Source organism: Urocitellus parryii, chromosome 14 (assembly GCF_045843805.1).
Source record: "Urocitellus parryii isolate mUroPar1 chromosome 14, mUroPar1.hap1, whole genome shotgun sequence".
In the NCBI taxonomy this organism is placed as follows: Eukaryota; Metazoa; Chordata; class Mammalia; order Rodentia; family Sciuridae; genus Urocitellus; species Urocitellus parryii.
In genome coordinates, this window is record NC_135544.1 from 29,895,081 (window position 1) to 30,471,796 (window position 576,716).

At 38.7% G+C, this 576,716-nt stretch overlaps 6 protein-coding genes across 10 annotated transcripts; 3 read left to right on the plus strand and 3 right to left on the minus strand.

Moving 5' to 3' along the window:
- Positions 1 to 14,243: 14,243 nt before the first annotated feature.
- Positions 14,244 to 24,991, minus strand: Ing2 (inhibitor of growth family member 2). Its single transcript, XM_026400588.2, has 2 exons — positions 24,658 to 24,991; positions 14,244 to 20,127 (listed from the first exon to the last, which is right to left on the minus strand). Exons 1-2 carry the CDS (start codon positions 24,827 to 24,829, stop codon positions 19,457 to 19,459), a joined length of 843 nt encoding a protein of 280 aa, XP_026256373.1. The 5' UTR covers positions 24,830 to 24,991; the 3' UTR covers positions 14,244 to 19,456.
- Positions 24,992 to 66,848: 41,857 nt separating this feature from the next.
- Cdkn2aip (CDKN2A interacting protein) lies at positions 66,849 to 71,574 on the minus strand. Of its 2 annotated transcripts, none has more exons than XM_026400599.2 (3): positions 71,170 to 71,574; positions 70,545 to 70,675; positions 66,849 to 70,138 (listed from the first exon to the last, which is right to left on the minus strand). In XM_026400599.2, the coding sequence occupies exons 1-3, from the start codon at positions 71,439 to 71,441 to the stop codon at positions 68,793 to 68,795; spliced, it is 1,749 nt and encodes a 582-aa protein (XP_026256384.1). In that variant the 5' UTR covers positions 71,442 to 71,574; the 3' UTR covers positions 66,849 to 68,792. The 2 variants fall into 2 exon arrangements, with proteins under 2 accessions (XP_026256384.1, XP_026256385.1); XM_026400600.2 differs by having other exon boundaries at positions 70,051 to 70,138; positions 70,576 to 70,675.
- Positions 71,575 to 187,269: 115,695 nt separating this feature from the next.
- Positions 187,270 to 187,932, plus strand: Cldn24 (claudin 24). The gene has a single exon (XM_026400607.2). It carries the CDS (start codon positions 187,270 to 187,272, stop codon positions 187,930 to 187,932), a length of 663 nt encoding a protein of 220 aa, XP_026256392.1.
- A 961-nt stretch (positions 187,933 to 188,893) lies between these two features.
- Positions 188,894 to 190,053, plus strand: LOC113191004 (claudin-22). The gene has a single exon (XM_026400595.2). It carries the CDS (start codon positions 189,379 to 189,381, stop codon positions 190,042 to 190,044), a length of 666 nt encoding a protein of 221 aa, XP_026256380.1. The 5' UTR covers positions 188,894 to 189,378; the 3' UTR covers positions 190,045 to 190,053.
- Positions 190,054 to 190,073: 20 nt separating this feature from the next.
- On the minus strand, positions 190,074 to 415,481 carry Wwc2 (WW and C2 domain containing 2). Of its 2 annotated transcripts, none has more exons than XM_026400593.2 (23): positions 415,055 to 415,481; positions 323,890 to 323,999; positions 298,927 to 299,130; positions 298,051 to 298,127; positions 275,706 to 275,785; positions 270,844 to 270,973; positions 267,382 to 267,528; positions 266,274 to 266,347; positions 262,568 to 262,810; positions 256,476 to 256,565; positions 254,830 to 255,443; positions 251,102 to 251,231; positions 250,279 to 250,359; positions 250,093 to 250,179; positions 246,754 to 246,946; positions 244,798 to 244,962; positions 230,351 to 230,466; positions 225,988 to 226,186; positions 224,557 to 224,721; positions 223,343 to 223,435; positions 219,793 to 220,035; positions 196,277 to 196,404; positions 190,074 to 193,821 (listed from the first exon to the last, which is right to left on the minus strand). In XM_026400593.2, exons 1-23 carry the CDS (start codon positions 415,183 to 415,185, stop codon positions 193,755 to 193,757), a joined length of 3,567 nt encoding a protein of 1,188 aa, XP_026256378.1. In that variant the 5' UTR covers positions 415,186 to 415,481; the 3' UTR covers positions 190,074 to 193,754. The 2 variants fall into 2 exon arrangements, with proteins under 2 accessions (XP_026256378.1, XP_026256379.1); XM_026400594.2 differs by lacking the exon at positions 415,055 to 415,481 and adding an exon at positions 327,348 to 327,372 and having other exon boundaries at positions 190,076 to 193,821.
- A 124,576-nt stretch (positions 415,482 to 540,057) lies between these two features.
- Dctd (dCMP deaminase) lies at positions 540,058 to 564,173 on the plus strand. 3 transcript variants are annotated; one of them, XM_026400591.2, is made up of 6 exons: positions 540,058 to 540,145; positions 541,903 to 542,017; positions 542,249 to 542,384; positions 559,893 to 560,009; positions 561,374 to 561,470; positions 562,798 to 564,173. In XM_026400591.2, exons 2-6 carry the CDS (start codon positions 541,910 to 541,912, stop codon positions 562,874 to 562,876), a joined length of 537 nt encoding a protein of 178 aa, XP_026256376.1. In that variant the 5' UTR covers positions 540,058 to 540,145; positions 541,903 to 541,909; the 3' UTR covers positions 562,877 to 564,173. The 3 variants fall into 3 exon arrangements, with proteins under 3 accessions (XP_026256376.1, XP_026256374.1, XP_026256375.1); XM_026400589.2 differs by lacking the exon at positions 540,058 to 540,145 and adding an exon at positions 540,179 to 540,297; XM_026400590.2 differs by lacking the exon at positions 540,058 to 540,145 and adding an exon at positions 540,329 to 540,596.
- The last annotated feature ends 12,543 nt before the right edge of the window (positions 564,174 to 576,716 follow it).

Sequence of the window (576,716 nt, forward strand, 5' to 3'; positions counted from 1 at the left end):
AGGAAACCACAAGTTGTAAATGGTACTTGGAACTATTTTTTGACTGGAATCAGGTGAATGAACTAAAATAGCAGCAGCCGCATGAAGGGAGAGATGTGACTGACACCAAAGTATTGGGTTCAAAGAAATTAGGAGCATGACCCCAGTCCTCCCTACTTGAGGCAGGCTGCTCCTTGACTTCTACTCATCTCTTGCTCCTTGTATTCTATAACAATACCCTATCAGTTGTCTCTTCAGGAAACATTTGGGGAGGACAGCATGGTATAAGAATTACACTGTAAGCAGAAAACACTAATTAGCTCTCTTCTATGGCTGATAGCCTGCTTTCCCCGGAGTTATTGTCAAGTCTCTAGTGGTTGCAGCCTATTTGAAGCAGAGCCAAACAAGGCAAACACAAATCAGAAGCTTTCTGTGACATTCTCCTTCTTATCACTCCCATCCTCTGGGGGTGGCGGGGGTGGAGTGGGGTGGGGTGCTGTTACTGACACTAGAGGCAAAAACTCATCTGCCTTCAGAGAAAAGTAGCTTCTACAAGGATTAGGCCATCTGGCTTTTTTTTTAACCCCCAACTGAATAATCACTAGCTTTTCTCATTCCAGAGAGTTCCTTTATTGAGTACCGTTGCAAGGATTCCTGGTTTCGGGGAGTATAAGGATCAGCATCTGCGGAATCCATACGGAGTGGCATGGAGTAAGTTCTCTAGGCCCAGCCAAGGAGAATACCACATGTCCAAAACCAGATTCCTCCTTGTAATCAAAAGGGTAAGCTTTTGTCCTGGCTGAAGCGATCACCTGCCAATTTCAAGTATCTTCTCCTTACCTTCACAAAGCAAGAGTCTTCTGAGCCAGAAAACTGAAACAAAGATTTGCAAATGGTAAGTTGGATTCCAGAATGGAGATAGTTTTAGTCCTCATAATAATGCAATAATACATCACTATTTTTAAAGGTTTGAAACTATCTTTCAACATCTCCAAAAGTGATGAACTCACCAATCACATTTCTATATAACAAAGAGCATTACATAGATCATAACTATATCCTAGTTCTTATTACCCCTGCCTTAATTGAGAGAACTCCTTTGGTCCCATAGAATGAATATATTGACACAGAAAGTTCTCAGAATCCTCTCATTGTTGTGTGCACAGTACTAGGCACACTGTGGGCCCTTAGTGCCTGTGGTCCACCATAGATAAGATCTCACGCACAAATAGATTTTCAAGATTTGACTATGCTGTGAGAATAAAAAGTAGTATCTTTCTGGAAGTTCATCCCAGCCAAATGAAGGCATCTTTTTGGTTTTATTTTTAAACTTTTCCTCTCCATTCTTAAATTATTTTGTATGTATATTTCATGCATATATATTTCATACATACGAAATTGGAAGAATAATCTAATGAATATCTTCTAAAATGATCTCTACATAGACCTAATAATGGTCATATTTTGTTTGGATGTGTATATTTGATTTATTTTTGTTACTACTGTTTTTGAACTATTTGAAAATAAGTCACAGGTAAGATGTCTGCTCTTAAGTACGCCAGCATGGGTTTCCCAAGTGTGAGGACATTCTCCTGTGTAATCACAGTGCCATTATCACATTTAAGAACATTAACAACAAATTCATGATATCATTTAATATTCAGCCATGGTCAAATTTTTCCCATCTGTTCCAAATATATACACATATATATGGAGAATATATATATATATGTATATAGGAGGATATACATGTGTATTATCTTTTTATTTTGCAATGCCAGAGATTGAACTGAAAACTAAAGACCTCTCATGTATAAGCACTCTACCACTGTTCACCTCCTGTCCTCCCAAATATCTTTGTGTGTTTGTGTGTGTGTGTGTATGTGTGTGTGTATGTGTGTATGTGTTGCTAGGGATTGAACCCAAGGCTTTGTGCATGCAAGGCAAGCACTCTACCAACTAAGTTGTATTCCCAGCCCCCAAAATATATTTTATAGCTCTTTTTGTTCAAGCCAGAATGCAATCATAGTTTGTAATTGCATTTAGATTTATCTTTTCATTTTTATTATTCATTCATTCATTCATTACCAGGAGTTGACCCAGGGTTGCTTAACCATTGAGCCACATCCCCAACCCTTTTTTATATTTTATTTAGAGACAGGGTCTCACTAAGTTATTATGGGCCTTGCTCAGTTGCTGAGGCTGGCTTTGAACTCACGATCCTCCCGCCTCAGCCTCCCTAGCTTCTGGGATTATAGTCGTGTGCCACCATGCCCAGCTGAATATGTCTTTTTAAATTCATAATTACCCCCATCTTCCTCTTTTCCCCCCAAACATTGATTTTTGAAAGTCTATACCAGTGACTCCATGTTCTGGATTTTTCTGATTATTTCCTTGTTGTATTTAATGTGTTCTATCCCTTTTAGATGTTGGATCTAGAGAAGTTTGATAAGTGTAACATTTTTGGTGAAATATTCATACATAATGTAAGATACTTCAGATTGCATCATCACACAAGGTACATAACAATAAGCTATCTCTCCCTATTAGTAATGATTGGTTTGGTTCATGCTGACAGAGAAATCATTCTACTGACCTGGTACATTTATCTTTGAAGTTAGTCAATAATGTCGGAAGTGATACTTTGGCACCATGTAAATAACTAAAATTCCCAAATCCTCTGGGAATTCCTTTCATCAGGTAGGTAAACATTCCAAACCCTTTTCTGTCATTGAGTAGAGATCCACAGCAAGCCAGGGTCCTATTATTGAAGGTCCTAATATGTGTTCTTGATGCAATTGATAGCATTTTAGAGATAAAGGCACTAGAAACAGAGTTTCTGTATCAATACCTGTGGTCTGCTGTAGACCTGGTTCTAGAAACTCAGGACTTAGTGGAGAGGCCTCTTGGAATAGATGGCCCTCTTTAAAGTCATTCTCTTTCACCTCCCTTGAGTCCTCTGTATAGTTTAAATATTTTTGGAGTCCTTGAGATTAAAAAAAAATTGAAAAAAGATAGGAAATGATCTAAAATAGAAACCAGAGGGTTGGGAATGTAGCCTAGTGGTAGAGTGCTTGCCTAGCATGCATGAGGCCCTGAGTTCGAACCCCAGCAACAAAATGGGAAATTTTAAATAACTACTCAGTAAAAGATTGGTGTTTATTGTTCTCTCCTTAGAATAGATGAGAAGGCGAGGAACATTTTTTCAAGAACGAAATCAGATTTTGAAAGGTGGTTCATGAATGGGTGGTAGTTATCCTGAGTCATTTTCGGCTACATGAGGTAAAATTCTCTAACTGAATTAGGCCAAGAACATGGTTGCGTTCCTTAAGGAAAGCACTACCCTACTTTATCTCACCCTTCTAGAGCCCCTGCCTTCTGGGACCAGGATGTATAGGGGAAATCTGGTGAGCAAGCCAACTTGCTTCTCCCTACCAGAGCCCATTTCAGCCAGGCTCTAGCCTGCCAATGGCTTTTAGAACTGCATCATAAATGGGCCCTATCCCCAGTCAAGCCAGATGTGATGAGGCTAGGTGAATTTACACAATGGAAAGGTTCTTTAGTTGCCCAACAACTATTTGTTGAAGACTAATTATTAACTTAAGTGTGGAAGTTTTAAGGGGTGAATAAATAACATTTATTTCCCCACCCAAGCTTGAACCAACAGAGAAATAAGAAGCAGGATATAAGTAAATGCAGATCAAGATACCTGCTTTATTATTTTTAAGCTGAGGGAGAGCGTGACTTCATATATATGTAGCCAAGTGACCCTGCTACTTGAATTGGACTTTTTACCTACCCAGTCCAGGCAGTTCTGCAGGTCAGGTCCCCATCCTGAGGTAGAGGGCAAAGAAGAATGCACCCTCCCTGCTGGTAGTTGAGACTGACCAGAGAAGCTAGAAGGAGCTGAGCCACACATGAGCCATTCCTTTTTCAAATCCTAACTATTCAACTATTTTTCACCTTCCGGCAACTTTCTCTCCATCCACTCTATAGCACTACCACTACTGCATAGCTACCCACTATGATCTACAGAGTATGCTCCAGATGGTCCTAACTAAGTTCCTTTGGCCCAATCAAAACTCTTTCTTTCCATATTCATAGGTTAGACTATTAAGCCTTGCTAATCATGTGAGATTAATTCGAATGGATCTCAAAGTTTATTGAACTCTTATGTAACACAGAGAAGATTCAAATAGAAAAGTAGAAAAGGCACATCAAAAAGAAGAAAAATAAATAGTTTGGGACAAGGTGATCAGCACACGGGTGTGATGTTCTACTTTGGAGCCTGCTGAAGAGACTGTCCTCTGTTACCATAGTTTCCTATCCATAGCTTCTCCCCTTCTTTTAGTAGAAAATCCATTTTTTTTCTAGAACTCTAAGCACAAAAGATGATGATGACGATTAACTCCTTGGAACTGGCAGCACAGCTTCTGTGGGGTAGAGGGTAAGGAAGTGAAAATGATGTAGGACCAGTTTCACTGGCATGAAAATTGGGAGGGAACTGGGCCAGTCAGAGAGAAGAGGCATTGATGTGAGCTGATACTGGGCCATCCAAATGGAATGAGCTAGTGCAAGTTGAATTGAGAACTTGGACATCTAAGGACTGATGATGTGGTTGAAGTTCTAAAGATTGAGATTTCCAAAGAGTGTATGGAGAGCAATAGATGGCCATGGCTGAACATCAGGTGATACTCCCAGGTAAGAAGCCAGAGAAGAAAGAGAGACTAATGCAAACAAGGGAACAGAGAAATAAAAGCCAAATGAAGAAAGTATGGTTCCAATGAAGGTAGTATCAAACAGTTTAGAGCAATGACAACACTGTCAAGTATAACAAAATCAAGGGGAATGGGAGGCATGTTAGTAGTTAATGGAAAAGCAAAACTTATTAAGAATGACTTAACCACTACAACCAGTAGGTCTTAAGTATACCAATCCTTTTTTTAAAAGTGTTTTTATTAGTTCATTGCAGCTATACATAATAATGGGGTTCATTTTGACATAATCATACATGCATTATTTGGTGGATTTCATTCTGCTGTTCTTCCCTTTCCCACTCCTCTCTACCCAAACCACCTTCTCCATTCCACTGAGCTCCCTTTCATTTTCATTAAGAATACCAACTCTTAAAGAGATTAAAATAATGACTAGAGATAACTCATGTATTTCCCTCCCATTGTAATTTGTCGTTTGTGACCATGTTATATGTTTAACATGGCATCTTATCCAGAAGTGCTGGTCTCCATTTTCCAACTCAAGGTAGCCCCCAAATTTTAAGGTACTTCATTAATATCAAGAAAGGAAAAAAAATCCAGCTTTGGAATCCAGCAAGGAGAAAGGTAAATTCTCTTTTTGTAAATTCTATTTAACCCATTCTGTGATGAGTAGACCAATTATAACTTGATTTATGTTTTGCAAAATTATCTTCATAGAATATGAAGATATAGGTATTCTTTCTGATTATCAGAAAGAAGAATCCCTGCCTAAAGTTCCATTAGAACTTCAATAGAAAATGGGTTTGATCTTAAATGTTAATGCCGATCAATTGATAATGGTGTCTTAAATCATGTACTAAGAACTTTTGAGGCCACTGAAGTTCAGAAGTGAAGAATTAGGTATGTTTGGCATGAGTACCTAACTAGCAGTATTTTTGTCAGATATTTGTTGTTCTTATACTTTCTTTCCTGAATCATGCAAGACTATAGCAAATCAATGGGATGTAGCATTTTGAGAATTTCTTTTTTACCTTCCTGGGACCTTGCACATTTTCCATTTGTCTTCAGTTCTTTTGGTGAAAAAAGCACTTTGGATGAGGAAGAATTTGTACACTGACAGAGGCAGCCCCTGGAAAAGATCCTCTCTCTTTAATGTAGTACAGTTTAAATGTCTGGATTACAGGGAATAGTTGTCTACAATTTTGTCACTGAACATCACGAGTAACAATCTGACCCTTGGTCCTTTCCCCTGTATAAGTGACAACCTCTAGGCAGATGAATTGGCCATTACCAAATCTGAAAAATTTGTTTCTGAGGTCATAGCAGGGTTCAAGCAAAACTTCAGAAAGCCCCACATTCCTTTATTCAGACCATACTGCCCAATACAGAATTAGGGTTTTGTGATGATTGTCTATTTAAGCCTCTGTGACAGGTTTGTGCTATGCACTATTTCCTTGAAAAATCAAGCATTACTAAAATTCATTTCTCAACTATGATTGGGCAAAAGGGAGGAAGTATGGGGGCAGGAAAGATGGCGGAATGAGATGACATCATTACCCTAGGTACATGTGTGATTACACATATGGTACAACACTACATCTGTACACCAGAGAAATGAAAAGTTGTGCTGCAATTGTGTACGATGAATCAAAATGCATTCTGCTGTCATATATACCTAATTATAATAAATAAATTTTTAAATAAATAATTTGTAATATTATACATAAAAAGTTAATTTCTTACTTTCCCCACTTAATGCCAAACTTCAGTTCTTGCTTTGGAATAGAGGTTTGAGTTTTTCTTTTTTTCTTGAACTGAATGATCAACTTTTAAAGCACTATAGCTAAATTCTCCCATGATGCCCTGACATGTAGATCCCCTATCAGAATTATCAGTAATATGTACAAGAATTTAGAACACTTAATATCATTATTCTAAGAAAATAGAACTAGTGAGAAGAGACCAAAAGACCAAAGACAAGTAGACTGTGAATTTTAAAAATACCATGATATTCATTTTATTAAGAATACATTGTGTGTCAGCACTGTTCTAGTTACTGAAAATACAGCTGTGAAAAACACATATAGTTCCTGCCCTCAAGGAGCTTACATTTTAGTGAAAGGAGACAAATAATCAGAAGCTATGAAAAACAAACAAAAAAAGGTAGAAGAATAGATAACATGTCATTGGAACACTTCATCTGGGCTCTTGCTTTCCTATTTATGTCTTGGTATACTAGCTTAAATTTTTTTCAAGATTTGTTTGGATTAATATCATGTTAGCTAGCTAGCAATATTGAAATTCTCAGAGAAGGTTAAGCTCATATAACCATCCTTTGGTTTGAGTTTCATAGATTATGGTCTTCCTTTTAACCTAGACAGAAGTAGATAAGAGTTTTGGTGGTGAGGGGAAGACCTGGCATTCTAGTACATAAAATAAGTGTTTGTAGAATAGCTACACAATAGAGGGGGCGAGTGAAATGGAAATTTAAGAGAGGAGAATGGCAAGAAGAGTGTAAAGGCCCTTGGCTGGAGAGCGCTTGGTATGCTCAGGAACAGCGAAGTGGCCAGTGTGGCTGGAACAGAGTGAGCAAGGAGAGTAGAGCCTGATTACATGGCATCTTTTAGGTCATTGTAAGGCCTTTGGGTATTCCTGTGAGAAGTCATTATTCTGTCAGCATAGGAAAGACTGATTTATCCTGAATATCCTTAAGCAATTTGTTGGCAATAAACATAAAGGGCTAAAATGGACGCAGGAAGATTGACTAGGAGGCTATTACAATCATCCTGGCAGAGGCATGGTGGTCTAGAAGGCAAGGAAAAGTAGAGGTAGACTGCTGAATGTATATTGAAGGCCAAACTGACAGAACTTACAAATTAGTTTGGGAGTGTAAGAGTAAAACGGAGTCAAAGATGACTTCAAGATTCTTAGCCTGAGAAACTAATAGATGGAATTGCCATCTACCATGAAAAAGAAGACAGACAGGAGGGAGCCCAAGAATCAGGAGCTAACATGTTAGGTGTAAGATGTGCATTAGCCATGAGAGAAATGCTGAGGGCAGTGGAGGGTGTGTCAGCATGTGAGGGCTGGGGTGCTGACCGACCTAAGGGAAGTCATCAGAGTACAAAAGGTGTTTAAAGACACCAAGACAGGGTGATTCCCCAGGCAATGGCTTGTAGATGGCAAAGATTTCTGCAGTCTTAGCCTAGGACACTCAAGTATTTGGGAGACAGGGGGAAGGCAAGATTCAGCAAAGTAGAACAAGAAAAAACAGTCTCAGAAATTGGGGTAGACTCTAGAGCAAGTATAATACTGTACCCTGGAGGCTAAATAAAAATGCATTTTTAGGAGTGATCAGTTGTGTCAAATGTTAGCAGGAAAAGATAATGAAAGAGAGTTGGCAATCATATTAGAAAATGGGAAGGCAGTTCCTTTTTTTGAGTGGGGAGGCAGTTTCATTGAATGCTGAAGACAAAGCTATTCTGGAAAGAATGGAAGAAAAGTAGAGACAAGGACAATGCTTTTGAGGAGTTTCTCCATAAAGGTGAACACATACATAAAAATAGACACTGGTTAGCAGGGATGGTGGGGTTATTATCATTCTTTTTTTCTTGTTTTAAGATTGGAAATATAACATTACTTACCAACAGAAAAGTCCAGTGGAAGGGGAAACCTGGGTTATTTAGAGAGAGGGGATAATTGCAGGGAAGAAGTCCCTGCGCATAAGTAGAGAGGTTGGCTCTAGAGCAGATAAGAGGGGATGGAAGGCTGGTGAGCTAGTACTGGTTAAGAAAAAAAAAGAAAAAGCAGGTGGAGAACTCTGATGAACTTTGTTTTTGCCTCAGTGAAACAGAATTGAGTTAATCACCTTGTGAATGTGGAGGAAGGAGCAGCACTGGAGGTTTGAGGGGAAAAATATATATATATATATACATATATAAATATATATGAGTGTGTGTGTGTGTGTGTGTGTGTGTAGATAGATATAGATATAGATAGTGGCCTTAGAGAGTAGATTAAGTTGATGAGAAAATGTAGTAGGACTGTCAGGCAATTTTAAGGGCCTGCTTGAAGTTTGTCATGAACTGAAGAAAAGTATAGTCAGTCATTTGTGTATTACTTTAGTCACTTTGTAGCTACCTAGCTGCAGCTGCTGAGGAGGCTGAGAGTTGAATTTAAACAGGGTTGAAGGAGGGAAAGGAGTAAGAGAGTTGAGAATGTATGCAATTAGCATGATGGGCCATGGGGTCTCACAGAGACAAAGATAACCTGAAGCTAGTGGCAGGGGGCACTCTCATAATTCCAACTTCTTGGAGGCTGAAGGAGGAGGATCTCAAATTTTTAAGACCAGACTGGGCAACTTTGTGAGACCCTGCCTCAATATAAAAATACAAAACGTTGGGAGTATTGCTTAGAGGTAGAGCACTTGCCTGGCAGGCAGGAGGCCGTGAGTTCAATCCCCAGTACTAAAGAAAGAAAAAATGTTAACCTGAGAAGGTGAAAGTGTGGTAAAGTTTGATGGAAATATTTTGGAGGTCTTGATGGTGTTAGAGAACTGTTCAAAGTGGAGGAGGGAATGAGCTAGAACAATAGGAGGGGTTGTAAGAGGGAGAGATGCTTAAAATTGAGAATTTATTTTTTATGGTAGGTAAAGATTTTGGTAGTTGTAAAGTCTAAGGTAACATCATAGAAGTAGATGGCTGAGGTAGGATAGATCATTCAAGGTGGGAGGGTTGGGGGAATAGATCAGTGTAGAGCACTTGCCTAGCATGTGTAAGGTTCTGGGTTTAATCCCCAGTACCTGAAAAAGAGAGAAAGAGAGAGGGGGGGGGGAGAAAAAGAGAGAAAGAGTATTCGGGAAGGGTGAGGAAGCAAAGGCCAGAGAATTGAATAAATTATTCTATCAATGATTTCTAATGTTTTGCTCTCACGTCTCCTAACACTTTTTCAAAAAACTACATACTTCTCACACATATAAATTGACCTCAAAGTTTCATTATAAGCTTCCATGATTGCACAAAAATAGAATTTCTGGCATATTATCCATACTGTCTTTTTTAAATAAAGCAAAACATTTAAAACTTACATCACTCAAATATATCCAACAAAATACAAATATCATATCATGCATTTTTAGAAGTACCTACAAATGAAAGTTTAACATGGTTTTCCCCTGAAATTGTATTTCCTTTTCACTTCCACTACAAAATAGAACCCTAATGATGTCATTTGATTCTTTAGTCATTTGATTATCCTGTTATATTTCTTTATACCAAACTATGTATAAGTTAAACATTCCTATGATTTGAATTAATATTAAAATCATTAGTTTGCAACTTATTAAATATTATAAATATTTATAATTATTAAAAATAAATAAAACTTATTTGTCAAAACCATGATCTAGATTTGGGGTGAGTTTTATGATGCTTTGAAGAAAAGGTTTCCAGTATCAAAATTTTGAATGTTCCCAGAGCTTTCAAAAGAGAGGCAGGTGGGGCTGAGGATGTAGCTCAGTGTTAGAGCACTTGCCCAGTATGTGTGAAGCCCTGGGTTCAATCCCCAGCACCACACACACAAAAGTGGAGGCAGGTGCTGGTGGTATAGCTCAGTGGTAGAGTGCATGCTTAGCATGCATGAATACGTGAAGCCCTGGGTTCAGTCCTCAGCAGTCCCTAATAAACCCTCAAGCAACTAAATGGGTTGCTTTCTAATTGAAAATGGTGTTTGAGACTATAATGAAGCAATGAGAATTAAAAAGCTGGCTTTCTTTTAGAACTTATAGTACTTTAGCAGTATGCAAAACTTGAGGCAATGCATCACAATAAGATGGTCCTTTTTAAAAACAAATAAACACTTTTGCCCCCTTTTTTTAATTGGTAAAATGAAAGGATTATAGAAAGAGGAAATTCTCCTTTTGTACATCATCTGCATGAGGACTTGATACTTTATTTTCTTCATAATAAATACTATTCTCAAATGGCTTTAACATACAAATATGTAAAGATGGATAGGAAGCCTGAAACCTCTCAGTATATAGATACCAGTAAATCAAATATTGCTTAACTTAAAGTTCTAGGAATAATTTAATTATCTTATCCTTTGTACCTAATTTATCTTCCTGACCACCCCAACTACTTAAGAGGTAAAACTAACTAAAGGACAAATTTTCACTTTTCTCACTAACCTGTGTTAGAAATGGCAAATTTGGAACCCTGTCACCCAGTGACTGTATCTGAAATTATAATTGATGGGCAATCAGCTACTCTTTGGGCCTCATACACAATTCAGGTTTTAGAATACATTATATTTCCCTACGTTTTCATAGAAATTGTTGACTGTGACATTGGCTTAGCAAATCTGATTTTCCATTAAATGCATTTTACAGAAACAAATTAATTACTCTAAACTAACAATGAGAATCTTGAAGGAAAACAGTTTAGTTGATCTTTATAGCTTCTAAAGCCAAAGGAACATCATGACATTTAATTGTAATGAACCTCAGAGCTCTCTGGGAACACAAGATTGTTGCCTAGAGGTCACTTCTCAGCATCTATTTGACCCATATGGTAATAATAAAATGTGGCTAGACTTAAGATCCTCATTACCACTTGCCTTTGTAGTCCATGTTTTTCCAGAAATGGGCATAAGATGAACAGTGGTCCATCTGGAGTTTTCTTGAATAAGATATGAAGGCTAAATCATCTATGTATGTCTATGAAATCTAGGCTACTTCTACCAATCAAGAAGCTGAACAGGTTAAATTATTTTCAAAGTTGAGGTAGTAGTACACACAGTTCTTAAACAGTATTGTCATTTTCCACATCAGATTTGTTTAGGAAGGCTTTAAAGATGTACACTTCCTTTAAACATAAACACCCAATTGAGCATCACCTACAAAGAAAAACAAGATACAAGATCCCTATCTCTGACTAAAACCTTTCAATACAGTACAAATGGCATAGAAACCACAGTAATGTGGATATAGGAAAGTGAGGAAGCTAGGGTATACAGTATGATAACCCAATGTTTTTGAGTATGACCAATGGAGTCTTCTTAAACTGTTTAAAAGGACCCTACTTCCTTGAAATTTATTATTTGCAGTGCTACAACTCAAACCTCAGAATTTTAATAAAAGTGGCAACGTTTCTCAGAACCCCTAATATGTATGTAGCATCTGAATTCCCCAAGAAGAGGAATTATAATATGCAAAGTATCCCAGCTTTCTTGGGCAGATCAGGACTGCAGGATTCATGGAATACTTTGGGAAACTCTGTTTAGGAGCACATCTCACCCTAAGCCAGAGGATGTTTCCTAATTGCAACAGGTACATTCCTCTAGTTCTACATGACATGCTTTCACAAACTGGTTCTTTCACATTTTACTTAAATTAGCTTTGAATTTTCATATCAATGTCAAAAGTCAGGATGAAGCAAGTCAATGTGGGAAAATACATCAAGAAAACAAATAACACCCAGTTTACATCTGGGGATTATTTGCAAATGATGTGTACGGCAAATTCTCTTTCATAGCATAAAATTTCCTTCTCCTGTCCCCTTGGTAGGGCAGACCTCAGTGGAGCATCAAATAAAATAAAGATGCAAGTATCTGGTAAAAGTAAAACAGTAAATCATCTAGCTTAATTCTAGATGTAAACTAGTATGAAAAATCTACATTTAGCTTCTATTTTAAATTCACTGACTTAACCACTTGTTGAGATACTTAAGCAAGTACTGCAAGCTCATGCACACAAAACCCCTCCCACTTTTTAAAACAAAACCTTAGCTCTAAACCCATGCTTGTTAAAAGGATGAAATCTTGTTTGGAAACCTTCAACATGAAAGTGACATTAAAAATTTTTAAGCCCTCAATTCCAGTTAGTTAGGCATTTAATACTACTGAAAAGAAAATGTTTAAATTAAAGATAAATTTTAATACAGTGAGACTTAGAAAGAAAATACTTAGGTCCCTCTATTTTTTTCCCTCACTCTTAACTAGCCATGGGAAAGTCTCCTTATTTTTCACTGTGCAATTAGGAGAGTACTGGATTGTCAATTTCATTTCATTTCACCTTTAAATTTAGTCAGAATTTTTCCAAGGTAACATTAATGTATAAGATACTCTGTGCAATACTCAAATAAACCAAAGGAAAAACTATTACAAGTTTTTGTTGTCAAAACTGAAGACCTTTTCCATTACTATGTTGCTATAGTGCTTCATAATTAACTTTTCTTAATCTGTGAAAATTTACTTTCTTTCAAATTGATTGGAAATAAATCTCTGTAACTAAAAAGCAAAATGTGCTCTTAAGGTCCTAGAAGAAAATTTCCAATATTTGGGGATGTTATCAAGTCTCAGGCACAAAACAAAGCAATAAAATCCATCTAAAAGTCTTGGACATGCTATGTACTACAGCTTTACATTTTTGCTAAAGCAAGTTCTTTTGGAACCAAAATCATTACTTTTCATTGAGAGTATGAGTCCACATTGCTAATCTAAAACCTGAACACCTGGAGAGAAAACCAGCCAATAGTTCTAGCACTTGGGTTTTTATGTGGGAAGTTTCTAAGATCAGTGTACTATATAAAGAAAGTCGCTGGTCAAAGTAATTAGATCTTGCTGTTCAAAATAAGCATACAGCTAAATACTGCTCTCTGAACACAGTCAAGAACAGGATAGACAAATACCCACATTTTGAAAAGCCCAAAGTCATACATCAAAACTCAAGCACCAGATCCTCTCTCTTATAATCTATTTATTCTTAAGCTACTTACAAGTTTGAACCAATGTTTTCCTAATACACAGTAAACTAGAAGAGGGATGCAAACTATTAGGCAGTTTTAGAAGAAAAATATTAAAAGCAGCCAAATTTATTTTGCCTGCAGCAAATAGAGGCAAATGGTCCTCTGACTAGAGGAAGATTTAAAGATATTACTGAAGAATAACATAGTGCTGAGTCACAAGCATGAAGACATCAAATATTTGTATATGCCCTCCTATATGCCAAAAAGGATTTAAGAACCTATTTAAGTCAGGACAACTTTTATCCAACACGCTTCAATTCTGAGACACTTTAGTGCTTATAGATGCACAATCCAAAATATATGCTATACTTAAGATCTCATTCCTTCAGTACTTATGGCAAATATGGACATTTTCAATTAATTTATATGGAAACTGGAAACTTTGCTTTTATGATTAAGACTGCAAAATCAAGAATCCACTAGTAAGTGGGTAACTGAGGAAGTTATCTGGATAACTCTCAGGATTTTTTTCAGGTCTGGAATGCTGGGCCCAAAAGTGATGGTATGACAAGACTGCCCAGGAAATCTCTTTGAACTCTCAAACATAGGCATTGGAAGAACTATTTTTTTCATTCTCTGATCAAAAAACAGATAATTCCTGTAAGGTCAGAATAATGTCAACTACTGTAATTGATAATGCTGGTCAGTAACTTATGGAAATTCCAAAATAACATACCTTACTTAAAAACCTCAAGAGGCAACATCCATCTGCATGTAGTTAAATATGCCTTTAAATAAATATTAATATTTTTACTTTATACAAATAGTCAAGAAATTTCAGTGATTAACCTTCTGTTGCTTATAGTGTTTATTCTAGAGTAGGATGGTAGGTAAGATAATTTTCAAGAAAATTCTTTTTAAATCTTTTTGATTACTTTAGTGTCTATGCCTTTTACTCTCACCTAATATTATTAATTAAGCCTAATAAAGGGCAGAGTTTGGACTTGGTTTTCACAGACAATATTACCTAGCTAGAATTTATTAGCTCTACATGGTTTTCATTATATTTTAAGAAAATCTTCTATTCACAGAAAGTGATATTACTTTTCCACTTAAAAGTGATATGCTCCCTTTTGAAATAAAATTACATCAAAAATGAGTCAATTTAAAAAAGCATAAAGTAGTGTATCTAAATGTAAGATTAAAATGACATGGGGAAATGGCCATATTCCCTGAGATCTTTGTATAGTGCCTGAACTTTAGAAAATTCTGCTTTGAAGTCTGGTTACCACATACATAAATTGAAGCTATTGCTTTATAAACTATTAAAGTAGTAAGTTTGTGACCAGGAGAACTCTTTCTTCAGACTAATATGCAGGCATAAGTAGCCATTTTTAGGATGACCATATCTTAAATCACTCATTTTCCCGCTGAAAAAATTGCAGGCCAAGGAGGACAGTATGCTAAGCTAGTGGATAAGATCTCTGGAATGCTGGTTCAGAGCACTTCCCTCACATTGAAAAAGGAGATAAAAAAGCTATGGTTTTTCTGACATACAGAGTTTAAGCAATCACAGTGAAGGAAATTCCAAAATAACATACCTTACTTAAAATACATCTTTAATTACATCTAAGTCTAAATGCATGGATTAGAAAGAGCAGAACTGTCTAGCTTGTGTCTGCCAATTGCTCCTCTCTGTTCCATGTAGGGGTAATAAGGATAGAGCCCTCAGAAGCCACCCACTGGGCATATAAAGAGGACTAGGGATGTTTCTGGCTTACTGTAGGGATTTTGAAATTTCAAGTTATTTTTTGTTTCTCTTTTCTCACACCTACATGCTAGCAATACAATTGAGTTATCAACCCATTTGAAGTTATAACCAACACCTCCTGCTAACCCATGGTTCCCACTGGTGTTCCTTGACCACTTTCCTACTTTTCTAAGTGGTACCTCACACATACCTCCAATTCCTAGACTTCCAACATCCCTTTCCTCCTCAGCTCTTCACCAAGAAAGAAGGTATGAGAAGAGTACAATGCCATTTTCTGATACAAAATTTAGCAGTCCAGATTCTAAGCACTTCTTAAATTTTTGTCTTTAGTCAGTGCTTATCCCCATTACCTAAGACAATGCCTTGCAAATAGGTACAAAATAACCATTTGAATAAGTGAATAAAAACATCATTACAACCTTTTACAAAAATTAGCTGTCTACACAGTAGTTGCTCTCACTACTTTATCCTTTCCTGCTCACAACCTTCTCCAAGCAGGCCTTCATCCTCATAATTTGCAGCTTATTAAACTCAACAATTTAGTGGTTAATTCTCAGTGCTTATCTTATTGGAAAAAGTTCTTGATTCCCTTCCTGAAAAACTTTCTTCTGTTTCTGATATACCATTTTCTGGTTTATCTCACTGGGAGCTCTCAGAAGGCTCCTTTATAGGTTCCTCCCTAATTCATATGCTGGAGCACCTTAGGGCTGACTCTTCCCTCATCTGCATCTACTTGGCTACACAAAATCTGATTCCTTAACAGCAGCATTAGTGTCACTGAGGAGCTTGATAGAAATGCACAATCTCAGGCCTCACACCAGACTACTGAATAGGAAGCCATATTTTAACATGTTGAGGCAACTCAGACATACAAAAATTGGAGAAGCACCATCAGTTACATGACTTCAAACTCCATTCATAGACTAAGTCCCCAAATGTTAATTTCCTGTCCCTTTCCCCAACTTGTCACAAACAGGACTCTGTACTGGATTCCCCTAGAAATCTAAAAGCCATCTGACCCTAAGTACAAAACAAATTTTAACATTTTCCCTCTGGCCAAAAACCCAAGAGTCACCCTTGTCATCACTTTGCTTTCTCATTCCTGGATCTAAGACCTTTTGTTTGTGCCTATAAAAGAGAGAATGGAGGGGCTGGGGTTGTAGCTCAGTGGTAGAGTATTTGCCTAGTATGCATGAGGCACTGGGTTCGATCCTCAGCACCACATAAAACAAAACAAAAAAACAAATAAAATAAAACACAGACTGGCACCTACCATTAGCACCATTTCCACGGCTAACCACTAACATTTTTGGTGCAAAGACTTGAGTCTCCTCAATTTCCCTATATACCACCTACAACAAAATTCTGTACACAGTATCCAGTGATCTTAAAATATAAATCAGACCCAGGCTTGTCCTACATTTTCTAGCCCCTTTCACACTGCTCTATTTCTCTGCTTTAATCAAATCAACAAGCTTGCTTTGCTCCTCCCTTTCTGCCTCCCTTCCTTATTTCTATTCTCAGCTCTGGTTACTTCCTTAGAAACCTTTAATCACCACAATTAATACTCACCACCCCCTTTCCTTTTACTCTGATTTACTTTAACACTTTAAAAACAGTTCCTGACATTAACTACATCTGACTCTTCCACTGGAATGTATCATCCATGAGCAAGGGCTTTTTCTTTTTATATCACAACTGTGTAATAAAGAACTCCTGGTACACATAAAGAAGCACTGAAATACTGAGTATTTAGGTACTGGTGGTGGAACTGTTGGGAGCAGGGGATAAACTCTTCATGAGTTGCATAAATCTGGATGTTGAGAATTCATTATCAGTTTTCATCAATAGGCTGAAATTTTCAAAATGGGGCACTGGTTCCAAAACTTTTCTGTAATTAGAATGGTAATCTTTCAAAAATTCTAATGCTTAAACCACATTCCAAATGCAACCCCACCAATTTAGATCACAATTGCTGGGATTGGAACACAGGGATTAGTATTTTTGAAGCTCCTGAGGTAATTTCATGTGAGGTAAGTTTGGGCACCACTGGTTGTAAAGTCACTATGAATTCTAGACTACTTAACAAAAGAAATCCCAAATATGTTAAGGAAACTTAAGTCTTCTACTTCCCACGTGGTACAGAAAACAAAATGAAATTCATGAACACTGTTTCAAATATTAGATCTTAAAAGAGATCACACCTTCCAGGATTTTCCAGGCTTGTTTTCCTATTAAAAGTCTAATCCAAACTTGGGCATTTTTATTAGGAAGGATTTTTTGTTTTGTTTTGTTTATATGCTGAGGCAAATTAATGTATGAAAAAATTGTGATTTTTTTTTGGTGTGGAACTGGGAATTGAACCCAGGGCCTCATGAATGCTAGGCAAGCACTCTACTGCTGAGGTACATCCCTAGTCCTAAAAGTGGTGACTTCTATATAAGTTACATCTGAAGGCTTTTGGGAGACTTTCTCATACTGGTATTTAATTTAAATAGTTCCACTCTGGTAATGAGGCCATAAAAATGCTGTATTCTACAGTAAAGGGTTTGTTTACAACTTGACAAAGTTACAATAAAAGAAATTCTTAATCATACTGTCTAATATTTCTTGCTTAGGAAGATAATCAACTGGTTCTAGTCATCAATTAAAATACCCTTAGTAGAGAACCTAATCAAATATTTTGCATTTGTATATCTCTAAGCTCACCTTTAAACTCTTGTTCATAACCAAGAATGGAGAACATTAATGAAAGAGAAAAATAACTCATTTCATTATTTAAATCCTTCACTACTGTGCAAACACTATAGATTTCAAAACTACCTTGGAGATATTTAAACTAACTCATTTTATAAGTGAATGACCTGACATTCAGATGAGGTGAAATGGCATGCCTAAAAGTCACACAGGAGAACTAGAAGAGAAAAAAATCAATTTTTTTTCCAAACAAGCAGACAGGATTTTTCACATGTTAATCAAAAAGAATCAAGATCATCAGATTGGGAAGAAATGAGGAATAAAAAGTATGTTACACAGATTTAAAGGACTAATCAATTTCCTGTCCCCCCCAACCAAAAATTGCTCCAAACACATGGACATATATCCATCAAGATGCTTACTCTTAAAATACTAGAATCTTGGAAAATTCAATTTACAAATACATTATTAATTGCATTGTTATAATGAAATTAGTTCATTAAACATGAAAACATCAAACAGCACCAATACCAGAAAGTTAAGAAGGTAAATACACTATTATTTAAAATAATGTATAATCACTAACTGGGACAGAAATGAACTATAGCCCCTAGCAAAACTATTTAAAACAACTGTTTGACAGAATGGCAATATTTAAAGACTGGTATATATGCCCTTTTCCCAGATAGGCCTGTGGCTAAGCATTCCAGTAGTGGGTAACACAGAAAATATTATAATGCATTTTTTAAATTGTTCAACCTTGAACCATGATAATACATTAACTCAAATTTTGCCAATATGAGCCGACAGCAGCATTTTTGGTACCCTGACTACTCTTACCTGTCCCAATAAAAACAAACAAAACATTAAACAACTTCCTTATTAAACACTAGGTTAAATGTATCTATTTTGAAGAAGCAGCAAGGCATTTACAAATGGGCTACTGACAGTGTATCAAAATGCTACTAAGGAAAATACAGCAGCAAATACTCTAATAAGAGCACATTATTCCACATGGAATCCCAAAATACTCTCATCTCTAGTTCCTTAAATTTCTGGAAGACTAGAGATTAATAAGTGTATGAACAAATGGGGCTGAAAAAGAAGCTCTCAATGGGATAGTGTTCATATTCTAAATTACCCAAGATAATTTGATGCTTCCAGAGAAATCCAACTATATCTAAAAAATCTTAGAGCACATGGAACTAAAATACTAGCAAATCTTTTGTGTTTACCCAAAAAAGTAGCATTGGAATTTTAAGTGAAAATGAAATAGTCATGGTTTGTGAAGTTTTTATAATGCTCACACCACTCTCTCCCTGTTCCCTGCTCCTTTTATCAGGTGATCTGAAGACTACCTGGTTTAAAATATTTGGTAATTTAGTGCAGAAAATTAAGGTCACAGACAAAGTACAACAACTTTTAATACACCATTAATACTAATGATTAAAAATTATTGCATAGTCTTATGCATTTACCCTAAAACATTTTCTGAAAGTAAACGAATTATATAAAAGACAAATAACCCTTTAAAATATGGATGGCCTTTACTACCTCGATCTTCTCTCTTTTTTTGTCTTTTCAGTACTTTTGTCCATTGTTTTCTCATTATCTCCCCTGCACTTTGGGCAATACCATTTCCCCTTTGGTTTATAGGTAAGTGAAACACATGAAAAGTGAAACCATTCAATTGGACACTGTTCATTGTCACATCCTATCATTTCCCCATAAGACACTTGGTTACACAAACAGTATGTAGGTTCATTGGGATCTATTGCAAACTCAACAGGTGAGGCTTCCCTTTCCTGCTTGGCCTTTGAGCGTTTCTTTTTCTTGGCTGACTTCGATTTCTTTTCTTTAGGTGGCTGATCATCACAGTCTTCAATCCCATTTGTCATGTGACATAAATCACGGCTTTCACTGGTTCTCTGCCTGCGGGGTCTTCTTGAAGATCTTTCTGGCTGGCTAGAATCCATTTTTGCTTTATCTGATGCTCGTTCATTTTCAGCAGGATCTTGAAGACACTGTGAATGTAACTCCATTTGTCTTGCTCGATTTTCCACCAATTCGAGCATTTGTGTGACAATCTGAATTTTTTCATCTCCTAATTCTTGACTATTGATTAATGCTCTCTGGAGATGCTGCTGTAGGCGTTTTTTCTGGTTTGAATCATCTTCTTTCTTATATTTTTCATAGACATCATCAATTTCCTTTAATGTTTCTAAAAAGGGAAAAGAAAAAGGATAATATTAGTGAATATTAACACATATAATACTTGAAAATTAGAACTTAAGGCATGAAATCCCACTCCTCTATAGTATGCACACATTAAAAAACATTATTCCCCATACAAGACCTTGTTATCCAATATGAAAGTATACTTAGAAGAAATCAAATCAGAACATAAAAATTTATTTGTTAATCTACATCTAAAAGGATAAGAGATGTGTCTCTAGTAATCAAAAATGTTTTAAATAGATAGGAGTACTGTATGACATTAGAATCTACATAGTACCTTATTGCCTACACTTCATTTGAACTTCAGAACACAACCCTATATAAAAATTTACTAGATCTAGCCATAAAACCTGAAATTCCAGAAGTAGGTTACAGATTACAACTCAACTGAATTTACAGGGTTTATAATTCAATCAATGACTTGCTACATGACTCCAGAAAGACAGGGTACCTTCCTTTTCATATCATATCCTTGGATATTATTAAACAGAGAAGACATCAGAAATTTTTAGACTTTCATCTCTTTGTTTTAATGGCTTTTTAATTGAAGCATCACATAAAAAATTCTACAAATCAAAACTATTCCAGAGAAGGTCCACTGTTTCTGGCATCAACTGACCAAGCCACAACAAAATTACAGTAAGTCAGCACTAGATCACTCTGCCTTTGTAGATAACTCAGCAGTTGGTTCTAAGCTTTTAGAACTGCTGATTTAGTTGTATAGCAAGTGGGACACTTATTTAAATCAAATAAAATGGCTGAGTCACTAGAAGGTATGCAAAAACCTGTATAGTTTCAGAGGTCACCAAAAATTTACTTAGACTAGTTGTATTCAAATCTGTTCAATTTCTTATTGTAACAATATTAACCAGATATAACTGCTATCAGAAACAGTTCTATCGTAGCAGAAGTGGAGAAATAAACATTAATTTATCATACCACATGACATACCACTATTTTATAATCCAATTATTATTATCACCACATACCTACCATTGTTTTATATTCCAATATTAATCTAAAGAACAGAAATAGTAAATAAAATAAATACACTGGAACTGTCTATAAGTAAGATTACACAAAACAAATATTAAACAAAAATCTTATAAATTAGCTCCTCCCTGAAAACTAGTAATACTTGATGGACAATGTTTAACCCAGGACACGTAACAAAGTGTCACTAGAGTTGAGGGTACTCATTCCTGTATACCATATTTTTCAAAACAATTCATAACTATTCCATTTGCTCAGTTAGTCATGCAAGTGAATTTCCTAAGAATGCAATTTCCCTACAGGAAAAGTAAGAAAATTATTTTTCTGTCACACACACAAAAAAAGGTAAGCCTGGGGCTGGGGTTGTGGCTTAGTGGTAGAGTACATGCAGGGCACTGGGTTCGATCCTCAGCACCACATAAAAATAAAATAAAGGTATTTTGTCCAACTACAATAAAACAATTTTTTTAAAAAAAACAGTAAGCCTCATTGCCTCATTTCAAATATCTGTAACTAATAATTAGGAGCTAATTACATATCATACTTGCATAATGATGTTGTACATGAGATAAAAATTCACATTTTAAAGACCTCTTACTTAGACAAGAAAGGAAATTAACACTGACTTAGCTTCTTTTGTGTCGTATTTTCTTATTTAATCTCCACAACAAACCCACAAGGAGGTCATCACTTCTACATGTGATAAATAAAATTCAAGAGGAAAGAACCCCAGACTTTGAACTTTGCCAGATCTGTGTGACCCAATAATTTAAGCACTTTCTACAGGCTGTACAAAAGGCACTTGAAATTAAATATTAAATTTTAGTTAAAAGGTTATTATTTACTTAAGAAATTATGAATGAGACTACTAGAACAATAATAAAGGTTCTCTAATAATCAAATCCCATAATAAATACTTCATTCAATTGTGAAAATGTTTTCTTATTTCTCTATTTGATGGGGCCTTTGGTAATTTTTGACAGTGTCTCAAATAGGTGGTGGAGAAATTCTATAAGTTGCCTATAATTTACATAACTAAAAATTGCTGTATTATATTCTAAACCAGAAAATACTTAAGAACTAGCCAAAAATTAAAAAAAACAAACCTGAACCAATAACATTTGCCAAAGTATATAAACAAAACTTTGAAAGTTGAGCAACCATGTGTATCACTCTTTTAAAATTAATCTTGAAATTCATCACAATCTAAATAAAAATCCTCAGATTTTTGTCTCCCAATTTGAAAGCCCTACTATATTACTCATAAGAGCAACTTATGACAATCATACATGATCAGATAGCAGAGCTCCCTGTCAACAAATTTAAATAGTGTCCCTCCCCAACTGAAAATAGCATAACTTTTGTGAAGGGTAAACATGTGCTTAAAGAAATGTAAAAACATGCAAGCTTTACAAATATCAGTGCTACTATCCAAAAAACTAAAAATGTTCAATTTGAGGGGTTTTTTTTTTGGGGGGGGATGTATTGGGGATTGAGCAAAAGGGTACCACATCCTAACCCATTTTATTTTTAAGAAATTTTTTAAAAAGAAATACAATTTATTTTTAATTTTTTGATACTGGGGATTGAACCCAGAGACGCTTTAACCACTGAGCTACATCCCTAGCCTTTTAAAATTTTCTTATGTTGAGATAGGGTCTAAGTTGCTTAGGACCTCACTAAGTTGCTGAGGCTAGTCTTGAACTTGCAATCCTCCTCCCTCAGCCTCCCAAGTCGCTGAGATTGTAGGTGTGCACCACCGCACCCAGTAAACTCTCAAACACATGTCTCCTTTTTAGGTTACCATTCTCGCTTGTCCTCCATAACTGTAGAAAATAGTATTGGACCGCTTTGATTTAAAAAAACAAAACAAAAAAAAAGTTTAAGTCCCAAAAGAAGGATGGGTTCTAGCCAGCTTTGGAAAAAAATAATCTCGATCTGGTCACTTTGTAAATTTTAATTTATCTGTAAAATGAGTTTTGCTTCATAAGTTCTAGGCCTAGTGCAGCAACAGGCATACTATAAGCAATCAGTATTCCTCCAACAATCGAACGAATTCAGAAGACAAATTTACATATTGAGACACTTAAATGCTCCAACATGCTATAGACCAAAAAAACAAAACTGTCACCACAGAGGTGGATTCCTTAAGTCACAGGATTAGTGAAGTGTCCAGAAAAACAGAATGGGTCCACGAAGTTATCTTTAAGGTCCCTCTGGCTATTTCCACATTAGGTCTGAATACTCCTCGATTCAGGGTTACTAATGCAAAACATCTACCACTTAAACGTCTCCCCGCTAGTTGCAGGCGAAGGGCTGTTGACAGACACTATCTGTAAGAAAGGTTAATTCCCTGTACTAACTTTTTCGACCATAAACGATGGTTTTTGCCTCATCACTCAAAATTTGACAGAGGAGGAACACAGAAATGAAGAGACGCCAAAGCGGTTGCCCAGCCAACCAACCCACTTCCTTCAGGGGCCCGGAAGTGACACCTGGCCCGGAACCTACGCGGAGCCAGGGTCAGCGATGGTCCCAGTAGCAGCGTCCCCGTCGATTCATGGGGTGGCAAAAAGAAAAACGAAACATCACAACAAACACATCGCCAGCCCCGCCTAACTGTTAGGGCCCAACTAATGCCTCTCACGGCCCGGATCTCTCCTAAGCAGTCAGCATCGTCCGCCCCTCTAGCCACCAGCCATGTTCGAGGCCAGCGGGAGCGCGCGCGTTCGCGCCCCTCCCAGGTCCTACGTCATGCCCACAGGCCCCGCCCACAGGCATCGGGGGCCCTCCCCGCCACACACACACCCCTCTCCACCTTTCCCTGCGGGGGACCCCTCCTCTTTAACCATTTGTCAGAAAGAGCTGGGTAAAGGCTACGGCCTCGGACGGCCAGGAACTTTCCCCCGGGCGGGAGAGGAGAACTGAGTGCTCCACTCCAGAGCCCAGCCGCGAGCTGGAGCCGGGAGGGAGGGACCTCTCCGAGTACGCCTTCGCCGCCCTCTCTCGCCCCCTCCCCCCAGCACGTTCCAATGCATCTGCTCTCAGGGGGTGGGGGGCCGTAGGGGTAGGGAAAAGCCAGGCCCGGCTGATCAGCGGGAGCCCTGCCAGGGCTCAGCGCTCACTGCTCAGTCCCCGCCCGGCGGCCCCTCAGTCGCCGGAGTGAGAGGGTGTGCGGCACCGGGCCGGTGAGCGCCGGAACAAATGCTTGATTAAAATGGCTGATTCCCCTCCACAGCAGCTGCAGCCGCTGGGTCTGCAGCGGGTCTGACGAGCGGCCCCCACCCCCACCCGAGACCCCACAGAAGTCCTCGCCGACCGCAGCGGGAAAAGGGAGGGCCGCGAACCCCGTCTCCAGTCCCTTCTCCCCGTCCCACACAGCAGAACCCCTCTGTGCACTCGGGAGAACTGTCACGGTAGAGAAAGTGGCACTTCCCAAGGCAGACTCCGGGCCACCGTGCCAGAGGCCAGCGGATCCGGGTGGGGGAGGACCCGCGCAGGCAGCCCCGCGGCCCCCTACCTTGATATTTGTTGTCCAGCTCTCGCAGCACAGACACGTTCCTCTGCATGTCGTGGGGCAGTGACTCTACACACTCAAGGTAGTCCTGCACGTAGCAGGTGAGGAGCCGGCTCCGCTCCCCGGTCAGGAGCGCGGCCGACGAGTACAGTTGCTGTTGCTGCTGCCCTAACATCCTGCCGCCGCTGCTGCTGCTCCTCGCCGCCGCCGCCGCCGCCGCCTCCGCATCCAGCAGCCACACATGCAACAGCCACGGCCGCCGCGGCTCTTTCGCTCCGCAGCCCGGCGCCGCAGGGACGCTGGCAGCCGCTCGAGAGGGCACAGCCGAATCCCCCGATCTCCACTCCCCCCCAAAGAAGCCCTCACTCCCCGCCCCCGCGGTAACAAGCCCAGGGGCGGGGCGAGATCAGGGCTCCCTCCTTCCCCCCTCCCTTCCCAAATCTAGAGCAGCGGGGATACCCCCAGCCGAGCTGGCGTCGGGGTCCCGGGAGTTGACACTTCCTGCCCCTTTCCGAGTCCCCAGATGCTACCAATGCCGTCTAGTAGCTCGGATCCCCATGACAAGCCCCTCGCTGCCCGCTCTACTCCCAATCACCCTCCGTGCCTGTCGGAGAGTCTCTCACTGGACTGCCCCCGCCCCTCCGCCTGCGGTCGCGTCTGCGCCTGCGCAGGACTCACTCCTAATAAGGCTAGGGGCCCGCCCCTACCGCCCTACCGAAGGGTTCGCATTCTCCCGCCTTCCCTCCGCCACCCGAGCGATTGGTCTGTCATCTCTCGGCTGGGGGGGAGGGTGCGGAGGGTGGCCAAACGGCAGGCTGCGCCCCGCCCCCCTTAAAGGGGAAGCACGGCTGGGCCTGCCTCTTCACCCCATGTCTGAATGGGACCTGAGAGGGAAGGTGGCCAGCTTCTTGTTTCTGCCCTTCCCACGCGGAGGCGGAACCTTGGGCTAGCTCACTTGGCCCGGTATTACCGATTTTTTTTCCCATTAGGCGGATCAAGCGCGGCCCCTGGCGAACCTTAAAAGGAGCAGCGGGCGGCTACTTTTCGCTACAACCCGGAGTGAGGCTTGCGGGAACTACTAGACCCAGTGTGCAGCGGGGCTCAGCTCCCGACATGCGCGGCGGCGAGTTCCCGCCGAGCCACAGCTCGCGGCCGGCGTCTCAGCGCTCCGCGGGGCTCGGTCCCTCCTCCCGCCGCCTTCGGGCTAGCCGAGCACCGGGGGGGGCCTGCTCGGGGAGGTAGGCGGCGCTCCCTTCGGCCCCCTGTGTTTTCTTTATCTTTTAAACGCCCGGCTTTCAGGTTCGCTGCGGGCCTCGGCGTGCTTCCGCCTTTTCCCGGCTCCGTGGTGGCTTACAGGGTTTGTCCACTTGTCCCCTTCTCAAGAGTCTCCCGTATGTGAAGAAGGGGTGCAGGACTGCGTCTGTCTTGCACACGTGTTTGTCCAACAGTACCCTTTTAAAAAACTCTTAAGGGGTTGGAACGTTTAAGCATTAAACCTCGGTGAGGGCTCACTGGCAGAGGGGGAGGGGGGCACCACCATCCTTCCCTGTCTTTTTACTCATTTTTACCCTGGGACTAACGATTGGAGGGGTTCGCGGGGTAAGGGAGACGAAAATAAATACCTCGTCGGTAATCAGACCGTGGCCTTTCTTATCTGTGTGAGCGACTATCAGGGCTTAATTTCTGTGAAGTGTAAATGAAACGCCAGGCTGATATCAATTACGGACGGACTTTAAGTACCTTCAATGTGTATTTTTGGGAAAAAAATGAGTTTAAATAGAACGCATACAAAGAGAATTTTAATGGCACTCTTATGTAAACAAACCGTATTGTGATCAGTATCTTGGAGTTAAAAAGAAAATATGCGTGGTGAGGGGTGATAAATTTGCATTTTTTTATATGATTAGTTTGTAGTGGTGGTGCACCCGCAGAGTAGCCGTTGATGTGCAGCGAAATCTAGACCTTCACCTAGAGGAAATTTTTTAAATTTCAGGCTAAAATAAAGCACTCCAGGGAAATCGATGTCTTCTTGAACTACAGCAGTATTGCAGAGGACTGGGAGATCATCTAAGATCCCCCGACACGAAGAGGTTCTGACCACTCGAATCAAGCCAGGGAGCCGTGAATTCTGAGAACCATTTGGGAATGGTTTTGTTGTCATTCTTTAAATCCTTAGATTAAGCAGTTTAGTCTTGTAAAAAAAAAAAAAAAAAAAATCAGTCATTGTTAAGAACTAAATGTTATTGATTTTTATGTAAACCTACTGCTTCCCCCCCTCCTCACAAATTTGAATTAGCTAGTCTTTATTGAAGGAGTAAAATAATGAAAGATGCCTTGTTGTTTGTTGATTGAGTTTAGACACTGAATCCCCTATTAATTCACTTATTAATTCACTTCTACTTGAAGTGATCTGCAGGCAGATATGACACTTAGAAACTATAAATGAGAAAAATCAGTGATGCAGAATATCTATAGAGTACTTCTTCCAGGAACATAATGCAAGACAAAACAAAGCAAGGATCAGTATGAGATAGGAGACCTTTTATAGCATTATTTTCATCTTTCATAATCCTGTTGAACAGTCTGAAAGAAGCAAAGAAAAAAAGATCCAAACAATGGCATTTCAACTGGCACTAGTGTAAATCTATAAAACAGTCCAATGTGATAATACATGTGTGAATGAATTATTTTGGACATACTTCTATTGAGATATTTATAAAAGCTAATATAAGGCTTATTCTTGCCATGCTTTCATTTATTTATATTATATGAATATAAATATATATATATATATATATCAATGCTTAGTAAAGCAGCCTCTGAGAGGAGCACCCACATAGTTGGGGAAACACTCAGCTATATTCCTAAACTCTATCTTGGTTATTTATCAGTGTCCTTTTCTTAGTAATCACTTTATTGGAAATTGGGGGCCTTTTCATATAGGGCTTACTGATTATCCTAAATAAAAAATTTAGAAATCCCCAATTCTCTTCAACATTTGATGATATTTCATCCTGTGACTAAACAAAAGGCATTTTATTAGTTCTTCAATATATTTTCTACTCTTAAAGCAAACCTGAGATAATCTGGTATCCCCAAATAGTGTCTGGGATTACCTTTAATTTCTAAATCAATTACTTGAAGAGATCCCAAATCTGTCCCTTGTATCTCTCATTTATATGATATGAAAGGAAGAGCAACAACTTCAAACCGATTAAAAACAAACTAGTAAGTAGTTTTGAAACATTCCTAAGAATACCTCCTGAGAAAATTCAGTTTCTGCAAGTTGGGCCAATTAAATTTGAAATCCTTTTCCTTCTTCTACTGTTCAATGTTTTTTAGAAACTTTTCATGATAGAAATTTTCAAACAAAAAAGTATTATATACCATTCACCTAGCATTAACATTTCTACATATGGCTATATTATTTAATCTATAATCCTTCACTTTCCTTAACCCTTCTGTACTAAGTAATTCTGTACTGTAATTATTATAATTTTACCTGTAAATACTTTAAATGTAAGCAGAATAAAATACAATAATTTTTTAAACATATGATGCCTGTATCCTACTCTCATAATTTTCTTACTATCATTTAATATCCAGAACAATTCAAATTGTCCAGATTTCCGTATTGTTTAACACAGCCGGGACAAGCCCAACACATTCATTTGGTTAGTAAGGCCTTTTCTAAACCAGGAAGAGGCAATTAATTCCCTGTTTAATCCCAGTGAAGCAGATAGCAATGTTTTTTCTAAGGAAGCTATATGGGTAGTTGAAAGGCACTTATGAATATGGGAAGATGAAAAAAATCACTTTAAATGAAATCCTCAAAAGGTCACAATTGATACCCCACTATAGATATTTAATTGTACCTAATATGAGTAAATACTTAATAATCTAGTAATTTGTTTGAAGTTTAATTTTTTCTAGAAGTTTACTAAAGCATTTTAAATTATCCTGAAAAAGACTGAAAATTTTAGATCAATTCATTGTACAGAAAGCAACTAAAAAAAAATACTAATTAATAGTATATATCTCTACTGAGTTCAGTTTTAAAGCATTTTAATCGCATTATTACATAACTACAGGTAATACACACTAGTTAATTAAAATAGACATTTAAAAAAGATAAATAAAAATTACCAAAACTCCAGATAACTTTTTAAATATCTAATTATACCTATAAGATATAATTCCATGTGGCAGTTTTTTGCTTTGGGGAATCACTTTGGCTATGACTAAAGATTAAAATATAGAAAATATCAGATTTTCTAGTGTAATATTAGAAATCTAAGCAACCTATATGTGTACTTTATGTGATAGCACAGGTTTTAAATTTTGTATATAATTTATCCTACTACTTTATGTTATGCACTGTTCAGCATTTAGAGTAACTACTAGCAGCAAGAGATGATCCTCAAACATTTAATGAAGGAACTGTGAGTGACTAGGACTGTTGCAAGGAGTAAATTCAGTGTAATAAAATATCGTACTTACATAGCCAGGGAAAAACCAAGCATATTATCTCCTTGGTTATCATGGAAAAAATAACACATATGGTATACTTTGCATAATGCTGACCAGAAAACATTCAATTTTCCCTAGATGGTTACCATAGTTACATGAGCCGTTTATAACATCAAGAGGGGGAACTAGGTCACAGTATTGAAGGAGTTTGAATTATGCAGTTATGTTTCCTAAAAGCAAAGGAAAGGTTTAAAATTTAGAGAAGAGAGATTTATACTATCTGTTCAAAATTGAAATTGTGGTCTAATTTTGCCTGTGAAACTTTAAAGTTTGTCCAAAAATAAATAATTGTTAATATAGATGCAAATTATTCAACCTATACCAACATTATAGTAGCTAGATTCATATATATATATATATATATTTTTTTTTTTTTTTTAAAAGATGTCAACACACTGTCCTTATAGATAACCCTCTATCCTCCTAGTGGGCTATTTTACATTAAATGTTTTTGCAAGTAGTCAGTAAACCCAACAATTGCCTACAATCTAAGTAGTCAAATAGATGTAAACTAAAGCTTTGACCTCTTCTTTGAAAGCTTGAAATAAAGCTCAGCACAATGCCTGTGAGATGTTACTCATACTATATTGTACAACAGTTTTCCTATTAATCTCATCAAATGGAAATGAAAGAGATAATGTATTGAAAGCCATAGTAGTGTAACTTTCATTTTTTCTTTATGATACTTTTTTTTCACAGAAAGATGGTTGGTTTTTGTTGTTGTTGTTTGGTTGTTCTTTTGATGCTTATTTTTTATTGTTTCAGAACACTCTGGTGTATAAGAGCTCTGCACAGTGCTCAATAAATAAGAGGTTCAAGAAAGAAAAAAATGCATCTAAGGGTTGCACAATTTCTGATGGTAATTCTTAATTTCATGATCACTGCAAGAGATTCACTGATGACTTTTTTACTGCCAAAAATCTGAGATTAATGATTCCTCAAAGGAAGCGAGAGGAGAGCAGGCAACAGGCAGCCTCACTGAGTAGCTGGGTGAGCATCTGCTGCTGCATAACTAGGAGGAGGTTGAGGATCACTATCATAGATCATCTACAGACCAGCTTTTAACAGGGGATAATATTGGGGCCTAGAGAAGTAACTTGCTTAGCATCACATAATAATACATAAATTAGGAATCCACCTAAAAAATCAAACAGTAAAACAAAAATTAATCTTATTTTCTGGCTGGTAATCATTATTAAAAAGAAAAGTGCCCATAGAAAGAAAATTAAGAACTTGGGATATTATAAAATAAAATGATTTTTTTTTCTGTGAAGACTTGCAGCAAAATAAACAAAATCACTTCTAAAGGAAAATTAGAATTTCCTAACAATAATGTTCAAAATAATCACAAAATAAAAAGTACTAAAAGTCACATATAATTTATACTATTTTTTTAATCAGGGTTAATAACATCTTTTTAAAATGAAATTAATGCTATTGGCCAGGTGCTCCTTGCTTGATCTTTTTATCTCTTTTTTTTTCTTTTTTTTTTTTTTTTGATACTAGGGATTGAACCAAAGGGTACCAACCACTGAGCTCCATCCCCAGCCCTTTTGATTTTTTAAGACAGGGTCTCTCTGAATTGCCCAGGCTGTCCTCAAATTTGGATCCACATGCTTTAGCCTTCCAAGTTGCAGGGATTACAGGTGTGTGACCCTGCACCTGGTCTTTTGTTCCTTATAAATAATTCTAACTGGGGTACAGAGAGTGCAGCTTAGTAATTGACCATGTGCCTAGCATGTGTGAATCCTTGGGTTCAATCTTCAGCATGGGGAAAAAGAGGAATAATTAATTCTAATTGATTATTTAATGAGGCTTTATTGGAGCTATTGCTACATTAATTGCTCTTGGCATGGTTAATCTAGCATTTTGGTGAATATTGATTTATTTTTAATGGGTAACAGATTTTTTTAATTGCTGTCTAATTTATTTCCATAAATTGACATTCTCTGACTCTCTCCTATATATGAAACTAGTATCTCACTTTGCACAACATATCTGTTACTGGAAAACTGTGTTTACAACTTATTTTGCTACATTAAGTAGTTTTAAATGTGCCAGTTTTATAAGTAAGCAGACCCAAGTTTTGGAAATGGAAATATTCATTTAATACAAATATTTTATCCAACTTCTTTTTTCTCTGTTGTTACCTTCAGAAAACAGGTAGTATTCTTCATTGTTTAACTGCTGTCTAGGTGTAGTTTCTTTTACTTATTCTAACTATAGTGTATATTAGAGATACTTCAGCATGATATCTTTTAGTCACAGAAATGATGTCTTCAGAGAAAGGACTTTGAAGAAGTACCTAAAGTGACAATAGAGATGTTTTCTTCTGGTATCTGGCTAAAGTAAGTACTAGAATTAGATTTTAAAAAAAGAAAGATATAAAAATGTGAGGAGGAATTTTATTTGGAAAATTTTAGAAGCTAAACATCTTTATATTAGGGGGAAATACAGAATCAAATAAAGAAATGGCCGGGCACAGTGGTGCACACCTGTGTCCCAGCAGCTCCAGAGGCTGAGGCAGGAGGATGTTGAGTTCAAAGCCAGTCTCCACAAAAGTGAGGCGCTAAACAACTCAGTGAGACCCTTGTCTCTAAACAAAATACAAAATAGGGCTGGAGATATGGCACAGTGATCAAGTGCTCCTGGGTTCAATCCCTGGTACCCCCTCACCAAAAAAATAAAAAATAAAATAAAGAAAAGAAATGATCATTAATGGTGGTGGTAAAACATGATTATTAGAAATTTAGGGACAGAGATTTATAAATTTTATTTTTGGAAACTACTTGTGATACATTTTTTGCATAACAAAAAATATAGTTGTAATACAGGGTTAGACCAAGAGCCTATCTAACCCAAGTCTTTGGCTGAAAATTAGCATGTTGTTTCAGATATCAGAAAAACCTAATGACTAAAAACCTAATGACTACCATAGCAATTGAACAATTTGTCTCTCATGTATTCAATTGAAGAATCTGTCTCTGGTTATTTGTACTAAAATATACTGAAACCAAAAATCAAAACATCATATTAGTATGCAGGAAATTGTTCTGATATATGCAGTAAAAGAGAATTGAAAGCATTATTTCCAAATTGATCACACCATTCACAAATTTGACCAGCAATGCAAAACAGGCAGCATAGTTTGTGCAGAACACATGCCAACAATGATGGTAGTATCTACAATACCAATAACCCATACTTCCCTCTCTGAAGCATAGCTGCATTGATACTTGATTCCATAGCTAAAATAGGACTTGTCATTTTGCAAGAAATGACCTGGACCACCAAGCTGCATTGGATGAAGGCCAAAGTAATGTTTTCATACTTTGTGACAGAAATTGTAGATGTCAACCATTGAACAGATAGAAATTCCAGTAATAGCAGTAACTACTTTCTTGTGACTTCTACAAACTATATGAATAGATAATGAAGCCACATTTTCAGAGAAATGTTACCATTTTGTTGGGGGGGGAAAATACCCTTCAAAGAAAGACTCATGTTGATTGGCAATTGTGGTGAATGCATTTCTGGGAATGCCAGCCATCTTTGCATTGGTTCCTATTATCCACCATAAGGTTTGGTACCCTGAGGAGAATTCAGGAGCCAAGGTATGCTGATTAGATTAATGGGGCATGACCAGCTACTCTGGAGGCTAAGGCAGGAAGATCATTTAAGCCCAGCTACTCTGGAGGCTAAGGCAGGAAGATCATTTAAGCCCAGCACTGAGGCCACATGGGGCAACAAAACAAGACCCTGTCTCAGCAAGAAGAAAAAAAGTAAACAATAGCTAGTAGGCTTGAAGCATTGACAATAATAGGCTGCAGTGTATCTGGAAATAATGTTTATATATTAGGAGAGGTAAAATGAAAGTTTTCTCAAAACTAAAACCACTAAAAAAGTAAACTTGAATTTGACTTGCAGGAATAGATTGTTCAGTTGATCTTTTTTAGTGTCAGGGATTGAATCCAGGGGCACTTAACCACTTAGCCCCTTTTTTTTTTTTTTTTGAGACAGTTTCTCCCTAAGTTGCTTAACGCCTCACTAAGTTTCTGAGCCTAGCTTTGAACTTGCTATCCTTCTGCCTCAGCCTCCCAAATTGGCAGGGATTACAGACCTGTGTCACCTTGTCTGGCTATTCAGTTGATCTTAACTTCTTTACAGGATGTTATTAGTTCTTAAATAATGTTAATTTTGTATTCAGGTAAAATATCTATGGAAGAGTAGTCCAGTGATATCAAGATACTTGTTTTATCCTTTTTTTGCACATTTGATTTTTTTGATATGTATTTTTTTAACAAAATTTAAACTTTGTTTTAAATATAAGAGAAGCAAAGAACTTTCTGCACATTCTGGAGTTACAAAATGCATGCATAAACTACCTACTAGGAAAGGAGTATAAAAGCAGATAACTCAATATTTACATTCAATTTTTCTGTTCTATTGTTAATAAGGTTGTACTTTTCATGCCAGCATTCTAATTACACACGTAGTATACAAGATTAAAACCAAGAAATATCACAATTGGTGAATTAGAAACTTTTGAGAACTAGGAATTAATCTAGGCATTTTGGGCCTGGGAAACATTTTGGAGTTATTAAATAATTTGTACCTGCAGGTCAAATTCTGGAAAATTTCTCATTGATTCTTCAATTGAAGAATTTGTAATTGAATGTTACAAATGGTTCCTGAAGGTTCCTCAGGCTACCAACTCTTATGGTGGAGGTAGGAACCAATGCAAAGATGGCTGACTATTCCTGGAAATGCATCTTTGAAGGGATTTTTCCCCACAAAAATTCCAGTATTTCTCTGAAAATGTGGCTTCATTTTCTGTTGTATGCTTTATAGAAGTCACAAGGACAGTAGCTACTACATTACTGGAAGTTCTATCTGTTCAATAGTTGACATCTATAATTTCTGTCACAAAGTATGAAAACATTACTTTGGCTTCCATCCAGTGCAGCTTGGCGGTCCAGGTCATTTCTTGCAAAATGACAAGTCCTATTTTAGCTATGGAATCAAGTATCAATGCAGCTATGCTTCAGAGAGGGAAGTATGGGTTATTGGTATTGTAGATACTACCATCATTGTTGGCATATGTTCTGCACAAACTATGCTGCCTGTTTTGCATTGCTGGTCAAATTTGTGAATGGTGTGATCAATTTGGAAATAATGCTTTCAATTCTCTTTTACTGCATATATCAGAACAATTTCCTGCATACTAATATGATATTTTGACTTTTGTTTTCAGTGTATTTTAGTATAAATATCCAGAGACAGATTCTTCAGTTCAATCCTTACATAAATTACACAATTGATTCCACATTTTTTAACAGTTTAAAAGGGGTTCACTGAGTGCTTGCCTAGCATGTGTGAAGCACTGGGTTCTATTCTCAGCACCACATAAAAAATGAATAAAGATATTGTGTCCATCTACAGCTAAAAATATTTAAAAAGACAAAAGGGGGTTCTCTTTAATCTTTTTCTCATTCAGTGTAGTTCTCAATTTGCTATTAAGAGGTTTTTTTGAACATGTGCAGGATCTCATTTGAATATATCAGGTTAAGGTGGAAATTTTTATGAATTCTCTGAATCAGATGTTTTAAAATTTATATTTAGATTGTTATATGTTAACCCCATCTCTAACTTCTGCCTACAGAAGGGACGTAGGATATAATTACCCAAGAAAGAGTTCTTTTCCTAAAGTCTTTTTTTTTTTTTTTTTTTTTGAGTTACGGTCTTCTATATAGGAATGAAAATTTAGCAGGAATATCTAATGAAGAATAATCTGAACATAGCAGTTAAGAAAGAAAAAAGACTGGGAGAGGACCCCAGATGTCATAACCCAAAGAGAAGTTGAGGCGCAGAAAGCAGCTATTATTATTTCAGTTTCATGGCTCAAAGAACTCCAAGAAATTAGTCTCACAGTACATCTTTTTCAATTTGGAATATAAATTAATTAATTTTCCAATAAAATGTCAATAGATACATAACACAAGAAAACAATAAAAAAATGGTTTAAGTTGTTATACTACCTCATTATGTAAGAGTCTTTTTCAGAAAAATTTTTCAGTACTTGGTGTGTTGCTCTCTAGGAAATTATGAAAATGACAACTCTACTGTAATGAATAATGGCTTGTGGAGTGGGGGAAGGAGAAGCAAGAAAGGAGCAATTAACAGGGATATGACTGTTGTAGGGACAGACAAGGCAGGACACTGATAGGAAAACAGGAAGCAGATTTCTTTGGTTGCAGCCAGGTACTGAGGACAATGCTTTCGCTGTAATCAATAATCCCCCTGATCCCTGAGTTCTGGCAGTTTCAGAACTTTATACCCAGTGTGTAGGGGGAGGGGCTCAGAAGTTCACACAAAAGCAGCTCTTTGACTGTTCTGGGGAAGTTAACCCTTCAAGAACAGTGCCTGAGAAGGGGAAAGCTTCTTCTTCCCTTTCTTCTCTCCCACTACCAACTGTTACCTTGGAGCCCAATTTCTAACATCTTCTCTTCTCTTTGAAATGTAAACATCTCTGTTAAATGTTAAAGAATCTGTTTTCCTTATCACACTTTGCATTTGCAAACACATTTCCTGCTTGAAAACTTTTACAAACTATTATATATATTGTTACTATACTAGATAGTTCATAAATGTTTATGAAAAACTATTAAAGGGTGTTCAGCACCTGGAATATGATCGCTTTTGGGCCCATGGCCAAATTTAATTATTGTAAGATAGAGCAACAGAAAATAGGAAGCTTAACTACATTGAACTATTTTGCAGAGATCCTTTTGCTGATAGTCCTAAAATCAATTATGGTGAAGATTTCTGGAGACACTTAATTAAGATTTTCTGTGGAGGAGGGGGTGACACTACATGAGGACATAAAAAGGGGATAGATTCAGAAAATTTTTTAGGAGATAAAAAATTGGATTTTGGTGACTATTCAGAGGGTGGGGGACAAAAGATGTGGAACAGAAAATCTAAGAGGCAAAGCAGGTTTGTAGGTAAAATATACAAATTACCCAAAGATGATAAGTCTTGTAGTTTTTACAGCTTTGAGCACTACCCAGGTTAAGTCTTCTGTTCCTTACAGCATAAAACTACTGCTTCCTATATGTATCCTGTTTTTGAAGAATAACCAGGTATAGAAATTGGAGGCAGCAAAATGTTGGGGAACATAGAGATTAGAGGAAATGATTTAGAAAAAAAGTGGTCTTAAAACTAACTCCTGGCGGTGCATACCTATAATCCCAGCAGCTTGGGAGGCTGAGGCAGGAAGATTGCAAGTTCAGAGGCAGCCTCAGCAACTTAGCAAAAAACCTGACTCAAAATTTAAAATAAAAATTAAAAAGGACTGGGGATGTGGCTGGGTGGTTAAGAGCCCCTGGGTTCAATCCCTGATACCAAAACCAACAACAACTAACTCCTCACAAGGCAAGACCTTAAATAGCTCTGTATTATCCCTGTCAGTAAGCCAAGAATTAATAATAGATTATAAGCAAGGATATATAGACCCTCATGAGAAAAAAGTTAATGCAGCAGGTCTGGCTGTTTACTCCTTACATGTCTTCAAAAGAACCATCTTTGACCCATTGTCCAACCCTGGAATATGGCCCTCAGAGTTCCAGTTCTTCATGTTAGTATGATGGTTTTATTATACACACCTGGAGCAGTGAACCATTCCATTCTGGCTTAGCAGGTTGCTTTGCCCATGGCTGATTGCATAGTGGAATGTGCATACATGAGTAGCCCCTACAGAACCACTGGACTCTTAACATTCAAATGGGTTTCCATGTACAGAGATGTTCCACACAATTCTATAGTATGTTGAGGTTTGGAGGATGGGGGAGAAAGGAAGAAAAGAGGGATTATTCCCTTATGGTTTTGGATAAAAGACATTGGAGGCTTATGTTGGTCCTTTGGACCCAACTTGGGCATCTTTGTCCTGTTGCTTTTACTTTGTATCCTTTAGTATAATAAATCTTAGCTATGTACATAGCCTGCAGGTTGTCTTTTGAATCCTTCTAGGATCACCAAAGGAAACAACCATATACATAGTACTGAAGATATTTCAATCTCACTTTGTCCATCTGAATCTTTATAGGATTCACTGAAAACAAGTAATTAACGTATTTAAATACCTGCTGCATGTAGATTTAAACTTAGAGCTTTGGTTTGTGTCCAGGAGACATTTAAAGTTTATAGCAATATAAAACACATTAGGAAAATGCTTATGGGCACAAATATAAATAAAAGAAAAATAAATACACATAGAAGAAAGCCAGAATTAAAGAGATTAAAATGGGTAGGAGTCAACCAAGGTAAATGAAAGATAGTGGTTATTTAAAAGAGATATATGACTACATTATCAAATAATAGCTTTTGTTTTTCCCCATGTATTTTAGCAGTGTGTAAAAAACGTAAAACTTTTTTTTCTGGACTTTGTCTAATGTATTCTGATTGCAGTTCAATTTTGACCAATGTATTTTTGTATGCCATCAAAAGTTGTACTTTGCGCTGGGGATGTGGCTCAAGTGGTAGCGCGCTCGCCTGGCATGGGTGCGGCCTGGGTTCGATCCTCAGCACCACATACAAAGATGTTGTATCCCCGAAAACTAAAAAATAAATATTAAAATTCTCTCTCTGTGTCTCTCTCTCTCTCTTTAAAAAAAAAAAAAAAAAAAGTTGTACTTTATCACTGGGTGTAGTGGTGCATGCCTATAATCCCAGCAATTCCAAGGCTGAAGCAGGAGAATCACAAGCTTAAGGCCAGCCTCAGCAATTTAGCAAGGCCCTACACAACTTAGTGAGACCCTGTCTCAAAAAATAAGAGGTGGGGATTTAGATCATTGGTACTATACCTCTGGGTTTAATCCCCAGTACAAAAAAAATTTTTTTGAAGGTGTACTATATAAAAATATGCATATTTTATATGATTTTTATAAGTCCTCAAGCTATGAATTTCAGCTATGAGTTAATATCACATATGATCATTCCAGAGAGACCACAGCAATTTCCATTATATCAATCATACTTAGTAATTTCTTCAGTAATTTAAGTAAATTGCTTGCATCCAAAGCAGTTTACCTAAATGACATGTAGTTTTGACATGTGTAGGGTAGACTCCAAGCAGCCCAGATTAAGAATGAATTTTAGAAATTCTGCTTCTGGTAATAGTCAAATAGTTATTGTCAAATGGTGTTCCTCTTCAGAGCAACTATAAATTCTGGACAAATATTGAAAACTACCAAAAGGCTCTGAAGATCAAAAAAAAAGAAGGCAAGTTCTGGAAGAAGGAAATGGCAGTTCATGAACTTCCTATAAAAATGTCATTTAGCCTAAGGGTGGGCCTCACGGAGTATCATATGACTAACAAATAGAAACTTACAAACATGCTGACTTGAAGTGCCAGAGATTGAAATCCTCGGCAATCATGGGGTGGAATAATGGTGAAATCAAAAGGGTCTTGAATGGTCATACTACAAGGTTCTGTCACCACTGTATTTCTTATCTCAGGGACAAGGCACATTTCTTATCCCTGAGTAAAAAGTTTCAGTTCCTTGCCTACTTGTGGAATTTAACCAAACTAATCACAGCCTCTCTTGGGAACAAAGAGCTACCTCATTTTGGTACTGTAAAGCTGGCTTCCCATGGCCCCTGATTATCTACTATTTCCAAATACAGCCTCAAGTGACCATGTGAGGTGTGGTGTCCTCCACTCCAGATAGTGAGATGATGTGACTAGTGACCTGCTGCCAATGTTTGCTGTCCAGCGTTGGGCATCATGAGGTAGGCTATTTCTATAGCCCTACCTTGGACGTGTTGAAAATGCAGCAATGGAAATGGTAGAGATCCAAAAAGAAGTGATCCACAGACGAGGTGTCTTAGAATCTACATAGAAAGTTCTCAAATCTTTAGCCCCTAAAAAGACATATGTTCTAGCCCAGATAAGCTAAAAGAATTGAACTGCATTTCAGAGTTTGAATTCATCCAAGTGTTCAGGATAGAATTGAAAATAACTGGATATATGGAGAAATAGGAAAATGTGACCGGAAAGAATTTACTGCCAATTGAACCAGATGTTAGAATAAGAGACAAAGATTTTAAAGCAGCTGTCAGGCATGAGGGTGTAGCTCAGTGGTAGAGCTTGTGATGAGCATGCATTAGGATTCAATCTCCATCACCAAATTAAAAACGAACAAACAAAAAGCAATGGTCAAAACCATGCTCCAGGACTTAGAGGAGACTATAATGAATAGAAAGATAGGAAATCTCAGAAAAGAAAAATATAATAGAACCAAAAGATAAATTTTAGAATTGAAAAGTACAATATAAAATTTTCACTAGATATACTTATCATCAGAGTGGAAATGAGAGGAAAGTGTGGATTTGAAAATAGTGAATTCAAATATAGAGCAATAGAAATTATTCAATTTGAAAATCAGAGCAATGCCCCGTAATCTGTAGAACAATACCACATGTCTATAATCCCTATAATAAAATGAAATAAGAAGAAAGAATGAATGGGGCAGAAAACATTTTTTAGAGATAATGGTCCTATTAAATTTTGTGCACATACTAATTTGTAACAACAAATCCCACCATTATGTACAACTATAATGCGCCAGTTTTTTTTAAAAAAAAAAGGTGGTGAATAAAATATGGCAATGCTTAAAAAAAAAAGAAAGAATGGGCCTTCATGCTGGGCAATGTGGCTTATACCTGTAATCCTTACAACTCCAGAGGCTAAGGCAGAAGGATTGAAAGTTCAAAACCAAACTCAGCAGATAGCAAGGCCCTGTCTAAAAAATTAAAGACTGGGGATGTAGCTCAGTGGTAAAGTGCCATGGTTTCAATCTCTAGTACCAAAAAAATAATAATGGGCCTACAGGTATGGCTGCTGTCCCAGCTACCACCAGCACTGGGGTCCCCCTGTCCCAGACTAATTGCTCCCCCAAAGTGACAGAGAAGATAGGAAGAGTTACATGAGACCCTGTCAGAGAGACTATGGGAAATGACTAACAGAAATGCACCCAGAGAGGGCCTGGTCCATAGTGGAAGCAATTTTTATCTCACCCTCTTTGTCACTAAGAAGATGTGCTGGATTTCCAGAGCAGCCTTGTGGATTTGGACTGATTGTTTTAGAACCTGTTCTTCCTGCTGTTTTTGAGACTGAAAAGCTACAAATAGAGCAATAAGACACAAACAAAACAGTTGATACTTTGAGAGTTCAACACATGGCTGTCAGGAGGAATTCCAGTTCTACCTTCACCTCTGGAAAGATTGTCAACTGCTGTATTTGAGCCACCTTGGTGGTAGACATTTGAAATTCAATAGTGTTTAAAGTGCTATTTATTTGGAACTTTTAAAAATTTTGAAACATTGAGCAACCTAAACCTTGTGGGGAGAATTCTTCCCACATTGTCTTATGAAACTACTCCCAAATTATAAATGTGCTCTTCTAAGCCTTTCCTGACTTATTTCTCCTGTTGTCAGTCATCAGCCAGATGCCATGGTGAAGCAATGCAGAGGTGACTCTCTCCCTTTCATTAAATTTCTCCTAACCAGTAGATCTCACTATTCCATTAGGGGGTGGAAACTGGTGGAGATGATGTACCCTTGACCACTGATGATTTTTTTTTAAAGGATGGAAATGTTGAGGAAGGATGTACATACAATATGAAACAGACAAAATGTACTAGAGCAATCTTGTAAAGCAGCCATGTAAATTCCTACCTGTTGAAAAGGGGAAAGGCCTGAAGCAGCTTCCATCACAGGATGAAAACTGAAGGAAAAAACAGGAGTTCTGCATTTTTGGCTGTTAGACCTGTGTTTATGTTTTCTTGTGTTACTTTCTTTTTTTACATGATTTGTGATATCATTTTTTAAAATCATTGTTACTTTTTGTATTTAAATATTAAATGTTTCCAACTGAAAAAAAATGGATGAAATTTCTTCCAATTTGGGGAAATACATGAATTACCAGTTTCAATAAGCTCACGAAGTAAAGCTGAGGCCAGATATAATGAAAAACACCTCCAGGAACAGCAAAGTCAAACTGCTGAAAAGCAAAAGCAAAGATAAAGTTTTGAGGATAGCAGAGGGAAAAAATGACATTAGGTGAGAAATAAATGACAATAACGATATGAAGGAAACAAATATTTGAAATACCAATAATTTCTCATCAGAATAAAATGAAATAATAACTTTGGGGTTCTGGGGTGGAGGATGGGGGAAGAAATAAGAAGTGAACCAAGAATTCCCTATTTGGAAATAACCTTTGAGATGAAAGAAAATGAAAATACCTTGCAAGAATAAGAACAAATTAAAGACTTTCTCTCCTCCACACCACCCTCCTAAAAGAACACCAAGAGAATTTGTCACCAACAGAACTGCACTACAAAAATGCCAAATAAAGTTCTTTAGGCAGAGGGAAATAATGCCAAATGAACATGGATATTCAGGAAGGAATGAAGAGCATGACGAAGGTAAATATGTCAGTAAATACAGAAGACCCCTATTTCTCATGATTTTTAAAAAATATAAATCTGTTCAAAGCAAAAAATTCTAATGTTCTATAATGGGATTTTTAACATAAATGTAATATACATGACATCTATAGCTTAAGTGGGATATAGAATTCTTGCACAATATTAACTTTAAAAACACTGAAAATTTAAGGATGTTTACTATAATCTCTAAGCAACCATGAAAAACACCTCAAAGAGATATTACTAAAATCAATAAATTAAAATGGAATTCTAAAAATCATTCAATTAATTTCAAAGAAGCCAAGAGAGGAGTAACAAAAATGAGGGGGAAAAGGATGGTACAAGGAAAATAAATGATGAAATCTGACTTAAATCCACCTATGTCAATAATCACATTAAATGTAAATGGACTAAATCTCTAATTAAAAGGCATGAATTGTCAGAAACCATTAAAAAGTAAGACTCAATTAAATACTGTCTATCAATGATACAGTTTAAATATCAAAGCATAGATAGATTGAAAGCAAATGGATTTTCAAAATTATATTAAAAAAAGTGTAAGCATAAGATGACTGAAATGGGTATACGTCATAAGCAGATTTCTAAAAAGAATTATTAATTATAAAGAGTGGCATTTCAAAATAATAAAATTGCCAGTACATCAGAAAGAAAATTATGTGTATATTCAACTAATAACAGTTTCAGAATACATAAAGTAAAAATTGAATTAAACACCTCTTTCAGGAAATTACAGACCATGTAAAAATAAAATCAGTAGACAAAGATCAACCACCCTGACCTAAGTGACCAATCTGCGTCCAACAACTGTAAGAAAAATACAAAAATGTAATTTGAGAGTTGAAAGACATTTTTTATTTACAACATCAGATTTCCATTCCTCCCTTTGTCTGATTAAAATAAAATACCTTTTTAAAATTTCTACATTTGAACTACTTTGTAATGTGATAAGTAATACTTAATATCTATTCTTTTAGTATTCTTTCCTTCAGAAGAGAAATAATGAGTTTATACTAAAAGTATTTCTCTTCTGAAGGAAATAATGAGTTTATACTAAAAATCAATAATGGATGTTCATAGCCAACTATCCTTTCTATCTTTAAGTTCTCCAGGATCTTCATTCATATATATATATATATATATATATATATATATATACACACACACACACAGACACATACACACACACACACACACATACATTCTACCTTTTACCTTTCTTGAAAATAATTGCTTAGAAATAGATTTGTTTTTCTTCTATAACATATTCTACTTTTATGTGTGAATTCAGTTTTCCATTTAAAAAAAAATCACAGGAGGAACTACTATTTCACATCAATAGAATTGTTTTAATTCTTAGATTTTTGTCTACAACACTTTTTATGTACAAAACATTTTCACATTTGTTCTTCACACTGAAGTACACAGCATTTCACAAATAAAGGAATAGTTTTAAGTATCTAGGCTAGATTTTAGCTTGGTCAAATAATTACTGAGTAGTGGAGCCAGGTCTTTTGGTTTCTAATGAAAGTCTTCCTTTTTATTCTGCTATAAATTGTGTGTGTGGGTATAGGGAATTTAATCCAGGCCTTGCATTTGTTAGACAAACACTCTACCACTAAGCTACATCCTCAGCCCTTTTTGTTTTAAATTTAATTTTTGACAAGCTCTTGCTAAGTTGCCCAGGCTGGCCTTGAATTTGGGATTGTTCTTCCTCAGCCTCCCAAGTTACTGTGATTACAGGCTTGTCCCACTATCCCCACCTTAAAAAGAAATAATAATAATTTTAATAATAATTTAACACTGATGTATTACTCAGCTTTTTGTTGCTTTGAACAAGAACAAAATAGAGGAGGAAAAGTTTATTTTATTTATTTAGAGGTTTAGTCCACAATTGGCCAAGTCCATTGTTCTGGGCCCAAAGTAAAGTAAAACATCATGGTGGAAGGGCATTCATGGCAACCAGGAAGAGAGGGAAGGGTAAGGGTCTTCAGAGAAGATACACCCTTTCAGGGCATACCCCCAGTGACCTTCCTCCTCTATCCACAAGCCATCTGTCTACAGTTACTACTGTCTGTCCTAGAATGGACTGATTGGGTTATAGCTCTCCTATTTGATCACTTCATTTCTGAACATTTAACACGGGAGCTTTTGGGTGACACCTCATATCCAAATCAAAAACAATTGGTTATGGAAAAAAATTTCAAAATAGGCAACACTACAAAGAATATCAAAATTACACACTTGTAATTCACAATTCAAAACCTGAAGTATTTTTAGTATTGTTTTGTATTTCCTTCTAATCTTTTTTCATCTATGTCCTTTCACTTTACATAATTGAATTGGTAATATATATACTAATTTGTATTGTTTACATGGCTTAATAAAATTTCATCATTTGAAAAATACTACAAATTAATTACTTTCCAATTTTGGGTTATTCAGGTTGATTTTAATTTTTCCATATAAGGTTGAGATGACCATCTATATGCTCACTTATTTTTATGTATTTAGGATATTTTTTCCCCTCTGGTACTAGGGATTGAATCCAGAGGTGCTTAACCACTGAGCCACATCCCAGCCCTTTTAAATATTTTATTTAAAGCAGAATCTCACTAAATTACTTAGAACCTCACTAAGTGGCTGAGGCCATCTTTGAATTTACAATTCTCCTGCCTCAGTACCCTGAACCACTGGGATTAAAAAAAAGAAAATCTCAAAATTTACATTTTATCCATCCTGCTCATCTCAGAAATTTTAGCTACAGTTAGACATCAAAATTGAAGAATTAAATGGAATTAAATGTTACCCAGGCTCTACTTTGTACTATTTTATATATTTTATCCCGCATAACCTTCAAAATTGTTATGTTAAGTAGGTATTTGTTTTATAGATATAGAAAGTTTGTTTTATAGATATAAAAACTGAGGCACAAAATTGAAATAATTTGTCCAAGATTCTGTATTAAATGATAGGGCCCAGAATTCTATCCAAGGTTTTTTAACTTATAAGTTCTTTCCACTAAGCCACTATCACTTCCTGGTTAAAATAAAACTATGAGCAAATGCCTAGTTGTTTCAGTCAGCTTTTCTGCTGCTGTGATTGAAAGACTTGACCAGAACAATTGCTGAGGAGGAAAAGTTTATTTGGGGGCTCCTGGTTGCAGAGATCTCATTCCATAAACAGCCAGTTCCATTCCCCTGGGCTTGAAGTGAGGCAGAACATCATGGTGGAAGAGTGTGGCAGAGGAAAGCAGCTCATATGATGATCAGAAAGCAAAGAGAGAGACTCTACTCACCAGAATCAAAATATATACCCCAAAGGCATGCCCCCATGACCCGCTCCTCCAGCTGTACCCTACCAACCTTCAGTTACCACTTAGTTAATCCCACTAGGAGATTAATTCACTGATAGGTTAAGATTGTCATAAACCAATCATTTATCCTCTAAACCTTCTTGCATTGTCCCACACAGGAGCTTTTGGGGGATACCTCACATGTAAACCATAACAGTGGTGGATTAAGTTCTTAAATAATTTTGTAGGTGGGAAAAACTTTCCTCTACTTTCTTAGGTTTAATTACTGGAGCCTACAAATCAGACTGATAAAAGATAAATTAACCAAAATAAAGGCATATAAATTTCATTTGATATTAGTACCTTAATTGTTTTTAATGTGCACAAAGGCCTTCATAGAAAGTAAAAAACCAAAGAAGCAGATAAACTGAGGGGTTTCCATGCTGTCTTAAAAGGGATGATAAATAAGGGAAACTAATGCAAGAGAAGGTATATTTGGTAAGGTTTACTTATGCAAACTTATCTTGGCATCATCCCCATCTTTTGTGTGAAGGGTGATTTTTTCCCTTTCTAGCATGAAAGGAGAGGATACTTTCACCAAGAGAAACCTGTGGGTTGCTTTCAGGTAGAAAAGGAGAGAACTGAGCTTTTCCTGCATCTGTTCTTTCTCAGTTATCTTCAGCTCAAAACAATATTTATGATAAAATGACCTACTTTAGAACAGCATACTCTCATCTCCTATAACATGCCTCTTATTTTATGTCACTATAAATGACTATAATCCAGCTTTGCCTGGTTTTGTTGGTTTGTTTTTGCTTTCCTCTATTTTATTTTCTTCATGTTCAGGACATTTACTCAGAGTTTTCTCTTTAACTTTAACTCTATCATTTTTTTTCTTGGTACTAGATTGAACCCAGGGGTGCTTTACATCTGAACTATACCCTCAGCCCCTATAATTTTTTATTTTGAGACAGGTCTCACTAAATTGCCCTGACTGGCTGTAAATTTGTAATCCTCCTGTTTCAACCTCCCCAGTAGCTGGGATCATAGGCGTACCACCACACCCATTGAAATTTTAATTAGAGGACATAAAATAATTTTCTAAGAAGATTGTTGTTAATTATTAAAAAGTATCACTGATTTTGGTGCTGTTTTTAATTTACAAAGATTCCAGTAAATTGTATTTGTGTTCTGCTGTAACAGTAAACATAATCTGATGCAAAAGAACTTATGAATTTTACCCAAATGGGTATTTTCTTACCCTTTTTCTTATCCTCAGTAGTATTGAATGCATGCTGTATCATAAATCATGCATGCTAATTTCATCCTGATTTACTGAGATTGTAACTCTTGGAAACCAGTAATGTAATCAATATTTACAAAGACCATGAAAGCTGATCATATTCATAAGTAAGGCAATAGAATAATATATATGATGTAAACTTGTGGGAAAAGTATATCTCGTTCAAAGTAGAAGGTTAGAAGGAGGCCATTCATGGATTATGGTATATTTATTTGGATCATTTCATGAAAAAAATTTCACTGAAGAATTCAGAATTTCACTAAAAGGTAAAATGTTCAATAGCTATTTGGGATATTCACTCTAAACAGAGGTATTTAAGATGAGACCTAAAGGAGAGAATGAATCTTGAAAGGCATTCCAGATAAAGGATACAGTAAGTACAGAAGCCAGGAAGAAGGAAAGTATTTATTCTATTCTTATGTGGTACTGAGGCTTGAACCCAGCGTACTAAGTGAGCACTCTACTGCTAAGCCACAACCCAGCCCCAGAAGGAAAGTATTTTTTGTGTGTGAGGAAAATAAAGAGGCCAAGGTAGCTGAAGAAATAGACAGAAGACAGGGTTATTCATGGTCTGGAATCTTTTGGGTTGTGCAAGGAAAAAACGATGAGAAGGTAGATTAAAGGTATGCATACTTTTTCTGTAAAAGACCAGATGGTAAACAAACAAACAAACAAAAAATTTGGTTTTGGAGGCCAAGAGGGAAAACAGTTTCTCCAATGACATTGAGAAAAATCTGATATATCATCTGTAATGAAAAAGTGGCCAATTGTGAAAATTTTTTCCACTTAGAAACTGATCACAGCCTATCATCTTCCAAAAATGACAATAAAAACAGGAATAGTGAGAAAGAAAAGAAAAATGCAATGCTTGTGGAAAGATTGAAAAGCTAAAATATTGATAAAAGTAGAAGCAGGCAACTTTGCCTTTGATACAGGTTATCACCATTCACCCCCCATTAACTGTGTTTGGCACATAAGATGTCCAATACATCTTTGTTGGATGTTATCTTCTTTTTCCTTTTTGAACTTTATTGTCTAAGAAAGCAATGCCCTTATGCTGCCCCCTGGTGGTCAAAGGATCCCTACATTGTATACTGTTAAGCCTAAACTTTCCTAGGCTGTACTGTGTTGCTAGGGAACCGATGTTCTGTTTACACAATCCCCTACCCTACAAAGAACATTAAAGGTGGTAAAGGATATCAGTAGTGTGGATATACAGATAAGTTCTGTCTTCTTTTAAAATTTATATTTGATTTTTTTTTACTTTATCCAAGTTGCGCTAAAAATGTTATTTCACATTTCTATAATGTGAAAGGATAATGAGGTATGTTATGTGGTATATAATAGGCATATATGCAAGAATGCTACCCCCCCCATTTAAAGCTAAAAATTACTTTTAGCCAATCTTTCTTTTCTTAAAATAGTTAAATTTAGCTGCCTTTTCTGGAAGTTAATCTTTCTTCCCTTTTTGTAAATCTATAAAACTCAGAAAAACATAATAAAATAAGTAAATAGCTTAAGACAAAATTGGATTTAAGTTTTTAAAAGGTCGTCTCAGTAGATTTAATTTAAATTAAAATCATAAATTGATTTTTATTACTGTTACTGACAATGTTAAATAATAAAGTTTATTAAAACCATAAGTCAAAGCAATATTACTAAAAATCGATTCTAAAATGCAATTATATGTGTTTGAAAAGCATTCTTATTGAACAACATGGTCAGATTCATATATCAGCACAACAGTTACAAAGTTACTGTTATTTGATCTTTTTATAGGCCTATTTATGCATAAAATATTCTTTTTTAATATATTTTTTAGTTGTAGGTGGACACAATACCTGTATTTTATTTTTATGTGGTACTAAGGATCAAACCCGGCACCTCATGTGTGCCAGGCAAGTGCTCTACCACTGAGCCACAACCCTAGCCCTAAAATATTATTTTTGAAATTAAAAATAAAAAGAATTAAATTTCTCTCTTTAAAAGAATATTTGTATTTATTTTTGGTTGTATAAATTCTGTTTCCCAGTTTATGAAAAAAGCACCCACAGGTTTCATTTTCAACTATATGAGAATCTCATTGCTCTTGATACTTGTTAAAACATGGTTGCTCATATAAGAAGATGAACTTTTGGCAAATAATTTCCTTCCTTGAACACGAATAGCAGGGTATTCTTTCACAGAAATTCAGAACTGGTCTAAGGAAGGATGGGTGAATCTTATTTGTCTGAAGCATCTGACTGCAGTTCCCAGATCTCTTCTCTCAAAGTCAGGTTCTCAAGCTGAGCAGAAGGGTTCCTCACCCAGTCATGCAGTGGTGCTGAAAGGGAGAGGTAAACACATTCCTTTTTATTCTAAAGTTCTTCCAGGTGGTTTTCAATAACACTTGAGATTTCCTAATATCTTTCCTTACTCTTAGGGCCATGCAGCATTGGAAGTATGTCAGGATTTTCTTTTTCAACATGATTTTCCCAAACATTCAGATTCCTTTTAAAACCAAAAATCTTGTTACTTGGAGTCAAAATATTCTCTCCAGAGCTTCATAGACACTTGTCAACTAGTTTATGTGATGAAGTCTTTGCTATATAGGCTGGTTTCTGCTGACATTCTTAATCTTCAGCGCAATAAAAAAAATGTGGCTTATTATTTTTTGAAAAGTACTCCTGTAAGTCATGTTTCAGCTCAACACTGTGATGGAGAACTCTTTCTTTGCTAAACTACCTGATTTCTTTACACATCAGGGGATTTATGTATTTGTATCACAAATATCATAAATCAGCCTTTGCCCAGGTTTTCAGGTTTTAAAACATTCTGAAGTGAACTGGACTTTTTAAAATGCAGTTTTATAAAATCTTTCAGAACTTGGTAATTTTATCCCCAAAGATTTTTCATTGTTGTTGTTTGTCTAACTTGAACACCTATCTGTGAAGAAAGCAGTGTGTTGGGACATTGTCATTTATTTCCTTCCTTCCTTCCTTCTTCCTTCCTTCCTTCCTTCCTTCCTTCCTTCCTTCCTTCCTTCCTCCCTCCCTCCCTCCCTCCCTCCCTCCCTCCCTTCCTTCCTTCCTTCCTTTCTTTCTTTTAACAAGAGGTGAAAATTCTTGTGGAGCCATTTATTCTTGGGACACCATCATCACAGATTGTGGATATAATTCCTGTAAAACAGAATTTTATTTCCAGATAGGGAGACAGAATATTAACTGTATCTTGACCTTTACTTGTTTAGGTAGATCTTAACAGCACAAAATTTTTTCTTGAGATTTATCATATTTACAAATCTTACCCATTCTACCCATTGATATTTATTAGTAAAATCTGTTGACATCAATCTGAATTGAAAATCTGTTATTTCTCAGTTTATTACACAAAACTTTTCAGCATGTAGGAAAGGAATGAAAACCTTTTCCTCTACTCACTTAGGTTCAATGACTGGGGCTTGCAAGTTACTGACAAAAGAAAAATACAGATTGGTAGGAGAATAAACATACAAATTATATTTGATCTAAATTTTTATATAATGGGAGGGCTGTTGAAGAAAAAAAGTAAAGACTCAAAGAGCACATAGATTTAAAAACTTATATACTATCTTTAACAAAAAGCAATAAATTATGGAGTGTAACAAGACAAAGGAAAGAACTTTAAGCTTCTAGGAGCTGCTGCATATAGGAAGGCAAATTATATGGGGGGAACTAATGGAAAGTAAGTATTAATTTAGCAAGATTGGTTTGTGAAGATTCATCTTGATAGCCATAAAACTTCCTCAGGAACCAGGGGTGTTGGCACAAGCCTGAAATTCCAGTGGTTCAGGAGGCTGAGGCTAGAGGATTACAAGTTCAAATTCAGCCTCAGCAACTTAGTGAGGCCCTAAGGAACTTAGTCGCAAAAAAAAAAAAAAAAAAAAAAAAAAAAGGGCTGGGGATGTAGCTCGGTTGTTAACATCCCTGGGTTTACTCCTCAGTACAAAACAAAACAACAACAACAAAAACTTTCCCAGGACAGGGAAGGGGGACATATGGCAGTCCTCCTATCTCAGAAGTTTCTATGTTTAGTCAGGTGAGGAAAACTCTGGGAAGGCTTTTTTTTTTTTTTTTTCCCTGCATCTACTGAATCTCAAATACCTTCAGCTCAGAATAAGTTATTATGAAAAGTGGTGTATTCTGGATTAGTAAATTCTGATCCCCTTTGTGACATGTTATTACTGTGTTGACATATTCTGTTGAGAATAGAATCTTTTCAATTTCTCATACTTCATCTTACGTTGGCATTCATTCACTATAAATTTACATGCTGGCCTCATGAGATTTTCACTGTCAGAATTTTCCTTTTCTGAACAATTAGTTCAGCTATTAAATAAATAGATAAATTGCTATATTCCTTACAATGTGATTTCTGTTCTTTTTGGGTACTGAGGGTTGAACCCAGGGACACTTTACCACTAAGTCATATCCCCATTTCTTTTGAAATATTTTTAAAATTTTGACACAGGGTCTTTCTGAGTTGCTGAGGGCCTTGCAAAGCTGAGGGTGGCCTTGTACTTGCAATCCTCCTGTCTCAGCCTTCCAGATCACTGGGATTTTTTTATGTGATTTTTTTTTCTTTACCTAAGAGCTTTCTTCCCTCTGTTTTGAGTTTTCAATAGCCATTTAAAAGAATCAGCACATGGAACATTCAGAAGTGATGGAAATGCCAAATACCCTGATCTGATCATTATACATTGTATATGTTTTGAAATGTCCCACTGTATTCCATGGGTATGTACAATTACCCTGTGTAAATTAAAAACATTTTAAAAAAAAGAATCAGTACCTCTGCTATCAAATAACTTTAATTTGTAGTTAAGTTCTTTTCAAACTTTTGGAGCCATTGTTGTATTTTTAAGTTGTTTGACACATACACGTAGCAGAATATACACAACACATAGCTTAGGTTACCAACCCACCTAAAGCCCATTGACAGGTAACTTTATTTGTAATTTTTTAATGCATACTTCTACTATATTCATGCACTGAAATGACTCAGAAGGTTATAATTAGCCTCAATCAGAATTATTTATGGGTAGAGATCCAGAGTGTTATTCTTTTATCTCATATCTTCTTTTAAAAAAGCTGTATTTGACAATCAAACATTTTGGAAAAACTAAATATTAGCAAATGAAAAACAGAAGGCATAACATATATTAGGGAAAGAATCTCAAGTTCTCAAGTTAAAAATGAAAAAGGAACAATACAATTCACTTCTGTCTTGAACTATGCATGTTTTGCAATGTTTGCAACAGCAACACAGCAGGGATGGGCAGCTGAGTCACAGTGCATTGAAATTCCTTTTTTAGATTGAACATTTCACTCCAGTTTTCTTACTGGTAGAGCTTATTTGTTGCTATCAGTCAGCCACATATAAGAGGAAACAGGGGGAGTTGGGGTAATTTGGAATGGAGAGGGTCTCCTCTCTTCACCACCACTTCTGCAATAGCATGTACCACTTATCAAATTAGTATCAGATTTCCTTATATAGTGTCACAAACTAAGAATGGACTCAAGTAGAGCCAGCTGTGGTGGCACACATTTATAATCCCAGTGGCTCAAGAGGCTGAGACAGGAGGATTGTGAGTTCAAAGCCAGCCTCAGCAATTTAGCAAGGCCCTAAGCCACTCAGCAAGACCCTGTGTCTAAATATTTTTTGAAAGGGTTGGGGATGTGACTTGGTCATTAAGCACCCTTAGGTTCAATCCCTGGCAAATAAATAAATAAATAAAGGACTTAAGTAAATGAACACATCTTATTGAACCCTGCCAGATCTTTTTACAGGGCCAAAAGACCTCTAATGAAATTGTTAATAGGCCTGTTTGATCATTGTGACTGCTAGCATTGTTTGGCATACTAAGTTCAAATTGCTGTTTTTAAATCACAGGTGCTTGTGATCACTAGGAACCCTTAGTGACATCCTGCAGAACTCCAGGGTTCCTGGAAACCCCACTTGAGACACTATTTAAAGATAGTGTGATGGAGAGGGAATTATGTTATTGAGGTGGTCAAGGAAGCCCTCTCTGAGAGGTACCATTTGAATTGAGACCTGAAAGATCTGAACCATTAAGTGTTTGATCAATCAGGATATCCAATATCAATCTTAGATGTTCCAGTTTCTTTTGAAGTCTGTTCTCACTCATTCCCTTCATTGTTTTGTGATAATAGAAAATATATAAGTGTAGAGCTAAAATGAATTTAAAACTGTTTTGGATACTACAAGTCTGCGTAACTCTGAATATTATTGGCTTTCTATTGAAAAGCATAGGAAGAAGTCTTCAGTATTTGAGGAAGGACCCAAAGAATCACTGTGCTTGCTTTGTTTGGCTGTTCTTTTGTGTGTGGGGTTAGTGCATCATAACTGTTCTGATGGTGACATTCAAGGCTTTGACCATTTTGGGTGTGAATGTGGGACTGCTCCAGAATTGCTGCTAGACCAACAACTCTTCCTCTCTGTAGTATAAGGGGAAAAAATGGGGGGGAGAGTTTGTATTTTGTTGTCCCTGTTAAGAACCATCGGAATTATTGGCAAAAGTGTTCTTTTTTTATATAAATACATTTTACTTATCCAGAATAATGAGTTTATTGTAGCTTATTCCTACATGCAAATAACATATTTGAGTCCTTTTTAGGTAGGAAAACCCCTCAAAACTGTAAATGGAGCTATCGCTAGAAAACAAGCAGGAGGGTTTTCCCTGGAAACACCTGTCACCTACTAAATCTCTTTGAAGGAAATTGGACACCAGAAGAATGACCAGAGGTCACTTAAGTGGTTTTTAACCTATGCCCAGACAGGCATTTGGCTTTCATAAGGGAATGACCTTAATGACTTCTTTTCACTCATAGAAAATTAATTTAATTTCAAAATACATATAGTGTGGATGGCAAGAATGCAATAAGCTAGATGAAAATGAGATCAATTCCTGCCAGATTAGAAGAAAATAATCTAAAACATTCTAGGACCTTATTACACCTAGGATACATGGATGTGGATCCAAAAGGAAAAAAAAAGGATGAAAAATATTTTTAAAGACCTTAGTTTTGGGGGGCAGGGGTGGGGGTTTGGGAATGTCGGACAAGCAATAACTGTGACAGAGCAATAAAAATCAAATAAGTTTTAACTTACCCCCCTTCAAAAAAAAAAAAAAAGAGAGAGAGAGAGACTACTTTGCCAAACAAAACTAAAACTAAAAATCCTTGTTCTAAAAATCAAAGATGAACAAATTATACACAATGAAATATGTTAAATTTCCATCTGGTTCTCTGATGAAAAACAATGGCAGAAAACTAAATTCATATCAGATAGTTTTTATCTTTCATTTCACATAATTAAGAATCATGGTCTTGCTGGACATGGTGGTGCATGCCTGTAATCTCTGCAATTTGGGAAGCTGAGGCAGGAGGACTGCAAGTTCAAGGCCAACCTTGCAATTTAGGGAGACCTTAAGCATTAGCAAGACCCTGCCTCAAAACAAAAAATAAAAAGGACTGGGAACTTAACTCAGTGGTAAAGCACCCAATTCCCAACATGAAAGAAAAAAGGGAAGGAAGGAAGGAAGGGGAGGGAGGGAAGAAGGGAAGGGGGGAGAGATATGAAAGAAAGAGAAAGAGAAGATAAGATCACTTCCTTGTGGTTCAACCAATCTCCAGTGTCAGGAACAGCATCAGCATCACAAGGATTAACCCACAGACGGCTTCCTAACTGTGGGTCCTGTGATGTGGGAGCAGAGAGTGTCCAAAAGGACTTCTTCCTCAGAAGAACCAGCTGGTAGCACAGGTCCTCTTCCAACAATGGTCTGGGTAGAAAGACCTTGGAGCCCTCTATTCGGTCGATTATCATAAGCATGTGAGTTACCATCATAGGCCACTTAACAAATAAGAAAACTTGTCTCTCTGGTTAAACAAACAATGGTTTTACCTCCATTTGTTCCAGGCTTGATATTAATTAAGCAAACAAGGTTTATTAAATTTCTTTCTTTCTTTAGTTTTTTTAGGTTGACTTGAGGTCTATTAGACATTTTTATCTCAGTTAATAATATAGTTACCTCCTTCTTTCCATTGTTTAAACATACATTATCTTTTCCTCATTGGATTCCATTTTCCTTTGCTTAAGACAACACTTAACTTGTCCTGAATTATTATTGTTTTTTTCTTTTTCTTTTGCGGTGTTGGGGGATTAAACTCAGTGGCACTCTATCAGTAAGATACATCTCCAACCTACTGAGTTTTTATTTTCAGGCAGGGTCATGCTAAGCTGCCAAGGCTGGTCTTGACTTTGCAGTTCCCCTGTCTCATCCTCCTGAGTCACTGGGATTATAGACATGCATCATGGTGCCTGATTTGTTCTGAATTTAATAGGAGTGTTCCAAATGTTTCATATTAAACAGATTATGTCTTCATGCTTGAGATAAGTATATTTCATCAGGTTAAGGATGTATCAATGTATTCCTGTTAAGAGTTTGACAAGAATGGATATGAAATTTTTCACATGCCTTTAAGAGCCTTTTTTAATATATAATTTTTCTATTTATGATATATAAAGCAATAGATTTCCATAGAAATAGATTTTCTAATATTTGACCAGACATACTATCCAGAGCCCAGTTGTGCTAGGGCGGTGGGATAGGTTGCTGAGAGACCAAAGAAAGCACTCAGAGCCTGTGAGACATAAGGTTAATTGAAAAATTCTAATGGGAAAGATCCAGTGGTGACAGTCTCGACAGTTTGCACCTTTGTCTCTCACAGTGTTTCTCCAAGTAATGTTTCCATTACTTGGAGAAAATCCTGTCCCCCATCTCTCATGACAACTTGTTTGGTGGTGGCCAGCCAGCTGGATGAATGGCATTTGTCCCCTCCACAGCGCCTTGAATTTTGTACCAGTTACAGCAGGGAGAGAGGTTTTATAAGTTAGGGTACAGAAGCAGTGACATCACTAACTTAGCTTGCTTTGTCCCATTTATAACCAACATCCCAGAACTTGGCATGCATGCAAGAAATCAGCTTTCTTCAGGTAACACTAATTTTCCTTAATTCCCAGCATACAGGAGAGAAATCCAGTGTTTCTCAAGATGATATTTATCTGAGCATTCCAGCCCAGACTTGCTCTCACACTGTTCCTTTAACTTGGTTTGGTTCTTGGTTACAGAGAGGGGCACCTCAAGCATATGTTATGTTTTTGTTTTGTTTTTACCATCCTCCTTTTATCCAAGGATGACACACCATACTTACAACCCAAGGATAAACTTTACTTGATCATGATGCATTTATTCTTTTAATGTGTTGCTGGAGTTTGTTTATTCATACTTCACTTCAAATCTTTACATTGCATTCATAACTGAGATTAGGCTTAAGTTTTCATTTTGTGTGCAGTCTTTGTTGAGATCATCTTAATGGTGTCCTTGGCTCATTAACAAAACCCTGGTGAAAATTGCCTCTTTCCTGTGCACTGGAACAGTTAAAATTTTGAAATTATCTTTGCTTTAAAGATTTTTTAGTTTTTCTCTGTGAAACTACCTGGGAATGCTGCATTTTAAGGGTAACTTTGTAAGTTTCCTTTTTTCTTCTATAGTAATTGATCTGTTTCAATTTTTTTTTAATCTTCTGGAGTGATTATGGTAAATTATACTTTTGCAGAAAACTAATTTTCTATTTCATTAACTTCTGATTTTATCATTAATTTATTTCTTCTGCTTTCCCTACATTTATTTTTCTTCTTTAATTTACATTTCCTTCTTAATTAGATATTAATATCTAAACATCACTTGAGCTACATCCCATATAGTAAAATATATAATGTTTTCTATTTTTATTTGCTATATTGTGTTTCTTTCATTCCAGAATTGTTTAAGAAACTGTTTTAAAATTTTTAGATGCCACTTTTTTCTTTTTTTTTTTTGTAGTGACATCATAATTTACTTATTTATTTATTTATTTATTTATTTTAGGGGGTACCAGGGATTGAAACCAGGAGTGCTTACTCACAGAGACATATCTCCAACCCTTTTTTTTTTTTTTTTTTTTTTTTTTTAGACAGGGTTTCGGTAAGTTGCTTAGGGTCTTGCTAAGTTGCTGAGGCTGGCCTTGAACTTGTGATCCTTCTGCCTCAGCCTCCTTAATTTTTTTTCTTTTTGCATTGCAGTAATGCAATTGTATATACAATCATATTGTACCTTAATAAATGTCCCATAAGCACTTGTAAAAATCAATCTTACTGACTTTTTTTCAGTAATCAATATTTGATATATATTTGGATATGTTACATCTATTTTTAAAATTATATTATCTAGATTCTCTGCAGTCAATTGACCTGACAATATGAGAAGTGATTGAAAGTAATGAATACACTTGAGTCTGTTTTTCTGGTATCTCCTATAATTCTTCCTTAAAAAAGTTGAATGTCAATGCTCTATTTTTGTGAGTAACTATTCATAACTATGAACTATTAACCTATTTATATTGTGAGTTATGTCCCTTACCATCATGAAGTATGTCTTTGTCTTTTATATTACTTTTTGACATTAATTCAAACTTGTCTGATAGTAAGAGCTCAACTCCTGCTTCTTTTGTGGATAGTCTGGTTTGGGTCAACATTTTAATAGCACTTGCTATATACAAGACAATGTTATAAGCATTCTATGCACATTACCTAATATGATATATGTATTTTTTAATCTTTCTACTGTTCCTGTGCTTTTATTTTCAAGCTTCATGCATAATTTTGTTCTAGTTGTTTCCTGAATACAGCATAGAGCTGTATATTGCTTTGAGATTCAATCTTAAAATTGTTTACTTTAAATAGGTATCCTTTTTGTGTAAATTTTTTGCTGACATAGATATGTTTAGTATTGGTTCTGTCCTATTTATTTTGTGCTTTCTCTTTTTTATCTTTTTAAAGATGTCACTATATATTTATTTTCTGTTTTGTTCATGTGGGTTTTTTGTTGTTATTGTTGTTGATATTGTTTTGTTTTTGATAAATGTAGTAAGGTTTGAGGAGTTTCCCCCAGAGGTTACTTGTGTAAACATAACTTTATAATCTTCTTTAGACAATACCTATTAATTTTCTATGATTATATATGTACACACACATATATATAGTTCCAAATTTAGTTGATTATTATTGATGTATACTATATACTCCACCATGCGACCAGCGCACTGGTTTCATTAATGAGGTTCTTGGCATAAAAGTTAACTAGTGAGATCGAAATAAACACACAGACTCAGTTACCTTTTTCTATGACCAGGTCCGAGACGGCTCCCCCTCTAGTTTCTACCTCAAAACCACCCGGTAGGGCAGCAAGGATTACTCAGGGCTAGCAGGAGAGAGAGAGGGAGCACGCCAGGGAGTAGCCTTTTATTGGGGAACAAGAAATTCAGGGGAGAATTCCATCCAATGAAGGTTGAGGGGGGCCACACTCCAAGGTCAGGGTCAGTGATTGGCCCCTGGGGTCAGTGGTCAGTCACACCCCCACACGGACAGGCTCTCACACCGGGAGAGGGCCGGGAAAGCTACACAGTTTAGCCAGAGCGCCTCAGATCCAAACCGGGAGTTGCCCAGTCACGTGTGAGAATGGCTCCCCACAATATACTATTCCCAAATTTAGTTGACTGTCTTTCTTAGTATTTACTTTTGAATGCTTAAAAAACAATAAAAACAAAAACCCTTTGTTATTTGATTTGCTAGCATCAAATAGCAAACTTTGACCTTATTTATTAAAGATGAGTAAATTTATACATTTATTTTCATCCACCTTCTTTGTCCTTTCTGTCCCAATTTTTTATTATCTCTTTTTTACATTGCCAGATGATAGACAACTTTTCTTTCTGTCATTTTAACCTATGAGTTTGCTTTAATCTCTGTAATATTAAGTAATCAATGATTGTTTCCAGCCCCTTTGCTATAACTCTCTGTTGCGTCTTGTTAAAATTTCTGTAGTATAATTGCTCATGTCAGGTTCATGGGTACAATACTCCTTGAGCTCCTGGATGTTAAAACTTTTATTATTTCCTTTATATTGAAAGCACTGTTTGCTCTGATATAAAATTCTTCACATTTTTTCCCTTGGTGTCTTTTGGTGTTGAATGTTACTGTGAAGAAGTCAAGGTCACTCTGAGTATTTTTGCTTATAAATGACTTGATCTTTTTTGGCTAAATACTCAAAGGACCCCCTCCCCTTTTTTTAAAATTTTTTGAAGTCCATCCAGGGACTTTACAGAATTTTGTGTTAGTATTTGAAACACTGTCTGCTCCTTTGCAAATTGTCCTTTGTAGAGTTACTTTCTCTCCCTTTGTCTGGCATTCTATATTTTAAAGAAAAGCTACCCCTAATTGATTAATATGTTAATTGATAAAATAAATATTTTAAACCCAGAACATATCATCACCCTCAGATAACATCAGAATACGTAATGCCCCACTTGTTCTTTAGTCTTGTGCATCAGCTAACACAGAGCATAAAACTTGCTGTGATGTTTAACTTTCAGAAAAGTAATTTCTTTGTCTAAAGAATTATAGGAATTAGAGCTGGGACTGTGGCTCAGTACTGGAGCCCTTGCCTAGCATGTGTGAGGCACTGGGTTTGATCCTCAGCACCACATATAAATAAAACTAAAACAAAAAATATATTAAAAAGGAAAGTCAATTTAAAAAAAAAGAATTATAGGGATTGGCCCCAGGAAGTTGAGGTCAATTATGATTTTAGAGAGGAGAGATACATGCCGTGGATGATGAAGACCACACTCAGTATGTAGTCTCCCTGCATTACCTCCTGCATCTGCTCTCCTTCCCTGTAAAAGTCCTTTCCTGTTCCTGAGTTCCCAAAGAGGGGGCTCTGAGACAATAGTTTCCCCAATCTTCCAGGGTGCTGGCTCTTGAATAAAACTGTTTTCTTCCCACCAACTTCCATTTCCCCAAGTTCTGGCTTTTGAACAGTGAGCAGATGATCTTAGTTTCAACAACATACTTGGTACTATAGGTCAACTTTTTTTGATATGTGGTGTGCTCTTTCAGTATATTGATTCTGGCCTTCTTTTACTTTATAAAATTTTTCTTAGAATATTAAATAACTATTTCAACTTTAAATTAAAAAAACTACAATTTTCAACTATTTCAATTATACTTAGGGTTAATATCCTTTGTCTATTTTCTCTCTTTTAGAATCCTTTTACCTGTTTTGCTGCTCTCTATTCTCTACACTCTGGATCATTAGCAGTAGCTATTCTCACTGTGCATCTTCCAATTTTGTTTTCATTTCTGACTTTTTCGCTTTCAGAGTTCCTTCAACTTATGTTATATATAGCTATTGCTCATTCTTTCTTCCCTGAGCCGCTGCAGTCTCTGCTTTGAGTTCTTGATTCCCGGAACTGATTGTTTTTTAAAGTTGGTTATAACTCATGAAGTAATGTTTGGTCCCAATTTCCAGATTGACCTTTATTGATTCATAATGTGACCTATAGGATTTAAGAATGTGTGAGTATACCTACTATAAACCTCAGGATTCCTCCGGTTGCTTGGTTTCAAGGTCAAGAATCCTCTTTGAGCAGATTAAGTCCTTTGGAAGGTATGGGTGGGATGAATGCTTAAGAAATAAGTCACTCTGTGCTTTTGATATGGTAGCATTTACACGTCTTATTAATATCCAATAGTTGTCAGTTTTCTGCTTATTAAATATTCCAGCCAGCTCCTGAAAACGGTATGTTTCCTAGAACACTAAGATTTTCTCACGAAAGAAGAAAACTAAAGAGCTGCACTGCTACCAGACTTTCCTAAAATGAACTTTGCTTAAAAGAGCACAATCCTCTGATACTCTCTCATCTCTAAAGGGAACAGTTTTCATTATGTGTCATCTATTGACTGACACGCTAATTTTGTGCTAATGATAAGATAGGGGAAATGAATGATTTTGCAAATTATAGCTGATTTAAGAGTATGCATTCTGTGTGTGATTGCCATCTCTAATAGTGGGATGGAACAAAACAGATTATGATAGTGGGACTGGCTTCACCAGGGAGGCAGTGATGACCAAAAAGTTAGGGTAGGGAACTAAGGGAGACCAGGTAGACTGTAAGTGAAGATTGTTGACATCTTTCAGAACCAACTTACCAATTGTCTTAATTAGTGGACAGCTGGCGTGAAAGGTGCCCATATGGGCAGCATTGGCAACAAAGAGCTGCTTCAGTTGGATGTGATAGTAGCTTGAAATCCAGGAGAAAGGAAACACAGGAAAGAGGAGGAGAAAACTCCATTGTGGGAACAGCACCAGCTCAACCCTGTTTTGATCAATTGTTTGGGGAGTTTCTGAGGCAATCCCTTGACCATTTTTCTTTCTTAGGGCATAACTGTTTGGGGGACTTGTGGGGAAAAGAATTTGGGGAGAGTGTGCTCCAGGACCTGGGGAGGCTGAATGGCTTTAATGACTATGTCTTACAGCATGGATTGGTTGGAAGTCTCAACAGCCATGGACTAACACAGAGGCATTCTACAAGTCATCTATTTTTCCTGGCATATTTTTCCTTTTTGTGGCTAAAGCATTCCTCTGGAGAATTATTCCTGAGGCAATAAGAACATAAGAGAATTGTCCTTACCACAACCACTGCCCAACCCATGCCCAGCCATGTGGTCTCAAATGGGAATGTCAGTCAAGGTGCCAACTCAGGACAGGTTTTTAGCTGGTTCAAGGACCTATTATTACACAACTTCAGATGAGTAACTGACCTTTGTTCTGGTCCCACAGCTTTGAATGTTCTTGGCTCAAGCCATGTTGGAAAAGCCAAGAGCAATAAATGAAAAGTTTTTTTTTTTTCCAGACTCTTAGAGAATGTGAAACTTAAGAACATAAAATGGTTAAAGCTAAATTGTCCTGGTGACGGTGCTTTGATGAATTTATCTGTATGAGGGTTTTGAGATCTGGTTGTTTAGTCTTTTGACTCAATGTACCACCCAGTATCCTTTTAATAAGTTTTGTTTTTCTCTTTTGTTTGGTATCTTAAAGTAATATCTGTAACTTGCAACAAAAAAACATATACAAGCATTCAAGAAATGGTAAGAGTGGACAAGGATAAGTTGTATATTTAAACCAATTTGCAAAAACCAGTGAGATCTGGAGTGGGATTTAGGAATCATCAACACTGGTGAGGAAGTTTGAGGATCCATCTGATTAATAATGTACTTTGCACCCTAACCCCAAGGAAATGTAAATATCAAATTAATTCATGAAATACTAATATCTTATATAAATCACTAAAGCAATTCCCATGAATATGCTTCTGGAAAAAAATGACAAATCCAAAACATGTTCTAAAAATGTTTTAAGTGGTAGAATAATAAAACTATCCTTTCCAAGAGTAACCCCTTCCCCTTATTTTCCTTCTTCTTTGCTGGGGATTGAACCCCTTGGCCTTTTGCATTCTGCTGCTGAGCGACACCCCTGATCCCAAGAACTCAAATTGAGATTTGTATACTTTGTGTGTGTGTGCTGGAGATTGAAACCAGGACTGGTTTTTTTTTTAAGTTTAATTGGACACAATACATTTATTTATATGTGGTGCTCAGGATTGAACCCTGGGCTTCACACTTGCTAGGTGAGCACTCTACCGCTGAGCTACAACCCCAGCCCACAAAACCAGGACTTTGGACATACTAGGCAAGTTGCTCTACAACCAAGCAACAACCCCAGCCTTTTTGAAATTTTGGGACAAGGTCTCACTAATTTTCCCAGGATGTCTTAAACCTACCGTCCTCCTGCCTCAGCCTCCGAAGAAGCTGGGATTAGAGGTGTTTGCCACTGTGCCCAGCTACTTCTTTTGCAAAGTGTGTGTGTGTGTGTGTGTGTGTGTGTGTGTGTATTTGGTACCAGGTATTGAACTCAGGGATGCTTTTCCACTAAGCCCCATCCCCAGCCGCTTTTTATATTTTTACTTAGAGGCAGGATCTTGCTGAGTTGCTTAGGGTCTAAGTTGCTGAGGCTGGCTTTGAACTTGTGATCCTCCTGCCTCAGCCTCCCTAGCTGCTAGGATTATAGGTGTATGCCATAGTACCCAGTGGAAAAAAAAAATTCTGATTTTAGAATTAATACATATTTCTGGAGTGAAGTATATACTGTACTATTACTTGTGAATACTTCCATGTTACCTCTTTGGAATCCTTGCAATGAAATTCTAGATAAAGGCAATCAATGTGATTTTTAAAAGTTGCCCAGGACATATTTAACTGTTATGGCTACAGGCTGTACAATTCAATTTTATAATAATTATACGTACCCTTGGCTATTTGTCCAGATAAATTTAAGATGTATTTTGCTCAGCAACAAAACAAAATGTTGATATTTAATATTTATAAATTTCAGAGTCTGACAATAAGTAAATGAGAATAGCTGCAGAGCACTTTCTAGCTATACCATAGCTTCTAACTTTATAATGGCCAAGTCTGTGATTCTTCTCTGTACCTAATAGAAATCTTAAAAAGCTCTCAAATAACTTACTTGCCATTGTACCTGGGATTCTATTTCTATTGCCTGGTCTTTGGTAGCAAGTCTCAATTTTATCTAAGGATACCTTCAGTTGACAGAGACTCCCTTGTTAGATTTTGAGGACTAAGTGACAAAGAAACTACTAGTGAAGAAACATTTTTTTAAAATGTGCATCTTACAGCAATTTATCAAGCAGCATTGTAGAATTCATTTTTAAGCTGTACCACTTTACATGGGATTTATAATTGTGTGTGTGTGTTGGTCAGCAGAAAGGCAGTAAACATTTGTCATTTGTGATGTTACAAAGCCAATACTCCTAAGATAAAGGTGATGGTGATGGAGGGGAGTTCAAATCTGTATGTGGTAGGCAGAAAGGACCCCCAAAGATATCTACATCCTAATATTCAGAACCTGTCAATGTGTTACATTAAGCAGCAAAAGAGAATTAAGCTTAAAGATGATTGAATTAAAGTTGCTAAGCAGTTGTTCTTGAAATGGGAAAACTATAAGTGTAAAACCAATATAATTGTAAAGGTTCTAATAAGGGAGACAGAAAAATAATGGAAGAGGGCAGCAGACAGGTTGGAGTCAGAAAAATACGTGTGACAGCAGAATCAAGGTATGACACGATGTGAGACGAACTTAACCCATTGCTGCTGGCCTAGAAGATGGACCAAGAGGACATGTGCCAAGGAATTTGAGTGGCCTCTAGAAGCTAGAAAAGGCAAGGAAGCAAATTCTCCTTTAGAGCCTCCAGAAAGGGACACTGAGCTGCCAAAACCTTTGCCCGCTGAGACCCACACTGGACTTCTGATCCACAGATTTGCATTGTGTGTGCCACTGAATGGTGGTAATTTATCATAGCAGCGGTATAAAACTAATATACTGTCAATGACATTTTAGTTTGCTGCAAGGCAGAACTCCACTGGGAAACAATAGCTGGTGGCATAGATTTTCTTATAAGAATGGATTTCATTTTAAATTTTAAAAACCACCAAGATCTTCAAAAATTCTGACTTATTTCATTGGAAACAGAGTTGAGCTGACCTGATAATTTCCTGTGTCTCAACTCTTTTCCCTTTTGCCTTATGCTGACATACAGGTCAAAAAGGTCAGTGATTTATTTTCCTAGAACCAGCAACACACAGAAATTGATAGGATATCAATTCAGAAATGTTTTCTTCCATGGTTTTTTAAACTGTAAATCTTAAAATCTTCATTCATTTATGTCAGCTCATACCAGCAAAAGTTAAAAACGAAGAAATACAACAGGGCAAAGAAAGATAAAAGGGAAACTGAGAAAAGGTGAGTTTACACGGAATGGTCAGTAATAAACTAAGGCACATTTTTCTATCAGTATGCAAGATCACAAAGCAGACATTTGGTTTTCATACATACCTGAGCTGACATAAATTATCTGCCTAAGGTGTGTGAATTTTCCCAAGGTGCATGAATAGAAAATTCATAACTTCCCAAACAGTATTACTCTACCTCATATGATTTGATTTTTAGGCTATTGTCTTGAAATAATTCCTCCTGTAAAACAATGTGTTGGGCAAGTCATTTGTGACCAAGTATGAAGAGTGCCCCAGCTTCAGCAAATAACGTTAGCATATGCTACTTCCAAGAAGTATGTTAAGACGTATATGCCATCTCTTTTTCATAGAACAACTAAAATTGTTATTTATTGTGGTGCTGGGGATCAAACCCAGGGCCTTACACATGTGAGGCTAGCCCTCATTTTTAAAAAATTTTTTTTTCTGGTAAATTTTACTTATTCAATATCAGGGTTTCCAAAAAGGCTTCCTGTTCCACAACTCAAAGAGCACCACAATCTACTGAATTAAATGACATCCATTATATTCCATGCAAATGGCTCCCCCTGGTGTTGTGCAACTGAGTGATTCAGGATTTAAGGTCCTGATGCCTTCAGGATTTTTTATTTTTTTAATGGTATGGGGAATTGAACACAGGGTGTTCCAACCACTGAGCTACATGCCTAGCCCTTTTGAGACAGGGTTTCACTAAGTTGCCCAGGCTGGCCTTGAACATAACATCCACCTGCCTTAGCCTCCCCCAAAAAACACTAAGTGATTCTTACCATTCCATTCCATCTTTTTGTGCATGTCTCTATACTTTTCAAGCTATAAGTCCCACTTCAATATAATAAGAGTTCAGTGTAGGGGCTGGGGATGTGGCTCAAGTGGTAGCATGCTCGCCTGGAATGCCGAAAATTAAAAAAAAAATTCTCTCTCTCCCTCTCTTTAAAAAAAAAGAGTTCAGTGTACTTACTGCTTGAATTATATTATTTTTGGTTGTTACCCAGTGTCCTCCAAGGATTGATTTTACTTTTTCCAGTTTCAAAATCAGAGTTTTTATAATTATTTCTTAAGTACTAGCACATGAAATCTCTAATTTTTATAAAAAATAAAGTCTTATATCTATCCTTTGTTTACTGTTACTTTTCTTTACTTCCTTCCAGGTTAAAGTCAATTTAGTTTGGTTCCTTTTTCACTACACTATTTTTCTTGTTTGATAAATTGCAAAGGAACAGAAAATGAGAAATTTAAAAATTAATTTTCAAATAATCTTCAGTTTTTTTAAGGAAGGAAAGAAAATTGGAAAGGGTTTGTTTTTGAGTATGGGTACTGAAACCCAGGGCCTCATGCATGCTAGGTACCTTACCACCTGCAAATCACATCCCCAGTGGAAAACTGAAAAGTAAGGGGAAAGAAGTTGCTCTAGCTGGATAGCAAAAAGTTGTGTTAGAGATGTCAAAGAAATATGAACAGTCTACAGTATTACTTTTCTTGGGGGGCAGCTGCAAATATAAAGATTTGATAAGCCCTATATTAATTTATTTTTGTTTAAGGTATAAAGTGAATTTATTTCAAACCACAGAAAACAAGTTTTGAAAATCATGTGAAAATTGATATCCAAAGATTTGTCACATCTAGAAAATGGGTCAATTTAGAACTTCACTATTTTTAAGGACAAAGCCTGCAAATCCCCCTTAAATTATAATAGCGTAAGACCTGTAGGACTGACTTGGTACCCAGTTGCTGCTTGCTTTGTTTACCTTCTGCTATTTAACTCAGGAATCCAAACAGCAAGGAGAAATCTGCACCAAGAAAAGCTGACCTTGACAGGGAAAACTTTGTCTCTTTCATAAGGAACTTAAATTGGCACTGGCTTTTGATAATACATTACCAAGACCGTATAATACACATACCCTAGACAATTATCCTGGCTAATGGCAGCAGTGGCAAATCCCAAGAATTTGGGTCAAATACAGTTCTATATTTCAAAGTCAACTTTTATTTATTTTGTAGATGGACAGAATGCCTTTATTTTATTTTTATGTGGTGCTGAGAATCAAACCCAGCCTCACGCGTGCTAGGCAAGAGCTCTGCTGCTGGGCTACAGCCCTAGCTCTCAAAGCCAACATTCTAACGTTAAAAAAAAAAAAAAAAAAAAAATCCTGATTTTAGCAAGAAGAAAAATCTGTCTTAGGACAACCATCTTACCTCACTGATTTAAAAATCTGTTATTGCTATCTTCTTTATTCACTAAATTTGATTGCAAATTATTCATTTTTCTTTTCAAACTTCAAATGCACCCTATGGGATGACTCACTAGACAAAATTTAGGACATGCAAGTATGGAGAAGCATTAATAACAAAGAAGAGCTTCTGAAGAGATTCATTTCAAAGGGCTTTGGAAAGATGTTATAACCACTGATCTAAACTGGCAGAAAATTACATTCTGAAGTTTTTTTTTTTTTTTAATCTTTTTTTTTTTTATGTGGTGCTGAGAATCAAATCCAGTGCCTGTCACACGTGCGAGGTGGGTGCTCTACCACTGAGCTCCAGCCCCAGCCCTCTGAGATGGTTTAAAAAAAAAAAAAAAAAAAAACTGCAAAGAGGTGAGGATGAACATACTTATGGGCTTGGGTTCTGAAACCAGACATGAGCTTGATAGAATTTTTTAACCAAAGCGTGTTTATTTCTTCATTAGAAAACATAGGTCAAATGAGAATAGCTACTTGTAAAGTCATGAGGAAATTAGAACATGTGTACACAAGTAAACTATGGTATGCCTTCACTATGCTGCGCACTTTAAACTATCATTTCAATTAATCTTCATAGCTCTATGAGGTGGCTACTAGTCCTATTTTATAGCTGAAGTAAGGCTTAAAGTTTACCAGAAGTTCCACATCTAGTAAGAGATAGAACCAAGATTTTACATCAATAGTAACAGATCCCAAAGCTTTTATTTTCTTCTGCATCTACTATTTTGAGGAAATGTGAAAAAATGTTCCTCTTAAGTCAGGTTCTTTAAATTCTGATTAACTTTTATAATAAGAGTATTTTTGTTTTGAAATAAGATTATAACAAATGTTTGTATGTGAAACATCTGTTCTACTAGGCAGCTTCTTCAACATCAAAAACTTATAATTTAAAATATATAACCTTTATATTAACTTTAAAAAAAGACATTTCAGGAAATTAACAAAATAACCTAATTAGATATATTTCGGAAATGTATTTATTCTTTCTAGTTTCTGGCTCACTTTTTTGGTAAGCACTGTCTCACAAAATGTACATTCCAAGACTAAGGAAAGTGAGCAATTAAAAGTGCTTTAAAAATACATTCATGTTATTGCTCCCCACAATGTATTAATGGTAACTCATTTATAGAACACAGATTTTAGCTCTGGTATCCAATGAAACATCCTCAAAAATGAATCATTTTTAAAATGTTATCTGATAAAATTAAAATGTCCCTGATTATTTTCCTATTTCAATACAGCTGACCCATAAATAGTCATTTCTTGTCTCTGTACATTTTCACCGTGACTGCTCAATACGCAGCACCTAATAACAGCATCTAGGAAGCCAGAAGGCCACAAAGATAATCAAATATCTTAGGCCACAGTTTGAAGAAAACAGAATATGCCATAATAGATTAATATCATCAGAATCACCTTCAACAAGTAAAGTTCTACTTCATTACTAAGAGATATAATTCAGTTAAACAGGATCATTAAACTGAACATGGTATCAATTTTCAGTATTTTTCTGAGATTTGAAAATTGTAGCTTCCCTGTTCATAAAAAGTTGTATATCACTTTAAAAATCACTCGGTTGTAATTTACTATGACTAACAGTGGGAAGCCTATTGTAAGACTTGGTTCTGACCTAAAGGAGAAAAAAAAACACAACTTCTTGAAAAGGTAAAATAGCTTAAAGCATTTAATATCTAAACAAATCAATCTGTTAATAGTAGTCACAAAATATGCTTAATATAGAAACCCACATTTATGTCTTTAAGAAAAAGTGTAAATTGTATTTTACCTCAAAACATAAATTAACCCGCTTAAAGAATCAGCAGCGGTCAAAATCATGGTGAATTTTAAACAACTTCAGAATAAAATAACAATAAGTACATTATACTGCTTTATATCTAAAAAATGCTTACAACTTCTCATAAAAATAGTCTGAGGCAACTATTTTTTCTTTTATTCTCTTACAGACATGTTCAACACTATGGGCAACATTCTTAAAACCTTAAGTTTCTCAGACTTTCAGACATTCAAATACTGTGGTCCCCTTTTCTTTGATGTGATTTATTCAGCTAAAAAAAAAAGCATGGTAGACAACTTAATACATTTTCACCAAATTTAAAGTAGTACAAAAATTTTAAGACTCTACAGAACTACACATCGTACCTAATACATCATTAAAAATAGAAGACAGTATTTTCTTCAGCAAATAAAACAGCATACTGGTATGCTGTTAATGCATACCTTTTTAATATGTACTGTCATTCATAAATTATTTACAACTTCTACTTATGTGAAGAGAATTAGAATGTAAATTTTTCTGCAAAACTGGAAAAAAGCAATACAAAATTTGTGAAAGCCTGTTTTATATTGTACAAAAGTAAGCCAGTTTTCTCTTCAAATACCAGATACTGTATGCAGTGATATTTTGAACATATTATAGATTATAGTAATTCTTGAGGATGTTTTAAAGCTGGAGGTAAGTTTACAGGTCTTGATTCTTCATCAAGGAGTACTAGATCTTCTATCTCACTGCCTCTGTATTTCCTTTTACATATTTTTACCACCACCTTTTTCTTAAGAAATAACTTCAATGCTTCTCTTGATGCAACTGCTTTTGCATTTTCTTTGCTTTTTCCACAGCCAGTGCCCAAGTACACTGACTTGCACCTCAATTCACAAACAATACTTTCTTGAGAGCTCTTATTTTGAGGCAGATCTGCCAGTTCTTTTAGTGGGACAAAAAACACATCCAGTGTTGCTTTCAGAGCCTCAATAGCTGCATTTAGGAGCTCTCCATGATTCACATTGGGACTAAAGCCACCAACAGCTACTAATTTCCATGCCACTGTTTTATACAGTCTATTGAAGAAAGGTTGCTTCTGTTTCACATCTTCATTGGTTAATTTGCAACAAGAGAACTTGATAGAACTCTCACTTGACTGTGAAGTACTTTTAGAAGGCAACTGTGAGGTGCTACTCTGAGAACTACTCTTAGAAGCTAGCTGGGACACACTTGCTAAGGAAGTACTTTTGGAAACCATAGATCCACTGGTCTGGGAGCTGCTCTTGGAAGCTAACAGTGATGCAGCTACCTGGGAAGTGCTTTTGGAAGTGAGCAGTGATGTATTTGTTGAGCTGCTCTTGGGAGTTAGTAATGATGTGCCTGATGAGGAACTGTTTTTAGAAACTGATGATGAAACACTTGCCTCTGAACTAGTTTTGGAAGTTAACCCACTTGAAGCTGTCTCTGAACTAGGTTTAGAAGACAATAATGGCAACTCTACTTCTGAGCTTCCAGAAGTACCCAACAAGGGCACCTCAATCTCTGAGCTGCTCTGAGAAGTAGAGACTGAAGAACCTTCCAAAGCACTCTTTTTAGGTGAGCCACTTTGTTGTCTGGAATCAGTGGACTGGGTCACGTGACTATTCACACTGGATTTCAACAACGAAGAAACAAATGATGCTGAACCATGCTTATCTGGAGCTTCTGATTCAGAAGCTTTTCCAGATCCTGCTGTTGTTACCTGAGAGGAAATGCTGCTGCTGCTTTGGCTGGAAACAGATCGATCTCCTTCACTCATAGAGCTATTCTGACCAGAGATGCCAGAGCTCCGAGTGGAGTTTCCACTACTCTCTGATTTGGTGCATGACCCGGAACATGTAGAACTGTTTTCTGGCTGAGCTGATGTACGTTCTGTTTTGGCAGAAATTTTTGCAAGATCTCGCTCAACTGCAGAGTTGTTTTTTCCTTCTATGATTCGTTTTTTGGATAGCTCTTCTACCCCTTCTAAAAAGAAGGAAAAAACAGATATTTAACTAGAAAATACATCATATATATCAGCTGACAAGACAAATATTCAATTATATAAAGGCACAACGTAAAAATATTTCAGAACTAGTAGTTCCTTTAAAAAGTGTGAAATAACTTCTTAAAACAGTGTTGAATAACCATTAATTTCTAATATTAAAAATATTAACAGCATCAGACAACATGGGACACTTCAAACTCTACAGCAAAATAAACTATCAAATTCAGAGCCTAAAACACACAGACATATAATTTAGGTTAACATTCCAATTTAATAACATTATATAAATTCTAACTTGTTAAAAAAATTAGTAATGACAATTCCTAATTATATCAAACTTATTTTCTAAACTCCTATGTATGTTCACATCTATGATCTGCTAACCATTGCTACTCGATATCCCTCTTTTCTTCACCTTGGCAACCAGTTCGTCTCTTGTTGTATGGATTGGAGCATCTGTCACTTTGATGCCTTCAGCCATACTAAGAATTTTATCCATAACTTTTTGAGGGTACCTGAAAAAGAAAGAAAAGTCACTTTTAAAAAGTGTTTTTCTTTAAACTACTACTTGTGGAGTGCAGAAGGAAAAAAAAAAAAAGCCACAGGAACTGCATTTCCTGGTTGCAATCAAGAAAGTGTACCAACCGCCAAGAACTTTTAGTTTCCTGGAAGCCCATAAACAAATGCCTTAGGATCTGGTGGGCGGATCTCTCCTCACTAACCTTTAAACCTTGCTTTCAACTACAAGAACGTTGTCAGCTTTACACTAACAACCCCACCAACAGTCCCCCTACAACGGGGACACCCACAGACTGTTAATTGTGTCCGCGGCTCGCCGAGACGCCCTTCTCACCCTTAGAGGGCAGCCGGTCCCGTGAATTCCCGCGCTTCACAACTTCCCCTCCCCACCGAGGCCGTACTACGAAGGGCTCAAGACCCCGGGTCCCAGGTCCCAGTTCGGAGGCGGGAGAGAAAACCGAAAGCCGGTCAGGGACGCTTCCTTACTCACCGGCACCCAAGGAAGACGTGGTTTGCCCAGGCCATGGAAAAGGAGATGAGCTGCTGCAGCTGCCGACTGCGGGTCCCGCTCTCGGCGTCGGCAGCTTCGTCCGGGTTAGCAGAGGCAGCGCCACCCGCGGGGGCCAGGTCCCCGGCGTTGCGGAGCAAAAACTCCCGGCGGTGGCGCCAGTGTTTGTCAGTCTCGCCCTCGCAGCGCAGCGCCTCCACCCAGGCGGCCACCCGCGGGTTCTGGCTCAGGTACTCCGACACCTCCTGCGCCATGTTGGGCCTGCAGGACGCGGAGGGCACCAGCAGACGCTGCACCGGGTAAGAGACAGGGTGCGCAGGGGCGAACGGCCCTGTCACTGCGGCCTGCACCGGCTGCCCTCCAGAGAACGCCCCTCAGGAGGCCCACACACCAAACAACAGCGTCCAGAGCAGCTGAACCGCCCACTTCCGCCTGCCGCCGGCTCCTTCCCTTTTATAACCTCGCCGCCGCCGCGCGCTCGCGCGTCCTTCCGGTGCGAGCCGGCTCTCCCAGGACGCTTTGCGGCGTCGGGCCGCGGCGACGCCGCGGCCGCGCCAAGCCGCTCTAGAGCAGTCCGCTGGGGAAAGGAGGGAGACAGGAGACGGGCGCTTGGCGCCTCCCGCCCCGCGAGGGAGGGCCGCTAGTGGGGTTCGCCCGGGGCGTCCCGAACCTCGGCGGAAACCCGTGCGTTCTGGCTTCGCTTTGTGACGCCGCACGCTCCGTCAGTCCCCCTCCCAGCCCGGTGCGGCGCCTGTAGTAGAGGCGAGTGTGTGCGTCGAGCCGCCTGGTCGGCGGGGCTGACTGGCAGGCGGGCCGAGCCCTGGAGACCCGGTGCCGCCATTCGGGGGCGCCGTCTTCGGGTCTCCCCCCCCAGGACGCTGACTACTGAGCGCAACCAAAATAAACAAAAGCTTGCACCGGGTTTGTTTTGCTGCGGGAAAACAGCTGCTGGCACTGTTTTGAATGTAGATAGGCGAGGCATTCTGAGGCCGAGTCTCTGACGGCGTTTAGGAATGGGGGAGTGCCTAAACGTAACGAAGTTAAACCATTTATCCAGTTGGGTAGTGCTGAGCGGGGTGCAGTCTTGGAAGCTAGTCCTTGCTTGGCAGGCACCGGGGTTGGTTTCCGCAGTTTCTTTTAGTTCAGTGGTTCAGCGTAGACAATACCTCCTTCCTCTCCCTTTCGTTTTTGGTCAATAACGTAACAGAACACACCAACGTTTTGTACTGTAGCACTTCCTTAAATTTAACAATTTTGACTCTCGACTACACAAATAGCCAATGGCCGGTACCGCTCCAAACCTCTTCGCCTCCTTGAGGTATCTCCCCCGCCTCCCCGCACTTTTTCCTGTCTACAGTTAAACATATACTTTACTGTAGGCTTGCTTATTTTTAACGTTTTAAAATTAATAATCTTTAAAATTATACATAATGATAAAATTGCGAAATTTAAATTTTCCTTTAATGTGAACTTTATGGACAATAAGAATAATCAAATAACAAAGGTCACGTTAGCTAAAATCCGATAAGATCAACAAAAAAGTTACATAATTTATATACATGTTGAGACAATCAAAACCCAGATAGTGATGAAAACAATATTGTCTACTTTCCTGCCATTCCATGGGTTGAAAAGAAACTATAACGGGCACAAAGAAATTTTGAAGCTTGGGATTTTGCTTCTAATTTTGCTATGTGGTCTTTGTTACGGTTGCTGAAAATTCAGAGGGGGGAAAAAGATGTGCAGAAATCTGGCTATTTAAAAGATGCAGAATTTCATATTTTCTTCTTTCATGAATTCTTTAGTAAGGAACTCACCGACAATTAAAATAATCTGTGATTACATACCTAGATAATACTGGTGAATTTTAAACCAAGAATTTTCTTTTTTTTCTTACTGCCTTGAAGGGAGAGCAAATTAGAATCTAAATTTCAAGATAATTTTTAAAGTTGTAATAAAAGCAATATAGTCAGAAAGCTATACTTCTTACTTGCAAAACCTGAGTATTTGACAAAAGATAGGTGTATTTTTCCTTTGATTCTTAAAAAGTTGACATACAAAGATTGAGAAGAATATATACATAACAAAAAAAGTCTGGGCTGGGGAAGAGTTTCAGAGAGAAGGTGAGAGGAGAACATAGGTAATAACTCGGAAAATTAAGGAGAATGTGGGATAAAATGAGGGGAGTTTGGGATGATATAAATTGCTAGATTGATTTTGAGGTCTAACAGCAGGACTCGGCTCTTCCTTAACCTCTGGAAGAAGAAAGCTCCCTTGGCACTCTTAAATCAGCAGGGGTTAGCCTTAAGAAGAGGAGAAATGAACACAGAGGGCCTTTTACAGCTTTGATAACTGACCACATCACTCCCTCCTCTGCCTTAACACAGGCACATGCACCTTGGTGCACACACCTGGAGGAAATCCAAAACTTTCCTGAAAAGTGTTGAATGGTGAAGTGCCTGCCAGGCACCAAGGTCCAAGGTGATGTTAGGCTGTGAGTGGACAAAGGATGAAGCTGTCAGTTGTCCCCGCCCCCCGCCCCCTCGTCCTCCCCCCCGCCCCCTCGTCCTCCCCCCCCCCGCCCCCTCGTCCTCCCCCCCCCGCCCCCTCGTCCTCCCCCCCCCGCCCCCTCGTCCTCCCCCCCCCGCCCCCTCGTCCTCCCCCGTCCCCTCGTCCTCCCTCCCCCCGTCCTCCCTCCCTCCCCCGGTCCTCCCTCCCTCCCTCCCCCCGTCCTCCCTCCCTCCCCCCGTCCTCCCTCCCTCCCCCCGTCCTCCCTCCCTCCCCCCGTCCTCCCTCCCCCCCCGTCCTCCCTCCCCCGCCTCCGAGGGCGGGAGGCGTGCCTCTTTTGGTACCAGGGATTTAACCCAGAGGCACTTAACCACTGAGCCACATTTCCAGCCCTTTTTATTTTGAGTTTGGGTCTCACTAAGATGCTTTAGGGCCTCGCTAAATTGCTGAGACTGGCTTTGAATTTGCAATCCTCCCGACTCAGCCTCTCTAGCTGCTGGGATTGCAGGTGAGAGCCATTGCAACCAACCAGCAGTTAGTTCTCAATAAGATATCCAATCAAGCCTGGGTGATGGATGAAGCACACCTGTAATCCAGTGACTCTGCTCAAGAAGCTGAGGAGGCTGAGGCAGGAGGCGCGCAAGTTCAAAGCCAGCCTCAGCAACTTAGGCCCTAAGCAATAATGTAGAAAGACCCTGTCTCAAAATAAAAATAAACAAATAAAAAGGGCTGAGGATTGCTCAGTAGTTAAGCACCCCTGGGTTCAAAAAAAAAAAAAAAATTAAAAGGGCTGAGGATTGCTCAGTAGTTAAGCACCCCAGTACAAAAAAAAAAAAAAAAAAATAGATCATTGAGGTTTAGATGGGCCAAATCAATAGAGGAAACCTCTGACAATTGTTCTAGAAGTGATCAGTAAAAGTGCCTTGCTTGTGTTGGGAGATCAAACTGTTCCACTATCAGCAGAAGAAAGCACAGAAAATGCTAGGATAATACCTATGCCTCTATTCCACTGTTGCCCCACTAGGCACCTATCAGAAGAGAAAAGGAAGAGGATCCCAGCCAACTGAGAAACATCTGCTTCCACTGTCCCAGCTGAGATTCAAACAAGTGGCTGAGTTCTCTTCATTTCACAAGATTAAGTTTTCTACTATAATTGGAAGCACATTCATAGACAGCTGCTATATCATATCTCTGAAGAAATACATTATAAATTCCAGTGGGAAGCTGGCCTTTCTGCAGAAAGGAAAAACCTAGAGGTTTGAAGCATGGAAGCACTTGGTATGAAGGTCTGCATATGGAGTGCGGAGCAAACACTCCCATCAGTGACATGGCTGAGGTTCTGGCTTGGTTTAAGAACACTTCAAAATGAAGGGAAAACTTATACACAAATGATGTGCAATAATGTGTGAGGTCACAAGGAAGCTGAATCACAGTGATAAGGTGTGTTGTCCTGAAACACAAAGCAAGGGAATGTTTTAAGAAGAAAGTATGCCCTGAGTTAGAAACTGTGCAGAAATCAAGTAAGAGGAAGGTTGATATTAATAGTCGGGTTTAGAGATTGGAGCCATTGGTGAGATGAGCAAAAGCATTTTTAAAAAATATTTTTTTAATTGTCCATGGACCTTTAATTTTATATGTGGTGCTGAGAATCAAACCCAGCACCTCACACATGCTAGGCAAGTGCTCTACCCACTGAGCCACAACTCCAACTCCAACATTTTTGCTAGAGTGCTGGAGGCAAATTCTATATTGGAGCTCAAGGGAAGGAAGTGGAGACTTTTCACTATGAAAAGTAGAGAGAGGAAAACTGGAGAAGTTCTTGGGGTCAATCAAGGCTGCTTTGAATTTAAGGTGTGAGTAGCTTGAATATGTGCAAATGCTGGTTGGTAGACCTAACAGAGAGGAAGAGTTTGAATATCTTAGAGTAAAAGACAGTAACAACTTCTGAAGAAGTAAGAGGGGCTTGGATCCAATTCACAGATGGTAGGTAAACAGACACTCCTTAATTTTGAAAGAAAAAGAAGGTGTTTCTAAGTTTACAGGTGGAAAGTTGAGATGAAGTCCATCTGATGAAGTAGAGAGTACTTGCAATGGACATTTCAGAGAGCAGACGAAAAGCTTCCTAGAAAAACTTAGCTTAATAACTGCTGACTTTTAAAAAAATTTATGAAGTGCATATGTATGCAAAAATGAAAGTTTAGAAAGAATAAAAGATAAAATTAAAGTAGAAATCTTCCCTCTTTTACCCCTAGTCCCACTCTGCAGAGATGAACATTAATGCCAATTTCTGTATTTGTCTGGATGGTTATTTTCATAAATCAAAATTACATGCTTATATTTGCATTTCTTGGTTTTTCATGTTTGAAAGCAGTAATTATTTTATTCCGGAATGGAAGCATGACAAATTCACATCTTTTGTCCCACCCCTTCTTTCTCCCAGTTTTCATTAGCTGTATTTTTGTGACTCTCCTGTTGGCCACCTTTCATAAATTCAAATATTATACTTCTTCTTTACTTTCTTCATCTATCAATTTTTGACAATCAACTCTGATTCCCACATCATATAAGAAAATTCTAGAGGAAAGACCATGTTTTAGGTATTTAGATTTTTCAAAAAAAAAAAAAAAGCCTTTAAGGGCTGGGGCTGTAGTTCAGTTCAGTGGCAAAGCACTTGCCTAGCATACTTGAGGCACTAGGTTTGATCCTCAGCACCACATAAAAATCAACAAATAAAATAAAGGCATTCTGTCTGTCTACAGATGCAAAAGAAATTTTTTAAAAATAATTATGCCTTTAAGATTAAATTGAATCCCAAGTGGTAAATTGGCAGCAGATAGAGAATTCTAAAGGAACCCTACTCACTTGTAGGGTTTATGCCATTCTGGTTTTACTTTCCGCCTTAACACTAACACATATTAATAAATGTTTACTGCTTTGGGGATGAAGCGAGACTGTAGTTACACTTTTTTTTTTAAGAGAGAGAGAGAATTTTTTTAATATTTATTTTTTTTAGTTTTCGGCTGACATAACATCCTTGTTTGTATGTGGTGCTCAGAATCGAACCCGGGCCGCATGCATGCCAGGTGAGCGCGCGATCGCTTGAGCCACATCCCCAGCCCTGTAGTTACACTCTTCATGGATGTTATTTTCTTTATTTATTTTTCCTGTGGAGATCAGTTTTTTCCTTTTTTTCTTTTTTTTTAATGGGGGTTTAGTTTTTAAAATCAGCATGTATATGAGTCAGATATGATGTGTTTCCAATCTGCCTTCTTTTCCTGTGGCATAGGAATCAAACTCAATTCATTGATGTATTTATTTTTATTTTTGAATCAACACATAAAAATTATTCATACTTATGAGGCTGACCTCAATTTTAGAAAGGCCCTTTGGGCATCTCAAAGCACTATGAACTTTCTCTACAGGTCCACACATTGTAATTTGGTTACCTGAAATTATAAGTAACCAAAAAAAAATTATGGCTTAAATGGCTTCTGCTTTCACAAAAAGGGAATTCATTGGCTGTGTTATTAATAATTGAGAGAGGAGACTGTAGGATCCAGGTAATTGATATACGAGGAAGTCTATTTCTCTTTTCATCTGCAGAACTTGCTTTCTCTGGGTTAGCTCTTGGCAAGTTCTTCCTACATCATGGCAAAATTTTAGAGTGTGCATCTGCTGTAGCTCAGCAATCTCAATATAAAGACAGCTTTTCACCAGGCACAGTGGTGTGCACTTGTAATCCCAGTGGCTCAGGAGGCTGAGGCAGGAGGATGATCTTACCCAGATCTTACCCAAAGTTGTGATCTGGGTTAAGATCACTATCGTGCAAGAAAAGTAACAAACTGAGTTTTTGAGGAATTTATAATTGAGGAAATGGACATAAAAACAAAAGCAATATGAAAAAAAGAATCAACAAATACCAGAAAAAAATTCTAAAGAAAGGATGGTAGTAGGGATTGGGCTTGTGGCTTAGCAGGAGAGCACTTGCCTAGCATGTGCAAGTCCCTGGGTTTGATCCTCAGCACCACATAAAAATAAATAAATAAAATAAAGGTATTGTGTCCAACTACAACTAAAAAATAAATATTAAAAAAAAGAAAGGATGGTAGTAAACAGTGTCAAGTGATGTAAGACAATTCTGTGGGCGGAGGCACTGTTGCCAGGTGGACTTTCTTGCCTCCACATTTTAGTCAAAGTGATAGATTTTTATAGCAATTCTTATATTACTTTTTATAGTCCTACACTGAGCCTTACTGAAAATAAAATCATTTTTTTTAGCCCTCATGTTCCTCCTAATGCCTCCAAGATGAGGTATTATTATATTTTATTTTCCATTCCTCTGTGAAACTCTATACCACTGTCTTATTCCAGAATATAGATGATTTAAATCTAGGAGGGAGATATATACTGAGATCAGAGAAGAGCCAGTGTTCGAAGAAATGCAGTTCAAATTTTCATAAAATAATGAACTTAACCCTGACTCTTCAGAATCATGAAAGTCAGCTCTAGAAGAGGACCTTAGATACTGCATTTATTTTTTAGATGAGGAGACCAAGCCTTAATGTGGTTAATTGATTGCTAAGATCAAATAATTGGCTAATGACCAGAGCAAGAATGAGAAACCAAAGAACATAGATTTACTGACTTCTGATCTAGGACTCTGTCTCCTTTCACATATTGCTCTTTGGTGAAATTTAGTTAGTGGTTAGTTTTGATGAACTCATAAGGCTTGGTGACAGCAAAATAAATAGGAACCAACTGGGTGAGGGAGCACACACCTGTAATCCCAGTGGCTCTGCTCAGAAGTCTGAAGCAGGAGGCTTGCAAGTTCAAAATCAGCTTTAGCAATTTAACAAGGCTCTAAGCAATTTAGCAAGACCCTGTCTCAAAATAAAACATAAAAATGGCTGTGGATGTGGCTCAGTGGTTAAGCACCCCTGGGCTTAATCCCTAGTACTAAAAAAAAGAAAAAGAAATAAGAACTGATGTAATACTGAAGTCCAGGCACTTTGGGTTATAATAACAGGGTTGGGTGCAGCTCAGTGTAGAGTGCTTGCCTAGTATGCTCAAGGTCCTCAGTTGTATCCCCAGCAGCACACACACAAAAAATATTACAACAGCAATAGTCCACTTACGTACTGGGACGCTTAGAGATTTGGAGCAGGAAGAATAAGAAAGGTGTGCTTCTTTGTACCTAGGGCTCCAATACCTGTGATTGCCTTGAAAATGTGAGCGGCATGTTAGACAGGAATGTTCTGGAGACTTCTAGGGAGCCAAATGAAAGGACTGTGTGTCACTTAACCTAGTGGTTATGAACATCATTTTAGCAGTCAGACATTCCTGGGTTTGAATTCTAGCTCTACTATTTGCCCCCACTGTGGCCTGAGGCAAATTATCTACCATCTCTGAAGTCTTCATTTTCTTGGGAGTAAAATGGTGATATGGGTACCTATGAATTGTAAAAAGTAAACATCATGTCTACAAAAGTACAGATCATATATTCAATAAAGAACTTTAGAATCCTGTTTTAGGTTTTAATTGGCAACATTGGTGCAGTTGTAATAATGTTACTATTTTTCTATAACTGAATTTCTATTTTACTTTAAGGTCCCATCCTACCAAATGATGGCAACAATTTCACTCAGCTCAGGGTTTTTCTCTCTATGAACTCGAGTGTCCACTGCAGGGAGCTTACATAGTGTTGAGGCATAGGGCCAGGGGCGAGGGTCAAGATGAGGCATCCCATGAGATATCCATCTTTCCCATCATGTTTTAGCTCCTGCTGCATCCTCCTCATCTCTACAGAGGAGCCTCAGCAGGTCAAGGGCCTCTCCCAGGCTCAGGTAAGCATCCCATAGCTCCCTGCAACATGCTGGGATGTCAGGTGCTCTGTGGGACTATCTCAGGTCCAATAGCTTAGACAGGCCATGTAGTTGTTTCTAGTATTGCTCCATGCTAGGGGAGAGAGATGCTCTGAATGTGGTTGCAACCCCTTTGGATACTTTTTTTTTTTTTTTTTTTTTTGAGGTACCAGGCATTGAACCCAGGGCTGCTTAACCACTGAGCTCCATACCCAGCCCTTTTTATGTTTTTTGTTTGTTTGTTTTGTTTTTGCGACAGGGCCTCGCTAAGTTGCTCAGGGCTTTGGTAAGTTGCTGAGCTGGCCTTGAACTTGCCATCTTCCTGCCTCAGGTTCCTGAGTTGCTGGGATTACAGGCATGAACCACCACCCCTGGCTCACCTGCTTCTTTATTCTTCCAAATCTATTGTTAATTTGCCCTGTCTGGACCTTGACCTGTAGAAGTCAAATCTTTGTCTCTTTGGTCTTTTGCAATCTGCCGAATCTTGCAAGAAGCAATGCCCACAGAACATCCCACATCTTAAACACTGGTCAGAAATTATAAAGAATAGAGCTGCTTCCGGAATTGCTTGAAGAAAATGGAGGAAAGGATCATCTCCAGCTATGTCTATCAAAGCCCCCTCAGATGTTAATACTGGAGACTAATTTTAATTTTTAATAAGCAATTTCTTTAACTTCATAGAATAAGTAGAGTAGGCTTGTAGAAAATGAGCAAGTTATTAAAGCATATCTGGGTCAGAGGAGTCATTCCTTCATTCTGGCAAGTATCTGTGAACTCCCCACCAAAGGCCACTCGGATGAGGCCAATGTTAAGAAGTGTAATGAGGGTGGGGGAGAAAAGTGTTCAGAAGTAGTCTAAACAGGAAGAACTGCACTGAAAAACCATGGATGGGCTACCAAAGACAGCATTTAAAAAAAAAAAAAATCTCATCTCTTAGCCTTCTATGCATCTGTGGTTGAATAGGGATGAGTTTTTTAAAACCTCAATTAATTTTAAAGAAGGAAACAAAGTGAGTGTTTTTCTTCTCACCAGGGAAGGCAATTTTGATGTTAAACACCTCATTGATAGTGGTAATACTATGCAGTTAATTTTAAAGATGGGACAAAAGAAGTGTTTTCATTCTCACCAGGGAAGGCAGTTTTAAACACCTCATTGAGGGTAGTACTGCACCTCATCTGGGACTTGATAATACCTCCTCTTGACAAGACAATACTGAAAACACAGGGTGAAACCCACCAGCACTTGGACGTATTGTCACCCCCACCTACTAGCAAGGGCACATTTTCTCTGTTTCCTGGATGGAGTGTTAGAGTGCAGTGCAATCCAATTATTTTTACAATGCCAAGTCCCATGGAAATGAATGCAGGAGCTTACTCCATTGATTTCAGTGGTGAAATTGATTCCGCAGGGCTTTGACAGAATTCGGGGGTGGGGGGGTGGGGTTGTGTTTCTATTCACATGTATTTATTTTTTTGCAAGCTAGAGCATTACAGGATGAGAATGTTCTGTTTATCGCTGCCATCTAAAACAAGAATTAGTAAATAAGGAAAGAATAGTTATATTTTCTCTGTGGTCATGAATTTGTCCATTATGGGGCAGGGGCAATTTGATGGCACTTTTCAGCAAGCAAGAGGAATCAGATGTTTATTTGAAGACTTCAGCTTGGAATCAAGAGTGAAGCTTGCTGTGTTTGGATGGTCCTGCTGCTACAGGTGGGCACTACCCTGGCCTTAGGGGCTCTGGATCACAGGATTCTGCACCTAGTATTGTTTTCGGTTGTCTTGAAAGACAGAGATCATAAATGCATTATTGGTTCAGAGAGAAAGTATCTAGTATATTCATAAAAAGCTATTAAAAAAACTATCACTTGAAACAGATGACTTGGTTTCCCTTTGCTTTAAAAAAATACTTGAGATAATCCACTTATTCAAAGAAAAGAATTGTTTTGATTCACCGTTTTGGAAGTTTAGGTCCAAAATTGGTTGGTCTCATTGCTTTGGGCCCATGATGAGGTAGCACAGCATGGTAGAAGTGTGTGGTAGGAGCAAACACACTCACCTCATGGTCAGGAAACAAAAGAGAAAGAGAGGAAGAAACAGGGACCCATAATCCACCTCAGGGGCCTAAACTCCAAATGACTTATGAAGAAGTTTTCACCACTTCCTGGCAATACCTCCTTGGGGACCCAGCTTTCAATTTATGGGTCCTTGGGGAACATTTGAGATCCAAACTATAGTGTCCACAATACAAACTGATTTATAGTTAAACTCATTTTGGAAATTCACAATTCCTGAGAAGGCAAGGAGGTAAGAGAAAACACACCTGTATATACCACCATGCAAAGGGACTTGACAACCCCCCAGCAGCACATCCCTTAGGAGTGACAGTGGTCACCCCATGTGTAACTCCCTCCCCTGAGCAGTCTGCCACAAAGAACAGCTCAGTCCTGAGATTCCAGAAGAGTCAGCCACATGAGCCCTGGGGAGAGCTGAGGGTAGCCTGGGAACTGCATTGTAGTCTTTTTCCTTTGAGGTTTTTACATTCAGAGATTCAACTTCATTCTTACCCAAGTAGTCTTAAGACTTTCTATAAGTGAAAAGTGGGTTTTGAATATATTAAGGGAAATTTTTATAAAGGAAACATGATAAAGCAATAAGATGACGCTGGCCAAGTGCTCTGATAGTGAAATCCTTAAAAAATAACAGCTCTCTAGAAATATAAAGTATATTATTTTATTTTGTTCCAGAAGAGTATAGATATTACATTAGCTTTTACAATATTAGGCCATTTTTTCTCTGGGTATAGCACTATCTCTCCCCAAACAGCTAAGGATGAGCTTCAATAACTTCAAATGTTAATATAATTTTTCTGTGAACTCTGTCACATTACTGTCTACAGAATCTGCTCTTGGATGCTTTAGCTTTCCTCAGGGGTAGTGAGAGACTTTCATTCCTTCTTTGTGGTTTCCCAGCTCTAGGGAATCAGAGGGAAGTTTCTGATTGCTGTAGGCTTCAGTTCTTTATTAGCTCTGAGTCAATCTGCTTAACACTTCTTTGAAGTCAAGAAACCCTGCCAGGGCCCCAACCCGTACATTCTGCTTGGCAGCAGAAGGAAGGAGATGGACGTCCTTGAAGGCTCTTCCCAAGCCCAGGTTTGAGACTTAACCCATCTCTCCTTGTCTCTCACAATTATGGATTTGGATGGAAGAGAGACACACTAGGGGAGAGCTGTGCATTCCCAGGGGATTGAACTCAAGTCTCTGGGCCAGGGTTTTAGCTACTCTGAGGGGTCAGTAATGGTTCCAGTTCCTGCCTGCTCCTGGCAGCTGAGAAAGTCAGGCAAAATCAACTCCTAGGAGTATTCTATAGGAAGTACACCACTGATATCTATTAGATGTCCTGGAAGCCAGCATCTTGGGACTACCATGACAGGGAACACCACCAAGGACCTTGATGGAGAGGGACTAATTTGTTATGCCCAATGACAAGGGGAAATAATAATATTTAAAGCCCCAAACTCTCTTTCTTCATCTGTAATTTGGAGACATTGGGCTGGACAATCCCTGAGGTCCCTCCTTCTGCTATTTTTGGATTCTAGGTCTGGCTAGATGGAGGGTAGGGTCTGTTTGGGGTGGGAAGGAATTAAAGGGATTGGATTTTAGTGGTCATTTAGTTCATCCATCCTCTTAGTCTGAAAGAACTTAGATAAAAATCAGAGAGCAACTGGGCTTGTGTATGTGACGGAAGTGAGTAAAAATATATAAGAATCCCGAAATGAATTCCTTCAAGCCTCCTCAATTTTATTTCAGTAATGTCAATTAAAAACCTCCCCCAGATGTGTCTAACACAGTTCACCACTTTCCTGAAGACTCTCAGTCACCATCATGAATATTATTAATCATTGCTCACTGGCATGGGAGGGGACCTTGCTGGTGAGCTCCCCTGGGGTGGGTGCCACCCACTGTCTGCGATGGGCAAGACCTTATGCTTAGTGTGGATCCACCAGGATGGATGAGACACTGCTGCTGCCCCGCCCTACTGCACAGCTTAGGAACAAGGACATGGGTTTTTGAAATAGTTACAAAATACTCATAACTATCAAATGGTTACTCTGGTTTTAAGTGTTTAGAGAGACTACTGGGCTATCTTGGAGAAAGGGTTGTGGTCTGGATTTTGAAGGAAAGCTTAGTGTTGGATCACAGCAAGGGATATACAGAGAGCAGAGGCTCTGAGGCAGGCAGGCATTGGAGACAGGAGGGGCTCAATGAGGTGATCTGCTGCATACTGGAGCTGTTTGACCTCAAGCTAGTGACTTACACTCTCTGAGCCTTCCTCATTTATACAGTTGTGACTGCCTAATGGGGGTCATTGTGAAGATACAATGAAAATATCACACAAATTTCTTAGCATAGTGTCTAGCCATTTGTGAAGGTTCAATAGAGAGTACTACTACTATTAATTATAAGCCGTTTATTAGATTAAATAATATGTTGATGAAAGCTTGAATTAGGAGTTAGCAGTGAAAATGAAAATAAACACACAGAACATTTGCAAGGAAAGAATCATGGATGCAGTGCGTGGCCTTGTGTGGTTGTGTGACCATGCACTTTAGTCCCAGGCAATAATAAATACTGTGGGCAGAAGTAGCAGCTTCTAGGAAGCATCCTCAAGGGAAGGCATCAGACTCCAGCCCAGCTCCTTTCTTTCCTCTGGAATGCAGATCATTGGCTGATATGCTGGCAAAAACCCTGGGCTAGAAGGTGTCCTTGGAATGGCAGCCTTGAATGTCAGAGCCAGTAAAGCAAAAGAAGCTGAGTCCCCCACCTCCAGACAAGGGAGACCAGCCTTGACCTGACCAGCTTCAGACTTGCTGAATTTAAGATAGGTAAATATCTGTCTTGGTTAAACCATAATTATCTGAGTCTGTCTTTTACTCACCAAACTCAATCTTTTTGTTTTGTTTTGTTTTGTTGGTGGTACTGAGTATTGTGCATGTGAGGCAAGCGCTCTACCAACTGAGCTGTATCCCCAGCCTGCCAAACTCAATCTTAAACCAATTCAGATGCCTAAAGATTTATGTATAAGGATGTTTGTGGAAGCATTGTTTGAAATATCAATAAATGTCAATCTGCATATTTGTTGGTAAAGCAATGGTTGAATACATCAGGGCCCATTTGTTTAAATCAGTCAACAAATATTTTTGAGCATCTATTTCGTGTCTGGTACTCTTCTAGATCCAAAGAGACAAAACTGGAATTAATGTTTGAGCCCAGAACACGCAAATGATGGGATAACTATGAAGATATGAAAAAGTAAAAGCTATTGTGTGTGTATCACTAGTATGGTTGATGCTCTGAATCTGGGGCCTTGCTGGATTTGGAGACACTGCCTCTCCCAGGGTTACTTAATCCCTAGATTAGCAAATTAGTTTCCTGGGAGTTTCCCTTTCATATGCAAGTGAACTAATCCCAGCTCAGACCCACCACCTACTCTCACTGGAGAAGCCACTCTCTCCCTTGACACCAATCACCCCAGTATCAGCCAATCAGGGGCAGTCTCTTTATTGAAACTAGCCAATCCTGAGCCGGTTGAGCCTGCTTCTCCTGCCTTCACCGTTCCTTCCCTGGATAAATACAACAAAAGCCCAAGCTTTCCCGTAGCTTCTTCTGTTGCCTGACAAACCCTGGGACCACACATACTGCCCCCTCTTTTTGTGAACTGTCAGTGACAAACTATAGTTTCAATGGCAGTTATCTCCTAGTCTGTGGGCGGTACCACAACAGAATAATAATAAGACCTAATTTTAAAACATGTAGAATCTGAGCCTATTTTTTTTTTTTGAAAAAAAATATTGAAGTGCATGTGTGATTGTTGTACAAGTTTCAAAAAATAAATGAAAATTCATGGAAAGAGAGACCAAAAAATTTAACAGTAACTAAATTGAGGAGTGTATTCCATCGCTTGGAGGAAGAGAGGCAAAGACTATATTCATTGTACTTTCAGCATTGTTAATTGGATCCCTATAGGGAGCATGCCTTACTTTTGTGAGAAAATAAGACAGACAAACATATGTATTTTGCATTTCATTTCATTCTTCCGCTCTCTGCGCACCTCCTTCCCTGTCACACCTGAGCTGCGTGCACCTGAAGCTTCTTGGAGCTCTGCCAGGCTGCTCAGCTGTCTGCTTGTAGACAGGTCCTGCCTCCTCTGGACGGCAGCTTCTCCACCTTGCTTCATATTGCACCTTCTTCAATTTGTTGAAATTTCTAGTCTGCTGGGTGCTTCTGCCTCTGTCACTGACATGGTGGGATTTGCACCTTTTTATTACTTACAACAATTTTAATGGGATCACTAGGAGTCAAGAAATAGGGAATCATGGAAGCTTGGAGATCTCTTCAGACAGGAAGTTGCTGAATAAGTGTGAGAATCTAGTATCTTGACGCATCAGTGAATGTGACTGGGTATAGAAGTGTGGTGTGTTAATCACCTTTTGTCACTATGACAAAATACCTGTCATAATCAATTTAGTAAAAAAAAAAAAAAGGCCTATTTTGATTCACAGTTTCAGAGGTTTCAGTTCATGATAATTTGACTCTGTTGCCTGTTACCTGAGGCAGCACAGTACCTCCTGGTGGGTAGCACACATAGAGAAATCCTACTTGCTTCGGGGCAGCTGGGAAGAAAAAGAGAGATAGGAAGGGGCTGGGTCTCAATATCCCCTTCAAGAGCAGTGACCTAACTTTCTCCAACTGGGCCCCACCTCCAAGTTGGAGAAAGGTTCCACCACTTCTCATAGTGTCACAGGCTGAGGACCAACCCTTGAACACACGCGCCCTTGAGAAATATTTCAGATCCAAACTATAATAATTAGCCACAAGCAGGTCCAGCCTTTGATAAAGACCCTCACACCGAGATGGGCCTGGCCTTGAAAAACAATGAATCTTCATTTATAGGGGCCACTAGAAATTCAATTCAAAAACGGACTACTTGGAACCAACCTGCCTGGAAAAGCAGCTGGCATAGTAGGCAGGGAGTTGGTGGGGAAAGGGAGGGGGTTTCCGAGCACAAACAGTGTTGAAGTGGCACCCCCTTTCTCCACAGAAAAGTCTTAATTGGGCTTCTCCAGAAATCTTCGCCATGGTTGATTTTAGGACTGTCAGCAAAAGAGTCTCTGCAAAAGAGTTCAGTGTAGATAAACTTCCTATTTTCATGTCACCCTGTTTTACTTGGTCACTGGCCAGGAAGATATCATCACTCCAGGTGCTGGAACACCCCCTTACTAGTTTTCCACAAACATGTATCCAGTATATTAGTTTGTAGAAATATGCAAACAAGGCCTCTGGCCTTGAGCTGGCTTCACAGAGATGTCTACATTTTTAAGAGAAGTTACCAACTGGGCTCCATGGTAACAGCTGGCAGGGGGAGAAAAGAAAGGGGAGAAGAAGCTCTCCCCTTCTCAGGGGTTGTCCTTGAAGGGTTCATTTGCCCAAAACAGTGAAAGAAAAATCTGCTTTTATGTGAACTTCTGAGCCCCTCCCCTTATATGCTGGGTATAAAACTCTGAAACTCCCTAAACTGTGGGTTCAGGGGATTGATTGATTACAGCAAAAGCTGTGCCCTCTGAACCTGGCTGCAGCCAAATAAAACTGTTTCCTGCTGTCTTCAGTTTGTCCCTACAACAGTGTCTCATCCTGTCATGTGCAGAACAGCAGTCCTGAAGGGAAGATGGTTTCCAGAAGTATCGTCTGGGTTCAGGCAGCCTATATGAGAGGTCTGCCCAAGTTCTGGGGCAGGCAACCAATGTGAGGTGCGCCATTTATTTACCCAATGTTTGTGGAGCTCCTTCTCTAGGCCTAGCAAGCAAGTGACGGTCTGGATGAAGATGAGAATCCACAGCTACTCAATGCAAAGTGCTCAGGGAGCACAGATAGGAGTCTATCATCCAGCTGCCCAAGAGATATCACTCGCCAGTCATGTGATCTTTGGCTGGTTGCTTAACTTCTGAGTCTCATCATTCTTGTTTTAAAAATAAAATATTTTGGCATACTATAGCAATACATGCATACCCATGTGAGTAGCAGCACAATTCACAATGGCAAACTATGGAACCAGGCTAGATGTCCATCAACAGATGGAAATGAGGCACATATACACAATGGAATTTTATTGAGTCATAAAAGAAGAATGACATCATGTCATTTGTAGGAAAGTGGATGGAGTTCGAGAATGTTATGTTAAGCAAAGTGAGCCAAACTCAGAAAGTCAAGGGCCGTACGTTTTCTCTCATGTGTGGAAGCTAGAGAGGAAAAAGAAAAAGTTAGAAGGGAATCTCATGAAAATCAAAGGGAGATCAACAGAGTAGAGGAAAGGGCCAGGGGAAGGGAGGAGAGGAGAGAAAGGGGAAATACAGGGGAATGATATTGACTAAATTATATTGTTAACATTGGGTGCACGTGCAAATATGTAACAATGAAGCCCACCGTTATGTACAATTATAATGCACCAACAAAAATGGGAAAAAAATTTAAATAAAATATTAGAGCCCAGTTCCCAGGGTGGTTGCCGTCTTAGATGAAATATAACCCTGTATACTGAGTAAGCACTCAATCATGTCCCAGAGAGCTCACTGCTTACGCTGCAGGCCCCTGACTTTCTAGAGGAGTGGATTGTCTTTCCTGTTGGGTGTGTAACTGGCTTCAGAGATTGGCTGTGAGACCTTTTGGACATTTGAACAGCTCAGACTGTGCTGGGCTCAATTGTGCCTGAAGGCAAACTGCAGATTTGATTTAGAATATTGCAAAGCGTGTGTGTGATGGGGGAGCATCTGAAGCCATTGAAACTTAGCAATTGAACCTGCTCATATATGTGGAGCAAGAGGGAAACTAATTCCTCTGTCTCCCAGGCCCTTCCTATTTTGGCACATTCTAGCTGGTGCTAGCTGGTGCTAGCTGGTGCTGAAGGAAAGGGCAGTTTTTGCAACTGAAGACTTGATAAACAATATTGTTGGGTTTATCTGGATCCTCGGATCTCAGGATTTCGAAGTATGTTAGGCAAACACCTAGCAGCAGATAAGATTTTTCTCTATTTCCTGGATGGATAGTCAGAGGCTCAGTCGACAGGCTGTAACGGATCCAAGAACACAATCTAGGTCAAGTGCCTTAGAGACAAGAAGGGATGTCACAGATGCGCCTACGCAGTGGTTTTCAAATGTGAGTGCTCAAAATTCACATGAGAAAGCCTCTCAAATTCCAAATTCCTGGGTCCCACCACAAGAGAATCTGATTCAGAAATCTGGGTGTGGGCCCTGAATTCCAAGTTTTAACCTTGGCTCTCGGGTGGTATGTTTATCACACTTTGACAACTACTGGTCTAGTGGAGTCAAAAGATGTGCCTTCTATTTGGGGTGCGGCCCCTGAGTGGCCAAGAGGACCACTTCTAGAGGTTTAAACCAAGGACAAAAATCTATAAAATTCACAACTCAAAATTTTATCTTCTAGGGAGAAAGGCATGGCAGAATGCAAACTCAAAGGTTTTAGCAAACTCTTTTTACCAATAAGGCAAATTTGACTTCTCAGGGTGAGATTGGTTCTGCAGGTATACAAGAAACCACCTGCAGCCCCTCTTTCCAGGCATCCCTGAACCCAGATCATGTTGACAGGCACAGAGGCTGTACTTCCAACTTCTAGCTGTTCCAGGGGTTTCTTGGCTTGTGGCTAAATCCTTCCAATCTCTGCTTCCATCTTTGTGTGGCTTCTCCTCTCTGTATCTCGAATCTCTCTCTGACTTTCTAAGAACTTTTGTCATTGGATTTAGGGCCCTCCACAATAACTCAGGAAGCTCTTATCTCCAGATCCTTAATTACATCAGCAAATAAGTCCACCTTCATAGGCTTCAGGTAGATATATCTCTCTGGGCAGGAGTGCTGAGAGCCATTGCCAAGTAGGAATGATGCATGGCAATTTCTTTGTCAGCCTACTCCATGTTGCTTAGAGGAAGGACTCTCCATTGTGGAAATGGGCTTGCCTTTGGACCCAGGTCATTTGCAGTGACATTGCATGTATGCTTGAGTAAGGTGACCTTGCTCAAGGACCAGGGTGGATCCAGATTTAGGGTGTATCCTGCTGGGATTAGGGAGTATCCCGCTCCTTGGGTTTAGGGTGGTTCCAGGTTTAAGGTGTACCCTGCTGGGAATAGGGCACGTCCTGCTGCCTCAAGTGCCTGCCTGCTCCTTGAGTTCCCTGCTCCTTGAGTTCCCGTTGAGTTCTCACGGGATTCAGAGAGTATTTGGGATGCAGAGCCCAGTGGAAGCATGGATTTTGCCCAGAACCTGTGTGTAGAGTGCCAGTGACAGTTCAGGAATAAAGAGTTGCTGTTTGAATCTACAAGGTGTGAGTGGCTCGTGATTTTGTGCCCAGCCGGACTGCGGCACAGGAGGTCACTATTCAAGCCATTACATCTTCCTATCACCTGTCACTATGATCATTAGCTGTTTGTGGCATGAGTTAAGGGCAGTTTACTCCATAATAGTAAGATGTAAAGGAAGGGAACTTGGATATAGTTTCTGTAATGCTCAGTGCCTGGAACACACTAGGTACTCAATTTTTGTTTAATGAGTGAATAAGTTTTTTTTTTTCATTGATCTTCATATAGTGGCGCAAAGCTGACCAGCATAGTATTGTGATAGCATAAGTCTCTCTTCAGCACTCTTTATTTTTCAGAATCACCTTTCAGGTCAATTGCAGAACATTGCACTTGAGCCTCATTGTTGTCAATGTCTGTTAAGACCCCAAACATCTCCTCCTGCCCCTTCTCTTTGGAAATGTTGAGCAAAGTTCCCTCTACCTAGGGATGAGTTTGGGAAGGAGTGCCATGTCACAAGATTGAGTCTTATCTTCTCATTCAGAAAATGGTGCGTGTTTGGTTTAGGTGAGATCTTCATTTCCAGTTCACCCTTCTCTGCCCTGTGTCATTCTTGGATGAGTGTAGGGAGGCCACCGAGAAGGCTGTAGGCACAGGCTTGCCCTGAGTGGGCTGCGCCTCCTTTCACTGTGGATAAGGCCAGCGGTGCTTCTCTGGGAGCCTTCCCTGATGCTCAGGAATCTCTCTAAGCTCCATTCTTCTCCCTAAAGCACTCCAGGCCTGTTCCCTTGTGAAGTGGATGATGGAAAGGTTTTCTTACTCCTTCCCATCCAAGGACTTGAGTTAAAGGCTCCAGGAGGGGTGCATTGCAAATGGGATTGAACTCAGGGGTACTCGGCCACATCCCCAGCTCTATTTTGTATTTTTTATATGTATTTTTTTTTAGTTGTAGGTGGAAACAATACCTTTATTTATTCATTTTTTAAATGAGGTGCTGAGGATCGAACCCAGAGCCTCATCCATCCCGGTGAGTGCTCTACCCCTGAGCCCCAGCCTCAGCTCCTATTTTGTATTTTATTTAGAGACAGGGTCTCACTGAGTTGCTTAGGGCCTTGCTAAGTTGCTAGGGCTGTTTTGAACTCACAATCCTCCTGCCTCAGCCTTCCGAGCCGCTGGGATTACAGGCGTGCGCCACTGTGCCCAGCCATCAATGCAATGACTTCTAAGAGGTGTCCCCAGTACAACTATATGATGAGGAGAGGTGTTAGGCTATGGGTGAAAGAAATGCAGAAAGCCGCCTGTGTCCCACTTTCATGGATTGCATTTAAGACCTAACAAGAGGGCTGGAGGGAGTGAGTTTGTCTCTCCTGTCTCTTTTATCCCTTCCTCCATGTAAGGATGCCATGCAAAGGTGCTATGAGAAATGGCACTGTTTCAGACACTGAATCTGCCAGCAGCTTGGCCTTGCCAGCTGCCAGAACTGTGAGAAATGCATTTCTCCTGTTTATAAATTGCCTAGCATAAGGTATTTTGTTATGCCATCAGGAATGGTCGAAGACAGAACCCATTCGCACCATTTTTCACCGTTGTGTAATAGACTTTTGCTAGTATTTTATTTAAAATTTGTTCCACTATTGTAAATGATGTTGGTTTTGTGTGGGTGTGCATGCAGCAAGACATCTGTCAAACGCTGGGGCCGGGGTTGTATTGACTTGGAGAAATGAACTGGAAAGCCCTCCTTTTTCTGTGCTCTGGAGCAATCATAAAGCAGGGACCATTAGTGACACCCACTTGAGCTGGCCTCGGTGAGAATGTGCAAAAAGCAGCCCATATGAGCAGGAATGAGAGATTCTGGTTGGGGAGGTGTTGGGGATTGGCACCGACAATTCTGTCTCCAGACGTTTGCTGTTTGAAACAGATTGGTCTCTACCTTCCTGTCTGGCTTACAGGGTAAAATCCACTGACCTCAGAGCTTGCTTGCCAGATTTTTGCAGAATCTTCCAATATATATGCAGGCCATCTCCCCTGAGCTGTTGATTTTAGCCATACACCAGGGAATGTAGAGGATGGGGCAGGAGCAATTGGGAACCCGGTCTCACATGCCTCTGAGTTGCTTCATTAGCTAAGACAGAGGAGTGCAGGTGAGACTTTGATTCACAGGTGGCAGCACATGCGTGTACAAAGGGCACCAGGCTGCACCATGGAAATGCAGAGTTTCATTGTTGTCTTTAAAAATAATGTTCACAGCTGGTCCTCAAAAGAAAAAAAACAACAAACAACAAAACAAAAAAACAACACGGTTATAAGAGGCAAGGAGATTAGGCTCTGAGTCTAGTTTTCTTTATCTTTGTGGAAGAGGAGGTTTCATTTGAAAGGTTTTATCACCAGCAGGTTGACAGGCTACTGCAGTCACTAGCTTCATTTAGAAGGGGACTGGAAAGTAATAAAAATCTCTTCTTATTTTATAGTTCCACCTGTGCCCGCTGGATCAGCTAGATGTCCTGAGCTGTGGGGGTGATGAGAGTAAATGGAGAAAAGAATAAGAACCCCAAATGACTCGTTTTAGCCACTCTTTTCACCTACAGCCTGACAATTATATATATTCATAGGATAATATCTAATATGAAAAATGTCTATAAGAAAAGAGAGGAAGTGTCATTTCATTTGATAAACTGTTCATTTCAATATATGGACATTTTCACTAAATTATATAAAGTTTTTTTTTCCTTCTAAATTTCACCTTGGGGTTTATGAAGGAAATGCTATTCTGGCATAGTTTTAAATGACCAGATAAAGATTTATAATCAGAATGTAATGTGGCTGGAATAATACTGACATAGAAATAATTGCTTTTCGACAGGTGGTCCTATAGTTTCGTGATTAGACCTACAAATTCAATGTCAGCAAGCCGTCCATAGAGCCCTCCCTGGATCTCAGTGAGGAATGAACTGCTTCTCGGAGATTCTACCTTCTCAAAGCTCAGAGTCTATCTAACAGGGAGTAAGAAAGGTTTCTGGAAGTTCCTTCCACTTTCTTTCCAATGCTGTAACATCCACTTTGCACGTATGTGGGACCACAGAGTGAAGTGAATGTGCTTAATTATTTCATATTGAACAAAGAAACAAGGCAACAACGTCTTAGAAATTATAAAGAAAAAGCCCTCTCCCAGTAGATCTGCAACATGCAAATGAGCAAAGCGTTCTCTAGGTGAACAGGGTTGTATTCTGCTTAAAGGATCTCTCACAAATGTCTATGAAATACCATGTACACACAGACAGCAACCGGCCCACAAAGACTGGTTCATATGAATATCATACGAATACACTCTATTTGGAGGCAATGAAGATTTACATAGATTGGTTGATTAAAGAAATATTAATTGAAAACTCCTGTGTTGCAAGTCCTGCTCTGAGTGCTACGGCTACAGCAGAGGACAAAAGAGACAAAAAAAAAAAAAAAAAAAAAAAAGACACAGACGCTAAGACAACTAACATCTAGAGTGTAGATAGTGGTTTGTGCTAAAGAAGGAAGTAAGAGAAGGAAGGGAGAGGGGACTCTGGGAGAGTGTGATCATTTTAGATAGGATGCTCAGGAAAGGCCTCAAGACACAGTGAAAATTGAATAAAAGAAAGACCTGAAGGAAGCCGGGTGGCTATCTCTCAGGGATGAAGCCACCAAGGTCAGAGTTTGTCTGGTATGTTAAAAGATGCACAGCAAGGGAACCAGGAAGAGGAGGAGGCGGAAAGGGGGTCAGAGATGTAACGCGGGTCCTGGTGAGTCTTGTATGGATTTGGAGATCTAACTTCAGCGAGAGAGAAAATTCTTTTGGAGGATTTGGAGCAGATGAATGACATGATCTAATTGCATTTGAACAGAGTCACTTGAACTGTGGGGTAGAGAATACACTGAAGCAAGCAAAAGTGGAAGACCAGTTAGAAGACTGATGAAAAATCTAGGGAGGAAAGATGAAGGTGCCTGGAGCAGAAAAATCAGAGGAGGCCGTGGTGGCTGGATTCGCAATATATATATATATATTTTTTTTTTGGTACCAGGGATTGAACTCAGGGGCACTCAACCACTGAGCCACGTCCCCAGTCCTATTTTGTATTTATTAGAGACAAGGTCTCACTGATTTGCTTAGTGCCTTGCTGTTGCTGAGGCTGGCTTTGAACTCATGATCCTCCTGCCTCAGCCTCCCAAGCTGCTAGGATTGCAGGCGTGCACCACCGTGCTCAGCTTGAATTTGGAACATATTTTTAAGGTTAAGCTAGAGCATTTGCTGAAGACTTGATGTGGGAGTGAGAGAAGAAGAGAAGTTGAAGATAACTATATAAAATATATCTCAATGTATTTTATATATGTATATACAATACATAATATGTGTATATACACACGTAGTATATTTTTTGCCATAGCTACTTGAAAAATAAAGTTATCATCTGTTGAGATGGGGTGGCTGCCAGAAGAACAGGAGGTAGGGTTTTTGTTATTTGTCTGTTTGTTTTGTTTTTTTGCTTTGGGTTGGGGAGAGTGGGGGAAGTTGATAGAAATGAATATCAGGAATTTAGGACATGTAAGAATCTGTTTTCCATTATTCTAACAAAATACCTAAAGTCGAGTACCTTAGATAGAAAAGAGGTTTATTTAGCCCACAGTCCTGGAGGTTAAAGAGCATGTGCTGACATCTGCTTGTCTCTGGTGAGGGCTTCATATCAGATGGCAGGAGCACATGAGAGGGGAAGAGATCACATGGCAAGAGAGAATGAGGAGGGACCAGTTGTGCTCTTTTATAACAACTCACATTTTGGGGGGTTACAGGGGATTGAACCCAGGGGCGTTTAACCACTGAGCCACATCCCCAATCCTTTTATATATTTTGTTTACAAACAGGGTCTCACTGAGTTTCTTAGGACCTCACCAAGTTGCTGAGGCTGGCTTTGAACTTGCCATCCTCCTGCCTCAGCCTCCTGAGTCACTGGGATTACAAGTGTGTGCCACCATGCCCGGCACAACTCACCCTTACGGGAATTAACTAGGGACCCAGGGGACTACGTAACCTTTTACAAGAGCATTCCCCAGTGGTCTAATGACCTCCCATTAGGTCCCTCCTTTTAAAATCCCACCACCTCTTAACCTTGCAACCCATGAACCCTTTGTGGACACACTACCCTCAAACCAAAGCAGGGTATTCTAAATTTCAACTAAATACTATACAACCAAGTAGAGTTGCTGCTGGGCATCTACTTCTGGAGTTTGGGGAGACTCCATTTAGTTCTGCAGTTGGGGAGACCTCTCATTTAGAGGTCTAAATTTTGGAGTCATCAGCATATAGATGACATTTAAATCAACTAGATGGGATATCACTGAGGAATAACTATATTTAAATACCTTTTATTAGAGAATGTATAAAGGCCAAAGCAGAATAGCAAAGGAGACTGAGGGGTTAAAAAAAAAAAAAAGAGCTGCCAGAAGGGTTAGAATCAGAACAGGCAAGTGTGGTATCCTGGAGGTGAAGAGAAGCACGTCTTTCAAGGTCTAGTGCTGATGGTAAAGTCTAATGCTGAGAATGGACCATTAGACATAACATCATGGAGGTTATTTGTGGTCCTGAGCAGACCAGATGAGCATATGAATAAAACCAAATATATAGATGTAGAGGAAGGGCACAGGCCACATGCTAGGCTGTCGCCCTGGATGTCCCTCACAGCACTTCTCCTACCTACTATCCTCTTCTGAAACACAGCTTTCCCTGGCAGACCCAGGCTATTCCTTGCACATGGTCATCTTACTCAGTACCATGTGATGGGGAGCCTTTGGCCCAGGAGAGGGTCATATACAGAAAGATCTGCCAGCACTATAAGGTAACCTCTCTGAGATGTGCAGAGAGAGGCTGTCATCAGTAGCCTCCAAAGCTGAGGGATTACGTGAGCAGATGTCACAAGGAAGGCCACCATGAAGCATAAATGGGCTACAGTCTCAAGTGGGCAGAAATCATGAGTCTGGAGCAGAATTTATGGCATAGAAAATGACATGCAGACCATAGAGCATGGTGGCTGCCTGCTAGCAGAAAGGAAGCCCCACAAGAAGAAGCCAAGAGAGCGGCGGCATCACACAGACGGCGGGCGGCACTAGTCAAGAGCCACCAAGTACTGCCCTATTTCCAGAAACCAGGACCTCCTGATGACCCCACCCTCAAGATTCTTGGTGGCCCCACTGCCTGAGCTAATTTGGATGCAGTGAAAGGACCTGAGTTCAATGAGAAAAGCCCCAAGCCACAGAGACCACAATTTTGCTAATGCAGAGCAAGATGTGGACACGATGCCATCAGAGGGTCTTGAATTAAAGCAAAGAACATAAGCATAATAGTCAATGCCAAAGTTACAGGAAAAGTTGGAGTGGTAGAGAAGATGAAAGGATTTATTCATAAGGAGATAACAAAACATAGGTCTTTCCTGTTGTCTAATAGGAAATGGGTCAGTTTCTCATTGACTCCTTCCTTTCTTGCCTTGGCTGATCATGCCAAGAAGTGACCAGGAGGAAGGCTGCCTTTTCATAGTGGCCGTACCGAGCAATGTTGGCTTGGGTAGACAGTCTGAAGAAGCTGTCATCCTCAAACTGTAAGCACTGAGTGAACTGCTCCCTTGGATCCCTGAGATTTGGTGGCCAGGTAGTGTGCTTTGGATGAGGATACCCTGACATCACCAGATCTTTGTCTGACATTGTTGTTCTTTGTTGAGGTCATAGATAAAATTTGGTTAGTTCATACTGACTGTCCAAAATTCAGAATTTGTTCTGATTCTGAGCTCTGGGGTCAACTATCAGTAGGAGCACCCAAGGGATCAGGAAATTTCCCAAACTCAACCATCTTGGAAAGGCTTTCTAAGATATCTGTGCTTTAGGGCACCACGGAAGGAGATTCTAGACCTGTCCCTGAACTGTTGACATTAATGACCTATTTTAAGATTTTTTTTTTAATATTAGGGTCTAGCTAATTTCTACCAGATTAATTGTACCCTCTGGATTTTTATTTTGTGCTATGTAAACTGAATCGTAATCCTCTTATGATGATATTTATTGAACTCCTACTTTGTGCCAGAGTACATATTAATACTGGGAATGCCACATTAATCAATAATAATGCTAATCCAGTCAGGAAGTGTGGTGTAGTAACTCAGCACTCACAGGACAATTAGAGGAGCTGGCCTGCTCTGCAGTAAAACCACCCAGCAATTATTCTGGCTTACAGCCTATTAACTTTTACCACTTCCTTAATACAAGAGAATTTTATTACCAATTTACCCAGCAAGTTAAATTAATATTTATAAGCGTCATGGAGGCTGAGGAGCATGATGAAATTTCTAGATGTGCCTTGTCAATGCTGAATTTTTCCCCTCATCATCTCATCAGTCCTTGACTGATCTCTCAGGGGTTAATCAAAAAGACTTAGTTTCTCTGATTTATTTATTTATTTTAACTAGAATCAAGGGAAATGATGATTCTCGCTAAGGATTTCCCCTTGAAAAATGGAAATCAGGAAAATCCTTAAAAAGAACTGGGAAGAAACTTAGCATTGCTTACACTTTTTTTTACTGTAAAGACAAAATTGGCAATGCTGGGGAAAGCCCCTCAGTGTGGTCCTGGGCTTCCACCACCGGAAGCTCATTGACTTTGGCTCCAGCGCAGCCCCTGGTCTTGAGGTTTCTGCAGACCCACCCTTACCCACTTAGCACACCCCTGGGGCCTGGGTTCCAGGCCTTTGCAGACAGCTGGTTTCCTCAGCCAGCATCTTCCTTGGACTGGGAAAGCTCTTCAAAGGCAATCTAGGGGCCAGTTCCATGTCGCATACCCTCTGCTGCTAAGGAGGGGCACAGTCCCTTCAGGGCAGGCAGGGAACTGAGGGGGTAGAAACAGCCTGGGCTTCCAAGTCACTCTGGCATCTCAGACACAAGGCTCCTATGACCCAGAAGCAGGGTCTGGTTCTGTGCCTTCTTGGCTGTGTGAATTGAACACAAAGCTGGACACGTTACGGAACCTGTTTTCTCATGGTAAAAATGGAAATGCCTGCCTTGTGCAAGGACTAATAAAATAAGATGCACACGGCGTCTTATCTTTCCTCTTTGCTTTGCTGCATTCCCCCCCCCATGCCCCCTGCTGGTGGTGATCCATGATGAGGAGGGATCCGGCTGCCAGGTAGGACAGGAAGCTGAGAGAGGATGGTAGAGGGAGAAGGAGCAGGGACACTGAGAGCAGGGGAGGAGAGGTGGAGGACAGAGGCAGAAGGGGATGGGGCTGAAGAGAAGGAGGAGAAAGAGACAGAGGAGAGGAGGGACAGGGGAGGAGGGAGGAAATACATGGACAGGCTGAGAGGCACAGAGGAATGATTCCATAGCCTCTGTTCCAGTAAAGTGGTTGAAGGTTAGGATTAGATGACAGAAACGATAAACTGATCATGCACCATAGAAGGATACAAGTTCAAGGGCAGAAAGTTGCACTCAGCAACAGGGCTGGTGGATGCATACAACAAAAGAAATGCCCAAATGGGCCAGGTCCCAAGCAACAATATGAATCGGTACTATTGACCATAGTTTCTGTGCCTCTAATCCAAGCTCTGGCATGGTCAGCAATGTTTACCATTTGTTGAGTGTTTCCCTTGCACCTGTGCTAGTTATGCTGGGGATTTATTGAGATAGTATTCGGTGTTTTTCCCATCGTTATTCTTCCCATTGTTTTCTACCTTTGCCACTCCGTGTTTTGGGCTCTCGTAACTCACGTTGGAGATTGTGGGTGAGTTTTCTGTAGGGGTGCAGGACACAGTCTTTAGAGCAGGGGAGAGGTGGATGTCAATGACAAGAGTCTTGGAAAGGTCCCCCAAGGCTGGCAACAGAATAGAGGCGTATGTGGAGGAGACCCCAAACACCATTGAGGTTGAATTTCTCAACACACAGGCAAGCTGATTTAATATGATTTAGAGAAGTTCAGAATATGGCTTTTAAAAAATATATGCCATGCCTCAGAGTAAAATTCATTGCTACCAAATACATATTACTTGTTAAAAACCTACAATGATCCCACAAAGCAGGTATCACGGCCACTCCATTTTGCAGAGCATGTTGAGCCTATTGGTTAGGAAAGTTGATTATCCTGAGCTATTAAGTAGCAGAGCAGAACGTTAAGCTCAGTCCCCCACCAGCTACCCCTTGGACTCACTCTGTCTCAAAGGGACACCTTCCCCCAACATTCTTTGTTTGTTTTTTAACTGACTGTGGAGTTTTCATTCTTGAATTTGGCTAAACCTTTATTTTGAAGTAGTTTCTCCTGAATTCCTTTATGAGAAATTGAATTCATCATATAATACCCACTGTACAGCTGCATTTGCTCCGGACGGAAGACAGCATGGTTCCCTAGTTGGGTGCAAGGGTCCTGAGGAGATTACAGGAATGGTTAGCCCCCAGCTCCCTGCCTGACACACCCTCCTGGCCTGGGTCCCCTTTGGTCCTGGCACCTCCCTTCAGAGGGCACAGAGAAGCTGTTTCCCCTGCAGGAATGCTCAAAGGACGTTTAAGGTGTCATTCATGACACACGCCCCCAAGTCCTCTTTGCTCTTAGCCATGTGGGAAGGGAAATTCTAGTTCAGTGTAATTAAAAAAAAAAAAAAAAAAAGACTGGGGGGAGAAAGGACAGGAAAAAAAGAAACAGCCATAACAGCGTTCTTTGTAACAGTCTGGTAACCTGAACAGAAAAACCTTTGATAATCTCCCTGGGAGAGCTTAAGTATTTCTGCTTTCGCAGCCTCCAAGTAGGGATGGCAAAGGGTCAGCGCTGAAACAAGATGACCCACTCCACCAGCTCGCTAAGCCCTCATCCTGGAGGAAGGAAGTGGGGTCTAGTTTCCACGATTGCTTTAAAAAAAAAATCAAGGCTTTGTTTCTCGGGATTGCTCTTCCAGTAATTGTAACCCACGGTGGTTTGCGCTGGCAGGAAAGAGCCTTCCGAAGACAAAGGCTGGTTTCACAGCCCCCTGGGCTCGCTCTCCTGAGCCGGCTGCGCTCGCGTGTTGTTCCGCGACGGTGCCACTGGGTGGCGCCCAAGGAGCCGAGATCGCGGTCAGACCTCCGCTTCCAACACCAGGGAGAGAGACTTAGGCACCTCAGTCAGTCATTCGCAGAGGTAAGGTGAAGAGGTGACTGAAGGGAAGGAGGGCAGGGCTGGTCCATCCCCAGATCACCTTTAATGTGGATATTCCATGGTTTCTCTCTCTTATATAAAGGAGAAATAAAAAGCATATTTAGAAAAGCAAGTTTCTATTTGGAAAATGCTATTTTTATTAGGGTGTTAAAGACCATCTCAGTTAAGAGTGGGTCAGTGCAGCTTCATGCAGGTTACCTGGTTGCACATCAGACTCCTGTACAGAAAGTACTGATGGGGTGATTTTGCACTTCCTTCCTTCCTTCGCCCCCAGTGTCTCCACAGTTGCTCGCAGGCATCCCCTGGATTCTGAGGCCCAGTTCCACCCTGTATCCCTCCCCAGAGACCAGGCCTTAGTGGTCATCCTCTCCCATCTGCTGCTCTCTTGAATAAACTTACTTAGCAACCTCCATCATAAAAACCAGATGAATCTAGAAACAAGAAATCCTCACCTGGCTACCCACTTACCATCAGCTACTTTATTACCTGTCATTTTCCTTCCCTTCTCAACAAACTGTGGGAATAGGCCTGTCTGTGAGCATGGCCTCTCCTTCCTCCCTCCAGTTTACTCTAATTGGCCCCAATTTATTTTCTGTCTCTCCCGATCTCCCGAAACTCACTGCCTATTATCCAAACCCAGAAAATACTTTTGTTTCTCTTCTTGTGTGGCATTTCTCTTATATCTGCTACTAAGGATCCTGGATCTCCCTGAACACCTTCCATTCTTGGCTTCTGTGACACTCACATCCCTTGATTGTTCCTCCCAGCCACTATCTCTTCCTTGGTCCCATCACAGGAACCATTTCCCACAAAGCACTGTGTTGGGCATGGAAAGGAGCCCCAGCAGGTTCTTTCACAGCAGTACCCGGGCCTGAGAGACAAAGTGCCTGGAGATCTTCATCCCTTTATTTTTACTAAGCTAGAGCAACCTTGGCAACGGATACAGGTGGGGGATAGTAGGAGACAAGATGGGAAAAGTGTTTAGCCCCAATCTCATAGAACCTCACTACATGAATGGGACAGGCTGACCAGTGGCCACTTCTCAAGGAGGGTTGAGAGTGGTCAGCATCTCTCCCTGGGCTCCTGCAGGACATGTTGGCACTCTGTGCCCAGTTATCTATTGCTGCATAACAAACTATTTTGAAGCTTAACTGGAGTAGCAGGTCATGAGATCTGCTATTTGAATGGGGATGAGGGGGTGGGAGAAGGCTCATCTCTGCTCCACTTGGCACCAACTGGGGCAGCTCCACTGGGGATTTAGAAAATCCACTTCCAAGATGGATCACTTACGTAACTGCAAAATTGGAGTTGGCTTTTGGCTGGGAGGTTATGCTAGGCCAAGGGCCAGAAGCCTTGGTTCCTGTTCCCATGGGTTTCTCTGTGACCTGTTTGGGCTTTCTCATAGTCCAGTAGGTGAGTTGTTAAGAGGCTGAATCTTAAGAGACAGGAAGTAGAAATTGCCAGTTTGTTTTCTTGGGGGGAGGGGTACTGGGGATTGAACTCAGGGACATTCAACCACTGAACCACATCCCCAGCCCCTTTTTGCGTTATCTTTAGAGACAGGGTCTCACTGAGTTGCTTAGTACCTCACTAAGTTGCTGAGGCTGGCTTTGAACTTGCGATCCTCCTGCTTCAGCATCCTGAGCTGCTGGGATTATGGGTATGCAACACTGTGCCCAGTGGAAATTGTCAGTTTCTCCATGCCTGGGCTGCATCCGCTATATCCTATTAGCTAAACAGTTAGAGTTCAAGTTCAAGAGGAAGGGATACCACCTCTTGCTAGGGGCCACATTTTAAAACACCACACCTTCTTATTCTTTCCTCCTCTTCCCCATCCTCCTGGTTATGTTTTGTCTTCATCCTCTACAGACTGGGACTGGGTGGGGACAGTCACAAGAGTGGAGTCCAGAAGGTTTATGACTGTGGCCTTATACTCTCTTTCTTTCTCCACCCAAACCTTAGGACTCCTTCCATTTAGACACGGCCAGGCTTGCAGAGAGAAAAAAGGCAGTCAGTAACTTGATTTATTGATCCTTCTACAGGGATGGAAAGACCAAATATCTAAGTTTTAAGGAGGTTCAGGCAGTCTGACACTTCTATTTGAGGGCAAGAGAATGATCTGAGTGTAGGGGGCGTGATACCCAGAGTGCCAGAGCTCTGAATCAGTGCTTCCAAGAGCCCCAAGCCTGTACAGGATTCCTGCCTCTTTTTTTAAAAAAAATATTTTTTATTTGTTGATAGACCTTTTATTTTATTCATTTATTTATATGTGGTGGTGAGAATCTAATCCAATGCCTCACACATGCTAGGCAAGTGCTCTACCACTGAGCCTCAGCCCCAGCCCTCCTCTGTTATTCTTAAAGGTGGATCATTATTACTGCAAGATTTTAAGTTCCTTTTTTTCTGGTTCTCTCAGCTAGAAAGTAATAGAAAATCACGGTCACGAGGCTCAGCCAGCCCAGGCATTTTCCTCTGAGGTTGGTGATGAGGAAGTGAGACGTCGTGCCAACTAAGGTGGACATCTGTGCAGCAGGTCTTCAGTCGAAGCCACTAATTTACCTTCCAAACACTGCCAAGCAACTATCGGGGGTAATGACTCTGTCTCTTTCCAGACTCAGACCAATTTTGAGCCCATGACCTTGAGTGACACTGTACCTCCCACAGCTATTCTATAAAGGGGAGAATGATAGCGAGTCAGTGGAGTGACTCTTTCCAATTATGAAGGTGACAAAGGACATAAATATACCAAGGACCAAGACCTGCAGGAGGAGAGTGGCTCAGTGCCAACAACCACAGTGGCCTTTTTACACCAATTAGGTACATTTTCCTGATAGAATCTTCTGCAAACGTTCAATTAATTTCCTCTACTCGCACACACGCACGCACGCACACTTCTGCCCCCATCAGAACAGGAGCTCAGCATGGCCTTCACCCAGGGAGAATTTATAAAGTACAGCAAGTAAGGCGAACATTTATTTTAAAAGACTTTCTACCGCGAGGGACAAGAGAGTCTAAGATGTCACTAGATGTCAGCTCGGGTTTCCGAAATGATTCCTTAGGGGGTTCTGTCTCCTTTAAAAACTCTCCACTTGACCTTGTGAAAAGTCTGTCAAGGCTGCGATTCAGCTGCCTCAGAAGGATCTCAGCTGGGAGGATTTGGGAAATTTTGTGGGATTTCCAACCAGAACTTGATGGATGGATCAGATTTAGATAAGGGAAGAGGAGGGCGAGGGGAGTTCTCGCAGAAGAGGGAGATGGATGAGCAAGAATGCATGGGAGGGGGTCTGCCTGCCGCAAGGGAGGGGCAGAACTCTGGGGTCTGACCCTGCCAGGTTCAGCTTTCTGCTCCCATTTTAAAGATCTTTGGCAAGACCCTCTTTGAAGTCTCATGTTGATACCCGAATGACCTGACCGTGCTGCACAGGGTGCCAGTTCACCAGATGGAGACCCCTCAGTGAGGTGGCTGGGGTGCAGGAGTGTGAGGTGGGGGGTTAGGCAGCTAAAGAAGATAGGAAGAACTACTAAATAGAGCTCTAGAAGAGTCTGTCTCTTTGTCTTTAGCACCCCCTTGATGGGAGGAACCAAAAGAAAGGAAATAAAAGGAAAAGATGGATAATACCTGCATCAGCAATGGTGGTGGTTAAAGGTACTCGAATGTGCTTCTTATGCCCTTATAAACAGGAAAAAAATATCCTTTAGGAAAGCAACTTGGTAAGTTGTATTCAAAGATCTGTGGCCTAGCAGATTATGCTAAGAAGTTAGCCAATCCCAAAAAAACAAATGCCGAATGTTTTCTCTGCTATAAGGGGGGTGACTCAAAGTGGGGTAGGGAGGGAGAGCATGGGAGGAAATTTAGGGAATAGGGGTGGGAGGGAAAAGGAGGGAGAAGGGGAATAGCATGGATGGTGGAAGGAGATGGTCATCATTATACAAAATACATGTATGAAGATGTGAATTTGGTGTCAATATACCTTATATACAAAGAGAGATATGATAAATGGTGGTATAAAGGTATATTAAGAATTGTATGCAAAAAAAATGAGAGAGCTCATGTATAATGGCATAATGTTGTGTGAACATACTTTATATACAGAGTTACAAAAATTGAATGGATAATTATGAATGTAATTCACTCCACTATTGTCATGTATGTAAGAAATAAATAAAAAAAAAAAGAAGAAAAAAAATCTGTGGTCTGAGCCAGGTATTTTTCAGGAGTCAGTTTATCTTTAAACATTGTTTGGATTGAAGTTGGGGCCAACAGGAAGGCTCTGTAAGGCAGGGATGAGCCACAGGGGAATGTGAAGTACAGGCCAGCCGGGGGTGGTGGAGCAGAGGATAGAGTAGGGTATTAGAACCTGCATGGGGGAACCAGGCATCTGTGCAGGGGGTGGAAGAGGCCAAGCTGTAGGGGGTGGGGGCAGGGGCAATGGGAGATTGGGTACCAGAGAGGTATTGGTAAATAAGTAACCATATAAGGGATTATAGGAGTCAGGTTGGAGAGAGCAGTTTTAACTATAGAAATGGAGAAAGCTGGATTACAGCCTGAACTTGGAATAGAGGTGAATTCATGGTTGCAAACTCTGCAGGCTAAAAATGCCCTTCCTTTGTTAATTTACATTTTTATCAGATCAGTGAGGCTGACCATTCTGTCATTTGCTTATCTTCATGTCTAGTCCCTTCTCAGAAATGCCTGTTTATATCTTTTGACTTCAAGAGTTTCTGGAATTTGAGTAAACTGAGCTGTTCATTCCTAGTGAGGTTCATGACTTTGCCTCATTCTTCAGCTCTATGTTATCTTACAGCCATATTTTTGAAATGTTTTATTTGTTCAAGTCTGTCAAATTTTTCTTTGATGTTTTCGGGGTTTTAGATCATGCTCAGAAACAGTTTTCTCAATTACTATTTAAAAATGCACCCATGTTTATATCTTGTGTGTTTCTGATTCTCTGTGTGCTTGCAGGGTGGGTCACCTCCCGGGCTCCTGTGGGAGGCAGGCCTGGTTTTCGTAGGCAGAGCTGGGGCCAGTGTTCCCGTGTCAGTACCGGGCGATTAGGAGGCAGTTCTGCAGTCAGACCTAGTTGCCCTGCCATTCTCTGTGGCTTATTTCTTCACCTGTAAGTGGGGATGACAGTAGAGCCCACCTCAAAAATGTGAGATAAGAAGTGATGGAGATGATCCAGGCCAGTGACTTGAATGTGCCTGGCCCAGAGTATATACCTAATAAATATTAAATATTATCTTCCCCACCATGTGCCTAGCTCATCAGGACCTTCAAGGTAATAGGCATACATTGGTGTCCCCAGGGGTCCTCCTCCCAGAGGGTGGAGGAGGGAGAGGGTCTGGATGGAGCCCCAGCAGGGTGGCCATGGGATTCCGGCTGTGCATCTGCCTGGTCCAGGTACACCAGCATCTCATCTTTTGCACACCCAGTCTTGGTCAGCCTTGCCTGGCTGCCTCTTTCCCTCTTCCCTCCCTGGGTTGGATGGTATAGTGCAACTACCCCAGAGGCAGCATGAGCTTGAAGGCTCTACCTCAGGGGTTCTTCCCTAATTACCCTCATTTCTCCTCTCTCTCTGACCCCTGTGTCCTTCTGCCAGGACTCCTGGAAGAACCCAGGACTCTGCCTCCTCCAGAGCCTCCACATCTGCCCACCTGGTCCCTTTTCTCCTTTTTTACCAACCTGCATTTGCAAGCTCCCCCCATTTGCAAGCATCCACCACTAAACACCCAGATCTAAGGAGCTCAACTCTGAGCGGCCTCGTCATTTCCATGTCCCCCCAGCAGACATACCTGTAAGTTAGGGCTGGAAAGAATCTGCATGTCTTCACTGATGTGAGTGGGTAGGTCTTTGCATTACCTTTATAAAGTTATATATGTCTTTCTCCCTAATCTTGGAGGAGTTTTGGCTACTCTTCTATTTTTTTCTCCATTTTTTTTTTTTTTAGGTCAACTCTTCTTTCAAAATCCTGTTGCAAGCAGTGTGCTCTCTCAAAGGTGAATCATCCATAAATATTGTCTTCCAAGAGTATATTCATGACTGAGTGCAGCGGTGCACACCTGTAATTCCAGCTTTTGAGGAAGTTGAGTCAGGAGGATTGCAAGTTTGTGCCCAACTGAATGGCTTAGAGAGACCTGATGCAACATAAAATAAAAAGGGCCAGGGCTATAGTTCAGTGGTAGAGCGTTTGCTCTACATGTTCGATGCTCTAGGTTCTGTTGCCAGTACCACAAACAAAACAAGACCATGCTGTTTCAGTAGCCGAACTTTCTTTAAAACCTGGCCCTCCTGCCCTCAGACATGGTTTGTCTATACTGTTTCTCTGCATTTCTTCTGAAGGCTGTACTTCCTGTTACTATTACATTAAGTTACTTCCTATTACATTAAGTTGGTAATTACTGAGTTACTTGTCTATTCCAGTTTCTAGACCCCAAGATTCTACATCTTATTTATTATCTTAATAAGATTATCTTATTGATCTTTGAATCTCCAGGACCAATTAACAGACTTTGGGATCCCTTTTATCTTTACCTCCAGAATCTTCTTATCACTTCTGAGGCCTAATGCTGCCCTATGTCACTTGTCTCACTCTGGATGACTGTTCCTGGGAAAACAAGACTTCTTAAGTTCTCCCACAATCCACAGGGATTCTCTAGCTAGTTTTGTTTGTCAATTCAAGGACACAGCTCCTCATAATAGGGATAATAAGGATCTTTTCCAGCTCTTGAACATGACTAGAAGAACCAATCAAGGAAGAATAGAAGGGGAAGAAGGTCAGAATCCCGTTCCACAGTCAGCCCCAGAACAGGTTTTGCTGTGGTGGATCCAAAGTGGCTCCTGGCACTTCTAGGCAATGGCTGTCATTGTCTTTGTGCAGTCAAACCAGGACTAGGGGAGTTCCTGTAACCGAAGGAAGGCCTGGCTGGATGGGAGAATGGGCTGGCACAGTTTCCTTAGACTGGTTTTAGTATTAGCTTAAGAATAATATTATAAATAAATGAAATAAGAAAATGGCATAATGCATTCGGAATTTCTCTGGTTTGCATGTTGTTTGGGGCACCTGGTCCCCAGTATGGCAATGCGAGGGCTGATGGGACCATTATGAGGTGGAGCCTGGTGGGGGGTTCTTAGGTAGATGGGGACCTGCCCTTAGAAGAGATTGTGGGACCTGCTTCTCTCCTTGGCTTCCTGCTTCCTCATGCACACACTCTCGTGTTGCAGTCCACACTGAGGTGACCCAGCCAAGGAGGAAACCTCTAGAGAGCCGGTGCCGCCTGTGCGAACTTTCAGCCTCTATAACCATGGGCTAGATGGACCTTCTTTTTAGCAAGCTGGCCTGCTTCAGTTATTTCATTATAGTAATGGAAAATGAGCTAATGTAGGAATCAAATCTAAACAGTTACTCTAGAAGGATTTCCTGTATCATAGATATGACAAAACTGGAGAGGAGGAAAGAACTATCTGATCTGGAAGAAGAGAGTCAGGACATAGGAAGTAGACAGAAACAGGAAGGGCTAGCTCTTCAGTCTGAAGTAATGTACAGGACAAATTCAAGTTACTCTCGATGATCAAATGGACTTAAATACTTGTCTGCATGCTACTTATTTTTTTTATTGTTTTAAAATATTTTTTTAGTCATTGATGCACCTTTATTTAATTTATTTATTTGTATGTGGTGCTGAGAATCGAACCCAGGGCCTCACACGTGCCAGGCAAGCGCTCTACCACTGAGCCACAACCCCACCCCTGCATGCTACTTATGACTTGTCCTTTGAAACCCTATCCTCTCACAGGTTTGTGACATGTCATTATGGAAAATCCTCATTCAAGAGCCTGCCCATGCAGCTGGCCTGATTCACAAAATGCCAGAATGTTCTATGCTCCCTCTGTATGTTATTATTGTTCTTCATGATAAGTCTAATTTGGATAAAGTCCCTAGCTTTAGCTATCAATGTTATTGCCCTGAATGCATTTTATCTTCAAATTCAATGCTTCATGGGAATTCTTTGTTTGCTATGAAACTTAAATTGCATTTTTAAAAACCAAAACCAAAACAAAACCAGAAAATCACACAACTGCAAGGCTTGCTACCTGGTAACCCACAAAATGTTTCCAGATAGAAAATGTGTTTTGCTTGTTTGCCTTTACAATGTTTTGATTTTTGCAGTTTTCAAAATTTAAAAATTTAGAGACTTCTTGGAAAACAAAATCAGAATTTCTGCCTTGTCTTGAAAAACTGGAAAATCTTGCATCCCTGCACTCCTCAGCCTGAAAAGCAACAGTTGGCGGGCACTGGCTAAGGACATGCTGACCCTTTAAGATAGGGCAGCTTATCTCCAGTTTACAGTCTTCCCTGGTCCTATTGTCTATGACAGCCTGTTAATTCATTTACACAACTAGCCTGTAATTTGTCACTGGGAGATTTTATTCAGGCCATAATTCTTGCTGTTTTTTTTTTTTTTTTTGTTAGGCAAAAATGTCCTTCTGTAAATGCTCCTTCAATTATGGATCATAAAAGAGAACATAGGTTTGCGAAAATGAAAGGTGAAACCCAGCTCTGCTACCATTAAAATTAAATCTAGAGCAGAAAGTCATTTTTAAATCTGTATGTCTATGAATTTAAATACTCATTCTCTATCCATATTATCTTTTTTTGTGTTTCACAACTGTATTAATGTTCTTGAAAAAGGACTTTTGTTGAATGATAACATTCCTGCCTGCAAATCTGGACAGTTGGGAGTTAGGAGGAGGAATTTCCATATTTGAAAACAAGAATTTGGACATAGTTAATGCTTTTAGAAGTTCCGTATTTATTAGAAATTCTCCAAGAGCTATGATTTTTACTGTCATATTGAAATGTATTCTGGTTTTGTGAACCAGGATAGCAATAGAGTTATACTAGAGTCAAAATTCTCCATGTAAAGCTTTCTCCTTCCGGAGGTGCTTTGTGAAAGAGCAGTGTAATAAAGAAGGTTCAAGTCTTTGTTATTCATGCCTTGCTCCTGAGCCAAGGATCCAAGAGACCCTGAAATTTCACATCAGCCATTTGGAATATGAACCCTCAATCTCCCTCTTACCTTGGAGAACAGTCATTTTGCTATCTTGAGCCACTTCCAAGACAGGACTGAGCAATGTGGAAATACTACCCGGGATTGTAGAATTTACTGGGGGCTGGGGAAGATGGGTGCCTGAGGAGGCCAAGGCAGAAGAATAAACGTGTACGTGGTGGGGTAGTGTTCAGCAAATCTTGGGAGGAATGCTAACAAAATTTCTTCCTTTTTTTTTTTTTTTCATTCATTCTATGGAAGTTCCAAAAGGTCTTTTGTCAAATATTTTTTTCCCATTGCTTTTCATAGGCTGGAGAGACAGGCAAGATCAGAGTTTATCATAGCTTAGTAAATCATCAAGAGTTAATTCATGAAGTCAGTAGAAAGGTCTGCAGAGCAATGCATATCGACATTAAAAAAGGAAGACCCAAAGTGTTGGCTGGGTGTGGAGTGCACACCTGTCATCCCAGCAATTTAGGAGGCTGAGACAAGAGGATTGCAAGTTTGAGGCCACTTGGTAAGACCCAGTCACAACATAAAATAAATTAAAAAACAGGACTGGAGATGTAGTTCAGAGGTAGAATACCCAGTTCAATCTCCAGTTCTGTTTTTTTTTTGTACCAGGGATTGAACCCAGGTGCACTTAACTACTGAGCCACATCCCCAGTCTGTTTTTTATTTTTATTTTTGAGACAGAGTCTCACTATCAATCCAGGTTCTACCAAAACAAACAAACAAACAAACAAACAAACAAACAAACAAAAAACAACAACAACAAAATGCACTCTGTGTCAGTGGAAATGATAAAAAAAAAAAAAAAAAAAAAAAAAAAAAAAAAAAAAAAACAATAGTCTCCTGGTCCTGGGTAATGTTATGTATGTAGAGTTGTCTTAAAGGAGAAATTCAATGCTGTTGGGGTGAGGGCAGTTGCTGTAAAACATAGACCTGGCCAGTCCTCCATAGGAACAGTGCTCCCACCTGCCTGAAGGGAGTGGGTTTTCCTCCTGCCCAGCACAATGGACAAGTGCAAAGAGCTCAACAATCATCACTATTAATCGAGTGCTCACTCTGCCTCGGGTGCTGTTCTGAGTGCTTCACCTGTGTTAGCTCCTTTGATCCTCATTCCAACTTTATGAGATATGGCCTGCTTTAATCTGCAATCTACAGATGAGGGGAACAGGCCCAAAGAAGAGAATAGCCCTGTCCAAGATGATGGATCCCAAGTGGAGGAGCCCGGATCCCAGAACAGGCACTGACTGCAGGGCGGCAAGGTGGAAGGGCTGTGGGCAGAGGAGCTAGCTATTGGATGCCACTCCTAGGAATGAGGCTGGGTGGATGAGCAGGATGGTGGGTTCCAATCCTGCTTACAAAATTTAAACCACACTTGAGGAGGAACAACACCAACCTAAGTTGATTAGGGGCTCAGTTTTTCTCTGAGGTGACTTTGTCCATTTTTCTGTTGGCGGGGAGCTACTGTCTGTCTTAAAAATTTATCTATTGTCTATTCCCCTAAAACAAGGGCAAGTATTTTGTGTGTGTGGCCTACTGCTGCATACCTAGCACAAAGTATCTAGCACATTGTAGGTGCTCAATACTCATGGAATGAAGAATGGAAGGAACATTAACATCTTGTCCATCATTTCTTATTTATGGTACCTTAAATTAACTTATATGTGCCTACATGTTACATTTTTATGTGGCGAAATTCCCTTTTCTTCATAGTTTTTTTTTCCATTGATTTTTTTTTTAAATCCTTTCCAACTACAGATCGTAAAATTATTTAGCTTTCCCCACCCCTTGACTTTTTTTGGCAGGGTCAGTACTGGGGATTGAACTCAGGGACACTTGGCCACTGAGCCACATCCCCAGCCCTACTTTGTATTTTATTTAGAGACAGAGTCTCACTGATCTCACTGAGTTACTTAGTGCCTCATTTTTTGCTGAGGCTGGCTTTGAACTCTCGATCCTCCTTTCTCAGCCTCCCCAAGCCTGTGGGATATGACTTTTTTTTTTTTTAAACAAAGACTGCTTCAATTCACCTGGAGTTTGTTTTCTTCTTTGGTGGAAGTGACAACTAAAATTAATTCCTTTCTAAGTGGATCTTCAAAATTTTTCAGCACTATTTGATGATTAATTCACCTGCTGTCATATGAATGTCTCCTTAAGATTGTGTGTTGCAAACTGAGTCCCCAGGACAAGTGTTGAGAGGTGATTGGGCCATAAAGGCTCTCTGCCTTTATGAATGGAATACTGTCATTCTCACAGGAATATGTCCTTGTCACAAGAGTGACTTCATTAGGAAAGGGAATTTGTTTCTCTTGTGCCTTCACTCTGTGATGCAGTTAGCCATGTTACAACCCTATCCAGAAGTGGCCCCTCAGTCTTAGACTCCCTGCCTCCAGATAAGCTCCTAGTGTTTCTAAATCACCCAGGACACAGTATTCTGTGAGAGCAGCACAAACAGACCAAGAACCACCCTTCCTTCTGCTGGTTGTCTGTCTACTCCTGTGCAAATATCACATCCTCAAGTTACTGTGTGTGTGTGGGCAGGTGTGTGTGTTTCATACATAATATATATTTAGATACTTCTAGTACATATCTGCCCTCATTTTCAAAATTTAATTGGTTTTTATTATGTGTGCTAACTGTAGAATTCAACCTAAATGTTGATTTAGGAGGAAGTGATAGTTTATTATACCCCCTGGAAATATGACTAGTAAGAACTAGCTCTTTTTGAAGTATTGATGTGATCAAACTCCATATGCCTATATGTATATGACTACTTTTTGGGGGGTGGGGGGTTCCCCAATAGACTGAAAATAAGGACAAACAGGTTGCTCTCTCTCCAGTAGTTCTAGAACCCAGGTCTGACAGACCTCACTTTTCTGCTTTTAACCACCCCACAAAACTGCACCGTGGATTATGGTCTGGGCCTAGAAGTGATATGCCTGTGTGATTCTGGAGAAGAAAATGACCATTTCAGTAGTTTCTCAGAAATGGATGAGCAAAAGTGGACATGAATGCTCATTGTGTCCCAGACCTACTTGACTCTGGGATTAGCCCCAGAACTCAGCACGTCTCCAAAAGCAGAATGCACCTGTGCGATCCAGGAAGAGGCACATCTAAATGGTGTTGGCAGCAGAGTCCCCTGCACCCACACACATACACGCACACCCAGGCCATGAACTTCACACGAGAACTCCGCCTCACCTCGAAGACAACTAAAAGTGAAAGCTAAGGTAGCTGACTCCTGTGTTCTCTGCTTCAGGCTTTACAGTCCCAGTTATGTATGATCTCTTGTCCATGTGACTTGTTTTTAGGAATTTGACTTTTTAAAGCCTGCTCGCCTACCTTCTTTTCTTTTCCTTTTTATCTATTTTAGATCCCAGTCTCCTAAATGTATCCCCAGATACCGGCTTATTCTCACATGACCCACACCTTGTCAGGTTGTTTTTTTTTTTTTTTTTTTTTTTTTTTCATTTTACAGACAGGCAACACTAGGAGACAGACTGGGTGTCCTGGGTCAGCCACCTTTGTGGCTAAGTGGGACTAGAATGCTGGAGATTCTTGACTGAGAATGGAATTGCCAACCACTGGTGGCTGCACTTCACAGCTGCCATCTTGGTAGAGCCTGGAGAAGTCCTGATGTGACAAAGCCCCAAAGGCTAATGTGCCCTTGACAGTGAGCGCTTTCATATCAATGCCTGTGTTAAAGAGAAAAGAAACGCAAAGTTGCTGACAGTTCAATATATGATTATGAGAAGGAAAACCCAAATCAATATGAAAGGGAGAAGGTCCCAGATAGGAAACTAATCCCAGTCTAATAAAGCCAAATCCACAGGCATCACTGCTGTCCCTCACGACAAATGCAAATGGTTTACTGACAATCAGGTCCTTATTTTTGGTTCTCTCTCAGAGGAGGGAGACATAAAGCTTAACACCGTGGGGATCTATTTTGGTCAAGACCTTTGCTCTGCAATTTATCAATTAAGGAAGAAACATTTTGCTACTAAAATTAAACAATAACAACAACAGAAAAAATAGGAAGGAAGGAGAGAGAAGGAAGGGAGGAAAAAAAGGGAAAGGGATCCACCTCCATTGTCTTAGGATCCCAGCTGCCTCTGAGAATTAAATGCACATAATGTAGATTAATAGGAGAAAAGCACAACACAAGGTTTATGTGGGTTGGGAACCCTCATAAAGAAACGACAGCTCAAAGAAATGATTAGAGTCAGTTACTTATTGGTGCTAATCCTAATCTCAAAAGACTCAGTCTAGAGCACCATAATTTCACATGTTAAAAATCCTAAACGATCAAAAACCTCTGAAATCTAAAATCCCTCACATCACAATCCTGAAAGATCAAAATCCTGAAAGCTGAAACTCCAAACACCACAATTCTCATGAAGAATATATAAGAGTGACAGAGAGCTGAATTGTGGGGCAGGATTGGTTACACAATTCAGCAATGATGAAAACTTAATTTAAAAATGTATCATTTGTCCGTATTGGTATTCCTTCCAGTTGATGAAACTCCAGGAGTTTTTAATGAGTTAAAGCTGTATTTTCCTTTAAAAGCAAGAAAAGTTACTGACTTGAAAATAATTATATGCCCTGTGGGATACAAAGACCAAACAGTGTTGCTATTCCATCCTTAGTGTTACTTCTACCAAATCTGAGGCCTATGTATGAGCAAATGCTGAATAGATTTCTCTGTACTCAAACCAACATCAGCCAGGAGTGTTGGTACAAGCCTGTGATCCCAGAAACTCAGGAGGCTGAGGCAGGAGGACTGTAAGTTTGAGGCCAGTCTCTGCAACTTAGAGAAGCCTTTAGTAACTTAGCAAGACCCTGTCTCAAAATAAAAATAAATAAATAAAAAAGGGGTAGAGATATAGTGCTTGACTAGCATGTGGGAGGCCCTGGATTTTTTTTTTTTAGGAAAAACCACCACCCAAAATAAAGAAAACAGACTGTAAACAATTGTCTTTTTTATTATGTTTTCCAAATTTTGACCCTTTGGAATCTTAAGTTTTAGGGATTTTGATTTTGAGGGATTCAACATTTGAGAGTATAATTTCTGTAGCATAAGAAAAGTAATACAATTTTCCATATTTTGAATTTTCCTTTTTAAGTGGAGATTTTTTTTCTTATTTTAGTTTCTTCGCTACTATTTTAAGTTGTCAGCCTAGTTTTTGCAATTTGATACCCTATATTTTCCATCTTTGTATCATTTTAAGAACCAGAGTTATAAATTGTTAAATTTAAACTACACAGGAGGTGGAAAGACTTTTAGAGAATTCTAATTCATTTTAGGCATTCTAATTCAATGCATGCATTTTTTGCAAGTTTTACTTCAAGAAAGTGCATTATTACAACATTGATTTTGTGTATAAGATTATACATGTGCATAAAAATGTCAAAATGCTCAAAAAAAGTGAAGAGATGTCCTTTTTTGTACATCTGCATTTGTGAAAATTTCTCAAGATCTCAACTCTTTGGATGACTCATACATGGTAGTTACTCATGGTGGTTTTTTGTTTTTTTTTGTTTTATACCAGGTATTGAACCCAAGGGCACTTAACCACTGAGCCACATCCCAAGCCCTTTTTAATTTTAATTTTTTTTAAATTTTGAGACAGGTCTTACTAAGTTGCTGGGGTTGTTTAGGGCCTCACTAAGTTGCTGAGGTTGGGTTTGAACTTGAGATTCTCCTGCTTCGGGTTTCAGAGCCACTGAAATTACAGGCATGTGCCAGTGTGCCTGACTTCATGATGATTTTTTCATCAATCTCATCAGAACTTAAGTTGTCTATCATAGTATTACAGATAATTACATTTATAAAGCTGGATGCACACAATTACCAACCGTAGTGATGTATGTTTATACTTTACTTTTGACCTATTTATTTATCAGTACAGTTTATCTGCTCATAACTATTATGCTGTTGTGACTGTCATTAACATGCCTGGGTGTTTAAGCTTGCAAAAACCTGTATGTTATGATTATTGCCTATTTTATTATGTAAAGTGGCCTATGAAGTGTTCTATCCTGTTTTTATGCTTCACAAAAGTTCCTTTTAAAATTGTAGGAAAGATGTAGCTCATTGGAAGAGCACTTGCCTAACCTGCACGAGGCCCTGAGTTCAATCCCAAGCACCATGAAAAAAATAAAAATAGAAAGGAACATCTTTTAAAGAATCTTTCCATCATTTTTTTTCCCTAGAACGTATTTTTGGAATTTTGACCTTTCAGAATTTTAGACTCTGGGGATTTTGATCTTTTGGGATTTCAACTTTGAGATTATAGGGCCTGGTCATGTTTGGGGGGATTATGGCTCAAACTCATGACCTATACCCGGGATGGATATAAAATAGTTAGTCATGAAGATGTAACTAAGTGATGTGGGGAGACCTAAAAGATCAGAATTTTTAAACAAAGTCCATTCTTTCGTCTTCAATTCTTGACCTTGAAGGTGAGGATGGTGCATCTTTCTGGTGTAGAAAATATGTCTTTTGCGTGGGAATTTCATACTCTGCACTCAAGAAAAAAGCACAAAGGTCAAAGTGATCTTTCTGCACCTGCTGTTTTTCAGGTGTCTTTAGCTTAAATAGTCAAAATGCCAGAGCAGCTTATTTTAACCTCCACAGGAGAGAGGGAGGAAGGAAGAAAAGAAGGAAGAAAGGGAGAGAGGGAAATATGGATTCAATTGTAGTTTGATCTGGCAAACAGTGAGGAAGTGGAATAAATGAGATGATATTTAATGTAGCTAAATATAAGGTGATACACCTGAGAAGAAATCATAACCCACAAATATATAAGAGAGAACACAGCTATTTAGAAACAGTCCTGCAGGAAAATAAGAAACAGGGCATAATAGTGAGTGATTGCTGACTGTAGATACGAGCCCATAGTATTGCTGCCCAAGAAACAAGACTGATGCCATCTTGGGCTGTAGGATCCCTTAGAAAATAGCAGCAGCAGTAAAGTTGTTTCTTAAGGCCTTTGTCTGGCAGTAATTCTCACTATGGAATGCTACTGCAGACTTGCAAAAAGGAATGCTATAAAAAGGATGTAAAAACTGTGTTGGATGTTGAAAATAGAATAGCTGGAATTCTGCCTGGGCACCACTAGGTAGGAGTTTCAATGGCTTGATAAGATCACATTTTTATATAAAGAAGCCAAATCCAACTGGGCTCACATTTCTTTCGATATGGATCTAAAGCTGGTCTTAGTTTTCATGTTGTTTATTCTGATTTACGGTAGTCCCCTCTTATCCAAGGGGGATATGTTCCAAGAACGCCAATGCACACTGAAACCGTAGGGTACCACCTCCTGTATATACTGTTTCCTATATATACATACTTATGATAAAATTTAATATATAAATTTTATATGTTATTATACACAAATGCAGATGTACAAAAAAGATATCTCTTCATTTTTTAGAGCATTTTGAGATTAGATATATGCTTCAATATCTAGAAGCAGTATGAGATTGGCAACGATAACTAATAATAAAATGGAACAATTGCAACTTATTGTGCTTTTTTTACAATACCAGGAATTGAATCCTAGGTCTTGCACATGCTAGGCTAGGGCTCTGCCACTGAGCTACTTCCCCAGACCTATCTTTCTTGTGATGACAAGATGATACATTACCTGCATGATGGAGGGAGGTGAATGACTAGACATTGTGATGGAGTGTTATGCTATTATATAAGGTCCTATTTGACCCAAGTACACAGAGACCGTGATAGTCAATCTGATAACTGAGGATTACAAAGTGACTAATGGGTGGGTAGTGTATACAGTGTGGATACAATGTACAAAAGGAGGATTTGTGTTCCAGGTGGGATGCTACAGGAAAATGTGTGGTTTCAGTTAACAAAAGAGAGGCTTTTAGCAAGAAAAGAAACTTAACAAACTCAATCTTAAATATGGAGGAGACCCTTTTCAAGTTTAGTGTATCTTGCACCTAACTAGACTGCCAGTTTATTTCAACACTATTTATGAAGAAGAACAAAGCTGAAATAGTGAGGTTATGGGAGTCTGAGCAGTTACAACATTAACTCAGACACAGGGGGTCAGTTCTGCCACTAATTTATCAGCTTCCTGTGCCTCAATTTCCATTCTGGAAAGAAAGCAGCTGTGTGTGGCCCCTCAAGCAAAGGATGGCTCATCAAAATGATGAAACACAAAACCACCATGATAGCACTCATCTCATGGGTTTATATACCTGAATGTCACATGGACTGACAGGGCCCAGGATTTAGGCTTTAGTCATTCTCAAACATTTCTGTCCATTAGAAATTTCTGAAAGCCTCCTGATTCTTGGGGTTCAGCTCTAGAGTTTAGCGGATAGGAAAGGTAGCAGAATACAACAGTTACTAATATGGCATTATGTAAAAATGTGGATGTGTCATCGATGTGATTCTGCAATCTGTATTTGGGGTAAAAATGGGAGTTCATAACCCACTTGAATCGAATGTATGAAATATGATATGTCAAGAGTTTTGTAATGTTTTGAATAACCAATAAAAAAAAGAATTAAAAAAAAAAGAAAGTAGATCTGGAGAAAGACCCAAGAACCTAAATTTTGAGCAAGCAACCCAGGAGATTCAGACAGTCGTGGGTCATAACTGTATTTGAGAAACTCTGAACCAAGCTGCATGGCCCACCTGGCTGGTCAACAGCTGGCCACAGCCTGGTTAGTGCTGTATTCTCACCACCTGAGGGTCCTAGCGGTGGTCCTGCAGTGTGTAAAGAATTTGGAGTGGGTTTTTATTGTTTTTCTGCCCAGTTCCCATTCATCTTGCATTTCCTGTGTGGAGCAGCCTCTTCCTCTGCTCAGTGCAAATGCTTCAAGTAGCTTTCATCATCCAGGCCAGGGGCGGGCAGGTGACCCCTGCCAGTCAGAGCACCAGAGCCCCTTGGCCACAGTGATTGTTTGGGATGAACGTGTGACCCAGTTGAATCTGTGCAGATTATGTCCTGAGTCTTATACGGGATTCGAATCTGAGTGTCTGGAGACAGTGGAGCCATAGTTGCCACCATGAGTGAACTTTCTATTTAAGACTAAGCCAAAGGGTGGAAGAGAAAAAGCACGTCCTGGTCCTGGTGATATTATTTGGGCACCAGACTACATTGTACCTAAAGCCCTCCAAATCCACTCCTTCATTTTCATGAGGAGATAATTTCCACTTTTTTTCTCAAACCAGTTTGAATGACGTCTTTTCTTTCATTTCTTTCTTTCCTTTTTTTTTTTTTTTTTTTTTTTAGGAGGGGATATATTAGATACATGCTTCAGTAGCTAGTCCAATGTATTAGAGAATATATTTTTGTGATATTCAGTAACACCATAACACATAAAATGTCTAATATTAAATGTAAATTAAATATCTACTCTTGGTTATTCTTCTTTTGATTTATAACTATTTTTTAAATTTTCTAAATTTTGTTCTAATTAGTTATATATGATAGTAAAATGCATTTTGACACATCTTACATAAATGGAGTATAACTTCTCATTCTTCTGGCTATACATGATGTAGAATCACACTAGTCATATATGCACGTAGAGTAATAACATCAGATTCATTCTACTATCCTTCCTACCCCCATACCCCTCCCCTCCCTTCACTCCCCTCTACCTAATGCAAAGTAACTCTATTCTTTCCTAGCCTCCTTCCTCCTTATGGTAATTATCATCCATATCAGAGAAAACATTCAGGCTTTGTTTTTTTTTTTTTGGGGGGGGGATTGGTTTATTTTGCTTACCATGATATTCTCCAGCTCCATCCATTTACCAGCAAATGCCATAATTTCGTTGAATGGGGTTTTCTATCATTTGTAACCATGAACTTTAACTGGTACCATCATTATGAAAAAGCATCCTGCAGTAATGTCTCTGATCATAATTCTCTAATCATAGAATTAGGAAAATTATGTCAAAAACACATATTGAAAGAACAGTATGGAATTAAGTACTAGTTTATGTGGTAAGAAGCTATTATGGTATGCTCTTAGAGAAAGATCAAGTAAGACTATGTATTGTCTGTTGACCACCTAAGAAGTATGAGTATTGAGCTCTCAGACCATTGTTTCTACTCTTTATAAGCAGAGAGCAGGTATGATCTATATCTGAAGTTGAGAAATGAGGCTCAGAAAGGTTGCATAATTTGTCTGGGGTCACACCATAGGAAGCAGTAGAACCTAGACTTAAACACCTTCTGCCCAAATCACCAGTCGGCTTGGGCAACTCCAAGATCACATGAGCCTTTTCTAAGTCTCTTCATCTTTTCCTGGAAGACCCCAGCAATGGTCTAGGCCATGCTGGTAGCTTCATTCTGCCTGTAAGCCGACGCGGAGGTTCCCAATCCATTCTTCACTCACTGCCTTTCTCTGTTTTTGAATCGGTGCCATAATCCTCTTGGTGAGTGAATGAAGATTTGGCTTCCCTGCCCTGAGGGTTTCTTCACCTACCTCACAGCCAGATGCCACTCTCTAAGGTCACTCTTCAGGTCCTGAAGAGCATGGCTCCAAATAAGTTTGATCCTTCTTGTGGCTCCCCTCGCACTCTTCCCTGTCCTGCAGACTCAGGCTGACTGGTCCACACTGTCATCTGCTAGGTGCCACTGTCCCCTTCCACTGATGACCCTGGGTTGGTTGCAGTTGGTTCCACTTCTTTCTGCATTTGGACTGCCCCTCCCTGGCTTCTGGCTGGCGCAGTTCTGAGCAGCTGGGCTATCATGCAGGCCATCTTGGGATGCCCAGGGCTGGGGCAGCCACAGGGGCCTCTGATGAACATTCTACTGCAGGCCCCTTGAGTCCTTTTTAAACGCACGAGCCTCTCTTTCCTTCATAATTAGTCACCTTTATGAAGAAAAATTACCCTGAAGGACAATTGTGATGTGATTGTTGAGTTGAAAATAATATTCTAAACTTAGAATCTTGCTGAACTTCTTCCCAAAAAAGTTAACATCCCAAAGTTTATTTATTTATTCATTTATTTTTGACTTGTTAGCAGAACAGATCACTGAGACTTCATCTCAAATGCCTGGGGAATTTGGAGAATTTGGGTTATCTTGACCCTTGCCCCCTCCACATGTCACTCCCTTCCAAAAAGGGTTTCCTAAAGAATCGGGGAGGAAGATGGAGTGAGGGCTCCTCAAGCCACTGAGTGTTTTCAGAGCGTTTGTTCTATCAGTTTTCAACAGGCGCTTTCCTGGTATATTGAGTGGGAAGGTTCTTGGTTGTGGAGGGCTGCCAGTCACATTGTGGGACATCAGCATCCACATACTCTACACAGTAAATGCAAGTTTGCAACAGCCCAATGCAGGTGCCAATTGCTCCCGTACTTTTCCAAAAGCTCACTGAAGGGACGGTGCTGCTCCTGGTTGGAAACCTCTGATAGTGCTGACAGAATAAAAAAAAGAGTGCCTGGCTAAGCCTGTAATCCCAGCAGCTTGGGAGGCTGAGGCAGGAGGTTCAGGAGTTCAAAGCCAGGGACTTAGCGAGGCCCTGTCTCTAGATAAAATATAAAAAAGAATTGGGGATGTTGCTCAGTGGTTAGGACGCCCCTGGGTTCAATCCCCAGTACCCTCCTCCGCCCCCCCCCCCCAAAAAAAAGAAGAAGAAGAAGTACCTAGGGGCTGAAGTGGGGAAGGAACTGTCCAAGTTCCTCTGTGAAGTAGGGCTCAGGGCTTTGAAGAAGCTTCCAGAGTCCCTCCTACAATTGTTGAATTGTGATATATACACTTCTAGCCAAATGCTGAGGCTAAACAAGGCACTCCATAAATATTCGCTAATTAATTGCCATGTCTTGCTTAGTATTATATGCTCATTGAGACTGGAAATTTCACACCCACTACATTGTGAAAAGCCCTAGGCGGGCTTTGTACAATGCCATGCTCCTGATAAGCATTCAGGAAATATTAATTGCTATTGATGAAAGGGGTGACTACTTTAATTTAGATGTAAACAACTAAAAAAAAAAGGCTAAATATGCTTGGCTTTTTGCCTCTGTTCGTTGCATTTGGAGAGACTGATTAATACAGTCCTGCAGCTACTTGCGTGTTCTTCCATCTTTGGCACCTGAAACTCAGGTGCATTCAGGTCACCAAGCAGTGTGTGGGGTGGGTGAGAGGCTTTCTTGGGGTTTAGCCAGACAGCCAGGGCTATTTGCAGCACAGATGTACTTTTAGGGAATGGAAAACTTGGTAAATGTGCCAAAGTAGGAGACAGAAACCAGGCCAGCTCAGACCAGGCCAAAAAAAAATGGAGCATCCAAAGAGACTAGGAGGCCACGAGGTGCATGTAGTAGTCACTGGTAGTTGGGAGTTACTTTGAGCTGGTGGAAGGGTTGGGGCAGGGTTGGAGACAGTGTGGTGTAAGGCTTCTCAGCCTCCCACTCCTTGAAGCTCTAGTTCCACCTAAAAAATGTGAGCAATGTCTTGCTGAGTACAGGCACGATAAGATCTGGGACAGACAGCCTGGATCCAAACTTCCATCAGCCTTAGTAAATCAGAATCAGGGTCTGACTCCTTGCCCATGGAGAAGTCATGATAGTTTTATTTCCCAGAATCATGACCAAAGGCCGAGAAAAAAAAAAATGTCCAAGGCAGGACTAAAGCTTATAAAGAATTAAACCCACTGCCAGTTTTAAAACAAAAAAATAAAATAAAATAAACTCTGATCCTCATGAGCAGTCACAGGTTTATGGGGCGAGGCTTCATTTCTGCTGAATACCTGGGTGCCCCGACGCATTTGCTGACGTGCAGAGCACGGTCATGTTTCCTCTTCGGTACAGGAGACAATAACATGTGCCAAGGGCTTCCACTCACCTGGTGTGACTGACTGTTCTCAGAGAATCTGGCGAGGTGAAATCTTATTTGTTCCAAAGCAAATGTCGAGGAAGCAGAGGATTGCATTTTAAGCGTAAAGTTTACCTAAAAAATAATCTTCTCCCCTTCAACGTATTTCCCCTTAAGTGCAAATGGCAATTCCTTTTTAATTAGCCAAGGGTGTTAAATAACAAAAGCAAGCTGTATTTTCTTCTTCCTTCCCAGGTGACCAGGATTTGGATCAGTAAATTTCAGCTGTTCCTCTTTTCCTGGAACCAGAGTGACAAGGACCCAAGGCAGGATCTCCACATTGATTTTCATGACTTTGCTAGAGGTCACTTTGGGGGAAGTTTCAAAGGCAGCCCACACAGCGGTGAAAGTCGACACTGATCTTCTGGGTGATGCCCCAAGCACATTAATATGCGAATGTATATAACAGGCTCGTTCTTGGGGAAGGATATGTCAAGGCGAGCTTGTCAAGACACCCTGGAATGAGGGTGCCTACCGCAGAGGACTGTCCCTCTTCTCTGACCCCTTAAATCAGTGGCTCCTCTAGGTCTCCTCCTGGGAGTGTCATGCAGGTGTGTGTGAAATAACCAAGAGGACTGCACACATATTTGCAGAAAGAGGCAAATGCGCAACATCTTTAATTCAGCTCGCGCTCCTACCTGGCTGCTCTTCACCTGGGCTTTTCTAATTATTTTCTTTGAATTAAGTAGACTTGGTTTTGAGTCTTGTCTCAGCAACTTATTAGTTATGAGATCCAAAGGTTTATAAACTCTGAAATTCTCTGTTTTCCCATTTATAAAATGAGGGTACTATTATGGTTTGAATCTGGAATGGCCCCAAAGAGCTTATGTGTGAGGCAATGTTTAGAGGTGAAAAGATTGGGTGGAGGGCTGTAACCTCCTCAAGTGGATTAATCCATTTGATGGATTAATAATCGGAATGGACTACTAGCTGCTAAGTGTAGGCAGTGGGCATGGCTAGAGGAAGTAAAGTCAGTGGGTGCCACGCGTGGCCTTGGATGCTATCTGCTTCTGGTCCCTTCCTGTCTTTGTGCCTCTGCTTCCTAGCTGTCATGGGTTGAGTGGCTTTTCCCCATCACACTCTTCCACCATGATGTTCTGCTCACCTCAGACCCAGAGAATGGAGTTGGCTGACCATGGACTGAACCTCTAAAACCTTGAACCGAAATTCACTTCCTCCTCTAAGTTGTTTTTGTCAGATATTTTGGTCTCAGCAATAAAAATTTAACTAACACAGGAATTAATGTCTACTTCATAAGAGTTGGGGGAGAATAAAGGATAATGTGCATCAAGCATCTGGTATAGGGTCTTGGCACAGAGTAGGGGCTCGAGATTAATGGTGAGGGTTGTTCTTTCTCCCCTAGCCACGCCTTCTTAGAACCTGTGTAGATCATGGCAGTCCTTAGAACCTGTGTGGATCAAGGCAGTCCTTCTCAGAAGTTTAGAGCAAAAAGCAGCAACATGGTTGGTGACACCCTGGGAGAGAACAGGTTTTCTGTTGCTTCACAAATTATTGGAGTCTGCATATGCCGATAGAATGAAGTATGGCACCCTGACCAGAAACTGTGTCAAGGAGCAAATGAAGAAAGTATGAGAAAAATGGCCACCAATAACCCCAGGGATGTGGCATACCAAAATAGCATAACTTATAGTTTACCCCGTCCTTATTTTCCTTAACCCCTGGGTGAAATACAGGAACCGAGTTTACTCATAGCTGAATTCTTAGTGCTTGGCAAAGGGCCAAGCATGTATATGTAGGTGTTTAATAATGGCTGGTGACTGAGTGACTGATGAACCAAATGAATTACATGCCTGGCCTCCTGAGGATCCACACTTGCATTTTCCTAGCCTCTGAGTAGAGAGTGGCATCAGGTGCTCAGGACCTATTTTCCTTTGGAATTGCTTGGAATCCTTTTAAAATTCACTCAGGGTATAGATGCTCCTCTGAAAGTACAAGCAGAATAAAGAGTGGAAGATCCGAGAAGTTTGATGCAACAAAATGGCTTCCTGTTCGTCTTTCATGACATAGGCCAAGAGTGGTTCCTCTACAAGATGAAATGGGCCCAATGAGTTCTCAGATCTTGAAAACTACCAACAAAAAGCCAACTCCTCTGCTGTCCTTGGTAAGTGGAACATCCATTATTAGCAAGTGTCCTCCCTCTTACAAGCTTTCGCTTTAGCCTTTATCTTATCGTGTTGATGGCAGTACCGAGTAGTTGAGAACCATGTCTTCAAAACCATGGTCCAGTTGCTCCCTCTTCACTAAAAATGGGTCTTGATTCTTTTTTTTCCCCCCTTCCTAGACTCATCAAAAAATATGGATGGAATCAGAGTATTATCTGCAAAAGACTCCAGTGGGATACAGGACGATTGCAACCAGTTGTCTTTCAGAGATTACCCAACTTACTTTAAATCATCCTTTATGACCACACATTCATACCTTAAGGAACTGCTGGTCAGGCACTTGCCAGTTTTTGAAAGACAGAATCTTATCAATAAGCTTCACAAATAGCTTATTTGTGAGAGCATGTGCTGGAGTTTCCCCTTGAACTCATCTTCTGTTGTCCACAGTGGACAAGCAGGACAGGCCTCCCAGGTGTTTGTGGGAGGCTGAGGAGTTTCCCGGGGAGGAACTTGTCTTGAGTAGCTACTGGAGAAGGTTTGATCGACAGAACTGGGCAGCTCCTTAGACCCATCCACAGGGAAGAAGCCGCTGAGCATGAAGAGTCTCTGACTACGATGAGGGGGAGAGGGGACAGTCAGTTCAGTCTGTGCCTGGCCCAGTCCTCTGGCACACAGACACACCTGTCTAGAAAAAAAGAGGGAAGGCCATCAGCAAAAGCTGAAAACCTCTGTTTAAAAACTCTTGATAAAATCTCGGGCCCGAAGCAACAGTGCTCTGGGACCATGAGAACTCAGAGATGGCACTTACAGGGAACAACTGTATCCAGGGGACAAACAAGAAGAGGCACAGTTCCCGGTGGCACTGTGGCACCCCAACAGGAAGTGCTGCAGATGGCTGGACACTGCAGACGGTTCCTAAGCGTGTCCAGACATTATTGGGTGAAATTTCAGAGGGGTAGCATTCCTGTGTTAGCAGGTAGGCAGAGTCTGGAAAATTGAGTAATTCCTCTTAATACCCCTTCCCTGAAACATTGCTGAGACATAGGAAAACTGGAGTCCCATCACATATTTGGCAATCATCTTAGGCCCTAGAAATAATATTATTAATAGTGGTTAGGTCTCCAAGCAAGAAAAGAAGGAAGGAAGGAAGGAAGGAAGGAAGGAAGGAAGGAAGGAAGGAAGGAAGTGGAGGTTGTTGAGGGGAGAGGAGGATGTGTGTGTGTAAAGGCCTGCAGGTTGGTTAGCCAGTCGGCAACCTGCCTGGACAATTTCTTCCTTCTTTTTAATTTTTCTCCCCAAGTCTATATATTTAAAAATTTTCAATTTGTTCTTTTTAGACATAATGACAGTAGAGTGTATTTTGACATATTATACATAAGTATAACTTATTCTAATTAGGATCCCATTCTTGTGGTTGTTCATGAGGTAGAGTTTCACTGTGGTGTATTCATGTATGAAGATAGAGAAGTTATGTCTGACTCATTCTACTGTCTTTCCTAACCCATCCTCTCTCCCTTCCCTTCATTCCCCTTCCTCTAATATAATGGGCTTCTGTTCTTCCCTCCCCCTCCCCTTATTGTGTGCAGCTTCTGCACATCAAAGAGAACATTCAGGCTTTGTTTTGGGGGATTAGCTTATTTCACTTAGCATGGTGGTCTCCAGATGCCTGGACCATTTATTCCCTAGTCTATACTAAGCTAAGCACTATACATTTCTTATTTAAAAAGAAAGTAGAACTTTTTTTTTTTAACTGATAAAATGCACTTAAAAATACCAAAGTACTTTTCAATCAGGTAACTGGCCTGGGCGCCTTCCCACAGTCAGCCAAGCTGCTCACCCTAATCCACCTGGCTGAACTCAGCTTACTCAGGGCTGACTGTTCCTCAGTCCCTGAAATAAACCTGTGAAATCCTGGATGGGAGTGGGTGGGACAGGAGTGGTGGGATGGGAATGAGGAATTTCAACTCCATACGAAGGGAGGCATGTTGGGAAGGAGGCAGGGAAGAACTAAGATCTACTGAGCATCTTTTATGCACCAGGCACATTTAAAGGCAGACCTCACTTATCAAGAGCAAATTATAAGCCTATTACAGATGGACACTTCATAACACGTTATAATTTTATAATATTTGATTCTTCAAATATTCTCATCTATAAAAAAAGATAAACAAGAAAGTGAGACTCAGACAAGTTAAACAAATTGATGAGGTATTCAGCTTCACAGTCCATACAAAATGGGCACAAAGGTCCCAAGGTCCCGGCCCACAGGACAAGGTGCAGTCAAGGAGAGGCCGAAGGAAGGAAGCCACTGGGGCAGATGGGCTGGAGGTGGGTGGGCCCGGCTGGCAGAAGTCCCAGAGGTGGCAGAGAGGAGGTGGGGAGAGGCAGTGATTTCAAAATGGGAGTGGATAAGAGGAAGGAGAGAGGCAGATGGACAATTCTCACAGAGCTATGCGTTTTAGGGCTGAAAAGAAGGTGGGGGAGAAGAAAATGGAATCATGGAGAACACCTTCACTGCACAGGTGTGGAAATGGAAGCAGCAAATAGAAAAGATGGAGGCAGAGACCTGGTGGGGATGAGGGTGAGGGTGAGGGTGAGGTTGGGGGTGGGGTAAGGGTGATGGTGAGGTTGGGGGTGAGGTTGGGGGTGAGGGTGAGGGTAAGGGTGAGGGTGGGGGTGAGGGTGAGGGTGGGGTGGGGGTCGGGTGTCACGGGTATTTTGCAGAGAAAGGGAAGGCAGGTGGGCCTTGGGACCACCTTACAAGTCCTTGCCTCTACTAATGAGCTTGGTCGAAGGTTCTACTTTTATTAACATTAAAAAAAAAAAAAAAAAAAGGAACCTACTGAATGTTTAAAAGCCCCAGTCTCCAGGCCAATACCAATTATCTTAATTGTTCTGAAAGGATTAATTGCCTGAGTGGTTCCGTTTTTATTTTATAGAGAGAAGATTTTTTTTTTTTTTTCCCTCTTTACAAACTGTTCGGCACTGGAGACCAGCGTCCTAAGGACTACCCATTCCAGGAATTCCCTGTAGGGTCCTGAGTACCTGGAGCTAGTGTTAAAAAGATCATTAAGCACTGAGCATCTCTTCCCTCCCTGGAGCTCTGCTAATTTGTGTTTAAAGACCTCAACTCGAGCAGAGTTAATATTTACAGCGAGGTAATATATTATTTACATGAGCTCCAGACACCAAAACATCTATAAATCCACACATAGTTAACCTCCTTCTGCTCCTTCCTTATTTACTTATTAAGTTAATTCGGGACCTGGCCTATTATCCCATATAAAGATCTTTCAGTAATTTCACCCACAATCCCTTTAGGAGGAAAGCAGAAAGTAAAGGACTCGCCAAATTCTTATTTAGCATGAGACTCTGTACAGACTTCAGAGGAAATAGTTCGGGGGTAAGGTGATAAAATGGGTAAATGATAAAAACGTGAAGAAAAAATAAATGATTGGCTTTTTGTCCTTTGGAGTTACGTGCAAATTACAGAGGAGGTTGTGGATTCCAGGGGGTGAAATCTCACATTCCAGAATGTAACAAGTTATTCTGGAAGATTTTTAGGGATCAGAGAATGTGCATATGAACAAAGCTAATCTACAAGGCAAATTATACTGTTTAACAATATGTAAGTTTATTTGCATGAGTTGGCAAATCACCTATGGCACAAGAAGTCTTAAGCAATGGTTCTAATGAAATTCTGTACCCACTGTGACTTTTTCTGTATCTCCAGGCCACCTGAGTGTCCAGGTGTCTGGAGTCACTCAAGATTTCACCCCACGTTCAGATCAGGTTACACAATCCACTTACTTTTCAGCGACAGGAATCAAGAGGAACTCACTTTAGTATACAGCATTGAGGGCCTGAGAGTGGGTGGCTAATGGGGAGGGAGCTGTTGGGATCAAAGCAGCAAGTCATTCTAAATGCTGTAGGAGTCAACCTAAGAATCTGTCCATGAATGTTCATACCATCATTATTAATAAATGCCAAAAAATGCCAGCAACCCAAATGTCCCATCAATTCATAAATGGGTAAAGAAAATGTATATTCATACAATGAAACTGTATTCAGCAATAAAAAGATAAAAAGTACTGAAAATGCAGGAATGAATAGAAATTACAAATGTCAGGATGAAAGAGGGGTTGTACTACAGATCCTACAAACATCAAAGCATGTTGAGGAGTAATAGGAACAACTTTGTGCCAACAAATCCAACAATTTATATGAAATTAGAAAAACTCCTTGAATAACTTAGAAAAATTGGTACAACGTGAAACAAGAAATCTGAATAGTTTTTTATTTATTAAGAAAGTTGAGGGGCTGGGGTTGTGGCTCAGAGGTAGCTTGCCTAGCATGTGTGAGGCACTGGTTTCAATCCTCAGCACCACATAAAAAGTAAATAAATAAACCAAAAAAAAAAGTTATAAAAAAAGAAAGTTGAATTTACCAAAAACCTCACAACAAAAAAATCCATGCCCATTTTATTTCTCTGCTGGCTTCTATCAAATTTTTTTTTTAAAGTTAACTTTCTAAAAAATAGAGTAGAGAATAGTTCCAACTCATTATATAGGGCCAGCAGAGCTCTAATACCCAAATTTAACAAAACAAAATTATAGAGCAATATCCCTCATGAATCTATATTCACAAAACTCCAAGAGACCATTAGCTAATCAAATCCAGCAGTATAGAAAAAGAATAAATATCACAAATAAAACTTTTTAAATGAATAAATATCATGACCAAATAGGTTTTATCCCAGGAGTACGAAGTTGATTTAGCATTCAACAATCTGTCACACTTACAAAATAGAAGAGAAATATCACATGATTATTTCAATAGGTAAGCAAAAGTACTTGGGAAAAAAAGTCAAAACTCATTTGTGATCTAAAAATACACAACAAAGGCAAAAAGCAAAAGCAAAACAAAGCCTCAAAATGATCAGTCAAATAAGAAGAGAACTCTCAACCTGACCAGGATGTCTACAAAAACCCTGAAGCTAATGTAATACTTAATGGTGAAATATTGAACAGTTTCCCCCAAAGATCAGGAACAAAGTAAGGATATCCAGTTCCTCCATTTCTATTCAAGGTCTTTCACTTGCAATAAGGTAAGAAAAAGAAAAGAAACAAAGACCAGGAAGAGAAATCTTATCCTGGCTGTTCTTGCAGATGTAAATGGTATCAGAGTTTAAAATAATCCATGGGTCTGAAGGTGAGCCTTTGCAGAAGCTTCTAGACAAGAGGCTAGTGCTGCAGCATTGACGGCTTCAGTAATATTTTTGCATGGGGGCCCTGCTATCATAGAGTGGCTGCATTTATATGGGTATTACATTTTTTTCTTTTTCTTTGTTGTAGACTTTTTTTTCCCAAAAGAATTTCAGCTCGATATTTATGCCGATTAGTTTTATGTTTCAAATTGATTGGGCTACAGTGCCCAAATATTTGGTCAAACATTATTCCAGATGTCTTAGCAAGGGTATTTGTGGATGAGAGTTTTCAGTGAATTTTGAGCTGATTTCCCTCTGTAGTGTTGGCCGGCCTTATCCCCCAGCAAGAGGAAACCCTCCAGCTGACCGCCTTTAGACCTCACTGGTGAACGTGGGTCTTCCTGGTTCTTTGGCAGACTGCCTTTGGACTTCTCTATAATGCCAGCCTATCCCTGGGTCTCCAGCCTGGTAGATCAGCTAGCCCACCCTGCAGATTTTGGACTTGACAACTGCTACATGAGTCAGTTTCCTAAAAGAAACCGCCCCCCCCCCCGTGTACACACACACACACACACACACACACACTCAAATTTTTTCAGTTGGTTTCTCTGGAGAATCCTGGCTAATACAGCTTCTTTTTACAGTATCTAGTTCTCATCTGAGATTTACCATCTCTTCTTTTTGTAAACATTCTCTGTGAGCATAGTTATTATAAAATCTTACTAATTTCAGTATCTTGGTTATTTCAAGGTGAGCCTTTTCTTTTGAAAAATCAACCAAATTTTCATGATTTTTGGTGTGTGGAGTTTGGTATTTTGGTAGGTTGATATTAGATCGTCTCTTGGACACCGTATTGTGTTGTAGAGATTCCGAGTTCTGTTAACATCTCTCTGAAGAGTGTGGATTTTGTTGTTGCTCTTGTGTTAGGCGGTAATTAACATTTTTTTTTTGGATTCAGACGGAAAACTCTGTCTCTGAAGGAGCAACTGGACTCTCAGTTCTGTTTTTTTATTCTTAAGCTGGGCTGCTTTAAGTCTGCTCCTAGCCTGTGTGGTTCAGAAGTCAGTCAGAGATTTAGGCAGTCATACACCAAAAAAAAAAAAAAAAAAAAAATAGTGCTCCCTCTCACAGCCACCCCCCTTTCTAGCCTTCACTTCCAATTTCCCAGTGGCTGCAATTGTCCCAAAATCTCTTGTCTCCTTAGGCTAGGAAAACTGCAGGTTTCTGTTAGAATTTATTTGACTAACACGTATTCTGGTTTGCCTAGAATGGAGGGATTTCCTGGATCATGAGACTTTCGGTGCTAAAACTGGGATATATCCCTGGAAATCTGGGCTGGTTGCTCACACTTGAGTGTTAGCCACTCTGAAGGCTGCCCCATAGAAGCATGAGAACAAAACTCACCCAATTCCATTCTTTTCTCCCCGAAGCTGCCTTCTTTGGTGGCTGTCTTTGAGCTTTTTGTTTGCTTTGTTTTATTCTTTACTTTTTTTGGCCCCTAAAGTACTTAGCTGTTGTCTGTGTGGGAGCTGGTCCACTAGGAGTTTCCTGAGTCACCCTCAGAAACAAATCTCCCTTCAGTCACTCTTACCCAATGTCCTGCAAACCCTTTCCCATGTCCTGTTCAGTCTCTTACCAGGCTCTCCTCATCATTCTCTATGGGAGCTATTATAGTTTCAATGTGGCTTGTCCCCCAAGGGTTCATGCATCTGGGGTGTGGTCCTCAGTTTGGTGGTATAGAGGTGGTATGGAATGTTTAAGTCAGTGGTCCTTAGGTCATTGGAGGCACTGACCTTGGAAGCGAGTTAGTTCTTGTGAGACCCCTGACCTCTCCTGAGAACACGTTGTTTTAAGAGCCAGCCTGATCTCTGCACCACTCTCTAACTGGTTTCTTCTTCCCACAGGTGCTCCTATCTTTTTGACCCTGTCCACTGTGGAGTCTTTATAAGAGTGGAGCCTATGTTGGTGCTTTGCTCATGAATCGCAAGTATTGTGAATGAAATCATTTTTTCTTTATAAAGTTGTCAAGCCTCCTGTATTTCCTTATAGTAATGAAAAATGAACTAAAACAAGCACTCCTTTCTCTTTTTTTCTGAGCCATCTTTTAATTTCCCTGTCTTACGAATGTGCCTCTCCCAGATGCTTCCTGAAATCTCTACCCCACAAGGCAGAGTCAGTGTAGATCAGTGACTGACACCAGTTGACATCAGGAAGCAACATCAGGAAGCACACAATGCTCGGGCTCTGTTCCATTCATGATCTCATCTGACCCTTGTCCCAACTTTGCAAGGGAGGCATTATCCTCTTTATAGCACAGAGAAGGAAGTTAATAGTCAAAAAGTTATTACCCAGGATCACAAAACTGGCAAATGGAGGAAACATAAAACGAATCTTGTCTAATTTAGCATTCCTCCTTTGGTCCACTCCTATGATCCAAGAGAATCCACAGGTACTTGTGAATTCTTGACATCCTGAAGCTTTTATCCCCCCACTTGAAGTACTGAGGAACACAGCAGGGGCTCTAATCCAGCCTACAGTGCATCCCCAGCCCTTTTACATTTTCGATCTGGGGACAGGATCTCACTAAATTGCCCAGACTGGCCTTGAACTTGTGATCTTCTTCCCTTAGTCTCCCAAGTAGCTGGGATCATAGGCATGCACCACCACATTGGGTGACATCCTGAGTTTTACCTCAGTTGATACTTTTTTTTCCTGATTGTCAATTTCTGGAACTAATATCTTCTCATTCTGCACTTGGGGACTTTCATATCAAAAGTGAAAAAACTGGTGATTCAGTGCCTGAGCCCTTCTGAGAGATGGTTGAGGATCCATCCTAGACAGAGGCTGACTCTTAGGGAATGCAGAGCCGAAAGCTTCAGCAAAAATTCCCAACACCCACCATGTATGAAAGCCCCCCACTGCACCCCAACGCAGCCAGCTAAATGACATTACCTACATTAAGGGAAAGGAGAGGCATTGCTGGGGGGAAGTTTACCAGCCAGAACTAGAAAAAGAAGATGCTTTCCTTGGAAAGTCTCTCCCGTGGAATGCCATGCTGCTTAATTCCACTGTTTCTTCTCAGCGCAGGTTGAATGTGTTCGGAGGGATCTTAAGAATATGCCCCAAGGAAAAGAGTGGATGTGGAAGGGGTACATAAAGAAAGAAAAGATAGAGCCATCAATGAAACAGCTCCATGGGAGGAGACAAGTGCTGACTCTGACTTACAGATTCCAATTCAGATCACATTCACTGAATCCGGTCCCTCCCTCTCCCCAACATTTTATTATAAACATTTTCAAATATACAGAAAAGGTGAAAGAAATCTATAGTTAACGCACACAGATACCCACCACTCTGGTCCTCTCACTAGTATTTGTCTGTATCTGTTTTTACCAAGATTCATCTATATACAGCTGCCTCCACCTATTATTGATTGACTTTTTTCCGCAATTTAAAGTAAATTACCAATATCAGTGCTCTCTGAAGTTTTCTCTTTGGGCCACATAACCTCTAAATCTTTTCATTTGTTTAATTTCTGCTTTCCGTTCTCTAAGAGCTTGCTTTTCTCATAGTTTCCTCTGGGATCCCCTTTTTTGGGTCCCCCTCATCAGATCTTTTGCACCTGTGGACTTAGGGCAACGTCCATCACTCCCTTGAGCATGCCCAGGGTATGCCGTGGCCATGCAGGAGGGACTCACCCTCCCAGGAAGTCACTTGCCAGCATATGGCGACAATACCAACCAATATACACATACCATCGCACACACCGGCACCACCAGCCCCTACAGTGTTGAAGAGCCAGGAGTGCCCACAGCGTGTAACTTTCAGGATTCCTCCAAAGAAACTTCTGACATTGGCAGTGGCTTCCCTTTCATTATTAGTGGTGGGAGAGAAACCGACAGAAATATTTTATTAATAAAGATATTCTTGGGGCTGGGTGGTGGCTCAGCGGTAGAGCGCTCACCCAGCATGTGTGAAGTGCTGGGTTTGATCCTCAGCACCACATGAAAATAAATAAATGAAATAAAGTTGTTGTGTCCAATTACATCTAAAAAAATTTACAAAAAATAAAGTTTAGTCTTCCGATCTGTGTGCTAAAAATAGTCATCAGAAAGAAAACTGGAACCAAAAATTGCAATCTGCTATGAAATATCTTGCTTTTGGACTTTATCAGTTGATTTTTATTTCCAGTGGATTCTGTTTCCTTTCTCTTATCACATTGGAGTCATTGCCAACTGAAGAGCTGCTAAAAACATAGATATTCCCACTGCACCCTCTCCCCCATTTTCTCTGGATCTATTATTCTTTCTAATTCTTCTCCATGGGCTCTTCTGCTCCATCTCTTGAGGGCCTTCAATTCTATCATTTGAACCCCTACAGTTCTTTTATTGTATCTATCTTACTTCTGAAATGGTCACTGAAATGTTCACACTTCTTCAAATCCCCCAAAGCCTTCATAACCAATGGACCCTCCATCTCCTCCCCTTCTTTTCTCACCTTCTTTGGGAGCCTGGAATATCTTTCCTGCAGGCATTGCTTGGAGTTCAAGGTGGAACTGATGGCTCCTGATGCCTGATTAGTTTTCTTTATGTGAGGGCAATCCATTTACCTGGATGATTTTATATTTCAGTTCTCAAAAATCTAAGCACGGCCAGCACTTTTGAAGCAGAATTCCTTTTCAGAAATAGCTTTTTCTTTTCCTTCTAGAGAGATTTGCCAGGAGATAACAGTTTCTTTAAAATAAAATGTAAACAATAATCTACTGAGACAGAAAACTCCACTTCTATCTGGGGTTTCACCCATCGCTGTTTAGTTCTCATTCATTTCCTGTGGGTTAGGATGGTGCGTTCAAACCCTCTTTGATTATGGGAAAATATCAATTACCAAAAAGTATAAATCGTTCCTTAATCTTCAATGGTAGTTAAAAAGCATGGAACTTTATTCTATTCCAGACAAGTTTTGATGGTTTCATGGGTTAATGAATCTTCTTATTGAATTATTGAGGGAAAGCTTTAAATAAAAACATCAAAGAATCCTTTATCTTATTCTTCCTCAACCACAAGACAGACCAACCTTGCATCCCACTCTCTGCAGAATACTAACAACACCTGGTTTCTTCCCCGAGCATGCTCATCAAACTCTCTCAGCCTTGTCCTGCCCCTCACACCAATAAGGCTTCCCTGGGAACTAGTGGGTCCTTCTTCTAGCCCTGAACCAGTTGCTATTAGCTTTTCTACAATTCACTCTCTATAGTTCTTTCATAGTATTTTAATGCTCCACTGAGAGAATCCAAAATCAAGTACATGCTTTTGTTTATAAATAAGGATAAATAGTTCTTAAATCTTCAGCAACTTCCCATTATATCTAAAAAGCATAAAACCTTATTCTACTCCTGACACGATTTGGTGGTTCTATGGGTTAATGGATTCTCTTATTGAACTACTTAATAAACCTTGCATAAATAGTAGCAACTCCTTTTCAGAGATGTTAGATACAGTGGAAGTTTAGCAGCTATCTGTAAAGGAGGCTGTATAGACTGCTAACATGGAAAAAATTCAGTTCTCAACTCTGTTTCTCCTTAATTGTACTCTAGGCCAGTTAGTGGAAGCTAAGGCATTTCGGGAACTGAAGTGGCTTTGATTATTTTGAGATTTAGCTTTTGAAGTAGCAGTATAATTAACAACATCTAACATCTGTGTTTGTTCCCCAAAGGTTGTGTGTGAATTTGATTTTGGTCATTGGATAATTTTCTCATTTACTTACACTATAAAGTCCAGGATACTTTATCTTGGCACCTAATTATCTTTCAACAGTAGTTATTTCCACCACTTCTCTGTTTTTTCTGCTTGTAGGCTTCTGAGAAGTAGTTATTACAGGTACGCTCTAAATGAATGCTTGCAAAAGCCTTGGAAGCTGCACTCCAAGTGCAGCTTTTTCAGGCCTTGATTTATTTCTTTAAAGTTATATTTCCTATGTTGGAGTTTCTTTACGCAGAGTACGTCTATGCTGGACAGCGTTGGTAAATCGGACTCCACAATGGCCACCGAAGTTTGTCCTTGTTCCTGTTATCACTTGCTGTTTAACAACTAGTCCAAAATTCAGTGGCTTCATCAATGCTGTATTTTTTATTTTCCAAGGCTCAGTGGCCTGGCTGGGTTCAGCTATGTGATTCTCCTTTGGGATCTCTAATGCAGTTGCCATTAGATGCTGCCTAGAGCCGGAGTCACCATAAGCTGTGACTGAACTGGGTGTCCCAGAATCATATCTTGTACCTAGGCTGGCATGACTTGCGCAGCTGGGCCTGGCTGGGCACCTCTCTCTTCGTTCGGCTAGTTTGAGTCTCCTCACAGTGAAGGGATCTTGGGGCAGAAGAACTCCTTTCTAACAATGGCTTCCCCAGGAGAGAACTAGCCAACAGAGCACAGCAGACATTGCAAGGTTTCTTCTGACCTAGCTTTGAAAGCGCCCCAGTGCCATCTGGGTCCCATTCTGTTGGTGGTTCTAAGCAAGTCACCAGCCAAACCAGATTCAAAGGATGAAGCCATACAAAGGTATGGATATCAGGAGTTGTAGTTTTTTGGAGCTCCATCTTTGGAATTTACTTGCCATATCCTGGCTACTGCCTATTAGCATGTGTTTACTTATATTGTAAAGTGGGTTAATTAGAGTTAAAGCTACTTCTTCCAGTTGTCTTCCTGGGAACATGTAATAGTAATAATGAGAGCATTTGTCATTCGTGGAATGACAGTCTCCTACTGGAGACAGAGTTGTGCAGAAACAAACATTCCTGGTCTCATGGAACTTGTATTCCAGAGGGGCAGGAGGGTGATACAGTAAAAAGAAACTGCACAGAATACCGTATGGTGATAAGTGGTAATGAAGAAAAATTATGCAGGGAAGAGGATTAGGAAATGCATGTGTGGAAGCAATTTTAAATAGGCCAGTAACACTTATGTGCCTTAGCAACATGTGAGTAGAGACCAGAAAGAAGTGAAGGTGTGAGATGTGGTCTTTGAAGAAAGAGCATCATAGTTAAGAGACCATGTGGCTGGGACTCAGTCAAGGGGCTGTGACAGGTGCAGAGATAGAGTTGAAGTGCTGGAGGGAGGTTGGGGGGGTGTGAGTCTATGTAGAGCCTTTTACTTACATGAGACTTTTACTTTGCATGTAAAGGGAAAGCTGTTGAAAGACTTTGAGCAGAGGAGTAAATCTTTCTGCTGAAAATGAGCAAGGGTGCAAGCAGGGAAACCAAGTCAGAGAGCTATTGCCATGATTCAGGCAAGGGGTGGAGGTGGCTCAGAACTGGGTGCTGTCAGCAGAAGTAGTAGGTAGTGATATGCCATATAAAAAGTTATATTTTGCAGGAAAAACCAATGGGAATTGATTACAGATTGAGTTTGGAGACAGGTTCTAGAGAGAGAAAACTCTTTTGAGATATATTGTGGTAAGTCTTGAGCTGGAGAATTGAAATCGAGGCTGGGAGAGAAATATGGTTTTCTAATTTTTTTTTTAACGGCAAGAATGTACGCTGGTGGGGATAAATCCAGTAAAAATAGAGAAGCTGGAAATGCAAGAGAGAAAAGGGCTGATTGTTGGCCTGATGTCCTTGAGCAGAGAAGCGTGGGTTTGCGGTAGACTTGGGGGTTGGTCTTCCATAGGATGTGCTCCAGCTCCCCGGGGGAAGGGGCAGACTTATGAAGAGGTGGGTGGATGTGAAGGTCACTTACAAAACTTCTCATTGTGCCCATAAGAACCTCAGAAGAGGTCCTGGGGGTCTAGGGGGAGGACTATTTGCCAAACAGCATGCAAATGAGATGGGAGTGAACCGAGGGGACAGAAGGCAGGATCCCTGGGCAACATCTAGGCGGCCAGGAGGTTCCAGTCTGGGCTTTGCAGAGCCCTGCGCTGTTTTCCTCCACTCCACCGCTTGGATGCTGGACCCTTGGAGAGCCCGGGGTAGGCGAAGGTCGGGTAAGTTCAAAGAAAGGAGGAGGAGAGCAAGGGCGCTGGGAATACCCACGGAGAGCCATGCCAGAGTCTCAGCCGGTCAGTGGGGTGGGGGTCCTGAACCCTGGGAGCCAAGGTCGGGGCCATCAACGCGATTTCCCAGGGAGCACAGTGGGTCTGCCAGATCACACAAGCCCCTCTAAATTGGCCAAAAACATCTTCGGGACTTAACAGAAACCAATTCACTTAGCAGTCAAATATGTTTTATAACAGGTCCCCCAAACCAACCAACAGAGACACCAAACCCGTAGGGTCTCCTTTGTTGGGCGCCCCGGAACGCGCTTTCCTGACAAGGCGCCCGCGGACCAGCCGCCCGGAGGGTGAGCGCCACCTGTCGGCCGGGCGAAGCCCTGCGGCCGCTCCCCTTGTCCACCTCGCTGCACCAATCTTGGGGGCTGGGGGCCACCCAGGTCTCCTGGGACCGCGGGGTGGGGCCTGGGCCACAAAATCCTCATGGCCGGTCGCTCAGCACTTTCCCTGCCAATGCCTGGCCACGCCGGCCCATCTTAGCCTTCAGCCTTGTTCCTGGAAGGCTGCCCCCAACCCCTAATCTGCGTGGAGAGTTGGTGGCATTTTGATTTCCTGCTTCCTGCTACAGTTCTTATTGTTTATTTCTCAGCATCATCCACATGAACTTAAATATCAAGACAAGCTTTATGTCCCTTTTGTTCACGATGCTATGCACAGCTCTTTAAACAACTGCTAACATACATCTGGGCTCCCACGAAATTTGTTGGGTAAAGGATATCACCTCTCTATCCTGTAAACATTCAAATATGCATTAACTACTCCCCTTCCCCTGCCAGATGGGGACTTGGTAAGGCCAGCTTGTTCAAAGACGCACAGTTAGTAAGTTCCAGGCTTACTAGCCTACCCTCGGAGTTCCTGCTTTATGCCATTGCATTACTGTTGGGTGCTTCAGAGGAGGGTTCCAAATGCACCCTCAAAAATCAATGAGCAAACTTTTAAGGAGGACTTTGCTCTCATTTTTCTATACTACAGGGAAAATTTCAGCTCCAAACTGCACTTGTACTATTGGCCTCCCACATCTGATGTGTATTCTGACCTCTTGTGACAGAGAGCAAAGAATATGGATATTGACTTTGGATGGGATTTGAGGGAAAGTGACAGGACTAGTTTAAACAATTTTAGGAGCTGGCTGGCTATGGTCGGCTTGCTGATTCTGTGATTTTATTGCTACTATAATGTGCCTGGAGGGGTTAACATTTTTAAAGTCTAAAAATAAAAGTCGATAAACAAATAATAGGGTGCCTTGCCCATGATTGCATCTTTTCTGAATTCAAACAATTTGTTTCCAACACAGACAACAAATCTTGGAGCCATGGTTTGATTTGTCCCTTCTCTTCATTCACCCTCAGAGCTGGCCTGACTGGCAGTGTGCACATTGCCCGTCAGTCAGCACAGCCCTTATTAACCGCTTGCCAGGATTCGGTTTTATTTTTGCATTGATTTCCTCCAAGCTTGGGCAGGCGTGCTATGTGGATCCTATGCAAACAAAGACCCAAATATTTCCTGTTGAAGCACTAATGACCCAATCATCCATGAAACATTCGTTTCCAAAAACACATGGAAAATACAATAATACAGGAACTATATTGAAACTAATTAAAAACACGAGACACTGCCCTTCAAATATGACTGAGGGTTCCAGTAATCGGGCATGCTTAGGGCAGTCTCTGTATTTTCTCACTGGGCCTTATCGCTAAGGATTTCTTTCAGTGGAAGAACAAAGCTCTACTATAATTAAATCAAAGTACGATATTATTCTCCCACTGAAGTGTAAAAATTCAAGAAGGGGTATCGTTAAAAACCCCTCCACACTATCAGAGGATGATTCCCTTTGGTGGCAGGCCTTGGGGTCAGGGTCAAACTTCCTGTTCTGCATAGTTTCCTGGTGGAGTCTCTGGAGATCTGGCCACTTCTCAGTTTGTCACTGAGCTATGGGCTAGAAGGGGGGGGGGAAGGAGAGATCAAAAGAGCAGAAGAGAGAGCAAGAAGAGGAAGAGAAAGAAAAGGAAGAAGGATTGATTCTGTGAGCAAGACGAAATTCACCATCTTCCCAGGGCTTTGATTCCTCTGCTAATTATATTGCCCCAGAGCCTGTCTAGGCAGAGCATGCACAGAAGTTCCATTCCCCTGGTGTCTCTGCACAAAGGAGACAAGTTGGCATTTTCAAAAGGGCATTGGTAAAGAAAAGCAAAAGGGAAACAGTTTCAGAAAAATGTAGGTGGTATACAAAAGTAAGTTTCCCAAAGAAAGATTTATGACCTACCCTGATGTTATTCTCATTATTCTCACCCTACAGCACAGTGTGACCACAAATGCATAGTGGCTGTCCACATGGGATGGGTTCCATCTTAGTTCAGATCAGTCATCCAATGGTCTCCTCCTAGAACCTGAGGAAAGCTCCACTTCCCCAGATCTCTCCCAGGAGGAGCTCCACCTGAGGGATTCACCTCAGACCCTGATTATTCACATAATGAATGGTTTATCTTTTGTTGCAATTTACCAATCTCATCTACAGGAATATGGTTTTCCAAGTTTGCAGTTTTGCCAATGCAGCAATAACTGAAATAGATAATAGTTTATGATTATCATATAATTATAAATACTTTGTGTCATCAAATACTAGGTCTCACAGATTAGGAGTTCGATAAATATTAGCCAAATGAATGAATGGCACTTTTTTTCTCAGATTAATTTATAAGCAGCATAATTCATGTGCCCAGGCAATGGTTAAATAGGACCATTGTGGGATTTACCCAGTTCTTCAGGTTCTTCCAGACTGGATCATGACTTCAGGCTTTGCCCTTTCATTTCCTCTTTCCATCCACCCAAGGCTTTCCACATGGACACACTTTGTGCAGAGAGTCAAAAACAGGTACACATTAGGGGAAAGGAGTCCGGGGGCACCACAAGCCTGTTCTGAACTCTCAGAAGTAATGTGTGTGGCTTCGAGGGGCTTCATGGCCCTCAGGGGAGCCCTCTAACCACAGTGCAAGGCGTGGTCCCTCCCTTCTCTCCATGTCTGTTCTCCCACCAGCTCCTCCTACTCTGTCCCTAGGTCCACTGAGGCCAGCCCACAAGTGCTCAATGGAAGCAAGAGTGACAAGTGATTGGCCCTGAAAGAAAACAATGTCCCTGTTACAGAAGAAGAGTTGTCCTGCCTCTTCCTTCAAATACTGTTATATTTGTTAGCCATTCCTAGGATGGTTTCTATTTTCTGCTAAGAACCAAACATAAGTAATGCAAAGAATAGAAAATAAAATAAGTGTACAAGTTCATCAAAGACATTTTATTCTTTATTATGCATAATTATAATGTGCCAATAAAAATATGGAGGAAAAAAGAACAAAAAGAAAGAAAGAAAAAAAGAGAGATTGAAAACTTCATCACAAGCCTGTTCCGGTTACTTTTACAGACTACCACAGACGGCAGGTGTAAGCAACAGAAACTGATTTCCTCACAGGTGTGATGGCTGAAAGTCCAAGCTCAAAGTCCATCTTAATTGCTCCCAGGCCCCCACTGCTTTCTTTACCCAAACTTGATCCTCTCTTGCCATTTCCCAAAGCACCAAAGAGCACAGGGATTTCATGAAAGTGTGGGGCTGGAGGGGAGAGCTATGGTGCCACCCAGAGCAGGCAGCCACTTACAACCCAATATCAGATTCCACAGGCTCAGGACCCTGCCCAGGTCTTACGCTGGTTGTCCTGTGGCTGTGCCTCCTCGTATTTTCTAGACTCTTCTTTTCCATGTTTCCTCTTCTTTTCACTTCCCAAGCCCAAAACAATTTTTCCTCTGGAACTGGTAGAGGACAGTACCTAAATTCCCATTATTTTATTAAACCTCCCTCTCCACCCACATTTTCTTAATTCTATCCTGCTAGACTGGACAGGACCTTCTTGACCAAATGGCCCATGAATGTCTTTTCAAACCTATGTGCTGACTGTTTTATTTTTTCCTCCCTAGCATGTAAAAATTCTGTAGTGACTATTTTTAAAGTAGTAGCCTCCCGTTCTCATTAACTGTATACAAATACCAGATTTTGGAGGCACCTGAATATGTTGTTATTGGCTATACTTGTGTATTTCTGTACACATGGGATTATGCCTATATATACCCAATTAGTTTTTTAAATAAATAAAAGCTGGTTTGTTCTTGAAGAATCTGTTCCTGTTTCTGTTGTACAAGCTTTAGAGGAAGGAAACCAAAACATGAACATATGGAGAAGATATTTTGGGGTGTGACACAGACATTTTGCAAGAAATTTCAAACCATCTCTGTCCCAAAGAATGTTTGTGGAGTGTAGTCTAGAACCATGGAAACCAAGAGTTCCTGTGTTGATGGGGGGGTGGCTGCACAGGGTCTTCTGAGGCTCACAGTCCAAGAGGATTCACCCCTATGCTAAGGGTCCCTTGGAGGTGCTCTACACAGCTGGGCTTTTCTCATTGAATTCTGGTGGAAAGGGAACCCCATTGCCCTGCTCCACCCCATTCAGAAGAAAGCTGATAACCTGAGATATAGCCCCAGGATGTTCAGGTATGATTTCTCCACAGCTTGTACCAAGCTTTGAGTGATTCAGGGCTGCATTTCAACCCCTAACCTCCATTGACTATTCAACACATCTCTGCTTCCCCCACAGCTTCGGCCTTGATGACCCTGGAAATGTATAATAAATCTTCTAGGCAATGAGTCTGTGCCTAAGCATTCAAGAATCACTACTGAAACGACCCAAGCACATTGCACGTCCATTGACAGGAACCAGCATAAAAATTGTCTCCAAGTCATGTCCAGGAAGCAAGATGGACTTCCTGTGGGTATCCACATTCTGGAGGGACATTTACAGCAACATTGAAAAGGCCAGATAATGGCCTCATTTAGAACAGCCATTTACTACCATAAATACGTTTCCTCAAATAAATCTGCTGGTTACCCTGGCTCTGGCTTGACGTCCCAGCCAAGTGGTTTGTCCTAAATGTTGCAAAAGGCCTAGCCGTATGTCCATCCCCATCAGGGGCCTCGGATGAAGACATAAAATTGGTGAGCCCTTTCTGAAAATGATTGCACAAAATGAGAAAAGAAATAGGGAGAAAAGTCTCACGGGAGCAAGCGTTTACTATCTAGCTAAGTTGCACATAGGGAATCATAAACTACTGCTTCAGGAAAAATCAGCCACAATTTAAGTCCCAGACAAGTGTTCCTGCAGCTATTTTTAAAATGATAAAACAAACCAAGGTTTCTTTCAGATGTGTGGTAAGGATGAGGGTGGACAGTGGCATGCTCTTTTTTCAATCCTTCAAGGGGCCAGGTTGTTGAAAATCTTTAGGGTCATCCCTTGGCTTTTAGAATGAAGTTCAAACTCCTGAGCATGGCAGACTCATCTGGTTTGACTGTACCTTCTCTGCCCCTGTGACTTTTCAGTGATCTATTCTAGCCTTAAAGAACCACCAGCAAATGTCTCTTGTTCTTCAGAATTTTCTTTCCTTCCCCATTCCTAACTTTCTTTGCCTAATGAAAGCTTCTCTGTACTCAAGAGTCCAATTGACCACACAGACTAGTTGGATGTCCAGGCACCTTGCTCCCCTGGACTCCCAGGTCTGCCCTGGTTATGTTGTGTGGTTTTCTTGTGAATCTTCCAGCTTAGAGAGGGACCATATTCCTGGTACTGGATCATACAAGGAAATTAATGAACATTTTTTGACTAATAAGAGAACATTTTTTAGTTTCTACCATGTAGCACGATTCTTAGACCCTTTGCACATCTTACTTCCTTTGGTATTCCCCAAAGCCTTTTGGGGTGAGGATTAATAATAACCTCATTTGACAGATGAGAAAACGAAGGCATGAAAGGTCTGAGCAACATTTCCAAGGAGGGGCATACAACTAGTAAGTATTAGGGTTGGTCTCACCTGGGAAGTTGGACTCCTGAGTCTGTATTTGTAAACAGCATGCTTGGCTGAGTGAATAAATGGATGAATAGATACACCATGGGGAAACTTCTTTCTTGATGTTCTTTCTTTATTTTTTGGTGGGGGCGGGGGGGGGCACTGGGGATCGAACCCAAAAGTGCTTAACTCCCGAGCCACATCCCCAGCCATTTTTACATTTTACTTAGAGACAGGGTCTCGCTAAGTTGCTTAGGGTCTTGCTAAGTTGCTGAGGCTGGCTTTGAACTCATGATCCTCTTGCCTCCGCCTCCCAAGCCACTGGGATTACAGCTGTGCACCACTGTGCCTGGTTTCTTGATGTTATTTCTTGAGAATAGAGAGGAGTTTGAGTTCTGTTGTCTCACACACACATTAGAGAGTCTGGTCCCTTGCTCAAGTGAGCCCAGTGCTTGTCCATGGTACCCGTAGGGCAGGCTGGGTTCAGGCGTGGGTGGGATGCAGAGAGTGATGGCTCTTCTCCTTTGATCTCTTGTTACATTGAGTTCTTGTCCATTATTTTCCCTTTGAGGATAAACAGTTATAGATGATAAGGCTAGATATGAGATTATTCACTGTCTTGAATTATAAATAATAAGTCCCCCTTGTCCTAACTGCTACTCAAACATCTTAGAAAATACATTCCCTCCCTCCAGTCTAGACATTCTACAGTGAAACATGCCACCGATGTCTCCCACAGGCTCTGGTCTCTCAGCCACAAATCATCCAAATCGGTGGCTCTAGAACTGTCAACTTCCAGGATCTGAGGACCCATCACTCAGATCCAAGTGAGGATGAAGTGAGAGGTGACAAAGATGAATGACAGAATGGAGGAACCAGTCCAAGAGGTGACTGACCTGGCAACCAAGTTCTAGCAGGGAACCAGATTCCAGGGCTTTCTTTTGGTTTCCCCCCAAAGATAACAGCTGTTGAACGTCAAACTCTGCAAAAGGGCCGCAGGGTCAACCCGCAGGCCTTTAGCTCTATCCAGTGGCTCAGAACAGTGGTTGGGGCTTGGTAGGTTCTTGGTGAGCATCTATCTGTCTGTGGAAGGTAAGAGGAAAGGGAGGCAGGAAGACAGGAAAAAAGGGAGGAAGAGAGGGAGGGAGGGAGGCAAGACTAGGAGAATGCACAGACTTGGGAACTGAAGGGGCAAAGGTTGGCCACGAGAAAAAAGGAGCTGTGGCTCATGGTTAGCTCAAGGTGGACTCATATCTGAGTTAATACAAAAATTAACTCGCTGGGATTTTAAGGAGTCTTCCCAGGTCCTGTAGTGGTGCAGAGGAGGACCCTCTTTACCTTAGCCCCAACTTTTCTCTCTTCTACCCAGTGTTGTGGCCCAGAACTGCTCATGATGCACACATTTTAATTTTAGGCATAACTGCTCTTTAAATAGTGGAGAATGTTCTGAGACTGCGGAACGGGTTGTGGAATTGTTTCACTGTAATTCAGTTCCCACAATTTTATCACAGAGGCCTCCTAATGAGATTAAATCTAAGCATTACACAGTTGCCCATTTATTATGTTTCCTGTCTGTCCAGATAGATGGTGATGATGAACCTGAACTCGGCTTATTTTATCATGATGAGGTCAACTCATTGAGAGAGCTCATGGCTGAGACCCAGAAAATATCATAACTCACTCAAGATAAGGTCAATGTCATGGAGTAAATCACAAACCCTGCAGTTAGAACAGTCCTCCCGTATACCCTGATGTCCGTTTTCAGCCATGTCCTTAATCAGTTCTTCCAAACGATGCATTCTCTATCTGAAGGGTTAGCTGCTTTCATCTCACACAATAATGGCCATTCACTTACCCAAGCCAGCAGCCCCCTTCTTCTTGCTACTAAAATTCCTTAATTGGAATCACCATGTCATTGACCTACACCATTCATTACAGGGAATTTCAGACAAGTTCTCGATAACCCTGGAGTAGAGGTGGCACCTGTTTTCTCTTGTCTAAGATGCTTTTCCACTCCAAAGAGCTCTCATCATTGCTCAGAAAGGAGATTTCTTTTCTCCTCACATTCATGACGAACAGCTTTGCATTCAGTTACAAAACCTAGGACCACTGGATCTTTGGAGTTTCCTTATTTACTGGACAAGATTGCTTAGACCTGGTGCTGGGAAGGAGTATTCTCTGCTCCTGACTGTAAGTTGATACAATATAGCAATTTTATACTATGCATCAAAACTCTAGAATTAAATCATTAATATATTATTAATCATGGTTGAATGATTTTCAACTGATGTTAACCATTAATATTAAACACTTTATTCATAAATTAAATTATTTGTAGAAATAAATGCATTTTTGGAAATTTATCTTAAATAATCATGGCTCTGTCAAGGGATTTGACGATAGGTATGCTCATGGAGACATTGTTTATATAAGTAAGAAACTGGAACCACCTGGATGCCAAATAAAAAATTGTTTAATTGGTCTGGGATTGTGGCTCAGTGGTAGAGCGCTTGCCTAACATGTGTGAGGCACTGGGCTCAATTTTCAGCACCACTTATAAATAAAAAAAAATAAAGGTCCATTGACAACTAAAAAATATATTTTATTTTTTTTTTTTTTTGTTTTTTTTTTTTTTTTTTTTTTTTTTTTTTTTTATTTTATTTTTTTTTATTGGTCGTTCATAACACTACATGGTTCTTAATACATCATATTACACGGTTTGATTCAAGTGGATTATGAACTCCCGCTTTTACCCCATATACAGATTGCTGTATCACACCAGTTTCCCTTCCATTAATTGACATATTGCCTTTCTAGTGTCTGATGTATTCTGCTGTCTGTCCTATTCTCTACTGTCCCCCCTCCCCTCCCCTCCCCTCCCCTCCCCTCCCCTTTTCTCTCTCTACCCCTTCTACTGTACATCCTTTCTTCCATTTGTATTATCTTGTCTTACCCCTCCTTTCCGCTTATATGACATTTTGTATAACCCTGAGGATCGCCTTCCATTTCCATGCAATTTCCCTTCTCACTCCCTTTCCCTCCCACCTCTTATCCCTGTTTAATGTAAATCTTCTTCTCAAGCTCTTCGTCCCTACCCTGTCCTTGTTTACTCCCCTTATATCAAAGGAGTCATTTGGTATTTGTTTTTTAAAGATTGACTAGCTTCACTTAGCATAATCTGCTCTAATGCCATCCATTTCCCTCCAAACTCTATGATTTTGTCATTTTTTAATGCAGAATAATACTCCATAGTATATAAATGCCACATTTTTTTTATCCATTCATCTATTGAAGGGCATCTAGGCTGGTTCCACAGTCTTGCTATCGTGAATTGAGCTGCTATGAACATCGATGTAGCAGTGTCCCTGTAGCATGCTCTTGTTAGGGCTTTAGGGAATAGACCGAGAAGGGGAATAGCTGGGTCGAATGGCGGTTCCATTCCCAGCTTTCCGAGAAATCTCCATACTGCTTTCCAAATTGGCTGCACCAATTTGCAGTCCCACCAGCAATGAACAAGAGTGCCCTTTTCCCCGCATCCTCTCCAGCACTTACTGTTGTTTGACTTCCTAATGGCTGCCAGTCTTACTGGAGTGAGATGGTATCTTAGGGTAGTTTTGATTTGCATTTCTCTGACTGCTAGTGATGGTGAGCATTTTTTCATGTACTTGTTGATTGATTGTATGTCCTCCTCTGAGAAGTGTCTGTTCAGGTCCTTGGCCCATTTATTGATTGGGTTATTTGTTATCTTATTGTCTAATTTTTTGAGTTCTTTGTATATTCTGGTAATTAGGGCTCTATCTGAAGTGTGTGGAGTAAAGATTTGTTCCCAGGATGTAGGCTCCCTGTTTATCTCTCTTATTGTTTCTTTTGCTGAGAAAAAACTTTTTAGTTTGAGTAAGTCCCATTTGTTGATTCTGTTTGTTAACTCTAGCGCTATGGGTGTCCTATTGAGGAATTTGGAGCCCGATCCCACAGCGTGCAGATCATAACCAACTTTTTCTTCTATCAGATGCCATGTCTCTGGTTTAATATCAAGCTCCTTGATCCATTTTGAGTTAACTTTTGTGCATGGCGAGAGATAGGGATTCAGATTCATTTTGGTGCAAATGCATTTCCAGTTTTCCCAGCACCATTTGTTGAAGATGCTATCCTTCCTCCATTGCATGCTTTTAGCCCCTTTATCAAAAATAAGATAGTTGTAGTTTTGTGGATTGGTTACTGTGTCCTCTATTCTGTACCATTGGTCCACCCGCCTGTTTTGGTACCAGTACCATGCTGTTTTAGTTACTATTGCTCTGTAGTATAGTTTGAAGTCTGGTATCGCTATACCGCCTGATTCACACTTCCTGCTTAGTATTGTTTTTGCTATTCTGGGTCTTTTATTATTCCATATGAATTTCCTGATTCTTTTATCGATTTCTACAAGATATGCTGTTGGGATTTTGATTGGCATTGCATTGAACTTATATAGGACTTTTGGTAATATCGCCATTTTGATGATGTTGGTTCTGCCTATCCATGAGCAGGGTATATTTTTCCATCTTCTAAGGTCTTCTTCTATGTCTTTCTTTAGGGTTCTGTAATTTTCATTGTATAAATCTTTTACCTCTTTTGTTAGGCTGATTCCCAAGTATTTTATTTTTTGGGGGGATATTGTGAATGGAGTAGTTGTCCTCATTTCCGTTTCAGAGGATTTGTCGCTGATATACAGGAATGCCTTTGATTTATGCGTGTTGATCTTATATCCTGCCACTTTGCTGAATTCATTTATTAGCTCTAATAGCTTCTTTGTAGACCCTTTTGGGTCTGCTAGGTATAGAATCATATCATCTGCAAATAGTGATAATTTAAGTTCTTCTTTTCCTATTTTTATGCCTTTAATTTCTTTCGTCTGCCTAATTGCTCTGGCCAGTGTCTCGAGGACTATGTTGAACAGAAGTGGTGAGAGAGGGCATCCCTGTCTTGTACCAGATCTTAGAGGGAATGCCTTCAATTTTTCTCCATTCAGAATGATGCTGGCCTGTGGCTTATCATAGATTGCTTTTACAATGTTGAGGTATGATCCAGTTATCCCTAATTTTTCCAGAGTTTTGAACATAAAGGGATGCTGTACTTTGTCGAATGCTTTTTCTGCATCTATCGAGATGATCATATGGTTCTTAATTTTAAGTCTATTGATGTGGTGGATAACATTTATTGATTTCCGTATATTGAACCAACCTTGCATACCAGGGATGAATCCTACTTGATCATGGTGTATAATTTTTTTGATATGTATTTGAATCCGATTCGCCAGAATTTTATTGAGGATTTTTGCATCAAGGTTCATTAGAGATATTGGTCTGTAGTTTTCTTTCTTTGAAGTATCTTTGTCTGGTTTCGGAATCAGGGTGATGTTGGCCTCGTAGAATGAATTTGGAAGTTCTCCCTCTTTTTCTATTTCCTGAAATAGCTTGAAAAGTATTGGTGTTAGTTCCTCTTTAAAGGTTTTGTAAAACTCTGCTGTATACCCATCCGGTCCTGGGCTTTTCTTAGTTGGTAGTCTTTTGATGGTTTCTTCTATTTCCTCTATTGTTATTGGTCTGTTTAGGTTGTCTATATCCTCCTGGCTCAGTCTGGGCAGATCATAAGACTCAAGGAATTTATCTATGCCTTCACTATCTTCTATTTTATTGGAGTATAAGGATTCAAAGTAATTTCTGATTATCTTCTGTATTTCTGAAGTGTCTGTTGTGATATTGCCTTTTTCATCCCGTATGCTAGTAATTTGGGTTCTCTCTCTTCTTCTCTTCGTTAGTATGGCTAAGGGTCTGTCAATTTTATTTATTTTTTCAAAGAACCAGCTTTTAGTTTTGTCAATTTTTTCAATAGTTTCTTTTGTTTCAATTTCATTAATTTCAGCTCTGATTTTAATTATTTCTTGCCTTCTACTTCTTTTGCTGTTGTTTTGCTCTTCTTTTTCTAGGATTTTGAGATGAAGTATGAGATCATTTATTTGTTGGTTTTTTCTTTTTTTGAGGAATGAACTCCAAGCAATGAATTTTCCTCTTAGAACTGCTTTCAATGTGTCCCATAGATTCCGATATGTTGTGTCTGTGTTTTCATTTAACTCTAGGAATTTTTTAATTTCCTCCTTGATGTCTTCTAAAACCCATTGATCACTCAGCAACCTGTTGTTCATTCTCCAGGTGATGCTTGATTTTTCCTTTCTTCTTTTATCATTGATTTTCAGTTTCATTCCATTATGATCAGATAAGATGCATGGTATTATCTCTACCCCTTTGTATTGTCTAAGAGTTGCCCTGTGACATAGTATATGGTCTATTTTTGAGAAGGTTCCATGTGCTGCTGAGAAAAAAGTGTAGCTACTTGAAGTTGGGTGGTATAGTCTATATATGTCAATTAAGTCTAGGTTGTTAATTATGTTATTGAGTTCTATAGTTTCCTTATTTAACTTTTGTTTGGAAGATCTGTCCAGTGGTGAGAGAGGTGTGTTGAAGTCTCCCATGATTATTGTATGGTGGTCTATTAGACTCTTGAACTTGAGAAGAGTTTGCTTGATGAACACGGCTGCACCATTATTTGGGGCATATATATTTATGATTGTTATGTCTTGTTGGTGTATGGTTCCCTTGAGCAGTATGAAGTGTCCTTCTTTATCCCTTTTGATTGTCTTTGGCTTGAAATCTATTTTATTAGATATGAGTATGGACACTCCTGCTTGTTTCCGCGGTCCATATGAGTGATATGCTTTTTCCCAACCTTTCACCTTCAGTCTATGTATATCTTTTCCTATCAAATGCGTCTCCTGTAGACAGCATATTGTTGGGTCTTGTTTTGTGATCCATTCTACTAGCCTGTGTCTCTTAATTGGTGAGTTTAAGCCATTAACATTTAGGGTTATTATTGAGATGTGGTTTGTTCTTCTATCCATAATTGTTTATTGATGTTACTAAACCTGATTTGTTATCCTCTTTGACTACTTTCCCCCCTTTACTGTCCTACCTCCCATTGTTGGTTATCAATGTTAGTTTCCATTTCCTCTTCCTGTAATGTTTTGCCAAGGATTTTTTGAAGAGATGGTTTTCTAGCTGCGAATTCTTTTAACTTTTGTTTATCGTGGAAGGTTTTAATTTCATCTTCTAACCTGAAGCTTAATTTCGCCGGATACATGATTCTTGGTTGGAGCCCATTGTCTTTCAGTGTTTGAAATATGTTATTCCAGGATCTTCTAGCTTTCAGAGTCTGTGTTGAGAGATCAGCTGTTATCCTGATTGGTTTACCCCTAAATGTAATCTGCTTTCTTTCTCTTGCAGCTTTTAAAATTCTCTCCTTATTCTGTATGTTGGACATCTTCATTATAATGTGTCTAGGTGTGGATCTCTTATGATTTTGCACATTCGGCGTCCTGTAGGCTTCTAGGATTTGGGATTCTGTCTCAATCTTCAATTCTGGGAAGTTTTCTCGTATTATTTCACTGAATAGACTGTTTATTCCTTTGGCATGGAGCTCTGTGCCTTCCTGTATCCCAATGACTCTTAAATTTGGTCTTTTGATATTGTCCCATAATTCTTGGATGTTCTGCTCATGGTTTCTTAGCAGACTTGCTGAGCTGTCTATGTTCTTTTCCAGCTGAAATACTTTGTCTTCATTGTCTGATGTTCTCTCTTCTAAGTGATCTACTCTGCTGGTAGTGTTCTCAATTGAGTTTTTAAGTTGGTTTATTGTTTCCTGCATTTCTAGAATTTCTATTTGTTTGTTTTTTATTACTTCTATCTCCCTGTGAAATTGATCTTTTACTTCCTGGATTTGTTTGTCAATGTGATCTTTCATTGTCTGATTTTGCTGTCTCATGTCTTCCTTGAGACTCCAGATCATCTGAAGCATATATATCCTGAACTCTTTATCTGATATTCCATCTGTTGCAGCTATTACCTCTTCTAAAGTTGAGTTGACCTGCATTGCTTGTGGTCCTTTCTTTCCTTGTCTTTTCATACTGCTCGCGTTTCTTTCTGCTTGGTGCAACTGTTGTGTTTTTGAAATTTACCCCCTATTTATTTATGTTGCTCTTGTATAGTTGGAAAGTCTCCCTTGCAGGGTGGGTAGTGGCTGTGCTCCTCCTCTAATTATGGTGGTCTATCTATCACGCTGATCGGTCACAGGTCTGCCCCCCCTGCGGGCACAGGAGGCGGCTTTGCTCTGCCCCCACTCCAATTGTGGTAACGTAACTACCACGCCCTGGGGTCGTAGGTCCTGATCTGGATGTGGGTGGCGGCTCTGCTGGGTCCCCACTCCAATTGGTGTGACGAGTCTACCACGCTGGCATACTTCTAGGCCGGTGGGTCACAGTTCTGCAAGCCCCCACTCCCAATGGGAGTACCTGACTACCTCTCCAACGGGTCGCTGGGCCCCCTCCGGACCCGGGCGGCGACCCTGCTCCGCCCCCACTCCAACCAGTGTGCCGCAACTGCCTCGGTGTTACGTGTCCACCACTCTGGCAAGCTACCTGGCCTGTCTTGCCAGTGGGCCGCAGGTCTGCCTGCACGCTCTGCACAGCCCCTACTCCAAATGAGGTTACTTGGCTACCGCTTCGCGGGGCCGCTGGTCCTATTCTAGGCGTGGGCGGCTACTCTCTTCAGACCCAGCTGCGTTTGGGGTGTCATGCTACCACGCCGGCGGGTCACTTGGCCTGCTCTGGGTGCAGGTGGAAGCTCCACTCTGCCCCCACAGCACCCAACAGGACCCTGACTGAGAAGCAGACACCGCTGGTTCCCTAGCCTTGGGTCAAAGCAGCTTCGGTAGCCAGAACCCGCCTCTCCTATCTCAATACACTCTCCGCTGGGAGCTGGCTCCAGCGAGCGACCCCCACGGGTTCCCTAGCCCCGGGCCAAAACTGTTCCGGGAGTCAGAACCCAGTCGCCCCTAGCTCAGCGCACGCTCCACTTGGAGCTGGCCTCCACCGGCAGTCTCCGCAGTTTCCTCAGACCTGGGCCAGGTTAGCCCCGGGAACCAGAATCCAGCTGCTCAGTGCCCGGTACACGCCTTGCCAGGCATGAGCCTCTAGGAGTATTCTCCACAAGATCCCCAGTCCCGAGCCTGAGCTAGAAATCTGTCTGCTAGACGCAGGCAACTACCAGCCTGAAATCACCTGTTCCGTCGCTGGATGAGCTGAGATCAATAGAACATGGGGATGATTACATCATCTCTCCGAAATGGCGGCTGCTGTCCTCCTCTGTGGTCCGACCGGTGTCTGGAACCCAACTGGACCGCTTCTCTCCTCTGTCTGAAAGCTGGAACTCAGCACTAAGCGCTGCCAAAGTCCTAGCGCCAAACCGCTAGAGGCAGTTCACAGACTCAGGCCTGCGGAGCCTGGTCTGGCCGCCTCCAAGCCGGCTGGGGGTGGGGTGGGGTGGTAGGAATGTGGATCCTATTGCTGGACCGCCGGAGGCCGTTCACAGACTCAAGCCTGTGGGGCCCAGTCTGGCCGCCGCCCCTGGCCAGCCGGCGGGGTTGTGTCCCTGGTCCGCTTTGCTCCGAACTGGCTGGGGGTGGGGTGGGGTGTTAGGAGTGTGGATCCTAGCACCAAGCCGCTAGAGTCAGTTCACAGATTCAGGCCTGCGGGGCCCAGTAGGTTCCTATGTTCGCTGCAGTTCAGCGGTGGCCGGCGGGATTGTGTCCCTGATCTGCCTTGCACCGAGCCGGCTGGGGGTGGGGTGGTAGGAATGTGGATCCTATCGCTGGACCGCCAGAGGCCGTTCACAGACTCAAGCCTGCGGGGCCCAGTCTGGCCGCCGCCCGTGGCCAGCCCGCGGGGTTGTGTCCCTGGTCCGCTTTGCTCCGAACTGGCTGGGGGTGGGGTGGGGGTGTTAGAAGTGTGGATCCTAGCACCAAGCCGATAGAGTCAGTTCGCAGATTCAGGCCTGCGGGGCCCAGTAGGTTCCTATGTTCGCTGCAGTTCAGCGGCGGCCGGCGGGATTGTGTCCCTGATCTGCGATGCACCGAGCCGGCTGGGGGTGGGGTGGTAGGAATGTGGATCCTATCGCTGGACCGCCAGAGGCCGTTCACAGACTCAAGCCTGCGGGGCCCAGTCTGGCCGCCGCCCGTGGCCAGCCCGCGGGGTTGTGTCCCTGGTCCGCTTTGCTCCGAACTGGCTGGGGGTGGGGTGGGGTGTTAGGAGTGTGGATCCTAGCACCAAGCCGCTAGAGTCAGTTCACAGACTCAGGCCTGCGGGGCCCAGTAGGTTCCTATGTTCGCTGCAGTTCAGCGGCGGCCGGCGGGATTGTGTCCCTGATCTGCCTTGCACCGAGCCGGCTGGGGGTGGGGTGGTAGGAATGTGGATCCTATCGCTGGACCGCCAGAGGCCGTTCACAGACTCAAGCCTGCGGGGCCCAGTCTGGCCGCCGCCCGTGGCCAGCCCGCGGGGTTGTGTCCCTGGTCCGCTTTGCTCCGAACTGGCTGGGGGTGGGGTGGGGTGTTAGGAGTGTGGATCCTAGCACCAAGCCGCTAGAGTCAGTTCACAGATTCAGGCCTGCGGGGCCCAGTAGGTTCCTATGTTCCCTGCAGTTCAGCGGCGGCCGGCGGGATTGTGTCCCTGATCTGCGATGCACCGAGCCGGCTGGGGGTGGGGTGGTAGGAATGTGGATCCTATCGCTGAACCGCCAGAGGCCATTCACAGACTCAAGCCTGCGGGGCCCAGTCTGGCCGCCGCCCGTGGCCGGCCGGCGGGGTTGTGTCCCTGGTCCGCTTTGCTCCGAACTGGCTGGGGGTGGGGTGGGGTGTTAGGAGTGTGGATCCTAGCACCAAGCCGCTAGAGTCAGTTCGCAGATTCAGGCCTGCGGGGCCCAGTAGGTTCCTATGTTCGCTGCAGTTCAGCGGTGGCCGGCGGGATTGTGTCCCTGATCTGCCTTGCACCGAGCCGGCTGGGGGTGGGGTGGTAGGAATGTGGATCCTATCGCTGGACCCCAGAGGCCGTTCACAGACTCAAGCCTGCGGGGCCCAGTCTGGCCGCCGCCCGTGGCCAGCCCGCGGGGTTGTGTCCCTGGTCCGCTTTGCTCCGAACTGGCTGGGGGTGGGGTGGGGTGTTAGGAGTGTGGATCCTAGCACCAAGCCGCTAGAGTCAGTTCACAGACTCAGGCCTGCGGGGCCCAGTAGGTTCCTATGTTCGCTGCAGTTCAGCGGCGGCCGGCGGGATTGTGTCCCTGATCTGCCTTGCACCGAGCCGGCTGGGGGTGGGGTGGTAGGAATGTGGATCCTATCGCTGGACCGCCAGAGGCCGTTCACAGACTCAATCCTGCGGGGCCCAGTCTGGCCGCCGCCCGTGGCCAGCCCGCGGGGTTGTGTCCCTGGTCCGCTTTGCTCCGAACTGGCTGGGGGTGGGGTGGGGTGTTAGGAGTGTGGATCCTAGCACCAAGCCGCTAGAGTCAGTTCACAGATTCAGGCCTGCGGCGGGGCCCAGTAGGTTCCTATGTTCCCTGCAGTTCAGCGGCGGCCGGCGGGATTGTGTCCCTGATCTGCGATGCACCGAGCCGGCTGGGGGTGGGGTGGTAGGAATGTGGATCCTATCGCTGGACCGCCAGAGGCCGTTCACAGACTCAAGCCTGCGGGGCCCAGTCTGGCCGCCGCCCGTGGCCAGCCCGCGGGGTTGTGTCCCTGGTCCGCTTTGCTCCGAACTGGCTGGGGGTGGGGTGGGGTGTTAGGAGTGTGGATCCTAGCACCAAGCCGCTAGAGTCAGTTCACAGATTCAGGCCTGCGGGGCCCAGTAGGTTCCTATGTTCCCTGCAGTTCAGCGGCGGCCGGCGGGATTGTGTCCCTGATCTGCGATGCACCGAGCCGGCTGGGGGTGGGGTGGTAGGAATGTGGATCCTATCGCTGAACCGCCAGAGGCCGTTCACAGACTCAAGCCTGCGGGGCCCAGTCTGGCCGCCGCCCGTGGCCGGCCGGCGGGGTTGTGTCCCTGGTCCGCTTTGCTCCGAACTGGCTGGGGGTGGGGTGGGGTGTTAGGAGTGTGGATCCTAGCACCAAGCCGCTAGAGTCAGTTCACAGACTCAGGCCTGCGGGGCCCAGTAGGTTCCTATGTTCGCTGCAGTTCAGCGGCGGCCGGCGGGATTGTGTCCCTGATCTGCCTTGCACCGAGCCGGCTGGGGGTGGGGTGGTAGGAATGTGGATCCTATCGCTGGACCGCCAGAGGCCGTTCACAGACTCAAGCCTGCGGGGCCCAGTCTGGCCGCCGCCCGTGGCCAGCCCGCGGGGTTGTGTCCCTGGTCCGCTTTGCTCCGAACTGGCTGGGGGTGGGGTGGGGTGTTAGGAGTGTGGATCCTAGCACCAAGCCGCTAGAGTCAGTTCACAGACTGAGGCCTGCGGGGCCCAGTAGGTTCCTATGTTCGCTGCAGTTCAGCGGCGGCCGGCGGGATTGTGTCCCTGATCCGCGTTGCGGAGATTCACTCACCTGGGACCAACTGACCCCTCCCACAGACTTACTAGTTATCGGCAGGTCTCCTTTCAGTGGAAAATTGTTAGAAGTTCCTCAGCATGTCCCATGCAAGTGTATTTATGTGTCTCTCTGATCCCGTTACTGCGGAGGTATAGAAAATGCTGCCTGCTCGCCAGCCGCCATCTAAAAAATATATTTTAAAAAAAATTGGTTAATTAAGAGTTGAGCTCAGTGGTAGAGCTCTTGTCTCTTTGCCAAGCAGGTGTGAGGTCTTGGGTTCAGTTCAGTTACATTAGCTGATGCAATTTAAATAAATTTTTGATGGCATACCACACATTGAACTAGAGTGTGGCCTTAAGCGTGATGGTGGAGAAGGATATTTAAGGCATAGATGTAGTTAAGGCCAGAGCCATAAGAGACAAGACAAGAACTTGAGCAAGCAACAGCCAAGCGGTTACAACCCTTGACCCAAAGAGGCATGGAGTCGGGGAGATGACCGGAACATGTAACAGGAGAATTATGCAAAGGCTGAAGGGGAGAAATAGCCAACTGCCCCAGGGACCTTGCAGTGCAGAGCCCAAGAGCCACCCACTGGAGGGTGGGAAAGATAAGGACTGAACCCCCACCCTCCCAGAACCTCCAGAGGAAGCACAGCCCTCATGACCCTTTGCTTTTGAATTCTGACCCCGAGAACTGTAAGAGACTAACTCCCTGTTATTTTAAGCCACTGTTTGTGATAGTTTTACACAGCCTTAAGGAATGAATACACCCTGTCTTTATGGCACAGTCAGAGACCCCACAGGACTAAGAGATACAAACTCTAAGAGGAATCACAGCAGCCAAGCCAGGTCTCCATCTTATGGTGTTAGGAGCCATGTCCGAAAATCAGGTCTTGAAAAGTGGACCAGTGTTCCAGGCTGTGGGAGTGAGCTAGAGAACACACCCACAGACAGGAGGCTGAGGTCAGCTCAGTTTCGGAGAATATGTGGTCAGTAGAACTGCCAGCTAACGCCAGCCAGAGCAGGGTCTGCCTAATCCTGAAAATGAGGATATTGGAGACTTTCCCAGATGATAAGGGCAAGTGCTGAGTGGTGAGGGGCCAACACAGGGGTCACTGGGGTCACACCTCGTTACATTGACCTGATTAGCCCAGGAAGATGCACATCTCTGGGTGGAGATTCCAGGTAACCATGAGACCTGTGAGACATGAAGAAGAGCCCAGGCACACCCAAGATCCCATCTCCACCTGTGAAGACCTCAAGAGAGTGGGTTCCAAACTCCACATCACGTACAGCCACAAGAATGGGATCCTAATTAGAATAACTTACACTCCATGGATGTAAAATATGTCAAAATACACTCCACTGTCATGTATATACAAAAAGAACAGTATAATTTTAAATAAAATAGAGAGACATCGGGTTCCTGCCTCTCCTAGAGACACCATAAAAGCCATTCCCCTTCGCTGTTTGCTGGACTCGGTGTGGGATGCCTGCTGTCACCCCTGTGCTATCTCACTTCTGGTTCAAGCAGAAGTCCCTAATGATGCTTTTCCTGGGCTTACATTCTTTCTGGATCCTGTTTTCATTCCTACAGCTCTGGATTCAAGCACCTGAGTTTCAGTAACATTTACATATTATCCCTCTTCGTCATCACTGTGGTCACCTGGTAACCCTGGAGGCAGTTATTTGATATTTGATGGTCATTCAGGAGAACACTTTCCCATTAAAATATTGTGGGAATATTGCCTTTTTAATATATTTTTTTTCCTTTTTGTTTTGGAATCTCAGTTTTTTCCTCATTCTCATTCTGAGCACTTTCCAAGTTCTGGTGCCCCCTGACTTTTGATCTTTGGAGAACTTCCCAACCAGCAAAGAGGATCTGGGGCCAGGCACTGAACTTCTGATCTGTCCAGCTACCCAGAGGCTCTGCTTTCACCTGCAACCCCATGATTGGCCTCCTTTTCCATATTTGACCCTTTCTCTTAGAATCCAAGTGAGTACTGTGTTACCTTCCTGACTGTTCTGATGCTCACATTTCTTCCAATTAAACTCTTCCTCCTAATTACAAAGCAATAAATACAGGACTAGCCCCTGAATCTTAGGACTTCCGGTCCCGTGGTATTGGCACTGAGAATACAGCATATTTTAGATCGTTTCATATACTAGAAGCAAGTCATATAAGAGATGTGATTGAAAAGCTCAGTAAATGACAAACTAGAAAATTCAACGAATACCCAGACATTTAAATCTTTAATCCATTTTGAGTTATTTTTGTATATGGTGTAAAACAAAGGTTCAATTTCATTCTTTGGTAAGTCAATATCCAGTTTTCACAACACCATTTCCCCATTGTGTGTTCTTGGTGACCAAAGATTAGGTGATCTTAATGGGTTTATTTTTAGTCTTTCTATTCAGAGCAGCTGAGTGGCAGCCCAGGAGGGCTGGAGCACAGGTAGTGAGCAGAGCCTGCTATGCCTGCGTGGGCTGAGGCAGGGATCCAGGGCCAAGGCAAGCCAGGGCCTATGGACCTGTCACCCCACTGAGGCCGCTTGGCCTGTGCAGACCCCACACCACACAATGCCCCAGCCCAAACCTCCAGCATACATGCCAGAGACATCAACCTCTGGCTTCCTGACCAACAGCAAGAGAAAACGGAAGTGGGGCAGACCTGAACGGAAGTTCAGACTCAAGGGTTAACCAATAGTGTTAGTGCTTTTCCAAACTCTGATTGCATAACTTGGAACAACAGAGTTGACCCAAGTGCTATGTAAACCCCTAGGCGAGCACATTCAGGCAGCAACCCCTGTGGGGTCACCTCTTGCCCCCGCAGCAGTTCTCTTTGTATTCTTCACACTTGAATAAATCCTACTCCTTTCACTCCTGCCTTCTGCTCAGACTTGTGAGACCAGAATTTGTGAGACAAGAGCACAAAAAGAAGCTGGAGGTGGGCTGCTGGGCTCTGTTGCACACTAGAGAGCATAGCCCCCAGTTAGAGCTGCAACACGCCACTCATAGAGAAGATCGTGGCTTTGCTGGCCACGACCCATGGAGTTGATACCATAGGCGACTCCTGCTGTGATTAGCTGCTCACACGAACAGGGGTTTTCTGGGCTGCAGAAGCCTGTAGCTTACACAGACTCCACCCACCAACAGAAGCAGAGAATCCAGTTTCATCTCACACCCGGGTTTCACAGGTTCTAGGTCTATGTGTCTATTTTGTGGCAGTACAATGCAGTAGCCTTGTCATATAGTTTGAAATCAGGGCACATGAGGCTTCCAGCTTTATTCTTTTTTTCTCAAGATTGCTTTAGCCATGGGCTGGCGTGGTAGCTCAGTGGTAGAGCGCTCATCTAGCATGTGTGAGGCACTGGGTTTGATTCTCAGCACACATAAAAAAATAAATAAACAAAATAAAGGTATTGTGTCCATCTACAACTAAAAATAAATTTTAAAAAGATTGCTTTGGCTATTTGGGGTCTTTTGTGGTTTCATATAAATTGTATATTAATATGAAATGGATTCAAGAAAGATTTCATATTAATCTGAAATAAATCCCTAGAAGGAAACAGGGGAAAAAAATCCTCAATGAAGTTGGTGTTGGCAATGATTTTTTGGATGTGACTCCCAAAGCATGGGTGACAAAGCAAAAATAAATAAGTGGGACTACATCAAACTAAATGCTTCTGCACAGAGAGCAAACAATTGACAAAAGGAAGAGGCAACCTATGAATGGGACAGGCAAAGATATTTGAAAATCATACATCTGCTTATGAGTCAATATCCAAAATATTTAAAGAACTCACAACTCAAGAGCAAGAAAACAACCTGATTTTAAAACAGGCAAAGTGCCTGAATAGATACTTTTCCAGATAAAATATGCAAATGACCCACAGGTCTATGAAAAGGTGCTCCATATCATCTGGAGGTTCTGTTTTTAAGTTTTTTTGAGAAACCACCATACTGTTTTTCCATAATAGCGGGACCAATTTCCGTTCCCACAGTGTACACACTGTTGGCCATACCCTCCCTAACCCTTGCCTCTCCTCCCTGTGTTAATAGCCATCCTAACAGGTACAAGGTGATATGTCACTGTGATTTTAATTTGCATTCCCCTGAGAATTAGACACACTTTCACATTCCTCTTGGCACCTTGATGCCAGAGAGGGAGGGAGAGAGAGAGAGAGAGAGAGACAGACAGGCCGACACACAGAGAGAGAACTGCTAAAGGGGATGGGATCTGGTGCTGGGGCCAGGGGTTAGCTAAGAAGGGGCAGCGACAGTCCCAACATGCCCACAAGAGGGAAGAGCAAAGATATTGTGCGTTCACAGAAGCCAGGCAGGCATGCACAGAAGTGAGTGGGTGTGGTACTGGCATTTGTACAGTTGTCTTCTCATTGCTCCTAATACTCAGTTGAAGTAGGAAGCACAGTCGTGCGGGTCTTTTTGCAGCACTAAGGATGGGTGCAGCCAGTGAGAGGACCAGAGTTCAGATTTTTTTGATTCCCACTTTGTCCCTAATGAAAAGGCTAATCGGCCTGCTCTGCCACAGCCCACCAGCCCTGTCATGGGACACTCCAGTCCTTCCCCAAACCTGTCCTGGACAGCTGGGGGCTGCTCCCTGGCGCTTTGCTGTCCCCAGAGGAGTTGTGCACTTGTGTGGAGTCAATGGTGTTTGTTTCCACACCTGCTTATGATACTGTTCTTTGGTATTGATTTGTAATTTAGATAAACATCACATGAACCAATTAAATATGAGTGGAAATAGGGAGTTGTTTACATGGAGATGCATCTGAACACTTTAGAAAAACTAGATAAAGGTGAGTATCTCAAAATCACTCTCACATTAGGCATTGGTGAGACCATGGTAAAGGGAGAAGGGAAAATCATTAGAATGTTGACTTACTCTGCTCCAGGGCCCTCAGTTTTCCCTCCACTTTAGAGAAGCCTGGAATGGGAACGGCAGGTGCTGCATTCAGGTGTGGTTGCTGCATGAAAGACAGAGCAATGCTCCAGCCTGAGAACCCATCCTCCAAGGACAGGCCTGGCCTCGCAGCACAAGATTAGTGGGCAAATGTATGTTTATGTCTTTGAAAGTAAAATAGTATGAGTTAAGGTCATTTTTCATGATCCCCAAAGTAAGAGACTGTTTCCATTAAATAAATAGCTACCACTGCTGATCTTGTCTGATAAGAGGGCTTCTGTTCCACTCAGCAAGTTATTCATCCCTTGCTTCTGCATAAATCAGCAGTTGCCATAAGCTCACACACGTCCCATCTAACTGTCCTTGCCTGCTGTATGTCTTGGAGTCAGATCTATACGATTTTTGACGTTGAGATCACAAACTTAGTTAATCACAGGGCCAGGCCAGTAACAGGGATGAGTGAATGAATTAGGGAAAGAAAATGCACTTCAGATACACCTGACTTCCACTTTAATTGTGTAGGAATACCCCCAGCGCTTACAAATAAGCATATCTTTTTTTCTGTTTTGCTTTTTTCTTTATGTTTTCTTTCAAGACATGAGAACCTAGCAGAGGCAGATCCAGGCTTTTGGGGGGCCTGAAGCAGGCACGCTTTTAGGAGTCTACTTTAAGCAAAGAAATGCAGTATTAAGCTACACTCGTGAACAATGAGTGAATTTGAAATAGTTTTGTTGTCTTGCACCGCACAGATGTGAAATCAAATAACTCTTCTTCGAAGTACAGTCCACTGACATTTGGATGAATATGTACAGTTTTGTCACTGGAAATATTTATTTCTTCAGGTTATTTCACTGTGTTACAACAATTTGCAGTCGGTTTTATCTGGAACTCCCAGACTTCATCAGGACAAAAGATGCGTCAAATACGCCGAGACTTGATATGATACTTCGGATGCATAGATTGCACAACTACACGTGTTTTCTGTTAGAAGTGCTGCTAGAGATTTGTGCCCTCAAACACAGGAATTTTGATAAACTCTATTTCACTTGATTTCCATAAAAAAATATGGTGCATTTATAACAGTGGACTATGATTGTGAACGATATTTCAAACAGGGGAGACCTTCCCTTTGGTAAGGTGTTAATGAGAACAGAATCCTCTGCTTGTGATTTTGTGTATCTGAAGACTGGAAGGATTTCCCACAGAGCAGTTTCTGGCCATAGACATTTCCCACCTTGTTTATCCACACACTGTCTACGTATTCCTGGTGCCAGCCCCATAAGTCATTCATCTTGCCATTGGACCTCTGGCTCTGCGTCTTCAGGTCATATGGAGTCATGGGGGACTCAGCTCTTTGGGTTATGGAGGATCCCAAGGAACCTTGTACACTGTAGTAACTACCGACATCCCTGCACGTGACAACAACAGATATGCACATGCATTTCCACTTGCTTAATCTTAAGCAAATGTTGCCCAACTCGATTTCTCTTCATTCAGAGCCCCCAAAAGGAGATACTCTGATGCTCACCACCCTAAGAGGGTGGGTGATGAAGGCCCCTGCAGGGAGGGAAGCGGCAGTGGTCTGAGCCAATTGTAGTGTAGGTATCCTATTCGTGCATATTTTACAAAATAGCATGGCCATGTAAACAAATTGTGAGGGTCCCTCCTGGGCTTTGGAATGGGCTTATAAAGCTTAATTACATTAGCATCAAAAAGTTGTCTCTGGTACAAAGAAGGTTTTGGGCAATAAGAAAACTGGTGAAGGCTCCCGGTAAGATGGTGGACCACCACAGGGCACTGGATCTCCACCTCTGAATCCACCCTAGAGGAGAAACAAGGATCAAAAGAACGAACAAAAACACTAAGGATGGCTTTCTCCAGTTGCTTAAGATGCTTCAGAATAATCACCACTTGTACATTTACCACAAACATCAGCAACAATCCCTAGTAACACACACACACACACAATCATCTTTGGATTTAAATCTCATGTCATGGAGGAAGAAGAATTAGTGTTGGCTGTTTTCCCAAATCCCCAGTTTGCACCAGCATTGTTGCTCATGAACTTCTTGCTTGTTACACTCTAAATCTTCTAAAGATTAGATTGCTACCGAGAATGGTGGTGCACACCTGTAATCCCAGTGGCATGGGAGGCTGAGACAGGAGGATCACAAGTTCAAAGCCAGCCTCAGCAACTTAGTGAGGCCCTAAGCAACTCAGAGAGACCCTGTCTCAAAATTAAAAAAAAAAAATTAAAAAGGACTGGGGATGTGGCTCAGTGGTTAAGTGCCCCTGGGTTCAATCTCCAGTACTCCCACCCCTCCAAAAAAATGGATTGCTGCTCATTCACTTCCTTGTGTATAACTCCTTTATATTCTGGCACAGCAAATGCCAGGCAGCCAGAGGAGAGGAGGACATATTTGCATTCTAAATCAAACAGATATATTCTTCCTCCCTCTTGTCAACTCTACTGGGTAACATGTGAAGCAGAATCCAGCCAAACTTCTGGCTTTGCATTAGGCTGCTCAAGCAAAGAGCACACATTCTGTCTGAGGGAGGTGTGCCCACGTGACGTGACAGACAGGTGACATCATAAGCAGATGTTCAGACAGCAGCCATCCCTAGCCATGTCCACAGGGCTCCTCTGCTTGGGGTCACTGTCCTGAAATAGACACACGTCTACTTTTATAAAGATCATGTGTCCACCTAAAACTAAGCGAATTAAAACGTATATTTAAAAAAAAAAGTGAGCTGTGCAAATGACGAACTTGAACGACTACACCAAGAAAGGATCCAACGAAGGTGAACTTGCCATGTTTGGAGCACTTACGTACTTTTAAAAAATAGTTCCACTCAGCAGGTGCATGCTGCTTTAGCATTAGATTATTCCTTAAAACTTTCAGAGCTCCTTGTAATGAGATCATCCACATACAAGTCATTTGCAATTACTATAAAGTATTTCACATCACTCCATAATTTACTCAGCCATTTCCTCTGTGTGGGTCTGGTTTCTTTTCAGTTTTATACTGTGTTAAATTGCAGCCACTGTGTAGATATTGGTACCTGTTAGATTTTTTTTTCTTCAGAATTATTTTCTCATAGAATTCCCCAAAGTAGAACCACTAATCCAAATGGTTCTGGAATTCTTGTTACATATCATCTGATTTTTCTCAAGAAAGAAGAAAAACTACAATAAAGACCCACCAGCATCAATGAAATATTACTCAGCTTTAAAGAAGAATGAAATTATGGTATTTGCCGGTAAATGGATGGAGTTGGAGAATATCATGCTAAGCAAAATAAGCCAATCCCCCCAAATCAAAGGCCAAATGTTTTCTATAATATAAGGATGCTAATAATAAAGGGGTAGGAACTAGGGAAAAATAGTTAGATTAGGTAGAAGGGAGTGAAGGGAAGGGAGAGGAGAGAAAATGGGGAGAGGAAGGATATTAGAATGAAACAGACATTGTTTATATATATATAATATATATATATATATATATATATTATATATATATAATATATATATATGACTGCATGATCAAACACGTACAATCAGAACATGTACAATCAGAAAAATCAGAAATGATGTCCCATCTATATATAATATATCAAAGTGCATAAATGAATTCTACTGTCATGCATAACTAATTAAAACAAATTTAAAAATTTTAAAAAAGAGTCACCAGCAGCATATGAATATGCTTATTTCCTTAAAGTCCTGCAAATATTACACTTTTTATTTATTTTTTAAAGGTGCGCTAGCTTAATAGGTGGGAGATTTTTCTAAGTGACATTTCTGTCATTGTTGGGGGATCCTCTGGGAAACCACACAAGAGCTGGGAGGTGGCTCTGCTCCGGCTTCTCCCCACTTGCAAAGAGACATGTCCACCTGCCAGGTGTGCTGAGGCTAAGCCCCTAGTGCCTCCAACAGCAGCTCCCCTGCAGCGAACAATTACCCCCCACCTCACCTGCACACACCCTGGGGATGCCAGAGTCCAGGAGTTCTGTGCAAATGGAGGTTTATTTAACCCTGAGTATTCCCAGTTGGGTGGCCCCCTACAGGAGACCGCTTCAGGTTTCTAGCGTGGTCTTGACAGTGGAGACTCCCAGGCATCAGCCTAAGGTGATCCTCACCGAGAGTTGCAGATTCCCAGGGGCGTTCTTGCCTCCCAGCCTCCAGGCCTGCTGCATCTTCTGCCTGAATGTCTCCCCCATCTCATTCTTCTGGCTAAAACCTGTAATTTCAATATTTATCTTTTCCAGGAAGCTCATTCCTGATCTCCCTTTCTGGGTCAGGTTTCTTGGTATCTCCCAGCACAGGGCATGGTGCGTGCCTCAATTTGCTTAAAGAACAGATGGATAGACGTGAGGAAGAGAAGGTGAATTAATTAACCTTGGTCCTTACAGTGGCCACCAAGGCACTGGTTTGTAGGAATCCAGGGATGAACCAGGTGTTTGTGAGACATCTAGGACAGGTCAGTCCTCGGGTTATTTTTGTTCCTGAGAGATACAGGAGGCTGACTCTCTCAAGTGGGGAAAAAGAAAAAAAAAATGTTCTGGAATCTGGCAGGCAACCAGCTCTACAGTTATCATTCAGCTTTAGTAAAACTAGAATCATTTCTTTCAAATCTATTTTTCCAGGCTTTATAGTCTTTTGTTCCAGTGACCTCAGGATCCCTTTATGCAACTGAACCTAGAAGTAAAAACGATCTGTCAGAACTTTGTTCTAAGAAAGGAAATTTAAATCAGTGAGAACAGATAAATCCATCAAACCAAAAAATTCTTGCAACAATGTTTTGCAGAGTTTATAATTGTCTTGGCCAACTTCAGATTCCTTCGAGGAGTAGGTTAAGTGAGATATAAACAATAAATTAAAAGTAAAAATAGAATACTTTATTATTTTTCTCTACCATAAGGTTTAGCCGCATATAATTAAAATATTTTTTTCAATATGTCACATAATTACGGATGACAGCAACTACTATTTCTCAGGCAACTAGAAATCCTTTTTAATTTTCATTTTTCTAAAACACGAAGCTCCTCATACTGAGAATCAGAGATGTCTAGACATCTGCAAGGTTTTAATTTTATATTTTTATCTTAGCAATAATTCTTTTTAAAGTAGCAATTGTAAAAAGAAGTTACAGTGGGTAATTTACACTTGATATTCTCATTAAAAATTTTAAATTTTTTAAAATTTTTTTTAGTTGTTGGTGGACATAATACCTTTATTTTATTTGTTTTTATTTTTATGTGGTGCAAGGGATCGAATCCAGTGCCTCATGCATGCTAGGCAAGCAGCTCTATCACTGCGCCACAACCCTGGCCCAAAACTTTAAATTTCTTGAGTCAGTGTTTTCTCACACTGGGATTCCCAGCATATTCTGAAAGGATTAAAAAAATTATTTCCCTGTAAGTTCCTGTTTAAGAAACACTTCTCTCATACATACACTTGTAATTCAAAGACCATTCTTCTCTGGTTCTTTTGACCTTCAAATTACTGACACATTAACACTTTATCACATTTTGGTAATATCACCTTGACCTTAAATTAAGTTCCTGGTTCCTAAATATCTTTTACTTATTTCTTTGAAAGCACTTTTATTTTTTTCTACAGAAAGCATTAAAATGTGCCAAGAAATTTTTCTTCTCCTCCTCTTCTTCCTCCTCCTATAGAAAATTCTAGTTTTCTCCATTGTTAACAAGGATTCAATTAGTTGTTGCATGAGTTCCTCGAGTGAAATAAAATATATTTACCTTTTCTTTATCACAAGGATGATGGAAGTGTTTGAAAGGTTCACATTGCCACCCTTGCAAAACTAAATTTAGAATTATGCAATGGGCCACGATTGCTTTCCCAGTCTAATCAAACACTGAAGACGTGTGAGATTAAATTCAGTTAAGGAAGACTTACACACAGTGCTGGACAGTTTGAGCTGGACCTTTAACAAGGAAAAATCAAAGGGTAAGGCAAAGAATTCTCAACTGGGATCATTCTCTACTGGCAAGACATAAACCATTCAAAAATAATTTTATTCAAATCCTGCCAACTTCCTGGGCTGAACCCAAATGCTACTTGCTCTATGAGATTTCTTCTCTCTCTCCACGTCAGTCTATTTCTTCCTTTTCCATAGCTGGCTCTCTCTTCCCTTTGATGTGTCTCCTCTAATCTGCCCTGGCCTAAGCCATCCACCATCTTCAGTAATATGACATTTTGTGTATTAGGTATTAAGTGGATGTCTTGTCTTTCCCTATATGATTGTTTTACTGTCTTTTAAAAAAAGGTCACATCCCACTGTCTAGAATATTCACAGCTCTTATTACACATATATTAAATTAATTAGAAGTGTAACTTGTGGGCTGTACACCAAACTCAAGGAGATCATATCTGTCCATATCTGTCCATATTTATATATATATATATGATTTTAGCAGTAGATGGACATAATAACTTTATTTATTTATGTGGTGCTAAGGATTGAACCCAGTGCCCCCAATGTGCTAGGCAAGTGCTCTACCACTGAGCCACAACCCCAGCCTCATATCTGATCATCTTTGTGAGATCGTCTGCAATGCCTTTCATCTAGTAAGTTCTTGGTAACGATCGACTGAATGAATGGATAAAAGGAACCATAACGTTATCACACAAACTCTGAAAGCTCTCCAACTTCCCACCTCCAAACCCCTTTCCAAAGCCTAAAATCCTTAGTGTAGTAAGACTCATTCAGTCAACAAACATGTACAGAGCACCGAAGGTGCTGAGATTTATTTTGGAGGCTCTGGAGATGAGGTGAAAGGAGAGACACAATCCCAACCACAGGAAGCTCACATTTTATTAGAGAAGGTCAATGACCCTCACTGATCTGGTTTTGGGTTGTGGAGAGAGGGAGAGAGAGATTGGAGGAGGCAGGGCAGGGGGACCAAAGCCAGCAAGGGCTAGACATTTATTTAGGAACTCCAAGAAAGGGGATGGGAAATGGGAAATGGGGAAACACTTACACCTTCTACTGATTTTGAATCGAAATTTAGAATTCCTTTAATTATGCATGTGAGCAGTGAGCCATGTGGTGTAGTAGTATGGGTAGTTTGGCACCAATGGACACTACAAATATTTTCATATTAAATGGGAGTTGTTGCATATATCTTAAAATATTTACACTTATCACCACTAAAAAATTAAAGTACTTGGAGACTTAGCTCCATATTGTCATTTAAGTGTTAGTAAGGAAGACATTCATTATCCTGGTATGGTATCATGCACCTGTAATACTTGGGAGGCTGAAGCAAGAGGATCTCAAGTTGGAGGCCAGCCTGGGCAATTTAGCAAGACCCTGTCTCAAAATAAAAAATAAGAAGGGTTAGGGATGTAGCTCAGGAGTAGCATGCCCCTGGGTGCAATCCCCAGTACCGGGGTGGAGGGCGGGGGAAGCATTCATTACTGTTTTAAAAATATTTTGATAACAATATTTCAGTATAACCATTTTCCTCCTGTGTATTTTGTCTTATGCATTTAAAAACATTATTCTGAAAAAAGGATCCATAAGCCTCACACAGTTGGACAAGGGGTCCGTGTGAAGAGGCCCTAAGCCCAGACCTCCCCTTGTGGCTGCTGCCAGCCTCAACCTGGGATCTGCTGGGACCTCTGGTGTTGAGGCCTCGCATGCACTGTTCCTTTTTCCTGGCTTGCTTATCTCCTCCTCTCTTTACGGGGACATGAACCACCACCACCCTTGAACCTCACTGGCTGTGCTGCCTGGGACACCTGCTCTCGGCTGGTGTGGCACCTCCCGCACCCACACACGCGCCATCACCCTGCATTGTGATGGCCTCTGTGCTGGGCTCCCAGAATGGTCTGCGAGTTACTTGACAGCGAGGCCCTCTCTTCTCCCTCTAATCACTGTGCAGCGTGTATCTGACATACATATTACGGGAGTATCCTTATCCAAATGCTTGGGACTAGAAGTGTTGTGCATTTTGAATTTCTTTGGATTTTGGAATATTTGCTGGGCAGACCATGGGCGCGGGACCCAGGTCTAAACATGAAATTCTCTTAGGTTTTATTTATACCCAGCTTGAAGGTAATTGTATACAACATTTTTATTGCACCTTCATTTTGACTGTGACTTGTCATACGAGGTCAGGTTTTGGAGCATTTCGCATTTCAGATTTTGGGGTTAGGGATGCTTGTTCAGGCGCTCCACACAGGGAGGGACGCCTTCATGCAGGCAGGGCTGGATGGACAGATGGGTGGAGGGGAGCAGGGATGGGTGAAGATTCAGCAGCGGGTGCAAAGCATTTCACGTTTGCAATCCCCTTAATGGACTTTTCTCCTCTTAGAAGTGTAATTTTCCTTCTGGTGAAGGCTGACGGGAAGCTCTGTCCTGATAATATCGACAGCCCTTCTCCCACAGCAGGATCTGAAGGAAACTTGGCAAGAAGCGCTGATTCTGGTTCCAGCCTCCAAGCACAGTCCCAGATTGGACAGGTGTGCTGGTGGCCACAGGAACCACGGTGGATGACCAGGGTATCTGATCCTTTTCGTCTGAAGGCCAGTGACACAGCAACACAAAACTGCCATGGATGGCACAGAGCAAGGGAGGGGTGGCCTGGGGTTGGGGTGGGGGTGAGTCATTCACTCGTGTCTGAGGAGAGAGGACGGGTTTCACCTGCAGACAGCAGAGCCAAGCCTGTCCGCCAATCCCTTCCAATGGCACAAATCCCAATTTTAATTTTAGAAGAATCCAGTGTTACAAGACTTTGGAAAGGGATGTCTAATTCAGCCAGGCACAAGACAAAAGCCTAGGAGCAAGGCAGTTTTGCATCATCCTCTGAAGGTGGATTTCAATGACAAAACGCAAAATAAAAATCGGCACTTATTTATTGAGAGTGTGCTGTGTGCTGTGAGACTTCTGTGCATTATCCTCAGTCTTCTTAGACAGCTTGTGAATGCTGATGCATTTTTATCACCTCTCTTTTATGGACCAGAAGGTAGGAAGTTAAGTTGCTGAAGGTCACACAGGTGTTAAGTAGCAGAGCAGGATTTGAACCCAGGTCTTTTTGATCATAGAGCCCAATCTTATCCCTGTCCCTTTAATCAATTTTTGATTCAGGAAAAGTCTTATCCTCTTGGGTGTGGAAGAGCCATGTGTTCATCTGAAATAAGACCATTTTATGATATGAATGGGGTTTTTCAAAGGCTCCTCTACATCAAGTGGGTGGAATAGTGTCCCCTTTGGACAACTTTGTCCTGTGGGCAGGACTCGGCTACGTGGGCTTGCTGCTCCCACTCCGCCCTGTAGTCAGGAGGTCTGTGGCTCTGGGTAACAGCCTCTGAGCCAGAAGCAGGTGAGTTACAGATGACAAGAGGTTTGTGAAAGAGAAGGCCGTGACGGAAAGCACCACTGGTCCCACAATCTCCTTTGCAGGGGACTGTAGGAGGAAAGCCTCCCTCAGCCCTCCTCAGCACACTGTTTTCAGGAATGGACCAACCTGTTGAGAGAACAAAGAGCCCTTGTGTGTCACAGACACAGGCCACCTGGCAGCAGCTGGTGCTTTATAGTGGGGAGACCCAGGGCCCTGCTCCCTCCCCAAACTGACCCTTTGGCCACCTGAACTCCAGCTGGGCGCTGCCTGGTGGGGAACTCCACATCCTCCTGAGCCCTGGGCTGGCTCTCAAACCTCTGGGACACAATGTGTGCTTAGATGGGTGCCCAGGAAGGCTCTGGAATTGTTCCATGTCCTTTGTGGGGTCAGGTGTGAAGGAAGCAGAGCTCCCACTACTCTGGCTCAGGAGTTCCCTCCTCTGCCTCCAGGGGGCGCCCGCCAATATCTGAGTAGAGTGACCCCCCAAGGCTGGGAGTACTGGCACCCAGATCCCCAGGATGGACATGGATGCTTCTAGATACTCACTTTCTTTCTTTCCCATAGATGGTTTCCTTTGGGCATTGAAGATGTATTTCCATCCAAAATCTATCAGACTCCTTGCTCCACTAAGGCAGGGACCATGGCTGCTTTGTTCACTGCTGTATGCGTAGCACCTTACCCTGTGGCTGGCAGTAGATGCTCAAGAAACACTTGTTGAATGAATGAGTGATTTCAGTTAGATTTTCTGCAGTTGGTCTTTCTGTTTAAAGAGGAAGAATAGCATTGACTTGGGGCTGCATTGGTCTTGGGGCTGCTCAGTTCTAGGTGGCAGCATTTCCATTGCAATCTATGGAAGTGGTGCTCCCTAGAGAACCTAGTGATGGATCCAACAGCTAGTGCCAACCTCACATGGGCAATGGTGCAAATTCCAAATTTACTTTTAGTTCCCAGAAAATCTTCAGTTCTCAACTGGTAGACACTGGCACGATCCAAGACCTTAGGCCAATGTTTTATTTCATACATTCTGGAAAGTAAGAGCAGAGCTCTCTTGGGAAGGAATCTAGGGCTTCCCCACAATGGTCCTAGATTGGGTGGCCCTGCCTTTGCTCCTGTCCTTGCCACCTGTGGTCACTTGCTCCTACCTCACCTCGTCCCTTTTCCCCAGGTGCCAGCATAGTTTCTGGAACGTGGCAGGTGCTTGGCTAACGTTTGCTTGGGGTTTAATCTCCCTCTTGGGACAAAAGACAAGTCTGCTGGTGGCTGGGGCTGTAGATGCCTGCCAAAACCCAGCATCGTGAAAGAGTGCCAAGAGCCCTGGACTCTGAATCCTTCAGCTGGGGCTCAGCCTCAACACCGGTCAAGGCCTCAGCCTCCTAGAGAACGAAGCCACTGGGATGTCTGCAGTGTCCATTGCTTCTGGGATCCCAGCGGTCTTTAGACACCCACCTCTTCAAGAGTGCGTGCCAAACGCTGTCACTACAGCCTTGTTTGTGATGATTTTCCCATCTGCTAACTGGAAATTAGCCAGAGTGTTGGGAGATTAGATTAATATTTAGAAAGGATTTACAAAGAAAAGAACCTAGCTAATCCTGAGAGAGAGGGCTTTGCATTTCTATTTACGTAGTGGGTGGAGACTGTGTCCCTAGCTTAGCCAGTTCCCATAACACTCCCCACATAGCCCTTTTGCTGCTGCAGCTTCTTCAGATCCAGCACAGGCTTCCCTCCAGCCAGCAGCCACCAGTGAAGGTCACCTTGAGGGTTCTGACTCTGTCCAAAGGGGAGTCACTGCAATGAGTGAATGCCCAGGGGCAGCAAGTAAATCTTTAAGAAAAAGAAGAGAGGCAGGGGCTGGGGATGTGGCTCAAGCGGTAGCACGCTCACCTGGCATGCGTGTGGCCCGGGTTTGATCCTCAGCACCACATACAAAGATGTTGTGTCCACCAAAAACTAAAAAATAAATATTAAAAAAAAAAAAACTTTCTCTCTCTCTTAAAAAAAAAAAAAAAAAGAGAGCAATCGCTTTTTAGAACATAAAAGATGAAGGTCCAGGCTTTAGTATGTGATAGGCCTGGGCTTGATTCTCTGCTCTATCCTTTGGGAAGCTAATTGGCTTACTTAGCCTCAGATTCCTTATCTGTTCAATGGAGATAATGATAGTGCCTACATGATAGGGCTCTTGTGAGGATAGATAAGATAACACACCTAAAGCTCTTAACCCAAGGCTCAGCCAGCACCAAGTGCTCAATTAATATTGGCTCTTAATTATTCTGCTTTGTTCTGATGCTCCATCCTACAGGTAGATGCAACACGATGTTCCCTTCACTATCTGAATCTGCAGTCTCACATTATTCCTTAAGCTTTCGTCCTTTCAAAGTTTGGAGTAAATCTTAGCTGAGGCCTCAGGAGACAGATACCTCCATTGCTGGGAACACCCACGCCCACACACCCAGCCAAGAGAAAGGGCTTTCCTACCTGCTGCTGGACATCCATGGTCACACCAAGGAGGACACAGTCACACTGACTAGGGCTCACCTTCCTTTTGAATTGGACTGGCCACCCTGGAGTCACTCATAGCAGAGTAACTGCGGGCAACACATCCTGGGGTGCCCAGATACCCACCCTCTGTGCAGGGAGCTGGAAGACAGAAACAGTGAGGTCTTCCAGAAAGGCCCACACACTCCTCCCAGAAGCTCTGCTGGGCTGCACCCCTCCTGTCATTCATACTGTTTGTCCCTGCGATGTCCTGAGCAAAACATGTCAGACTAGCTGGAGTAACCCCCTGGTGGGGCTCTCCGAAGCTTCTGCTGTAGGAAGCCACTAGCTGCAAAATTGAAGACCCAGACCTGTGGGTGAAAGTCTGAAGAGCAATATTAGGTCATATATTTTTTCTTACAGTTTCTCGACCTTGCATGTTGTATTTTTATATTTGATTTGGTTATTATTACTACTACTATTTTGGTACTGGAGATGGAACTCAGAGATGCTTTCATCTCCAGTCCTATTTTTTATTTTTTAAATTTGAGACAGAAACTTGTTTCAGTTGCTGAGGCTGGCCTCAAATTTGTAATCCTCCTTCCTCAGCTTCCCAAGTCACTGGGATTACAGGCATGTGCCACCAGACCCAGCTTATTTTTTTCTTCTTCAATAGGCAAAAACTGGGTCCTTTCCTTTTCTCTCTCATTTTTCTTTCTCCAAAACACTTTGATGAAAGCTCCAGGGACACTTAACTAATAGATTGTCAAATACAAAAATCAAACTAATCAATTCAAGTAATTGATAAATGTTATGAATTGTAAAACTCGTGTGTGTGTGTGTGTGTGTGTGTGTGTTCCCCTTTATCATTAATGTCCTAAGCTTTTAAGGCAAGCTGGTAGTATCAGAAGGACTGGAAACAAAACCCATAAGGGACCACATCTGCATCTGTGCTTTGGAGAGTCTAAAGCAAAACAGCAAACATCAAGAGGTTGGCAGGAGTTGGCAAAATCCAGAGCAGCAGTCCTCCACCTCCACAGTCTGGGCTTCAGTGCTGGCTGCTAGGTTGGCTAAGGGAGCTGACGGGTCTCAGATCTGGGCTGCAGGCAGGGAAGCCAAAGGTCTGGTTCGCCAAGGTCCAACTTTGGTGTGTTTGAGAATTATTGGAGAAGCTTATCAATCTGCCCCATGCTGCCCCCAGCTCCCTGGAGAGAAGATGAGTCAGAGCGCCTGGGGTTGTCACAGTCCTGTGCTGGAGCTGTCTCAGATAGCCTGGGAAATCTTGAGGGTCAGTTACTTAAGACAGCTATCATTAAATATTAAATTATATAAACTTATCATTAAATAATATTAAGAACCAATGTACTTATTAATACTCAAAACCTATCACTTCCTAATTATTTTGCTTCATTTTACTTCATGATTGAGGCTTGGGAAATTATTCACATCATATCTATACAACAAAAGTACTGTGTCATGGTGGACTACTGCACACCTTATCCTAACTCCACCTTCAGGCGCTTCACTGTGGTCTCAAGTTGGCTGTGGCGGGGCGTCTACACCATGGAAACTGGCAAAGGCCGTTTTGTCAGATCATAATGATGGGTGACGACGATTTAGGGCTCTCACAACCTTGGAACTTCTGCTAAACATTTGCTGGCTCACCACAGGAGGCAGAGCCCCAAAGACAAGCTAGAATAAGCTCCTTCGGTGGGCCCAACCCAGAGGCTGTTCTTAGGACAATTCAGCTAAGAGCAGAGCCAGGGGCCGGGGCAGGCAGCTCTGTGCTCCAGGAGGGTAGGCTGAGACTCTGAAGATCAGCAAATGCCTCTGCGACCTGGTGCAAGTACTTCGCCCTCTGTGCTGCAGTCCTACCTATAAAATGGGGATGCCACGGCGCCTAGCGCCACAAGGCTGATCCACGAGAAAGGCCTCAGAACTGCCCAGTCCATAGGAGGCACTGGATCACTGTTACCTACTGTGATCTGACAAAAGAAGATTTAGTCCAGCACATCTGCTCTTTTCTTTGCTTCTTAGGTGAATCCTACACTCTTTGTAGTAAAAAATTAGAAATTACAATCAGAATGAAGAAAAGAAACATCACCCATCCCTACCCCACTGTGAACACTTTGCTGTGCTCCTTGATTTCTGGTGTTATCCTGAAACCCCAAAGATGTCGACATTGACCACCTTGAGGAATAGAATGCTCTTATTTGCCAACCCAAGAGCTTCCGTGATATTTCCTACCCAGCTACAGGCAAGTGGTTGACTTTGCTTCTGCTAGGAGTTCACCAGCTGTGTGCAGACACACAAGGACGCTCAGTGTCATCACTGTTATGAAAGGCAACTGGCCAGGGGCACGGCGTCTATAGTGCTACATTCTAAGTACACTTTCATTATCACTTAGAAGGATCCATCTGATCCATTTACTACACAAATATCTGCTGAACATATGTAAGGTGCAAGGCATTGTGCCCTGGGGGTTATAAAGGTAATGAAGTATTGTGCCCTTATTAATAAACTTAGTAGTATTAGTAGTGAGAATTACTTTTTAGCAGGATAAGAAATATTTTAAAAACCAAATAAATGGTAGGACTCCATTTATTTATTTATTTATTTGTTTGTTTATTTATTTATTTGAGACAGTAAGTATCTTCACTGTGTTGCCCAGGCAGACCTTGAACACCCGGGTTCAAGCAATCCTCTTGCCTTGGCCTCTTCAACTATAACTTTTCTTTTAATCACATAAAATTGCATTTGGCAGCAGAATCCCTTTGCCTTTACTGATATGCCAAAGTGACAGGGACACCTGGGCCCTGTTAGGAGAAAGGGTGGATCCTGCTGGTGGCACATGCCCAGAGTGCTCCTAAGGGGTTGGCGGGAGAGGTGGCTCTTTCCCGGGAAGTTGTTCCCAGTGTCCTCTCACAGCTGATTCTACTGCCTTATAATTCAGTGGCTATCCATCCTGCAAGATCCCAAACCACGTCAAAGACTTCGTTTTGTGCTGAGAACACAGACTGGCCACCTGGCCCATTGCTGGAGGAGACACCGGCAGTGCTCAGCTCATGAAAAGAGATGTGTATTGGTTTCCGATGCTTCAGGGATTTTGAAAGGGTCATGTGGACAATAGAGAATGTGTGCCTTTCCACTGACCTTAGAATCTAAAGCTCCCCAAAGACATCTGCTGCTCCAGCCCCAGTGCAGACATCTGCTGCTCCAGCCCCAATGCTGTTCAATCCCTCTCTTCCTGTACACCGGCTCCTGCAGCACGACCCAAGGCCCTGGGCCACGTTTGCCAGCTGTGGAGGTGTGGGTCTGTGCAGGGCTCCTGCCACTTTCAGCAGCAATCAAGCCCTGGTTTGGCTGCACGTGGTGTTGTGTTTGGATCTTGGTTGACAAAAAGAAGGTCATCACTGGACCCACCAGTCAGGTTTCTAAAATGTAAAAATGATGTCACACGCTTACTTATAATCCTTCAAAGGTTCTTATCTGTATTTTAAATTCCAAACCATTTGGGCATTATGTCTCACCTCCAGGCTCATTTTCTGTGGGTCCCCTTGCTTTCCCCCCATGTTCCAGCAGTGAAACGGTTTCCCACTGCTAAAGTTGGGATCTGGAAAGTTCCCAAAGTCCTGTGGTTAAAAGCTATTGGGAAGTGGTGGGATCTTTAGAGTTGAAGCCTAGTGGGAGATCTTGGGTCATCGGGATGTGACCTTGAAGGACACTGTGGGACCCTGGCCTTGGGTCCTGCTGCAGGAACAGGTATACAGGAAGAGAGAGATTGAATGGCACTGGGGCTGGAGCAGCAGATGTCTTTGGGGAGCTTTAGATTCTAAGGTCAGTGGAAAGGCACACATTCTCTATTGTCCACATGACCCTTTCAAAATCCATGAAGCATCAGAAACCAATACATATCTCTTTCCATGAGCTGAGCACTGCCGGTGTCTCCTCCAGCAACTGGCCAGGTGACCAGTCTGTCACTTTTTCTTCTAGCCATGAGGTGGGGCTTGCTTTGCCATGTGTTCCCACCATGATGTGCTGCTTTGGCACAAAAGTCATGGGCCAACTGAACAAAACTGTGAGCTAAAATAAACCTTTAATTTTATTTATTTTTTTAGTGCAGATGGACATGATACCTTCATTTTATTTATTTATTTTTATGTGGTGCTGAGGATCTATCTAATCCAATGTCTCACATGTGCCAAGCACGCGCTCCACCACTGGGTTACAGTCCCAGCCCAAATCTTTCCTCTCCTTATGCTGATTATCTCAGGTGTTTTGTTACAATAACAGAAAACTAACACACCCACCTACCATCTCTCTGGAGCAAACTCTTCTTTCAAGATATCTTTCATTGCCTCTCTCCCCGCCAAATAGCCACTCCTCCCTTAATACCATCTTCATTGGAATATTGAACACAGTCTTCTTATCTGGTTCTGTCTCACTTGAGAATACATCTTTGCAGTCTTTGCTCTAGCATGGTCACTTGTGGCAAAGAAACCAGAAGAAGTCAGGCTGGAGGAAAGGAACAGCCAGGGACTCCATTCTCTGTATCAACCCTGGACTATCAGGAATGGCAGGATAGGAAGCTGAGGGTGTGTAGTGGCAGGAATTTGTGCCAAACCCATTGAGGTCTGCACAACTGGACAGTTTGGTGGTGTCCACAAACTTAGTCTTGAGCATAAAAACTTAAAACCATGATGATAAGGCCACCTTTCCAAGCGAGACTTACCAGGCAATTTCTTGAATGTAGATTTGGTCAATGGCTTCAGTAACAGGTTGGTCTGATTTACTTTTCATGACAGATTTATTTTCCAGTAATGGTGCAAAATATTTCCAGTCCCACCAGCTCTTCCAGGACCTTGGTGCTCCTCCATCAAAAGATGGCACTTATGTTCCCTCCACCCGGACCAGAGAGCCTGTGTGACCACCTCTTTGATGAGTATGGTAGAGTTGTGTTTGAGGGCAGGCCATGAAAGGGGACAGAGCCACTGCTTCCTTCTTGGGAGACTGGTCCTTGACCATGTTGTGAAGAAGCACCTGGAAATAAACAGGCCACCGATCCTTGTCCTGCCGAGTCCTGGCTGACAGCCAGCCGTGAGTCCACCTTCTTGGGAGTAGATCCTCTAGTTCTCTATTAGTTGAGCTGATACTGCTTGGAGCAGTACAAATTGCTTCTACTGAGTCTTAACCAAACTACAGATTTGTGAAAATACATGGAAAAATGATTGTTTTCTCTCATTATGTAACTTCAGTCTATAAATATGCTGAACTCTTGGGTTGTTTATATGATGTATATAGATTAAGGAGTCAGAGACAGGGGGAATGCAGCCCCCCATGTTGAACAATGGGTGGTGCTATCTGTCATTTGGCTGGATCTCACTCCTACCCTTACTATGGGGACAATGTGGCCTCCGCAGTGAATCCACAAACTGAAATGTGGAGATGGGAACACTTCCAGGTCAGATCTGGGGGTTGCTTTTCTGCTTCCCAGCTCCTCCACCAAGCAGACTCCTGCCTTAGAGCTGTTTCTCCTGCTAAGGGAATGCACACTCAGCTCTTTTTATTTCTCTGAATTCTCTTATTTATTTACTCTTTTACTGATGGTCTTTGCTCTTGGAATGTGTGCCTCATGGGTCAGGGGTGGAGACTGCACCCATATCGTTTGTTCTATCTTTAGTACTTAGTGCCTAGTCAATAGGAGATGCTAAAAAATATATTGCTTTAAAGACTGTAAGAATAAATGAGTTGGGGGTTGGGGCTATGGCTCAGCAGTAGTGCACTTGCCTGGCATGTGTGAGGCACTGGGTTCGATTCTCAGCATCACACATAAATAAATAAAATAAAGGTCTATAAACAACTGAAAAAAAAAAAAAGAATGGGAAGCTGCTTAGAGGTTCTCCAGGTCCAACTCCCACCATGGTAGAAATTTCTTTCATGATCACCCAAGCATGTGATGATAGCTCTGGCCTTAAACATCTCCAGGATGGAAAGCTTACTATCTCACAGTGTAGCCTGTTCTATTATATTAAAAACAAAAAAATTTTCATGTAATAGCAATGATCTTTGCCTCATCCATTTTAGTAACTGTGCTCCAGAGCTTTCATCATGGCTACCTCTAGAAGGGAAGCTTGGGTTCACCATGACCCCATCTTTTGGTAATGAGGCCCCAGACCAAGCTCCAGCACTTTCTGGACCCATATATCTTTTTTTAAAAAGTTGACTTAAACTGATGTGATTCTGCAAGCTGTATACGGGGTAAAATGGGAGTTCATAACCCACTTGAATCAAAATGTGAAATATGATATATCAAGAACTATGTAATGTTTTGAACAACCAACAATATAAAAAAAATAAATCAAAAGTTGATTTAATATATTTATTTATTCTTTCATGTATTTATTTTTTGTGATGCTAGGGATCACACCTGGGGCATCATGCCTACTAGGCAAGTGTTCTACCACTGAGCCATACTACATTCTCTCCTAGGACACAATAGCTTTATTTTATTCATTTTTATGTGGTGCTGAGGATCGAACCCAGTGCCTCACACGTGCTAGGCAAGCACTTTGCCACTGATCCCTGGACTTGTACATCTTTATGTGCACTGATGGTCTTATTCCTGCACACTGAGGATATCAGTATATCTTAAGGGATTCTGAAAATTGTAAAAATATGGCAAACTTATTTTGTGGTGGTAGAGATTGAACCCTGGGCCTTGAGCATGCTAGACAAACACACTACCACTGAGTTGCACTTCCAGCCTGGGAAGCTTTTTAAAACATAAGATGAAGTTTTTCAAGATGGCAGAATAGAGGAGGTCACTTTCTGGGCTGCTCTATGGCATGAAAGCAGATGGGAAGCTTCTCAGAAAGGTGGTGAAAAAACCAAAAAGACAAAAAGGCCTTTACTGGGAATTAATACTGGACATTCAAAGCAGATCAGGCAGCTGAGGAGGTTGTATATAATAAGGAAGAAATCCCCAGTGCCACTGTGTCTCCCCTACTCCCAAGAGCACAGTGGAGGGATAAGGGAATTAAAGGAACCCACATTTTTAGGAGGCCTATGATGTGTCTTGGTACAGGGAGATCAGAGAACATAGAAAAACTGCTAGACTATACTGCATAATATTTTCATGGGGAAGATGCTGCATCTCTCCCAGCTGCCCAAGAAGACAGAGGAAGGAACCGTCTTGCAGCCACAGCATGGAGGCCGGCAGCTGGGGGACCCAATTCCCGGAAAATCTGAGCTGGGCCTGAAATACAGGCCTGGGAAACCTACACTACAAGACATATGACCAGGAGGAAATCAAAAGGGAATACAGGTTATGGAAACCCATCTGGCTCCCACACTCCTTGAGTCTAATGGCCTGCAGGATCGGCTGGGAAAGACGCACCCAGCCAGGAATTTGAAAGGCTCAGGTGGGAGTGATTGAGTTTGGAGACTGAATCTGAGAGACCAGGAAACACAGGGTCTTTGGGTGATGGAGGGAACTAAAGATTGGCTCCTCCACTGCATGAGTGGAGCTCAGGGGAGATACCTAGGGTAGAGTCTCCCAGTGTAGACCAGCAACTGCTGGACCCTGAAGGTATGCTCATTTAAAATCTTCAGACCAATTACCATTTAGCAAAGAACCTTGAGACTACCTAAGCCTAAACCCTGCCTCCAGGATTTCCTCTCATACTCTAGCAGCCACCACGAGGATGGAGCAGATATCACACACCATCCTACCCCACCCTAACATTCTTGAGAAGAGAAGCTGAGAATTTTTTGAACTTCAACAGAAACAATTCTTTAACTTTCTATTGAGATTATTTTTTCTATTTTCTTTTCTGTTTAATTGTGACCTGAATGATTCATGAACACTTATATGTATTTATTTCTTTTTTCACATTTTTTTAGCACTTTTTGAAGGTAGTTATTTTTCATGGACTAGTGTTTTGAGGACTATGATATTGGATTAGTATTTTTTATTTTTTTACTTTCATTTTTTCTCTCACTTATCTGTTTCCCTTAATTCTCTTTTTAATTCTGTTAGCAGCCAAACATTATTGTTCTCTTTCACTCATTCTTTAATTTTTTATTTGTACTTTCTTTTCTCCTCCTTCATAATCATCACATCCTACATCACTTCTGTTCTCTCCTCCCCACAATTTACAATTTGAAATTGTAAACACTTTTGCAAACTTAATGTTTGCAATTTGAAATTTTAAACACTTTTGCAAACTTACTGTTTTTACTATGGGTAATAACTGATCATATTGTTTCTGTTTATCTAACACTGTAGATGTCATAGCAGGAAATATTTAGTTTAATGCTGTATATTGTTTGCATAGGTTGTTATTATTTGTCTCCCCCTAAACTGTCAGGTACTTAGAAACTTTCAGGGACACTATAAGTCCATAGGGTAGAAACTCTACTGCCTCAGATCCATACTGTTAGATGGGTAGATACACAAACAACATGAAAAAGCAAGGGAACAAACTGTCCCAAACAAACCAAATACTTCGATAACAGAATCTGTGGACACCACAGTGGAAGAAATGCCAGAGGAGTTTAGAATGTATATAGTTAAACTGACCTGTGAAGTAAAGGACAATATAAGGAATGAAATCATAGAGAAAATATAGGAAGTGAAAGATCACTTCCATAAAGAGATAGAATCCAGATACAAATCCTTGGAATGAAGAAATCAATAAACCAAATTAAAAATTCAATGGAAAGCATCCCAACAGACTAGATCACTTGGGAGACAGTTTTAGGCAATAAAGATGAAATATATAATCTAGAAAACAAAACTGACCATGGAGAAAAGATTTTAAGAGACCATGAACAGAACTTCCGAGAAATATGGAATAATTTGAAAAGACCAAATTTAAGATTTATTGGGATAGATGAAGGTTCAGAGAGATAAACTGAAGGAATGCACATTTTTTCAATGAAATAATACCAGAAAATCTCTTAGACATTAAGAATGAAATGGCAAATCAAATACAGGAGGCTTACAGGATACCAAATATAAAAATTACAACAGACCAACACCAAGGTACATTATTATGAAAATGATTAACATATAGAATAAAGATAGAATTTTAAAGGCTGCAGAGAAAAATGACAGGTTACATTTAGAGGGAAACCAATCTGGATCTCAGCTGATTTCTTAACCCAGACCTTCAAAGCTAGGAGGTCTTGGAATAATATATACCAAGTTCTGAAAGAAATGGATCCCAACCAAGAATACTATACCCAGCAAAATGAAGCTTCAGAATGGATAATGAGACAAAATCCTTCCATGATAAACAAAAGTTAAAAGAATTCATAACTAGAAAGCTTGTAGTATAAAACATACTCAATAAAATATTTCAAGAAAAAGAAATGAAAAATTGAAAACCAGCAAAGGAAGGAACTACACTAGAAGAAGAGTCAATCAAAGGAGAAACTATTTCAAGTTAAAAGCCAGAAATAAATAAAAATGACATGGAAAAGTCATTTCTCAAAAACAACATTGGAAACAAATGGCCTAAACTAATCAATCAAAAGACACACTACAAGTTGCATTAAAATACAAGACCCAACAATAAGCTGTCTCCAAAAGACTCACCTCATAGGCAAAGACATCCACAGACTGAAGGTAAAAGGATGGGAAAAACATAAATAAGCAGGGGTTTCTGTCCTCATATCAGATAAAGTGGACTTCAAACCAAAGTAAATCAGAAGGGACAAAAAGGGACATTTAATACTGCTTAAGAGAATTATAGATCAACAAGACATAGCAATCATAAATATTTACACCCCAAACAATGGGACATCTATGTATATCAAATAGACCCTTCTTAATTTCAAGAATCAAATAGACCACAAGACAATAATACTGGATGACTTTAACACACCTCTCTCTTTCCACTGGATAGATCCTCCAAACAAAACATGAATGAAGTTATAGAACTAAAAAATACAATCAATAATTTAGACTTAATAAATATATAAAATATATTTTATATTTCATATAATAGATAAATATATAAAATATTTCACCCATCAATTACTGAATACACTTTCTTCTCAGCAGCACACGATCCTTCTCTAAAATAGACCATATCTTAGCCCCAAAGCAACTCTTTGCAAACACAAAAAAATAGAGATAATAAACCTTGTATTCTATCAGATCATAATGAAATAAAATTAGAAATCAATGATAAAATAAAAAATAGAAATTAATCTAACACCTGGAGATTGAATAATATTCTATTAATTGACCAATGGATAGCAGAAGAAATTAGGGATGGAATAAAAAAAATACTTAGAGGTAAATGAGAACAGCAATACAACATATAACAATCTCTGGTACACTATGAAGATGGTTTTAAGAGAAACTTTAATTACATTGAGCTCATTCATTATAAGGATAGAAAATTACCACATAAATAACTTAACATTATATCTCAAAACCCTAGAAAAAGAACAAATCAACACCCAAAGCAATAAAAGACAGGAAATAATTAAAATCAGAGCCAAAAATCAATAAAATTGAAAGACCACCAACAAAAAAAATTTGAAAAAAATCAAAACAAAAAATTGTTTCTTAGAAAAAATAAATAAAATTGATAAACCCTTAGCCAAGCTAACAAAGAGAAAGAGGAAAAAAATCTCAAATTACTAAAATTTATGATGAAACAGGAAATATCACAATGGACACTACTCAAATACAGACAATAATCAGAAACTATTTTGAAAAATTATACTCCAATAAAATAGAAAATATTGAAGATATTGACAAATATTTGGAGTTAAATCACCACCCAAATTGAATCAGAAAGACAAAGAAAATTTAAACAGATCCATTTCAAGAAATGAAACTGAAGACGCCATCAAAAGCATACCGACAAAGAAAAGTCCAGGACCAGATGGATTCTCAAGCTGAGTTCTATCAGATCTTCAAAGAAGAACTAACACCAATTCTCCTCAAATTATTCCATGAAAGAGAAAAGTAGGAAACCCTTCCAAACTCGTCCAACAAAGCTAGTTTCACCCTGATCCAAAACCAGAAAAAAATACATCAAAGGAAAAAAACTTCAGACCAATATCCATGATGAACATAGATTCATCACATCAACAGACTTAAAGACAAGAATTACATGATTATCTCAATATATGCAGAAAAAGCATTTGACAAAATACTACACTGATTCATGTTCAAAACAGTAGAAAAACTACGGATAGTAGGAATGTACCTCAACATTGTAAAAGTTATAAATGTTAAATCCAGGCCAACATCATTATAAATGGAGAAAAACTGAAAGTATTCTCTCTAAAAACTAGAAAAAGACATGGATGCCCATTTTTCACCACTTCTATTCAACATAATCCTTAAAACTGTAGCCCGAGCAATTAAGCAAATGAAAGAAATTAAAGGAATACAATAAAAAAGAAGAGCTCAAACTAGCTGATTTGCAAAAAAAAAAAAAAAAAAGATCCTATATTTAGAAGACCCCCAAAACTCCACCAGAAAACTTCTAAAACTCATTAATGCATTCAGCAAAGGAGCAGGATATAAAATTAACACCCATAAATCCATTGTGTTCCTATATACCAATGATGAATCAGCTGATAGAGAGATTAGGAAAACTGTCCCATTCACAATAGCCTCAAAAAATAAAACAAAAAAAATGGGAATTAATCTAACAAGAGAGGTAAAAGACCTCAAAATGAAAACTAAAGAACTCGAAAGAAATTGAAGAAGGCTTTAGAAGATGGAAAGATCTGCCATGTTCTTCAATAGGCAGAATTAATATTGTTAAAATAGCTATACTACCAAAAGTGCTAGACGGATTTAGCTCAATTCCTATTAAAATTCCAATGATGTTCTTCATAGAAATAGAAAAAGCGGTCATGAAATTCATTTGGAAAAATAGGAGTCTCAGAATAGCCAAAGCAATCCTTAGTGAGAAGAGTAAGTCAGGAGGTATTACAATACCAGACCTTAAATTATATTTGCAGACTATTGTAACAAAAAGAGCATGGTAGTGCTACCAAAACAGGCATGAAGACCAATGGAACAGAATATAGAGGACACTGAGACAAACCTACATAAATACAGTTATCTCATACTAGACAAAGCCTCCATAAACATACATTGGAGGACAGCCTCTTCAACCAATGATGCCGGGAAAACAGGAAACCCACATGTAGCAGAATGAAATTTAACCCCTATCTCTCAGCCTGCACAAAACTCAATTCAAGTGGACAAGCACCTAGGCATTAGAACAGAGACCCTGCACCTACTAGAAGATAATGTACGCCCAACATTCCATCATGTTGGCTTAGGAACCAACTTCCTCAATAGGACTCCTAAAGCACAAGAACTAAAATCAAGGATCAATAAATGGGATGGCATCAAACTAAAAAGCTTCTTCACAGCAAAGGAAACAATCAAGAACATGAAGATAGTGCCTACAGAATGGGAGAAAAATCTTTGCCACCTGTACCTCAGACATACCATTAATCTCCAGGATATGTAAAGAACTCAAAAATCTTCATACCAAAAAAACAAAAACAACAACAACAAAAACACACAAATAAACAAACAAAAACCCCCCAAAACCCAAATAACCCAATCAATAAATAGGCAAAGGAACTGAACAGGTGCTTCACAGAATAAGAAATAAGATTGGTCAACAAATACATGAAAAAATATACAACTTCTCTAGCAATTAGAGAAATGCAAATTAAAACTACACTGATATTCTATCCCACTCCATTCAGAATGACAATTATCAAGAAAACAAGTAACAATAAATGTTGGCGAGGATGTGGGGAAAAGCTTTACTCATACTTTGCTAGTAGAACTGCAAATTTGTGTAACCACTCTGGAAAGCAGTAAGGAAATTCCTCAGAAAACTTGGAACCACCATTTGACCCAGCTATCTCACTCCTCAGTTTATACCCAATGAACTTAAAATCAGATGCAGCCAAATCAATATTTATAGCAGCTCAACTCACATTAACTATGGAACCAACGTAGGTGCCCTTCAACAGATGAATGGATAAAGAAAATGTGGCATACATACACAATAGAATATTACTCAGCCATAAAAAAGAGTGACGTTATGACTTGCCAGTAAATGGAAAGATATGGAGGTTATCATGCTAAATGACATAAGTCAATTCCAAAAAACCAAAGGCTGAATGTTCTCTGATATACAGATGCTAACAAACAACAAAGGGAAGGGAGCAAAGAATAGAAGTTCATTGGATTAGTCAAAGGGGAATAAAGGGAATGGTGGAGGGATGGGAATAGAAAAGACAGAAGGAATCCGACATACTTTTATATGTTTATATATGAATACACCACCAATGAAACTACATAATGTACAACTGCAATAGGATCCCAATTAGAATAAGTTATACTCCATGTATAATATGTCAAAATACACTCTACCGTCACGTATATCTAAAAAAACACATTAAAAAATTAGAATCTATTTTTAAAAAAGATGAAGGGAAAAGATTGAGTACCACCCCTTTCTAATCCAATTCTTATGCTTAGTTTGGGTACTTCAGGATCTAGGATATGTCCCTTTGATCTCCTACTCAGCAACATCATAAAAGATCTTCTCTGACTTTGGACTGAACTCAACTCGTTGTAACACGATATGCAGAGCTTCTGCTCTACATGGCTGGAATGTTCCAGGGCAGGGGCTTCACTTTAGAATGTGCACATTCTCTCAGCCCATCGGATCTTGTCTTCTCAGTGTGGGGCCTTTGGAGAGGAGCTGGGCTATGCCAGAGTTGGAGAATCTGGAGCATGTGGCCCTTCACCCTGGCCCAGAGGCCTTGGGTTCACTGAGGGTCACGCTCTGCAGAGGTATGCTCTCAAGGTGTGGTCTAAACCCAAACCACAAGCAGCAGCCTCAAAGGTGAGCTCCATTGTGAATATTGTTTCCATACCAGAGCTATCTGTCTTGGAAGGGGCAGGAGTCTTGCTGCCTGGAGTTTCTCCGCCTTTGCAGCTGAAACAAAGAGGGCACTTGGCTCTGGCCCAAACACACCTTCCTGGGTACCAAGACTGCCTGCTTTACCTGGAGCCCTTAATGAAGACAGAGAAAGTGGCAGGGGAAAACTGGAGTTTCCCAGGATTCTCCCTTCCCCACTTAGCACCTCTGGGCATAAGCTTCAGGTCTTTCCATTTTAATTAACCCAGTGAACCAGCCTCTACCTTTCAAAGGAATCCAAGGGAAATCTTTCTGCCAAGTTCCAACTGAGTCCCTGTGACACTCAAGAACATGGGCCAGGCTCTTGTGTAGGTTAAGGTAGTTGGAGAAGAATGCAGATTATAGGGAAACAGTCTACCTTTCTTTACAAGGCCTTGTTTTGCATCCCTGGAATCTCAGATTCAGCTACTACAATGAAGTCCTGTTGTAGAAAGAGCTGGCCTTTTATCACCACTTAAAATCTAATTAATCCATATTGAAGCACAAAGATTTCTGTTGTACTTTAGGGTGAGGGGTCATAGAGCCCTCTTTGTTCATCCTTAGTCTTATAATCATCAAGCATTGAGGATATAATTTTACCAAGCAAATTGGAAGGTAACAGATCAAATCCTTATCAGAAAGCCTAACTCATAGTTTTAACAGAGTCCTCCATCCTTTACATGAAACATTATATTCAAGAGGAACAAAAACACACTTCAGAGAGCCCAAAGAGTTAATGACCAAAGCTTATATTCCAGGCAGCATAGAAGCAAGATTGTCACACTACTGTCAACCACAAAGGACAGCAGATCCTATAGGGTGGCAAAGTTGCAAGATTTGTTGCAATGGCTTTAGCTTTTAGAATAGCAACACAATCTGTTGGGCTTTCATTATCTTTGCTGGGATGGGTTTTATCCATTATTACAACTTACTTGCCACATTGGAAGAACCTCAACCTGGACTTAAATGAAATGGAAAATTGGACCATGGGACTCTGGAAAACCTGCGTCATCCAGGAGGAAGTGGGGAGGCAGTGCAAGGACTTTGATTCCTTCTTGGCTTTGCCGGCTGAACTCAGAATCTCCCGGATCTTAATGTTTCTGTCGAATGGGCTGGGGTTCCTGGGCCTGCTGGTCTCAGGGTTTGGCCTGGACTGTTTGAAAATTGCAGACAGACAGCAAGATCTCAAGAAGCGACTGTTAATCCTGGGAGGAGTTCTGTTCTGGACCTCGGGAGTCACAGCCCTCGTTCCAGTCTCCTGGGTTGCCTACCTGACAGTTCAGGAGTTCTGGGACGAGACCATCCCAGAGATTGTTCCCAGGTGGGAGTTTGGGGAAGCCCTCTTTACTGGCTGGTCTGCTGGCTTTTCTCTTCTGCTAGGAGGGTGTCTGCTCCACTGTGCAGCCTGTTCCACCCCAGCCCCTGGAGCTTCTGGCCACTATGCAGTGGCAGAAATGCAAACTCAGTGTCCATATCTGGAAAATGGAACTACAGATCCTAAAGTGTAGGTTGCCGACAAGGCCAGTCATCTTCTGTACCACCTATGATGACAAAAGGGTCTTTGTTAAGTAACTAAATCTGTGCTGCTTATATTTTCTCACTCCAAGACTACTTTTCTATACTAAGCTCTTTCTTCCCAATTCTTGAGATGAATGAAGGGAAGTCTTCTATCTAAAAGAAAATTGTTATGGCAAGCATTTCATAGGTATGAAGGAAAATAATGTCATTGATCTGGTTACTTAAATAAATATGTGGTGGTGATTTTCCAACATAGTATGGAGTTTTAATGTATTCATTTTGTGTTGGAAAGCTTGTTTTGTTAGTAGTTGGAAATGATATTGTCTCCTAAAGAAAATAACAACAATCTGAACTATTTTCCATCAGTAAAACCACATGCTAAGCCAATCCCAAAGTTATCATTTCCATAACAATAACTGATCTTCTTTGAATAAAATGGTTTGTGTTTAGAAATTCCTGGCACCCTGTCTAATTTAATGAAGCAGATTTTTTTAAACATCATATTTAAAAAAGAACAATTCCAAAGATTTTTTTTAACATCTAAATATCATCAGTTCATTTGCTGGAATTAAAATATTCCTGTGCGCAACTAAAATTACAAACACAGGAATACAGATTAAATTTAGTGTTGTACAAAGTTCTATTGCATAACTTTTCCACAGCACAGAAAACATTTCAGCAAAGGAAAAACAAAACAAAACAAAACAAAAAAATAGTAAGTGCTTATGCACACTTGAGTGAATTTAAGAGAAAGGCATGTAGATAAGCAGACCAGACCTGATATTTAATTCAGTATTGTTTCATATGCTAGGTGTTAAATGTAGCCAAAGAGATTTTAAAAAACAGGCCTGACTTAAGGTCTAGAGATTTCTGATAAGATTGATTTATTTGGTTAAGAAATACTTTTCTTGAACCTATTTTTTTTTTAAAATGAAAACTCTCAGTATTATCATAACATACACATTGAAATGTGAGAACTGTAACAGAAGAAAATCTGACAGGTGCAATTAGCATGATAGAAAGCAGGAGGAGCTGAACCAAAACCTTTAATTAAACATTTTTGCATTTAGACTTCTTAATTCTTTGACTTGTTAGAAAAGGAACAACAAGAAAGCCATTTATATCTTAACAATGAAAGGAGGATTAGTACTACTTAATTTATTTCACTGACAAAGTGCTTTCTACAGAATTCAGACCATAGGACATGAATATGATCTGGGCCACACCTTGGCATTACTGGTTTACAGCATTATTTCCCTATCCTTTTCTGAGAACTTTTCATCATGGAATCAAACAGTATCAACTCTGGCAAGAATCCTCCTATATACACAATGAAAAAATATTTATGAACTCCACAAGAGATAACTCAAGTGTCACACTTCTTTTCATAGCAACCGGAGGGCAGGAGTAGGGTTGGCTAAGCCTGGCGGGACTTCATGATGGCTTTAGTCTTTAGAATAGCAATGCAGTCTATTGGACTTTTATTTTCTGTGCTGGGATGGGTTTTATCCTGCCTTACAAACTATCTGCCGCACTGGAAGAACCTCAACCTGGACTTAAATGAAATGGAAAATTGGACCATGGGACTCTGGAAAACCTGCGTCATCCAGGAGGAAGTGGGGAGGCAGTGCAAGGACTTTGATTCCTTCTTGGCTTTGCCGGCTGAACTCAGAATCTCCCGGATCTTAATGTTTCTGTCGAACGGGCTGGGGTTCCTGGGCCTGCTGGTCTCAGGGTTTGGCCTGGACTGTTTGAAAATTGCAGACAGACAGCAAGATCTCAAGAAGCGACTGTTAATCCTGGGAGGAGTTCTGTTCTGGACCTCGGGAGTCACAGCCCTCGTTCCAGTCTCCTGGGTTGCCTACCTGACAGTTCAGGAGTTCTGGGACGAGACCATCCCAGAGATTGTTCCCAGGTGGGAGTTTGGGGAAGCCCTCTTTACTGGCTGGTCTGCTGGCTTTTCTCTTCTGCTAGGAGGGTGTCTGCTCCACTGTGCAGCCTGTTCCACCCCAGCCCCTGGAGCTTCTGGCCACTATGCAGTGGCAGAAATGCAAGATCACTGTCAACAACTAGAGATGAAAAGCCCCAACCCAAAAGTCTAAGCCAGGAGGGATCAGTGGTATCTACTCTTCAAGGTGATGCTTGCTCAACTCTGGATTCGGTAGGATCTCCTGCTGCACAGTCACCCACTCATTATGCTTTTGATTACCTAAAATGCTATTAGTTTCTTTAAAAAACAGTTTTTTTTCTAAGACTGGTAAACAACATTTATTTTCTACTTGGACCAAAACCAATCAAGACCTAATAGTAATCACATTCATTTCTGTATAAGAGTTCTCTCAATTTTAAAACAGGCTCAGTGATTGCACAAAACTGGTAAATGCAATGTCATTTTAGTAGTTACATATCTTTGAAGGTATTATTCATATGGAGATGAATAATTTTGGCAATTGGAAACATTACTGCTAATCATTTACTTCCTTCAGGTTTTCAGGATAACCTATAATAATGAAACTAAGATCTCTCTGCATATTTATCTTAAATGCATGACACCTGATTACACTAAAAAATTGCTGGCTATTTAAAGGTTTTGAATCATCCTTTTCAATCAGGGGCTTCAGTGCCTCTATGGTACCTGTTCCAGAAGTTCTTTACATTCATTCATGTCCTCAAGCAGAGGAGGGCAATCCTGTGTTCTGGAAGATTCATGTAGAATCTGCCACACAAATGTGTATCTGCTTCTGTGTCCTATGCTCACTTCATGGTTGACCTTCCTATCCTCCCCTGGCTCTGAGCAGCCACAGGGGGCATGGCAGGTCCAGACTGGCGTGCGTGGGCAGAAGGCATAGTGCCAGCTTAGGTGTGCTATGCCAGAGCATGCACTTGGGAGCCCTTCATTTCCCTTGCACAAGGAAGATGCTCCATTTTTCTTCTCTTTAAAGTCAGCAATACATATAGTCCAAACAAGAGCTACTCAAAGCAAACTTCTGGCTCGGGGAATTCTTTGTGGAACATTTTGTATTTGCTTGATACATAATCCAAGTAAACTCTTGTGTTTGTGCCAATCAAGGAAATTAACTGAACAATAGGCAACACTAAAGTATTAAGCAATATGTATCTTTGTTTAAAAAAAATTGAATTTTTTTTCCCCATCCGCAAACACATGGAAAGTGCAGAAACCAAAGTTAATCTATGTGATATATTTGCAAACTTTGACAAACAGGACAAATTAAAGCAGGAACATATTTAGAATTTAACCTGATTAAATATTTAGTTCAATCCTGAGCTTTTGATATTTAATACAATATAAAGCCATAGCAAAAAAAAAAAAAACAACTTTAATTTTATTGGATTTGCATGCTACAGAGATTCAGCTAAACTTTGTTCATTTGGCTAGTAATATTCTTTTTGTACCTGTAACACTTAAGATTCTGATATACAAAATTGTAATAACATACTGATAATTCAAAATTGAGATCTAAATATTACATTCTTTTTACCCTGTGCAGAATAAATTCTACCTTTTTAAAATAGTATTTATATTAAAATTCATATTTGTCCATATGGTTTTGTGATCAAAGTCAGTAAAATGTTTTGTCATTGTGAATCTTTTGGGTTAGTACAAATATGACAAGAGTATTAAAAGCTGCCTATAAATACATAACACCATTGCTGATTTTTAAAGCGTGGAAAGGATTATATTAAAATAAGTTTGCCTCTCATGTTAGAATAAGCAAATTTTGTAAAATAAAACCAAAAGTCTCTTGGTCACACTGTTAACTACCAGCCTGAGACAGATTTTATTCTTTAATACTTGTCTGAAACTTTTTGTATTACAAAAAGTTAACAGTTAATCTGGTGAAGTTTATAAAGCTGTAAAATACTCCAATATAGCCTCTTCTATGTCAAACATTTAAAATGGCCAGAACCAAACTATATATTAAACAGAACATAAATAAGACCGTAAATAAATAAATGAAGAAAATAAAATCGTACGGCACAACTACACAAGTTCTATAAACATTTTCATGGTCAAACTAAGAAGCTGAAAACAGCTGACCTTCATTTAACTCTACATTAAATAAACTTCTTTCACATTTGACCTTAACAAGGATGAATGGTATTTTTTTTCTAATTTGCCTTATTCATTTAACACTAGATTGGGCAGCCTAGAAGGACTGTACAGTCTATCAATAGGCTGGGTTTTGTTCAAGGCAGGGGTCACATCCAGTTATATCATCCAAGAAATTTGCATTTGAGTTATGGAATATTTAGAAAAAAAAGAAACTTTTAGGCTCAGAAACTGCTTAAGGGCTTTGATTCTGATAAAATAAATTTTCCAAAATATGTATAATTAGTTTCAAGAAAATAAAAATTTTTGCTAGTGAGAATTCTAGCATAGGAACAAAACTTTTTCTTCTTTAAGATGACTTTGCATTTCTTAAAAAAAAAAAGGACTTAGTTTGCTATACAAGACAGCTAACCAAAAACTGCTTCTTCCAGTATAACAGACTGAATAATAAGTATGGCTTAAATTGCCTATAGACTATATACTGTAAAAGCCTTTTGGTGGCAAAGCTATACTGAGGACTTATTTCTTTAAAGAAGTGCCTGGGCTGTGTAAGCTAAAATTCTACAGTGGGAAACAGGACGCTTTAGTCAGTTTATATTGCCAAACTTGTTCATCCAAAATAGTTTCTTTTTCTTTCCTTCTTGTTAAACAAATGATTTACCTTATTCTCCAAATTAATAATTCCCTCCCAGGCACTCTTTCCTTTGCTTCCCAACTACTTACCACAAATTATAGATAGAATCCCTTAAAAATGAGAGCTGCAAAGTGATTTCTAGTAAATGTCAGAAATCTGTTTGATAAACTATTTATTTTGGCAACTTTAATTCAATTAAGACACACCATTTCCTCTGTTCTTGGCTTCACCAATGAGTGAGAATGCGTCCCCTCCACCTCACAGTGCTGTCTGGCCCTGGAACCCAGGACCCCATGAGCTTCTCGCTGGCACCATTCTCACGCCTAGGACAGAGCATTGGTGCAGACTAGAAACTGGATCACTTGCAAATTCAGGTGAAGTCAGAAGTAGCAGCTGCTCCTCTGTTGAGCCCCTGTAGTGTATTTTAGGATTTCTGGTGTGCTTCTCTCTTCCACCTTGCCCTCAATGTCTAAGATCTTTAAGGTAGTAAGGAGTACTGCTCCTTGGCATTCTTCATATCCTTACATTCAGTATAGTTGTCTAAAGACAATTATGAAAAGGACAGAGAGGAAGCTGTTTTAAGGAACTTAAGTGTTCTGACACAGGTGATGGGAATGAGCACAGCACCTGTGCAGGACTCAGCTCTGTGCTCACTGCCAACAGGAAGAGCAGCTTTCTAGCTCAGAAACACTGTATGGCACCACTGCCACCTTCACAGTCTCCTCACAAGGAAACAAAGAAAAGCCCAGAATGCCACTGACACAAGCTGCTTCCCAGCAGTCAGCTCAGGGGTAGACACTGGTACTCACTGCCTCTTGTCCACATCCGCGATGGAGCCACTGGGGACACACGTGCACTGCACATTGGTGTGCCAGATTATCCCATTTTTGTTATCAGATGTTTTGTCTTTCTTTAAACACATAAGGATTACATTCAAGTTACTTTACAAATTAACATATTGAAAATCTGGTATAAAATGAAAATTCTTCAAGAGTTGACAATTATATGTTACAAAAAAAGAAAGAAAGAAAGAAAAAGCAAATGTTCAGTCTTTTGCCCTCCCTAAGAAAGTAAACAGGTGAGAAACAATTTGTTAAGCCATGAAGTCACACATCATCAGCTGGCAGGGACGGGATGCTTATCTTCGCTCGGGTGAAGTAGGCAATCTTCTCCCTAGAGGTGGGGATGAGAACACCAACTTCAGCTAGATGCTCAAAATGGTCAACATCCTTAGCAACTAGGGAAACACAAATCAAAAGAACACTGAGATCTTATTTTATCTCACTCTAGTTAGAATGGCAAACATCAAGAATGTAAATAACAACAATTGCTAGTGAGGATGTGGTGGAGAAGTACATTTTTACATTGTTGGTTGGACTGTAAATGAGCATACTGGAAAGCAGTATGAAGATTTCTTAAAAGTCTATAAATGGGGGCCAGGTTTGTGGCTCAGTGGAAGAGCACTTGCCTAGCATGTGTGAGGCACTGGGTTCAATCCCCAGCACCACATAAAAAAATAAACAGGGGGCTGGGATTGTGGCTCAGCGGTAGAGGGCTCGTTCGTCTAGCACGTTCGAGGCCCTGGGTTCCATCCTCCGCACCACATAAAAAAATAAATAAAATAAAGATATTGTGTCCAACTACAACTAAAAAAAATAAGTAAATAAATAAAATAAAGGTATTGTGTCCATGTACAACTAAAAAAATATTTAAAAAGACTAGGAATGGAATCACCTTATGATCCAAATACCCCACTCCTTGTTATTTATCCAAAAGAACTAAAGCCAGCATACAAGTTTATAGCAGTGCAATTCACAGTGGCCAAAACTGCCCTGTATCCCAAAGCAGGGATAAGAAGAAGCAACCCACAAGGGAGAAGCTGAGAAGGACCAGACAGACAGTTTTCAAGTTAGGAAAGTGCCAGAACTAGTTTAGGTGTCCACTTACAGACAAATTGGATAAAGAAAATGTGATATGAATTCACAACAGAATTTTACTCAGCCATAAAAAAATGAAATTAGGTCATTTGCTAGTAAATGGATGAAACTAGAGAACATTATGCTAAGTGAAATAAGTCAGGCTCAGGAAGTCAAGGGTAGAAGTTTTCTGTCACACGTGAAAGCTAGTGAGAATAAAGAAAAAAACAGAAGAAGAAAAAGGGATCTCACAAAAATAGAAGGGAAACCAACAGAGTATACAGGAAGGGGTTTGAGAGGGAGGAAGTTGAGGAGGGCATGGGGAAGTACTAGGGAATGAAATCTACCAAATTATGCTCTGTCCATGTATGAATATCCCACAATGAATCACACTTTTATATATAAATGCACTAATTAAAATAATAATACAAGGGAGATCAGTAGAGTAGAACAGGTGGATGGTGGAAGGGAGAGAAGAGGGAAGGTAAAGGAATGATACTGACCAGATTATGTTATGGTCATGTATAAGTAAGGTGCAATAAATCCCACTGTTACGTATAATTATAATTTGTACTCATAAAAAAATCCTGCATTAAAATACTTCTAAGAAATTAGCAGTGTTCCCACAAGCCCAGATGGGAGATTTTTTCCTCAGATAGAACTCCATTTACAATCAAGACAGTCTCTGCTTTTTAAAGGTAGGAAAAGAAAACAAAAACAAAAACAAAAACAACTCTGGCTATGGTAAATCACCTATAGACCCAGCCAGTTTCCTTTGGGGATTTCCAACATAAGACCATTTTAAAAAATCTAGGTGTTTCTAAATAAGATAGTAGAGGATTCAAAAGGGCCAAAATTCTGCCCTTCCCAGTGACCTCACAGAAGAATCCATAATATCAGGGAAAATTTTTTCAGTTAGCATCATGCTAAGGCAGGGACAACCGGGTGAGTATACCATGACACAAATGGAGAGAGATGAGAAACCTGATCAGCTTAGAGGGAAAAACCGCCCTGTATCTCAAAGCAGGGATAAGAAGAAGCAACCCACAAGGGAGAAGCTGAGAAGGACCAGATAGACAGTTTTCAAGTTAGAAAAGTACCAGAAAGAACAAGATTTTAGGATTATACAGTTAGTCATCAAAGGTGAGAGCAATCTATCTTTTTACAAAACCTCACACGGTACATAGCATTCCTTAAACACAGTTCTGGGGCACAGGAAGGTCATGCTGGTAGCCATAAAGGATGGAGCACTGGCCCCACTTGAGAAACAGACTGACTCAATGGCAGAGGGAGAGTGGGGCTAGAAACAAGAACTGGGGAGGATGTTTTCTGTCTAAAGACTAAGGAAAGGTAGAAAAGAAAAGGAAGAGTAAAAACACTGAGGAGACTGGGTTGAGAGTTGTTTTTGTGATATAGTGTCCTTTAGATTAGTTCAGTTGAATAAGAATCTAAAAAATAAAAAAAATAAAGAAAATAAAATAAATAAAATAAAGAATCTCAAAAGGCAAGAGAGTGTGGGCATGATGTTGGTGGAGACCTCGAGGTACACTCAAAAACCAGGGTATTTTAAAATACTTGAATTACTTTATTTGAAATAGGTCACATAAAATCCTCAATTTCTGATATTAACATTCACTGCACTCTGAAGTGAATTCCTACAGAATCAGATGACTGGCATAATCCAAAAACTATCTCTGGGCAGGGCCACTCACCTGAAGGACTGCACCTGCCTAGGCACCTTCCGGCTCTGTTCCCGAAGTCGACACACATCCTTGGAGACTTGCCTCATCAATTTTTCTGCATTCAAATCTTGTTTCTGTTCTTCTCTTGACTGTTCAGCCTGGGAAAGAAATAAAAACACAAGAAACCCACAGAATATTAATTATAAATCCCTGCTACCTGCTGCAAGGCTTGAGAGACTGGGGGCTAGAGCCAGGCAGGTAAGCCAAGCAGCCAGTGGTGTCTCTTTTTACCAATCAGGGGAGAATCCCATGTTCTACTCATGCTGAGGGAAGCAAGCACTGATTCAGGGGCAAGTTTATTTTAATTGCATTTAAAAATTTTATCACATACAAAACAATTTTCTTATACCTGGAAAGCCTAAGGAATGCCTCAAAAAATAAACTGAAAACTGCCACTGTTTGCCAGAAATGTCTACTGCTAATATTTTGGTTAATACACTTTCAAACTCTTATTCATCTTTTCAAATCCGCACTCCCCATGGTAGCCACTGGAGAAACGGAAGTGTATATCTCAAAGATCTTTACAACTGGAACATACCCATGTAACCTGCGGCAGATGATGGAACAGAAAGAACATTCCCAGTTCTCAGAAGCCTCCTTCCAGTCCTCACCCTGAGTGCTACCAGCAGTATGATGTGAGAGAGGACAGACTCCTGTCTGTGTGTCCTTTGTGTGAACAGTACAGTAGGCACTCTTCAGTGTCTGACTTTTTTTGTTTAACATTACCCTTATAGGAATCAAACATACTATCACATGAAGCTGCATCCTGTATTTCTCACTGCTGCATAATATTCCACAGTGCAACTTCACAATTTATTATCTCTGTTACTGCTGAAGGACACTTGGATATTTCACATGAATTTTTTCCCAACATTTTTTTTATTGGTGCATTAGAGTTGTATAGTATGGTGGGATTTGTTGTTACATATTAGTACATGCACACAATATTACAATATATTTTGCCTAATTTGGCTCCCCAACACTTCTCCCCTATGAATAAATTTTTTAAATCAGCTGGATATATATAGCTCAGTGGTAGAGTGCTTGCCTAATGTACACAAGGCCCTGGGTTTGATTCTCCAGCACAGGGGGGAAAAAACTAAAAATACCAATATAATAAGTTGCTTTTCTGTTCATTTGATTACTTACGTATTCATCATTTAGTCACCAACCAACAAATACTTGTTGATTGCCTTCTAAGCAAAGGTGGTGCAAGTTAGTGGCAAAGAATGCAAGTTCTGGAGCCAAACTGTCTGAATCCAAATTCTGTTTCTATCACTTTCTAATTATGTAAATTTGTGCAAGCTGTTTTGTCCTCTTTGTGCCTTAGTTTCTTCATTTGTAAATTTGGAATATGTAATTCAAAGGGTTGTTGCAAAATTTAAATGAGCATAAATAAAGCATTTAGAGCAGTAGCCAACACATAATTAAATCCACTATTTTAACGTTCAGTTATTACTGTTATTTTTACTATTGGCTAGGCACCAGGAGGTAGGAACAGAGTTTTCCCCCACAAGTCCAGTGAGGGAGAAAAAGAAATAAAAAAAATAGAACTTATTTCATAATCATTAATGTTAATATTTTTGCAGGTTAACAGATCTTCCTCACCATAATGTTTTTAAAACACAGAGCTTTTAAGGCTGTCAGTCAAATGGAGCAGAAAGTAGAATTTCCATACATTTCTTGCCCCACATATGATCAACTTCTCCCACTACCAACATCCTCCACCACAACAGCACATCTGTTTCAGTTGATGAGCCTATTGTGATACATCATTATCACCAGAATTCCATAGTTTACATCAGGCTTCACTCTTGGTGCAATCCTATTGGTTTGGGCAAATGTACAATGACCTGTGTTTATCATGTAGTATGTAAGGAAGAGTTTCACTGCCCTAAAATCCCCTGTGCTCTGTTTCCTCCCTATCACCCCCTGCCTCATGCTCTGGCAACCACTGATCTTTTTACTCTTTCCAGAACTTTGTTTCTTCCAAACTGTCACAGAGTTGGATTGACGTAATATGTAGTCTTTCCAGTTTGGCTCCTTTTACTTAGTGCATTAAGTTTCCTCCATGTGTTTCTGTAGGTTGATAGCTCACAGTGTTGAATTATATCACATTGTTTTGATGTTTCAGTTTATCCATTCATCTAGTGAAGGCCATCTCCATTGCTTCCAAGTTTTAGTATTTATGAATAAAGCCGTTATTTAGCTTGGACTTAAGTTTTCAACTCATTTGGATAAATATCAAGGACTGTAGTTGCTGGATTTCATGTAAGAATGTTTTACTTTGTAAGAAACTGCCATGATGCCACGAATGCTGCACCATTTTGCATTCCCACCAGCAACAAACAAGAACTCCTGCTGCTCCACATCCCTGCCTGCATTTGATGTTGTCTATGTTCTGGATTTTGCTACTCTCACAGGCATGCAGTGGTCTCTTGTAACTTTAAGCCACAATTCCTAATGACATATGACATGGAATATCTTTTCATATGCTTAATTTCCATCTATATATCTTCTTTGCCAATTTTTTAATTGTTTGGTTGTTTCATAGCCCTGAATTTAAGAGCTCTTTCATCATTTCGGATAATAGTCATTTATCAGATATGTCTTTTTGCCTTCTTTTTCTCTTGACATGTCTTGTGTGGTACAGAAATTTAGATGTTTTTTCATTTTTTGGATGCTAATGTAAATGATACTGTGTTTTTAATTTCAAATTCCACTTGTGCTTTGATGATGTATGGGAAAGGAATTGACTTTTGTGTATTAATCCTGTATCCTGCAACTTTGATATGATCATTTATTAGTTCTGAAAGTTTTTTTGGAGGGGGATCGGATCTATTCTTTCAGATTTTCTATAGATAATCATTAAAATTTCCTTCCTATACTGTATACCCTTTCTTTTCTTGTGTTATTGCATTAGCTAAGACGTCTAGTGTGACACAGAAAAGGAAGAGTGCTGTGGGACATCCTCTTTCTGTTCCTATCTTAGAGACAAAGCTTCTTGTTTCTTACCATTAAGTTTTCCTCTATTCTGAGGTTGCTTAGCACTTTTAAGATGAATGGGTATTAAGTTCTGTCAAATGCTTTTTTTTAAAAAAAAGCATGTATTGATTTTATTGTGGTTTTTTCTTTACTAATTTATACATGTGACAGATTATATTAATTGACTTTCAAATGTTGAACCAGCCTTGTATACCTGGGATAAACCTCCCGTGGTCATGGTAATTCCTTTCATACATTGCTAGATTGCATCTGTTAATATCTTGTTAAGGATTTTTACATCTATTTTTGACATAATGGGATTTGACAAAATTAATTTTATAAGCTCTTGCTATGTTGCCCAGGCTGGTCTTGAACTTCTGTGCTAACATCCATCTCCAAAACAGCTGGGACTACAGGTGCTCACCACCATACCTGACAGTAACTTTCTTGAAATGTCTTTGATTGGTTTCAGTACTAGGGTGATGCTGACCTCCTAGCAAAAGTTAGCAGGTATCTCCTCTGTTTCTATCCTCTGTAAAACACTGTGGAGAAGATAGTTCTTTCCTTAAAATGTTTGGTAGAATTCACCAGTAAACCCATCTAGGAATGGTGCTTTCTATTTTGGAAGGCTTTTAATTACCAGTTCAATTTCTTTAGTAGATATAGACCTATTCTGGTTGTCTATTTCTTCTTATATGAGTTTTGGCAATTGTGTCTTTCAAGAAATTGGTCCATTTTATCTAGGTTATCAATGTGGGCAGAGTTGTTTATACTATTCATTATCCTTCTAATGTCCACAGGATCTGTAGTGATATTCCTTCTTTCATTTCTAATATTACTATTCCAATTTGTCTTCTCCCTTTTTTCTCAAGTCTGGTTAGTAGTTTGTCAATTTTATTGATCTTTTGAAACAACCAGCTTTTGATTTTACTGATTTTCGATTTTCAACTCAATGCATTTCTGCTCTGATTTTTATTTCATTTCTTCATGAAACTTCATTTCTTCTATGATAACTTCAAATTTAGTTTTCTCTTCTTTTTCTGGTTTCCTAAGGTGGAAGTTTAGATTATTGATTTCAGATTTTTCTTCTTTTCTAGTATATGCACTGAATGCTGTACATTTTTCCTCAAACATTGCTTTTACTCTATCCCAAATTTTGATATGTAATTTTTCATTTTTATTTAGTTCAAAATATCTTTTGAGATTTTATCTTTGATCATGTACTTAGTAATGTGTTGTTTAATCTCCAAATGTTTTAGAATTTCCCAGTTATATTTCTGTTACTGATTTCCATGTTTAATTTTACTGCATTCTCTAAAGACATACAATATTATTTGTTAATGTGTGTTTAGAGCCTGGGATGTGACCGTCTTGGTGAAAGTTCCATGTGAACCTGAGAAAAATGTGCAATCTGCTGTTACTGGATAAAGCAGTTTCCAGATGTCAATTATACCCTGTTGATTGATAGAACTGTTGAGCTCAACTATGTCTACTGGTTTTCTGCCTGCTGGGATCTGCCAGCTCTGACAGAGGCATGCCTAAGTTTCCAAATGCAATGGGTGGATTCATCTATTTCCTTGCAGTTCTGTCAGTTTTTGCCTCTCATATTGACTGCTGGGCACATATATATTAAGGACGGTTATGTCTTCTTGGAGAATTTACCCCTTTATTATTATGTCATGCCCTTCTTTATTCTTTACAACTTTTCTTGCTCTGAAGTCTGTTCCATCTGAAATTAATAAAGCTACATTTTTTTAGTTTTTTTTCTATCCATTTACTTTTAGTCTGCATGTATTTCTTATAGACAAAATAGATGAATTTATAAATAATAACATGCAATAATAAAATTTTTTTCTGAAATTTTCTATTTAATGCTTCAAACTATAGACAACCATGGTAAATGAAAACATGGAAAATGGAACTATGGACAAAGGGGATTACTGTATATGAATTGGCTTTCGGAAGGTCTTTTTGGAAAGCTGCTTTAAGAGAAAAAAAATTCAGGGCTAGGGATGTGGCTCAAGCGGTAGCGCGCTCGCCTGGCGTGTGTGCGGCCCGGGTTCGATCCTCAGCACCACATACAAACAATTGCAAGGTAACTTCCCTCTTCCCTTCCCTTTTCTTCCCAATTTTTATCAGGGACACTGGGGAAACTTAACCAAGCAGTGCTTTGGAAGTCTGCCACATGCTGCAACTGATACTCTGCTCCTCTATGCAACAGAAACCACTGTCACTTTTATCCCTGGTAAGGTAGACTGTGACTTAGCTAATTCAAATCTGCTTCTCAGATCCTTCTGTACACTTACTGAGCACACATACTGAGCATCAGACATTTTCACAGGAACTACAGATTTTTTTTTTTTTAAAGGAGTCCTGACCCTACCTTGCTTTTCTGCATAGTACTTTCATTTACAGAACTTACATACTATCTCCTTTCCACACAGAATTAGAGTGTCTGGGGGACAAGTACATTGTCTGCCTCCCCTCCACAGAGCCTCTGCAGGTAGCACAATAGGTGCTCAATAAATACATGTTGGATAGAAGAATGGGTAGCTCTGTGGGAAAGCCAGGTTTTTAGATGATAAACTTTTAATTTAACAGGCATTCAAAAGACAGATGATAGAATGCAACTCAAATAACAAGTACATAAAGAGAAATTTCAATAGGGGGAAAAAAGACAACGTAACAGAAAAAAGGGCACAGGATATGACTAGATAAATCATAAAACACACATGAACGACACGTAAACATGAAAGGCCATTTACTCTCACAATAAAAAAAGTGAAACTTTCTTATTTGCAAGTTTAACCATCTTACAGGACTGAAGGCACATGTCCCAGTCCATAGCTGTCCACAGAGGTGAGATAACTGTGCTCTTTGCTCCCCAAAGGAGACATTCCAAGCCACAGTCGTGGCCCTCTCAGCCAGAGGTGGCATGTGTCAGAAAGAGGACACTAACTATTTGAGTCAGAGGCTGGGGAGACTTAGCTCATCTTTGAGGACTCCTCCAGTAGGGATCAGCCTCTATTACTATGGCCTTGAAGATGGTGGATCACAATGACAAAACGGGACATGTGGCATTGTTGAGTGGAGGCCAATGGCTATGGTGATGACAGCTAGAGCTCTAGAGAAAGTGGTCAGGAATATTTAGAATGTTGGTGTTTGTTTGCTGTATTTTGAAGTTTAGCACAAATTCTCATAAGAGGTCAGAACTTAGCTGTCGGCACAGAAATAGAAGAAAAAATAGCTCTGCCAAGGGCAGGAATCTGTGGTTGCAATCTAAATTGATGGACAATCCCACAATTGGGATCCTTCTGGGGCTGAAAAATCAACTGCTTCTGTGATAACTTAAGCAGCTATAAACTTCAAAAGAAGGTAAAACTGGTTCTGGCAAAAAAGGAATTAAGGGTTTTCTTTCCACTATTTCAGATACCTTCAAAATCAGGAAGTCAAGGAGCAAGGTACTCAGGCTTAAAAGACAGGACAAAGCTGGCGTGGCGGCACACACATGTAATCCCAGTGGCTCGGGAGGCTGAGGCAGGAAGATCGTAAGTTTGAAGTCAGTTTCAGCCACTTAATAGGACAGCCTGCAGACATGTTTTACTGCTCCTCCTTTTCTTTCCACTTTTGAAAACTTTTTCTATTAAAAAAACCCTACATTTTTTAGGTAACAATTCTCTCTAGATTATTTTGCAATTGATAGAATAGTTACTGGTGAATTTTTGTAATTCAAGTTTGAAGAGTATTTCAACTATGGTACTTTAGTTACTGTGTGAAGTCCTATCTTTTGTATATTAGAATAGTTACTGGTGAATTTTTGTAATTCAAGTTTGAAGAGTATTTCAACTATGGTACTTTAGTTACTGTGTGAAGTCCTATCTTTTGTATATCTGTGATTCTTCATGAAGTCCCAGGTGAGGAAGTATTGGCTTAGAACACAAAGAAATGATTTCTACCCTGTGGTGGTGGTATATTAAGTCACTAAACTAGTAATTATACTGCAATAATGCTATTTGAATTCTTGGTAAATTACTGCAAGAATACAATAATCTTAACATAGTCATCTGCTGACTAACTCAAACTAAATAGATCAGGAAAAGTCATAGAACGAACATTCATGCTGAATTATATTCAGGTAAGAATTTTGACTCTTTTTTTTTTTAATTCTAGAAATGTACTTTATCAGATCAGAAATGCAATAGGTGCCAGCATCCTGCTCATAGCCCTCTATTGCTTACCAGATGAAGGAATTGAGGTTTATTTTATCCCTCATAGAGCATCATTTCAACTGTTCCTCTAAGTAGCCTAATGGCCGATGACATTTTCAACAACCAGCACTTTTGTGGTGACCACAAAATTACTTTGAAATTTGGCAGCATTTTATACAAAACTAAGATTGATCATGGAACACATGAAGATATTTCATTCCCTACTGAAGGAGAATACACTTCATAGAAGACTGTATCTCTCCCTGTGCTTATATATCTGTGTCTACATCTATATTTTCTTCCAATATTCTGGGTGACAAAATATATCTCAGAATTTTTATTAGCCATTAATCAAAAGTAATCAATATTGCAGGCAGTTAAATCTCAATGTTGAATACTTCACTGTAATTGTTAAGATTTATTTTGTTAAGGTATAATATCATTTTGACATAATTTTTTAGGAGATTCTAACTTTTGAAAGCGTTAACATCTATATTACTTTAAGCTTTTAAAATGTCTAGCACCACAGAACTTTCGCATTTTGACAGGAAAACACTGAGGAGAGGGGGAATCATTTTGCTTCGTAAGTTGACACAGGCTCCTTTGGAAGAGTATCAGTGCTCTCTCTACAACATCTCCCCCTCTCACCCCAAGTCTTGATAAGCTGCCTGGTTCATGAGGACTGAAAGCCACTTCTTATGCCCCAGACTCCAGAAAGGAATGTTTAAACTTTAGCTTACATGCTGAAAGCCTCATCTGCACATCAGTGATTTACCTATAGTTATGTTAAGAAGCTGAATCCAGTCTTAATTTACAGTCCTCCGCTTTTTTTTCCTGCTTCCTAAGGGGTTTGTATAATACACGAGAATCCTAAGATTTAGTTTTTATTGCAAGCTACAAAAAAGACTTTCAATCACAAAGGAGGAAGGTTATGGAGTGTGACCCTGAGACCTGAAAGCTTTCCTTGACAAGAGAGGAGACCCAGAATCTGCTACTGGCTTCAATTCACTGCTTTTCTGGGAGCCATATTTTTTTATGACAACTGGCAGGCTCTTTGCTCATCGTTAGGCACTTTATGATCATCCTGATAAAAATATCACGAATCCTCAACACTATGGGGAAATGGTGGGAATGAAAGGGCAGTGTGTAAGTGCGTATGCATGGTGATGTGCCCGTATGTACATAAGGAGTGGAGGTGGGAGTAAAAGGAAGAGAGGTAAGTCAATGGTCATTACCAACTTCCTGAGCCACAATGAAAGGCACACAATTGAAATGATCTTTATTTTCACAGAGCTGGTTATTACAAATTTTAGTGGTATCAAAGAAAAGTACAAAACAAATAGTGCAAACATTCACAGAGCTGGTAAAAATAAAATTTTTTAAAAGCAGCACTGTTGTCTGACATAAAACTGCCATGAAGCAGAAGAAAGTAAAGATGGAAGGCAGCAGGCTTAGCATCTGCTATGGTTTGAATGTCTGTCTCCTCCAAAGCTCACACTGCAATTTAATTGCCATTGCAACAATATTAAGAGGTCATACCTTTTGGAGGTGACTGGCCTCATGGGTAGCTTTAGGGCTTTAGAGCTTGGAAAATGGGCCCTATTTTGCCCTTCATCCTCTGCCATGGGGTGATGTCTTTACCTTAGGCTCTGCCATAATCACAAGAGAAATCTCTTGGGCTCTCCTCCCTCCCTATCTTGGTGTACAAAATGATTCCGAAACCAACCAAGTACTGGCTCATCAGATAACAAACATCAGAAATCCTCTATTAAGATATAACTAGATTTCTAATCAATGCATCCTATGTGAGGACTATTATAATAATCATTAGAAACTTACTATGAGATAAGAATCAGCCTAGGCATCATTTAGTGACTAAATTTTAAAAAATTGAGGGCGGATCCAAGATGGTGGAATAGAGGAGGTCCTGTTTCTGGTTGCTCTGTGGCATGAAACCAAGAAAGCAGACAGGCAGCTTCTCCACAAGGTCTCGCCTAGATGGAATACAACATCTCAAAGAGTGTGAGAAGACCCCTATACAGCGGATTTTTGCAGAAATCACCAGCGCTGCGACCACCTGTGCAGAAATCAGAGACACTGCGCTGCAATAAGTCTCTGGACCCAAAGCCGGCAGTTCTAGCTCACCCACGGCTCTCAGGCGGCTCAGCAGAAACACCACCTATCAGTACCTCTGCAGAACTCCAGACTGCGCTCCCACACAGGTCACTAGGCTGCTACCTATCCACAGCACAAGACCATCACCCAGCTTCCCCCACCTCACCAGACACCCCAGCGCTGGAAACAGACTAACTCCATCTTGGAAAACATTCCTCGCCATTTTTTGGTGGGCATGGCTATCAGATAGGATCTCCATTTGAGCAGGTACCTGATTTCCAATTCCTCCCCCCTCCCCAGCGACGATAACTCGACACAGTGACCACCCAACACAAAAACAGCTCTCAGTTGGACAGGAGTGCAGTGCAAACAGGGCACTGCCCACCTGGTATGAGATGGGGGTGAGAGGTCCTGCAGTTGGGACCTAATAAGTAATACAGGGGAGGGGACTAAAGTCTGGAGCATAACAGAGAGACCAGGATCTGGGAAATATCCAGGCAAGAGAGGGAGATGATACTGGGGGCTCAAGTCAGTCGAATGGTCACAAAAAAGGCCTGTGAGGCACAATTTCCCTGCTGGGACTGGTGGGTGGCACTCCCCGCTTCCAGATGCTCCACAGCAGGTCCGGTCTTCTCACCCTGGTTACCTACACCATCCTGAGGGCAAAAACACCAGCTTAAAAAGACAACCCCACCTACTGGATGAGAAGAGAAGCAGGAAAGAAACGGATCTCTAAGAGTATGATTTTTTTTTCCTTCTTCTTTCTCTTCTACCCTTCTATCCTCTGGCCCTCACATCCCGCACATATGTAAGACCAAGAACTTTGCATGAAATAGGACTTTGAGGACTGAGTCACCTGAATGATATAATATAGAGGAGTTGTATAAGCCCTTTTTTTTCTCTTTTTCTTTTCTATTTTCTTTCTCTCCCTTTTTTCTTTCTTCTTCTTTCACCCTCCAAATTTTACTATTTTTACATCCTGTACTTTTCTAAATACATATGTGTATTTGTTTCATGTAATCTACTATCTTCCCACGTAATTGTCTACCCTAAATTACTTCCTGTCTATTCCCCTGCTACTAACCCTCTTCATTAGATTTCTCCTTCACATTTCCTAAGATATATTAACTCTATACCATCACATCTTTTCCCCTCAGCATATTTTCCTATGCCTGACCCCCAGTTCATTGTCCACCACCAGAAACTGTACACCATTTTTATGAAACTACTGATTATATTTTAAATAACTGAATCCAACATTTCTGAACATTGAGACTAAACTATAAATGTCTTAATAACAACAATTTGTTCATAGGTGATGTAATGTTGATATTGGGATCTGTTAACGTTGTCCTTCCCCACAAAGGAGAGATCTTAGAACCCTATAAGTGCACTACAAATCTATAGGGTAAAAACAATAACACATCAGATTCACAGAGCTGGAAACGAATACACATGAGCAACATAAAAAGACAAGGGAAGAAAGTACCACAAACAAATCAAGATAACACATCATTAGAAGCATTGGCAGCTATAGCAGAAAAGATGACAAAGATTCAGGATATTCATGGTTAAAATGTCTGGGGATCTCAAAGAAGGCATAAGAGAACAAATACAGGCAGTGAAAGATCACTTCGACAATGAGCTACATAAACAAATCCAAGAAGCAAAAGATCACCTCAACAGGGAGATAGAGGATATACAAAAAAGTCCAAACAGAAATCCTTGAAATGAAAGAAATAATAAACCAAATTAAAAACTCAAATGAAAGCATCACCAACAGAGTAGACCACTTAGAAGATAGGACATCAGACAATGAAGATAAAATAAATCATCTTGAAAAGAACATAGATGACACAGCAAAAATGAAAAGAAACCACGAGCAGATCATTCAAGAAATATGGGATAGCATAAAAAGAACAAATTTAAGAGTTATTGGGATAGAGAAAGCCATAGAGGTCCAAACCAAAGGAATGAACAATATATTCAATGAAATAATATCAGAAAACTTTCCAAACATGAAGAATGAATTGGAAATTCAAATTCAATAGCCCACAGGTTGCCAAACGTACAAAATCACAACAGATTCTTACCAAGGCACATTATATTGAAATGCCCAACATACAGAGTAAGGAGAGAATTTTAAAAGCCACAAGAGAAAGGAATCAGATTACATATAGGGGAAAACCAATTAGGATAACGGCAGATTTTTCAACATAGACCATGAAAGCTAGAGGATCCTGGAACAACATATATAAGCTCTGAAAGATAATGGGTAACCAAGAATCTTGTATCCAGTAAAATTAAGCTTTAGATTTGAAGATGAAATAAAAACCTTCCACAATAAACAAAAGTTAAAAGAACGTATAGCTAGAAAACCGGCACCACAAAATATCCTTGGCAAAATATTTCATGAAGAGGAAATGAAAAACAGCAATGAAAATCAGCAGAGAGAGGTAGTACACTAAAGGAAAAACTATCCAAAAAGGAAAACCAATTCAAGTTAAATAACAAAAATAAACAAAAAAGGCTGGAAATACAAACCATGTCTCAATAGTAACCCTAAATGTTAATGGCTTAAACTCACCAATCAAAAGACATAGGCTAATCCAATCTGCTAGCCTATGTCTTTTAACTCATTTCATAGGAAAAGACATACACAGACTGAAGGTGAAAGGTTGGGAAAAATCATACCACTCACATGGACTGTGGAAGCAAGCAGGGGTTTCCATACTCATATCAAATAAAGTAGACTAAAGCTAAAGTTAATCAAAAGGGATAAAGATGTACATTACATACTGCTCAAGGGAACCATATACCAACAGGACATAACAATCATAAATATATATGCCCCAAACAATGGTGCAGCTATGTTCATAAAACAAACTCTTCTCAAGTTCAAGAGTCAAACTGACAACAAAACAATAATCTTGGGTGACTTTAACACACCCTTCTCACCACTGGATAGATTTTCCAAGCAAAAGTTGAATAAAGAAACTATAGAGCTCAATAACATAATAAATAACTTAGACTTAAGTGACATATATAGAATATTCCAACCGGCATCAAGCGGATACACTTTCTTCTCAGCAGCACATGGATCCTTCTCGAAAATAGACCATATACTATGTCATAAAGAAACTCTTAGCAAATACAAAAAAGTAGAGATAATACCATGCATTTTATCAGATCATAATGGAATGAAATTGGAAATCAACGACAAAATAAAAACTACAAATTTCTGCATCACATGGAGATTGAACAATATGCTACTGAATGAACAATGGGTTACAGAAGACATCAAGGAGGAGATTAAAAAATTCTTAAAGGTAAATGGGAACACAGACACAACATATTGATATCTCTGGGACACTATGAAAGCAGTACTTAGAGGAAAATTCATTGCATAGAGTTCATTCCTTAAAAGAAGAAAAAGTCAACAAATAAATGACCTCACACTACATCTCAAAGCTCTAGAAAAAGAACAAATCAGCAGCAAAAGCAGTAGAAGGCAAGAAATAATTAAAATTAGATCTGAAATCAATGAAATCGAGACAAAAGAAACAATTGAAAAAACTGACAAAACTAAAAGTTGGTTCTTTGAAAAAAAATAAATAAAATTGACAGACCCTTAGCCATGCTAATGAAGAGAAAGAGAGAGAGAACTCAAATTACCAGCATACATGATGAAAAAGGCAATATCACAACAAACACTACAGAAACACAGAAGACAATTAGAAATTATTTTGAAATCTTACACTCTAATAAAATAGAAGACATTGAAGTCATCGACAAATTTCTTAGGTAATATGACCTGCCCAAATTAAGTCAGGAAGATATATGCAACTTAAACAGATCAATATCAAGTGAGGAAATAGAAGATACCATCAAAAGACTACCAACCAAGAAAAGTCCAGGACTAGATGGATATACAGCCAAGTTCTACAAGACTTTAAAGAAGAACTAATACCAATACTCTTCAATTTATTTCAGGAAATAGTAAAAGAGGGAGTACTTCCAAACTCATTCTATGAATCCAATATACCCTGATTCCAAAACCAGATAAAGATACTTTAAAGAAAGAAAACTTCAGGTCAATATCTCTAATGAACATAGATACAAAAATTCTCAATAAAATTCTGGTGAATGGAATACAAACACATATCACAAAGACTGTGCATGATCAAGTGGGATTCATCCCAGGGATGCAAGGTTGGTTCAACATACAGAAATCAATAAATGTAATTCATCACATCAATAGACTTAAAGATAGGAATCATATGATCATCTCGATAGATGCAGAAAAAGCATTTGACAAAATACAGCACCCCTTTATATTCAAAACACTAGAAAAACTAGGGATAACAGGAACATATCTCAACATTGTAAAGGCTATCTATGCTAAGCCTCAGGCCAACAGCATTCTAAATGGAGAAAAACTGAAGGCATTCCCTCTAAAATCTGGAACAAGACAGGAATGCCCTCTTTCACCACTTCTATTCAACATAGTTCTTGAAACACTGGCCAGAGCAATTAGACGAAAGAAATTAAAGGAATATATATAGAAAAAGAAGAACTTAAATTAGCTCTATTTGCTGATGATATGATTCTATACCTAGAAGACCCAAAAAACTCCACCAGAAAACTTCTAGAACTAGTAAATGAACTCAGCAAAGTAGCAGGATATAAAATCAACACCCATAAATCAAAGGCATTTCTGCATATCAGTGACAAATCCACTGAGAAGGAAATGAGGAAAACTACTCCATTCACAATATCCTCAAAAAAAAAAAATAAGATATTTGGGAATTAACTTAACAAAAGAGGTGAAAGATCTATACAATGAAAACTACAGAACCCTAAAGAGAGAAATCAAAGAAGACCTTAGAAGATGGAAAGATCTACCTTGCTCTTAGATAGGCAGAATTAATATTATCAAAATGACCATACTACCAAAAGCACTATCCAGATTGAATGCAATTCCAATCAAAATCCCAATGGCATTCTTCATAGAAATAGAAAAAGCCATCATGAAATTCATCTGGAAAAATAAGAGACCCAGCTAAAGGAATCCTAAGCAGGAAGAATGAAGCAGGTGGTATTGCTATACCAGACCTTAAAACTATATTACAGAGCAATAGTTGCTGAGGGCCATTGACAAGTAGGAATGACACATCGAAATTTCCTTGCCAGCGTACCCCATGTTAAATGGACTTGCCTTGGAAATCCGCTGTGACCTTGCATGTGTGTTTGAGAAAGGTGACCCTGCTCAAGGACGAGGGTGGATCCAGGTTTACGATGTATCCTGCAGGTTTGAGGAAGTATCCCGCTCCTTGGGTTTAGGGCATTCCCGGTTTAAGATAATCTGGGTTTAAGGAAGTTCCAGGTTTAAGGTTATTGCTGCTGGGAATAGGGCGTTCCTGCTGCCTGAGTTCCCGTGGAATTGAGAAAGTTTTTGGGACGTGAATTGGCGGCAGAACTGGGATTTCCCCAGAACGTGTGTAGAGTCCGGTGTGAGTTCGGGAATAAAGAATTGCTGTTTGAATCTACAAAGCTGTGAGTGACTTGTGATCTTGTGCCCAGCCAAGACTGCGGCAAATAGTAACAAAAACAGCATGGTACTGGCACCAAAAAAGGGTGGTAGCCCAATGATACAGAACAGAGGACACAGGAACTAGCCCACAAAATTACAATTATCTTATATTAGACAAAGGTGCCAAAGACGTGCACTGGAGAAATGATAGCATCTTCATTGTTAGTTGGGCAAACTGGAAATCCATATGCAACAAAATGAAATTAAAACCCTATCTCTCACCATGTACAAAACTGAGCTCAAAATGGATCAAGGACCTAGGAATTAAACCACAGACTGTGCATCTAATAGAAGAACAAGTAGGCCCTAATCTTCATCATGTGGGATTAGGCCCCAGCTTCCTTAATAAGACTCCTATAATTCTTGTGCTAAGAATTAAAACCAAGAATCAATAAAGGGGATGGAATCAAACTAAAAATTTCTTCTCAGCAAAAGAAACAATCTGTAAGGTGAACAGAAAGCCCACATCCTGGGAGCAAAGTTTTACCCCTCACACATCAGATAGAGCATCTCTAGGGTATATAAAGAACTCAAAAAACTAAGCACCAAAAAAAACAATAACTTAGTCAACAAATGGGGCAAGGACCTGAAGAGACACTTCACAGAAGAGGATATACAATCAATCAACAAATATATGAAAAAATGCTCATCATCTCTAGCAATCAGAGAAATGCAAATCAAAACTACTCTAAAATATCATCTCACTCCAGTCAGAATGGCAGCTATTATGAAGACAACAATAAGTGTTGGAGAGGATGTGGGGAAAAAAGTACACTCATACACTACTGGTGGGACTGCAAATTGGTGTAGCCAATATGGAAAGCAGTATGGAAAATCTGGGAATGGAACCACAATTTGACCCAGCTATCCCTCTCCTTGGTCTATTCCCAAAAGACTTAAAAATAGCATACTACAGGGACACAGCCACATCAATGTTTATAGCAGCACATTCACAAGAGCTAAACTGTGGAGCCAACCTAGATGCCCTTCAGTGGATGAATGGATAAAAAAAATGTGACATATATACACAATGGAATTTTACTCAGCATTAAAAGAGAATAAAATCATCGCATCTGTAGGTAAATGGATGGCATTGGAGAAGATAATGCTAAGTGAAGTTAGCTAATGCCAAAAAAACAAATGCCGAATGTTTTCTCTGATATAAGGAGGCTGACTCACAGTGGGGTGGGTGGGGGTGAGCATGGGAGGATTAGATGAATTCCAGATAGGGAAGAGAGGTGGGAGGGAAAGGGAGGGAGCAGGGGATTATCAAGGACGGTGGAATGTGATGGACATCATTATCCAAAGTACATGTATGAAGAATTGAATTGGGTGTCAACATACTTTATATATAAACAGAGATATGAAAAACTGTGGTATATTTGTGTAATAAGAATTGTAATGCAAAAAACCACAAAGTACATGTATAAAGGCATGAATTGGTATGAATAGACTCTATATACAAAGATATTTTGTAATTGTGTAATAAGAATTGTAATGCATTCCGCTGTTGTGTATTTAAAAAATAAAATTAATAAAGCTAAAAAAGAATTTTCATTAGCTATCAATCACATTATAAAACTTTTATAATAAAAAAGATTAGTGTTTAATAAAGCAAAATCTAAAATGTTACTCCTAAGACAGTTTCTGAAACTGAGATGGGAACTCTTTATATCCTGAACTGGCTAAGACAAAAGGAGATCTTGGTCCTTGAATATCCATAGTTCTTAAATAAAACTGAAAAGACCTGCGATCTTCAAAATATTTCTGGGTAGTTCTGAGCTTTAGCAACCAGTTTTTTCCTTATATTAGTGAGCAAAGCCATGTGAGTGATATAAGACTGGTTATGTGAGCAAAACACATGCAGTGTTGAAAGGGTAAAGTTTCTAAGCTGGAAAGCTTGAATGTAAAAGATTAGGTATTATTAAGTTCCTCTGTTACACCCAGATTCCTGAGATAGTTAAGACAACACCCTACTGGCCATTTAGCCTAGGGCCCTGTGCAGTTCCTCACAGGGCCCGAACCAATCAGTTTGAATGTGTAACCCGCTTAAGAATGACCAATCACCCTCGCCCGCCAATGAATGTGCCAATCATGTCTCAGAGTTGTTGTTCAATTTCCCCGTGCCTCATGATGATTTGTTCTGATGTATGCAAAGCCCACCGCCCTCTCCAAAAAGTGTACTTAAGCTCTGCTTGACCTTTGCTCTGGGCTCTGAGCTGCGCTCCCTTCTTGAGTGGGCACAGAGTCCCAGCGCGCTGGAATGGATCCCCAATAAATCCCCTTTTGCCAATTGCATGGAGTAAGTCTCTTGTGTGTGGTCTCTCCCTCCGACGCTCCGCCGGACCCCCCTTACAGTGTGACATTAAGATAATTTTACTGGCAAAGCTAACTAAATTGGCTTTGAACAGAAGTGTGCTAGGTTGTGAGATTTTAAAGAACCAAACCCCTATATAACCATGGCACCACCTTGATGGAGAAACTGATTCTGAGGCAGGAACCAGGGGTGACAGCACCAATCAGCTATTTTAGAACCATTTATGATACAGTAACTTACACTGTAGACATTCAAGAGATGAAAGGGGAAAACACCACCAATGTCTCACAAAAGGTTGTATCAAATGACAGAGATGACAGTTTTCAAGGAGGTCACTTCTGAAGGATAGTTCAACTTCCTATTATGTTTGGGAGGTCTGTCTGATATGGTTATTAGTATTTCTATCATTAATCCACTAAATTCCAAGTTTTCAATTCTGTAATTATTTCTACAAAATTGATACAGGTGCATTAGAATAGGTTAGAAGTCATCATCTATAGCTTATCAATATTATAATATTAACATTATTATAATTTTATTCTTATAATTATATATTATATACTATATGTTTTTATGGGTGTTCCTCCTCTGGGATGACAAGACAAAATGGGTTAAGAACAGCAAAAGGAGATCTTGGTCCTTGAATATCCATAGTTCTTGACAGGTGGAAAGGTGAGCATGAATAAAACAAACTTGGGGCCTCTGGGATCCTGGCACCTTGGAAGAGTGAATTGGCCACTTTCATCCTAACATTACCATTATTTTTCCAGATTACTACTATTAGCATACTGTGAGATGTTGGTAACAACAGCATAAAATCCTTATTTCAGGAGTCTGTCAAAAGAGTCAAGGTTCAAGTACAGAAGTGAATCTTATACAAAGTCCTATGAAAGACTAGCTGATTTACCTAATACTCCTGGAATTTGTTCTGGAGCCATAGGCTGGATCAAGGGTGCCCACATTATGGTCTTACCTAGGTGATCAAGGTATTCTGGGGCCACCATTCAGCTTCTCATTGTTCTGTATGTTGTATTTAGCTATTCACCAGTAAGTCAAGGTGAAATTCTTTAGTCTAGAAGTGGGCAGGGGGCAAACTAAATGAAAATGGAATAAAATCATGGCTAATAAATAAGATTAGCAGCTTTAGTGAATCCAAGAAGTTTTCTAGGCAAGCGTTGTGCCACTGAGCTGCCACCCCAGCCCCAATCCAAGTTTTCTGCCAGGGTTGGATGGCACATCTACTACAAAGCGCTGTAAAAATGCAGAGGAGGCCTTGTCATTACCCTGGAAACTGACACCAGCAGCCCACAGGAGGGCTTGCATCAAGAGGTTTTTTTTTTTAAAAAAAAAAAAAAACAGAGAAAACTTTTGTTTAATTTGCTGAGTTTTATATTCCTTTTACTTCCCATATATTTGTACCAAGGGCAAATCTAAGAGTTTCTTTAGTGTAGAAGAAAAACAAAAATCACAGTAATAAATCCTAATTCTTGAGTCCCACATCAACAACAGCAAAAATCCTAGCAGAATCCTACAATAAAATGCAACTTAAAAACACAGGAAAATAGTGAATTTATGATACTTTGACTTTTGAAAAAATGTCTTAATCTTATATTTCAACCAGTATTCGACATACTGCTTGAGTCTGCTGAAGCCCCTCTAACTTGATTTCATGGGAAAACGTGTAACCCCAAGGACTTGGAAGGAGCCTTCCACTTTGGTCATCTATCATGCACATCACTGACACACTACCCCTCCAAAGAGCACATCTCTAGAAAATGTGACTCAGTGACTCCCCATTACAAGGGATTCAGGGCTCTTAATAATTTTGCCCCAATCTATCTTACCTCCAAGTAGGTAGGACACAGAATGAGCACTATGGACAGAAAATTAAAAATTTGGAAAGAAATATTCTGCATTTTATACTATGAAAGTCCACAATCTACCTGGAGACTGTTTTTGTATATTAGGCAGGGATTCAATACTACTGTTTTCCATATGAACAATCCTTATCAACTTCTTCCTTTTCTTCTCTTTTTTTTTTTTTTTTGGTGCTAGGGATTGAACCTAAATTAGGCCTCATGCATTCCAGGTAAGAGGCCCAACACTGAGCTGAATTCCAGCTCATTCCAGCTTTCTTTATTTAATGGCTCCTCCTTTGCTCAGGGCCTCTTGCATCACCCACATTAGACAGCAATGCTGCAAATAGGTGCTTCTGTTTCTGGGCTCAATTTTTCACACCTTGATTATTCTCTTGATTCCTACTAATTCTATACCATATAACCACTTTAGCAGTTTAAAAAAGTCCTGGTTTCTTATAGGGCAAGTCTTCCTCCTTGCTTTTTTTTCTCCAGAATTATCTACACTATTCTTTGTCTTTTATTTTTCTACTAATTGTATGAATATCCAAGAAAAATCATATTGACATTTTTCTTGGAATTGGATTGTATGGTGGAGTTTTAGGGAAAACTGCCCATCTCCATAATATTAATTCTTTCTCTATATCAGGGATTGGTAAATTATGAACTTTCATCTGTTTTTTTTTTAAATAAAGTTTTATTTGCACACAGCCTAAACTATTTATTTATATCTTTATAGTCGCTTTTGGGATACAATGGCTGGGTTGAGTAGCGGAGATTGAGACTGTGTGGATCCAAAAGCCCAGAGTATTTAGTATGCTGACCCCTGCTCTATATGAATTTAGTACATTTCATAAAATTAGGTGTTTTTACATTTCTCCTTATAAAGTTTTGTAATTTTCCTTATACTTCACATCAAATTCATTATTTGATCCTTGGATACTCTTTGATACTACTGTAAATATTAATAAGTAAATTCTCTGTTTCTGGTTAGCATACAGAAAAAAAATACAGTAGTTTTACGTATCATTCTATTATTTATCCATCTTGCTAAAGTCTTATTATTTGAAATGACATAGATTTTTTTAGTGTAGGCACCACATTATCTGCCAATAATGACAGCTTTATTTCCTTCTTTCCATTCTGCTTCTACTTTTCTTGATTGCCTCACAGCACTGATTAGAACTCCTAGCACAATGTTGAACAGTGTTAAATGTCTGTCTCATCTTAAAGGAACAGTTTCAATGTTCATCTATACAGGATCACATTTGCTTTAGGTTATTTTTCATCAGGTTAAGGAATTTCTCCTAACATATTGAGAGTTTTAAACATGAATAAATATGATTATTGACTCTAATCATTATTTTCTTGCATCCATTGAGTTTATCAAATAGTTTTTTCCTTATTCTATTTAAGTGGTCAATTATATTAATAGAGTTTTCTAATATTAAAAAAATCTTCCTATAGTTCAAACATGGTCAAAATGTACTTTTAAAAATATATATATCTTTTAATATCTTTATTTATTTTTATATGGTGCTGAGGATCAAACCGAGTGCCTCTCACGTGCAAGGCAAGCACTCTACCACTGAGCACTAACTCCAGCCCTCAAAATGTACTTTGAAAAAATATACTGTTGGATTATATTCACTAATATTTTAGTTAGGATTTTTATATCTACATTCATAAATGAAACTGGCTATTGTTTTTCCTTTTTGATAATATCTTTGTTTACTTTTAGAATCAGGGATGTTGGCCACACAGAAATGTGTGTTCTCTCTTTTTCAAGCATTTAAAACTGAGATATCTGCCACCCTGCCCCAGCTCTAGGGTTTGAACCCAGTGGTACTCTACCACTGAGCTACATTCCCAGCCATTTTTGAGACAGAATCTAAGTTGCCAAGGCTGGCCTTAAACTTTCAATCCTCCTGCCTCAGCCTTCCAGGTAGCTGGGATTACAAATTACTTAATTGAGATAATTTGTTCTTTATAAAGTTTCGGGGACATGTCTATGAAATATGTAGACCTCATGTTTTCTTTGTGGATAGATTTTAATCTCTGCTGCAAATTCTTTGAGTTACATGATTTTTAACCCTTTTCTGCCTTCTTTCATCATTTCTTGTATATTTTCCTAGATATTTGTCTAAACTATGGGCACATATGTTGATTACATTCCATTATCTTTTAAATCTCAAATGATTCATAGTTCTGTTCCTCTTTTCTTTTTTTATTTTATTTTTTTATAGTTGTAGAGGGACAACATGCCTTTATTTGTTTAGTTTTTTATGCGGTGCTAAGGATCGAATCCAGTGCCTCACACACGCTAGGCAAGCACTCTGTCACATCCCCAGCCCTCCTCTTTATTTTTATAATATCCTTTGCTGGGCTGGGGATGTGGCTCAAGCAGTAGCGTGCTCGCCTGGCATGCATGCAGCCCAGGTTCGATCCCCAGCACCACATACAAACAAAGATGCTGTGTCCGCCGAAAACTGAAAAATAAATGTTAAAATTCTCTCTCTCTCGCTCTCTTTAAAAAAAAAAAATCCTTTGCTTTTATCTTCTCTTTCTCAATCTTGCCAGAGATTTACCTATTTTTTTTTTCAAAGAGCTCTAACTTTTTGCTTTATTGAGCTTTTCTCTACACAATGGAGATTAGTTAGCAATCAAAAAAAAATAAACTGCAATAATAAGTAATTTGTGGAAGAATCTTAGCATGATGTTATTAAGTGAAAAAGTAAGTCCCAAGGTTTTTATAATGACTGATATCTAAGGATCAAGAATTTCATATCATAACAAATCAGAAACAAACAAGCAACAAAACTCCCAAAGAGTCTAAGTTCTGTTTATATGTGTAGTAGCAAAATTCCAAATCCATTTTGAAAGTCTTTGACCCCAGAGGTTCAAAAGACTATGAGATTTCTCTGTGATATCAAAGTTGGTCAAAGTCAATCAAGAATTTGAAGTTATTGCTGGTGCTGAATTAAAAGACCTGGGAAGGTAAAATCCTGGCTATTATTACTGAGGTACAAACATGAGAGTGGGTCACTTTAACTGTTAACTCAGTCATCCATTTGGTAAAGTGAAAGCTACTGTGGCACTTGCTCTCCTGTCAGGTATTTAGCTAGAGCTTTATTAGCACATCCCCAGCCTGGTGGGCCTCTCTGGCTTCAAGGGATGAAGTTCTACTATCTGCTCTCAAACCCAGTTTAGGTGCTTCTTCCTCTATGAAACCTCTCTTGGACCCTAGAAAGAGATCTTTCTTGTGGACCCTGAACATCTCTTTTGTCACCAGTGTCTAATTGCCCTGTATAATATTCATGGCCATGTCAAATAAAAGGCCTACAATTCAACTCTAGGCAGGACAAACCATTTCCTGAGGTCTTATTATGTATGAAGATTTCTCCCTATGAGGTGGAGTAGAACAGAAGTAGATAATACATTTTGTTGCTTACATTTTCTTTAAAAATTATTGGTATCAGTTTGATTCTTGAAATTCATTCATTAAGTTTCTGAGTTCCATTTAGAATTAGTAGCACTAATCAGCTAAACAATTTAAACATTTCCTATAGTACCACAACTACGAGATTAAAAAACGACTTTGGGCCCAAAAGAAAAAATTATATCATGGACAGTACTTTTTATTAATTCAAGGAAGTGTATATTTCAGATTCCTACCCAAAGGTGATAGAAGAAAATAATGTTTTTGCATTCTTAATATTTTAGCTACATGAAAAATTCTATTTGTAGATTATGTATAGATGTGAATGAATACACCCTGCTCTGTCAAAATATAAATTCTAATAATGAGACAACAAATCAATATCATAATCATGCAAATCCTTAAAAATTTCAGTAATATTTATGTGGCAGAATGACAAAAACAGTCCTTTTAAGACATTCTACATTTTAATCAGTGATTCTACCTTATTTTGCATAGATTTTGTAGGGTGAAAAGCAAAGAAGAATGAAAGTGAAATGTAATTTCTTTTGAATATAGGAAAGAATGAAAATTAGAAGCATTAAAATTAGCAATGTATTACAACAATGTGGTTAATGAATCTAAAAGAGCTATTCATTATCATTTGTTGATACAGAGGAAATGTTGATAAGAAATTCCCCTGCTGTCATCCTCCCTTCCTATCAGGTGACCAGTGGCCACCCAAGCTGCAAATACGTGGAGAGGAAGGGGGCCTCTTATCTGCAGCTTTTGGGGTAGCAATACTACTATTTTAGCAATATTCTGGACAGAAAACATCCTATAACAGTAGGGAAAGATATGTTTCATTCATAGCAAAAGCATCTGAAGACTCTGAGCCAAATGGAGGTATAAGTTGGGAGTCTCCTACCCAGACTTTAATAAGAATGAACCTGTGTTGGCTCCTCTGTGGGATGAGTGACACTTGGATTTGTACCTGCTTCTCAGCTTGTTTCAGGAGCTTCTGGAATCGCTCATCCTCCAGCACACCTGGTGGAAGATCAGTCTCTCCCTGAGCTTTCAGTTCTTCCAGCTTTTGCCGAAGGCCCCTCAGAGCCTGTAGCTCATCATTGAGGCGACTCTGGCGGGTAAGAGAGGCCTGAAGATCCAGTTCTAGGTCTAGAGATGTGCGTACTGGGCATTCCTGGGCTGTCCTTCTGAGGACTGGCTGGCAAACCGTCTGGAGAGTTAGAAAACACAACAATAAAACACCCTATTATATGAGTAGTCATTTTTCGCTTGTCCTACTTCCTTGCTCCTTGGAAGTGAGAATATAACTGAACAAGCAACTTGCTTTGGCCAAAGAAAGGTGAGTGGGAGAGATGTGTACCACTTCCATGCAGAAGTCTGTTAAAGCCAGTGTGAAATCTGCATTTTTCTGTCTCCTACTAGAGGAATTGCAAAGACCCAGAGACAGAGGCTCCATTAGCTTGGGTCTTCAGTAAGAACACAGGCAGGTCCTCCAGCCAATCTTCAAAGAACTAGTAGCTAAGAAAGAAGTAAACCTTTATTCTTTTAAACCACAGAGATTTCAAAGTTGTTATAGTGTAGCCAAGCTTACCCTGCCCCAATGGAAAAACAAATGTTAGAACAGACAGACAGTTGTTCCATTTCAGGAGGCAAAACCATCTCTGTAGTTCACTCCCTTGATATCTATCACCTCTGAGTGTGGTCCAGAATGCAAGTGGTTCATGGGACTGCTTCTTTCTCTATTTTACATATTATGCACTATCCATTCTCCTCATTGAATCACAATTGTTTTTCCCAGGGCCAATCTTACCCATTTATTTATTTTTACTTTTTAATTTTTTGGCGGTGCTGGGGATTGAACCAGGGTCTTGTGTGTGCAAGGCAAGCACTCTACCAACTGAGGTATATCCCCAGCCCCTTACCCATTTATTAAGGAATAATGATTGTCTATATATGAATAAATTTCAGCTGGAGGATGGTAGGCAGGACATTAGGAAGAGATGACATAATCTCTGACTCTGAGGACTTTGAATGGAGAACAGTATGTGGCAATAAGCAATAGTGAGCTGTGAATTAGATCTTAAGTTCCACAGAAAGTCAAACAAGGGACAGATCATTCTGGGCTGGGTCAGACTCATTTGCAGAAAGAAACTTAAACTAGGCCATGTACGATGGTATAAGCAGAAAGTACAAGAACAAGGAGTGCATTTCTTGCCTAGATTGCTGGCAGCAGGAATGGAACACAAGATATTCCTAATAAGAACTGGTGCTATGTGATACCAGAGTGGAGGGCCTCAAACTTGACAAGTGCTCTAGTTTGAAGGTCTGGAACAATGGTGGTGCTCATAACAGATGGGATGGAAAGGGCCCATCTGCACCTCTTCTTATCTCAGGGTCTTAGTCCACATTGGGATAACTTTGGTTGTCTCCTCCTATTCTTTCTCCTCTGTCCAACACATGTTAAATGTTCACTAAATACTGAGGTGCTAGGCTTCTGTAGTACATTAAAAAAAAAATGTTTCCTTTATTCAACTTCTGCTCTCTCCAAAAAATACACGGCATGGTAAGAATCACCTAGATCCATATTTGCATTGACTGCATTACTTGTTTTTCATAATCTTTCTTATTTCTCATGAACATGGAATCTAAGGATTCCAGTGTGCACTGGTGTGCAGGTAAATTACTAACACTCAGTTCTCTGCATGGAGAAGGAAACATTGATTTGTAGGCTTGCTGATCTCTGTGGTATAACTACTACCACAGTAACTTTTTAAGGTGTCCATGTGATGTAGAGACACGCACAGTTGGTTCCTCTGAGCTAATATGAGGAAGCTCTAATATACCACTAAATCTCTGACCTCATGACTCATATGATTGTCACTTTTCTTTTCCAGTTGGGTAAACCTTTTGCTGGTGTTTGCAGATGCTTTGCTCTCTTATACCTCTCCATAGTTTTCATGGCGGAATGCCTAAGTCAGAACACCATTCTCTACTCATTTCTCTTAAACCATATCTGCTTCCCTAAAAACCACTGTAAAAATCATCTCCCACACATGTTTTAGGATTAACCTCTGTTTGGTTCAAGCAGATCTACTAACTAAGTTTATGAGCAATCTAACTGTTTTTGAGCTCAACTCAACTCAGACACACTTTTGATAAAAATTTCTCTGAAGTGTGCTACTATACTCTAAGAACACATTCTGTTTGAGAAAGCAGAGTGACCTGCAAATGAGATGAAACAAATTTTCTTTCAAGATTATGGAAATTTAGGAACTTCCAAAGCATAATATTTGGTAGTGTGAAATATCTACACCTCAAAATTTCCTAAAAAATGTTGAATGCTAAATAAAAGTGGGCATATCAGTTTTTAGACAAAAGAAACATGTTCTTTTTCCATTGGGTAACTAAAAGTTGAACCAAGGGAATCAAAAGTTACCTATTCACATATCTAGTACTTTGCACATAGTGCTAGGAAACCAGAGTGGCACTGATAACGATGAGGACTCTTACCTCACCATGCAAGTCCCTCAGCCCTTAATTCTGGTCCACAGCACTGAGGCTCTGGCTGAACTCAGCTAAAACTCATCCTCTATGTTTTGTCACTTCATGTCATCTACTGAGAACACCTCATATGCATCATTCTTCCATCCCCCCTTCACCTTACTTGCCCCATCTCTACCATTTCCTTTGAAATTTTATTTAAGCCTTGAAGCCACAGACCTGCTCCAGGAAGCCTCTTTTAGACTCTAGTGCAGAGGAGCTCATTCCCTCTTCTCCAGCACACTTCTAATGTCCCATGTGTGATTCTGAGAATTTTCTCTAAAGATGGCAAACTCACCACTGATAGCACACACCATGCTCTGTGCTTACTAAATAGCACATTGTAAACTGAAATTATAATAGAAAGTAAACAGGAATTTTTGATCCACTTGTATAGTCCAACCCTCTAATTGACTTAAATATTCTCATCCAGAGATCGATGGCATCTAGGAAAACAATCTGAGTAGTCCCACTCAGATGAATTTTAAACTTCTAAAAAGAACTGTTTAAGCAAGTTCAAAACCATGTGATTAAACAGTAAACAAAAATAGAAACACCCCAAAACCTGTGTGCTACTCCTATGCAGAAATGTCTGCTTCCCTTCAGAGGAGGTCCCAGGTTTATATTCCTCCCACAAATGCTCAAGGGATGGTATGCAGACCTGTCAGCCATCACTGGACATTTGCTCAACCCACTGATGCACTTGGGGGCCCAGCAAGCTCCTTCTCCAGAGATATTGCAAACCAATTTCCAGCCTTAATTACCAGAGGTTCCAAACCAGTGACGAAAGAATGCTTTCAAGCATATCTTCTCTGGTTCTCTGACATAACACCTACATCTCTGTGTGATCACTGTGGCTTCATTCAACAGCCTGGGAGCATGAAGCACTGGCACTCAATAGTTTTGGGATTCATGCTTTGCAATTCATGAATCTGGATTGGTCTAGGGCAGTGCGACATGACTGAAGAAATACATACCCTTTTGACCCGCAAACTGCACCGTTCACTGGAGTTTCTCACAAACAGTGATTTTTTAGCCAAGGTTGAACTGTCACTGTCACTCCGATTTAACTGGTGACAAAAGATTAAAAAAAAAGATTAACAAACAGAGTCAGTGGAAATTAGAACTGAGAAGTTTACTAAATAAAGTAGGTAGTGACAATATGACCAGCAAATTTCTTTAAGAAAACCTTCCCCAAACAGATTCTTCCTTGTTCCATGGTTTTATTAGCTTAATTTTCTTAAATAATTTAAATAACTGTCAAGTCATACATTAAGATAATTATACATCTTTTGAAATAAAGCAATTCTTTTAGCTAACATGTGATGTTTACTTCTTTAAAGAAATATTTCCATGAAGTACAGACCTCAAGGTCAGAGTTAAGACACATTCTAGAATGCTCCTGGCCCAAGTAGCTTATGCCAACCCACTTACCTGCTTTAGGTCTCTGCAGAATGTAACCTATCAATCAAGCCTACTCTGTACCCTGCTTCCCATAGCACCAATCCTCTGCTACTCACCCTACCACCACCCCCTACCCCTGCCCCACAAGGCACTTCTCAGCTTATACACTTATAATTATTGTTTATGGCCTAGGTCTCTTTTGCTTCTGGATAAATCTCAACTATCTAGGAAAGTGCTTAATAAAAGTATTTCTTTTTAACTTCAATGAATAAAGTTAGAATTTTAGAAGTATTTCTAATCCATTATAAATATAAATCTACTTTACTATACATTATAAATACTTCTAGAAGCACAATTTGGTAAATAGATGGAAATCTCAAAATTTTCTTCACAGAGCTATAAATCTGATTCAGTGTCCAAAGGCATTAGTAAGAGATGCTTTTTGTTCTAAAATCCAATTCACAGTTTTCAGTCCAGCAAGATTAACATGGGTTGAAGCAAGTATGTTATACAGTGGAAATATATAAAATATATATCTTAAAAGTCACTTATGTTTCTAAACACAGATGGAAGTCAAAATTTTTTAGCATCTAGATCTTTAAAATTCACTTACTTGCATCACATTAGAACCAGTGAGACCTTAAATTTGTGGGAAAACTAATTTAAAAAAACCTTTTAGTATTTGTAGTCAGAATGTGCAGTTTCTTGTCATTAATGGGAAATGCACTCACTGGTAGAAGGGCAAGCCACAGTACCTGGTGTCTCATCACACACATGGTCACCTTACCCTGCAAATGTACTGGCTTCGCTCGCCTGGAGAAAAGGTCTGTGAGCGCACTATCATGCTGCTCCTCACAAACGGATGCTGTTGAGAGCTCAGGCTGCTGCGGTCTTTGGGTCGAACTGCCATACTGTCATTAACTGCATCATCAGTATTTGTCTCTTTGTCAACCTACAAGAAAAGTAATTTGTTAGGAGCTAATCAATGTGTGTACATTTATTCTCCATTGTTCTAAGAAAAAAAGAAATACCAAACGCCAAACAGATTCATGTAGCACTTGGGACACTCCTAAGAGGAATGCTTCTATTACAACACAGTTCTTCTGAAGGGAAAGTAGGTACCTGGTAACTTCCAGGTTCTTAGGAAGCTACCACAGTGGGTAGGATCTGTCCAAAGAGATTACCCATAAATAGAAGTGCCACCTTTAACAGGTCAGAATTAAAACCTTCATGGTTTTGATTTAAAGAGATAGTATGAAGAATTCTATTTTGAAATATATCATCATTAAACATTATTTAATTTCTGATTATTTTTCAAAATAGTAATGAATACAAGAAAATGAAAATATGCCACAAAGTTATAGATTTAAATGGAAAATGCAATTATACATATAAATATAATAACTGTTATGAAGCCAAATTTGGATTTTTTTACTGGATCTTTGGAAATGTAACAAAAATAAAATTTTAAGTTAAAATGGAACTGTCTCGAAATATAAACTTGTAGGCACAGGTAGATGTCTTTTATCTTACAAGAATAACTTGATTACAGACCTGCCTCTTAATGAAAATTTGCTTCCTTGTGACAGGAAGTCCTTGGTCAGGGTACAATACTATTTTCTCAGAAATAAGGAATTCAAATGTTCTAAATTCTATTACCAATATTCGAAGTGTGCAGCAGGCATCCTTGAGCCTTAAAAAAGACTTCCCCATTTGGGGACAGTGGTCTCAACACATTTCTCACTTACCTACCAAAGCTGCCTGTTTACTTGGTTGGCATCTGTGCGTAAACCTAGTTTTCTGTCACCTTTCTAGACAGAAAGCTTTTAATAAGAACACCATCTAACTAAAATTAAGTTCAAATGTTTGCTTCATGTTTGAAATAGAAATAAACTTTGAATTTGACACAATTAAGTAGTCACCCTGCTGCTATCCAAGGAATTCAGAAAATACTTCTGATAAATATTCACAGAATACTTTATAGAGACTGAAAGTAGTACAATTCCTCTTCTTATACCAAATTTAATGAAGAATTAATATTTTGGCCCATCTAAAAATTATAAAGCATTTATAATGTATCTTTTATATGCCTTTCATGATCAGCTTTCAGATTAAAATCTTAACATGGAATTACACCTGAAGAGATAAATAAGCATCTCTGATGTCTACATGGTGCCTGTGAGGCATCTGTTTTAGTAGAACACAGCTGAATATTCACCAGGGTGGGTACTCCAACGGGTGGCTGATGTCTACAGTCTTTGGCAACCTCATTTTCTTTCTTCCACTCGCCTTCATCCATCTTCGGCACATTAGTGCATGAACTTAAGTCTTCCATACAGCTATTGTGCTTTGCCAATTTAACCTCAGCTTCTTTTTCAGCCACAGTTTCATCAGAGGCCTCTCTTAGCATTGTTAACCTATGGTGAAATGAAACAAAATGAAGATAAGACACACTTAAAGTCAAGTGGGTATGCTGTATAAATTGTGCAACTTAGGCACGTTAACCTGTTATTTGAGAAATGAACAACAGACTTAAACAAAATGATTCAAGCCATTGTCTGGCTGGAACTTTTAATTAAATAGTCCATAAAAAATAAAATTCTCACTCATTATTTAACAATATACTGCAAAATCTCCATAGTGTACTACTACAAAGTTAAACTTATGAAATTTGACCTAACTTCCAGATACTAAAGTAGAAATATTCTAAAATCATATATAAATTTTAATCCCAGCATTTTAAAATGTTGACATTCAAACTGAAGCAATGTGATATTAGTTAGTCATTCTTATACCATTAATCATAGGAGGAAATGGGATACTTTCAGCTAAGAGAGAATAAAAACATCCATTACTGAGGTTGTAGCTCAGTGGTGGAGCGCTTTCCAAGCATGTGTGAGGCACTGGGTTCGATTCTCAGCACCACATACAAATAAATAAAACAAAGGTCCATTAACAACTAAAAAATATTTTGAAAAAAATCCATTACTGACTGCTCACAGTCTAGTAGAGAAAACCCCATGTTAAGGAAGATTTACTATTAAATCAACAGAAGCCTCTTAGTGCTGTTTGTGCTCACATTTACCAAAAGCCATATCACTGACTTGGGTGGCATTACAAGGGGTACTGTACAACATGAAGTCAGTTTATACAGAATATATAAAGCAGGAGTATTGGGATGGTTTAGAACATATCAAGCTTTTGTTGACTGTCATGTTCTTAGACACTGAGCTTTAACTGCAATTGGTGACATGCTGACAAATTGGCACAAACTAGTTATTAAAGGTGTAGCCATGAAATGAACACAAGGGAGGACCAGCAATGATGGCTATGAGTTATAAATTCCTTTATTTACATACTAAGCGAATTTTTAAAAATATGTGTGATGTGAACATGAGGAAAGCTTGGTATTTAAAGATACTAAAATAAACCTTATGCTCACTCTCATATTTATTTGTCCTGCAGGGCTTTGATTTTTATTCACTATTAAGGAATTCTGGTAAGCACAAAGTATCTCTACCTTTTTATATCACTGTCAAAACCCTTCCTTACAAGTGGTCTATGACTATTATTTATGACTTATCCTGTAAGTTTCTTTTTTTTTCTTTTTTTTGATGGCTAATCTTTTTTTTTAAATTTTTATTATTGGTTGTTCAAAACATTACAATGCTCTTGACATATGATATTTCATACATTTGATTTAAGTGGGCTATGAACTCCCATTTTTACCCCGTATACAAATTGGAGAATCACATCGGTTACACATCCACTGTTTTACATATTGCCATACTAGTGTCTGTTGTATTCTGTTGCCTTTCCTATCCTCTAGTATCTCCCCCCCCTCCCCTCCCATCTTCTCTCTCTACCCCATCTACTGTAACTCATTTCTCCCCTTGTTTTTTTTCCCTTTCCCCTCACTTCCTCTTATATGTAATTTTGTATAACAATGAGGGTCTCGTTCCATTTCCATGCAATTTCCCTTCTCTCTCTCCCTTTCCCTACCACCTCTCGTCCCTATTTAATGTTAATCTTCTTCTCATGCTCTTACTCCCTGCTCTGTTCTTAGTTGTTCTCCTTATATCAAAGAATTCATTTGGCATTTGTTTTTTAGCTAGCTTCACTTAGCATAATCTGCTCTAATGCCTTCCATTTCCCTGCAAATTCCATGATTTTGTCATTTTTTAGTGCAGAGTAATACTCCATTGTGTATAAATGCCACTTTTTTTTATCCATTCATCTATTGAAGGGCATCTGGGTTGGTTCCACAGTCTAGCTATTGTGAATTGTGCTGCTATGAATATCATTGTAGCAGTATCCCTATAATATGCTCTTTTAAGGTCTTTAGGGAATAGTATGAGAAGGGGAATAGGTGGGTCAAATGGTGGTTCCATTCCCAGCTTTCCAAGGAATCTCCATACTGCTTTCCAAATTGGCCGCACCAATTTGCAGTCCCACCAGCAATGTACAAGAGTACCCTTTTCCCCACATCCTTGCCAGCACTTGTTGTTGTTTGACTTCATAATGGCTGCCAATCTTACTGGAGTGAGATGGTATCTTAGGGTGGTTTTGATTTGCATTTCTCTGACTGCTAGAGATGGTGAGCATTTTTTCATGTACTTGTTGATTGACTGTATGTCGTCCTCTGAGAAGTGTCTGTTCAGGTCTCTGGCCCATTTGTTGATTGGGTTATTTGTTTTCATATTGTTTAATCTTTTGAGTTCTTTGTATACTCTGGATATTAGGGCTCTATCTGAAGTGTGAGGAGTAAAAATTTGTTCCCAGGATGTAGGCTCCCTATTTACCTCTCTTATTGTTTCTCTTGCTGAGAAAAAACTTTTTAGTTTGAATAAATCCCATTTGTTGATTCTTGTTATTAACTCTTGTGCTATGGGTGTCCTATTAAGGAGTCAACCTAACAAGAGGTGAAAGACTTACACAGTGAAAACTACAGAACCCTAAAGAGAGAAATAGAAGAAGATCTTAGAAGATGGAAAAATATACCCTGTTCATGGATAGGCAGAACTAACATCATCAAAATGGTGACATTACCAAAAGTTCTCTATAGGTTTAATGCAATGCCAATCAAAATCCCAATGGCATTTCTTGTAGAAATAGATAAAGCAATCATGAAATTCATATGGAAAAATAAAAGACCCAGAATAGCATAAACAATTCTAAACAGTAAGTGTGAATCAGGCAGTATAGCGATACCAGACTTCAAACTATACTACAGAGCAATAGTAACAAAAACAGCATGGTACTGGTACCAAAACAGGAGGGTTGACCAATGATACAGAATAGAGGACACAGAGACCAATCCACAAAATTACAACTATCTTATATTTGATAAAGGTGCTAAAAGCATGCAATGGAGGAAGGATAGTATCTTCAACAAATGGTGCTGGGATAATTGGAAATCCATATGCAACAAAATGAATCTGAATCCCTTTCTCTCGCCATGCACAAAAGTTAACTCAAAATGGATCAAGGAGCTTGATATCAAATCAGAGACTCTGCGTCTGATAGAAGAAAAAGTTGGCTCCAATCTACATATTGTGGGGTTGGGCTCCTGTAAGTTTCTAAAAAGTTTAATATATATGTATATACATACATTAACACAAATACATATATATGTAGGTATAAGCATATATATATGAGTTAACAGTAGTTCAAATATAACAGTATAAGCAACTATATAAAAATTAATCCAAATAAACATATATATAGTATATACACATACTGAAGCATTCACTAAAATTTGTTTTTAAACAATACAAACCATAAAGGTAGCTATTTGCAGATAAACAGATATATGAATCTGGACATCCCTTTCTAAAGGATGAGGTGCAGATACAAAGAAGGAAATAGAAAAAGAAGATAAACATAGTAACAGAGAAATAGTTACTCAGAAGTTTTTTTTGCTAACTCCCTGCTTTGTTTTACCACAGCCTAAATGGCACTCCTAGTAGTTTAAAGAAAAAGTAGACTGGTTTTCAATTTATCTGGCTCTACAATAACCTAAAATATCTTTCAAAATGGATAGTTTCTAGACAAAAAAAAAAAAAAAAAAAAAAAGCAGCTTAGCTGGGCATGGTGACACATGCCTGTAATAATCCCAGTTCAGGAAGCTCAGTCAGGAAGATGTCAAGTTCAAGATCCCAGAAACTTAGTGAGGTCCTAAGCCAACTTATCGAGGCCCTATCTCAAAAAAAAATAAAAAGGGCTGGGGATGTAGCTCAGTTGTAGAGCAACCCTGGTACTGCAGCCTAACCCCAACCCCCACCAAAAAAACAAAACAAAACAAAACAAAACAAAAAACAAACTTAGAAATTAATGCCAAAATTAGTTGAAGAATTTAAAAATCTGGCTAATGTATTGACTTTGCCCACAATTTTTCTGTTACCTCCTTTAACTCTCTAATGGCCAAGAAGAGACTCTTTATCCTTAGCTTCCTGAAGCTACACTGTTTTCTGTAATTCCAGAAGATATAAACTTACAAAGGTTTCACTGGAAGTTTCTTATGAGAAATTAAACTTCTTCCCAGCAAGTTACTACTGCAAAAGGAAATGACTACTGTTTACCAATCTCCTTCTGGACCCCTCTGTTCTTCTGGCCCTGTTTCTTCTTCTTGTGCTAATTCTTGTTCCACAGCCAATAGTTCAGCTGAGGTTCTTGCAAGTAAGGCTGATACTGCATCCTGGAGAATGTAAAACATATGGCAATTAATATCATATACATCAAGAAATGATTTAAAAATTAATCAGCTGCAGATTTATACTTCCAGCTGTGGAGAAGCAGCTTGTATCAAACTCAACTCTCTCACTGAGAACAAAGATGAAAGCTGAATAAAATGAAGAAAGAAAAAAAAAAAAACCCAAAACAAACCATAACAACAAAATAATAGAACTCCCAGATGTTTTAAAGCAGTGAAGAGTACCAAAGGCTATCAGGATTAGAGGGCCAAGATCCCAGGGAAAAGAGAAATACAAGAAGGTGACGCAACCATCATTGCTACGCTCTCCCCTTGAGAGTGTTTGACAGTTCTAGGTGCAGACAAGCAGGATAGGCAGACTTGACTGGCTGAGACTGTGGCTGTGGAGTTAGGAGGATGAAGGATTACCACTGAGCGCAGGACTACCAAGACAGTCAGCACACAGGGATCAGAGAAAATGAAATGTATGGTGGGCTCAATATTATTATTCCTGTTTTAGCATGTGCCATATGCGAGCTGCATATGTACAGAGCAAGACGCTGAGAAGCAAGGCAGAGAATCAGTGCTAGTAGGCTGAAACAGCAAGCGGATATTTCAGTTGTCTCATAGAGTCCTGGGGAGGAAAAACATGGAATTCAAGTTCCCCAAATGATTCAGATATTCTCATATGGTAATTTGTCTTCCAGAAGCACCCTAAATCCTCCCTAAAAGAATATGTCAGCCATAGCCTCCACAAACCCTCACACACAGTAGCCAGAATTCCATCAAGACCTAATGACCAGCTAGGCATGGTGGCCCATGGGTTCAATCCCCAGAGCAACAACAAGGATGACCACAAACAACCCCCTCCCATCAAAAACAAATAAACAAACCCTAGCAACCAAAAGCTAAAAAAAAAAAAAGCAACAACAAACAAAAGAGGCAGACCAATTCACACACTGCAGGTAATTAGAGAAGGAATTTACATTTTTACAAATCATTTAAAAAAAACCGATAAAATAATAAAATAAATTTCAAAAAGAAAAACCACATTAGCATATCAAAGTGAAGATATTTAAAACCAAAAAAACCAGGATGCATTACTTTTTAGGAATCAAAAGTTGGACTATTCTCTAGCAACTCAATAGAATCAATGGAACAAGATGACAAAAAGTGATACCTGTAACATATTAAAAGAAACAACTAACCAACTAGAATTCTGAATATGTGACCAAAAGCTGTCACAAATGCAGTTGAAATATACACCAAGAGACCTGTACTAAGAGACATACTAAATATTAAATGAATTCTTTAGTAGGAAAATGATCCAAATAGAATATAGAAAGAAATTAAAATACACCAGAAATGGTAAAGATGTAAGGAAATCTAACTGAATATTTAGATTGACAATTAAAAAAACAATAATAATAATGTCTAGAGGGATATGCACTATAGGTAAATAAAACACATAAGAATAATCACACAGAAGGAAGAAAAGAGAAAATGGAATTAAATTCTTTTAAAACCATTGGAATGTCTGAGAAAAAGAAAAGGCATTAATTGAAGGTAGGTTCCAGTAAGTTAGGGATACATGTTGTACTCACCGGGGAAACAACATAAAAATAAAAAACTATAGTATTCCTCCCCTTATCGGTGGTTTTGTATTTCATGATTTCAGTTACCCATGGCCAACTGCTGTCCAAAAATATTAAATGGAAAATCCAGAAATAAACAACTTATAAGGTTCACAATGCATGCTATTCTGAGTAGCATTATGAAATGTTTAGCTGTCTCCATCCTGTCTTGCCTGGGAAGGGAATCTTCTTGTCTAGTGTTTCAATGTTGTATTATGCTACCTTCTCAAAAGTTGCTTTGCCATCTCAGTTAGCAGATTGATGGTCATGGCACCACTGTGCCTGTATTCAAGAATACCCTTGTTTTATTTAATAATGGCCATGAAGTAGAAGAGTAATGATACTGGCAATATGTATATGTCAAAGAGAATCTTTAAATATTTCTTTTACATGAAAAGGTGAAAGTTCTTGACTATTTAATCAGGGAAGAAAAGAAAAAGATATGCAGTTGCTAAGATGTATGGGAAGAATGAACATCCTGTGAAATTCTGAAGAAAAAAAAAGAAATCAGAGCTAATTTTGCTATCACACCTCCAACTGCAAAAATTATACAATACCTGATATGTGCTTAGTTAAGATGGAAAAGATAGTAAATCTGTGTATGGATAAGAAAAAATTTAGTACATGTAGGGGCTCTGTGTTAGTTAGCTTTTTGTTGCTGTGACCAAAATACTGAGCAAGAACAATTTAGAGGAGAAAAATTTTATTTTGGCAACTGGTTTCAGAGTTTAGAGCACAGTCAGCTGGTTCCATTGCTTTAGGCCCAAGCTGAGGTGGAACATAATGGCTAAGGATGCAGAGGAAAAAAGATACTCAGATTAAAAACTAGGAAGCAGAGGGGCAGGGTGGGAAAAAGTTGCAGGGAAGATGCATCCTTCCAGGGCATACCATCAATGACCTGTTTCCTTTAGCCATGCCCCACCTACCTACAGTTACTACCCAGTTAGCCCACTCAAACCAGGATGGATTGATTAGGTTATAATTCTCATGATACAAACATTTTACCTCTGAATATTCCTGCATTAACAGAGGAGGTTTTGGGGGACACTTCATGTTCAAAACATAACAGGCTTAGTAATACTTGCAATTTCAGGCACTCACTGGGGAGTCTTAGAATGCATCCCCCGTGGGGTAGTGGGGCAAGGGAGGGGGTGCAAATGTTACTGATAATTTACAGAAGAAAAGGGAATTTAAAAAAATGTGATTAATCCAAATTGAGAAAAAAATGTAACAAAGATGGGACTAAAAGAAAATAAACAGTAAGATGATAGGTCCAAACCCAAGTATATCAATAGAATTAAATGTTAATGAACTAAGTATTTCAATTAAAAGATGAAGATTTTAAGATTATATAGTATCAATACCAACTATATATATATTATTTAAAAGTGGTACACTTTAAGAACTTGTGGAGTCAGAAAGTAAAAAGAATGGGAAAAAATTTAAACCATGAAGAAACTATTAATAGTAAAAAAGGCTTACATAGCTTTACCAATACCAGACAAAATATATTTTAAAACGAGAGGCATTACTAGAGATAAAGAGAGGTACTTCATAACAATAAAGTTATGTTGAATAGAAAGATAAAATGTTGAATTTATATTCACCTAATAACAGATTCAAAAAGTAAGTACTACCAGAACTAAAAAAAGAAACAAACTTATGTTGCAGTCATAATTAGTTATATTTTAAATTACCTTTCAATAATTGATAACACTAGCAAACTGAAAAAGTTGGAGATGCAGAAAATTTTAGAAACAAAATTGCAAACTTGACTAACAGAACATACATTCTTTTCAAAAGTTATGGAAGATTTACCAAAAACCTACCACATTCTAAGTCATAAAGCAAGTCTCAATACATGATTGAATAATATGTATTCTCTGAAAACAGTGAAATAAAACTAGAAATCTACAACAGAGAACTATGTTTGATAATTAAGTAAACGTACTAAAAATATTATGGACTTAAAAAATCACAATGGAAATAATAAAATGTTTTTAATTAAAAGATTATTTCATGATGTTGCATCACATTTGTGAAAAGCAGCCAAAGGTGTACTCAAAGAGAATTATTTAGCCCTCAAAGCATATATCGGAAAAGAAGATTATAAAACAATTATGTAAGCATCCATTTCAAAATGTAGAAAAAGAATATCAAGTTAAACCCAAAGAAAGTAGAAACAAAGAGATAATAAAGATAAGAGCAGAAATTAGCAAAATAGTAAACCAGTGAGTGGGGAGCCACCCCTGAACTATCTGAGCATCTTCACAGGGCCTTGGAGCCAAGGAGATTTTGGTTTGGCATTGCAAGCTATTTTTGTGGCTCCTCCCACTCAATGAATTGCACAATACACATCACCTCTGTTTTTAGTCGGCTAGGAAAACTGATCTTGAAGTTTCAGAATTGGGCGTGACCCAGTGGGAACTGGACAGCCTACCTCCTACATTAATTGGTGAAGAACATTCTGTAGAAAGCCTTTGAAGTTCCCCCATACAAATAAAGAGGGCTCTCAAGCTCTCTTTCCAGGGTAGAAGCTCAACCCTTAAGGTTGAAGAGCCATCCTGCCCCTGCTCTTTAAAACTATTTTCTGTGTCATGTGATTTTTCCCCGTATTTCTCAGCCAGTCCCCTCCACACAGGGGAATCCAGCTTCCATTGCCTGCGTGGGATATGGGAGAGACAAATGTATAATAATAAAAAAAAAAAAAGAAGAGTTCTCTAAAGAAAATGAATAATTTGACAGTATACATCCTTTTTATCAGCACATGAAACTATCTCAAAATACACAATACATTAGGCCATAAAGCAAGCCTTACTAAGTTAAAAAAAAAATTCTTGCATCTTATCTGATCACAATGGAATGACACCATAAATGAATAGCAAGGAAACTAGAAATTATACAAACACATGGAAATTGAACAGTACACTCTTGAATGAACAGTGTGTCACTGAAGAAATCAGAGGGGAAATTTAAAAATTTCTTGAATCATATGGAAACACAACAGAGCAAAGAACAGGGAATACACCAAAAACAGTACAAAGTAGAAAGTTTTATAGCAATGAGTGCCTTCAATAAAAAAATAGAGATCTCAAATAAATAATAAAGGTCTGAAGGGGAAGAAAAAGCCCCAAATTAGTAGAAGGAAAAAATACAAAATCAGAGTAGAAAGAAATTAACAGAAATCAATGGAGCAAAGAGTTGGTTCTTTGGAAAAAAACAAAACAAAATTGACAAGCCTGTAGCTAAATTAACCAAAAGAAAGAGAAGACCGAAATAAAAAAAATTAGAACTAAAAGAGGAGTCATTACAACAGATAACTGCAAAAATCTAGAAGAAATGGACAAATTTCTAGATTCCTATGACCTATAAAATTGAATCAAGAGGACATAAAAAATCTAAGTAGACAACTGAAGCAGTAATGAAGTATCCCCCAACCAAGAAAAGCCAAGACACGATGGATCAATTGCTGAATTGTATCAATTTTTTTTTTAAAAAGAACTAACACCAATGTTACTCAAACTAGTGGATAAAATAGGAAGAGCCGGGAGCGGTGGTGCACACCTATAATCTCAGGGGCTTGGAAGGCTGAGTCAGGAGGATCATGAGTTCAAAGCCAGCCTCAGCAATGGCAAGATGCTTAGCAACTCAGCGAGACCCTGTCTCTAAATAAAATACAAAAAATAGGGCTGGGGATATGGCTCAGTGATTGAGTGCCCCTGAGTTCAATCCCCAGTACAAAAAGATAAAAAAGAAAAAAAAAAAAGGAGGAGGAGGAGGAGGGAAGGAACACTTCCAAACTCACTGTATAAAGATAGTACTGAACAATACACTCTTACCATGTTACCATAACTGACAAATACACACACACACAAGAAAACTATACACCAATACTTCTAATGAACACAGATGCAAAATCCTCAATGAAATATGAGTAAATCAAATTCATCATATACTCTAATCAAGTTGGTTTCATTCCAGGGATGCAAGGATTGTTCAACATACGCAAATAAAAAAATACAGTATATAAACAGAATGAAGGATAAAAATCGCATGATTATCTTAATAAATGCAGGGAAAGTCTTTGATAAAATTCAACATCCCTTCACGAAAAAGTCTCAAATAAACTAGGTATAGAAGGATAATACCTCAATATAATAAGGGCTATACATGACAAACCCATAGCCAACACCATACTGAATAGGGGAAAACTGAAAGCATTTCCTCTAAGATCAGGAATAAGACAGGGGTGTCCTCTCACCATTCTTACTCAATATAATATTAGAAATTTTACTCAGAGCAATTAGGCAAGAGAAAAAAAATAAGAAATTAAAGATATACAAATAGGAAAGAAGTCTAATTATCCCTGTTTACAGATGATATGAATCTATGTGAAAAATCCTAAAGATTCTACTTAAAGACTTTTAGAAATGATACATTTAGTAAACTTAGCAATATACAAAATCAACATACAAAAACCAGGAGCTTTTCTATATACAATAATGAACTCAGTGAGAAAGAAACAAGGAAAATAATCTCATTTATATACACACACATATAAATATCTAGGGATAAATCTAACTAAAGATGTGAAAAATCTTTACAATGAAAATTATAAAACACTAAACAAATAAAAATTTAAGAAGTCACTAGAAAGTGGAAAGATCTCCCATGTTATGACTTGGGAGAATTAATATTGTTAAATTGGCCACACTATCCAAAGTGCTCCACAGAATCAATACAACCTCTGTGGAAATACTAATGTTCTTCACGTAACTAGAAAAATAATTCTAAAATTCACAAGGAAGCATGAAAGATTCTAAATAGCTAAAGAAATCAATGGGAAAAAAAGCAATGTTGGAAGTATCACAATACCTGATCTCAAAACATACTATTCATCCACAGTAACAAAAATAGCATGGTATTCACATTAAAAGGCACACAGAACAATGGAACAAAATAGAGGATTTAGAAATAAATCCACACATTTTCAATCAACTGATTCTCCACAAATGTGCCAAAAGCTTATACTGGAAAAAGGACAGCCTCTACAACAAAAGGTGCTGGGCAAACTGGATATCCATACGAAGAAGACTGAAACTACACCAGTCTTTCACCCTGTACAAAAATCATCTCAAAATGGATCAAAGACCTAAAATTTTGAAATTGCTAGAAGAAAACACAGGGAGAATACTTCAAAATATTGGCACAGGTAACAATTTCTTGATTAGAAATGCAATAGCTCAGAAAACAAAATCAAGAATTAAAATGGAATTACACTGAATTGAAAAGCTTTTGCACAGCAAAAGAAACAACAGAATGAAGAGACAAACTACTCAGATGGTAGAAAATCTTTGTCAGCTATTCACCTGACAGAGGACTAATACAGAGAATATATAAAGAAGTAAAAAAATTTAACAACAAGATAATCCAATCAAAAAGGGTAAATGATTTAAACAGACACTTCTCAAAAGAAGTACAATTGGCCAACAAATATATGAAAAGTGCTTAACATCTTTAGCTATCAGGGGAATGCAAATCAAAACTTAATTGTAATTCCATAACACTGAACTCAGAATGGTTATTACAAACAACAATAATGAAAAACAAAACCCCCAAATTACAAACATTGGTAAGAACATGGAGAAAAAGGATCCCCTTAAACACTTTGTGGGAATATAAATTAGTACAGGCACCATGGAAGAGAATGCAGAGGTTCTTCAGAATACTAAAAATACAACTACCATATGATCCAGCTTCCCACCACCCCTGGGAATATACCTGAAGGGAATAAATTCAGCATACAAGAGACACCTACATACCTACACACCCATGTTTATAGCCAAATTATATAAACAGCCTATGTGCCTATCAACAGATGAATAGATAAAGAAAATACGTGCACACACACCCAGACATACACACACATCTCCCTCTCTCCCCCACTTACCCCCAACTCCAGAAAATTATTTGGCCATAAAGAATAATGAAATTCTGTCATTTGCAGGAAAGTGGATGAAACTGAGGGACATCATGTTGAGTAAAATAAATTAGATGTAGAAAGACAAATAAAGCTGTGGAAACTTAAAAAAAGGACTTGAAGAGGGACTATTAGGGATGAGGAGGGGGAGAAGGAGAGAGGAGGAGGAACAAGAGGGGAGAGAATATGAAGGTAGAAGTAAGGGTGGGCATGGATATGGTCAATGCAGAATATAAGCATGTATGCAAATGCCACATTGAAACCCATTTATTTGTACAATTAATGTAAATTATAATCAATAAAGTTGGGTGAGGTGGCACAGTGGCTCGGGAGGCTGAAGCAAGAGGATCACAGGTTCAAAGCCAGCCTTAGCAACTTAGCAAGGCCCTAAGCAACTCAGAAAGACCCTGTCCCTAAATGAGATGTGGCTCAGTAGTTAAGTGCCCCTGGGTTCAATCCCTGGTACCAAAAAAATTAAAAAATTTTTAAAAAGTGTGTGTGTGTGTGTGTGTGTATATATATACACATGTTTGTTTACTGTTGTATTAATTTATTTTCCTTTATGTGTGTGTATATATGTGTGTGTGTGTATGTATATATACACACATACATATATATATATATATATATACACACACATATACACACAAAGGAAAATAAATTAATACAACAGTAAACAAATAAACAACAGAGAAAAATCAACAAGGACAAAGTTAGTTCTTCAAAAGAAATTTAAAAGTTTAACATGTCTCTGATAAAACTGAGGGGAAAATAGGCAGAAGTCACCAATATCAGGAATGCAATGGAATACAGCAAAGTTCTAACATACTTGAAAAATAAGAGAATGGATAACTTTATGACAAATTTTAATAATTTAGATTAAATTGACAGGACTGCAGGTGTAGCTCAGGAGTAGAACACTTGCCTAACATATGTGAGGTCCTGGGTTTGATCCCCAGTACTGTCACAATAAATAAATAAGTTAATTAATTAATTAAAATAAGATACTCATAAAAACTTTTGATAATAGTAAAAAGGAAGAAATACTTACCAACACATTATGAAGATAACAAAACTTTGATGCCAAAAAGTCACAATGACACAGTGACATCAGAAGAAAAGTAAAGATTAATATCTCTTATGAATATAAATGAAAAAAACAAGCAAAACATCAACCAAATCCAAAAACATATGTAAAAACTGTAATACAACAAATGAAGTCTGTTTTATCCCAAGATTCCAAGGGCAGTTTAACATTTGAATATTAATGTGTAAAAAAGAAAGACCAAAAACATAATCATCTTAAAAGATACAGTAACAATGTTTGATAAAATTCAATATTTGTATATAATAAAAACTCCAGGGGCTGGGGTTGTGGCTCAGCAGTAGAGCACTTGCCTCCCAAGTGTGAGACACTGGGTTTGATCCTCAGCACTACATAAAAATAAATAAACAAAATAAAGGTATTGTATCCATCTACAGTGAAAAAAATTAAAAATAATAAAAAAAAGAACTCCAGCAAATTAGAAAGGAAACTTCCTTAATCGAATAATGATTATCTGTGACCATCCTCCCCAATCATTTTAAATGATGAATTAGTGAAAGCCTTCACTTTAAAAGAGTACAGTATTGTCACAAAGATAGAAAATGAAACAGGACAGAAAATTCAGGAACAGACACACACATAGAGGTCACCTGAATTATGACAAAGATGACAATGCAGTACAGATGGGAAAGATGGTCTTTTCAATAATGATGGGTTAACAGCACTATTAACCATATGGACAAAAAGGAACTTTGACCCTTACCTCATATTTTATGCAAAAAATAATTTCAGATGGACTACAGGTCTAAATGTAAAAGAAAAATGATAAAGCTTTTATATGACAATATAGGAAAACATCTCTGTGACCCAGGTAAAGGCAAATTGTTCTTAAATAGCAGGGAAATGGATAAATAAGACTTCTTTGAAACAATATTTCCATTCACCAAGGGACATCACTAAGAAAATGAAAAGGCAAGCCACAGAATTCAAGATATTCGTGATCAATTAATTTGAAAATACTCATATACTGAAAATTCCAAGAACTCCTTCCAACCATAGATAATACAATTAAAAAATGGATAAAATTCTGAACAGATACTTCATAAAAGATGATATTCATTTAGCAATTAAGCATATTATAATCAGGGAATGCAAATTAGATATACAAGATACACCTACCAAAATAACTAAAATAAGAGTATTTTTACCAAAAGATATATATAAAAGAATGCTATAGCACTATTAAAAATAACCCCTAAATTATTAACAACTCAAATGTCCATCAGTAGTAGAAGGGATAAATACATTGATATAATTATATTATAAATTATCAACTAAGAATGGGCATAAATGAATGGTAATTATACAGAAAAACATAGATGACTCTCAGAAACATACTGTTAAGTACAAGATACCAGATAAAAAAATATATACATTGGATGACAACAACAGGCAAAACTAATATCTGGTGTGATAATTCAGAATAGAAATTAACTTTAGGGGAAGGTGGAAATGCCTAGGATGGAATACAAGGAAGAATTCTGGAGTGCTGTCAATATACTATAATTGTTTGGGATAGTAACTACATAGACATTGTTTGCTTTATGAAAACTCATTAGATTCATGTAAGATTTATGCACCTTGTTATGAACCTCTTCATTACCTCTTTTCACAAAAGAAACACACCATAGAGTGGAATTAGAATAAAAAGTGCAATAAAATGTATTTATATTACAGCCCTATAAATCAACTAAAGCTAACAAAACATCTATAGAACACTCCACTTAACAACAGCGGAATAAATACTTCTCTCAAGTATGTATGATATCTTCCCTGGAATATACTAGGCCATAAAACTAGGTTTAATAAGTTTAAAAGGACTTAAATCATACCAATTAAGCTTTTTGGCTATACTGAAGTGAAATTAAGAATTTTTAAAAAATCAAAAATCATTTAGCTTAATAAATGTGTGGAAACTAACACATTCCTAAACTACCAAAGGATGAAAGAATAAATAATAAACAAAATTAGAAAACATCTTAAGATGAATGAAAACTGAAATATATCACACCAAAACTTATGGAATACTGCTAACGCAGTGCTTAAAGGTAAATTTATAGCTCTAAGAACCTATATTAAAAAGGAAGAAAGTCATCAAATCACTAACTTTTCACCTTAAGAAAATGTAAATTTGAAGGGCAATATAAATCTAAAGCAATCAGAAAAAAGGAAATAATAAAGATTAAAGTGGAAATTCATTAAATTGAGAACAAAATTAGAGAAAATAAAACCAAAGCTGGTTCATTGAAAAAAAATTAGTAAAACATTAGCTGGACTGACCAAGATAAATAGAGAAAAATGCTTAAATTACGTAAATTCAAACTGAAAGATATTATGAGAAAATATTATGAACAATTATATACCAAAAAATTAAATAATCTAGCTGAAATAGACAAATTCCTTAAAAGACCCAAGTACAAAACTTGACTCAAGAACCAAAGTATGAGAGACTTAGAAAAGAGAGGATTTCAACAAGAACAAAAACTTCCCACAAAGGAATAGTCCCAGCCCAGATAGCTTCACTAGTAAATTCTATTAAACACTTAAAGAATACCAATTCTTCTGAAACACCTCCAAAAGTAGAAAAGGAGGGAACACCTCTTAATCCATTCCATGATGCCAGAATCACCCTGATATCAAAACCACACCGACATCACAAGAAAACTATGAATACAGACAAAAAATCCTCAACAAAATACTAGCAAATGGAATCCAATAACATAAAAAGGATTGACACAAAGATCTAGTGGGATTTATCCTAGCAATGCAAGATTAATTTAACACTTGAGAAATCAAGTAAAATGAATGAAGGACAAGAACCACACGTGACCATCTTAACAGATGTAGAAAAAGCATTTGATAAATCCAATAGACTTTAATGTTAAAAACACTCAACAAACTAGGGAAAGAAGTCTTTCTCAGTCTGGTAAAGGGCATCAATGAAAAACCTACAGCAAAAAGATCGTACTTAAGATGAAAGCCTCCCTTCTAAAATCAGGGACAAGACAATCATCACTTCTTTCATTACCATGGTGGAAATTCTAGCTGAGGCAGATAGGCAAGAAAAAGAAATAAAATGCACGTAATTGGAAAGGAAGCAATAAAATCATTTCTAGTTGCATAATATATGATCACACATATAAAAAATTCTAAGAAACTCACCACAAAACTAATAGAACTAATACATGAATTCAGCAAGGCTGTAGAATGAAAGATAAAGATCAGTTGTGCAATGAGCACTCTGAAAACTCAATTAAGAGTTCCATTTACAATAGCATCTACAAGAATAAAAACACTTAGAAATAAATTTAACAAGAGAAATTTAAAAACTTAGACTCAAAAGTTAAAAAACATTGTTGAAAGAAACTAGGTTAAGATTTAAATAAATGTAAAGACAATCCATATGCAAGGATCTTAAAATTTAAGATGACAATACCCCCTAACTTGACTTACATAGTTAATGCTTGCTTTATCAAAATCCTGTCTTTTTGTTTTGTTTTATTTTCAGAATTGATAAGCCGATACTAGAATTCATATGGAAATGCAAGGGACCCTGAATAATCCAAACAATCTTTTTTATGTTAATTTTTTTCAAAACAATATTGAAAAAGAAAAAAATATTGGAAGACTCACAATTCCTATTCTCAAAATGACTGCAATGCTACAGTAATTAAGGAAGTGTGGTACTGCCTTATATGTAGATTACTGGAACAGAATTGAGCTTCTAGATATGTAGGTCCCTATAATTATGATCAACTGATTTCTCACAAGGGTATCAAGATAATTCAATGGAGAAAGAATAGTTTTTAATCAATAAATGGTGCTGGGATGACTGTGTATCCACATATAAAAGGATGAAATAGAACCCTCTCCTCATATCACACATAAACAAGTAGAAGTAAACCAAAACCTACGTAAAAGTCTTTAAAACTTTTAGAAGACGACACAGGAGAAATCTTTGTGATATCAGATTAGGCAAAGCCTTCTTGGATATTATACAATAAGACAAGCAATGGAATAAAAATATGCTCCAACGGCATACATTTTAATCAAAATTAAAAACATTTGTGCTAGTAATGAAATCATCAAGAGAGTGAAAAGGAAATGTCTATAAATCATTTATCTGATAAAGGACTTGTGTTGAGTGTCAAGTCAAAAATACATAAGATGAAGCAACTGCCTGAAATCCTGAGTTTGAGGGAAAGGGGAAAGGGGAAGAAAGGAAAGAACGAAAGGAAGAAAGAATATGTACAGAACTTATATAACTCAATCCTAAAAAGATAAATAAGTCATTCTACCAAGAAAACAGCTTGCAGTCACCCAAAATGTTAAAACATATTGTATAATATCCAAGAAGGCAATTCCATTTCCACATGTATGCCCAAGAGAAAGGAAAACATATGTCCACACAAACACTTGTGTATGAATGTTCCTAGCAGCATCGTTCATAATAGTCAAAAAGTGTAAACAACCCAAATGCATATCAGCCAATGAATGGTAAACAAATCATGGTACATTTGCAACAGAATATTATTTGAGGATGAAAAGGAATGAAATATTAACATATGTACTTTGAAAATATGCTAAATAAAAGAAGTCAGTTATAAGAACAAATAAGGTATTATTTCATGTATAATAATAAATGAATAAGAAAATTTATAGAGAAAGAATATTCACGGTTATTTGGGAGAAAGGTGTTCAGGAGAACTGGGAGTGACTGCTCATGGGTATGGAACTTCTGTTTGAGATGATGACAATGTAGTAATATTAGACTGTAGATATGGTTGTACAACTCTGTGAATATAGTGAAAAGTACATTAAGCCTTGTGCTTTAAGTGGGTGAATTGTACATGATAATTGGGTGAATCGTATAGTATATGAATTACACCTTATTCTGTTTTTAAAAACTTACAGAAAGAAGATAAAAATCATTTCATATGCCTTACTTAGTGTATACTACAAACCTGGGCATGTAATATAAAATCTACACCATGTTTGTTTCTCTTTTACCACCTACCACAATGTCCACTAGTTTCTCACACATAGTAGATGATCAATAAATACTTGCTTATTTGATTTTTACTTAGTGAATTCTTTCTTTGTAGGTAACCTAAAATAAACTTGAACTCAGAAGCAATATGCACAAATGCCAGATAATTGATGAATGGCCTCAAAAATTACCCCTTTATAAATTTTTGAAGCAGTAAGATATGACTATTAGTTTCAATAAATCTTTTGATAGAAAAATACTTAGGGATATTGATATTATAAATGGAAAATTAACATACTGTTTTAGATTAATAATTTAAAATTTGCAAAATATATGAGTGTCAAATGTATAAGCTGACAGTGGAACCAAGTATGTGAACACTATATACAAAAGCACAAACTTAAATCCAAAGGTTTTCCACAATCATTTAAAACAATAAAGCCTCCACATCAGTTTATTTTTATGGAAGGAGATGTGATCACTTTTCTTTCTTTTTAGGAAGTTGGGATAAAAGAATCCTGAAAGGAAAAAAGGAAGGACCATGAGAGTGGATAAAAACCTGCTGGTCTCCTTGCATATTTCACATTACTTTATTACATTTAATGACTTTTCTCTAATTTTGACTTACCAAGTCTATTGAATCTACTAATGGCTGGTTTGATTGAAATACAGAGTCCTCATTTTCTTCTTCATTCTTTTTGCAAGGCATTTGCTTGGAAGGAAGCAAATTATACCAGAGAGTGAAAATCTCATTAGAAAATGGTAAGTCAGCCAGGCTGATCTGAGTTCCAGCCTATGGGAAATGAAAGAAAACAAAGGAAAAAGAGAGAGAGAGAGAGAGAGAGAGAGAGAGAGAGAGAGAGAGAGAGAGAGAGAGAGAATAAAATGCTAAGTTAGTATATGTTTTCTCTAACATGATAAAGATCATTGGGTGAGCTTGTCTTCTTTTTTGTTTTTTTAAAGCAATACTCATAAAGTGCTGGGTTTTGAAAAAACCTGGAAATGATTTATGATTATAATCTCTAATCTAAAAAGCCAATCCTAGGATTATATTTTGCTAACACCTAATGACTAAGTGTAATTTTTGTAAATACGGAATTCTGTGCAAATGAAAGGCAGCAGAATACGACAGACACGCGTATGGCAATATGTAAATCAATGGAAGTGTAACTGATGTGATTCTGCAAATGGGAGTTCATAACCCACTTAATCAAAGTGTGAAATATGATATATCAAGAACTATGTAATGTTTTGAACAACCAACAATAAAAAAAAGAAAAGTTATAAATAAATAAGTAAATAAGTCTAAACCATGGTACTTCTTATAATACACTATAAGAGTGAATTCATTATTACTCACAATAAAATTATCCATTGAAAAGTCTGAAAACAAGCAAAAGTTCCATGTTGGTTCTTTAATGAGAAATCAGTAAAAAAAATTTCTTTGGATATATAAGTTGGCAGAATGTCAAAAAACAAAGCAAAAAAAAAAAAAAAAAAAAACACAAACACAAACAAAAAAAACCCCCAAAACAGTAAAGGTTAAAGGTTTTCATATTCTACCAAATCACAAATAGCCATAATGTAAATCCAACTATATTATTTTTTAAAAGGCTATCCCCTTTCACATGTTTATTAACTTAATAGAGCTTCTGACATACATAAAAGTGACATTATACCAAAGCCTTTCTGATAGCCTAACACATCCATCTTTGCTTTATTGCCAGAAAATAGTATCACACATTTTTTTTTCAAGTAAAAATTAAGATTATCACAATTAGCTTTGTTCATCATGAAATGTGTGTGCTTCCTATTATACCACAGAGAAAAGCTCAGCTGGACATTTTCATAGTTTTTGACCACACAGGCCCACCTCTAAACACCAGCCTTACCAGTAAGTGATGGTTTTACAGGTTTTGTACACAGCAATATATTAAACTTACTATTAGTTAAGTATGGAATCTTTTGCTATAGCATTTAAACATTTTGTTCTAAACAGTTACACTTTTTCTTTAGAAGCTCTAATATCATGGCAGGGGAAACTGAGCTGAATATATTTTCAGTGTCTTGCTTATTGAATTTGTAACAGTGAATTATGTGTGGGCTGTCTCTTTGATATCTGGTTCCATCATTCACTAGGTGTGAAACCCTCTCTAAGCAGCTCTTTATCTGAAAGTAGGAGATGATCACACCTTCCATAATCCATCTTTCCTAAGACTGTCATAGGGATTAAAGGAGATAACACACAGGGTATTCAGCACAGGACTTGGCAATGGGACTAAAAGCATACACAGTAAGTTCTGGTCATAATAGAGGTAAAAGTTTTTGTTTAGTCAAAGTAGAAATGGAAAGTTTATCATAACTGATAAACAGATTTTAAAGGTCTAAAATAAAGGTAAGAACAAAAATCAATACTTCAGGGAAAAAAAAAAAAAAAGAAAAGAAACAGCCACTGGACGTGTCCCGAGGTGTTAGACAGGTCTACAGTCATTTAGTCTAGTTGCTGGCAGAACAGCAACTAGAAAGCATATTCTAAGAATATCTGGTTGTGTTAGTTGATAATGGTAATTATTAAGAATCCTACCAAGCATTCTTCCCTGTGGTGTTTACTGACAGAGCAAAGATCAACTCTTAACGTCTTCTGTTGCAAAGCTGTTTGGGAAATGGCTACTCTGAACACATCATTGAACAGCACAGATTCTGTGGGTGGATGGACTTTTGTTCGAAATAGACAGCTGACATCAGTTGAGGAGGGAAGAAGAGCAACCCTAAAATACCTGCAAAGAACAAGAATAAAATGAAATTCATAGGTACTTCGATTACAGTGGATTCACAGCTATCATTTGCAATTATCTGCAAAACAGAGAAATTGAGGGAATATGGAGTTCATTATCAACCAAAAGTGCTGCTGCCATAATGGGTCTGTGCTCAGCTGCAAAGACACTCTATTCTTAACCCATGTGCTAACTGTACCCCTGAGCATGCAAAGGGCCAGCCTGCCACTCACCGCAGGACTGCAACAAAGGCACATGATAGGAAAGCGAAGAGGAAGAAAGCCTTAGGGTGCAGATGAATTTAATATCCCATCTTCCCCAGGTACAGCCAATTCCAAAATAAGTTATTTCTATGTCTGGGAAGGTGGGAATACCCTAAGTAGATACTGGTGACTTTATCCCAAATAATCCTCATCCTGAGTGTTAAAAAAGAGATGCTGATGATGACTTCCCATGAATGGAATACATTATCCTACTAGACAAAAAGAGAGGCAAAGTAGCATATTGTTAATAAAATTTGAAACAGATGAAACAGCAGTTCAAAAATATCAATGTCTAGCATCTCCAAAGCTGCAGATTCAAAGGAAGAGTTACAGAAAAACAGTAATTTCTAATGCTACTTTAGAGTGAATTTTCTGAGCACAGGGTTCACAATTATTGGAAATAGTAAGAGATATTTTCCTTTTAATCCCAGAAAGAGAATATCTACTAAATCTTCTCCTGTCCCCATTTCTAATCATGTCTAATTCATATTCTAAAACATGCCTCTCTCTAATTAAAAAAATTGTAAATTCAAATGCAAAACTGAAGAGTGCCATATTATTTTTTATTTTATACCAACATTTATTATGAAGATTCAGCATTAAACACCTTGTGAGTCTTGGGCCACTGCTGTTGATTTAAGGCCTAAGACACAACTCATCCTTCTTGGAAGGTTGGAGTTTCAGCAGAAACAATATTTTTTCTCTGCCTTCATAGAAAAACAATAAGAGGCCAGTATATTAAATAGTCAAAATGGAGGGAAGGGATTTTTCTGTTTCTCCCGTCTTCAAGTTTTCTGTGTCAATGGCCTAACCACTTAACTCATCTCAAAATGTTTTCACAACAAACAAGAATGATTTTATGTAGTTTGGACATTAAGGCATGGAGAAAGCAGGCAGAGGTGCTTTTCTCCCAGCTCTGCTGTAGAGAAGGTCTTGCCAAACCACAGCCTGGCAAATCATGACTGACTCATGGAAACACTGGGGCAACACACCGAAGCAAAAATTCTTGTCATAATTAATAATAAAAAATTAAGCTCTGAAGTTGGGAGAAAAAGAACATTTAAGAATATTTCAAACTAACTGTCATTTTTAGCAGTGTCGTTATTTAGGCCAAGCTTTTTATACATGGGTTTAAGATAATGCTGCTATGTATCTGAGGAAAGCTCAGACCAATAAGACAAAGGTACCTTCTATACTCTCACCAGTTGGATGAATACTACTAATGCCCTCAGTGACTGGCTCTGGGTCATCACACATCTAGAAAGCACTTTTTGACTATCCTCCAAGATGAGAATGACTATGATTGGTCTAGAAGAGCTAAAACATGCGGGTAGATGTAAACGATGTAAGTTTAAAGACAGTACATATTCTTGGACATTCTGTACTTTTCTTCTGTATTTGTGAACTGGTGCTGTTTGAAGCCCAACTCTGGTAGAACTGTCTTCTCCCTGATCTGCCTAAAGGCCACCAATTGCACACCCCAAGATATGAAACACACATATTAGAAGGGAGAAGCCAAAATTATCAAGCCAGTCTTCACTGAAAATAGCCAACTGATATTTTTAACCTCAGGCCTGAACAACAGGCCCACGTGGTAATCTATGTCACCAGTGCTAGATTATGCTGTCTCTCTTGGTTGATCTTGTTAATGATGTTGGTCCCCTATTCCTTGATTTCAGGAAGTCCTGAGCCTCCCCTCCTGAATCCTATGCAGCTTTGATGATTGTCAACATAACCTCTCATTCTATTTTTTGTTGTCTACTAAATAACCTCAACCTAGCTCTTTTTTTTTCTTGCATACAATTTGTTTTCTTTAGCAATTCTTAAATATGAGGATGTGAGCCTAAAACGAAACCTCTTACATTTACTCTGTTAAAAATCCTGCTCATTAAGGAATATATGCTATTATTAAGGAAAACATTCGTTGGCTGGGTATAATCTTTTTAAAAATTTTCTCCAATAGCCTTTTTTGTTTTCTCCAAGCCCTTGTACTGCCTTGTTCAATACTAAGAGTCACTCCTACAAGAAGTTTAAAGGTAAGGTGGACATACATGCTCTGTATTCTAAATCAGAGAGCCCTTAAGAGAGTCACTGAGACTGTGACTCTATAAAAAGTGTGAATGGTGGTAGAGTCTGCCAGAAAAACCTGTTAGAAAACAGTCCCAAAGTAGTGGGCTAGACAACATTATGCCATCACTTTGTTAAGATTCTTAGTTTGATGAAATAACTTTAAGAAATTGTTGGTCAGAGGGAAGTGAATGTTGGATGATAAAAAATGAATGTGAAGGGCTGGGGCTGGGGCTCAGTGGTAGAACACTCGCCTAGCACGGGTGAGGCCCCGAGTTCGATCCTCAGAACCACATATAAATAAAGGTATTATGTGCAACTACAACTAAAGAAATATATATTTGAAAAAAAAGAATGTGAAATAAAAATGAAGTGAATGTTGGATGATACAGCATGATAAATATGTGAGGGGCAATGTTGTACTAGGATAATAAAATTTAATCACTAAATTTTCACATAAAAGATCAGAAAATTCCTTCAAACCAATAATAACTATTAGACAATAATAAAATTTTTGATTATATTTCAAATAACCATGCCCCAACACAAATAACACAGGATTTCTGCTCAAAAAAGAAAATATAAAGTATTGATTTCTATTCTCAATGAGGAATTGGCTGAATAAAGACCAAAACTCCATTTGCTTTTCTCACATTTTCCTTTTCTCTTCACATTTGCCTACTGTTGATTTAGACATGACCAGTCTTGCTAAGTCTTTTCCATATCTTCATTTTGATGAACTGATTGATTACAATGTAAAATGATCAAAATGTAGAAATTCTTAAGCTTCTCAGTTTGTTTTTCACTGACATTACTTACACCTTCGAAGTATGAGGTATCAAGAAGGCATGAAGATTTCGGAGTTGTGCTATAATCACCATGAAACTTGAACTTTTTGCATCATATCTGTCGAAAGAGAAGCTGAATGAAATAAAGAGTAACCGTAGACTATCAGTCCTTGCACAGACTTCTAGAACTGCCCTTCCCCTGTGTACACAGTTTTACCTGAGTCCTATCTGCACCTGGGCTGTCTCCACAGTGGCAACATCCTCTTCACTGAATGGAACATCTTCGATTTCACTAGGCCTAAGGATGGGAGGTGAGCAGTCAATTATTGGGGGAGGTTGATTGTTATGGTTGCTGTTTGCCACTCAATTATTTTGAATGAAAACCAAACAGTGATAACTCCCCAGGGGAACTGATCCCAGCTTACTGTTTCAGAAGCTTTCTTTACCTCTTCAAGAAGAATCTGCCTGGGAACTTAGGGAACAGATGTACTGACATCTCACTTATCTGAGCCCTACTAGCTACACCATACCCCCATAAAAATCCCAGGTTTTCAGAAATTCACACAAGCTTCATATGTCAAACAGGCATTTTGACATGTGAATTACTCTAACATTCCTACTAAAATAAACTTTTTAGGTCTTATAGAAGGTCAAGTACGTATAAGTACACTAATCTGCTTATCATTTCCGAGGCTGAAGGGATGTTTCTGATACATTGGGAATTTTCAGGTACACTATTTCTTTTACCACTGAGAAACAACCCCAGACTCCTTTTTATGTTTTATTTTGAGACAGGGTCTTACTAAGGCCTTAGGGCCTTGTTAAGTTGCTAGGTTGGTCTCAAACTTGTAATCCTCCTGCCTCAGCCTCCTGAGCCACAGGGATTACAGGTGTGTGCCACCAGGCCTGGCCGGCACACTATTTCTTTACTATTCTGAAGGGTGCACTAATAGTGGCAGCATACTTGCAATTTGGAAAACACAGGCTCTGCTACAGAGGAGACGTGGAGAAGCCAGAAAACACGCCTGCAGGGTCCTTACTGTTTCATGGAGGCTTCGTAGACCCCACTGTCTCCAGCCACAGACTCATCAGACACAGCAGCCGACACACAAGCAGTTTTCTCCCCAGGCAAGTGAATTACTCTTCTTTTTGGTAATGATTTTTCCACATCTAAGGAGGGGAAATTTCTTATTAGAAAATTAGGATTTCTTATTAGGAAAAATCAAATATAAAATACACACGAAGTTTGAGTATGATAAAGCCAACATACAATGTCCTTCCGAGAGTCAAGGATGTTACTCTTCAAATCAACAGATGTGGACAAGTCAAAGCACTGTGACTCATGGGATTTCTGCAACACCAGTTCCTTCAGTTGTTATTTGGAAATGAATATGGTCTTTTTTTTTCCTAAAATATTTTAAGGCAAGGGATGCACATATTCTGACTCTCCAACCTCTTTCTTCAAGCATTCACAATTATAATATGCTTAGGATAAGAAGCTCTGTGCCTCCCTCAAGTATTGGGAGATATTTCTATTTGAAGAGCTTCTGACTACTCAGTGGAAAGAAACGTTTCTACCTCTTTGCTCTCTCCTCTACACATGCCATATTCTCTGACTCCTATGGTACTATTCTAACAGAAATTAAGGAGAAGACATCTTTGACTTATAGGAATTCCTCACCAGCTAATACCATTAAAAAACTTTTTGTTTTTTAAACAAAAAGTTTTACACTAGAAAGGCAATATGTCAAGCAATGGAAGGGAAACTGATATGATACAGCAATTTGTATATGGGGTAAAAGGGAGAGTTCATAATCCACGTGAATCAAACTGTGTAATATGATGTATTATGAACTATGTAATGTTATGAACGACCAATAAAAAAAAAAAAAAAAAAAAAAAAAAAAACTTTTTGTGCTACTGAATCTTCAGCACCAACTACCACTTAACTTTTATCTCTAACTCATATTCATACAGCAGCGTCCTGCAGTGAGCAAGGAACATTCATTTAAAGCTGTGTTCTGTACTGTAATAAGCTGCAAGCCTGCAGAGTTCTTTCATCCTCGAGTGAGCAAGCCAGTGAATCTGTATTGGTATGCATTTCGGCCCCCTTCTGAGTCGTGACTTTACATCTTGTTAAGATGTTTAAGTTTTAAGGCTTCAGATTACAGGATTGATTGCTGCATTTCCCCTTTTATTTCTGGCAGTGGGAATGCTCTTTCCTTGATGATGAAGTGCCTTCTCTCCGCCCACCCCCCTTTGTGAGGGGTGAAGGTGATGACATGATTTATTGATTACCCCCAGGAATAACCACAGCAGCCTGAAATTGACTTTGACAATGACAGAGACTGACTGTGGAAAGACTTCATAGTTATTCCAACTTGGTTTCTGTCATCCAGCAGGGATTGGTGCAGGGGAGCAAAGTTTACATAAAAGGGACTTGACTTAAAACTCCAGAGCATAGGAAATAATCAGTGTCCCTTTCAGGAAGTCACCCTCCCTCAAGGGAAGAGTAGATGTCCTCTGAATAGACCAAGCACTGATGACCTTAAGAGAATCAGTCTTTACACTTATACATATTCTTTTAGTTGTTTTCAGACATGAAACTGAATGTTATCTGCAAAGGTCCTGGGTGTAGTTTTTTTCAGGGTGACTTTTTTAATGGTTCTGGGTATCAAAACTAGGGCCTTGCACATGCTGGGCAAGCACTCTGCCACTGAGCTATATCCTTACCCTATGGTGACTTTGGGGGGGGGGTGGGAGTGGGCAGGGGTGGTACCAGGGATTGAACTCAGGGGCACTTGACCACTAAGTCACATCCCCAGTCCTATTTTTGTATTTTATTTACAGGTAGGGTCTCACTAAATTGCTTAGCACCTCACTTTCCTGAGGCTGGCTTTGAATTGTGATCCTCCTGATTCAGCCTCCCAAGCCACTGGGATTACAGGCATGAGCCACTGTACCCGGCTCTATGATGACTTTTTAACAACACTTTTCAACATTCAAAAAATTTAAAAATTATCACAGACACCCATTGCCAGCCACAAGCCCACTGATAGTCACAGTTGCAGACACAAGGGCCAAGAGCAAGGCACCAGCCAAGCAGAGATGCTTCCAGGACTGGTGCCTGGGACCTTGAGATCACTTGGTGGGGGGATTTTTTCCCAAGCCTTCCTCTTTTCCAGCATTCAACTCCACATACAGGGCCCTCCACTTGATGAGATGATGATAAGTGGTCACTAGAGAATACTCCAAATACATGAAGGACAAAGAAGCTTGAGATGCTCAAGACATGTAAGATCCTGAAAGTCTAAAGCAAGAAGAATGGAACAGAATGCTGGCTCTCTACTCTTTCCCCATTCTTTCTTCCTCCCTTAACTTGCAATGACACGTGGTAGGAACTGGTTTGGTGGGCACTGTGTTACTTATCACTATCACACGGTTATAGGACGTGCTAGGATGTTTTCCACACATCACGGCATTAATCTTCTTCAGTGCTACAAGTATAACCGTATCATCCCGACTTTGCAGACGAGGAACAGACCTGAGAGACAAGGTAACATGCTCATGGAAATACATTCAAAGTGTGAGTAAAGGCATGGGACACAACGCAACCCGCCATCCATGGGCGAGGCCCATGGTGGCTTTCTGCTTTTGTGGAACCACTATGCACACATCACGCCTGTTCTTGTTTTCCTTTGTGGCTGATTATTTCTATAACGTTACTTGTCTGATGTCTCTCTAAGAGGAGGCACACAAACCACAAGAATGTTCCACCTCTGCCCAGGCTGCTGGCAGGACACAGCATTTCAATCTAGTCCTTAAACATGTGAACTATCCAATCAATTAGTACTCAGAACTACCAGGACCATATACATAAATAAAAATGCTTCTCAAAACAGCACAAAAGCAGTTGGTTTAGAGGCCTGTCCTCTTCTGTGTGGTGGGGCACAGCAACTCACGTGAGTCTGACCAGGATGCCCATAGAGAAGGACCAGAGCTTTGATTTCCCATTTTGCCTCAAGTTAGCTCTAGAACAGATTATCCTTTTTGGATCACATTAGAGATCATGTGCCAACAAAGGCACTAACTGTATCTAACATATTAAATATTTCTGTCACATAGAGCAAAACAATCAATAAAATGAGATTCTTCTTGTTGGTCTCTTTGAACACACAGGCAGGAGTCTACTTCTTACAGCCTCTTCCTCGGGCTGCAACTGTCACAGCAGCCAGAAGATGGCAGGGTAATACCATATACTGGAGACTACTTCTTCAAATTAACTTTCGGCAGAAAGGGAGAGTCTGGCATAAAATAAAATTGTATTTATATAGAATTCCCTGAGCAATCTAAACAGTGAACCTTTGTACTAATTAGCTTGTATGCTAATTGACTTGATTTTAATCTGTTTTAGGCCAAAATTTAGAAGAAAGCCCTCTTCTTTGCTTTAGTATTTTAGAACTGGCATCTGTTTAGAAGCATAAAGTATGTTTACAAAATAAGGTCTAGCCAGGTACCACACATAGAGTGTCTCTGGACCACAAAACAAGTACCTAATGATTAAATCTATTAAATAAAGAAGACAATTTGACAAAGAAAAGGTCTGGGTATATAAATAAAGGTTCCTTCTTAAATAAAGCTGAAATAAATATTTAGGAGGAAAAAAGGGGAGACTATACCATTTGTCTATGTGGAAAAAGTAACCTTCCCACCCAATGTCCTTAAAATCCTTTAGAGGGAATGCATAAAAACAAAGGTTTCCATTTACCTGTAGTTCCTTCATATAATGGCTCCCCAGCACAGTCATTAAGGTCTTTGTCCTCTAAAAGAGACTGGGATGCTCCTACTGAATCTGAATCCAGCAGTATGGGATTTTCACCAAGGCTAATGTCTTCAAAATGGCTACTCAATTCACAGTCTTCAAAGTCAGCAGTGAACTGATGAAGAGAGGAGTCATGAGAAGACATGGGAAATGTGCCTTCCAAGACCAAAGGAGAGCCAGGAGGCGACAAGGAAGAAAGGGAGGACCTTGAAGATAGGGATGTCACAGACTTGGGGGCCTCAGTCAGGGTGGGAGTGTGGCCAGCTGCTGCCACCCCACAGAGTCCACTTGGGCCAGGCTGACTGGGGGACTTGGCCACCTCGTTTTCATGGATGGTAGTGATAGGTCCAGAAGGAATGTAACCACTCTTCTCTTGGAGAAGGAAGTCCAGTTTATACTGATAATCCACATCTATCTGATCACCCTGACTGCTGAAGTAGAGCTCACTGGAACTGAGGGAGTTGAGAGACCCTCTGCTGGAGGTGTTCAGCGAGCCCCGACTGGATGCCAAGGAACCCAGGCTGCTCCCAGATGACATGGACAACGTGCTGGCAGAGAGGCTAAAAGAAGAAAAGCACACTGTAAAATCTGTCACTATGTGGAAAAACCAATCATAACCCCTACTGGTGACTTCAGATCCCAAACTGGAAGGAAACAGGTGGTGCCAAAGAACGGAATATATGACCAGGGCCAAGGGATATGCCATCATAGCATTTCCCTGATTATTCACTAATAATTTCTAACTTGCTCTCCAAATACTCTTTAAGCAACAATTGTATCTTAGAAAAAATTATCCTCATTTTATAAAAGTTAAAAAATATGCCAAATAGTTTCTTGGAATTCTCCTTGCATAGCTATACAGAAGCAATCCTATAATTAAAATATAAGGGGGGTACAGGGATGACCAGGACAAAGTATTAATATGGCTATGTTGTTAGGTTTTTTAAACCTTATTTTTAGAGAAAAAAAGGCAAGCTTATAAAACTTGAGTGCTTACACATAAGGTCTCTGGGCAGGGCTTGGTGGCACACTCCTGTAATCCCAATGGCTTTTGGAGACTGAGGCAGGAGGATCACAAGTTTGAAGCAAGCCCTAGCAACACAGTGAGGTCCTACACAATGTAGTAAGACCATTTCACAAAATAAAAAATAAAAAGGGCTAGTGATGATGCTTAGTGGTTTAAAAAAAAAGCAAGCCCCTGGGTTCATTTGCCTTTCCCATTTTCTGTGGGTGAATATAAAAGTGAGTATTTTTCTAACCAATATAAGAAAATCTATGGCAATTTTAAGGTAAATCTCTCCTACCCTCATTTTTTAAAAGATGAGATAATAGGAGAAATGTTCCATTTTCCTAAGTTTTCATTGAGGGCTAAAATCTTCTTACAACATATTTCAAATGTATGCCAAATATGACCTTGTGATTCATGAAAAAAAAATCTATAACTTTAAATTTGGTCACTCACACATTAATTTTACTCATGTACCTACTTACATTTAAATAGCTGAAAATAAAGTATAAACTAACCAAAGATGAACCAGAATATGTCTGAAAGATAGAGAAAAAATTTCCCCTTGAGGATCTAATGGGCTTACCTTTTAAGTTGTGAATGCAAGTAAGTAGTTAATTTAGTAGTTTCTTCAAGTTTCTGTAGCAGTTCTTTTCTTCTCTCTTCCAATTTCAATCTAGGAAAAAATTATAAAAATTAATTGATCTTCAAATGATTATGATGAAATGTGAAAAAAAAACAAAGTTTCTTATTACACAAATATTACCTATCAAGAGGGGGAAATCTGAATGAACTTGACAGAGAAAAAACAGGATGCTGTACACAGCCACACTAGATGATGTGGGAGATTTTTTTTCTTTTCTTTTCTTTGTACTGGGGATTGAACCTAGGGTGCTTACTGAGCCACATCCCCAGGCCTTTTTAATTTTTATTTTGAGATACTATCTTGCTAAATTGCTTACAGCCTTGCTAAGTTGCTGAAGATAGGGGAGATTTATGCCCAATTGCCAATGCTACTGAGAAAAAAATGTAAAATTTTCTTAAGTGGGTAAATAATATAGTCCTATGAGTTGGGGAAGAACAGTGAGGAGGAAAATAATTATATATACACATATACATAGATATGCTACAAAATCCTTACACAAGTCTATAATTTGACTTCACATTACTAACATATTTGTCAGTAAAATAATAAAGAATTATAAAAAGCCATCCTAAATACTGATTTTAGCAAGGATTATTCCAAAATTATATTCGATGATGAAAATTCTAGTCTTAATTTGATGAGAATTGTTTAACAATTAAGAAAGAAATTAGTCTCTTTTGCTGTGTGGACTAATTTGGGCTGCTTAAAAGCAAGAAGACCTCAAAGTGACTTCCTTTCCTAGTGACATCATATCTCATCATCTGTACCATATTATCACAAAATATTATTCACATCCAACTGCAAAAGTATTTTTTAATTAGAATATTATAGAATTGTATCTTAAAAAATAACTCACTTTTTAAAGACATATTAAGTACCCTGGGTCTTATGCAACTGAGAACTGCACAAGTAAAGTCTGTGTTATCTGAGGGTTTTTAGATATCGTCTTAGAAATAAGCCAGTTCAGTGCAGACAAGTGAGCTACAAAATGAGAATCAGAAAAAACACACTGTGGTTCCCAGCCTGGATTTGCTGCTTACTAGGGTTGGATCCTTTGGCTAGTCATTGAATCAAGGGTCTCACCTTTCTCATCTGTAAAATGGTGATTATAATCCTCCTGTGTCTACCTGATAAGGCAGTTAAAGGGATCAAATGGAGTAATGTATGTCAAAGTGTTCTACAGATGATAAAAACAAATCAGACTTGTTCAAAGCCTCAGCATGCCCTGCAAGGTGGTGATATAAAAATTAGCTATTTTTGTTTGGAGAAAAAGAAAATTTCCCTCACTTCCAGCCTCTTTGAAATATTATGTAAGTCTTGAATAGTAAGAAAATATATCCATATTTTATTTATAGGTATGTATCCCTTTGATGTGTCAATAACACAACTTCATTACATGTTAAAATAAAAAAGTAATTCTTGCCATTTATTTAATACTTCAAGGCGTGATAAATTCTTAATTCACAGCTTTCATAAGTTCATTTTAAAAAATAAGATAGTCTTTATTTTTTTTAATCTCACAAATATAAATAATAGCTCAACAAGGAAAAAAAATTAACACCAAGAAGATTAACTGAATTAGAAGGTACACAAAGATCTGGAGAAAGCCCAAACATTTCTAAACTCCATGTCTTCAGAAGTAAGAGAAACTCTGAAGTTTTAAAACTATTACTTTTATTAAAATGAGGCTTTTCCTATTTTAAGGACACATCAGCATCACATTAGAATTTAATCCTGAAATGTCTGATTCATCCTAAAGTTTTAAATACAAAGCTTTTTCTTTCCTATTCACCAGAGATGGCCCATCCTCTGCCCTCTTCTAGGTCAAGTCTAGGAACTGCTCTCCTAGGTCTTTTTAGTTTGACTCTGAATTACTGGCACACACCTTCTGTGTTCATATTTGAATGTTCCCCAATATAATACTAACTTCCTAAAAGGCAGACATAGCTCTTTCTCTCTTTCCTACCTAGGCTCTTTACTGGCATTAGCATAATGAAGGCACTGACAAGAGTCAGAGAAACCTTCTAGTGGGGCAGCTGTCTCTGCCTCTGATATAAACACCAAGACTCTCCTGATGGCAGCCAGAAGTCTTCCTCAGATTTCAGGTGTCTTTCATAGGAGATGACTTCCTTAACTTCCTCTGAATAGCTGGCAACTGCCTTCTAAAGAGAATATCCATGTCCTCAAATTTTTCTCCAAATCTGCCTTTTCCTACATGAGAAAGGGTCTTTTTACCCTGGCCCCTAAGAGATTTTCCCCTTGGCCCTCCTGTTCCACTCTCTCCTTTCCACTGACCTTTGCAAAGTATAGGGTCTTCACACCCTCCTTCTATCTTAGTGCCTGAGACAGAGACTCCACCAGGTCTCTCCTAAACTCAGAACTTTCCACTTAGGGAACATTTCATTTCCACAGGAAAAAAAGCAGTTCCTTTTCCATTGAAAATAAGTGGCACCCATGCCCTTTACTTGCTTTAAAATTTTTTCAGAAGCATTGATAAAAACATTCAAATAATTAGAAAATGATTGAGACATCTTGGCAATTATAAGGCGAAGCCCCCAAAATTTGTGAGAAAATAAGGAACAATGTTAGGACTTTTCTTATTAACTATAGAAAATCAGAGTTTAAATAACGTCAATAACTGCATTGTGAAAATAGGAAGTCACGTACAGAAAGACCTCAAGCAACTTCTCAAAAGAGCAGCTCTCACTTTTCCTAATGCACATTACCACCACTAGGTGGCGAGCTCAGTCACTGTTGAAAGATTGAGTAGGTGACACTGCTGTAGAGTAGGGGCAGGAACCAGCATAGGAAACCCTAAGATCACACACAATGTCTGAAAATTCATGTGAGTTTAGCTCCTTCATAGTCTACAACCCATTAATGACTCAGAATCTTTCCTGAGGTCACTGATGAAATAATGAAGGACCCACAACATAAATAGAAAATAGGAAAATTTGGATCATTGCAGCAAGTAGCTTTCATTGGTAGTTGTGAAGGTACCAAGAAGAAATTCAGTGATTTAGTACTGGAGGAGCACAATTTGTTCTATGATAAAACTAAATTTTACAGAGTAAAATAGAATTTTATTTCCCATTAGTATCTGAAGAAATACACTGCTTGCAAAGGTATTCTTTTACCTTATTAGGTCCCAGTTTTCGGTTCAACAGCGGCAAAAAGCAGAGAAGAAATAAATACATGTGGTAGGAAGAAACAAATAAAAAAAAGGTAAAGTATAAGAAAAAGTGGCAGAGTATGAGGGAATAAAGTAAAACAATGAACAACAAGAAGAAGACCCAAGACCCCTACTATACTGTGTCTATTTGAGAAATAAAGGACTCAGAGCTCACTGCAACATCCTGTTTTTTGGTACATGTGCAACACTGAGCCTTCAACAACCAACAGTGGCTGTGAGAAAATTTTAAGTTGATAAAATAAGCAAGTAAAAGTCCCTCAACCTTTTACTGAAACATAATTATGGTATTTGCCTTTGGCCACAGACACTAGAAAGGAAATTAGTATTCATTTATTTGGAATACTGAACCACTTGACTTACAAATGACTCAAAAAATCAACATATTACCAATGCAAAATGTATCCATTTTCTTTCCCGCTAACAAGCAAACATGGGAGACAAGTCTATGTAGGTATCATAGATTGGTAGGACTATCTATACTGCTTAGCCCCACTAGACAAAAGCCCAAGGCTGGATAAGACTAAATAGATTATTATTTTATAGAAGTGTTTTATACATTCTCCATTTGATGCATTCTAGCCCATTGCTGCTACTGGAATTTGGATAGTGTGTGCAAACACAAGTATGAAAGTAAAAGTTTTGGTACCAAGGGAAAAAACATATCTTCAATGTTACTTCACTAACCATTTTTGTCTCTCCCTAATAAAAAAGACAAGCCAGACACCATACCTGTAAATACTGATTAAAACAAATAAGCACATGTGTTTCTCTCCCTTTTAGTACAAACCTGTAGAACCTTCCCAGATTCATCTACTACAAACAGCCAGGATGGACACTGCACATTAGCCCTGTAAGATTCAGCTCTCAATGTCCCTAAGTTCCATATTCAGATTCAACCAATAGCTGACCAAAAGTATTTAGAGGGGGAAAAAAAACCCTGCATTTGTACTAAACAGGTACTGATTATTTTTGTCTATTTTATTCCTAAAACAATATGGTATAACAACTATTTACATAGTGTTTGTGTTGTATTACGTACTATAAGTAACCTAGAAACGATTCAAAGTATATGGGCAGATGTGCATAGGTGAATGAGGGACTTGAGTAAGCACACATTTTGGCATGGGGGAAGGACTCCTGAAACTAATCCTCCATGGATATGGAGGAATGATTGTAGATAACATTTATTAAGTATTACGTAATACACCAAATATCACTGGTGCTTTCACAAGGACCACACAAAGGCTACTAATTTCATTGTATTTACTGAAGACTATTAAACTTTTATATTGGAAATTTAAGGTATACAAATACATAGACAAGGGTAATTCAGTAAAAACAATTTAATTCAGCCTTGCCTTCTCATCATTACTCTTTGTTTCTGTTGGTCTTTGTCAGATGGATCCTAATTTAGCCAGCCTTCCTCATACCTACCTTAGACTGATCTCACTGTCAGTCAGCCCCATAAAATACAAGTCAGAGCAAGCAAGGAAGAAAAGAAGGGAAATGGGAGCAATGAGGAGAATTATTTAAGTGAGTAAAAGAATACAGTCTGCATTAGTTTTTCCTCTTGATACTTGTCCATGAACCCTAAAGCTAAAATGCTATAGCCACATATTACCTTGATCAACATTTTAATCCACAAAAGTCAAATCTCCTGAACAGTTAAACTTGGACTGGCAGAGGAAGAAGGAGGGAAGAGAAGGAGGGAAGAGGAGGAGGAAGAGGAGGAGAAGACAGAGGAGGGGGAAGAGGAGGAGGAAGAAGAGCTGCTGCTGCCACCAGGTGCAGTGGTGCATATCTGTAATCCCAGAAACTCAGGAGGCTGAGGCAGGAGGATCACAAGTTCCGGGCCAGCCTGGGCAACTTAGCGAGAGAGACTTTGTCTCAAAATACAAAATAAAAAGGGCTGGATATGTAGCTGAGTGGTAGAGTACCATGGGTTCAATTCCCAGTATGGATGTGGAGAGAAAGGAAAAAAAAATTGGATTATGGCTGTGTATTTTAAACTTATATGCAGGTAACTTGAGATAATACCAATGTGAATGTCATTCCTGTTATTGTGAGGCACTGTTCCTTACTTGGTGGCCTAAAGGATGCATATACAGTGGTTTTGAAAGGTTACACAGTCTTTTCTAAAACAGGGGTCCCACCACAGCAGCCAGCAAGGCCAGACATAGGGCTCTGACACAGATGTGTTCATACCAAACAGATATACATAGGTTCTCTCACTTACTATTATTAATAGAACTGAGTTTTTAGATTAAATAATCAACTCACACTTTCCCATAGAAAGATTAGAAAACTTCTTAGAATATTTTCCTTTATATTTCAGCTGTTTCAGAGGAGGGTTTCAACTTACAAGCAAAATCCAAGCAACATTTTGTAAACTATTAGGATACCAAAGGGAGTAAATTGTCTCTTCTTTTCCTTGTGAAATTAAAGGCAATAAAATTTTGCATTCTTATAAGTAATAAAACCTAGAATAGGTTTTATTACTTATAAAACAATCTAGATCATCTTTCTTATCAGAGTGCAATAGTTTACAGCTACCATTATCAGACTCAGTCAGTGATGGACTATATTCATGATTTTATGTCAACATTCCTTAGTTATTCAACATCAGTCAAAGGCATTTTCAGTCCCAACAGATGTAGAGTAATGGATGCTGAGGGGCATCAGGTGGGTGTGCTTTATCGCTCTACAGAAAGTAAGTTCTATTGTACCATTCTCTGTCCAATAAGAACAGATAAAACTGAGATTTCCAAACCCAGGGAAAATGTCATCAGTTAAGATTCAGCCACGTTGTAGTTGCCCTCTTCTCAGTAGGAAAACACACCTCTCAGCCAGAGCCCGGCTCGGTGCACCCCGCACGGACAGCAGTTCTTCCTCAAGTCTCTGCCTTTCAGCTTCCAGATGTTCCAATTCATCTTGTGTGCGTTTTTGCGGAGTGACGAACTGCAGTTCCTTCAAAAGTTCTTCTTTTTCATTAATCAGCATCAACTTCTCCTTCTCAATATCTAGCGTCCCAGGCCAAGCCTCACTGTCCAACTTTGACAGTTCAATTTTTAAGTTGGCCATACTAAAATAAAGAGAAGAAACATGCACATGTTTAGGACTCCTGAGAAAGGCAAACACAACCAGCTAAGTCTGGGGTGGAACTGCCATCCAGACCTTCCCAACTGGAGCTTACCAGAAAGCAGGCAGCAGCTCTGTACTCCAGGCTTAGGCCTGACTTCACACTCAGCTGTCCTCTGCTTCATCCCCCATCTTTATAATGTGAGTGAGCACATCTCCCTATCTGACAACAGCATGAAAGACAAGTACACAGACACTTCAAAAGGAAAGTACTCTGGGGGCCAAGGGCAGGCTGCCCTGATGTTTGTGTGTGTGTGTGTGTGTGTGTGTGTGTGTGTGTGTGTGTGGTGTGACAGGAGAGGAACCTGGAGGCTTCCCTTTAAAAACAAAACAAAACTGAGGTTGGCACTGCAATGATGCCCCAAATGCCATTTTTGTAGATTTTTGTTCCTCTGGGTAGCAATACTGTCTACAGCATCTTTTCCAGTAAAATGGTAATCCCCAGAACAGGTTGGCGAAGACTAGGGTTATTATTAGCAGGTCAGGGAAAGGGTGGAGAAAAGAGAACAGTAGTTTGGCTGACTCATTTTAGAACAAAGTCAGTTCCATCAAGTCTCCCCCCAAGGTTAAGGGAGCAGGCCCACATTGTCCTTAAGCTTCCTGCTGTGATGTCTCCTCTCCGTAGGGCTCTGACTGGTGTATGTACCATTTATTGAGCAAGCACTGCACCAGCACCTTATATCCACTACTGCATTGGATTTAAGTTCCTCTGTACATTTATTTGCCTGTTCAGGAGTACACAGTGGACCTTCACCAGCACAGGAAGCTGGTGTGGTACCACTGGAGTGTCAAAAGGTGCTGAAGTGAGGGAAACAGGAATGCGGGGAGAGAACAAAAAGCACCAAAAACAAACTGAGTAATTTCAAAGCTCACTGTGCCCAGAGCTCCCCAATTAATGATGAAGTTAACAATTCATTTTCAATATGAATGTCTTGACAACCTGAATTGAATATTTGCTCTGCAGCACTGTGAAAACAAGCAGGACTTTTTACAAGATTAGAATAGGAACATGGCTCTTCTGCCCCCAAAGTCTAAGATCCAGGTAAACTATGAATACAACTGAGGTTTGCACAAGGAATCTGTGACTGTTTAAAAAAAAAAAAAAAAAGGTTGGATGATTGCTTCAGACATTCACACCAGAGTATGGAAAACAGAAAAGGGAGATTTTCTCCTTTTTCAATGCAAAAAACTGTAAAAGGAATGAAAAAAAATAACAACAACAACAAAAAAATCAAGAACAAAGATGAAAATAAATCCACATCTTTGTGCCATAAGTTTCTTGTTTTAGTTAGAAATAAAATTGCATTCTGAGACTGCCACTTCAGATGTAGTGTATTTCTGATTTCACCCACCGACTGCACTTATGATAGATGTACCACCAGCTATTCTTCAGCTTTAATCACAAAACCATAAACAACTGTCTCAACGTACTGGAAAATTAACCATCAAAATGCTAAATAAGCATGATGTTATTAGCTTCATTAAGCACATAAAACAAAGGCTGCAGGAGAAAAACAGGTTTCAGAGAAAAAATAACCCATCTCTTTACTTATTCAGAATTGAGGAGGAAAATGCATTTTCAACATATGCATAAACACTTGAGAGATACATTCTCATCAACACCACTAGTAACTTTAAAACAAGACCCCAAATAGTACAGCAATGCAACCAAATGGTAAAGAACCAATGTCTTAAGGTTTGATGTGACTGAATTAACCAATTGAGCTGGGAGCAACAATGTGAGGGAGTAAAGAAAGGTTCCTATTTATAACATGATCAGACATTAGGGAGATCTCCCATTTTCTTTTACAGAGTATGTACCAAATCTGGGGAATGGAATATGAAGAAGACTTGCAGGAGCACCTGAGAAGAGAAGTGCTGTGTAAGCTCCAGATGGAATTAACTATTGGCAGTCACAGTAAAAAAAATAGCCCAAGCTGATCCAAAGGAAGCAGAGTCAAGCCTGTAAGAACCCATGGGGATAAGGACTTGTTCTCCAAGATTAGTTTTGAGTTATAGCCATTCTCCTTCAGAAAACCAGACACACTTTCTGGGCTTTGTTCACATCAGAACCAAAGAGTTCTGCTGGCTAAAGGGCTGACCTGCACACAGCAAGAGGACCATGGCAGCATCCACCATAGGCCCCAACTGCAAATCAGCTTTCCGAATGCTTACTGATGCCAAGGCCCTAGTCTAGACCCTGAGAAGGAGGTAATAAAGTATAACATTTTTTCTTACCTTCAAGACATTTAAACTTTACTGAGGAAAATTTAAAGGCATTAACGTTAGCTAAGTAAACTGCTATTCAGAAGGACTTGGTGATTTGCTCAAGCTCCCATGGTTAATAATTGGAGAATGAAGCTTAGGTTTCTTTTCAGGAAACTGACAAACCAAATGATATCAGAAACACAGGTTACAGAAAGTAAACTAAATATTGCACTTATTTTACCTATTTAAATCCAGATAACCTGTAAGAACTATGGTCAATTACTTTAAAATTTTCATCATCATCAGTAATTGTGGGCATACTTCAATATCAGATGGGTTTTCCTCATGGTAGGAAACCATGATACCCTAGCAGGTTCTCAGTGGAGTTTTTCATGCTCATGGAAGGAACATGATGAATTACTTTGTCTCCTGCATGGTAACAATGCAGCTTTTCCCAATGTCTTCTAAATAATAAGCCAAAAGGATTTTTAAGCTCTTAAAAGGAAAATATGAAATCAACTCAGTATGATCTCCCTCCAAACAAATAAGGTATGCTATATTTTTTAAACATTTGACTCTCTACTAGATAAGGACAGTGAGGTCTCCTCTGCATCTCATCCCAGAAGAGTCACAAAAGTAAGAAAAAGAAAGCACAGGAGTTATTAAGAGTTTATAAGGTAGAGGAGAGAAATAAGAGTATCTCCTCCTTCTCTCTGACATAAATCAGCTGGAACAAACACCTCAGCACCTTCAACGACATTAGCAGTAAGGTTTCCCTTCAAAGCAGAGGACCATGCTCAAAGGTGTCCACCTCAGATCTCCTCAGCATCTGTCAAATATTGTGCCTAAGCCACTGTATCATGTTTCCAACCCAGGAGCCAAACTTCTCACTTTCAATCCAAAGTCTTAAAGAAGTTTAAAGCTTCTTTTTCCGGAAGAGAAGGGGACAATTTTACTCCCACACTTTTCATTAATTCTCCTTATTCTTCACCTATGAGGGAAGGGTGGATAGGGAGGAGAGAGAGGAGAGGGAAAGCAACCCTTAAGATGCAAATAACTAAGGATATAACCCTGGCAAGAGTGTGTGGGGAGTACCCAGCAGATGTCACCATAGGAGTAAAGATTAAAGATTAATTCTGGAAAATAAAATGATGTTTGGGCCCATCAACCATAAAAAAAAATTTGCTCCCCATCCTTACCTTCTTTTGGCTTCTTCATACTGTAGGCTTAGCCTGACCTTTTCAGCTAAATTCGATCTACTTCTCACTCCAATCTAGTAAAACAAAAAGAAAAAAGTCAATTAACTCTGCTAATGAATGAAGAAAACTGCTTTTGTTCTTAGGAAGTACCAATAATTGAAAAGCTCCAGAAAATGGTACCAAAATGGGAAAGCACCAGTTTAAAAAGGTACTTACTTTATATTCTCAGTAGGGGCAAACATTTCTTTCAATTCAAGCCTGTTTGTTTTTCAAAGACTTTCACATTCACTTTCTCCACACATTAAATTCAAGACAAAAATGTCAGGTAAATGTGTCTGGTATCTTAAGAGTTTATGAAAGTATATGAGTCAATAAAATTTATGAACTGGAACTGATTTCTTTTCCTTTATGAGCCAAAATTTCCATCATTTAGCTTTCAACTATAAAAAATACAAACTAAATAACCTCAAAAATTAATTTTTAAACGGGTTAAGTCCTACTGTTGATATCTACTTATTTAACTTTCATAGCATAAACTTTAAAGAAGTATAAGAGAATACAAAAACAACTGGCGATTTATAGAAAAGTAAATACCTATTAATCGCATTCTAAAAGTAAAAATGCAAAGTAGTTAATAATATAATAATATTCAAGTCACATTAAACATTTCCAAAGTCAGCTATAAATCATATATTAAATACTTTAAGGTAATCAACTTCCAATTTATAAAACGAAGTTTTCAAGGTATATAGTTCTATTTTTCATTGACCTTAATGTTCATTTGAAATGACCTAAATTTTCAAGTCTCCAAATTTACTAGGAAAAAGTTCAATTTTCATGTATCTCTAGGCTTTCAACAGTGTCACTAAAGAAATATAGTCTGAAAAAGTTTGAAGAAAGCTACTCATATGAGCAAATCTTAATATGCTTGACACCTTGAGAGAAAAGACAGCAATTTTTAAAACCAATCTTAGATGAATGAAATACTGAATGTACTCAGTTGGAATGTAAACCACATGTCTAGCTCCTGCTCCAATTCACCATCTATACTTGTTATTAAGGTCCATCAAGAATGACACTGGGACAACCAACGACACGGGTAACTTACATCTCCAGAAATGCTTGTTTGTGACCCGGCATCAAGGGTCTGTCTGGAGAGAGATAAATGAGAATTCATAGGACTTGATCTCAAATCTGGCTCAGATCTGCCAATGTTCTGATCCAAATGAAACCGCTCCTGCAGCTTAGCAAGACTCTGTCCAAGAAACACAAAGTATTTCATAAAGCTTAACATGTAAGAAGGCAACCCTTCCTCACCAGGTAAAATTAAATGGAGAGAGCTAATGTCAGAGGAAAGAAAAAAAATTACTTTATTTTCGGTCCTTTAACCACTTTTTATTATTTTAAAAATAAGATTAAAATATAATTTTGCTCTCTCACACACCCACCCCACTTTGGAAATATGTGAACAGATACCAAACAAATTGTCTCACTTTTCCTATGACAGCATTTTCCTGTGAATAATAGTATCTCTACATCTAACAAATGCATTTCTATGTTTAAACTTTATTTAGAAGTCTTAATTTCAATAGGAACTTGCTATCATTTGGATATGGTTTCAGTGTGCCCGCCAAAAGCTCATATACTAGAAGCTTGGGCCTCAGTGGGACAATGTTCAGAAGCAGAGGAACCTTTAAGAGGTGGGGCCAGTGCAAAGTATTTAGTCACTGGGAGTATCATCTATTTATTTAAACGTTTTGTTGTTGTTGTTGTTGTTGTTTAGTTGTAGTTGGACACAATACCTTTATTTTATGTGATGCTGAGAATCAAACCCAGCACCTTGCATTTGGCTAGGCAAGTTCTCTATTGCTAAGCCACAACACTAGCCCCATCATCTTTATAAGAGATTAATATAGTTCTTGAGGTACCCTTGTTAGTCTCCAAAAGGATGGATTGTAAAAGGATAATGTCTGCTCCCTGAATCTGATTCCTGATCTTGTTAGATGATCTCTTCTTCCTGACATCAGGTCCTCCTGCAATGAGGCCTTTACTTGATGGGGCCATATAATCTTGGATTTTCAGCTCGAAACTGTGAGCTAAATAAGTTTTTTTTCCTTATAAAGTACCCAGTTGCTTACAGCAATAGTAAACAAACTTAACAAACTTATCACTCACTCTAAGTAACAGAAATCATGGAAACAAAATATTTACAATACAATCTTTCATTTTAGATATATTAAGATAACTTCTGTCTTAGAAGACTTCTACAATTATGTCATTTTACATCTGGAAAGGACTCAAGAGATTATTCAGCTTACATTAATGTTAGAAATTAGAAAACTGAGGCTTCAAAGTTGCTAAGGAGTGGCCCAGCCCTAAGCTGAGTCCATCTACGTGTCCACTCATGACACTGTCCATGGTGGTAAAGGTTGGTTTACTAAAGTAAATAACCAAAAGTGAATGTGCCTGCTATTGGCACTCACTCAGTTCTAACATGCTGGGTTTACTTTAGAGGGAGGATATATACAAGTAAAAGTACTAAAAAGAAAAATATTACTTAATTTGCTTTTTTAAAAACCTACAGCAACACTAATAAAAAATGGTTAGAAACCACTATTATCAACTTTAAGAGCCAGCATTTAATCCTGATATAAAAATTTTCATAAGGACAGAAATATCGGAGATCTGGTTCCTAACTTTTTCAATTTGCTTTCCAAGGGATATTTATATAAAATCTATATTTAAGAGGAATAGAACTTACATGGACCCATCAAATAATACATTAGAGAAAAGAACAAAGAAACTTTTCATCTTGGGCAAGTCTTTCCTATTTTTCTATCTGTAAACTGAAAACATTAGTGTTTTTCAATCTTATCTGTAATAACAGTACACTCAATCAACATAGTCACAATCACTAGGGTGTGAATAAAGTTTTTTAGTCAGAACAAAATAAAATCAGAGTATATCACCAGTACTGAGAGCAGGCATATTTCTGTGAAAATTGTTTTAAGTGTGAACATGTCTGTAGCGATAGGTACACTCCCTTGTATGTCATTAGGTTTTGATGTAAAACATATTTCTTACTGTACTCAGAGAATTTGAAAGTCACAGAAGATATCTAATATCCTTTTCAGCTCTATTGTTGATCTCTGTATCTACTAATAAATTATTTTATATTCTTTAGCAATTGAAAAGAATTTAATCCTTTTATTTAATCTGGTCTATGAATCCAAAGTTGACAGAAAAAAAATTCAAAGATGACCTAAAATTGTTCAGTTATAAGGTTCCAATGTAAATTTCTTCAAGCTCCATTAACTTCTTTTTAAAAAAGGAACCACGGTACATATTGCCAAAGCTACTAATTTAATCAGTAGCATAATTATGGAACAAAAACAAAATATAAACAAGTCAAGTCTTGTATATTATATGTGTTTTGAAATCACATATTCTGGGCAATACTGCTCAGAACTCCAGTCCTGTTACTTACCAGTTATATGACTTTAAATAACTTATTTTTCTGTGCTCCAATTTCCTTGTCTATAAGCTGAGGATAATAATATCTTCAGGAGTTGTTGTAAAAATTAAGTGAATTATTTACATGCAAGGCAATTAGAAGGATATACAGGATATATATATAAAATATACAGTATTTTTAAGTATTTGTCATTATCACCATTATCTTTTTTATTAGATCTCTTGCAAGTTATTTCAAAATTCCTGAAATGCAAAATCATAGGGATCCAAGAATATTTATATATATTCCACTAACACTTTGAAAACCAAAATGATGTTGGCTGTAGTACTTAAATAGAGAGGTTCTGTAAAGAATGCAAATACTACCACTGACTCTTAACATTTTTTGAAAGACACAGACTAAATTCTTTCTTGGTTAGATGAAGAACTCCAAAAGTTCTTAGTGTTTGTGATAATTATGGGATGGAGGGAAAAGAAGAGGAGGAAGAGAGACATCCTTAGAAAAAAACTTGACCATACCTAGTAAGCACTTAGAATATTGATCACTGAATGACTGTTTTCTTTTTTCTACACAATGAGTTTTCTACTATACAGAAACAACAAGAGGATTTTCTACCAATAGCAGCTTTCCTAGGGTAACTATATTGGTATCCCCTAGATGAAACAATATCCCCCACTGAACCCTGGGTTGAAAAGAAGTTATTCTAAGCTACTCACACAGCCTCACCTCAAAAGGCATGACAGGTGACATACCCTATGTATCCTGACTAAGGATCATTGGTTCAGAGAATTTTGCTCATTTGGGTCTCACATGAAATTTTTAGTGAGTTTCAGGGTGCTAATTTTCTTAAATGAGCTCTGGGTTCCACCACCCACTGTCTCAAAGGATATTCAGGACCTGACTTCAATTAAGCATATAAGAAGTTTAGAAACAACCTGTTCTCCTCCACAGCAACTAGGCTGCCTCAGAGTCTGCAAAACCTCCCACAGGGCCCCCATTCAGTACAAATGGGATGGAGGTGATGGATGGTCATCCAGACTCTGCCTTGCTGAATTACTTAGAAGGTACAGATTGACTTAAATTGGTATAACATACCTGCATCAGATCTTGTTTTTCTTTTTCTCCTGAGCTAATTGCCTTTCTGATAGATTTCAGTTCAGTTAGAATGGCTTTGGCTTCACTAAGTTCATACCCACTTTGGCCTCCAGACATTTTTTTATCGATTCTGTTAAAAGGGAGGGGGAAAGGAATACAAAGAAAAGAAAAAATTCAAATGACATGGTACATGTTAAATGAACAGTAGGAGCCAGTTTTGGATGATCTTGGTTGGCTAGCAATTTTACTTCAGGACTCTGATACAATGGAACCATCTTTTCAAGTTGATTGTGTCTCCTCCATTCCTTTTAATCGTGTTCAATTAAGATTTCTCCCATCCTCCACCTCATATCTAGTCCATTTCTAAGTATTTGGGGGCTCAAACAATGCATGTATTTTTATTTGTAGTCTGTTTGGATGATCCCACTGCTAGCTAAACCCTATCCTCATCAAACACTGATCCTGACCTCCACCCTGAGGGTAAAGGACAGAGGTATGTGTCATAGCAGAAGATAGAAACACCAATAAATAGCCACCTAAATTACATACCATAATATCTATATGAAACCTAGCACAGTGTCAGCAGTGTGGAAGGCCTTTAATAAATACTTATTTATACTAGTGAGTATCCTACAATATTTGGATTTACATAAAAAGTATCTATTCTATTTTTAGCAAAAACTGTTTGCTTTGCTGAATGAATTCAAATTTAGGAATAAGACAGAAGGGTAGATATGTTCATTTTTCAACTCGTATTGAATAAACAGCTCTTTAATGAGCTAATTTGTTATGCCTGCAGATCTGCTTACCAAGTGTCTTACAGTCTACATGATCATCATCCTGGGCTAGAGGATTTCATGTAACCTAATTTTTTGTGTTTGAAGGGCACAACCAAAGTACCCAGTCCTCATCAAGAATAGTTGAACATTCTCTTTATGACCATCCTTCTGGTTCCGCCCCAGCTACAATGCTGTCCTGGATTTGTTAAAAATACAACTTGAGTTTTATTTGTGGGTCTATGCCTTTACCCCATCAGCCATCAGGTATACTATACATGTTCTCAAAAACATACTCTTAGATTTACTCATGGACTCTCCAGAAAAACAGCACCTACTAAATCAGAGAAAATGGATTCTAGGCCCATTTGGTTTAGAACATTTCATCATTAATATGTATTTTCAATGTGAACGGTATAATCTGAAAAAAAAAACAACCCTCATCTTAATTACTCTGCCAAACAAAGTTTATTCAAACAAAAGCAGTTTATAGATAGCATATTTCTCTAACTCCTATTTTAGAAAATATTTTATGATACTGAAGAAGCAATTGAAGTCTTTAAAAATCTAATAAAATAAACTTGATCATGAAGTCATTTCATAATAAAATATAATAAATGAAGTTACAGAATTTAACAAATTCACACAAGGTGTTTAGGGTGGGAAGGGACCCTAGAGATACCCTTGTCACACATGCCAAATGAAGAAACTGAAACCAGAAAATTTGTGTAAATTAACCCCTAAACTGAATAAATACTTAGCTTGTAGGGCAGCTATCCTGAAAGGACAAACACTAGCTTGAGGCTCTTATGATTATTACATCTAGAATATTTATGAGAACGGTAAAGTATTTTAAATATAATTCCATTTACTCGGGTTGGGGTGTATCAGTGAAATTTTTGACTCCTCTAAGTATACTAATGTCCATCAACTTAGATGAGGCAAAAGAAATTAAATAAAATAAAATTTCAAGCATAGTACTTTTTAAACTAAAAATAAACAAAACCCAGAAACTTTGAGATTTCATGAAAAAGCTAGAAATACAAGTTATCTGAAACTATCAAGGTGAATTTCCCAAAGCCAAAGTAATTTCTTCCTACTTATATAAAATCATTCAAATATAATGGTAATATATTTAATTGAGAAATAAATTTCATCATTTGAAAATAAAAGCAGGTTAGCTGTTTGTAGAAATAAACTATAGTTCAGGAATAAAAGCAGAACTAGTTCAGAGTGCTAATTTAAATTTCTGAGATACTTAAAAAGATGAAAATTTCTTGGTTGTCTAACAGCTCCAGATTGGTAAATGTGAAGAATAAGCTATCTCATTTGGCATTCCCAATAGAGCCCTTGGTCTTCCTCTCCCTTTCTTTTGTCTCCTTTGAACCTCTCTATTTTACTTCAAATGTCCCTTTATTTCCATGCTTTTCTTTTTTTTTTTCTCCTCTACTTTTCATTTTCCACCTTTTCTTTCTTTGACCTGACTATAAAGTAAAATAAAATATGAGCATGGCTTGTTGGCCTTTTTATTTTTCCCCTCTTCCTTTCCTTTTGCAGTGCTGGGGGCTAAATCCATGATCTTATACAAGTTAGGCAAGTACTCTACCACTAAGCTACAACCCTAGCCCTTTGCTGGATCTTAACACAAAATGCTATGCTCTTTTGTTCTTAATTTGAGAAGAACCTTTTTTTTAAGCTTTGGTTTTTACTCTATATCTGAGTCTTTTCTGCGACAGAAGAGAGTTTCCTTTCCAAGCCTTTTCTGGAAAATGAATATACTCTCAGAGGCAAATTGTTATAGAATCTATATATGCTTTTTGCTTGCTGAGTGCTTCATCACTTCCCATTTTTGAATTCTGAATGCACACTGTAGATAGCAAAATATATGCATCTTCCTGGTATCTTTCTACACATAAGCTACATTGCCTAAGTCAAATTTGAGGCTACAAAATGAATAAGTAACATGCAGAATAAAACAAATATTTATTCACCCAGCATAAAACTATTGTTACAAATAAAATGAAAGCTCAAGTTTACATTCTAATTCCAAATTTAGCAAAAATATTCCATTTGTTGTAAATAAGTGAAAAATTACAAAAGCCTAAAATGAAAATCTTTTCCTGAAATGTATCTTCTGTCACAGTCACACAAAAAAGTCCCTTTCTAAGTATCAGGAATGTGGTTTCTTAAAAAGTTAAGTCTCAGTTCAATCAATTATCATTCAATGTTTTAGTAGTATGGTGGTTAATATTTGAATGAAAACAGCTTTATTATATCTATAGTTAACATCAACAGGAGAGGTCTCTGATGTTAGATATCATATCTTTCTGCTCTTGGTTCAAGGGATTAGACTCATTCCAAAGAATGCCTGATTTTCTACAACAAATGTCTATTGTTTTCTTGTGGAATGTTATTGACAGATTCTTAAACATGCCTTAGATTCCTATAAAAATTGCTTGCAAGCAAACTGCTTTGAAACAATACAGCATTGTCACATCAATATAACAAAAACAGCAAGTTTGGCTAACCTTTAATCCTGAGTGGTGACATGAGTTATAATTTCATGTCCTAAAAATGTTTAACATGTACCTAAACATTTTGTGGCATTCTTCAAAGTTTGTTTTCTCACTGTACCACAAAGTCCTGCTTTATGTTGATACACAACTACTAGATAACACATTTATGTCATTCTAGGTCTTCTGGGTTTTTAGGGGAGCTCTGCAGCCAACAGAGGTCCCTAGAACATGGCTATCCTAGAGAACCACTCATATTTTGAGATCTCACAAAGTATTCCTGGGGTGGAGGTAAAAACAAGTATTTCTTAAGAGCTCCCCCAAATTATTCTAATATGCAATCAGGTCTGAGAAACACTAGAACAGAAGCATCTGAATGAATACCAGTATCATGACTTTATGAGGCAAGTAGGCAAACAAAAGCCATAAAACCTAATTCTCAAACTAAAGTCATGTGTCTAGCTGGTGACCAAGAGTAATGATGGGGCATCCCAAGATACAACTCGACAAACATATAGAATAATCAGCGTTTGTTTGTCTGGCTAGTAACACATGTGATTTTTGATGAGGGTAATGCCTTACTGTCCTGGACTGTCCCAAATTTCCTAAAAGCAGAAAGCAGAATAGGAATTCAGTCAAAAGGAACAGAACTGAGTACTTTCCACAGAGATGGCTCCTGACAGCAGCTTTGCATTCCCAAGGTTCTGCTGAAGGAGATGTCTGGAAGAACATGAAACCTGCTGGAACATGAACTTGACCAGGAAAATACCTAGAACTATGGTACCACAACTGGTGGCATCAAACCTGTGCCATGCAGGGGAGACATGGAAAGTAGCTCAATGTCTTTCAGGTATTTTTCCTTTCATGAGAGACTGCTGGGATGGGGCAGAGGGGAGACAGACCACCTCAGGCGTGCCTGGTAATGGGGTGGGGATTTCTAGAACTTGCTATCCTTCCTATCAACATTTTCTTTTAATCTGACCCATTCTAAAACTGTTCTGAAGGCCCATCAGATTTCAGAATTGAAATGGAAAGGACAGAAGGAAGCAGGAAATGAGCAACTTTGAGCTCTTTGAAGAAACCTAACTTGTTCTTGCTCCCTTGCTATCAATTAGGGTTAGACTCTAGTCATCTGTGGGACTGACAGAGAGGAATGGAGATGCCTCCAAGAGCATTCAGGGCAGCTGCAGGCTCAGAGGGAATCAAGTAGAGCCCACCCAGTTCAGTCCCTAGTACAGAACATTAAAAGGTACTTTCCGTGCTTATTTTCTTATCTTGGAGGCTGGCAGGGGTCCAGGAGACAAAGTTAAGTTTCACTTTGGTTTTTTGTATCTCCAATGATTAATAAAAACTTCAGATGTTTTCAAAGTGAATAGATTTTTCCCAAGTTTTTTGTTGTTAGTTGATTGGTTTTTTTTTTTTTTTTTTTTTTTTGTATTTCTGGTACAGAGCTCTGAGCATTTTACTTTGTTTCCTTGAGAAATCTCTTAAGTAATCTCTACTTCTATTTTCTTTGTATTAGTTAGGGAGTTTGAATTATTGTAAAATCAATTTCAGTATTTTTTATACTCACTGTTGCAATGTTTCAAAGCCTTGTTCTTTATAGAGCAGTTCTTGCTTCATTTGTGAGAGTTCTCTCTTCAGCTTTTTTACCTTTGTGAGAAATCCATGTAAATATTCATGCTCACAAATAATTAGCAACATAGCACATTTATTTTTAAAGATAATAAATTAGTAAACTATTAAACACAGGGTCATTATTTTAAGTAACATTCACTTTCCCAGTTTTTCCTGCACATAAATTCTATGGAAGGAATTGTCAATGATGTATAGAATTACTGCTTCACTGTCATTATCAATAAGCAACATTCCAATGGGCTAGGCATTATAATGGTCTTTGATTTGTGGTACAGAGCCAATAAGTGACAGACTCAGAACTTTAAGCAACAAGATCTCCAACTTTTAGCATTCCCTTCCCTTCATTTCCTTCATTCCCTATACTTGGGAACCACTGGCCACTCTGCTTCTCAAATGTCCCCAGCAGTGCCCCTGTGGGTGCCATCCTCTCTGCCTAGAAGGCTCTGCCCCAGGCTTCTAATGGCTGACTCCATCTTGTCACATCAAATTTAGTTCAAACACTACCTTTTCATTAGGATTTCAATAACCATTGTAGACATGCCATCACTCTTATTTATTTCAGAGTATTTTTCAATAGCTAAAATTTTCTGTGTACTTATTTGTTTTTTGTCCTTCATGGGAAAGTAAGCTGGATCACACCAGCTATATCTTAAGCATTTAAAACAGCACCAGGCAAACAGTAGGGGAATCAATAAATACTGCTGTCACACTGACAAAAAAAAAGTTCCTGTTGTCAAATATATTCTTTGGCAATAACAATACTAAAATTTGAAGAATTAGAAAAACAGCACATGCCCAGTTCAGTCATGAACAAAAGTCTTCATACAAGGGTCAGAAACTCATTACCATATATTAACTTATAGCTGTAAGTTGTAAACACATTCTATTGCAAAGTATTCTAATGTGTTCTGAACTTTTATTTTCAATTTATTTCACTCAATACATAAATTTATTGACTCTCCACTATGTGTCAGGTCCTGGGCTTGGCATATGAACAAAGCAGACATGGTCCCTGCCCTCAGGGACCTTATAGAACCATGGAGGAGCCAGATAGTAAGCTAATAATTGCACAACAAAATAAATATTACAAATTACTAGAGATGCTATGCTGGAAAAGTTCAGATACATCAAGATACATAAGAAATGAACCTAAATCCAAGGGATTGGATAAAGCCTGTTCTGGAAATGATGTTTAAGTTGAGAGGGAAGGTTAACAGGGTTCACTTGGTGGGGAAGAGGACTCAGCAAATCTCTGGAATTTAAAGAATGTTATAGTTGCTGGATTATAGAAGGAAGGGGTAGCATGAGATGAGACTGTAGAAGGCCTCATTATATATAACTTGAAGCATGTTGAATATTTCAAAATCTTATCCTAAGAACAATGAGGGATTTTAAAGCATGGTCTGCTTAATGATTTTTAAATGATCACTGTATTTTAAAATGTCATCTGTGGAGATTGGACTAGGGGCCAAAAGGGGCCACGACACCTGGACTATGGGTTGGTGTGTTGGGTAGAACCACAGAAAGACAAAACCAGAGGAGGCAGAAATCAATAGGACTTGGTAATGGACTTGTTGTGGTGGGTGACAGAAAAAGAGTTATCAAAGATCACGTTCAAGATTCTGGCTTGGCAACTGAGTGGATGAAAGGTGCTTTCCTGGAGTGGAACCAAATCTGAAGAGACTTCAAAGGCAATTGGAACTGGGCACAGTGGCCCATGCCTGTAATCCAGCAGCTTAGGAGGCTAAGGTAGAAAAATTGCAAGTTCTAAGTCAGCCTCAGTGATTTAGCAAGGACCCTGTCTCAAAATTTAAAAAAAAAAAAAAAAAGAAAAGAAAAGAAAAGAAAATAGGACTAAGAATATGGATCAGCGGTTAAGTGCCCCTGGGTTCAGTCCCTAGTATCCCCCATCCAAAAGGGGGGGCAGTGGAATGTGTAAGACTTGATGTTCAGAAGAAACATCTGAACTAAAGACATAAAATCAAGATTCACTGGCATTGAGATGGTATTTCAGAGTATTACTATAAAAGAAGAGAGCTTAGAAACAAGCCCGAACACTTTCATTACTCAGAAGTCTGTCAGAAGAGACAACCTGTGAAACAGTGGCAAGAGAAGTAGGAAGAAAACAAAGGAGCATCACAGAACATAAGGGAAAAGGAGACTAGGCACCATGAGGAATAAAATGAGAAGGACAACAGCTGTGTAATACTTACGTTTGCATACTGTAAGGCATAGTACTTTGGATAAAGTAGATTTCAATAACTGAATATTAACAACAATCTGCTGTGTTTATCTGAATGTTTAACAGTTTGTGCCCTAAGGCATTTATAGATTTATTTGGGAATATAAAAGAAATAATTATATTTCAAGGTTCAACTTAAAAATACAAAGAGAAGCATACACAATGCTATTGGAATTTAAAGGAGGAAGGGGTTACTTATGGCTTTGAGGATGAAAGCTGACCTCATGGAGAAGGAGGTATCTGAACTAGACTTTGAAGATGTTATGATTATAATACTGATGAAGAGCAATGAGCTCATTCATAGTATATCATAAAAATATTTCAGCTTTTAACATTAGATTATTATCATGTCAAAAGAGCCATTGGCAATCAATAGCTCATTCCATATGTACTTCTATTTCTGATGGCATTCTCAAGTGCTTTTTGTTAAAGACTATAATATTTTTAACTTAAAAATAAAAGTTAAAATCCATCAATCAATAGCAACTCTAATAGCTGGGCTGTAACCTGACTGTGCCTCTGAAAACATAATTGATAAAAACAATGGTGATATTGGGACCACTTAGAAAAAACAAATTACAATTAGTATATCTCATTGACATAAAGGAGCATTCTACTTAAAATAATTTGGATTGTGATAACAAAGCAATTTAGATTTATTTTTCCTGTGGTGCTGGGGGTTAAACCCAGGGCCTATGCATGTAAGGCAAGCACTCTATCAACTGAGCTATATCCCCAGCCTCAATTTAGATCTTTTAAAAAAAAGATTTAAAACATTCTATATCTTGAAGAGATATAGAATACTCCCATGTTCACAGCTGCATGATCTACAATAGCCAAGATGTAAAAATAACCTAAATGGCCACTGACAGATGAATAATGAAAATATAACCACAATGAAATATTATTTAGCCTTTATTTTAAAAAGGAAAAAAAAAGGAAGAGGAGGAAACACTGTAATATGGGACCTGAGGACATTATATTAAGTGAAATAAGCCAGTCACAGAAGGACAAATACTGCATGCTTCCACTTATATAAAATACCTAAAATAGTCACAATGACAGAAACAGAATGTAGACTGGTTTGCCAGGGGCTGGAAGGCGAGGTAGTGAGGAACTGCTGCTGAATGTACAACAAGTTTCACTTATGTAAGATGAATAAGTTCTAAAGATCTTCTGAGCAATATTGTGCCTATAATAACAATGTTGTGTTGTACACTTATAAATCTGTTAAGTGAATCTTTTTAAGTTTTCTTACCATAATAAAATAAGAATTAAAATTTTTTAAAGATCTAAAGTTAACTTTTGAAAAACTTAAACTCTTCTCAGATGGGTGACAATGACAGAAAACTAAACTGTGCTTTCTTTTTTTTTGACATTATTTAATTTACCTAAAGTTGGCTGTAAACTACCATTTTTATTTTGGGACATGTTAGTGTTTTTCCTGAATGGTTCTTAGCTCTCAAATATTTATGTTGCATTTAAATTTTGTTAACTATAAAAAAATCATTCCCTAATTGCTAGAGATGTTGAACATTTTTTTCATATATTGTTGATTGATTGTGTATCATCTTCTGAGAAGTGTCTGTTCAGTTCCTTGGCCCGTTTATTGATTGAGTTATTCAGTTTTTTGGTGTTAAGATTTCTGAGTTCTTTATATACCCTAGAGATCAGTGCTCTATCTGATGTTCATGTGGTAAAAATTTGCTCCCATTGTGTAGACTCTCTATTCACTTCACTCATTGTTTCTTTTGCTGAGAAGAAGCTTTTCAGTTTTAATTAATCCCATTTATTGATTCTAGATTTTAATGCTTGTGCTACAGGTGTCTTATTAAGGAAGTTGGGGCCTAATCCAACATGATGGAGATATAGGCCTACTTTTTCTTCTATTATGTGCAGGGTCTCTGGTTTAATTCCTAGGTGCTCTATTTATGTAATATGAATTTAATTGCATTCTTCTGTCATATATAATGAATTAGAATAAATAAAGTAAAATAAATAAATAAATACATAATGTCCATTATACTAACAAGTGTAAACATATTATTTCCAACTAACCATTATTTCTAATTGGTTTGGTTTTGAGAGGTATTAAATAGTAGTCCAACCACGGTTTTTCTCTGGAACCATGTGATATCATTAGATATTGGAGGATCAATGCTTCTATTCTTCCATTTTCAGATCCACCCTCATGTAGGACACAGAATGTTAAAAACAAATGTCCTTAGATCACAGTTACAGAACTGATTACACTAAACTAATAGTGCCTTGCAAACTTAACACAATACAGGCTCTATTAGGAACCAAAAATGAGAAGAAATTCATTAGCAGTTTTATGTATTTCAGGCATTGTGCTAAATACAAATAACTTCTGTTCAATCCTCACAACTACTCTGTTAAACATAGTTTTAATTCTTATTTTATATGTGAGGAATCAGGGACCTGAAGAGAAAAAGTAGGTAACCTGCTAAAGGTTGCCTGTTACTAAGCAGTAAAGACCAGTCTAGAACCCAGGAGATTTTTTAATTCCTTTAAATGTTTTAGCTATTAATATCATGTCAATACATATAATATGAAAGACAAACCAAAACTGTAGCAAAATCACTTATATAAATCTATACCCTTTATTCTACCTTAGAAGCTAGCTACATTATTTCTATAACCCACCAGAACTGAAGACAAGAACAGCCCACAAGTCCTAGAGCCTGTGTTTTCTCTTTTGTACTGAACTTTCTGCAGCTGTAGCCTACCATTTAATTAAGGTCTATTTCTATGAAATCAAATCTCACAACCCAGAGTACTAAATTAGAGGCAAGAGACCCAAGACTTTTGCACATATCCTGCTTTCTATACTGACTATGCTAAAGAAACTGACATTTAAAATTGATTTCAAAGTTATCTCTGAAACCTAGGAAGACGCTGTGATTAAATGTGGTAAGTATGACTAGAAATCACAGAGCTTCTTAACATCTTGTACAATCTGAGTATAATAAGTTTATTTCAAAAGAAGGAAAAAGAAGAAGATAACAATAAAGAAAAGTAAATTCTAAAACCTGTAGACCTCAGAGAGATCATAAGACAGGTAGGTTTCATAAATTTGCCCTTAAAGGGAAACTTGCAACATTAAAGACATAATGAGCAAAATGGTATTTTACTAATGACTACCTTATCTTTTCACCATTACTCCATTGTCTTGCAGGGATCTCCTTTTGCAAGCCAATAAAGGGCAACTGTCAACCTGCTCCTGCTGGAAATCTTTCTCCAAATACAACTTCCACCCTTCTAAAATCCTCACCATTCTGCTTTCCCACTAAAGTCACCTTTAAGTGCAATGAGAAATCAACTCCAGATAGTCACAGGATTAAGAATGAAATACTTTCTAGCTTATCTAAAAAACAGAGAAAAATAGAACCATTCATGATTGTTCAAAATGCCAGAACCATTTACGATGACTAATAAGTGGATTCTGTCATCAGAAACAAGACAATTAGAAAAAAAAATTGTTTAACTTAAACAAAAATAAGAGCCATTGAGAAAAACTATATGAAACATTTCTGAAAAACACTATCTCACAACACAAACAATAAATAAAAATGTAGAACATCAATGCTAGACCTCTATAAAAACATAAAATAAACCAGCAAGTTACCATATGACCCATCAATTCTATTTCTGGGCAAATACCGAAAGAAATGAAATGTATTTCCACAAACACATGTACATGGATCTTCATAGCATTACTCATAAGGGTCAAAAGATAGAAGCAATCCAAATACCCAGCCATTGAAAGGATAAAAGTAGTATATCTGCAGGCTGGAATACTATTCAGCTAAAAAGTATGCTGCAGCACAGATGAACCTTGGAAACACGTAAAAGAGACCACTCACTATTTGTATCATGCCATGTGTGTGTGTGTGTGTGTGTGTGTGTGTGTGTGTGTGTGTGTGTATTATATATATCCAGAACAGGCAAATCTAAGGAGATAGGAAATAAAAGAGTGGCTGCTTGGAGTTCCAGGGGTAGAAAAGGGAGGTGTAGGGAATGAAGAATAACTTAAATGAGTTCATGATCCCTTCAGGACAGCAAAAATGTTTAAAAATTGCATGGTGTGATGGATGTCTAATCATGAATATACTAATATCCATTATATTATACATTTTACATAGGCAAATTATACAAAAAATGAATTATTTCTCAATAAAGCTGTTAAATTTAAAAATAAAATAGCAAATGAAATGGAAAAAGTAGAACATCACAAAAAACAAATTAATCACCTCCCAACAAAGACAAAATTGAAAACCATATATCATTACTTATCAAACTTGCAAAAAATAAATACAAATGACAAAAAACTTAGCCAAATGGCCTCCATTTCAGATAAACACCCAAGGTGTTAATGGTGCTCGGCAATGCCTGCAGGTTATTGTGGGGAGCCATTCTCACACGTGATCGGGTGCCTCCCGTTGAGGGTCTGAGGCACTTTGGCATAAGTCGAAGTTTTTCCCGGCCCTCTCCTGATGAGAGAGCCCATCCGTGTGGGGGTGTGCCTGACCACTGACCCCGGGGACCCAATCGCTGACCCTGACCTTGGAGTGCAGCCCCCCCTCAACCTTCATTGGATGGAATTCTCCCCTGAATCTCTGGTTCCCTAATAAAAGGCTACTCCCCGGCGTGCTCGCTCTCTCTCTCCTGCTAGCCCTGAGTAATCCTTGCTGCCCTGCTGGGCGGCTAGAGGAGCGAACCAGAGAGGGGAGCCGTCTCGGACCTAGCAATAGAATTAAGGTAATTGAGTCTTGTGTTTTTATTTCGATCTCGTCTAACTAACTTTATGCCTAGAACCTCATTAATGAAACCACTGCGCAGGCCGCGTGGTAGAGGTTATCTTCATTTCATTGCCTAAATTTCTCATCTCCTCCCTCCCCTTCTACTGTGGCCAAATTTGACTTCATATTATTTCTGAAAGACCAGACCTATACCTGTTCCACATCAAGACCTAATACTGATTTTTTCCCATCTAACTTTTTTACCACCTCTGTCCATTCTTTTTGTAGATTACAGCTTCTCAGCGATGCTTACTCAGGATATCCTATTCAAAACTGTGACCAGGTCTCCTTTGTTCCACATGCCCCAAAATACAGTACTTATTCCAATTTGGATTGAATTTTTTAAAAACATGAATAGAAGCTGATTTTATTAAAATGCTTTCTATCTGCTGAAATGATTATTTAATCTTTATAATGTTTATTTTCAAATTCTAAACTATACTCTTAGGATAAACCAAATTTAGTCATAATATATTATTTGTAAATGTTTCTGTATTTAGTTTATCAATATCTTATTCAAGATTTTTACATCTTTGCTTATGTGGCTGGCTCTTGTATTTTAATACACATAAAAATCTTTTCAGAATTTGGTTTCTGTTATGCTAGCTTAATCTTGACAGTTTCTCTGCAATTTCATTGATTGGGTTATTCAGACTTTTTTCCTTTACCTTGAATCATTTTTGGCCAGTGATATTTTATTTGGATTTTTTTCATTTCATCTGGAAATTCAAATAAAATAGTTTTGTGTGTGTGTGTGTGTGTGTGTGTGTGTGTTGTGTATGTTTTGTGTGTTGGGGGCTGGGTACTGGAAATCGAACTCAGGGTTTATGCTTGCCAAGCAAGTACTGTACCTACTGAGCCACATTCCCAAGCCCTTCTGGCATAAATTTTTCATAATGCTTTCTAAGCATCTGTAGTTTAGTCTGTCTTTTCAGTTCTTGTACTTTATTAGTTCTTTTTCTCTTATTTTTGAGTCAACCTGACAGACATCTATCAATTTTATTGTTCTTTCAAAGAACCAACTTTTGCTATGTTGACCCTGTGTATTACAGAGATGTTTTGTCTTTCAATATTTTCTACTCTTCACGTGACTTCCCTTCTTATATTCTTTGGATCTGGATTTATTCTGTTGTTTATACGCTAAATGCATTGCTCATTAAGACTTATTTTCTAGTCTATATATTTAAAGCTTCAAGGTTTTTCTGTAACTTTCTACACTATTAGCACTATTCACTAACTACAGACTTTTTGAACTTCTCCAGTTTTTTCACTTTGGTCTTTTTTCCTGCAGCCTATCAGATTGTATTCAGCTGTCAAGCCTCCTTAGGCTCTTCCAATCTCTGACAATTTCTGAATCTTTCCTTGTCTTTAATGTCATTCATTTTTGAAAAGCATTGCTTGGATATTTATAAACAGTGCCTCAATTTGGGTTTTCTTGATACTGTGTCATAATTAGACTGAGATTATGGATTTGGGGAAAGAATAGAACAAAGGTGTTGTGCTCCCTTCATTAAATGATATTAGAATGCATGCTGTCAACATATTGCTGGTGATGTGAAACTTCACTGGTTATAGCCAGTGGTTATAAACTTCACTGGTTATAGTAGGAATAGCCAGGTTTCTTCTCTGTAGTTATATTGTTTTTTCCTTTCTAAACTCTTTCCATCAGCAAATAACCACTGAGTCCAGCCCAGAAAGAAATAAAAAAAATTAATGAACACGTTAAAAATCACTGGAGTGTAATAACACATGTTTGAGGAGGTATACTTTGAGGCTATGGAAATATTCTGTTTTTCAAAATTTACTTAGCAATTTTAGCAAATGACATTCATGTTTCTTTGACCCATTATTATTTAGAACTGTGTTTGTGGACTTCCAAATTAAGTAGTTACTAAACTTACAACAAACACACTGAAAAGAAAACACCTTAAGTATACCATTCAATGAATGACCCCAAAGTTAAGCATGTAATGGTAAAGAGTTGAAGAAATAATACATTATCAAAATCCCAGTAGGCCATTCTTGTGCCCCTCTAAATTACCTTTCCTTTTAACTAAAAGGTAACCATTATTATAAATTTTAACCCTAGGTGTAGTTTTATCTTTTTTGAACTTCATATAAATGAATTCACATTCAGTTTCTATTCATGTGTATCTCCTGGTGGCTAGCAACAGTCACTCAGCATTTGTTGTTGGCATGCAAATGTGTTTACTTATTTTTACTACTGTATGAAGTTCTACTAAATGGCCACGCAAAATGTATTCACCCATTCTGCTACTGACAAGACATTTCAAGTTTTAGGTATTACCATGAACATTCTACTCATTGGTATTAGATGTGCATAGGATTCAACCTGACTAGAAAAGGACAGTTTTCCAAAGTGATTGTGCCACTTTATTCCCATCAGCAACAAAGAGTTTCTGTTACTCCACATCCCTGACAATCCTTTGTATTGCTGATACTTTTTACTTTGGCTCTTTTGAAATGTGAGGAAATAATCAAGGTTTTTTAAAATTTTTATTTTTAATGCATTTCTTAAAAGTTCATTATGATCAGAGAAAGTAGTCTAATTATTTGAAATTTATTCAAACTAATCCAATGGCTCAATATATAGTCAGCTTTCATGAACGTTCTAAGTGTGCTTTAAAATAAGTACTCCCCACTTTTGGCAGACTGCAATACATGTTAATTAGATTAAATTTATCAACTATTCATCTATTCTATACTGTTACCAATTTTTTTTATCTGCTTGACCCATTAATGAGTTATACCAGAATCTTCCATAATGTGTTTGTTATTTTTCATTTGATTTTCTGATAGTTTATGCTTTATATATTTTGGGCCCACATTTTAAGGAAGCAATTCAACTTCATGGCCCTCTTCTTTTTCTAGTTAAGCATTTTGCCTTCAAATCTATCAACTCATATTTCTATTTTTGTTTCACTATCACACTGTTGTAACTACTATAGATCAGTATATTTTAAAAGATTTACACATTACACACTACTGCTAATCCAACTGCAATACCCTCAGAGTTCCTTAGAGAAATGTTTGATTTCAGGTCTAGTGGAAAAGGTCAAGGACATTTTTAAGACCAGAGTAAAAGAAAACTATCAGAATACTAGAATAAAAGGAGTCAATGTAAAGAGGCTCCTAAAAGTATATGATAGGACAATTTGAGGATAAATGAGCATTATAATTACAAATCTAAAAATATCAATTATGTTTAAATTTGTCAGCACATAATTTGTAATCCTTAGTGAAATAAAGAATCTAGATGACGACTGGGAATGACTGTTAAAATTTAGAAAAAGGAAAAACAAGACACCAGCCTCCTAATGGACATACACAACACTTTCCGTAACAAATTTTCCCAACTTCCCCAAAACACCTTGATGTCACAATCCTCTACCTTTAATTTTCATTTTAAAGAAAACACAGAGGGCAACCAAATAAATTTGTTCATGTACACAATAGAAAAATAAGATAACAAAAATTAGACAGGGAGGACCTCTAAAATGACCTGATTATTTTGAATAGTTACAAAGAAAAGATGGTGACTAAAATAGAAGTCAGAAATATATTTATCAACCACAATCTATAGACCATGTTTGGGTCCTGACTCAAATAAACCTACAACAACAAAAGATTATGACACAAATAGGAAAAACCAAAATTGACAAAGAATTTGGATAGTATAAAGAATTCTTAACATTTTAAAAGTAATAATGACAAGAACAGCAGTAGTGCTTTTTAAGACTCCCCAGTTTACAGAAACATATGCTGTGATATTTATAGATAAAATGATATATGGTCTCTAATCATCATCAAAATAATTCAGTGGGGTGTGAAGTAAAAGAACAAAACTTTTGAGGCATGTGATGGAAATGTGAAAGACCATTCTGACTATTCATGTGTAGTGTTTGATATTTTCCACAATAAGGTATTCTTAAGCTAACTGCTCCTAGTTTACTTTTATTTTTTAATTTTCCCTATCCCTGCTTAGACATTTTTCCAGGCTTTATAAAATTCTTTAAAATTGATCATTTATCTAGTCAATTAGATTTATTTATCATTTAGTCAATCTTGCCTACTCAGATAGTATATTCCCTCCTAGGAGAAGTTAACTGCATTTAATTTTGTAAAATGCTGTGAATATGCTGGATATGAAGGTGTTAGAAAAAGCACTTAGAAAGATTGATATGGTGGTTTATACAAGAGAGGAGAAACTAAATATCTCTTCAATAAGAACCAATGTAAATAAAGGATTTCTTTTATGCATATATTATTTAGCCCATAATACAGTACCCTTTGATGTTAGAAAGATGCAAAATCATTAAAGAGAAAAACAAAATATTGCAAAATCTATAACTGTGATTAAGTTTTATAGTTTCACTCTCTTCAAGGTCAGAGTACACTTTTTGAAAAACAGATAGTACCATACTATAAAACTTATTTGAAGTTACTAGCATAATAGATAATATAAGTTCTTATATTAAATAGAATATTATACTCTCATTTTCTCTTGAAATGTTCCTTTTTAGTGAATGAGTCAAGTCTTATCATTTCTAATTTCATTCAAAATTCACTAAGACTGCTTTAATATTTTCTAACCAAATACCAGTCACAACACAAATTGATTTCCAAACATCTTAAGGATAAACCATATTTCTGCAAAACTTTTTGTCACAAAATTAGCATTGCTTTCTCTCCTTTGACACCCTGAAATAAGGGAGGTTACAACTTAAAAAACTTAGAATGTAAGCTAAATTTTAAATTAGTGTGAACATACAGATATTTTCCAAGTCTGGCCAAGTAATTTATATTTTGAGAATCCATATTTCTTTTCATTTGGAAGCACACTGCTATGATTTTTGCTATATTAGATCACTAATTAAAGTATTACATTTTGATGTACACATAAATTAATTACTTTAACTCTATTCACTTACAAACCAAATCTTAAATTCAACTGCCAATCTTTTAAATCTATGCCCAAGATTAAAAAGAGGTGAGATTGTGGCTGACTTTTCTAAGTTCATTATCACTGTTAAAAATAATTCAAAGTGATTCCATTTAAACAATGTATAAGTAGATATCGAGAAAAAAAAATAGTACACTGTTAATTAATAACACTGTCCATTAATCAGTTGTGTGTTAGGAGTACAAAAAAGTACAAAAAAATCAAAGGGGCCTTAATTTACTTTATCTTACAAAATTATAAGTTGTGTATGTTGTGGGGCTTAATAAATTTTTCAAATGCCTCTGTCTTTCTGAAGATTTTCTTTCACACTTTCAACATTCTATTTTAGATTAATAAACAACCATAAGAACTTAATTAAAATTCATCAAAAAACTCTCCACTAAATTTACACCACATCTCACCTATTTGCAATCTTAAACACAGATTTTTCTTTTAAATTGAAGTTGAAGTTTAGTTTGTATGAGATATCTTATTTCTTACCTCAAGAATATTAAGGTCTAAATAGCTATAAGAATAAATAATAGTAAAAATTTTTACATTATTCTTCATGAAAGTTAATTTTTTTTCAAGCAATTAAATACAACATTTTAAAAAGTTATGAATAGCTTAATAAGGAGCATTAACTTATTTATTTCACCATTTCAACAAATAAAATGATGGTATCAGGAAATATTGTTACTCCATTAGACCCAGAAGGACACTAAAGTCCAATGATCATCAATACCTATGACCACAATATTAAAGAATGCGAAAAGAGATTTCAGACAGATGTTCCTAAATACAGGGTTCCCAAAGAACTGAATGGCCACCTGTGATTGAGTAAAACAAATAAGGTATAATACTAATACTGTTGCATCAGAATAACGAAGTATGAAACTAATGTTTGGCTATTCCTGAAAAGTTGTTACTGTGACCAAAATGCAGGCAAATACATGGAGACATAAGCAAGGAAAAGTTAGTTTATTCCTGTGACATTAATTGTGAAAGGGATTTATATACACAGGCATTTTCTTGGCTGGATAAATAAGGTAGGTAGGCCAGCCAAGAAAGGCCAGATTATCAAAATCTCAAAAACTCTGTCACATTATCCATCTACTTCTGACAGTGCTACCTGGCCAAAATATGCACAAATACTGAAGAGAACCAGAGTATCCAAACCATGACACAGCTCCAAACATCACAACAGTATAAGCCATGTATAAGCCACAATGGCCATATACCTGAAGAAACATTTCTAAAAAGACCTTTTCACTGCTCACAAATTTTAAACAAGCTGGGCGCAGTAGCACATGCCTGTAATCCCAGTGGCTCAGGAGGCCAAGGCAGGATTGCAAGTTCAAAGCCAGCCTCAGCAACTTAGTGAGGGCCTAAGCAACTTATCGAGACCCTGTCTCAAAATAGAAAATAAAAAGGGCTGGGGATGGAGATCAGTAGTTAAGCAACCCAGAATTCAATCTCTGATAGCAAAAAAAAAAAAAAAAAAAGATTTAGGATGAAGTTAAACATGGCATAGAAATTTCTGGTTATTTTCATGAGATACTGTAGTATGTTTTTATTTTTAAATCCCTCCCTCAGTTTGTACATTTCCTACAAGGGATTTAAATGGACAGACTAACAACCCCTTTTGTTTTATTTAGCCTAACAGATCACAGAAATATACACAGTACAGAAATACAGTAGCACTTAACAAACCAATACATAACAGTCTTGAGAAATGTTCAGAGAAATATTAATGAATTGGTACCATAAGGTCATTTATTATAGAATGACACAGATCTCCATAAATGGCTTCATAAATTAAGAAATCCAAACAGAAGAGAGGTTTTACTTCCAGTAACTATACATATTCTTGTTTGTATTTTGCTTGTTTGTTTGGGTGCTGGGTATGAAATCAGGGCCTTGTTCATACTAAGCACACCCTCTACCTTTGTGCTATACACCCAGCCCATACATAAACTTTTTCCATGCTCCTTCTCTGAGAACAATTAGAAAAACTGTGAGGAAAACTAAACTAACTAAACAGTAAACATTATTTGAAAGCACTAGAGAACTATTAAGTCTGCAAGAACTTATGTTAAAGATCCAAAAGATAATGGAAGTTCAGAATCATGCTCCAAATACTGTACTGTTCTTCCTTCTGAGATACTTACCTATAAAATAAACTGAAAGGTGGGAGAATGCAATGACTGAGGACTGAGATATAGAGAGCTATTGGCAGTCTCACAGAGCTGAGAAGCAGGAAGGGAGAGTTTGGCAGTTTAGCCTCAATCAAGCAGAAGGTGCCCTGATAAAGCATCCTCAAAGAGTTCAGTTGGGATTTTGAACAGAAAAGGTAAACTACAAACAGGTGTAATCTTAGAATAGAACCAAAGCCCAGATTTTAGTCATTGCTAACATTGACTAGATTAAAATTATCTGACCCTGACACAACTGCCTGTAAGAAACAAAGCTAAATACCCTCTGAGGGATGGTAAGATCATCCAAAGCCTCATGTTAAGACTTTTCTAAATGTTGTTAATAAAAAAAAAAAAAAAAAGTAAGCAACTGTAAGAGTCAAGTATTAACCAAAACCAACAGGGGGAAAAAAAAAAACAGACCAGACCAAGAATTAAACATATAGGGTATATTCATATTGTATTAATCAAGACATGAAAATTTAAAATATTGAGATTATTTCGGTAGGCAGACCTGCGACCCACCAGCGGAACAGGCCTAGAGGCCTGCCAGCGCAGTAGACACGTCACACCAATTGGAGTAGGGGCTGAGCAGAGCCCCCGCCCGCATCCGGATCAGGCCCAACGACCCGAGGGCATGGTAGTCACGTCAGCACAATTGGAGTGGGGGCAGAGCAGAGCCGCCACCCGCGCCCGCAGGGTGGGCAGACCTGCGACCGACCTGCAGAGCAGGCCTAGCGGCCCGCCAGCGTGATAGGCAGATCAGCCCAATTAGAGGAGGAGCACAGCCACTACCTGCCCTGCAAGAGGGAGATTTTTCAACTATACAAGAGCAATATAAATAAATAGGGGGAAAATTTCAAAAATACAACAGTTTCACCAAGCAGAAAGAAACGCGAGCAGTATAAAAAGACAAGGAAAGAAAGGACCACAAGCAATGCAGGTCAACTCAAACTTTAGAAGAGGTAATAGCGGCAACAGATGGAATGTCAGATAAAGAATTCAGGATATACATGCTTCAGATGATCTGGAGTCTCAAGGAAGACATGAGACAGCAAAATCAGACAATGAAAGATCACTTTGACAAGGAATTACATAAACAAATCCAGGAAACAAAAGATCAATTATACAGGGAGATAGAGGTAATAAAAAACAAACAAATAGAAATCCTAGAAATGCAGGAAGCAATAAACCAACTTAAAAACTCAATTGAGAATACTACCAACAGAGTAGAACACTTAGAAGATAGAACATCAGACAATGAAGACAAAGTATTTCAACTTGAAAAGAACATAGACAGCTCCGCAAGACTGTTAAGAAACCATGAGCAGAACATCCAAGAAATATGGGATAACATAAAGAGACCAAACTTAAGAGTCATTGGGATACAGGAAGGCATAGAGGTCCAAACCAAAGGAATACACAATCTATTCAATGAAATAATATGAGAAAACTTCCCAGACTTGAAGAATGAGATAGAATCGCAAATCCTAGAAGCCTACAGGACGCCGAATGTGCAAAATCATAAGAGATCCACACCTAGACACATTATAATGAAGATGCCCAACATACAGAATAAGGGAAGAATTTTAAAAGCTACAAGAGAAAGGAAGCAGATTACATTTAGGGGTAAACCAATCAGGATAACAGCTGATCTTTCAACACAGACTCTGAAAGCTAGAAGATCCTGGAATAACACATTTCAAACACTGAAAGAAAATGGGTTCCAACCAAGAATCCTGTATCCGGCGAAATTAAGCTTCAGGATGGAAGATGAAATTAAAACCTTCCACGATAAACAAAAGTTAAAAGAATTTGCAGCTAGAAAACCATCTCTTCAAAAAATCCTCGGCAAAATATTACAGGAAGAGGAAATGGAAAATAACAATGAAAACCAACAGTGGGAGGTAGGACAGTAAAGGGGGGGGGGAAAGTAATCAAAGAGGAAAACAAATCAGGTTTAGTAACATTAATAAACAAATATGGCTGGAAGAACAAACCATATCTCAATAATAACCCTAAATGTTAATGGCTTAAACTCACCAATTAAGAGACACAGGCTAGTTGAATGGATCACAAAAAAAGACCCAACAATATGCTGCCTGCAGGAGACGCATTTGATAGGAAAAGATATACATATACTGAAGGTGAAAGGTTGGGAAAAATCATATCACTCATATGGACTGCGGAAACAAGCAGGAGTGTCCATACTCATATCAAATAAAATAGATTTCAAGCCAAAGTTAATCAAAAGGGATAAAGAGGGACACTACATACTGCTCAAGGGAACCATACACCAACAAGACATAACAATCATAAATATATATGCCCCAAACAATGGTGCAGCTATGTTCATCAAGCAAACTCTTCTCAAGTTCAAAAGTCTAATAGACCACCATACAATAATCATGGGAGACTTCAACACACCTCTCTCACCACTGGACAGATCTTCCAAACAAAAGTTGAATAAGGAAACTATAGAACTCAATAACACAATTAATAACCTAGACTTAATTGACATATATAGAATATACTATCCAACATCAAGGAGTTACACTTTCTTCTCAGCAGCACATGGATCCTTCTCAAAAATAGATCATATATTATGTCACAGGGCAACTCTTAGAAAATATAAAGAAGTAGAGATAATACCATGCATCTTATCTGATCATAATGGAATGAAACTGAAAATCAATGATAAAAGAAGGAAGGAAAAATCATGCATCACTTGGAGAATGAACAATAGGTTACTGATTGATCAATGGGTTTTAGAAGACATCAAGGAAGAAATTAAAAAATTCTTAGAGTTAAATGAAAACACAGATACAACATATCGGAATCTATGGGACACATTGAAAGCAGTTCTAAGAGGAAAATTCATTGCTTGGAGTTCATTCCTTAAAAAAAGAAAAACCCAACAAATAAATGATCTCATACTTCATCCCAAAATCCTAGAAAAAGAAGAGCAAAACAACAGCAAAGGAAGTAGAAGGCAAGAAATAATTAAAATCAGAGCTGAAATTAATGAAATCGAAACAGAAGAAACAATTGAAAAAATTGACAAAACTAAAAGTTGGTTCTTTGAAAAAATAAATAAAATCGACAGACCCTTAGCCATGCTAACGAAGAGAAGAAGAGAGAGAACTCAAATTACTAGCACACGGGATGAAAAAGGCAATATCACAACAGACACTTCAGAAATACAGAAGATAATCAAAAATTATTTTGAATCCTTATACTCCAATAAAATAGAAGATAGTGAAGGCATCGATACATTTCTTAAGTCATATGATCTGCCCAGATTGAGTCAGGAGGATATAGACAACCTACACAGACGAATAACAATTGAGGAAATAGAAGAAACCATCAAAAGACTACCAACTAAGAAAAGCCCAGAACCAGATGGGTATACAGCAGAGTTTTACAAAACCTTTAAAGAGGAATTAACACCAATACTTTTCAAGCTATTTCAGGAAATAGAAAAAGAGGGAGAACTTCCAAATACATTTTATGAGGGCAACATCACCCTGATGCCTAAACCAGACAAAGACACTTCATGAAAGAAAACTACAGACCAATATCTCTAATGAACCTAGATGCAAAAATCCTCAATACAATTCTGGCGAATCGGATTGAAAAACATATCAAAAAAATTGTACACCATGATCAAGTAGGATTCATCCCTGGGATGCAAGGCTGGTTCAATATACGGAAATCAATAAATGTTATTCACCACATCAATAGACTTAAAAATAAGAACCATATGATCATCTCGATAGATGCAGAAAACGCATTCGACAAAGTACAGCATCCCTTTATGTTCAAAATTCTAGAAAAATTAGGGATAACAGGATCATACCTCAACATTGTAAAAGCAATCTATGCTAAGCCACAGGCCAGCATCATTCTGAATGGAGAAAAATTGAAGGCATTCCCTCTAAAATCTGGAACAAGACAGGGATGCCCTCTCTCACCACTTCTGTTCAACATAGTCCTCGAAACACTGGCCAGAGCAATTAGACAGACGAAAGAAATTAAAGGCATAAAAATAGGAAAAGAAGAACTTAAATTATCACTATTTGCAGATGACATGATTCTATACCTAGAAGACCCAAAAGGGTCTACAAAGAAACTATTAGAGCTAATAAATGAATTCAGCAAAGTGGCAGGATATAAAATCAACACACATAAATCAAAGGCATTCCTGTATATCAGCGACAAATCCTCTGAAATGGAAATGAGGACAACTACTCCATTCACAATATCCTCAAAAAAAATAAAATACTTGGGAATCAACCTAACAAAAGAGGTGAAAGACTTATACAATGAAAACTACAGAACCCTAAAGAGAGATATAGAAGAAGATCTTAGAAGATGGAAAAATATACCCTGTTCATGGATAGGCAGAACTAACATCATCAAAATGGCGATATTACCAAAAGTTCTCTATAAGTTCAATGCAATGCCAATCAAAACCCCAACGGCATTTCTTGTCGAAATAGATAAAGCAATCATGAAATTCATATGGAATAATAAAAGACCCAGAATAGCAAAAACAATGCTAAGCAGGAAGTGTGAATCAGGTGGTATAGCGATACCAGACTTCAAACTATACTACAGAGCAATAGTAACAAAAACAGCATGGTACTGGTACCAATGGTACAGAATAGAGGACACAGTAACCAATCCACAAAACTACAACTATCTTATATTTGATAAAGGGGCTAAAAGCATGCAATGGAGGAAGGATAGCATCTTCAACAAATGGTGCTGGGAAAACTGGAAATCCATTTGCATCAAAATGAAACTGAATCCCTTTCTCTCGCCATGCACAAAAGTTAACTCAAAATGGATCAAGGAGCTTGATATCAAATCAGAGACATGGCGTCTGATAGAAGAAAAAGTTGGCTATGATCTACATACTGTGGGGTTGGGCTCCAAATTCCTCAACAGGACACCCATAGCACAAGAGTTAATAACTAGAATCAACAAATGGGACTTACTCAAACTAAAAAGTTTTTTCTCAGCAAAAGAAACAATAAGAGAGGTAAACAGGGAGCCTACATCCTGGGAACAAATCTTTACTCCTCACACTTCAGATAGAGCCCTAATATCCAGAGTATACAAAGAACTCAAAAAATTAGACAATAAGATAACAAATAACCCAATCAACAAATGGGCCAAGGACCTGAACAGACACTTCTCAGAGGAGGACATACAATCAATCAATAAGTACGTGAAAAAATGCTCACCATCGCTAGCAGTCAAGAAAAGTGCAAATCAAAACCACCCTAAGATACCATCTCACTCCAGTAAGATTGGCAGCCATTAGGAAGTCAAACAACAACAAGTGCTGGCGAGGATGTGGGGAAAAGGGTACACTTGTTCATTGTTGGTGGGACTGCAAATTGGTGCAGCCAATTTGGAAAGCAGTATGGAGATTTTTGGAAAGCTGGGAATGGAACCACCATTTGACCCAGCTATTCCCCTTCTCGGTCTATTCCCTAAAGACCTAATAAGAGCATGCTACAGGGATACTGCCACATCGATATTCATAGCAGCACAATTCACAATTGCTAGACTGTGGAATCAACCCAGATGCCCTTCAATAGATGAATGGATAAAATAAATGTGGAATTTATACACAATGGAGTATTACTCTGCAGTAAAAAATGACAAAATCATAGAATTTGGTGGGAAATGGATGGCATTAGAGCAGATTATGCTAAGTGAACCTAGCCAATCCCTAAAAAACAAATGCCAAATGACTTCTTTGATATAAGGGGAGTAACTAAGGACAGAGTAGGGACGAAGAGCATGAGAAGAAGATTAACATTAAACAGGGATGAGAGGTGGGAGGGAAAGGGAGAGAGAAGGGAAATTGCATGGAAATGGAAGGTGATCCTCAGGGTTATACAAAATTACATACAAGAGGAAGTAAGGGGTAAGGGAAGAATAATACAAGTGGAAGAAATGATTTACAGTAGAGGGGGTAGAGAGAGAAGAGAAGAGGGGAGGGGAGGGGAGGGGAGGGTGGATAGTAGAGGTTAGGAAAGGCAGCAGAATACAACAGACACTAGAATGGCAATATGTCAATCAATGGAAGTGTAACTGATGTGATTCAGCAATCTGTATACGGGGTAAAAATGGGAGTTCATAACCCACTTGAATCAAACTGTGAAATATGATATATCAAGAACTATGTAATGTTTTGAATGACCAACAATAAAAAAAGAAAATTTAAAATATTGAGATTATTTTGGTCAGAATATTTTTCATGCCAATGTGCAAGTAACTAGAAACCAGGAATAATCAAACAAATTCGTACACTGAAAAAAAAATATCAGAATTAAGCTGAAATCATTAATAAAAGAAAATTTCCAATTATGTAAAAATTAAAGAATAAACTTTTATGAGAAATCATAAAGAAATAAAATATTTGGGAACTGAATTATAAAAAAATACAAAAATTCAAAACTTCTGTAATGTAGGCAAAAGTCATGTATATAAATTAACTTAGACCCTTAAGTACAGATATTAGGAAGTAAGAAGGGCTGACTACCTGATAGTACCCACTAAAGTGTGCTTTTTCTTTTATGTTTTTCAGGTGCTGGGTACCAAACCTAGGGCCTCATATATTCTAGGTAACCATTCTACTACTGAGCTATATTGCCAACCCTAAAATGTGTATTTTTTGACACAGCAATTCAACTCCTGCACACACACACACACACACACACACACACAATTTGTGCACCAAAAGATATACATAAAAGATGTGTACATTAACATGTAACTCTAACAGTAAGAAACTGGCAATAAACTGTAATGTATATTGTTATAGGTTGGATGTGATGTGTCCTCCAAAAGCTCTTGCGTTAATGCAGAAGATGAAATGATTAGATTAGATTATGAGAGCTATCACTTAGTCAGAGGATTAATAATTATGGATTAATGCTCTGGGTAGTAACTGACTGTAGGCAGGTGGGCACATGGCTGGAAGAAGTAGGTCACTGGGGGATGACTTGAGGATTATATATTTTGTTCCTGGCTCCCTGTACTCTTTCTCTGCTTCCTGGCTGCCAAGAGCTGAGAAGTTTTCCTCCATAATGCCTTTCCACCATGATGTTCTGTCCCACTTCAGATTCATAGCAATGGAGTCAAGTGACCATGTACTGAACCTGTGAGCCAAAATACACTTTTCCTCCTCTGTTGTTCTTGTCAGGTATTTTGGTCACAATAATGAAAAGCTGACTACATATATAACAATTGTAAAAGGGATATAAAGAATTTATGGTGTGTACACCAAAGTAGAATGTTGTATAGCAATAAAAGCAGATTGGATGAATCTTGAAATGCTATTGAACAAAAGAAACCATCAAATACTACAGATGGTAACATTCCAGTTTTACAAATTACAAAAAAGACAAAAAATTAACCTGCAATGTTAACAAGTATTGTTTTTAGGGGGTCATAATGAAAAGTAATGACAATGAGGGGACACAATGGAAACTTCTGTGGTTATAGTAATAATCTATTTTATGATCTTGGTATTGGTTACATTTATTAATTTGCTTAGTGAACAGCCGTTAAGACACCCCCCAATCAAGGAAAAACAAGTTCTGGTCTTAACAGCTATTTGATCAAAAAGATTTCAGGCCAATATTAGGAAACACTCCTGTGTGAAGAATTGTGGGGAACTAATAAAGTCTGACTTCAAAGAGGAATGACATTATGACCTAAGTTTCAGTCATCTTTAAATACTAGGTTGTTTCACGAAAGAACAACTTGATTTAGCTCTAAAAGACAAAACGTAGCACAATGAAAGAAAGTAAGTTATCAAGATTTAAATTCTGTTAATAATAAATCCCAATAATGGAACGAAGATTGTCTCAATCACAGATTCTGAACTTGTTTAAACAAAGGGAAAAAGACCACTCAGCAGGGAAAAGTGGAAAAGTCTGCTATACCAAATGGAGATAGGAGACGATCACTAACTAACCTCCCTTCCATGACCTTTAGTATCTATGCATCCAACCAAAATAAAAAAATCTTACCCTTAATCGTGTAGTGGAGATCTCAGCTTTTAAAATATCAGGATCATATTTAGTACTGGATGAAGACCCTGAGAATACTTTTGCAAGAGGAAAAAAAGAAAGAATAATTATTTTCAAGTTGCCTAACTAGTTCTCTCACTTTAGAATTTACTGACTCTAAAAAGAAGATTTATATTCTTCAGTGGATACTTACTTTCTTTTTGCAATTCCTTTGTCATTCAGACACCTAAATATAAAATTAATCTTCAAACCTCTATAATTATTTTAAAACTCATGAAAGAGAAATACCATAAATTAATTTATTCTAGATTGTATATATACTATGTCCTTAGAGGACTATATTGCAGATGCAGCTAATCAGGGATTTACATTTTGCATGTACTTATAATTTAAGTAGAACTTCCAAGCCCATCAAAACTGCTTCTTTTAAAAGGATCAGCTCCAGATTATCCATATATAAGATAAAGGAGAAGTAAATGGGGGGGGGGGGGCAGTGTGCAGAAACTTTGTTCTAACTAATAGTTCCAGTTTCTCATCACTAAAAATATTGTACAAGAGTAGCAAATGGAGCCAAATGACTTGCCTTGTTCTGAAAAAGTACAAATCAACTCATCAATGAATAAAAAGCATTATAAGAGGCAAGAGTAAAAACAGAAGGTATGCATAATTCCCAAATGGGGAAACTTTTATCTGGAATGGGTCTGAGATATTTTACTGAGAAATCTGTAAGGTTCCCTCACCTCTCATGGCTTAGAGGAATTCTTCTTGCCTAGGAAAGGAAAAGGGCTCAAAAAAAAAAAAAAAAGTGCAACTGGCCTTCTATTATCTACAACCCCATCTTCATTTCTAAAGTATGAACAGCCACACTGTACTTACGGCTTGTGTGAGAACTTGACTTTTCCTTATAAGCATCATTTAATCGTACATATTCATCTAGGGCCAAAGCCAGTCTTTGTTCCTTCACGTGGTACAGCTCCTTCTGTGTCCTGAGTGCATCCTGAGCCACTGAGAGATAGTCCTTGAGCATTTTCTCCTGTTCCCCTCGCCATTGTTTTCTTGGATCTTCTATCTGCGTGGTTTCTGAAAATATAAAAGGTGAGGTTTGCTTTGTTTTACAATTTAACAGTGTTTAGAGGATTTAAGCTCAAGGGACTACCTAGTTTAAATTCTCGTATCCTCTAAAAAGTTTATTAGCATTTCTGGAGTGATTTCTCCAAAAATTCAAGAGTTTTTGTTTTTTATTTTGCCAAATCTCCAACCCCTACCCCTTCATTTTCAGTTTCTTGCCAATAATACCTTCTTACTATAAATCCATCATACAAAAGTTGCCATTCAGGAGAGGGGATGGAACTCAGTAATAGAATGCTGGCCTAGCAAGTGTGAGCCCCTAGGTTGAATGCCCAGCAAGAGTAGGTGAAGTGGGATGGCAACCAGATCATTCTCTTGAGAATTCTCACCAACAGAATAAAAGGCAAGCTATTCATTACAGCATTTGAGGCCCTGTACACTCTGTACTCAACTCACTTTGCTTGCCCATGATTCCATTAATATAGGACTCCTAAGGGTCTGCCCTCTACATCAATGCCACTCCAAATCTGGTTCACAGACTACTAACAATACATGAGTTCAGTTTCCTGTCCATGACAATAAGTAGAAAATCAAGAGTCAACATTTTGAAATTTTCATATCAATTTTATTCAGTTATTGTATATCTGTAGAATCTAATAATATTGGGGTTTGCATTATTTTGTTTTTAATTTTTTCTAGTAATTCATCTTTATTATATTTTATCAAAATATCAGTCAGTACATGGTAGAGTATAAAATGAAAAACAAACAAACCCCCAGTTCCTGGCTTAAGGAGAACACTCTATTCTAAGGTACTTGATTCTGCATACTTGAATCACTTAGAGACTCTGTAAAAATTTCTAGACCAATAAAACCTCTTCAGGTCGAATACAGCCTCTGATAGGCTTACTTTCATTTTTTTTTTAAATGTAGTTTGTGAGTTATTTGTTTGATACTGGGGATTGAACCCAGACCTAACACATGCTAGGCAAGTGCTCTACCACTGAGCCACAAGCCCAGTGTTCTGGTAGTTTAAAAGCTCTTCAGAGGACCCAAATGAACGTCCAAATCTGAGAACCACTGCTTTACAATGAAGCTCATATGCTATCTCTTACATGAAGCCCCCCTGACAACCCCTCAAACTGCCAGCAACTCTTCATCTGGGGTCCTCCATAGCAATTTATGCTTCTTTTTTAAACTTGAAATTAATTCTTCACTATTTGGTAAGCCACAAAGCATAAATAAAAATGAAAACAAAAGGATACAGACCATCCTGATTTTTTAAAAAATTTTATAATAGACAAATGTTTTTGTGACATGTTGAGCCAAGAAGTTGGGGTACACTGGTGTTTGGCACTGGGATACCATGGTGTTTTCAAGGGACTGGGCAGTGGTTGTTAATTCACAAGAAGGCTAGTGCAGGTTGGCTAAGGAATCTCACCTATGTCTACAGATATGTACTATACCTCCACTGTGAGACAGGGTAGTAGCTGTCTCCAGGCAGAGGAAGGGTTATGATTGGGAAGATTATGTAAGAGAGGCTTCTTGGGTGCTAGCAATATTGTTTCTTTCACTTGTCACATTACAAAATTATTTGTTCGACCTATATATTTTCAACTGTGTACTTTCCATGTTATATTTCATAAATATAAATATTTTAAAAGTCAGGGTATTATGACTTAAGATTTTGACTCTCCCAGAATATTTTGCCTGGGTGTACCCCAATAACACCAAATACAACCTGCAGATAATGTGGGGAAAAAAGGAGGTTACCTTTAATATAGAAAATACATGAGGTTTGATACACACAGATTACATGAAGTGGAGATTTAATTTTTTTTAAAAAGCATGTTGAAGACCATGATACAGGGCCACTAACTAGAAAACTAAAAAGCATTTATGAAACAATGATTCTCAGATATTAGACAACAGGTAATACAGGACTATGATCTCTAAAAGAAAGAAAATGAACTCTAAGATTACCTCCACGTTTCTGCCTGAAAATATTTTTGGACAGCAGTGCAAAAGGGATAATCTGAGCAGAGAAAGGAGGTCCTGCTAAATTACGGAGGGAGCACAGATTTCAGGAGGGCCCTGATAGATGGAATTTGTAGAATGGAGTTATAGAAGATCCAGAAATTTGTAGAGGAGCTGTATTAAGTTTCTGGGTAAATACTAAGATGCACAAATGGGGGCAACACATAAGGCCAGGCAAACAATAATTGGAGCTCTGTAAGTAGAAATTCTCAAGCACATGCAGGGCTATGCCAGGTTCAAATTGTGACTAGCCAGAGGCAAGTGGCTACAGTAAACATCTGGGAAATTCAGTGGCAACAACTATGGAGTTATACTCTAGTCTTGGTGCTAAGTAAGACACAGAGCAAAAGCTACTTTGAATATGACCTATAAAACTCTAAAACAAATATCTAAAGAATCAGGTAACTTAAGTACTCTATTGAGTGGGTGGTGGTGGTGGGATAAGTAGAAAACTCTTTTTAAAGGATAAAAAAAAACTTGCACCCAGGAATAACCAAACAAACAAACAAACAAAAAAAGTAACTACTTTTCAGCATCCACTAGAAAGTTACTAGATAGGATAAAACAAAACAAATATATGGCTCACAGCCAGGAGAATAATCAATTAGTAGAAAGAAACTTGAAAATGTAAAGATGATAGAATAAGCATAATCTGGATAAAACAGCTATCACAGTCCTGAATAAAGTCCTGAAATAAACACACACACACACACACACACACACACACACACACACACAGTCCATCCCAATGGCTAGGACACAGGTAAAAAGAGGCTCAACATCATCAATCATCAGGGAAATGCAAGTTAAAACTATGAAGTGATACCACCACACCATAACTAAAATGACTAAAATTTTAAAACAGTAACGTCAAGTGATGGGATATGGAACAACTGAACTCTCATTCATGGATACTAGAAATGTAAAATACCATAATTTGGGTGTGGGAGGTATAACTTAGCCATTACCATACAGCCCAGTAACTCAATAACTTGTTATCTGCCCAAGAGATATGAAAATACATATCCACAAAAAAGACCTGTATACAAATTTTCATTAACAGCTTTACTTATAATAGACAAAACTGTCCATTACAAGTCAAAGTAAATTTTTGTATAACCACACAATGAAATACCACTTAGCAATAAAAGAAAGCATAATACTAACATACAACGTGTATGAATCTCAAACACATGATGAGGGAAAGATGGCAGACACAAAAGAGTACATGCTGCTTGTTTCCATTTATATGAAATCCCAGACAGAAGTAAACTGAATCTAATGACAGGAAGCAGATCAGTGGTTGTCTGGACCCAGCAGTCTGGGAAGTACTTGTTACAATGGAACACAAATGTTCTTTTTGAGGTAATGAAAGAAACGCTGATTATTGCAATGGTTACATGGTACACATTTGCCCAAACTCATGAATTATATACTGAAAATAGATGCGATTTGGGCTGGAATTGTAGCTCAGTGGTAGACTGCTTGCCTGGCATGTGTGAGGCACTGAGTTTGATCCTCAGCAACACACATAAATAAATAAAATAAAGGTACTGTGTCCATCTACAATAAAAAATACATACATACATATATATATATTATAGATCAATTTATTATACCATATAATCTAATAAAGTTGATTCAAAATGTGTTTTTAAAAGTTTGAATGAATAATTACAATGTTAAAGAGAACTGAGGTGTAATGGTAACAATTAAAACATTATTTCAGCCAACATCCTTTGTCACATCAGCTGCTGCAAAAGAGCATTCATTGGTTAGGGAGTAAGGTCATGTGGGTTCTAATCCTGTTCTGTTATTAGGCAACTGTAGAAATTGGGGCAAATCATTTTACCTTTATATCAAGTCTCTCAAATGTAAAAGGAAGGGAACATGTTGGATTAATATTCTGATATTCTGACTCTGACCACTTTTAACCTTTGTGGTGAACACTGCTGGGGTCCTATCTAAATATTCTTAGATCTCTTTTCCCAGGTCTGTGCACCTGGTCCCTGAATTTAGCCATTCTTCCTTGTTAATATATGGTTCATTCTTAAAGGACTCCAGAAGATAGCTCTTGGGCACTCAAGAAACCTTCCCTACAGCTAAAGATTAACCAGTGAAACAGATAGGAAAAAATCTCCATGTACAGCAAATTCTGAGATGTAGATTACACTCCAGATCCGATCCCAATCCTGTGGAATCTGGGACTTTAGAGAAATATGACCTATGTCTGTATTTTCCCCTCACTATCCTCTTTTTCCTCATTTCCTTACTGGTTTATCCTGTGATTTCCTTCATAAATCACTTTCACTTAAATTCTTGGCTTAGGGCCTGCTTCCAGAAGAGCCCAACCATATATAACCTTTTATAATCTATGCAAATTAAGTGAATCAAGTTTGATCCTGGGTGATAATTCTCATATCCTTCATGTGACAGTAACAGTGGGGGAAAGAAGGAATGGAAGAGAGAAAGAGGATGAATCACTCTTGAAAACACAAAAGAGGGGGCTGGGGTTGTGGCTCAGTGGTAGAGCGCTCGCCTAGCATGCACAAGGCACTGGGTTCGATCCTCAGCACCACATAAATGTAAAATAAAGATATTGTGTCCACCTAAAAATTAAGAATAAATATTTTTTAAAAAAGAAAATTTTGTCATTAACAGAGAAACTCAATAGTCAGTTCTAGCAATGTTTTTTAGGATACCGATGGAGAACTGAATAAGTAAACTGCCCTGGTTATTGAAAAACATAAAATCGGTTAGATTAAGACACAGCCTAATTACTTCAATAAAATTATTTCTGTATTCCATAACAACATCGCTCCTTAGATTTTAAGCATCTGATATCATATCATACTTGAAAATACCACCACAGCCCATTTTGAGCTGCTTTTTCAGGGGTAGAGAGAGTATATTAGTCAGCCCAGGTGCCACTCTCAAAATGAAAGGTAGAGATGGGGGGGGGGGTAATGGGTCATACAGAAGGAGTGTTCTAACTAGCACCTCAATACTTATAACTGGAAAGGGATGAGAAACTGTTGAGGTACAGGAGAAAAGGAAAACTCTACAGTGACTTTACCACTTGCATGTCAGGAAGGCTGAAGGTACCTGCATTTTGAAACACTTATCATAATGGAGGGATGTTCTGAAACACAATGTTGTATTTTCCACTTATTAGTACAGAATATATTAATCATTTTTTAACTTCTATATATTTATCAAGCTTTGATATGCATAGAAGCCCTGCTAGCTGAGGACAGACTGCTGCTCCCAGAGTTAGTAATTAAAAATTACTAACAGCCATGGCCAGCAAATGGCCCTGTTAGTCCACCTTTCATATGCAAACCAGCCCATCCAAGCCCCAGTTCCCAGCTCTTTAACTCACTCTCACACTCTAAGCAGATATGCCCCGTCTTAAACACCTCAGGGTCAAGGACTGAGATCACCTCTATCACTCAGAGCCCAACAAAATTACTTAACTCCACCAATCCTAAACCTGTCCTCCTGCCTCACTCAGCTCAGCTCATTCCTTCCCAAGGAAAGCACAACAAAAGATCTGAGTCATGATTTTTCCTTCACTTCTTCTGCCTTCTGACTGACCAGGATACTTCCCTACATAGCCCTGAATGTTACAGTGTGTACCTTTCTCTTGAGAACTCTAAGTACTGAAACTTTTTTCAATAGTATCTACCTCTTCCTATTATTAGTCACTCCTATAAATTAAATCCCAAGCACAATCAAAACAACATGGATCACAATAAGAACTGGCCACTGTTTGAATATAAGAACCTGTAGTTAGATAGAGGTGAATGAAGGGAGGGGAGGGGGTAAGGAGGTAGGAAGGATAGTGGAATGAATCAGACATTATTACCCTATATATATATACATATATAACTATACGACCAGAGGGATTCTACATCATGTACAATCAGAAGATTGAGAAATTATCCTCTATCAAAGTACATTCTATTGTCATGTATAACTAACTGGAATAAAAAGGTTTTTTTAAAAAAGAACCTGTTCCTGATAAATTGGAATAGAAAAGTTAATCATTCTGCTGAAATGTCTAATGCCATGTACGATATTCCAAATGCTTTGCATGTGAATCTGAATCTTTTTAAACTTTTTTTAATTGTTGATAGACCTTCACTTTACTTATTAATTTATTTATATGTGGTGACCTTTATTTTATTTATTAATTTATTTATATGTGGTGCTGAGAATCGAACCCAGTGCCTCACACATGCTAGGCAAGTGCTCTACTACTGAGCCACAACCCCAGCCCCAATGAATCTAACTCTTAATGCAGTCCAACTAAGTATTTCTGTTTAGTCCTAAGAACTCAAGTGAGTCAAATGCAGAGAATGAAATGAGGAGATACGATTTGGCCTGTGACATCTCTAGAGACCAGAATGGTTCTCGGGATGTTTAATCTGGCATCTATGGATCTATGATACTAAATTGAAGTGATTCAGGCTGTGAAGGCTTGGTTCTGCTTGGAGTTGAGAGCCCTGGGTCATTAACAAAGTGGCTAGGTCAGTGGGGAATACTGTAACCACTGCATAAGACCTACAGCTCTTGCTTCAAATTAACTAGCTGATAAAAGTTGAGACTTCTCTGAAGTTGAACTGTGAATACTAATTTTAAAGATGTAAAATCTAAATGTACAAAAATGCGTATCTATGTGATTCGAGGAAGAATGTAAGCTGAAACCATTGTTTAAACAAGTGATATAGAAGGGGAGAGTCTTGAAAGGACAGACCCTCCAGTCAAAGAATCTTCCAGGACTGAGGAAGGGCAGCCTAATCATCTGAGGAATAAAGATAGGAAGAGATCATCCTGTAAGAGCCTAAACTTCTCATTTCATGTATTCACTATAATGTAGGTCTCTGGTTATCCTAAATGTTTAATACTTACATATACATGAATGCAAACTGATTCAGAGTATAATCTCATCATAAAATAAATAGAAATGCATGGTTTTAAAATGTCTTCTTAACTGTAGATGGCCCCCAATAATCTACACTTCCCAATATTCTTGCCTCTCTAGTATGTGCTGAATCTAGTGGATCATTTATTTATTTATTTTTAGCTAGGGATTTAACCCAGGGGCACTTTACCATTGAGCTATATCTCTAGCTTTTTTTAGTTTTTATTTTGAGACAGGGTCTCACTAAAATGTTGAGGGCCTTATTAATTGGCTAAGACTAGCATGGAACTTAGGATTCTTCAGTCTTAACCTCCCAGGTGCCTGGAATTATAGATATACACCACTGCACTTGGTTTCTAGTGGTTTGCTTCTTCTACACTGTAAGTGACGAGATATCGCTTCTGAGATTAGGTTACAAAAGGCTGTGTTGTTTGTGTTTTCTTTCTTTCTCTCTTCCTCGCTTTTTAGGTCTAATGAAGCCAACAGCCATGTTGTATGCTGCCCTATGGAGAAGCTCTCATGGCATGGAATCAGGAGGGAGGCTGCTGGCCAGCAGCCGGCAAAGAACTAAACTTGCCAACAACTACGTGAGTGAGCTTGGAAAGCAGATCCTTCTCCAGTCAAGGCTGGAGTTGACTGAAGTTTGGCTGACCCCATGATTACAGGCTTGTGAGAGACTTTGAGCCAGAAGTTCTAGTTAAGTCTTGCCTGTATTCATAGACATATAAATAGTAAAATAATAGATATTATTTTAAGCCACTGAGTTTTGGGATAATTTATTATGATAGGTATATAACTAATAATGATGCAATACAAATTGAAAGTGTATATAAAAAACTTGAAATGTTTTTAAGTTATAATAGTTGTAACAAGTATATACTCTCAATTCTTAGTCTATTTGGAGGTTTCAACTAATCACATTTCTTTACATGTTGGGGAACTGATATAATACCAACATAATATTTGTCAACAGCTAAAAGTCCACAAAGCATTGACAGCAATGCTGACTGACACTTAAATGAATAAAGTACAATAACACTATTGATGATGATGATGATGATGATGATGATAAGCCATCAGCATTTTATGGAATTAAAATAAATTATCAGGACTTGTTTTGAATAGGCAGCAGAAACACTCCAGTTTAACTATCTGGCATAAGAGATTCAGCAGGAAATGTTTATATTTCTGAAATGTTGCATGATTCAAATACAAAACTACAAAAGAGGGTTCCCAAAGGCACCTTCAAAGAAGGATTCATAAAGCAAAATTGTGCTTAATTCTCCATCCATTATATTTGCTGAATAGATTTGAAATAATTATTAAATGTAAAAACTCAAAGAACATATATTATACAAAAGTGGTATTTTTTATTAAGACTGACTAGCCTTGAGAGATCACTAAATCATAATACAATGTAATTTGCATGTTGTCTACTACATTAAAGAAGTAATATATTTCATACTATTAAAACATCACATATCTCAAGGGAATTCACATTCTATCACTTTTACAGATGTGGAACTTTATACCTAACACAAGAGCTTATCATGGAAGATAACATTAGACTTTTCAAAGGAATATTATTTCTGAATATGATGCGTATTTCTATTTTGCCTCCTGAGGTCAGGAAGAGTGAATGAAGTAAACCTGGACAACATTCCTTATCTTTCTTTTCACAAATATCTGCTAAATTTACTTATCGTCTGTCCGTTGTATGTACAATCATTAACCACCTACTATAAGCAATGAAAACAAGCTAATGTTCAGGCACGATCCCTCCTTCCAAGGAACTTGAAAATTTATAAGACATTGTGATGCATAAATTAAAAAAGAAGATTAGATTTAGAGTGAGATAAGTGCCTTGAGAGGAGAATGATTAAGTGCCACAACAATTTAGAGACCAATGGGTTTCTTCTGGTTGAAAAAGTATGATCCCATGTAACAGGCAGTAATTAAATGGGGCTTCCAGATTCTAGACAAGAGGACCTAGTTTCTTTTCACTTCTCCAGCCATCATTCACCATTTCCCACAGTCACAAATTTCTTTAATTAAGTCCTGCTTTCTCTAGCCTCTGGAGGTCTCTGGCTTTACCTAGAGTACCTTTCAGGAAGATTTTTCATCTCTAGCCCTCAAATCCCGCCACATACCCGCTTTCTCCAAGCCTGGTTAACTCAGCAGTCTTTCGAGTACCAACTAAAAGTCCTTTCTTTATGTTGCTATGGCCACACTCTTAGGAATGGCTGGGTGTTTCTACTTGTTCTCCTTTGTTCTACCAGTGTAATGATGATCCCTTCCATACTGTACTGTATATTCTCATGTGCTCCTCCGGTTAATAAATATGAAACTCATTGTGTAAGTAACAGTATGCCACAGAAGGGATCTAAACAAGGATATATAAGGACCTTAACTACATTTCAGAAAAAACATCTGACAAAAATGTGAGGTTCTAGTATGAAAAGAGCTGATATGAAGGTGCAGAATTCTCTTGTGATACAAGTTATACATTAAGTGAAAAAAAGCAATTTATAAAATACAATGTACAATAAATCCCACTTGAAGTACAGTATACATTAAAAACCGTGTGTACAACAATATTAAAAAGACTAGAAAGACACACATTAAAAGATTCAGATATTTAGTTGACTCTGGGTCATGTAAATATAGGTAAATTTTTTCCTTTTATCTACATTTTCTACTTTTAAGTACTTGCCTTTTATAAAACAGATAAAGGAAAAAAAAGAATGGTAATTAGGGTCTCAAGTAAAAAATGGTAGTGGAAAAGTTTAAGAAAGAAAATCTGACTTATTTTAAAGAGAAAAAAAATCAATAAGAATTAACAGGATGGGAGCTGGGGTTAAATAGCACTTGCCTAGCATGTGTGAAGCACTGGGTTCAATCCTTAGTAACACAAAAAAATAAATAAGTAAAATAAAGATATTGTGTCCATCTACAACTAAAAATATTTTTTAAAAGGAGACTTAACAGGATAATTCCTAATTTTTTTCTAATTAGTACCCATAAAGAATGTAATATTTTTACAAAACAACAAATTAGAAGCGAAAGCTGTGGAATCCTATTTAGTATTTATTCATTTGTTTACTACTGAAGACAAAACTATATTAAAATTTGTCTCATCACTGGGAATGTTTGACAAAAGATTAAGATAATCTGAGGTTGATGAAGATGGTGGAGCATTGGAAGCTATATCCTAAGCTGCACTGTGGCATGGGACCAAAGTAGCAGGTGCATATCTTCTCAGTAGGGTGGGTGAAAGGGATTTCACTAAAATTTAATATTGGCCACTCAAAGCAGCTTAGGGACTCAGAAATCTTGTACAATAAACAAAGAAGAAAGAATGCATCAGAGCTGACCCAGTCGATGTGGATTCACCACAAACAGGAAGAGGAACCATAGTCTTGGTTCCGAAAAACCTGAGGTAAAAAAATGTTGCTTAATCATAGATGATACAGAAGCTGCACTGCATGCTGGTGCTTGAAAAGCATGCTGTGTATCTCAACTGGCTATGGGAGCTGAAGCAGGAGCCATCTTTGGGTGAGGGCGCCACTGCAACAACTGCAGGATCCCAGAGATTTTATTTAAAAACCAAAACCAAAACCACACCATTGCTACAATATACTGGCATGGCCCACTGAGGAACCTAGACTGGGCCTGACAGAATATGAGTGAAACAGGTACAGAATAGACTGCACCCAGGGGGCATTTGAGTTGGAAGGCCAAAGGGAAGGCCATTTTAATAAAGAAATAGAAGAAACCAAGCAGAACTCTTGGAAATGAAAGACACAATCAATCAAATTAAAAACTCCTTTGGAGGTATCACTAACAGATTAGATTTCATAAAAATCAGAACCTCAGCCCTTGAAAACAAAACTTCAGGCACTGAGGACAGGCTATATGATCTTGAGTACACAGAAGACAGTGAACGGAAAACAGTTATAGAAAATGATCAGAATATACAAGAACTCTGAGATGACTATAAAAGATCAAATCTGAAACTCACTGGAGAAGAGAAAATGGAGGCACCAAGTAAAGGCATAAAGAACACTTTCAATGAGATACTTACAGAAAACAGGATCCCATATCAGAAAAAAAGACAGGCATATATATCCAGGAGGCTTATATCACCCCAAATATTCCTAGTCATATAAGAAGCTTGCCAAGACATACTCAAAATGCCTAACACAGAAAATTAGGAAAGAATATTAAAGGCTACAAAAGAAAAATTCCAGGTCACATTTAGAGGCAAACCAATATGGCTCACTTCTGATTTTTCACCTTAGACTCTAAAATCAAGGAGGGTTTTGCCTTAAAGTCCTAAAAGAAAACAACTGCCAGTCCAGATTACTATACTCATCAAAACTCACTTTCAAATTCCCAGGAGAAATAAAAACTTTCCATGATAAGAATAAACTAAAAGAATTCATGAGTACCAAGTCAGCACTACAAAGAACACACAAAGATAAACTGCACTCAGAGAAACTAAAAAGCAATTCCCAAAGTTCCCAACAGAGGAAATTCAATGGAAGAATAATCCACTAAATGAGAATCAAGACAGGATAAAATACAGCAAAAAACCAAAATGGCAAGAAAACATAAACACATATCCATAGTAACACTGAATGTTAACAGTTTCTTTTTTTTTTTTTTTGAGAGAGAGAGAGAGAGAGAATGAGAGAGAATTTTTTTTTTAATATTTATTTTTTAGTTTTCGGCGGACACAACATCTTTCTTTGTATGTGGTGCTGAGGATCGAACCCGGGCAGCACGCATGCCAGGTGAGCGTGCTACCGCTTGAGCCACATCCAAAGCCCAACAGTTTCAACTCCCTAATTTAAAGACACAGATTAGCAGAATGGAATAAAAAATGCATAATGCAAAAAAAAAATATGCTGTTTACAAGAGAGTCATTTTATAAACAAAGACATCCACAGGATGAAGGTAAAAGGATGCCAAAAAATTTCCCATGCATAAAGTCCAAGAAAACAAGCAGGACTCTGCTTGTTTCTCATATTTGACAAAGCAGATTTCAAGCAAAAATTAACCAGAAAAGCTAAAGAAGGCCACTACATCCTAGTAAAGGGAAAAACCAACAAGAAGTTATAACAATAATAAACATTTATGTCACAAATGTCAACATACCCAGTTACACAGAAAAAATACTCCATGATGTTAAATCCCATAATAATACTGGGTGATTTCACCATCCTTATGGCCAGAAAAGTCATTAAAACATAAAATCAATAAAGACATCTCCATTCTAAACAACATTATAAATCAAATGGACCTAATAGACATCTACAGAATATTCCACCCAAAAACATCTGAATTTACCTTCTCAGCTGCACATGGAACTTTTTCCAAAATAGATCACATTCTAGGCCACAAAGTAAATCTTAGCAAATACCCTCCCCCCCAAAATTACACACACACACACACACACACACACACACACACACGTATATGTCTGTGTCTGTGTGTTTGCCTGTATAAAATCAATAGGATCCCATGTATCCTATTCAAATCATCATCAACTAAAGCTAGAAATCAACAGCAAAAAAATAATAGAAACCATGTGAACACATGGTGATAGATCAATGATCTCTTAAATGAAAAATGGATTAAAAAAAGAAATGAGGATAGAAATTTTAAAAATTCTTAGAAACAAATGAGAACAGAGATACAACGTATCAAAATCTCTGGGACAGTATGAAAGCAGTTCTAAGAAGAAAATTTAAAGCACTGAGGGCCTACATTAAAAAATTAGATTCCCTATGCTCTATCTCAAGGCCTTAGGAAAAGAATAAACTAACCCAAAAACCAGTAGAAGACAGGAAATAATTAAGATCACAGCCAAATTCAATGATATTAAGAAAACAATACACAGGATCAACGCAACCAAGAATTGGTAAATAAGATTAAAAACCCTGTGCCAAACTAAACAAAGAGTAAGAAGAAGTAAATAAACAAGATATCACCACAGATCCTCCGGAAATACACGGAATTATCAGAACCTATTTTGAAAATTTATACTCCAATAAAGTAGAAAATATGGAAGACACTGACAAATTTCTAGACACATTTGATCTGCCCAAATTCAATCAGGAAGATACAGCAAACCTAAACAGACCAAAATTATATAATAAAATTGAAACAGCAATGAAAAGTCTTCCAAGAAAAAAAAATGCCCAGGAACTAATGGCTTTTCTATCAGACCTTTACATAAGAATTAATACCATTCTTTCTCAAAGTATTCCATGGAATCAAGAGAGAAAGAACACTCCCAAATACATTTAATGAAACCAGTATAATCCTGATACCAAAACCAGACAAAGACACATCAAGGACAGAAAAATATTCCTGTGAACACAGATGTAAAAATTATTAATAAAATATTAGCAAACTGCATTCAAAATCACATCAAAAAAATAATACACCACAATCAAGTGGGTTTCATTCCAGGAATGCAAGATTTGCTCATCATATGCAAATCAACAAATGCAATTCATCACTTAAACAAAATTAAGGGCAAAAATCATAATTATCCCAACAGATGCAAAAAAGCCTTTAATAAAATCCAACTCCCATTCATGTTATGAACACTGGAAAAGCTAGGGATTAAAGAAACTTACCTCAATGTTGTATAAACCATTTATGACAAATCAAGACCAACATCATACTAAATGGAATGATAGAAATGGGAAAAAAAAAAAAGCATTTCCACTAAATCAGGAACAAGATAAGGCCATCCATCCCCTCTCACTATTCTTATTCAACATAGTCTTTGAAACATTAGCCAGAGCAATCAGGCAAGAAAAGGAAATCAAGGGATAACAAATAGGGAAAAAAAAGTCGAACTATTTATTTGATGACAATATTATCCTATATCTACAAGGCTCAAAAAACTCCACCAGAAAAAAAGGAAAAAAATAAATAAATAAATAAATAAAACTCCACCATAAGACTTCTGGAGTTTATAAATGAGTTTAGCAAAGTAACAGGATACAAGACCAACACCCATAAATAAGTAGCTTTCCTATACTCGAACAGTGAATCAGCCAAGGAATAAATCAGGGAAACAATCCAATTTACAATGAGCACCCCCCCAAAATTAAATACTTGGGACTTAATCTAACCAAGGAGGTAAAAAAGGTCTACATTGAAAATTAAGGAACACTGAAGGAAGAAACTGAAGAAAACTTTAGAAGATAGAAAAGACATCCCATGTTCTTAAATAGGCAGAATCAATATTGTCAAAATGGTCAAAATACCAAAAACAATGTACAGATTCAATGCAATCCCCATCAAAATAACCAATGACATTCTTCACAGACTTAAAATTCATTTGAAAGAATAAGAGATCCAGAAAAGCCAAATATATACTAAGCAAGAAAAGTAAAGCAGAAGGCATCACAATGCCTGGTCTGAAATTATACCACAGAGCTGTAATAACAAAACCAGCAAAAAAGACATGAAGACCAATGGAACACGATTGAAAACAGAGACAAATGCACATACCTACAGCCATCTGATATTTGACAAAGGTGCCAAAATATATCTTGGAGAAAAAACACTCTTTTAACAAATGATGCTAGGAAAACTACATAGCTATATGTAGAAAAATGAAATTAAGATTCCTCTCTCTTACCCAGCATAAAATGTAAATCAAAATTGATCCAAGACTTAGGAACTAGATCAGAAATTTTGCAACTGCTAGGAAACAGAGACCACACTCCATCATATACATGCTGGCACTGAATTCCTTAACAAGAACCCCAAAGTGTAAGAAATAAAACCAAGAATCAATAAGTAGGTTGCCATCAAACTAAAAAGTTTCTGCACAGCAAAGAAAATGATTAAGAGCATGAAGAGAAGGCCAACAGAAAGGGAGAAAATCTTGGCCAGCTTCTCCTTTGATAGGGAATTAATATCCAGAATATACAAAATATTTAACACCAAAAAAAACTAATAACCTGATCAACAAATGGACAAAAGATCTAAACAGAAACTTCTCAAAAAGAAGAAACACAAATGGCCACAAATATATGAAAAAATGTTCAACATCTCTAGCAACCAGGAAAATGCAAATCAAAACTGTACTTAGATTTCACCTCACTCCAGTCAGAATGGTGATGATCAAGAATATGAACAAGGGCTGGGATTGTGGCTCAGTGGTAGAGCGCTCGCCTCGCACATGCAAGACCCTGGGTTCGATCCTCAGCACCACATACAAAAATAAACAAGTGAAATAAAGGTATTGTGTCCAACTACAATTAAATATATATATATATATATATATATATATATTTTTTTTTTTTTTTAAAGAATATGAACAACAATAAATGCTGGCAATGTTGTGGGGGGAAAATACACTTGTAAATTGTTATTGGGACTATAGGACTAGTACAACCACTCTGGAAAGCAATATGGAGATTCCTCAAAAACCTAGGGATGGAATACCATATAACCCAGCTATCCCACTCCTTGGGATTTCCCCCAAAATATCTTATATCCACATACTACAGCAATACAGCCACCTCAAAGTTTATAGCAGCATAATTCACAATTGCTAAATTATGGAATCAACCCAGGGGCCCATCAATAAATGAACAGATTTGGAAATTGTGATACACACAAACATACACATACACACACACACACACACACACACACACACACACACACACACCAATGGAGTTCTATTAAGCCATAAAAAAGAATGAAATTATGGCATTTGCCAGTAAATGAATGGAAATGGAGAATATCTTGCTAAGTGAAATAAGCCAAACTTAGAAACTCAAAGGTCCAATGTTTTGTCTCATATGCAAAAACTAGAGTAAAATAAAGAAAAGGGAGAAAAAAGGATAGGATAATATAAAGAACTAGTCAAATATAAATTAATAGATGGGTGAAGTAAGTCAAGTACAATAGGGGAAAGAAATTGGGAGACAGGAGGGAGAACAGAAGGGAAAGGGGGAGGGAAAAAAGAAGGGGATGTATAAACTAAAATCAATTTCCATGCATTTATGAGTTTGTCAGGATGAACCCAACTACTATGTATAACTATGAAGCTCTAATAAAGAAATTTGAGAGGGCAGGCGGTCCCCGGGGATTGAACTCAGGGGCACTCAACCACTGAGCTGCATCCGCATCCCTATTTTCTGTATTTTATTTAGACACAAGGTCTTACTAAGTTACTTAGCGCCTCAGGGTTGCTGAGGCCGACTCTAACTTGCTATCCTCCTGCCTCAGCCTCTGGGATTATAGGCATATGCCACCATACTGGCTAATGAAAAAAAAAATTAAAGATTATCTGAGGTTAAAATGTAGATGAAGAGTCTGCATAGTAATTGCAAAGGAAAACACTATTATAGATTTTTTTTTTAAGTGCACGCTAAAAAGAACAGGGTAAGCTAATATCTCTGGGGAAAGACATGATTTAAAAGAAAAATGAGTGAAATGAAGAGAAAAAGAAGAAATAGTCTGAAGTAAAGGGAAATAACAGATTCAAGAAGAAAGGCACAATCAGCTATCTAAAATCTGCATTCACGTGGAAGAAAATAATGCCTGCGAAATCCCTAAATTTCACAAATTTATGCAATATATAAACCATCACATTTTCAGAAGTTAGTATCACTTCCACCAAATTAAGATGTTTACTTGGATTTTAAACAACTAAATTTTTTCTTTGATAAATACCTTAATAGCATACCTGCCTAGGAAAATTTACAGGATGATATGGGTTAGAGATGCTATAGAAGGGCACAAAATTTACTTCTCTCCATCTAAAGCAACCATGTCCATATGAAAATTATAAAAACTTAAGGAATTTTCCTTGAATCTCAGCACATGTGTTGCTTCAATGTTCATATAAAAGAGAGTGGTTCAGGACTACCCATCTGGGACCTCTCCCTTGTAGGAGCAATACTTCCTCTCTGTTTAGGAAAGACATAAACTATTACTTTATGGGGGTATGAGGGGCATGGTTCAGACTAATATGGAGTAAGAACACACAATCTAATCTCTCCCACTGATTGCAACTAGAAACTAAGAACTGAATACAGATGACAAACAGAGGAGGAATTCAAAAAATAAGAGCAAGGAGGATTCAGAAACAAATAAAAACAACCACATGGGAGTGTGTTCTCCATTTTTGTTGATGCAGAACTGGACTTAAAATCTTCATCTCTTCAAATCTGCCACAAAGAAAATAAGAAGTCACAGACTAGAAGAAAAGATTTCACAACAAAAGACTTTAATATAGAAGATATGAGGAATTCTCACAATTCAGTAATAAGAGAACAAATAACCAAATAAAAACATGGGGAAAAGTTATGAACCAATTCTTGACAAACAAAAAATATATATGCACAACACATACAATCACACACACACACATTCACATGTGCGAATGACAGTATATTAAGAGATACGGAGTTTGCGAGTTTGCAGGTGAAGCCAGATTTAAAGATAGGTATTTAGTGTAGTTAGGTAAATCGGCTCTAAAACAGTAAGATAAAGAAAATTAAGAGCATATTGAGAATGGAGTCCAGGAAACCAGAACAACACCTGGGGAAATTGAAATGTTAATTCCCACAAGGCCCAGAACCCATCCTAAAGCACTGTTAATGAAGTAGCTCACAGCAAACTGGGAGGTGCTAATCAAACCATCCCAGGCCCTTCCTGCCCAGATTACTCCTCCCTGCCCCATCAGTCCACGTATCTCTTACCTTTTGGCCTTCCCACCAGCATTCCATCACTGCAGACTATAGGGAAACAAAGGACAGGAATGTGGGAGGACTAAAAAAAGACCTTCGATATAAAAAAGGGAAGACCTCCCCTTTCCACGGATTCTGCCTTTCTTCCTCTGGGAGGAAGTCTTTTCTGCTATGCTTTAATAAAGCCTTCCACTTTCCACTCTACACTTGTCTCAGTGTGCTTCTCTGGTGTTATACTTCAGCATTCAGGGAAACAAGGGCTCACAGGTAACACAGGGACACACAATAGTAAAATCACAATGGGTTACCACTTCACACCTGATAAAATTTTGAATGACAACACCAAAAGCAATTGGAACTCTCAAGCATTAATAGTACAACCACTTTGTAGAACTCTCTGGCCATTTCTTCTGAAGCCAATGCTTACAACATGGCTCAGCAGTTCTACTCTGGGGTCTTTATGCTAAACGTGATGTCATATTCCCACAAAAAGATGTTCACAATAGCTACATTCATAATAAGTAACTGAAAGCAACCCCAAACATCCATCAAATGATGAATAAACTAACGATTTCAGGTATTTTCAGATAATCAAATAGTACTCAGGAATAACAGGGGTCAAACAACTGATATATGCAACATGAATGGATCTAACACACATTCCCATGCATTTCTAGAAAAGGCAAAACTAATCTATAGTCACATGGAGTTGGGGAAGGATTGACTACAAAGGGGAAAGAATTTCTCCTATGATAGAAATCTTTATGTTGATTGAGATGGTAGACACTTAAAATATACATTTTATTGTATGTAAATTATGTGCTTAAAATTGATTCTATAATACTATGTAAAATTTCATCTCCCAAAATAAAAATATCTAGAAATACTGAATGAAAAATCAAAAGATGATCTTTATTCTGAAAACCACAGACCTTTGCTGAAACTGAAGAAAACTTAAATGGCAGATTATACAATATTTATGGTTTTGTCATAGCTTTCTTCCCAAACTGTCTATAGATATCAAATTTCTAACAAGCTCTTTTGAGGAAAATAATAAGTTGATTCTAAAATAAATTTAACAATGTACAAGATCTAAAATAACCAATATAAACTGAAAAAAAGAACAACAAACTCAGAGGACTTTACTACCTGATTTTAAGACTTAACATATTTCACAATAAGTATAGAAATGTAGTCCTAGAGTAAAAAGAAACAAATAATTAAATGGAATGGAGTAGGATTCACATACACAGTTGAATGATTTTTAACCTAGATTCTAAATCAATTCATTGGGGAAATTAAAGTCATATTAACAGATGGTACTGAAGCAGGAGGACAATTTTGATGTAAGGCTTGGCAATTTCATGGGACCTGCCTCAAAATAAAAAATTAAATGTGCTAAGGATGTAGCTCATTGATAAAAACACCCTTTGGTTTAATGCCCTGTACCAGGGTGAAAAAATTGGTACTAGAACTTCCTCTGATATATATAAGAGGGGAAAAGTTCTCAACTCCCCATGCCACCCCATCTTTTATATATTTTAACACAAGACCTCTTAACATACTAGGCAAACACTCTACCACTGAGCTACATCCCCAGCCCTTTATATTTTATTTTGAGACAGGGTCTTGCTAACTGCCTTAGCTGGCCTTAAACTTTCAATCTTCCTGTCTCAGCTTCCTCAGTAGCTAGGTTTACAGGTGTGTGCCATCACACCCGGCTGAGATCTTGACCCTTATTACACATTATGAACAAACGTTCATTCATATTGGTTATACTTAACAGCAAAAGCTAAAACTAGAAGAAATTATAGGAGACTATCTTTACAACCCTGGAAAATTTCTTAGGAAACAAAAAGCACTAACCATAAAAGGAAAATAAGTGATGTAGTGAACTCTGCCAACATTTAAAATTCTACTCTTCTAAAGACACCACTAAGAAAATAAATAGGCAAGTGAAAGACTAGAAAAACAAATATTCATTGTGTGTGTGTGTGTGTGTGTGTGTGTGTCTGCTAAAGAATACATACACAGACTATATAAAGAATTTCTACAACTGCACCTAAATAAATAAACCCAATTTAAAAATGGGCAAAGGGCTTGACGAGACATTTTCCCACAGAATATATACAAATGGCTCATTAACAAATTGAAAAAAATGTTTAACATCACTAATCATCAGGGAAATGGAAGTAAAAAATAACAAATTCTTTTGAGGATGTTGAGAAAATGTTACCATTTGCCCTCTTGGTGGAAGTGTAAAAATGATATAGCCAGTAGGAAAACCAGTAAAGGTCTCTCAATTAAAGACAGAACTATGATCCTGACATCTCTCTTCAGGGTATTTATCCAAACATTTACAGCTAGGATTTCAAAGAGGTATTTGCACACCCCTGTTCATTGAAGCACTATTCATGACAGCCAAGAGTTGTAAGCAACTGAAATGCCCATTACCAGATGAATGGGTAAAGAAATTACAGGACACACTACTAGAGAGCCTTAAAAAGGTCATTGAGCCTTAAAAAAGGAAATCCTGTCTTATGCTATTACATGAATAAAACTTAAAAACAAATGCTTACTTCAAAAAAACAGACAAGACACCTAACCTAGTCAAACGTCAGTTAAATCAGAAATTAGAATGTTGATTGCCAGGAGCAGGAGGAAAGGAAAGGGAACTTTGGTCCCATGGGTATAGAGTTTTAGTTTTGCAAGCTAAATAACTTTTAGAGATCTGCTGCACAGTAATGTGCATAGAATTAACAGTAATATACTATATACTTCTAAATGGTTGATGAATTGGAGATCTGCAAGGCCCTGAGTTTGATCCCCAACACCACCAAAAAAAGAAAACAAAAACATAATAAACTTCTGAATTTTTTACCACAATTTTTTAAAAAAGATATTCAAATGTGCATAGCAGCCTTTTTCATAATAGCTAAAACTTGGAAAAAAATAAAATTGCAAAATAGATTTTTAAAACTGATTTGCTCAGGTAGGTAGAATACTATTCAGCAATAAAAAGGAAATATTCTACAGTGTAAACAATATCATAAATGAAACTAAGTCCATTGCTACATCTTTGTTTGAGAAGTATGTAAGTTTGTTGTTTATTTTTAAATTGGGTTATCTTTTTAACACTAATTTTCAGGAGTTCTTTATGTGTTCTGGATGTGGGTTCATTGTCAAATACACTAATTCTCTTCTTCCATGCTACTGTTTGAATCAGTAGTACAGTCTTTTTATGTATACATTTTAGTTGCCAATGGACCTTTATTTTATTTATTTATTTATTTATACGCAGTGCTGAGAATCGAACCCAGTGCCTTACACGTGCTAGGCAAGTGATCTACCACTGAGCCACAACCCCAGCCCCAGTAGTACAGTCTTTAAAAACACACTGAGTGAAAGAATCTATTCCTAAAATCTAAGGAAGTTCTGAATTCTAGAATAAGCAAAACTACAATCTGAACAATGTTTGAAACACTAGGGAGGAGCTGCCTAGTCAGGGTCAGGATAGAACTTACTGAGGTGATGGAATTCCATATCTTGATTGGAATGGAGGATACAAAAAAATATGTATTTGTCAAAGTTCACTGAAAACACACAACATCTGTGCAATTTCATGTATGCAAACAACAACACCTAGGTAACTAAAAGAAAGAAAAAAATTATGATACAACTTTGATTCCACCAAAAGGTGATTTTCTTTTGATTGTATTAATAATATCAGAAACTTACATATAGTACCTCACAACTAACATCTAGATAGATGCAAGCACTCCCATCAATGTCTATATCCCCATCACACACCCACTAAAAGGTAAATGCTAAAATAAAACACAAAAGGCCTGAAATAACTATCACTGTCAAGGTCAAATTTTTCTTCTAAATATTTAAGAGTGTTTCAGAGAAATAGTATTAAAACAACCAAACACGCCTTATTTCATTTTTTATCTAAATAAAGAGAAAATAATGCTGAAACTATACAGTGCCAAAACACAACATATGTGTGGACCAGCTGTTATGAGAAGATAATACCATTTGCTCTCTAAAATTTCAGAGAAATGTCTTGAAGATTAATGAGATAATGGGTCAGATCCTTTTCAGTGAATAAACTACTTGCTGTGGGTAATTTGGATACTTTAGGGCACAATAAATCCATCAGGCCACTAGGTTACAATTACCATACTAAAGAAAAATGGTAGGCTTAAAAATTTATATTCTGATAATCAAGTTTTTATATATTCAGAATAGTGCTTTCTGAAGTACAACTTACATTTGAAATATACTTTAATTCCTTTTTTTAAAAATGAGCTTTTATTTTGTGAGCTAGGTAATAAGTTCTTCCTTTCTTTTAACATTTAAGAGTTAATCAATTATAGTAGGATAAAGAAATAAAAGTTGCAATCACTGCCCTCAAGAAGCTCACAATTTAGTAAGAAAAACATAAACAACTTTAAATGCAATGTGATGAAGTTTTTTTTAAAAAAATCCTACATACCTGGTATTACAAAAATACCCAGGCTGGCCAACAAATCTAGATGGGAGTGGAAGACCTATGAGGTCCAGGTATGTGTTGCAGAAACCTTTGAGAAGCAGCGGCACCTGAATAGACCAAGCCTGGAAGGATGAAGCAATTGGTCCAAAGGGGAGACCTAGGGTGTTGTTGGGAAGAGAGGTCAGGGGCTAGACCAACAGACATACAGAAAGGCCGAAAGCCAGGGAAGCAAATGATACTGCTGGAGGATCCTCCAGTGCTGGTGTAGGACAGGAGATTAAAATGGAAAGGGCCCAAGGGGCAGACGGGGAGGAATCCTATAGTAAGAAATCAAATACATGCATCTGAAAGTTAAGGGACAAATTTGGCAACTGACATCCTGAAGGAAGTAACTAAAATTATCACCCAAGAAAATCTGCAAGGTGCAAACTGCAGGCTCTACAGAAGTCCTGATAGCAGAAACAAGAGGGGATACGTAAGAGAAACTTGGACTGCGGCAGGCAGGTAGTGAAAAGGAAATGCCATGAAACCCAAGGAATAACCCACAGTTACAAGGAAGACGAGACTACAGTTTTGGCTAGCTTTGATCATCTGTATGGTCTCAGATGACCTCCAGCAAGAATGATTTCTGTGAGATGTAGAACAATGGAGAACATGAAGTTCAAGCAGATCATGGCTTTTACCATAGCTAGTAAGGGATTTAGGCTGCAGGATGATCTTGAGTGGGTAGGGAGAAATTTACTGTTACTTTTTTTTCTTTTGTAGTTTGGTTTAGTTCCATTTTGACAGTTTCCAATATTTAAGACAGAAGAATCACTAGAAAGGGTGGGCGGAGGGGAGTTAAAACCAGAAAATAACTGGGAAAGATATAACACAGGAGAGAAGGATGGGATATAAAAGTGATTAAGAGGTCATCCACAGGGTGGGGGTGGAGGATCTCAAATACCTCTTTCACTGAGAAAGAAGAACAAGCCCTGCAAGATGGATTTAGATACCAAAGAGTTGGCAGTTGGTAGGAGGGAAGCAAAGGGAATTCCTTTTCTTATTGTGGTACCATGAGAACTTATTTCCTTTGAACAAGTAAAGCTAGGCTGGCTTCTGGTTTCCCAAATACTTTAAAGAAAAAGAGCTAAATCTTATTCACCTAAAGTAACTGTAAGAGTGAAATAGCTGCACATTTCAGATATTCCATTGAAAGGTTTATCTGATCCTCCAATACCACAAACATCCACACCCACGCATATGCATACATATAAAGACCTCTTCATGGAATTTTTAGAAATTTTCAGGAAGAGATAATATTTCAACAAAAAAGATATTTTTTTAATCATTAAAAAAAGACTGAAGCAATAACTTGTAAAAATTGTTATTTGTATTTAGGTTGGGCTAATGTATGCATGAAAACTGACTCCCAATCTGTACCACACAGATATTCTCTACCACAGATTATAAATTTTATGTGCTCTTTGAAAAACTGAATTGATACCTCAAAGTGCCTGCTCCTTTCCATCCCTCCACTTCATCTACTTGTAAGAAATCACTGCTATTCATTTGGGTATTTATCTATCTATCTATTTATTTATTTATTGCCTCTCAAAAAATGTATCACATACCTAATACAGGGCTGCTATAAGCCATCACTAATGAATAGTAGGAAATAAAATACTTTTCTACACTGATATTATTCCTAATGAGTAAAGGGTACATTTGTAAAATTTTAATGTAAGAGTAGATCTAAGAGAAATAAGAAAAAATTCATTATATAGTTCTCAAAATCTATCAAAATAATAATTCTTAAATGAAATAAGCAAAATGGTCACTGTAATTATTGTATGCTTCTCTGAAAGAATTTTCAAATGGCTGAATAAAGAAATAGTCATGTAAACACACACACACACAAAAAAAAATATTTTTTAAAAAGGAAAAAAAAAAAACTTCAAGTATGTGTTTTAAAAAGGTGTTCATGGCCACAGTGGTCCTCTGCCCTACCTTTCCATGACAGATCTAAAAGCTGTTAAAATGAGACTTTTCCTTCCTGCCACAAAGAAATCAAGAAACAGGAAGAAGAAAAACGCTCCAGTCTCTCCCACATGTATTTTGTCTTCCAGAGTTGCTGGTGAGTGCCAGTCCCTCCCTCAGGTCACCTAGTCCACACCAGCTGCATCTACAGACAGCATATGCCCATGCCCAACTCTTCTTTGGGCAAGCACTAGTGGAGAAGGAATCATCCTATCAGATGTAGAGGTTGTAAACAAGTCACCCAACAGTTTTTTTGTTTTTTTTTTAATCTTCACAGAGTCCTAGACCTGCACTAGAGAAGAAAACTCATTCCCTGTAGTGCAAACAGCCAGCCAGACCACACATTCTTTCTCCCTCTCTGTCCCTCCCCATAATGCAAATCCAAACACATGCCCCAAATACCAAAACAGGCATTTCAGTTAAGTATCAATCATTAAGAAAATGGAGGTTTAAAATAAGGAAATTCACTTTGTAAAATGTATGCCCTTTTATGTAAGTACAGATTTTTGGAGATTCTTTTCTAAATGTTTGCTTTCAGCAAAAAGAAAAACTTACTGTTGATGTGATCGATGTAGTAGACACCAATCTGAGGGTCAAACCCTGCTTCCCATCCCCACGGCAGCTCATCCCCAACACAATCAGCAAATGACAAGGGCTTCGTTAACCTACAACAAACCAGAATAAATACACTGTGATTTTTTTTTCCATCAGACCACATGTCAAAATTCAATATCCTAACCACAAGTATCTAGGTTGCATTTCCTTTTTGTTCTTGATTAGTTCCAGAGTTTGTACTACTGCATTTGAAATACTAAAGAAAGAGAAAACATACAAGGATAAAATATAGACATGAATATCCAAAAAAGCAGAGTAAATTGTTATCCCCCTTTGAAAGTTCACAGCTTAAGGTTGGGAAATAAATCTCTTCAATTAATAATTCAAGCCATCTCAAAGCAAAGGGAACTCCAAGCTGAAAGTGAGGAGGCTTGGGATCTAGCTCTAATTCTATGGCAAAATTGCTGTCCCATTGAAAACAAAACTTTGCCCCAGGATTCAAGCACTGGTATCATTAAAATGATATAATTACTTCTAAGATAAGAATATATGCAACAAACTATACTAATTTCAAATTTGAATGCTCTTATACAAATCAACTAAACACTCAACTGTGAGGTCTGCTATGAGTTTTCCTTGACAGGAAAGAAAACATGTCTTACTTTTATAAGTATCCCATATATATCAGTCACTCAAGAAAATTTTAACAGAACCAAACACAAAGTATTAATATACCAATATGATCTCACCTTTTCAAACCGCCTTACACTTTCTCCTAAAACTGCTTTCTAAGATACTTTCTCTTTAATACTAATTACTCTTTAAAACTTTTTCTTTAAAACCCATGGGGAAACTACCTGGTTTCCTAAGCAAAATACAGATTTCAGACATAATTACAGATTTTTTTTTTATTCCCTTTGTTTTTGCTTTTGGAATTTTCCCAGGCTACTGGAGCAGTGATGGCAGGTTTAATATCATAGATTAGTGAATGCCTTGTTGCAGGGTGGCTGCCACCATTCCACATACTTTCTAATTTAATATACTGGCATCAATGCCATGGGTCTTATATAGGAAATATATATCTGTGCTAATGAATATCAAAAGTCTCATTGCTCACCTGAAATATGGGTTACTTCCAGAACCACATCATTCATCAGAATAACAAAGTACATTATCTACCCTTCAGATTACTGGGAGAGTGACATGAAAAGGATTCCCAGGCCTAGTCTATAACCGTCCTCCAAAGACACAAAAGACCAATGGATAAAAAGAAAGGTTCCCTTTTCTTTCAACCTCCCCATTGCATGAAATCTAGAGATGGCTCCAAGACTACTGGTCTTTGAAACCAGCTCAGCTGACAGAAGCAATAATGAGGGTAACCACCTCTAAACTAACACACTATAAGACATCTTAACTGGACTTCTCTACCTCAATTTCCTCCTCTTATTTTCATACCCCTCCCACATAACACATCCTCTCCCTGCAATTTAATTACTTCCTAAGATTGATGTGAGGATAAAAAGGAATTAACTTGGAATAGTAACTAGCACACAGTAAACAGTCAATATTAATGATTATCAATACAAACACAACATGTGAATTCTCCCTCAACTCCTAAGAGGAACCAAGTCAGATGTAAACAGTAGTTCTCAAAGTACAGTCCCAGGACCAGCAACATCAAAACAAAACAAAAAAAAAATCTTGAACTCTAAGGTAGACCTACAAAATCAGAAACTCTAGGATCCAGCAATATATGCTCTCCAGGTCATTCTACTGGCTTAGAAGTTAAGCACTTGATATTTTGCAACAAAGAAATCTGCATTAAACTCCTTGTTCTATGACTTACTCACTGCACAAACTAGGGCAAGTTATTAACTTTAAAAGCTCCAGTTCCCTGATTTATTTTTTCGAAGAGGTCAGGAGGAAAGGGTACACCGTAAAGTTTAAATAAGAACTAGACAATATAACACCTGGCAAATGGTAAGCCTCAATTTTGTTAAATTAAATATTTTTATATATGACAGCGGAATGCATTACAATTCTTATTACACATATAGAGCACCATTTTTCATATCTCTGGTTGTATACAAAGTATATTCACACCAATTCATGTCTTTATACATGTACTTTGGATAATAATGACTATCACATTCCGCCATCATTTCTAACCCTATTCCCCTTCCCTTCCCCTCCCACCCCTCTGCCCTATCTAGAGTTCCTCCATTCCTCCCATGCTCCCCGCTCCCTACCCCAGTACAAATCAGCCTCCTTATATCAGGGAAAACATTAGGCATTTGTTTTGAGGGGATTAGCTAACTTCACTTAGCATTATCTTCTCTAACTCCATCCATTTACCTGCAAATGTCATGATTTTATTCTCTTTTATAAGCTTCAATGTTAAATGAGTGAAATGAATCTAAAAAGATGTTAAGCAACCTGCCTCAAAATGGTAACTTGCCGTATTTGTTTTGTAATCATGAAGTAAATTTGTGTCCAAAAAAACTGTGCTCAAATTAGATCTCATAAGTTTCCCAGGAAAAATTGATGCTAATTTTAATAAATGAATTAAATATCCTATCAAAAAAATCTCCATGGTAGAGATAGTGGCCTGCCTACTTTCACTGCCTATAAAAATATCTCTATGACTACCTCACTAAACCTGACCAGAGTAATACTCTGCTACTGTGTCAGCTTGCCCTACACATGATTCTGTTTGAGAGAACCCTGTTTCCCTAACACCTTTATTAATGTTGTCATAGGCACACACAGTCTGAAGAAATGAACAATGAGAAGATATAGAAATGGCAAGTTTAAATGACAAAAAGAGATCTTACACCTGATATCAAATCTACATGCCTGAATATTATATGAATATGTTTATTATTCTTATAATTAAAAGAAGTTATAAAAGGATCAGAACCTGTGCTGTGATTACAAGTTATGGTAACTTGGTTACACTTGGAAATAACTCAGCTTTTTCTGGAATTGGTCAACAAATAAAAAGCACTGAACTGTCACTGTTATAAAACTAAATTACAACTGCAAGGATAGATATAATTATGAACTCAGTGAATAATTCAGAAGTTTCCATTCCAAAAAATTTTAATGTTGGGGTTGGGGTTGTGGCTCAGTGGTAGAGCGCTTGTCTAGCACGTGCGAGGCCCTGGGTTCAATCCTCAGCACCACATAAAAATAAATAAAATAAAATAAAGGTATTGTTTCAACTACTTCTAAAAAATAAATATTAAAAAAAATTTTAATGTAAAAATTTCTTGGCAACTTTACTTTAAAAGTCAACTTAAACAAGGGGACTTATTCTGTACAATTAATATAGACTAATAAAAAAGTCAGTTTAATACTTTATTTTACATATCTACAAAATATCTTTTCTGCATTAATAAGTAAAACCATTAAACATATAATTGTAAATATTAAAAGTTTTACGATTGAATTCTTACCCAAATTACAAATTATAAATTGAATAACATCCTCAGAAACTGGACATGTAAAATCAAGGACCCATTTATGCTGTGACCCTGATAAGAAGAAAATAATTACTATGACATACCTAGGTAATATTTCTCTCTCAGTCTGTAAATATATTCAGTCCCCCATCCAAAAAAAAAAAAAACCTTTTCTCAAACTTTTTGACTACTCCCTGGACGTTTTTTTCCTAATCATTCATTGACCCTAAGCTGGAGATTTTAAATCTGGAGGACTTCAGAAGGCCCTCCCTACCACAATTTCCTTTCTGCCACCTAATACCTAAATCCAGTTACTTCATGAATAAAATATATACACACATATAAATATATATATATGTTTTTCTTTTGGTAGTATGAAGGATTGAACCCAGAGCCTCACACATGCTAGACAAGTGTTCTACCAATGAGCTGTCCTCCAGCCCTTCATAAATTTGATTTTCAGACAGCATCTCCCTAAGTTGCCCAGGCTAGCCTCAAACTTACCTTAACCACCCAAGTAACTGGAATTGCATGTGTGCTACCACATCTGACCATTAATATACTCTTACAAAGCAATATTCACCTTTGAAAGAACACAAAGCTCATGCTGGTGGTTTTGGGAACCCAGATATATAACAAAAGCTTCAATGTTTACAGTAGTCTATGTAAAACGACTCAATTTTTACATATAATTTAATTATACTAGTAATATTAAACTTTTACCAAATGCTTATTATGTACTACTTAAGCTTTAATATTTGTAAATGAGTTAAATCCTAAAATTATATAAAATACACATAATTATAATCTTCATTTGAATAGTCTATGCAGAAATAAAAACCTATCTGTAATCAAAGACTCATGTTTAGGCAACACATACCGCTCCTCTAAACAACAGTTATACTAAAGGCAGTAGTGGTTGCATAATCTGCTGCCTGGGCCTTCACACTGCAAAGATTCACATGGACATTCTGAAGAAATAAAAAGCAAAGTCTAATCACAAATAAAAGGAAAAACACATATCAAAGGCACATGACTCTTAAATTCCTTCACTATTTGACCAAAGAGATAAGGTAGCTTTAAAAAAAAAAATTTACCTTTTTTGGGGGACAGGGTCCCTGTGGACTGAACCCATGGGTACATTACCCCTGCTCTTTTTATTTTGAGACAGGGCTCACTAAATCTCAGTGAGGCTGGCCTTGAACTTGCAATCCTTCTGCCTCAGTCTCCCAAATCTCTGGGATTATGTTATGGTTTGGATGTTTCAAGCTTATGTGTCAGACAATCCAAGAAGGTTCAGAGAAGAAATGACTGGGTTGTAAGAGTCTTAACTCAATCAGTGAATTAATCCCCTGAGTGGTAACTGAAGTGGTAGGATGTGGCTGGAGGAGGTGAGGATTAGGGGTGTGGCTTTGGAGTATATATTTGTATATGGCAAGTGGAAACCCCTCTCTGTTTCCTGGTCATCATGTGAGCTGGTTCCCCCTGCCACACTTTCCCGCCATGATGTACTGCCTCACCTTGAGCCCTGAGAAACAGAGCCAGCCACTTTTGGACTGAGACCTCTGTTGGCGGTGTGGGAGACCTTGCCTTTTGGTTTTATTTCCTCCATTGGGTTTCTCCCCGCTGAAGTTAAGTTTCCCACTCTCCAGAAGAATATCATGTAATCCTTTACCCCTCCCCCTCCTCTCTGAAGAGTGCCAACCCCGAAGGGCGCCAAAGTCAAAACTTTTCTCCACCAATCCCCAGGGGACACAGTGTCTGCTCGCCCATTCCTGAGTCACCCTGCCAATCAGCACCTGCCAAGTCGCCAAGCAACCCTTCTTAAGCTGAAGCTTGCAAGCTCATGCTCTCTGCTCTCTTCCTCTCCTTTTCTTCCCCTTTGGGCTGCTGCTCTCTTTCTCTTCCCTTCTTCCACCCCCACCCCAATAAAATCTCTTGGTTGAATCGCCATCTCGGGTGAGTCACTTGCCTTTCAACCTCTAAAACCATGAGCCCCTAAATAACCTTTCCTCCTCTACAATTGTTCTGGTTGAGTCCTTAGTCACAGCAGCAAAAAAGCTGACTAAAACAGATTACTTACCTTTTTTTTTGCATTACAGTTGTTATTCATGGTCCAAAAAATAATTTCTAAGTAAAATGATATAATCTATGTATGTATTTCTTAAACAGGTTATAAAATGAAACCAACTTAACTGTTTATATTATCTGCCTATTTGAGATAAAAAACTTGGTGCTAATGAACTTAGAATCAACCTAAAAATGATGGTTGAAAGGAGTACTTCTCAAAAAAACCAAAGTTTCCAACTTGCTACATCTGTAATGGGTCCTGAGAATTTGCATTTCCAGGTGGTGGCACCTGGATCACACTTTAAGAACCACTGTTGAAAAGGCATATATTGCATCCATAATTCAACCAGTTGATAGAGAAATGAAAAACTGATTCAATTTAAAAACAAACCTGGATTGCTTCTGACTTGGCTTCAGAAATATCTGTTATGAAAATAATAGACTGAAATATTTAAACAGAATTAATGGCTTAGTAATCCTCAGATTAGGAACTATCCAACTCATTCAGTTTAGGGTTTCGGTTTTTTTTTTTTTTTAATTATTTTTATTTATTTATTTTTTTGTGGTACTGAGGATTGAACCCAGTGCCTCACCCATACAAGGCAAGTGCTCTACCAATGAGCTATACAGCCAACCCCAACCTCATTCAGTTTAAGCAAACATTTCTTTGAAGAACATTCGGCTAATTTCAAAATAAGTTCATCAATGTCAAGGTTTTCTGTTTCCTCTGTTTTCTCATTTATATACAAAATAGCATCAAATACTCAACATCATTAGTCATTAGGAAAATTTGAATCAAAACAATAGTAAAGTACTAGCTCATATCCAATAAAAGAGCTATTTTTAAAAAAACAGAAAATAAACAAGCATTGACAAAGATGTGGAGAAATAGGAATCCTGTATATTCTTGATGGGAATGTAAAATGGTGCAGCCTTTGCAGAAATGGCTTAGTATTTCCTCGAAAACTTAGAAATAAAATTATATGAGCACAATACCCTTCCTGGGTCTATTACTGAAAGAAATAAAAATATGTACACAAATAAGTACATGTCCATGTATGTTCATACCAGCATTATTCACAACAACCAAAAGGATGAATGCAGCCCAAATTTCCATCAGCAGATGAACAATTTGTTTTATATACATGCAATGGAGTATCATTTAGCCCTATACTACTTATTATATGCTATAATATAGATACATCTCTGCCGCAGTCCAGCTGCAGCAAAATAACCGGGGGGTTACAAGCAACTTGTGTAGATTGATACAGCAGGAGTGGGAGCCTTTTATTGTAGGACAGGAGGGGTATATATACATTTCACACAGCTTATCTTAATTAATATAAACTAGATACAGCAGTCAACCAATAAGGAATCTCCACACTTAATGGCTCGCTGGCGTTACTGCACAAACCACTCCCTCTGGCAAAATGCCAGGCGCCATCTTGACTTGTTTAGAGACCCTTACACATCTCCAAAACTTTAGGTAAGTGAAAAAACCTAGGAATGCACAAAAGATTATAAATCATGAAATTCCATTATATGAAATAACCAGTTCTCAAGTAAGGGGGTTAATTCAAACTGCCTAATAGGTCCTATGGAGTGATGGGAATGGTTTGAAATTAAATATAGGTTGAGGTTGCGCAATACTGTGATTATACTAAATGCCAGTGAATTGCTCACTTTAAAAGAATGTTTATGTTATGTAAATTTCACCTCAAAAATTATTTTAAAAAATAACAGGTATATAACAAAGTTAAGATTACAAATGAATAAACTATTTTCACAAGAGGTAATAAAATAATTAAAACATGGGGAAATATTCAATATTGCTAATAATAAAAAGATATGCCAAATAAAACAAGAACCAGGCAGGCTTAATTTTAAGCCTAATAAGGTAACAAGTTTGTTTTGTTTTCCTTTGTCTTAGTGAAAAAAACGTAGTTCTGGTGAAGATGTGAGAAAATCAGTTGTTTTGATTCATTGCTAGTTACTCTGCAACTCAAAACAATCTGCAGGAAAGGAGCTGGCAGTATTTTGAAAAAACATTTAAAATATTTCTGGGCACAGTGGCACAATCCTGTAATCCATCAATTTGGGAGACTGAGGCAGTAGCATTGCAAGTTCGAGGCCAACCTAGAGAGACGTAAGGCAACTTAGTAAAACCCTGTCTCAAAATAAAAAAGAATGGAGATGTGACTCAGTGAAGAGCAATCCTGGTTCAATCCCCCAGTAACAAAAAAATAATAATATCTAAAAGTTAATTCCATTTAGCCTAGGAATGCTATTTGTGTAGTATTCATGAACTCTGTCCCACCTATTCATCTACCAAGAGTAAGCTGTCAGCTGGGGCATCTTACTACACTACCGTCTCTCTCTCAGCCCTGTTCTTTCCAGTCTCTATAGCACAATGCCTACCTCATACCAAGTTGGCACATAATAAATGTTGATTGAATGGATGCTAATTAGGAAAAGAGGCAAAAATAAAGAACAATGATATGATGGAAGAACTGTAAAATAGTGTTTTAAATTTTTACATTTACAGCCAGGCATGATGGTACACACCTGTAATCCTAGTAACTTGAGAAGCTGAGGCAGGAGGGTCAAAAGTACAAGGCCAGTCTTAATTAGCATTTTAGGGAAATCCTGTCTCAATTTTAAAAAGGGATGGGGGTGCAGCTTGGTGGTAAATTCAATCTCCAGTACAGAAAAAAAAGAAGATAATAATAAGTATACATAATATTTATATAGATACAATGGTAAATGTATTTACTCAAATACTAAAAGGAAAACTGATACTAAGGTGATAGTTGACAAATATATTATCTGACAGCTGGGACAGGGTAGGAGAAAATCTTTTAGTACTGCATTGAAACATTTGGTTTTATGACTTATGTTTATTTATTATAATTACATTATGCATCATAGTGAACAGCATAACCAAAAACAAATTCTTAGTTAAAATGGATATAATATATCTTAGATGTTTCAGTAATTCAGCAAGTTTTTAAAAAAAAAAAAAAAGTGCTTTACACCATAGAAGAAACACAGCAGTCAAGCAAACACTTTAACCTGAACGTTTTTCTCTCCTCAGAGCCAAGAAATGTTTGCTTGTTGGATTATGTGGTTTTGAAAATAGTTTGAGAATTTAAGTGGCTGTGCCAGCCAAGGGGGTAGGACTGTTTGAAAGAGGAAGAGGACTTAAAGGATTATTGTCCAAACAAACAAACAAAAACCCACCAAAGCTACCTCATTCCCCAACCTGTGGTTCAACAACACATAGTTTCACCACAGGTAATAATTGTTCAAGAATAAAGACTGAAGAAGCTTGAGTATTCACTCTGGAGAATGTACTCCAGTCAGCAATGAAGAACTCTTCTGAATGAACAGTTCCATATTATTCTCAACCCCTCTTTTAAAGAGGTTAATTCAATAATTAAAATGAACCTATATTACTTTTACTAAAACTTATAAAATTCCATTAGCCACAATATAAAGGGACATCCCAGTTAACAACATGCTATTTCCTTCCAGGCTATATTTTTTAAATAAATATATACTTCATACACATAATAAAAATGTGCATATTTTATAAAATTGATAATAGGCTAAACAAACTATTCATATACTATAGTTAGGATAAGCTATTATTATTAAAGTCCCTCCACTTTCCTACAGAGTGATAACTATTGCAATGTTTTGAAATTTTTCCAGGCCATAAATTCATATCCTTAAGGATAGAAATGAATTACAGTAGATAGGGTAGAGAGAGAAGATGTGAGGGAAGGGGAGGAGGGATAGTAGGGGATAGGAAAGGTAGCGGAATACAACAGTTACTAATAGGGCATTATGTAAAATTGTGGATGTGTAACTGACGTGATTCTGCAATCTGCATTTGGGGTAAAAATTGGGAGTTCATAACCCACTTCAATCTAATGTATGAAATATGATATGTCAAGAGCTTTGTAATGTTGTGAACAACCAATAAAAAAATAAAAAATAAATAAATTCATATCCTCTTAAAAAACACATAAACAGTCTCATATGTATTTTCTAAGACTTAAAGTAGTGAAATATAAGTTAGAATCTTTCAATGAGCATACATAAGTTTACTTAAGTCTTCTAATATCTGCATACATTGAAAGGATTATAGCCTGTTAATTACCTAATCATCAATTGACATTAGTTTTCAAGAAGAATAAATGTAAGATAAATATGCTTGTAAATATTTAGTTATTTCTTAGAATAAATTCTAGTAGTTGGTCAAAGAATATTCACATTTTTTAAGGTACAAAATGTCAATATACATTAGAGAAGTGTTTCCAAAGCCCTATTAGCTAACTTTTAAATTACTTAATTCTGATAAGATGTTCTCCTCCAGGTGGGCTTCACCAATTTGCATTCTCCCCCACAACAGAAATGAAAGCACATTCTACCATCTCTAGATATTGTCTCTGGGGTTGGGCTAATCTAATTATTACAAATTGACTATCCCTATCTGAGACCAAATGTGTTTTAGATTTGTGTTATTTGGAGGGGATGAGGAGAGAGATCTGCATATACATGAGATATCCTGGGGATGGGAGTCAAGTCTAAAGACAAAAATCATTGATTTTTTAAAAATACTTATTTTTTAGTTTTATGTGAACACAATATCTTTATTTTACATTTATGTGGTGCTGAGGATCAAACCCAGTGCCTCATGCATGCTAGGCAAGCACACTACATCTACATCTACACTCTACATCTACATCACTACAACCACAGGGAAGCTTATCTAGGCAACTGTCAGTCATCCCGGAATTGAATAATTCTAAACTTCTATTTTTTTAAGTAGTATTATGGAAATTTAAGTTACAGACCATAAACATTTCCCATTTTTAAGTGTACAAAGTAATTCTGAGTAAATGTATGCTGCAAAAAGCACCAGTTTAGCACAGTTCTGCCAACCCCAAAAGATCTTTTGAATCTGTTTACAGTCACTCCTAACCCTACCCTCCACCTCAGGCAACCAGTAATTTACTTATTCCTCTTCTCTCGAGTTTTCCTGACACAGAATCACAAAATTTGTGGTTTCTTTTGTTGGTATTCCTTCATGTATCATAGTGTTTTTGAGGTATAATGTGTTGTTCCATGTATCAATCTTTTTATGACTGAATTTACTCCAATGTACAGATATACATATTTTTTTTACTTATTCACAAGTTAATGGACATTTGGATTGTTTTCACTTCTAGTTATTGTGATATGAATAATGCTGCTGTGAACATTTGCATCCCAGCCTAAGTTTGGAGAGGAGAAAAATCAATTAGACTTCAAGCTTGGTGGGAAGGGCCAGGTTTCATGACACAGTTGGCACAAGTTATTGACAGAGTGTTCTACAAATACCAAACATCAGAGAAGAAAGAAAAAAATAGTTAGTTACAACAAGATACCTTCATTAACACCAGGATATCATGAGAAAAGGTAGCAGAGAAAAGAACTATTTCACAGCTGAAGCAGGACATCTGTAATGCAGACTCCAATGATATGGACTACTGAAAAAATCTACCATTAGCAAGTCAAGGGAAAACCAGTTAGCCTGTTATATAGGCAGCAAACACAGGCTTTTATACATGCAGTTCCCTCTACCTGAAATATCTTCTCTTCCCTGCAATTTTCCACCTTCTGCCCCTTTCTCAGTTCTACCCTTGCAGTTTTCCTTTATAATTCTGTTTCCTTAAAATTAATTAAAACATCATCTTTCTCATTGGAAGTCATCCTATTCCCTAGGCGGTCACTATTTAGTAACATTTCATAAAGCTTTGGATTTGGAAACATTTTCCCATTCAAATATTTCATGCTGTTTACATTTTTTAGTTTACTTGACGATTCAGTTCACCGAGTTCCTAATGGTTTTTCAACTTTGCATTCCCAGCACATAGCATGGTCATGGTGCTCAACAGATGTTTCTTATGGAAAACAATTTAGAGTGATTTCCAGCTGATGTTTCTGTGGAACTTCAGATTAATTAGAGGTAGATCTACCTGATAATTCCATAGGGGTGTCTAATAGCCACATCAATGTGACTCTTATGAAAAGTAACTCGATTTCCCCTATGTAACTACTTCTTCCTCTCAAACAAACCTATCTTGGGATCTTAATACTGATGCTTCAGCCACAACCCAGGATGCAGTCATCCTTGATGCCTTCCTCCCCCATCAACCTCATGTTCCACCCATCAAAGTCCTGCAGGCTCACCCTTCAGAACATGACCTCAATCCACACAACTTTCTCTCTCCACTCTAATCAAACTTTTTCTCTTAAAGCCAGAAGCATCTCTTCTTTGGATTGCCACCAAAACTTCCTAACTGGTTGCTACATTTCCACTCTTGTCCCTCTATAATCCATTCTCCATACAGCAGCTGGCTGGTTCTTTGAAAAAAATTAAATATTTTTTATATAAAATTGTAGTAAGGGCCAGGGATGTGGCTCAGATGCAGAGTGCTTGCCTGGCATGCTTAAGGCACTGAGTTCAATGCCTACCACTTGGGGGAAAAATTGTAGTTAGGAAATTATAAAAACATATCCCTGTAAAATATTAAAGTAATGTAAATAACACTCAAGCTCCATCTGATGTACAGCTCTCATTCAGATTCCCATACTTCTCTCTTTAAAAATACCCTCTACACAAGTAGTGTGTGACTTTCCAGACTTTTCTCTACATACAGCCTAGAAAATACATATTGTTGTCTTTTTAACATAAGTAAATACTGTGTATTCTTCTGCATTTTTCATTCAACAATATGACTTTTCATGTTGCCACCTTATTTTTTATTAAGTTTATTTAGATCACTGTTTCTTTAGCCTTTCCATACAGTCAGTACTAATAAACATTTTAATTGTACCCCAACAACACTTAACTGAATATCTCTGAATAAACCTTAAAGACTGAAAAGTATTTTGCTCAGGTGCAGGTTTACAAAATTAACCTTAGAAGTGCTGTCACATAGCTATACATATACACAAAGGATGGCAAGTGCAGGAAAGTGGTTATAACCATCCTACATGATTGGGGGGTTGGGGGAGAGGCAGGGCTGCTGGTTCTGCAGCCCTGAAGCCTGCTGCTTCTGAAAATTGTTCAGCTACATCATGCTTAGTTCTACCTACCATGTATCAGCCTCCCTGATTTAAAGGCACAGGTATTATAAGAAAGGAGAGTTGTAAGAACCAAGTCTTGATAACTGGTTACTTCCATCCTATGGTTTTTACCTTTTTTATAGTCTCATAACCATTATTAACATTTAAAAACAAAGCAAATGAATTTCATAATGAATCACATAATGTTTGTTGGGAGTCGCCCTGGCTCCAAAGACTATCTTCCCCATCCCCCAGAAGAGCCATCCAATGGTGAGCCCTGCTGGCTCACATAATCCTTACCCACCAACCAGACTAGCCATGCTGGCTCAAATGATCCTTACCCACCAATCAGACTAGCCCTGTTGGCTCACATGATCCTTACCCACCAATCAGAAAGCACCCCATGCCAAGTGTCAAACCATTCAACCATTAAACTGTCATAACTGTCAGACCATCCCCGGCTCTATAAATATGCAGAGCTGCCTCAATAAACGGGCATTTTCTCCGACGGCAAGCCTTGATCGTTCTTTCAATATTCACATTTGGTGGTGCTGGGTATTGAACCCACGGACTTGTATATGATAGGCAAGCACTTACCAACTGAGTTACATCCCCAATTCTGCCAATCTTGCCTGGAAAAACACACCTTGTTGGTCTGACCACATGAACATTGCATGCCTGCCAGATTTAACTGAACAATCTTCCTGATGGCATAGTGATGCACTTAGCACAGCCTGGTCTTTTACTAAGAGATCTTTACATAATTGACTCAAATGGAATTATTTAGCATTTGACAATCAGTGATTGTCTAAGGTCCCAAAGTAGGAAAGAGATTCACAGATAAGCACAGGCTTTCCAGAATGTAAAGACTATGAAGGCATCTGACCAGATTCCCAGACAATTAAACCATGTCAGACTGATTCCAAAGAAAGTTTTGGGAAGGTAAATGAATCAGACAATCTCCATGCACCTGCAGCTTCTCATGCTGGGGAAAAAGCATATGCTAGAAAGCATTTCAGCATTACATTTCAAAGATAAATGTTTAAAGACATGCAAAAATTTATGTCTGCATTCATAAATATAACTGATTTTTTTGAAACAGTGACTGAAGTTTTTTAAACTTAGAAATAAGTCTTGATTATAGTCAGTTTCTATAGAATGTCTGTTCACATATTTTATATGTATTATTTAACAAAGGAAACATTCTTTTTACCTAGCTGATCTTGAATCTAAGTAACACCAAAAGACTATAACAGGGGCTGGGGATGTGGCTCAAGTGGTAGCGCGCTCGCCTGGTATGCCTGCGACCCGGGTTCGATCCTCAGCACCACATACCAACAAAGATGTTGTGTCCGCCGAGAACTAAAAAATAAATATTAAAAATTCTTTCTCTCTCTCTCTCTCTCCTCTCTCACTCTCTCTTTAAAAAAAAGACTATAACAAACATTTAAAGCTTCTGAAACAAAGGGCTTTTTCAAATTCTTTGTGTTAAATTACTTTCTATTAATCTTACAAAAGTTACATTTTAAGTTATTAACATCAGAATCTAATTTGATTCTTTTATGGTATATGTAATTTTTGACCAAGACAAATCTGAACTATTTTAAACATTTAGTGAACAAACACATTTTTAATGATCAACCCTATAATTTATGGTTTACATGATTATTTTACTTATTTTAGTCTTTAGTTGACTTGATATAATATGAGCAAGAAGTAGTTATCTGCTATAGAATTCACCAAGATTTATAATTTGCTCATTACCTCAGCAGTGTTGACTAATATACAAATTCATCTAAAATAGGTAGTATCTATCTTATCACCCAGCTTATTTCTTACTGATACTATCTTTCACCCTAACCTCCCCACAGTTTGCTATGACCACCACTACAATCCCTAGCAGAGAGAACAATGATCAGTGCTCATTCAACACATGTTCAATGAATCTATTTTCTGTTGACCTCCACATCCTGATGACCCCCCATCAACCACACACTAAGTCACTCCCAGGATACCAGGCTTTTGCAAGAATTTGTTTTGCAAAAACAACTCGTCCTGGCCCCAAGTACAATTAACACACAAACTGAAAGAATCAAATTTTTTTTAAACCGCATGGGTTGGAATTTCAAGAATCAAATATCAGAAAACTAAGAAATGCTTCCTAAGCAGCCCAAGGAACAACATTTACATGCCACAAATCAATTCCATACCTAGCATTTGCTTTACCAGTTAAACCGATTGAATTTTTATAACTTATGTGGAGACTCTTTGGTGGTATTTCCTTGTGCACTCTAGCCTCTATTTTCCTCTGGCATAGTACCAGATCCTCCAAGCAGTAAAAATTAGACATATGGAATGTGAGGAATGTCTGATAACTTCAGAGATCAGCCCTTAGTCATAAACAAAAATGCATGCCCTTTGAGCTTAGACTCAAATTCAATTTGAAGGAAACAAAAAGTCATGTGCCTGAATGCTGGCAAAGTTTGCAAGGTGAAACAGGGTGGGCTGGGAGAACTCCGAACACAGTTCTTCATCACTGTAAAGATAAACACTACTTCTTTATTTTAAATGTTAATAAATTGTGCAAAGCATGGCTTAAGTTTTAGATTAGTACCACATGACTTTGAAAACAAACCATTAAAATTCTTTATAAAATAAAATCTGTTTCCATATGCTGTCACTAACATCTCCTTATAGATAAGGGCCACATCTTTAGTTAGTTAGTTATGAAGTTCTGTATGTGCCAGTAATGGTCTAGATTAACTTAGAGCAAAATCATAAATATGAAAATCAAAAGCTAATTGTTCTAGTCCAATAGAAAAATAACATGCAACTGCAGCTTGTTTATCTCAACTGAGTCCCCATTCTCAAGGGACAAAAAGGTAGAGAGAATTTTTGAAACAACTCTGTAATTTAAATACATTGGATATTAGATGATATTGTAGAACTATATTTAATATGTCCATAGGTATGATAATGGTTCTCTAGGATAGTATTTTCTTTTTTAAAATATTTACTTTTTACTTATAGGTGGACACATATCTTTATTTTATTTTTTTATGTGGTGCTGAGGATCAAAAGGGCCTTGCACGTGCCAGGTGAGTGCTCTACCTCTGAGTCACAATCCCAGCCCATAGGTTAGTATTTTCATTCTTGTAATATATTCTGAATTATTTAGGAGTGAAGAGCCATGATATTTGTAACATACCTTCAAATGTTACAGCACACAGTAAACATAAATACATTTACTTTACACATGCATGTGCACATATGGAGAATATTGCACATGCCTTTGCACATACACATGAACAGATAAAAGGGAAGAAACAAAGCAAATATGGCAAAAAGTTAACTGTCAGACCCAAATGGAAATACATATACAGCTATTCATTCTACTGTTTTCATTTTTTCATGTTTGACATTTTTTCAAAAAATTGAGAAGAAGGACAATATTAAGGAACAATATTGATTTAGTGCATGTACTTACCTACACTCTCTCTAAAAAACAGTCAAAAGGGTTTTCTTAAAAAGCATAAATACAAAAGGAAAAAGAGTAGGTCAACAGATAAATAAGCACAACAAAATCTGGGGTGGCAGAAAGCAAATGACAAGAGTTGTAAGTGACTTAGGAGACCTAAAAAATAGGAACCCTAAATCAGCATTGGAGAAAACCTAAAAGAAGATCCATTCCTACTGCAATAGTCTAAATGGCTCAGGAATTTCAGTATCAAGGACTTCAGACAGTAGGGTGTCACTGTGAAGGACCCTTAGAAGTCCATTAAGAGGCAGTGAGCAAATTCCCAAGCCCCCTTTCCTTTGCTCAGCCTTGTAAAACTCCAGAAACTGGGATTACATTTGCCAAGCAGGCAAATAGTGGAGTTGTTCCTGGGAAAACTGACCAGTCTGAGGGGGAAGCTCTGTGACATTCACATCTGGGAGTGCCTCAGTTGAGAAGCTGAGCCAGATCACTACCATACAACTAAGCCCCAAAACTAGGACAGAGCTTCCAAACACTTACTGTGCGGCATTCTTAAATACAATTGACAACATTATTGGTCAGAACAGGCTGGGTAATACTGCAGTTAAAACCCCACCAGTCTCACTAGCTAAACACAACCACAACCAAAATTTTTTTCCCACTCAAGCTAACTCCAAAGTAGTGCTGGATGTTTCCCCAGGCAGCTAGCCTCTACAGCGTGGCTCAGCATTCCAGACTGCATCTCCAGTGCTGTGGCACCTCCAACAACACAAGCATCAAACAACCTGACAGGAGAGAGACGCAATAATTTCTGTTGTCCATCTACTAGCCAAAATAAGTCATACAGAAGCAGGGAGGTTAACCCTCACATCTACCCAGGAGGAGTGAGAAGCCAGAACGGCCGATATCAGTTATGTCCAATGGAAAAGCAAAGAACAGCAAAGGCCTAAGATAAAAGCAGAAAGTAAAACAAACACTGAAAACATGAAACTGAGGCAATTCAATGAACAGGAAAAAACTTCAATTTTTTCAGAGGAACTGATAAAAATTTCAACTTCCTTCTTCAGAGACAGGTAACAGTGCAGGTTACTAACAAAACAGAAATATTTGTAGAAAATTATTTTAAAACTCCTGGAAATGAACAATATGATGACAGAAATAAATCCAATGATTGAAAGGATACAAAATCAAGTTAAGATAATTTCCCAAAGAGTACAATAAACAGAAAGGGGAAAGACTGGTAAACTGTACAAGTAGTCCTGGGGTTCTAATACCATTTGAATTCCACAGAGAGAAAACAAAGTAAATATTAAAGGGAAGGTGTTATCAAAGAAATAGTACAAGAAAACATACTTGAACTGAATGACTATGGTTTTCTGATTACATACAGCCCACCTAAGCACAGTGGTTAAAAAAATAAAGTCCAACACTAAAATTTTAGAATACAAAAGCAAGTAGAAGCAATCTAAAAGCTTCAGAAAGGAATAAGTTCGCAGGAAAAAAAGTTAATTAACAGAAGTATAAGATTCTCAAACACAGCATTGGAAGCTATAAGCAGCAGTATAGGATCAAATTTTTATTGCAAATTATTTCCAGCCTGGATTTATATCCCTAGACAAAATATCAAACAGGTATGGAGCAAAAAAAAAAAAAAAATGGCATCTTCTGAGATACAAATCTTCAACAAATGTCTCTTATACTCCCTTCCTCATGCAACACTACCAAAAGAATAAATCAAGAAAACTGGATGACATAAGATCCAAAACACAAAGCATCCAATATAGGAAAAAGACAAATGAAATCTGCAAGATAGCAGTAAATATGGAGATTTTAGGAAGATGGCATACAACAGTTATAGTGACTGATCACTCCAAACTGGAGACAAAGAACAGAAGGCGGAGGAGGTGGAGGTTTCAAACTGACAGAAGTCCTGGTGTGTTTGAATGTACCAAAATAATATAATGAAAGATTTACGATTCTGACAGCAAAATGGTGACTGGGATATAGAAAATTAAGCCAATGGGGAGGGGGGAATGATACAATTATTAACTACATATGAAACAAAAGGAAATCATAGAACACTAGATTGGTCATCCATGAATAATATTTACAGTCATAAAAATGTAAACACTAACTACTGATTTCTTTACAAGGTGATATTAATGTGCCGGGAGGATAGGGGCAGGCAAGCATGCATGGGGAAGCTGTAAGAGCTGAAACTTTACCCACAGTGGGAAGTCAGTTCTCAGAACTGAAAACAAAAATCAATCCATATAAATATATTATTTAAAAGCACAAAGGTAAATACCAAAATAAACAGCTAAGTATATGAATGTGGTCCACTCTGGGGAGAGGGAATCAGATGTAGGGAAGAGTAGTAGGGCAAGGGACTACTATATTTGCCTTGGGAATCTATTTATGTGTTTGTTCATCATTTACAGATAATTTAAAGTTTTAAATCTTTCATTTATAAAAAGTTCTATTCACTTTCTTATTTTAGTGATAGAAGTCACAAAACTTCTTAAGCCAGTCCTACTGGCTTTACCTAGTGATTTCGAATTTATCCCTATACATTTTCATATAAACTTTTAAAGTTAAAATTGCTTAGAGACTATAAAGTATATTTTTCAGTACTCCAAAACAAATAACATAAAAATATGAAGGCATTACCAGTACAGACTTTTTTTAAATACTTTTTTAGTTGTCAATGGATACTATACCTTTATTTTTTATTTATTTGTTTTTATGTGGTGCTGAGGATCGAACCCAGGGCCTCACACATGCAAGGCAAGCGCTCTACCACTGAGCTACAATCCCTGCCCCACCAGTACAGATGTTTAATACAAAGATCTAGTGAATCTTCAATAAAATTGAAAATACAAGTATTATACCTTATTCTTTTACCTTTTATTTAGAGGACCTTTTTACATTAATACACCATTAAGAGACACCAAATAATGTATCTGAAAAGTATTCTACACAGTGTTAAAGTCTAACATAAATGCTTTTAATTATCATTTATTTTTGAATCCTTAAACTCTGCTCTCAAAAAGGCTACTGAACAATTGAAAAAACAAGACATTTTCCTCATTTACCTCTTAATTTTACAAAGGAGGGTGGGGGAGATTGATTTGAGGAAACTGTCTTTGAAAACTTCATTATATGATGACTATTTCTCTGCCCTGTTACTTCTACCATGCTTTCAAAAATTAGTGTCAAATCTATAGAAATGTAAATCATGTCACAAAAAGTGTATATCAACATCCCAGGCTCCCAGGATTGTAACTCTCTGAGCCCACCCCTTTGCAATACTCCACAAGTTCCCAAACCTGCCCTCTTTTCAAAACTGCTCTCCTCTTTACTCCCATGTACTACCCACACACCCTTCAAAAATGGCTCTAACTCCAAATGTAGGAGCCGAAATATTTGCTCAGTGAAGCCCTGTAACTGTCACAGGTTTGAAGATCACACTCATGCAGGCTGTTATGTGCTTCATTCCTCAAAATGCTGAGCCTTCAAAGTTAGGCTGGGCTAGCTAGCTGGTCTCCCACTCTGACTATATTCTCAATCTAATGCTTTAAGGCAGATGATGGATCATGAAGGACCAATATTTTATGGAATGGAAATCATTCTCAGGTCATAGGGCATAGCAACTATTAACCTAACTTTCCCATCTTTTTAAGTTAATTAGCATGTTGAACATTGATATTTCCAGCATTATTTATGCTGCAGTTTTATTTTCATTCTAACAAAGCTACTATACTCTAAATAACATCAAATTCTATTTTCCAAAGGAAATAAAAATCATGCTTTGAATCATACTCTTCTTCTGAAATTTAAATTAGTGTCCATGAGAAAGTACTGATTTTAGAGCAATTTATCTACTTAGGTAAATGTCTAATTGTTTCTATTAAAGCTAGCTAGAATCATGTTTTCAGAAGTGTTCCCTGAGATGGGAATAAAGTTTTACATGTATATTCAAGAATGTAATTGTTAAATAATTATTAATTCATTAGTTTAAGAGGAAGTTTTAGCACTTTAATACTTTACACTAGGTCTTGAATCTCCAAAATTACTTGCTTCTTTTAACATAAATACTCCATCAAATAAACAAGGGTCATATTTATGTGAAAAGATATTTGTTTCATTATTTGGGCATACCATTGTCATTCCAAAATCATGTTTTAAAAAGTTTCTCTGATGGTCATCCAAAAATATGATAAAAAGATTAACTTCCCATGAAAGTGTAAAAAATATATATATACCACACTTGTTGGTCCTTCCTCAAACTTTGAAAGCTTTCAAGTAACAAATATAATTTCAATAAGCATCAATAATGATAAAGTATAATCAAAGTAAAATCAAGTTATCACATGCTAATGATTTGTAAACTAGTACCTAATTGATCAATTTTGTTAAATTTACTATTTCCAAATGTTTTAAATACATAAGTCTTTATAAATACTTTTTGCCACAAAAATATGACATTTCATATCTAAAGACTGTTTTATAAAAATCTTTTATGTTTTACACATGCCAGAATTTTAAAACCCTATTTCAAAAAGGTTCATTATGTGGGAACAGTATCTACCTTCTGTTTGTCGTTTTTATCCTTAATGATTTCTACCACAGCAAGCGCATACTCTAGCACATAAGGGCACACGGGAAGGAAGAATAGTCTCCCTTCTCAATGTTTGCTTTCCTCATGGAATTTCTAGGCACCAGCCATTTTTTAAAAAATAAGCTTCAACATCCTTGAAGTAGAGTAGATATCTTACTTTAATCACAGCTAAGCCAAGACACAGAGACAAAAATAAATGACAGAGTTGGCAGAATACAGCTTGACAATGAAGTTAAACACGCACTACATGGGGAATCAGAGCATCTAGGTCCTAACCTCATCTCTGCCAACAATTTGCTGGAGAGTTCTGACAGTTTTCTTCATCTCTAAAATAACAGGGTTTTGATTCAAAGATCTAAAGTCAACTCATGTTCTAAAAGGATGATTTTTTAGGTTCTGTGACCAAAAAAAATCTGTCCCTAACAATTTTGTTTTAAACTCCTTTGCCCTCAAAGAGTCCTTTAGTATATCTGGTAGGAAATACATGGATCTTATTAAATCTTTAAAACAAACAAACAAACAAAAAAGGACAGCCTTCCATGGCCAACTACATAAAATCCAAGCATCTGGTTTGGTGTTAAAGACACTCAAAATCTGACCTTCATTTCCACTGATTCCCTTTCCTAACCCCCTAGGAAGACAAAGCATATTTTTTCCTAAGCACACCAAAGTCTTCCCATTGACTTTTTTTTTTTTTAAATACTCTTATCTATCTTCACAGAGTCAAGTCCTACTAATCCTTGAAGCTAGGGGGGCCATACAATTAATCCTTTGAACTAGGACAATTCTGACCCTGAGAGGGAATGATTACTAGATGGGTTACAAGGATACCAGTAGTAATCCAGGGCTGCCCAAGCAGAGTAGGGCATGTGATAGTGTGACAAAACTCAAATATATATGTACTAGAAATAATCTCTCCATCCCCTAAACCTCTCACTTTCAATTTGTATTTCTTTTCACTTGTCATTTCTGCCATGTATTTGCGCTCTTTATTTTAAAAAAAAAAAAGAAGCTTTACCTCCCTACCCAGTCTGAGTCATGCAATGATTCCATATTATATTCACAACAATACCTAACATAGAGTAGGTTCTCAATAAATATCTGATGATTGAATGATTTCCTATGTCTAATTCCAGAATATAAAAACTGGTCATTTTAAATTAGTAGATACCTTTTGAAAATCAATACCAAAGTTCACACAGAGAAGAACCACAGTCCTTGATCATATTAAAGATCTATCTCCCTCAGAGATGACCCAAGTTCACTAAATTTGATGGTGTGTTCTGATGTGATACTTCTACAATTCATCTGACAAATTCACATGTGATGTCATTATAGGCTGGGACAGAAGCCATACCATACAACTACCTGAGATACCTTCTTGACAACTAGGTCTAACCTCTGATACCAGATCCATACAATTCTTTGTTCCCAATTTGTAAGAAGGTATTTCATGAAAAGGATTAAAAAAGCTTTAGATCTTAGTACAGTGATAATTTATTATCCAACAAGGTTTTGACTACTTGGATCCCAAAGTATTTTAGCTATACCATTTGTAAGTTACTGACTACCTCCTAGTTATTCATTCTAGTCATCTGGAGGTCCAGATCTACAATCATTGATCTTTGTATGCGCCAGGTTACACAGAATAACACAAATATACACACTCAATGATTGGGCATTGAATTAATTTTAAAAATCAATAAGCAAATGACTTGAGATTGTGTATCAACTGAAAAAAGAATTCCCCAGTCCTGACAAAGCATGCTTCAAATACATGCCAACTTAGGCCTTCTTCATTCATGTATTCCTATTCCTTAATGTGCAAAAAAAAAAAAAAAACCTGTAAGGTAGACACAACAATTCTCCATTTTATAAAATACTACATTAGCTGTTAAATGGCAGAGCCAGTTTTGAATCCAGACATTCTGCTCACCAGGACTATCTTGGTTCACCCAAGTACACTGCAACAAGCTTTAGAGATACAACATTTACATAAAGAAAATATTTTACAAGTTCACATTCTTATCTCTAAATGGAATAGGCTACAATGATAAATGCCCCAAATGCTTTACCCAGTTCTATCGGTTTACTAAAAATAAGGAAGGAAAGATAAAACAACAGCAAAATCTACATTAGCTCCTTCTTTCAGCCACTAGTATAGATAAATCTGGCTGTACATGGGTGGGGTTACAAATGGAAGAATATAAGAATTTAACATACTAGCAAATTAGGACTACAAAGCTTTTACTCTAAACTTCCCATTACTAACACAAAATCCCAATTACTAAATTAAATGCAGTTATTAAAAGTGTCACATGTCAATGCAGCAGTCTTCATCACACACACATTGAAATATTCTACATAAATATATCAAGTTATTTTCAGGACACTATAATGAGGCAATTTATCATCTGGAATGTTCAACTGGGTATGACTCTTTTACCAAAACAGAAGTGCTATGAACTAAACAAAAGCACTTTAAAAAAAAAAATCAAATACATTTTTTTTGCCTGAGCATATTTCATTATGCCATATTCAAATGTGACAATACAGAACTTGTATGAAAAATTTTAAAGTTAGACTTTGTGCCGGTTTTTACGGTTCTTTCACTACCTATATAGTTTCTGCATTCTTTGTAACAGTAATTAAATTTAAGCTTCTATGGGCTTCATTCCCATTTGCTACAAGTCTGAAGGCATGAGAAGTATGTAGCATTTATATAACAGGAAATATCTAAAAGCATTCTGCTGAGATTTCCTTCCCCCACACCCCCTTCCACACCCATTCCTTAAACTGTCTTCAAAAGGTCTGCTGTGTTCTTTAAAAATTAAACATTGGTTACTAATAGAAATTGTGTACCTATTCCTTAGTTTATTTAGACATCACATCACTACTAAAGTTTCATTTAGCCTGGCTTTAAACAGCTTCTCAAGCCTAGCACCTGACTCTTAATGCTCAAATATTTTAATGCCATGCAGGTCAAACATGCTTTTCTCTTGTTATCAAGTTGGAATTTAGGAAGAGAAGAAGAAAGCTTACCAACTCAGCTTTCCATTCTCTACATACCAAACCTAATCAAGAGGCCCTTCCAACATTTGACAAGAACATGGCTTTAACACTAACGTCAAAAGAGGCCCTTTCACCCTCGCTAACCCCCATTTCCTAACCTACCCTCAACTTTGCCCAGCCATGGTTTGAATTCCCATGGGCATTTACTCAGTAAGACAACGAAACAATCAGAATGTAAAATGCACAGCCCCAGGAATCTTTGTAGTATGTTAGAGGTAAAAACTTCAATACATCATTGGAACGAGCCTAACATTTATTAGCTATTAATACCTCTGTAACAGTACCTGGTAACACTTCTTAGTATTATTGATTTTTTAAATGCCCCAAATATGCCTCATCTATAGGATATTATTGGTCATGAAAACTCAGTAAGAAGGATGTAAATATCACCATACTGAAGGCTATCACATGGAATTGGGTTCGCGGAACAGCTATAATTTGCCTGGCCTCCTAAAAACAAGTGCTCATGTCCCCAGAAGCCAATCAATGTCCAGGAATACCCACAAGGTCTAATTCCATCAAAAAGCATTCATTCTTATAATAGGTGAGTCAAGCTCATAATAGGTGAGTTAACAGGTCTAAACTCAACCCATTCCAGGACCCATAATCACAAGAAAGGATTTATTTCTCTGCTGGTTCCAAAGTCAGACATATCACAAAGTTTTTCTTCCAAAGTGTAGACTGGCTTAAGAATTTCCCAAGATATTCTTGGTTTAAAGAAAAAAAGAAATGTTGGAATCCTTAACTTCTAATTTTTTCTCCTTTTTAAGACTAACTGCAGCTAGGCACAGTGGTATGCACCACCCAGCTACTTGGGAGGCTAAGGCAGAAGGATCACTTGAGGTCAGGACTTTGAAACCAGTCTGGGCAACACAGTAAAACTCCATCTCCCAAAAAGAAAGGGGTTGGGGAGGAAGACCAACTCCCAATCTCTTCTTTCTATGTCATTACTTTAAAAAAAAAAAAAAAAAGTAACATCACATAATGCAAAGGACATTGACCTGCATTAAGCCATAATATTTTCCACATGAAGTAACAAGAGCTTAAACTCATGCAATCTAACTAAACAGAATTAGAGCACAAAGTGAATCTCTTATATGGGCCTTCTTGATTGCTGCTCACAGAAATTATTTCATCCAAATTGCAAGAGTGCAAGAGAGAATTTTAATTTCACTTCCATTTTCTCATTATCCTCAAAAACTCTAAAAGTTAAACTGAGTCAATCCCAACTGAATTGAGTAATTTGGGAAGTTGGCTCAGTTGTCCATAGAAACACTAATTTCATTTTATCTAAAATTAATACAGCCTGAAACACTACAGCAAGCCACTCCCACTAATCTTGCCACATTATTTGATGATTCAATTCTATCAACAATTATGTTATAAAATTATAAAGCACTCAAAAGCTAGAACACAAATCACCTTTGCATTATGACCTAGAAAATACCATCTCTTTACAAAATCGAAAATATCTAAATTAATTTTAATAATTTTGAGCACCATCCACATATAATAGCAATCATGACAAAGGGTACTTTCAAAGTAATTTAGCAATGACCTATAACTTTGGTTAAGTCAAACAATTAAAACAAAAAATAATAAAGGAATAGAGAGAAATTCTAATTTACTCTGGGTTATGTTCCAAAAACTCAAATTTTTAAGTCAGCTCTTCTTGCTCAGTTTATTCATTTGATTAGGCCCTCAAACTAGATCATAGAAGTCTCACAGTTTACCTAAATGACATTTTCTACATACCCCCTATCATAAGACAAGTTTTGTTTTATTTTGTTTTAACTAAAAGAAGCATTTGTTACTATATTCTTACTACTTCCTACAGCTCTGGGCTCTGGGATGAAAACAAATCCATGGGCTCCTCTTCACTGACGGATGGTGATTCCTGCAACTAGCTCAGTGCAAGGGCAAGCTAGCAGTGTAGATTATGAACTACAGTAAGGAGGCTTGAACAGCATCACCCTTTACACATTCTGAGTACTACACATCTTTTGAGACACTTAATTTCTGTTTTCTTTGTGTCCTAATGGACGGTTCTGCCAGCTTCCTTGTTAACACTATTTCATGCATTCCAGAGTTTTTCTCCTTTACAGAAAATCACTGTGATATCTTAAGGCTTATTAATGCTAGACACTCAAGTGAATGGGCTCCTTCCCTTGAAGTCATCTCATCTCACCAAGGCACTCTAAAAAAGTACAAAAACTGAACATAGGAAACTCTGAGGTTTCTTGGAACACAAGAGAAAATGAATACATTTGAAATGGCAACAGCCTTGTTTAGATCTTGGAATTGTGGATGAGATCGTAAGCATATGCTCTAGAAGCCAAATAACCATTAAACTGGTTGGCTTAACTTCATAAGGGGGAAAATACCCTGATGCTTCTGGAAGTGGAGGAGGGGTCTGTGCAAGGCAGGGGAAGGGTGTGGGAAAAACAGTTGAGTGAGACTGTTAATGTGGTTTCCTATGAATCAGGCAACCTAAATATGCATCAAGAGTAAAACCAGCTATCAAGTCTGCAGACCAGAAACAGATACAGGGAAAAATGAGACTGTCAGTTAAGGGGCAGCTGGAAAACAAGGTGTCATATTAGTGTGATGGGTAGCATGAAACTGTTAATAGAGGGTAAGTACCATTGAGAGAATACAGCTAGATAAAAGACAATAAAACAGCTGATACTGACCGCTGAAGGGAAGTGACAGCAATGGAAGTAAAAGCAATCCTCACTTTGTACAGTAAGTGCTGTACCAGAAAAATTAATGTGCAAGTTGAAACTACAAATTATCTTGATAACTAATGAGAAAAAGGCTACAGTTGTTCCACAACCTTTGGAAATTTTTATCAAAACATTAAAAACTCTCTAAAAGTATAGGCAAGTAAATTTTTTTTACAGTAAAACTAATATTTTGCATACAATAGTTTAAAAATTAGAAGCACTGAAAATTCGTATTTCTTTATAAACAAAACAAAACAAAAATTACCAAAAATAGTTTGAAATTGCCTTCCTCACAGTGTAGGATTTAGGACAGGGAGCAAGCATGTTTTCTATACCTTGGCAAATTGCAATAATCCTACGTTTGGATTAGCTGCTAATAATTTTATCATTTATGCTTTCAAAGTCATGAATTATCTCCAAGAGTTCAGTTTAGAACGAATATATTTAGTAGAGTCACATCCTCTGGAAATGTTCATCCTTACTCATTTATAACTTAATATATTGCCTTCATCTAGTTCCTATAGCTAAATATCTAGAGTCTTTGAAATGTTGGTGATGTCAACATTCACGTAGTCAACTATTTCTTCTAATGTTTCCATTTATGGTCAATTCAAATCCTGCAAGGTTATATGCACAGCAGGGTAAAAGTTTCTGCCACACTGTATACCTGTTACTGCTACTTCTTGTTATAATGCTTGACTATTTCTTAATGCATGCTTTGTGTCCTATTTCTTCTAACATTCAGCTGCAAAACTGCACAATTTTCAAGTTTACCATTACTTACTTGTATGAAAGTCCATCTAAGATAACAGGCTTTAAAAGCTGAAATAACTCCTTGGTTCACTAACAGGATTAATGAAGTTGTGTTTGCTAGTAATAAAACAAATTTTCACATTTTCATTCAAGTCTCCAAGAGAATCAGGGTAACAAAGAACACAAGGAATTATAAATTCATAAATAACATTATCACATCATCTTAAAATCTGAGCTCAGAAATTAATAATAAACTTATAATCAGGTGCCATAATAAAAACTGAAAAATGCTGATTTAAACCACCAATTTCACCGTAGAACAGAGAAAAGTTTTTTCAGCCTCTCCTCACAGGGTGTTCTTGACAATGATGCTGAGTAGACTTAGTATCAGGCACTCACAAAGAAGGGCTAATTGAAAAGTGGACTGTATATGGACCTTTTTTTAAAGTGCATCTTACTACTTTCAAGTGCATATGGTCCCACTAATTGTTAACAAAGGAAAGCATAATGGAGTAATTCATAAACATAATCTCATTCCAGCACTATACACAGGCACAGTTATCACCCCTAGAACATTATAGTATCGTCCAAACTAATGTCTTCTCTCCAATCACTCTCTCTTCTAACAGTCTTCCATGGTCTTCTTTCTTACATTCCATCACAATGCCTTTACCAAAACTCTTCAAAAGGTATTTATAGCATGAAGAATTGAGTTCAAATATCTTATCCTCAGTATCCAAAGCCTCCTAACATGTGGTCCTTAGCTCCTTTTTCAAACTTTTTGTCTAATCTCTGCTCAAGCTAACCACCACATCTGCTCCAACCCTTAGCACATTCCTTAATGATCCTCAAAGCTCAGTGGAGGAGCCCATTAACTCCATGAAGCCTGTCCTCACCACCCCAACAGCTTCTTTCTTCTTACAAGAACTTGTAATAGAAAGCCAGATGCATACTTACACACATACATACATGGTATGGAAGTCCTGCCAAGTCTTAATTTTTCCCTTTCTTCTTGAGTATCAGTCATCTACCTTCAGCCCATTAATTTCCCTCTCTCCTTTCATTCTTTTTGTTGCTTCTCCTAGGCAGGTGCATTAGGACATACCTATTACAATATAGGAGGATAAAGTAGCTGTGAGAGCACAGAGATGGCAAAGGAATCAATGTTCTTAAACATGAAAGCAAAAATAGCGCTGGAAAGACTTGTTAACTGTGGTCTGAAAAGGGAAGCCGGAGCCTACATCAGGCAGCAGAGCAGTTCTGAGTCCACCACCCCTGGTAGGAATAGTGTTTCTAGTATATTGCCATTGGCAATAATTCTATAGTCATTGTTGGCTCTACAACTGGGAGGTTGGGGGGCCGGGCAAGAGATAGGGAAAGACTACCAAATAATACCACCACAAAGAGTGAGCTTCATCCTAATCCAGATCTAATTATTAAAAATCAGAATTAGATAGATCTAAACTAATGAAATGTTGCCACATTTTCAAAACACAGAGCAATAGAGGTAGATTCTCTATGAAAGATGCAACCAATTTTTTATAGCAATGGAGATCTTGGTGGTGAGCACAGAAAACTCATACAGAAAATCTCAAGATTGTACCTGACCCTTCCCTGTACTATTTTCAAGACAAGAGTGTCAGGATCATTTTGAGATATTGCCTGGGGACAATAATCTTCATGAATGCCACACGACTCAAATACATAGTCTTCATGAGTTTATGTAATCATGCTAACAGCCAACACATATCTTGAGCAGGTATTGAATGACTGAATCCCCATGAACCTCTGAGTAAGGTATTTCTGTAACTCCTACTTTGCAGATGAAGAAATTGAGGTCCAAAGAGATTAACTAACTTGCCTAGAGTCACAGAGCCACCAAGAAGCAGAACTTGTACTCAAATGCAAGCAATTTGTCTCCCTTGGAGTCCACACTTTTTTCTTTCTCTTTCACAGCTTTTATGTTTCACATACCATAAAATTCATCCACTTTACATGTAAGTTCAGGGGTTTTTAGTATATTCACAGAATTGTGCAGCTATTCTCATTTGAATTTTAGAACATTTCAACATTCCAAAGAGAAACCTGGTACCCATTACAAACTCATTTTAACCCTTATGCTCAAAGCTCCTCCCCAGCCAGCCACAGCCACAGCCACAGCCACAGCCACAGCCACAGCCTCATGCAAGGACAGATCATCTTTCTGACTATGAATTTGCCTGTTGTGGATATTTTGTTTTAATTATATAAGACAGAAGAATGCATTGCAATTCTTATTACACATATAGAGCACAATTTTTCATATCCCTGGTTGTATACAAAGTATATTCACACCAATTCGTGTCTTTCTACCTGTACTTTGGGTAGAAATAATGATCATCACATTCCACCATCATTAATAACCCCATGCCCCTCCCTTCCCCTCCGCCCTATCTAGAGTTCATCTATTCCTCCCATGCTCCCGCTCCCTACCCCACTATGAATCAGCCTCCTTATATCAGAGAAAACATTTGGTATGTAGTTTTTTGGGAATTGGCTAACTTCACTTAGCATTATCTTCTCTAACTCCATCTATTTACCTGCAAATGTCATGATTTTATTCTCTTTTATTGCTAAGTAATATTCCATTGTATATATATGCCACATTTTTTTATGCTTTCATCTATTGAAGGGCATCTAGGTTGGTTCCACAGTTTAGCTATTGTGAATTGTGTTGCTATAAACATTGATGTGGCGCTATCCCTGTAGTATGCTGTTTTTAAGTCCTTTGGGTACAGATCAATGAAAGGGACAGCTGGGTCAAGTGGTGGTTCCATTCCCAATTTTCCAAGAAATCTCCATACTGCTTTCCATATTGGCTGCGCCAATTTGCAGTCCCACCATCAATGTATGAATGTACCTTTTCCCAACATCCTCGCCAACACTTATTGTTGTTTGTATGCACTTAGAATGGTTTTGATTTGCATTTCTCTAATTGCTAGTGATGATGAACATTTTTTCATATATTTGTTGATTGACTGTATATCCCGTTCTGAGAAGTGTCTCTTCAGGTCCTTGACCCATTTATTGATTGGGTTATTTGTTTTTTTGGTGTTTAGCTTTTTGAGTTCTTTATATATCCTAGAGATTAGTGCTCTATCTGATGTGTGAGGAGTAAAGATTTGCTCCCAAAATATAGGCTATCTATTCATCTCATAGATTGTTTCTTTTGCTGAGAATAAACTTTTTAGTTTGAGTCCATCCCATTTATTGATTCTTGATTTTAATTCTTGCACCACAGGAGTCTTATTAAGGAAATTGGGGCCTAATCTAACATGATAGAGATTAGGGCCTACTTTTTCTTCTATTAGACGCAGGGTCTCTGGTTGTATTCCAAAGTTCTTGATCCATTTTGAGTTAAGTTTTGTGCATGGTGACAGATAAGGGTTTAATTTCATTTTGTTGCATATGGATTTCTGGTTTTCCTAGCACCATTTGTTGAAGAGGCTATCTTTTCTCCAATGCATGTTCTTGGCAGCTTTGTCCAATATAAGATAATTGTAATTTTGTAGGTTAGTCTCTGTATCCTCTATTCTGTACCAGTTGTCTACCAGTGTGTTTTGGTGCCAATACCATGCTGTTTTTGTTAGTATTGCTCTGTAGTATAGTTTAAGGTCTGGTATAGTGATGCCACCTGCTTCACTCTTCCTAAGGATTGCTTTAGGTATCCCGGGTCTCCTATTTTTCCAGATAAATTTCATGGTTGTTTTTTCTATTTCTAAGATGAATGTCATTGGAATTTTGATCAGAATTGCATTAAATCTGTATAGTGCTTTTGGAAGTATGGTCACATTAATAATATTAATTCCGCCTATCCAAGAGCAAGGTAGATCTTTCCATTTTCTAAGGACTTGATTTCTTTCTTTAGGGTTTGCCACAGTCTGGCTGTAGCAAAATAACCTGGGGGGTGACAAGAAACTTGTGAAGAATTGATACGGCAGGAGGCGGAGCTGTTTATTGTAGGACTGCAGGGGTATATATACATAACTGAATACACAGCTTGTTTCAATTTCGCATCATCCAGTTACAGCAATCAGTCATTAAGGAATCCTCATCATCTTAATTATACACAGCTTAACTTAATTGACATAATCTAGACACAGCAGTCAGTCATTAAGAAATCTCTATCATCTTAACAGCTCGCTGGTTACTTCTCAAACCACTCCTTCTGGCAAAGTGCCAGGCGCCATCTTGACTTGTTTACGGACCCTAAAAAGGGTTCTGTAAAATTTTCATTATATAGATCTTTCACCTCTCTCATTGATTCCCAAGTATTTTATTTTATTTAAGCTATTGAAAATGAGGTAGTTTTCCTCGTTTCCCTTTCTGAGGATTTGTCACTGATAATATAGAAATGCCTTTAATTTATTAGTGTTAATTTTATATCCGGCTACTTTGCTGAATTCATTTACTAGTTCTAGAAGTTTTCTGGTAGAACTTTTAGCATCTTGTAGGTATAGAATCATATAATCAGCAAATAGTGCTAATTTGAGTTGTTCTTTTCCTATGTGTATCCCTTTGATTTCTTTGGTCTGGCAAATTGCTCTGACCAGTGTTTCAAGAACTATGTTAAATAGAAGTGGTGAAAGAAGGCATCCCTGTCTTGTTCTAGTTTTTAGAGGGAATGCCTTCAATTTTTCTCCATTTAGAATGATGTTGGCCTGGAACTTAGCATAGATAGCCTTTATGATGTTGAGATTTGTTCCTGTTATCCATAGTTTTTCCAGTGTTTTGAACATACAGGGGTGTGTATTTTGTCAAATGCTTTTTCTGCATCTATTGAGATGATCATATGATTCTTATCTTTAAGTCTATTGATGTGATGAATTACATTTACTGATTTCCGTATGTTGAACTAACCTTGCATCTCTGGGATGAATCCCACTTGATCATGGTGCACGATCTTTTTGATATGCTTCTGTATTCGATTTGCCAGAATTTTATTGAGAATTTTTGCATCAATGTTCATTAGAGATACTGGTCTGAAGTTTTCTTTTTTTAATGTGTCTTTGACTGATTTTGGAATCAGAGTGATATTGGCCTCAAGAATGAGTTTGGAAGTGCTGCCTCTTTTTCTATTTCCTGAAATAAATTGAAGAGTACTGGTATTAGTTCTTCTTTAAAGGTCTTGTAGAACTTGGCTGTGTATCTGTCCAGTCCTGGGTTTTTCTTGGTTGGTAGATTTTTTATGGTGTCTGTTATTTCGTCATTTGAAATTGATCTGTTTAAATTGTGTATATCATCCTGATTCAATTTGGGCATATTATATGACTCTAGAAATTTGTCAAAGCCTTCAATATTTTCTATTTTATTAGCGTACAGGATTTCAAATAATTTCTAATTATCTTCTGTATTTCTGTAGTGTCTGTTGTGGTATTTCCCTTTACACTACGTATGTTAGTGATTTCAGTTTTCTCTCTCCTTCTCTTTGTTAGCTCGGCTAAGGATCTATCAATTTTATTTATTTTTTCAAAAAAAGAACCAACTTTTTGTTCTGTCAATTGTTTCAATTTCATTGATTTCAACTCTGATTTTAATTATTCCCTGTCTTCTGCTGCTTTTGGTGTTGATTCATTCTTCTTTTTCTTTGAGATGTAGTGTTAAGTCATTTATTTGTTGACTTTTTCTTCTTTTAAGGAATGAACTCCATGCAATGAACTCTTGGAACTGCTTTCATAGTATCCCAGAGATTTCAATGTTGTATCTGTATTCTCATTCACCTCTAAAAGTTTTTTAATCTCCTCCATGATGTCTTCTGTAACCATTTGTTCATTCAGTACCATATTATTTAGTCTCCAGGTGTTGAAGTAGATTTTATTTCTTATTTTATCATTAATTTCTAATTTCATTCTATTATGACCTGATAGAATGCAGGGTAGTATCTCTACTTTTTTATATTTGCTAAGAGTTGCTTTGCGGCATAGTATATGGTGTATTTTACAGAAGGATCCATTTGCTCCTGAGAAGAAAGTATATTCTCTCACTGAAGGATGAAATCTTCTATATACGGCAGTTAAGTCTAAGTTATTGATTGTATTATTGAGTTCTATAGTTTCTTTGTTCAGCTTTTGTTTGGAAGATATATCTAGTGTTGAAAGAGGTGTGTTAAAAGTCACCCAAAAATTACTCTGTTGTAGTCTCTATTTGACTCTGGAACTTGTGAAGAGTTTGTTTGATGAACATAGCTGCTCCATTGTTTGGGGCATATATATTTAACAATTGTTAAGTCTTGTGGTGTATAGTTCCCTTGAACAGTATAAAATGTCCTTCTTTATCCCTTTTGATTAACTTTGGCTTGATGTCTATTTGATATGAGGATGGAAACCCCTGCTTGTTTCCACAGTCCATGTGAGTGGTATGATTTTTCCCAACCCTTCACCTTCAGTCTGTGAATGTCCTGTGAATGAGTCTCTTGGAGGCAGCATATTCTTGGGTCTTCGTTTTAAATCCAATCTGCTACTCTATGTCTTTTGATTGGTGAGTTTGGGCCATTAACATTCAGGGTTATTATTGAGATATGACTTGTATTCCCAACCATTTTTGTTTATTTTTGGTATTTAATGTGACATGGTTTCTCCTCTGATTAGGTTTTCCTTTAGTGAATCCCTCCCTCTGCTGCTTTTCATCATTGTTTTTCATTTCCGCTTCTTGGAATATTTTGCTGAGGATGTTCTGTAATGCAGGCTTTCTAGTTGTAAATTCTTTTAACTTTTGCTTATCATGGAAAGTTTTTATTTCATCATCAAATCTAAAGCTTAGTTTTGCTGGATATAAGATTCTTAGTTGGCATCCATTTTCTTTCAGAACTTGGTATATGTTATTACACGATCTCCTGGCTTTGAGGGTCTGGGTTGAAAAATCTGCTGAGATACGAATTGGTCTCCCCCTACATGTGATCTGATTCCTCTCTCTTGCAGCTTTTAAGATTCTATCCTTATTCTGTATGCTAGGCATTTTCATTATAATGTGCCTTGGGGTAGATCTGTTGTAATTTTGTACATTTGGTGTCAACACATTAAATACCAAATATAAGCCTCTTGTATTTGGTTTTCCAATTTGCTGTTCATGCTTGGGGAATTTTCTGATATTATCTCATTGAAGAGATTGTGCATTCCTTTGGTTTGAAACTCTGTGCCTTCCTCTACTCCAATAACTCTTAGATTTGGTCTTTTGATGCTGTCCCATAATTCTTGGATGTTCTGTTCATGATTTCAAACTTTCTTCTCTGTGTGATCAACTTTATTTAACAGATTGTATACTTTGTCTTCATTATCTTACATTCTTTCTTGCAAGTGAGCTAATCTGTTGGTTATGCTTTCTATTGAGTTTTTTATTTGATTTATTGTATCCTTCATATCAAGAATTTCTGACTGATTTTTTTTTCCAGTCTCTCTCTCGAAGTAATCTTTTGCTACCTGTATTTGCTGTCTTATCTCATTGTTGGAGTGACCAATTTTTGTTTGTATTTGCTCATTTTGGTCATTGTTTAATTCACAGATTTTTAAATTATGAACCTTCTGAAATCCTTGTCTGATATTTCATCAACTTTGCTGTCCATGGGTTCTGTTATTACAGTGTCCTGGTTTGTTTGGGGCACTTTCCTCCCTTGTTTTTTCTTGTTGTCTATGTGTCTTCCTTTCTTGCAGTGTGGATCTGATATATTACAGTTTCTTCCCTATATTCTTGTAGTTCCCATGCAGATTGTCTGCACCTTACCTTGATGCTGGGCTGCCAGACCCTGCTCATGTCCCTCAATGAATGCTACTGCATCCTGAATCTGGGTCTTGCATAAGTTGGAGTGGGTGGATCTGGGCCACTGGGCTTGACCTCCCGTGGTAGTCTGCTGGTAGGAAGGGGCGGTCCTGCACCAGAGGCTAGGCTCTATGGGTGTCTGCCCTGCCTGGGAAGAGGTGAACCAGGCCTGCTATGCGCCTGGGCCCCACAGAAGAGGTGTGGGTGGATCTTCTGCTGTGGATATTTTACATAAACAGTGGAGTCCACACTTTCAATAATCACACAAATGGAAATGTATCAAGAAAATCAAATAAATTACACATTCTAAAAATTAATCACAAAGTATAACCTTTTAGTTACATATATTAGGATTAATTTTTAGAATGTAGTCTATTTAAAAGTACTAAATAATTATTTGGATTAATATTTACCTTTTTTATCTTTATTTTGTTTATTTATTTATTTTTAATGTGGTGCTGAGGATTGAACTCAGTACCTCACATGTGCGATGCAAGCGCTTTACCACTGAGCAACAACCCCAGCCCTCTTATTTAAAGCTAACATAAGTCACTGTAAAGACAGTGAACCCATTAATAATGACTATTTGTAAGGCAATAATAATTACTAAACAGTTACATTTCAATTATTAGACTAATTAAAATTAAATTAATAAACTATAAATAGTTTCCTCCAATAGCAAAAATTGTTTTTAAAATAGGCACACATTTTAAATGTCCAACTGTTTTAGTTATAAACAAGAATTAGTATTTTAAAAACAAAATGCAATATACACAAATCAATAGAACATTTAGCCAGGTTATGTGAAAAGATATGTGGCATATGTCTCTTTCTTCACACTCTTCATGTGAGAAGCAGTGAAGCAGAGAACATTAAGTCTAGGCTTTGAAGTGCTGTACAAATCACTGTGCTTTCATTCTCCTGCTCTGTGACCTCAGGTAAGATATTTAACCTCTCTGAGTCTGGTTCACTTACTCACTGAGCTGGTACAAATAACACCAACTGCCTAAAGTTATTCTGAAGATAAAAACATATGCATAAAACACCAGATCCAAAGGAAGAACTTAATAAATGTTAAATCCTTTTCTTTATTGTAAGAGAAACAATAATAGTTTCTGTCTCTGTGCTTCAGTAAGTTCAAACTATTCTGATAATTCCCAGGGTCCAAGAGACAAGCAATGCTTCTCCACCCTTGCTTCGTTCATGAAATTTTGGGAGAAACAACTGGATTAGTACATGCAAATTTTAGACTCCAATTTATATAGAGAGACTTATCTGACAGTAAACTGTACATTCTAAAGTTCAATTTTTAAAATCATTGTTTCAAAAATCTTTTAAAAAAATAAACCTAATATAATGATTTGAATGTGCCACAATGTGCAAAACATTGTTTGATTTTTGAGACTAAAATGGATGAGCTTACCTCTGTGATAAATCTGAACTCTTTCACAATCTCCAATTAGTTCATGAATCTGGACACTGCCAACATTTCAAATATCATGTACTTTTAAAATGTTCATTGATTTAAACCTATCCTGCATTTGATTAGATCTCTAATCCACTATAAATTTTATTTAAAAAAAAATGTAGAATTGAACATGGGGATGCTATCAACCAAAACAACTTTTTCTTCAGGATGAAGAGAGAAACTGTACATTAAAATACTTAAAGACATTTAGAAAGAAAATACCTATAGTGTTTGTAGTTTTATCACCCCAGCATTTATCCCTAATGAAAAGCAAGGAAGCTACTGCCACAAAGGTCAGGATAATTTCTTTTTAGAAGGGACTAGAAAGGTTTTTGGGGTAGCTAACAAAGCCCCAGCATCCTGGGGTATTCTCTTTAGGACAATTCATTAAGCTCAACTCTTATCTTATGTGGATTTCTATACAGTTTTGTTTTTGTTTTTGTTTTTGTTTTTGTTTTGCCGAGGTTTGTGTTTGTTTTTACTATTAAAAAGAGTTGTAGGGGCTGGGGTTGTATACAGCTCAGTGGTTGAGTGCTTGCCTCCCACACATGAGGCACTGGGTTTGAGCAAAAAAATAAAATAAATAAATAAATAAAATAAAGATACCATGTTGTCTACAACTAAAAAAAATAATAATAATAATAAGAGTTTTAAAATGAAAAGAATGAAATTCTAAAGGTAATTCCAGATTATCCACTAAGCAGATTGTGTGAGCTGAGGCATGATGAGCAGTGACACAGGCCTCTCCTACTGCCACACCCCAGGTTTTTTAAAGAAAAAATGGGGTTGAGCACTAGAAATGTAGCTCAGTGGTGCAGCACTTGCCTAGCATGTGTAAGGCTCTGGGTTCAACCCCAATACCAAAATTAAAAAGGGAAAAGGGGGATGAAGAAGTTATTATGATTAAGGAGGTCCTTACAGTTCCTTTATGATTTAGTACTCTTCATTTTGAATTATGCTAGAGGGACACACAACCACATTGACAATATCTCTCAGGCTCTGGAAGATTTACATCTGACCTACCATTTGCTGTAAAGGTGGTTTGGTGGGTCCATTCTTAATTGCTCAAGTGCTTTTTAGATATTTTTCTCTTAATACATTCAGGGCACTTTGGTTGGGGAAAAAAAGCTTCTTCTATGGATTCCTAGTTGAATAAGAAATTCCTTGTTTCAAGGAGTTCAAACCTGGCAATAGAAATTGCTCATGAACATGATCATTACTTCATTAGCTAAGAGCTACAGCAAAGATATCTATAAAGAAGCAAAGTCATACGATCATTCTCTGAGAGCCAGAGACATCTCATATTGTGGTATTCATTGCCAACTTCAGAGAGGAAGAGAACCATTGTCAGTGTGCACAGGAAAATGGAGAAGGTGATAGAAAGTGGAGAACACTCAGAGTTCAATAAACATTAAGGTAGCTTAATAAATCAGAGATGGAGCTCAATGTTATATATATATATTTTTTTATTTATTATATATTTATATAATATTAAATAGGAAGATAGAGGAGCAGTGTGATAATTTTAAGTGCACCCACTTAATTTAAGATCCAGATACAATTTAAATAAGGTTAAACAAACTTCCTAGTCAGCATTTATTAAAACCCAAGATTCGTTAGTAGTGACATAAATATGGAATAATGTCACAGTTAATCTTTGGATAATTTTTTTAATAGCTGTCTTCATTAGTACTTTATATCTCAAAGATCCCACTATTTTTCCAAGATAGGCATTTTTATACAAAGGTGGAAAATGTGCACACCTAAAGTACTGTGCAAGAGCCATAATCTCACATGCAGCATGTATCTTTTGTGCTCAGGGAGGTAAATCAGAGTTTAAAGGTAGTTTTAGTAAGATCATTTAACTGTAGAGCTATAATTTCACAGAGTTCTAATATTTCTTACAACCCACTTTTATTTTTAACTACTCAAAACAAAAGGTTTATTCAGTACAATCACTCTAAGTATTTACTTTATAAAAGCTATTCCCATTCATAATGAATAATGAAACAATGACATACATAATCTTGTGCAAATATATACCTTACTACAGAAAAACATACTTCACCTTATTATTCTTGAGATGCTTTTACGTTTGTTCTTTAGAATGTTTCAAAACACAGAACTTCGTGTGGTCAATCCTTTAATACTCAAAATCTCTAATGATAAAATTTTAAAATAAAATCCTACATAAAACATGCCAAAACTTTCTGTACCATATTTGATTTCATACTAAACCATTTATTTGTTTATTTTGGATACCAGGGATTGAACCTAGGAGCATTTAACCTCTAAGCCACATCCCCAGTCCTTTCAGTTTGAGACAGGGTCTCACTAAGTTGCTGGGGCTTACTTTGGACCTGTGATCTCCTGCCTCCCACCCACTTAGCTGGGATTACAGGTATATGCCACTGTGCTCAACCATCCTAAGCCTTTTTAATTTCATTATCTTTCACTATCATCTCCTTATAATATCTTTTAAAAGTTAAATGGTTTTTACCACTTACTAACCTCTGACATTCACTTGGTACAAGTGACACATTCTTAGGTCCTAGTGAATGTGAAAATCTACAAGACACTGAGTGTTCCTTACTCAAGACTGATGTAAAGGTTCCCTGCACTGCCTAAAGCTTTGCCCTGTTGTATAATAACTTGTAGAAAAAATAATGTAAAGAGTTTCAATACAGATATGACATTAACTCAAAAACAGGCATAATAAACTAGTTATGCGGCTTTGGGTATATTACTTAGCCTCTCTGATCCCACAGTCTTACAGAAAATAGACATCATATGACAGTTTCTAAGAAGTAAAAGATACTATACATAATGAGAAACCAAAAGAGACCACAAACTCAAAGGTTCCTCTTTCCTTCTCCCTTTACCTTCAGAAATTTAGAGATTGCAGGGGTAAGAAAACTTTATCTGTGATACGATATAAACCCAGAATAATAGTGCAGTGGAGAAGTGTATGATTTGTGTGTGTGTGTGTGGGTGTGTGCGTGTGTTTGCAGTACTGAGGACTGAACTCGAAGCACTCTGTTACCACTGTGCTACATCCTTTTTCACTTGTTTTGAGACAGGATCTTGCTAAATTGCCAAGGCTTATCCTCAAACTTGTGATCCTCTTGCCTCAGTTTCCCTAATTGCTGGGATTACAGACATGTGCCATTGTCCCCAGCTCAGGATTGTGGTTCTTAAAGTGTGGTTCCAGGACCAATAGGATTGACATCACCTAGATGGTGTTAAATACGAAAAATCATGGCATGGTAGCTCTGTCACCTTAATAAGTGAGATTTTCTAAGGATGAATCCATGAAAAAGGTGCAAAAGCTTCCCAAATGCTTCTGCAGAACACTAAAGTTTGAGAATCACTGATCTAGAAAAACAAAACAGATCAATGCAGTATCCTCTCATAATTAGTTCTTCCACTTAATATCCCTTGCTTATCTCTGTCTCCTTCCGTATTTTTACCCCAGTTTCTTCAACTGGGCAGCTATGTAAATTTCACTTTGTACTGCTTCCTACCCTCCTGGAAGATTCTTCTCTCAGAGACAATGTGATAATTGTCACATTTTCTACCCCAAGTACCACTTTGTAACACTGACATCTCAAGGGCCCATATCCACCCAGGCTATACACTGCCCTAATGAGCAGGCCATCCTATGCAATCTCAAATCCTATGATCCTTTCCCATTCTGCCCAGAAAAATGAAGTTCATGACAGATCACTTGCCTAGAATGTATGAAGCCCTGGGTTCAATGCATACCACCACAAGGGGAAAGAAAAAAGTTATTCTGCAAATCCATGGTACCTGAGGCATGGAAGAACTCCCAAGAACTCTAAATTTCCTACATCTAACTTTTAAGACTTTTATAACAAGTCAACCAAGGAAGGTTTGAAAAAGCTGATTTATTTACCATAACTAAGTCCACACCTATATTCCCTTCCTTGCCCAGGTACAGAAAGTGCCAGCCTTCCTGAGGCTGCTTATTATACTTTATATCTTTTCAGATCATTCTGTCAAGATAAAAGATAAAGTCAAAATAAAGAGAGTGACAGTCTAAATAAAAATTATGATGGGCTTTTGCCTGAAGTATACAAAACAGGAATTACTAAGAGTGATAGCATCAGCCAGTTAGGGACAACATTTCTATCACCTATTCTGTGACTGATTTCCAGGTCCTAGCAATCCACATTCCAAATGACTTTCTTTTATCATCTAGAATGGGACCCTTTCAAAGTGCAAGGCTGACAATTCAAATAAAACCATGGCCCAGTTTGTTTGGCTACAAGGAACCAGCCTCTAATAATTCATGCGCCACAGAAATCTTCTCTCAATGTGATACCCTAGACTCAGTGGAACAAAAGACTGAGACCACCATCCTGACAATGAATTATTCCAGCTGTCCAAAAAGATGAGTCACTTCAACTTACACCAAGTAGAGTCTGGAGTAGACACAAATAATTGCTGGTCCCAAGACCTCCTCCCTACCATCAAGTCACATAACTGAGGAGTTTATCACACATTTGTCAAACCAAACTTCAAACTCTGGATCACTGCAGGTAATGCATAAAGTCAGAGTACTCCACTCAAGGACAGGAGATAAAGAAAGGCATGCCCCTGAACAACACAGGATGTTTAGGTTGTGAGGGAACAATGACAAAGGAAAACACCAATCTGAGATTATGACTAAATGCTGATAAGAAAATTGTTGTTTCCAAACTATTAGCTCCAGAAATACTCAATTAACTTACAGTCACTACTGCTATGTGAAAGTGCACTATTCCCTGCACTATTTCTAGCACTGAATGTAATGCTTTTGTCTTTATCAGTTTCAAAGGGGGAAAACTGTTTTTAATTCCTTAGGTATTTAACTTTGTAAAGAAGTTAAACATTTTTCATGGTTTTATTTATTTTACTTTATTTTTTGTAACTTTAGCTATTTTTATGTGGTGCTGAGAATCAAACCCAGTGCCTCACACATGCTAGGCAAGCACTCTACTGCTGAGCCACAACCCCAGCCCCTCATGTTTTTATTTTTTTAGATACTTTTTAGAGATCGTTCCTGTAAACTGCTGCAAGGCAATCTTGAATAAACCTATACTTTTTACTTACTCTAGTTCAAACACTTTTTAAAACTATAGTAATAAAGCTTTAAAAATATAAATATTAAATAAACATTGCATCAAAGCAAAATATATCAAAAACCTCATAGTAGAGAGCAGGACAATTTAGAGGATTAAGGGCAACATCAACTAATCTGATGCCTTATTTACTCATGAAGAAACCAATGTCTAGAAAATTTGTCCAAAGTCACACAGCTTAAACCAAATGACTGTGAATCCACCTTCCTTAAGTCTAATATTTTTTCTATCATGTCTCTATCTCAGGTAATAATAGACATCTACTATGCTGAGTAAATGGTTGTCATTATCAGTTAATCTACCTATCTAATAACTATTTCTGGATAAGAAAGAACACACATACATCATGAAAAAGTCCAGTGTGCATTAGAGAGGATTGCTGTTGCTTCAGCTACTTAGCATCCCTACTCTCTTTTAGAGGGAAGACTGCCATGATCTCTCCCAAGCGGCTGTTATTGGGACCACTATGACAGACCCACTCCCTACCAAACATGTGAGCAATACTGACCAATCATATTTAGAAACCCATAATGAAGTCTACACATAATATAATTTCAATTATATAAAATATGCATGCAGATAAATAATATACAAATGTCATTATTTTTAAATATTGATATATGAAAAATTACTTTTACACTCATGCTGCTGACCTATCATTTCAACAATAAAAAAAACCTTGCCTCATATATTTTCAAATGTGAAAATAAATACTACCAAAATTTTCCTTTCTAAGGCCACTTATACTCACTTACTATAAGGTATCTGTGATTCTACATGTTTTACAAATAGCATACATTATAATCTCTACAACAACTCCATGAGGGAAAGAGGCCACAGATTGTGCCACACAGTTTGTAATCCACAGTGCCCAGTGAGGCTCTCCACAACAGGCCATGCTGTTACTCAGCTAGTGCTTTGAATTGGTTAAACCCTGTCTCCATCAGTAGGGTACCAAACCACTCTAACAAGAACAGCAAACTGTATAAGCACAGTATCATGCCTATTGCCTACTTCCTTGGATTGTGATCTGGGGCAGATTTCGTCACCTAAACTGTACTGAGACATAAAAGAAAAGTGCACTTGACTTCATGAATGCCTTAGATGCTGCTGAGGCAATACTTTTTTCCAATAGTTAATAATGTTTGTTTGGTTGGATATTCTAATTATAATGCAATGTGTATTTACAATGAATAACATTCCATGTACGATGAACTTTATTAAACAAGTCTTGTCCTGTTATAAACAATTAGTATGAAAACAACTGAAACCAGAACCTCTTATTAGTAAGACATACCATGAATGAGTAATGACATCTGGAATCATACATTTTCTCCCTACAAAAATTTCAATTAGTCCTGGCAGTCATGAATTTAATTATTACTTTCAAATATTAATTATAACGTTCAAAAGAATTATTTAGCAATGTTTCAAGATTCTGAAATTAGTGCCAAGTAGTTTTCTTCAGCCCAATATATCTTAGTATTAATCTCTTAACAAAATACCCTCTAAATTCATAATTTCTTTCAATTTGCAACTGAAATTCTACAACAGGACACTAGACGCTAAGGTTTCATAGTAAGCAATTATTATTGATTCCAGTCAAATGATCACTTTTCACTAATCTCCTACAAGACACTAAGTAATTAAGTGGGAGAGAAGATTATTCAGAAATTCTAAAGAAGTGCAAGCAAACTATCAACTATTCCAAGTTAAATAGGTTTCTGAAGCAGAGCATGGTGGTACACACCTGTAATCCCAGAAGTTTGGGAGGCAGAGGTAGGAGGATTACAAGTTCAAAGCCAGCCTCAGCAACAGCAAGGAGCTGAGCAACTCAGTTGAGACCCTGTCTATAAATAAAATACAAAATAGGGCTGCCGATGTGGCTCAGTGTCAAGTTCCCCTGAGTTCAATCCCTAGTACCTAACTAAATAAATAAATAGGTTTCTGAAACATGAACACTTGAAGAAGATGGCTGGAGAACAGTTTACTTTCCTGTATCCCTTAATTTTGTATTCACTAAGTTTTGACTTTTTGTTAAGAAAGAGTTCATGTGAAGAACATCAAACCACACAAAATTATTACTACTCAAAATAAATTTTTCAATTTTGGTAAAAACTTGAAATATTTTTTACTTAATATTCTAAAAAAAAACAACATAATTATTGTGTAGTTTGTATGAATCGTGCAGTTTTAAAAATATGTCAAACAGAAAAATGATAATCAGAGTTCTCTATTTAGTGGCACTGGGAACTGAACCTACAACTTCACACTCTAGGCAAGTGCTCTACCACTGAGCTGCATTCCCCAGCCCAGAGTTCAAAACATTATAGTCAGTTCCCAATTATCCAAATGAATCTCATCTATACTTAACAAGGTGAAGTTACCAACTGCATTTCATAACTAGGTGTCTCTCATGAATTAGTAACGACTTCCTGGAGAACTCCAAGGCAGCACAGCCAAGGCCAGGATGCAAGTGGAGTGGAGGGGAATGAGTGCCAAAGCTATACTGTCCCTGATGCAGCATTTCTGGCAAAATGTTGGTGAAGATGGCTTCCGTCTGACCCTGCGTCCATTCTCAGTCACCTGTACTCACTATTTAATGAGTATTCAGAGACGGCAAGTTAATTTTAATTCAGTAAAGCATAATTTAAAAAGAAAATCAGGCTGCAAAAGTGTGTAATTCACATTATGAATTCCAAAGCCAAATTTAAAAAAAGTGTGATGTGGGGGAAATGCTTGTTGCAGAACTTTCTAACTGGTAATTCTCTGATAGTGATAGGATAAATTTCACTGTTCATTCTTCACAAGAAATTAAATTTTGTTATGCTTCTCTTTATATTGCTCATTGTGGGAAGAAAACTGCATTTTCTTGGTTTTTACTTTATATATAATTTATGGAAGGAAGCTGAACACTTCAGTGTTTCACTTTACAGGATACTGAACAGTAAAACCGCCCAGCCCACACCCGAATCCCCTTGGGTAACATTAGCTTGCTGCTGAACATAAGCCAGAACATACACCACATGGCGACATTCCAGGGCTCCTCATGCTGATGCAGGCAGGGGACTGTGCCCAGGGGCAAGGGATTCAAATCCACAAAGCAGACATGGCACAGCTCCCCAAACCACCATTTAAACATTATTTCAATATTAAAATAGGTACAAATATATTAAAGGAAGACAAAATTGGCATGATCATTAGAAGAAAGACATTAGAACAATCTTCCCTTCATGGAAGGATCTGGACAGGCACACACACACACACACACACACACACACACACAAACACACAGCCCTTAGAATCCAATGTTCTTCATGTGAGGGCACTTATGTGAAGGTAAAATCTCAGAGCAGCACAGCACTGCTCCATTGATATGCATAAATTGAGGACTGAATCAGAAAATGTTAGTTACCTTGATTTTTAAAAGTCTAGAACAGTTGGCCAGGCAGGGGGGCACATGCCTGTAATTCCAGCTACTTGGGAGGCTGAGGCAGGAGGATCATAACTTTGCTTGACCCTGTCTCAAAATAAAAAGGGCTGGGGACGTATGTAGAATGCTTGCCTAGTGTGTACAAGGCCCTGGGTTCCATCCCCAGCACTGTAAGTAAAGAAAAAAGGCTGGGTCTAGGGTCTTCAGCTAATTCTTGTTAACAACAGATTCCAACAAAAAAGTGCATTTGGGGTAGAAAAAAATTTGTTTATTGAAGTTAAATCTGAACCCTACTGACACGAATAATAGCAAAACTGAACATTTATTGAGCATCTCCAAGAAATGTAACACTAAAACTTAGGGGTGTTACCCTTACATTACTTGCCAAGAATATTCCAAATAGAGGGACTCTGAGCTTGGTATTACATCCCCTCTGTCCAGACGTGCCCCTCAGATATCTCCCCACTTTCCCACATGCCCATGCTTTCCTACCACTTTTCTAAATCAGCACCCCATCCCCTCCTATCAAGACTGCCATCCTTAATCACCTGACCTTTCTGTATTTTCTTTTCACAGAACACAGACGTTTCTTTGTTTACCTATTAAGAATTTGCCCACTTACTTTAGTCTACACCCCATGAAGGTTAGGGCCTTGCGCTCTGATAAGTTTTTCACTAATAGCATCCAAGGTACCTACCAGCAGCGCTGGGCATATATAGAAGAATAAATAAATATTTGGTAAATAAATGATGACTAGACAATAACTATTTCCTAGAAATGTATAATAGGAAAATATGTATAATTCACAAAGATAACAGAATTGTACAACTACATAATAATGCAAGGTACTGAAGAGTAAAGCCAATCGTCTGTACTGAGCTTCCAGTACAGAAAGACATATGCCCAAAGCCTCTACAGCAAGACCACAGTCTACCTCATTATACAGCACACCACACCACTCACTGAATCACCTTTGAAATAAGCGTGACACAAATGTGAAACTAACCACTGGTTGATATGTCTTTAAAAACAAAACAAAACTGAGCCTCACTAGAAGACATTGTAGAGCCCATTTAGGCTATATTAGGTTTAGATGCCTCTCAGGGTGATGGCTGCTATAGACTGACTTTATTCTACAGAATTCACTGTTGACACCCTAAGTGTGACTACACTTGGAAACAGTTTTTTAAGGAGGTAACTAAGGTTAAATGAAGTCATAACAGGACAGCCTTGATCCGGACAGGATTTATGTCCTTATGAAAGACAACAGAGAGCTCCCTCTCCCACAGTCCGAGGGTGCACACAGGGAGGGGTAGCCACATGAGGACAGGGGGGAAGGCTGTCATCTACAAGCAAGAAGAAGGAATCTAAACTGCTGACACCCTGATCTTGGACTTCTGGCCTTCGGAACTGTAAGAAATGACTTTGTTTTGAGTCACCCAGTCTATGGTATTTTGTCATGGCAGCCTAAGCAGACCACTCACTATTTGGGAGGTGGAAATGAGATGACCTCTAAGAGCCTTGCAGTCTTTCAGAAGCCCATTCTTCTTCCTGTTGAATACTGTCCATTTGACTCCCCATAGATCTATCTCACTTCAATGAGGATCTGCTCCAGTTAAGATTTGCCCAATTCAATAGAAGTCAACATTTCTGGCAAGGTTTTGTTGTTACTCTACATTTTCCCAAGCCACAGTAAATCTAAAAATGGGGCTACAACTCAGAGTTGTTGTGAGGATTCAATTAGTCTATGATAAATGTTTATAGTGCATGACATAAATGCTATATAATATCACCTACTATCATTATGAGCACAAAATCTAATTTTACTCCCCAAAATAACATTAGCAGTAGGTACAATTAATACCCTCATTTCAGGAAACAGAGGCAAACAGAAGTCACACAGTTATTCAGTAGGGGAGTCAGCATTAGAAATCAGGCAGGTCTATATTCTTAGCTCAGTATCTGGCCTACAATAAAAACTCAGCAAATGTTGTTGCTCTTACTACTAAAGTCATAATATAATATTAGTAAAGAAAGTAAAGTGGACACGTCAAGAAAGTAACTTCTTTTCCTGTGTTATTCTTATAAGGTCTCTCAATCTCTCAATTTTATGTAGGAGTAAAACTTTCCCTGCTTATGTACAATAAAAATAGCTCTAGTCTTAAAATTCCAATAGTCTTGAAACTAAAAGTTTTAATAGTTCATATTCACTGTGCTTTGGATATGATTTTAGTGTGCTCCCCAATGGTTCACGTGCTGGAAACATGAACCCCAGTGTAGTGGTACTGAGGTGGTGGAACGTTTAAAGGTAAGGAAATCTTCAAAGATGATTGGAGCATTGGTGGGGGTGTTGTCCTTGGAAGAGATTCGTGTGATTCTTGCAGGACCCTGGTTAATTTCCATGAAAGCAAGTTATTTTAAAAAGAAAAAAAAAAAAACTGGTCCATGAATGTCTATGGCCTCCTGTCTGACCACATGATCTCTCCCTCTCAGGATCTCCCTCTCAGACTCACAGTGTCATCTGCCATGCTATGATATAGACAGAAGACTCTGAGCAGAGCCAAGTAGAAGCAGACACAATGCTCTTGAGCCTCTAGAACTGCTAAACTTCTTTTCTTTATAAAGTACCTAGCCTTGGGTATTTTATTTAGCAACAGGAATCAGACCAAGACAATATTTACTACTCCCAAGAGAGTCAGTGACTTCCCACAAGCTAAATCTGCTTTTGTCTCTGTATTGGCAGCTCATAACCACTCTCTCCTTGAAGCTGTGGTATCAAGTCTTGTTTATAAATTCATCATTGCAGTAACTCCTTTAGAAAGAAGATTCTCAGGTAGATTTTCTTTTTTTTTTTATCTAAAAATCCTGATTTAGTGGATCTTGAGCAAGGTATAGAATCTTTGCTTTTAATCAGCAACCTATATGATTCTGATAGAAGTTGGCCCAAGGATACAGTCTGCAAAGTCACTGTTTTAGAAAAATCTTTTAATATCTTTCTCCCCCTCTATACCCCAGAGCAACCCGTACAATACAGGACACATTCATTCATTCATTAAAATGTATTTTTTTATCTATAAATACTAGGGGTACAGCAGTAAACAAAGTCAGAATTAACATACTTTGGAGTAGTCACACAAAACAAATATGTGAATGCATGTGTGTATGCACATGTGGCATAATAAGCCTGTCCATACAATAGGCTAGATTATTCTATGGCTGTGAGCAAGTTTAAAAATCTCAATGGCTTAAAACAACAAAGTTTAATTTCTCACTCACTTTAACATACCCATCACCTGTCTACCGAAGGCTTTGTTCATTGTGGTCAGTCAGGAACTTTGGCCATTAGAAACAGGAAAGAGAGAAGTCAAGAATGACTCTAAAGTTTTTGGCCTAAACTAGGGATGGAATAATGTTGTCATTTACTGAAATGGGAAAAAAAAAAAAAGGCAATTGTGGGATAAGGATCAGGAGTTCATTTTTGGACATGTTATGAATGAGGGGCCTACTAAACATCAAAGTTAAGCCATTAGAGTCTGGAGTTTATACCAGCAATGTGAATTGAAGATGCTTGAGATACAGGTGGAATTTAAGCCTGTGACTAAGAGCACCAAAACAGGGACTGTCCTCGTTCTGCTTACCCAAACCAAATGGGAAAAACTGCTGAATTTCTAACTTTTAGTCTCTGCCTCTCAAGTAAAACTTGATTAAAGAAACAAGCAGAAGAGTTACCACTCTGACCCCAAAGTCTAAGACCACAATGCAACTGGACCCTCCTGAATCTCCTGGCTGCTGAAAGAATCAGTAAAGTTCCTTTATTTATTCATATGAACCCCAACCACAGTCAGTTGCCACTCTCCCAATTTTCACATCTACTCTAAACTTGACCAGATTGCAAGGCAAAAAGAACATGTGATACCATTCTCTGTAAACCCACCTATCCTACTGATACCTGTAGTGCATCCTAAACCTGACACTACCTGTGGCCACATGATAAAAATACACATGTAGAGCTCATTTCCGACAACATGAAGGACTAGGTGACCAGACCAACTCTTCTACTTAAGGCAACTAAATATGTTTCTTGTTTTACTAAACCTTGACTTTGTCCATGAATAAGAAAATAAAGAATGTTTAGATGAGAAACTAAAAGAGATCAGGCAGCAGAAAAGTGAGGCCCAAAAGCAGGCTTTCAGAAACTAGACAGGGTGCCTATCAAATCCATGAGTTAGAACAGGAGTCAACAAACTTTTTACATAAAAGACCACACAACAAATATTTTCAGTTTTTCAGACCATACAGTCTCCACTACAAAGACTCAACTCTCTAGTTAAAGCAAAAAGGCAGTCATAGATAGTAAGTACCTAATAGAATGGGTGTTCCTGTGTTCAATTAAAATTTTATTTCCAGGGCTGGGGTTGTAGCTCAGTGGTAGAGCACTTGCCTAGCATGTGTGAGGCACTGGGTTCAATTCCCAGCATGGCATATAAATAAATGAATAAAATAAAGGTCCATCAACATCTAAAAAAAATTTTTTTTTAATCTCCAAAATGAAAGCTCTAAGCCAGATTTGATCTGCAAATCTGAAGTTGATTTGCCAATCCCCAAGCAAAGCATGAATTTTCCAGATCAGAAGCTAGGATGCCATCTCCAAGTCAAGAGTTTGACCAAGGCATGAAAATCCTACCACTAAGTTCAGATGTCAAAGAGACTTGTTCCTCATTATAATACTCACCCCCACCCCTGAATTCAGGCAAAGAAACATACTATCTGAAACTCTAGTGCAAAGTTATAGGGAGAAGAAACAGACCTAACTTCTCTGCCAAGACATTATAAAATCAATAGAACTTTCAAGTCTGATTTTACACTATATATGGTGGCTAAAAAAAAAAAAAAAAAAAACAGAGATAAGAATTAAAGTGATTCCAGAACGGTAAGCAGCTAGGTAAAGAAAATATATCTTTTCTGAAAGAATTTCTTTTTGGGGGGAGAGGCTCAAAGAATTAATAAACACAAAAGTTTCATTAAAGTTAAATCGTCCATGGGGCTAGGGTTGTAGCTCAGCAGTAGAGCACTTGCCTAGCACACGCGAGATCCTGGGTTAGAGCCTCTGCACCACATAAAAATAAATAAAATAAAGGTAATGTGTCCATCTACAACTAAAAAATAAAAATTTTTAAAAAAATTAAATCGTCCATACCAGGCATGGAGGCACATGCCTGTAATCTCAGCAACCCAGAAGACTGAGGTAAGAGGATGGCAACTTTGAGGCCAGTCTGAACAACTCAGCAATATACAGTCTCAAAATAAAAAATAAAAAGGACTAGGTTGAAGCTCAGTAGTGGAGTATCCCTGGGTTCAATTACCTAGTACCTCCAAAAAACCCCCCAAACTTAAGTAGCTTACAGCTAAAAATCACTAAAACACACAAACACACAAGCAAACAAAGATACCATGGGCAAAATGGGGCAGGGGCAGGGGGTGTCTGCATGATCAGACCACACAGGCACAAAAAAGAAAATCTGATATAAGAATTACCAAACATAGATGAGTATGAGTATGTGTACTACATTTTTATGTTTCAAGAACAGAGGTTTTTAAATGAACAAAGAATGATCAGATTTTGAAATGAACCAATGAGACACTTCAGAATAAAAGAGACAATACCAAATAAAAAATTCAAACAAGTTTCATAGCAGATTAGATACAGCCGAAGAGGGAGCCTGTGAACTGAAAGTCAAAACTGAAGCAACTGTACAAAATGAAGCCCAAAGAAACAAAGAAATAGAAAACATGAAAAAGTCATTAATAGAGAAAGCAGAGTAAGAAGGTATAACACTTTTCTAACTTCATATTCAGGAAACAGAAAGAGAGACTGAGATAGAGGCAATATGTGAAGAGATACTGTGTAAAGCTTTTCTAGAATTCATTTTCTATGTACAGATTCAATAAACCTAATATATTAAGAGGGATAGATAATAACAAGCGTGATCTAAAACAAACACATGGACCACATGTCCACACCAGTAGAACACATATTATTGTCAAGCAAAAAGAGAATAGTCACTAAAATGGCAATATGAATAAGCTATAAAACAAAAATCAAAATTATGGTACCATAATTTGGCCCCAATTACATTAGCAATCAAAATCAACAACAAATCATTATCTAGAAATTATGAATGATACTTCAAAATAGTTGTAGACAACAGAAAGTAAAACAACTTTAGACTTACTGTATAATAAGAGTAATTTTTAAAAATTTATCTAATTAGTTACACATGACAGTAGAATGCATTTCAACACACTGTACAAAAATGAAGCACAACTTCTCCTTCCTCTTACTGAACATGGTGCAGAGTCACACCCATAGTATAATCATACACATATATAGGGTAATAATGTCCGTCTCATTCTACCATCTTTCTCATTCCCATACCCCCGCCCCTCCCCTCACAATCCAAAGTTCCTTCATTCTTCCCAACCTCCACTCCCATTATGGATTAGCAGCCACTTATTAGAGAAAACACTCAGCCTTTGGTTTTTCCGGATTGGCTTGCTTCACTTAGCATATTCTCCATCCATTCCTGGTAAATGCCATAAATTCATTCTTCCTTAAAGCTGAGTAATATTCTATATGTACCACTTTTTCTTTATCCATTCATCTGTTGAAGGGCATTTTTAAAGAAACAGACCAAAATCGACTAATCAAAAATACTGTGTTAAGCATCCGGTTGTTTGTTTCTACATATGAAAAAAAATATGCAATACTTGTCTTTCTGTGCCTGGCTTATTTTACTTAACATGATGCCCTTCAGTTCCATCCATTTTCCTGCAAATGACATAATTTAATTCTTCTTTATGGCTGAATTAAACGTCCCTTTTTAAATATTCAAAAATGTCAGTAAAATCAAACCAAAGTACAGAAATAACAGGCATATAAAATAATGAAACAGAAAGCAAACACTATAAAGGATGAAATGTTAATAACAAAACTTATTTCTTTGAAAGAATAAAATGTGATAAGCCTCTAAAAAATGTATAAAGAAAACAAGAATGGAAGTTCAAACAGACAACAGCAGAAATAAGGAGACATATGTAGACATAGCAGGTACCACTTAAATTAAACATAGCATAAAATGATTTATCACATATTTATCTAACAAATTTCAACGCGTGTATAAAATAAACAAATTCCTAAAAAAAAAAAAACAAAAAAATTAAAACCAGGATAAAAAAAATAAAAGCCTTAATAGTTTTATTAGTATTAAATAATTTGTATCAGTAGCTAAAATGCCACGCCCCTATCATTTTATAGGGTTGTTCAAAGAGTCAAGAAACAAAGCCAATATTACAACAATTCAAGAAAAAGTGGGCATATTTCTCAACTCATTTTATTATAGTGAGTAATCTTTTTCCCCCCCAGTTTGGTTGATTTTTGTTTGTTTATTTTGCTCAAGGAGTTGGTCTTGGTTTATAGTGAGTAATCTTAAAGTGAAAACTTGACAGGAGTGAGGAAGAAAAATTATAGACCAAGCTCACTTAAGAATTCTGATATCAAACAAAAAATAAGAGAACTCTTAATTGGCATCAAGACATATGTTTTAAAACCTTTTAACATGTCTGAAACTGGAAAGCACCATAACAATCTATGGCATCTTATAATTATCATTAACCAAAAATAAATAAATAAAAATTCTGAAATAGGGATGCATCTTACATCAATGGTATTTTTAATTTGGTGATAAAGTATTGGTCAGCCGAAACCAAGCAAAGTACAATTAATAATAATAGTAATTCATGAACACTGGAATATCAGTTAATATATCTACTACTACTTGTGCCTTTCACACACATACAATCCCTTAATTATCTCAGGAACATAAAACCATCAAATTCAACAACCATTTACTTCATTTAAAAAAAATTCTTACCCTGCCAGGAAAGAAAAGGAACTCCCTTAACCTGATAAAGGATGTCTGCGAAATACCTATTTACATTGAAAGCATTCCCTGTGGGATTTAGAACAAAACAGAGATGCCTATTATTACTAGTTCAATTCAACACTGTATTCCAAGTGCAAGCTAGTACTGTGTGGCAAGAAAAAGAAATAAAGGATTAAGGATAAGCAAGAAAGAACAAAAGTACCATTATTTATGAATGGTATCTTCTTCACATAGTCTGAGACTTTCCCTACCAAATATCAAGATTTATTACAAAACTGTAATGTTTAAGACAATATGATATTAGTAGAAGAACTGAATAACTAAATCAAAGGAACTGAATGGCAACACAAAAAAGAACCCTCACAAAGATGGGCATATGCTATATAGAAATATGAAGAGTTGAATGCATGTCCTGCATCCCATACTCAAAAACCAAGTCCTAATGAGTTGAAGACTCAAATATGAAGGATAAATCTCTAAAGTGTTGAAAAGATAACCACAGCAGGAAAATCCAAGATGGCGGGCCAAAGGGAGGCAGCATTCTGTGTCCCTCCGTGACCCTCAACTAGTGGGAATACTGCTTCTCTGAGAGTGATAGAGGACCCTATTCAGCTGCTCTCGCTCAGAAATCACCAGTGCTGTGCCCCCAAGCAGGGCTCCAGGCCTCAGTGTTCGACTCCCGACACCCAACTCTCCAAGATCCACCCAACATGGGCTCACCACTTTAGCAGGATCACCTACCAGCACCACTGCAGAACTCCCAGATGCTGCTCCACTCCCATGCAGAATAGGACACGCAGCTGCTGCCTACCCACAGGAACTCCGACCGCCACTCCCCTGTGGACCCCCACCTACCAATGAGGGGCTCCCTGAGTCGCCTCCATATTGCGACTGGACCCAGCAGCTACTACCATAGTCCCTACCATAGTCTCGTAGGTGGTAATCTGTCTGCACCTGGGGGCATCTCACAGGCTCTGAAGGCCACCAAAGCCGCAGTACTGAATGTCACAGAACCCATCCTCAGCTCTGAACACTTCGCACAACGCCATCGGCCAGCTCCCCCCACCCCTCCCGACAACCACACGCTGGAAGTAGGTGGCCTCCATCTTGGCTCACCTTCCTCGCCATATTTGGCAGAGATTGGAACTCCAGCTGGCCAGGTACCTAGTTTCCAACTCCCTGCTCCCCCTGGCAGTGGTAACCCAGTACAGTATCTGTCCAACACAAAACATCTGTCAGTGGGAGGGATGCGCAGTGCGACCAGGGTGCCTGCCGCCCACGGGAGCCCTGGTGACAGAGGTCCCTCAATTGGGAACTAACTAAGGGAGAGGAAAACGGTGCAAAGTTTGGAGACTAACAGAGAGACCAGGAACTGGGAAATCTCCAGGTAAGATAGGGAGAGAGGGGAAAGAACCAGGCGCTCAAGTCATACAAGCAGACCCCAAAAGAGGCCCTTGTGGTGCAGTCTCCCTGCAGGGACTGGCGGGTGCAACAACTCACTTCCAGGAACCCTTCATCAGGACTAGTCTTCCCAACCTGGTTACCTTCACCATCCAGACAGCAGAGATACAAGCTAACAACAGACAACCCCACCCATTGCATGAGAAGGGAAGCAGGAAAGATACTGATCTCTAAAACTATCGACAATCTTGGTTTCTCCCTTCAAGAATTTTTTTTTCTCTTCCTCTTCTCCACCGCCCATCCTCCTGCCCTCACAACCCCAACATATGTGAACCCAAGAACTTTGCATAAATTAGGATACTGAGTACTGTGAATAATATATTATAGGTGTGTTGTATATGCCCCTTTTTCCCTTTTTTTCTTTCATTTTTCTTTTCCCTTCCAATATTTACTATTTTAACATCCTTTATTTTTCTGAATTCATGTATGTTTTATGTACTTTACTCTCTTCCCATGTACTTGTCTACTCAAAATTACTTCCTATCTATTTTCTTGCTCCTTACTAACCCTCTTCATCAGATTTCTCTTTTACACTTCCTAAGATATATTAACTCTATATCCTCACATCCTACCTCCTCAGCACATCATCCTATGCCTCACCCCCCCGGTTCACTGTCCATCATCAGAAACTGTAAACCCTTTTACAAACCTACTGATTATATTATATATAATAATGGAATTCAACATTTCTGTACATTGTGACCAACTGTAAACATTTTAATAGCAACAAATTGTTCATAGGTGGTTTATTGTTGATACTGGAATCTGTTAACACTGTCCTTCCCCACAAAGAAGAGGTATTGGAACCCTACAGGAGCACAGTAACACCCTGAACCCATGGAGCTAGAAGGGAAGACACGCAAGCAACATGAAAAGACAAGGGAAGAAAGTGCCCCAAACAAATCAAGATACCACATTATTAGAAGCCATGGCGACCACAGCAGAAGAAATTACAGAGAAGGAGTTCAGGATGTACATGATTAAAATGTTCTGTGAATTGAAGGATGATATAAGAGAGCAAAAAAAGCAGTAAAAGATCTTTTCGACAAGGAGCTACATAAACAAAGGAAGCAAAAGTTCACTTCAACACAGACACAGATGTTCTAAAAAAAAAAAATAAGAACAAACAGAAATCCTTGAAATGAAAGAAACAATAAATCAAATTAAAATTTCAACTAGGGGTGGAGACATAGCTCAGTTGGTAGAGTAACAAGGCCCTGGGTTCAATCCTCAGCACCACACACACACACACAAAAAAATGTTCAATTGAAAGCATTACCAACAGAGTAGACCATTTGCAAGATAGGACATCAGACAATAAAGGCAAAATATATAACCTTGAAAGGAATGTAGACCACACAAATGGCAAGAAACCATGAGCGGAACATACAAGAAATATGGGATAGCATAAAAAGACCAAATTTAAGAGTTATTGTGATAGAGGAAGACATAGAGTTCCAAATCACAGGAATGAAAAATCTATTCAAAGAAATAATATCAGAAAACTTTCCAAACATGAGAATGAGTTGGAAAACCAAATTCAAGAAGCCTACAGGATGCCAAATGTACAAAATCACCCACAGATCCACACCAAGGCACATTCATAATGAAAATGTCTAACATATGGAATAAGAAGAGGATATTAAAAGCAACAAGAGAAAGGAATGAGATTACACATAGGGGGAAAACCAATTAGGATAACATCATATTTTTCAACACAAACCTTGAAAGCTAGAAGATCCTGGAATAACATATATCAAGCTCTGAAAGGAAAATGGATGCCAACCAAGAATCTTGTATCTAGAAAAATTAAGCTTTATATTTGATGATGAAATAAAAACCTTCCAAGATAAACAAAAGTTAAAAGAATTTACAGCAAGAAAACTGGCACCACAAAACATCCTTGGCAAAATATTCCATGAAGAGGAAATGAAAAACAATAATGAAAATCAGCAGGAGGAGGTAGTACCCTAAAGGAAAAACTAATCAAAGAAGAAAACAAGTCATGTTAAATAACAAAAATAAACAAATATGGCTGGGAATACAAACCATGTCTCAAATAATAACCCTGAACATTATTGGCCTAAACTCACCAATCAAAAGACACAGGCTAGCAGACTGGATTTTTTAAAAAGACCCAACAATATGCTACATCCAGGAGACTTGTCTGATAGGAAAAGACATACACAGACTGGAAGTGAAAGGTTGGGAAAAATCATACCACTCACATGGACTGCGGAAGCAAGCAGGGGTTTCCATCCTCATATCAAATAGACATCAAGGCAAAGTTAATCAAAAGGGATAAAGAAGGACATTTCATACTACTCAAGGGAACCATACACCAACAGGAGATAACAATTATAAATATATATGCCCCAAACAATGGAGCATCTATATTCATCAAACAAATTCTTCTCAAATTCAAGAGTCAAATTGACTACAACACAATAATCTTGGGTAACTTTAACACACCTCTCTGACTTTATTAGCTGAAGAACTGCTCTTCATCAAAACCTCCAGAAAGAGAAGGAAAGATAGCCAGACGGCCATAAGCTGAGAGATGTGTATAGTATACAGAACTCCACATTTGTTTCTAAAACATATAAAGAACTTCTAAAAATCAATAAAATACTAACAAATGACTAACAAATAATATGAACAACCAAAAAATCCACCTAGAATTGCAAAAAAAAGATGCCGGGGGGAGGGAGGGGAATGAATGGCCTATAAACAAACATAAGAAAATGTTTTCAGTCACATTCTCAACAGCATCTTTCACAAAACCATTTTGATGAAGTTACTTTTTTTTTTCAATGTCTCTGAGATACAACAGAAACAGCCCATAAAGTGGTGTCCTTGGAACAGCTGCATTGGTTAATAACCTTCACTACAACTGTAACTACTACTATGATATAAAGATTACAAAAATCTAAAGTTTCTATTTGGCACTAATTTAGGAATATTCCCAAAATATATGACAATTCAATAAGGATCTTCAAGGGAAAATAGCTAATTTGTTACCAAGGCATTAAAAACGAATATTGTGGCTCAGAATTCAGATGCCATACCATAATTACACAAAAGAACTTTAAAGGAAGAGGAAAGTCTATTTTTTAGAAACACTTATACATTGAAATTCCTTTGTTAGAGGTATTCCAAAAATAGAACCTATACATTTCCATCATCCCTGCTTCTTCAGGCACCTCATGATTCTAAATGACAACATCAAGCTTCAGTTAAGCCTACAGTAAGGAGTCCCAATTTTAGCTACAAACAAGCAAATGTAGAATAAAAAGGTTTGTCCCCTATTAGATGCAAAAGGAGATGGGGAACTTTGACCAAGAGTCAGAAGGTCAAACAGCCAGTCAGTTCCCACCAAGAAACAGAGGCAGCTTTTCTTCTTTTTCTTTTTGCAAATTAAACCTCATTCCCAAGGAAAAGCAAGGATTTCCTATCTTGATTAACCTAGATTAGCCTCTGCCCTCAGGAGGCAAATCCTTGATGGACTCCCTAGACAACCTCCACTTCCACTATCCTTCGTAACTCCTTGGGTTGCCCAGGGAAATTTTTATGGCTTTAGTTGTGACTTTATATATGAATCTTTTAGCATACAGAATAGTTTGTGCTAAGTCACTAATCCTTCAACATATAAATCAGTAGATTTTGAGTGAAGATCACTGTCCATATTGTGGTTTTTTAATTCCTATGACCATCCACTCAGATTTTCTAAGACACTATGTATGGGAAAGTCAGGCTTACCTAGATGAATCTAAATATTATAAAATTCACCCTTACAGAGTACAATTATACTAATTCTGACAAATGCATACTGTTGTGCATCCACCACCAAAATCACAATATGGAATATTTTCATCACTTCCAAAAGTTCTGACATTACCCTATGTAGTCAATCCCTCCCTCTCCCTATGGCAACCACAGATCTATTCTCTGATCTTATAGTTTTTCCTTTTCAAGAATGTTGTATATGGGCCAGGGAGGCATCTAAAGTGGAAGAACACTTGCCTTACATGCATAAGGATCTGAGTTCAATACCCAGCACTGTTAAAAAAAAAAAAAAATCCTATAAATTGAATCATGCAGTATGTAGCTATTGAATTTAGTTTCCTTCACTTCACCCATGCTTTTTTTTTCGGGGGGCAGGGGGAGTACCAGGGAGTGAACTCAAGGGCCTTGGCCACTGAGCCACATCCCCAGACCATTTTGTATTTTATTTAGAGACAAGATCACACTGAGTTGCTTAGCACCTCACTTTTGCTGAGGCTGGCTTTGAACTCATAATCCTCCTGCCTCAGTCTCCTGAGCCTCTGGGATTGATTACAGATGTGTGCCACAGCTTGCCTAAGCATTCTTAATTGGAGGACAAAGGGTGATATTGCTTCCAAGGAGGTGAAAAACTAATTCTTAGAGGTTGCAAAAGTTTTAGTATATTATAATGGTCTGGGTACTCTATATGGTTTGGGTACTCTATAAGATCACTGTACTATCATATTTTCATGCAAGATCATCCATATTGTTGTATTGTTACATGTATCAATGCTTTGTTCCTTTTTACTACTGGGTATATTTTGGTATGGAAATGTCAATTTCTTTATCCATTCAGTAATTGATCGACATGTTTTCAGTTTTCTTAAGGAAAACCCAGAAGTGGAATTGTTGGGTTGAGTGATAAATGTATATTAAATTGTTTAACAAAGTGGCTATATCACATTGCATTCCTACCAACAATATAGGAAATTTCCAGGTGCTTCACATCCTCAAGAGCATTTGTTATTATTAACTTTTTTTTTTTGCTTGTTTACTATTCAGCCTTTCCAACAGATGTACACTGGCCTCTGACAATTTTAAGCTATAGTTATCTAATGACTAATGATAGACACTAAGCATCTTTTACCCATTTATCTTCCATCAGTACATCTTCTATGGTTGAGAATCTGCCCAGATCTTTTGCCCAGATTTTATGGGCTGTTGTTTATTTTTTGTAATTATTGAATTGTGAGAAATAAGTCAGGATTTTTTGCTTTTGTTTTTGTGGTGCTGGGGAATGAATCCAGACCTTTCTATACTTTACTATAATATTCAGGATTCCTAAGTAGTAATGCAACATTTTTTAGTTCCAACAGTTTTCTAATTCCATCTTTCTGGAATATGGGCAAACTTTTTTTGTTTGTTTTAATATTTTTTAGTTGCCAATAGACCTCTATTTTATTTATATGCAGTGCTGAGAATTGAACCCAGTGCCTCACACATGCTAGGCAAGCGCTCTACCACTGAGCCACCACCTCGGCACCTGTTTGTTTTTTTAAGTTAATGTTTGGGTGAGAACTATCTACCAACATACTAGGAAGACCAGACTTGAAGTCACCTTTACAGGACTGAATTCCTCATGGGCAACCTGTCCTCCCCCACTCACCATTTCTACTCTTTTGTAGAAAAAGAAATCCGTATTAACAGAAAAGTACAGCTATATAAAAAAAAAGTCTGGGAGAAACGTACACACACACACATACATATATACCATATATATGTATACATGGATGAGTATATACATATATACTATTCACACATATATACAATCTGTTTCAGCAATCAACACGTACATGAATTATTTTAACAATAATTCATATATGTCTAAAGTTTTGTTACTTAAAAAGTATGGGTAAAAAAATACCATTATTGCAAATATGTATCACAACACTAAGTTAAAAATTAGCTCAGAGAGCTAAATTGAAAAAGTAACTCTCAGCTGAAATTAATAATTTGAAAGCAAGAGCAGCAACTAGAAACAAAGACGACTTCAAAGCAACACAAAACATGAACATTCTTCCTTAACACAGTCTATATACGGTAAGCAATAAGTATGCATTAAGTTAATAAATTAATTACTGGAAATAAATTGCAAAACTGCAACCATCTGTTATAGGTTTGCTAGAAAGAAGTTTGTGAAGTTATGCAGCAGCCAACATCTTTGCAGAATATCAAGCTAAATTCCTCAATAAACCACTAATGTGCTAATTTTTATTATCAAATAACAAATTTTAATAACCTCTACAAACTCATTCAGAAGGCTTTTGTTAACAACCCTACAGAACTGTATGTCATGTTCTCAAAGATAAAAAGGGAGCCAGGTACAGTTGCTCATACCTGTAATCCCAGCAGCTCAGGAGGCTGAGGCAGGAGGATCATGAGTTCAAAGCCAGCCTCCACAAAAGTGAGGTAATAAGCAACTCAGTGAGACCCTGTCTCTAAATAAAATACAAAATAGGGCTGGGGATGTGACATGTGACTCAGTGGCTGAGTACCCCTGAGTTCAATCCCTGGTACAAAAACAAAAAAAAAAAAAAAAAAAAGGAGACTTTTTAGATCACTTCCACCACTTTTACATTTTAGCATGTCACTGATTAAAGTGACCTTAATTTAGCTGAATTTTGCCCTTCCTCTAATATTATACAACCACCAAATGACATCACCATCCTCTCAAATACTCAAATCAGAAACTCAGTTTCACCTCTAATATCCCATCAGTCAATAGTCCCTCTTGCCCTTTGTTTTACATATAACCACTTAATCTCCATTTCCGTTGCCACCATCTGAATCCAAGTCAACATTACCTCCTACCTGAACTACTAAAATGGCTTACTAATGATCTCTCTCTTGTACTATTACCCTTTCCCCATCAATTCATTTTCCACTTCCCCTGAAGGGGTTAAAGTACATGCTTACAAGAGAATTTATATAGCCATAAAGAAAGAATGACATAGTTCTTTACATACTTTCATGGAATGATATCCAAAATATGTTACCTGAAAAAAGTAGGTGGAACAGTCTGTATAACATTTTTATTTGTGTTTTTAAAAGGTGAGAAAAATATGTAGCTATGTATCTGCCTACACATGCACAGAACATCTATGAAAGGATGCCTAAGAAATGGAACTAATAGTTGTCTACAGGAAAAACTGGGTGAAGGGAAGACAAAGGTGGGAAGAAGACGACTCTGCTACATCCTTTAGTACTCCCCCCCACCTTTGGTAGTGGGTATTAAACTCAAGGGCACTGAGTCACATCCCTAGCCCTTTGGGGATTTTATTTAGAGCTGAGTTGCTTAGGGCTTCGATAAATTGCTGAGGCTGGCTCTAAACTCATGATCATCCTGCCTCAGCCTCCCAAGTGGCTGGGATTACAGGCATACATCACCATGCCTGGCTTTAGTACCTTTGAATAACGACTAGGTGATTATTTTTACATATTCAAAAAATAAATAAAATCCAAAGAATGGAAGGATACATTTTGCCCTAAGAATAAACCAGCATGTCCTTGATTTAACCCTTGCCTAACTCTTCAATCCTGTTTTGTGCCACCTACACACAAACACACGTGCGCACACGAGATTCTTTCTGAACTTCCATGGCATCATGATTCTCCCTGCTCACAGACTTCGCACGAGCACACCTGTCCCCCAAAAAAAGATCTCCCCCCAGCCCTTTTCTAGATAACTCCTACTATCCTTGGGTTTTCACTTAAATGGTACTTCCTCAACTCCCCAAGAAAGTCTCCCTTCCTCCCAGAGTAAGTCAGGGGCCCCCAACACACTGCCATTATACCTTGTGCTTCTCCTAAAACAAAAACTACTGTTCCATGTGTGCCTAATTGAGCTACACTCCACACTCCTTGAGGACAGTAGCTGGGTCTATCTTATTTGGCATCAGGGAGGTACAGAAAAATGTCCAATATGACCAGATGTGCATTTGCAAGGAAAGGGGAAGGTGACTTGTAATGAATCTGGAGAAGTAGAGAGGACCTGACCCAATGCAGGCACTCAGGCACTGGCTGAATGAATAAATACATGGACAAAGGAAACAGTTGGGCTTGGATCCAGCTTAGACAACTACTGGCTAGGTCACCTCAGACTGATTATTTAACCGGTTTAAAACTCTTTATAAAATGGAAATAGTTACATCTTCCTTTTAGATTTACTATAAAGGACTAAACAAGGTACCAAAAAATCAAGTATATACCTAGTGCCCTGTGGAAGCCAAGGAATGACCATAGCAACTGTAATTAGAACTGAACAGGCCTAAAGTTTGTATCCCTTCAAGAGACTGTTCTGCCAAGAAAAATAAAACATCTCTGTTTAGCATAAAAAGACACACTGAAATAAAAATAAAAGGATATTAAGAACAGAGAAAAGTGTTATATTCAACAAGACAACAGTACATAAAATGCAGCAGCATGTACTTGAAGTCTCCAGATAAGAGAACAGGTACTGAACGAGGAGAAAAAGTCCAGGGGCAAAACAAAAACAACATAACAGCCCTGCATTCTGCACAAGAAGGAAAAGGCTATGCATAAAAACAAAATGGACATATTCTACAGCTGGGACAAGAGATCAAACAACTGGGGAGATACACCTTTCATTAAAAAGCCATCAAAAGACATGAATTCCAACCTTCTCACATAAAAGGCCAGATGTACAAATGGTTTCGCTAAACTTAATGAGAAAATGGACACATGCACAGTACTTGAAAAAAGTACACAAATATTTACAGATGGGTGCAAATCAATTCATCTAACTTGTACATTATCAAACCTTAGAAAGAGTAGATATACAAATCCTTAGCATCAGTAGTGATAAGAAACATATCACCTTGTAAGGCAGTTCGATCCATTCTTCAGCAACTGAAAGTATTAGACCAAAGCTCAGTACAAGAAAAAAGATGCATGTTTTATTTGTGTCCTCTGGTCCTATCTCTCTCACATACAAAGTCTAATCTTTCATACACAGACAGACTTCCAAATATTTGAAGACTCCTTTAAGTAAGTAATAGTAAGTTTCCACTTTTCGATTCTTAGTTTATATTATTGTCTACTTCTAAACCTTAAAGAGTCCTGGACAATAAAATATATGATAATCTAATTACAAGAGAAACCCCACCACACACCTTCATCAGGTTGAGCATTCACCTTTTCACCAACCACTCTTCCTGTTGACATAATTATCAGTCTCTTCACCATCCCCTAAGCCCTTAGGGCTGAATTAGTTTCAAGTAACTGATATCCCTAAAACAAATGTGGTAGTGCAGGTAGAGTGTCAGAGGACAAAGCAGAATTTATTCTTCTGATCATATAAGTTCACCTTAGCATTAATCAGGTCATATTATTTATAAGTCCAAATCATAATTCAACTGTTAAGTCTTTTTCCCTTGCACTTCCACTAGGAAATCCTGTTTTAAAACAACAGGTCACTCAATTACTAATATACCTAGCTAATCCATATTTTGAAATGTTCTTCTGAGAATGTTGTATTTTGTTCATGTCCACTTTGTCTACTGCATGAGACTGTTTTGGAATATGCTATTTTGGAGGTGACTCATGGAAGTCAATATGGAAATATCCTGAAAATAGTTGAGAACAATGACATAAGTAAATTTACTCATTAATTCACCAATACATTCAGTAAATACAATTTCTCATATGCCAAGCACTGAATTCTTATATGCTCTCAAAGTGTCCTCCCATAAATTGTCTGTTAATTGCAAGGTTAAAAAACAGTAACTGCATAAGTAGAGAAATAAGACAACACCTTCATTAAGCAATTTAAAAGTAGCATCATGTCATATACAACCACAAAAATGGGAAGTTATACTCCATGTATGTAGGATATGTCAAAATACATCCTACTGTCATGTATAACTAAAAACAACAAATTAAAAAATTTTTTAAAGTAGCCTCATGAAGGGAGAGCAGATGACACGACATGCCTCTGGATGAGCCACATGAAAAGGATGCAACTGCTGGGCAGGGCGGTGCACACCTGTAATCCCAAGATATCAACATATCAGAAACTCTGATACAACTAAAGCAGTCATCAGTGATCAAAAGATATTTATAGCTTTAAATGATAATATTAATATGTAATAATAAAAATAAAGTAAGCAAACCTCAAATTTGGTGATGTAAGTTTTTAAAAAGTGAGAAGGCAGAAGGAATAAAGACAATATGCAAAAAACACTCAGAAAAACAATATTCCACCAGTAAATCCAAGAGCTGGTTACTTTAAGAAAAAATACTCAAATAATGAACAATTAGGTAACCTGAACTAAGCAGGAAAAAAAAAAGGAAGGAAAGAAAGAGGAAAAAGCACAAAGGCATTAAGTAATAAATGAGAACAGGAAAACAACCGCAGACATAGTAAAAAGGGAAAAAATAGTTATCCAAGAACAATCTCTCCCACCCACCCAAAAACAGTACAACATCAAATAAGCTATAAATGTGAACTCTACCAAACCACAAGGACTATACAATTCCACTGATACCTGAACTGTTCTTCAATATGGGAACGATGGAAAGCTCCAAATTCTGTACAGAAAATCAGCAATGTTATAAACCAAACTCTAATAAACAGCATCCAAGAAACGGGGAGACTAAGCTACTTCACAAATATTAATGTAAAAATCCTAAATAAAACATAGCCAGTAGAATAAAGCAATATACATTTTTAATTGATCATGTAAGCTTCATACCAAAACTCAAAATTAGGAAATCTGTTAGTAAAGGTCCTCATATTAGTAGTTTTTTTAATAAGAATTTCTCCTTGTCCATTGTTGAATGATAGATTTGTTAATTTATTCTCTGTATTGGTTCTCTGATTTTATTAGTGTGACAGCATAAAATATCACTATCGTTTACTAAAGTTTAATCAAATATTATTGATGGATAAAAATCAAAGAGATTCCAAAAACATGACAGAATGTATAGATATGTTTGTGAAAATATCAAACCATGAATTTCAGTAGTGGTTAGTTCCTTAGACTAATATTGGGTATTATTGTGCCAAATCTTTAAAAAAAAAAAAAAGTCCCAGAAAACAAATAATAAACACTGATGTGTGTGTGTATATATTTATGAGTGTGTATATATGTACATATGAATATGATTATGTATGAATACATGTTCATATATGTCTTATAAATGCATGTATATGTGTATATATGTGTATGTGTATGTGTTTATAAACTTTCTTCTCTTAAAACAGTAAGTCAGTAAGTTTCATAGGGCAAGGACTTTGTGACATTCCACACTGTATGTCTACCACCTAGAGCCATACTCCATATATGGTAGGTATTCATTAAGTATTTATAGACAGACTGTCTTGGCTTCACTGTTGAGTGTTATACTAAAAATGAGGTGAATATTTTTGCTTTTGAATAGATTTTCCTATTAGTATTGTTATGATAGTAGTTTAAAGCACAAACTATCTCTGCATAGTGAGAAAGCATGTAGAAATATTTAAAATGTAAAATTAATATTTATCAAAATACAGATATAAATGTACATCTACATTTCTAATAAGAATATTTAGGAAATAATATTTTGCCATATTTGCCTTCAGATTTAAAAATATACAGAATAGATATATTTCAGGATAGACCTCCTTATACCCTTTCTTCCACAGGGATAATTACTAACCTGATGTTAGAGCAAATCGTTGCTGTTTCAAAATTTTGATCGATGTGCATATACCTACAAATGCTATATACCTTAGCATTATGGGAATTTTTTAAAATTTACATAAATGAGACACTCTATGTACATGTACTTCTGAAACTTCTTTGTCTCACCAACATCATCAATATTTATTTATGTTGAGATATATAATAATAATCTAGTTTATTCACATTCATCTGCTGTGTAGCTGTTGTGGTTTAGATGTAAGGTGTCCCCCAAAAGCTCATGTGTGAGACAATGTAAAAAGTTCAGAGGAGAAAAGATTGAGTTATGAATTAATTCCTTGATGGGATTAACTGAGTGATGACTGAAGGCATGCAGGGTATGGCTAGGGGAGACAGGTCACTGGGGGCATGCGTTTAGGGTATACATTTTGTATCTGGAGAGTGGAGTCTCTCTCTCTCTGCTTCCTGATTATCTATCATGTAAGCTGTTTCCCTTGGCCACACTCTTCTGCCATGATGTTCTACCTTACCTCAAGCCCCTCAGAATGGAGCCTACTGTCTACGAGTTGAGACCTCTAAAACCATGAGCCCTCAAATAAACTTTTCCTCCTCTACAATTGGTCTGGTCGAAACTTTTAGTCACAGCAGCAAAATAAAAAGTTGATTAAAAGAGTAGAACTCCATTATATAACTAAATCGTAAAAGCTGGATGAGATAATCCCATATTGATGGAAACTTGATTGTTACCAGTTTTCTGCTTTTACAAATTATGCTGCAATTAACTTACTTGTACACACATGCAAGAGTTTCTCTAGGATTTAAAAGTGGAATCCTGAGAATACAATAATGCAAATATTTAAGCTGATACACATTATGCCAATGGTTCTCCTTAGTGGTACTATTATTTACACTTATATCTACAGTAATAAAAGTTCTTATTACTGTCAGGCTTATAAATTTTAGTAAATCTAATTTGACATGAAATTGCATTTCACTGGAGTTTTACTTTGCATTTCCCTTACTACTTATAAAATTGAGATCTTTCCATATACTCATGATTACTGTAGCCTGTTCAGAGAACTGGCTGTCATTTTCCTCTGTCTTCTCATTTACTTATTGAAATACAAATTTCTATACTAATTTTTATTAGTTATATACAAACATTACCTCCCTTTTTGTCTTTTAATTTTATTCATTTAATCAGTTAGCTTTACATTTCTATGACAAAATAAATGAGAAAATGAATTTAAAAGAAGAAGTATTTTGGCTCAGGTTTCAGAGAGTTTGATCCGTGTTCATTTAGGCCTCCGGAAAGATTAAACATCATGGTAGGAGCACATGGTAAAATAGAGCTGTTTACCTCAGTGTGGCCAGGAAGAGACAGGGTAAAAGGGGCCAGGGACAAAATATACTCTTCAAAGGTCTACAATGACCTAATTCCTCCAACTATGCTCCGAAATGTTGCACTAACTCCTAATAATGCCACAGGCTGGCAACCAAGCCTTTAGCACATAACATTTAGGAGACATTTTAGATCCAACATATTAACATTTCACCCCTGGCCCCCCAAAAGTACATGTCTATCTCATAATGCAAAATGCAATCAGTCTATCTCCAAGAGTCCTCAAAGTCTCAACAATTCCAGAATTGCTCAAAAGTCCATGTCCTAAGTCTTCTTTAAAACTCAAGGCAAACTCCTAGAGGTAAGCCCCTGTAAAATCAAAAAGAAAATTTTATCTTCCAAGATACAATGGTGGAGCAGGGCACACATTCCCATTCCAAAAGGGAGAAAAAGGAAAATAGCAAGGAGGAATCAGACCAAAGCAAGATGGAAACCCAGCAGGGTAAACTTTAAACCCTGTAGTTCTATCTCTGGGGTCCAGGGCACAAGTCTGCAGGGTGTGAGTCCCAAATGTATTGGGCAGCTCCAATCCTACAGCCTTGCCAGCTATAGCCCAGCCTCTCTCTTGGGCTGCCCTGCTCCTTGCCTGAGTCTTCCCTCAACAGGTGTCCCATATTCCTGACATCTCTGGCTTCCCGGGGTTTCCAATGCAGCTTCACCATCACAACTTCGTGCAGTGCCCACTCAGGAACTATCCACAGGAATTCCAACCCTACCACACGCTACCTAGCCTCCTAGGCCTTCCTTTGAAATCTGGGTGGAAGCCACTGTGACTCCACAACTCTTACAATCTGTACTCCTGACAAACCAGTATCACATGGATGATGCCAAGTTCTGCCAACAGCTAGAGCAGTATCTGGATCCACTTGGACCATGACTATAACAGCCCAAGTACCTGGATGGCTGCACATGGTGAAACCAATCCTGGCGAAACCATTTCCTAGGTGGTCCTGTGGAAGCAGGGCACCCAGGTACTCGTTTTCAAAATAGTCGTTCAAATGAGTTTATACTTTTATACCCTTGATGGATGAGGTCCAGCTAATTTCCTATTGTCCTAGCACCAAGCACTTAGCCTTTTTTTTTTTTTTAATGGCACTAATTTTTTCAGCAACCATGTATACCTTCCCCAACTTTACACAGGCTTATTTTCTGGCCAAACTGGAAATTTTCCAAACCTATCTGCTCTGCTGTTTGCCCAGGATTCTCACTGTAAACCTGGCTAAAAGCAGTCAGCAATACCAAAGCCACAGCCTGAAAGCTGTGCTGCCTTGAATTTTCTTCCACCAGACTAATTACTCCATCACCTTTAAACTTAGCCTCCCTCAAAGTCTCAGGGCCTGGACAAAAATGTAGACAAGTTCTCTATACTCCAGTTCTCAATAGTCCTCATTTTCATCTGAAACCACATACACACCTTTAATGTCCATCTTCCTATCAGCATTCTGGTCTGTGGAGTTCCCACCAGAATTGTACATCAAGCTATATTTACATCTTAGGGCTTCTCTAGCCTGCACCTCCAAATCTTTCCAAACTCCTTCCACAAAACAATTCCAAAGACTTCTGAACCACCCAACAAATAGCCGCACTCCTGCTACCAATTTTCTATGTAATCAGCTTTCTGTCACTGTGACAAAATACCTGAGAAAAACAACTTAATAGGAGAAAAGATGTATTTTGGCATATTTTCCGGTTTTTAGTCCATGGTCACTTGGCCTGCTTGCTTTAGGCCTACGTAAAGCTGAACATCATGGAGAGAAGAACATAATGAAACACAACTGCTCACTTCATGGTGGTTAGAATGAAAGAGAAAGAGAGAGGAAGGGGCAGAAGACAAAATATACCCTTCAAAGCCTTGCCCTGAGTAACCTACTTCCTTCAACCAGGCCCTCTCTCCAAAAGGCTGCACCACCTCCTAATAGCACCACAGGCTGGCCATCAAGCCTTTTAGCACATGATCTCTGGGAAACATTTTAAGTCCAAACTTTAATACCAGTATCTTTAGTTATATCAGAGTTTTAACTTTATTATAGACAAATTTATCAATCTTTTCCTAAACAGTGTGGACTTTTTAGTACCTACTCTGTATTATAAAAATATCCACTCACCTACAAATTTTATAATAGCTTAAACTGTTTTTCCAAATTTGTTTCCCACATTAACCAATGTATGGATTTTTGTGTGAATTTTATTTTTGACATAGAAGGCCTATCATCCCAGCACCATTTGGTAAAAATCCATTCTTGGTCCACTGACTTTGTAATTTGCCTTATAAATACCATTTATGAATCAGTAAGAAAAATGGCAATTTTTCAACAACAAAAATAAAGAACAAAAAATATGAAATCTGCTTCACACAAAAGGAAAAATAAAATGGCTTCTTAACATGTGAAAAAATGTTCAATCCCCCTCATTTCTCATAATAGACAAAAATGCTATTTTGGTAGTATTCATTTGTATTTCTTTTATTAGTAATAAATATCAAATATTTCAAAACACAATGCTTGCCAAAGGTGTTGGAAACAGGCACTAATTCATATGATTATCAATAGGTACAACTTCCAAGGAAAGCACTTTGAAACAACGTATTAAAATTTAAAACATATGCATCTTCTGGTTTAGTCTTTTCACTTCTAGGAATTTATTTACATTGAAGAGACTCATGCATGTTAGTATCAGCAAAACGTTTGTAACAGAAAGGTAAAAAGTGGGAGGTGCTTAAATGTTCATAAATGAGAAAATGGGGTTCTAAAAAACTCAGTACACTAGAAAAGAAAGACTATTAAGAGGCAGACCTATGAACAATGCAACTAATTTCTAAGATTAAGAAGAACAAAATGTCAAGGTACAAAACAGAATTACAACTGTATCAAAAACTAAAAAGCTAAGATGTATGTAGAAACATCCATATGCATCTGTAGGTTTGTAGATGGAGAAAATATCTCTGGAAGAATATACAAGAAAAAGGTATAGATGTCTGATTTTCAGAAGACAAATGGGGTACTAAAGGGAAAGGAACATAGACCAACTTTTACTAAGTATTTGTATTAGTCCATTTTTGTTAATATGATGAAATACCTGAGGCCAGGTAGCTTTATAAAGGAGAAAAGGTTTATATAGCTCACAGTTCTAGAAGTTCAAAGGCATAATACCAGCATCACCTCCAGCTCTAATGAGGTTTCCATGGGGGAGAGAATCACAATAGCAGGAGCCTGCACAAGAGACAAATCACAAGCCAGACAGGAAGCCATAGAACAATTCAGGGACCAGGCTTAGGAATTTATAATTTGCTTTGGTAAGAACTAAGGGTACACACAAGAACTACCCTAATCCCTTCTGAGGGCAGCACACACATGTCCTAAGGATCTCTCACTACACCCATCTCTTAAAGGTCCCACCACTCCTTAATATTGCCCTTACAAGGGACCAACGCTCCAACATATGAACCCTTGGGAGACACACTTAAACCATATCAAATCATAACAGTATCTTTTTGTTCATGTGAACTTCGTAACGTGTACATTTATTACCTATTCAAAAATAAGAAAAATTTAAAAATCATTTAAAGGGAAAAAAATGCTAGTTGAGAATGTCTTTGCTAAAATGATCGAACATCTGCCACCTCTCAGGAGGATGAAGAAAGAACTTATATTTTGCCCTTAAAGACTGAGGACCTGGATAAAAGTAGAGCTGCAAAGTCCAGGAAAGACAGCAAAAACAGTTCAGGGAACAGAACCTTTTATATAAATGAATAAAAATGCAAACGAAATTAGGAGGCTAACTAAAGCGAACACATGTACCTCAAGATGTTGTAATAAGAATTAAATGAGTGCCTAGAAGAGTGCCTGGCTCATAGTATACACTATATAAGATAAATTATGTATAGCTCTACAAATTATAAATCATTATGAATATTAGATAATGTAAAGGTCATCACACAGATGTATACCAACCCTTAGTTAGCCCTCAGGTAACAGTGCTGGGAAACACACAAAATAATTTCATTCCAATTTTCAATGAATTTATAATTTAACAGAAATGACAGAAAAATTCCACATTTACTCATATATACACAGTCATTCACAAAAAAATATATATATATCTCATACTGGAGAAATATTAATGACCTTTGATTTCTGAAAAGTAACAAACTAACTTAACATTGTGGACAAATTGAAAGTCTATAGTCAAATTCTGGCCTTTTACCTTCTAGTTGAACTTCAGTTTTCTTATCTATAGAAATAATGTTATCCTGCAAATCTGCTCTGACATAAAAACAGACATATAGACCATGGAACAGAAAAGAACCCAGAAATAAGCCCAGAGAGTCAAATGATTTTTGATAAGGATGACAAGGCTATACAATGGGCAAAAGTCAGTCTCTTTAACAACTGGTAATGAGAAAACTGGTTACCCATACTTGAAAGAATGAAGATGAACCCTTCCCTTATACCACATTCAAAAATTAACTCAAAAAAAAAGTCCTAAATCCAACACCTGAAAATATAAGTCTCCTTGAAGAAAACAAGGAAAAGTTTTATGATATTGGATTTGGTGATAATTTCTTGGATATGACTCCAAAAACATAGGCAGCAAAAGCAAATAAGACAAATGGCACTACATCAAACTTAAAAAACTACACAGCTAAAGCAAACAATCAAGAGAATGAAAAGGCAATTTCAAGAAGAGAAAAAGTATTTACATATAGGGAAGAGTATACAAAGAACTCCTACCACTTGAAAACAAAATACAATCCAATTTAAAAAGGGCAAAAAGCCTGGCTGGTGGCATACACCTGTTAATCTCAGGAGCTTGAGGCAAGAGGACCACAAATTATAGAGACCAGTCTGAATGTAGGGAGACCCTGTTTTAAAATTAAAAAAGAAAAAGGACTACGGATGTAATATAGCACAGTGGTAGAGCACTTACCTAGCACATGTGAGGCCCTGAGTTCAATCCCCCACACCTCAAAATAAAACAAAAATGGGCAAAGGACTTGAATAAACATTTCTCCAAAGTTATATAAATGTCCAATAAACACACAAAAAAAAGATCCTTGAAGTCACTAATCAAAGTAACGCAAATCAAAACTACAATGAAATATCACTTTGCCCATTAGGATAGCCACTATCAACAAAAAATAACAAGTGTCAGAGAGGATATGAAGAAACTGGAACCCTTGTACACTGTTAGTAGAAATGTATAATTCTGCGGCCACCGTGGGAAGCAAGATAGCAGTTCCTCAAAAATTAAAAATATGATCCAGCAATCCTACTCCTGGGTATTTATTCAAAAGAAATAAAACCAAGAGAAGGGCGCAGTGGCATACACCTGTAATCCCAGCAACTCAGAAGGCTGAGGCAGGGGGATCAAGAGTTCAAAGCCAACCTCAGCAATTTAGCAAGTCCCTAAACAACTCAGCTAGACTCTGTCTCTAGAAAAATATGTCTTAAAGGGCTGGGGATGTGGCTCAATGTTTAAGGGCTCTGGATTCAATTCCCAGTATCAAAAAATATATAAAGTAATAAAATAAAAGCAACACCTGGAAGAGATGTTTACATATTCAAGCTCATTCACTATTAATATCCAAGAGGTAAGAGTAATCTAAGTGTCCATTGACAGCTGAATGGATAAACAAGATATGGTACATATACACACAGAATACTATTTCTCCTTATAAAAGAAAGAAATACTATCATATGCTACAACATGGATGCACACTGGACATTACTTAAGTGACATAAATGAGTCCAGAAAAGACAAATATTGCATCATTCCACTTTTATGAGGCATTTAAAGTAGTCAAACTCAAAACTGAAAGCCAACTCTCACACATATTGTATGCTGGCTAGAGTCAAACCAAGTTTTTAGGTTAAATAATTTGTCAAAAAAGCTCAATACAAACGATAGTTTTCCACAAAGCAATGAATTCTTATTTAATATCACCTTATTCAAACAAAGGGCAAAGTTTTCCTTTAAAAAGCTAAATATGTTAGCTGTTGCGGGACATATACTCTTTTTCTACTCAACTCTGCCATTATAATGTGAAAACAGACAGCATATAAATGAATGGGCATGACTGTGTTCCAATAAAACTTCATTTATGGACACTAAAATTTGAACTTCATATATAATTTTCACAACTCAAAATATGATTTTTTCCAACTAAATAAAAATGTAAAAGCCATGGTTAGGTCACAGGCCATAATAAAAACAAACATGAGAGAATGTGGCCCCACACCGTATTGTGCCAGCACCTGTCTTAGAAAATAGTTCTCACTGAAAGAAGCAAGATATTTTGAGTTTAGAGGATGAACACTACATAAAATGTTTTAGGTTCTTTACTAATTTTTAACTGAACAGCCACATAATGCTAATAATTATTTTACCTGGTGAAAACTAAAGACATAGATAGTAGAGATATTTTCTCCATTGACACTAAAAAAATCATAGACATCTATGTACCTCTACATTAAAGCTACAATCATCACAAAATATTACAATATTACACCTATCAACAATTTTCTTTTTTGCTTCACAATGTTACTTTTTAAAATGTGTTTTGGAGGTTGGGAATGTAGCTCAGTGGTAGAGTGTTAGCCTAGTATGCATGAGACTCCACCAGGCAAAATAAAGTGTTTTATATGTTCACATCCACCTACCAAAGGAATTAAGAGAATTTCCAAGAAAATGCAGACAAGGTAATATTAAACATCAATGAAAAGTTAGGGAATGAGTATAAGTTACAAATTTGAACTATTTGAACTTTTTCTTCTCTGTAAAGGGAATTTATTTTAAATTATGATTTGTTAAAAGTATATTTATGCACATAATCATTTCAAGTGGCCCACGAACTAATTACAGAAAATTCAAGTCTTTCCCAATCTGCATTCCTTCTCTCCCCAGAAGTAACCACTAATAAAGATTCCTTCTTCAAATGGTTGTAGTTCACAAATATCAGAATATATGAGTTTGACCATTTATTTTAACCCAATTAAAATTGAGATCTTTGTATCTCAATACCTGTCTTTCTTTGTATCTATTCATACTATTTCATTCTATGTGCCATGAATTATTTATTTAACATAAATATAAGTGTTTTCCAATAAAATGTGTTGGGGGGGGTGTTTTCATGCAGCTGACCCTAAAATCTGAAATAACTTATTTTCCAACTAATGGATTCCTCATTTGCCTAGGAAAGAAAAACCAGCTTTCCTGTTTTTAATTTCCAAATTATTGATTAATTTAGTGACCAGATCACAAATTACCAAAAACATCCTTGTTATACTTGTAAAGATAATTTTCTATCTCTACAAGCTAGGACATCACTTCTGATATTTTGATGAAACCAGGTATTTCAATAATTTGTTCCCACTGAGGCTTTCCTTAAAACTCATCCACAAACAAATTTAAGTTCATTTGATGGATTGTTCAAGAATCACGCAGGGGCTGAGGTTGTAGCTTAGGTGGTAGAAGAGTTTGCCTTGCACATGTGAGGCACTAGGTTTGATCCTCAACCCCACATAAAAACAAATAAATAAAGATATTTAAAAAAAGAATCATGTAATTATCACGATAGGTATATACTGAAATAAAGAATTCAGAGATTAAAGACTGACCCTAGAACAAGAATTTAAAATAGCAGAAAGTAAGTGAATTAACTACATAAAAGGCTTGGCCTTCTATGATTTACACTTAGAAATTTTTACTTAATGGGTTAAATGAATATCCATCACAAATACTACAAGCTCATCTTAAGTCTCCAATTCACATACCAGAATTGACATCCTAAAATTATATCTGTATTTTTAAAAGTGACATCGTAATGAAAATATAAATCTAAATTTTCAAAATTAATAAGACTTTAAAAAAAATAACGGTTTTACAATGTACATGGGTAAAGTTCATGGTTATGCAGAGAAGCAAATGTGAGGAGAGGTCTGACACCCCCTCTTCCAAAGGTGGAAAGCTCAGCAGGCCCTTCCAGAATCTTAAGGAAAGTTATATTTTCTTCTTGTAAACTCTGTAAAAGACTAGTGCCTCAGGGTTTGTTCTCAATAGTGAGCAGAGGAAGAGACAAGAATGCAGGAAGAGGACAAAGGGCATCTCTTCACTGAGTTCTGAATTCTCAGAGGGAGAATTAATTACATTATCACTATAAATCCCTGAACCCTGCCATTCCCAGAACCCATGACTTCAACTGGGGAGCTGGCTTCCATAGTCCAGCCAAATTCCCAGTGGCTTCTGGGGAGAGAATTCATGGATATCAGGAAAGCAGAGCTCAACCTCAGAACCAGGGCAATGCTCTTGATTTTCATTCAAATGGCCCAACCTGTGTCCTTCACAACCACCACTAATTTAGGTAAACACTGTTAGTTTAAATAGCACAAAGGAGTATAATCAAAAATCACACAATAGAATCAAATAACAAGTCTAAGCAATCACCAGCAGTCAGTAAAATTTAGACTGGGGGGGGGGGGCAAAGAAAAAAAAAACGGGAGGACAAAAGAAGTCTTTAAGAATGAAATAGGATTGTGTGAGAAAAAGAGGAGGTCTTTTTTGAAGAAAAAAGTTTCTGGTAACTCATGGCCTTTCTATGCAAACCACTGCACAAGCTTCTTTTTTGGCCACAACAGTAAACCTAGTCAGACAAGTGGCTAAAAGGACTCAACGCTTGGCTACTCGACTGCAGCCCTACAAAGTCTCCTCATTTGAATAGTATTTAAGGAATGTTTTGTCAATGTGTCCAATGATTATTCACTTCTACTGCATTCTTCCTTCACCATAATTATGGTCAAGGAGCAATTTATGTTATAGGTAGAACACTCACAACACTAAATGTTGACTTTTTTAACCTGTTAAAATGCACTTATCTGTCTACATTTCCTTTAATTTAAAAAAAAAAAGGTAAACTTTAACAACTGTTGCTTATAGCAACACAGGAACAAAAGATTTTTCACATGCATAATCTAGGCATTTAATTAAAATTCACAAACTTGGATCTCAAAGTCAAAAGTAGAAAGGTATGAAAACCAGATGCCTAAAAAGAATCAGATAAAATACATCATTCAGCTACCACAAAAACAAACAAAAAAAAAGTGTAATAACCTCTGTCAGGAATAAGGGATGCACAAATTAAATCATTCCTCTTCAACCATCCTTTTAAGTGGATGCTTATATATATATCCAGGTAAGCTTCGTGTCCTAATAAATCAAACAAAAACACATCATACTCAGTTTCTATCACTTCCTTATAAAGGTTCTTTTTACTCTGAATCCAAATCTGATCAGTTTAAGGACAATTATAATGGGCAACTTACTGAGATATCTTTCTCAAGATTTAGGCTCTGTAAGAGTCTAAGTAATAAATAATCCCAATTAAGGTCTATAATTTACACATCTGTAGTAAAAACCAAGACTTTTTCAGCCAACAGATCACCCATGAGGATTAAAGTCAATGGAAAAAACCCACTGAAAAGCATAGGAAAAGCTGGGACTCGGCTTTATCAGAAATTCTCATCCTTTATAATCACTTCATCCATCCTCAAAAGAGGGTGGTCCTGAGGATGGGAGGCAAGGTACGGTGCTGTAGGTGATACACTGGGCAGGGGACGGTTCCAGGGAAGCCTGGATTAGGAAGAAGTTATGGTACAAGGTCAAAGTGGTTTTAAAACCAGAGGACAGGGATAAAGAGGATTTATAGTATATTAGATTTCTGCCTCTGAAAGAACATTAAACACTGGAATAAGGCAGAAGTGACAGAATCAAATTAGACTTTATTTGCACAACTAGTACACATAAAACACCATGCTATGTGTCCTGTGAGGGAGCATAAATAAATAATATTCTGCATGATTTACCTAAATGAACCATACCAACTCATTTTAGAAGATTAAAAATAAACTCTGAAAAAAACAGTAGTTTAATTTGAGGAGTTAAACTATATAGTACACTTTAAGTTTTTTAATATAGATACTAAAACCAAGTGTAAGAATTAAAGCACTGGCAGATTATGTGTAGCCAATTTCAAATGATGAAACTTCATCTAAATCCTAAAGAGTAGCTATAACTCCCAAACCCCAGAGAGAAGGTCAAAGGCCCTTCTGAAGAGTAATTAGAGGCAAAATGTAGTTAAATGCACAGCTTTGAAGTCAGACAGACATGGCTGAGTTCTGCCATCACCTAAGCTTTGTGCCCTTGGACAAGTCACTAAATCTCAAAGCCTCAGTTTCCTACAATGGGGATATAGTCGCTCCTTTTCCTTCATAGTAAAGAAATGCCTGAGGATGATCTACTATTATAAAGAAAGTTCTAGGGATAAAAGAGTATGGCATCCAGCTTCTGCTCGGCTCTGATGAAGGCCCCATGGTGGATGGCACCACAATGGGGAAGCTTGTGCAGGAGGAGTAAGAGACCACACTACAAGACAAGAAATCAAACAGGATGGGAAATAGCCAAGCTGATTCTTTATAACAGCTCTCTGAAGAGAACTTTGTTATTCCCTTCTGAGTCCCTGCCTCTAAACCATCTAAGACAACACATGAGTTTTCTGAGGATAGACTTAAACCATATTCAAACAATAATGGGGGATAATAATGGTTTCTGTCAAAGGATTCATCTGTTCAATAAATAAGTTTAAGAGTGTACCCAGAAGCCAGGCATGGTGGTGCACACCTGTACTCCCAGCAGTTCGGGAGGTTGAGGCAGGAGGATTGCCAGTTCAAAGGCGCTAAGCAACTCAGTGAAATCTTGTCTCTAAATAAAATACAAAAAAAAAAAAAAAGAAAAAAAAAATCGTGCACAGACCAGGACATTGACAGGCACAGTACATGCCCTCATGGAGCTTGAGACAGTGTGTAAAGGCTTAACAAATGGTTCTCATCATCATCATCATCATCACCATTATTTTACCACAGTGGTGGGAAAAATATGTTCCAATGAAAACAATTAAACCCGCTTAGCTGAAATAAGGCATCACCAAAAATAAACTGACATGCCTCAAGAATCAGTCCAGGGATCCTTTGTTTTCTTCATTTCCAGTAATCCACTCTATTTCATAACATTGAATACTACCTTTGTATACCCAAAATTTAGTATCTCCATCTCTGAGCTCTTTCCTAAGCTCCAAACTTAATACCCGGGTATCTATTAGGTACCTCCATTTGAATGTCTTAATAGGCATCTCAGACCTAGAAATGTGAAAAGAACTAGAGATTATCAACCCAACAGGATACCAAGCAACCATATTCCTCTCTTGGTTTTTCCCCATCAGTAATCCAGTAAATCTTTGATTCTCTCTTTTCCTCATACTTCACATATCCAAATTTTGAAAAAGTTCTTTCTCTTAACAACAACAACAACAAAAAAAAAAACGCCAAATCCATTATTCACTTCTCCCCATTGCCAAAGCCATCATTTTGGTCCAAGTTGAATATTTTTCATTTGGGTTATCTCACTGCAATAGCATCTTTTCCATAGAGAAGTGACTTCTTAAACAATATTTTTTTTTACATACACAGAGGTCCCATAATACTTCCATTCAACTAAACACTTTAATGGCTTCTAAACACCCTTAAAATTTTGATGTCTGGGGCTGGGATTGTGGCTCAGCGATAGAGTGCTCACCTCGCACAGGCGGGACCCAGGTTCAATCCTCAGCACCACATAAAAATAGAGGCATTGTGTTGTGTCCATCTACGCCAAAAAATAAATATTAAAAAAAAATTGATGTCTGTAAGGCACACATGGTCCTCTCTTTTACCTGTCTCATCTCATAAGACTTCCCTCCCCTGTCTGAGCATCACAGTAACGATGACTACCTTTCAGCTCAATGAACATGCCAATCTCTCTAATCTAGAGATTAGGAGTGCACTTAGGAGTGCACAGCCCAATCAAACTTTCTTTTTTTGGGTACCAGGGATTGAACTCAGGGACACTCAACTACTGAGTCACATCCACAGCCCTACTTTGAATTTTATTTAGAGGCAGGGTCTGAGTTGCTTAGCACCTCACTAAGTTGCTGAGGCTGGCTTTGAACTCAGGATCCTCCTGCCTCATCTTCCCAAACTGCTGGGATTATAGCCATGAGCCACCTTGCCCAGCCAGAACAGAACTTTCTGCACCACTGTAAATGTTTTCTATCTGCACATGTAGCTATAGAGCACTTAAAATGTGGCTAATGACGCTGAGGGAATTTTTTTTCGGGGGGGGGGGGGCTGAGGATTGAACCCAGGAGTACTTTATCACTGAGCTATATCTCCATGCCATTTTATTTTAAGACAGGGTCTTATTATTAAGTTGCCCAGCTGGGCTCAAACTTGCAATCCTCCTGCCTTAGCCTCCTAAATCACTGGGATTACAGCTTGTGCCACCACACTGGCTAACTTAATTCAATTTTGATTAGTTTCAATTTAAGTAGCCACATATGCCAAGAAACTTTCATACAGAAAAGTGCAGGATTTCCTCCTGGCCTTTTCTTAGGCTTGAACTATTCCTCCCCCAGATCTTCCTCAAAAAAAGATCTTTCTTGACACCCAACCAAAAGTAGCTCCCACTCAAATTACTATCACTTCACTTTGTTTTCTATCAAAGCACCTTCACTAGCATCTTTACAACTTGTCTTTCCCAAACTAGATCATGAAAATGTATCTTTGCCTATTTCATTTAATGTTGTGTCCCAAGATATGTGTGCTTGACATATACTGTTTTCAATAAATGCTTAAATGTTGATTGAATGAATGAGTAAATTGATTAAGGGGTCAAGTCAGTAAAAGCAGGCTATGGATAAATTATAAAGGGTCTTAGAAGAAAGTTCCTTCCTGTGTTTATAATTCATTTATTAGGTATAGGGCTGAATAGTGTTTGTATATGCCCCAAGGGGGCAGGCAATCTAAAGAGAAGCACAAAGGAGTGGTACACAGACAAATCAGGTCTCACGCTTCAACAGATTTAGAATCAATTTTATGAAAACGTTAGTGATGCAGACACACAGATGTTCTTCACATATGAGACATTAGGAAATCTCTCAAGAATGTATGTACACACATTCTACAAGCACACCTTTACGGAGAAAACAGGACTAAAAGGAGTGTCAGACAAGTTTTGTAGTCTTTGGATCTATAATACAAACCAGGGCATTGTTATGTTAAACAGTCTTGCCAAGTTACACACAAGTTTATAGTAATGCTGTCCAATAAGAAACATCACTAGCTGTGTCACTCAGCTGAAAAGGGGAAGGGAAGCCAGGCACAGTAGCACACGTGTCATTAAACTCAGCCACTCAGGAGGCTGAGGCAGAAGGCAAGTTTGAGACCAACCTGGGCAACTTAGTCAGACCCTGTCCCAAAGTAAAAAATAAAAAGGGTTGGGAAGCATGGCAGAGCATCCCCAAGTTTGATCCCCAATATTATGTTAAAAAACAAAAAAGTGAGGAGGCAAAGAGGAAAGAAAGTAAATGATCTGTTTCTCCCATATTCAAACATCCTACTAATCAGCATAGGAAAAGAACACATAGTATGAACAGAATTGCCCGCCAAAAATCACACCTAGGTCAATAAGGCAACAAAACTGATAACCTAGTGATACCATATACAATAATGAATTCCACTCATTCATTTATTGTCACAATTTCAAGGAAAAAAATGGAATTTTTAACTTATCTTTATTAAAGACCATAATGCTAAGGAAAACAGCAAAGATTAAAGGTTTTACGCTAAATGAAACCATGTGCTCTTCAAATTTGAAAAAGATCAGGAAAAACTCTACCACATTTTCAACTTTATTGAGTATAACTGCCACTTAATAAAATTATCTTCTTATAAAATGGAGAAATTTTTTAAAATATTTATTTCCCAGTTATAGGTGGACATAATCTATTCATTTTATTTTTATGTGGTACTAAGGATCAAACCCAGTGCCCCACACATACTAGCCACGTGCTATACCTCTGAGCCACAACCCCAGCCCTGAGAAATGTTAATTAAGTATATAACACATTCCATAGACTTATTACTAAGTTAGAATTTTAATCAGGAATTTATAGCACAAATCTCTGTCAACATTTATTATTGTTATTCACATTCAGAATTGGAGACCACTACAATCCAGGGCATATGAGGAAAAACTACTGCATGCGCAGAAGAGCAAATTCTGCACCAAACAGAAGCCTCTCTGCCTTCTAAACCCCAACACTTTTTACAAAAATCTCAGGGACATGTACTTAGCTAAAAGTCGCTGTTTTCAAAATCTAAATATCTACATTTCTTTAAAATTAAAATTTCCTATCTCCACCCCCACTGAGACCAAAGAATATTAATGTACAACTCTGTTCAAATTATCTATTGGAAATATCGTTAAATCTTCATAAACTCTGAGAGTGAAATTTAATTTCCAAAGCATATCTTTGTTGTCCTAAGACTGCTCCTTTTAATTCAGTTTCCAAAGCATACCTTTGCTGGCCTATGCTCTGTTTTCCAGCCATAATTTCTTTATTGACACCAGGCTTAACAATATAGGATAAATTATTTACAGAGGAAAAAAAAAGCAGTATTCATTGGGATGCCCTTGAATGTGACAAGTATCACCTCTGAAACGTAACGGATAAGACATGAAATTATTTTCTGCTTGATCATCATCACCAACTTTGCAATCTTATAAACCATATCAATATGCCATAAGAAGTCAGTATCTCCAGTCATAAAAACTTTTAACATAATACATACTATAATAATATTTATACTTCCTATAGTAAACTGTAAACAAACTGCTATATACCTCCAAAAACTAATTTTTGCCTGCTTTTCTCATGTCTCTGTGTACAAGTTGTTTTAAAGATCATCTAACAGACGCTGGGGTAGTAGCTCAGTGGTAGAACACTCGTCTAGCATGTATGAGGCCCTGGGTTCGATCCTCAGCACCACATAAAAATAAAATAAAGGTACTGTGTTCACCTACAACTAAAAAAAAAAAAAAAAAAAAATCATCTAACAGTGCCTGGCATCTGGCAACCTTACTAAGTGACTAGACATTGGTTGAACTGTCTCCATACCACAAAAACAACTTTTTTTTTTTTTTGGGGGGGGGGGAGTTACTGGGGATTGAACCCAGGGGCACTCAATCACTGAGCCACATCCCCAGCCCTTTTTATATTTTATTTAGAGACAGGGTCTCTCTAAATTGCTTAGAGCCTCACTAAATTGTTCAGGCTGGGCTGGGGCTGTAGCTCAATGGTAGAGTGCTTGACTAGCACGCATGAGGCACTGGGTTCAATCCTCAGCCTTCATAAAAATAAAGGCATTCTATCCATCTACAACTACAAAAAAAAAAAAAATTGTTCAGGCTGGCTTTGAACTCGTGATCCTCCCATCTCAGCCTCTGGAGTCACTGGGATTACAGGCATGCACCACCGTGCTCCGCCACAAAAAACAATTTCTACTTCAGGTTCTCAAGGATGTCCCTTGGTTTCCTGTCAACATATGAGATATATAGTATTCACAGGCAGCTACTTGTCACCTGATATCCATGACCTCACTTCAATTTTAAGAATAATAGACCAAAGACTATAAGGCCCAGCAATTTCAAAAAATGTGTTTAGACAGACACAGTGGCACACACCTGTAATTTCAGCAACTCAGGAGGTTGAGGCAAGAGGATCCCAAATCAGAGGCATAGAAAGGGCCTCCACCAAACAGAAAAAAAAAAAAAGAACTTGTTGGGAAAAAATTAAAATGTTGTATTTCACTGAAGAAAAATAATACAAAATACTGTGATTCTTTAAACTCAGCATTCATGTCTGTTCATCTTTATACTATACAGTATTTACAGTTCAAATTATTTATGTAATAAATGAGTAATCAGAGATCAACAAGAAACATGTCATCTTATAATAAAAGGTTAATATTTCTTTTAAACATTTACATAAAACATTTTAAAGATTTTATCTTCTTACTTTATATCAGAGTTCGGTAAACTTTTTCAGGGACAGAGAAGTAAATATTTTCAACTTTGTGAGCTCCACATTCAGTCTCTGTCACACATTTGTTTCTGTTTATATGTTTACAAACCGTTTCATGATGTAAATAAAACCCATTTTAGCTGGACAACTATGCAAAAAGAGGTCTTCAGGCCAGGATTTGGCCTTTAGGCCACAGTTTGCCCACCCCTGCTTTTGAATTAAACAACCAAAAAGAAAAAAAATCCTAATTATATACTATGGTCACATTTTTTTGTTTGTTTTTTTGTTTTTTGAGGAGCTGGGGATTGAACCCTTGTGCATGCAAGGGAAGCAATGGTCCCACTTTTAACTAAAGAAAAATACTTCCAACTGTTTTGTGTTTTTTATAATAAAAAAAAACTTTCTATTTTTAAAGGTTTAGATTCATAGGAAAAATACAATGTTAGTACTGAAAGTTGCCATATAATTCCACACTGTTCCTTCCAGTAGTGTGGTACACTAAAACTAATGAACCAATACTGATTTATTATCAATAACTAAAGTGCATTTTTTATTCAGATTTTCTTAGTTTTTACCTTTTCCTGTTCTAAGTTACTACACTCCATTCAGTAATTGCATTTCCTTGGGCTCCTCTTGGCTGTGACAGCTTCTCAGACTTTCCTAGTTTTTGAGAACCTTGACAGCTTTGAGGACTAGTGATCAGACATTTTGTAGAAGACCTTTATATCGGGATTTATTGGAAAATTTTCTCATGATTAAATTGGGGTTATTGTGGCTTTTTTGGAAGAAAAACTATAAAGATGAAATGTTATCATCATCACATCATGTCAGGTGCATAGCAACATGACTTATCACTGTTAATGTCTGCCTTGATCACTTGCCTGTTAAGGCAATGTTAGATTTTTCTCACACTTTTTTCTTCTTTTCATTTTTTTTTTTAAACAATAAGGACTGGGGGGTGAAGCTCTACAGTGCCGGTCTAACATGAGCAAGGACCTGGGTTCAAGGTTCCTTCATAAACAAGGACTAGGGAATACTGCAAAATTGTTTTGAAAAAAGAACAAAAATGGGTTTGATTCATAACAAATACAACTATCTAAAAGGAATAGCTCTTAAATCATTTTGAATACGCTGCTGTATACATACACCACACAGTATGATTCATTATGTATATAATTCATATAGATGTCTCATAAAATACATTACATCTGGGATGAAGACAAAAATTAATGTGTATTTTGCTACTGTATTCTCCTTGTGCTTCCTCTCAACTCTTTTTCCCTGAGCCTTCAGGAAGATGATACTCATTGGGCTGAATTAAAGGGATATAGAGAAAATATCACAGATGATACCAAATTGTCTTCCCTTTTTAAACAGTGATTATGATTGTAAGCATTCTGGGCTGGGACAAAATCGTATCCATTTTTTTATCTCCTAGATTCCAGATTACCTATCTGGTAACCACAATAAAAACTGATTAATTTATATCTACAATATCAGTGTTAAAATCATTCAAAACAGTCAGATATAAAGGAAAGGGAAGGTATATCATAAGGCCAAAAGACATCCTGATTTCTCTTAACTTTTTCTTGGTCAAGTAATAGTTGGAGGTACACAAAAAAGTGGGAAGAGAGGTTTTGGCTTTAAAAGACAGAAGGCTGGGCTGGGGTTGTGGCTCAGTGGTAGAACGCTCACCTGGCACACGTGTAGCACTGGGTTCAGTCCTCAGCACTACATAAAAATTAAAAAAATAAATAAAATAAAAGTATTGTGTTCACCTATAACCAAAAAAAAAAAAAAAAAAGACGGAAGGCTTGGGTCAAATAAAGGCTATCAAAATACTCCAAAGAGGAAAAATGCAAATAAAAACCACAATAAGAAACTACCTAACACCCACTAGAATAGCTTTAAAAGAAAAAAGTATTAGGATATAGAGTTGCTGGAACACTCAACACTGCTTGCTCTTAAGAATATAAAATGGTGCAGCCACTATGGAAAATAGTTTGGTAGTTAAAAGACAAAAGGTCAAAATGGCCCAGCAATTCACTTTTAGGGATATGTATTCATACAAAATCTGTATAGAAATGTTCACAGAAGGATTACACACAACAGCCCAAAAGTGGGGCTAGGGGGACATCACCAAATGCCCACCAGCTAATGAATAGATAAGCACAATGGAATATTATTAAGTCATTAAAAGGAATGAAATACTGACAAACTCTACAAGCAGGAAGGAATCCTGAAAATATTATACTAAGTAGATAAACATAACACACACAAAGGGACACATATTGTGCTATTCCATTTATATGAAACACCCAGAACAGGCAAATCCAGGCACAGATTAGTGATTATAAAGGCTTCAGGGGTGGGAGAAAATGGGAAGTGAGTTCTTAATAGGTATGGGGCTTATTTGGAGGGGATGATGAAAATATTCAGGAATTATGAAGAATTTATAGTTGCAAAAACATTGTGAATATACTAAAACCATTGAATTGTACAGTTAAATGGTTAAAATTGGGAATCTTATGTGTTTTTTTTTTATCTCAAAAAATACTTGAGAAAAAAACACTAAAGACACTGAAAACATCCTGAAGCTGTATCTTATAAATCATTTTTAGCTCAAAACTTACAAATACATTGTGTCTTTAAAAATCTCTTTTCTGTCTCACATACTTCTGTAGTAATTTTCCCAATAACAGGAATTTCAGAAATAAATGAAGCTATAGCCCAAAATTCTAAGATGTCAGTTCAATTAATTTCAATCAAGTTCATAAGACCAGCATACTCAGGCCCTATCTCAAGGAATTTATACTGTACAAGGGCTAACACTGTGTCCTACTACTTCCAACAACTACCACATCAGCAAAATGAAGGTGGTCTTGTCTCTCCATAGATAGCCTCATTTTCCTACAGAAATTTACTCAAAACAAGTAAGAAATGCCATTTATAAGGCAGTGCAGGGCCTTCAGGCAGCTTCCACACTTTGCCTAGTGCACCAAGGCTTCCTCTCATTAAATTTAAATACCGGTTTGTTTGCAGGCCACATGTCACAATGGCTGACTATAGCTGACAACTTAGTAATTTGCAGCTCAAAACAAATAACAAAAAAAAAAAAATAACATATTTATAAATAATAGTTTTTCTTGAAAAACCAATTATTGTCTTGAGCCTTACAACAAAATTAAACTGCAAACTATGGACTATTAAAGCTACTGAAGAAATCTTAAGTCATTCAAATATATTAAGCAACTACTGCTCACTTCAGCAAGCATGGTAGCAAACTGTGTTGAAGACAAGAAATATTTCTTGGGGAATTTTTGGAAGACATAGTTTAGTTTAAATTAGCACTTCCTAGAGTGCTTTAAAAAAGAAAAAAAAACAACTTTCTTTTAACAACCCTTCTATACTTCAAAAACCATAATCACTCAACAATTCAAAGTAACCACCTAGTACCCAGATTCTGAGCCTGCTAGAAAAGAATGGTTTCCTGCAATGTATGACCATGGCAGTTGTGAAGCTATCAGAGCTGATTTTGTTTCCTTTGCTCTCATAAATAATTCGTATACAAATTGTTCAAAATGCAACAGCTCTATTCTCTCATTATTTTTAAACCAAATGGAAAACTGATTGTCTCTGACCACTGGTAGATTTGGGTCCTTTTTAGAAAGCCCAATAATAAACTGGAAATAAGAAAGTAATTCAACATTCTTTAATTAATTTAACAAACTCTCTATTAACTGACCTAACCAACAATCGTTTAACATCTAGCACATACAAAGAATACAGAAACAATAATAAGCAATTAGGACTCTTGAGGAGTTTACACATTAGCAGTGGGTTGAACAAAATTACTTACTTTGACTTTGAAATAAAGAAAATATAGTTCCTCAGATCGTAATCACATGCCACATACAAAGTAGGTATAGAGAGCCAAAAGTTAACTCACATCAATGACACACTTAGCAGGCACTCCTCCGCCTTCTGCCTTACTTTTATCATCCTCACCAGCCAAGATTTTTCCCCCCAATGAGAAAATACAGGTGCTCAACATCTGACCCTAGACCTAAGTCACAGATTGGAGACTATCAGATTTTAACATAAAGTCACTTTGTGTGGTGGTAAATCTTTTAAGTTCAACCATACAGACTTATATCTCTGGGTAACATTCAATCCAAGCATAGAAATGAAAAAAAAAAAAAAAAAAAGCTAGAGAATTCCTAAAACCACTCCTGCTGTCTGAGACCTTAGCCCCCTACTCCTTGAAGAGGCAATGAATCCACTCCGCTTTTTTCTCCTATTTGAATGTAGTATTTTTAAAAGCACCAGCCCATTTGGCCATGATCTATGGCCCACCATAAATACCAACTGGTGTGGTCAAAGGGTGTAATTGTAAGCAAAGTATGAAGTGACTAAGAGAATAAGCCTGCAAAATAACACTCTTAGGGAGTGGGACCTACCAGGGAGCCAAGGAATCAGAGACAAGATCTCCCTTGGACTCGACTGTCTTTTAAAATCATCACTGGGCAAAGAGGTTCTATGTCCTTGAACTCCACCCAAGAACCCCCAAGCATGCCCAAGTATCAGGCAGAAAGAGTTAAGGATGCAGGCTCTCGAGCTGGACTGACTGGCTTCAGATCCTGGCTCCATACTTAACAGCATCAGCACCTTCTCTCTGACTCCACTCCTTCCTCTGTAACTAGAAGATAAGAATAGCATCTACCTTATAAGACTAACCAGAGAATAAAATGGGATCACAGTTAAAGAGCTTAGCACAGTAGCTCGCTCACAAGAAACACTAAGTAAATATGCACACCTGTATCTACTATTTTCAAGGGCTACCTGAACTACCAGTTCATTCCTAAATTTAAAATGTCAACACAGCTACTACTAATTGGCTGGGTCCCTTTTAAACATCCCTATACGGGAGTAGTATTATCTTCATTTTAGAGCTGAAAAATAAAAGTTTAGAAGAATTCAAAAACTCATCTAAACTTACCCAGTTAATAAGTGGTAGAGCAATAAAAGCCCTGATCATAACCCAGCAAAGTCTGCATTATGTCATCTACCTCCAAAAGGCTTAAAAGCATTTTTAAATTATACTTCAATATTCTAGCATCATTATTTGTTAAAAGAAGTTATGTTATTCTAAAAATCCCTAGACTCCTTCCACTAAATCAGTACGAATCACCTATAAAACCAGGAACACCACACAAATTCTGATAAACTATCAAAAACACAAAATTGTTTTTCTTAACAGAATAAAAGCAAAAATGACTGGGTATGGGGCTGGGATTGTGGCTCAGGGGTAGAGTGCTCCCCTATCATGCATAAGACACTGGGTTGGATTCTCAGCACCATATAAATGTAAAATTAAGATATTGTGTCCACCTAAAACTAAAAAATACATTTTTTAAATCACTGAGTAAATCATTGCAGCCATTTTAATTAAATAGCTTTAAAAGTTCAAAAGTACTGCAGACATATAGTATATCAAGTCATTCTTCTTTCAGAATATGTAATTTGATCCTGCACAAGAATTCACACACTCCAATTGGCCTGTGTAACATCTCTCTTTCCCTATGTTTGCCCAGTGTGTAACAAAATTGACAAGAGTTAATAGTTACTCCAAATATTCTCTCCAACCTACACTTATACTACTTAAGATGACTTACTACAAGTGTCCTAAAAGAAAATAATCAAATTCATATTAAGTATGTCATGGTGACTGATCTCACAGAATTTTTTTAAACTCTCACACTGAGATCCAGAAATAGTTAAATTTATTCAAATTTACAACTCCAACAACTTCAAGGAAAACCAAAATAGCATACCATCCTAGTCAAAGCTATTTATCCCCATTAAATGAATTGGTCACCCAGTTTCCTGAAAACAGAGCTCATAATAATTGCTAATCCTTAAAAGTTAAAATAAAGGGCATGCTTTACTTGTGGAAGAAGTAGTGATATGGATAAGCCAAGTCATATAATTTCACTTTACTTTCTATTTGCTTTACCCAGGCATGACATTCTTGTAATCCTCTTTGTAAACAAATGAGATGATATAATAAAGCATATAAACTGAAGCAGAAGAGAGAACAAAATGCCTTAATATTTCAAAAATTTCCTGCAATTTCAATAATCTGAAACTCCCAAGTATCCAAAAAGAATTACCACATAACTGTAAAAGTCAAATATTTATACAGGTGCCTTAAAAGCCACTGTTGGGTACACACCATCAACACTGACATTTACTATCTGTTAAGTAGCTTCAAAGTGCAATGACATTAGTCAAATAACTGGCTTTAAGTGTGAAGTTTATGACAACAACTAATACATCTGGAGAGACTGTGAAGGTGTGATACTTATCACAACTTTCATCAGACCAGCAAAAGGCAGGCAAGCTATGACAAGATGGGACCTGGGCACAGGTGCCTTTTCTCATTTCAGGAGGGAAACTTAAACTGATACCTTCATGGATAATTTAACAAGGATTGTTCCATAAATTTTTAATGTTATTTATGACTTCTTATAATTACTTTTTAATTGCTTTCAAAACCAATGGTCTTAGGACAAAAGTGAGAATGAAGAGAAGAAAACTTTCAGCTTCAAATTAAGAAAAAGGGGACTGCTTAATAGGGCTAGCACCTCAAAAAGGTTATAAACCCCTAAATCCACATTCTGTACGAAGCTGGGAAGAATTTTCAGAAATAACAGAACTCCAAATGAAGGAGTTATTCCTAGTCTATTACCTAAATTTACAATTAGGAATACCTCCTTAATGGACAATTTACAAATTTACAATTAGAAATGTCTACTTTTGTTGTCATAATAAATCTAATTCTGAGAAATTTTCCTATTAAGGATAAGAAGAAAGAAGGAATAGAATAACATTTGTGAACACTCAGCTAAACTTTGGATAATAAACTTCTTAGATAATGATTTATGCTGTTCATCTCCCAGCACGAATAAAACATGTGTACCGAGAACTAAACAAAATCAGGCTAAGCTGAAGTCGAGTTCCCAATACCCAAGGTTCAATTCTAATGTTCTTTTCACCACTTCTTCAAAACAGAATCTGCCAGGTTAAGTTTGCAGGTGAGGACAAACACTACGAAGTAAAACTCCAAAACCAGAGTTTCTATCTAACATCTGAGCGGCAAGGCCAGTTACACCCACTACAAGGGCCCAGCCAGGAACCAGATCCCTCTTCCTCTTCCATGCTCAGGCTCTCCGGACTGACGGGGTCGCATAGGGAAAAATTCTGCAGATGAGTCTTGGGAGCCAAGTTCAGCCAGAGAGATGCCACAGGTGGCCTGAATGGCTGGTTCCACACCATGATTTATGGCCTCTGGAAACCCCCCAGCCCATTCCAGTCTCGCCCAAGCCCAAGGTGCCCTCCGGCCTTAATTTGTCCAACTTTAAGTGGAAGCGAGTTCGGAACAGCTTTCAGGTGTCCCCTCTTGGTCCGTTAAGTGGACTAGGAGTACCAGCCCCGGGCACCAATCCCGCCCTTCCCTAGGAATTGTGTAAAGGTCCTAGAGGGGCGTCGGGCAGGCTGTGGGTAAAGAGGCCCAGGAAGGGGCAGCTCTACAGTCCCCTGCGGGGCGCCTCGCCGGCTGACGCAGCCCCGCCTAAGCGGACCGTTCCGCGCCTTCCCGGGACCCCGCGGGGCACCGGGGCCCGGCGACGCCCCACGCCCCCATCGCCGCGGGCGCCGCCGCCCGGCCAGGTCTCCCAGACAACAGCCGCCGCCGCACTTCCGAGGCGGGTCCCCGCGCCCACCCGCGGCCCGGTCGCCCACCTGTCCCGGGGGTCGATCCAGCTGGTCCTCCTGGTGTTGTGGTCAATGTAGAAGACCTTGCCGTCGTAGTCCCTGGCCTCCTCCCAGCCCCGGGGTAGCGGCAGCTGCCCGCTCCCGGCCCTCCTAGGCATGGTCGGCGGCCTCGCCGGCGAGCGGCGCCTCCATAGGGACCCGGCGCGGAACGCAGCGGGAACACGACTGCCCGGCCTGGCCGCCGCACCCGACGCGGGCGCCGGCGAGGGGCTGCGGGGCGCGCTGCTTGGCGGGGCCACGCGCGGGGGACGCCTCAGGAAACCCTGCTCTCGGCCCCGCTGGGGATCAGTCCACCATGTCTGCGTCGGAGCAGACAAGCGAACCCTCCTCCTCCTCCTCGCCGCCGCCGCTGCTGCCTCCGCCTCTTCCTCCTCCTCCTCCCAGTCCCCCTGTGGCCGCCGAGGGTCGCGGCGCCCAGGCTGCCCAAGCCGACGCCGTCTGGGCTCGGATCCGGGAAGCTCCGCCGAGCAGCGGCCCCGGCGGCGACGGGCCTCCTCATTTGCATGCTATTAGCATGCGCCCGCCCCCCGCCCCTCCCCGCGCGGGTTCATCTGCATGCACATTCCTCGCCGCCACATTCCTGGGCTTAACCCTGCCGCTCCCGCGGGCGGCTGCGCCAGCCGGGACGCCCGGCTCGAGCCCGAGGCGGGGGAGGGGAGCCCAGGGACCAGGTGGGAGGGAAGAGAGCGAGAGGAATTCTCGGCTCGCACCTTCCCTGGGACCCCAAACGTCGCCCTGTGGCCAAACCCTTGGTTTTTTGGAGTTTCGGGACAGGAAAGAGCGCCAAAGAGAAGTCTCCGCAAACTTCTCAACCTCTTTCCGTCTTCTAGGGAAGCCACAAGACTTTCTAGAGGAAAGGGGTGGGGGAAACTGTCCTCGGAAGAAGTCCCAACAAACAACGAGGACACAAAGGCTCCCTCACGCCGCCGCCCCAGCCCTTCGGAACCCCGGGGACCGAGTGGCGGTGGGGAAGTGCGAAAGCCCTGGAAGGGTGTCCGTGGCTTGTCCGGGGCGGCCTCGCGCCCCCCCCCCGCCTCTCCAGGGCGCCTGGCCCTCGGTGACCTCAGCGGAGACCGCGGGCCTCGCGGCGGAAAGCGAAGGCGGGTCCGCGGTCCGAAAGCGCCGCGACACACCCGCCCCAATGGCCCGCACAGAAACTCCGGCCTGACCCTGAGAGGCGACCGGGCCAACTCCGGCTGACGACGCCGCCCGTGGGCCTGGGGTGCAGAGTCACCCGCGACCCTCCGCCGCGTCAGGCAGCCCACCCATGGGGTCCCTGGGCCACAGGAGGGCCTCTGCGCCTGGCCTCCCCTGCAGGATTTAGGGCAGTAGGACTTGGCCGCGTCCAATACCCAGTCCCTTCCGTCCAGCCACCGTCCCCGGGAAGTTCCCCACCCCAAGCTGCGACCAGGCCAAGGAGTGGGCGACCGCGCTGGAGGGAGCCCAAGGCGGCGGGGCAGAGGCCAGATATTCCCTGGCCATAGATCCATCCGGGATGGGACACGGATCTTCTCTCGCAGGCATTTATTTATTCAGCAGCTACTACGTGCTGCGCTGCACTGAGGAAGGGCCGGACGTCGGACTCCGGATAAGACCACGCCGGGAGCGTGCTGGGCCTGAACTCCGAGCACTGTGTCCCCAGCCCAAAAATTCCTTTCCTGCCTTGTCTATACCACGGTTCTCCATTCATATTCTTCCGGGTTTCTAAGCAAATTCTTTTAAAACACGGAGTCCTGAGGAAAGCAGGCCCTGGAACGCAATCATTCACCTCTTGGTGTGCATTCGCTTAATTTTGTCTGCTAATATGTAATGACTTCCCACCTGTGCAGGACTCAGGGCTGGGCCAACATTATAGGGTTTGCCTCTCTTCCCGGATTCATAGGCCCGCGAGTGTTGAAGCGAATTGATACTGCACAGGAGTCAGTCTGGAAAGTGCAGGAGGAGGGTGCTGGCTAAGGGCGGAGGCTCAGACTTGGAGAGGGCACTGGGCTTGACTTCTCTCCTTGAAGGGGAAAAGGCCATCTCTTCTGTACCTGGAGCAGTCTAGGCGGGGAGCAGAAATTTAAACCACCAGAAACTCTGTAAAGCTTGGAGGACCTGGGAGGGAGCAACCAGACTGTGAGCCAGAGGTAGTGAAGGTTAGCACTGAAGACGAATTCGCTCTTTGGCGCTTTTTCTTTCTAGATCTTCCTTTACACCAAGGCCTTTGGAAGCTAGGCTTTGCGCTTAGTAAAGAGAACCGCCCGCCCACCCACCCACCTCATAACCTGTATTCTGCCCTGCTCCATTAATCAAGAAATGATCTCTCAAGGTCCTAGTCAGTGGAATGAGACAGCCTGATGGTTAGTCTTAAGGTTGGACTTTTGAATGCTGAAAAAAAAAAAAAAAAAACAAACAGGGTTTGTCTAAAACTAATCTTTCACAATACTGAGGGGATGTGTTTTGTTTTGGATTGCTTTAAATTAGTCCACTTGCATGCCCAAAATTTGCTGTGTGTATACTAACACCATTAATCCTCAACCAAACCAAGCCATTGTTATTTAAAATTGCTTCCTGGCTTTTCTCCCCCCCTCCCCCAACAGTTTAAAGACATTTGTTATGCTAAAATATTAACATCCTACGTTTAAAAACAACAACACCACATTAGAGTAACAGACTTTGCAGTTGCCATAACTTAACTCATTTCACTGGGATGAACTACTGCACAGTAGTTTCCAGCATAGTTTCAAATTTGGTAAACTCTCAGCTAAATATTATTACCTAATTTCTAAAACAAATGAAGAATCCAAACAACCCACAACATTAAATGGCATTTATTGTTCCATAAATCTTCAGACTTCAAAAAGAAATGCTAAGTGGACAAAACTCTAAAGCAAGGAAGAGACAAGCTCACTTCTCTCCCACTGATAGGCGCAGGAAACATTTGATCATACAAAAGCAGTTAAAGGCAGAAAGGAGAGCTGCTGCTCTACAGCCATTCTTGTTTTGATCTCCTTTGAACTCTGCTGTTCTGATTTCACCTAATCTATGCAGGAGCATCCCTTTAGAGAATTCCTAATGGTTAGGATAATGAAATTTCATCAGTATTCATATCTGTAAAAATGTAAAAGTTATCCCCATTTAGATTTTATTTGGGTTCCCCATGATCCTTGGCAAAGAAGTATGACACAATCTACTGTTTAGGATGTTAGATTATCAAATTCTGGTCAATGACAAATCTATTCTCTGACCCTCAAATTGTCCTTTTCTCCTACCTTTACAGTTTCTCCAGTGGTAATAGTCTGTGGGGATAAGATGTTATAAACAAAGCTTCCACAGTCAATATCCTAATCCTAGGTGGCCAGGAAATTAGCAATATAAAAATTAGGATTAGAAAGTGAAAAATATTTCAAAAGATCATCTGGTTGTACCCAAATTTAAAATATACATTCCTTTATTCCAGCAATGTAATGATTTTACCTCTGGATATGAAAATTCCTCAGTGTCTTCAAAGGATGTTCATTGCGGTGTGTTTAATAAGATCAAAACTGGAAAAACCACCAGTGGCCATTAGTAAAGTGCTGATTAAAATGAAGTATAAATTACCCATGCTCAGCAAGCATTTAAAAAGCATTAAATACATTAAATAAGGAAAGATGTCCAGGATATATTAAGTGAAAAAAGCAAGGTTCAAATAGACACTGCTCACTGCCAGTTAACTTTAGTATAGAGTTACAATCCGATTCTGGAGGTCAGGCCAACCATAAAATGTAAAGATGACAGTCTCCTATATACTTACTTTGTGTCAAAGGAATAGCACAGTAAAGGAGGGAATTTTTATAGAGGATGGGAACTATCAGGGAGGTCCCATCAAAGAAGTTTACATGAAGTAAATGATCAGTAAGGAAAAGGGATGGGGTAGAGGCGAACACAGACATAATCCCAAATTAACAGGCCAGGCAGGGCATGCTTATGGAAAGAAAAGGACATACAAAGTTCAAAGATGATTCTGGCATGAAGGAACACAAGACTGGCTGGAGCCGTCTAGTTAAGGAGGTTGTAGTGATAGTATAGGTATGAGATAGATAAGGGCTGGGATTAGAAATAAAGCAATGAGGATGAAAAGGCATGATCTGGCAAGAATTTGTGACTGATTAGATTAAGAAGGGAGCGAGCGGTGAATAGACTAGAAGCAGGAATCTGGGATGAGTCCAAGATTTTAGACTGTGGAAACAGATTCAAAGAACTGGAAAAAAATGAGGAAGTCCAAAGGGGGATCTGATATAGGGTTTAGTTTTAGAAATCAGAGATACCCAGCAGAAAGTTAAAGGTCAGGACTAAAACTCAAACAACAGGTCAGGACTGCAAATACATGTTGGATGTCATCATCGGAAGTTGGTAGAGGACTGAGGCTTTAGAACTGAATCTTAGGAAGGAAATGTTAATGCAAGTAGAAGAGAATTAAGTAACTCATCTATAATCCTATTTTTGGCCCATAACTCTTCAGTAATGTGATACGATTTTGTTTATTTCTTTATGGTCTCTGTTTTCAGTGATGTGTGTAAGAATTATTTGCTAGCGTGAAAACCATCTTTGAATGAATTATTGTTATAGCCCTTATTGTTCTGCTAGTGAATCAACTCTGTGTAGGACAAGATGAACTGGTTTTCAATATTTTAATATCCCTTGTTTTCTCAAGGAGATTGGCGATTATATAAGCCAGAAATTCTAAATAAAAAGAACATTCCTTTTTTTCCTGAAGCAAACAAGTTAGTGACTTTTGGGGACTAGGGGAAAGGAGTTCTTCTGCAACCAAACTGATTAAAATAAGTACTATCTATAATTGTTGTGGATAGATTATCCTAATCCACAATTTCTAAATTTTGTTGTCCAAACAGCCCTTAAGAAAATAGGCATGTGATCTTTAAAAATCCTCAGTGCTAGCCTAAACCAAAATCCTATATTACCATAAACACTTTCCCTCCAGTTAATGATTATACTAACACATTAAGCAAAAAAAAAAAAAAAAAAAAATCTTTCCAATTCAATAATAAGCAGATTTATTTTGTTGTTGTTGTTTTTCGTGTTTTATTTTGTTACTGGGGATTGAACCCAGGGGCACCTAACCACTGAGCTTCATCCCCAGTCCTTATTATTTTTTGTTTTGAGATAAGGTCTCACTAAGTTGCTTAAGGCCTCCCTCTCTAAGTTGCTGAGACTGGTCCTGCTTTAGCCTCTCAAGTTGCTGGAATTTACAGGTGTGTGCCACTGTACCAGGTCTATAGTATTATCCAGACGTGTGATCACTACTACCCAACACCTATCCCAGCACCTGGGATGCTTTAATAAACAGATGAAAAATGTGTTTATAATTAGCTTGTGTAGTATATAAGTACAGATGCTGCACTACAAGTTATTCTTTCAAAAGTTCCAAGAATTCCCTTGTTTAATTATTTACAAATTTTATAATTAAAGGGATCTTATTTGCATATAATAATTCTGAAAAAACAAAAGCTATATCCTTCAAGTTGTTATTCTGTACTTTTAAAAACATTGCAAATTCTACACAACAATAATTCTACACAGCGAATGATTAATCTGTTTATTGACAAGCTCCATTTAAAAACATCCTAAATACTGTTCCCCTGGCATCCTAAGGTAGTACAGGGATGATGAGTCAGACTAAGTGGGGGATCAGGCTCCCCTGAGCTGCACTGTGCATACTAGTTTCTCTAAGTCTTTCCCTTCAACTCATGTCACCTATTCCTACAAAAACAACTAAATCATCTGTTCTAGGAATTGCCTAAACCATCATATCCCAAAATATGAACAAATTCCTCATTCATTAATTCAATATTTATTGAGTCCTTTTAATTTTTTTTTAGGTATAGTTAGACACAATACCTTTATTTTATTTATTTATTTTTTATGTGCTGCTGAGTATCAAACCCAGCACCTCAGGCGTGCTAGGTAAGCACTCTGCCACTGAGCCACAACCCCAGCCCTGTTGAGTTTTTATTATGAGTAACATTCTGGAGACTAAAAGGTAGATCAGAGCAAGATCTCTGCTAGATTGTAATAATGATTCAGTACTTGGGTATTTCTATACATTTGCCATTTTTGTGATTTTAAAGGTTTGTAATTTTGTTAGTGTGATAGTATTGTTCTGATATGTTAAAAAATAAAAAATCTGAATCATTTATTGAGAAATATTCAAGAGAGAAGACTAAAACTAGGCCAGGCAAAGAATGATGTGAAAACTACAGAAAAGTTGGTAGAATAACAAAACAAGTACTTACGTTGCAGATTCACCAGGAGATATTAACATTGATCTATACCGCTCTTTTTTGTTTGTTTGTTTGTTTTTTGGACTGGGTAGAGAATCCAGGGCTTTGAGCATGCTTAAACAAATTCTCTACCACTGATGTACATTCCAAACCTTTCTAAAACCTTTTTTGGGGAAAATAAGGGTCTCATTATGTTTCATAGGTTGGCCTCAACTCCTGGACTCAAGGGATCTTCCTGCCTCAACATGCTGACTAATTGGGACTAAAGGCATGCACTACTGCATTTGGCAAGAACATTGCTTTTATTTTCTGTCTATGGATATGATTTTTTTTCTTTCTTTCTTTCTTTCTTTCCTTTTTTTGGGGGGGCGGGGGGAGGCTGGAGATTGAACCCAGGGCCTTGTGCGTGTGAGGCAAGCACTCTACCAACTGAGCTATATCCCTAGCCCCATAGATATTTTTTTCTTATCAACCACTTAAAAGTAAATAGCATGCGGGTATGGTGGTGCCCGACTGTAATCTTAGCTGCTCCAGAGGCTGAGGCAGGAGGATTGTAAATTCAAAGCCAGCTTCAGCAATTTAGTGAGGCCCTATGCAACTCAGCACGACCCTGTGTCTAAATAAAATACAAAAAAGGACTGGGGATGTGGCTCAGTGATTAAACGCCTCTAGGTTCAGTCCTCAGTAAAAAAAAAAAAAAAAAGTAAATAGCAGATATCATGGCACTTTGACTCCTAAATACTAAAAATAAGGACATTCTTCCATATAACTGCAGTATTATTATCCAACCCAAGAAATTAAAATATATAATATTATATAATATATAGCCTATAATAAAATTTCTTCAATTGCCTCAAAATGTCCTATAAAGCTATTTGTTGTTTGTTTATTTATTTAAAATAAGATTCAGCCTAGAATATTACAGTGCACTTGGTGGTCATGTCTTAAATATTCTGCCTTTCTATTATTTTTTAAAATCTTTCATGGCAATGACATAAGTCTAGGCCATTAGTTTTGCTAAATATCTCACAGTCTTGTTTTACATTATATCTTTATGATCAAATATTGGTTAAAATTTTTGTCTGGAAAGACATCCCATGTTTATCAATTAGAAGAATTCAAATTGCTGAAACATCCATACTATCCAAAATGATCCAACATTCAACACAATCTTTATTAAGATAGCAATGACACTCTTAGCAGAAATAGGAAAAAAAAAAACCACCCTAAAGTTTATGCCAATTGGAAAAAGACCCAAATAGCCAAGGAAATTTTGAGCAGCAACAACTACAACAACAAAACAACAACAAAAAGCTAACAACATCACACTACCAGACTTTAAAATATACTGCAAAGCTGTAACAACCAAAACAGAATGGTACTGGTATAAAAACAGCCTCGTAGATGAATTGGAACACAATACAGAGCCCAGAAATAAATCCATATATTTGTAGCCAACAGATCTTCAATAAAATTTCTTAGCATTTCTTAGATTGGGGAAAGAACTTTTTTTTTTCAATAAATGGTGCAGAAAAGTGAAACCTAACCCCTTTCACTCACCACAGGGGGGAAAAAAACTCAGAACGGATTAAAGGCTTAATACAAAACCTGAAACTGTGACGCTACTAGGAGAAAATATAAGATGAGCACTTCAGGACTTGATACAGGCAATGAATTTTTGTCTAAGACCCCGAAGGCACAGGCAACAAAACCAAAATAGATAAATGAGAAAACAATTCACAGAGTGAAGAAACAACCTTCAGAATGGGAGACGATATTTTCAAACTAAACATTTAACAAGTGGTTAATATTCAGAATATATGAGGAACTCAACTCAATAGGTGAAAAAACCATTTAAAAATTGGTAAAAGAACTTAGTATCTACTTCTCAAAAGAAGATACTCAGTAGCAGAGTAGAGGTATGCTCCCACAGACCCAGCTATGCGGGTGGGCAGCGGGGACTGGAACTCTACCACTAAACTGTATTCCCTTTTAATGTTTAATTTGAAACATTGTCTTGCTAAATTGTCAAGGCTGCCTCTTGTCTCAGCCTTCCAAGTCACTGAGATTACAGGTAAATGCCACTGCACCTGGCTAGGAAGATTGCTTGAGTCTAGGAGTTTGAGACCATAGCTAAGGTAACACAGAGAGACCCTCATCTTAAAAGAAGAAGAAGGAGGGGAGGAGGGGAGGAGGGGAGGAGGTGGAGGATGAGGAGAAAGAAGGAAGGAAGGAAGGAAGGAAGGAAGGAAGGAAGGAAGGAAGGAAGGAAGGAAGGAAGAAAGGAAGGGAAGGAAGGGAAGGAGAAACCAGGCCATCAACCAAGTATTTGAAAAAATTGTTCAACATCACTAATCATTAGATAAATGCAAATCAAAATCCCAATGAGATAATGAGGTTTCATCTCATTCCAGTAAGAATGACAATTATCAATAAGACAAAACATTCTGGACACAGTGTCCAACACCTGTGATCCAAGCAACTCAGAGGCTGAGGAGGCTAAAGGATCTTAAGTTCAAGTCTAGCTTCAGCAATTTAGTGAGACCCTGTCTCAAATAAAAAATAAATAAAAGGGGTTGGAGATATAGCTCGGTGGTAAGGCATCCCTGGGTTCGACCCCAGCACACACACACACACACACAAAAAAAGACAAAATATAATAAGCATTGACATGGATGAGAGAAGGGACTTCTTACACACTGTTGGTCAGAATGTGAGTTGGTACAGACATTATGAGCCAAAATATGGAGTTTCCTCAAAAAAATTAAAAATAGAACTACTATATAATCCAGCTGTCCCACTACTGGTGTATCCAAAGGAAACAAAACCAGTATGTCAAGGAGACATCTGCACTCCCATGTCTATTGCAACACTATTCACAGTAGCCAAGGTGCTGAATTAGTCAGTTTTGTCTCACAATTGGTGATGCTAAATTTGATCACTCAAGGTGGTACCTGACAACTTTATCTGATACCATTTTCTCCTTTGTAATTAGCAACTATCTACAGGATGATACCTTGAGACTGTGTGAGTGTCATTTTCCTTATGAAATCTTTCACTCACTGGGTTTGACATCCAGTGAAGAGCCATACTTAAATTGATAATTACATTGATGGCTCCAAGATAGGGAGTTTTTCCATGCATTCATGTGCCAGATTTTTTATCTATTTAAAACTTTTTATATGCCTTCACCTCCTCCTCTTCCTCTTCCTCCTCCTCCTCCTCCTCCTCTTCCTCTTCCTCCTCCTCCCCCTCCTCCTTATTATTATTATTATTATTATTATTATTATTGGCTTTCTTTAGCTCAGGCCGCCCTAACAAAATGTCACAGATTGGGTGGCTTAAACAACAGAAATCTATTTTCTCACAGTTCTGCAGACTGATAAATCCAAGATAAAGGTGGCAGCAGATTCAGTTCCTGATGGGGCTTCTTTCTGATTTGTAGACAGCTGCATTCTCACTATGTCTTTTACATGGCAGATTAAAAGAGTTCTCTGGTATCTATTCTGGTAAGAACACTAATCCTATTAGGCTAGACCCCTCCATACCTTATGATTTCATTTAACCCTCTTTGGGGGCAGAAGGTGGTTAAGGCATATGGATTTCAGGGTAGGGGTACAATTTAATCCATAGCAAGCTTCAGAGATTTATTTTTTTGGTTCAGTGTGCTGTAATCTATCACCATGAATTTTTTTTATTGTGGTAGATATGCAAAACATAAAACCTACCTTTAAAACTATTTTTGAGTGTACAGTTTTGTGGTATTGAGACACTTTTTTGTGAACAATGAATTATCACCATCTATCCCCAGAAGTTTTTATCTTCCCCATGTGAACTCTGTATTCAATAAATACTACATTTTCATCTCCCTCTTCCCCCACTTCCTGATAACTGTTTTGCTGTGTGTATGTGTGTGTGTGTGTGTGTGTGTGTGTGTGTGTGTGTGTGTTGGTGTTGCTGAGGATGGAACCTAGGACCTCAAGTCTGTTAGGCAGGTGTTCTACCACTGTGCTATGCCTCCAACCTGAGGGCAGCATTTCTTGTTAGGATTTTTTTCTTTTTTCAGCAGTGCTGATGATCACACCAGGGCCACTGAGGTACAGCATCAACCCTAGGAAGACATTTCTTTTTTCTTTTCTTTTCTTTTTTCTTTTTTTTTTTTTTTTTTTTTTTTTTTTGATGCGGGGAGAGAGGGTACCAGGAATTGAACTCAGGAGCACTCGACCACTGAGCCACATTCCCTGCCCTATTTTGTATTTTATTTAGAGACAGGGTCTCACTGAGTTGCTTAGGGCCTTGCTTTTGCTGAGGCTGGCTTTGAACTTTCTATCCTCCTGTCTCAGTCTCCCTAGCTGCCAGGCATGTGCCACCATGCCCAACTTAGGATGGCATTTCTTAAACCTCAATGAACTTAGGGTTTCATGGTGAGCTTTGTAAAAATGCAGTTACCAGGTCCCACTCCCTGAGATTCTGATTCAGTTGTTCTGAAATGGGACATTGAGATCTACATCCTTGCAGCAATTTCAGGTGCTTCAGATGCAAATGGCCTGAGTAACAATTTGAGAAATAATGTTTTTATCTGGAATTCATTGATCAAAGGATATGGTACATTTAGTAGTGTGACATGTGTTGCCCCACTGCCTGAAAAGTTGTACCAGTGTGTAATTCCACCAGCAATGCATAGCAACGAATCCTCCTAGACCTTCTGATGTATTCCCATGGTACTTCTATGGAGTCCTATAAGTGAGAGCATTTAATGAATAGGTGGATCATCCTCCATTTGGGCTTTAGTTTCCTGATATAAAATCAGGATCTTGGGATTATATCGGTTTTTCCAAATTTACATGATAAGTATCACCTGGAACTCTAGCTAAAAATTTTGAGTCACAGGCTCAGGTTTATTAGATCAGAATCTCCAGGGGAAGGGAGTGGAACTATCTGTGTGTTTATCAACAACTCTGGGCTTCTCTTAAATTCTAGGTTATTTCTTTGATTGAGTTTTATAAATATTGCCCTGATTGACTTTCAATATTCTCTCTAGTTCTATACTATTTTGACTGCCTACTGTTAAAAGACCTTATTTAATTATGAACCAATAGCCATGAAATTTATTTATTTATTTATTTATTTTAAAGACAGAGTGAGAGAGAGAGAGAGAGGGAGAGATAGAGAATTTCTTTTTTAATATTTATTTTTTAGTTATTGGCAGATACAACATCTTCGTTTGTATGTGGTGCTGAGGATCGAACCTTGGCATGCCAGGCGAGCGCGCTACCGCTTGAGCCACATCCCCAGCCCTAGCCATGAAGTTTAAAGGAATTAGTGCAGGCTGCATACAGAGGAGTTATAATGTCCAAATGAGATATGTATGAATGATGGATTTAGAACATATCTTTTGTATCTTTGTCAAGGCTAAATATTTCAGATTTTTTGCATTTTTAAAGAAACTGTCACTGCAAAAATTTAAAATATTCCTAAAATGCCAAGGTTGCATACCAAAACTCCTGTGCTGCTTTCTCACTGGGAATATTAAAATGATGGAATGCTACATAATAAAATAAAAATTTTAGACCTGAAGGAGGGCTCAGACTTTAAGTAAAAGATAAAAAATTCAAGCTTTTCAGCAAAAAGAAATACATCCAGTAGAAAACAATAATAATGATAAAGGGAATTGAAAGTAGATTCTGTAATGCTCTTAAAGGAATGGTGTGTAATTTGGAGAAGTTATGGTTTGAGGGTTTGCCACAAAGGAATGCATTGATTCACAGAGAGTAAATATTAAACGGATGAAGATTTTCCATTCAGAAATGACTTTTCTTCACGTAGTACATTGATTTTGGAATCATATTTACAAACACTCTTAAAATTTTGTCATCAGTTCCCTGTTGGCTATTGATATTTTGGTCAAATAAATCTTCTGGTATAGACTTTTTAAAAAGTTAATTACTTTACATCATGTACAACCACAAGAATGGGATCCTAAATAGAATAAGTTATAGTCTATGTATGTATAATCTGCCAGAATATACACTCTACCGTCATGTATAACTAAAAAGAACAATAATTTAAAAAGTCAATTACTGAACATTTACTCTGAGCCAGGCACTACTTGCATAAACTGATCCTCCTATAAGCCATATATATATATATATATAGTATGTGTGTGTGTCGGGGGGGTACCAGGGATACTTAACTACTAAGCCACATCCCCCGCCCTTTTTTTATATTTTATTTAGAGACAGGGTTTCATTGAGTTGCCAAGTGCCTTGCCAGTCTGCTGAGGCTGGCTTTGAACTCAAGATCTTCCTGCCTCAGGCTCCCGAGTTGCTGGGATTACAGGTGTACGCCATGGTGCCCGGTTAGAGTTATATATTTTTAAATTTTTAAAAAGTGTTCTTTTTAGTTGTACATGACAGTAGAATGTATTTTGACATATCATACATACATGGAATATAATTTCCCATTTTTATGGTTGTACATGATGTGGAATGACACTAGTTGTGTATTCATATATGAACATAGGAAAGTTATTTATTCTACTGTCTTTCCCATTCCTATTCCCCTCCCTTCCCCTCAATTCCCCAGGTCAAATCCAGTGAACCTCCACTCCCTCCCTGCCCCACCACTCACCCCAACCCCTGCCTATTGTGAGTCAGCATCTGTATATCAGAGACAACATTTGCCTTTGGTTTTGGGGTTTGGCTTATTTCATTTTCCATGATAGTCTTCAGTTCCATTAGGGTTTTATATTTTTATGACTCATTTTTGTGGTACTGAGGATTGAACCCAGTGGGGCTCTGTCACGGAGCTACATCATCAGCTCTCTTTATATTTTTTTTAAATTTTGAGACACAGTCTAAGTTGCCCAGGCTATCCTTGAACTTGTGATCCTCTGGCCTCAGCTTCCTGAGTAGCTCGGATTACACCAGTTTTGAAAAATAGAGTAAGAAAACATCTCCTTAATGAAGTGATCCAGGTTAACCTTTCTAGATAAGTCACGTGGATCTGTGCACCCCCAATAGGATGGAATGTGTGTATTATATCCTGTTGTATGCTTCTCCCCAACCCTAACACCAATCTAAATCACGAGAAAATATCAGCTGTTATGGTTTAGATATGAGGTGTTCCCCAAAAGTTCCTGTTCCTGCAGGAATACTCAGAGGCAAAATGACTGGGTTATGAAAGCTGTAACCTACTCAGCCCATCCTAGTGTGAATGCACTGGGTGGTAACTATACTGTAGGGAGGTGGGGCATGGCTGGAAGGGTGCATCTTCCTTGTGATCCCTTCAAACTTCCCTCTCTCTCTCTGCTTCTGGATTTGGACTTGAGCTGTCTCACCTTTTGTCCTTTTACCAGAGCAATGGAATTGGCCATCTGTGGACTGAAACCACAAGCCCCAAATAAACTTTTCTTCCTCTAGGTTTTTGTTTTTGTTTTGTTTGTTTTTTGATACTGGGGATTTAGCCCAGGTGTGATTTTACCACGGAGCTACATCCCTAACCCTTTTTTTATTTTTTTATTTTGAGACAGGGTCTCACTAAGTTGCTTAGGGCCTTGCTAACTTGCTGAAGCTGGCCTTAAACTTGTAATCCTCCTGTCTCAGCCTCCTGAGTTCCTAGGATAACAGGTGTATGCCACTACATCTGCTTCTAAGTCAGGTGTTTAGGTCACAGTAACACAAAAGTTGACATCAGCTAACCCCAGAATGAGGAAACTTCTACGAATCAAGGTATAAAAGATAGAAAGGACTGAGGAATTGTCACAGACCAGAGTAGACTAGGGAGATATGGTGACTACATGCTCTCCAGAACAAAGAAGGACATTGTTGAAGTCTGTGTAAAGTCTGAAACTGAGTGACTAGTAATGTACCAATGTTAATTTCTTATTTGGACAAATGTGCCATGGTTTTGTAAGATTTTAACATTATGGGAATTGGGTGAAGGATGTATGAGAGTGTTTCATACTATAAATGTGTGTATAGATCTAAAATTGTTCGAAAGTAGAGTTCAGTAAAAAAAAAATAACATAGGAAGAACTAAGACAACTTCTTTTCCACAAAATCAAGTATCATACTGGAACAAGAATAAAATCATGTTGTGAAATTTCTCTTTATAGAAATATCTTCTGATGCCTAAAGAAGACAATCATTTTTATTTACAGTGGGCAGATTGGTCTTCTAGCAGTGAAAAAGTCTGTACCATTTGTTACCTTGCAATTTCTTCCAGATCTAGATTCCAACTTGATTGAAATTCAATTTAATTCATTTTGGGCAAAATTGGCTGGTAATCTATTAATGCCAAGAAATAAATATCATATGGTCTATTTTGAAATATTTTTTATTTAGAATGTAACAATAACCTTTATTTTATTCTACAATCAAACTTAATGCAATAACATTTTTGGTATAAACATGAGTAATTAGAATTTTTTTAAAAACACATTTTTTCTATGTTGGTGATTGGAGCTGGGGCCTCACGCATGCTAAGCAAAGGCTCTACCACTAAGCTTCACCTTAATTCAGACAAAAACCTTTAAATAGTACTGATTCTAAATAATTTTGCATGCTTTCCCAGTTTGCATGGACTGACAACATCATTCAAAAATCCAATATTCTTGAGTAGCTTGTTCATGCAAGATACTGTGTAATATATTCAGTGAACTTGTCAGTCATGAGTTAAAAGCTCAACAAATATCATTTTAGACCAAATTCAGTGAATCATTTCAGATATAAAAGTGAGGTGCAAATAAATGTCTATTTAAATAAGCAGCACAACACATTTATGCACAATTCTTAGATAAAACTTTTGTTCGTTTTTAAAAGGTCAGTATTATGTAGAGGACATAAAGTCCAACTATTCAGACAGCCAAATAACAGATGAAACAGATGGACTCTGACCTGCCATAAAGGCCAAAAAATTCTCCTGACTATTTTGGCTCTTAGATTATAACAGGCATTAAAAAAAACCCTATGCTTCTGCTATTGTGGTTGTAAATTGCAGAACTTTATTCTTTTTCATTCTTGTATATTGACCCATCAAAGTCTACGTCATAGATAATAGAATAATAATCTATAAAGCATCCATTTAAAAATAGGTCTGACAGACTAAGGACCATAAAACTAATTTGGGTTCAGTGCCCAGAGAAATCTCATATTGAGATAATCTTGACTTAAATATATAAACTACAGCCACATATTAGCTAAACTTCTGGGTGGATTTCTAGTTAACTCAGTGAAGGCAGATAAATGTGTCACAGTACTTTTTACACTGATTTACACTGAACTGTAGAAAGGTCATCCATACCAAAATGATTTTGTGAGCTTTCATATATAAGACACCGTATATAAGAGTGTTTACAAACACAGTTTAAAAATCAGTCATCCAATCACTGTGAGCTTCCAAACCATCTGGCTGGTCTTTGGTTTTTGAGTGAAACAGCTACAAAGTTCACTTCTGTGTTTTGCTCTGGTTACTCAATGCAAAAAAGAAAAAAAGTGTTGACAAGAGATTGTAGAGATATAGGCAGACCTTTTCCTTTTTGCAGAGAGCATTCTTGGAGAAGTCCAAGGGGCAAGTGGGAAGGCTCTTCCTGCAAAGGGAAGAGCCACCCTCTCGCTGTTGACCAAGTCCAGCTTTGGGCTCCACTCATGGGCTCCGAGGGTGTGAATGCCTTTGCCATCGTGGTGTTATGGTTTGGATCTGGAATGTCCTCCAAAAGTTTATGCCTTGAAGGTTTGGTCTCCAATACAGTAGTGTTCAGGGCATGGAGTTTGGGAGATGATTGGGTCACAGGGCTCTGACCTCATCGATGGATTCATAGCTTAACAGGGAGGTGGTGGAAATTTTAGGGCGTGGGGACTAGTGGGAGGAAGTAAGCCACTGGAGTGTGCCCCTGAAGGGTATATTCCGTCCCTTGTCCCTTCCTCACCACCACCCCACACCTGCTTTCTGGCCACCATAAGAGGAGCAACATTTATTTTTTGAAACTGGGGATTGCACTCAGGGGTGCTTAGCCACTGAGCCACATCCCCATCCCCATTTTATTTTTTATTCTGAGACAGGGTCTGGCCAAGTTGTTTAGGGTTTCCCTAAGTTGCTGAAGCTGGTCTAGAACACAGGAGAGTTTTACCACTGAGCCACATCCCCAGCCCCTGAGTATAGTCTCTTACAGGAGCCTTCATGGAAGTCAAGGAAGGCCTCCTGCTAGAGAAAACAAAGGGAATACAGATGGTACGTGAATTAGCTCAGCAAATCCAAGGTGGTACTGAACTGGATTCAGCCAATCAGATGTTCCCAATGGGATGGGCCAAAGAGATGAAGGCTTCAAAGAAGCAGAGAGAAGGAAGGCAGCAGGGATACCCATCTCAGAGTACTGTGAAGGTCAGGGCACCGAAGGTAGTCACGGGTAAAGGACCAGTGCTCAATGGTGGCCCAAGTGCTGGGCGCTGCTCACCTCTGTCTTTGCAGAATAGCCCTCCTCAGCCTCAGACACTTTCAATAGGCTCATGTGGCTTCTTGCTCCAGGAAGCTCCTTTGAGGAGGAATTTGAGAAGTGAAGCTTATCTGAGATCTTTCTAGAACCATTTCTCAGCTTTTGTGTCATTGTCTTGGGTGTTCCTCTCTCCTAGACAAAAGTGACAAGCTATCAAGCTTCTCTAGTGAAACCTCACTGGTGGGTTCTTGTAGACAGCAGGTTCTGCCTTGCTGAGTTATTAATATTATATAGAACAGTAGTTTTCAGGCTGTGCTAAAACCTGAGTTACTCCATTTTGTAAAGCAGTAGTTCAACATCAGCTACTCCATTTTAAGTACATGTGCCAAGGCAGAATGACCCCCCACCTTGCTTATACAAGTAAACAACCACCATCTGCCTGGTACCACCATAAGGCACAAATTGATGAATAACTTATATGTGCCAACTTATCAAACTAAATAAAGTTGTACCTGGACACATGGACATCCTGAATCATGTCAGGAACACCAGATGCAAACTCCTCACTGGAGACTCATAAAAAGAGGCGCTCCCTGAGACAGAACATGGCAGCACCCTGTACCCATTGCCTGGTCACTCATACTGAGCCTTGCTCAGGAAAATCACCACAGTGAAGAACTTTTGTTTTCCTGTCCCTGTGGGGTTTCAACAGAGTGTGGTTTCTCCTGCCCCTGATGACCATGCCCAGCCCACTCCAAGCTTATACCTGGAGCTGAAACTCTGAAACTCTGCACTCTCTGCTTTGACGACTCTGTGGAACTGGTTTGTTAAAATCCTTATCTGACCACTTACAACGACTCTTTTTTTTTTTTTTTGAGAGATAATTTTTTTTTTTATTTTTATTGTTGGTAGTTCAAAACATTACACAGTTCTTTTTTTTTTTTATTGTTGGTCGTTCAAATACAACGACTCTTTGATGGCATCTGTCTCTCTCTCTCTCTCTCTCTCTGCTTGTGCTCTTGGCTCAGCATCCTGCAACCCTGCATCTGCCTCAAGTCTTTCTTAGTCTGTGACCTATTCATATGTCATTGTGTGAAGTATGACGTGTGATTTGACTGTTCTAGATATGAGAAATTAATATTGGAATAAAAGAGCTTGTGTTTGCCTGGCTCATGACTATCAGGTGGCCTGCATATTTGGTGGTGTAGCCTGTGAATTTATTGTTATTTAATAAATTGTGACATTGTGGAAAGACTCGAAAGTGTTTGGTCTATATTAATGACATAGCTTACTCATGACAGTTCTCTTTGAACTCTAAGTTTAGTGACCAAGTTTTTATTTCTTTTCCTCTCACTTCTTAATTTTCTGTGTATACATATGTGAATGCAGGTGTGTGTATGTGAATACATGTGTGTGCATTCATGCACACGCATGCATGTATCTCTGTATGAGGTGTATGTGTGTATAGGTGTTTCTTACTCCTCAGACTTCTATGTTAAAGTCTGACCTGCAGTCAAAAGAGTTCACAAAATAGAAATAAAAATAAAAAAGAAAAGACGAAAGAAGCTTTAAGTGTACAAGTGCAATGCTGAATATTTTCTCACTGCATTTAATAGTACCTTTTGGGACTACAACCCCAAAGGTAAGAATCACAACTTAAATAAATGTGTGTATTTGAAGTCTTAATAGGATTGCTTTCTTTGCATTTTTCAACATGAGGCATTTTAACCATCTGTTAGTTATTGTTTCTTTTCCTTTCTTCTCAAGCCACCATACCAACCTGCCAGAATTAACCTTACACCCCTGAGAAAACCTTAAATCAGCAGCTGATTCCTTAGTATTCAGGTCTCTGCTGTTGATAGTAGACTGAAAAAAAATCACTGGCTTAAATTCTTTTTTTTAAATTTTTTTTTCAGGTGTAGTTGGATACAATACCTTTATTTTATTTATTAATTTTTATGTGGTGCTGAAGATCGACCCCAGTGCCTCGCACGTGCTAGGCCAGCGCTCTACCACTGAGCCACAACCCCAGCCCAACACTGACTGAAATTCTTGGTATAGAATCTGAATTTACCGATTCTATCATTAACTAGCTGGGTGATTTTGGACAAGACACTGACTTTTCTCAGTGTTTCTGTGTCGTCCTCTGGGAAAAGAGGTGCTGATTATAACAATACTTAAACCCTTAAGGTTGTTTGAGTTTTAAATGAGTTAAAGCATATGAAGTACTTCCATACTGTACGCCTGGCCCCATATATAATATGTTCTCAGAAAAGGCTAACTGTTGCCACTAGAATGCATATCCCTAAGTCATCCGCGAGGAATTTCTTATTGCCTATTGTGGGTAAAACTGTGTCCCCAGCAAATTCACATGTTGAAGTCTCAACTACCAGGACATCAGAATGTGACTGTATTTAAATTTAGGGTCTTTAAAGAGTTCATTAAGATCAAATGAGGTCAGGGCTGGGGATGTGGCTCAGTGGTAGGGTACTTGCCTAGTGTGTACAAGGCCCTGGGTTCAATCCCCAGCATTGGAAAAAATAAAAATAAAAAAAGAGAAAAAAAAATCCAAAGAAGTTATGTGGTTAGGCTCTAATCCAATATATTGGTGCCCTTATAAAAAGAGATTAAGGGGGCTGGGGTTGTGGCTCAGTCAGTGGTAGAGCACTTGCCTAGCATGTGTGAAGCCCTGGGTTCCATTCTCAGCACCACGTAAAAATAAATAAACAAAATACAGGTATTGTGTCCAACTACAACTAAAAAATAAATGTTTTTTTTTTTTTTTTTTTTTTTAAAGAGATTAGGATACTGACCATGTAGAAGGAAGACCATGTGAAGATATGGGGAGAAGGCAGCCATCTGTAAGCCAAGAAGATAGGCCCGCAGAAGAAGCCAACTAGGTCGACGCCTCCATCTTGGGCTTCTTCTAGTCTCCAGAATTATGAGAAAGTACATTTCTGCTTTTTAAACTTCCCAGTCTGTGATGCTAATGTTTTGGCACTTTGTTATGACAGTCCTACCAAATTAATTCACTGCCTAACCTCAAGCTTTGTCCTTGCCTTCCCTGACCTTGACCCTTCTGAAGCTCCCGGCTCTAGGTACTCCTCATATGGTCTCTGGTCTTTTTGCCACTTTCTTTGCTTGGGGATGTAAATGTTCCCCAGGTTCTTTCCCAGCACTCTCCTCTTTCTTTTTCTACGATCCTCAGGAAGTTATTATTCACTGTCCTGGTTCCAGCTGCCACCCTGTGCCAAATAATTCCAAATCTGGGATTATTAGGTCTGGTTTTACTTCACCTGAGGTTTATACTGACGTTCCACATGCCTGTTGACATCCTCACAGTATCTTACTACGGTAGCCCCCCATTATGGTCTGGATATGAGGTGCTCTCCAAAAAGCTCCTGGTGTGGCAGCTCGTGCCTAGAACCCCAGCCACTTGGGAGGCTGAGGCGGAGGATTACAAATCCAAGGCCAGCCTCAGCAATTAAGCAAGACCGTATCTCAAAATGAAAAATGAAAAGGACAGGGGATATAGTTTCATGATCAAGCACCCCTGGGTTCAATCCCCAGTGCCAAACAGACAATGAAAGAAAAAAAAATGAAACAAACAAGCAAACAACTTGTGGGTTAATGCAGGAATGTTCAGAAGTGAAATGATTGGATCGTTAGTCCATTCTAGTTTGAATGGAATGGGTGGTGACTGTAGGCAGGTGGTGGTGGCTGGAGGAGGTGGGTCATCAGGGTCATGCCCTGGAAGGGTACATGTTCCCTGTGACCCTTTCCCCCCCTCCCTCTCTCTGCTTCTTGGCTTCTGTGAATGCAGCAGCTTACCTGTCAGGATGTTCTGTCTCATCTTGGGCACAGGGAAGTGGAGTTGGCCCACCAGGGACTACATCTCTGAAACCATGAGCTAAAATAAACTTTTCCTCCTTTGACTTGTTCTTGTCAGGTATTTTTGTTACAGTGATGAAAACCTAACACTGTCCCCTGCAATCAAATTCATTGTCTTTTCATCCGTACTTTTCCCTCCTGGTTTGACTTTTTATTATCTTCTTAGTGACCCAAGCTGTGAAATCATTCAATCATCATAGATTTTCCTCCTTATTGTCCTTCGTCCGCAAGACCTATAATTCATTTTCCAGTTTCATCAGTTGTTGACCTCACAGATAGTAATCATTTATATTCTGCAAACATGTTGCCCTTGTCTTGTGTAGATTATAAAACTTCCCTTCAAAGTAGATTCCGTAAATTGCTTAGGGCATTGATAAGTTGCTGAGGCTGGCCTTGAACTTGCAATCTTCCTACTCAGCCTCCCAAGTAGCTGGGATTACCGTAGTACACCTCCATGCCATGCCAGAACTCATCATTTCTTGCCCAGTTATTTTGCAATTTCTATTTTCCTTATCTTTGGATCTTCAGATTTTATCCTTCAAGAATTTCCCCCCTTAAAACACAAAAGATATTATTTTCCTCTCAAAATATCTTTGTGGTGCTTCGATGCCTAATTTAACAAATTACTTCTGTTGGCCTTCACCACGTTCCATGATCTTTCCTTTTCAGGTTTAGAGGATATTTTAAAAAAATTTCTGGCATCTACAAAATCATCCAGTCACTTTATACTACTGCCATATAAGACTATTTGAGAATCAGTGTGGGTTGTTGACCCCACAGATAGTAATCATTTATATTCTGCAAACATTTTGCCCTTGTCTTGTGTAGATTATAAAACTTCCCTTCAAAGTAGATCCCATATGGCAAATAAGACAAAGGAGAATTCTAATGGTTTTCATAAATGTTATTTTTTTTTCTTGGTAGTGGAGATTGAATGTATGTGTGCTCTAGTACAAGCTACATTTCCAATGCTTCTTATCTTTATTTTATTGTATTTAAATTTTGAGACAGTGTATCATTAAATTGCTAAGGCTGGCCCGGAACTTGCGATCCTCTTGCCTCAGCCTTTGAAGTCGCTGGTATTACAGATGTGGGTTGCCTGTGCTATTTTTAACTCCATGGAACCTCATCACATCTTATCCAGGTAAGTTTGCAGAGCTGAGGATAATCATTTCAGTGCATGTATCCCTTACTCACCTTAGGTTTATTATTTATTTATTTATTTGGTACCAAGGATTGACTCCAGGGCCCCTTAACCACTGAGCCACACCCCCAGCCCTTCTTGTATTTTATTTAGAGACAAGGTCTCACTGAGTTACTTAAAGCCCTGCTAAGTTGCTGAGGCTGGTTTTGAATTCATGATCCTCCTGGCTTAGCCTTCTGAGCTGCTGGGATTACAGGTGTACACCACCCCACCTGGCAACCTTAAGTGTATATCTAAAACTTCAAGATGCCATGGTCCTGTACTCACTGTTTTCAATGGTCTATACCCAGTGCCACTCCTTGGAAAATGTCAAGCATGCAAGACTCCAGTCCACTGCAATCAAATGCATTTCCAGTGAGGTTAATGATCCATAAATTGCTAACTTTCTGGAGTGAAATCCTTACCCATATGAAAATGAAATGGAATCTCACTTTAATCTTATTCTTGGGGAACCCAAGATCTGCAGGTTCACCATTACAGATGTTCAGTAAACAGAGGTGAAAGTTGGTAGAGACAGGGAGATCTGTTCCGGGCGTATAGTTTTGGAGATTTTCACCTGCAGTAGAGAAAGTAAACTGTGAGGTTGGATGTAGTACTAGGCTCAGCTCAGAGTGCAGAAGAGGAGGTCTTGAATCTGCAGTGTGCACACAGAAAAAGGAGAAGTCAAGGAGAGACTCTGATCACCCGGGACAAGTGTTGCAGCAATCAGTTCTGAGATAAGTGAGAGGGAAAAAGCAAACAAGGCTAAGCATGTAGCTTAGTGGTAGAGCACTTATCTTGCATTTGTGAGGCCCTGGGTTTGAGCACCCCACCACAAAAAACAAAAATGCATACATACTTCTCATTTAAGTTTCCTTTCTTCTTAAGAGCTTACCCAGATCTTTGTCCATGGATTCTAAAAATATTTTATGTTCCAATTACTTGCATTAAACTTTCAAGCTATGTTGGTATCATTCTTTAACAAGGCCTGAGATGAGATTTTTTAAAGAAAGGGTTTCTTTGGGGACAACTAAATATAGTTTTTAATCTGTCTTACTTGATTTTTATTTTAGTAATACCCAGAGGAATATTCATGTATGAATAAGCCTGAAATAATAAAGTTTGGAATAATTGTATTTGGGGAAATAGGTCAATTCACAGCTACCATTAAAAAAGGTAACATCTTGTAGCAATAGTTCTTTCTGCATATTGGCCATAAAAACTATTGTTATGTCACCATTTGAAGTACTTAAAAATTTTTTTAGTTGTAGATGGACATAATACCTTTATTTTATTTATTTATTATTTTGTGGTACTAAGGATCTAACCCAGTGCCTCACACGTGCTAGGCAAGCACTTACCACTGAACTACAGCTCAGTGTATTTTTTTAACTTTATATTAATGGCTGAGATGTAGAAATACAGTTTGGGTAATTTTTGAAGAATAAATGACTTTAGATTAAAATATGGGGGGAGTTAAAATTCCATTAATATTACTTCAGCTGTACTTCACTCGATTTGAGAAAAACCATACCAATTCTTGCTAAATTATGAACATCTTGATTAAAGAACATCCAGACCCCCAAATCTCTTTTATTTGTAGACTGGTTTCTCCAGTCCGCTCAGGTTTTACCTGGGACAACTAAGGGGTCATGAGATAATGCTGCCACCTGGTGGTCATTGTGGGGAACTAACATCTACCCCCAAACTACTCTGGGGCTCCTCCTACAATGGAGTTCAGTTCAGTTTTGCTCTATTCAATTAACATTTACTGAGCTCACCTGAAGGACAAGTGTTGTGGTAATTACTCCAGGAACGCATCTGTCTTTGTTTTTCCTTGTGTTTTGACTTTTTCAAACTTAGTTTATTTAATCTCACGCAATTGCTTTCTGGAATTCATATTCTTTGTTGTTGTTGTTGTTATTTTTGGTACCAAGGATTAAACTCAGGGGTACTCAACCCCTGAGCCACATCCACAGCCCTATTTTGTATTTTATTTAGAGACAGGGTCTCACTGAGTTGCTTAGGGCCTCACCATTGTTGAGGCTGACTTTGAACTTGTGATCCTCCTGTCTCAGGCTCCCAAACTGCTGGGATTACAGGCATGCACCATGGTGACCGACTCATAATCTTTTTAAAAAACTCTCTGACCACCTTTTTTTTTTTTTTTTTTTTTTTTAAAGAGAGAGTGAGAGAGGAGAGAAAGAGATAGAGAGAGAGAATTTTTAATATTTATTTTTTAGTTCTCGGCGGACACAACATCTTTGTTGGTATGTGGTGCTGAGGATCGAACCCGGGCCGCACGCATGCCAGGTGAGCGCGCTACCGCTGAGCCACATCCCCAGCCCTCTGACCACCTTTCTTTTCTCAGTTCTTGCTTAGCTCCCTGTTTCTCTTCTTTCTAGGATTCCATTTTTGTACCAGCAATGACGCTAATCCTGACTTTAAAGCAAAAGTGTTATGCTATTAAATATTTTTCCAAGGACAAAAGGAAAAATCACAAATTTTATGATCCGCCTCCCAACTTCTAAAAGCTTTGCAAGTTCCAGAGTTCTGCAACAGCCCCTTTTTGTCTTCTTATCTAATTGTGTTGCCTACATAGCTTTTATCCGCTTTTTTTCTGAGGCCCTAACCTTGAAAAAAATATTTCTTTTTTCTTATTCATTTTCAATTTTCGAAAATAATAAATGTGACTTTTTACTATTTACTTTTTTCCATAAATAGAGATCATTTCAACTCATGGTGGGCTATGTTCTTAAGATTATTTGTGAATCTAATCATTAGTAATAAAACTTTTTAGGGAAAATTCATTCTGAGTTCAAACAAGTAAGCTTAAAAGCTTTTGAAATGCAATCTACTTCAACATGACAATTTTATGCAATTTAAAAAGAGATAAATCAGAGCTCATTTTGTTTATAATAGAAAGAGATTTGTTACTTCATAGAATGATTTATCACAGAATCTCTAAATAACACATTCTTCTCAATGCATTTAAATTATGATTCACTTGTAAAGCACTTAGAAGCAGAAGTAGTTATAAATCCAGTGAAGAAAAACATACATAGAACCGAGGAAAATTCAAAGAATTTGGAGAAATTTCACAACTTCAGATTCTGTTATTTATTTATTGTAGTACTAGGAATTGAACTCAGGAGTTCTCTGCCAACTGGGCTATATTCCCAACTCCTTTTATTTTGAGACAGGGTCTTGCTAAATTGCCCAGGCTGGCCTTGAAGTTGAGATCCTCCTGTCTTAGCCTCCTGAGTTGGTATGATTACAGGCCTGTGCGACTGCCCCTGGCCAGAATTCTGTTAGCTCCACTAAATGTGAATATATCTGAAATATCCTTCCTTGCAGCAAACACTTGTAAAGATTAATATAATAGGACATAGTAACCATCAAAGAAATTCCTAGAATTCTTGGTGGGATTGTTAAAGTAAAGGGTATGTTCATTTGTAATTTGGTAGATGATGTCAAATTTCCCTCTGTGGAGATTATATCAATTACTTTTCTAGTGTTTGTTTGTTTACTTATTATATAAGGGATCAAACCCTGGGCCTTGCTATGATAGGCAAGTGCCTGACCACAGCTATATCCTAAGCCCTTTTTAAAATTTTATTTTGAGGCAGAGTCTCACTAAATTGCTGGTACTGGCCTTGAACTTGTAATCTTCTTGTCTCGGACTACTGAACAGCTGGGATTACAGGTGTGTGTCCCTGTGCCTGGCTTCTGTTATTCATTTTTTTTTAACCCCAAGTACATTATTATTATTGGTTTGTACAATCAGTATTTGCTAGATTTATCCACACATTTATAGCTTACTGGGTTCTTCATTCCTTCCTCTCCTCTGGCCCTCCATATGGGATAATTTTCATTTATTTGTTTATTTATTTATTTATATGCTTGTACCGGAGATGGAATCCAGAGTCTTGAGCATGCTAAACTGTGCTTTACCACTGAGATACATCCTGTCCCTCTTTTTTGTTTCTGTTTTTTTGAGATAGGATCTCATTATGTTGCCCAGGCTGTATTTAATGTATGATAGACCTTCGTATTCCATTATAAAGGTCTTTTAACCTCATTTTTTAATTTTAGACCTCCGTCCTAAATCATAGATAATTTCTTCTGACCAATATCCAGCTCACTAATTTTCTCTTCAGCTCTTTCTATTTTGCTGTTAAACTGCATTTGGGTAATTAATTTCAGTTACAGTTTTTCATTTTTAGAAGTTCTTGGTTTTTAATTTCATTAAGGTAATTTTACAGTCCTTGTTTCCTAGAAATATTTTCAAGCTAGTCTTATTTTTTAATACATGCAAATCATTTTTTTAAAAAAGAGTATGTGCCTGAGAATTCCGTATCTGTCTGGCAGCCATGAAAATGTGCCTTTCAGATCTTTGGACTCCAGGGAGCACTCACTAATGACTTGTGGCCCCGCTGCTGTGCTCCTATATTCACTACACATTCTTGTGGAAATTGTGTTGGAGATGGAACCCAGGTCCCTGAGCATTCTAGACCTGTGCGGACCTCAGGCTGCTCCTATCCAGGCTGAGCAGAGAAAGGATTCCGGGGGATACCTGTTTCTGAAAGATGTGGGGCTTTTCTGATGGGTGTCTTTGGTTCAAGGTTTCCCCATCGTTTAAGACTCTTTCTTCTAACCTCCCTTAATTCTCTTCTGCACAGAGCTGCATTTTATTATGATGGCTCCTTCTGTCTCCATTGGCAGCCTCCTTATTTTCCCTGACAGGCATTTCCCCTAGTGAACTCTTGCATGTCTAATCCTGTCTTTTTAATATATATATTTTTTCAGTACTAGGCATGGGACCCAAGAGTGCTTTATCACTGAGCTACATCCCCTGCCTTTTTTGTTTTTAATTTTTATTGTATTTATTTATTTTTTGGTGGTACTAGAGATTGACCCCAGGACCTCGTGTATTCTAGGCAAGCACTCTACCACTAAGCCACATCCCCAGCACTTATTTTTTTGAGCCAGGACCTTACAAAGTTGCCCAGGCTGGCCTCATACTTGGAATCCTCCTGCCTCAGCTTCCCAAGTCACTGGAATTACAAGCATGTGCCACTGAGCTCGTTAACCCTAATTGTGTTTTGATTAGGAATCTGGACTAACACAAATGATACTAGGAATCATCTGAGAAAACAGATGATAATTGGGGTTCTGAGAGTGCTTTAGGTGAGCCATGGGGAGGCTCTCTTGGTGGGTAGGAGGGGCACAAATAATCCCCCTGCACTAGGTAGAGACTTAATTACTAAAATATTCACTAAGAGTGAATTGGAAAAAAAAAAAAGTTCCAGGGAAGACTCTGTGGAGAGGCAGACATTCAAAAGCTAGGAGTGGAGAATGGGGTACAGTGTCTCCAAAGTCAGCAGCATTGCCTGGCGACTGCCAAATTATACTGATGCCCTACAGGGGATCATGAGAAACTGGGGCCATTACAAGCGGTTTATGGCTAAGCATAGGCACTGAGCATCATGCAAAGGGCCCCTTCTCTCTTGCACTGGTGGGATATGTGTGGAATCCTCATGGTCCATTTAGGGGCATCCTGGTAATCCCTTTGCCCTGTTGGAACTGTGAGTGGACACATGCAATAGGCCCATCCTGAGAAGAGTATGATTATCAAGGGCTCCGATCCCCTAGGAATGAAGCATTGGTCCTTATCACTGGGTAAGCCTCCAGGAAGTTGTGGAGACAGTGACAGTGGCAGCAGAGAAACCAAGAGCAATGATAGGGACCTGACCTTCTTCTAAGTTTCCTCTTAGGAATAAATGCTCACAGGGACCAAAGAGCAGCTGCTCCCTAAAGCCATGGGAAGAAGTAGGTCTGTTCAGTAGGAGAGCTGATAGGCTCAAGAATCCTTTTCTCAGATCGCCAGTGACAGGGAGAATAATTACTGATGGCCTTGATTGCTGTGCTTTAAATTCATCTCACTTCCACTTGTTGCTTCTAGCTAATGACCGGGTAGGGCAGGGTCGCTGAGGCTGCTCTATTTCTGGCAAACACAAAATGCTTCTGATGGGCAACTCTGGCTTGGGAATTTCTCATCGGTCCCCAGAAATTTTCTTAGAATTGCACCTGCAGTCCAACACTCTTCTATCCAACTCCTCCCACCCACCACTTTGTTTTTTCACAGAGGCTAACCCTGCATCACAGTCTGAAGGTTCCCTCCTGGATTATACTCATGTTTCCCCCCTCACACTTATTTTCTCTAATAGATTTCTTGCACATTGAACTCCATCTTGGTGTCTGCTTTCCATTTGGAGCTGACAGCTCTGTTGTCCTTCACGACGACTTGCTTCTTTGTGTCTGGTTATCTTTGACTGTGTGTTGGTCATTTTCATTGCCATTAACATACTGGGTTAGGGACTGGCTCAGCGAAAGAGCAGTTGACTAGCATGAGGGAAGCCCTGGGTTGAATCTCCAGTATTGAAAAAAATTTTTTTTTTCCTTTGAGAAATTTCCCTACAGTCTGAGATAAAAATTTTCTTCAGAAAAATATTTTTATTTGCTTCTGCTAAGCACCTGGGAATACTGCTGGTCTAGGAACACTGTAAACCATGTTCTTGGCTTCAGGTTCCCTGGGAATTGTCAGGTGACATCAACCTGAGGGAGGAGTGCTTTACTCTGTTTAGTATTTCCCTGAAAATGCAGCTCTTTTCAGGCTTCCGTCTTGTGTTGACTCTAGGCTTCTATTTCTTTTCTCTTGCTCCCTTTTGCTTTCAAAATGAAAATTTACATTTACTAGGGTCGGTAGGTACTCTAGGCAAAAACGCTCTTTATATTCTACATACCATTCAGGGTTTCTTTTTTCCTTCCAACATTTACATGGTTGTTTCTTATTATCGTATCAGACTTTCAAAAATATTTTATTTAAAATTTTTATTTATTTATTTATTTATTTTTGGTACTGGGGATTGAACCCAGGGATACTAAAACCCTAAGCTGTACCCCCAGATGCTTTCATTTTTTATTTTGAGATAGAGTCTTGCTAAGTTGCTTAGGGCCTTGCTAAGTTGCTAAGGGTGGCCTCAAACTTGCAATCCTCCTGTCTTAGCCTCCCAAGCTTATTGGATTACAGGCGTATGCCACCATGCCCTGATATAGAATTTTTAGGTGTTTTCATTTGGAGAGTTGGTCTAAGTTATCTAGCCTATCATTACCAGAAAACAAAGACCTGATGTGTTTGTTTTACCCATATGAACCTCACAAGCATATGGTCTATAATTGCTAGAAAAGTTTTTGTTGGGTTTTACCAGGGGAGGCCAACTAGTACATGACTGTGTCTGTCTCCCATTCTGATTGGTGTGGTATCGTCGTCGGTCACTCTGTGATCTGGTTGCCTAGGGAACCCAGATGATAGCCCTGATCTTTAGGGTTGGAGTGACTGTGTCTTCGTGCATGGGCGTGTCTTCCTATAGCCCCATGGGTGGAGCTACACTCACCTGTTCCTTTGTGATATTAGCCCTTGCCCTGTTTGGGATAGAATGTTCCATGGAAGTGCCTTGTGTGTGTCCCCTCCTCTTACTGTGCCCTTGGGTGTGGCCTTCCTAGATGTTAGTCAACCTGCTGAAGCAGACATCATGAAGCTGGCCTCAGCCCCCTGAAACCTGACCCCTGGCCTCATTGAAATAACTTCTCCTCAATAAAAGGGGGTCAGCGTGCTCTCGATTTCTCTTTCTGCGAACCCTTAAGGTCAGAGGAGGCATCACAGCACCCCCAAAGAAAAAAGGTATTTCTGTCTCTTGTGTGGTTATTTCATGTGGCCCCGTTAGCCCAGTTCCCCTGGAGTGACCCCTGAGTGTTTTAGTTGCGAGCAACCCAACAATTGGCGTCTCTGGGTGGGCGAAAAGTTCTGAGTGTTTATGTCACCGGGAACGTGACATTTTACTGTTTTTTTTTTCAACTCAAAAATATTAATTGCTCATAGTTATGATCAATGGCATTTATTGACATATTTTTCCACTCTTCACTATGAGTCTTGTAACTCATGCTTTTCCACTAACACCAGTGTCTTTTCTGCTGAGGTGCACCTTTCAATATTTCTTTTAGCACATTTTAGAAAGTGTGCTTAATTTGCCGTCATAGCTGAGTGAAAGTTAAGCTGGGCATAACATTGTAACTTGACAGTTATTTTTCTCCAGCTACTTAAAGATATTATCTTATTTTACTCTGGCATCTATCTATTCTTGCTGCCAATTATTGAACTTTTGTACATAATCCTGTCTTTCATCTTTGATAGCTTTTGAGACTTGCTCATTATCTTCATGTCCTTTAATTTCATACCATTGTTTCTCAGTGAAAACTTATCCTTATCTTGATGTTACTCAAAAAAATTTTTTTTTCCTTTTTGTTGCTAGGGATCCAATCCAGAGCCTCACTCATGCTAGGCAAGCACTCTACCGCTGAGCCACAGTCCCAGCCCCCCAAATATGTTTCTTTGCCAGTCTTTCCATTTTCATCTTCTGGCCTATGTTAGAATTTTGCAAAGTTCTTTAACGTTTGGGGGAGGGGTACTGGGGATTGAACCTAGGGGTGCTTTACCACTGAGCTACATCCCTAGCCTTTTTTATTTTTTTATTTTGAAACAGGGCCTTGCTAAATTGCTGAGGTTAGCTTGGAACTTGTGATCCTCCTGCCTCTGTTTATCAGCTATGTGAAATTAAGCAAGCAAGTTAACATCTGTGAGTCTCTGTTTTTCACCTATAACATGGTTAGAATCAAATTTGCCTCCAGGTAATTGTAATGACCAAACTAGATGATCTATGAAAAGCACTTAGAGCAGTGCCTGGTACCTAGTTCAATAGAGGTTAGCTGTCCTTGTCCCTCCTCCTCCTTCTACCCCTCCTCCTCTTCCTCCTGATGTACTGGGGATTGAACCCAGGGGCACTCTCCTGTCCCCCATGGTATTTATTTTTATCTTGAGACAGGATCTCATGAATGAAGATCCTTATCTTACACCATGTAAGATACCCAGACTGGCTTAGAACTTGCGAACCTTCTGCTTCAGCTTCCTGAGTTGAGGAGATTATAGATGTGTGTCACCAGGCCCAGGTCATCCTTGTAATTTTTAATGGTTATAAAATATTCCCCTGTAAATCTATGTCATGATTTATTTAGTTAATTGCCCACTGATAGTTATTTAAGTTTCTTCTATGATAAAAATTTGGTTAATTCATGGTGAAAATGTGCACCAAGAGAATCTCTTACATGCGGTTCGTGGGAGCATAAATAAAAATTAAGCTGGGTTGAAGATGTAGCTCATGGTAGAGCACCTGCCTAGTATGGAAGAGGTTCTGGGTCCCATCCCCAGCACCATATGAAAAAAAAAAAGAGGTGTAAACCTTTCGGAAGATAGTTGGGGGGCTGGGGATGTGGCTCAGCGGTGGAGCGCTTGCCTCGCACACGGGAGGCACTGGGTTCAATCCTCACCACCACATATAAATAAATAAATAAATAAGTGAAATAAAGATATTTTGTCCATCTACAACTAAAAAAAATTTAAAAAAGATAGTTGGGCATTAAATTGTAAAATTCAAGATAAACACATTAATTCCAATCCCAGGCATATATCCTAGGGAAACTGTTGCACAGCAGGGTAAAGATATATCTGTAAGAATGTTTACAGCCGTATTGTTCTTAGTCCCAAAAGAAAGGAACCAAATGTGCAACTACAGTAGACTGGATAATATGGTTCTGGAAGAAAGCGAACTTTCATTACATGCAACCTGGTAAAATATACGCATAAATTTGAGGAAAAGGTCATATCCTAAATTTCATTTGGAATCTCCAGAAACCTCAAGTAGCCAAAACGATTGTGAAAAGGAACAAAGCTGCAGGTCTCAACTGTAGTGTCCTCATCTGATTCCTAATGCTCCTGTCCCCAACCCATAAGTCCTTTTCTTTTATATTGGCATTTTTTGGTTCTTGTGTTGCAGTGATATTTACTTGTACATTGCACACAGGTGTGGTGGAGCATGCCTGTAATCCCAGTTACTGAGGAGGCTGAGGCAGGAAGATCACAAGTTGGAGGCCAGTCTGAGCAACTAAGTGAAACCCTGTCTCAAAATAAAAATAAAAAGGGATGGGGATGTAGTTCAATGGTATAATGCCCCAAGATTCAATACCCAATACCGGACTCCCCTCAAAAAAGTCCTGATTTAAATAGGGCCACAATGGTGCATGCCTGTAATCCCAGAGGCTCAGGGGACTGAGACAGGAGGATTGTGAGTTAATAGCCAGTCTCAGTAAAATGGAGGTGCTAAGCAACTCAGGGCTGGGGATGTGGCTCAAAATAGGGCTGGGGATGTGGCTCAGTGGTCTAGTGTCCCTGAGTTCAATCCCTAGTACCCCTCTCCCCGGCAAAAACAAAACAAAACAACAAAACAACTTACTACAAGACTGAAATAATCAAAATAGGCTAGTATTAGTATAAAAGCACATATCTAGACCAATGGAATGGAATAGAATAGAGAGGCCAGAAATAAATCCTCACATATATGGTGAAATGATTTTTGATAGGGTGCCAAGATTTAACGGGGAAAAGACAGTCTCGAGAAATAGTGTTGGGGGCTGGGGTTGTAACTCAGTGGTAGAGAGATTGCCTTGTGGTGTGAGGCACTGGGTTCAGGCCTCAGCACCACATAAAAATAAATAAATAAAATAAAGACATTGTGTCCATTTATCAAAAAAAGAAAGAAAGAAATAGTGTTGGGAAAATGGGAGGTTCACATTTGCAAAAGAATGAAGATGGACCCTTATCTTATACCATGTACAAAATCTAACTCAAAGACAGGGTGTAAAACTCTTAGAAGAAAACTAGGAGACATCTCCATGACATTGGATTTGCTAATGATTTTTTTTGGATTATCATATTCAAAGCATAGACAAGTAAAAAAAGTAAATAAGTGGGATGAAATCAAAATTTAAAACTTCCAGGCTGGTGATGTAGTTCATTGTGATACAGCACTTGCCTAAGATGTATGAGCTCTTGGTTCAATCTCCAGTCTGGCCAAATAAATCAATAAATCATCTGTGCCTTAAAGGACACAATTGGCAAAGTGAAAGAACCACCTAGGGAATGAGATAAATATTTGCAACTCATATATTTGATAAGATACTCATATTCCTAATATACCAAGAACTCCTACAATACAACAACAAAAGCCAAACAAACCAATTAAAAAAATGAGCAAAGGTCTTGATTAGACATTTCTCCAAAGAAGACATACAAATGGTCAGTAAGCTTATGAAATGAAGCTTGACATAATTAATCATTAAGAAATTGCGAATCAAAATCACAGTGAGGTACACCTCATACCCATTGGGATGGTGGCTGTAAAAAATACAGATAATAATAAGTGTTGACAAGGATTTGAAGAGATTGGAATGCTCATGTCTTGTTAATGGGAGAGCAAAATGGCAAAGCCATTCGGGACGTTTGCTTGCTGTCAACCCCACAGTCTTCCACCTACACACGCTAGGATTTCTCTCTCCAGTCTCCCTGGTGACTTTGGAATTGGTCAGTCTCTAGCAACAACAGTGCACAACCTTGACCCAGGAGGTGGAGACTGCAAGGTGGAGACCACTCTGGAGAGGATGGGGGCTTGCATTTTATTTAGGCCTCTTGGAGGCACTTCATTCATAATTCCTTAATACCTAAAGAGCATCAAATAACAAAATAAGTCCCAACTCAATAGGATAAATACTGTATGATTCCAGGTCGATGAGGCACCTAGAATTGTCAAATCCACAGAGACAGGAGGAAATAGAGCCTTGGTTGCCAGGATCTGGGGGAGGAGGAAATGGGCAGTTAGTGTTTAATGGTGTAGTTTCTGTTGGGGATGATGAAAAGGTTCTGGAAATGGATAGTGGTGATGGTTGCAGAAAAGTGTGAATGTACTTAATGCACCGAACTGTAGACCTAAAAGCTGTTAAAATGGTTAACTTTTCTGTTTTGCATATTTCAGCACAATAAAAAAGGTCAAGTGAATTTCTTTAAACTTAATTATTTAGGGCAATGCAGAAAAGAAAGACATGCTTTAAATATAACTAACTCAAAACTCTTCTCTGAAGTGCTTCTGGTGACTGGTCAGGCACCATCAGTATTACCACCCACAAGAATTTGCAGACTGCTTTCTTGCCACCTTATCTGAGAAGAGTGCTGTGATCGCAGGTGAAAAATGACTTTGTAAATATTATTCATTAGTAACCAAGCAACTCTTTGCATTCCTAGAATATCAAGTAAAGAATAAACCACTTCAGATTCTCTTGAGTGCCAAAGACAAAAGTAACATAAAGTATGTCTGAAGTGTTTAAAGAGCCAGATGCTCCCCGATGGGTGCAGGGACTGGAGAGCACAATGGTAAACACAGAGGATTTGGAGGAGGACATCGTGATAAAATATGGTAGAGCAATAATAGGATGAGTGGGCTAATAAATGAATCATAGCGACACACAACAATGAGGGTGAATCAATGCCCAGGGGGAAACAAGTCTGAAAAGAATATAAACATTGTGATTTTACTTAAAACTCCATGTAAGGTTCATAAATAGGCAAAATGATTCTAAAGAACAAAGAAATTATTGCTCAAAAGTCAGGAGAGCAGTGGCCTCTTGGGGAAAGAGGAAAGAGGTGTGCCAAAAGACACTTGTCTGAGAGCTGCTCTGTGACAAGTGTCCCATGCTATTTCTTGAACCATGGGTCATGGTTACACCTGCTTGCTTTGTAACTGATAAACTCTATGTTTTATTTTTTATTTAAAAAAATTTTCTTTGGGGTGCTGGGGATTGAACTTAGGGGCACTGAACCACTGACCACACGGCCAGCCCTATTTTAGAGACAGGGCCTCAATGAGTTGCTTAGCGCCTTGCGATTGCTGAGGTTGGCTGGAGATCCTCCTGTCTCAGCCTCCTGAGCAGTTCGGATTACAAACCTTTGCCTCTGTGCGCTTCAAGTTCTATGTTTAAATCTATCACCTTGTTCAGAGCAATAATAAAAGCACAGAGGAGCCGCTCTGCACATGGCTGCTTTATCTAGTGTGGGGAAAAGGAAGGGAGATCCCCTATGTTTTGTAAGGCAACTTTTCTGTGAGCTACCCCACATTTGGAGAATGCCGAGTTTGTTGACTTAATTCTTCTCTTTATTTTGATCACTGCAGGGGCACATCAACAGGGGAGCGTTTCTGGGTCTGTTTTGGTTTTTACTTTCTCTCTGAATCCCTTTTGCTCCTTGGCTATAAAGGGAGAATTGGGCTCAATAGTATACTTTTACAGATACTTTGATTAAAAACTACAAACAACAACAACTTGTGTGCGTGAGTGTGTATGCAAGGTCAGGTGGGGTATACGTTTGTCAGAAAATTAAGTCCTTTGGAGACTGCCGCTGTATATAACTTATTGCTAAAGATCTTTTGAAAAGCAATTTATCACTTAACGTGTTCAGGAGTTTGTAGTAGAATTCCACATGAGGATACCTGGTTTATAAGGTTCTTGGGAAAGGAACGTTCCAGAACCTATACTTGTAAACTATTGATGATGGCCTGTCTAGTGCAGAAACATCTATTATGAATCAGTAAATATTTTAAATGTTCACAGGGAATCCATACTTCACATTAGTAGGAAGAGACTTGTCCTGAAATTGTGTGTATGAAAAAAAAAAATAAAGGAAAGATACAATAGAAACTCATCCATGAAAGTAACTGCTTGACCAGTTTTGAGAGAATCAGACATATGCTGGCTCACTGTAAAAGTTGGTGTTAATAGTTATTTAAAAGATTCTATTTAACATAACGTATTTTTGTATTTACTGAAGACTTTTGGGAGAGAGAAATATTATATATGGTAATGTCACAGAGGGAGCCTTGATTTAAAATGTGATCCTAATCCAGAAAGCAAAATTTTGTGAGGGGAAATTGTAGATCCAAACCTCGTGCCTTGGAAGCTGTGGACCTAATATATTGCAAACACTCCTTGAAAGCATTTGTACAAATGATGGTAAAAATGGATCAAATATTCTCTCAAATGTAGACCTGACTGTTCAAGAAAGCATTACCCAGAGAACTCTCTAGAACTGAAAGCTGAAGTTATGTGCACATGGTCTGAAGGGAGAGCCCCACGTATTCCTCAGAGTAGAGGGAAATGGGTTTTAAATTTCATGCAGGTACAAGAGTTAGGATTTGGGGCCTATGGTTGACAGGAGGTAGGAAGTGAGATGTCCCACATAAATCTGAAACCCTTGAAAGGCATTAGGCTCAGTAAAAAAACATGAGGAAAAAAACCAAGGTCCCAGCCTAAGAACACTAATTTATGTTCATTTCTTGGCTTGGAAATACCTGAAGAATGTGTTTACCTTAACAGACTCTTACGGAAATAACTATTTAATTTTACTCTTTAGGGAGAAGAAAATTGCTCTCAGGAGGAAAGATCAAGTTACAAGAATAAATCGAAAGGAAGGAAATGTATAAATGTTTGGCTAAAACTACAAAATACTATGACAAATAATAACAAAAAACAATAATAATGACTGATTTGAGGGTTTAAAAACAATGTTGTAACTAAACACTGGAAAGGATTAACAAAGTTACGCAAGTTATGAGAGTTTAAAAACACCTTCAATCCTGGTGATGTCTGGAAAGAAGGTAAGAATATTGATGAACGTTTGGTTTTGTATCAAATGTCTGTCTTGAAAATTTAAGGGTAATTTCTGAAAGAATAAAAGTGAACAAACAACTTTAAAGTGAGTTGAAAATAAAAGGGAGGGATGATGGAAAGGGCTAATTTACTATGAGATGGGAAAGGAGAATAAGCAGCAAAGAAAAGCATGGAAAGTAGCACAAAATTAAGACAGTGGGGGTAAATCCAACATGTTAGTTGTTCTACCTTTTTATTTTTTTGGTACTGGGGATTGAATCCAGGGGGCTTTACCACTGAGCCACATCCCCAGTTTGGAGTCATACCTAAAAAAAAAAAAATCCTTATCCATACTAGTGTTGTGGACCTTATGTTTTCTTCTAGTAATTTTAAAGTTTCAGGTCTTACATTCAAGTCCTTAATCCGTTTTGAGTTGATTTTTGTATATGGCAAGAGATAAGGGTCCAGTTTCACTTCTCTGCATGTGGAGAACCAGTTTTCCCAGCACTATTTAATGAAGAGATTGTCTTCTCCCTCATTATGTATTCTTGCCACCTTTGCCAAAAATACATTGATCAAAAAATGCCTGGATTGGAACTGGGCATGGTGATATGCACCTGTAATCCTAGCAATTTGGGAAGCTGAAGCAGAAGGATTGGGGGTTTGAGGCCAGCCTCAACAATTTAGCAAGGCCCTAAAGCAACTTAGTGACACCCTGTCTCAAAAGAATAACAATAATAATAATAATAATAATAATAATAATAATGGCTGGGGATCTGGCTCAGTTGTAAAGCTCCCCTTTAAAATAAGAATGAAAAACAAAAACAAAAAAACGAAACAAAACTCTGGGTTTATTTCTGGGCTTCTAATCCTGTTCCATTGGTACTTTGCTGTTTTGATTATAATTGCTTTATAATATATTTGAAGTCAAGTCATATGATGCCTCTATCTTTGTTTTTTAACTTAAGATTTCTTTGACTATTCAGGGTCCTTTTTTTTTTTTTGAGTTTATTTAATCTCCACCTTCATGAGGATTGGTGCATTCATCTGTCAAAATTGTACAGCTCACATTGGTGCATTTCAATGTAGGTAAATTTTAACCTGGAGCTACTGTGTGTGTGCCTGTAATCCCAACTACTCCAGAGCCTGAGGTGGGAGGATCCCTTGAGTCCAAGAGTTCAAGGCCAACCTGAGCGACACAGCAAGCAAGACCCACATAAGCACCTGGAACCATCTGAAGGAGAGTCTGTGTTGCTGCCCTGCTTGCAGGATGTTACTCTTCCTACTGAGCATGATTTCAGAGTTCTCAGTCCATATATACAGACCACTCCATAGCTCTGGGCTCCAAGTAGGGCAGAACATCATGGCAGAAAGGTGTGATGAAGGAAAGCACCTCAGGACATTGCAACAGGGAGCAGAGAGATTATTTGGGGTCTTTAGTGGTTCCATATATATTTAAGGATTTTTTTCTATTTATATAAAAAATTACATTCAAATTAGGTAGGAATAAAAACATTTTTACTATATTGGTTATATTCTCTTACTGCAGTAATTGATATGAAATTAATAACAGACATTTTTTGTTTCTGAAAATTAAAAAAAAACTTCTAAAAACTAACAACAACAATTTAATCCTCTCAATAACCTGTCAAGAACTATCGTCATTTCTACTCCAAATGATTTAATAATTCATCCTGGAGGCAGATGACAGCTTTTTTTTTTTTTTTAAATCACAACCCCAAACTATGTTTTCATTTAGAAAGCAAGTGTGTAACTGAACTATCATGAATATAATACTTGTAAAATGTGTGGAGTTCATTAAAAGTGAGTAAATGGGAAATTTACAATCAGAGATATTTATATATTATTGAAAATTTCTGGGCATACTGGCACATACCTGCAATCCCAGAAAACTGGAGGCTGAGGCAAGAGGATCAAGAGTTGGAGGCTGGGTGGGCAAGTTAGTAACACCCTGTCTCAAAATAAAAAAAGTAAAAAGAGCTGGAAATGTAGCTCAGTGGTAAAGTGCCCCTAGGTTCCATCCCTAGTACCCTCCCCCAAAAGAAAAGATTGAAAACTAATGAGATAAAAAATCAACACAGTAAATCCCAAAATAGTAGAGGTTAAGAATTAGTAGGAAACATAAGTTGGAGTAACAGAAAACAAAGAAAAAAAATATAGACCAGAGATGAGTCACTGCACAAACCAATAAAGTGGTAAGGCTAGCAAGCAAGATTGAACAGGAAAATGAATGAGATAAAGCATTAAAATGAGATAAATTCTAGGACTGAAATATGTCCTTGCCAAAGAGGGAGTAAAGGTTTTGAAAACCATAAAAGAATCCTACTCACAACTTAATAAATGGAAAAAAGATAAAATGGACAGTTCACTAAAATAATTACAACTTATCAAAAGGGGCTTGATAGGAAGCAGAAAACCTGTATATCAATAATTATAAAAGGATTTTATCTGTAGTTAAAAATCAATCCGTGAAAAAATTTAATTCTACAAGGTTTAAGTGTACAACAAATTATTTTTTCTGGATAATCTAAAAACTCTTTTAAATAGAAAGAGAAGAAATGTTTCCCATTTCATGAACTAATACCATCTTGACTAGAACAGTATGAAAATGAAAAATCATAATGCTAGGTGCAGTGGCACACATCTATAATCCCTGCAATTTGGGAGGCTGATTCAGGAGGATTGCAAGTTTGGGGGCAGCCTGGGCAATTTAGTGAGACCTTGTCACTAAGAAATAGAAAGGGCTGCGGGATGAAGGGCTGAGGGATGTGTAGCTCAATGGTAGAGCATCCCTGGGTTTAATCCCCAATACCCGGGGGATAGTAGAGGATAGGAAAGGTAGCAGAATACAACAGTTACTAATATGGCATTATGTAAAAATGTGGATGTGTAACCAATGCGATTCTGCAATCTGTATTTGGGGTAAAAATGGGAGTTCATAACCCACTTGATTCTAATGTATGAAATATGATATGTCAAGAGCTTTGTAATGTTTTGAACAACCAATAAAAAAAAAAGAAAAAAAAATCCCCAATACCCTCCCCCCCAAAAAAGTATGTATGTATGTATGTATCAATCTCATTTATGCATATAGTTACAAAAATACTAAATAAATTTTAGCAATTGTAGTCTCAGCAGTATATAAATCAAAGAATATACTATGAACAAATTGCATTTATTTTGGAGTGCAAATATGGTTTAAAATTGAAAACTGTTCACATTGTTTGTTAAATTAACATATTAAAAGAGAAAAGACGAGAACAATCTGGAAAAGATAGCAATAGCATTTGCTAACATTCAGTGTCCCTTCATGATAGCATTTTGTTTTCACCAAAACAGGAAAAGAACTTCCTTAACCTATTTTTTTTTTTAATTTCCCAAGAAAGTAAAAATCTGAAGCACATTTGGCAAAATGTCAAGAAAAGCAGAGCAATGGGCGGGCAGGTGTTTGTAATATAATTCCCTGGACCTGGTTTTGTATTTTGTTTTTGAATTATCTGAATGTTAAATGAAAAAAAATTTATTGAAATAATAGAGGAAGTGATGCCGTAGAAAATGCATGAGACCCCGAAGAAAGAAGAAAAAACAGAAGTCACTTGAAAAATTAAGTCAGAGGGAACAAGAGGACTATTGATGATATCACATTTTAGATGGTTGGACATTAAATAAATAAAATGTTCAAGTAATTGGGAACTAGACAAGCAGTGAAACTCCCAAGAAATAAGAAAGAGAGAAATTATCACAATAGAAGGCAAAAAGAAAAAAAAAGAAAAACATAATGAATCAAAATGGCAATTTGACTCTAGTAGCATTGATTTATAGAAAGAAGAAAATTAAGCATGCTTAAATACAAATTAAGCTCTGGTTTGCAATATTCACACTATGAAAGTGTATTAAGGGGTTAGGGGTGTGGCTAAGTTGGTAGAGTGCTTGCCTAGCATGTGTGAGGCACTGGGTTCGATTCCCAACACCACATATAAGTAAATAAATAAAGGTCAATCAACAACTAAAAAAAAAAAAATTAAAAAAAAAGGGTATTAAAACACACAAGTGGTTGGGATTGTGGCTCAGTGGTAGAGTGCTTGCCTAGCACACGTGAGGCACTGGGTTCAAACCTCAGCACCACATAAAAATGCAATAAAGATATTGTGTCCACCTGCAATTAAAAAATAAATATTTAAAAAATAGTTAAAGCACAATACTTCTGATCATGTGATTATTAAAAAATAAAATGATACTCTCAAAAGGCCTCAGCTTGTTATATCTTATTTTCCTCATACAAGTTCCTATTCATTAAATGGCTGAATGTTTGTGAATAAATATCATTCCTATTTTTAAGGCCCAATGACAGATAATTAATGAACTATACTGATAATTACACCACTTTAATATTTATAGACATCTGTCACTTTACATTTTAATATAGTCTTGCCATATGTGCAGCTCTCTTTTAGTTCTAGTAATTAAAGTTTATGAACATATACTGTGAAAATGTAGCTGTAACATTGTCAAAATGGTGATCAAGAATCTTTCTTGCTGATAAGCTTCTTATTTCTATTTGTTGATTTATTTTCTAGACCTGGGTCTTGCCAGGCTAGGCTCAAACACCTGTTCCTCCAGCCTCAGTCTCAGCCTTACCAAGTGGGTGGGGTCACAGGTATGCCCCACCACATACACCTGCCAAGCTTTCTAATTTTAAATTCAGCCTTGAAGTATAACTTCCAGCTCTGGATATATGGTTCTGCTTAGGTAATATATCTATGCTTGGTATCCTTATTTTTTCAGAGTTGGGGAGTACCAGGGATTGAACTCAGGAGCACTCAGCCACTGAGCCACATCCCCAGCCCTATTTTGTATTTTATTTAAAGACAAGGTCTCACTGAATTGCTTAGTGCCATTGCAGTTGCTGAGGCTGACTTTGAACTCCTCTCAGCCTCCCGAGCTGTTGGGATTACAGGCTTGCACCAGCGCACCCATCTGCTATCATTATTTAATATGTGAAATCTATAATTCACTAGTCCTTCTAAAGGAGGACTTTCTTCATTCTTAATCTCCATTTACTTTTCCACTTCACATGGAGCTCGGAAGACGTGCCTCACAGGTTGAGAAATGTCTTTGTGATTTGTCGAGACACACGACTAAACTGGTTAGGGTCATTCCAAGTGGATTTTGGTGGACTAAATAAAGACACAGACACAGTAACTTTTCTTTGAGTTCAGTGAGGGCTCTTTGGACCCAGCTCCCACCAAGGAGGCAAGGAAGGCAAGAAAGAGAAGGAGCACACCTCGAACCTGGGTTTTATTGGGGAGAAGCCATTCAAGTGAGGTTACAACAAACAAGTGGGTGTAATCCAACCCCATCGGGTGATGCGCCCACTCCTGCAGCTGCACCTCTTTACCCCAGGGGAGGTAAAGTCCAACTTGTATTGCGGGGTGCAATCCCTATTCAGTACCTCTTTACTCAGGACTTAAAGGTGTGTACACAGCTCCTGTCCAGAGCGGCTCCCGATAGTGATTTTTTCTTTCACCACTAGGCACAACCTCTATAAATTGGCTCTGTGTAGAGTTGTTTCTTTTTTTTCTCTTTTTTAGTCTGTCTTAAATATCATTACAGATTGGATTTGATTCTCTGAATCCAGACTTGATTTGAAACAGCCCTTAAGCCATTAAAAATACTAGATGCATTAAAAAAATTTTTAGCATGGAAGACAATTCCCAAACTATTCTCAATAATTTTTTTTTTTGATACCAGGGATTGAAACCAGGGGCCCTTAACCACTGAGCCACATCCCTAGCTCTTTTAAAAATTTTTTAAAATTGATTTTTTTAAAAACATAAATGACAGCGGAATGCATTACAGTTCTTATTGCACATATACAGCACAATTTTTCATATCTCTGATTATATATAAAGTATGTTCACACCAATTTGTATCTTTTTACATGTACTTTGGACCTATCTCTTTTTTTATGTTTTATTTAGAGCTTAGGGCCTCAATTAATTGCTGAAGCTGGCTTTGACCTCGAAATCTTCCTGCCTCAGCCTCCCAAACTGCTGGGATTACAGGCGTGTTCCACTATGCCGGGTTTGAAAAGTCTATTTCTTGATGTAGACTGGGAAGGGAGATTCAATCAAATTGAGAGGCTGATCTTTCAGACCGTTGTCAGACCACATGTAAAATAGAACTCTGATCACACTGTAGCAACTAGCAGGTTTATTATTATAAGTCAGACTTAAAGAAGATCAGATTGTTATCTCCAGTAATAACCCAAGAAGCCAAATAATAGTTTATCTAACAGTTGACCCAAATGGCCAGGACTTGATTAATAACTTCCCTAGTTTTAGTTTCTGCTTCCAATGTAGTACCAAGTGGAGAAACCATATATATACCTCTAGCCAATCTTGTAGAATGCCCCACTTTTAGTTAGTCTGTCTGCAGCTTCCCCATGCCAACAGCCTCCAAGCAAGGCACACCCAAGGCACACCCAAGGCATTCCCTTGCTACAGCAAGCTCTGAATAAGCAGCCTCTGCTTGTTCTCATTTAGTTGGTCTTTGTTTAATTTCTACTCAATATATTAAGTATATATTTAGTGTCCTTTATAAACACTCATTCTTGTGGAGAAGACCTAAGACCTAGACCCAAAGGAGCAGACCATCTAGTCGGGAAGCTACTACCATGACATAATAATATGTAAAGCTAAACAGGTTTTCAGGTTAACAGTATAAAATAACTAGGCTGGTTATCATTAACTATGACAGATTTTAGCCATATCATCAGTAATAAATTTGGGAACCATGACAGAATATTGTGACTCACTTAAACCAAACATGAGAAGCTATTGCTTCACACATGCAAGACGTCCAATTGGATACGGCTTCCAATTGGCCTGACTGAGAGAAGAAATAATGTCAGCAGTTTTCTCCTCTTCATAGTGCTTCCTCTAGTTTGGCAACTTTCTCAAGTGTTTATGGTGGCCTCTCCTGGCCCCAGTTTCCAGAAGTTCTGGGCCTTCCCTTTTTGGTTGCAAGATGCTAAAGGGGAAGAACACCGCAAGCTTCACATATTTGGAGCACCAAAATCAATAAAGAGGGCAAAGACTCTAGCACATTAACAAAGAAGAAAGAAAGAAAGAAAAAAGAGTGCAAGACCCTCTTTCCCATAAAACTCAGCAAGTGTCTTCATGTCTTCTTGGCTTTACTTGGTTTAAATCTTCACCCCTGAAGCAGTCATGGGGCCAGGGAGTTGAGATGTGGTGATAGGCTTCAGCCCCATGGGATCAGTTCCATGCAAACATCATAAATAGTCTGGTACAAAAGTGGTTTTCCAACAGGCATTGGGAGTAATGTTTCCAGAATCAGAGAACATAGACAACATGGACACTAAATTAAAAAGTGTCCTCTACGATGACTTGTATTCATTTACTCAGCAAAATATTCTTAAGCTCCATCTACTTGAGCTGTTTGGTCATTGTGCTGTGCTTTGGGGATTCAGACATAAAACATGGCACCATTCCTACCACAAGAAAACCTATCATGGAGTGGAGGAAGGAAAATAAGTATACAAATATAATAGTGTCATGAAGCTATAAAGAAGCATGCAGAGGGCTCTCAGGGAACTCAGAAGTCACCGTTTATAGGGTAGCAGTGGGAAGGAGGAGAAGGAGAAAGAAGGAGGTGGGGAGAGAGATAAAGGAAAATTTCTAAAAAGAGGTGGTGACTGGAGCTGGGTTTTATAATCCATAGTCATTAACCTGACAAGGCAGGAACAATGGCATTCAAAGTTGAGGGAGCATCTTCAGATGGCACAGAAACCCGAAAACATGTGGCCCATTGGGGGCACTCAAGAAGATCATGTAACCGTAGCCTGGTGGGGGAGAGAGAAGTTTTGAAAACTGAACAAATAAGCAGGACCCAGATTATGTCAGACTTACCGGCCAATTAAGAAGATGGGGTTCAATTCTGAAGGAAAAGGGAAGCCACTGAAGGATTTTGAGTAGAATTATCTTTTAGAAAAATCACGCTGAAGAATAGATTAGGGATGTAGCTTTGGGAAGGTGGACGTGGGAAGGAGGAAGAAGCAAAGCAAAGGCAGAAAACCAGTTAATCTGTTGCAGTTAGACATGAGGAGGGCCTGAAATAAGTGAGCAGCAACAGGGACACAGAGGAGGGAACAGAGAAATAATGAAGGATGATCTGGGGTATCTATTGCTGTGTATCAAACCATCCTAGAATGTTGTGGGTGCAATCAACAAATTGATTTATTTTTATTTTTTTGGCAGTTTAGGCAGAACCTGGAGGGAATAGCTGATCTCTGTTCTACTTGACAATAGCTGTGGTTCCTTGACTAGGCCTGGGAAATTCACTTCCAAGATGGCGCACTCACATGGCTGATGAGTTGGTGTTGGTTGGCAGTTGTATGGAAAGGGTGAGTGTTAGACCAAGCTACCAATGTTTTTAGCATAAGGTAAAGCTGGGACAACCCAGCCTTCAGGTATTTTCTATGCATGTTGGCATCTATACTGTTTCCTTTAACTCTAAGCTCCACCATGTTCTGATGTATCCCTTAACCATAAAATACAGAGACGGCCATATAGTCCTTTGAAACTCTGTTATTTTTGTAGAATCTGGAGTACATCTGATTCCTGGAAGAAGGGAATTCAAAGAATCCTAACCTGGTGGTCTGTATAAGTCTTTTTATTAATCCACCCACCCATTTAGTATCTTCTTGTCTTCATTTGCCTGGTAATGTGTTTGGTAAGACCTTGCTGTGTTGAAGTTTTATTTCACCTAATAATTGAATTCTTGCTTTATATCTTATGACCAAGGTCTACCTTCAACCCTGTTTGTATCCAATTCTTTAGTTTCACATTTCCTGAATCTTTTTCTTCTACAAGTATTCCAGCTCTTTAAAAAAAAAAAAAATAAATAAATCCTATGTGTTCAGACCTCAAGGTGGCGGGGAACTTAGGCTTCTTCCTTCGTCTTTCAGAGTCTCGATGATAGTATATGCCCCTAAGGTCCCAGTGGGCTTTATGATCTGTGAATCACGGACCAGGGTTTTCTGAAGTCCCTGCTTCTGGCCCCTGCCCAGTTCTCTTGGTGCTTGACTGTCCTGACTGCTTCCTCTATCTGTCTGCTCTGGCAGAAATTATTCCAGTTCTCAGCTTCTTGTGGTTTGGCCTGTTTCCTTGACTTATCCTGGATTCACATATGTTGGAGCCATGGACACTTCTCATCAGGAATGCTTCCTGCCTTTCCACATAAGGAAGGCATTTCCCATCCAGGCCTCCAGGGGGGTTAGGTAAACATGGGGAGGTGCATAAACATGGCTTTCTTTGCAAGGCATGTACAGGGTAGTGAAAGAGAGAGACAGTAAATCCGTAGGTTCAGTGCTGGGTAGAAAGCTAGGAGAGTGAGATCTCAGGAGCACCAAGAAGGATGTGATGGCAGCTACAAGCAAGACATCTGACTCAGTGGTGATTTCTTCATCCATTGTCAGGAACACACATCTTTGTCTCATTGGCTGTGATGACCATTGTCTTTCTGGAGCTGGCTTTTGCCTTCCCAGATCCTTACTATTTAGAGTGCCTGAAATAAGCTAGGATCTCTAGTTCCTGGCTTATTTGCCAAACATACACTAAGGGGTCCTGAGCAAAAATAGAACAGAATCACTAGTGGCTAAGTTTTTCACAATGTTGGCCTGTTCCTGAGTTCATAGATCTATGCAGCTCAGTTGTTGAGTTGGCAGCTGGGGGAGTCAAGATTTAATCTGGGATAACCCCAGTGTGGCAGATCTGAGCAGCAGGGATCTTACTTAAGGCAGCCAATGTGGTTCCATTGTAAGTGAGCTGAATGCAACAAATCTGAGTTGTAAGAATAGGACAGAAACATAAGAATAACCAGCAAAGTCTGTGGCTTAGCAATGTGAAGGGAGGATGGTGCAAGGGAGCAGCGACAGTTCTGGAATGACACAGAGTGGAGAATATACTCTAACTCCTCATTTCACGTCATGCTCCTTATGAAGGAAGGTCTGCATTATGAATCATGGAAGTTTCTGTTGTCTACTTCAGAAGTAAGGGCGGTGACTTCAAAGTACTGGCTTAAATATTCCTCTGTATTTATGTATCTATTTGTTTATTTATTGGTTCTGAAGATCAGACCCAGGCCTGTGACCCTGCTAAGCAAGCACTCTACCAATGAGCTACACTCCCAGCCCAGTATTTATATGTTTTAATATACATTTCTGCTTCCTAATATACATTGAAGCCTTATATAAAGAAGACACTAGTCATATCTCTTTATGTTCCAACATCAGCCCAATGCCCTTAGAAAATGCATTTTTATGACATGAAAGAAAGGAACCAAGAAGAGTTAATTTGTTGGTATGATACATATAGGGCTGTGATAGGGAAGGAGTGGGACTTTAAGGCTGAGATTGGGAATATCTAACATCTACATGCACTTGAAAACTTTAACTCCTATATCCCGCTGGATTCTTTTGGGCTGTGGAAGTGACCCACACCACTTTGTCAGAAAATAATGGATCCCATTTCTTGAAGAGTATGGAGTTAGTCCCTTTCATGATACTTGTTCTTCTTGGGATCTGCCTGCACCTCTGGTCCTGGTCACAAAATCTATAATCAGGGTCAAATGTCAGCACAACAGAGGCACATTCTGCTAAGGGAGGAGAGGAGTCTATACCAAGGAGCTCAGAACCTGGCTAACATGAGCTGGCAGCAACTGGTGGGTATGCCTGGGAACAAATCATGATGTGCTGGATCAAAGTGTTGGAATGTGAAGCTGGGTAAGAAAGAGTTTGTTATTAAGGGGACATTTTGCTACATTCGGGATTTGGCTCCCCAGCAAGGGTCCCAGGAGGCAGGTTTAATACACTGCTTGGATAACTTTAAAAGTTGGAAAAAGTATTGACCTACATAAAATGAAGATAGCAGAACTTCAAAAGTCAATCTGGGAGAAAAGAATCAAAAAAGGCAGACATGCTGGACTAGGTCTCCTATATGCATGTCAGTTGACTGGGTCCCGTGGGAGGACCTATGAAGGAGATAAGAATGCCCTTTAGTTTACTATTTTTTAGGGTTAACCGGGCACAGTTACACACACTTGTAATAACCTCACGGGTGCCAGTGTCATTGAGAAACTTGGTGGTCTGTCTTCTGTTGGTCAGGGCTGAGAAGAGATGAAACTGGTCTCTCTGAGAGCAATAAGGGTAACAGAATCACACAACAGCAGGAGCCATATGGCAGCACTTTGTTAGAAGTAGATGGCATAATTGTTGTAATGACAGCAAGTTTGGAATGACATCCAGGGAAGATCTGAGGAGGTAGATAATAGAGCATGGTGTTTCAGGAGGCAAGATCAATGGGTACCAGCAAGGGGGTTACTTACAGGGCATCCTAAAAATCTTAGGGCAGCTTTAAACTTTAAGAAAAGACCAAGAATGACTGAGCGCGGTGGCACATTTGTAATCCCAGTGGTTCTGGAAGCCGAGGCCAGAGAATTACAAGTTCAAAGCCAGCCTCAGCAACTGGGTGAGACCCTGTCTCAAAATAAAAAAATTTAAAAAGGGCTGGGGATGTGGCTTAATGGTTAAGTGCCCCTGGGTTCGCTCCCTGGTGAAAGAAAGAAAGAAAGAGAGAGAGAGAGAGAGAGAGAGAGAGAGAGAGAGAGAGAGAGAGAGAGAGAGAGAGAGAAATTAATTATCAGAAGGCCAAAGTCAATCATCCCCAGTGGAAAGTTGCAACTTCTCGCCCAATTTCAAAACCCAAGTCAAATCTTGGATCCAGAACTCATTGGTTAAAACAGATATGTCAAGATCATTGTACTTTCATGTGTAACTAATTAAAACAAATTAAAAAAAAAAAACAGGTTAGTCCAGGGGCAGGGGTGGGAGTGGCTGGGGTACAGCACTCGTCTAGCACGTGTGAGGTGCTGGGTTCAATCCCCACACCACATAAAAATAAATAAGATAAAGGCATTGTGTCCAACTATAACTAAAAAAACATTTTGAAAAAAGAAGAGGTTAGTCCTCAGGAGGAAGGACCCTGCATATGCAGTATGTACAGTATAGTCATTCCATTATTGATTCCCCGTGCTTCTCCAAAGAAACTATAGCCATCTGTGTGGGTGCTAAACACTGAAAAGAAGGGAATACCCAAATCTTATATTCAGGCGGGGCTCTTGAATATAGTGATATCCAGGGAGCCAGTTGTCACTGTGGTTTCCTCTGAGTAGGGATATGGGGGTGTCAGAAAATAAGTAAATTCCTTGATAATGTGTCTCACACTGAGTCCATGGATCCTGCCATCTCCCTCCCGCAAGACACTCCCCCATTGGTCCTGCCCATCCTCTGATCCCAGGGATCTTTCCTTGGTTCCAGAATGCAAAATCAGGATGACCAGACTTGGAAGCTTGCAGAGTCTTCATATTGATTCCTTGAATAGGAATTCTTTGATTCCTAGAATAAGAATTATCATAGTAGGAAATCCCAGTGGAAGTTCATGCAATTACTCACTCTGACCATAATAAGCATCTCATTCAGAGGGATAACAGGTATTTGTGCCACCCTCAAAGACTTAAATAGTTCAAAGGTGGACACCTTATAACTCACCAATGGATCCCCATTTAATTCTCCAATCTGGTCCCTGCAAAATCAGATGGCATTGGATGACCACAAACTTAACCATTTAATACTCCAATTTTATCTGTTGTTTTGGATATGATGCCTCTACCAGAGCAGATTAACTCAGACTGGATATGTGGTATGTAGGTATTGACTGGAAAATAAAGTCTCTCAAACCCATTAAGAAGGAGGATTGGTTGTCACTTATCTGGGATGAACTACAGTATACTTTCATTACCTTGTCCTAGTACTGTGTCATCCTCTCACATTAGTATGTTGCTATTAATTTGGAGGGGGGGATGGAAATGGGAAAGACAGTAGAATGAATCCATCATAACTTTCCTATGTTCACATATGAATACACCAGTGAAATTCTACATCCTGTATAAGCACAAGAAATGGGGTCCTTGGGCTGGGGATGTGGCTCAAGCGGTAGCGCGCTCGCCTGGCATGCGTGTGGCCCGGGTTCGATCCTCAGCACCACATACCAACAAAGATGTTGTGTCCGCTGAAAACTAAAAAATAAATATTAAAATTCTTAAAAAAAAAGAAATGGGGTCCTAATTAGAATAAGTTACACTCCATGTATATATAATATGTCAAAATACACTTTATTGTCATGTATATCTGAAAAGAACAAATAAAAAAAAAACGAAAAAAAAGTCACGTTCTTAGGAATGACAGCAAGTTTTTGGTGGTTTGTCATCTAGTTCTGCATATTAGGATAGAACATTATCCTTGAAAATATGGCAAGCTTTTTGGCTAAAGGATGTACTTACTACTCTGTTGGATGCTAAGCCAACAAGCCTGTCACAGTCTGGCTGAGATTTTCAGCTTGAGATAGTAGCAAATATATTCCTATTAAATTACTGGCAACAAATTGAGGGTAGCCATGAAATGGTTGTTTTGAGTTTTAAGTAGGTTGTGAAAATCGTGTAAAGATTTTGAAATTTTCTGTGGTCGTCTTTCCTTTAAGTAACCAGTATACCTCAGTGGAGAAAAGCAGACTATACCATTGTCCTTTTTTAGACAGTGTATATTTAGTGGTGGTTGTTTGATTATCTATATGTATTCTACTATTTCCTTTAACACTCACCTGACATCAAAAGGCACCTTTTTGTCTACCAAATGTTCTCCAGAACTAAAATGGTAGATGTGTTGGCATTTAGGTATTTTCTTTCTATTCACGTTGTATGTCCCCCTTGGAGAAGAAGAAGAACTGCTAGCAGGAAGTCAGGGTGGTGATTACTCTCACATTTTTTCTGCTATTGATCTGGTATGTTGTTCACCAGTGAATTTTTTTTCCCCAATGCTAGGGATTGAATCCAGGGGTGCCCTACCATTGTACCTGGCAGCCATATCCAGAGCCCTTTTCATTTTTAAATTTTGAGACAGAGTCTCACTTAGTTGCTGAGGCTGGCCTCAAACTTATTATCCTCTTTTCCCAGCCTCCCAAGTTGTTGGGATTACAGGTGTGTACTGCCGTGCTTGGTTCACCAGTGGCTTTTGACAGAGCTATTTTGCCAATAATTGTTCTGTTTTTTCCTTATGTAGGAACTTCTAGGGTAGTTTTATGTTTCTTAATGGTCATATCACATTCTTGTTGCTATTGCTCTCTTCCTAACCTTTGATGAACCAGTTGATCAGTTTCTTGCTTGGAAAGCAACCCCTTGTTTTTTTATTCCAGAAAACCTCCTATGGATGTCAGAAAGGTCATTGAACTTGAATAAAAATGATGCAGATCTTTGAATGACTTTGTGACTCATGTGACACAATTTCAATGATGACAACGCACTGGGGACCAAAAATGAAAGGACCACTTGTTGAATGAAATCTGGTTTTAGATTCTCATCATTCTACATTCTATTCACACGTTTCTTTTCCCATACTTGTGTGACAGCGTCACCCTCATGGCTTTGTCCCAGCATGTACAAACTCACATTCTATATTTGGAGCAGAGTCTTGTTTATTTGTCACGTGGATGATGCTATTCTGAGTTATAGTGTATATGTCATTATTTTATTATTGATTTTTAATCCCCAATAAGCTATTTTGAGCCACTAATCCAATTTAGTGAAATAAATTGAAATGTAGCCAGACATGGTAACAACACAGGCCTATAATCCCAGCAACCCAGTAGGCTGAGACAGGAGGATGGCAAGTTCAAGGCCAACCGGGGCAGCTTAGGCACACTGTCTTAAAAAAAAAAAAGGGTCTGGGGATATGGTTCAGTGGTAAGAAGCCCCTGGGTTCCTTCCTCAGTACCAAAACAAACAACAACAATAATCACAACAAACCAACAAACAAATACATAGAATCACAGTATTATGAACATTGTTTGGAAGCACAGAAAGTAAAACATGGAATACATTTTTTACTGGATGGTAGGTCCCTCAAAAACAACCAACACAGTTTAGAGCTTTGTGTAACCCCTTAAAAAACTCTAATTATTTTTATTATTTTTTTTTAAAGAGAGAGTGAGAGAGGAGAGAGAGAGAGAGAGAGAGAGAGAGAGAGAGAGAGAGAGAGAGAATTTTTTTTAGTATTTATTTTTTAGTTCTCGGCGGACACAACATCTTTGTTGGTATGGGGTGCTGAGGATCGAACCCGGGCCGCACGCATGCCAGGCGAGCGCGCTACCGCTTGAGCCACATCCCCAGCCCCTATTTTTATTATTTTTAATTATTTTTTTTCAGGAATACCAGGGATTAAACTCAGGGGCACTCGACCACTGAGTCACATCCCCAGCCCTATTTTGTATCTTATTTAGATACAGCATCTCACTGAGTTGCTTAGCACCCCACCATTGCTGAGGCTGGCTTTGAACTTGCAATCCTCCTGTCTTAGCCTCCCCAGCCATTGGGATTACAGGCGTGCATAACTGTGTCCCGTTAACCCTAATTATTTTTAATGTTTTAACGGTCTTTTGGAGAAAATCATAGTTTATCTAATATTTCAAACTTATGGCATGTATATCAGCAGAATTGAATATAGTTTTTTCTCTCAGGCTGTGGTGGGTTAGGGACGACTCATGGTCTGTGAGCCATACTGCTCTGTTTCTTTCTTCCTCACCCCAGAGACTATACAAATTGAGCATCTCTAACCTGAAAATTTATAATCTAAAATGCTCTAAAATGCAAAATGTTTTCAACTCCAACATGATGTCTCAAATGGAGAATTCCACACCATGAAACTTTGTTTCCTGCACAAAATTATTTAAAATAAACATATAAAATCACCTTCAAGTTATGTGTACATTGTGTATAGAAAACATAAATGAGGGCTGGGGTTGTGGCTCAGCATTAGAGCACTTGCCTAGCACATGCAAGGCCCTGGGTTCAATCCTCAGCACCACGTAAAAATAAATAAGCAAAATAAAGGTATTGTGTACAACTTAAAAATATATATATATAAAAAAAAGAAAACATAAATGAATTTTGTGTTTAGACTTGGGTCTCATCCCCACAGTATCTCATTAAGTATATGCAAAGATGTCAAAATCCAAAAATATTCAAAATTCTAACACTTCTGGTGCCAAGCATTTCAGATAAGAGATGCTCAGGCTATGTAATTATTTGCCTTCATTTAATTTTTTTTTTTTTTTTAGTGTTTCACTTTTTACGTATAATTAACTCTCTGGACTTGGTTTTGACATATGATATAAAGATCTCATTCCTCTTCCAAAAGTTCACATATGATCTTAATATTATTTATTAAATATTTTCTCCACTTATTTCAAATGCCACATTTACCATATATACATTCTTATATGTCTTTAGCACAAGTTCAGGGGCTCTACTCCAATCAAACCTGCAGCTATTTCAGCTCTATTCACATCCGTCTACTTCATTTCTTTTCAATTTTCAAAATTTTATTGGCTATTCTTTCTCAAGACACATGTGTGTATCACTTAGTGATTTTGGGTTTTGATACACAAGGCTTTGGAGTAAGTGAGAAATTTTTCTTCTTGTAGTCTTCTTGCTATTGCTATTAATAGAAATTTTAACAAAATAGAAAACCTTTCCTCCTTTTGATATTTTAGTTTTTAAAAAATATTTATTTATTTTTTAGTTGTAGTTGGACACAATACCTTTGTTTTATTTATTTATTTTTATGTGGTGCTGAGGATTGAAACCAGGGCCCCGCATGTGCTAGGCGAGAGCTCTACCACTGAGCCACAATTCCAGCCCATGACATTCCAGGTTTTGATAGTGTTACCAGTAAGCAATTGTACAAGAAACCCTTCATATTGTGGTTCTAAGTTTCCCTAATCCAGGATGCTGAAAATAGATGAACAGATGATGTTGTTATCAACTAATGCCACAAGTCATTTTTTTTTCTACAATGGACTCTGAAGATGTGACCACCATAGATGGACCCAGACAATTAGAATTTATAATACATTTCTAGAATGCTTATACTGTAAATAGAAAAGTAAAAAAAAAGTCAATTAGTTTCTTTATTTCTAGGATTCTAAGTAATAAATTTCTCACATGCCACTTTTACTCTGAATTAACTAATTCAAAAAGTTCAGTTTGGGCACTAGGAGGGCAGAACTTCAAAGTAGTATCTTGTTTCACACCCCCACACACACACACCTGTGCATCTTACCAAGCATTCACAAACTCCACACATAGATTGTCAGTGCAAACATCTGAGAGACGCAGATGGCTCAAGCAGCATCGTGTGATTAAGTGATCTGAAGCAAAAGACCCTTTGGTGGCCTTGTATTGTTAGTAGTTAAATATGATATGGCTTCTGCAATCAGGATTCACTAAATGAAAGCAGAGCGTGTATTATGGTTTGTACTTGTTTTGCCAAGATGAGTTTCTCTGAGGACTTCAAGAGATTTTCAAAAATGTTGTTTTATTATATTTGTAATTAGCCCTCATGAAGAAAGACTCCTCTAGTTTCTGCAGTGATGCATTGCAGTTTCCATTATAACAAATACCCATGACCCCTGGTGCCTAACTGTAAACAATGATAGTTACTACCCTCATTAGGAGACTAGCAGATGGCTTATAAAGTCCTCATTGGAGTTTCAACCCATTTGTGGCTTGCAGTGCACAAATGTTTATCTTTAAACAGTTTAAAATATGTCAGAAGGGGTCTCCATTCTGTTTTCATTAGTATTAATGCCTTCTAATCTTCACAAGGAAAATTTCCTTGATTGCACTTTGTTTGTCTGCTTATGCTACATGAACTGATTTTCAGAAATTTTCTGACTTTTCACCTTTTGTAAGTCCAAAGTTTCATCAACTTCTCATTTTTTATCTTTTTTACCTATCCTATAAATATTTATTTGCATTCCTACTATGAGACAGTCTAAAACATCAGAGACATCACGATGCATACCACAGAGTAAATGCTCAATAAATCTTGCCAAAAATATTTCTTGAAAGACTGAAACTAAAATGAAAAGCATAGTTTTGTTTTATTTAATGATGCTCTCTGGTTAAACAGTACTTAAGCACTATTCTCTAGACATGGAACCATATAATTTTTGCCTGTACGTATTTCCTTTGAACTACAAGATGTTAGAAATTAGAGAACACATCCTGCATCAGTTTAAGACTGTTCTTAGGCACATACGAACTGCTCAGTGCTGTTACCCAGATAAAATAACAATAGCGAATATGAATTAAGGGTTTGCCATGTGTCAGCACTTAACAATGCTAAGAATTTTATTACCTTACTTAATTCTGTAAAGTGTGAGTGATCCTTGGGGAAGAGACTATTTTCCTATTCTACAGATGAGACGAAAGCTTTAAAATATTAATCAAGTTGCCAGGTTCTCCCAGGTGATGTGTAGCAGAGCACAAACTCAAAGGGAGGTATTCTGACTCCAGGCCCTACACTACTTTTAACTATTGTGGGTTAATTACAACTACATTTACATCTAGACTTTACATATGCCTATAATAGTTTGTTCCTACCCAGTATCATGGGGAGACCACACTTACTAAAATGATGTAGTATAGTATACAAAGCATTTAAGAGAGCATGTAGCTCATAACACATGCTATTATTATGCAATTAACTATTACTACTTTTATTATTACCAATGTTATTAAAGAGTCAGTTGCTCCTATTTGAGCTCAATGTGTACATGCAGGAATTCATGCCTAGTGTTGCTGATTTTTTAGGAGAAGATAGAGACCTAGATTTTTTTTCCAGTACTGGACCTTAAACCCAGCAGGGTTTTTCCACTTATTTACATCCCCAATCCTTTTAATTTTTTATTTTGAGATAGAGTCTTGCTAAGTTGCTGAGACTGGCCTGGAACTTATGATCCTCCTGCCTCAGTCTCCCTGGTTGCTGGGATGATTGGTAGGTGCCACTGCACCAGGCAAGGAAATCTAGATTTTTAAAAATATGAGTTCTCCCAATTAAAAATGCTACCAGCTAATGAAAAATTTCAAAACTGCTGAGTGAACTAAATAAAACATGTCTGGGAGACAAATTCAGCCCTCTAAAGCCAGTCTGTGATCATGGCTGGAGAAACAATAGTGAAGAGCCACAGAACAAGGAGGAGAGAATGTAGAGATGCTAACGGGAGGGTTCGTGACACTTGGAACAGCACGGTGTCTAAACAGTTCTCCTGCACTCAGCCACTGAGCATACAATTTTAAAGACTTAATCTGGTGTGACTGGCTTAGGTCACTCCATTGTGTTGCCAGGGGGTAAAAATCCTGTTGGGTACCATATCCCTCATGATTTCTCTTAATGAAGATCAGCTGGAGTTGATTTCTTGCAACAAAACAAAAAGAAATTGAATGATGAAGGAAAGTTACACCATTTCCATTTCCAGAAACCAAAGTCCTCAGATCATTCACAGAGGTGGCTCAGAATGTATAAACCAGTGCTATGGGTTTCCTTGGAAGTTTAAATGATCATATGTTTACTTTAACTTCTGTAATGATTCTACCAAAGTGTCTGTGCTTTTAGGTCATGGTCTTAAGACAAGACTTAATGATTTAAACATAGTATACAAAATTGAAGTTGGTTTATATGCGATGTATACCAACATTTGAGTCCTTTACTACCTAGCTGCCCTTGGTCACAGCAGAAATCATCCTGGCCTGGACTCCTGCTCCCAATATTGTTCTAGCTGTTCTAGCAGTTGGCCAAAGATGCAGCCCAACTGATAAAAATATGCCCAGACAAGACAGGCATGGCGGTGCATGACTGTAATTCTGGAAGGGTGACACGGGAGGATCCTGAGTTCAAAACCAGTCTCTGAAACTTAGCAAGACCCTGTCTCAAAATAAAAAGGGCTGGAGATGTGGCTCAGTGGTTAAGTGTCCCTGGATTCAATCAGAGAAAAAAAAAAACATGTTTGAAAAGCTCAGTTATTGTTAAGGAGTATCCATGCTAAATAAATGAATAAATTAAAAAACAAGGATTCATTGGATTAAATAAAGACCCCTGTGAGGCCAGGGGCCTTGTGAAAGAATATAGAATGATGGGTGTGTGCTGACTACACCTTCAGGTCTGCAGGAGGGCTCATGACACTGCAGCTCCAGTCCTATTGAGGAATGGACGCCATCCATGCTCAGCACTGGAACAACTGGTTCCACTCATTCGTTTATTAATTGATCAAACTTTCAACGATCTACAGTCGTGTCCCAGGCACACGAGTGGGCAAGGATGGGGGCAGGGAGTTCTGGGGTGAGGGGGACTGGTGATCTGGGCCGGAGCACAGAGGATACAACAGTCAATAGGTGCAGTCCCTGCCCTTGGGTGGCTGGTGGCAGAGAGAGGCAAGTGCAAACCAGGCAACAGAGCTGGAAGAGAAATCCGGGGCTGCTTCTCAGAGGAAGCAATACTACCAAGTGCTGATCTCCGTCTGATTAGAAGCGAAGGCAGGACTCCCCGGGAGGAAGTAGAGCAGCTAAGCCCGCGGGATGCTCCGCTCCTCCTCTGGGACAGGCATTATCACCGCAGCGCTCTGTGCGCGGACCCAAGTGCAAGCCAGGGCCGCGCTGTCTTTCCCTTCCACCCCTCTCCCCTTCCATCAGGCTACACTTCTTTGTATTTTTCTCACCGCTGCCCCTTGCTCTTCCCCTTTTTGCCCCTAAGGTAGGGCATTTCCTTCCATTTCGGGCTCCGGTGATGGAAAGGAGATTGAGGGACCCGGTGCATTAGCGGCTGCGCTTGGCTGCTCAGGCCCTGCCATCTTCAGGAGAGGGATGGCTCTGCAAGTGGATTCAATTCGGTTTCTTGCCTGCACGGGATGCAAAAAACCGTCTCAAGAACAGAAAGCAGCTGGTAATGAGCAAAGGCGGTAGGAAAGGGAAACATTTTCTCCAAGATAGCTGTCCCAGTCTGTCTCTCTGCTCTGGGCGTGGGGCTGGGGGGTCATTGTCACTGACGCCTCAAAGTCAGGCAGTTACACTGTTCCAAAGGGAAAGGCTAAAATGTGTACGTTACACTCAACATACAATCATGCACAGGGCTCTTAGAGAAATGAGTGGCTCTTTTGGACAAAACCGGTTCTTAAAATAGGAATGCTCACTTGCTGGGAATTGGAGGAAGACCACAGGTTCCTTTCAAGGTATAGCTTTCTTGCCAGCAAATAGCTGTGAGTGGGCAAGAATGGGGGCAGGGAATGTGGGGGGAGCTAATGACTTGAGCTGGAGTGAAAACAAGAATAAAAGTCTTTGTATTCAATTTCCACTCCCTTGAAACCCACTACCCTGTGGGAGCCATACATAATTAATGACATTACCATGCAACAGTAGGACTACAGAGATACACTAATATTGATGAATCCTTTTTCATTTTTATTGCGATGTTCAAGTATGCCAAAAAACATTAAAAGTTCATAAAAGAAAATAACTTGGCTCAGTTGTGCCTGATCTCATACCTGAAAACGAGTCCATGGTACCATGAGCTCACCAACCATCTGCGCTTATTGGGACAGTCCCATTTTTTACTATCTGTGGTCCCAGATGTCTGGATGTTCCAGATAAACTCTTGGGTTTGGAATATTGGCTTTTACCAGAAGCAGTCATGGGAGACTAAAATCCTATTTGATTCCAGAAACACTTCGGGGAAAGAAGCAGACATTGGTATAAATAAGATGCTAAACTTGCCAGTTGATGAGTATTTATTATATCAAGCAATATCGATAGGCCTTTTAAGCTTAAGGTTTATCCTTCAAAGGGTAGCTATCACAGAGTACACTGCACAGTGACTGAGCCTTTGCTAAGCTCGTAGTTTCTTCTGTGCTGAATTCTTGTGCTCAAACGCAGGCAGGGCACAAATCCTTCGATGCTTAGATATTTGGGAGGGAAATTGGTTTCTAGTCCTTGAATAAATGATTCTCATTAGTCCCTTTCCATCTCCCTCCCCCCAAAATCAGTAGGACACACAGTAAGGAAGAAACCACTATCTGATAGTGTCCAAGTCCAGGCTTCCCTGCAGGCTCAGCCCTGGTACCCAGGTAGTGACCAGTTCTAGACAGATGGGAAGTGAATGGGGTTCACTTCTGAACTCAAGCTGCAGGTGGCATGGGTGATGTCAGCTGTACGCAGCCTGGTTCAATGATTGGCTCTGGAAAGTCGCTTCAGACCCACAGTTGGACTTTTGTGAACTAGAAATGAAGTTTTCTCGTGGCAAATCATGGAGATGGCAGGGCTTGTTACCCTTACTCATCCATCAGTCATTGCCTATATACACTAATCCAATCTGCTTGTCGTCCAAGGCATGAACAAAACCACAGATCAATCAATATTTATTGTGCCCCTGTTAAATGCAAGAGGACATAATAATGGGGAGCACTTTTTCATGGGGGACTCTGACTCACCATTCTCTGCTCCCAGGGGCGACGGATAACACCCCAAACCCGGAAGCCTCGTGACAATCCAATTCAGGAATATCTGTCATCCACCACCCACACTGTGGAGGAAGCATGGGCCCCGATGCCAGAAACTCAAATTAGCTTTTGATATTTAACGTCACTTAAACTTGTCTATTTACTTCTTTAGAACGACTGTGAACTTTCCTAGTTTTAAGTATGCATGAAAGTACATTTTGTACTTGCTGGAAGATGAGTATCTTTTGAAACACATCATTTTGAAGTAATTTTAGACTCTTCTGTTTCCCTCCAAGTCAGGCTGCCATCAAACCCTGCTGTTCCCATCACAAGACTTTGTAAGCACGCATCATGCTCTCACCTTCACCAACAATGGGCCAAACTCAAAACTTGATTTTAGGGTGTTCAGTCAGGAATAGGTGGGCAGATTAGAGAAAGTCAATCGTCTTCGCAAGTTTCATCTGAGAGATTCACTTGGCTCAAAATTTCTTTTGAGTAGTGGAGCTGCTGGACCCTACTCTCAGCAAGATAGAACAATTTTTATTTCCTTGATAGCCTCACCAAGTCACTGTAAAGAAACAATAGTGAAACTTGATTGGAGAAGGAAAGTAGGGAGGAGAGAGCGATTAATATATTCAGTTTCCCTCAAGTGCAAAGATATTGCAGTGAGCTATAAAGTTTGACTACACGTGTAACTTTTTATTTTCCCTTGATGTATGATTAGATTTACTAGCGCTTGATATTTAACATTTACACACCAGCTGCAGTAGCAACGCATTTTACATTTATTTGCAAATTAGTTTTCAATCCAGTGTTTCTCTAGAAAAGAGAATAAAATCTTCCTAAAGAATACAAACTGGCTGTCGTAAACCAGAATATTATGTTTTTGATGGGAGCCTAAAGGAAGAGAGAGATATGAGATCTCAGGATATGCTAAGCAAATGATGGATGTTTGTTGCTATAATATATATTTCATCGCTTAACCCTCACCACAGTCGTGAAGATAGAAATCATCCCTAAGCCTTGAAAGAATATGGACATTTCCTAAATTTAGTTGCTGGTTCTGCTCAGGAAGGGTGGAGACTGCATGCAGACCTGTCATATTTGACCTCAGAGTTAACATGTTTTTCTCATTCTGCCACAGGAAGGTGCCCCACCACGGCTCCATATCTGAGTCACATCTATTCCAACTGGCTCTTCAAAGGCATTAGGGTGTGCATTTTTAACAGGGACACTGTTGCCTTCAAGGGGACTGAAATGAATTCTTGTTATACAGCATTGACACAGTGCAGAAACAGAGACATCTGGTATACCTGTGCTATGAAAAGTTCACAGAGGGGGTGATTAGCATACAAGTCAAAAAAGGCTCCATCTAGGGGAAAGAAGAGAGGGAAAAAAGAGAGGCCAGAGAGATGTGGGTGGCTACTTAGGGAGCTGTTGGGTTGGTCTGGGGACATAATAGAGGGCTGACCTGGCATCCAGTGTGTCCTGTTTTTTCCAATCCTTTCTGAACACAGGAGTCCAGAGAAGGTCCAGACCACTATCAACAGGTACAAGCTGTTTCTAGGTCTCCACCTGACCTTTTGTTCTCCAACTCATCCTTGGGAACCTCACTGTTGGATTTGTCTCATACATAGCAATGGCAAAAAGCCTTCAAGGAAATGAACAGTAGCTCCTTTCTTTCAGACTATTGAGGACACTCGGGGTGGGAACACTTTCTAGGACAAAGATTCAAAGACTTTCACATCCTTCCAAGTCACAGAGCTTGGGTGTGTCCTATTGGACCCAATGACATGTGGTGGTGTTCTCCAACTGCTCTGGCGAGACAGGCACCAGGGGTCTACCCCAAAAGTCCTCCACCAAAGTGGGATTTTTAGGCTTTTCTCCTGTGAGGTCAGAGGTCTACCCTGTCACTCATAAAGGCCACTGTGGCAGTGGTTGGAGCAACTGAATTCTTTTGTGTTACTTTCCTGCCCTCAACAGAGCAAAACTCAAGGCAGGTGTCCCAGCCTTGTAAAAAATTACATTTGCCGAGCAATTAAAAAATTGAAAACTAGAGAACAGAGTTCCAATGTCCTGTGTCTTCTCTGCATTATAACTGGGCACAATGGTGTTTCTGTTAACTTTTGTCTTCATCCTGAAGGAGAGAAAGAACTGTTAAGATTTTAAATGCAGGATTAAAAAAAAAAAAAAAAGCTCTGTTAATGGCAGAAGGAAAACTATACATTTAGGTCACTCACCAACACACTTGAAAGAAAACGTCTCCCGTGACCATAAATAATTGGATTTCTTACAAGGGGCACACAATGCTTCAGATAACTCCCTTCCCCTTTATCTAGGGTTTTGATACCTGGTAGGAGGGAGTGGGGGAGAGACACTTCACAGTGAATGGAGGTAGATAAAAGGGAAAGATCTGACAGTGGCCATTATTACCATGCTGTATCATTTACCTCAGCCAGGAGTCACTAGCATGCCAGGTCACCCCTGGGGTTGAGGGCAAGACGAGAAGTTTACACAGCCACTAGGGTAGCCTGCTGACCGGGGTCAGACATCAAAGTGTAACAACAAACATGAGAAGAAGATTTGTTCAGGTACGGAGATCAAGATAACAGTGCTTTCCTTGCCATTTTTTTTCCCCACTGTGGTGGAAGGATGCTTTACATCTCACTTCAATTCCTTCCCAGCTTTCTGGAAGGAGCAACACAATTAAGGGTTTAATGAAATGTCCCGTATCTTTAGCACCGAGCTCTTCCTAATAGCTTATTTCACTGATGTCTTCCTCTGCACTGATTCCAAACTTGAATCAAATCTCTCTTTTATTGTGTTCTAATATATATAAAATGTACTATTTTGATGATCTTTAAGTGTACAAATTCAATGACTATGAAGCAACCATCACCTCCAACCATCTCCAGAACTTTTCCATCATCCCTCTTTGAAACACCAAGTTCCTATTCTTCCTACTCTTCTATCCCTGGTAACCACTGTTCTACTTTGTGTTTCTATAAATTTGACTATTTCCAGGAACCTTAGAGCAGTGCAATCATGTATTTGTCCTTCTGTGTTTGCTTTATCTCACTTGGCTTAATGTCTTTCAAGGTTCATCCATGTTGTAGCCTTATCAGGATTTTATTTCATTCCCCTCATTATTCTATTATGCTCAACTGCATTCATCATCAAAACCATTTTAAGTGTACAGTTCAGGGGTGTTAAGTACATTACTAAAGTTGTGCAGCCCTCACTACCATCCATTCTCTGTAACTCTTTTCACCTTATAGAACTGAAATCTTTGCTCATTAGACAATCAGTAACTCTTCATTCCTGACTCCCTTGACCCCCCACCCCGGCAACAACCATTCTATTTTCTGCCTCTATGACTTTGCTCTAAGTACTTCATATGAATGAGGTCACATATTATTTTTTCTTTTTGTGATGGCCTTCTTTCACTTAGCGTAATTTTCTCAAGGTTCATCCATGTTGTAGCACATATTAGAATTTCCTTCCTTTGAAAGGCTGCCTAACTTTCTATCCTCTGTATAAACCACACTTGGCAAATCCACTCATCAGTGGACACTTGGGCTCTTTCCACTTTTTTTTAAATTTTTTAGTTGTAGTTGGACACAATACCTTTATTTAATTTATTTATATGTGGGCCTGAGGATCGAACCCAGGGCCTCGCATGTGCTAGGCGAGGCCTCTACCACTGAGCCACCCCAAGTCCTCTTTCCAAATTAAAAAAAATTTTTTCTTAGTTGCAGATGGACACAATACCTTTGTTTTATTTATTTATTTTATGTGGTGCTTAGAATCAAACCCAGTGCCTTACACTTGCTAGTCGAGCGCTCTGCCACTGAGCTACAACCCAGCCCCTCAAAATTTTAACTGTTGTGAATAATGCTGCTCTGAACATGTGTGTACAAATATCTTTTTGAGACTCCATTTTTCATTCTTTCAATATTCAGAAGTGAGATTATTGGATTATATGGTAATCTACTTTTAATTTTTTGAGAAAGTGATAAGTTTTTCACAGTGGTTGTATCATTCCATATTCCACCAACAATGCACTGGGTTCCAGTTCCTCTACATCTTTGCCAACACTAGGTTTTTTTTTTTTCCATAATTTTTAAAGTAGCCACCTAAATGGGTGTGAGGTAGTATCTCATTGTAGTTTTGACTTGCATTTCCCTAATCATTAATGATGCTGAATATTTTTTAATGTGCTTATACTTGTGTATTTTCTTTTGTTTAAAACCTTTGTCCATTTTGAATTGGGTCATTTTGTTGTTGAATTTTATAAATTCTGTGTATATTTTGTGTATTAATTTCTTATTAGATACACAATTTTTAAATAATCTCACATTCTGTGGGCTGCATTTTTGCTCTATTGATACAGTGATTTTATGCATTAAATTTTTAGAATGTTCAATTTGTCTGTTTTTGTTTAGTTACCTGTGCCTTTGTGTTACATCCAAAATATCATTTTCCAGTTCAATGATGGGAACATTTTGATCTATGCTTTCTTCTAAAGTTTTATATTTTTAGTGATTACATATGGGTCTGTTATGGTATTTATGTTGGGTTAATTTTTGTATATGGTATTTCCAAAGCATTCAACCTCATTATTTTGCATGTAAGTATCTGCTTTTCTTACCACCTTTTTTTTTTGAAAATATTTTCTTTTCCCCAGTGAGTACTTTTGATACCATTGTAAAAAATCATTTGATGATAAATGCAAGGATTTATATTTGGGATTCATATTCAATTCCGTTGGTCTATAATTCTGTATATCAGTACCACATTATTTTGATTATTGCAGCTTTGTAGTAAAGAAAGACCTAGGACTAATACACTCATTCAGGTTTTCTTGGCCTGGGAATGTTTTAATTTTTCCTTTGGTTTAGAAGGACAGTTTTATTGATTATGAAATGGTTTGTTGACATTTGTTTTTACTTTCAGCACTTTGAGTATATCTGCTGCCTACCCTTTGACCTCCAAAGTTTCAGATGAGAAATTTGCTGACAATCTTATTATGGATCACTTGCCTTTAATAAATTGCTTCTTTCTTGCTGATTTCAGATTTTCTCATTGCATTTGTCTTTCAAGGCTTTGATTATAATATGTCTTGCGATGAGTCTCTGTGAGCTCATGTTACTTGGAATTCATTGAGCTTATGGGATGTTTTATTCATGTAATTCATCACATTTGGGGAGTTTTCAGTCATTATTTCCTCAAATGCTTCTGTGACTTATTCTTTCCCTCTTCTTCTGAGATTTCCACAGTGAGCAGATGTTGACCCACTTTATGGTGTCCTATTGGTCTCAATGGCTCTATTCACTTTTCTTTGATCTTTTTTCTTTCTACTTCTCAGACTCAATAATTTTCATCATCCCATCGTCAAATTCACTGATTCTTCTTCTGCCTACTCAAATGTGCTTTTGAATATCTCTAGTGGATTTTTCAGTTCAGCTACTATACTTTTCAGCTCCAGAGTTTCTTCTTGGATTATTTTAAGGTTTTCTCTTCATTGATATTTTCATTTTGTTCATGCATCATTTTCTTGACTTCTTCACATCTTCCTTTACTTCTTTGAATATATATAAGACAGTTGTTTTAAAGTCTTTGCATTCAGATCTATATTCAAATATTTTACAGGGAGAGTTTCTGGGGAACATTTTTCCCTCTGAATGGACCATACTTTCCTGTTTCTTTTGTTTATTGTTATTACTTTTATTGTTGCAGGCTGTCTTTGTGCCGAAGATCAGCCTGAAATGTAGACCTAAGAAAAGCTTCTTAGGTATTTTCTGAGACTATGTCTTTCCTTGAGCATGCATGGTCACTTTCTAATTTTCCCCATATAAACAGTTGCTTTAGAATATATTGATGTTTTTAATATCTGGATCTAAAAAGAGAAAAATGAAGGGAGGAAGATTGATGGCTTTTTGTAGCTCCTGGAAGTCATTCAGCTAGAGGAGAAGATACAAAAACAATGGCTGCTGCCTTTTTATCTACAACTCTGTGATCAGAATCAGCAATCAGTGATCAGGGCACTGATCCTTGGTATTTAGAGGATAGGGTCCTTTTTGTTCACCCTGATTCCCACAAGTGGTGTGCAGTTTGCTCTAGGAACATGTGCACAGCTGCCTGCCACAGGGCTGGGAGTGAAGGATGGATAGCTGTAACAGCACTAAGAGCTCAAATTGACTAATATTAGTCACAATTTACCACCATCCAAGCCTTGCCCTGAAAGTTACAAGCCTTCAGTTGACTCCAGAGTTCTAGTTAGATTCAGCCAGTGCTATTGTTGTCTTGGTAGGAAGACAGATTCCTGGTGCTTTCTACTTTGCCACTTTCTTTTACATTTCTTTAGAAAAGTCAATAATATCCCCCTCCTTCTTTCTATGTTGCTCTAATTCCACCTTCGGTTATCATGGATGATACTGTTGTACATGGATTTGTTGGAATTCCTGCTCTCAGTTCTTTTTGTATATATCAGAAGTGGTATAAACATTTCCAGTTAATTATGGAAAATTTCTGTTGCAGAAGTGGAATTGTTGGATCACTTGGTAATTTAATGTTTAATTTTTAAAGAAACCACCGTATTGTTTCTTCTACTTTTTGTTTTTGTGCACCTTATGACTATGTTGGGTTTTTTTTGGGGGGGCACATTACATGAATATAATTTTTGAAAGTAAAATTATTTATTGACTAAACATTATTAAATAGATTATACTTTACACAGTGGCATTGATTGTCAGTTATAGTCTCCAAACAGAAAACCTTTGGTTAGCCAGTCAGCAGATGAGACATACTAGTGAGTGCTGTTTTCATGAGTCACCCTATTCAGTAAGATAATGTGTGCAGTTTCAATGTTAAACCAAAGAAAGCAAGGTGTAGATGTCATTAATGTGGAGTGGGACTCTCCATTTAAGAGACAATCCTTTGACCTCTAAGAGCCTGAGCTTCCCTAAGAATATTTGAGTTAAATTTTCTCTGAGTTACCTTTGAGCTGTATAATACTGTGATTCAGCGGTTACTTTGATACTATGCTGTGGTCAAACATTGATGTCTCCTAAATTCTGGCTCCTTTAAGGAATCCAATAATTTTCAAGAAATTTGTATAATTTCTCATTTTTTTTTTGTTCCTGATTACTAAATCTTCCCATGTAATTATAGATAATTTCTAGTTGCAGTAACATTTGAGTAGCTCCACTGGTTAGTTGCAACTTTACCCATTTGCCTGGGAGCTGTGGAATTTTCTCCTGGTGTTTCTTTTCTCAATATTATGTGGCCTAAAAATCATCCTTGGAAAGATGACACAGGAGACCTCCCAAAGGTGATGCAGATCCAGTATCAGTTTATGATAGATTGTAGGCAGATACCAATTTCCCTGCAGTTAAAACAACATTAAGAACAGAAAGTAAGATTTCTCTGCATATGCATTTTATTTGCATAGAATCACAGGTTACTTTCCCCTCAAAAGCTACTGTGACATAAATATGATTTCCCATATTGTTATGAAAAAGTAATTTGAATATTGAGTCTGGAGTTCCAAGTTCAAACTAGTTGTTTATTATAATTTTTGTTATAAGTACTTGAAGGCTTGCCAAAATTTCTAAGGGCCATTGGGAAAACCTGCTGATGAGAGTTTTTGATTTGCAAGAAAGAAAAACAACACCAGGGTTAAAGTACTCTTTCTAATTAGTTAAAATCTTGGCTAGGCTTGTAGTGGAAAAGGTTGATCCTGTGAGACCTTGAATGTGTCATTCAGGTCCACCGATTCTGCCATGGGTTCATTTGTTCAAATAGTAGACACATATTTGTGTTCTGTTTCTGATGTTGTTTAATTTTATATGATGAATAGTATGATTTCCAGCAGTCTCAAATTTCTGCAGTGATTAAGAAAACCAGCAGATTAATGTGTTCCCGGCATTAGGGAGGTAATGATATGACTAAATAATAGAAGCACAGTAACCCTGTTAAGGAAACATTAAATGTGTTGCACCAAAATTTAAAATGCAGCACAGCACACAAAACATAAATGTATGATTCAAAGACAAATGTACCAATGTACCCATACTCCAAAAAAAAAAAAAAACCCAAAAAACAAAAGCAAAACAACAACAAAAAAATTAGTAGTTGAATGCTCCTGTGTGCCCTTCATCAAGATCAAGAAGTGGGATTGTGGCTCAGAGGTAGAGTGCTCGCCTAGCATGCATGAATCACTGGGTTTGATCCTCAGCACCACATAAAAATAAAGATATGTGTCCACCTATAACTAAGAATATTTATTTATTTTAAAATTTATATATGGAAAAATATATAAATAAATAAATATATATATATATATATATATATATATATATATATATATATATGGGAAAAAAGATCAAGAAGCCCTACCTTTACCTCCTTTGAGTAGTGCTTCATATCATAGCAGCTTGCATAATAAACTTAATTGTTTTAGATATTGACAGGATGAAAGACACAAGAGACAGAGATAGGGGAGGGGAGAGAGAAAGAAGAAGAGATTATGCTGGAGCACATAAAAAATCTCCTCCACGGTTTTAGGTGAAGGAGTTAGACATTGGTAGTAGAACTTCTGTGAACCTTCTTTATAGTTATACAGATTGATGCTCCAGTTACACTAAGCAACAGAGTTCTCACTTTAAAGTGAGTGTGTGCCATTCTTATCAAATCTTGGTAAGCCTCGCTAAAGTCTCAAGCTATAGAACTACTCTAGTATATTTGTTATATAAAGACCCCTGGGCTGAGAGGATCCTGACCAAACATTTGATATTTGGCATAGAAAAATTGTGGAGCAACATCTGTTATAAAATTATGTAGATATTTTGTCATATTTTAGTCCATAAGTGCTATATATTGATTTTATTTATTTTTAGTTTTCTCATATTGGGGTTAATTATTCATTCAATAGCCAATTTCTGATGTGAGTACTTACCAGTTAGGAAAAACATCTTTGCAGTTTCATGCATTTTCATGAATCTACCTTTCACATACTTGGGTGCAGATCAGATCTAAGTTTTAGAAGAAAATTTCTGATGTCGATAGACCTTGTAAAAATTTTCTCTTATACAAAATTTCCTTTAGTCCTTAAAATGAAACCTGTAAAACTTTAAGATTTATGACATTGACAATTATTCTTTTCACTTATTTTGGAAATCAGATTGCATTTGGTCTTTGGCCAGATTATATGTAAAATATGTCCAGTGGATTCAATATCATTTACCTTTATTGTCCTTATAGATCTTGCTTAGAGGAAAAAAAAACAGAATTTATTGAGTGGTTATATGGAAGAGAAAATTATTAAATTATTACCTGCTAGAATTCTTCTTTTACACCTTTGCTGAGGAAAATTGTCAATTCAGAATTTCTCTTATAGGTCTCAGAGGCCAGTAACTTATTGAATACAGAAAATGTCTTGTTTTAAACTTATATGCATGTGAAAAACCACCCCTTAAAAAGCCTCAAGTGTGATATAATGTACAACTCACACAATAGCTATAGGTAGATGTAACGATATTTATAGAGATGCACAGATATATATTCTTGGGCTTCTCTGCACATCTTCAAGAATTTTTCTTCTGAGGCCCATTCCCAGGGCTTTTTGTTTAGACTAAAGGAAAAAGAGTACTTGGCCTTCACTGACGCTCCCCAATATTTATGAGTTTCAGTCTAAAATTTAGTCAGAAAAGGCAAAATATGCCTTCTTGTCAACTGAGCATTAGGAATGGCTCTGAGACATTGAATATTTATAAGTTTTTGGAGATTGAGGGACTGTATTTGTAGATTATTGCCTGAAATGGGTAAACTGAGAATTTGGTTTTAGGTTTTCCTTCGTAACTTTGACATAGTTGGTGCTACAGATATTTGATGGAATTCTACTGTCTGTGATAATGAAATCATGATTCAAGGTTACTATTTGTTTAGGGCACACAGGAAGAAGAAGCAAGATGAATCTATGCTATGTTTTTGATTTGCAACCTCGAAGCTCGGCTGTGAAACTACAGGACCAAACATTCATTTATGTAAAAATGTGCATCCAGCAGGAACTAATCCCTCTCTAATGTTGCCTTATTTCACATAATATTAATATTAGGAAATATAGTTGCATGTGATTTTATATTGAATTCTGACTATGTAAGTCTTTTTTTGTCCATAAACAAATAAAAAGGATTTTAAGGCTGTAATGTAATTTCAGCAATCCCGGAAACTTTCTAGATTCAGGAATACATATTTAACAGTACCCACCCTTCTTGTCTATGCTCAGATATTTAAAAAAATATTTCCCCATGAGAATCCTACACCATTTAAAAAATGTGTCTGGGCATATGCCAAGTGCTCGTGGGGAAACTGGAGTTTCCTCCACTTTATTTTCTGATAGAAAATTCAGAATTCCTTGTCAGTGGAAACTTGCCAGCTGTCCTGCGGTCATGGGAATTAGCTCAGTCAGCCTTGTGCACATGGACCAAATCTGTCCAAGGAAATACAGAATTAAATAAATCAAACAAAGAAGAAATACAAAGACTAGGCTCATTACAGCATGAGTGGAATGGAAAAATAGAGGATTTTCAGACTCTTTAAAAAGAATTTTGGGATATTTGCATAACCATAATGAGAATTGGGGGTGGAAACCAAGTCTAAACACAAAATCCATTTATGCTTTATATGCACCTTATACATGTGGCCTGAGGTAATCGTGTGTGTGTGTGTGTGTGTGTGTGTGTGTGTGTGTGTGTGTGTGGTACTGGGGATTGAACCCAGGCGTGCTCTACCATTAAGTTATATCTCCAGCCCTTTTAATTTTATTTTGAGATGTTGTCTCACTAAGTTGCCGAGGCTGGCCTTGAACCAGGGATTCTTTTACTTTAGATTCCTGAGTTGCATGAAATAAAGTTAGTGTGTCTCAAACCATCAGAATTCAAAGGCTCCATATCTCAGCACTCATGGTTGTATGGCTTCATCATCATATTGCCAACCTCCTAACACCACAGAGCAGAAAATAGGCCAACACCCATCATGGTAAGGCTGGTCCACCCACACACTATTTTATACTCTTCCTGGTTGTGTTTGAGCGGGGAAAAGATAGATCACAGCTAGGAGGTTCTTTTTTCCCTTGGGGATAAACTGTGCCTTGTGAGCTCTGATTCTGATTGTGAATTGTCACATGAGGTCAGGTGTGGAATTTTCCACTGGTGGCATCATATTGGTATTCAAAAATTTTATGATTTCAGAGCATTTTGGATTTTGGGATTAGGGCTCTTCAATCTGTATTGAAAATAAATTTGCTTGGAAAAATTAACTGTCTCAGTAAGAGGACAGTTCATAGGTGCTGGTTCTGTGGGAGAACGGATAATCAATAATACAAAGAAAGAAACGTTCCCCGCTAGGTGTATGTGATGCCAGAGTGGAAGATCGGAGGTATGTGGAGTATGTCTGGGCACCATCTGGAGGGGTCCTTTTCCTTGTCAAATAATTGCTTCAAATCATCCCAGTTTCTGAGATGAAGTTTCCTAATTGGTGACTATAGGAAGCCACAGCTTCAAAAAAGTGATTTATCTCCTTGAACTACACGTTGGAGGAGAGAATGAAAAAATACAAAGGAGCCGGCCTGGTGGTGCATACCTGTAATCCCAGTGGCTCTGAGACTGAGGCAGGAGGGTCAAGGGTTCAAAGCCAGCCTTAGCAAATTATCGAGGCCCTAAGCAACTCAACAAGACCTTTTCTCTAAATAAAGTATAAAAAAGGGCTGGGGATGTGGCTCAGTGTTTAAGTGCTGGTATCAAAAAATAATACAAAGGAGTCACTTTATTTATTTTTTTTTTTTTGGTGATTTTAGAGACTAACATATTAGTTGAAGTAATAATTTCTGCTGTAGGAAAGGATGTGAAAATGTGGTAAATCAAACAAGACAGTAGTTTAGTTTTCATTCCAGCCTCAGTTCAGGGCATGTGTTCTGTTCAGCAAGTAATTCTCCTCCTCCTGTCTGTCACTCAGGAACTCAAAGCCCAAAGTGGCTCTACCATCATCAAAACATGACTTCTAAGGACAGTAGAGACGGCTGTATTAGTGAAGGAATGTGGGAGACAATTACAGGGGTAGAGATTTCCTTCAGGCAAGAGAGAAGACCATTTTACTTATTACCACTATCTCATTTCTTTTGCATGAGCTGTGTCACGTGGGCACACCAAACTGGTGAGGAGAAAATGCAATCCCTAGCTCTAACAGTCTTTGGAGAGTCTCTGCACCATATCTTGGATCTGTGTATGGAAGGTTTTTCTTCACTGTTGATTCTGAAACTGAAGAGTCTGAAATGTGACCTTAGATACGCAGTAACACGGACACACAGCCACATGCACACACAGACACACACAAGTAGAAACACTAGACCTTTGAATTAGAGATAAACAACATTTATTTATTTATCTTTTATTGACAGTTTTTAGGAGACACATTCTAAAGTATTTAGGGATAAAAATGCCATGATGTCTGCAATAAATCTTTTTTAAATCACTTTATAGGATATGATTAATTGCAGGATAACAATTGATCAATTGAATAACTTGATGGGATTTTTTGTATATTCAAAATTATGCAACTATTATTAATGCGATCAATTTTAGGACATTTCATTGCCCTCTGCTATAGTTTGGATCTTAAATGTCCACCAAAGGCCCTGTGCTAAAAGGCTTGGTCCCTAGTGTGGCTCCATTGGTAAGTGGTAGAATCTTTAAGAGATGGGTGGGGCTTGGCAGAAGGTCTTCATATCATTGGGGGTATGCCATCAAAGGGGATTATGACAATTTCATCTCTTTTTCTCGTTCTTAGTCATGACATAAACAGCTTTTTTTCTTTTCCTTTTCCTTTTTTTTTTTCAATGCTGTGGATTGAAACCAGGACATTGGGCATGGGAGGCAAAATTTCTATCACTGAGCTACATCACATCCCACTGGTGAGCAGTTTTACTCTGCTGCATGGACTGACACCTCCAAAACTGTGAGCCAAATAAATCTTTTCTCTTTATAAGTTGGTTATCTCAGGTATTTGTTATAGTAATGTAAAGCTGAATAATATGTTACCCCCTGGACCAAAACACACACACACACACACACACACACACACAGGATGAGTTTAGAAGTGTTTCCTTTTTTTCTATTTTATGAAAGAATTTGAGGAGTATTGGTATTAGTTCTTCTTTGAAGGTCTTGTAGAACTCAGCTGTGTATCCATCTGGTCCTGGGCTTTTCTTGGTGAATAGGCTTCTAGTGGTGTCTTCTATTTCATTGCTTGAAATTGATCTGCTTAACTTGTGTATATCATCCTGATTCAGTTTGGTCCAATCATATGATTCTAGAAATTTGTTGATGCCTTTGATAGTTTCTATTTTATTGGAGTACAAATTTTCAAAATAATTTTGAATTATCTTCTGTATTTCTGTGGTGTCCGTTGTGATATTTCCTTTTTCATCATGAATGTTAGTAATTTGAGTTTTCATTATATTGTGCCTTGGTATGGATCTGTTGTGATTTTGTACATTTGGTGTCCTGTAAGCCTCTTGTGTTTGATTTTCCAATTCATTCTTCATGTTTGGAAATTTTTCCAACATTATTTCATTGAATAGATTGTTCATTCCTTTGGTTTGTAACTCTATGCCTTCCTCTATCCCAATAATTCTTAAATTTGGTCTTTTTATGTTATCCCATAATTCTTGAATGTTCTTGCTCTTGGTTTCTTTCTTTTTTTTTTAAGAAAGAGAGAGAGAGGGCTGGGGATGTGGCTCAAGCGGTAGCGCGCTCGCCTGGCATGCGTGCGGCCCGGGTTCGATCCTCAGCACCACATACCAACAAAGATGTTGTGTCCGTCGAGAACTAAAAAATAAATATTAAAAATTCTCTCTCTCTCTCTCTCTCTCTCTCTCTCTCCCCTCTCTCACTCTTTCTTTAAAAAGAGAGAGAGAGAGAGAGAGAGAGAGAGAGAGAGAGAATTTTTTTTAATATTTATTTTTCGGTGGACACTACATCTTTACTTGTATGTGGTGCTGTGGACTGAACCCAGGCCGCATGCATGCCAGGCGAGCACACTACCGTTTGAGCCACATCCCCAGCCCCTTGCTCTTGATTTCTTATCATATTCACTGTGTGGTCAAGATTCTTTTAAAGATTTTATATTTTGTCTTCATTGTCTGAGGTCCTGGCTTCCAAATGATCTAATCTGTTGGTGGCATTTTCTATTGAGTTTTTAATTTGGTTTATTGTTTCTTACATTTCAAGGATTTCTGTTTTTTTTTCAGAACCTCTATCTCCTTATTGAAGTAATATTTTGCTTCCTGTATTTACTTATGTAGCTCTTTGTCAAAATAATGTTTTGTTGAATGTATTTGCTCTCTCATATATAATCCTTTCATTCACAGAACATTTTAATTATGTACATCCTGAACTCCTTCTCTGTCCTTTCTTCTGTTGTGCTGGCTATGGATTCCAATAATGTAATATCTTGGTTTGTTTGGGGCCTATAGTGTCCCTGTAGGGTCCCACTACCTCTCCTTAAAGGGGAAGATCAATATTAACAGATCCCAATACAAACAATATACAGCCTTAAACCAAATAGCTGCTATTAAGACATTTATGGTTTTGTTACAATATACAGAAATGGTGAGTTCAATAATTATTTACAATATAAACATTAGGTTTGCAAAAGGGTCTACTGTTTCTGATGGTGGACAAAGAAAAGGGGATGATGGGTAGGATAAAATGTTGAGGGGGTAGGAGATGAGGATATAGAGTTATTATATCTTAGGAAGCATGAGAAAGGAATCTAAAGAAGTTGTTTAGTAGTAGGAGAAGAGAGAGAAAGTGATTTTGAGGAGACAAGTAAGTGGGAAGACAATAGAGTACAAAAAACAAATAAACATATTTATTTATTTTATTTATATATGACAGTGGATTGCATTACAATTCTTATTACACATATAATAAACACAACTGTGAAGAGAAATAAAAAATGTAAAAATAGGAGATAAAAGAATATACAACACAACTGTAATATACTACACAGACATCCCAGTCCTCAGTAGCCTAATTCATAAATAGTACTAAGTTTCACAAATGTTGGGGATGTGAGGACAGGAGAAGAGAAAGAGAGAAAAGAGAAACAAAAAAAACTCCAAGGGGCTGGGGATGTGGCTCAAGCGGTAGCACGCTCGCCTGGCATGCGCGGGGCGCTGGGTTCGATCCTCAGCACCACATAAAAATAAGATAAAGATGTTATGTCCACCGAAAACTAAAAAATAAATATTAAAAAATTCCCTCTCTCTCTCTCTCTCTCTCTCTCTCTCTCTCTCTCTCTCTCTCTTAAAAAGAAAAAAACCCTCCAAGGAAGATACAAGGATTGTTTTTGTTGGAGATCAGTGTCTTTCCTGCTTCCCTTCTCATCCAATAGGTGGGGTTGCCTGTTGTTTGCTGGTATCTCCATCCCCAGGATGGTGGAGGTTATTAGGGTGGGAGGGTCGGTATTGGGGGTGGAGCTCCTGGAGGTGGAGTATAGCACTTGCCATCCCTGATGGGAGACTGCACCCCAAGGATCTCTTTTGGAGTTGCTCGTGTGATGTGAGTGCCTGGTCTTCTCTCCTTATATCACCTGTAGACCTCACAATTCCCTGTCTCTAATTTAGTTTCTAAACTGTATCTCACTCACCCTCTCCCTCTCTACTTCACAATCAGGAGCTCTCTCTCCAGAGGTCTTGTGGGCTGACTCTGGGGACTGCGCACCTGTTGCAGAGAGCTGTTTTGTATTGGGCAGTTCAGGACCAGTTTTTTTGAGCTACATAGCCACAGGTACTGAGCCGGGTTAGAGGCTGCCAGGCTGATGGGAGAGTTGGGGACTATAGGTACCTTGATATTGCTTCTAAGCCCCAGCTGGTTTCCAGGCTGGGAGTTGCCCTAACTAAAGATGGCAACAAAGATGTCCCAAGATGGTGGCAGCTGCTTTCAGCGATGGGGTGTTGGGTTGGGTGGGGCCAGGTGGTGGTGTTGGGTGGCGTGTTCAGAGATGCAGCCCTGTGGTGTGCAGTGTTGTGGCTGGCGGCTGTCTCCAGACCCTGTGCAGTGTCCCCAGGTGCAAGCTATCACATGTAGGGGACTATGGCAGTGGTTGCAGTGTCACAAGACGGAGATGACCAGGGGAGCCCCACATTGGTAGATGGGAGTCCATATGGGAGTGGTGGCCAGAGGTCCTGTGTGGCCGTGGGGCCAGGAGTCCTGCACTGACACTGAGGTTTGGAGACCTGCACAGGCATAGTGGCCGTGCTCCTGTGGGAGCAGCTGTTGGGAGTCGTCTAATAACTCACAAAGCAACAGTATTCCCACTATGTGAATCCCAGGTCCTGGAGCAACACAGAATTTAGCTTCCCCCTGGGCTGCCATCTTGGATCTACTGTTAGCTTTCTTGTTCTAGCTTATTACTGAACCTGTGTTTTTGTTTTTTCTGATAGTGGAATTGCAGATGACTGTTTTTATCATAAAAGGGTACTGGATTTTGTCAAATGTTCTTTCTGTATCTACTGAAATGATAGTGCAATATTTATTTTTTAATCTATAGGTAAAATGTATTACATTAATTGATTTCCAGACAGTAAACCCACTTTATATTACTAGGACAAGTTCACTTGGTCATGGTATATAATTATTTTTGTATGTTGCTAAATTCAATTTGCTTATATTTTGTTGAGGACTTTAGCATTTATATTTATAAAGATGTTGTAGTTTTTTTTCTTATATATTTTGCCCAGTTTTGGTATCAGGGTATTTCTGGTCACATAGGATGTGTTGGGTAGTGTTCCCTTTTCTTCTATTTCTTGGAAGAGTTTATGAAAAGTTGCTATTCCTTCTTTCAATGTTTTAGTAGAACTAACCAGTGAAATGTCTGGGTCTGAACTTTTATTTGTGGGAAATATATATATATATATATATATATATATATATATTACCGATTCAGTCTCTTTACTTATTATAGACGTCATATTTAGATTTCTAAATTTTTCTTGACTCTGTTTTCTCTGTTTTGGTTTTTCATGTCTTACTAGAAACTTTTCTGTTTTGTCTGTTATCTGATTTATTGATACACAGTATTCCCTTACAATTCATTTCATTTCTGTAAGGTTGGGAGTGATGTCCCCTTTTTTATTTCTGATTTTAGCAATTTGAGTCTTTTCTCGGTTTCAGTTTAGCTCAAGCTTTGCCAATTCTGTTGGTCCTTTCAAAGAGTCAGCATTTGATTGCATTCAATTTTTTTGGTTTTGTTTTTACAATTTCCAGTTCTTTAATTTTCTCTCTAATCTTCAGCATTTCCCTCTTCTATTTGTTTTTTGTCTGACTATTCTACTTTTTCCAGTGTCTTAAGGTAGAAGGTTAGGTTATTGTTTTGAGATCTTACTCCTTATATAGACATTTATTGTTCTATTACCTTCCCCTTTTTGAACTATTGTTATGCATACTGCCTCCATAAATGTAACAAGCCAGCAATATAGCATAATATGTTTTATAAAACATAATTTAAGAATTTTAAATCAGCTGAAAAGAAAGGAGAACAAATATGTATTTGTAGCATTTGTTACATCACTCTTCCAATTTAGTATTTCTGGTTCTCTAGTTCTTGTGATTTTGAATTTATCATTTGACATCATTTCCTTATTCCAATATACCCATTTACCTCTTTTGTGCTATTATTGACAATTATATTTATATTTCTATATGTGTAGTCCCAATAATTATATTATATACTTACTATTTTGTACAGTTGTTTTCTAAGTCAGTTAAGGGAAAAAAGGAAGGAAAAAAACCCCACTTTCATGCTCTTTCATAATCACATGATTAACTTTATTAGTGCTTTTTGTGTTTTTCATGTGGATTAGAGTGACCCTCTGGGATCATTTACTTTCAGTCTGAAGAACTTATTTCAATATTTCTTGTGAGGTGAGTCTGCTAGCAACAAGTTTGAACAGTTTTGTTAATCTAGGAATAGCTTTTTTAAAATATAATTTTTATCAGGTATGCTTGTTTCACTTGAAAGTGGGTCTTCAGAGTTCCCCAGACTTTTTTTTTTTCATCTTGCAAAACTAGAAATCTAAACTCATTGAACAATAACTCTCCATTCCTCCCTCCCTCCAGGCCCTGCCAACCATCATTTTCCTTTCTGGCTCTATGGATTTGACTTCTGTACTAATGAGTGGAATCATACAATGTAAGTCCTTTAGTGACTGGCTTATTTCACTTAACATAAATCATCAAGATTTGTTCGTGTTGAATAATATTTCATCGTATTTATGTACTACATTTTGTTTTCTGTCATTGACAAATATATTACATTTCTATATGCTATGGTCCCAATAATATAGTTATATACTCACAATTTTGTACTGCATTTTGTTTACCCATATCTGTCAGCAGACACTTGGATTGTTTATACCTTTTTTTCTATGGTGAATAATGTTGCCACAAACATGGGTGTTCAAATATCTGTTTGAGTCCGTTCTTTCAGTTCTTTTGAGTATATCCAGAAGCATGATTGTTTGATAAATAGTAATTATATTTTAATTTTTAAAAATATCTTTATTTAATTTATTTATTTTTATGTGGTGCTGAGGATCAAACCCAGCACCTCACATGTGCTAAGTGAACGCTGTACCACTGAGGACTGGCCCTAGCCCCTATATTTAATTTTTGAGAACTGCTATGTTGTTTTCCATTGCAGCTACATTATTTTACTTTTTCCTCCACAGGGATCACAGGTTTAAATTTCTCCACATTCTCACCAACAACTGTTATTTTCTGTTTTGTTTTGCTTTTTCATAATAACCATTCTTATAGGTAGTGAGGTGGTATCTCATTGTGATACTGATTGCATTTCTCTAATGATTAGTGATGTTGAAAATCTTTCATGTGCTTCCTGTCCTCTTCTATATCATTGGGAAATGTCTGTTTAATTCTCTTGTCTATCATTAATTAGATTTGTCTTGTTGTTCATGTTGTTTTGTTGTTTTTTACATATTCTTGGTGTGAACCTCTTATTGGATATATAATTTTTAAATATTTTCTTCGATTCCATGGGTTACCTTTTTACTGTGTTAATAGTGTGTATTAATAGTGTCTTTCAATGTACAAAAGTCCTAAATTTTGATTTAGCGCTATTAACACATTTTGTTTTCTCTACTTTTGGTGTGATATCCAAAAAATTGCTGTCAATATACATATAGATACATATAAATCAGTTGGTAGATAAATAGACAGAGAGAAGTCACCTGTGGTGATTCAGGAGCCTTCGATAGGAGGATCACAAGTTCAAGGCTAGCTTCATCAACTTAGTGAGGGACTCAGCAACTCTTGAAACTCTGTCTCAAAACAAAAATGAAAAAAGATTGAGGATGTAGCTCAGTGGTAAAGGGCCCCTGGATTCAATTCCCACTTCCAAAAATAAATAGGCAGATAGATGGTTAGAAGATGGCTAGCCAGCAAGATTCAGTATGACAAAATGCTAATAACAAATTAATCTAACAGAAGAGATATGTTTTTCTTGAACTATTCCTTCAATTACTTGGTGAGTTTGAACATTTTCAAAGTAAGAATCAAGAAATCATAACTTGTCAAGTTAAAAATGAAAGAGAAATTTATAATATTATTCAACAGATGCAGAAAAGCATTTGATAAAAGTCAAGATCCAGCCTATGATTTTTTTTAAAAAGTAGCAAATTATAATAGAAATTAATCTCCTTAACTTGAAAATTAATAAAGGGCATGAAAAAATTGAAGCAGATACCACATTTAATGGTATGACATTAAGAGCTTTTCTTTTGAGATCAGGAAATAGACAAAAATGCCTATTATTGTCTTTTCTATTCTACAGTCTGCCATAGGTCTGAGCCAATACAACATGATAAGTGAAAAAATAGATACACAATCTGGAGAGGAAGAAATGTAACTATTGTACAAAACATAACTTATGTAGAATACCTAAGAAATGTACAGATAAAATATCATAATTAGTAAGTACATTTATTAATATTGTATTTAAGGTCAATTTAAAAATCAACTGCATTCTATACACCAAAACTCAATAAAACAAATTTACAAATTATTATTTACCATAGCATCAAAAATAACAAATACTTAGGAATAAGTATTAGATGCTCGAGATGTATATATAAACATCTATAAACATTATATTATTAAATTGTTTATTTTAATTTTTTATTAGTTGTTGATGGACCTTTATTTTATTTATTTATTTACATTTGGTGTTGAGAATCGAACCCAGTGCCTCACACATGCAAGGCAAGTGCTCTACCACTGAGCCACAACCCCAGCCCTATTAAATTGTTAACAATTAAACATTATTAAATTTAAAACCTAAGTAAACTGAGGGAAATATTAGGCCCATAGATTTACTGTTTATAGATGTACTTTGTTTATAGCTTGTAAGATTGGTATCCTAAAATGTAATTTCTCCTCAATCTGATCTATAGATTACAAACAATCTGAATTTAAGAAGTCCATAATTTTTGCTGTCATTTGCAAGTTGATTTAAAAATGCACACAGACATGGAAAGGACCCCAAAATAGCCAAGTCCAAGAATGAGAGTAAATTATTCTATCCTGTAGAAACACTTACATATACAGTAAGTAAGAAAATCACAGCAATTGCACAAAGTGTAGTATGGGAAAAATGGACAAATTGGCCAATGTAGCAAAATAGAGAGTTTGGAAACAGACTAACACATATATGGATCCCTGCATTTTATAAATGCAGAGACCTGAGGAAAAAAGGTAATTTCAATAAAGGGTGCTAAATCCATTGAATATCTATTTCAAGAATAAAATAAAACTTCACTCTTACTTCATGCTATACCCCAAAATCAATTTTAGGTGGATTTTGCAATGTGAAAGGCAAATTGTCAAAGCTTTTAGAAAATAACAGGAGCATATCTTCATGACCTGTGGACAAGGAAATAGTTCTTAGAACATAAAAGGTGATAGCATTAAGTCAAAGATCAATAAATCAGACAACATTAATAATAAGAATTTTTGCTCATCAAAATATTTTATTGAGGGAGTTTAAAAGCAAATATATTTACAATACATAGAACCAATGAAGAAATTGTTCCCAGAATTTACACAGGACTCTTTTAAATCAATAAGAGGAAGATAAACCACAGTAGAGAAGTGGACAAGAATTTTGATCAGGCCATTCACAAAAGGGAGTATTTAAGGGGCCAGTAAACATACACAAAGATATTTAACTTTATTTTCAGGGAAATTCACATTTAAAACCATGATGGCTCACAAGTACAACCAGCCAAAATGGTCAAAAAGACCAACACTACCAAGGGAGAGGGGGAGATGTGAGTAACTGTTATTCTCAATAAATGTCTAGTGATAATGTAAGTCACTACAACATATATTTAAAGCTTAGTATTATTTATATGTACCCTACAACCAAACAATTTCACTCTTAGTGATAGACTCAACAGAAATGCATACCCACATGTATCAAAAGATATTAACAATAATGTTCACACAACATTAGTTGGCTCAAACTATTATACTCCATCAACAGTACAATAGATAAATAAGTTGGGCATGTGCTCACTCGTTTATAATTCGTCAAGCCAGACATTTATAATTTGTGCACTTTTCTCTACAATGCACATTGCTATACTTCATATGTGTTCGGCTCAGAAAAAATGATACCCCAAAGATGGATGCATGGTCATTTGTGAGGTCAAAGAGCCCACCTCAGAATCCAGACCTTCTTTGTTTTTTCCTTCCCAGTGCAGAGAAAGGTTTTCTGCAAAGTTCCCTCATTTACCTGAAGTCCAGCTCCAAAGATGAAACAATTATCTCTAATCCCTTCCTTAAACTTTCACTAACAACTCATAATGCAGGAAGAAGGAATGAAGTCCATCAACACACCTAGATAGACTGATCATGCTGTCCTCTATTTCAGTCCCAAAGAGAATCATTTGTAAAACAATGTTCTGTGAGTCGAACAGACTGTGGAAGGCCATTCTCTGTTCTCTAAGCCCATTGAGTTCTTCTAAAAAATCATTTACTATTCCCCTAAAAATTTTCTCTATTCCCTAACTCCCCCTCACTTATAGAAAAAGGAGTACGTAAATTTCCGGATAAATATTGAACTGGTGGGTAGTCTTACTACTGTGATTTTACCCCATTCTATGACTTTCCCCCTGGTATTAGTTAGGGTTCTTTAGAGAAACAGAGCCAGAATATGTATGTGATTATAAAAGGGGATTTATTAGATTGGCTTACATGATCAGAGGCTGGGTAGTCCCACAGTAGCTGTCCACAGGCTAGGCAGCTGGAGGAACCAGCAACTGCACAGTCCAAGAAGTTGGAGCCTCAGAACAAGAGGGACTAGTGATGTAGCCCCAGTCTAGAGCAGAGGCCTGGAAACTCACCTGGAGAATCTCTGGTGAGAGTTTACCTTGAAAGAATGAAAGAGCTGGAGTGCAATGTCCTTGGATGACTACAGCAACAGACACACCAGCTCAAGAAGAATGGAGCTTGCATACACCCCGTATTCTACTTTCTCTTTTTCTCCATCTAGGTCCCCAAACTTGGACAATGCAGCCCACAATCAAGAAGAATCCCCTCCTCGGTTTGCTGTCCCATATGCCAATCATCTTTGGAAATACCTTCGTAGACATACCCCAAAGTCTCTTAATTCTAGGCATCTCTCAGTCCAATCAAGTTGCAATCCAGATTAACCATCACACCCTTTTGCATATTAACACATTTTAAAAATTTTTTAGTTGTAGATGGATACAATATCTTTATTTTATTTGTTTATGTGGTGTTGAGAATTGAACTCAGTGCCCCATGCATGCCAGGCAAGCGCTCTACCACTGAGCCCCAGTCCCAGCCCACATTCACACATTTTTATGCCTTTTCTCTTAGTTCATCTTTGTCAGCTTATTCCAGTGACTCTTCAGTGGGCAGAGGGAAAATTTCCCTTTATCCTTTCAGATTATTTATTTAGTAAACATTTAAAAGGATTTGGAGCTGTGTGTGATGGCACACACCTGTAATCCCAGTGACTCAGGAGGCTGAGACAAGAGGATCACGAGTTCAGAGCCAGCCTCAGCAATGGTGAGGCGCTAAGCAACTCAGTGACCCTGTCTCTAAATAAAATACAAAATAGGGCTGGGGATGTGGCTCAGTAGTCGAGTGCTCTGAGTCAATTCCTAGTACTCCCTCACCCCCAAAATATAAGGATTTGCAATCTGTTTAATTTTGGACCAGGAAACAGAATAGAGTTTCAGCAGAAAGAAGAAAATCACTATTACTTTGGGTTAAGTGATAATTACTAATTTCCACCTTATAGCAGTTTAAAATTTTTAAAGATTTTTTTCATGAATGAACAAACTTTCTCAAAGGTCAAATCTGCACACCTAAAGCTGGGAAATATTGACAAATGTCATAGGTCTTCACCTATGCTCCAACATCCAGATGCAATAACTGAGAAATATCTCAGATAAAATTTCTTATCATCTTTACTCATCTCTTTGAGCTCTGGGTTACTTTTCAAACTTGCAAATTACTGCTAAGCACATACTAGTATTAAGTACATTAACATTCTTTAGAACAAATGTCAGAGTGAATACAAAACCTGTCCTCTTACCTAGAACATATGGTTTTAACAACAACAGTGATAATTTTTCATGTACCAGAGATGAACAGTTTGGCTTGTGCATTTTTTTTTATGAATTCAATCTGTTCCTGGTCCCAAGCTCATGGTATGATTCTTTCTTTCTGAATGGCTCTCAAAAATGAAATGACAATCTGTAGATATTTCCCTTTACAACCAAGGGTACTAATTTTTTGGACGACATGGGAGCAGATGAAAGTATTTGGTTCTGGGAATGGAAATGACAGATGGATAGAATCCCATTACAATGAGCTCCACTGGCATTTTCTATTGAGCAATTAGCCCTTGCCTGAGTGGAAAGGCTTCCCACCATGTCCCTGAAGGAAACAAGGCAATGTGGTTTTTATTTTTTCCAGAAAAAACAAATATTTTGTACTTCCAGCCTCTTTAAATTTCATATGGGGGTGTTCCTCTGCCAAAGAGGATAATTTCCTACATCTAAGTCTGAGGCTTTCTGTGTTTGCCTATATCTATGTGCATACAATATGTATTCCTGATCCTGGAACTGGAGTGCAAATGCAAATATGAATAAAAAGTATATTAGCAATGCTTATTTTTCGTTAATTTGATTTATAATACATTAAAAAATCTAATTAGTTAATCTAATTTTTGATATAGCAAAAACTGCATGCCACGATTACATGACAAAATGCAATAAATGCAATAACTCAATTAAAGCAAGAATTTGTAAATATATTACACATACACCATAAAAATTACCAGGTGTCCCTTATTTTGGTAGATGTTGTCATCAGTCAAAAATAAGCACACATGCAAGTAAAAATACTAAAAAAGACTTGTTTTCTAAAACAGACCAAAATATTGATAGTATATCTCCTTTGTGTGGATGCTCTTACACTTTTTAGAATACAGCATTTTGACTGGGTGCAGAGACACACACCTGACACCCCAGATACTTGGGAAGCTGAGGCAGGAGCATCATGATTTCAAGGCCAGCCTATGTAGTGAGATTCTGTCCCCCCGACCAAAAAAATTGAATAAAAAATATAGTAAAGAATATTGAAATACCACCAGTTATTTTTTTTTAAAGAGAGAGTGAGAGAGGAGAGAGAGAGAGAGAATTTTTAATATTTATTTTTTAGTTCTCGGGGGACACAACACCTTTGTTGGTATGCGGTGCTGAGGATCGAACCCGGGTCGCACGCATGCCAGGCGAGCGCACTACCGCTTGAGCCACATCCCCAGCCCAATCCAACCAGTTATTCTATGTACTGCAAAATGGGGACAATCACATGAGGTCACACAGAATAGCATGCAATTTAAGACTTATGAATTGTTTATTTCTGAGTTTTCTATTTAACATTTTTAGACAGCATTGTTTTAGCTTGACTATAGGTAATGACATCACAGGAAGCAAAACCTAGACAGGGTGGTGCATTAGAAGAGGTAAGCTTAGTGAGAGCCACCTCACAGTGGCCACAGAGGAGATATTGGGTCCTCAAGTTGAGTTTTGTGCATGATGAGAGATAGAGGTTTAGTTTCATTTTGCTGCATATGGATTTACAATTTTCCCACTCCTCGGTCTATATACCCAAAGGACTTAAAATCAGCATGCTATAGTAACACAGCCACACAATGTTTATAGCAGCTCAATTCACATTTTCTAAACTATGGAAGCAACCTAGATGCCCTTTAATAGATGAATGAAGAAATTGTGGTATATGTACACAATGGAATATTATTCAACATTAAAAGAGGATAAAATCATGGCATTTGCAGGTAAATGGATGGAGTTGGAGAATATCATGCTAAGTGAAGTAAGCCAATCCCCCAAAACCAAAGGCCTAACATTCTCTCGGATAAATGGATGCTGAATTATAATGGGGGGGGGACATGGGAAGAATGGAGGAACTTTGATTGGGCAAAGAGTAGGAAGAGGAGGGGAGGGGTCATGGGGGCAGGAAAGATGGTGGAGTGAGATGGACTTCATTACCCTAGGTACATGTTTGACTGCACATATGGTGTGATGCTATATCATGTACAACCAGAGAAATGAAAAGTTGTGCTGTAATTTTGTACAATGACTCAAAATGCATTCTGTTGTCATGTATACCTAATTAGAATAAATTTAAGGGGAAAAAAAGACCTATGGAAGTGACTTAGAGAGCTAAATGGAACTAACTGGGGCAAAATGGGGCTGGAGCTGGATGCTGAGGGCTGCTGCTACCTCTGAATAAAACATGTCTATTATCCTAACTGTGTCTTGCATCTTCCTCTTTGCTGGGATCCTGAATCTGTTTCCCAGGGCCTGAGCCTCCTCTCCAAAAGGGTTTAAACTTCAGGCTTTCATACCATTCTTGTCTGAAACTCGAAGACTGGTGTGGGGAAAGGTCCTATTAAAAATTGGTTAAGAGATGGTCAGGAAAAACACCTTTGACAAAGATAAGGTTTGCTGTGCTTATTGTAGTCAATACCTTCTCCATTATTTGAGTCTCTGGGAAATTTTTTCTTTTTTTTTCAGTACTGAGGATTGAATCCAGGGGTGCTCTACCACTGAACTACATCCCCACCCATTTTTAACTTTTCTTATTTTGAGACAGGGTCTTGCTAAGTTGCCTAGGCTGACCTCAAACTCTGATCTTCCTGTCTCAGCCTCTAGAACCACTGCATTATAGGTGTGTACCACCATGCTGGGAGAGTCTCTGAATGTTGGTTATCTTCCTGGTGCAGAGAGGGGACACCCGTACATCCTGGAAATTTCCATGATAGATGTAAATTTCTCTGAAAAAAGTACAACTTTTCAGAGCTACAGACTGTCTGAATTTTCTCAAAATAACTAGCTCAAAATAATTAATATGCCAAAGAGGCATATTTTGAGATGGTATATTCTAGTCTCCAACAGCCAGCTTTTGAGGTGGTATTTCCTGAGTCCCTTCATTTCCATCTGCCCTTCTTTCTCCCTCCTCTTCTTTCTTCATTTCTCCCTCCCCCTTTTCTCTCTCCCTACTTTCTCCTCTTTCACTAATGTTTACTGGGTACCTACTATGTTTAAGGTACTCTATTAGCACATGGAATCCATGATTAATATTAAGATTCTCACTGTTTGGAACTTACATTTGAATGGAGTTAGAGAATGAATAGAGGGCTAGGGATGTGGCTCAAGGGGTAGCACGCTCATCTGGCATGCGTGCAGCCCGGGGTTCGATCCTCAGCACCACATACAAACAAAGATGTTGTGTCTGCCAATAACTAAAAAAATAAATAAATATTTTTTAAAAAAAGAGAATGAGCAGAAATAAATATATAGTATGTTAGAAGGTGATGGGTGCTATAAAGAAAAGAAAAACTAAAGAATGAAAAGAAAAGAAAAATTAAAGCAGTTTAAGTGGACTCAGAAGTGATGTGTTGAGGGGACAGGATGGGCCATAGTACTAAACAGAAAGATTGGGATAGATAGGGGCAACTAGGTTTCTTGGGGTCCAAAGCTAGTATAATTTGGAGGCCTTCCTTCTTAAAAAATAAAAAATTGTTAATAAAAAATTAGTACCTAAGATGAATATATATGTAGTGAAAGGAAGAAGATTTATACCATCTGAAGAGAAACCAGAGTATTGAATATTTATATAGAATGAGAAAGGACTATAAGAAATTACTTTGACATTGGAGTTGCAGGTCCCTGTCTTCTGCTTAGCCATTTAATAATAGTATTTTCATAGAAACGCTTCCTAATCCTGAACTGGCATCCCTGATCCACAGTCCACAACTACCAGCCACACTGAGGGGTCTGTGGGAGTGATGTGTCCTAAGATGTAATCTTCACTAGTCTCACAGATAAACTGGCATCTGTGCTCACTGAGAAGGGGAGATCTGTCCAGGGTTTGAAGGAGAGGAAAGTTAGCCAAGCATACAGATACCCCAACGATGAGTGTTCCAGAAAGAGAGAACTGCTAGTGCTGATTCCGTGTATAGCCTCCATCTGTGCCATGATTCATGGGTACTTTTGTAAGACTGAGGTGGCAAGGATAGAGGCTGGCCAAATCAACAGGATGAGCCATACTATCCAGGTCATCTCTGAAAGCTTCATTTTAACAGAAGCTCTCTGACAGGCACTATGATTTTATTTTTATTTTATTTATTTATTTTAAAAATACTTACTTAGTTGTAGATGAACACACAGTATCTTTTTGTGTTTTTATGTGGCGCTGAGGATTGAACCCAATGCCTCACACAGGTGAGGCAAGCACTCTACCACTGAACTACAGCCTCAGCCCCAGGCACTACCATTTAATGCAAAGTTTTTTATACTTTGTGTCCATTATTCAGATATGAGATGTGCCCCGAAAACTCAAGTGTGAGACAATGCAGGAATGTTCAGAGGTGAGATGATTAGATTATGGGATTAGTCCACCTGGTGGATTAAAGAGTTTGAATGGACTAATGGGTGGTAACTATAGGCAGGCAGGACATGGCTGGAGGAAGTAGATCACTGGGGATGAGCCCTTGGGGATTATATTATTCCTGGATCTTTGTACTCAAGCTCTTTCTGCCTCCTGGCTTCTTGGACTGAGCTGCTTTCCTTTGCCATGCCTTTCTGTCACAGCGTTCTGCCTCCCCTTGGGCCCAGAGCTGTGGAGTCAATTAACCACCAACTGAACCTCTGAAACCACGAGACAAAATAAACTTTGCTTCTTCTAAGTGGTCAGGTCTTTTGGCCATAGAAATGAAAAGCTGACTAACACATATTGTGCCCAATTCCGTAGGTCCACTCAGATGTCTTTCCCCTAGACTTCCTAGTCCCTGTTTTCCAAATTTATTCCTTCTATACTCTTAAGAAACCTGCCCAAACCATCCCAAGGATTCAATACCCAAGAATCTACATTTAAGAGTCCATGTATAAATTTACCTGGAAGCATTTTCTCACAATACAAATGGATCACTAATTCAGTGAGTGCCAAGCACTTGGCCCTATGGGAGGATTTACCCTCATCACAGTCTCTTGGGCTGTCTTTAAGTGGATCCAAAGTCTGTTTTTAGCACACATCAACATACCCCTTTAACCATCTTTCAGCCAAGCCATTTTCCCCGCAGCTGACAACTGGACATAAGTGTGAGATGATGGAGAGACTATGGTATATGCATTATTTTCCTGGGTTATCATAACAAAGTATCACAGACTGGGTGGCTTAGGACAATAGAAATTTGTTGTCTTGAAGTTCTGGAGGCTAAAAGTAAAATCAAGTTGTCAGCAGGGCTACTATCCCTTCCAAAGCCTCTAGAAGAGAATTCTTTTTTATTTCCTCCTGTTTCTGGTGGTTTCTTGTGTGTCTTAGACAATTTTTGCTATAGCAGAATATCTAAGACTAGGTAATTTATAGAGAATAGAGATTTATTTCTTACAGTTCTGGAGGCTGGAAGTTCAAGATTGAAGGGCCTGCATCTGGCAAGAGCCTTCTTGCTGTGTTGCATGGTGGAAGGTGGAAGGGCAAGAGAACATGTGCCAAAAAAAAAAAAAAAAAGCAAGTGTTGTGTTTTGGGTATGAGGAATCTCCCCAAAGCATCTGTGTTGAGGTAGAAATATTCAGAGGTAAAATAATTTGGTTAGGAGAGCTGTAACCTAATCAGCCCGTTCTATATCAAATGGACTAACTGGATGGTAATTGTAGGCAGGTTTTCACAGTTGAAAGAGGTGCCACTGGGGATGTGCCCTGGAAAAAATTCCTCTTTCCTATAGCCCCTTACTCTTACTTTCTCTGCTTTCTGGTTGCCATGAATGAAGCAGTGCTCCTTCACCATGCCCTTTTGCCATGATATTCTGCCTCACCTTGGGCCCAGAGAAAGAGTCGGCCAACCATTGACTAAATCTCTGAGCACGAGCCAAAATAAACTTTGCCTCCTCTAAGTTGTTCTTGTCAGGTATTTTAGTCACAGTGATGAAAAGCTAACTAACCCAGCAAGAGAAGGTGATTTTGCTTTTATAACAAAACTATTCTTTCTGTAATGAAGGTGAAATCACCTTTTAAAAGCTGCCTCTTCTTGATACTGTTGAATTTAAGTTTCCAACATACAAATTTTGAAGGACACAATAAAATTGTCTCATGGTATTCCTCGGCTTGTGGGGGCACAAGTCCTGTTTCTGCCTCCTACTTCATATGGCCTTTTGAAAAGGCTATCATTCATTGAATTTAGAGACTAATATAGTATGACCTTATCTTAAATTCTGCAAATTATTTCCAAATAAAGTCACATTCTGAGTAGACATGAATTTGGGGGGACACTGTTTAACTCCGAATAGTCAAGGGTTATGTAACAGAGTTTGGGTCTCTTGGTTTTGTAGTGTACTAGTACCCTCTGTTTTGACTCAAACCCAGTCTTAGATATGTTGCTCCCATCATACAATAAAATCCTGCTAAGATCCCCAACTGTATGACTTGGTGGGTTTGTCAGGTCATGAGAGGCAGTTCTGGTTTCAGCACTACCCAATGTCCCATTGTGAGACACTCAGTTTTTTACCAGAGCCCCCTAACATGACAGATGCTGTTTTTTCAAACGATGTCTACTAGTATGTGGCAGACATGGCCTTGCTCCAGAACTCTAGGGCTCCATGTTATAACTCTATTGGGGATTTCCAGAGACATCATATGGCATATTTATCTACCACAGATATCTCCAGAACTAAGGGATCTTCCGGGACATATGGCCCCAGCAGCAGGCCTGTTTGCACCACAGACTGAATCTATTGCGGAGCTCTCTCTTACTCTGGACCCCAGCCAAAACTGAAAGCATTCTGAGCCAGCCAATAAATTGGTGATGGTTTTAATCTGAAGAATGGAACATGCTATCTCAAACCAGAGACTTACTAAGTATTGCATTCTTTTCTTAGTGGTCATAGATATAAAGTAAGAAAACCTGTTTTAGGCTAGATTTGTGGCTCAGCGATAAAACTCTTACATGTGAGGCACTTAGTTCCATCCTCATCACATATAAATAAATAAAAGTATTGTAGCTACCTACAACTAAAAAAATTGAAATTAAAAAAAAAAAAGGTAACCTGTCTTTCCTTAGAGGGGATTTTCCAAAATGCCCTAATTTACTGGATTTCTAAAAACTTCGTCATTATGTTAAGCACTGAACTTTTTTAAGAATTGGTTTATATAATCATACAAAACAGTGGGATTCATTGTGATGTATTCATACATGCATGTAATGTAATTTGTTCAATTTCATTCCCGGGACCTCTCTTGTCCTTCCACTCTTCCTCTTAACATCTCCATTCTCTATTCTCCTGGTCTCCTATTTTCATGAGATCCCTCCCTTTTTCCCACTTTTTGCTCTCTAGTTTCCACATGTGAGAGAAAGCATATGACCCTTGGCTTTTTGATTCTGGTTTATTGCACTTAACGTGATGTTCTCCAGTTCCATCCGTTTTCCTGCACATGACACATTATTCTTATCACTCAATTGTGTGTATATATTCCACATTTTCTTTATCAGTTCATTTATTGAAAGACACCTAGGCTGGTTCTATAACTCAGCAATTGTGAATTACCCTGCTATAAACATGGATATGGATGTATCGCTATCGTATGCTGACATTAGTTCTTTTGCATAAATAATGAGGAGTGGTATAGCTGGGTCATATGGTGATTCCTCAATTGAGGAACCTCCATACTGTTTTCTATAACAGTTGTACTAATTTACAACCCCACCAGCAGTTTCCTTTACCCTACATCCTTGTCAGCATTCTTCTTTGCATTGTTGATTATTGCCATTCTAACCAGAATGAGGTGAAATCTCAGTGAAGTTTTTATTTGCATTAACCTGATTGGTAAGGATGTGGAACATTTAAAAATATATTTCTTTGCCATTTGTATTTCTTCTTTTAAGAAAGGTCTATTTAGTTCACTTACCCATTTATTGAATGGGTAATTTCCTTTTTTTAAAAATTTTTAGTGTTAAGTTTTTTGAGTTCTTTATTCTGGATATTGATTCTTGATTGGAAGAGTAGGTGCCAAAGATTTTTTCTCATTCTTTAGTCTCTCTATTCATGCTTCTAATCGTTTATTTTTCAGAAACACCTGAATCTTTGTAGAGTCTCTCACTCTCTGGAGCACATGTATCTTACCATGGCATCTAGGGTATTTATCATTTATAGATGTTTAGGTTTGATTAACATGATGCCATTAATATATATAGTGGGCCAATAGGGACTTTTGGCCCAATATATATTGGGGTCTTTTCTATGGTACTTTCACATAGTCAAGAACTCTTTTGACTATGTGGGACAGAAAGCAGGAGAAGTAATAGAGCTTTAGAACAAGTTCTTGAATATGTTCACTAGTCTATCTTGTGAGTGCAACCCACTTTTAATCTTACTTCCTGGTGGATATTAAAAATAACATACTTGCAAAGACTGTGTTGGTCTGTTTTAGAAAAGAAATTACTTCTGATAAGCAGTTGCTATTGGAACTCTCTCTTCACTAAATTTGTGGAAGTCCATTGTTATCTGTCATGAGCTATGTGGTTTTTACAGGAGTGCTATGGTTTAAATTTTTTTCTCAAAGTTTTGTGTCCTTGATTCTTGACTTATCGAAGTAGTGGAACTTTTAAGAGCTGGGGCCTAATGTGAGGTAGTTAGGCCTTTGAGGGTACTGTCCTTGGAATGGATTAATGCTGGTCTCACAGAATGAGTTAGTTTTCATGAAAGTGAGTTGTTATAAAGCAAGTCCACCCCATACACTTTGCTCCCTGTGTACATGGACAGGTCTCTTTCTATTTTTCTGCCATGTTGTGATATAGCAAAGGAGGACCCAGCAGAGGATGAAGAATCGTGACTCCTTGGGCTTGAACTTTCAACTTCCAAACACGTGGACTAGATAAAACTCTTATCTTTATAAACTAGCAAGCCTCAGGCATTTTGTTATTATGGCAGTAAGTGGACTAATACAGGGGTCTAGATTGGTAGTAAAAATGGGGCTATAATGGAGACCATCCCCCTTGTAACCTTTAAGTCTTTGAAGGATAAGCCTTACTCTATGCCATTTTCCCTAATATTTGGTATTTTTTTTTTTACTGTTTCCTTTTTTGTTTATTTGTTTCATTTTGTTAGAACAAGTCCAAACTCCTTGATGAACTGCAGACATATTCAGGTGTTATTAGTGTCAACCATGTGCATGTGAACATTGCGAATTAGACAATTGTAATGATATTGACCTCACAGCTTCAGAGAAGATTAGAGTCAGATCAGTATACATGGCAACTAAGGCTAGGAATTAACCAAGTGGTATTTTTTTAAAAAAAAATTTAATATTTATTTTTCAGTTTTCAGTGGACCCAACATCTTCATTTTATTTTTTATTTTTATGTGATGCTGAGGATCCAACCCAGCGCCCCACGCATGCCAGGCGAGCACGCTACTGCTTGAGCCACATCCCCAGCCCATTGGTATTGTTTTTGATTAACCATTTCCTACTGTAGTAACTTTTACTTCAAAAATCACAGAATCAATGTATAGATTACCTATCAACTTCTAAGTATATTTCCCTTGATTATGAATTCTGGAATCAAGAGATCTAACAAGTGAGTCTGGGTGAGCCCCACTATGAGATGGACCTAGGTAAGAACTCCATTTTTCCCCCACTTCTCCATATGTCCCTACCTTTCAAAAGGTGATATGATGACAGTTTTTATCCTTCACTCAGCTGACTTCTACCTTCTGCTCATTCACTTAAAATTTCTTTTGGTTGCATATGTTAAGAAACATCCTATTAGTTGTTCATATTTTAGACTCCTAGGAATGCCATTCCATATTAGGCTTATCCATAGACCTCTGTGGATATGGGTTCTTCTGGCTGCCATTCCAATCTTGCTGCTCATTATGTTAACTACATTCACTATTATCTGACCTTTACTAGCTAAAATCCTATCATTCCCACTGATGATACCATGGAGCCTAGATTCATAATAGTATATTCCTACTATCAACTCTGGCCTATAGAGAATGACAACCATTAAGCTTCTACAGTTTGAATCTTGAATACCCACCAAAGGTCCATGTGTTTTCTGCCTATGGAGATGCTGAGATGTAATGGAAACTGAGATGTAATGGATCGTGCTTAGCGAAGGAAGTTAGGTTGTTGGTGATGCATTCTCAAAGGAGATATGTAAACCCATTTCCATCCTCTTCCTCTTTCACTTCCCAGACCACTATGAGGTGAGAAGCCTTCTCTACCATGTGCTCCTTGTCACAATGTATTGCCTCACTGTAGGCCCAGAGGCAATGGGGCCAAGAAACCATGGACCAAGATCTCTGGAACCACCAGTCAAAATAAACCTTTCCTCATAAGTTGATATCTCAGGTGTTTTGTCACAGTAGTGGAAGCTGACTAACACAGCTTCTTATCAGTGAATTCATTAGTATCTTGGTGAAAAATATATTCCCTATACTCTTCTAAGGAATTGAACCTGCCTGTTGTTTCTCCATTTTAGTATGGCTGTTTTCTGAGCCTTTTTGATCCTTTTCTGGACCCACTGCTGTGATTCCTGGCATCTCACCTCTTTTAGTGAGGGTTCTTGTATTTTAATTTTACCCCAAAATTTCTAAGAGCCATTTCAGAAGCATATCATATCATAACTGGTTCTAGGTGTCCTTGCCAAGTATATACAAACCTGAGTCACACATCAAAAAATTCTTCTCTTAAAATGATGATTCTTATTTCCCTCTGCCACTAATCTAGTTGGCATTTAGATTCTTGCAATAGCCTCCTAACTGGTCTTCCTGATTTTAATATCTGCTCTTTCTAACTTAAAATTTATGTTGCTCTTAGATTGTTTTTTCTTAAAATTTCCCTTTTTTATTATCCTCCTTATTGTCTTACTGGTCAACAATTTTGGTATTGACTAATTTACAAAGTATACAGCTCAGATATTTTGTTACAGCAACAGAAAACAGAATAAGATAATCCCCTGTTGATCTTTAACATTAGATAAGATTAATTTCTATTTTTTAATAAAAATAATGACCAATGAAAATTCTATTTTTTTTTTAGTGTATCCCAAATGATTACTTTGGATGATTCATTTTAGGTAATTGTGTATAGGCAGAACATTTTTTATTAGATATTTATGGTTGTATATAGTAGTTGAGTTCATCCTGTCAAACTCAGACATGCATGGAAATCAATTTCAGTTCATGATCGCCCCTTTTTATTTTTTTGAAAAAAAAAATTCAGTCATATGGGACAGTTTATTACTGTCCCACTGTCCATGGTGCTGAACCACTATTGCACACCGTCTTGTAATTTGTCTCCTAATCTTCGAATACTAGGGGCTCCTGTGTAATTTTTTTCCATATCTACGAAACAAGAGGAAATTGTAGAGAGTATAATAGCTATAGGGTTCTGTTCCTAAGATGGACTTCCAGGGGAGTGAATGAAAGATCCTCTGTCCTCCATGGTGAAGAAACAAAGTATCTTCCCATGGAAGGAAGCAGATAGAGACGAAAAGAAATGGAAGGCTTAAGCAAGCCTTCTATTAACTGAATAATTTCATTTTGCTCTTGGAAAAACAAAGACAAGGAAAATGTTTTTAAAAGATTCTGATCCTCATGTTTTCATAATTTTATAGCTTTATAACCAAGAATGATTGAAAACAAGAAAAGGAATTGCTGTCAAAGATTGTACAGTACAATGAAGTTGTAGTGAGGATTGGGAATATAAATGTTAGCAGGTACATGAATACTTCTGTTACTGTTGGCTATTAGATACAAGTCTGTAAATTTGTGCCTTGAGGAAGATTCTGATGATCTATAAAATGTCAACTGATGTTGTCACAAATCAGTGGTTCACATGAATCTCATAAAGATTATAGAAGCTGCAGCACTTGTTATATAAATGATGAAAGAGTATTTCCTCTTTAAATCTCCAGCTAGCTACATTTCAGCTGAATGCAAATTAGAAAGCTTAAGTGATATCTGCAGTGTTGAAAAATACTTAGGTTTCTCATCTACGTAAAAATATATTGAGAACTTAGAAAAACAGAACAGTATCTGTTATTGATGGTTCTACTACAAAGCCACTAAAGAATTTACAACCAATATAACAACGTTTGTGGACCATTTCATTTTTAATTTAGACAATTATTTTATTTTTAATTGACAAGTAAAAATTATAAATATTTATATTGTACCAGATGATACATACACAGAGTCACATACACATTGTGGAATGGCTAAATCAAGGTTTTTAACATATGCATTACCTTGCATGGTTATCATTTTTGCATGGTAAAATCTACTCTCAGCACTTTTCAGAAGTACAATACATTGGTAATAACTACAGTCATATGATATACAACCGATCTCTTGAACTTATTCCACCTAACTAAACTTTTACATTCTTTGGCCAATATTTCTTTAATCCTTCTACCCCTTATATGTGGTTACCACCACAAGACATTTTGAAACTTCCTTTTTCCTTTCTACAGCAATTAATCTCTGAGTAACTAGTGCTGAGAAAAAATGAACATTCGATTGTGGTTATCAGCACCAATGTTAAATTAGATGTTAATAATTATATTTGAATGATCCAATACACTGAAAGTTTTCTTCAATTTGAATTTCTTTTGATGGTAGGTACTGGGGATTGAACCCAGGGGCACTCAACTTCTGAACCACATCCCCAGCCTCTTTTCATATTTTATTTAGAGACAGGGTCTCACTGAGTTGCTTAGGGCCTTGCTTTTACTGAGGCTGGCTTTGAATCCACGATTCTCCTGTCTCAGTCTCCAAAGCTGCTGGGATTACACATATGGTGTGGCACCACATCCACCTCCATTTAAGTTTTTAACGTAGATTTCCATTTAATAAATATTTATTTGGCACATGTTATAGGCCAAGCTGTGTGGACATAAAGACAGAGTTCTGATGCTAAGGAATTTCACAATCCAGTAAAGAACACAGGAAAGAACATCATGTTGATATTATTATACGATATCATGTGGTTGGTGGATAAACAGAACAGTACGTCAGCACATGGAGATGTCTAATCAGACTGACAGAGTAAGTCTTCTTAGTCTTCCTGGATACGATGGTGCTTGAGCTGACTCCTACAAGGTTAGTAGGCCTCAAATGGGCAAGCAAGAGGAAGAAAGGTGTTCCAGAGAAGGGAAGCAGAGTGTGAAAAGGCTAAGAGGTACAAAGCAGCAGAGCAAGACTCAGAAATGGAATTCATTGTGGTGGCAGAATGTATGTGAAAGGGCAAAGGGCAAGACAAGAAAAGGGTTACATAGAGCACTCTAAGGAATTTGCATTTCCCCCAGTAGTAAAGAGAAAGGGTTTTAAAGGAATGCAAATAGGGTATGGATACTAAATTATCTGAATATTAAGAAAATCATTCTGACAATAATGTAAGAAGTGGATGCACATATGGCTTCCAAAAGAAGAAGATAGTTTTGGAATATTACTAGAAATGTTGAGCCATGAAAGCATAGATAGAGAAAAGAGAAAGATTTAGAAGGATTTACCGAGCACATAACTTTGGGTGGGAGGTAGAGAATTCTCAGATAAGAAGTCCCAGAGTATTGTTCTGGGAAAAGATTATCACCTGCTGATCAAGGGGATGTAGAAGGACAAACCCTTGAGGAAAGGATTACATGAATGGTGGACAGGTTGTGCTTGGGGTTCCAATGGGTCATACAAGAGGAGATGTCCAGCAGGTGAAAACATAATTGATTTTGAAGTTCTGAGGGACAGTTTTTTTGGCTCAAAGTACACATTTGAGAGTCATCACTGGTAGCTGAAGCTAAGGGCAAGAGCCCCAGAGAGACTGTGGAGTGAGGATAGACCTAGGTAAAGACTGCAAGGGAAGATAATAATGTGAACAATAGTTGAAAGAAAAGGAATTATCAAAGGAGAATAAAGTTGAGTAGCCAGAAAGGCCAGAAGAAAACCAGGAGAATGAATGCAGGGAAGATAGTGGAGGAAGAGCTTCGAAAAGGAAATATAATCAAAAGGGAATTGGAGGACCCAGGAGGTCTGGACCTTACTCACCTCCATGGTCACTTTTTTAACCCATTAAAATTTTATTTATATTCTACCTCTAATCATTATGTTCAGAGAAGGGACATCTTTCCTCTTGTATTCTTATGGTAATGCCAGAGGCATTCTTTCTAGTTGTTCTTGAAGAAAGGCCTGGAACAATATAATGCAACTATTCCTGAGATTCCCCAGTGTAGAAATGAAATTTTATGTTATAGAAATGAACTCTAATATATGACTAGATGGATCCTTTGGAGAGATACTTTATAATGCTATAATATAACTACTTTGTACTCCCAAGTTCAGCCATTCAGGTTTTTATATTTGTCATAATGTCAGAAATTACCCTGAGGTGCCCAGAGAGTAGCAATGCTTTGAATATGATGGAAACCTTTTCAGAGTTCTCAATGCTGTCACATAAACTTTGGGTCTAAATAATTGAGGGAGAAAAAGACATTTAAAAGGTTTATTTCATGAATTAAGTCTACAACATTTAATAATTATCTCAAAAGGAATGATGAATCTAAATCTGGGATACTAAAAGTGCTAAAAGACAAGTTGGTTGAACCTTGGAAATTTAATTGCTTAGTTTGGTGTGCATGTGTGTGTATGCTTGTTCTTGTGCATGTGTGTGCATATGAGTGTGTTGGTTTTGTGGAACACCTACTCAATGATATATTTACAGTCCAGGTTGTCCCAGAGGCTGCATGGCATGTATGAGACGCAACTGGCTCTCTTCTTTCCTAAGAGGTCTAAATTTTGTGTGGATGTTCTGTTCAGTACATTTCTGGTTTCTAAAAGCCGGGGTGGTATTCTTATATCATAGCTACTCCCTTGAACAAGATGTGGATTGAATAAAAGTCAACCAACTTGTTCACAACTAGTTAATGTGTTTTAAAGTAAATGGAGGCTTCATGCCTATGAAAAAGATGTTGGTTGCTATAAACCATCAAACCCCCAAAATGTGATGGTTTCTTCAACTTCTTATTTCAAAAAATGCCAAAACTACCAAAAAATTTAAAAAGTAATGTATTTACTTACCTTTCATCTGGAATTACCTGTTGGTAACATTTGGCTACAGTTGCTTGATAAATCTGGATGTGTGTGTGTGTGTGTGTGTGTGTGTGTTTGTGTGTGTGTATCCATTTGAAAATAAGCTGTAGATATCACTAACATCATTCCTAAGTACTCTGTACTCCTGAGAATGAGGCTATCACTGTAACTATAACACTTTAGTGAACCTAAGAAGTTCAACATTGGTATAATAATATTATCTATCCATATTCAATTTTCCCTAGTTGTGCTTTTAATATCCAGGATCTAATCAAGGGTCATGGATTGCATTCAGTTATCATGTATATTTAATCTCTTTCAATCTAGAACGATCTCACCCCCACTTTTTGTGTGGCTATTTATAGGACTGACATTTTGAAAGAATCAGACCAGTTTCCCCATAATCTGAATTTGTGTGTTATTAATTTCCTAGGTCTGCTTTAATAATGTACCAAAATTTAGGTGGCTTAAAACAACAGTATCATCTCACAGATGTGGAGACTAAAAGTCTACAGTCAAGTTGTCAAAAAAGGCCATGTCTCCTCTAAAGGCCCTAAGAGATGAGTATCCCTGACTCTTCTAGCTCCTGGTGGCTCTTGGCTTTCCTTGGCTTTGACTACCATAACTCCAGTCTCCAATATGAGTAGAAGATTCAAGTGCAAATTATAATTTTGAAGCTGTTTTTAGAAGCACAGGTTGGAGAGTGGAAAGTGAGATGGGGAAAATACAGCAAATATGGAGGGGGCATCAAACCAATCATCCCGGAATGCAGCTTGATCTCACTGGGGACCTCTGGGGAGTCAATGCAGAACAGAACATGAACTTCTTCAGTCTTTGGATGTGGACTCTTGGGGAGTGACTGTGATGCTAAATTATCTGGAACTTCTACCCTTTGCTGCCTGCAGTCAAAACTGACAAAGTGGCTATAGACAAAGCACTCAGGCCTTTGGACTTCACAATAGTAAGGCTGAGGGTTATGGACGGGGCATTGACAGCATCTGCTATAATGACCTTTTAAATTTAATTCATGAACAAGTTATAGACCTCAGCTACTTGATCTTCGACTACACTTTGAGGAAATTGCTCGTCCTGCCTTATCAACTTCAGAATTTGGGTTTCATATTCTTATAATCTTAGGAACTCACACCCTACACATTTTGAGTTGTCCATAACATAGCAAAGGAGCAAGTGCATGGAGGGAGCTGGCTGAAGGACTGAGAAGGAATGGGGAGAAAGTGTATGTGGGCCTGACAGCAGGCCAGGAAGGCTTTTGTCCTCTGCTGAGACCTGCTGCAGAATTATCACTGAGTACAATTCAGGGTAGCAGTTGAGGCAGGGGTCTGGTCACAGTCTTAATAGTGTCCCTCAACATTCAGGTGTTGAAGTCTTAGCTCTCGGGGTAAGATTAATTAGGTCATAAGGGTAGGACTCAAATCCATTATGACTGAGGTCCTCATAAAAGAGGAAGAGGCATGAGGGATGTGTGTGCACAGAAAAAAAAAGGCCATGTCCAGACATGGCAAGAAGGTGCCTGTCTGTGAACCAAGGAGAGAGGCCTCCGGAGAAACCTTTAAGAAAAAGGGACAAAATTGAAATCATAAATAGATATCAAATATCATTGTTTTTTCTTTCTCTTCTTCTATCTTCATACTTTCCCTCTCCAAAGACCCCATTCCTTTTTTGGCTAGTAGCATGCAAATGACTTTCTTGTAAACCCTCTGGGCAGTAGGGAGGAGGTAGTCATATTACCTAGAAAATGTTCTTACTATAAATTCACTACAATATTAGTCCAAATCAGTGCTTCTCATAGCCTGGGAGGAAGTTTTCTCCACAATCTGTACCAGATTTTTATTTTATTTTATTTTTGTACCTTAAATTTATTTATTTATTTGTATGGGGTGCTGAGGATCAAACCCAGTGCCTCACACGTGCTAGGCGAGAGTGCTCTACTGCTGAGCCACAACCCCTGCCCTCAGATTTTTATTTTTGAAAAATATAATAAAATAGACTTCTAGAGAAAAATAAAGACATATAAAATATACAAGTCCAAATATCTTACTGGTAGATTCAACAGTCAGAATTACTGTGTCAAACTGCGTTAACAGTTTCTAAATGGTTATATTCAATCTCTATGTTTATCACATGCACGTAACAGTCAGTGGACTATGTTTTGAAGACAATGGGTGTAAATGATTACCCCTTTCTTTCTCATTGGTTCTCATTATCCCATTCACAGTCAGATGAACTGTATGCCTGGGAGAACTTCTCTCTCACCTTTTTCTGCCCCTCTTCTTTCTTCATGTTGGAGTTAACTCTACTGGACTTGCCTGCATAGTCAAGGCCGTGGAGAAGTTGGTTGGGTCTTGAGGAGACTTAGTGTACCGTGTAAGAGCAGGCTTGGTCTTCTTGGATTCCTCTAACTGGAGCATCTCTAAGATAGATGACTCTCTCTCTTGCTAGAGTTGATGGCTTGCTAACTTTGATTCTGTAGATCACTCTCATTTTTTGGTAGCTCTTCTTTTGTCTCCTCTTTTATATCAGCCTGTCCATGAGCAGTCAGATTAGCAGTATGTGAGATGAAGCTGCAATTACTGTTTTCTGGGCCCAGGAACTTTCCCATCATCTATAATGCTTAGAGAGCAGAGAGATTGGCAAAGATTCTAGAAGCGGAATTACCACTTGAGCAAGAGCAGAGCCACAGGATCAACATAATTTACTGGAAGAGGAAGAGGCTGTCCAAAGAGTATGTTTAGTTTGTTGCCCAGTAATAAACAGAAGATTAAAGGACAATTATCTTTAAGTGCTGGCATATTTAGAGTGAATGGCTAAAGCCAGAAAGAATGGCCAGTATTCCCAGTTTCCCATCATTATGTGTACAAGAATGTTTATCCTGTTTCTTACCTATCTCATAAGCATATGTAGCAATTTGTTCTTAGTAAAGTCAGCTTTGGGAGGTAAGATCTATTATGGATATTCCAAGTTCTTTACAAAGCATGTAAGATGTCACCATGCTGCCATGATGTTTCCTGTGCCAGATATTTTGCCTAATTCAGCAAAACATCACATCTAGCCAGAGCATCTAATTTCTAGGTGAGTGCATCTGTCCCTCTTGTTCTCTTGGATGACCAAAAAGGACAGGGCTCTGAAAATAAACAGGATTCTTTTATACAGTCAGACTGTAATGGATATGGGTGGGTCCAGTATGAATTTAAAGAACTAAATCTGATACTAGCTGATTCGAAAGAAATGTAGTTCCATCAGTTATCCCAACTCTTGGCTTTGCCCAGAAATGTTGAAGAATGTAAGATTCTGTTATTAGATCATAGGAAATGAGCTAATGGTGTTTCAGGTAAAAGAAGGGATAATTAAGGAACAAATTTCTTGAGAAGGGATAGAATCCAGAAAACACATGCAGAGGTTGGCATTTTGCAAGGAAGGAAGTTGTTTCTTAAGTTACTAAAGGAAAAAGAGGCAACTGCATAAGTACAAGTAAGTTTGTAACTCTGATGGTGGGAAGGTAAGGGAATAAACATCATCAGCTCCTATTTACCAACAAAATATAAGGTAAAAGTGGATGGAAGACGTAAAGAGGCCATAAAGAAAAGTAGAAGATTTGAGAAGAGAAAAAAAAAATAGGGACAAGGAGAGTAATCTTTTTTGGGGTACCGGGGATTGAACTCAGGAGCAAGGAGCACTCCACCACTGAGCCACATCCTCAGCCCTGTTTTGTATTTTATTTAGGGACAATGAGTTGCTTAGTGCCTTGCCATTCCTGAGGCTGGCTTTGAACTCTCAATCCTTCTGTCTTAGCCTCCCGAGTTGCTGGGTTTACAGGCATGCACCACGGTGCCCAGCAAGAAGAGTAATGTTACTAGCAAAAAAAAAAAAAAAGCATTGCGTTACTCTATTAGAATAAAAGCCTATTTGAGGTGTGGGATTATGAATTTTAAAGCAAAGCCACTTTGTGAATCTGGCCACATCTAACTTCTGGGTGGGTGTCTGGGTCTGTTTAGTTAAGTGTGATGAAGGGAGAGAGGAGAAAGTTGATTAAAATGATGGCCTTGGTGATTCTAGAGAAAATGTGAAGAAAGGCAAGGGCCAGTGGAAATTGAAAAATCAAGGAGTTTTTGTCACGATAAAGGTGAAGTATGGTAAAAATACTTGATTAAGTGACATAGAAGATAGGAACTTGTGGAGGCAATGTTTTGAAGATAAAATGTATTTTGTTGACATGTGTACAGTCACACAAGAGGACGGCGATAGTGGAATGCAGAAAAAGTGATTCTTTGTTCAAAAGAAGCCAAGGAACTGATTGGCCTGAATGTTGGGTGTGTCACTCATGTAGATATTGAAGGTATCCAAAAAAGAGGCTAAGGTAGGTGGGAGAAGAATCATGAAGGGAGAAGGATCAGGTTCAATAGGAGGAGAAAGTAGCATTGACAGATGTTGTGAATCTCAAGGGAGGGTGGTAGGAAGTGACGGTCCAGAGTGGCAAGATCCCTTCACATATGAGCTCTTGGTCAATCTGGTGTCAGATAAGGGCTGGAAATGGGGTGAGAATTCAAGAAAATGCTGAGGACAGAAGGAGAATTTGTTTGTCACGTGAACCTCTGTTCTACAGGACATTAAGTATTGTACATAAGTAATATGTGTCTTTTACATTATTAATATTTTTATTGATTAAAAGATAAATGTTCATCAATAGAAAATGGTAAATATAAGAAAGTAGAGAAAAGATGATAAAAACCATCCATAAGCTTGATGATGATGATCACTTTAAAATATTTTGTTTCCTTCCAGTCTTTCCCCTGTACACACAAAATGTGTTTCAGTGAATATATGACAATAAAATTAATACCATACTGTATGTATACTTTTGTGTCTCAAGACACAGATTGGCAGAGTGGTTAAGTATATGGAATTTGGGGTCAAATTGACCTAAGTTCACATCTTGACTCTGTCATTGATTAGTTGCGAGATTTTAGCCAAGGTTCTTAAGTCTCCAGCTCAATTTCCACATTTGTAAAATGGTGTTAATAATAGAATTAATTATGCCATCAGTCAATATGAGGATCAACCCAGGTAATGTATATGTAGCAAGTTACCACAATGTCTGTCACACAGTAAGTATTAAAATTTCTCCTTTAACATAATTTTAGTGTTTCTTATATTATTAAATAGGATTCTTCCTAGCCACTCAGTATCCATTACACTGATATATTCTGTGTCCACCCTTTTATGGTGATTACAGAATGTAGAAGCCAAGGCAGCGCTGTGTAGTGTCCAGCTCCAGAGTCAAAATGCCTGGGTTTGACTTCTGGCTCTGCTACTTATCCATGAGACCTTAGAATAGTTACCTAACTTGGGTAGTCTCCATTTTCTAATCTCTGACATGGAGCAGTTATATTCCTGCTGAGTTTTTGTGATAATTAACCAATATGACACAAGTGAAGTGCTCAGTAAATTAAAGTGATAGTGATGATGATGATGATGATGATGATGATGATGATATGTTTCCAAAGATTAAAGATGTTTGTGATGGGTGTCAATTGTATCACTGGCTTTATAATTTCTAGAAAGTGCAGTTAACTCAAAGTATAGAGTTGTTCAGAAAAGAAAGAACTCTGGCTGGCCAATGGACAAAACATATTTTGATATTCTGAAAGTAAAATGAAACTTGTGTAATAACCAATAGTATTTCATATTTTCTTAGTAAAACTATTGAATCGAGGAAAAGGGGAATCACTTCCTTCAAGAGGAAATGTAATTTGCTTATGAAGTAATGAGACTCCACAACAATCAATCTTCTTATTTTTGAGTCACACCTAGAATGTTTACTCTGTGCTGGAAATAGGAAGCTTTGGTGAACCTAATGATTATGTCACTGGATGTCAGTTTGGGATAAGCAAAAGTACACATACATTTATTAATATTTTCTTTGGCTTCAAGCACTGATACTAGAAATATGACCTAGCATATGTTACACTAGGTTTCACGTGATCACTAAACTCATTATTTTCCCCAGATAGAATCTTCTATTTGATGACTCAAGTATTAATGAATTCAGCACAGGATCTATTATTGTCAGAGAAAATCCTAGTGTATTTTCAGTTATTATCTCAGTTGATGATACAAATATGAATTTAAAAATGTAATCCTAATTCTTTTGAAGCTGGGTGAGATTTGTTTGCTCCATATCCTGCTCTATATATGAAACCATTAGCATGCGTTATATTAATATAATACTTTCTAGAATTACATAACAGTCAGCAGTCCATAGCAGGAGAACATTTCTATGAAGGATGCTGTGCTTAAGGATACTAAGAGAAAACTATTCCAACTTTTTACAAATAAAATGTTTTATGCTGATTTATATTAAAATCATAGAACTGAGAGTACAAAAAAGTGGGAAGTGAAATCTGGCCGAGAGTGATACATAAAAGATGTTTAAAATTGTTGCCCACTATAAACTTGATGCTAAATTGGGGCAGGAGTACATTACATTCCTTTCTTATCCTTCCTTTGATAGGCTTTTAGACAGAGACATTAGTTCAGAGGATTTATGCCTAAGAATGAAGGCTGTGTCTCCATGAGGTGATAAATTAGATTAGATTATGTTTACATTCCTCAGACCAGAATATGATAATCTCAAGTAGTAAAAACATCATCTGTGATGATAGGTGACCAGATGACCCTACAATACTAAATTGAGACCAATCACATTAACTCAAATGGGAACACATTTCCAGGTGACAGGAGAGGAAAACAGAAATAAAGAAGAGTGAAAGCATGAGGGGAACAGCTATTGGTCAGAGAATGGAGCCTCGTGAGGCCGAGGACCCCAGGAGCAGGGTTCACAGGGGCGTGCGTGTGGCTGCCTTCTCTGCAGAGTCCTTTAGTGAGTGACAGTAATTCATGATAGTAGTTCCTTGCATGGTAAATTTTGTTGAGTCTCAGGTCTATGTTTTGTTTCTTTCCTCTTTTAAAAAAATATCTCAGTTGTTTAGTGTTTGTTGATTTCATCTATCATCACAGCTTGAGGCAGGTTTTATATTTCCCTTTGTTCATGGACGATGAAAAGTGCCTTGTATTTGTGTAAATATTTGATAAATGTTGCACCTGTAATCTAAGTCAGGCCTGGACCTGAGTAGACAGAGTCCAATAAACATATAGCATCTTATACTTCTCAATGTATAGTAAGTAATTTCATGTCTTATCTGAGTCTTGAAAAAACCCTGGGAAGAAAGCAGAGCAGGTCTTGATGCCATTGTACAAGAGAATAAAATGCATAGAAATGAAGAAATGGGAACAGGTTTCCATAGCTGTCAGGAATAGAACTATAATTGGACCCTTCTTAATTTTCCTCTACAGCTTCTCTTTACTTTGAGGCATCTAAAACAGAAAAGCAAGTGTTTATGACACACTACACTCTCCCAGAAACCTGGAAGGTCCTACCTGTTTTTTTTTTTTAATTTTTAAAACAAAATTCACATCACGCATAGACGTTGAGTCTCCATAGCAGAGACCCTGAACCACAGGTCTATGAATCCCTGGGAGATTTACAGAAGGGAGACTGAAAATTCTTCAAAGTCAAATGCAAATTGTGTATTTGTGTATTTTTCCAGAGTGTCTTTGGAGTTACCAGTAGGTAGCTTAACTACCACTTAAGTCAATCTTATACCTAAATCTTTTGAAGGTTTCCAGATTTCTAGTCTTTGCACTAGTGAGAGATGCAGGGTTATTTGTGAAACTCCAGTATTTCAATTTCATGAGATATTTATTTACATTGGAATTTTATTAAAGTAAATACATGGGGAATTCTTAGTCAAGAGGAACGTGAAGATAGACAAAGCCGATGCTCCATTTCATAGGGGTAAGGGTGGTGTTATTGTGGATAATCAGATTTAACAGGAAGAGGCTCAGTGCAGTCAATATTAGGGAACCTCAAACTTTAGCATGCATGAAAGTTCCTTGAGAGCTTGCTAAAGCTTCTGACTCCTGGGCCCATCATAGACATACTGACTTGGGGTCTCTGAGGGTGAAACCTTGTCATCTTTATGTTCAATGAGATTTGTAATCCTGGTGCCTGCCAGTAGTCTACACCAGGAGAAAAATTGTTGTTGAAGAATGTTACTTTCCATTGCAAGAATCTCTCTTCATACATATAAGTTTAAGATTTGAAAAACTGTCACTAAATTCAAAACCATATACAGAGAAATGTGCGGCATGAACAAATACTTTTATGAATTCACACACTGTTATCACCCTCCATGTCAGCAAATACATTTCTAGCTTCCCAGGAGGCACCTCACCCCATAGCCTCCCAGTGAAGATTCTCCTGCCCTTCATTTTGAAAGTGCCACTTATTTTGCCTATTTTTGAATTTTGTGTAAATGGAATCATGCTATTATTTTGAGTTTGTTAACATCAGGTTATAGGAGCCATACAAGTTATTTCAACAGAGATCTTTAAAAATTTTTGTTTGCAGTGGAAGAGTTAAATCAAGGCCTTGCACATGCTAAGCACACACTCTACCTCTGCTCTACACCCCTAGCCTAGAGATAATTTAATGGATTTCTAATCAGGTATTGAAGGACTGAGAAGGCCAAAAGAGACACTGAGGTATCTTGGAGAGAACAACCTCAGAATGCAATTATCATGTCTAGGACGGGGAAAGCAAAAGGAAGAAGTTGGAATTACCAAAATTTAGATATAAAGGAGGGATGCTGTGGAGCTAAATTCAGACCTCTGAGAAGATGTAGTGATTTTTTTTTTGTGATACATACATTGTATACTCTACCATTGAGCTATATCCCCAGCTAAATTGGGTTTAAATTTAAATAGCCTTTGCTGAAATAATCAGCAATGCTTATTTTCTTTGCTCCTTATGAGGTTTGTGACATTCACCCATGTTAAATATATCAGTAGTTGATTTGTTTTTATGGTTACATAATATTCTGTTGTAGTAATATACTATAACTTATTCACCAATTTATTGTTGATAGACATTTGGGTTATTTCTATTTTTTTCTTATTATGAATAATAATGAGGATGATTGTTCTTAAACATTTTTCTGGGTGTGCATGTACCTATGTTTCTGTGGATATATGCTTAGAAATAAAATTGCTGGGTCAAAGGGATGCCTATCTATACTGAATTTATTATATAAGGCCAAGTGGTTGTCCAAAATGGTTTTAACAATGTATACTCTGAACAGTGATATAAGAGAGTGATTAGTTCCTACTCATTCAAGGCAAGATTGATGTTTTCAATCTTTTAAATTTTAGCCAACCTGATGTGAGGATAGTAGTATGTGATTATTTTTATTTCCCTTACTACTAATGACAATGGGTACATATTATATATTTTTTCCAGCCATTTTGATATCATCATTTGTAAAGTCTCTTGTATATTTTTTTGTTGGGCTTTTCTTATTGATTTGTAATCACTCTTCCTTTATGCTGAATGAAAGTCTTTTACCAATATTCTTTTCCTTTGCTATCACTTACTGCCCCTACTCTCTTCATAAAAACTAAAAGTTCCTAATTTTAATGAAGTACAATGTATCATTTTTCCATTCAATTCTAACTTAGGTTAGGACTCTGTGTCTTATGTAAGAAATCTTTCCCTATGGCCAGATTGTGAATGCTTTTTCTTATATTATCCTTTAGATCTATGCCCTCCAATACAGTAGCTACTATCCATAAATGACTGTTATGTTTTGGATCTGGAATGTCCCCCAAAAGCTTATGTGTTGAAGACTTGGTCAAGGACTGGGGCTGTGGCTCAGCAGTAGAGCTCTCGCCTTGTATGTGCGTAGACCCTGGGTTCAATCCTCAGCACCACATAAAAATAAATAAGTGGAATAAAGGTATTGTGTCCAACTACAACTGAAAAATAAATATTTTAAAAAGCAACGAACTGACCATCTTCCCATCTTTCTTCCTCCTTCCCCTTCTGCCATGATTATCTTCTGCTTCACCTCAGGCTCAGAGCAATAAAACCTACCAACCATGGACTAAAACCCAGAATCAAAATAAAACTTTCTTTCTGTAAGTTGTTTTGTGTCAGGTGTTTGGTCATAGGAATAAAAAGCTGACTAACACAATGACTATCTAAATTTAAAGTAATTAAATTAAATTAAAACTACAGTTTTTCAGTTATACTAGCCACATTTCAAATACTTTAAACCTGTATGTGACTAGGGGCTAATATACTCTACAATATAGAATTATAGAACATTTCCATCATCTTAGAAAGTTCTATTGGACAACACTAATTTTTATTGTTCAGTTCTCATATTTGGATCTGTAATTCACCAGGAATCAATGCTTATGTATGTGTTTGATAGTAGTCTAATTTTAGGTTTTTTTCTACATGGACCTCTAATTAATCCAGCACTGTTTATTCTTTTTACCACTGTTCTGCAGTGCTTAGTAATTTATGAAGTCTTCCATTATAAATGGGGCTTTTATGGGAGCTCTATTCTGTTCTCTTAGTCCATTTCTCTACTCTCATGCCAATGAATACCATATGTCTTAATGACAATCCCTTTAAAATATATCTTTATATTTGGTAAAGCAATTTCTCCTCCTAACTTGTTCTTCCACTATGGCTTGGCTGTTCTAGGACTTTTATATACCTCCATGTATTTTTTTTTTTTAAGAAACCTAAAACAATCTCAAACTCAAAGAAAATTTCCAGCATAGTACAAAGAGATCTTCTTTTCTGAGTCATCTAAGAATAAGTTGCTCATCACCCTGAACACTTCAATGTATTTCTACAAACAAGGACATCCTCTTGCAGCCTTATACAGTTATCAAAACCAAGAACTCTTTTTCTGACATTTCATGATCATCTAGTCTTTAGATCCCATTCAAGTCTTATCCGTTATCCTAAGGATTCAGTCTAGGACCACCCATTGCCTTTAGCACATGTGTCTTTAGTCTCTATCAATCTAGAACCTTTTTTCAGTTTTTTCTTGAATTTTATGCCCTTGACACTGTCTGAAATTATTTTGTAGAATGCTCAGTCTGGGTTTTCTTTTTTCTTTTTTTTTTTTTTTTGTGTGTGTGTATGTTTTATCATTATTACATTTAGGTTGTACATCTTTGGCAGAAATATCACAAAATCAGTGCTGTGTTTTTGCATACCTCACTTGAACACCCTACTTCATACCTGTGCCCCTCTGCACTGACACATTTCTCAGCCTGTTATGGAGCGCATGACTTTGATTTGTGCCATTATCAGTCATACTAACTAAGCATTGATTCAGGTAATGCCTGCTTCAACACTGTAGAGTTCTCCCCCTCACTCCATGTCAACAATTTTTGGCAAGTATTCTTGGGCAAGATGCTTTGGAATTATGTGAAGGCACTCTGCTTCTATATGTCCAACGCATTTATTTATTTTTATTTATATCGGTTTGGATGGAGTGTTCCCTGTGTTACTCAATGAACTATCATCTGTTTCTACAGTGACTTATTTTGATGTTCAAATTGCCCCAGATTAAGTCAAATACAAAAATAAATGGAGATATAAATGTGGATGTTATATTCTCAATCTGTCATCTGAGAGGTTCTGAGGGTAGTGACACCCCAATAGCAGTAAGAACCAAATCTTGGACTCTAGTTGTCCTAATTTCTATGTCACTTTATATATACTGAAAACAGTGAGTTCACACTGATATCATTAATTGCAATTCATTAACTAGGGTTCATTCTGGTTTCCCCTCTGCATATTTGTAACTCTCCGACAGGGAGAAACTTGGCCCCCATTATTCTTAATTAACTAGATTAATCTTCCAGAATATACTAAATCTTCTGTTGTCATTGTCAGTTCCCCTGCTCCTCACGAGGGGTATTTCTTAAACTTCTTGGGTTCTATCTAAAACCTGTGCTGGGCCGTGTAGCGCTCACTCCACTTGGTTCTCCTTGCCCCTCTTAGCCTAAAGCTCCCTGTCAGAGCCCTCTTTCCCTACAAGCCAAGCCTCTCCTACCTCACTTGAGGTATGGCCACCCTTATCAGACCACCCTGCTCCATACCTGTGCCTCTCTGCACCGACTCCTCTCTCAGCCTGTCATGGATTCCGCACTCTGCACCAGGCTTCCCTGCTGCTTGGTCACCCTCCTAGTCCTGCTTGGGCTTTGGCATCTTGTGCTGGGACCCACTCCCAATGCGGATGCTCTCCTCACCTCATGCCAGGCTGTGTCCCCATGAAGATGCTCTTCTTCTGCACTTGTGTTCCACCTTCTGCATGGGACCTCCCTCCTGCTCCTACCTGTCTTACCCCACCTGGGCTCTCCTAACCTGTGCTGAGATGCCCTGTTATCCAGATGTCCTCCTTATCCCACCTGAGCTCTGAACTCAAAGAAATGTCCAAACGTGGAATAAGACTCTTAAAGAACATCAGAGGTAAAGGGATCTTTGGAGAACTCCTTGGATCACAGAAAAGTTCATATGAATGCACAAAAAGACAAATAGACAAAACCTTCTTTCAAATGATTTGGGGATGAAGAGTCCTGATCTCCTGAAGCTCACTCAGCAGCCATAATCTCACCTAGAGGGACCCAGGACCCCAGGCTAAGAATCTCTGCCAACTTCTCCTTTTGAAAGGTGAGGAAACTACAGCTCCATGAGAAAAGTGATAGGATTCACCATCCCTGAAGCGTTGTTTCTATGAGTTAAAGGACCAGGGCATAGAAGAAGCCCTTTGTATACCAACTCACTCTGCAATGAAGTTTTGCCTCTTATTTCCCTCGTATTTTATTCTCATCTTCGACTCACCATCTATGCTAGCTTCTTGTCAGGACTGCTATTGGTAATAAGTCCTATAACTTGTAAATTCTTCCTGTGCTTATTAGAGGATTATTATGTCTACAACGCAGTTTCCCAGGCAACAGTAACTCCATAAGCCAAGCTTGGAACCATTCCTTTCCACTCATCTGCTACTTCCATTTGTGGGTACCCTATTCACCCATCACCTTTGTGCCCAAGTATTCCATTCATGTTCAGTGCCCAGAGCTTTCCGCCATCCCACTATGGCAGGGTGAGTTAGTGGTAGTGGGAAGCATGGAGTGGGGGAAAATGCTGACTTGGGATCTCAGATGTCTTGTTGGCAGTTAAAGATCCTATTCTCCAATCACAGCTCTGGATTTCCTACTGATTATCACTTTCATGCCCCAGCCAGTTTTTCTTTTTTCTTCTTCTTTTTTTGGGGGGGTGGGGGGGTGGGGGAGGCGCATCAGGGATTGAACTCAGGAACACTTGACCACTGAGCCACATCCCCAACCCTATTTTGTATTTTATTTAGAGATAGGGTCTCACTGAGTTGCTTAGTGTCTCACTAAGTTGCTGAGGCTGGTTTTTTTAAAAAAGTTTTTTATTCTAATTTGTAATTTATAACGGCAGAATGCCTTATGGATCATATTATACATATAGATCATATTATACATATAGATCATATTATACATATAGAGCATATCTCTGGTTGTATACAAAGTATATTCACACCAATCGTGTCTTCACACATGTACTTAGGATAATGATGTCCATCTCATTCCACCATCTTTTTTACACCCTTTACTCCCCCCTCCCTCCCCTTTGTGCTATCTAGAGTTTGTCTAATCTTCCCATGCTCCCCCTCCCAACCCTACTATGAATCAGTCTCCTTATATCAGAGATAACAATTGCAATTTGGTTTTTCAACATTGGCTATCTTCACTTAGCATTATCTTCTCCAACTCCGTCCATTTACCTGCAAATGCCATTATTGCTGAGTAATATTCCGTTGTATATATACACCACATTTTCTTTATCCATTCATCTACTGAAGGGCATCTAGGTTGGTTCCACAGTTTAGCTATTGTGAATTGTGCTGCAATAAACATCAATGTGGTTGTGTCCATGTAGTGTGCTGTTTTTAAGTCCTTTGGGTATAGACCAAGGAATGGGATAGCTGGGTCAAAAGGTGGCTTCATCCCCAGTTTACCAAGGAATGCTGAGGCTGGCTTTGAACTCATGATCTGCCGCAGTCCGGCTGGGAACAAATCACGAGCCACTCAAGCAGGAACAAACTTTATTTCTGAACTCCACCAGCACACTCCACACACGCTCCCCGGGAACTCTCCCGAATGCCACACGGCTCCTCCAGGAACCACCAACCGGAAATCCCTCCTCCGGCACTTCCCCAACCAATGCGAACTCTTCAGGAATCCCATGAGAGCTCAACCGGAACTCAACAGGAACTCCGTGAGAACTCAAAAGTCATCATCTTAATGGCTTGCTGGCGTCACCTCTCAACCACTACTTCTGGCAAAAATGCCATGCGTCATCCCAACTCTGCAGTGGCCCTCAACAATGATCCTCTTGCCTCAGCCTCCTGAGCTGTTGGGATTACAGGTGTGTGCACTGTGCCCTGCTCTCAGCCAGTTTTTCTGTCTCAGAAAATGGAATCTCCATCCTACCTGTTGCTCAAGTCAGAAATATCTGGGAGTCATTTTTAATTTTTTACTCCCTATAACTTCTGTACTTAATTCTTTTTTTCCTAAGTATTGTTTTAGTAGTTGGTAGATCTTTATTTTATTTATTTATTTATATGTAGTGCTGAGAATTGAACACAGCACCTCACACATGCTAGGCCAGTGCTCTACCACTGAATCACAACCCATTTATTTGTCCATCTCTCCTGTTCATCCAAACCCATTACATCATACCTTGTTGGACATCTGTTGGATTGGTTCCCTCCCTTTGTCCTCCCCACAGCAGCTATGCTCCCAGATCAAAGGACTCTCAGGCTGGGTTCCTACACACAGAATAATTCAATATCATCACAATTATCTGAGTTGATTGCATTTCTCTCCTTGTCACCTGTGTTTATGCCATTTTGGGTGTTTTGCTTTGTTCCTGGTGAAAGGGTAAAGTTTCTAAGCTGGAAAGCTTGAATGTAAAATATTAGGTATTATTAAGTTCCTCTGTTACACCCAGAACTTGGAATTCCTGAGATAGTTAAAACAACGTCCTACTGGCCATTTAGCCTAGGGCCCTGTGCAGTTCGTCACAGGGCCCAAACCAATCAGTTTGAATGTGTAACCCGCTTACGAATGACCAATCACCCTCGCCCGACCTGTTCCCGCCAATCACGTCTCAGAGTTGTTGTTCAATTTCCCCGCGCCTCATGATGATTTGTTCTGATGTATGCAAAGCCCACCGCCCTCTCCAAAAAGTGTACTTAAGCTCCACCTGACCTCCGTTCTGGGCTCTGGGCTGCTCTCCCTTCTTGAGTGAGCACAGAGTCCCAGCGCGCTGGAATGGATCCCCAATAAATCCCCTTTTGCCAATTGCATGGAGTAAGTCTCTTGTGTGGTCTCTCCCTCCGACGTTCCGCCAGACCCCCCTTACACTGGTACAAGTTAAGCTCTCTCCAGACTCTGGTGCTTTTAAAAAATTAAGATTTTGGCAATGCTATGGATTGAATCCAGGGCTTTGCACACACTGGGCAAGTATTCTACCACTGAGCTGATACCTGCCTCGGAGATCAGGAACTGTACCTCCCACCATCACTATGGTGTTGAAGATTAAACACCTGAGAAACCCAGAGGCAAGAGTAGAAAGCAAGTATTATTTAAGAAAAGAGACAAGGATTAGAAGTAGCGTACTTCTTCCAAGAGAATGGGTGCCCAAGGGATTGGGTGTGTGTTTTGCTCTTTTATAAATCCCTAGTACCCCCATCTTCCCTTTCTTCTCCTTGTAGTGCCTAAGGGCAGGAAGGGGCAGAAGCACAGGGGGTAACGGTTAGCAACTCCTTGTGCTGGGAAGTGGGATCCCTCCCAGAGGTTAGCTGTTAGCAACCCGTTGTCTTTTCTTTGATAACCAGCCCTCATCTTCTCAACCCCCTCATTTATACTATACTGTCTGCCAGACCTTCCACCCCCTGCCTCAGTTTGTTGAGGAATGTGACATTTCCTGTCCCCTCAGGCCAGGCAGGGCTGCAGGTGGATTGCTTTTGGGCAAAGAAAGCTTGTGGGGAGTCAGTACAGTGGGCTCATTTTATGGAATTATTCTCCTCACCTTGTGTTCCCCCATCTTCATCTATTTGTCTGCTTACAGAGCTATACCCTCAGCCCCTAGTCTCTGGTTCTTCACAAGGTATGCACCTGGATGGATGGAACTCTTCCCCCTATTTCACAGTTCTTCTCATAATAGTACATTAATTTGCTTGTCAACTGTATCCCTCCCCCACACCCACCCAGACTGGTCTCCTTAGGGACAGAGACTATTTGCTTCACCAGTGTATGCCAGGTGCTGGGCTGTATATATACTAGTGTATAACTGGTGCTCACTATGTATGTTTAGAATGTGTGCTGCAATGATACTGTAAAATATTAATCTGTATTTTCTCTGCAATCCTCCCCCCACCACACACACACCCATAGTGACACACACAAACACATCTTAGGGAAAAAAATTCTTATTATTTTTCCAGTGTTGAACCTGGATCTGGAGGCTTTGGACTATTTGGGAGGAGACTGCTGGAGATTCCAATAGAAAGAAAAATAGTTCTTAAATTTTCTTAAGCTTTTTTGGAGGGTGGGGGTACCAGGGATTGAACTCAGAGGCACTCCACCACTGAGCCACATCCCCAGCCCTATTTTGTATTTTATTTTGAGACAGGGTCTCACTGAGTTGACTAGGACCTCATTAAGTTGCAGAGGCTGGCTTTGAACTTGCAATCTTCCTGCCTCAGCCTCCTGAGCCACTGGGATTATAGGCATGTCCCTCATCATGCCTACCCTTTCTTAAGCTTTAAGAGCCAAGATCTTGGCCTTGGTCTCAACAAGAGATGCAGAACAATTCTCAAGGATTTCTCAGAGTAAATTGACACCATTCTCTGCCCACAAAAGTTGGGGCAGGGTTGTGTGTGGGTGCTTTATGTAGAGGGAGAAGTTGGGATCTGGAGGGCAGCGAGGGCGTAGGTTTCCTATATCTTCCACCATTCTGTGCTTCTTCTCCAGATAAACTTTGGTGGGGGGGGGGCATGGTTAGAAGTTATCTGCATCTGCTTCCTGATGAGGGGCAGAAATGAGAGCCAAGAACCAGACTGCCCCTCCCTGAGCCAGTGTGGTGGGGCGGGGTAACAGCCGGGTATTGGGCTGGACGTGGTGATAAGACATGGAGGGCCTCTAGGTTGAATGAGGAAAGTGCCTCAAAGTTCCCCAGAAGCCAAGGCAACGGTTCCATTTCTGTGGAGGTCAGTGGAGACTGAAGCCCACAACTGGAGGCAAAAAGGCCATGCACCCGTATGGGCTGATTCTAAGGGTCCAACTCCTTCTCAAGGACCCAGTGTTACCTTCTACCCTACAATTTAGAAGAAGGTTTCCCATCCTGGGCAGGAGGAGGGCGGGGGCCATTCTGAACCCACTGGTTTCAAACCTGAAATGACCGGGTCTGTATTTCTTTGGCTGGACAGTATAAGAGCTCAAAGTAGAAGTTAAATCTAAATTCTAGAAAAATAAGAAAATTTACATTTTCATTTTGCTCACCTGGGTTTTGTGGCCTAAAAGCGTTGTTCTGACTACAGAAGAATTAATGCCTGATACCTTTGAAAGCGTCCTGGCTTCCCAGAGGGCCATCTCCACAAGTAACTCTTGTTCTGTGGATTTCCCTACTGCTGGAGGCTATTGGCTATGCACCTGCAAGTTTTTAAATTTATGTTTCCATGAATTTCTAATGTGTTCCCCATATGATATCAAACCTTTTGAACCGAGAACTCTGTTTTCCATCTGCTTTGGAATCTTCATAAAGACTTATACAGTGGTTTTCTTGGAACCACTCTATGTATTTTTAAATGCCTGATTAGCTTCCTTTAGTGTTTTTTTTTTTTCCTTCTTTTCTCTGTCTTTGACTTGCTCTCCCCAGAGCAAGTTCTTTTTAAAATTTTCTTTTTCTTAAAAAAAAAAAAAATCTAGTGTCGATGGCAGGAGAGGCTTCGATACACTAGAGATGGAGGCGTCACTTGTGATACCCAACTAGCATGGACAATCAGGTGGGTTGGACCATTTAGTCCTTTTCTGTTGCTATAACCAAATTCCCAGATCCAGTAATTAATAAAGCATAGTTTTATTTGGCTCACATTTCTGATGGCTGGGAAGTTCAAGATTGGCCATATTTGGTGAGGTCTTTTTACTAGTGGGGATTCTGCAGCCAGGCCCAAGAGGTGCATGGTGAGGTTCAGCAAGCATGCTAACCTGGGGTCCCTTTGTCCTTTTAAAAAGCCTGTACTATCCCCCTCTCAACTAATCTTAATCACCTCCCAAAAGCCCCACTTTTCTGAATACCATTAACACATGACTCTGAGAATTAAATTCATCATGAATTTTGGAGGGGACAAACACCCAAAGCAACTGCGAAGCCATGGCTTACTGACTCTTAGCAGGGATTCAGACTCCTTATCACAGGACTTGGCAAAGTCTAGCTTATAGAGAGCACAGTCCATAGTTTCTGCATGACCTTGTTACCTGTTTTGAATGGCTCTGGAGGTAAGAATAGTTTTACATTCTGAAACAGTTGAAATGAAACCAAGAGAAGAATGATATTTTGAAGTATGTGAACATTACAAGAATTTCACATTTCCACGTCCATAAATAAAGTTTTACTGAATGCAGACAGTCTCTTTAGTTTACGTGGTGTCCTCAACTGCTTTTACATGACAACAGGGCTGAGGTTAGGCATAGATACAGCAGAGAACCCAGAGCCACCAACTAAACGTATTCACTACTGGCCCTTCACAGGTCAAGTGTGTCATTCATTGCTCCTTGGAAGGATAATGATTGCTACATCAGAGAACTTTTGTGTGGGTTAAATAAATATTAGAAATAAAAATGGAACCATCTGGAACATGCCAGTGGTTATTGAACCTTATCACATTCCCTAAAACTGCTACCTTTGCTCCCCAGAGGCTTTGGAGCACAACACAGAGCATTTTCAGAGTCAGACAGATTAGATGGGCAAACTAAATGTGCTTCGTGTTCTACTTAATAAACCTGCTAGAAATGTCCTAGGATTCATTCAAACCTAGACGCTGCCACATTCATTTGATAAGCCTCTGATAGGCAGCATAGAAATCACATAGTCGAGTTTAATCATTGATGGGCAACAACCCAATCGTTGGGGAAGACAAGTTTGCTTCCTAAACTATTCCCACGAATCCAAGGAGGTGCAGTTTGCGGTTAGAAGGGTTTGTACCTTGCCTTTCCAAGGTAATTCTAATTTTGAATCTTCTCCGAAGTGACTCCCAAACTTCAGATCATTTTATGTTCATCTGGCCACTAGAGAGCACTTCAAGACTAACAAAGCTTGGTGTGTGCGCTCAGGCCTCCGTTTGAACCCTGGTCTCCCGTGATGGAGGGGTGGGTGGCGCATCTAGTTGCCGCGCCATCTAGCTACCAGCAGAGGCTCACAAATGGCCATCAAGGCTGATGGATGCATTTTGTGAAGTTTAGTGACCTGTGGTAGTGATAATGAAGTATTCTGATGCTCAGATAACATTTTACTCTGTCACTATGGTTTTCTGCCTCTAGTGACATCACCTAATTTGTACTGCTTTACGGCGTATTTCTAAGGCGAGCTTTTTCGCCAGGGTCCGTTTCCTTATTGCTGCTACTCTCTTCTGTCAGATTGAATTTCTCTCAAAGAGAAAATATTGCTTGATATTGATTCCAGTGCACGAGATAATTTCAGGTTCTCACTCTGCAGTTCATCCAAAGCCCTGTTTAAAATCTCGAAGAGGTTTTCCAAGGCTAAGAGGCACAGTTCAAAAGAACAGTTCTTAAATGTGTTTAAAAGACCCTTGGCTACATTTTCTGATGTTTCATCAGCAGTTTGCACTGATACACTTTCCATTGTTATTACAACTGAACCATATCATAGGGAGTTGTACCAGCAAGACCATCAAGTTTTCTAAAAAGCTATAAAGCTTTGATGTTTTCTGGCCTATTTCTTACTGTGCTCTTAAAAATGTTTAGCTTCTGCTGAGCCAAATGTGTACCTCCAAAGGCAAACGCAGTGAAAAACTCTTCAAGCATCCCAGTTGCTGCTGCAATATCTATCTATCCAGCAGGAGGATGAGCTTCTGTTTGGATGAAGCGAGGGGGGGAGTTCTTTGTGATGTGCATTGCAAATGAATAATACTGGCCTTCAGCTGGGCTTTTGCCCATCAGCGCTGGGGTCTAGCTGTGGATACAGAAGAAGGATCTGCTTTCCTGACCACTGCTTATGAGTGTTTCTCAAAGCCATTCCATTCTGCTATTATTGTTTGCATCAAAGAGAAATCAAAGGCATCAGTTCTAGCCCTGATTCCTCAAATGATGGAGGCATTTATAAGGATAGGTTTTCAGGGGATTTCTTTGATGTTTTAAAAAATCCTAAATAATTTCTCCCTCTTTTGAATGACACTTGACTCTCAAGAAAAGAATGTTTCTGCATGCGAAATGTCAGCTCTGTCTAATAATAACCTGCTTAATGTGCCACAAAAATCGCTAATAGAATTTGCCACCATTTTTGTAAAATGAAGTTCTTTCCTCTGTATGGGCGCCTGGCTCATAGAAACTGGCTAGAATAGTGGCAGACTGTTACCAACAAAACGGATTGCTTTAAAATGAAATCACGCTTGAAGATGTAAACTTGCTATCTCACCTTTTGCCAACACATGCCGTTTGCGCTGTGACATGAGAACAGCAAGGGGACAGAATTGGCTATTAACAAAGGCTTTCAAGAAGTACATCCTCTGGGTTTGCAGGGAGCCATGAATATGAAAATATAAAGGAGTGGAAATGAATATAAGGAAATTTACATGTGTGTGCATGGGCGGGGTATGCATTATTGTGCAGATAGTGTTGGTTTAGTTTGTAGAGATCAGTCTCTACAGTTCTTCAGTCCTAGAAGGTGTTCTGCACACTCATATTTTTTATGTCATGTGACACTTTTTGTGTATATGACATTTATCTAAAAGGTAATGTGAGCCCTGCAATTTCAATAAGAACTGAAGTACAAAACAGAAAGTTTATATACGTGTGGACTTATGTATATTTGTTTGCCTGGAACCCCCTGGTTCTCAGGGGCTGTGATTATGTTAAGCGCATATGAACATTTCATATTTAGAGTATGCAAAGAGATGGCAATCACTCTTCCTTGTCTGGGCTTTGTTCCAGAAACAAAGTATAGATTTCCTCCTATGGACTATTTCTCCCCTTGTTGTGCAACTTTTTTTACCAAGGTTGAGATGCGAATGATTTTGTATGTCTGAGCAGGCTCCTCTTCTTTGCATCTTATATAAGTTGCACTTCTTTGAAACATGAAACTGGAATATTAACTGAATATGTTGCAAAGTGGAAGTAATGATGAAGGGAGCTGGGATACCCCTGTGTCACAACCTTCTTCTCAGGTGGGTAGAAAGGACTTTTTTTTTTTTAAGATTAAAAGACACACAAAAATCATGGTCTGCTTTGGGGCAGCTCTTTCATTGTTGTTTTATTTGGCTACTTAATGAACCATTAAATATTGCTTAAGGTGGCTATGTTGTTTTCTCTCCAGCAAAGGGGACGGGGGTGTGAGGGCTGATTTGGCTTTCTTTATGCTCCTTGAAGGCTTAGCAGAGTGCCTTCCAAGGAGGCTCACAATAACAGTTGTGGTTTGATTCATAGATTCCAAGACTGTTTATGAGCAGCGTGGTAGGGAGAAAATCTCACCAGATCAGTTGTTTGAACGGCAGCAAGCCAAGTAATCTTTCTGGGCCACTATTTCCTCATCTGTAAAAAGAAGGGGCTGGACTTCATGATTGCTAAGGTCACTTCCAGCTCTGTAAATTCTATGCTTTTAAAAAATGCTCCGATCCTGAAAGGAGAACATCTTGGGTTTCCAGACAAAAGAGCCCAGGGTGTATTTATGTTTGACCTCCTACCACATTCTGACTTTCTACTCTAATGAATCCGGGTTTATTCTTTACTGAAATGGCTCAGCTCCAGGAGCCCTTGGTGCGATTCTAACACTGTGTCGATATTGATTTTTCTTGCAGGCTAGTGGTTACTGTAACCACCAAACTATTAAATCTCTCTCGTTTTCGTGAGGCTGATTCCACCAGTGCCATTCCACTCCCTTCGGTTGATATTTAACTCAATCCAGGGCTAATTTGAAGGTGCATTACTAGGATCACACTGTCTTAAAACGCTTCATGGCTGACAGATTTCTACCTTTCATCCTCTAAGAGTTGTCTATCAAGCACTGAAGCAGACAGAAGTGGTCAAAGATGGGGCCTGGCCTTGTTACTGCCATGTTCTCCTTCACTTCCTATATGAAAGCTGAGGATTTCTTTCTGTGAACAGGGTCAACAGTGATTCATATAGAATAGGCTTCCTTCCTCATGTTGTTTTTTCACTTTGGTAAAAGACATCTTTTCATCTCATCATGCTAACAACACATTGCTGTTGTCATGGCAGGATTGCAGATGTCACCCTCAAAACACACATCCATAGCCACGACTGGTGGCACACACCTGTAATCCCAGTGGCTTGGGAGGCTGAGGCAGGAGGATGGCAAATCTGAGGCCAGCCTCAGCAATTTAGCAGGGCCATGAGCAATGTAGTGAGATTCTATCTCAAAATAAAAAATAAAAAAGGGCTAGGAATATGGCTCAGTGGTTAAGCACTCCTGGGTTCAATCCCTGGTACCAAAAAGTACACACACACACACACACACACACACACACACACACGCCCAACACTAGACTATTAATGTGACTCTTGCCTTTTCATTTTAGAAATTTCCACCCATCGAGCTTCCCAGTTAGCTGAGGAAAGGTACACCATGTCAAGCCGGTGATGATAGCCATTAACTTCCAAATAAAATTTAACAAGGACTTTCATTTATGATTCTCAGGCATTTACCTTATTACATCAGTTAAAATACACACTACAAAATGAGAGAACTCTGATGTCAATAAAGAATTCTACACTCACGACCTTGTTGATTACCCTCCAGGAGATTCCATGGTGACCTCAGAGGAGAGGGTGTAATTTAATGAGATGGTTAATATTTCTATAAAACCAGCAATCTGATAAATTCTTTTTAGGTAGGCACTTCCACAGAACTAGCATAAGTGACGGTTCCACCTGAAGCATTATCTTTTCTTGTACAACACTGAAAGCTTACATGCTGCTCGACAAATTTGAATTTTAAAAAGTAAGAATGATTGGCACTTGGTAACTTACACAGAAATATAAAGTGGTACAAGAAAATTGCCCATTTCTTTTAGATTTACATTTTATGTATTTTTTTTTTCTTTTAAGAAGTGATAAGACATGTAATTTCCATCAACTTCAACCAGTTATGTATGAAAGAGGCTACAAGTTCAGCTCCCAGAACTAGCAAGTCATGGGGAGAGCTGTTGCACCACAAAAAAGGCAGACGGCTTTCCCAGCTGCTGTCCATTCTGGTGCCATAAATGGTCATTTTCGAGCCAAGACTAAAATCCTAAGAGTCAGATTTTTTCCCCTTGGAAACAATTCTTTTTGACCTTGATTCCTTGTATTCTGTTTCTCCATGTCTACTAAAACAAGAAGAAAAAGGAGGCAGAGGAATATAGCTAGAGTTCACAGACTTACCTTTATGAGTTGGATGCTCTAAGCAATTTGGTACAATTTGGCGCAATTACTTTCTATTAATTTGTTCATTTAGTCAACAAATATTTTCTGATTATATAATAGCAAAGCACCCAGACCTGTGCATATGCCACATTAACATTTCTTCATCGATCATTAAAATTTCAAAGATGTGGAATGATGAAGGCAATTGGTAGCCTCAATTCATAATAAAAATCTTATTTAGAGGAAAAGAAAGGTGCTGGTGGTAGTGGTGGTGGGGTAGCTCATGAAAATTGAAGGGAGATCAGTAGAGTAGGTGAAAGGGACCAGGAGGAGGGAAAGGGGATATATTGGGGAATAATATTGGCCAAATTATATTATTATATTGTATTTAAGTAGGAATATATAACTAAAAGTCTCCCCATTATGTGCAACTATAATGCACCAATAAAGAACATGGGAAAAATTCCTATTTAGGAATCATGCTTCCCCCACCCCCCTAGAGCAATATTCTGTCATGTCTATTTGCAATCTGTTTTCCTTTCATTGAACACAAATATCTGACCTCATGATGTAACACATGTAAAAATTGTATAAATTGACAAGACCACATATTTAATATTTTTCCTAGAATTTTCATTGACTTTTTCTTGTTTTAGTATATACTATACAAGCCTTCCCTTTCTCAGGGTTTAAACACTTTCCTCCAGCTTGGGCTGCAACCTGGAAAACAAAACCACCATTCTTTCGAAAAATAGTCAAAGTGGTATTTTCCTTCTTTGTCCAACTATCTGTTGAGCTCCTGATGACCACTAAACTAAGAACAAAGATATTGCAGTGGGCACCTTATATTAACAATGATTTTGTTAGCTGGGCCAACAATGAAGTTTCAGTTCTACATTTATTGGGGGAGGAGTGGGGAGCAAGGACTGGTTTATCTTGCTCACTGTGGCACTTGCAGCATTAGAATATAGCAGAGAGTTAATAAAAAAAAATGATTGGATGAAAGTTGTCAACCTCCTAGAGACTCCAAGCATGTAAGAGCTTTTTGAAGGTCACTTGGGTAGTAAGAAGTAGTTAGAATTCAAAGTGTGGCAATCCTGCAGCCTGTGTCCTTTTCCCCATGACATACTTGATGCACAGATTGGCTCTCTCTAGACCCCTTCCCTCCATCTCCTTGGTTCAATGCATATCCTTTCTTGGCAAACAGGAGGTGGGATAAAGAGTAGGTGGTTTCTTGGTAGAACAGATATCCATGAATGCCATCCAAAGTCCCGTCTGAGATAGTCCCAGAAGAATCTTACCTGGACTTCTGTCTTTTTAATCTGGGTCTCTCACATCTGAGATACTGAAATATATTCTAAATTACGTGATAGACCAGTAGATAACCTGCAAGCAGTCCTGTAATTAAAGGAGTGACACCAAAGCTTGTGACAATAGTCCCTAGCATTATGCTGATAGTGTCCCCCATATGAAATCCCCTCCCTAGAAAGGAGGAGATTTGACAAATATATAGTTGACAAATCTATATATGACTAAAAGCATAGCAGACCTCTGTGTCTATGGTGGGTGAAGAAAGATCCTCAATTATACGCCAAAATACAGGTTTTTGCAAGAAAGATTTAATGCCTATTGTCACACTTGGAGTTACAAGGTATTAATGAGCAAGATATACCAAAAAATGTATTTTTCCCCCCAGGCTACCAGGTTTTGCTGTTGGTATAGAATATGTGAAACCTTAAACTGTGAAGTATGAATCAGAAGGGCTTCCTCTATTATGAATGATGCCATCTTTAAGATGAGGGACTTTCAGTGAAATGCAGGAACACTCAGGGTAATGTGTTTGCAGCAAGCAGGATCTTGAATTTATTGCAGAGGGGAATGTGTGAGTTGACCAAAATGGAGAATGATGAGAAGTAACTAAATTATGTATGACAGTCTTTACCGAGCAGAGGAAGGAAAAAGCTTAATGATGTTGTGGCCGAAGGACCAGCAGCAATTGGTGATGTATTGGCTGTAGATTGGTAAGAAGAGAAATGCATCTATGAAGATCCAAAGACTATGGATGAGCCTGCCAAGGATCAAGAGATAGAATGGGGGGCAGGGGAGGGAAACAAGGGACTCAGGGTATAATACATTTTAGTGGCAACAAGACAGTCAAGGAAAGTCCATTTGACATTAAAAATCACCATCTTAATCTATATTGCTCTTTCAAGTCTGAATTTTATTAAGGCCACCCAAAAATCTATAGTTAACAATGAAGCATCTTTCTGTTTTGCTTTCCGGGCAGTCACCAAGAGCAGTACATAATTTAATTATTGAATCCACAGACTGGACCATGGAGATGAAGAATGATGTGTCTGCTGTAGTGAGAAATTGGATAGAACAAACTGTTTATTCTCATCATTCTTCCTCGGTTAAGCTAAATTAATATAGTTAATAAGCTTTTGTTTGGATTAGTATTCAGATCTGGATGTGCAGATAGGAACTGACGATTATTACAGTAACTATTATTTATGGAACATTGGAGGTATCCCTCAAGCCCCATGCATAAAACAGGTTCTTCTGTCATTCACCAATGTTTTATCAGATTTAGGGGCCAGATGTTTGAATGGAGTTATGAAGTGCAAGAAAATCAGATTTAGTTCCTTGAGACATATGGCCCTGGAAACTTCACGATGACCTTTCCTATTGTCCTGTGCCCCCTTTTCCTGATCTTCTTAAACAATTTGAAGAAACCTACACAATTTTAGTGGGCAAACTTTACCGGGGAATTACCAAAAGTCATGTGTGCCCAGAGTGATGGGAGTAGAGAGGGGGTGGTAGACTGTAGCAAACATCTCAGGCCTTTCCACACAATTTCAGTAGAAACTGTAAACCGATCAAGCAAAACGCAAATGCAAATGCAGCTTCGAGGTATCTGTGCCTTTAGGCGCTACGTGCCCAAACAAATCCCTCTAGTATGAAACTGAAGCCGGCAGAGACAAATAGTCCCCTCCAGCGCACCGCTACACAGCAGGCTCATTCCAAAGGCAAAAATCAGTTCCTCTCACTTGCTGCCCCTTTCATTTTCACGGCATTAGATGCGCTGAGTCGTCTTTCAGTCACATATAATAGATGTTTATTTAAGCAACAGCTTAAAGAAATTGGTAGGAGACCTAGATGGGAAAGAAATCCCACCACTACCCACAGAAACCACCCAGCCCTCAGATGGGTACGGTCAGACCCCTGGGAATGGTGAGGAGCAGGTCCCTCTCGGGCACCCAACCCGGGGCCACCGAGCGCCACGAAATGCTGGGCGGGGCGGGACAAGCAGCTGCTCGACTTCTTTGCGCGGCCGCCGTGGGCGGCGCAAAAAGTCAGGGGCTAAATCTGAGCCACCCGACTCCACAAAGCGGCCCAGCACCCCCGGGGCAATCATTAGCGCAGATGCCCTGGCCCTACAACTCCCCAACCCGAAGGTGGCCTGTGCGAACCGAACCCGCACCGTGAGTGGGAGGCGGAGAAACCAGGCGACTCCCCGCGGCCGTGCGCACCGTCCCCGCCCGCCGCCGGGCCGCCGCCCCCTCCGAGCGCGCGCCGCGCTGGCCGCTGCCACCTTCCGGCCACGCAGCGGCCCCGCCTCCTCTCGCGATTTCCTTCCCTTGGGCGCGCGGCGGCGGCGGCGGCGGCGGCGGCGGCGAGGACGAGCACCAGCCAGCAGGCCAGCGGAGCCCGCACCGGAGCGGGCGGGGGCGGCCGTGCGGGTACGCGGCCGCGCGCCACCTGGCTCCCCGGGGAGCGGGGTACCCGGCTCGCGGGCCTGGGTCGGGCGTGGCGAGCCCTGAGGAAGTTCTGCTCCGCGGGAAACTTGACAGAGGACCACCTGGGGTGGCGGCGGGGGCTCGGCTTCTCTCGGGCACGCCGGGGTTAATTTAACGGCGAAGGCTGCTGCCTCTGCCGAGCTTTCTCCCTCGCGGTGGCGGCGGGAGTTGGTTCTGGGAGTCTGAAAGTAGCAGTCCTTCTGGCGTCCACGTGTTGGGGCGGGAACGTGGGCTTTAGTTTCTGGATCAGAGCTGAGGGAGTTTTGGAGTCCTGGGTTTGCCCAGGCGCGGGGCTAGCTCGGTCTTCCTGGACTAGTGGTATACCAGCCTCAGGTCCCTTCCGTTTGTGCAGCTGGGTGTCAGTCCTCCCTGGGCTCCAGTGGGCACAGGACAGGTGAGGCGTGCGGCGGGGTAATGCACCGCTTTCCCTTCCTGGCCTGCCTTCCCCCATTTCCTCTCTCGCTCCTGTTTAGTAGGTACTTACGTGGCACTCTATAGCCTTTGCAGGTGCCAGTCCTTACGCCAGGTGGGCAACCAGGCCAATACAGCATCTGGGTGTTCTAGTTAAGAGGGTTTGCAGGCTCCTCAGAATTGAGGCAACAGAATCAGTGGGCATTTAACCCGTTAAATGTCATTTATCCTTTTCAGGCACTTCTGCACTGCTTAGAGCCAAAGTTTAGACTCCAAAGCTTGAAGTGGAAGTTTTGGGAATTTCTCGCTTTTTTTTTTTTTTTTGACTTTTTCAGTGATCTGAATAATTGAGGGATCTTTTTTTCTTTTTTTTTTTTTGAAAGACTTTCTACCTGAAGGTCTAGACCACCTTCATGGGCTCTCCTTATTGTTGAGACCACTGGTGCCTGCCCTGAGTGAAGCCCGTGTTGCAGAAACCCGAGTTTAGAAATAGTTTATTGTGATTTTTTTTAAGGTGTCAATTATTATGCTTTATTAAATTCTAGGTATCTGCCACACTTGTAATACTTTTCATCTTTTAAAAAGCTCAATCCCCTGGGGTTTCACATGTAAATTTTAAATATATAACAGTGTATTTTTAAAAATTAAAAAAAAAAAGAAATAACACTTTTCATAGTTTTCATTTGATCTGGTCTTCAGAGTTTCTATAACTTCAGTTCCATCTAGGGAAAGGAATTATCTGGTTAATTTTCAATTGGGACAGCTTTAGATGTTGACTTGGGAGTCCAAGGGGCATGGATAATACTCCTGTGTGGCTTAGGGCAAATTTCCTAAGTTTACTAAATCTGTAAGATGGGATGTTACTGCCTACCTTAGCAAGAAATGTGGCTTGAGCGAGATGATGTATATAAACAAGCTGTTTGAAATCTATTAGGTGATCAATAAACATTTCTTTTATACTCTCCTTCCTGTGCTGACTCCAAATTATAAGGGAGGAAGAGCAATTTGTAGGTCTGTTGTATGTAGTAACTTGAAAAAATATCCCATGTGACAGCAGTAAAAAGATGAAGTTGTTGGGAATGTGAACCTAGTCATAGGTGCCAAATTCATACTTCTGAAATAGTAAAATTATTTTTTTAAAGACCAGAGACTGTCCAAGGTCCATGTTTTGTGACTCCTGATTGATAAATGTAGTTAAAATTGTCTGTTTAGAGACCCAGAGTTTAGTTTGGTGCATTGAATCAAAAAGCAGGTTTACCAAAATACTTTTTTTTCAACATTTTCTCTAGATTCAACATGAGTGAAGTTTCCTGCAAAAAACGGGATGACTATTTGGAATGGCCTGAGTATTTCATGGCAGTGGCCTTCTTATCAGCACAGAGAAGCAAAGATCCAAATTCCCAGGTAAATGAGTTTCACAGGGGATGTATGGGTAGTCACAGAGTGTTGCTTACAAGTGAATAGAATACAAAAGGGGATGCCTGTCAACATGCAAATGCAGAGTAAGTCTGCTGCCTTTGTGCTGTAGTCCTGCATGCATACATTTCCTGTAGAGACTCTAGTTTCCTTCACTGACCACCCAGTGGTAGACCAGCCAATTGTAGCCACCAAGGTTTTGCATGTGTTTCCCTGTAGGTTGGAGCCTGCATTGTGAATACAGAAAACAAGATTGTAGGGATTGGGTACAATGGAATGCCAAATGGTTGCAGTGATGACCTTTTGCCCTGGAGGAGAACAGCAGACAATAAGCTGGATACCAAGTATCCATATGGTAAGGCATTTTATATTCTATCCTGATTAGTGACATAGCTTAATTGGGAGGTGCTTAATTCAGAAAGTCACAAAGCATTATCTTCCTTATCAGTTACCACTAAATGGAAAGAAAAAAAGTCCTGTTAAATTACTCCAATTTCCTGTCCCCATCTTTTAAGTTCATTTCCAAAGAGAGCCACTGATGGAAGCATGGTAGTGCCCCACAGCCTGGCCCTGAGGTCCTAGGCTCTGTTGCCTGTGGTGGGCCTGGTGTGCTTGCCTGGCAACCTGTACAACACCAGAGCAGCAACAGAGGTCTGCAGCCCCTTGGCAGAGATAACTGAGGGATGCGCATAGTGGCACTGAGGTTGTTTCTTGACTACTAGAAAGTGGGTCAGCTCACCAAGTGCTGCCTGCAACTTTGCTCCAATGAAAAAGCAGGATTCATTCAGTCTCTCTGCTGAATTAGTTCAAACTCATCTCTGGCAAGCAGGAATCAAGCTGAGCTGGACCTCAGGAGATGGATGGTGCAGTTGCTTCTTCCTATTGTGGGGCCTCTGCAATCCCACAGTGGTCTGTGGTCAGATGAAAAGCCAGAAGGTGTGGAAACAAAAACCTTTGGCTTGCCTATCTGGATTTTCACTTTGAAGTTAGGTGAGGATGCTTCTTAGAATTTATTGAGCCCCAGAGAGAATCCTTTCAGAAATTATCTGGGAGAGACAAACCACAGCCTCACTTTTCCTTTTATTCCCCAAAGAGTATGCAATTAATGCCATAAAAGAGGCTAATTGAGTTGCGTATGTTGGTTGCTGATTTTTCATAATGTTCAGGCCTGTATTTATGTCTGAAAGTGAACAGACTGGCTCTGTTGGAAGTAAAGTAGATTAAGGCCATCCAAATGGGAAAGATGTGCTTTCAGGAAACCAAGTTCAAGGCATGATGTAAGACCTTTCTTCTTTGTTGACTCTTCCCTGTAGGTTTTCTCATGAAGAATTCCAAGTCTGCATTTAGTCTAATTTACTTTTTCTAATGTTCCTGGACCTTCATCACCATAAATTTCTAACTGCCAAATCCTCCATGTTTGAAAGAAAATGAGAAAAGGTGCATAGAAGTAGAGAAGGAACTGAGGAATGAATGTGGGGACAACAAGGAAGCATTTGGGGTGTTCAGGTATTAAAAAAACATAGCTCAGTGATTAAGGGGATTTAATAGTCATTTAGTCAGTTTAACTTCACCCTGGTAGTAGTAGGAAGGGCAGGATCAGAATTAGGAGAGAGTAAGACTGTCTTCTCAGCCCCAGTTTCATAGCTGATGGTAATGAGTTATATGAAAAATGTGCTAACATTTAAAAAAAAAAAACTTTTTTGTCATCCTGCTTTTGATTCTGTAAGCGTTTGATGGTAAGAAAGAGAGGAAATGATTAGTTGTTTTTAGGTCTATGCAAAAATAATTTTTCACAGTACACTTCAGCGTCCCATATAAAAACAGTGAAAGTGAAAGGGTCGATATAGTAAAGATCTACATTGAAATGTATGACTACCACAGTCAATATTTCACCGAGTCAAGACAGTGAAATATTGGTCCTCGTGCTGAGCTTGGATATGGAGGAATTCTTAGGAGATTTAGCCTGTTGTTCCCAGGCTGGTGGCAGAAGATGCCAGTGAATGAACCAGTGTGGAGGGATTCTCATTGGCAGTCCTCCCTATGAGACCTGTACATTCTTTAGTCACTGTGAGCCCCAGGGAAATTCATTGCAGTGGCCTGCAAGCTCAAACCTTTGCACTTGCCAGTGTTCCATAACCTCTCAAGTGACTGGTTGTATTTGCTCTGAGACATTGCCTTTTGTCCAAGTTGGATAGAGAACCTCTTAGAGCTGCTTTCCATAAAAAAAGAAAGTTTTTGAAAACCCCCACAGGCATCTGCCCAACTGCTCTGATTGTTTTTTATTGAATAGCTGCTGAGTTTTAGAGCACTGGTTGTCTGCCTGCATTATTATTATTTTTTTTTATCATCCATATGATACCTCTAAGTTTTCAAAGCTCTTTGCCCTCACTTATCAATTATTCATTTTATATGCAGCTGTGTTAGAATATAGGTAATTTTCTTTCACGGGAGTAAGCTTGTAATTTGATGTACCATAAAAGTTGTAGAAGGTATTAAATGGTTTTTAAAAGGCATTTAGTATTACTGCCATCGTAATACTTGTAAAGATAGGCTGTAAGTCTAAATAATGTTGACTGGGTATACACTGTACACTCATTCCTCTCTTCCATGCTTTTCAGGCCACAGAGAAATGTTTAAATTGCCTAGGATGTAATAGAAATATTTGATGGTAGTTGACTAAAATGCAAATTCTTTCCCTTTGGTTTTTAAGACTTTTTAAAACTAAGGTGGTAATGTCTGGTATTGGATAATGTATTTCTTTCCTCACCTCTGTTATGGGTGACTGCTGCTGTGTCAGGAAGGATAGATTCATAGGTTATGCATTAATCCCTGTAAAGGACTTTTGGTAATTACCTAGAGATCTAGACCAGTGATTCTTAACTTTTGAATAAACAGGACTGTCTTTTAAGCCTCAAAAACTTCCAGTATCTTTTCCGTAAGAAAATTCATGGTGATAATACCTATTACATGTCATTAACACATTACATTAATATGATCTTTATTATTCAAACAGTGTGTTGGGGAATAAATAACACATTGTGTGCTAGACATAGCATTTATTCACTGAGGACCATGCTAGGCCTCTTGCAGTACTCCAGTAATGCTTCATGGTTCTCTGCACAGAGTTGAAGCCTACCCTGTTCTTTTAAGTAAATTCTGTGATGTTGCATGTGCGTGGTGGCATCTCCTAACTTCGTGGTCAGTGCTCTTTATACTATGCTACTCTCTCTCTCCAGTGAGGCTCAGGAATTCAGCTTTTCTGAAACACCAATCATCTTCTTTTGCAATTGAACAGATTGTATCTTAGATGAAGTGGCTCCTCAAGAACTCGGAGAGTGGTGACCTGTGCTTAGTGTTTAGAAAACCACTTGCAAATGACTTAATGTTTCTTCAGAGGGGAGTGCAGGGGACTAAATGTTTGTGTCCTCCCTACAAATCAGTATGTTGACAATCCAATCCAAATGTGATGGTATTTGGAGGTGGGCCTGTAAGAGGTAGTAAGGCCATGAGGGTGGAGCCCTTATGAATGGGATTAGCACCATTATAGCAGGGACCCCCAAAGAGTGCTAATTCTCCACCATGTGAGGACGGTAAGAAGGTGATAACCTGCAAATGTGGGTGAGGGCCCTCAATAGAACCTGGCAAATTAACACCCTGATCTTGGCCTTCAAACCTCCAGAATTGAGAGAAATAAATAAGTACTTTGTTATAGTAGCCCAAAGTGACTAAGCCAGTGAGCTTAGAAATTGTGCAAATTCAAGTTTATCAATAACATACAACTTATTCTACTTTAGTAATTCTGTAAGCTTGAAGTCATTAGCCTTGATTGACACTTTATAGGGAGGAGGGAAACACAGAATACTTATAAAATACTAGGAAGAGTTTTTTTTTCTGGGCTGTATCTCTAGAGAGGCATTTTTAAAGAGTGTTTTTGTTCTTCCAGCCTTAGGATCAAAACTTCATGAAACTATTTGATTATAATGTAATGTTAATATGGAAAGTGAAAATTCCCCCTGCTAAAGAAACTGCTTTTATTTCATCTTTTTCTTGGAAAATCCAGAAGATAGTATGATGTCAGTAACAGTAAATGGCAGGAAGAAGGCAGCATTGTTATAGTGAGAACCCTCTCAGGTGAATGGCAATTAAAAACCCAGGAAGCAGCAAATTTATGTAATTTATCATAAGAAGAGACTTTGGAAGACTTTTATTTTTACAAGGGGGTGTATTACTAAACTCACATGAAGTGTTCAGTTGACATTTTTAGTTTCTTTTTCTCTGTGAACTTTATTACGGTGAAACACATTTAATCTAAATATCAATTTTATAAAATGGAGGTAAAATACTCTTGGTAATACAGGTATCACTCTTTCCTTAGGTTTTTGTAACTAGTTTTGCTGCTATAGTTTACAGACCACAGAGTTGAGTAGAGCTACCCGATTGTTCAGCTGCAGGGAATTTTGAGCAGTGCTTGCTCGAGTCACCCTGCCTTTGCACCTGTTTCCCATTCATGAAGGGTCTAGGGTGTAAGTGTCTTGGCTTGGCCGCCTCCTCCCACCCAATTTATGGAGAAGCCAGGATTGCCCTGCCTGCCAGATCACACCTTGTCACATTAGGGACCACAGTCTTGATGTGCCTGGGAGTGGGAGGTAGCCTCCCTCAGAATACACTGGGAGAAACAAAGACCCATCTGTTCCTATCCCTGTAGGACTACCCTAAAAAAGATATGATTCTAGGAAGCAAAAACCTGGAATTAACTAAGGCAAGTGATGGCATGGCAGCTTTAAACACTTTTGCCAGAGTGTGGCAGTGCTTCTTTAAATTTTATATTTAAATTTAATCTTTATTTTTCAGACTTAGCATATTGTTAAGCATGCATAGATGTCATTTTCGTGATTACTTAGCCATTTACCTTACCCTCTTGAACACTGACATTTTCCTGACTGCCATGCGTGTGATGTATTTCTTTGGCATCCAAAAGGTTAGTCTTGAGAAACTAATTTATCAAGAAGTTAGGAGACTGATCCTTCTTAAGCTGTGACTTCCTCACAACTTGTAAGAGCTTCTTAGTAATTAAGATCAAATTTGTTCTTTCAGTCAGTTGAAATTGAATGCCCTCTGGTTTTGTTAGGCAGATCCTGGATTTGATGACTTGCTGTTTCTTTTTCTGCAGAATTTAATTTCACTTATAGCTTCCTGCCATTCCGACCCTGCCTAGCCATCTAGGAGTTATGGCCTGACAGCGTGTCTAATTAGAGACTTTTGTACAAAATAACTAATATAATCAATGGAAAACCTTTGAGCACTTGTGCAGGAAAGAAATTAAGTAGATTGTTTTTGTGAATCAAGGGGCAAACCCAGGCTTGATTTGTGGTTTTTTAGGTCAACAGGAACTCAACAGTGTATGTTTGAGTCTCTCCCCTGCCCCCTAAAGTTAACCAGCATGATGTAAGACTATTTTACTCAAAGGTATAATTGCTCATAAAGTCTCCAGAAAAGAATAAGTAGTTATTTTTAAAAATCACTTGATTTTTATGTATGTAGTTTTGTAGACACAGTTAATTATTTTTTAAAGCATTAGTAGTCATTTCATTATAAATACCTACAAAGGAGGGATAGTAGCAAAATATAACCCCCTGTCCTAAAGAGCACATGTAAGAAAAACCAAAATGCTCATCTAAGGGACTCAGATCTACCCTTGAAAAAATATGTATGCCTATCTTCTTTTGCTAAAAAGTGATTTTCAAGTCAGCTCACCTCAGAAGTCTGAAATAAAACTCGATTTAAGTGGTTCTCAGAAGTGGGCTTGAAGAGTTATTCTTTGTACTATTTATTTCTTTAAAAACAGGTTTATTGAAAAATTAATAACCTTAATAGAATTTTGGGGCACATTCAACTTCCTGTAGAAAACAAGAATGTTAAGTATTTGAGCATATTAGTGATCTGAATGCAAATGGGTATTCTTGATGATAAATACAACTTCTTTAAATTTGCAGAGTCTGCTTAGCAGCTCTGGGTTACTGTGTGATCCCCTGATGAGTCTCATGGTCTATATTTTGATGAGGGATTTTGAGTTACTTGTGTTGATTTTGACAGATCTTCTCTGAAATTGGCTAAATTACTAAGATTATATTTTATTTTGACTTTTTTTCATCAGGAATCTCTCTTCCCATAGTTTTGCTAATACTGGTATTTTAAAGTAGAATGTGTGTACTATTCACTCCCAGAAATTTGCAGTAAAACCTGGTTTTTAGGAATCCTTGTAAATATTTATACTGCTTTTCAAACTTTTACTTCTTAGGACTTTTTTCCCCCACATTTATTTTTTTTTTAATTTTTTTAATTTTTTTTTAAAATTTATATGTATACATACATTTAAGTCGTTGATAGATCTTTATTTATTTATTTGTATGTGGTGCTGAGAATCGAACCCAGTGCCTCACACATGCCAGGCAAGTGCACTACCCCTGAGCCACAACTCCAGCCCCCCCCACATTTATTTTTATTGGTGCATTATAGTTGTATGTAATAATGGGATTTGTTGTTACATATCGGAACATCCACACAATATAACAAAGTAATTTGGTCAATATCGCTTCGCAGTTTCTTGGGACTTCTATGTTTGAATGGGGTTATGTTTGTCTGTAAAATACATATTAGTTAATTAAACGCCCTCAGTGCTTATAAAAGAGTGACCACATTCCAGAGAAAGAACCCTGGACCTGCCATCAAGAGCCCTGGGTTCCAGATCTGGTTTAATTATTCCCAGCAATTGTGCAGCTGTTGGACACATCACTTGACATTTATTTCTCAATATCTTTGTGAAACAGGTTATTACTGAGGACTCCGCCGGTTCTATAATTCTAAAGAAAAATATAAATAATATAGCTCTGATTGCATTAGATTAGTTTGTTTTTCTGCTTGCAGAGTTCTGAAAGCATTCTTGGTCAAGGTTGCAGAGCTGTAAAAAGCTATTGGTGGCAATGACACAGGGAGAATGTGAGTGTGGGTAAATTAATACATAGAAACAGGCTTCTTTCCTTTCTTCCCTTCCAATAATTAAAATATGCTGCATTCTAAGATGAATTCAAACCAGATAGAAGACAGTATGCCCAAATAGGAGGGACTGGTTAAACAGTGTTGGTTACCCCACAGCCATGGAGATTAAAAGATACTGAATGAAAAAACGTTGGAAAACAGCAATGAAAGAAAAGATCCTGTGTCCATGTGAAGAGAATATATGAGTGCATTTAGAACTATTTGGAGACAAGAGGTTGGTCTAAGACCAAATGGAAAGAAATGACTTTAGAAATCCTTTGTGAATCGCTCAATGTGGTACTTACTGCAGTGTAGGTACTTGCCTGGCACTGGACTCCTTGTGACAAACCCAGATTATTGGTGAAAGCAAGGAAGTCATGCATCGGGGGAGAACACATGCCCCTCCATTCATTCTGTAAGAGGGTTGGTGCCAGCTAATTAGTGGAGGTGTAAATTTTATCTCTGTGCCTCCTTCAAATGATAGATGCCCAGTAAATTTAAAATATTGAATATGATAACTGAGCATGAATTTTTAAATTCTGCAATTAAAAGACTTTGTTCAAAATGCCATTAATTTTGAGTTTAGGTGAATAAAGGGAAGCAGAATTCCTCTTCATTTTTCCTTTTGCAAGTAAGTTATCACTTTTTAGAAATTGAAATAAATACTAATGAGTCATCTATTCTTTTGCCGGTGTGAGGTGTCTTTGGGTGATGGGGGTGTTCTCTTGAGTCATCTTGTTTCTTTCTTAAAGATTATAATCATATCTTATAATGCATTGGATTTTTTTTTCAGAGCATGTTCATGTACTCATTCATTCATTCCACAAATACTTATAGAGCGTGTATGTGTTATCTGCCAGGCAATCTGCAGTGGTAAATAGAACATGCATAGTCTGGCCGCTGTTTTTAAGGAATTTTCGATTTAATTGTAAAAGAGGTAGATATTAATGAAATAAGCAGTTACTTTGAATACTCCTTTCTAAGGAATGACTTTTAAGGTGAGATCTGAAGGATCAGATGGGCCCTATCAGCTAAAGATGGGTGTTGTTTTTGGGGGAGGGGAATAATGTTCCAAGCAGAGGGATTGCTTGGGTGAGGGCCTCAGGTGGGAATGCTCTTGGAGCAATATGTGCCAAGGCAAGAATTAGCCCAAGCCTAGTGAAAGGGTGAAGTGGTAAAGAGAGGTTAAGGAGTTCAGACGGAAAAGATACTTTGATTGTGCTATGGATGGAATGTTTATAGCCCACTATAAGTTCCATGTTGTAATCCTAGCCCCAAGGGCCTGGTGTTAGGAGATGGGGCCCTTGAGAGATGATTATATCAAGGATCAGAACCCCCATGGGTGGGATAAGTGCCCTTTTAAAAGAGGCCCCAGGGGAGCTAGCCAGTCCTCTACCATGGGAAGATGGAAAGGAAGGTTCTATGATCCAGGAAAGTCCATAAGTAGGAGTGCAACATGTGGATGGTGGAGCCATGTTTTCAAAAAGAGGGAGTTGTGCACAGTGTCAAGGGCCACCGAGAGGTCTAAGATTAAACATGGCCATGGTGTTTAGCAACCTGGAGATCACAGTTGACATTGCCAAGAGCAGTTTGGAGAGAGTGGTAGGGTTGAAAGACAAATTGGAGCCAGTTGAAGGAAGAACAGGAGCCAGGGAAGTGGGGACCTTATTTAGATACGGTTTTGAGATGTGTGGCTTTGAAGAGAGCGGCATACTGGTTGTGTGGCCAAAAGGAGACAGGCCGAGAGAAAGGTTTGTGTTTTTTTTTTTTTTTTGTGTGTGTGTGTGTGTGTGTTTGCATCAGGCATTTGTTAACAGATGGGAAACATCCACAGAGAGAAAAAGGGAAAAAGAGGCAAAGCATTTGAAGATGTGAGTGGGGTTGGCCTCCCAGGCACACTGGTTAGTGACAGGAGGACACCAGGGCACATGGAGGGGGTAGGTGACAGCAGATGCCAGGGTTTGTGGAATGGCTGGTGGGATGTGATAAATGGCAGCCTTTCCAATGATGCAGAGGCAGGCTGGCAGCTGCAGGAGCAGGCGTGGACATGGTGGGAGGAGAAGTGCTATGGACCAGGAGAAACCTGCCTGAGAAATATCCCAGGAATGTAGGGCAGTGTCAGGAGCTTGCCTCTTCCCTCAGAAAACTTAGCTGGACGGCTAATCCCTCTTTTCCACAAGTTGAAACGGGATCAGTGAGTTGCCCGAGGCGGGCTTTGTGGAATTGGAGTTAATTAGAACACACAGATCCTGACTCCTGTTCTAGTGCTCAGTCCCAGTTTACCTTTTAAAAGCTGTGAACACAAGAGGGAAGCTTTTAAGCCTGGTGGTGTATATTTACATTACAAAACTGTCAAAGGATGATTAGTGCCCATTTCTCCTGGTGCCTTTTTAGTTCCTTTTAGGCATCGCACATGTATTTCACATGAACAGTAGGAAGGGAGTTGGCCTGGCTTACCCATGGATGAAATGCACTTATTCCACGTCCTCCTCCCTCTGACCTGATTGTGTGCCCTTAGCACATGGGGAAGCAGTGTAATTAGAGTTCTGGGGGCTTTATTATCAATAATGGAAACACCACAGTCAGAAATCTCTTTAGCCCTAAGCACTACCATTGGGGCTAAGTGGCTCCCCTGGGTGTCATGAGTTGTTGCCAGCAGCTTTAGCAAGAGGCAGTGAGGAAGGGGGCAGGGGCAGGGAACAGAGCAAGTGGGAGAGAGAGAAATGAATGTTCCTGTGGTCAGGCTGAGCTGTGCAGCCCAGGACTGCCTGGTCTCAAGTGGGCAGCCCCAGGAGGTGGGAGGCACTAACATTTACCAGGTAGATCTTCCACTCTCTAGTAACAGACTCTAGTCTTTCTACTAGTTCTTGGGGGCAGGGATTTTTCTCACCGTTTCACAGGTCAGGAGGTGGAGGCTTAAAGATGCTACAGTCTTGAACAACTTGGTGGGGGAGGCACTGTGTGAGCAGGTAGCTGAGTGGACATGGTGAAGAGGAAGCACAGGGGAAGGAGCCACGGATGGCGCCAAGAGCTGAGGGTGCTGTGGCCTAAGAGTGGACCTGGGATGTTAACCTGAAGTGTTCAGCAGAGCCTGGGCCAGTGGCAAAGGGTTGTCCTGGAGTCCATACTTGGCCCAGGGCCTGATAACTTTGCTCCACCTGCTGCCTCTTTTGTACTGGGGATTGAACCTGTGGACGCTCTACCATGACGCTATATCCCTAGTCCTTTCATTTTGGGGGCTGGTCTTGAACTCATGATCCTCCTGCCTTAGCTTCCCAAGTTGCTGAGATTACAGGCATGTACCACCGCACCTAGCTTGACTGCTTTTTAAGTGAATGTCTCACCCCTTTCTTCCCAGGCCTGGCCCAAATTCCTTTCTGCTGCTATTTTCCTCTAGCAGAGACTTCCTCTTTGGACACAAGGTGGGAATACAATAAGATGTTTTCCATGCTTGAGGTTGGGTTTTCCACATTATCACTATTTCCTGTTTTTATTTTCACACACAGACTTACACTCTTAAGTAGAATTGTATGTCCCTCAATGTCAGAAGGTAGTGGGGCCATGTTATTTTATCTGGTGAATGGAAAGACTGCTACCTGCGCACGGGACTGGGGGCACTGGTGTCTACATGCTAAGCACATTTAGTGGGTTGGTGGTCAGACAGAAGTACTCTCACTTGTCTTCGCTGCTCAGGAAGATGCTGTTCCCTGGCACCCAACTCTCCAAGTCCTCTATAGTGAGGACCAGCTGTAGACTGGAGGCTCTTTCTTAGGAAACAAGTCCAGTTCTGACTAGTGGCTTCTAGTCCTTTCTGCTCTTTGTGTAACCCCATGCTAGGACAGGGGTAGATCGTCATTCCTACCTGTACTCGAGAGAGGCCAAGGCTTGAGGAAGGCTTTATCTCTGTGTGGGCAGATCCCAGGGTTTAACCCACTTTGTTCTGAAAAGACATCCGTTATCCTAATACATTTTTCTACAGAAACAGCATCACCTGAAGATCCAGTTTCCACCTGCCTGCGGAGCCCTGCCCTTCTCTAGTGCTTGTAGCTTTGACTCAATCCCCTGGTTGTTTTCTGTGCCTGGACACATTCTGCCCCTTGGATGTGAGCTCCACAGGGATAGGACCCACCTCCTTCCTGTAGTCCTGGCCCCCAGTTCACACCCTTGAATGCCTGGCCTGGAATGGTCAGTATCTGGAGCCACAACTTAGCAAACATAGATGGGAAACGCTGAAGGTTTTAAACTGTTTCTCTTTCTGCCACAGCCCAGAAAAGGATGGGATGCTCTGGCTGGGGCCAGGCTGGTACCTGAGAAGCTATGAGTGAAGCAGCTTTGGAGTGCTCCAATAAGTCCACAGGTGTTGTGGTCTGGATATGAGTGTCCCCACAAAAGCTCCTGTTAACTCAGGAATGTCCTGAGGTGAAATGATTGGATTGTGAGAGCTGTAACCTAATCAGTCCATCCTACTTTGGGCTAGGTGGGTAGTAACTGTAAGCAGGTGGGTCACTGGGGGCATGCTCTGGAAGGGTGCATCTTTCCTGTGGCCCCTTCTGGGGTACTTGGGGTATTGGTAGATTTGGGGCTTAAATTTAGAGGCTCTTCTACTGTAAATTATTAACTTGAAGGATAGGTACCTGGGAGGCTGGCAGTGACATATGAGGCCCTGTCAGGATATCTTTCAATAATTAAGAAATAAGTCATTGAAATTCCATTTTAGTTCCCAAACTTTTAAATGGTCCTGATAGAGGAGCAGGTGCATGTCCCACCCCTTGATGGAAGTCTCCATCAGGCACCTGTCCCGCCACCAGGGCAGGGGTGTAGGCCCATGCTCCTAGATGTGTGCCCAGATATAGTTACTCTGACAACTTTAGGACAACTTTTTTAGAAATAAAAACACATAGATTCTTTTTTGGAGGAGTAATGATGGGAAAGCTTTGTCATCAGAAAGGAGGTGGGATATCTTGTAAACTAACATTTGAGTCATTAAAGAAAAAAACTCACAGTTCATTCTTAAGCAGTTACCTATTTCATGACTGTTGGTTGCAGGGTAAGAACCCTGTTGAAAGAATAGAGTGACACACCTTACCTTTTCATTCCTGGCTCTGAGCCTTATGTTGTCAGTGTACCCAGCCGTCCAGGTGTGGAGTGGTTCAACTGGCATGGTGGCAGGAGTACAGTGGGGCTGCTCCGAGTGTCCTTAGCAAGTGCCACCCCCAGCCTGCCCAGCCTTTTCAGGTCAGCCCTGGGAGAGTCCTCCTCAGGCCGAGGAAGTCACTTTCTTCAAGTAAAATCCTGTATCTCTAAAAATGAGGCATTTTAAACAATCTGGAGTTTCTTTAACTGGAATATAAACTTAGTTTTCCATAGTGCACATCATGTCAGGCCCCAATATTTCCTGTCCTGTCTCAGTAGCTGTTGAAACCCAGTTGAGGCTGAATCACACTGTGACTGCTAAAGTATTTGTGTAGCAGTTAGAATTTGTTGAGCATTATTCAGGGCAGTTTTTTTCTTTAACTATTTAAGTAACCTTAATAGTACTACTGTAAAAATAGATATTGTATTAGCCTTAATATCAAATAAGATGGAAGTTAAATCTGTAAAACGTTGAATCTCTTAAATTCAACGAAGGATAGAGTATATCCTGTTAATTTGTCAAACTTCTAAAGAACCGCCTACATGAGACAGTGAGGATTAATCAAGCCCTAGTAAGAGAGAATTTGAAAAATACAGTTTTCTAATTATACAATCTCTTCCTAGTGGTCCAAGGTTAATGCAGTTCTGAATTCTGACAGTTAGTAATAGAAAAGAAAAGACAAGACCAAAGCACATGAATTGTCTTATAATTACCTGAAACAGAGGTTCTCCTTTGGCAATCAAGAACTTTATAAGCACTAATCTGGTATTTTTAGCATTTGATTCTCTTCCTTTTAAACAATGTTGGGAGTAATTGAAGGGTTTTGTGTCATTCTTTGTGCTTATCAAATATATATGAATTATTTGAAGATTTCTTTTGCTTATTGCTTAGCTGTCAGTATGTCACTCTAGGTAGTTGGAAAATTCATCTGTTTTTGGACAATTTTAACAATCAGTAGTCCTTAGATGCTGTGTATTTTAAATACTTTGTCCTTATTCCTACTCAGCATACAAAAACTATGTTTAAAACTAACAGAACCAGTCTTTGTTTGGTGATTGCACCCAGATAAATTTTGGCTTTTGCTGCAGTTCTTTTTTTTTTTTTATTTTTTTTTTATTTTGCATACTTTAATTGTGGAACAAAATAAAACAAAAACACAATACAATATCCAACCCTGCGGCCAAACTAGGTAGGGGATGGAGGGCTTGAGGCCCTTATTTCCTGCCTTAATTAAGATGCCAAGGACAGGAGAAAAAACCACTATAACATCAATCAGCAGAGGAAGCCAGGTGGGAGAGGGCCACTCAAGGCTACTGTGGGAGCCATGGGGAAACTATACAGAGGGCAGATTTCTCAGTAGCAACTCCTAATCTACTTCTTCCATGCGAGATGCATCCTCATCACCCTCGAGAGGGGGTATCTCATCAGGGACAGCACTGCTGGGTTCCTCTGCTGCAGTTCTTTTTAGGCATGTTAGCACTAGAGAAATTTATTCTTTAGTTTATTGCTGTCAGATATCTGTAAATGTTCATTGTAGTGGGAAAAGGTACCGAGACCCCCCCCACACACACACACCCCAAAGAAGGCTTGAGAAGAAGATGGGAAATTAGGGTTAGGAGTGTGGAATCCAGAGTTTTACAATAGATGTGTTATCTGAGAATCTAGAATAGATGAATCCTTAAATCAGTGACTGTAGGAAAGAAGTGGAAAATTAGGATGGAACCTTGGGAAGGGCCCAGAAAGGCAGAAGAAAGAAAAGGATCCACAGAAAGGTAGGAAAAAGACAGGGTATCGAGGTCCTAAAGGTTTTAGGGTAAATAGTAGTCCACTATTCCAGGGCCAAGAGAACAGCGAATTCAAAGATTGCAACCAAAAAGAGGCTGTGGGTTTTGGTAATGTTAGGATCATGCAGTGGTGTGGAGGAGCTGGGTCAATCAGCTTTCACAGCCAGTTCTGCACTTCTCCCAGCTCCGTCACATTGGGAGGTATTTACTCCACAAAAATCGGTGGATGCTGCAAATCAGGCCTTTTTCTTTTCTTTCCTCGTCCTCCTTCTTTTTCAGTAATTGCTTGTGAACATTAATCAGCAAATGACAGAGCCTTCAGGTTGCCATAGAGTAGTGAATCTCACATTTATTACTTGGCCACTCAGCAAATGTATTACCTGAAACATAGTAAACATAGGTTTTAGAAGTACGAAACCCTGCATGAGGGATACATTCCAGTTTCTGCCTTTACCCTGTCAGTTTCATTAAAACAAAACAAACTGATTATAATTCATTAAACTGGTTTTATGACTTGTAGTTTGAAAACATCGTTTCAAAGAAAACTAGAGGTTATATTTGCAGTACAAAGTCAAGAGATGATTATTTAAAAAATTGAGGAAGCTGTTGTTGAAATACTGATTCTCCTTGAAAAGAAGAAGGAGAGATGCTGGGAGATGACCTCTTCAGAATGAGGAGTAAGTGTCTGTGTTTAAAGGTAAAGAAAACCAAGCAGAGGCAAGCAGGGGCCTCAGGGTTGGCACCAGGAGAGAAGATCCATGTTTTCTTAGTGAAAAGTTTTAGAGATGATCAGATGCTCTGGAGGACTGAATGAAACTGAGAATATTAGGAAGAAGTTAAAAAAAAAAATCAAATGTATTTGGTGTTTTAAAAATTATACTTTTATTTAGTTAGTTGGGAATGTACTTTCTTAGAGCCAATGTTACTCTTGTAAACCAAAATGGCACTTGTTCACCTTGTCAAAAGTCATCTTTTATTCTCCTGCCTCCAGCCCCCACTAGGGATTGAACCCGTGGCCTGGTGCATGATAGGCAAGTGCTCTGCCATTAAGCTACATTTCTAGCCCAAAGGTCATCCAGCTTCTAAGTAGCAAATTGGGCCTTGAGCCCGGTGCCCTGCTGTTGCAAAAGTTCTTGCTCCATGCCTGCCTGCCAAGGTGCAGAATGCAAAGGGGGAAGGGGTCGGCTCTATGTCTGACTAGCCTGGGCTTCGGAGCAAGCGAGGTACAGGCCAGACACATTGGTTCTGAGTGCTCTTTGTGTGGAAGCAGACTTGTGATCAATATAGATGACTAGACTGCGTAAATGAGTCCCCAGCACTTCACTCAGACCAACCTATATTAAGCAAATTGAATGGATGGCCATCAAATTGGTCTGCCCTGTATCTTCTCTGAGGACATGGGCTCCTGGGCCTGAGGCCCCATGGAGTAATGTCTCCTCATGTGGAATGAACCTGAAGGGACCTGCGAGGAGGTTTTGGAGGGAACCTGTAGTTAGAACTACAGGGGCAGTGGAGACCCTGGACCAGAGAGGCAGGTATTAAGCCAGAAGGGCGAGGCCAGATATCAGGACCTGGGTAACAGCTCGACAGCTCATGGGGAATAATAGGGTGGGGAACAGGTAAACAGGGGCCAGTGCTCCCCTAAGCTGGGGCTTCTCCTCCCTCGGCCCCTCAGGTGAGTCTGGAAAGCAGGTGTTCATCAGACAGGCCTTGGTGGGCCGAGGACTCTGGGGAAGAGGCAGGTGCTGGCTGTGTCTGAGTTGAAGGGGTATAGGACTGAGCAGGAGAAGTCAGAGTTGGGTACATCCTGTGCTCTTGACTGAATGCTTGGGTTTGGTTTTTGTCATTGTCTCGTTTTGAATATGTGGGATTGTGGGTTATGGACTACTCCTTGTGAGAGTTTCCCTTGTACCTGCCACTCTGGCACTCATGTTGTCCAGAGACCTCATGTGTTATTAACAAGACGTTCTGTATTTTTCATCTTTTGATTTTTTTTTTTTAAGAGAAAAGAAGTCTGTTATTTCTATAAACCACCCTTGATACACAGGGACATCAGATACTTCCCTAGAGAATCTGTTTCATATGGTAATTTTCACTAATGAATCCAGACCGATAGTGTTAAGTTTTGCCCCAAACTGCCTCAGATGAATTGATGAATTGGAGAAAGATTCAGTGTGACAATTCTTAAGAGATTGAAAAGCGGACATCATAATAGTGTTTCGTAACAATTTCAAAGACTCTAGTTCTGAAGTTCTGAATATTAATACCAACACCATCAAAAATATTTATTAAATGGGAAAACCTATTTTTGATATTTGAATTTAGGAGGACTTTTGGTATTTCCCAATGTCACCATCAATAATTGGAATCTGCATTTCCTTCTTTATTCATTCAATAAATATTTAACACCCATTATGTTCATGGCATCACATTAGACTCTGGGGAAGTTACAAAGAACCTAGAAGGCTGGGCTCTGCCCTCAAGGGGGAAATAATAGAAACAATTACATCTAATTGGTTTTAACACTGAGCAGTGTTAATGCCAGCTTCCCAGCATCTTGGTCACCAGGGGAGAAGGGGCCAGGGGAGCCTGTCCAAGGCCAGTGCCCACTTGGCCATGCTGCTCCTTCTTGAGTTTCCTCTTCTTATCCTCCCGTAGCCTTGGGGTTTGTTAAACCAGGGAGTCTTGGGAGGTGTGGCCCAGATCCCTGTGTGACCAGCGAGGATTATTCTCTGATGGGATGGAATCTGATTAAGTGCAGCTTATTTCTTTAGATTTCCCTGTAGTGCCAGAGACTGTTTGTTTTCACACATGGCTGAGACCCCCTCAAAAATGGTATTCCTCGTTTAAATGTGAGTACCTACTAACATTTCCCGAGAGAGCTCTTGGTCAGCTTTTTGCCTGTAGCATCTTGGAGCTGCTGCAGAACACGAGGCACCCATGGGTAGTTGCAGTTCCCAAGTCCAGGCCACACCCCAGACTATCACACTCTCTGGGTATGGAACACAGATATGAATGTTTTGAAAGCTCCTCCAGGGACAAGTTTGCCCGTTACTGCCGTAAGTAGTGTGTAGTAAGTCTTCAATAACACAGAAATTTCATAATGATACAAGATGGCCATACAGAAACCATGGGCAGGCCGAGGGATTCAAAACCAGCCTGTGCTGGAGTCCTTCTCACTCCTTCCAGAGGAGGAACGCCCTTGCTGGCAGGTGGTAGAACACCTAGCCAAACTGGACCTCAGAAACCAGCCAGCTTTGACAGGTATGGGGACGGAAGAAAGGACGGGGCTCCCTTTGACCTTAACTCAGGCAAGCCAGGGGATAGCCCTCGACCCTCGTTTTGGGATCATTGGTGGAATGGGATAGCATCAAGAGCTTGATTCATCATTGCTGTTAAGTGGATGAATGTTTTTCCTATAAAAGCTAAACTGCTGGTTATCTAGTGTTTTTCCTGTGTGTCTTGGACTGAGAATGATGAGGTGAAGCAGATCCCTCAGGGTAGAAATGCTCAGCTTTGCTTCTTGATTCTCTTGCTCTTACTGCTCCCTGCCCTCTTAACAGCCACACAGAGTACCCCTGTGTGTGCATATCAACACACAAATGAGCCATTTTATGTGGGCAATTCAATACCCCAGGGTCTTGTGGAGCGATGAGCTATTGCTTGGCCTAAGGTGGGTGAAGGTACTTGACCTCAGCCCCCCTGGCTGCTCTAGTGCTCACAGACTGAGGGCTGCCGCAGTGACGGTTTTTTAGACCGTGTGGGCCTCATTTGGTGTTCTCAGTATGTGCTGTTTCTAATCAATTTATTTTTATCAAGTCTATTTCAGAGGGGGGAATGGAATGCCTAACACTTGGTAAATTCTTCATGAACTGCAATCAAAGTTTTTCTTTCTTTTTCAAACTCACAGTGTGCCATGCTGAGCTAAATGCCATCATGAACAAGAATTCGGCTGATGTGAAGGGCTGTAGCATGTATGTCGCCTTGTTCCCATGTAATGAATGTGCTAAGCTCATCATCCAGGCAGGTAGGAACCCGGCCTTTCCATTTGTCACATTTGCATTGCTGCCTGCTCATCAGTAGCTCATTGCAGATGCATTTGATCTTAAATTGCTATTGTTTAGATCTAAATTAATTGCACTATCAACTTTGCAAGATATTTCCCGTGTTTTGTTTTTGAATGGTGCCAGGTAGTCTAAGACTAATTGCATCCTCTGTGATTCTTAGCATGTTTTTAATTTAGTTTGCAACTTCTTAAACTGCAAGCTGCCAAAAAACAACACAGGCATTGCATATAATTACTGTCAATTTACCATTCTCTGACATATTGTGCATAGATTAGGGGGGAGGGAGGGAAATGAACTTCTGTCAGAAACAAGGTCAGCTGGGAGTCTGTATATCAAATTTTAATTTGTAGCTAATACATGGTAGATATTTGAGGATCTAAGCATATCTTTGCATATAAATGCTGTAAGACTCAAATGGTACTACTTTAAGTTTTTCTTATATTACAGTTACCATAAATCTCCATGGTTGTATTCTGAATATTTCACCTTTTTCAAACTGTCACATCTAAGATTCAGCTACACTTTATCTCCATAAAGCTCTCAGCTTGAGATTTAAAGACTTAGCATGTTTAGCCAGATGTGTGGTTTAAAGGGGCTGTTTATCATCAGTCCCGTGGATCTCAGAGCAGAAGAGGTCTGATTGAATCAGAAGCCGCCCTTAAGGAACAGCTCGGGCTCCCACGCTGTTGCTGCTGTTCGATCTTCTGGGATGTTTCCTCAGCCGTCTGCAGGCTACAGAGGTGGCAGCAGGTGCATATACTGAGCAGCTTATGGTCTCTGTGGTTGGCTCCCTTGTTCCTCCCAGAGCTGGTGGAGTGCAGAGCCACTGGGATTCCTAACTCTCAGGTTTGTACTGCCTGGTGAGAGCAGGAAAAGGAAGCGGAGCTGCCCTCCATGGAGCTGGGTTGAATTGTTCTGCTGAGCCGTTCTTGGAAGCCCAGTGGTACCAATCTCTCAACTGGCCAGCACCTGCCACTCCTCCTGTATCCCTCTTAAGTTCAGAGTATTTGCCTTGTGAATAAATATTTGCTTACCTGCAGTAAAGAATATTTGTTAATTGGATTAAGGCTTGACTATTTGACATGTTTGCATTTTGCATTTGTTAAAAAAAAATCCATGAAGACTGGAGGGCAGATTAAATATAATCCACCCTCTGCTATATTAGAAAGCAGCAGATATATTTTTTAGTAACTGGACATTGTCTGAAAGCAGTTAGAAAAGGTAATTAATCATGGATGTTACAAGAACTCCATCTGCCTCTGCCTGTCTTTTGCAGGATCTATATATGCATATACTAATGGGGCTTCCACTGTTCCCTTTTAAGGTATAAAAGAAGTTATTTTTATGTCTGATAAATACCATGACAGTGATGAGACAACAGCGGCGAGGCTCATGTTTGAAATGGCTGGGGTTACGTTCAGGTAAGTCAGGAGAACTTGGGGGAAAGGTGGTGTGAAGGGCTGATGTAGAAATACATTTGACCTTGTCTGATGTTCAGTTTCTCCTTGTGATGCCTGAATTCCACACTCGGAAGCGTGTTCGGAAATGTGATGGCATAAGAATCTAAAGCTTATTTTAGGGGTAGATTTTTAAGAGTAGTGACAGAAGTATCTGAAGACAATCTGTTTAATGATTATCTTTTAATAATCGTAACTTCCCAGGGCTTAGGCTAATTATTCAAAGAGCGAGAAATTTAAAAATTTACAAGTTTTGTATGGTAATGCCAAACCTTTGTAAATTTTGTAGATGTACCAACTCTGGCATAGACAAGTTAGGATGAAAGTAACCTGCCAGGTCAAAACACTAGGAGCTCCTTTTAGAGCAAATTTTAATTGAGATTAGAAGTCTTTGGGATTTTATGATCATCTTTGCTGAGCAAAGATTATGTAGCATGTTTTACTTGCAATTAAATTCAGTCACCTTTGATTAATGGCAGAAAATTTATGTGATACTGAAAAGCTTTTACAAAGCTTGATGGTAGTTTTGGTCAGCAGTGGTAGGACCGTCATACTAAGTCACATGCCCAGCCCCCTATGCTCACTGTTGGGGATTTGGGTTTTACGTGATGAATCTCTAGAACTAAACTATTGTGTCTTATGAGATTTTAAATCCAATTATTTGGATATTCTCTTATTGACTGATTTTAAAAAGAATATGTATAGCTCCCAATAATTTTCTTTTTAGTTGTTGGAGAAGTAATGAGTAATGAATAAGAAGCTAATGAGTACAAAAATATAGTGGGTTTATTTTACCTTTGCCTTTTCAGAACATGGTTTTAAAAAATTGCTCCTCACTAAAGCTAGTTGTATTTTGCTGTGTATAAGAGGCAGAAGAAAATTTACTATCATTCACTTCAGAGCAACTCCAAGTTGGCTGCAGAAATTTCCTAGAAAATAAGATAAATCTGATAGGAAAATGAGTAATCGGATATCATGTTGTGCAGCTAACTTGTTAGAAATCCCTGACTCCCGGGTAATTCATGAACTCAGGTAGCTGAAGACATACAAACCAGGCCACCCCATGTATCTTTTTTTTTTTTTTTTTTTTTTTTTTTTTGGTCTTCGTCTTTTCTGGTCCATGTTTCTCTCGGTATGATGCACCATAATTGGCTCCTATAGAGATAAACTATCAAACAAATCCCAGAGCATTTTTTTTCCTCTGCACAGAAAATATAGTTTAAGCCAAAGTAAATAAATTGCTTTAACTACTCATTGGATAATATCTTTATGTTTTGTTTTTCATGTTTAGGAAATTTACACCCAAGTGCAGCAAGATTGTCATTGACTTTGATTCAATTAACAGCCGACCGAGTCAGAAGCTTCAGTGAGTTCCATCTCATTAAATCTCCAGAAGATTGGGACTGTCCTCTTCTTAGAAGCTGCTAATGTCTTTCATCTTGAAGTTGCACATAACTTTTTAATGGCCAGCACAGTGCCAGTAGACATCTAAAGAATATAAAGTCTCAAATCTCCCTTACTGTCCCTCCTGTCACATGGAATCTGCATCAGTTTAAACTATTGATTTAAGGCTGAAAATAATGAATCCTGCAGATGGCTGGCATGAGGGGTGTCTCCTCCCTGTGGCCCGGCTTGCTGGGATGCTGGGGGCTCTGCAGAAGAGCCTCCGCTCTCTGTTTCCGACTGCATTTCAACAGCCACTCCTCGCTGCTGCATGTGCTGGAATGACAAATAAATAATTGTTGTGCTCTTAGTGGGGATGAGCAGACACACTGATGTGAACATCTGGCCCAAATGAAGCATAACATGTAGTGCCCTTGGAAAAAAAAATAGGACCCAAGTGACAGTAGCATTAAAGTCTCTGCTGCAGGAGTTGAGGGAAACCCCCACCCATCCACCCAGAAAACCCAGATAGGGTGGCACATCTGTCCTGACAGATGATCAGCGCCACTGAACCAGGAATATTTTCTCTGTTCCTGTTATCCTGCCACACACATGCTAGTGGCACATTATCTCTCTGGGGGTGGGGACCCCTGTTGTTTTGGCTTCTTATTTTTGGTTTGTTGGTCACGGAGAGCTGTTACATTTAGTTTATCTGAATAATGAATTGTTCTCAAAGGACACAGCCCATCTCCCCTTGTCACCTCCTCGAGACCATACCCTGCTGTGGTGGCAAGGGGGCTGGTGGGGAGGGCAGTGTCGGGCATCTCCCCCACGCTGCTGCTTCTGCTGTGTGGAAACGGGTTGCCTCTCCTGCACACGCCAACGTGGTTCATTTCCGAGCAAATTAATTCCTGTCCTGAAAGTGAATTGTGAGAAATTCCACCCACCTGGAGGCCGTTTATTCCAGATCTATTGGCGACTGGAGCTCATTTGAGCTCCTGGCGCCATGCCTTCACCTACACAGATATCACCCTCCCCATCGCTGCGGGTTGGGAGTGTGTGGCTGTGTACCTTGTCTTTAATCTCATTTAATTTTTATTAAACATGCTCAGTACCTTTGTTGAGAAAAAATGGTTTCTTTATCTTAAAGATTATTACCTTTTTTAGAGTGCTCTTATGTTTTCATGAGTTTTTATTTTGTCTCTGAGGTTTTGTACTCCTGTGTTCTAGGGTATTTTGTAATTTGGCTCCTTACCAATATTATTAAAATCTTATTAAAATCTACCACAGCAGAGTATGTTCATTTTTATATTATCATAATTATATGCTTAGCACTCTATTTCTGCCATTTCTGTATTGTCGTGAAACATATTACATAGATTTATGCTCAGAGAACAATCTGAGATACTACATGCTGTGTACTTGCCCAGGGTCGATGGGTGATGTTTCCTTGTGACCAGATTTTGGGTGTTGGGAGGGGCTGCCTGTGACTCTGTCCTGGGTTCCCTGCTCCCTGTCTCAGGTACAGACATCTGATAGGTCCCCAGCTGCTCCCTCCTCTAATGCTGAAGTCCCATAGCCCATCCTCTGCTGCCCTCTCCCCTTATTCTGTTTTTTTTCCTCCTCTATTTCTTTCTTCTCCTCCAAACCCCTTGATGTCTATTTGCTCCAAAATAAACAAAAGGAAAGTAGAAGAAAGAGAGTTAAAGATAAGAAAACATTTTTATATTGTTGTAAGTTATGACCCATGTTAACAAGGAGCGTGTAATTTTTGTGTCACATTTGCACATATATCTGGGGGCTAATAAGAGATGTTACGTTTATTTAACTTTGATACTCTCTTATATTTGGTGTCGGTTGCCTTGAATTTTAGTGAAAAAAGGTTTTTGCTCCCTAAGAGGGATGTACGTGCAGTGACAGTGACAGTCTGGCTGAGTTGCTTATGGGGTTGGGGTGCTGTCAGTGGGTATATAAGACCTCCCCTCTGAACTGTTGTTGAGCCTGATTTCCTGGTGACTGGACTAGAGGTAATTACGTCTTAGTTTCTGCTGTCACTCCGGGAGTAGCGGAATTGTCCTGTCCAGAGAATTCTGCAGATGTCAGTGTTCCCGTTAATAGAGGTTTGCTTTGAACTGTTGCCTTTGGGAAAAGCATTCCAGAAGGAAGAGGTTTTGAGCAGCCTTTTGCCTTGCAGGCATTACTAGATAATTGTGGCGAAGGGAGACTGTATCTGAGAGACGTGTTGCTGCCTGTCATGGCTAATCAGTGACAATAAGGAAGCCATCTTTCACTGAACCATTGGCAGAACCACATTTAAAAAACGAAATTTGAGAGTGAAATGATAGGAACTCCATTTTCCTGACATTTTAAAGCATCTCTTCCTTTTTTTAAAAAAGAATTGAACCTGTCCTTAAAGACTTCTGAAGCCCAACAAGACCCAGTAATAAAAGTGATCTAATATATTCACCATCTTTTCGTAATTCAAAACAAAAGCATTAAAAACTGAGAAAAAAATCTCATGAATAAAAGTTTAGGCTCACATGCCTGGTGTTCTGAAGTTCCTATGGGCTGTGGATAATTTTTGGTCATTAGTGTAGCTGATGATTAAAAATAGGATGAAGAAGAGCTTGTTGCAGAAGGAATACAAGGAGGCAGTTTTTTTTTTTTAAGTTGTGAATACACACACTACCTTTATTTTATTATTTTTATGTGGTGCTGAGGATTGAACCCAGTGCCTCATATGTGCTAGGTAAGCACTCTACTACTGAACCACATCCCCAGCCCCAAGGAGTCAGTTTTATTATTGGTGACACTGATAAAATATTTTCATGTTTCTAGTTCACTTTTTAAAGTAAGGCCACTCTAAAAATGATTATTTCCTTGTCCACCTACAGCCCAGTGGCAGGACCAGAATTCAAGTGGCAGTGCTTTGCAAACTCATCTCGTCTGGGACCCATGATGAGAAGAGCTCTAGGTTACCAGCTGCAGAGGTGCAGGCAAGATTTCCCTGTGTCCAGGACTCTAGGGGTAGGCTCACATTCAGAGGGAAGGCATCACACCTTTAGCCTAGGTGAGAACTGCCCTAGAATTCTAGAAAGAGATCTAGCTCTAGAGTTGTTGGAGGACTCTAAAGCCATTTCATGATGAGAATGTATGAATCTCCAAATAGTTATTTAGCCTACCATGCATTGAGTTCTCTGATGGTTCCCACTCTAAGATTAGAATAGATAGCTAGATACTAGAAATGTGAGTTAGATGAAGCCCAACTTTGCCAACCTCTTTATTAAACTAACCAATGCTCTCTGGGTGCCTGAGCCATGTGGATGTGACCTGCACTTTGTCTACATTTTGTATCAATGTACAGTGGATCAAGGCCAGTGGGGAAAGGTAAGGGCTGGAGTGAGGGACTGCAGGAGCCTGGCTCTTACTGAGGCCAAAGGCTTTAAGAGATTGTAAAGGTCCTTCATGAAATTAAAAGGAGTTAATATTTCTAAACAAATTTAGGGAAGAGGTTCTATGTCAATGTAAGAAAAGGAATATTTGCTCACCACTCCAGAGCAGATGGACTTGGTGGAGCTCAGGGTGGGCAGTCCTGGAAACTTGAACAGAGACACTTCCCTGTTTGGCAGAGCCAACTGCCAAACTTCAGTGACCCCTCTTGAGTCTAGTCCAAGCTTTTCACTTGCTTTCTGCCATTCTTGCTGCCATTCTTCCTCTCTTAAAATGTTTAAAAATTGCAAAGTATATGTCTACAACATAAAACTTGTCATCATAAGTGGTATTAGCTGTGTTCCTGTAGTACAGCCATCGTGACAATCTGTCTCTAGAACTCTTTTCACCTTGCAGAACTGATACTCCATACCCATCAAATGCCAACCCCCTCTCCTCACTCCCCAGACCCTGGCAGCCAGCGCTCTACTTTCCGGATGAATTTGATTACTCTAGCTGCTCCATATCAATGAAATCACTCAGAATTTTCTGTGTGATGACATTTTACTGAGCATGATGTTGTCAAGCATTACCCTTGTAGTAAGTAGCCTATGTCAGAATTTTCTAAAGAATATATCCTGGGTGTGTACAGAACACATTTTGTTTAAAATTCATTCATTAGTTGACACTTGGGTTGTTGCCACAATTTGGCTGCCATTCTTTTTTGAATGTCCAGTGTTCCTCTCTAACCTGGCATCATCTCCCTTAGCCCCTGATCACCTGCTTCTCTCCCTCCACCAGTCACCCATCCTAAAGGATTTCTCTCTTTCTCTCTCTCTCTCTCTTTAAGAGCATTTCTTTTTTGTAGTGCTGGGGGTTGAACCCAGGGATTCCCACATGCTAGGCAAGTACACTACCACTGAGCTACATTCCTAGCTCTAAACCAGCATTTCTAAGAGGCTATTAATGTGACCACCCACAGGTTTCTATGCACCTTTCAAGACCTAACTGGACTCTTGCTTTCTCTGTATAGCCTCCCTGGACATTCCTGGCTTAAAGTAACCTTCTTTGAAATTCTGCAGCTATTATTATCAACAACAATCTTATTGGCAAATAATCATACACTGTTGTTATGACATTTCTTCCATTGTCTAGAAGTGTTATTGAAACATTTCATTTAACTTGTCACATTTATCTCTTCCTGCCCTAACTAGATGGTGAACTCCACCAGAGGATATGTGGTATCATGTGAATCCACTGTCCCCAACTGCCTCACATCCTCCCCATGTGTTTGCACAGGACCTTATGCAGAAGGATTTCATCCATGTTTTTATATTCTCACTTAGAAGTTATGAACCTGATGGTACTTTAATTCAGTGAAGTAGCTGATCAGAAGCCAACTTCCTAAATCATTATTTTTCATTGCTGACTTCTTCATGAATGGCTTGAAAAAAAAAAGTTGTCTTATAGAATATGAGAGAAAGAAATCTTCCTGTTAGCATCCAGGGTTAATGGGCACATTTATCTTTGGGAGAGAAGTGAGATTGCTGTTTAAAAGTCTTATTTTTTTCACTTCTGTGTTTCAGTTAAGGCATTCTTATATATAGTTTTGAATTAGGAATTTGGCAATAAGGTAACACTCTTGGCAGACCACCCAGAAATAATGTTTGCATTGAAACCCATCTGATTAGAGGATGTCTTGACCTTTTCAAGTCTTAAATCACTGTAGCATGTTTACTGTTGTAGGAGTTCTTTAACTTTTTAAAAATGAAATTGTTAGCAGCTTGGCATTCCATGAAAGCTTCAACATACCATTTGGTCCAGGTTTTAAATAGGCATTTTGTTTTGGAGTGGCTTCCTTCACACAGTGCTGCGTGGTCTCATTCTTACTGTTTTATATTTCTTCTACCTTTCCCCAACTTCCTGGATCAGCAGGCATCGGCCCTAACCTGTTTGTGGCTTAAGCACATTTTTCTTACATAATAAGAAATACAGCCTTGAGCATTTGCTGGAGTTGGTCCAGCTGCTCCATGATGGTAGCAAAGACCTAGAGTCTTCTTTACTTTTGCTTGGCCATCTTTTCACTTGATGTCTTCCAGCTTATTCTATCAAGCTCCAGGCATCCTGATCACATTCAGTGCAAGAAAAGGATGGGAAGTGGGATGTGGTGGGACTTTTCCCATTTTGCCTCTTCCTCTGAGCAAGAAAACAAACTTTCCCAGAAACCTTCAGTAAATACTCTGCTATCTCCTCGGCCACAGCAGGATGACATGGCCACCCCTGGCTTTGAGGAAAGCTGGCAGGGTACTTAGCAGTCCAGGTCCTAGAGTGGAGGCTGCAGAGAGGGGGGCTTAGTAATGGCTGTTACTCATGATACTGACCTCAGCATACTCTTTGCTTGGAAAATTATGAAACTGACTACATAATTTCTACTCAGCTACACTTTACATCCTCAGTATTTATTGAATTGAAATATGATACTTCTTTCATAAAATTTTGCATTTACTTTCAAAATCCTGTGTAAAAAAATTCATTTTTTGTAAGTTGGTTAGAACTACAAAAGAGTTTGTGTATTCATATACACGTACACATGTACACACACACACACACACACACACACACACACACACACATGCCTGTACGATTGAGATTGTTACCTTTGGATTAAAAATACTGGTTTCACAGATCATCCAAATGTACGATTGAGATTAAGTTGGCCTTTGGTTCCTATTTCCTAAAAATAGGGATATTTTCATGTACCACCACAATGTATTTGCTAACTTTTGTAAATTTAATGTTGTTCCAATCTAATCTGCGGTTTATATTCCAATTTTGTCAGTTCAAATAATTTTCTTCATGGTATTTTTAGGATAGGGTCCAGCCTAGGGTTTGGTATTACCTTCTGTTGTCAGGTCTCTTTAGCTTCTTTTATCTGAAACATTTCCACAGTGGCCCTAGTTTTTAAGAGAGCCCCTTTCTGCTGAGATTCCTTAGAATCAGCAGTTTGTAAGCTTTTTGGTCTCTGGACTCCTTTACACTCTTAAATATAATTGAGGATTCCAGAGAATTTTTGTTTACATGAGTTATGTCTATTGGTATTTACTGCATTAGAAATTAAAACTGAGAAATTTTAAAAATATTTGAATTAATTTAAATGTGTAAGTCTTCCAGAACAACAAAAATTAGGAAAAGAGTGGCATTGTTTTAAACTTTCACAACCTTTCTGATATCTAGCTTAGTAGAAAACAGCTAGATTTTCTGTTGAGTTCCAGGATATGAAGAAAATCTGGCTGCAGTGGTTTGGATATGGTGTGTCCTTCAAAGGTTCATGTGCTGGAAGCATGGTCCTCGGTGTAATGACGTTGAAGTAGAACCCAAGTGGTGGGGCCTAGTGGGAGATGATCGGATCATGGAGGTTCCTTCTTAGAAGGGATTAATTCTGGTCTCATAGGAGTGGTTAGATCTTGGGTGGACGGATTAATCTCAAGTACAAATTATTATAAAGTAAGTTTACTTTCTGATATAAGAAAAAGGGTTTAAGAGAGAATGGGTAAGAGAAGGTAAAAGAAAGGGTCGACATGATCAAAGCAAAAAATATGCACATATGGAAATGTCAGAGTGGAACCCATTAATTTTCATAATTAATATGCATTAATAATTATTTTTTAAAAAATAAAGCAAGCCTCATATGATAGGCTCTTTCTACATGCAATTTATTCCCTTTCTGCTTCTCTGCCATGTTGTCACATGTGACTCTTTGCTACATACTGGTGCCATGCTGTTTTGGACTTGCCGGCCACAAAATCACAAGCCAAGTACATTTCTTTCTAAGTTAACCAACCTCAGATATTTTGTTATAGTAACACAAAACAGACTAAGACACTGGCCATACACAGAAATGTAGATAGAAAAGGGAAAGAGTATTTTTAGAAATAGTCTTCCTTGAAATCACACCACAACTTGATAAGTGGTAGTTTCCCACAGATTAGTTATAGTGTGAAACCTAAAGCCATATCAATGAACAATTTGTAATGTTTTTAAAATTTATTGGTGTAGCTTGTATTTTGAATTTGTATTTTGCCCATGTATTGGTCACTTGAAAAATACTGGTTTTACAGATCATCCAAATGTTGCCACATTTCATTATACAATATCCAAAAATCTCTTTTGTATATATCACCACAGATTTCATTTAAAAAAAATATTTTTAAGCATTTGGGAAATTGTCAGGCTCACAGTGACAGGTAACAGGTTTTCAAAAATTCTAATGTTATCTTGAAAGTTTCCATTTGTATCATTTTATCACTTCATTTTTCTTGAAGTGATAGACTTTGTTCAGTTTTAAGAAAATATCTGAGTATTTCAAATTCTGAGTATCTATAGTTTGCAGGTTTTTCTTTTAAGTATAAATGGTATTCCATGAACAAAGTGCTAGTTTAGCTTGCAACTCAAACAACTGCACAGTGCTTTTTCTAAAGACAACCCTCTGGTATGCACTTTGTACTTGAGTATACAATAGAAGTGCTTATGAACACTTCCCATTTCACCCAAGGAATGTTTAAAAAGTTGAGTCAAGGTTTAGTGCAAGTAATGTTTTTTTTCAGGCATCATTAAGAACATTCTTAAGGGAAGTTGGCTTTGGTTTCCTTTTTAGATTTTCTTCCCTGAGTGTGTGGCAGCAGAGTACGAGTACATATGGTGCCACTGCCTTTGATTCCTGCCTTGATTCACTTGCAAGACCTTTTAGTCACCATGGTTTTTGTTGCATCAGTGAAACTGTCAGCATAGTAAAACTTAGAATTATAGTGAAAATCATTTTAACAGTGTGGACCCCATGAAAGAACCACAGGACAATGTATTGCGGTGTTGGCTGGCTGCTGTAGATGACAGTGTGGGTCCAGTCTGAAGGGCACTATTGTCTATTCAACGTTGACTTTGCCACTTTTTATTTATGTATTTCTAGGTGCTATAGTTTAGGATTTTAAGTGTTCTCTAAAGGCTCATGGGCTAAAGACTTGCTCCTGGCCGGTGCTGCTATTAGATGGTAGTAGAACCTTTAAAAGGTGGGGCATAATGGAAACTTCACACACTCCATCAGTTCTCCACGCGCCCTCTGCCAGATGTGCTGCCTTAGCAGCAGATCCAAGTGATAATGGACTAACACCTGTGAAATCATGAGCCCAAATAAATAATTCCTCTTTTTAAGTTGATCACCTCAGGTATTTTGTGGCAGTAAGGAAAAGTTGACTAATACACTGGACCTGGGTGACAGTGCCTGGGAGGAGGGAGACATGTTTGAACGGTTCAGTACCTGAGATCACTTTCTTCTCACCTGTGGTTTTACTCCTATAATACAGTGAATATGCAAAGTGTGATTGAAATTGTTGCTTTAGGAGAAGAAAAAAAATAGACAAATTCTTGATCTGTGCCAGGCTATCTTGGTTTGCTGTAGTTGAACAAATGGAACAGTCTGTTATGGTTTAACAAATTAGAACATCACAGACTCTCTTTTTACTTAATGCTCCTGTGTTAAAATGTTAATAAGAGACAGTGGATTGAGTCAAGTTACTGCCGTATATTTCAAGAGAATGAAATAAATATTCAGTGGCCCAGGCAATTTGCTGGAAAGGTGGCTCTGAGTTCTAATTAAAACTGTGGCCACGCGCTAGGGACTTCGTGTTTCTTGCATCCTTTTTGTGGAAAAGGGACAAGAGTTTTTCTTCTCCGCCCAGATGAGGTGACTGGCCATCTAGGTGGTAAAGCTTTTAATTACGGGTGGCAGCCCTCGAGGAGGCGATGAGCGACAGCGATCAACACTTGAGCAACACATGTCTACGCTGATTAGCGCGGCGGGTTAGAGCAGGGAGTAATGAGCAAGGTCATGGGCTTGGCCCTGCAGCCCAGGTAGCCCGGCCACCCTCCAAACGGCAGCCCCCGCCTGGTCAGCTGCCTCGCAGATGCTCACTGCCTTCTGGAAAGGGGCCAGGGAGGCGTGAGCCAGGAGTCAGCACGGGCTCTTTGTGTTTAAAACCAAACAAAATAAAAACAGGTTCTCTAATGTACCACCCCCTGTGATCCCTCACTAGGAATATCAGACTTAATGATTTAAATTTAATTTGTTAGGCATTTGGTGGTTAATTTTTTTAAAAAACCTAATGATTTATTAGCATTTTTATAATAAGCAACATTTAATATCTATTAATGAGTTCAAATGGATCAGCGATTTAATTTCTTAATAAAATGAATCAGAAAAGTATTACTTAGAAGAAACTACATACTGTGAGCGTGTTTTGCAACCTTGATTCTTTGGTATTATTAGAGGAGACGGAAAGGGAGGGAGCATGAGGCTGATTTCAGCCCTTTGGGAGTTAGGAAAGGACATAGCAGAATTCTTCTTTAGTTTCACAAACATCATAAACTAACAACTGCTAAGTCTGTCTTGTTTTCCATGGTTTCTCTGATGCTGATGACTGAGGTGGGCTTGTCCCTCCCATGTCACACCCAAGACAAGTAAAAGGATGGTGCAAACTGGCTTTAGAAAAGCATCTGACAAGAATGCACCTGTCAATCAATCCAGCTCTTCCCCACCTCTTAGGGACATCAGTTTTCACTGGTACATTTGATGAGGTAACTGCCAATACCTTCAAAAGGTGTGGAGGGAGCCAGGCATGGTGGTGCACACCTGTAATGCCAGCGGCTCAGGAGATTGAGGCAGGAGGATCGAGAGTTCAGAGCCAGCCTCAGCAACTTAACGAGGCTCTAAGGAACTTAGCAAGACCCTTTCTCTAAACATAAAACGGGCTGGGGATGTTACTTAGAGTTAAGCACCTCTGGGTTCACTACCCAGTACCAAAATAAATAAATAAATAAACAAAGGTATGGAGAAGGCAGTGTCATGGAGAAAACGGTTCCCAAAAGTCAAGTCCAGCTTTGAAATTTAGTGGACAACAAGGTATGAAACCGCCTTGTGACATGGGCCTCCTTTGCCACACACACACACACACAAAAAAAAAAAATTAAAAATGGGGGGCTGGGGATGTGGCTCAAGTGATAGCATGCTCGCCTGGCATGCGCGGGGCGCTGGGTTTGATCCTCAGCACCACATTAAAATAAAATAAAATAAAGATGTTGTGTCCACTGAAAACTAAAAAAAATAAATATTAAAAAATTCTCTCTCTCTCTCTCTCTCTCTCTCTCTCTCTCTGTCTTAAAAAAAAAAAAAATGGGACTTGTTTCCCAAGGAGCAGCAGCTCAGCAAATTCTCACCAAGGAAAGGTTAGTAGGTGGGTGCAGCCAGGATTTAAGGGGGAGTGGGCCTCTGCTGTCACAGAAGTCATCCTCAAGCTGTATGTAAGGGACACACAGCAAAAGCCATCCAGGCCAAGCTGCACATGCAGAGGCTCCAATCTGCCTGGGTTCCCAGTGCTGAATGTGGGTCTCAGAGCCAGTGCTGGTCACAAGAGTAAGTCCCATGGCTCCAGGGAGGGGCGGAATGTCCCTTGGAAACAGAGTTTAATTGATTAAAGGATTAGTAGCTTTAGCCACTGGTGGTGGTGCCAGGGAACTTCAGAATGCTCTTGAGCTTTGGCCCAATTAGGAAGTCAGCTGGAGCCTCCCGGCTCGGGCAGCCATGTTACCTGCTGTCTGATGTTTTGCCAACTTGCTTCAGTGCAATCACTCCGCTGCAGTGGGATGATGTTTCAATTTAGACCGCTGCTCAGTCAGGACTCTTAAGAGCCTCATTGTCCGGGAGTGGGCTTCCTGCCTGTTACCTCTCTCCTCCTGCCTCTCCTCTCTTGGACAGGACTGTGACACTGCTCACGGGCCAAGTGAGTTGTTAGTGTCCGTGGGCTGCGGGTTGGCAGGCTTCCACTCTCAGAGGAGCAGCAGCAGAGCTCGCAGGGAAGATCCTATGCTCTTTAAATGCAAGCGGGGCACCTTGGCATTTCGACGCCTAGTATTCTCCATGCATCTGCATTCAGGGATGACCAGTGATTGCTGGAGAATGTTAGAATAGAGCATCATGTCTTGATCGCTTGCCTGTGGATAAGAACATGTGGTTAAGGGATGATGTAATAGGCTTGCATAGCTTTCGAGGTAGAACTCAGACTTCCATGATGCCCATGTCCACTGGGTCAGGTAGCAAAGGGGACTCCAGGTACCTTGGAGTTAGGCAGGTAGGCACATGCTCCCCAGCTCTCCACCCATGGGTATGTATGTAACTTCTCTTCCTGTCCTCCTATTTATGATGCCCAGGGCTTGCTGGCCTCTGTTTTGTTTCTTGAACTTTCCTTCCTAGATCAAGGCTGCTGTGCTTGCTATTCCTTCTTCCTAGATAAAAACCTCCTTCTCACCTCACCACACAGTTTGCCCCTTCACATCTATAGCATTCAGCTGAAGTATTACTCCTCAGAGAAGCTTTCCCTGGCCTAGCTACCCTTCAGGGAGCCCCATCCCCCCCACTTCCCAGTTATCATTACATCCTCCAATTTCTCCTCTTACCTTTAATAAAGTAATTTACTTTCTTTATTTTTTTTTTTTTGTTGTTGTTGTCTCCTCTGACTTAGTCTGTTTTGTGATGCTATAACAGAATACCACAGACTGGGTAATTTATAAAGAAAAGAAATCCATTTCTTACAGTCAGTGGAGACTGGAAGTCCAGTATTTAAGGAGCCAGCATCTGGTGAAGGCCTTCTTGCTACATCATCCCATGGTGGAAGATGGAAGGACACAAGAGTGCTTGAGAGATGACTAGGAGAGAGGCTGAACTCATCCTTTTTGTTAGGAACCTACTCCCATGATAAGTAACCCACTCTCACTATAATGACATCCACTCATGAAGCAGAGCCCTCATGACTTCATCACTTATCACCCGTCAACACCTGCATTGGAGACTGAATTTTCAACACACAAACTTTGGAGGACACATCTAAACCATAGCACCCCTCCAAGGCCAAAGGCCAAGCCTGTCTTATTCTCTACTAGCACCTAGGACAGTGCTTGTCTCAGGAATAAATAGGTATTAAGTGACTAATTGAGTGAAGAGATAAACTTGGTCTATGGAAGGAAGTTCTTTAATGCAGTTGGACTGCCTTTCCATATTGTGGGGTGCAGGGGAAATAGTGAAGACTGAGGGGTGCTATAAATGGACTCTGCTTGTTATATACAAGCGCCTCAGAGGAGGCATTTGCAATTCTGCCCTCAGTGACTGCTTCGTGTCTATGTGGCAGGGGCCCAGTGGTACTACTTACTGCTGGGTGTATTGCCTATGGCATGATCTGTGCATGGCGCACCTACAGCTATGCCACGGGGCATCCACAGAGGCCTTCTTCTCTTACAGCAGGGTGGCCGGTTGTAAGCAGAGGCTGACTATGAACTTCTGGATGCCAGGCTGGGATCCTCTCCTGGGTTGGGGCAGCTACAGCTTCTGAGAGAGGGCCAGCCCCTGAGTGAGAATCAAGAGGTTAATAATGAGGCTGGGGATGTGGCTCAAGCGGTAGCGGGCTCGATTGGCATGCGTGTGGCCCGAGTTCGATCCTCACCACTACATACAAACAAAGATGTTGTGTCTGCCGAAAACTAAAAAATAAATATTAAAATTCTCTCTCTCCTCTCTCTCTCTCTCTTTAAAAAAAAGATGTTAATAATGAGAGAAATTATATATGATGGGAGCAGAGGGAGGAATTGGGTATGTAAAAGAAGTCTCTACACTTCCCATTCAGTCTTTCTGTAAACCTAAAACTGCTCTAAAGAATTATATATATTTGCCATATACATATATTTGCCATATATATACTTTATGTATATACCATATATACACACATACACATGCACACACATACACACACACACACATTGTACATATGCCTTATATATACCTTATTCTTTAGAGCAGTTTATACAAACACACATATGCATGTGTATATATCTGTGTGTCTGTATATATACATTCTTTATACATATAAAAAATTCTCTCTGTATGTTTAAAGAATGTGGCTGCTCCTACAATTAACAATTTGAGAAAAGGGCAAAAGGGTCATAAAGGAAGAACACTCTGTTTTCTTTGCTACTTCTTATTTTTGGAAAGAACACACTTTTAGGATTGTTGCCCTTGTGACAAACCCTCATATGACAAATCCTCATGATGGCAACAGTACTGACTTATGACAGTTCTTGTGGGGATACATGCACAGATAAATGAACAAGGAACCCCAACATGAGTTTCAGGATCCCCTGAAACTCCATCAACTTAAAGAAGGAAAGGCTTATTTGGGCTGATGGTTCCAGAGGTTTTAATCTGAGATCCCTTGACTGTGTTGTTCCTGGGCCTGTGGTGAGGCAAACATCGTGGCAGAAGGGTGTGTTGGAGGAAACTATGTCTCTCTGCAGTCACTCAGT

Excerpts from the sequence above, each read along its gene's own strand:
- Ing2 (XM_026400588.2), bottom strand. The coding sequence starts at position 24,829 with ATGTTAGGGCAGCAGCAACAGCAACTGTACTCGTCGGCCGCGCTCCTG. Across the intron at positions 20,128-24,657 it reads GCTGGACAACAAATATCAAG|AAACATTAAAGGAAATTGAT; the intron begins GTAGGGGGCCGC and ends TTCCCTTTTTAG.
- Cldn24 (XM_026400607.2), top strand. The coding sequence starts at position 187,270 with ATGGCTTTAGCTTTTAGAATAGCAACACAATCTGTTGGGCTTTCATTA.
- LOC113191004 (XM_026400595.2), top strand. The coding sequence starts at position 189,379 with ATGATGGCTTTAGTCTTTAGAATAGCAATGCAGTCTATTGGACTTTTA.
- Cdkn2aip (XM_026400599.2), bottom strand. The coding sequence starts at position 71,441 with ATGGCGCAGGAGGTGTCGGAGTACCTGAGCCAGAACCCGCGGGTGGCC. Across the intron at positions 70,676-71,169 it reads CACGTCTTCCTTGGGTGCCG|GTACCCTCAAAAAGTTATGG; the intron begins GTGAGTAAGGAA and ends TTTCTTTTTCAG. Across the intron at positions 70,139-70,544 it reads AGGGATATCGAGTAGCAATG|AAGGGGTAGAAGAGCTATCC; the intron begins GTTAGCAGATCA and ends CCTTCTTTTTAG.
- Wwc2 (XM_026400593.2), bottom strand. The coding sequence starts at position 415,185 with ATGCCTAGGAGGGCCGGGAGCGGGCAGCTGCCGCTACCCCGGGGCTGG. Across the intron at positions 250,360-251,101 it reads TACGAAGCCTCCATGAAACA|GCCTAGTGAAATCGAAGATG; the intron begins GTAAGGACCCTG and ends TCCCATCCTTAG. Across the intron at positions 226,187-230,350 it reads AGGGGTCCAGAAGGAGATTG|GTTAACAATGCTAAGAGAGG; the intron begins GTAAACAGTAGT and ends ATTTCACCATAG.
- Dctd (XM_026400591.2), top strand. The coding sequence starts at position 541,910 with ATGAGTGAAGTTTCCTGCAAAAAACGGGATGACTATTTGGAATGGCCT. Across the intron at positions 542,385-559,892 it reads GGATACCAAGTATCCATATG|TGTGCCATGCTGAGCTAAAT; the intron begins GTAAGGCATTTT and ends TCAAACTCACAG. Across the intron at positions 561,471-562,797 it reads ATGGCTGGGGTTACGTTCAG|GAAATTTACACCCAAGTGCA; the intron begins GTAAGTCAGGAG and ends TTTCATGTTTAG.